The sequence below is a fragment of the Manis javanica genome, chromosome 4 (genome assembly GCF_040802235.1).
Source record: "Manis javanica isolate MJ-LG chromosome 4, MJ_LKY, whole genome shotgun sequence".
Taxonomy (NCBI): Eukaryota; Metazoa; Chordata; class Mammalia; order Pholidota; family Manidae; genus Manis; species Manis javanica.
The window spans coordinates 167,090,775-167,599,070 of record NC_133159.1 but is presented as its reverse complement, the minus strand read 5'-3'; the positions used below and the strand labels follow the sequence as shown (position 1 = coordinate 167,599,070).

General features: G+C 45.0%; 4 protein-coding genes and 1 long non-coding RNA gene across 30 annotated transcripts; 4 read left to right on the top strand and 1 right to left on the bottom strand.

Moving 5' to 3' along the window:
• Positions 1–132,347: 132,347 nt before the first annotated feature.
• On the top strand, positions 132,348–173,790 carry CRHR1 (corticotropin releasing hormone receptor 1). Its single transcript, XM_036997619.2, has 13 exons — positions 132,348–132,677; positions 150,941–151,028; positions 156,891–157,010; positions 161,595–161,680; positions 168,373–168,479; positions 169,239–169,359; positions 169,583–169,736; positions 170,002–170,062; positions 172,057–172,129; positions 172,359–172,444; positions 172,661–172,796; positions 172,962–173,003; positions 173,531–173,790. The coding sequence occupies exons 1-13, from the start codon at positions 132,645–132,647 to the stop codon at positions 173,669–173,671; spliced, it is 1,248 nt and encodes a 415-aa protein (XP_036853514.1). The 5' UTR covers positions 132,348–132,644; the 3' UTR covers positions 173,672–173,790.
• Positions 173,791–183,238: 9,448 nt separating this feature from the next.
• On the top strand, positions 183,239–185,440 carry SPPL2C (signal peptide peptidase like 2C). Its single transcript, XM_017670667.2, is given in 2 exon segments — positions 183,239–185,108; positions 185,111–185,440. Coding segments are annotated over 2 exon segments (2,043 nt in total). The 5' UTR covers positions 183,239–183,292; the 3' UTR covers positions 185,338–185,440.
• A 23,716-nt stretch (positions 185,441–209,156) lies between these two features.
• Positions 209,157–299,413, top strand: MAPT (microtubule associated protein tau). Of its 20 annotated transcripts, none has more exons than XM_036997246.2 (16): positions 209,157–209,589; positions 257,956–258,114; positions 262,182–262,268; positions 264,759–264,845; positions 265,363–265,422; positions 268,558–268,623; positions 272,891–273,187; positions 275,723–275,778; positions 278,390–278,587; positions 279,606–279,738; positions 281,049–281,102; positions 283,133–283,398; positions 291,984–292,076; positions 295,437–295,518; positions 296,841–296,953; positions 298,937–299,413. In XM_036997246.2, the coding sequence occupies exons 2-16, from the start codon at positions 257,973–257,975 to the stop codon at positions 299,150–299,152; spliced, it is 1,950 nt and encodes a 649-aa protein (XP_036853141.2). In that variant the 5' UTR covers positions 209,157–209,589; positions 257,956–257,972; the 3' UTR covers positions 299,153–299,413. The 20 variants fall into 20 exon arrangements, with proteins under 20 accessions (XP_036853141.2, XP_036853140.2, XP_073091825.1 ...); XM_036997245.2 differs by having other exon boundaries at positions 209,160–209,493; XM_073235723.1 differs by lacking the exon at positions 209,157–209,589 and adding an exon at positions 210,256–210,277.
• On the top strand, positions 232,929–251,772 carry LOC140848770 (uncharacterized). The gene is made up of 3 exons (XR_012129887.1): positions 232,929–233,207; positions 234,210–234,265; positions 251,054–251,772. It is a non-coding gene; the product is annotated as an uncharacterized lncRNA (long non-coding RNA).
• A 5,197-nt stretch (positions 299,414–304,610) lies between the features above and the next one.
• Positions 304,611–493,811, bottom strand: KANSL1 (KAT8 regulatory NSL complex subunit 1). 7 transcript variants are annotated; one of them, XM_073235719.1, is made up of 16 exons: positions 493,790–493,811; positions 492,116–492,252; positions 451,878–453,255; positions 373,848–373,989; positions 364,596–364,697; positions 346,142–346,254; positions 345,171–345,366; positions 321,466–321,637; positions 313,261–313,443; positions 312,617–312,805; positions 312,135–312,283; positions 308,606–308,727; positions 308,015–308,072; positions 307,696–307,808; positions 306,689–306,941; positions 304,611–306,366 (listed from the first exon to the last, which is right to left on the bottom strand). In XM_073235719.1, exons 3-16 carry the CDS (start codon positions 453,170–453,172, stop codon positions 306,139–306,141), a joined length of 3,315 nt encoding a protein of 1,104 aa, XP_073091820.1. In that variant the 5' UTR covers positions 453,173–453,255; positions 492,116–492,252; positions 493,790–493,811; the 3' UTR covers positions 304,611–306,138. The 7 variants fall into 7 exon arrangements, with proteins under 7 accessions (XP_073091820.1, XP_073091819.1, XP_073091823.1 ...); XM_073235718.1 differs by lacking the exon at positions 493,790–493,811 and adding an exon at positions 493,033–493,218; XM_073235722.1 differs by lacking the exons at positions 312,617–312,805; positions 493,790–493,811 and adding an exon at positions 493,033–493,219.
• Between the last annotated feature and the right edge of the window lie 14,485 nt (positions 493,812–508,296).

Here is a 508,296-nt window from a genome sequence, read left to right as displayed (position 1 = left end):
TTAATCCTCCTGGTTTCCCTCTGGCACCTCTCTTTACTGTTCTTGTTGATCGGGCTTAGACCCTCAATTTCTCCATTGAATAAACCCCCCTAGGGGGAGGGTGATCACCTGGCTGTTCTGAGTGGGGGTGGGAACTTGAGACATCTCCCTACCCACCCCCCCGTTTCCAGTTGGGCTGATCCTGCCCAGCTTCAATTCTACAACTCATCCTTGTCTTTTGCAGTCCCCAGTGCCTGCGAACCCTGTGTCTTGCCAAGATCCCACAGCTTGATTTGGCTCTGTTCTCATTAGCATCCCCCTGTGTAGGCACATGGTGTGTGGACTTCTCAGCTCTGATAATTCCTCCACCTGTTTCTATCTTCCAAAAATCTGTTAAAATCTTTTGTCTTCTGCTGTTTTCTTTCTCTCATTCTTTTCATTCTTGTGTGCTTGGGCCTTTTTATTCCTTAACTCACATTTCAGTGAAACGTCAGAGAGAAACGATAAATTCATGTGCTTAATTTGCCAGGTTTAACCTGAGATGTGGGATTAAAGATTTTTCAAGCTGTATTGTGTTTTTGTAACTATAGGCATAAGGAGAAACAAGAGGAGGTCTCCTGTCTTCTATGCTAAATATGTTATGGATTCTCTTCTTATCAGAGTGATCTCTCTAATCTGGGTCACTTGTTCTTAAAAAAATATGGGAAACTGGAAGAAATCCTGAGAAAGGAGTTCTGAGATGATCAAAGAGATGGACCTTGGATCCAGGGCAAAGTTTTAAGGTGTTGGTGCTGTTTAACTAGGGTAGGAGGCTCAGGGATGGTTTAGTTATTCATTTGAATTATTTCCTTGAAGGGACTTCTGCCCTGATACATCTTCCACTGCCCTGTTTTGTGTTGGAGTGAACTTCTAAGTTGCCTTAGAAGAGGCATCCCAAACTTGAGAGTGTGAAGGTGTGGAGTAGAGATTAAGACTACTAATGGGGATGGGTTAAGTTATGCTGTAATAACAAATAAATGTTCTTTCTGTGTTTTAACACAGTAGAGGTTCATTCCTCCCTCATTTCACCATCTTACTGTTGCTTGGAATTTCCCTCCAAGAGGTGGTCCAGGGACCAGGCAATATCTGTCTCATAGCTATGCTATCTGGAACACACAGCTTTCCAAGGTCCTGCAGAAAAGGAGAGAGAACTGGAGGATCATGTAAGATGTTTTTAAGGGCCAAGATAAAGTGATTTATGTCACTTCTATCCATATTTATTGGCCAGGACTCTGTCATATAGTCCCCAATTACCTGCAAGGGAGGATGGGAAATGTGGTCTTCCTGCATGTTCTGAAGTAGGATGCACTGTGGTAAGGATGGAGGGTTAAAGTGGACTGAGAGGTTGAGTGGGGCCCCTTTTGCAGCCGGGACACAAGAGTCATGGGAGAGCAGAAGTGGTCGACTGCTGTAAGAAATAAACAGGTTTCTCCCACTTTATTTCTCCCTTTGACTGATTTCAGTTTCAAAGGTATTTTGCTCCGGGACTGCCCCCCTGGAGTTACACCTGATCAAGAGGAAATAATATTTACTTAGAGTAGGACACAACAATCAGGCAGGAAGATAAATTTCTTGACTTTAATGGAGTCAAACATTAGACTAGGCAATTGAGAGGTGACCTCCACCCTTGGGGATCCCTAAGAAAATAGTTCCTGGGAATTGATGGATCTGTCTGCTTGAGAGATGAACCAGGTATCTTTGGAGATTTCGCCTAATTCTGGGACTCTACTGTCAAATACACCGCTTCAGAGTTTGTAAAGCTAGAAGGTCAGGACCAGGAATGGATCCAGGTTTTGTACAGCTTGATGCTTATACTGCTTTCAAAACCTTCTGTAAGAAAAATAATTCAAAATTATGGATGTAAAATTTGGTACAGGGCTTGGAAGGGGCCCTTGCAAGTGGAAGCCTTGAGAAGAAGCTTAATTAGGTTCCCAGTAACAAGCCTATTGCTCCTTTGGAACCAGAAGATAGAAAAGCATCTTCCCCAACAGACTTGCTCTTCCAGATTCTAGATCACCTTCTTGATTTTTTCTAACTCTTTAACAGCAAAAAGTTAAATGCTCACCATGTGCAAGGGGCTGGGCTGGACCCTTCATCACCTGCCTGTGTTGCAGGGCTGAATAGGGCACCAGCCCAGGGAGCATCATTCCTGCCCTGAGGAGCTCCTGAGTCCATGCAGGCAGCACCAGGGCGAAGGAGGAGAACAGGCACAGAAAGTCTGCTGGGAGAGCAGGGCCACATGTGACCTGAGGACACACAGGGCCATCTGTGGACATTAGACCCCTGTGCCCAGAGGTGAATCAGTGCCTCTCTCTGTCTTGCTTCTAAGAGGAAATAATCCTGCAGAAACTGCCTAGATCTCAGACCTGTTGTGGAACAGAAGGCCCAGCTGCTTCCTGTGGCCCCTCTGTCAGACACATCACTCCTCTCGTGGGGCTGGGCTCAAGTGTCAGCACGTGGAGTCAGCAGTCTGGACTCAGACGCTTGGTCTCAAGCCCAGCTGTCAGCCCTGTCCCCACAGTTGTCCCTGGCACTTTCTGGGCCTTTTAGAGCTGATCGAACTGTAGTGTCTGGAAAACTCCAGACCAATGCTGGATCCTGCAATTCAACCTCCAAGTGTTTTCTCTTAGAATTTCTAACCAGCAGAAAATCTCAAACCAGAAGTGGTTTCTGAGGTGCTCTCATCTGATCAGAAGACCAGGCCCCCGATGCACAGGGTGACCTTGCAAGACACCTTCATCTCCCTGAACCTCTTTTTCCTCATCTGTAAAACTAAGAGAACCACCTGTGGTGGGTGATCTTTGTCACTGTGGTGAGGTCAGCATGGGCCTGGGGGTGGGAAAGGGGCACTGACATCTCACAGTCTATCCTCTGGTCCAGCTCTGCAGGTGCTAGCCAGGGGTTCCAACCAGTTAGGTATAATGGAGATAATTAGGCAGGGGGCTCTTGGAGACCCTGAATTTACTCCCTGATTTATGATATGCTTGCATGGTTTACACTGAGCTGAGGCCTGGCAAGCCTGGGTGAAAGGAATAAAAACAACCAACCTCCTTAAAGTGATTTGCCTGCAGATTTTTACACAGAGACACACTGTACTGAACATATACCTGAAAATGCATTTTAAAAGGCTTTCTAATGAAGCAGATGCAAAACAACTCACGTTAGGTAAACCTCTGTGGCAGATGGGGAGAATGAAGGCTTTCCCAGCTGGAGAAGGTGGGTGAAAGGACAGGGTGGGGGAGATGTCAGGGTGGCCAGAGCAGTTCTGGGGAGGGCTGGTTTAGGCTCCACTCAAGGGTAATTATGGCCCCAATTTCTACTAAGAAACTCTATTGCCCTGCTTTCTGCTATTTATACTAGTTGCTTCCCCAACTTCTTGGGCTGTCATCAAATTTAGGTGTAAATGTCTTTAGGGGCCTCATGGATGGATTGCAGGAAATGCTAAACTCACTATAGATGCAAAATATCATGTGTGTGAAAAAATTTCATGTGGCTGGATTTCCTTTTTTCTTCTGGTAAGAGGGGCCCTGAGTTTTCATTGTATTCTCTAACGGAGTCAAGCCCCAGAACAGAAAACCCTCGCTGTAGACCACGCTGGGGGCAGGAGGAGGCAGAGCTACACAGGATTCCAGCTGACTCACCGGGAGGGTGGGGAATGTAGGCCACTCCCAACTTCAGAGTCAGCCAGGTACCTAGAGGAAGGGGAAACTTGAATCTCAGAATACATGTTTTCTTTTATGAGGTCTGCCCCCGTGGCGGTCATGCCCCCTCGCAAGTAGCCAGAGCCTTCTGTGGATGGACCAAAGCCCCAGATCGGCACCCAAGGTGAGCCTGGCACTGCGCTGGGTTCTGGGGACAGGAGGAAGGTTAGACACTGTTCTTGTCTGCCCATGTGGGACTCCCAGTCTAGGAAACTAGGTGTTCAGAGAAATTACAACACAGTATGGTATGTGCTATGAAGGAAAATAAAGGGAACGTCTGGGCTGCACTGAGAGAGAAAAGGTTTGCTCAGTCTGGAAGCTGGTAGGCCACCCAGAAGCAGGAGTGGCATGGGCCTGAGGGTCAGACACACTGGGCTGTGAGTCCAGGCTGTGTCTGTGACCTCTGAGAACCTCAATTGCCTTTTCAGTACAATACAAGGGTAATTAATTCAGAGTTGGGAGAGTCAGATGAAACCATTCACACAGTGGAACCACGGATTGAAGTGGGTTTTGGTTTTAAGAAAGATCTAGGAGTAGTGAGGGCAGCATGAGTAGAGCGATGCTTCTGTGCTGTTTCTTGAGAGGCTCACTTTTAATGATCCCTCATTTCTGATGGTCCAACATGAATTTTGTGCATTCAGTGACTCAGCAGTTCTTGATCTGATGATGCAGCAATTCAAATATTTGTGGGTACCAGTGATTAAGTAGGAGGACCTTTTATAAATCAGGGCTGCTGATAATCACAGTCATCATCGTTGCTAACAAAGATTGGGAGCTTCCCTTGTGCCAGGCCCCACATGGTGTTTAAAGACTAGCTCATTGGGTTTTTTGATTATACTAACAGAAGAGACCTCAACCACCCCCTTGCCATGGGTTCCAGTTCATTCCTGCCTGTCCCCATTCTCCCTCAAGCCTCCCCACCCTGTGCCCTATAAGCCATGACCCTCTTCTTAAAGTCCCAGGTCAGAGCCAGGAGGGACCTTGGAGACTCCTCAGGTTTAGTTCCTCATTTTATGGAAGAGGAAACTAAAACCCCTAAAAGGCAGGGACCTGCCTTTCTAGACCTTAGGAAAGGACCCTGGGTGTGTGAAGAGGTGCTGGATAAACTGCATCCAGTCTGGAAGCCTGGCTTAACCTGCATTTACTGCCGTTATTTTGGAAGCAGGACCCTTTTCTGTCTCTAAAGCCATCTTGGGGCACCCCCCAGCAGTTCTATTCTCTGAAGGACCTGATCTCAAATGGCCATGTTCACACTCAGGCTCCTCGTCCAAGTGCCACATGCCACTGCACCAGGACAGCAGCTCTCCAACTTGAATGGGCATTGGTAGCCCTCAAGGGCTGTTAAACCATAGATTGCTGGGCTCCACCCTTGGAGTTTTGGATTCAGTGGCCCTGGGATGGGGCCCTGGAATTTGCATTTCTAAGAAATGCCTAGCTGGGGCTGATGCAGCTGCTGGGGACCGCCCTGAAAAGCACATCCTTAAGGTACCACTTCTTATACTTTGTCCTAGGAGGTCCCTGCTTTCTTTTTTCCCCTCTGAATGTGCATAAAACAACAGCACCCCACACCTGAATTATACTTCAAGCTCCTTGTCCCCAGATCTTGTTAGGAGGGAGGGATGGTGGGGTAGGGGGAGGGAAGGAAGAGAGCCCTTTCCTTCCTCGGTTCTCAGCCCCTCACCTATTTGTCCTGCTCTGTTCGGAAAGCAAGTGCACTCTGTTCTGACTCTGGAAACAAGGCTTTTGCTGAGGCTGACAGCGTGGCAAGAATTGAAGCCCCAGTGTAGCCTCGGATCAGCTCCAATCCACTTTCCACTTTGGAGCTGTTTCTCAGTGTGGGATTGATATTTTATTCAGTGTGTTAGATGGCTGATGGGAGTTGTGTGTGGTGAAAGATTACCTTGGGAGTAGTTCCCCAAGGCCCAGTGTGGGGGAAAAAGAATGAAAGCTGGCCTCTCAGGGTAAAGGGCCTCTCACCAGGGCCCCAGAACCTTCTACTGAAGCTCTGTCCCTGGTAGCCAACCATCGCACAGTCCTTCAGCTCCCAACGCATCCCTCTTCCCCACCCTTTCCCTGCTCCCCTCTGCAAGCTCTAGTACAGGAACCTTGCCCAACCCTTGGCTCTGGATTTGGTGAACAGTTTCCAGCGTCTAAGTTCCAGCTTGACTGCCCATTTTGCATGACAAATCACTTCCTTTATTTGGGCCTCAATTTTCTCATTGGTAGAAACTCCATTAGAGCAATGGTTTTCAAACTGTGTTCCACAGAGCCCAGGGTTCCGCTGAGGGTCAAGGTATATGCTAAGTCTACCACCTCCGCTTTATTAGAGTGGCCTCACTTGTATTCACCTTACACCTTGGGGTTCTATGTAAACCTCTCATTTGAAAGACAGAAGTTCTGCTGCTAAAAGGTAATCTGAAAATCACTGCCTAGATGAACTTGAAGATTTTTCCTGTTCCAGTTTTATCTTCTATATTCTGTAGACCTTTGACCTCTACATCTTTTTTCAAGTCTCAACCCATATGTGACCTCAGCCTTGAGATTTTTCTTGAGTTTCCGAAACTCGGTGCTCAGGAGCCTGTGTTTCTTCCGGGACTGGGCTAGGGGGTGGCAGGCGAGGCAGGCTGGCCACTATTCTAGTCACTGACCTGTCTGGAAGGGAGTTTCCAGGCCGGGTGGACAGGGCTGGAGTAGGTAGACACCAACGCCCTTTTGTGGTGTGTTTTCCACTAGGAAGAAGCCATCTGTGAAGGAGGAGGAACCCATTTCACCATCCCTGTGGCAGGCCTGTGTGAAACGCCAGCAAATTCCAGGCCCAGTAGACAGAGCAGAAGTCAAGGGGGAGTGCCTGTGAGGATATTTTCTGGATAGCAAATTGACCTGCCATGAGTAAAGTTGGTGGGGCAACCAGTAGGCATGATTTACAAGCTTGGCATATAGATCAGTCAGGAGAGAAAACGGGCATCCCCAGGACACATCTCTCAGAGCCAGAAAAGAGGTAGGAAGACAGTAAAATTCACTGAATTGGAGGAGCTGAGGCCATTTCTCCTGGAGGGAAGTAGGCAGGGGACCAGGGGTGGGGGGTAGGAGGGACCCATGGGGGGATATCTCTTATCAGGCTCAGGTATACATATCCTTATTCTGGGAAATGTGATGCACAGGCCTCTGATCTACAGTGAGAGAGAGGTAGGTCACTAAGTCAGTTTACAGACCCTGAAGCCATGACCGGAGCCTCTCAGGCTGGAATATATTATGGGCAGGAGCACCGTCTGTTGATGTGCCATAATTGTGGGACCATGGCCACTCCAGGGGCACAGCGAATACCTGAAGGGAAGAAACAGGAAGGGAGTGGTGCGGTAGGGTTGTGTGTGTGAAGGGAGCACCAGGCAAGGGAGAAATAGGCAGCCTGCAGTGAGGACAAAGCTCCAACCCAGGGGACCCAGGCTCCAGCCCTGCTCTGACACTTCTTAGCTGCATAAATTTGGCCAAGACCCCTTATAATGTAGTAGAAAGGGCTTTGCAGCCAGCAGAGCTGGGTTTAAATCTTAGCTCTACCAGTTCTTAGCTGCATGACCTTGGGCAACTTACTTGAATTCTCAAGCCTCATTTTCATTATCTGTAAAGTAGGAATAATAATAACTGTGGATTCTTTGTTTGTCATCCATCTAAAAGCTAATCTCTCTTTTCTCCATAGATTTTGTTAAAATGGAGCATGCACAGGGAAGAAGGCCTCCTGCAACCTCAGTAGATAAACTACAATTGGTCTTATCTAAGCATGGTCATACCATTTTCTTTCAGTTATTGATTGGCTTAGGGGTAGACATGTGGCACAATTTTAAACCATGAGCTATAAGGGGAAGGCTATCAGGGGACTTCTGGGAAGGAATTTTCTTCCTTATGTGCCAGGATGTCCTGCTCCCATCTTCCTGCTATGATGAGGTTGGAGAAGGATGTGATGCTTGGGGCTGTGGCAGCCATCCTGTAACCATAAGGTGATACCTGAGGAAGAAAAGCTAACATACCAAGGATGGTGGAGCAGAAAGAGAAAAAGATTGGGTCTTTGATGACTTTCCTGAGCTGTTGCATCAACCCTGGGATTGGCTATCCCTCCAGACTTCTTTCTGAGATAGTGAAGAATCTTTATTCCATAAGACAATATCAGATACCCTGTTACCTGTGGCTGAGGCATTCCTCCCTATAACACAGCACTCTCACAGGATCAAACAAGATAATAACATATGGGAAAATTCCAAGCCTAAAACTTGACTCAGAGTAGGTGTTCAATATATGCTAGTGTCTTCCCTATTCTCTATTTTCATCTGCTGATTTTAGTTTTTTTTCTTGCCCTACCAACCTCACCAGATTGTGGTAAGAAACAAATGAGATAATTGTTATTTATTGCCACAATAATGCTGTAGTAACAAATAGCTACAAAACCTCAGTGGCATACCACCATAAATATTTCTTCGGCTCACAGATTTGTGACTTTGAGATGTAGGCTGGCTCCCTCACAAGGCTGGCAGCTGGCAGTTGTCTGGCTATTGGCTGAGGGGATGGGGCAGCTGGGCCATGGACCTCTTCCTCCACAGGAAGCCTGACTGTGTTCACAGGGCCATAGCAGGGAGCAGGAGAGGAAGTGGAAACACGCAGCACTTGTTCAAGCCTCTGCTTCCTTCCTTGACTCCCATTGGTCCAAGCAAGCAGCAAGGCTGAGGCCAGAATCAAGGGGTTAGAAGGATGCCACACCCACAATCGAGGGCACTGCCAAGTTGCATGACAAATTGAGGGAGATGAATTGGGGCAGTTTTTCATTTTTTTACAGTCAATCTACCTCATAGTATATATGAAAGGACTTTGTAAATTGCAAAGGGTTGTACAGATGATATTGATGATGATGTTGATGATTTAGACAATGGCCAATAAAGGAGGAATGTTACACGAAATGTCTAGAATAGGCAAGTCTATAGAGACAGGAGATCAGTAGTTGTCTAGGGCTGATGGGGCTGGAGAATTTGGGGGGTTGACAGCTAATGGGGTACAGGGCTTCTTTTTTGGGGTGATGAAAATATTGTAGAATTGATTGTGGTGATGGATATGCAACTCTGTGAATAGACTAAAAGCCATTGAATTACACAATTTAAATGGGTGAATTGTATGGTATGTGAATTATAGCTCAATACAGCTGTTTTAAAAAAGGAGGAGGGAGAGGAGGGATGCTCCTGGATTAAAGAGAGGAGAGGTTAATCCCTAGATGGTGGCCATCTCTCCCATTTCCTGCACAGCTGCCAGGACACCACCATGCAGCATTAGAAAACCAGCTTGTTAAGGTTTTCTTTGCCATGCTTGGAAATAACCTCTGATTTTAGAATGGATTCTGTGGGAAAAATAAGTTTCTGTTTATCGCAATTCACTGCCTGACCAATTTCACAGGACGGTAAGCCCCCACAAGCCTGGAGAGGGCCTGGATGTCAGTGGTATTGGAAAGTGGAGGCTTTTCAGAGGCATCCCTTGGGGAGCCTGCCAGAACAATCACCCCAGGCCTGTGGAGGGAAGGAAAAGGTCTTCTCTGACCCTCTTAGGATCCTCGGCCGGGTCTGAAAAAGAAACCGATAGAGTAACAGGAGAAAAGCATACAAATTAATTTAACCTAAGTGTGACATGACACCGAGCCTGTATAAGGAACCAAAGACCTGAAGAAACATTAAACCTGTTGCCATGCTAAGTTTGACAAAGAGTGGACAGTCATGTAGAAATATGCCAGGTCAAAGGGTCCGAGCAAGTGCAGTAAACTGGGGGAAACTTGGCAAGGCCTGCTCATTCAGGTTCTTCTGGGTTCCCTCTTGGAGAGAAGGATGCTCCTTTCCTCTGGGTGTAGGGAGGGCCCCTCTCCTGTGAGGGTCTCATGACCTGCCTCAGGGGAGGGGGTTGGGGAAGTCAGAAAGTCCTTCCTGCTTCTGCCATTTCCTCAAACCCCTCCAGCATAAAATACTTGAAAAGTCAAGATGCCATATTTTGGAGAAGTGTGTTCCGAATCCCCCTGCCCACTGACCACCTGCATCAGGGCTGGAAGCGGCATTAAGGACTTTGGATCAGCTGTGCATTTGCAGAGGTGGCTATGTGGACCGGGAAGGCAGACCAGAACCTGAGCACATGGCGGGGCTGGAGGGGGCCTGCAGGGAACAAGAAAGGTGTGGGCTGTGAGCTGAAGATGAGGACAAAGGGCAGCTTAGTAACTGTCTTTGGGAAACGGGTTGCTAACTGCAAGGGGGCGATGTCCACAGGCTGCTCCGCGACTCTCCGAACTTGACTGCTCCGCGACTCTCCGAACTTGAGTCCTTAGGGAGCAAAGTTGCCTTTGAGGAAAGTGGCAACTGCCCACAGCATCCCAGCAAACACGTGGGTGCCTGGTCCATGCTGATATGAGCTTCCGTTTTCTCTAGAACATCTCTGCCACTCCCTTTGGCTGCCCAAATCCTGCCTGCCCTTCACAACTCAACAAATACACCTCCTACTCCAGAAAGCCCCCCGATCCTCGGGTGCCCCTGTGTGCATCCCTGGTGCCCTCTAACTGGAACCTTATCATGCTGAGCTGTTTTCATGTTAGACTGTGAGCTCCCCATCTGAATAATCCCAGAGTGCTCACAGCTGGCACAATGCCAGAGAAGGGAGGAAGGAAAGGTCGGGGGCGGGCAGGAGGAAGAGTTCCACCGAACCCTGGGAGAGGCTGGCGAATCCGGCGTAGGGCGCCTCCTACAGGGGCAGTAATGACTGTCCTGGCTCCGGTCCCCAGCACTCCAGCACGGTGGTCTGCAGATGACCTGGTTCTGGGGGATCACCCAGGGGGAACTCGGAGCAGCGGCCGAGCTTGGACCAGGGCCTACCATAATGGTTGCAAATAGTGAAACATGCCATAGGCTGGGTTCTGAAGCCAAGGCTGAGAGTTTCCTGGGTACTAACACACGTGAAGAAGAGGGGTGCGGCAGGCCTGGGCAGAGGGAGAGTGGGCCTGTGAGCCCAGAAAAGGCTCACCCCTCCAGGGGCGCTCTGTCAGCGTGCCCTGGATCCAGGAAAATGGTGGGACCATCATATCTGCCTGCTGCTCAGCCTCTCAGTGCAGGCTGCCCTGCAGGAGGGGCAGGGCATGGCCTGGGGTGCAGAGCTCCCCGAAGGAGCTGAAGGCTGGAGGCTGTGCTGAGCCTTCACCGCCCCAGACCCACAGTGGGGCAGGGAGTCCTTCCTGGAAGGGGGATCTGAGCAGCACATCTCTGTGGTCCCCACAGTGTGACAGACACTGAAGCTACAATTCACCAAGCCCTTATGCCGAGCTGCACAATTATCATTTACAGGTGAGGAAACTGAGGCTGAGAGAAGAAGTAAAAGAACTTGCCCAAGTTCATCCAGCTGGGCCAAAAAGTGAGGGAACTAGACAACCAGACAGGCTGACTCCAGAACCCCCACTTTGAACCCCTGACCCTAATCACTGAGGGGCAGAAGCATTGGTACACAGCACCAAACAGTTACTTTTCCAAAGTGAGGTTTTCAAATAGAAAAAGCCATGAATACATACATGTGAGGGTGGTGACCACGAGGGATTCCTTCACTCTCTTGTCTGACCACATGCTTCTTCCTGACTCCAGTGGGTGTGGAGAAAACTCTGTCCATCCCCTTCCTCCACTGCAATTAGCTGGTCCTGCTGAGGGACGAGACAGCCCCCAGGCATAGCCTTCTCTCCAAACCCTATCTGCCCCCTGAGCTGGGGCTCCCTAAGCACATTCAGCGAAGAGAAGCCCCGCAGTGCAGTTCCAAAGAAACCAAGGGGCTGAGGGAATACTTACATTTTCATGCTTGAGGAAAGGGCTGCTGGAGATGAGGGATGTTGGGGCTGGAGGGAGGCGGCTGCAGAGCGCAAAGCACCTTTCTTGGTTCTGGGCCTCATCAGCGGAGTGAGGTAGTCTTGCTTCTACTCAGCCTTCTGTGCTGTGCTTCTGGTTGCTTAGAGGCAGAGGAATGACCAGGATGGTTCTGTAGGTGTGATGTTCCAGGGAAGGTTGGTTTGAGCTCATCTGTTCAACCACCCATCCACTCATCACCCACCCACCCATTCATCCAACAGATACTTTGTGTACCCACTGTGTGCTGGACACAGTTCTCGGCACTGAGGAAACAGGTGTAAAAAAGTAGCTGGCTCTCATGGAGAGCAGGTCCTGAGCCTTCCTGTTCCCTCCCACCCCTGCTGAGAGGTTAGAAGTAGCATTCCAGCTGCAGCTATAAAAGGCCAGGTGGTATTTCAGGCTTTAGGCTTCTAAGGTCTTTATAGCAGCCACTCAACTCCACCAGCATAGCCTGAAAGCAGCCCCACACAATCTGTAAATGATGTGTGTGGCCGTGTTCTAATAAAACTTTACTTACAAAAATAGGCTGGCTGGGAGTAGACTCCTGGAGAAGCATGGCACTGGGAAGGACCTCAGACAAAAGTGGTTTTCAACAATGGCGGCATATTAAAATCACTCAGGAAGGTTTCCAGCAATACCCGTGTCTGGACTCCACCCCAGACAAATTTCATCAGACTTTCTGGGGGCAGGGCCTGAGCATGGGTAGTTGAATTCAAGTTCCCCAGGTGGTTCTAATATGCAATCCATACTGAAAACCCCTGGCCTAATCCAACTGCATCATTTTATCTACCAGGAAATCAGAGCCCAGGGAGAATAAACAAGATGTCCAAGTCCGCATTGTAAATCTGCACTGAGGGACATCCAAGGTGGCAAGTATCAGTAGGATCTGATTTTTTAAATTTTAGTCAGCCCTGTATCCCTGACCCCAACTGTCTCTCAGGGCCAGAAAGAGGGCACCTGCTATCTGTCATCTTTCGGTGTAACTGCTGTCTCCTCTGACAGGTGGATTCCCCCAGTTAAGATTTAGACAGCCCGATCTGTGAGCCAAGTTGAATATGTGACGCTGGGGGCACCCTGAAGGCTGTCTTCGGGGAGCAGAGTTTCAAGCTCACCTGTTTTGGAAGTCCTGCTAGAGGGAAGCTGTGAATGCAGGCTATAGAGAGGAACATAACTCCATTTACCAGCCATGTGACTTTGAGCAAGTTACTTAGCCCCTCTGAGACTCAGTTTCTCCGTTTATAGAACAGGGGCAATAACACCTGCCTCATGAGGATGTTAGAAGAGATTATGCATCATTCCTGGCATAGAACTCGGGCTCATCAACAGAAGCTGTTACGGTATTTTTTATTTCACCTTGGTATTAGATTCACTTCTGCGCTTCCCGGAGTGTTCTGTGTGGTACGCTTAGCAAACTGAGAGGCGGGAACCCAGCTGGAGGATAAAAGGCATTCCAGAGAATGGTTGGGGAAAGGCCCCGGGGTGGGGGAATGATTGAGCTGTGATAAGCTGAGGACCCAATCACATGTCACCAGGCCTGCCTGTTTCAGGCTCCAGCTCTAGAGTCTGTCCCCCTCTCCCAGCCCCTGAGCTCTGGTCCCCTGCAGGTAGAGGTCTAACTGCATCCTTTTGGTTTGAGGACTGCCCCCCATGTGAAGGCCAGCATGCTGTTTATGTTGGTGGCCTCCAAGGTGCCTAGTACTCTGTGTGGCGCCCAGTAGGTACAACCAGTCAGGCTGAAAAGAAAGTGACTTCTAATAAACATCGGGGTGAGAGAGGCGGGGCAGGGAGGCTAAGGAGCTTCTATTTGATGCAAGAAGCCAGAGTTGGTTGAGCTGGGATCTGTAAACAGGAGCTTTGCAGGGGTTCCTGAAGACCCTGCACTGCTCTGCCCCCCAGGTCTTCTGTTCTGGGAAGAGAGGGACCTTAGCCCGGGCTGGGATGGGAGTGCTTGCCTGCCCACCACCGTCACACCCTTCCATGTGCATGTTGAACATAGCAGCTCCTCCCCAGAGCTTGCAATCCATCCCTTCACTCAAAGCTGAACCCATGCAGCCACTCTGCCTGACAGAGGGCAGCCTGCCCCCGGCCCAGGGAGAGTTGAGAAGGAGGGGACCGGCTAGGGAGAGGCCAGTGTCCTCACTAGCTTGCTGGTCTCAGCAATGGTAGGTGGGAGGGTGGTGGGCCTGGAAGGGAACTAGGTGCAGTCGATTTGCAGCCATCCATCTAGGCCACAGGTGACAACTGCATTCAGAATCCTGATTCATCCTTTGCAGCTATAGTAACAGCATAATAACTTTGAGGAAACACTTTCCTGTGACTTCTCTCAGGCTTCTCAAGCCATGCCAGTAAACTCTCTGGTTACTTTCTTAGGGCTCAGAGATTGTGGGCCACCTGAGGAAAAGGGGTCGGCTTATCAGCTGGTGCTGATGTGCCCTAACCTACCCAAACCTGACCTACCTCATCAAGATAAGGGGGCAGGAGGGCCCCTTGCATTCCTGTGGCTCCCTGGGGCTGGGGACGTCATGGAAGTGGCACATTGTGAGGCTTTCCTCCAGGACCGCAGCCCCAGCCTGGGGTTCTGCTCATCCTCTGAGCTTGTCGTCCTCCAAGGATCCCCCCAGGCTAGTGTCTGCTCCATTCTCAGTCCCCCTAGGGGCGAGAGATGGTGGGATCCACCTGGATACAGAACGGGGGACTGACAGGTTGTTTTTAGTTCTGTGGGAGAAATCACAAGGGGTTGTAATTTCTCCGCAATGTCTTTCCTCAGTGAGGCATCTGTTGGAGTGCTGTGGGGAGATTCTCTTCTGAGCCTACAGGGCCTGTATCTCACGGATGTGACCTGGCCTCATGGCTCCTTCCACCTCCCATAGGCCCTCGGCTTTGCTCTGAAACAGGGGGGCCAATTAGGGACCTATCATCCTTCTTTTCTCCCTCTCTGGCAGACTCACCTGTGGCCTCCAGCTGTCTCTGCTCCAAGTGGCACCTACCCACATCTTGATCACCTCTGTTTCATGCTCTGACCCAGGTGGGCTCCTTGATGCCACTCCATCCCCCAGCACATCTGGTTCAGTTCAACCATCACTCCAACCCTGCGCCAGGCCCTGTGCTCTGTCCTGGAGACCCAGAGATGAACAGGGGTTCTCCACCCCCACAACCTCTGACCTTGGGGAACTGGCCACCTGGGCAAGAAGGGGCTCAGAGACTCATGGGATGCATGTGCTAATGGCAGAATGCACAGGGGGCCTCAGAACTCACAGAGGGAAGCCCTCATCTCCTGGTAGGGAGTGATTGGCAGAGCTGGAACTCAGAGAACCAGGGTTTTGCTCCAGACCAGCCAAATACAGAGGGTGTGACATTTGCGGAAAAAATGATTTTAGATTTCATAACAAAAAATGTTGCTGCATTTACTGATGTCTCCTACACAGCAAGACACCTGATAGGAAGAATGATTACTTAAAATAGGAAGCTTCCAGGTGCACACTTAATAATACCCTGCTACCCACCCCCAGCCTGACAGGCACTGCTAGGCTGATTTTTGCCCTGGCCCTGGGCAGCCTGGTTGCCAGGTACAGGCCCAGTGGCTGAGGGCGCACCAGGGCGCAGGCGCTGCTGGAGCTTAGTCTTGACTGGTGGGCAGGACTTTTCCAGATTGGGGGATGGAAGCATGAAGAATAAACATGGTTTGGCTGGGCGAAGGCTTAAAGGAGAAAGGGCACAGGTGGTCCTCAAATGATAGGTGGGGCCAAATCCTGTGGGCCTTGAATCCTGTGCTCAGGAGGTCCTGGCTTCCCACCTTCAGGCCTTTGCTCATCCTAGACAACAAGCCCCTCAGGAGCATGGCCAAGCTGGGGTAAGGCAAGCAAGGTGCCTGGGGAGCAAAACGTAAGGAGACACTCACTCTCAGAGCTGTGCAAATGCAGGCTTGGCCTGCGAGAGCGACTAAGTCCCTGTTTTGCTCTGCAGGCACCTTACTTGCCTACCCTAGACTGGCCCTGCTCACCAGAGAGGCCACATTCTATAAATTTTGTATCCCTAAGGCATAAAACAGTGCCCAGCCACAGTAGGAGATCAATGTTTGTTGAATAAATGAATGAGTGAACAAACACAGTTTTTTTCTGGAATATGTCTGTCTTCCTTATGGCCAACCAAGGTGTGTTATTTCTTTTATGGCTGACTTCTTCCCAGCAGTCCCTCCAGATAACCCTCCCGAGCCTTCACCTCTTATCTTGTGTGCACGTCCCGTCTTCCAACCAGATTGTGTTGTTCTGTCTTGGAAAAAGTTATAGACATGGTAGGTCTCACACCGGTGGCAGAATCAAACCTCAGAACTCTCCCTGGGCAGGCTCAGTAGTTCTAGAATATCCTGGCCTCTTGGATGGGAAAGACCAGCCATTGCTGCCACTGCTGCTGAGGTTTGGGGTCTCCCTCGTTGTCCCCTCCTCTCTACTCTTCATGGGACCAGACTCAGAGGTTCTGGAGGTGGAGGTACTCCCTGCTTCCCCAGCCTGCTTCCTTTGCTCAGCCCTTTGGAACCGCTTCCAGCTGGCTGCTGCGCATGCAATCACGAAGGCTCCAGAGCTCTTCCAGGGCACTCACGCTCCCCGCCCTTCTGACTGATGGCACTCCTCACCAGCAGTGGAGCCCGTGGGGTCTTGGCTAAGAAAGGAGGTTAAACACGAGCATTGCTGGGCTATTGAAACTGGAGGATGATAAATTATGCTACTCGGGAAGGGTCGAGACATTTACATTTCTGTTCAGTGGAGTATCTATTTCAATCAGGAAATTATTCTGTTGCCCAAAGATGCAGGTCAGTCCCCACCCATGCTCAGTACTTCTGAAGGACGCCAGGCACCATGTGGGCAGTGCAGTCATGGAGCACCCAGGTCGGAGATAGACTGGTGCACCAAGAAGGGGGCCACTGCCCTGCATAGTCCGGAGCTGGCATCCTGCAGCTGGTCACTCAGAGAGTACAACCTCTCAGGAACACTGTTGCCGAAGAATCTGTGCTCAGGTGACCGTGGGACAGTGACAGAGGATGAAACAAATTGCAAATAGTAACCAAGGGCCGGAGACAATGCCAAACCCTTAATCTACCTATATGGTGAAAACAGCATGGGGCCCCGAGAATGTCCACAGTCCACAAAATAAAGAACGAATTCTACTTTAATCAGAGAAAGAACTGGAGTGCCCTTTCAGCCAATTCTGACCATAGGTTTCCTACAAGTTGCTATGGCTGTTGATTATGATTGACAGTCCTCGTAGGGTACTGGCGGTAAGCTGTGCTGGTTCCTAGCTGTGTACCCTTAGGCAAGTTATTTTATCTTGCTGGAACTTAGTCTCCTCATTTGTAAAATGAAGATAATAATTGTATCTACCCTATAGGATGTGATGATTAAACAAGCCTTTAGAAGAGGGCCTGGCACATAGTATATACTGTGTAAGTATTGGCCAATAATGATAATCGAAACATTTTCTACATATTTAATTATACTGACCTCTCATTCTAAGCTAGGAAGGGTTCAGTCATTTGAAATATCATGTCTTTCTCCTTTCCATGAAGTCCAAGTTTAAGAACATTTTTAGATGTTATGGATACCTGCGCCAGGTGGGCCCAAACTGGCTTTGAGAGCCAAGACTTGGAAGCCCAAAAAAGGCAGAACCAGGTAAGCAGCCACCCTCCTTCCTAGATCCCATACTTTTTTTCTTTTTGGTATCATCAATATACAGTTACATGAGCAATATTATGGTTACTAGACTCCCTGCATTATCAAGTCCCCACCACATACCCCATTACAGTCACTGTTCATCAGTGTAGTAAGATGCTATAGACTTACTACTTGTCTTCTCTGTGCTATACTGCCTTCCCCATGCTCCCCCCTACATTATGTGTGCTAATCGTAATGCCCCTTTTTCCCCCTTATCCCTCCTTTACCACCCAAAGATCCCATACTTTTAAGGTTCATCCCCAATATGCTTGGGTTTAAGCCACACAGATGCAGCCAACCCTGGCCTTCTGGACCAGGCTGAAGACAGCCCTGGACTCTGCTGTGAGGACCCTGCTGCGCACTTCTGAGTGTCTGCTTCTCTTAAGGATTGCAGAGAACTTCATCTTCCCGACCAGGAGGCCCTGGAGAAGTGGAAAGAAGGAAAGTACTGTATCAAGCTGGGATATGTTTCTTTTCCATTCCCCTGTGCAAGAATGGGAAGAGCAGGCCCAGGATGGATTTTCCATCATTGCCAGCCAGGGTCTAGCTGCTGGGACAGAGTGGCATTCCTGCCTGCCTGGCAGCTAAAGGTGGCTACAATCATCAAGCAGCTGCTGGAAGGCCAGGGGGCAGGTGGGGTTGGGGTGGATTGAAGGGAGTGTCTGAACCTGCTCTGGGTCCCACTGACCCTAGCTGGGGGCAGCTCTGTGAGAGCAATCTCCGAGTACCCTGCACCTGGGCAGAGCTCCCCACTGCCGCCACCTGCCCCCTGCCCCCTGCCCCCTGCCCCAGGTACTTCACACTATCATCCTTTTTGTGGTATTATAACTGTGCTAGATTATGGGGGCTACTGAGTGGGTCTGCCCCCAAAGCCTTCCTGCCCCTCCTGCATTGCTCAGGCTTGCTCTCCTGGCCACAGGAGTGGATGTCCACGTGCCTTTGCATCTCATTCCCCTGGCCCACTTCCAGTTCACAAGTTCCATCTGCCTCAAGCAGCTGCCCCCTGGCCTGAATGCCCTGGTGCAGCCTGGAAGGGTGGGAGAAGGGGAGGGGCAGCCCTCAACTACTGGGCTTGGGGGTGGGGCAAAATAGGGGGAGAAGTGCCTCAGCCTCCCCTCCATCGGGGGCAATCCTGCGGTCAGTCACTCACCTTCCACCAGCTTTCCTGCCACCCTGATCTATTCTCCTCACTTCTGCTTCCTGAAGTCACCTCCCAGATGAACTACTTGCATTCAGGTCATCTTTGGCTCTGCATTCTGGGGAATACAACTGCAGATAGCATGAGACTACCTGTCCTGGCAAAGGTGATTCATCCAAAAAATGGATGTGTGAGTCAAGCAGGGCCAAATTCTTTGCCCACTTAAAAAAAAAAAGGCTGTTTATTGGGTTGGTTGCTTTTTTTTTATTGGAATGTTACAGAGTTTGGAGAGTTCTTTTTATATTATATTCTGGATACCAGTCTTCTGTTAGACATATGCTTTGCAGGTATTTTCTATCAATCTGGGGCTTGTTTCTTTGTGTTCATAATAGTAACTCTTGGGTAGCAGATGTTTTTGCATTTTGATAAAGTTCACAGATGGGAAGATGGTGGCATGAGTAGTTCAGAGGAAATCTCCTCCCTAAAACATATATATTTATGAAAATACGATAAATACAACTATTCCTAAAAGAGACACCAGTGGATGCAGTACAACAGCCAGGATACATTTACATCTGTGAGAACTCAACATCACACGAAGGGAGTAAGATACAAGTCGTGGCCAGGCGGGACCCGAACGCTCCCCCACCCCAAAACCTGGCAGGAAGAAAGGAGTAGGAACAGGGAGGGAGTGAAAGCCCAGGACTGCTAAACAACCAGCTCTAGGAATCTGCACCCTGAATGCAGACACAAGGTGCATGGGGTGCTGGATACTAGAGAAACGGAAAAGCAAAACCTGTGGGCAGGTCCCCGCAACTGGCGCCCCTGAGACGAAAGAAAAGCAAGTGCTTTCTGCAAGTCTTAAAGAGACAGGGACCCCATAGCTGGATGAAGTTGTCCCGGCACACATAGCCAGCATCTGGGAATCCCAGGGAAAACTTAGTTGCCCTAAACCCTGGGGAGGCACTGCAGCTCTGAAGCCCCTCATGGCACTAAGCAGCCTGCCAGTCATTCCTCCAACTGGTGCGGACCCCGACATACCGGCCCAATAGGGGGAGAGTGGCAGCGTGCGCCAGGGGTGGAGGCACTGGAAGGGACCAGGAGTAGATCCGTGCGCCAACGGCGCCAGATGGGACCAGGAGAGCCTCGTGCGAGCCCGCGGTGGCGCAACTGAACAGCCCAGGCACGGCTCACATGGACCGACGGCAGTGAAGCCAGAGGAGCTCGGTAGAGGCCCGCATGGGAGAGCCCCGCGCGCACCTGCAGCAGAGTCAGAGGGAGCAGGCACGCTCCCAGCAGCTGACCGGAATCCTAGCCCAATGCACAGTCGCCCGGGCCAGACCCAAAGGCCACTGCTGCTACACAGCTGCCTGGCAGGGGTGCTTCTAGCATGGAGGAGTGCACCTGGTGTGCTTGCCACTCCCCGCAGGGCTCCGTGCTGCTCTGATGGAGACCCTGCCCACAGCAGCTTAGGGGACTAACCCGGTGGCTGCTCCAGGAGTGCGGGTAACCGTCACAGACAGCAGAGAAGGGCAAGGCATCCAGCAAGCAGGAAAGGACTTTCTTCTCCCAGCTGACACACCTGCAACCTGCCTACAGCCACTGATATCACCATGAAGAGGCAAAAAAATTTAGTCCAGTTCAAGATAGTTCAAACAACACCTGAGAAAGGATCTGCAGAGGCAGACCTAACCAGTCTCCCTGAAAAAGAATTCAAAATAAAAATCATAAACATGCTGACAGAGCTGCAGAGAAATATGCAAGAGCTAAGGGATGAAGTCCGGAGGGAGATTACAGATGTCTGGAGGGATATTACAGAAGTGAAACAAACTCTGGAAGGATTTATAAGCAGAATGGATAAGATGCAAGAGGCCATTGATGGAATAGAAACCAGAGAACAGGAACGCATAGAAGCTGACACAGAGAGAGATAAAAGGATCTCCAGGAATGAAACAATATTAAGAGAACTATGTGACCAATCCAAAAGGAACAATATCTGCATTATAGGGGTATCAGAGGAAGAAAAGAGAGAAAAGGGGAAAGAAAGTACCTTGGAAGAAATAATTGCTGAGAACTTCCCCAAACTGGGGGAGGAAATAGTTGCTCAGACTACAGAGGCACACAGAACTCCCAAGAGACGGGACCCAAAGAGGACAACACGAAGACACATAATAATTAAAATGGCAAAGATCAAGGACAAGGACAGAGTATTAAAGGCAGGCAGAGAGAGAAAAAAGGTCACCTACAAAGGAAAACCCATCAGGCTATCATCAGACTTCTCAACAGAAACCTTACAGGCCAGAAGAGAATGGCATGATATATTTAATGCAATGAAACAGAAGGGCCTTGAACCAAGGATACTGTATCCAGCACGATTATCATTTAAATATGAAGGAGAGATTAAACAATTCCCAGACAAGCAAAAGTTGAGGGAATTTGCCTCCCATAAACAACCTCTACAGTGTATCTTAGAGGGACTGCTCTAGATGGGAGCACTCCTAAAAAGAGCACAGAACAAAACACCCAACATATGAAGAAGGGAGGAGGAGGAAAAAGAAGGGAAAGAAATAATCATCAGACTGTGTTCATAACAGCTCAATAAGCTAGTTAAGTCAGACAGTAAGGTAGTAAACAAGCTAACTGTGAACCTTTGGTAACCATGAATATAAAGCCTGCAATGGCAATAAGTACATATCTTTCAATAATCATCCTAAATGTAAATGGACTGAATGCACCAATCAAAAGACACAGAGTAATAGAATGGATAAAAAAGCAAGACCCATCTATATGCTGCTTACAAGACACTCACCTCAAACCCAAAGACATGCACAGATTAAAAGTCAAGGGATGGAAAAAGATATTTCATGCAAACAACAGAGAGAAAAAAGCAGGTGTTGCAATACTAGTATCAGACAAAATAGACTTAAAAATAAAGAAAGTAACAAGAGATAAAGAAGGACATTATATAATGATAAAGGGCTCAGTCCAACAAGAGGATATAACCATTATAAACATATATGCACCCAATACAGGAGCACCAATATATGTGAAACAAATACTAACAGAATTAAAGGAGGAAATGGAATGCAATGCATTCATTTTGGGAGACGTTAACACAGCACTCACTCCAAAGGACAGATCCACCAGACAGAAAATAAGAAAGGACACAGAGGCACTGAACAACACACTAGAACAGATGGACCTAATAGACATCTGTAGAACTCTACATCCAAAAGCAACAGGATACACATTCTTCTTAAGTGCACATGGAACATTCTCCAGAATAGACCACATACTAGGCCACAAAAAGAGCCTCAGTAAATTCCAAAAGATTGAAATTCTACCAACCAACTTTTCAGACCACAAGGGTATAAAACTAGAAATAAATTGTACAAAGAAAGCAAAAAGGCTCACAAACACATGGAGGCTTAACAACATGCTCCAAAATAATCAATGGATCAATGACCAAATTAAAATGGAGATCCAGCAATATACGGAAACAAATTACAACAATAACACAAAGCCCCAACTTCTGTGGGACGTAGCAAAAGCAGTCTTAAGAGGAAAGTATATAGCAATCCAGGCATATTTAAAGAAGGAAGAACAATCCCAAATGAATAGTCTAATGTCACAATTACCGAAATTGGAAACAGAAGAACAAATGAGGCCTAAGGTCAGCAGACGGAGGGACATAATAAAGATCAGAGAAGAAATAAATAAAATTGAGAAGAATAAAACAATAGAAAAAATCAATGAAACCAAGAGCTGGTTCTTTGAGAAAATAAACAAAATAGATAAGTCTCTAGCCAGACTTATTAAGAGAAAAAGAGAGTCAACACACATCAACAGAATCAGAAATGAGAAAGGAAAAATCACGACGGACCCCACAGAAATGCAAAGAATTATTAGAGAATACTATGAAAACCTATATGCTAACAAGCTAGAAAACCTAGGAGAAATGGACAACTTCCTAGAAAAATACAACCTTCCAAGACTGACCCAGAAAGAAACAGAAAATCTAAACAGACCAATTACCGGCAACGAAATTGAATCGGTAATCAAAAAACTACCCAAGAACAAAACCCCTGGGCCAGATGGATTTACCTCAGAATTTTATCAGACATACAGAGAAGACGTAATACCCATTATCCTTAAAGTTTTCCAAAAAATAGAAGAGGAGAGAATACTCCCAAACTCATTCTATGAAGCCAACATTACCCTAATACCAAAACCAGGCAAAGACTCCACCAAAAAAGAAAACTACAGACCAATATCCCTGATGAACGTAGATGCAAAAATACTCAACAAAATATTAGCAAACCGAATCCAAAACTACATCAAGAGGATCATACACCATGACCAAGTGGGATTTATCCCAGGGATGCAAGGATGGTACAACATTTGAAAATCCATCAACATCATCCACTGCATCAACAAAAAGGACAGAAACCACATGATCATCTCCATAGATGTTGAAAAACCATTCGACAAAATTCAACATCCATTTATGATAAAAATTCTCAACAAAATGGGCATAGAGGGCAAGTACCTCAACATAATAAAGTCCATATATGATAAACCCACAGCTAACATCACACTGAACAGCGAGAGGCTGAAAGCTTTTCCTCTGAGATCGGGAACTAGACAGGGATGCCCACTCTCCCCACTGTTATTCACCGTAGTACTGGAGGTCCTAGCCACAGCAATTAGACAAAACAAAGAAATACAAGGAATCCAGATTGGTAAAGAAGAAGTCAACCTGTCACTATTTGCAGATGACATGATATTGTACATAAAAAAACCCTAAAGACTCCACTCCAAAACTACTAGAACTAATATCGGAATTCAGCAAAGTTGCAGGATACAAAATTAACACGCAGAAATCTGTAGCTTTCCTATACAGTAACAATGAACTAATAGAAAGAGAAATCAGGAAAACAATTCCATTCACAATAGCATCAAAAAGAATAAAATACCTAGGAATAAACCTAACCAAGGAAGTGAAAGACCTATACCCTGAAAACTACAAGATACTCTTAGAGAAATTAAAGAGGTCACTAACAAATGGAAAGTCCTCACATGCTCCTGGCTAGGAAGAATTAATATTGTCAAAATGGCCATCCTGCCCAAAGCAATATACAGATTCAATGCAATCCCTATCAAATTACCAACAGCATTCTTCAATGAACTGGAACAAATAGTTAAAAAATTCATATGGAACCACCAAAGACCCCGAATAGCCAAAGCAATCCTGAGAAGGAAGAGTAAAGTGGGGGTGATCTTGCTCCCCAACTTCAAGCTCTACTACAAAGCCACAGTAATCAAGATAATTGTTACTGGCACAAGAACAGAGCCACATACCAGTGGAACAGAATAGAGACTCCAGACATTAACCCAAACATATATGGCCAATTAATATACAATAAAGGAGCCATGGACATACAATGGGGAAATGACAGTCTCTTCAACAGATGGTGCTGGCAAAACTGGACAGCTACATGTAAGAGAATGAAACTGGATCACTGTCTAACCCCATACACAAAAGTAAACTCCAAATGGATCAAAGACCTGAATGTAAGTCGTGAAACCATAAAAACTCTTAGAAAAAAACATAGGCAAAAATCTTATGGACATAAACATGAGTGACTTCTTCATGAAAAGATCTCTCCAGGCAAGGGAAACAAAGGCAAAAGTGAACAAGTGGGACTACATCAAGCTAAAAAGCTTCTGTACAGCAAAGGACACCACCAATAAAACAAAAAAGTATCTTACAGTATGGGAGAACATATTCATAAATGACAGATTCAATAAAGGATTGACATCCAAAATATATAAAGAGCTCACATGCCTCAAAAAACAAAAAACAAATAATCCAATTAAAAAATGAGCAGAGGAGCTGAATAGACAGTTCTCTAAGGAAGAAATCCAGATGGCCAACAGGCACATGAAAAGATGCTCCATATCGCTAATCATCAGAGAAATGCAAATTAAAACCACAATGAGATATCACCTCACACCAGTAAGGATCACCATTATTGAAAAGACAAACAACAACAAATGTTGGCGAGGTGTGGAGAAAGTGGAACTCTCCTACACTGCTGGTGGGAATGTAAATTAGTTCAACCATTGTGGAAAGCTGTATGGAGGTTCCTCAGAATGCTCAAAATAGAAATACCATTTGACCCAGGAATTCCACTTCTAGGAATTTACCCTAAGAATGCAGCACTCCAGTTTGAAAAAGACAGATGCACCCCTATGTTTATCGCTGCACTGTTTACAATAGCCAAGATATGGAAGCAACCTACATGTCCATCAGTAGCTGAATGGATAAAGAAGATGTGGTACATATACACAATGGAATATTACTCAGCTGTAAGAAAAAAACAGATCCTACCATTGGCAACAACGTGGATGGAGCTAGAGGGTATTATGCTCAGTGAAATAAGCCAGGCGGAGAAAGACAAGTACCAAATGATTTCACTCATATGTGGAGTATAAGAACAAAGGAAAACTGAAGGAACAAAACAGCAGCAGAATCACAGAACCCAAGAATGGACTAATAGTTACCAAAGGGAAAGGAACTGGGGACGATGGGCGGGAAGAGAGGGATAAGGGTGGGGAAAAAGCAAGAGGGCATTACAATTAGCATGTAGAGTGCGTGGGGGGCACAGGGAGGGCTGTGCAACACAGAGCAGACAAGTAGTGATTTTACAGCATTTTACTACGCAGATGGACAGTGACTGTGAAGGGGTATGTGGGGGCGACTTGGTGAAGGGGGGAGCCTAGTAAACATAATGTTCTTCATGTAATTGTAGATTAATGATGCAAAAAAAAAAAAAAGTTCACATTACTGATTTTTTCTTTTGTGCTTGGTTGCTTTTGTGTCCTGGACCCAGAATTTGAACCCAGATGTGTGAGCCTCAAAGTCCTTCCTCTAGTACTTACAGTGTAGTATTTCCTCAAAAATCTCTCCTCAGACCAGTGCCAGGCAAGCACCATCAGAATCACCCAGGGAGCTTGTTAAAAATACAGAGTCCTGGGTCCTCACCCTGGGGAATCTGCTTCTGAGGGTCCAGGTAGACCTGGAATCTGTATACTTAGCAACTCCCCAGGTGACTGGATGATTGGCCACGTGTGGCATGTGGAACAGGCTTTAACGCAATGCCGCTGGCAGCCCTGGCCCTTTAGACCTGGTTCCTTCTTGACCTCTAGCAGTCCTGCGAAGTAGTACTGACGGTGGTGTGTCTGGGTCTGTTTGGTATTGCGTCCCCTCCGTTTCCCTCCTCCCCAGCTCCTTAGCACGGTATTCAAAGTTCAGCAGATAATCAAGACATGCTTTTGAACTAACCGACCTAGTTTCCATCAGTAGCAGGGAGAGGCAGCCCCAGTCCACAGCTGGCACTAAGTGGAGCCATGCAGAAACCTTGTAATTACTGACCTTGGTATGAAGTGTTGATGAGCAGCCCCCTCGAGCTGTGGGTGGACCCTTAAGCTGGTTTCCTCAGCCTCCAGCCCAGCTGGAGGGTTCCCCACCTGGAGAGACTGTTATTTTAAAGTAGCTCTAAGATCGGCTCATTGGAGTTGAGAAGGACATTTCCGCAAGTAAACAGCTGTGCCAGCCTCCAAATAACAGAAAACTGTACTCATCTGTAGCAGGGGGTGGGGTTTGGGAAATGGAGTGTTTTGGTTAAGAGCAAAACAAAGCATCTAGAGGTTTTAGCAGCTTTCTCTGTCATGTCAGGTTGTGACCTGCTTTCCCTGAGCAGATGGAGGGCTTAGGGGGCAGAACTGATGTTCTCCATCAAATCACAGGCACCCAAAGCTGGTAGTGGGTAAGGAAACTAAGACCTATTGAGCCCCTCCTCTGAGCCAGGGCTTTATATTTTATTTAATCCTTCCAGTAACCCCTAAAGTCGACATGATTATCCATATTTTTTTTTTTTTTTTGAGAGGGCATCTCTCATATTTATTGATCAAATGGTTGTTAACAACAATAAAATTCAGTATAGGGGGGTCAATGCTCAATGTACAATCATTAATCCATCTCAAGCCTAATTCTCGTCAGTCTCCAATCTTCTGAAGCATAACGAACAAGTTCTTACATGGTGAACGAATTCTTACAGAGTGAATAAATTCTTACATGGTGAACAGTACAAGGGCATTCATCACAGAAACTTTCGGTTTTGATCATGCAATATGACCTATAAACCATCAGGTCAAATATGAATATTCATTTGATTTTTGTACTTGATTTATATGTTGATCCCACATTTCTCCTATTATTATTATTATTTTTATTTTTAATAAAATGCTGAAGTGGTAGGTAGATGCAAGATAAAGGTAGAAAACATAGTTTAGTGCTGTAAGAAGGCAAATAAAGATGATCAGATGATCAGGTGTGTGCCTATGGACTAAGTATTAATCCAGGCTAGACAAGGGCAGCAAGACATCCACGGATGCAGAAGATTTCTCTCAAAGCAGGGGGGGTGAGGTTCTGAGCCTCACCTCTGTTGATCCCCAAATTCTCACCTGATGGCCCCCCTGCGACTGTGCCTGTCTTAGGTTGTTCCTCCCTTGAGGAATCTTACCCGTCTCTGGCTAACCAGTCATCTTCCGGGGCCATACAGGGAAATGTAAAGTTGGTAAGTGAGAGAGAAGCCATATTGTTTGCAAAGGTTAGCTTTTTACTTCTTTGCAGATTTATGCCCTGTGGCTTCTATGCCCAGCACTTGTCTCGAGGTATCTTTACCACCTGGAGGAATTATGATACTCGGTAAATTCGATATGAGGCACGAATTCTATTTAAGGTTTGTAATTAGGAAGGAAGAAGAAAAGCTATAGATGTAGCATATGAAGGAAACTTGGGAGGATTGATTATTTCTTTGACATATCTTCTTGTATAGTACCTTAAGTATATATAGGTTTTAAACTACTAACTAATTTGCACACACATTTTAACATAATAGGAATACGGTGACATAAACAAAGCAAATCTATAATTACCATCCATCTCCAGTGAAGCCAAGAAAACCATTTAGGCACCCTAGGCATTTGTGAAAATTTATCTATGATATGATGGATATTGTCCAACTGTACTTGAACCATCAGACAGATTAAAGCAGCCCATTTCTGGGATCTGTTCACATCCCATATGTTCTTTTAACCATAGATAGTCTATAGTCATGAGATTTTGGGGTGCTACAACTTGCACCCCTCCCAACTCCTGGTTGAGTTCCAACAGTACAGATCCGGTCAAATTCGTTGTCTCACTGTATGCACATGCCAGCCTAGACATCTCCCTCCTCATTCCTATGGCAAGTCCAGGAGACGGTGGGCTGGATGCAGCCACAACCGCAGCATCGTCCGGATCCCTGTGGAGGCTTTTTGATGATCATCCCCCGGCACGAGTCCTCCAGAGAGTGCTGATGCCGGAAGCTCCTCCTCATATCGTATCTTAGTTCATTTTCTGGGTATCCAAGCTAGGCCTTGATCTTCTGCGTAGAAACAAACAGACCCTTTGCCCACACTTTGACATGCCCTCTATACCACTGTGCAGAACTCATTGGAGGTCAGCACACAGTAACTGCTTTCTTTTTTTTTTTTTTAATTAAGAGAAAGGAATATTATCAGAAAAGAGTACCTCCATAGCTGATCATCTGACACCCTTTAAGTGATCAACATTAAGGATATTTAAAGCATGCGTTGATCTTTGATTTACCAATAGTTTTATCCTGTTAAGGAGTAATCCCCCTTTTCTTTCTTTCTTTCTTTTTTTTTAAAATTTTTAATCTACACTTACCTGAAGAATACTATGTTTACTATGCTCTCCCCTATATCAGGTCCCCCCTAACAACCACATTACGGTTACTGTCCATCAGCTTAGCAAAATGTGGTAGAGTCACTACTTGTCCTCTCTGTGTTGTGCAGCCCACCCTCCCCTTTCTCCCTCCCCCCCATGCATGCTAATCTTAATACCCCCCTTCTTCTTCCCCCCCCTTATCCCTCCCTGCCCACCCATCCTCCCCAGTTCCTTTCCCTTTGGTACCTGTTAGTCCATTTTTGGGTTCTGTAATTCCGCTGCTGTTTTGTTCCTTCAGTTTTTCCTTTGTTCCTATACTCCTCAGATGAGTGAAATCATTTGGTATTTCTCTTTCTCCGCTTGGCTTATTTCACTGAGCATAATACTCTCCAGCTCCATCCATGTTGCTGCAAATGGTTGGATTTTTCCACTTCTTATGGCTGAGTAGTATTCCATTGTGTATATGTACCACATCTTCTTTATCCATTCATCTACAGATGGACATTTAGGTTGCTTCCAATTCTTGGCTATTGTAAATAGTGCTGCGATAAACATAGGAGTGCATCTGTCTTTCTCAAACTTGATTGCTGCGTTCTTAGGGTAAATTCCTAGGAGTGGAATTCCTGGGTCAAATGGTAGGTCTGTTTTGAGCATTTTGATGCACCTCCATACTGCTTTCCACAATGGTTGAACTAATTTACATTCCCACCAGCAGTGTAGGAGGGTTCCCCTTTCTCCACAGCCTCGCCAACATTTGTTGTTGTTTGTCTTTTGGATGGCAGCTATCCTTACTGGTGTGAGGTGATACCTCATTGTAGTTTTAATTTGCATTTCTCTGATAATTAGCGATGTGGAGCATCTTTTCATGTGTCTCTTGGCCATCTGTATTTCTTTTTTGGAGAACTGTCTGTTCAGTTCCTCTGCCCATTTTTTAATTGGGTTATTTGTTTTTTGTTTGTTGAGGCGTGTGAGCTCTTTATATATTCTGGACGTCAAGCCTTTATCAGATCTGTCATTTTCAAATATATTCTCCCATACTGTAGGGTTCCTTTTTGTTCTATTGATGGTGTCTTTCGCTGTACAGAAGCTTTTCAGCTTAATGTAGTCCCACTTGCTCATTTTTGCTGTTGTTTTCCTTGCCCGGGGAGATATGTTCAAGAAGAGATCACTCATGTTTATATCTAAGAGGTTTTTGCCTATGTTTTTTTCCAAGAGTTTAATGGTTTCGTGACTTACATTCAGGTCTTTGATCCATTTTGAGTTTACCTTTGTATATGGGGTTAGACAATGGTCCAGTTTCATTCTCCTACATGTAGCTGTCCAGTTTTGCCAGCACCATCTGTTGAAGAGACTGTCATTTTGCCATTGTATGTCCATGGCTCCTTTATCAAATATTAATTGACCATATATGTTTGGGTTAATTTCTGGGGTCTCTAATCTGTTCCACTGGTCTGTGGCTCTGTTCTTGTGCCAGTACCAAATTGTCTTGATTACTATGGCTTTGTAGTAGAGCTTGAAGTTGGGGAGTGAGATCCCCCCTACTTTATTCTTCTTTTTCAGGATTGCTTTGGCTATTCGGGGTCTTTGGTGTTTCCATATGAATTTTTGAATTATTTGTTCCAATTCATTGAAGAATGTTGCTGGTAATTTGAGAGGGATTGCATCAAATTTGTATATTGCTTTCGGCAGGATGGCCATTTTGACGATATTAATTCTTCCTAGCCATGAGCATGGGATGAGTTTCCATTTATTAGTGTCCCCTTTAATTTCTCTTAAGAGTGACTTGTAGTTTTCAGAGTATAAGTCTTTCACTTCCTTGGTTAGGTTTATTCCTAGGTATTTTATTCTTTTTGATGCAATGGTGAATGGAATTGTTTTCCTGATTTCTCTTTCTATTGATTCGTTGTTAGTGTATAGGAAAGCTACAGATTTCTGTGTGTTGATTTTGTATCCTGCAACTTTGCTGTATTCCGATATCAGTTCTAGTAGTTTTGGAGTGGAGTCTTTAGGGTTTTTTATGTACAGTATCATATCATCTGCAAATAGTGACAGTTTAACTTCTTCTTTACCAATCTGGATTCCTTGTATTTCTTTGTTTTGTCTGATTGCCGTGGCTAGGACCTCCAGTACTATGTTAAATAACAGTGGGGAGAGTGGGCATCCCTGTCTGGTTCCCGATCTCAGTGGAAATGCTTTCAGCTTCTCGCTGTTCAGTATAATGCTGGCTGTGGGTTTATCATATATGGCCTTTATTATGTTGAGGTACTTGCCCTCTATTCCCATTTTGCTGAGAGTTTTTATCATGAATGGATGTTGAATTTTGTCAAATGCTTTTTCAGCATCTATGGAGATGATCATGTGGTTTTTGTCTTTCTTTTTGTTGATGTGGTGGATGATGTTGATGGATTTTCGAATGTTGTACCATCCTTGCATCCCTGGGATGAACCCCACTTGGTCATGGTGTATGATCCTTTTGATATAATGTTGAATTCTGTTTGCTAATATTTTATTGAGTATTTTTGCATCTACATTCATCAGGGATATTGGTCTGTAATTTTCTTTTTTGGTGGGGTCTTTTCCTGGTTTTGGTATTAGGGTGATGTTGGCTTCATAGAATGAGTTTGGGAGTATTCCCTCTTCTTCTATTTTGTGGAACACTTTAAGGAGAATGGGTATTATGTCTTCTCTGTGTGTCTGATAAAATTCCGAGGTAAATCCGTCCGGCCCCGGGGTTTTGTTCTTGGGTAGTTTTTTGATTACTGTTTCAATTTCTTTGCTTGTAATTGGTTTGTTTAACTTTTGTGTTTCTTCCTTGGTCAGTCTTGGGAGGTTGTATTTTTCTAGGAAGTTGTCCATTTCTTCTAGGTTTTCCAGCTTGTTGGCATATAGGTTTTCATAGTAGTCTTTAATAATTCTTTGTATTTCTGTGGAGTCTGTCGTGATTTTTCCATTCTCATTTCTGATTATGTTGATTTGTGTTGACTCTCTTTTTCTCTTAATAAGTTGGGCTAGAGGCTTATCTATTTTGTTTATTTTCTCAAAGAACCAGCTCTTGGTTTCGTTGATTTTTGCTATTGTTTTATTCTTCTCAATTTTGTTTATTTCTTCTCTGATCGTTATTATGTCCCTCCTTCTGCTGACTTTAGGCCTCATTTGTTCTTCTTTTTCCAGTTTTAATAGTTGTGATGTTAGAGTATTCATTTGGGATTGTTCTTCCTTCTTCAAGTGTGCCTGGATTGCTATATACTTTCCTCTTAAGACTGCTTTCGCTGCATCCCACAGAAGTTGGGGCTTAGTGTTGTTGTTGTCATTTGTTTCTATATATTCCTTGATCTCTATTTTGATTTGTTCATTGATCCATTGATTATTTAGTAGCATGTTGTTAAGCCTCCATGTGTTTGTGAGCCTTTTTGTTTTCTTTGTAGAATTTATTTCAACTTTCATACCTTTGTGGTCTGAAAAATTGGTTGGTAGAATTTCAATATTGTGGAATTTACTGAGGCTCTTTTTGTGAGCTAGTATGTGGTCTATTCTGGAGAATGTTCCATGTGCACTTGAGAAGAATGTATATCCTGTTGCTTTTGGATGTAAAGTTCTATAGATGTCTATTAGGTCCATCTGTTCTAGTGTGTTGTTCAGTGCCTGTGTGTCTTTACTTATTTTCTGCCCGGTGGATCTATCCTTTGGGGTGAGTGGTGTGTTGAAGTCTCCTACAATGAATGCATTGCAGTCTATTTCCCTCTTTAGTTCTGTTAGTATTTGCTTCACATATGCTGGTGCTCCTGTATTGGGTGCATATATATTTAGAATGGTTATATCCTCTTGTTGGACTAAGCCCTTTATCATTATGTAGTGGCCTTCTTTATCTCTTGTTACTTTCTTTGTTTTGAAGTCTATTTTGTCTGATATTAGTACTGCAACCCCTGCTTTCTTCTCACTGTTGTTTGCCTGAAATATGTTTTTCCATCCCTTGACTTTTAGTCTATGCTTATCTTTGGGTTTAAGGTGAGTTTCTTGTAAGCAGCATATAGATGGGTCTTGCTTTTTTATCCATTCTATTACTCTATGTCTTTTGATTGGTGCATTAAGTCCATTTACATTTAGGGTGACTATTGAAAGATATGTACTTATTGCCATTGCAGGCTTTAGATTCGTGGTTACCAAAGGTTCAAGGTTAGCTTCTTTAGTATCTTACTGCCTAACTTAGCTCGCTTATTGAGCTGTTATATACACTGTCTGGAGAGTCTTTTCTTCTCTCCCTTCTTATTCCTCCTCCTCCGTTCTTCATATGTTGTGTGTTTTGTTCTGTGCTCTTTTTAGGGGTGCTCCCATCTAGAGCAGTCCCTGTAGGATGCCCTGTAGAGGTGGTTTGTGGGAAGCAAATTCCCTCAGCTTTTGCTTGTCTGGGAATTGTTTGATCCCACCATCATATTTAAATGATAGTCGTGCTGGATACAGTATCCTTGGTTCAAGGCCCTTCTGTTTCATTGCATTAAGTATATCATGCCATTCTCTTCTGGCCTGTAGGGTTTCTGTTGAGAAGTCTGATGTTAGCCTGATTGGTTTTCCTTTATAGGTGACCTTTTTCTCTCTAGCTGCCTTTAAAACTCTTTCCTTGTCCTTGATCCTTGCCATTTTAATTATTATGTGTCTTGGTGTTGTCCTCCTTGGATCCTTTCTGTTGGGGGTTCTGTATAATTCCATGGTCTGTTCGATTATTTCCTCCCCCAGTTTGGGGAAGTTTTCAGCAATTATTTCTTCAAAGACACTATCTATCCCTTTTCCTCTTTCTTCCTCTTCTGGTATCCCTATAATACGAATGTTTTTCCTTTTGTATTGGTCACATATTTCTCTTAGTGTTGTTTCATTCCTGGAGATCCTTTTATCTCTCTCTATGTCAGCTTCTATACGTTCCTGTTCTCTGGCTTCTATTCCTTCAATGGCCTCTTGCATCTTATCCATTCTGCTTATAAATCCTTCCAGGGATTGTTTCACTTCTGTGATCTCTTTCCTGACATCTGTGATCTCCTTCCGGACTTCATCCCACTGCTCTTGCATTTTTCTCTGCATCTCATCCCATTGCTCTTGCATTTTTCTCTGCATCTCCGTCAGCATGTTCATGATTTTTATTTTGAATTCTTTTTCAGGAAGACTAGTTAGGTCTGTCTCCTTCTCAGGTGTTGTCTCTGTGATCTTTGTCTGCCTGTAGTTTTGCCTTTTCATGGTGATAGAGATAGTTTGCAGAGCTGGTACAAGTGACCGCTGGAAGAGCTTCCCTTCTTGTTGGTTTGTAGCCTTTTCCTGGGAGAATAGCGACCTCTAGTGGCTTGTGCTGGGCAGCTGTGCGCAGACAGGGCTTCTGCTTCCTGCCCAGTTGCTTTGGGGTTTATCTCCGCTGTTGCTGTGGGCTTGGCCTGGCTGGGGCTGTTCCTCCAAAATGGTGGAGCCCCGTTGGAGGGGGAGCAGCCAGGAGACTATTTATCTCCGTAAGGGGCCTCTGTGCTCCCTGCTGCCCAGGGGGTTAGAGTGCCCAGAGATCCCCAGATTCCCTGCTTCTGGTCTAAGTGACCTGTCCTGCCCCTTTAAGATTTCCAAAAAGCACTCTCCAAACCAAAACAACAGCAGCAACAATGAGAGAGGGAACAGAAACAAAGAGAAAAAAAAAAGGAAAAAAAAGGAAAAAACAAGCGATTTTTTTTTTTTTTTTGTCCTCAGGTGCCGGTCCCAGGCACCCGCTCACTGGTCCTGCTGCCCTGTCTCCCTAGCACCAGGGTCCCTGTCCTTTCAAGGCTTCCAAAAAGCACCCACCCACCGGTCCCGCAGGGAAGGAACGCTCAATATTCTTTGTCCTCAGGCACTGGTCCCACGCACCCGCTCACCAGTCCCGCCGCCCTGCCTCCCTAGCACCGGGGTCCCTGTCCCTTCAAGGCTTCCAAAAAGCATTCGGCAAAAAGAGAGAAAAAAAAGGGGAAAAACGCGCGATTTCTTCCGTCCTCAGGTGCTGGTCTCAGGCACCCACCCACCGGTCCCACAGGGAAAAATGCAGGATATTCTTTGTCCTCAGGTGCCGGTCCCAGGCACCCGCTCACCAGTCCCGCCGCCCTGCCTCCCTAGCACCGGGGTCCCTGTCCCTTTTAGGCTTCCAAAAAGCACTCGCAGAAAAGAGAGAAAAAAAAAAGGGGAAAAACGCGCGACCTCCTCCGTCCTCAGGCACCGGTCTCAGGCACCCGCCCCCAGGTCTCGCAGGGAGAAACGCGGGATATTCTTTGTCCTCCGGCGCCGTTCCCAGGCACCTCCTCACCGGTCCCGCCACCCTGCCTCCCCAGCAACCGGGGCCTGTCCCTCTAAGGCTTCCAAAAAGCGCTCGCCAAAAAAAAAAAAAAAAAAAAAAACCGCTCCGGTTTCTCTCCACCCGCCGGGAGCCGGGGGGAGGGGCGCTCGGGTCCCGCCGGGCTGGGGCTTGTATCTTACCCCCTTCACAAGGCGCTGGGTTCTTGCAGGTGTGGATGTGGTCTGGATGTTGTCCTGTGTCCTGTGGTCTCTATTTTAGGAAGATTTTTCTTTGTTATATTTTCATAGCTCTATGTGTTTTTGGGAGGAGATTTCCACTGCTCTACTCACGCCGCCATCTTGGCTCCGCCCCCTATCCATATTTTTGAGATGGGGAAACTGAGGCTCAGAGAAGTTAAGGAGCAGCCAGGATGTGCTGGGCTGGAATTTGAAATGTTGCTAAAGCTGAGCTACTGTAATAAACAGACCTACACATACAGTGGCTTAAAGAATGTTGATGTGTATTTCTTTCTCATATAACAGCCCCAGGTCAGTAGGAAAGCTCTGCTCCAGGCAGTCAATCAGGGACCCATCTGAGCCTTGACCAGTTTCCTACATCTGGAGTTGGCAAACTTTTCCTGTAAAGAGCCAGGTAGTGAGCATTGTAGGCTATGCCTGGCATATGGCCTCTGTCCTTAGAGTGCAGCTCAGCTGTATCATGAAAGCAGCTATAGAAGGTATGTAAATGAATGGGTGTAGCTGTGTTTCAGCAACATTTTATTTATCAAAACAGACTACAGACTGGATGTGGCCCAGGGACTGTAGTGTGTTGACCCCTACTGGACAGTAGTTCTCAAAGTGTAGTCCCAGAGACCCAGCAGCATCAGCAACATCTGGAAACTTGTTAGAGAGGCAGCTTGATAAGCCAGTCCCCAGACATGGGGGCAGGCCCTGAAATCTGTATTTTAATGGTGGTTCTTATGCATTTGAAGTTTCAGAACCACCATTCGAGGCCCTGCCTCTCAGCTCTGGCTGTGCTGGAGCACTGCCTGGGGAGCTTTCAAAGCTCGAAATGCCCAGGCACATCCCAAGATAATTATTTAGGCCCCCTGGGGTGGGACCCAGGCATCAGCACTTTTTTTTTCATTTTTTATCTTCTTTTTTTTGTTTTTTGAAAATTTTTTATTAAGGTATTATTGATATACACTCTTACGAAGGTTTCACATGAAAAAACAATGTGGTTACTACATTCACCCATATTATCAAGTCCCCCCTCATACCCCAATGCAGTCACTGTCCATCAGTGTAGTAAGATGCCACAGATTCACTATTTACCTTCTCTGTGCTACACTGTTCTCCCTGTGATCCCCCACAGCATGTGTACTGAACATAATACCCCTCAGTCCCCTTCTCCCTCCCTCCCCACCTGCCCTCCCACACCCTCCCCTTTGGTAACCACTAGTCCCTTCTTGGAGTCTCTGAGTCTGCTGCTATTTTGTTCCTTCAGTTTTGCTTCGTTGTTATACTCCACAAATGAGGGGAATCATTTGGCACTTGTCTTTCTCTGCCTGGCTTATTTCACTGAGCATAATACCTTCTAGCTCCATCCATGTTGTCACAAATGGTAGGATTTGTTTTCTTCTTCTTCTTCTTTTTTTTTTTTTATTATTCTTTTATTAATGCCAGAAGCAAAAATCTAAACAATGACATTTGTCAGGTGAGTTTTGGACACCAAAATAATCTGTTCCTTTTTTGACAAAAGTATATATATATATATATATATATATTTTTTTGAGAGGGCATCTCTCATATTTATTGATCAAATGGTTGTTAACAACAATTAAATTCTGTATAGGGGAGTCAATGCTCAATGTACAATCGTTAATCCACCCCAAGCCTAATTCTCATCAGTCCCCAATCTTCTGAAGCATAACGAACAAGTTCTTACATGGTGAACAAATTCTAACATAGTGAACAAGTTCTTACATGGTGAACAGTGCAAGGGCAGTCATCACAGAAACTTTCAGTTTTGATCACGCATTATGAACTATAAACAATCAGGTCAAATATGAATACTCGTTTGATTTTTATACTTGATTTATATGTGGATCCCACATTTCTCCCTTTATTATTATTATTATTTTTATTTTTAATAAAATGCTGAAGTGGTAGGTATATGCAAGATAAAGGTAGAAAACATAGTTTAGTGTTGTAAGAGAGCAAATGTAGATGATCAGGTTGGTGCCTATAGACTAAGTATTAATCCAAGCTAGACAAGGGCATTAAAACATCCACAGATGCAGATTTCTCTCAAAACAGGGGGGGTGAGGTTCTAAGCCTCACCACTGTTGATCCCCAATTTCTCACCTGATGGCCCCCTTGTGACTGTGCCTGTCTTAGGTTGTTCCTCCCCTGAGGAATCTTACCCGTCTCTGGCTAACCAGTCATCTTCCGGGGCCATACAGGGAGATGTAAAGTTGGTAAGTGAGAGAGAAGCCATATTGTTTGAAAAGGTTAGCTATTTACTTCTTTGCAGATTTATGCCCTGTGGCTTCTATGCCCAGCATTTGTCTTGAGGTATCTTTACCACTTGGAGGAATTATGATACTCGGTAAATTCGATATGAGGCACGAATTCTATTTAAGGGTTGTCATTAGAAAGGAAGAAGAAAAGCTATAGAGGTAGCAGACAGAAGAAAACATGGGAGGATTGATTATTTCTTTGACATATCTTCTTGTAGAGTAACTTAAGCATGTTTAGGTTTTAAACTACTAACTAAATTGTGCACACACATTAACATAATAGGAATATAGTTACATAACCAAAGCAGATCTATAATTACCAGCCATCTCCAGTGAAGCCAAGAAAACCAGTTAGGCACCCTAGGCATTTGTGAAAATTTGTCTATGATATGATGGATATTGTCCAACTGTACTTGAACAGTCTGAGAGAAATCAGACAAATTAAAACAACCCATTCCTGGGAACTGTTCGCATCCCATATGTTCTTTTAACAGTAGATAGTCTGCAGTTGTAAGATTTTGGAGCGCTACAACTTGCACTTCTCCTAATTCTTGGTTGAGTTCCAACAGTATAGATCCAGTCAAATTTGTTGTTTTACTGAAAGCACAGGCCAGCTTAGATATCTCCTTCTTCATTCCAATGGCAAGTCCAGGAACCGGTGGGATGGATGCAGCTACAACTGCAGCATCGCCTGGATCTTTGTTGAGGTTTTTTGATGATCATCTTCTGGTATGACTCTTCCAGAGAGTGCTGATGTTGGAAGTTCTTCTTCATATTGTATCTTAGTTCATTTTCTGGGTAGCCAAATTAGGCTTTGATCCTCTGTATAAACACAAACAGACCCTTTGTCCACACTTTGATATGCCCTTTATACCATTGTGTAGAACTCATTGGAGGTCACCACAGAGGAACTGCTTTTTTTTTTTTTAAGAGAAAGGAATATTATCAGAAAAGTGTACCTCCATAGCCGATCATCTGACACCCTTTAAGTGATCAAAATTAAGGATATTTAAAGCATGCATTAATCGTTGATTTACAGTTAGTTTTATCCTATCAAGGAGTAATCCCCCTTTTCTTTCTTTCTTTTTTTTAATCTTTAATCTACACTTACATGAAGAATATTATGTTTACTAGGCTCTCCCCTATACCAGGTCCCCCCTATAAACCACTTTACAGTCACTGTCCATCAGCATAGCAAAATGTTGTAGAATCACTACTTGCCTTCTCTGTCTTGTACAGCCCTCCCCTTTCTCCTTCCCCCCTATGCATGCTAATCTTAATACCCCCTTTCTTCTCCCCCCCCCTTATCCCTCCCTACCCACCCATCCTCCCCAGTCCCTTTCCCTTTGGTACCTGTTAGTCCATTTTTGGGTTCTGTAATTCCACTGCTATTTTGTTCCTTCAGTTTTTCCTTTGTTCTTATACTCCACAGATGAGTGAAATCATTTGGTATTTCTCTTTCTCCACTTGGCTTCTTTCACTGAGCATAATACACTCCAGCTCCATCCATGTTGCTGCAAATGGTAGGATTTGCCCTCTTCTTATGGCTGAGTAGTATTCCATTGTGTATATGTACCACATCTTCTTTATCCATTCATCTACTGATGGACATTTAGGTTGCTTCCAATTCTTGGCTATTGTAAATAGTGCTGCGATAAACATAGGGGTGCATCTGTCTTTCTCAAACTTGATTGCTGCGTTCTTAGGGTAAATTCCTAGGAGTGGAATTCCTGGGTCAAATGGTAGGTCTGTTTTGAGCATTTTGAGGAACCTCCATACAGCTTTCCACAATGGTTGAACTAATTTACATTCCCACCAGCAGTGTAGGAGGGTTCCCCTTTCTCCACAGCCTCACCAACATTTGTTGTTGTTTGTCTTTTGGATAGTAGCCATCCTTACTGGTGTGAGGTGATATCTCATTGTAGTTTTAATTTGCATTTCTCTGATAATTAGTGATGTGGAGCATCTTTTCATGTGTCTGTTGGCCATCTGTATTTCTTTTTTGGAGAACTGTCTGTTCAGTTCCTCTGCCCATTTTTTAATTGTATTATTTGTTTTTTGTTTGTTGAGGCATGTGAGCTCTTTATATATTTTGGACTTCAAGCCTTTATTGGATCTGTCATTTACAAATATATTCTCCCATACTGTAGGGTTCCTTTTTGTTCTATTGATGGTGTCTTTTGCTGTACAGAAGCTTTTCAGTCCCACTTGTTCATTTTTGCTGTTGTTTTCCTTGCCCGGGGAGATATGTTCAAGAAGAGATCACTCATGTTTATGTCTAAGAGGTTTTTGGCTATGTTTTTTTCTAAGAGTTTTATGGTTTCATGACTTACATTCAGGTCTTTGATCCATTTTGAATTTACTTTTGTGTATCGGGTTAGACAATGGTCCAGTTTCATTCTCCTACATGTAGCTGTCCAGTTTTGCCAGCACCATCTGTTGAAGAGATTGTCCTTTCGCCATTGTATGTCCATGGCTCCTTTATCAAATATTAATTGACCATACATGTTTGGGTTAATGTCTGGAGTCTCTAATCTGTTCCACTGGTCTATGGCTCTGTTCTTGTGCCAGTACCAAATTGTTTTGATTACTATGGCTTTGTAGTAGAGCTTGAAGTTGGGGAGTGAGATCCCCCCCTACTTTATTCTTCTTTCTCAGGATTGCTTTGGCTATTCGGGGTCTTTGGTGTTTCCATATGAATTTTTGAATTACATGTTCCAGTTCATTGAAGAATGTTGCTGGTTATTTGATAGGGATTGCATCAAATCTGTATATTGCTTTGGGCAGGATGGCCATTTTGATGATATTAATTCTTCCTAGCCATGAGCATGGGATGAGTTTCCATTTGGTAGTGTCCCCTTTAATTTCTCTTAAGAGTGACTTGTAGTTTTCAGGGTATAGGTCTTTCACTTCTTTGGTTAGGTTTATTCCTAGGTATTTTATTCTTTTTGATGCTATTGTGAATGGAATTGTTTTCCTGATTTCTCTTTCTATTGGTTCATTGTTAGTGTATAGGAAAGCTACAGATTTCTGTGTGTTAATTTTGTATCCTGCGTCTTTGCTGTATTCCGATATCAGTTCTAGTAGTTTTGGAGTGGAGTCTTTAGGGTTTTTTATGTACAATATCATATCATCTGCAAATAGTGACAGTTTAACTTCTTCTTTACCAATCTGGATTCCTTGTATTTCTTTGTTTTGTCTGATTGCCGTGGCTAGGACCTCTAGTACTATGTTAAATAACAGTGGGGAGAGTGGGCATCCCTGTCTACTTCCCGATCTCAGAGGAAATGCTTTCAGCTTCTCACTGTTCAGTATAATGTTGGCTGTGGGTTTATCATATATGGCCTTTATTATGTTGAGGTACTTGCCCTCTATGCCCATTTTGCTGAGAGTTTTTATCATGAATGGATGTTGAATTATGTCAAACGCTTTTTCAGCATCTATGGAGATGATCATGTGGTTTATGTCTTTCTTTTTGTTGATGTGGTGGATGATGTTGATGGATTTTCGAATGTTGTACCATCCTTGCATCCCTGCGATGAATCCCACTTGGTCATGGTGTATGATCCTTTTGATATGCTGTTGAATTCTGTTAGCTAATATTTTATTGAGTATTTTTGCATCTACATTCATCAGGGATATTGGTCTGTAATTTTCTTTTTTGGTGGGGTCTTTGCCTGGTTTTGGTATTAGGGTGATGTTGGCTTCATAGAATGAGTTTGGGAGTATTCCCTCCTCTTCTATTTTTTGGAAAACTTTAAGGAGAATGGGTATTATGTCTTCTCTGTGTGTCTGATAATATTCCGAGGTAAATCCGTCCGGCCCCGGGGTTTTGTTCTTGGGTAGTTTTTTTATTACCATTTCAATTTCTTTGCTCGTAATTGGTTTGTTTAACTTTTGTGTTTCTCCCTTGGTCAGTCTTGGGAGGTTGTATTTTTCTAGGAAGTTGTCCATTTTTCTAGGTTTTCCAGCTTGTTGGCATATAGGTTTTCATAGTAGTCTTTAATAATTCTTTGTATTTCTGTGGAGTCTGTCGTGATTTTTCCATTCTCATTTCTGATTCTGTTGTTTTGTGTTGATTCTCTTTTTCTCTTAATAAGTTTGGCTAGAGGCTTATCTATTTTGTTTATTTTCTCAAAGAACCAGCTCTTGGTTTTGTTGATTTTTGCTATTGTTTTATTCTTCTCAGTTCTGTTTATTTCTTCTCTGATCTTTATTATGTCCCTCCTTCTGCTGACTTTAGGCCTCATTTGTTCTTCTTTTTCCAGTTTTGATAATTGTGATGTTAGACTGTTCATTTGGGATTGTTCTTCCTTCTTCAGGTGTGCCTGGATCGCTATATACTTTTCTCTTAAGACTGCTTTCACTGCATCCCACAGAAGTTGGGGCTTTGTGTTGTTGCTGTCATTTGTTTCTATATATTCCTTGATCTCTATTTTGATTTGTTCATTGATCCATTATTATTTAGAAGCATGTTCTTAAATCTCCATGTGTTTGTGAGCCTTTTTTTTTTCTTTGTAGAATTTATTTCTTGTTTTATACCTTTGTGGTCTGAAAAATTGGTTGGTAGAATTTCAATATTTTGGAATTTACTGAGGCTCTTTTTGTGGCCTAGTATGTGGTGTATTCTGGAGAATGTTCCATGTGCACTTGAGAAGAATGTATACCCTGTTGCTTTTGGATGTAGAGTTCTATAGATGTCTATTAGGTCCATCTGTTCTAGTGTGTTGTTCAGTGCCTCTGTGTCCTTACTTATTTTCTGCCTGGTGGATCTATCCTTTGGGGTGAGTGGTGTGTTGAAGTCTCCTAAAATGAATGCATTGCAGTCTATTTCCCTCTTTAGTTCTGTTAGTATTTGTTGCACATATGCTGGTGCTCCTGTGTTGGGTGCATATATATTTAGAATGGTTATATCCTCTTGTTGGATGGAGCCCTTTATCATTATGTAGTGTCCTTCTTTATCTCTTGTTACTTTCTTTGTTTTGAAGTCTATTTTGTGCGATATTAGTACTGCAACTCCTGCTTTCTTCTCACTATTGTTTGCCTGAAATATGTTTTTCCATCCCTTGACTTTTAGTCTGTGCATGTCTTTGGGTTTGAGGTGAGTTTCTTGTAAGCAGCATATAGATGGGTCTTGCTTTTTTATCCATTCTATTACTCTGTGTCTTTTGATTGGTCCATTAAATCCATTTACATTTAGGGTGACTGTTGAGAGATAGGTACTTATTGCCATTGCAGCCTTTAAATTCGTGGTTACCAAAGGTTCAAAGTTAGCCTCTTTAGTATCTTACTGCCTTAATTAGCTCACTTATTGAGCTGTTATATACACTGTCTGGAGATTCTTTTCTTCTCTCCCTTCTTATTCCTCCTCCATTCTTCATATGTTGTGTGTTTTGTTCTGTGCTCTTTCTAGGAGTGCTCCCATCTAGAGCAGTCCCTGTAAGATGCCCTGTAGAGGTGGTTTGTGGGAAGCAAATTCCCTCAACTTTTGCTTGTCTAGGAATTGTTTAATCCCGCCATCAAATTTAAATGATAGTCGTGCTGGATACAGTATCCTTGGTTCAAGGCCCTTCTGTTTCATCATATTAAATATATCATGCCATTCTCTTCTGGCCTGTAGGGTTTCTGTCGAGAAATCTGATGATAGCCTGATGGGTTTTCCTTTATAGGTGACCTTTTCTCTCTAGCTGCCTTTAAATCTCTTTCCTTGTCCTTGATCCTTGCCATTTTAATTATTATGTGTCTTGGTGTTGTCCTCCTTGGATTCTTTCTGTTTGGGGTTCTGTGTATTTCCATGGTCTGTTCCATTATTTCCTCCCCTAGTTTGGGGAAGTTTTCAGCAATTATTTCTACAAAGACACTTTCTATCCCTTTTCCTCTCTCTTCTTCTTCTGGTACCCCTATAATATGGATATTGTTCCTTTTGGATTGGTCATATAGTTCTCTTAGTATTGTTTCATTCCTGGAGATCCTTTTATCTCTCTCTATGTCAGCTTCTATACGTTCCTGTTCTCTGGTTTCTATTCCTTCAGTGTCCTCTTGCATCTTATCCATTCTGCTTATAAATCCTTCCAGGGTCTGTTTTTTCTTCTGTGATCTCCTTCCTGATATCTGTGATCACCCTCCCGACTTCATCCCATTGCTCTTGCATTTTTCTCTGCATCTCCATCAGCATGTTCATGATTTTTATTTTGAATTCTTTTTCAGGAAGACTGGTTAGGTCTGTCTCCTTCTCAGGTGTTGACTCTGTGATCTTTGTCTGCCTGTAGTTTTGCCTTTTCATGGTGATAGAGATAGTTTGCAGAGCTGGTACGAGTGACGGCTGGAAGAGCTTCCCTTCTTGTTGGTTTGTGGCCTTCCTCTCTTGGAAGAATAGCGACTTCTAGTGGCTTGTGCTGGGCTGCTGTGTGCAGACAGGGCTTCTGCTTCCTGCCTGGCTGCTATGGAGTTTATCTCTGCTGTTGCTGTGGACGTGACCTGGTTCAGGCTGCTGCTCCAAAATGGTGGAGCCCCGATGGAGGGGGAGCGGCCGGGAGGCTGTTGATCTCTGTAAGGGGCCTCTGTGCTCCCTGCTGCCCAGGGGGTTAGAGTGCCCAGAGATCCCCAGATTCCCTGCCTCTGGACTGTGTCCTGCCCTGCCCCTTTAAGACTTCCAAAAAGCACTCTCCAAACCAAAACAACAACAGCAAAAAAAAAAAAAAAAAAAAAATTAAATAATTTTTTCTAAAAATTAAATAATTAAAAAAAAAGAAAAAAAAAGAAAAATGCATGATTTTCTTTGTCCTCAGTGGCCGGTCTCAGGCACCCGCTCACCGGTCTTGCTGCCCTTTTTCCCTGTCCCTGTAGTATTGGGGTCCCTGTCCCTTTAAGACTTCCAAAGAGCACTCGCCAAGAAAAAAAAAAATGGCCGCTCCTGTTTCTTTGTTCTCTGGCATTGGCCTCAGGCACCCGCTCACCAGTCCTGCCGCCCTGTATCACTAGTATCCAGGACCCCACGCATGCACTGTGTCTGCTCTCCGGTCCGATGGCTGGGGCTGGGTGTTCAGCAGTCCTGGGCTCCTTCTCCCTCCCACTCAGATCTCTCTCTTCCTGCTGGGAGCTGGGGGGAGGGGTGCTCGGGACCCGCTGGGCCAGGGTTTGTATCTTACCCACTTCACAAGGCGCTGGGCTCTCACAGGTGTGGATGTGGTCTGGATGTTGTCCTGTGTCCTCTGGTCTCTATTTTAGGAAGAGTTGTCTTTGTTATATTTTCATAGATATATGTGGTTTTGGGAGGGGTTTCTGCTGCTCAACTCATGCCGCCATCTTCTCTCTTTTGTTTTTATAAAATGTGGCATTTTATTTTTTCTCTTTTTTTAAATTTTCTTTTAATTTTTAATTTTATATAATTTTTTATTTTGGTATCATTAATCTACAATTACAGAAAGAACATTATGTTTACTAGGTTACCCCCTTCACCAAGTACCCCCCATATACCCCTTCACAGTCACTGTCCATCTGCATAGTAAGATGCTGTAAAATCACTACTTGTCTTCTCTGTGTTGCACAGCCCTCCCCGTGTCCCCCACACACTGTACATGCTAATCGTAATGCCCTCTTTCTGTTTCTCCACCCTTATCCCTCCCTTCCCACCCATCGTCCCCAGTCCCTTTCCCTTTGGTAACTATTAGTCCATTCTTGGGTTCTGTGATTCTGCTGGTGTTTTGTTCCTTCAGTTTTCCTTTGTTCTTATACTCCACATATGAGTGAAATCATTTGGTACTTGTCCTTCTCTGCTTGGCTTATTTCACTGAGCATAATACCCTCTAGCTCCATCCATGTTGTTGCCAATGGTAGGATCTGTTTTTTCTTAAGGCTGAGCAATATTCCATTGTGTATATGTACCACATCTTCTTTATCCATTCAGCTACTGATGGACATTTAGGTTGCTTCCATATCTTGGCTATTGTAAACAGTGCTGCAATAAACATAGGGGTGCATATGTCTTTTTGAATCTGAGAAGTTGTTTTCTTTGGGTAAATCCCAAAGAGTGAGATTCCCAGGTCAAATGGTATTTCTATTTTTAGTTTTTTGAGGAACCTCCATACTGCTTTCCACAATGGTTGCACTCACTTACATTCCCACCAGCAGTGTAAGAGGGTTCCTCTTTCCCCGCATCTTCACCAGCGTTTGTTGTTCTTACTCTTTTCGATGGGTAACAGCATTTTTAAAGCTCCCCAGATGGTTCTGAGGTACAGCCGGCCTTGAGAAGTACCATCTCAAAGCATTGTTACCAAAACACCGGGCCTACTAATCACACCCTTCTCCAAGGAGGACACCCTGTGCTTCCTCAGATCTGGATTTGGTCTCTTCCTTTGTCTCACCTCCCAACCCCCCAGCACCCTGGCTCTTCCTGGGGACTCTGTATGGGGCATCATGATGCGGGAAGATCTTGATTCCAACCTGTCAATCTGCCCACCTCTAGCAAGAGTAGGGTAAGAGGAGGGACAGCCTCACTGCAGTGAGAGGATGTGAAATGGAAACAAAACAGGAGGAAGAAAACCCAGGGGGAGGAAAGTGACAGAGCAGGAGCAGGACTTGGATGCGGAAGCACTTAGCACAGTGGCCTGTCACCAGGGCTCAGAAAAGGCCGGTTCCTTTCCCCACACATGCTGTAGAGTCACAAAGAGCAGTCTCCAGGTATGTGTGAGCCTTCCTCTATACAGTGAGCACCTCCACGGCACTCAGGGTGTGCCAGGCAGTACTCTAGGTGCTTGATGTAAATTAACTCTTTGTATCTTCACAGCAGCCCTCTGGGTTAGGGTCATCACTGCCCCCATTTTAAGAGGTTAGGTGACTTGCACAAGGTCACACAGGTAGTAATTCAATTCAGGAAGTCTGGCTCCAGAGCCGGGCGATTGATTGGCTGCTCTGCTACCTCTCTTCATATCAGTCACAATGGTATTATTATTGCCATTTCACAGATAAAGAAACTGAGGCCATGTACTTTGCTCAAAGTCAGAGCCAGGAGGTGGAGGAGGTAGGATTTGGACCTGGGTCTGTCTGCCACAGAACTCCTTGAATTTGCACAGCCTGGCTTGGGTTCCCCTCCCATCTTCCCTTCATCTGTCCACCCTGCATATTCTGGGTTTGCACGTGTGTGACTGACTCACAGGGGAGCAGAAGAGCCCATCCTCTGGAGTGAGAAGGCAGATTTTATTTCTGTTCCAAGCCATCTTGGGTCGGTGCTGGGAGAGCTGCCAAGCCCAGCTGACACATTTTCCCCTGCCAAGCCGCAGAGTGAGTGGGCAGTCCCAGGGGGTCCCATGGGGGCCCCGACACCAACTCCTCAGATGAGCCTCCGTACCCAAGGGAAAGACGGGCATGCCCTGCTTCATCTGCTGCAGTTGCAGTCTCTTTCCCCAAGGGAGTTCATTAGCTCCAGTTGCTAAAATCTCTCTCTCACTTCCTCTCTGCTCTGGCCCAGAGCTGGAAGGAACCCTGAGAAGCCATTTGTTCCAGTCTTGCCTTTAGGCACTTGAGGTAATCCCAGGTATTCCCATTTTACAGAATCAGTAATTGAAGCTGTGTGGCTCCTAATTGGATTATCCTCTTTCCTCAGCCCTACAATTTCCCAAATGTCCCTATTGATAAGAGTCACCTGGGGCATTTGTCAACTACAGATCACTGCTCCTCTGCTCTGAAAATTCTGATGCAGTAGGTTAGAGCTGGGGCCCAGGAACCTCCTGTTAACAGGTACCCCAGATGAGTCTCATCATCAAGGATGATGGATGTAACTCCAGGGAAAGGAAATCCCTGGGCAAAATACCTCTAAAACCAAAATCAGTCAAAAGGAGAAATAAGTTTAGAAGCCGTTTATTGCTTACAAACTGCAGTCTGGGGCCATTGCTCTTCCTTGCTCCAGCAGAAGCAAGCAAAATCTCCCCCTAACCTCTCAGGTTCAGATAAGCCCTCAGTCGCCCAGGTAATTACCCACTGATATGGAGATGAACTACCTCTATCCACCCCTAATGAATGCCTGTTGATATGCAGATGCACTAAAGCCAGGTGAGGTATTCTGGAAATATTACAATTTTACCCACAATGGTAAATACCAGCAAATGGGACCCCTATTGGGTGCAGGGTTTTCCCCCCATTTCAGGTGCAAGACCCTGGCTATCTCTGCCACAACTATGCCCACAATTGCAATACTTGCCCTCTGAAACTTGGACAAGTCTTGTGGGTTTTGCTGCTCATGTAGCAACGTTTCCCTCCCAGTCCAACTTTGGATATCATAAAGGGGCTGGTAGGAAGGTGTGGGTAGTGCCTCCACCTCCTCTGTCCAGTTCTGCTGTGTCCTCCAGGGATGTTTGCTTAGGATCATCAGAGACCTCCCAAGTGTCCTCAGGTACATAGGTGTCTTATTTCCACTTCAGCCAACCCTCCTGCTGTTGAGGGGCTCCCTGTTTGCCAGAGGCCCCTTGCCTATTTGCTTCTGGTCTGTGTAGGAAATGCCAAAAGGCACTGAAGGGGATGTTTGTTTCAAAGTATAGTGGTTTAAAAATATGTATGTGAATCCTCTGATACTCCACCCTGTAGGGGTGGAGGCTGATTCCTCTCCCCTTGAGTGTGGGTGGACTTAGTGACTTTTTTCCAATGCATAGAGTGAAGTGGAAATGATGGTAAGCAACTTCTGAGACTAGGTGTAAAGATGAAAGCTCCTATGGGCAGGATTCTCGCCTGACCCTGGTCGACTTGCTCACTGCACACGTGTGGGCAATACATTGTTATTGACTCTGTAAAAGAGCTCTGCCCAGTGCTCTGGGCTGCAGGCGAGCAGAGACTTGAGTGGTGGCAGCGCCCAGGACAGAAACTGAGATGGCTGCGGGGGTGGAGAGGTCCTGAGGCAGAGACCGGCTTGCTGCATGCAGACTCGCTCTGAGATGGACGGACAGGATCCTAGCACAGGACCTGCCACCGTGGGAATAAAGTTGGGTATAAACCCTTTCAAGAGTGAACTTGCCCAAGGCTGAAACCCACTGGCAAAACACTAGGTCACAAAAGGTACTCACCATTTACAGGGACAAGATGGGGAAACATTGACCAAGGGGCAAACCCAGCCCGTGGGGGTGCTTTCCTGGAGAGTCAGATCAGGGCCAGAAACAAGGGTCTAGAGCAGTTTTGGGAAGATGGCTGTTTAGCCTTTGCTGAAGTTCCTGTCTGTCTCCTGAGGTCTCATAGGGTCTGAACTTGCTTCCATACCACCTTCTCCAGGCCAGCACAGATGCCACCCCGGAACCCTTCCTCCACTGCTCCATTGTCTCTCCAAAGGGACACAGTTTCCATCCCAGCCCCCAGCTCCGGCCCACACCTCCCCTGGCTCACACAGCCTTGGCTGATAGCCTCCACGAGTTCCACGCTGCCTGCAGGCGGTGTAACTGCCCAGGGAGCCTCCTGCAGCCCCCCCTCCATCCTGCCCGCCCTCTTCCTGAAGAACCTGCGCTCCTTGGTGCATGGTGAGGAGGTTGTCGTCCTCCTCCTGCTATTCGGGGCCCTCCAAACTCTTCCCTGGGCCATGGACTGCCCAGCCCCGTTCAACAGCCTGTCTCCAAGTGGTTTGAGGCGGGGCTCCCCAGGCCTCCTTGGGCTGAAATCCCTTCCGTAGACACCCCCACTGCCCTACACCCATCTTCCACACTAGGGGTAGTGGAAAAGCAGATGGATGGGGGTGTCTGCACAGCTTGAGAGGCAAAGTGTGGAGGCAGGCAGATAGGCAGGCCCCAGGATGGACAGATGGACAAGGCACCCAGCTCACCCCTTTACTGAATGGCCACAGGAGGAATGAGGTCGCTGCCCCATACCTCTCGCAGAGATGCTGAGAGTGTGAATGAGAACAGCTTGCAAGGGACTCTGATGGCAGGGCCTGGTGAGGAGACCTTTTGTAACCTTCTGGACCTGGCATTGAACCAGATGGCAAGTCACGTGATCCAAGTTGCTGTTCCCCTTTAGGCTTCCTTCGGGGCTCACATCCCAAATGCCCCTACCCTCTACAGTAACTCTGGGGAGGGGACAAGCATTGGTCTGGGGAGGGAGTGGTGCTTCTGGATGCACTGTGTCCGTTAAATTTGATGGCTGTGTACATGTACATTTTTTCCTGGCGTGTCTGCAGCTTCTCAAAGGGGTCTGTGACCCATAAATTGTTTAACTTGGTATCAGGTTATCCAGACTGGACCCATATGGATGTTTACTTCCAGAAAATCCAGTTTCCACCTTTAAAGGTTGCCAGCATTCACCCTGAAGAAGTGCTCACTTCTTCATTGTGAAACCCTAACATTTACCCTGCATCCTCTGATCCTCTTCCTCCCAGGCAGACCTCAGTTTTCGGCACCTAAAGTGAACTGGTCTCCTGTTCAACCACACCCCCAGGCTGAAGGTAACATGCCTAGCTACAGAGAAACCATCTGCCTCATCCAGACATCCTGCGTCTCAGCAGCCTTTTCCCGAAGGCTTCTTAAAAATTTTAATTTAAATGGCGTGGGCTTCTGCCTTATAGGAGTTTTTGTGCATTTCCTGGAACTGAACACAGCTTCCTAACTTGAAGTACAAAGTTGTTCATGCACCAGTGACCCTATCATGGCAAAAATGATTTCCGTCTTGGTCTTGTCTAAATTCTTCCTCAATCCTGCTTTAATATGAGGCCTGAAAGCTGACTATAATACGCTCGTGGAAGTCAAGTGCAGCAGAGGAAGGTTTTCCTCAAGGATTGCCCTGTCCCGGTAGAACTTCATCTTATTTTTTCACGTGTACTAAGTTCCACAAAGTGTCTGTGAATAGCCAGTGTGTCAAAGCTGGGTGATGATCGCCTGCTCCACAGAGGCAGTGTGGCTTAACCGTTAAGGACATGGATAATGACCCTGGTGGCCTGGCTAGAAATCTGCCATTCCTTGGTGTACAACTGTAACCTGCACCTCAGTTTTCTGAAAATGGGAACGGTCATACCTATACCCTGTAGGGTTCTCTGCAAATGAAGTGGTTTAATACAGGTAAAGCCCTAGAACAGAGTCTTAGGCACTATCTGTGCGAATGATTTTATGATTTGAGGTGGGTTCTATTTTCAGAAAGCTGAAAAGACTGATGAACTCCGTAATAACGTTGTGCCTCTAAGACACAATACTCACTGGCAATCTATTTCTAAGACTTTGTTTTCTTCACAAGTTAATCAAGACCAACGAACACTTGACTGAAGCTGAAGATTTTCTGCTTTCAGCATCCTAATGATATTCATCATAGTTTCAATTATAGTAAGTTTGTGAAAACTTTTTATTACTAATACTTGTACTTCTGTTTTCCTGTTTTTGCTCATTTTTTACAACAATAAACAATAACATTTTCAAACAACTGCATCAACCTAACATATGGTACAGGCCAAATGGAACAGCAGTGCTTCAAGAAGAGGACCGCTGACTGGTGGTTGGATTGCCTAATGACATCTCAACCTGTTCACCAGGGAATGCGCCGAAGTCCAGGTCTGGTGAAGGAAAGTCAATTTAGGAAATGTCAAAGTCCAATGTGTGATGGTGGCGATGGTTCAAAAGCCAAAGATCACTGAGGCTGGGACATGTTTCTGGGTTGAGGTCCTGAGGTGCTTACTGAAGGGACAATTAGTTACCATGACATTGGAGGCAGGCACCCTTCGCTTTAATAGCAGACTCATTCCAAGTAAGCTGGTTATAAAGCGACCATTCAGAATGTGAGTCATATGCTTTAAATTCTATGATAAAATACAGGGAAGTGGGTGGCTTTGGAAAGTTCTGATGATGGGGCCAGGGACTGCAGTGAGATTTCAGAGCACTTTTAATAATTGCTGTTCCTTCCCAGAGCAGAAGCTTAAAACAGGGAAATCCTTGATTTTTTATTTTTTTAAATTTTGATATCATTAATGTACAATTACATGAGCAACATTATGGTTACTGGACTCCCCCCATTATCAGTCCTCACTGCCTACCCCATTACAGTCACTGTCATCAGCATAGTAAGATGCTATAGAATCACTACTTGTCTTCTCTGTAAAACAGGGAAATTCTTAAATGGAACTGTGGTGAACTTTGCTGTGCACTCTGCTTAGGGTGCTACAGGTAGCGGCAGACCCTCAGGATTGCCTTCTTGGTGTGGCCTGATCCCTCCCCACTTTTGTCCTCCTGGAGAATATCTTGCATTATACTTGATAACGCTCACTAACATCTCCATTTCTTTATCCCACTTGTGACTGACTGGGGTTAAGTAGAGCTGGTGTTTCTCTTTCACCATATAAGTAGGGCTAATGGAATTTTGGTATTTTCCTTACTTTGATGGCTAGATTCCAGAAGTTGGGGGATTCACATGTGACTCTGAGCAACGCAGACTCTGAAACATCAAGAGAGGCCTGATGCTGATGGGGGTTTTCACACGCTGACAGGATGGCCCCGTGGACAGAAGTTACCAAGGGCCCCAGTGGGGGGACCATCGCCCTACGGTGCTTCAAAAGGACTAAATACTGAATTCCCATCCCCTTGGTGACCATGCGCCCTTCATTTTCATGCTGGGATGTGAGTTCTTTTAGTGATGGGGCTTGCTAAACTGACAAGGGATGGACACTGTTACAATGTCAAGTGGTGTTTTCTATCTCCTTTCCCTACTCCTGTCATGCCAGTGTGCATGTAAGATCAGTGATGCCCTCTAAGCTTGCGTCGCTCAGTCTGGCTTCCACTGTCTCTACATAATTCTGAGGACTCCCCGGAGGTCCCAGAGATGGAGGAGAGTCCAATCTTACGGTCCTGGCCAGATTGAGCTTTCACGATTGGCCTTGCCATCCTTATATTTCTCCAGACCGTAAGGGTTGCTTCTGCCTCAGAGCTGCGCATCTCTATCCTAGCAGCTCTCGTTAGCCGTAAGGTCTCGTCCAGCTCTCAGATTAGGTGGTTCCAGGGACCCCTGCTTACCTCCTCTTGCCAGACTCCTGTACAGTTGTCACAGCTGACAGAGCAGGATGCCGTGTCACATTCCACCAGCAGGAATGGGCATTTAACATGTGCAGTGCTTCCCTTTGAAAGTACCTTACCTTGAGAGTTCTAGACACTAAACTCTTACTACCTTTATCAATCCTGGAAGCTCACTCATTTACTTCAAAGAAGGTGTGTTAAAATTATCCAAGACCACTCAAAAATCCATTAAAAGGGGTTCTGGCATTTAAAACATTTTATTATTTTCCTGATTATGAGAGAAATACATGCTCATTGCAAAGAATTAAGAATATATCAAAAGTTACATAGAAATACAATCTCCCAGAATCTTGTCTCTCAGAAATAACCATTAGCATTTAATGTGCCATCCTTTTTCTGTGCACAACTATTTATAAAATTAGGTGGTACTCACATTTTGCTAAGCTGATGGACAGTAACCGTAATGTGGTTGTTAGGGGGGACCTGATATAGGGGAGAGCATAGTAAACATAGTATTCTTCAGGTAAGTGTAGATTAAAAATTTAAAAAAAAAAAGAAAGAAAGAAAGAAAAGGGGGATTACTCCTTAACAGGATAAAACTATTGGTAAATCAAAGATCAACGCATGCTTTAAATATCCTTAATGTTGATCACTTAAAGGGTGTCAGATGATCAGCTATGGAGGTACTCTTTTCTGATAATATTCCTTTCTCTTAATTAAAAAAAAAAAAAAAAAAGCAGTTACTGTGTGCTGACCTCCAATGAGTTCTGCACAGTGGTATAGAGGGCATGTCAAAGTGTGGGCAAAGGGTCTGTTTGTTTCTATGCAGAAGATCAAGGCCTAGCTTGGATACCCAGAAAATGAACTAAGATACGATATGAGGAGGAGCTTCCGGCATCAGCACTCTCTGGAGGACTCGTGCCGGGGGATGATCATCAAAAAGCCTCCACAGGGATCCGGACGATGCTGCGGTTGTGGCTGCATCCAGCCCACCATCTCCTGGACTTGCCATAAGAATGAGGAGGGAGATGTCTAGGCTGGCATGTGCATACAGTGAGACAACGAATTTGACCGGATCTGTACTGTTGGAACTCAACCAGGAGTTGGGAGGGGTGCAAGTTGTAGCACCCCAAAATCTCATGACTATAGACTATCTATGGTTAAAAGAACATATGGGATGTGAACAGATCCCAGAAATGGGCTGCTTTAATTTGTCTGATGGTTCAAGTACAGTTGGACAATATCCATCATATCATAGATAAATTTTCACAAATGCCTAGGGTGCCTAAATGGTTTTCTTGGCTTCACTGGAGATGGCTGGTAATTATAGATTTGCTTTGTTTATGTCACCGTATTCCTATTATGTTAATATGTGTGTGCAAATTAGTTAGTAGTTTAAAACCTATACATACTTAAGGTACTATACAAGAAGATATGTCAAAGAAATAATCAATCCTCCCAAGTTTCCTTCATATGCTACATCTATAGCTTTTCTTCTTCCTTCCTAATTACAAACCTTAAATAGAATTCGTGCCTCATATCGAATTTACCGAGTATCATAATTCCTCCAGGTGGTAAAGATACCTCGAGACAAGTGCTGGGCATAGAAGCCACAGGGCATAAATCTGCAAAGAAGTAAAAAGCTAACCTTTGCAAACAATATGGCTTCTCTCTCACTTACCAACTTTACATTTCCCTGTATGGCCCCGGAAGATGACTGGTTAGCCAGAGACGGGTAAGATTCCTCAAGGGAGGAACAACCTAAGACAGGCACAGTCGCAGGGGGGCCATCAGGTGAGAATTTGGGGATCAACAGAGGTGAGGCTCAGAACCTCACCCCCCCTGCTTTGAGAGAAATCTTCTGCATCCGTGGATGTCTTGCTGCCCTTGTCTAGCCTGGATTAATACTTACTCCATAGGCACACACCTGATCATCTGATCATCTACATTTGCCTTCTTACAGCACTAAACTATGTTTTCTACCTTTATCTTGCATCTACCTACCACTTCAGCATTTTATTAAAAATAAAAATAATAATAATAATAGGAGAAATGTGGGATCAACATATAAATCAAGTACAAAAATCAAACGAATATTCATATTTGACCTGATGGTTTATAGGTCATATTGCATGATCAAAACCGAAAGTTTCTGTGATGACTGCCCTTGTACTGTTCACCATGTAAGAATTTATTCACTATGTAAGAATTCGTTCACCATGTAAGAACTTGTTCGTTATGCTTCAGAAGATTGGAGACTGACGAGAATTAGGCTTGAGATGGATTAATGATTGTACATTGAGCGTTGACCCCCCTATACTGAATTTTATTGTTGTTAACAACCATTTGATCAATAAATATGAGAGATGCCCTCTCAAAAAAAAAAAAAATTAAGAACAAGGGCATTACTGGTTTTATGAAAAAAAAAAAAAAAGAAAATTTTGATCTCAAGTTGTTTTAAATTTAAAATATTGCTAAATAATTCTCTAAAAAAGGATGAACCAATTTACACAAGTCCTAGAATATGAATGCCTATTTTTTCTGTTCCTCCAATTCCTTCCCAAATACTCAGTCTCTTGTTAGCATTTCTAATCTAATAAGTAAAAATGTCCTTTCAACAACAACAACAAAAAAAAAAAAAAAAAAAATTAGGTGGTACTTTATAAACAATTTTATACTTGCTTTTCTCACTTTGCATACCCAGAGCATTTCTCTATGTCATTATCTATTCTTCAAAAATACCATTTTAATGACTACATAATATTTCATTGTCTGGTGGTACTGGGATTTATTTAGCTAGTTCTCTATTTGCAGGCTTCTAGGCAGTTTCCTATTTTTCATGATTATAAATGATGCTGTGAATATTCTTGTCCAGGAAATCTTTATCTGGATTTCTGATAATTTCCTTAAAAGAAATTCTCAGAAGGGAAATTATAGTCACAGCCCTGCTGTGTGATACCTCTCCTTGCAGTTGCCTGGGGAGGTAAGTAGCTCCTGTCACCCCCTGAGCGGGTGGCCTTTTCTGCCTCTTAGACCTGGGCAGAGGATCTTTATTCAAGTGAGAGAGATGCAAAGGGGCCCCAGCAGCCCCCCCAGGCTATTTACCTGAATCCACTGCATGCAAAGCAGAGCTTCCCCCTGCAGGAATCACTTCATAATTAACTTAGAGACTAAAGCATATTTAATTAACCATGGAAACCCTCCCAGCCATCTGCCTCTGTTTTTATTTTGAGGAAGATGGCAGATCTTTTTTCCCTTAGCTACCTCTTTGGAGATGGAGCTCATTTCCAGCATCTTGGTTCTTGTATGGAGCAGGGCCCCTGCTTTGTGGGCGGTGTCCCAGAGTGCTGCATGCCGCTGGGTGTAGCTTGAGGCAGCAAGCTGGGTCCGAGGTCATGCAGGCCTCAGCCTGGGGCAAACTAGGCCAGTCAGCGGCAGTACCTGCTTTGGCAGAGCCCTGGCTGTGTTCAAGGGCCCGAGCCTCTGCCTCTTAGCTGTTGTCCTAGGATCGGCGGCTTATGGAGCATTGGTGCAGGCCTCCCTTAGTTCCTCACCTTAGATGGAAAGGCCAATGCTTTCATCTCTTAGGTGAGGAAACTGAGGCCTGGAGAGGCTCAGGGTGTGCTGGGGGACATGGAATCTGAGGCCCTAATTCTCTGTTCCTTTTCTGCACCTTCAAGGCAGCTGGTACATCGTAGTCAGAGGATTTTAATGGAATCCTAAGGGCTATAAAGGCCCATGATGTCAGAGCACTTTAAAAAGTGCAAAATGCATTCCCAGATCATATTTTGCTGGATGCTTACCTGGGTCCCGGGGCATGCAAAGGAGACTTAGGAGGTCATGTGACTTGCCTGTAGTCACATAGCTGGTAATCGTGAGTGTTGAAGCTGAGATGGAAACACTAAGTACTCTGATCTGAGTTTCTAATACCTCAAAATGGTATTCCTCTGAGGGCCCTGACTGGGAGCTCTGGGCAGTGGTCCAACGGAACACTAGTCCAGTTATTTATTTATTAAGATATCATTGATATATACTCTTATGAAAGTTTCACAAGAAAAATGATGTGTTACTACATTCACCCCCACCATCGAGACCCCCCCATACCCCATTGTAGTCACTGTCCATCAGTGTAGTAAGATGCCACAGAGTCACTACTTGTCTTATCTGTGCTAAAGTCCAGTTATTTCTTAGGATATCACCTCCTCCTGGCCTTCCTGGACGGCCCCTGCAGGCTCAGTTTGGAAGAAGGGCTGATTCTCTGCCCCTTTGTCACTCCACACATTCCTCAGTTTTACACCCTAAGGCTCCAAACGTTGTGCCTTATCTCCAGTTCTAGCAAAGCACCTGGCTTACATTAGTGGGTTGATAAATGATGTTGAATTCAGTGCAATTGAACGGGGTACAGGGTACTCGCTTTAATAGCTTCCCTTCCTCCTTCCCTTTCACTTTTGCAGGGGGCATCTAAGATCCCCATGGGGCAGTGTCATATGTGCCTTGGGATGGTCCTCAAGGGCTGCCATATGGACCTACTCATTCTGCCAGGCAGGCTGTGTGCCCAGATCCAGGGACTGACAGCAGAGATGGGGATCCAGTCCACAGACCCCAGCCAGGTAGATGTGCTGACAGGCCTGGAGGGGACTGGACACCTGCCACCAGGGCACCTTGTGATTTTTCTCTATAAGATAAGGCAATCTGGTCCCTTCCATCCGCCATGTTCCATGTCTTGTGACTCTATTTGTAATGACCCCTGGCAGGGGCCAGGACCAGCAGGATAAGGACCACGGCAAAAGATAGAAAGGCAACTCCGCGAGAGGGCAGGACACCAGGCCTGCTAACTAAGCTGAAGTGCATCCTGCATATCAAAGGCTCGAGCAGAACTGGCAAGTGTGAAGCTTAAAGAGCTCCTGGATCTATTTTAATGTTCCTCCCAGGCTGAAAATATCTTTCCTTCTAAGATGTAAAAGATTTGCTCCCTGAGACTTGTCTTCAATACCCTTCTCTCCTTTTCCAGGCACTACAGGCAGCATTGAAGGTGAGAGAATTTGGGATGATGAATTAAGAATCTATAGATATTTCTCTATAGCTACCTGTTAAACCCAAAGCAGGTCTTGGTTCCATTGAAATCAGATTAACCCAGAAAGGTGGTTAACCGCCACCCGCCTTGGTGCTCAGCTCACCACCCGGGCCAGCCATTCTCTGAAAGACTAAAATGAGTGTGGAGAACTTACTTCTTTCTGTCAAGGTCCTGATCCACAGAATAGAAAAATAAATCAATGGAGGAAGATAAAAGCAAAATGCAGTTCCATTCAGGGAGCTTTAGGGAGAGAGAAATAGAAAGGTTGCAGCCGTTTGTCTTTAAAAATCAGGAGTGGGAGCACTTAACATTATCCGGCAAATACAACCAGCAATAAAACTACACTTCAGCTATATACTGTGGCCAGTTACTGAGAGAGACTGAAGGCAGAGGAGGAGAAAGAGGCTCAAGAAATGGGGGAAGGGAGACAAGCAGATTCAAAAGCAGGTGACTAGAAATAAGGGGGAGAAAATCGAAACAGAGAGAGAGAAATGGACAAAAGACCCATTCAAAGAAACACCAAAGTTCAGAGGAGAAGCCTGTACACACAACACAAACACAGGCGCTTGGTGAGAAGAGAGACATTGCTGGGGAGACCAGAGCAAGGGAAAGAAATGGCAAAGAGGGTGTGAGAGGAAGACAGGCAAAGATGGAGCTCATCCAGGAAAAGAGCTATTTAAAATAATCACTAGGGCCGTGGCTGGCTGGCTGTTGTTTTTTAAGATACAAGCATTAGCAGAACTGCTTCCTTTTTCAGAATTACTTTGTAATGTGTTTTCATTCCTATCTATACTTTGAGAAGCACAGACCTTCAAGATCCATTTCCCTCCTTTGCCATGGCAGAAAACCCAGCGATCACACTTCCAGGAAGGAAGACATCACACCCCAGGAGGGAGCCTTTTGCAATGTTGCCACTGAAAACCTTTCAAGTACTAATGTGTTTTCACAGCTGCAAACTGTCCCGGGTCTCACCTCTCAGGGCAGCTAAATGGCCTCGAAGTAAAATCTTGCTTGTTCAGAGACCACCGATTTGGAATTGGGATAATTAAACCAGGGCCACAACTGACTGTTCCACTCTGCTTGGTGACAGTTTGCTGAGCAAATGACTCATAAAAATAAGATGGCAGCAGATGGGTTGAATGAATGAAAAGAAGCACCAGGCTCTCTGGATACATCATGCCAAACAAATACCTTCCCAAACCCGCCAAGCGCTCACACACCTCGCTGCTGGAACGCCCCTGCCTCTGTCTGGTAAAAAGCACTCCCATCATGTTCGTCAATCAATTCCTATATATTAAGCATCTCCTCTGTCAATCCTCTTCCTACAATCTCCTACTCCCTCAGGGGTTAATTGGCCCTTCCTTGGGGCTCCTGACCCTGTTGTGTTAGCTGTGGGTCTTAACATAGTCATTCCTCTTGGGCCTGTTATCTGGGACTTTGGGGTGGGGGTTGTCCTGTGCATTGTAGGACATCCCTTACCCACTACCCACTAGATGCCAGTAGCCATATCACCCCAGCTGTGACAATTGAAAATGTGTCCAGTCACTGCCAAATGTCCCCTGGGTGGGGGTGGGGAGAGTGGGTAATGGAACCCAAACTTAGAAGGAGTTTTGTTTGGGTGTGTTGGCCCTCAGAGAGGCACTTCCTCTGGGGGCTAGAGTGCTAGAATGGGGCCCGGCATAGATTCTGTGGAGGAGGAATCCAGACACCTGGGACTGTGCCCACTGAATTGGCCAGTCATGCATATGTCATGTTGATCCTTGAAAAAGGAGCATGTCGGCACATGAGGTCTGTAACCAAATCCACAGGTCTGTTATTGAATGCTGCCCTACTATGAGCTGTGGGAACACTCATCGGGAATATAAAAGAAAGCTTCCACATTTATGGCACTTGTGAGGGTCTAGCTCATCGGAAAGGACCTGCGTGGGGATGCTGATGTAGGGATGCCAGGCAGCTTATAATAAGGTTTTGACGCAATGCACATTCCTCCAAGGGGCTACAGGCTTAGTGAAGAGAAAACCAGAGTGGGCTGCTGTTCCCGTAGAGGGCTCAGCAGACTACATGGAATGCGACCTGGGCCCTTAAAGGCAGGGGGACTCAGATGAGGAGAGAAGAGTTGGGGTAGATGTGGTGCGGCCTGGGATCTGGCTGGCCGTGCCCAGAAGTAGGGTCTTGATTCAGGGAGGCCAAGTGTCTCTAAGTACATCCTGAAAAGCCTTCATCTGTGTCACCTGGGATACCAGGCTCAAATGCAGTTTCCAGGGCCACCCAGGTGTGTGAATCTCTTTTGGTGGGGTGAGCCCAGGACTCTGTATTTTTCACATAGCCCTGCCCCCCTTCTTCCCTTCCAGATGATTCTGATGCTTACTGAGGTTTGAGAACTATTTCCTTGGTGGGGAGAGTGCATTGAACTATCTTAGCAATAGCCTTGGTCTTCCCCTGTGTGCAGCTGGCAGGGTTTACACAGTCCATCAGAGGGGTTAAGTGTGCAGGCCATGGAGCCTGGTTCCAGTACTGGTTCAGCCATTGTTAGGTGTGTAACCCCAGGCAAATGACTCGAAACCCCGTGCCTCCATCTTCTCCTCTGTAAAATGGGATTGATAATGTCCCTGCCTCATAAGACCTTTGTAAACATTAAGTAAGTCAATACATATAAGTGCTTAGTATGGTACCTGGCAGATAGCACATGCTTGTTCAAAAATATTAGTCGTCATCCTCATAATTATCTTGTTAGCATTTGATGCTTGCTGAGGGTTTGAAAGGGCTAGAGCCACCCTTCTTTAAAATAGACTCTGTCACCCACGGCCCTGCTCTGCTTACCTCCCCTTGCGTCCACTTACTCCAGAACCTGAAGGTTACGGGGCCCTCCGTCCTCCAGTGGGAAGCTGGCCCTAGGCTCTCCGAGTGAGGGGGAAGGCAGTGCTGGCAGCAGAGGAGTGTCCTGGCAGGGTCACGTCCCTCCTGGTCTGCTACTCTGAGAGGAGATACTACTTGTCTCTGCAGCTCTGGGGCGGACATATTGGAGGCCCAGAGCCTCCTCTGGTCCTTGCCAGGTGGCAGTGTCACTTCTTAGCAGCTCTCTCCCTGAAGGGTCCCGAGCCCAAGCAGAAAAGCAGGAAGGACAGAAAACAGCTCCATCTGTATGAAGGGCCGCAGCCACCTCCCCATCTGCAGTAGCAGGGTGCAGTGTCCTGAACCCTGGCCCACAGGTCCCCCTCTGAGCCTCCTGATAACCCTGCAAAGTGGGTGGGGAGGCCTTCCCCACACCATGTTTTTTTTAAAACAGCCTTATTGAGAGAAAATTTGCATACCATACAATTTACTCTTTTGAAGTATGCAATTCCGTGTTGTATAATGTATTCACTGTGTTGTACATCCATCACCACTAATTTTAGAACATTTCAGCACCCAAAAAAAGGACATTTTCATCATTCTCATCTCCCACTCCTCCCAGCCCCCTGGCAACCACTAATCTACTCTCTGTCTCTATGGATTTGCCTATTTTGGACATTTCATACAAATAGATTCATATGACATGTGGTCTTCTGTGTCTGGCTTCTTTCACTTAGCATGGTACTTTTAAGACTCGTCCATGCTGTAGCATGTATCAATTCTTCATTCCTTTTTGTGGCTGAATAGTATTCCATTGTATGAGTATACCACATCTTATCCATTCCTCAGTTGATGAACATTTTGGATTGCCTCCATTTTCTGGCTATTGTGAATAATGCTGCTGTGAACATCCATATACAGGTGTTTGGTGAACATACACTTTCATTTCTTTGGCTATATACCTAAGAATAGAATTCCTGGGTCATATGGTAACTCTGTGTTCTAACTTTTGAGCAGTTACAAGATTGTTTTCCAAAGTGGCTGCACTGTTTCACATTCTCACCAAAAGTGCATAAGGACTACAATTCTTCTCCATCCTCACCAACACTTGTCATTATTTGTCTTTTTGATTATAGCCATCTTAGTGGGTGTGGACTAGGATCTCATTGTAGGCTCATCCCACTTTATAGATAAGGAAATTAATGCTCAAAGAGGTGAAGCAATTTGTCCAAGTACACTCACATGGCCAGAGACAAAGTCAAAATTCAACCAAGCATGTCACTTCCAAATCCACACTTATTTCTCTTACACCAGGCAGCCCTCTGACTGGATGACTTTGTCTGGGTTCCAAATGAAGTGGTCCTGAGCCCAAGTGGTTCTTGGGATTCACACTGGTCATGGGACAGGGACCCACTCCTGGCCAGGCTGCAGACCAATGCTTATAGAACACCTCCTATGTGCCCACATCAGATGTAAATCAGTAAATCAGTAAGGCAGGGACTTGCTCTCAAAATGGACTGATTTATCTAGATGCTTCATCAAATGATGATGGATTTTTTTAGTCTCTAGTTTCCTGTGTGCCAGCAAAGGGCAGAAAGCTGGCCTGAGGGAAGGAAAGAATGGGAAGGGACCCTTGGTGAGAGGCTTGGAGAATAGTGGTCTAAGCTCAGCTAAGGAAGACTTGGGCGGATGCAGCAGGGCATGGCCAGAAAGGGAGGGTCAAGTTAGAGAGGCAGGTTGGACTGCTTTCAAGGATGGGGTTTAGCAAGTAACTGAGGAGTGATTAAGAGGGAGAAATAAAGAGTCTGAAGGAGGAGGGGAGACACAGCAAGGCTGCTCAGTATAATCATACCAAATACATGCCTTCTGTTTAGTGAGCACTTCAGGGCTAGGCACTGAGCTGAGTGCTTTGTGTCTCTTACAAGGTAAATGTTAATATTTTTATTTTACAGGGGAGGAATCTGAGGCTCAGAGAGGCTACGTGCTTCAGCTAAGGACACACAGCTGGTGAAACTAAGCCAGTCGGACTTCAAACCCCATTCTTTTAACCACTCAAATCCATGCTGAGTGAATAACTGAGGGGCCTTATGGGAGAACATGCTATCGGGGGCACTGGAAATGGGAACCCAGCTCAGCTTCCCTTCTGGAAGTCTGGCGTTTCTGGAAATAGAAAAGCTCTGGAGCTGATGGTTTTTCCTGTAATGGTTTCAGCGTGTTTAGGTTTTCACACTTCAGTTTACAGCCTCAGTCACTGCTATATTTGCTCATTTATTTACTCTTTGTATGAAAAAAGACAATGAATTTTTAATCAAATCGAACTTGAGTATGTGACAAGTGAACCAGAAACGCTTCCAAGTCTCAAGGTGGTGATGGTTGGGGGAATAGGAAACTCATCCCCATCTGCTTGGAAGGAGGTAGAGATGCCAGGAGTGAGGCCCCAGGGGTTCCTTCAGGGTCTGGCACAAGCGGGCAGACCGATCCCGCACCCTCATCTCCGAGCTTGCTGGGGAATCGTCTCTCTGGGGAGTCACGTCCCTCAGGTATGCTGGCGGACAAAACCTCCAGCTGCAGAAGGAAGGTCTAGCCTGGGGGGTGGCCGACTGCTCCTGTAAAGGGCCGGATCCTTAGGCTTTGTGGGACACCTATGGCTCTGTCACATCCTCCTGTCTTCCTCCTTCCCTTTCCCCTTCTCCTCTTTCTTCTCCTTCTCCTTCTCCTTCTTCCATAACAATTAAAAAATGTGAAACTCATTCTTATCTCCTGAGCTGTCCAGAAACAGAGTGTGGGACAGATTGCCTGTAGGCCTTAGTTTGCCAACCCCTGGTCCAGACATAACTTGGAAACTAGCTTGAATGAATTGCTGAACTTCTTTTTTTTTTTTTGAGAGGGCATCTCTCATATTTATTGATCAAATGGTTGTTAACAACAATAAAATTCTGTATAGGGGACTCAATGCACAATCATTAATCAACCCCAAGCCTAATTCTCGTCAGTCTCCAATCTTCTGAAGCATAACGAACAAGTTCTTACATGGTGAACGAATTCTTACATAGTGAATAAATTCTTACATGGTGAACAGTACAAGGGCAGTCATCACAGAAACTTTCGGTTTTGATCATGCAATATGACCTATAAACCATCAGGTAAAATATGAATATTCGTTTGATTTTTGTACTTGATTTATATGTTGATCCCACATTTCTCCTATTATTATTATTATTTTTATTTTTAATAAAATGCTGAAGTGGTAGGTAGATGCAAGATAAAGGTAGAAAACATAGTTTAGTGCTGTAAGAAGGCAAATGTAGATGATCAGATGATCAGGTGTGTGCCTATGGAGTAAGTATTAATCCAGGCTAGACAAGGGCAGCAAGACATCCATGGATGCAGAAGATTTCTCTCAAAGCAGGGGGGGTGAGGTTCTGAGCCTCACCTCTGTTGATCCCCAAATTCTCACCTGATGGCCCCCCTGCGACTGTGCCTGTCTTAGGTTGTTCCTCCCTTGAGGAATCTTACCTGTCTCTGTCTAACCAGTCATCTTCCGGGGCCATACAGGGAAATGTAAAGTTGGTAAGTGAGAGAGAAACCATATTGTTTGAAAAGGTTAGCTTTTTACTTCTTTGCAGACTTATGCCCTGTGGCTTCTATGCCCAGCATTTGTCTTGAGGTATCTTTACCACTTGGAAGAATTATGATGCTCGGTAATTTCAATATGAGGCACGAATTCTACTTAAGGGTTGTAATTAGGAAGGAAGAAGAAAAGCTATAGAAGTAGCAGGCAGAAGAAAACATGGGAAGATTGATTTTTTCTTTGACATATCTTCTTGTAGAGTAACTTAAGCATGTATAAGTTTTAAACTACTAATTAAATTGTGTACACACATTAACATAATAGGAATACAGAATTGCTGAACTTCTTGAGGGTTCCTATAATACATTTATTGAGCACCTACTGTGTGCATATCTTTCTAGCACAGAGTGTTCACATTCTTTTCCATGGAAAGAACTGAAGATAAATCAAGAAGCTTAGTTTTAGCTGCTGTGGGTGTGAGGTAGGAGGAATAGCAGGGGACCTGGAAAGAGAAGGTCTGGGTTCCTGGCCCAATGCCCAAGGAATGTGCAGAACCACATTGCAGAATGGGAACAGTTATGCATTCTTTGCAAAATTAAATAATCTAAGGAATAAAATAATTTTGAAATGCACTTTATAAGAGTAGCCGTATTTAGAGAGTTGGGGTTATATGTATCCACGAATAGCTGATTGATGGGATAAAGACTATAAAACTATCATATCAGAGATATCAGTTTAGGAGAGAAAAGTGATTGAGTGAGATGCTGTCATTTGGGACTTACTGTGTCAGGTCCTTTTACCTGTGTTAGCGTGTGAGCAATTTAGGCCGTATATCAGTTAGGTCTGGGTTTGGCTGCTTCCTTAGGAAACCCAAAGTAGCAGCTATTTAAACAAGAAGTCTCACAGTGTCAAGAACCCAGGATACTCTCCTTTTGCTCCATCAACATTTTATGTAGCTCCCATTCCAAAAAGTCTTCTTATGGTTCAAAATGGCTGCTAAACCTCCAGCCATTAGATCTGTATCCCAGGCACGGGAAGGGAGAAAGGAGCAAAAAAGAAGAGGATTAAAGGATCCACACTGGCACACATTTTACAGAAGTTTCTTGGAAGCTGGCTCCAAATACTGCTCTTTAAGTCTAGTTGGCCATACCTAGCAGCAAAGGAGACTGTAAAAAGTCAGTCTTTATTCTGAGTGGCCATGTGCCCAGCTAGCACTAAGAGGTTCTGTTTTTAGAGAGGGCAACGAATGCTGGGTTCAGCAACTAGCTAGCTTTGGCTACTGCAAGTAGCAAATTCACAGAAAGGACAGGTGCCTGGGAGGCTGGATGAGGGAGGTGGACACTGAGTGGAGAAAGCATTCCAGGCAGGAGGAAGAATGAAGCGAAGGGAAATACACTCAGTGTGTGTGTGTGGGAGACAATGAGCAAACTAGTCTTGCCTGAGTGCCCCTGTAGAGGAGGTTGGAGGATTAGTGTTGGAAAAGATAATAAAAATAAACTGCAGCCAGTGGGGACCCTATAACCTTGGGTGATATGGTGCCTAGACCACTTTGTGTCTCCCCAGAAGCTCCTTTCCTCATTTCCTCTCTTGGATATGTCACCCACATAACCTCCTTCTGCCAGGGCTGCCTCCCCACTGGAGGTGGGCCTCAGGGCCTCTGGGGTGGGCCCTCTCCACATGGTGCTAGGATGTCCACCTCCACCCACATCCACTCAGACCCCGGAGAACCTTGGCATCTTTGTCCCCCTGAGCCCTGCAAGTGGGGGTTGTGCCCGGCTCAGCAGTGTCTGTTCTCTGGGCTGCCGACTCAGGCTGCTCCAGCTGGTCTCTTGGGTTTGGACTTTCTCAGGGATAAGTTTAGGCTCCAGTCTCTGTGTGGTCCCAGCTCTGGGCTGGGGGTACTCAAGTCAGATTTTCCCAAGATAACGCTCATTCCAGCGCCATGGTGGTGTCGGGCGGTGACGCCCCCTCCGCTTGGAGAGACGGAGACAGGTGGGTGTGGGGTCACCCCAGCCCTCAGATTAGCGAGGAATAGGAAGCATAAGAAACCCCACTGCCTTCCAGTCACCCTGGTTAATCTCTAGCCTTCTCTTCTGCCCAGGCTGAGATGTGTAATGGGCCAGGGGCTGCAGAACTGGCGTGGGGCCTGTCTTAGCACTTCCCCTCTAGATGGCCTGGCGTCTTCCTTTGGAATGTGTGGGCACTTCATGTCTGAAGCTCCCAGCCTTGGGGCCTTAGGCAAAAGTCCAAAACCGTGCGATTTTGAAACAGGACATATTGGCTGAATGTCCTGTTCAGTGTATTATTACATTTATTGAGTGTGAACCACGTGTCAGGCTCCATTAGCCCCTCAGCTATGAGGTTGTTACAAGTGAAGAAACAGTGAAAATGAGGGAGGATAGAAATATCCCGGAAAAAAGGCAGGAGAAAAGAGGCTGGGAAAGAGGTGGGGCCAGATCGCAGAGGCTTTAGGACCAGACTCAGAGGCGCGGACCCTCTCCTTTGAGCTCAGTGAAGGATTCTGAGCAGGCTGTGATGCGGTCTCAGTTGTGCTTTTGAAAACTGGACCTCAAAGTAAAGCGTGGGGTGGGTTGGAAAGCGTGGAATGGATGGCAAGAGAGGTGCAGGTGCCTTCCCATTAGAATGTAAGGCCTGGGAAGCTCTGGAGTATGGCAGGGAGAGAAGGAGGGGAGAGAGAGGAGGGAGAGAGGAGAGGGGACAGGGGGGTGGGGAGGCAGAGCGGGGAGGGGGAGGAGGAGGAAGGAGTGAGGGTTTGGGCCCTCTGTTTCTTTCATTCTTTGCTCTCCAGGAAGCATACAATTCCTGAGCGCCCACCACATGAGAGACAGGCTTGGACACACAATGCAAGGAAGAGCCACAGTCCTTGCAGCTCACAAAGCAGAAGAGAGGAGGGGGACAGTGCCGCTGGATGAATGCAGGGCCCTTTGGTGCTGAAGGGCCTTCAAAATACTGTCTCAGTTGATCTTTGTGCCTGTCCTGTCCTGTAAAGTAAGCAGGACAGATATCCTCATGCCCATTCTACAAATGAGAAAACTGAGCCCCAAGCAGGTTGACTTGCTCACCGATACACAGCTGAGTGGGACAGAGCTGGAACTCAAATCTGGTGGTCTTTCTGCCCCATCAAGCACACACAGGAAAGGTGCCCAGAGCTCTAGGGGCCGTGGAGTTGTGCAGAATAGCTGAGGGCTGGATTCTAGAGTTAGACTGCCTGGTTCCAAAGCCTGGCTCCCTCTCAAACTAGCTATGTGAAGCTAGGGAAAATTTCTTCACTTCTCTGTGCTTTAGCTCGTTATCTGTTAAATGCAAAGAATGATACCTACTGCCAGGGTTGCTTGGGGCTCACTTGAGATACTGTATGTAACGTTTCATCCCAGACCTGGCCCAAAGTAAGTCTCCTGTACATGATTCCACCATTATTATTATACCTTGAGGTGTGTATGACAGGGAAGACACTCCAGGCAGAAGCAATGAGCTGCCTTAGGGGAATGTGGCAGGGACCCAGGCCACTGGTAGGACCGCCTCTCTATGCCCACACCCCCTGTAACAGCTGGCACTCAGTCTGCTTTCTCTCCTGCATTCTTCCCCATCCTCCTCTTTGGTTTTCTATGTCCCATCAGTTTTTCCCTTTCTTCCCTGCCGCTCCTTCCTCAGTTCTGCTGGGAGCCTGGGAGCTAAAAACTTTGCTGACACCTCCCCATTCCCTCCGAGTGATCGTGGGCTGGGAGCCAGGCTTCCAAATTGCTTTGACATCCACTGAGGAGCACATTCCAGGAGTAACAGCTGTTCACCAGGTCTGCTAAAGGACATGGTTGGGGCACTGGGCTTTTCCTGGGGGGAGAGGCTTCTGCAGGCAGTCCCCCAACTCCTTATGCTGCTTCTCTTGATCCTCAGTCCAAATGGTCTCCCTTTTATTCAAAGGAGAGAGAGAGGAATATTACTGTTATCTGCCCTCTGGTTTCACAGAAGGTAATCAGGAAAGAGATGAAGGGAGAACTGGGCTCTGGTTATCACAGCTGTAGTGGGAAATGATTTGTTCATCAACCTGTAAAAAAGTTCCCAGCCTTGGCCGAGGTAATTATCAGCCTAGGTGGCCAGCCAGGTATGGGGGAGGTGAGGCTGTCATTTCCAATTCACCGACCTCCATTTGCTGCTTGGTCAAGGAGTTCAAATGAAAAGGTTAATGAAGAATCAGGGGATTTGTTCATCAGGTTAAGTCATGTATAAACAGCACAAAGGCCATGTCTGTGCACGATAACTGCTTCAAAAAACCAATTCAGTTCTGCATACATTTATTGACACACACCTCCTTTCCTGCCTCCACCAACAGATGTGTCCCCATATTCTCTGGACTGGGTGTATGCTAGGCTTTGTCTTTACAGGGTTGGGGAGCAGGTGACACATTTGCGCTCACTTGGGAAATGGGGCCCACACCACCACGGAGGGCAGCCCACAAATAGCTGGGCTCCTTTCACCCTAGCCATTGCCTGTGGTGTGTATTTCTGGGCAAATCACCTCCTTTATCTCAGGGTGGGTTGGAGTAGATCAGCAACTCTTAATCACGAGGGTCTGTGTGTGGGTGGGGTGAGGAGAGTGGTTGCAACAATCACCTTGGACAATTCTTTAAACTCTGTCCCCTCCCAGGAGTCTGATATGGGCCCTCCACCTAATGGCATCCAAGTTTCTGGTACACATAGTAGATGCTATGGGGTCACCTTGATCCCCCCTTCAGGACTGAAGTCCTCATTCCTCCAGCTGCTGGGAGTGTTGGCAGATAGTGACTGTCAGCTGGGTCCCTCTCCAGGCATTGCTTTCAGCCCACACAGCCATCTCACTCAAAGTCATGCCACCTTCCTGCTTCCTGGGGCCACTGCATCCAACTATGGATGTGGGGTTGTAAATACACATTCTTTTTGCCCCCGGACAGGACGACTCAGAAGGGTCATCCCAGTTCCAGAGGTCCCTATAGGACTGGCCAAGAACTTTGTTGAAACCGCATCCCAGTTCAGCTAATCTCTTGCTCTCCTCCCTGCTCTCACCCCCAGCTGTTAATGCCAAAAGCACCCTAATAAATTTCCCATGTGCAAACCTCCAATTCAGAGTCTATTTCCCAGGTAATCCAAAGTAAGGTAGTTCAAAAAACATTGAGGATTATCAGACCCCACGATCACCAGGGCCGTGCATCCAGTCAGCAAAACAAGCATATGGCACCTATCTATCCTAACTCCAGCCCTAGACGTCTGCCGGGATTGGGAAGAACTCCAAGTGCGCCTTGAAGGGCAGGTAGAATGTGGAGGGAGGTGGCGAGGCAATAAGTGTAAGGAAGCATTGTGTGTGTTGTGGAACTCCTTACTGTTTTATCCCAGCCAGTGGAGCAGCCATCATAGCAGAGATACAGTAAGTGAGTGGGTCTTTGAAATTGTTACGGGTGACCAAATTTCCTAACTCCAGCACTGGAGTGGCATGATTTGACCTCTAACGGGATTATTGCCTATTGGAAGTTCTATCTTGTTCCAGCCACATGATGTGTCCCATTGGCATCCCCTACCCACCCCACTTTAAAGTGGTGATCCACCTCCACCCCACAGCCAGCATCAAACAGGAGGAAGCTTTTAGCCCCATAGTATTATTTACAGCCTTTGTCATGAACCTATCACCGCCACATGCCATTTTCAGTTTTCTCTGAATCATTCCCGGAGACCTCAGCTGTGGCCCCTTTCCCTCTCCCCTGCCCAGGGCTTTGCAGACCCTCCGTGACTCTGATGACTGAGGTTGCCCTCCCTTGGCCGTCCCTCAGCCTTTGACTCCCTCCTCATTTGCAGCCCAGACATGTTCCTCATCCCATCCATCTCCTGCCGTGCCAGGGGCCTCCCCAGCCCAGCCCAGGCTCTATCCCAGCATTGCCCTGGGTGGCCAGGTGCTCTGCTGGCCCATAGGCCCATGAGCACAGACCACATTCAGCGTTAATGGGAAGGGTACATGCAGCTCATGGGGGAGTTGGCGACTGTGGCTCTGGCTGGGGCACAGACTGAGATGATCTTCTCATTCTAGTCACAGCAAGGAGCATGCAGTGTCCTCTTCTTTCCAGGTCCTTCATCTCTGCTCCCACCTGGCACAGTATGGCTTCTGGATCCCCATGCAGGCCCCCCAGGAGAAAGGCAGGCTTGAGTGGAGCTGAGCCATCAGTAAGGCAGTAGGAGGCCTCACCTTGAAGGAAATGAGGAGGGAGGTAAGCAGGAGGGAGAAGAGAGGTTCTGTCCACGGGGCTGACAGCAACCCTGGACGTTAGTCACAGAGCTTCTCTATGAGGCTCAGTGCCCAGCAAGGCACCGTGAGGACCCCAAAGGACAGAGGGAACCAGCTCCTGCCAGAAAGGGTCTTTTAAGCAAATTGGAGACAATAAAACACCCACATGAGAACACAGGAATAATCTAAACAGTCCGTATAATCATGGGTCTCAGGAAACCAGATGGGGGAAAGGGTTCTGGCTGTCTTGATAAAGGGTCCCTGAGGCAAGCCCGATTTTAGGGTCTATGACCTTTAAAGAAAAAAAAACACTTTCTAATGAAATGTTCTTTCCTTAGTCACCATACCATTTCCTAGAATATTTAAAGCCTAAAGGCCTTGGATATAAAACTAGTTGATCTAACTGCAGTTTAAATTTAGGTACTAATGCTATGTTTGAAGTGAAAGCGTGTGATTGGCTTTTTAGTTATGTCTTTAAAAAGGATTGGTGAGTAATTCTTGTCTGGAGCCCATCCCCAGACCATATGGCTACGGTCGCTCAAGCCCTGCTTGTTCCAGGTGCCCAGCTGGATGCATGAGGCTCCAGGGACTCGGCGCTCAGGGAGTCCTGCCCACCCTACCTCTGCCCAAGCAGTCCCAGGACCGGAGCTGCTGGGACTGTACATCCCCCTTCTCCACTCTCAGGATGTGCCCTCCTTTGGAAGGGGAGAGGCTGCAACTTGGGATGCCCTCTTTAGCGAGGGGCCTCCCTGCCTTCCCAAGTGGGTCTCAGGAGGGGGCAGCTTGCCTGCGCCTTCATCCGGATTATATCTTTGTGCATGGTCACTACTCGCAGAGGAAAGGACCTGCTTTAGCTCTGTCACTGGAAAAATTACTCTTTCATCAAACTGAAACACTGATCCCTGGCTAACTTGCTGCATGAGAGGCAGGTTTCATGCCTACTCGCCTGTCTCTCCTTTGAAACAAGAGGAGTTGACTGGGTGGTTGAGCAGGGTTCATCCTCACCATCTCTGAGTCAGAAGGTAATGGCCGGGTCCTTACTTACCCTGGACATATGTGCACCCCATTCATCCCCCTCACTCCCTGATGTCCTGACTCCCTGAGAGCTAATACTCAAGGAATTCGCCGCTCACAGGCATCCTCTATTCTCACGTGGGACTGCTGCTTTCCATTTTATTTGGTTTTCTACCAACAGAGCTGGGCTTAACCAACCAACAGCACAGACCCTAAAGGATCCCTTACTCATCTCCCCCCTGAGACCTTACCCAGAGCCAGGCTCACTAGCAAACTCCTCCTTTATTTCCATGGACTCTCAAGGGAGAAGGCAGGGGGCATGACCAACCCCAGAGCCTTAGTGCCTTGGAAGGAGGAAAGAAGAGAGAGAGGAAAGAATAGGGTTTCACTCCTCCAGACAGAGCCTTCACTTTGAAGTCTTAAGGAAGGGACTGAGTGATGCCAAGAGGTTGCTGGTGCAGATGGGAATGTAGGGATAAGACACAAACCCCAATTCAGTGGGTGATCAAGATTACCCAAGGTTTCCCCAAAGAAGCTTTCAGAAGGGACGTTGGATCAGGATTTGCAGAGAGATGGGGACAATTATGTTGTGAAGACAAGTAGTAATAGGGAAGTTCATTGTGTCTGGGGAGCAGGAGAGCTCAGTGGGCTCCAGTGAGCCAGGCAACAGGAGTGTGAGACGGGTTTGGAGAGATGCAGGACTGTGGGGCAACCAGATGGCCAGGGCCTTGCATGCTGGAGTCTAGAAGTGCTTCTAGTAGGAACAAGAGAGATGTTGGTCCTGATGCCGGCTTTCTGTGAGTTGGGTTTTTGTTCTGGGACTCCCAAACCTGGGGAGACGGGGCACAGGCATAAGTTGGTATGTGTTGAAGAGACAATGGAGATAGAATTCATTTGGGTCTTTATGGTTTCATCCAAATTAGTTGTAATCTGGTCAGGAGTATTAATTCAGTGTTTATTAGTATTTGGTAATTAGCTCCAACTCAGCCCAGGCCTTAGAGACTGGCTGTCAGGCTGTGTGATTGCTTCCCTGCCAGGAATAAGGAGAATGGGACTTCAATGTTTGGTAAATATTAGGCTGGGGAAGAGAAATGGATTTTTTTTCTCTACAGTTCAGCAATTTTGTTATTGTCAATTCCTATCCCAGTGGATCCTGCATCCCACACACAGCCCTGGAAATTCTGTCACATCTGGCATGTCTGGGCACAGGAGAGGAAAAGCTGGGAGGGTCACCAGGAGGAGGGTCCAGGGCCCTTCTTAAAGGGAAGTCCGGCTGCCCTGGATGGGCCGCAGGGCTGCACCAGCGCTGTAGATCCAGCCATCCCTCACCTCTTACCTCCAGCTCCAGTTTCTACCCTATTTTCTAGATGTTGTATTGCTTTTAGCAGAAATCAAGAGCCTTTCTTGTCAGGGGCCCCAGGGGCTTCCTTTCCAGTCTCCCTCTTGCTCCCTGCTCCCCAGCAGCATCGACACCTGGAGCCAGTGCCAGGTCTCACCACTCCCTGCCCCCTCTGGTCCCACTTGCACCAGGGGCTAGTCTAGTCTGGGGAGCTGCAGGAAGGGTGGGGAAAGCATGCTGGGTCTGTGGACATGAGTGAGTCACTCTGAGTGGGAGTACATGACAGAGAGAATATGACTCAGTTAAGAAAATACAATGTGGGTGAAGACAGAGGATTGAAAACCTTTACCTGTCCAAGAAAATATGGAAACTCAGGTGCCTTGGAGTGGAAACAGCTGGTGCCCACTGAGGCCACATTGGCCTGATGGCCCTGCCATTCTCGGGTCTCTCTTTGGGTCACTGATGTGTACAGCACTGTCTTCCTGACCCTGTCCCCTCTGCATTCTTTGACACTTCCTTGTGTGTTTGTCTGGGTCCCTTTTGCCCTTCGTACCCAGTGAGTTTGGTGAATAAAAGTTTCAGGGACTCTTTAGCCAGCAGCTCCCCAACTAGTAGGTCTGTGTCCATCAGAGGGGCTGGAGCTGGTGGCCAGTGTCTTAGCCTGAGTTTTAAAGCAGAGTCTGCCATGGAGAAAGACTTTTAAAGGTCTGTCTTAGCCACTGAACGTGGCAATGGGCTGTGTGAGTCTCTCTTTTTGGAAAATGGGGAGAGGGATATTATCTTGGCCACTATGGGCTGCTGCCTTCCTTCTGTGGCCAGTATCTTGAAAGGAGCAGGAGGGCAAAATGGTTTGCAGAGGCCAAAATGTACAAGGAAAAAGAGCAGGGGGGCCTTGCCACAAGCCATACAGGACTGGCAACACCTGCCTCAGGGCCTTTGCACATGATACTCCCTTCCCATGTAAAGCTCCTTCCCAGTGTATCTGGATGGCCCTCTCTTAGGTCTTTGTTCACGTATCACCTTCTTAGTGAGGTTTTCCTGGCCACAGTAGTTAAAAATGTCACCCTTCCCCCAGCATTTTCTGTCCTCCTTTTCTGCTTCATTATTCCGTAATAATTATCACCATTTAGCATACATATCTTTTACTTATTTACCATGTTGACTGGATACCTCCTTCCACTAGAGTACAGGCTTCACAAGGGTAGGAATTTTTGTCTGTTTCATTCCCTGCAGTATCTCCTACATCTAGAAAAGCACCTGGCATGAAGAAGGTGCTCAATAAATCTTAGTTGAATTAGTGAAACTACAAAGACACTTCTGAATGTTGTTAGGACAGATTATAAGCCCAGCAATGGGTCACCCACTGTAGGGGATGAAGTGGATAAGGTGTCAGACTGGGATTCAGGAGAGCTGGGCTTGAGCCTCAACCCTACCCCTTTCCAGCAGGTAAGGCAGCCCGCCCTACCTCCCTCCAGGCCAGGTGTGTGACACCCAGGCTAGGTAATGGAAGCAAGAAGGAGCTGAGAGTTATAAAGGGCTGCCCCTCACAGTCCTCCTCATTCTGACTCTGCCATTTTGTGTGGGGCTGACCCGAGTGACAGTGTGGTCAGGGGAGTTTGGTGCAATTAGGGATTTCTTGGAGGAAGTGAGTGTTGAGCTGGGCTCTAAATGTCCAGGGATCGACACTGGCAAAGGTCCAGAGTAACAAGGAATGTGGGGTGGGAGAGAGGCGGGGCCTCTGTGGAGAGTCAAGACACAAGGGACTAGGGGAGCTTCTGCTGCTGCGGCCACAACTTCTCAGGCTAGCGACTGCTGAGCTGCTGCACTTTACACGGGACATCCATACAAGGAATTGCCCCTCTCCACGGCCTTGGTGCGCTGCTGGTTGGCCTCGGGGCTGTAGAGACGGGCCTCCAGAGGCGAGAGCTGGAAGGTCAGGGACTCCGGCCCTTCCCCTGGGGCCCTGCAGCCTACTCACTTTGCACAAGGACCAACTCAGCCCCCTGCCTTCTCCCCATGCTACAGCTTTTTGGTTTCAGTCTCCATTCCTCCCATTCCTGACTATACTTTCAATGTGTCTTAATGACATTCTCAAGAGAGAGCAATTCTGTGCTTTGGAATCAGCCTGTGCATGGAGCAGCCACTTGCTCACTCCTCATCCAAGTCCCTGAGTCTGGAGGGAGACCAAGTCACACAGTACATGCCAAGGGGTACGTGGCTTCCTCCTTTAGCACTGGGGGGCAGGGAGCATTGATCGAGAAAGGCAGTTGGGCAGGGAAAGCCAATGGCTGGGGGTTGAGTTCAAGTCCTCAATACCATCTTGCAGGCCAGGGCTCCAGGGTGGATTCTGGGAGAAAGATAAAGGGCCATTATCATAGTGACCCTGACTGAACTTTAAGTTTTACTTTCACTGCCCCTTCATTCACTCACCAGCCCCCAATGCCCGCCTCTGCCTGTGCCATCTCCCTGCCTGGCTCTTCTCCATTGATTCACATCCCGCCTGTCCTTCAAAGCTCAGCCCCACCCCATCTTCTGCCGAACACTTCCTTAATCATCCAGCCCCTTGGTCTCCCCTTTCTCTCCTCTCCTTCCCATGGCATTTTTAGGGTCACCTCATGTTGCTGTTTGGTTCTGGTAACTTCGCTTTGTCTTTCCAACTGGCTGACAGCACAGACATCACGGACCCCCCCTCAGGCCTTCGCTGGGCACACAAAGATCCTCATAGAACTGTACAGGCATTTCCCTTCAGGGCTGGAGGGCCTTTAACCATCTTCAGGTCAAATCTCCCCATTTTAGAGATATGGAAACTGAGGCTCAGAGAAGTGGAACGTTTTGCCCAAGATGACATAGTCAGGGGCAGAGCTGGGATTGGAATTTGGGTCTCTCAGCACCCTGCCCAGGAGAGAAGGACAAGAAGGGAGGGGGCTCTGGCCGTGAAGTTGGTGTCACAGGCTGCATGGTAACCTGGAGCCAAGGCGGCTGGGGCAGCCAGGGAGGCCTCACGCACATCGGGGAGTAAGTGGCCACCCACCTGGGGTGACCCAGAGATGCCTGAATCCCACCCTTCCCTGGAGGGACCGAGAGCCTGATATTCTACCAGGAGTCATTTGTGTGTTGGGGAACATGCGCTCCCCAGTTTCTTCTTTTAAAACACAGCCCCTAAGAGATGGCTGCAGAGCGTGCTGGCTGGGCCCTCCTTGCAAGGAAAGTGGAGGCAGTAGTGGAGGAGCCTTACGACCTCACCTGTTTCTCAGCCTGGCTCTGGCCATGGGCGTGGTGTATGTTTCCCAATTGACAGGAGATCTGAAAAATAGCCAGTCCAGGGATCCAGGAGGAATACATTTCAATGAAATGTTTATTATCAGGGTTCTTCTGCTTTATGAGGGAGCAGCAGGTTAAGCTGACCAGCACAGGCCGAGTGGGGGCTGAGCTTTCCCTAGCTCCTGGGGAGAACTGGCCTTCAGGGCCTGCTCCTAGGCTCTGCACAAGGGCACAGCTGTGACTGTTTTACCTTACCTTCCTTTGTCTGTTTCCTGTGTAGAACTTGAGGGCAAGAAGGAATGTGTGATTATCCCCATTTTGCAAGGGGGAAGACTGAGCCCCACAGTGGCTAAGTGGGTACAGAGAGAATCATGAGGCAGAAAAGAAATAGGGATGGGATTTGGGTCCTGGTGTGATCTCCACCCTAAGTGGACGTGTCATTTTGCCCAAACCTTTTATTTTTTCTGGGTTTCTTCACTCATTTGTAGAGGTTGGGCCAGATCAATGACTCTCAGAATAGTTTTTTCCATCCATGAGTGCACATGCTTGCACCCCAGCCAGCTACTTCAGAACTGCTCCAGGGGCTGAAATGCAAACCCTCATCCCCTGCTCCAAAAAATTTATCAGAGCAAAGACCAAGAATGGCATTGCAACGACGCCCATGCACCTGCCCTCATTTTTATAACAAAATTCAAGGCTTTTGCATTGATGTTTAGGAACAGATGATCTATGGAGCACCTGGATCACTCACTGTCTTGAGAAACTCCAGCCTTCCTAGGTTCCCCTGCTCAAGGGCTGAGACGCTTTCTGGCTGTGCCCCAGTACTCGTCCACTCAGAGGGGAGCAAAGTTGGGCCAGGGCTGATGGCAGGAAGAGCTTGTCAAATGCCCAGATTCCTCTGCCACACAGGGAGCCTGATTTACCAGGCCTTGAGAGAGAGTCACAAGATGCTAATAGATCCCCTGGGGATGACAGGCTGTGGCAGAGGCTGGGAAGGCAAACTGCGCAGGCGGCTCCCACTCCCCCCAGAGTGCTAAGCACTGCGGGCTGCAGTGGCTCTGACGCTGCTGAGCAGCCCTGACCAAGGTCACTCCTACCTCCAGGTGGACAAGCCAGATTCAAGGGCACTGCTGGATCGCCCTGCAGGAGCCTCTAGGCAGCACAAAGGGCCTACCTGGTGAACCCAGGTTGAACATTTTTCTTGTCCTAGGCCAACTCTGAACTGATTTCAGAGGCTCAAAGTGGAGGGTGAAGCATTTCAATGGAACTTACAGCCAGAGGAAACAGAAAGAAAATTACCACATATTATGACCTGGTGGATGATGGTGAAGTCTTCAGGCATCATCTCATTTATTCCTCACTTTCCAACAGCCTTATGCTGCAGGCAGCATATTCTACTTATAGGCACAGAGACGCCAAGCAGCTGGCCCAGGGTAACACAGCTGGCCAGAGGCAGAGCAGGAATTCCACCAGGCCTCTTAACTAAATCAGGTGAGGAAGGCCAGGAATTGGAACCCCGTTTAGGGGTGGACAAAGGGGGCCTGTTTCTTCCTTCCTTTGCCCTGAGTGGGCAGATACCCTCTTTCTGCACCAGCCCCAATTTGACTCTCCTTCTGAGATCTTATCCAGGGCGATGCATTTTCTCTTCAAGAAGCAAGAGAATCCTCATCTCCTGCCAGAAGAAATCAATAATTTATGAAATACTGCCCCAGCCAGAGCAGAGAATGATTTTTTTTAAATGCTTCTTGATATACTATAATAACAAGTCTTCTAAATGGCAAAAATATTTGAATTAAGGGAAGTGCATGTTTTAAGAGGTGATGGAGGACCTGAGATGGGCAGTGGGGTGTGGCTGGGGAATTAAGAGAGACTCTTGGGCTGGGGCTGGCTCAACTGTCCTGAGGTGCCAAGCCTGAAGCCACCATAACTCAAATGGAATGTGCCCTGGGCAGAGCAGTGCAGAACTGGGTCCAGCAAAGGGCTCCAAAGGGCCTCCATCCTTGATTAGGTGATAGTCATATGTGCCCAGGTCTAAAACTCCTATGGATTTTAAATTCTGGCCTCTTGGGATCTGCTCCCCTAGACTGGTCCTCCAGGCCTTCCCACCCAGGTGCTGTGGGCAGAGTCACCCACTGTGGTAGACTGTGTTACTGTTCAGCAAATATTTACTCTCCCCTCCTTGCTGTGTGGCTGAGTACACTGCCCTGCCCCGCTGACTCTGGCTTTGCCAGCAGAATATGGGTGGGCATGACTTCAGCTCATCCAAACACAGACCTTAAATGTGCTTGCATGGATGGCTGGGCCTCCTGGGCTCCAGCTCTGTCCCCCGAGAAGAGCATGCCTGCTCTTTCAAGCTGGATCCCAGGTTGAGAGACATGTGGAGCAGAGCTGGATCCCACCCACAGCCAGAGCAGTCGCGGGAGCCAGCAAGCAGACTCATGACCTCATTTTTTTTTTTGGTATCATTAATCTACAATTACATGAGGAACATTATGTTTACTAGACTCCCCCCATCACCAAGTCCCCCCCACAAACCCCATTACAATCTCTATCAGCATAGTAAGATGCTATAGAGTCACTACTGATGTCAGTAACACAGAAGACCTAATCACAGATTCATCTAAGATCCTGTTTACCTGCCTCAGCCATGATCATGTGCTCCTTTGACCTACCATCCAGCACCTTAATTACAGCAATTAGTGCACGGCAGCTAGTGACAAACTGGATTTCTCAAGCCTCTACCAATTTCACACCTGCCTGTACTACCTGAGGCCAGGCGGGGTCAGCCTGTCACACCTGGCGCTCATGGTGCAGCCAGGCTCCCACCTGTAAGACTTGATTACTCTCCGTGACAGAACTGTAGCTGGATTCCCCTCAGGCGGGGACTAAATGAGGCAGGAGGAGTGTCTGGCTGAAGGAGAGACCACAGAACTCCTATTTTCACACCTCTAACTGGACCACAATGGCCTGCATCGAGCTCCTGAGTGTATGCTCTTGCCATCCATGTGTCCCTACCTCTATCCTTTTGCTGTTTGCTCTGAGGACAGTGGCAGGATGGATATTAATATTCCTGATAGCGAGGACTGACTGAGCATCCAGTTGTGCTGGGCATGGCACTGAGAAGCAGTTCTAAGTGTGGTGGGTAAGAGCTCTAGTTTAGGGTTTGGAGCCTAGCTCTGCTGTGTGACCTTGGACAAATTACTTAGCCTCTCTGAGTCTCTGTTGTTTCATCTTTAAAATAGGGCCCGTAGGGCATCATGGGGGCTAAAAGGGGACAATGCTTATAGAGTGTTTGTTGCAGTGACTGGCATGTCAGAAGAGCTCAAGAATTGTCAGATATCTTTGTATCTTGATGATGAGATGACTTCTCCCAGTAATTCTATGGAGTAGCTGACTTTATTCCCCCTTTTGCAGATAAGGGAATGGAGACTCAGGGAAGCTAAGTAACAGCAAATAAGCAGCATTGCACCTGCTCTATGTAGCTCAAAAGCCCTTGCTTATAACTAAACCTGTGGGAAGCCACTGTGTCCGATGGAGAAACAAATGCCTCCTGGGTGTCCATGTGGAACACTGTCTCACACCTACTGTCATGCCTGAGTCACACTGTGGTGTGAACCCCTGGGGAAACAGTGGGGCTGTGAATAGACCTGGCTCAGAGCCAGACCCTTTGGGGTTGACAACCAGTGTGCGGCTCACTGCCTCTGGGTTTTTGCAAGTTCTCGGCACTCCTCAGCCTGTTTCCTCCTCTGCACAATGCGAGTGAATGAAGCGTACTTGTGGCTTGGATCACACGCACTCTGGGGCACGAAGCAGTGCAGTGTGGTGGCTGACATGGAGTAGACGCTCGAGAAATGTGAAATCCTCTTTTTTCCCACCTGTTCTGGAGCTGGGGTCTCTCCAGTCACCCTCCGCCCGGGCCGCCTCCCTCTCTGCTGATGCGTGGGGCTGGTCCTAAGGGAGGCTCCAGCCATCAGCCCCTGGGCCCTTCTGTAGTGTCTTGTTCTGTGCTTGACCTTCACACAACACAGGGTGGATGTGGTGACACTCCACCCACTCCTCTCTAGGCCTCTAGGCGATGTCAGTGAATCACTTATTCTCTGTGGGACTCAGTTTCCCCACCTGTCCCTTCAGTGGCAGACCAGATAGCTTCTCTTGGATGGCCCGCATCAGAATCATCTAGAAAAATATTTTAAAATACAGACCCTGGCCCTACCTTCTGGAAGATCAGCTTCAGTAGATGGGATGGGGCCTGGAGTCTGTATATTTAATTGTTTCCTCAGGTGATTCTGATGCCCCCCACAGGTGTGGGAACCATCAGCCTAGGATCTTAGCTCCCTGCAGTTCCCCTAGCTAGGCTGCTATTCCAAGTAGGTACCCATCTGCCTGCTCTGTGTGCTCCCCTCCCTAGGTAGCCCAGTGTGGGCTGGGTGGATGCAACAGGGGACTGGGACTTGCTGGTTGGAAAGAGGAGTGACTTTCCAAGTCACACAGGAATCTTGCCAGGTACCTTGGGGCAATCACAAGCTTCACTGGAACCGTTTCCACTTTCTACTGGGGATGAGGCTCTTCTTGGCTGGGAAGATTCAGGTTGATGTAGTGAGATTCCTTTTCTCATTTTCCCCCACCCCACCCCCCACCTCCCACCTGCAAACTAAGGACAATCAGAGGTGTTGTCCAGGCCTTTGTCCACAGTTTGAAACAGCTGTTGTATGAAATTGCTGGGGACAGGATGGGGGAAGGGATGGCTAGACTTTCTCATTTGTTTCCAGTTTTTGGGGGAGAGTATCCCATGGGAAATGCATGCTTTTTTTTTTTTGTTTTGAGAGTTACAGGGATGGGCCATCAGAGTGGGCTTTGAAATAAGAGCAGGTCACCATCAGTAAGAAATAAAGGTCAACCATGACAGGAAAGCTCAGACTGTAGAAAGAGCTTTTTTTTTTTTTTTAATGATATTATTTGTTAGAATCAAAGCAAAATCCAAAACTTATAAAAGGGTGTCCCCTGAAAAGTGCCCTTGTCACTTCAGACACTCAGTCTCACCCCACACTTTCTCCACTTTCTTACAGATCCTTCCAGAGACAGTCTATGTTTATAAATGCATGCATGGGAAAATCACTTTTGTTCTGTTCAAAAAGATAACATCCTATCCATACTCTTTTGCCCTTTGATTTTTTCACTTTACTTACCTTGGTGATCTTTCCATTTCAGCACATAGAGGGTCGCCACACTGTTAAGAGGTGCTGGTATTCCATTTGTGGACAATTAGCTGATCCTGTATTAGCCAGGTAGGTCATTTTCCCATCTTTGTTTTACAAGAGGTGCTTCAGTACAATAGCACTGCAATTAGGCTCTTCTATACTTAATCTGTGGGATAAATATCTAGGAGTAGAATTTCTGGATCAGAGGGTGAAAGAATTTCTTAATTTTGATGGGGCCAAATTGCCTTCCTCAGAGATTATGCCAATTTACACTCTCACCAGCGTTATAGTAAAGTGTGTTAGCAAATACTCTTTAAAACTGCCGATTTGATAGGTAAAAAGAGTGCTAACTCTGAGAAGCCTAATTTACATTTCTTTCCTGAATGAGGCTGAGCATCTTTTCATGTGTCTGAGAACGAGCTGTTCTTCCTTCCTCAAGAGCTGTGTGTGTTCTTTACTTGCTAGTTTAGCATGTGGATCCCTGTTCCTTTTCTTATGGATTTGGAGGAATTTTTACATATTAACAAAACAATCCCTTTGTCCTTTGCTAAGAGATGCCCATTTGTTGTTTGCTTGTGGTATTTTTTTCCATGGAGTAAATCTTGACTTTTATGTAGTCAAATTTATTGCTTTTTTCGTTATGGCCTCTAGAGTTTGTATCATATTTTAAAAGGTCTTCCCACCTCCAAATTAATTTCTAAAATCTTTTAGTAGTATCTTTATGGTTTCATTTTTTATGCTCAAGCATTTGATGCCTCTGAGATTTGTTTTAGTATAAGGTATGAGACAGGGATCCAACTTTGTTTTCCCATTGTTCCATGCTTTTTAATCCATCATGTCCCCAGTGATCTGAAACACGATTTTCAACATATCCCAAATTGCTGCTGTTTTTTGTTCTCATTCTAGAGGGGTTTTTTTTGTTCCATTGATCTATTCATATTGTTTTAATCACCATAGCTTTATACTATTTTAAATATCCAGTAGGTTTAGGACCCCCTCACTATTTTTTTTTAGGTTTCTGCCTCTCATTACGTGGTTATTTTTCTGTATGAACTTGAGGATGAGCCAATGCCAAAAGGAAGAAGCTGAGGCAGTGGAGTGTGGGGGCCGGGCCTGCTGCCTGCCGCCACTGGGCCTGACGTGCGTATCCGACAGAGAAGGTGAGATGGAACTGGATACTTCACGTGACTTAGGGACGTTCTCCCTCCTCTCCTCCTTAATCAAGGAGGGCTTTCTGGAGGAAGAGAAGGGAAGGAGACAGAGAAGAGGGAGAAGGAACAGGAGGAAAAGCAGAGGTAGAAGAGAATCTCAGAGCAAGGAAGAAAAGAGCCCTCCCGGCAGAGAGGATTTGATGACAATTCCCTCCTGGGGAGAAGAGATGGGTAGGATGAGGCCTTTTGGAAGAGGAGCCAGAATCGAAGCTGCAGCGAGGTTTCCCTGAGATTGGAAAGGAGTGGGTGGGCGAGGAGGTGGAGGCCAGCTGGGAGGCCCAAGCCCAGGCAGGTGGGGGGTGGCCTGGAATTGATGAAAGGCATGATTAGAGAGGAGGCTGGGCTGTGAGTCACACAGGCCAGGCTTTAGTTACCCGGCTGAGCGACCCCGGCTGGTAGAAGACAGGTCGGACCGGAATCAAGTCAGGAGCTCCAGTCGTCCTACCCGGGCCTGTCGTTCCATCTCCTCTTCCTTCTGGTGACAGAGAGTCCCTCCCACACGACGACCTGTGGCATAGCATTTTAACTTTACTGCTGTGATCAAATGGGTGCATTTGCTCGCTGAGAGGCATCAGAAGCCCGCTTTGGGGAGCTGGTGATTTGGTTGTCTATCTGGGCTACAACAGAAGCACATGGAGGGGGTGTTGTGGTTTCATTAGAAGTTACAATTCTCCAGACCAAAGGAGGCAGAGGAGCTCAGGCCTGGGAAGGGGTGCAGAGACAGGACTGCCTCTCCTGCTCACGCCCCCACCCCGCCCTGGTGGGAAGGAAGGGGGCGCTGTATGCACTGGAGCTTGAGCCTTGCCCGCAGCCTTGGAAGATTCCAGCAAAGGGTGGATGGAGAAGGAAACGAGGGCTTGGGTGAAAATGAGCCTGGAGGTTTTCTGTCTGCCCAAAGCTTCACTCAGCCCCAGTCTGAGCGACTCTCACCCCAGGGGAATGTCTCTGTGTGAGGAGCCCCTTAGCCCCAGGCAAGCCCCAGGTCCACTGCTGGCAGACCACATGCGATGAGCTCTTTGGCCGCAGTGCCACCATCTGAGCCCCTGTAGGGGATGGCTGGACCCCTCTCCTCCCTCTTTGCACCCTAAAGCTGGCTCTTCTCTCCGCTCCCTCCTGGGCTCCTCTGGCCTGGGAGCAGGGTCCTGCTTGCCCACCTGAGGACCTTACAAGGTTTCCTTCCTCGGCAGTTCAAATCACAGAATGTCATCAGGTCCAACCCCCTCTGAAACACCGCGGCTCAGAGAAGGCATGTGAGGCCGTGCTGCTGCAAAGTGAACCAAGTTATCGATGTGACCAGAATCCAGGTTGCTCACTGGCTTCTAGCTGCAAATTTTCCACTTACCCCGGGCCTCTCCCTGTGTGCTGTGGGGAATGTTCAGCATCCCACTCCTGGGCTCACATCCTCACACCCAGAGGAGTCTGCCTGTACACTAGGTCTGGAGCCGGGGCTGATGGTCCTTCCCAAGAGCCAGGGTATCTTGGTTTTACTGAGCTCAGGGGTCAGTACTTTGAGGAGCTGTGTTACAGTGGACGGACTGTTTGTTGGTGGTTGGGTTTTTTGATGTAAAATACAAGCTATGGATATGAGGCCACCACCACAAATCCATAGGGAGCCTGTGGGACTCAATAGAAAATGCTCTTGCTGAGGACCCAAAATTTAAGCTCTCTGGAAGTCATTTCCTCTCTCTGGGCCTCAGTTTCCCATTCTGTAAATTGAGGGGATTAGATTAAGTAGTCTTGGAAGGCTCTTTCAACTCCGACCTACTCTAATTTTCTCAAAGGGCTGTAAGGCCAATGACACTATGTCCCAAGCACCCCAGTACAGATGGGGGTGAGGCCCTCTTAGGCCTCCCTAGGAGAGGCCTGCACCTTCTCCTCATCTTTGGCTCAGCAGATCAGTGGTGGGTAGAACTTACTGTCCAATCACCAGGCATTTCACATACATCTCATTTTTAGAAGGCAAGTAGCTGCTGATGAGCCTGATGCCCCAGTCCAGTAGGAGGATTCAGCCCAGGAGGAAAGAAACATGTGAGCAGAAAACTCTCCTTACTGACAGGCCAACCCAGTGGGCTCCTCCTGCCCCAAGGCTCTGCTCTGTCAGGGCAGCCAGGGGAACCCCCAGAAAGAACATTTGCTCTCTTGAGTCCTCAGAGGGAAAAATATGCTTCATGACAGTAAGAAACATGAGAACTGGCAGAAGTACATAAAGTCAGTAATGTAAACTATGAAACAAAAGCCAAAAGTCCATTTGTGATGAAATAGTATAAAGAAAAACCAAGAAAAAAAAACAAACTAAAAAAATCCCACAAACCCTGCAGCATAATGACAGTGACAGTGACACTTCAGATCCATCATCTCTGCCCAACCTTGCAACCCTGCATGGACTTCATGTCAAAATTTTGCAGAGCTTTGCATCACTCAGCACCCATACTTCTGATCCTCCCTCGATCATTTTCAGCAGCAGTCAGCTGTGTTTTTTTCCTTGGCATCTCTGTTAGGGCAAGGCCAGGCTGCTATAACAAAGAGGCCCAATATTAACTTGGAAGATAGAAGTCTAACTCTCTTCCATAATTAGGTGAACATTGCAGGTCAGAGGGCAACTCTGTTCACTCAGACAAACACATAGGAACCCAGATGCCTTCTGCGGTGTGGCTCTGTTGGCCGGCAGACTTGGGTTCAAGAATCAAGGCTGGGTTTCCATGATGGCACAGCCCCATCCATGGCTCCAGCCTACAACTGAGCCCCTCTCCTTGCTCACATTCTGTTGGTGAAAACTTAGTCTGACAGTCACACCGAACTGCAAGGAAGCCTGGCTCACGTAGTCCCCAGTTAGGCTCTTGTGTGCTTGGATACTTTATTACTGAGGAAGGAAGGGGATATAAAGTTTGGATCTCTGAAGACGGTGTCAATCCAAAGTTTGCTTTCCCCTCTGACAGTTGCTTCAGGGGACTGGGCTGTCACAGCATCATCTGTCCATTTACTGTCTCTCCCTCCTCCTTGCTCTTTCTTCCCCTACTCCTTCTCCCTCACCACACCTCTCACCCTTGGGTTTTCTTCCACCTCTTCCCTCATCTAGTTCAGAACTCCTAGGATAAGTAAGATGGACTTTCTAGGTGTGCACCCATGCCCCAGCTGGTCAGAACTAACAACAATGATGTGTGTCCCTAACTGCTTTCCATATACTAGCTTTGATCACTTCATGTGCTGAGCCATCCCCAGGCCAAGTGGTGCTTGAGGATGCAATTGTGAAGAAGAAGGTGTACTGTACAACAAGAAACAGCATTGATTTTGTAGATCGGGGACCTGGATATCATGTCCTGGTTCTGCCAGTTGCCAATTGTATGATCCCAGGGCAGATAGCTTGGCCTCTGCTCTGAGTCCTTTAAAAAAAAAAAAAAGGAACAAATGCAACTTCATCTGCATACCGTAGAGAGGTTTTGTGAGGGTAAAGCAAAATAATGTTTGGGTAAAAGCTTTGTGTCTTTTGAAGTATTTTTCTCTAAGTAATTGAAACATGTTTGTTTATAGTCTGATCACTCCAGTTTCTCAGTTGGATTCAAAAACTCAGTCCTCTGGAGACCTAATTCTGCTGTTTGTTTTATCTGCTGATTTTCACTTACAGTGAAAATTATTTTCTTGTGTATCTTGTAATTTCAGGTTGTGAGCTCATGTTCACCTGGGCTTTCTTATCTGTGGGAATTCTGTGAGGCCTGGGTTAAGAGCGTCAGCTTCAAAGAGGATTAGCATGAGCACCCCAGGGTGCCACTAATCTGGCCCCACTTGAAGTAAATTTCTTGGTTTGGGGTGTTTCAGATCACATAAACAGTGTACATTTATTCCAACCAGCAGAAGAGAGGAAACTCTGATTCCAGATTCTCAGCAGAGACTGACTTTTTTCAACTCAGAGCCCAGGTCAAGACGGACATGTTTTCTTCAGACTCTTTTTGCCCCCCGATCAACTTTTTCACTCCAGATTTAGCCCTTCAAGGATCTAGATTTTATACTGGGGTCTTAATTCTAACCTCCTGCCTTCTTTGGGTCCCCATGTGGATTTTAAAACTCAAGACCCTATGTTAAGGAGGTGGGCTAATGATTTGAGGGAACCTGCCCCCTTCAATATCATCTTAGCTTACTTTCTTTTCTGTTTTTTCTTCCTTCGGGACCTCTGAGGATTGCCTCACCTGCCTGTGAATTCAGTGCTTCCTCAAAAGGGTGCTTGTTGTGTTTTGCTTGGCGTTTCTAGGTGTTGTGTGGTGGGAGAGGTTTTCAAGGTGGTCAGTGGACTCTGAAATCCCGTTGTCTCTCAAGTCTTTTAACTCCTTTTCTCCTCTTTCCCTTTTTATCCCTTCTCTTTGGCTCCTTCTGTCCACACTGAATCCACACTTGTCTGCTAGACTTCAGCTGTTAGCTCTCCATGTCCTAAGGAGACATTCTGACATGTTTTCTCCAGTGCTCCTGGTAGATGTCCTCAGGTCCTCCCTTTGGTTTTCCACCTCCAGCCCCTAATGTGACCTGTGAACCGCCCAGACACTCCACTACCCCAGCATATGCCCTCAGCCTTTACCTTCTGCACAGACTTGTCAGAATCTCTCTTTATTCATCTAGAGTTCCTCAACCCATCACTATTCAACATGTCAAAATGTGCTCAGCCAGGAGCAGGTTGAGCTTTTTATAGTCTCTTGGGCGCTTTCCTCCTTTGAATCATTGTGAGCATTATGCATCAGAAAAACTCAAAAGTTTTGATCCTCAGAGATTCAAATGTCAATGCCAACCCTTCATTCCCAGCTCTTCACATTGGCAAGGTCCTGTGAGGTCCAACTATGAGCACAGAGAAACCGGAATTTGGCCAACCTTTTTCCTTCCCAGAATGTATTCAAGGAATATGAGAGAATTCTGGGGTGGGAGAGTGGGCAAAATTGTCCAAGAGGGAAAGAAGATTTTTGGCCCTAATTTGAGGATCATTTTTCTCTCTGTTGGTATTCCTCTCCCATGGACTGGGCCCTGAGACCCTCATTCAAGCAGGATTCTGGGGAGAGTTTGCTGAATCTCTCCCCCCAAAGGGAGTTGACAGGGACTTTGGGATGTGTCCCCTCTCTCAGGGGACTTTGCATCGTAATAGGAGGCAAAGCCTTAAGCCCACAGGACAGGATCCCAGACTTCCAGGAAACATTGGGAATCAGCGGTCCCATTTCCAAGGCTCCTAGACCTGTACCTACAAGGTTGTCCCTGGACTCTCTAGTGCAGTCACTGCCCCAGCACTACACTTCATATGCAGTGTCCCATTTAATGCTCACAACCATTCTATGAGTCACATGACATTATCATCACCATTTTGTAGTACAGGAAACCAAGGCTGAGTGAGGCAAGAGAGGTCCTATAACTGCTAGGAGCAGAGCCAGGTTCGACCCCAGGCCTGTCTTACTCTGAAACCTATCTCCACCTAGTGTGCTGAACCGTTTCCCAGAGGCTGAAGAAGGGTTGGCAGGTTGACCACTGCAATTGTCTGGGTAAGAGCTGACATCTGTGCATTACACTTCAGGAGGCCTGTAGCCCAATGGCTTTGGAGTCCGATGGGTTGAGTTCAAAGTCCAGCTATAGCCCTGACTAGCCAAGTGACTTTGGGTGATTCTTTACTCCAGCCCCCACCTCCAGTCTCTCCTCCCCTGCAACCAGAGTGGGCCTTTAAAACACAAATTGGATCTCACTCCTCTGATTCTTTATCTGTTTCGTTCCCTACTTTCTCACCCATAAAATGGGGGTTGTGTGTTAGAATGAAAGGAGACAACGCGGTTGTGTATGGGGCATAGGGCCTGGCATGCAGGCACCACTGGAAGTGTAGATAACTAATGAACTTGGGGGCTACAGGGTGGAGGCTGCAGAAAGAAAGGCTGGAGTGGTGTGTTGGCAGCAGGATACCCAATTCCTCCTCCGCCTCCAAGCTCTTACTCAGTGCCATCCTCCACCCCCTTCCTGTCCCCTCCTGATGGCCACCAGAGGTCTGAAGCCTTGAGACAGGGACAAAGAATCCAGGTTGGACCCAGCACAAGGAGTCCCAGGCCAGTGTTGTGGGCTGCTGAGAGCAGAGCCAAGGAGGGTGACTTAGGCAGGAAGATTCTAGTCACTGCCCTCCAAAGAGAGGGAGTGGGCTGAACTGGCTAGCTCCAGTCCTCGGGCTGGCTGCCAACGCTGACAGGCTCGTAAGCTTCACTGGCACAGGCAATTGAACTAAGGGAGTGGGCTGATGGGCAGGAGGGAGTTTTAGGCTGCACTTTAGGCGATGAGACATGGAATTGGCATCTGAGCGGCTCTAACTACAGGTGGGAGGAAGTCACCTGCCAGCACTTCCAGCCTACAGGGAGAAGACCCAGGACTCCTGCACTTGCAGTCCGAGGGAGACGGACAACTTCTGGGGTGCCCTCTGGCTGGTGAAGATGGAGGAGGTCTTGCAAGGAAGAGAACAGTGCGTGCAAAGGTGTGGAGTTGTGAAACAACAGAGTAACAGTGTGCTGGCCACTTAGGATGGTGAGAGGGAGGTGGCCTTGGTGGCCCGGGGTTGGTGGGTGGAGTCAAGAGCTAATCTCAGAAAAGCCACAAGTGGGGGAAGTTTGAGTGCTGGACTTACAGCCAAGGTACCTGACTTTCAAAGCCCAGGTCTGCCATGACCTGTGCATCCTTGAGCAGGTCATTCTCTTCCTCTTTGCCTCAGTTTCCTCATCTGTTTATTTATTTATTTATATATTTTTTGCAATATAGTTGACATACAATCCTATACTAGTTTCAGATGTGCACCACGGTAATTCCTCAACTATCTACCTCACTAAATGCTCACCACAGTAAGTGTAGTTGCCCCTGTTACTATACCAAGACATTAGAATATTATTGGTTATATTCTCTATGCTGCACTTCCATTCCTGTGACTAATTTATTTTGTACTTGAAATTTTGTACCTCTTTATCCCCTTCACCTATTTCACCCATCCCTCTATCCCCCTCCCCTATGGTAACCACCAATCTGTTGTTAGTTTTTATGGGTCTATTTCTTTTTTGTTTGTTTGTTTTGTTTTTTAGATTCCATATATAAGTGAAATCATATGGTGTTGTCTCTCTTGTGTCTGACTTATTTTATTTGACAGGATACCCTCTAGGTCCAACCACATTGCTGTAAATGGCAAGATTTCATTCTTGGTTTCCCCATCTGTTGAACTGAAGACAGTCCCCCTCACATGAGGTAAGGAGGAGAAGAAAGAGTAGATGACAGGTGGGAGTGTTCTGGTGGGAGACTAAATGTGGCCAGCGGGCAAGATTTTGGGTGTCTCTTGGAAGAGTCAATCCAGTTGCTTTCTGCACAAGCAGTAATGATACAGACTGGGCCTCTGTGGCTGTCAGTGGGTTGTGAACAAATAATTCTGGTGTTCTCTCTGGGTACACAGCAGAATTACAACCTCTGTGCCTTTGAAGCTTGACATGCCCAGGACAGTATCCCTTCCAGGTGGGGGCTTGCAGAGCCACCCATCAGTGCCCCACCCTGGGTCATCCTGCCAACTTCTACCTGCATCACCTGCAGCTCTGTGCCTGGGGATTTTTCCAGCCCACAAAAGACAGCTCTGCTTGCATGCACAACAGGCTGGGAGTGCCGGGAAAATTACACGCCATCACCTCCATCAACTCTAGTTAGTGACGGGGGAGTTGGGCTATGAATACCCCAGCTTTCTCTGCCTGCAGGTGGGCTCACCCTGTGACATGAGATCCTCACCACTTCCCTGGGATTTCCCATGGGATTATGTTCACATACCCACAGTGGTAGCTGGCTTTATATGCATCCTTTATTTGCTGCTTTCTTTTCCCCATTGCATTTTCCCACTCCAAATGGGAGTTCCTTGCAACTCCCAAGTAAACTTTCGCACTTGCATCATTGTTTCTGGGGCTGTTTCTGAATGGTCTTTCCTGCCGCCTTGAAAATCCATTGACCAAACAACTGGCAATTTCCTAGAGAGTGGCTGCTCTGTCATCCTGAGGTGAGGACGACTGGACGCTGAGCCCCCAGTGGACTCACCATGGTCAGGTAGCAAGGGTAAGAAACCTACTGAGGTGGGGGTTGTCTGTTATTACAGGACAGCCTCTCACACTCTGATTGACCAGTCCCTGCCTCCTCTCCATTCACTGCAAAGACACAGCTAACTTGAGGCATCTTATGACAGAGAGAAAGACGGAAAGTACACACAGATATGGGCACCATAGAGACAGTGTGAGTGTGTGTGTTGGGGTGGAGGGTGTGCGTATACGTGGGTTGGGGAAGAATGGGAGGAAAGGAGAGATACCAGTTTGAAGGGAAGACCAGCACAGGAAAGGAGGTGCCCAAGGAGCCTGGCCATGGGGAGCCAGCAATAGAAAGAATAAAAGATCCAAAGGCTCAGAGGTGCAGTGACAAGGGCCAAGGTCACATGGCAAGTTGATGGCTGAACTAAGCCTAGGACTTGGGCTTCCTGACACCAATCCAGGGCCCTTTCCTCTGAGCTACCTACTGCATCCAGAGGGCATCCCTTCTTTCAGCCCCCCTGGAACTGTAGGAAGAAGCACACGGCAGGGGGCTCACATTCTCCAAGCACCTCTAGCTACTGCTCTGTCCTCACGTCTGGACGACAGTGGCACATGCGCACTCAACACCGGGCTCTAGGCTGGCCCTTGAGCACATGTGGGGATGAGCAGTTAAGGCCCTTTTGCTTGCAAGTAACACAGATGGACTTTTGCCAGCTCAAGACGAAAGGGGGGTTGAGCTACAGAGATACTGGGCCTTCTAGCTAACATCGTGGACCTTGGGAAGAAGAGCAATGAGAACTCTGGGGACTGAGCCCTGTGCCACGGACCTCCTTCCAGGGGTCACCATTTCTGCCTCTCACCTGCTATCCTCTCAGATAAAAAGTTCAGATTTCTGGTGGAAGGAATCTGACTGGCTAGCCCTAGTCAGGTGTTCTTCTTTGCTCCTATTAGCTAAATCCGGGCGAGGGTAAGTTGGGAACACACCGGGGCCCACACCCGAGGATGGCCCATCTCTGGAGAAGACGGAGGCCATGGTGAGCTTAGCAGACTTGAGGAGCCAAATTTGTACATGGAGTGTCCTCTTCTGGTATCTGCTCAGACCTCCTCTCAGGAGGTCCCCCTCCCCCCTTTCCCAGGGAGTCTCTGTCACTCTTTGATCCTCCCTGACCCTGTAATTGCTGAAGTGCAAGGTGCTGTGGAGACAGTCCTCACACCCCTTGTGAAGATGAGCAAAGTCTACCGACTATGGGCATGTGAGGCTGAGGGCCTTTGAGCTTCAGGACAGCCTGGCTGTGGTGGGGCCCGCTGCTGTCGCCTTTGTATATCTTGGTTTCTTCACCCAGCCAGGGGACGCTTAGCATTGGTCTGAGCCAGTCAGCACAGTCACTTGCGGACAGAAAGTGCAAGAAGGTGTTTTTACCTGCTCACCAAGTTCCTATGGGGAAGGCATCAGGTTTGTCAAGAATTCCAGAGCTGGATTTCCCTGGCTCATACCTGAGGTCTGTCAGTGGAGTTTTGCCGAGAGAGGGAGGCCTGCCCTTTGACTTAGCTGCAGAACTGCCCACAGCATTCCCTCAGCTCGCACTCACCGCCCCCCACTCCCCCGCCTTCACTCCCCTGGGACTCTCTCTGGGTGCCTCTAGGCCAAAATGTCCTCCTGCTCTTTGGACAGAGTCTGACCAGAGGCCCTGTTGTTATTTTCAGTCCTGTTCTTGTAGCGGTCCCTGTGGAAGGAGAGAAAAATGTCACCCAGATAAAGACACAGAGCATAAAGGAGTAAAAAACCAAAGAGTGACATTTGGGAACATTTAGACAAGAATGGCCTGGGCAGGGCTGAGCTTGGGAGGAGGGAGAAGGTCAGAGCCTGGGCGACTGGGGACATCAGACGGCTGACATCATGACAGGAGATGCCTGGTCTGGGTTCCTCTTTCATAATGATTAGAGGTTGCTCACTGAGCTCTGCCAGAGCACTTGCTGTGTGCTAAGCACCTTCCATTCATTGTCTCATTTAATCCAAGGAAAACCCTAGGAGGTTGTTACTACTATTAACTCAAATGAAAAATGGGGAAACTAAGCTTTAGGGAGGTAAAGTAACTTTGCAGGGTCCCATATCCAGCCTAGACATTGCCCCACATCCTTCTGACACCAAATCTTAACCATTAAGTCTTGCTGGGCTACCAGGACCTCCGTGGTTTGGAGGTTCAGAGCACCTGAGATGTCTGAGGAGTAAAAAAGCTTTATCTAAGCAGAGGAGACGTGCCAAGAGAGAAATCCTCATGCTCCTGGAGAAGAGGATGGCAAACGGAAATGGAACTAGCTTGGAAGTCAAAAATAATTGTATCCCCACCCAGACTTTGCCTCTTACTATCGTGTTATCCTGAGCAAGTTACTTATTGAGACCCAGAAGTAGAACTGTGCCATGATTGGCCAGGCTTGGATCAGGTGATTAGACTTAGGCCAATCAGTTTGAGCAAGATGGCTGCTCCCAGTCCAATCCCCTAACTAAAGAGGGACTGGGCAGTGCATTGCCCCGAAAAGATGGGTGAAAAGTTCTGAGCAAACTTAATATCTTTTATTTTTCAAATCCCAGTTTTGTTTCTCCTCATTCCCATCCAATACAGAAGTGCCACTACAGAATTTACATTCTGCCACTTCCTGTCCCCTGCTCCTAGTGCTTCCACCTTGGCTTTCTACCCGTTGGGCACAGTTTACTTAGCCTGACTGAATTAGCCGGGCTTACAGGCTTGATGGGTTTTTCTGAGCTCAAGGAAGCTCCCCCTTCCTACAGCTATCTTAAATGTCCTCTCTCCTCTGATGTGTCAGCAATTTCACTATTGGAGATACACTTTTTGGTGTAACAGGATTTATTCACATTAAACTGTGTGTGTCCTTGTGAGCAGCGCTCACTGTCTGAACAATTATCTGTGATTAGGTATTAGAGGTTTTAGCTTTTTCCCATTTTGGCAGGGGAAAGGCGGAAGAGGGCTTGAGAGGACTTCTTGAGGCTGTATTGGAGAGAGGAAGAGACTGGATGCAGAGTGGAGAAGCTGACCATCCATCCTCCTGAGTCAACCAGTCTGTTCCAGGTGAGTCCAGTGCCTCTCTGGAAGCCTCAGCCATTCTTATTTCTTCTTGGAGAAGCGGTAGCTGTTTCCCTCTTTTCTTTAGTTCCTCTTTCAAGTTTATTTATTTAAACTTTTAAATCAGGCCATAATTTTAGATTCATACACACTTGTAAGAAATCATACAGGGAAATCCCATGCACGCTTTTCCCAGTTCTCCCAATGGTAACATCTCGCTAAACTGCACTAGAATATCACAACAAGGACACTTACATTGATGCATCCGCATAGGGAACATTCCATCACCACAGGGATCTTCCATTTGCAAGAGTCTTGCCATTTTATAGCCACACCTACTTCCCTCTCCACCCTATCCTCTGTTTACCTGGTGGCACCCGCTAATCTGTTTTCCATTTCAATAATTTGTCATTTCAAAAATGTTATATAAGTGAAGTCATACACTGTGTAACCTTTGGGGGTTGTTTTATTTCTGTATAGTTACTCAGCATAATTGTCATGCAGGTTGCTATGCATATCAATAGTTTATTCCTTTTTATTGCTGAGGAGTATTTCATGGTAGTAGTAGCCACAGTTTATTTAACCATTCCCCTCTTGAAGGGCAACCAGGTGGTTTCCAGTTTGAGGCTATTAGGAATAAAGCTGCTATAAACATCTGTGTATGGGTTTTTGTATGAAAAAGTCTTCATTTCTATGTGCAAAGGAGCTGGGACTAATTATTTCAAAATGATTTTTTAAATTACATATATATACTGAAGTACATACATAAATATATATACATATAAAACTATATAGACGGTATTTGTATTTTACATACTATGTATTATATAGAAATTGTAATATATGTATTAACATAATTTTAAATAATTTTTGTAATATTTTTAGATTTACAGAAAAGTTGCAAGGATAATACAGAAAATTCCCTCATGCCCCTCATCCAGTTTCCCCTAATAGTAACATCTCCCATTACCATTTGTCACAGCTAAGAAATGACTTTGGTCCACTACTATTAAACTCCAGGCTTTATTTTACCAGTTTTTCCAGGAATGTCCTCTTTTCTGTTCCAGGAGCCAATCTTGGATCCCATATCACATTTAGTCATTTTTCTGGTCTTTGCATTAAGGCTTCAGCAAAGGGACAGAAAGCTGTTGTGGAGATGAAATGGGGACATGAGAAAGGTTTTTTAAAAAGGCTATGATATGATTAACATGCAGTACAATGCAGCCTTTACAGTGTACAGCTCTGTGGGTTTTGATAACACGCACAGTCATGTAATCACCACCACAGTCATGACATAGAACACTTCCATCACACCCTAATTCCCACCTGCCCCTTGGCAGTCAACCTTTTCCCCTATCTTCAGCCCAGACAACTACTGATGCACCCATATTGGTTTGCGTTGTCTAGCAAGTCATATAAATAGGATCATATAATATGTAGTTTTCTTGGGGTGGGGTGGGGGGATGGGTCTGGCTTCTTCCACTCAGTAAAATGCATTTGAGATTCATTCACGTTGTTGCTTGTATTGGCACCTCATTTCTTTTGATTGCTGAATAGTAATCCATTGTAAGGATATAACAGCTTGTTTATCCATTTGCCAGTAGAAAGACATTTGGGGACTTCCATGCGATAACATCTCTATAAACATTCACACACAGGTTTGTGTGTGTGTGTAGTTTTCATTTCTCTTGGGTAAATACCTGTGAGGATTATTGCAGGTTGTATAGTGAGTGCATGTTGAACTTCATAAAAAACTGACAAATTGTTTTCTAAAGTGGCTGAACCATTTTGCATTCCCAAAGAGCAATGTGTGTGAGCTCCAGTTGCTTCGCTCAGTGGGCACTTGGTATTGTCAGGTTAAAGTAACTGACAATTTTAGCAATTCTTTTTACTGTGAGCCCCATAATTTTACAGACCTTCTTTCTCTCTCTGCTGCTCCCACCATGTGTACCGGTGAGGCAGGGTGGGTTGGGATGGGTGTAGTCACAATCAGGAGACCCAGAGGAGTGCCTCTCAGAATCCCCCTGGACACTAGAAACTTCAGGACAGCAGTTTTTAGGAAGGGGTGACTGTGGAGAAATGCGAGGAGAATCAGCACCAGGGGAAGGGCAGGAGGGACCCTGGGGTCACAGGGCTGGCAGTGAAGGGCCTGGGGGCAGTGATCCACAGTGGCAGGATGTGGACGACCTGGCCTGTTCATTCAGGGCTTGTTGGTAAGGGGAAGGGGTCTCCCCAGTCCCAGAGGAGGCCCCACTGCCTCAGTGCCCTCCCTCTGCCCTCCCAAGCCATCCAGCCTCCCCAGCCATTCCAACAGAGAATTGCAATCTCCTGGGATCCCCACAGGCTAGAGGCAGTGGTGGGGCCTGGGAACCAAAAGCTTGGCATTGAGCACAGTTGTGTGACACCCTAATCTTGGGGCGGGTGGCTAAAGGGCCAGGTCCCTGGAGACTCCTGGGATAGTCAGGGACAGGGAGGGGCAGCTCAGATTTCATCACTGCTTGGTGTGTGACCTGGGCTCTGACTGGGCAGCAGAATGATGCCAGGCCCTGGCCCCTGCTGGGTGATATCTTTCACCAAGAAATCACTGTCCTTTCCCAGCCCCACAGAGACTAGTGTGGCCCAGACTTTGGGTCTGGCCTGGAAGTAAAAAGACCAGATGTTAGTCGTGCTCCAGGACAGGACCCTAAACAGTTAGTTCGGGAGGGTGTGTGAGGTGTGTATGTGCATCTGTGTCATGTGTCTGCAGCATGAGGAGGGTGTCATAGGGAGACAGCTTATTTATGTGATCTTGGACCAGCAACTTAGCCTCTTTGGGTTTTGATTTCCCTGATTTGTGACTCAAAGGTGGACTTGAGTGATTTCCAAATTTCACCAAATATTAGCATCACCTGGTCTTTGTTTTTAGATTTAACCAATTCCTGGGCCCCACCACTGACCTACTGAATCGGCATCTCTGGGCCTGGGGCCCTGGCATCTGGATCTTCAACAGGCTCCACAGGTGGGGTTTTGGGCAGCCAGCGGGGAGACCCATGACCTAGAAGTTCACTAAGTCCAGCCTGTGGCAGCTGTGCCACAAGTTAAGGAGGCTGGTCCAGGGAGGTGGGAGGGGCCGGAGCAGGGGTGCCACTCAGTGGCCAAGAAGGAGGAGGAGACAGAGGTGGGAACCAACCAGCAGAAGTGGATGCAGCAGGCCTGGGGCTCATCTTATGCAGACAACGGAGGGTTTAATCTAGGCAGGGAGAGAGCTGGGCTGGCACCTTGGGAGAGAAGTCTTTGAGAAGAGAAGCCCCAGTTCTTTGCCCACTGCTGTTTAGGTGCAGCTCTGAGCACCGTGATGCAGTTAGAAGAGCATCACCTTTGGGGTTCAGGAGGAGAAGGAGAGGGTGGGAGCAAGGGAAGGGGAGTGGGACACATTCCATATCTGCTCAGAGACTCAGCAGGTCTTAGAGAAGCTGCCTCAGCCTGGAAGGACACTATAAGCCCACAAACCCTGACTGACTTCTAGGGAATAAATGGCCACTCAGAGCCTGGCCAGTCCACCCCCACTGTACCTGACTCTGCTTGAAGGACTCAAGAGTCCTGGTTTTCTGCTTCCTGGCTTTGTGATGGTGGGCAAATGCCTCAACCTCTCTGACTGTTGTGTCATTTGTTAAATGGGAATAATAATTACACCTGCCATATCTATTACAGTGTTAACTGTGGGCATCTCAAGATTTTATGTGTGAGGTCTAACTCAGTCATCCCTTTTATCTGCATTCCACCGTGAATGTCTCCCACCTGCCAGTGCAGTTTCCTTGTGTGTTTTCTTGTCCCAGGGCAGCTGGATGGGCTGCGTTCAGCCACAAACGCAGTGGGGTCAGTAAGACGCCAGAGGTGGTCCAGTACGCCTGAGGATAGGTTGTCACTTCTGAGCCTGGAGGGGGCTTCCTCTCTGCCTGGTTCATCCATGGCTGGTGGGAAGGAGAAAGAGAGAAGGAGAGAGAGAATATGAGAGCACTGCCCTAAGCCCCCTTCACACCTCCGCCTGGGGAAAGCTGAGTGGGAACAAGGTGGTGGAATCCCCCTCAACCCAGGGACGGGAGCCGAGGCCCCTGCTGCCAGAGAAGACCGTGGGTGGGGGGTCTTCCCAGTGTGGAACCACTGCCCCTCCACCCCTTCAGGTGAAGGTCAAGGAACTTTGTGTCCAAAATCAGGACAAGCAAGCTATATAATTTTCAAGACCCTGCTCAAAGTAAAAATGTAGAGTACGTGTTCAGAAAGTGTTCAGACTGCATTATGCCGAAGGTGGGCTCCTAAGTGTGGGGCCCTGTGTGACTGTGCAGGTGGCAGCTGTGCCCCAGGGGAGTCCGGTTGTGGTGTGCAGGAGTATGCAACGTTTGCCACGGGGAATTGCAGTCATTTTTTGAAGTGCATGCTGTCTGAGCACTGCCGCACTGAGCCATGGAGGCCACTGCTCCGAACAGGTTGGGAGGCTCTGATTTGTCCAAACAAATAGGCCCCCTCACAACAAATAAGCCTCCATCCCTAGGATGGAGGCCTAGGATCCAAGAGGCTGCAAAGCCAGCAAGTAAATCAGAAGGTCCAGGCTCAGATCCTCCATCCGTCCCTGCAGATCTGCATGGCTGGGGCTTTGTGGCTTAGTTTCTCTGTGCCTCAGTTGCCTTATCTGTGATAAGATACCTGCTTCACAGGATTGCTTTGAGGATTAATCCTGAAATTCTGTGGAGAGGCTTAGAACAGTGCCTAGCATGTGGGGAGTGCTTAGCCAATGCTAGATACTCTCTCCTAAGAAAATGAAATTGAGAGCTGGGGGTGGGCAAAGAGGAAGAGAGCTCTGGGTCTAGAGTCAGAAGCCGAAGGTTCTAGCTGCAGCTCTCCTCCTGCCCACCAGTTGGCCAAAGACAGGCCACTCTCCCTTTGGAGCCTAATTTCTGAAGTCCAGCGGGTGTGTGGCCACGGACTCAGGGGGTGACTTGTTCCCTCCGGCTTTATAATTCTGTTTACAGCGGTGTCTACCCCTCCTTCTCGTAGGCTTATTCTTTATATTCTCTGAGATTCAGGATGTTCTTCCCACTATCTGACTGCAAATCTTTCTGCTTTGGTCAAAGTCCATTTCTCCTTGTTCTGTCCTTTGTGGAACACAACTGGCCAGTGGCCCATTTTATAGACAAAGAAACTAAGGTATATGAGCCATCTGCTCTCCAGATGGGACAATCCCAATCCCTACTGTGGTTTTTCCTTTCACTGGCCCTTCACTGTAACCCCTCCCCCAGGAATCTCCACCTCGTCCCACATTTAGAGACCCACACAGGTCACTCCTGCAAACCAGGCTCTGAGCTAGGAATCCCTGTTTAATCCCTTGCCTATAGGGAAACAGACCTCCAGCATTTACAGCAGGAGAAGCAGACTTCTAGTGCCCAGAATCAGAGGGGACTTTGTAGGAGACTTAGAAGACTTCTTATGCTCTGCAGCTGAGCCTCCAAACCTGGGGACCCAGCCTTCCCAGGAGAAAGTCTCCTCGCACTTCCAGCCTGCTCCCCCACAGCTGACATGATGGATGTTGTCCCTGCTGAGGCCAGCCCTTGGGCATATGCAGCTCTGGGCATGCTGGCTGCTGCTCCAGACCCTCGCTGCCACTCAGGAAGACTTGCAAGAATGCAGACCCATGTGAGTGACCTTGTCAGAGGCAGCCCTCAAATCTGTGCCCCTCCCAGCAGTCCAGGTCGAGGGTGTAATCAGGTCCAGCACCATTCCAATGCAGTTTTGATATTTGTCTCGGCCAATTATTTAAAGTCCATTTCTCCCACTAAAATGCAACCCTTGCGACAGGGTGAGAGGCAGGGCTTGGTCCTTGATGCATGTCTGGAACCTAACACGTCTCTTGGCCCGTGGAAGTGCTCAGTACGTGTGGGTGAGCAAAAGGATCTGCTAGGATTTCTTTAAACCTCTGGCAAATGTTGGCTTTTAACTCTAAAAAATAACAACTATTTGTTATTAGTCCAACCAATTCCAAGAGGCACATCTTGCACTGGATCACCATGAATTTGCACCAGTGTAGAAAAGCACTGTTTCATGTATCACACTGTGAGGGTTCAGTCAGTCAGTCGGTATGTACTGAGCACCTAGTCTGGGCCGTGCCGGGGCCCTGGGAATAGAGTGGGAGACTAGCTGATATCCCTGTCCTCACAGAGCTCACATCCTGCGGGGAGACAGTTAAAAAGCAAACACAGTTCACACTACACACACAACAACGCCAGGCAATGCTTTATACTATGGGGAAAAATAAAGCAGGGGAAGAGGATAGGGGGAGGCAGGTGGGTGGGGTGCTATTTTAGACTGAGGGGTCCACAGAGGCCTGCAGAAGAGCTGACACCAGAGTGAACTGGGGACTCAGGGCATCCCAGGTGGGGGACAGGATCCAAAAAGAATTTCTGGGAGGCTCAGGCTCCTTGGTGAGCCAGCAGGGACGCATTCTGCTCGCCATCAACGTGAATTAAAAACTCATCTGGCTCAGAGCCTGGGCCGAGTCATCTGGACAGCAGCGGCCTCTTTTAAAGAAAAGAGTTCACCCCAAAGAGAGCAGCGTGGCACCCTGACAAGGACCAGGGGCTGTAGAGTTTGAAGCAGAAATGCGTTGAAATCCCAGCTGCAGCAGGATTACGGTTCATTTCTTAATCAGTCTGTGCCTCAGTTTCTTCATCTATAAATAGCCTTAACAGTGCCTCCTCCATAGGGTTGCTATAAGGATTCAAAAAACCTGTGTAAAGCACTTAGCGCAGTGCCTGGCATGCAGGGGGAGTTGGGTAAATGGTGCCCTTGTGCATGCTCTGGCTCCCAGTGGACCTGTGCTTCTCACTCATTCATTCCACAGTTATTCCACTTGCTAGTTGTCAGGTATCCAGGGGAGGATCACCTGAGCTGTCCAAAGGTGGCATGGACAGAACCCCAATCCAGAGGCAGAGCCCTGGGCATTCGTCTGCCACTCCTACCTGTGTGAACTAGGCCATGTTGCTTTATCTCTTTGGGCCTTAGTTTCCCCAGCTGGAGGAGGGTTCAGCTTGGCAGTCACTAGGTGGTCAGTCCTGGGGCCTGCCAGCTCCAAGGACGCAACCCTATGAACGGGGAAGGGGGTGCCTCGTGGGGACACGGCGGGAGCAGTCTGCACAGTGGGAAGGGGGCTCACGGCACATGCTCAGGAGCCTTGGCCGGCGTGGAAGGCGGCCGGGATTGTTGCAGGAGGAGGCCAGGCCGCAGAGGGGTCAGATTGAAGGTGAAGGCACAGGAGGAGGCTTCTAGGAGAGGTCTGTTTTCTCCCGAATTCTCTTTTCATGTCTAGTTCTGGGAGTCATGATGAAGCTTATTTGGGGGCCACCATACTTTTTTGCACACCCTTGCCTCCTTTCTAGCCCGCCTTTCCTTGGAGTGCCTTGGCCTCTGGTACTGTCCCCTTTTATTTCATTCTCCTTCCTCCCACATCAAAATGTACCTAGCCCATGTACCTTTCCCTTGGGGCTATGGGAAACTAGGCCCTAAACGTGCTCATTCTTTTATTTACAAAGCTTTTAATGTGCTCTGTGCCAGGAACTATTTGGGTGCTGATGACATAGCAGTGAGTCAGACAGATGACAATCCCTGTTGGTTTGCATTCTTGGAGCTTGCATTCCAGAAAGTTAAGGGTCAATAATGATTTAGTGCAGCATCTTGTTAGAATGCAGATTCTCAGTCAGTAGATCTGGGGTGGGGCCCAAGAGTCTAACAAGTAATACCTGGTGTTCCTGGGTCACAGTTTTGAAGTGGTAAGGGTTTCCGTGTTATCCCTTGCAGGGGGATTAAAGTCTGAAAGAGAACCCCTGAGATGGAATGACTTACCCAAAGGAATGGCAATCTAATAGTGGAGACCCGGGATGGTGTAACTGGTGGTGGGCAGGTACTTGAGGGCAGTAGGGTCACTGGACTGGCCTTATGGGTGGCTGCTGTCTTTGTCTATGTATAAGGCCAGCTCAGCTTTCCAGGTCTAGCACTTCAGCTCCCCATTGCTCCTGTTCAGCCAGGCTGTGGGTGAGAACATCTGGGAGGGATTCCCTGGAACTGGAGGGAATTTCCAGGCTAATGAGGCTCTGTCAGCCCAGCCGGTAACGTCCCCCACTGCCATCTGCTCCCAACGTCCTTACAGAGTCGGTGTGAGAGGAGCAGGGCAGTTCCATCTCCCCCAAGGGAACATCCACTCCCTGCTCTGGGCATGCCTGAGAACGCCCCCTGCTCCTGCTGGGGGCCTGCTGGGAGCCCAGGCCCCGGGGTGCATGGAGCAAGGCCCTTCCCTTCTCCCTTTCTCCTCTGGGAGGTGAGGGGCCTTGGAATTCCACGATGCTCTGAGGGTCTTCCCACAGATAGTGAAGGAGGAGCGCTGCCCTGGTTGTCAGAGGCAGTGCTGTCAGCCCAGAATTTTTTCATCCTTATTAGGTAATATTTGTCCAACACTCTCTGGGCTGCCGCATCTTGGTAACACCCACTTCTGTGTGCCGATGGCCCCGTGCACAGGGGGCTTTACAGCTTGACCTCACCTGATCTGCCAGAAACTCTACAAAACTGTATTCTCACATTCTTACAGATAGGGACATGGTAGCTCAGAGAGGCCAGGCTACCAACAGGAAGTGGCAGAGCCAGGATTTGAACCCAGAGTCACCCAATGACAAAGCCCAGTGTTAAGCCCTTGGTCATTCACCTCCCTACATGTTCTGCCAAGAGCAGGTCCTGGCCAGGAGGATGGCAGGGCTAGATGGGGACTCTTTAAGCTGAAAATCGTGCCTCTCCCTCTCCTCTGGCCCCAGCACTTTGGGTGGTTGTGCCCAGCCATGTTTGCCTCATCAGGCAGCACCTGTTAATGATTGTTATCAAGTCTGGAGTTACCCCAACGATGGGTCTCCTATTGTGACATCCTCCTTAACAGCCATTGCCAGAACAGAACATCTAATCCCAAACCAGGAGACGCGGGTGCGCACCCAGGACCTCCCAGGGGACTCCACCAACTGCTAAGTCACAGGGCTGCTGGGTAGGATAACCAGGGTTTGGGGTCTGCTCTTGTGGGGGAGGGGCTTGGGCTGCCGTTTCTCTACCCTCCATCTCCGAGCCCCACCACCATTTGGGGCTATGAGGTATCCTCTGATGCTACTAGCTGGGCATTTAGCTCTCTGTTACTCTGTTCTATTAGCCTCCCACCGCTAGTACTGTCCCCTGCTCTTCCTCTTAGCATAGGTGCCCCTGGCCCTGGAGCCTGTGCTAAACTGACAGGTGGCTTAACAAGTCTACGTGTGGAGCTTGTGCCAAGCACAGTGAGACAGACCACACTGCCCCTCCCTGTGGCTGGGCTGGGACCACAAGACTAAACAGGACACACGATAGCGCTCTCTTCACCTGCTCTGCTGCCCCTTTGTCTGCTGTGCCCTCAGCTTTAAACCTAAGCCGGGCAGGTGTGATCTGGGAGAGAGGGCTCTTTGGCCACGATTGGCTGAGAGATGAAGGGCTCCTGAAGAAGGGCCTTTGTTTCTGTGGTTCACTTTCACAGCTTGGGGAGATTGGAGATAGTGCGCATTCCCCTCAGCAGACCAGCTGTGAAAGGCTCTGTAAAAGCCAGTCTGTGGGGCTCTTGCCTATAAATGGGAGGACAAGTACTGTTGCTTTAAGGGGCTGCACCACCTCCTCTCTCAGGGAGGAAAAAGAAGACAGACCTTGACTACCCAGAGGAGAGGCAGCAGCCTGGCTGGGGTGATGGGACCTCAGGGGACAGGACCTCAGGATGCTTGGAGATAGGTCCTGGCAGTGGACCAGCTGTGTGTCTCCAGCCCAGTGAGCACCTCTCTGGGCTTTGGATCCCAGTGAGAGGAAGGAAGGAGTGATTTCAGAAGATGAGGGTGCAGAGTATTGGTGAGAGAAAAGAGAGTGATTAGCGAGTGGCTGCAGGTTGGAGGGAAGGGGCACTAGGAAGCAGGCGGTGGGAGAGACTGGACAGGCTCAAGTGGGCTGTCTTTAGAGGCTGAGGGCTCCCCCTGGCCTCCACTTTCTCCTGCTCCTCCTCCCATCCTGGGCACCGCTGTCCGGGGAACCTGTGCTGAACCGGCAAGTGGGTCAGCAAGTCTTGAGGAGGAGAACATGTGCCAACCACGGTGAACTAGACTCCAAAGGGCTGCCCATCGTCCTTCCCCCCAGCACTACCCCATCCCCAGGCTCTGTTCTAGTCCTGTTCCCAGACTGAGGAGTTAAGGGGTCCACAGGTTCAGCATCAAGTCACCTGCTATCTTTCCAGTTCCACTGGAATCCAGCCTCACCCTGGGCCCAGTGCCAGTTGTGGGTTTGGATCCCAGATCTGCAGCCTTTGCAGCTACACCTACCTTCTGCCCTGGGTCTCTACTCCCTCTTTCGTAAAATGATCATAATAACAGTGCCGCCTTCCCAGGGCTCCTTCAGGATTAATGAGATAACTGGAGCTCCCAGCAAAATGTCCAGATGTGGTAGGAGCCCCATGGCTTTTAGATGGCTTCTCCTTCACCCCTCTTGATGAGCTCCCCAAGTGGGCATCTTTACAAAGATCTTGGCCAGGCAGCCTACAGCCGTGGTGTATGGAGCAATTCCCTGCTGCCACCATCAGTGTATAGGGCAAGGGGCTAAGAGGAGCTGTCATTTATTGAGCACTTTCAAGGGCCAGACCCTTAGCCTGCAAAAGTTGTAGCCTCATCTCATCCCCTGGATTGGAAACCAGCCCCCATTCCCAGGCTGGCTAGGCTCTCTCACCACCCCACCCTATAAGACACAGTGTCACTCAGGGGATGGGTGGCCACATGCTGATGCAACCAGGTGAGGAATACCAATTCTAGAAGCAAAGTTCCCAAAATGGCAAGGTCAGGGCAGCAAGGCACACTCAGGTGTACACAGAGACCAAGAGCAAGGCTAGCAGCCCCAAGAACCCCAAACCTGCTGGACTGGAGCCAGAGAGACAGAGCAAGCAGAAGCCTGGGCCACTGCAGCCTGTGGATGCACACGGAGGGGGCTTATACAGTTCCTTCTGCTCAATGCAGTTCTTCCAATCTAATAGCAGTCAATAGGAAAAATGACTTACTCTACAAAAGTGCAATATATAAGCATGACTGGGCAACATTCCAGGGAGTCCCCAATTTCCATCATATTTCCAAACCAAGCTATTTCTCCCAGAATCCCACAAAAGGGCCAGGCACTTGGGCAATGTGTAGACTTGCCCAAGGTCAAAGACACAATTCCAGGTATGAATTTTATTGCTAACCAGGTGACGCTTGAAGAGGTTCACAAATCAGGAGGAGAAAAAGTCTCTGGATGTTATTACTTAATACAGCCTGGGAGGAACAATAGGGCTCTTTGTGGAGCAATGAAAGGGATCCAGATAGAGGCAGGCCCCTGCCCTCCTGAGCAGAAATCATCTTTTCCATCAGCAGTTTCTGCTTTGCATGGCTCAGCCTCATTGTTCTGCTGAATTCCACCTGGGGCCAGAAGAATGCATTCAAGTACATGGCAACTCAGTGCAAGAATGCTCATTTCTACATGAGGACCTGAAAGCAGATCTACTCCAGCCATCATTATTTAGAAATATTTTGACAAATAGTTTCTTTAAAGATACTACTATTCCTCTCTCCTCTTTTTGTTGTTTATCTCCCCCACTCCCACAGGAGCAATGTAGTTCTCCAGCACAGGTGCACTGTAGGGCTAGAACATTGAATTGAAATGCAGCACTGGGGCCTCATAGACAGCGATGGTAATATGTGCACCCAAGAGCATAAATCCAGGTGGCTGCCAGCAACTACAGCTCCTCTAGATCAAACCTGCCGTAGCCACAGCCCCCCAGTCATTCTCTTTCTGCTCTGTCCACCCCACTCCTCTGTCCTTCTCCTCCTGTTTTCCTCCTCTGTTCATCCCAGCACTGGAGCTGGTGGTGAGTCAGTGAGACCTCTTTCCATCCTGCAGGACTGGGGGCCAGAATACTCAATAAGGATATTTCCAGGAAGGATGTGCAGCCAGCAGCAGAAAGCTGGTGGGACAAGATGAGAAGCACCTATTTGGGAGGTAAGGCACCCAAAATGTCAAGGCCAGGGCAACAAGGCATAAAAGAGATGTCTCAACCCTTAAGGGTTTATGTTGTAGCTAAGAAGGTAAGGCAAGCATTTCATCATGTCACTTACTGGCAGAAGGCAGCGCTGCAAGAGAAAGTTTGTTGAGCTGGCAGAAGTGAAGGGGCTGGTAGAACACACAACTGCTCCACCCAGGTTTGGAGGGTGTGGTAGCTTGTCCCCAAGATGACCGTCATCCACATCCTCCTTTTCTATGTACGCATGTCATCCTCCCACCAAGAGCAAGAATCTATTTCTCTCCCCATCGTGAATCCAGCCTTCCTTAGTGATTTTCTTAGTGACCTGTAAAATGTGGCAGAAGTGGCGCTCGGAATTTCAAAGGAAAGAGCATAAGCATCTTGCAGCTCCTGTCTGAGCCTTTAGGGACTGGGGCCCTGAGCTGCTCTGCGAGACCAACTTCCCTGAGGCTGCCTTGCAATGAGGAAGCCCCGGGTGTCCTGTGGAGAGACTGGGAGGGAGGGAGAGACTTGCCAGGCCACCCTCTGTCAGTTCCAGCTCCCAGCCCCTAGAGTCATCTGAACTTCAGCCCCGAACATGCAGGAGCAGAGAGGAGACATCCCCTCTGTGCCCTGTGCAAATTCCTGACCCACAAAATCATGAGATACGATAATAATTCCTTGTTGTTTTAAGCCACTAAGTTGTGGGGCCTTTGCCGTACATCAGCCAATGACCAAAAGTTGGTGGGAGGTATAGGCGCCGGGGAGCTCTGTGACCCCCCCCCACTTAAGACAGCACCCATCCTCTCTGCTCCCCAAGCCCTCCTCTGCCTAGGCCTCCAAAGCCCTGGGGAAGTCCCAGTTTATATTCAGTTTCCTTCTAGAAGTCCAGTTTGGAAACCAGTTCACTATCTGGGGAAGAATAGGAAACACTGTAGGGTGGGGTCCCACGTAGCCCCTCCCCAGGGTGGGTCCTGGTGGGCCGGGGGTTGGGGAGGAAGGCCTGCGAGCCTGGGTGCGCACAGCGACTGTGACTTCCCCCAGGGAAACCATTCCCCAGACTAAAGCCTGCAAAAGCTTGCCCAAGTGGCTGGAGGGGGGTTCTAGGGACCCCAAGGTGGGAGCGGCCGTGGGGGTACTTCTGGGTAGGGGCCAAGGTGGGAAGACTTGTGGCTAAAGAGCTGGGCTGAACCCAGCCAAGGTCATAGGCAGCCCCAGCATTCCTCCTGGAGAAGAAAGGGGTCCTGAGGCTGGGCCCTGGGCCCTGGGAGATGGCCGCAGGAGGCTAGCAATGCCACCTGCAGTCTTAGAATTCAGTCAGCTTCTGTACCCTTTACCTGCCACACCTCCAGCCATCAGGGAACACTGCAGCTTCCTGCTTTGGGGGCCCTCACACTCTTCCTTTCTTCTCCTTTCCTGTCAGATCCTGGCTCAGCTGGTCATTGCTTGGCCTCCCTCTGGTTCCCTGCACCCAACTTGCCCCTCCCCCTGTCACTCTTCTGCCATCCCCCCTCATCACAGCACACAGCACCCACCTGCCCAAACATCTCCAGTTACTTCTTGATCGCTGTGGAATGAAGCCCCTCTGTGGCCCAGTGGCCCCAGACCTTGGATGCCTGCCTGTCCTTCCAATGTGACCCCAGCATAAGGCCTGACTCCTGCCTCACTGGCCTCCCTTGCGGGCCTATGACCGCCTCTGTGTGGTTCCTGCCATGACTTTGCCAAACCTAAGCCTGCTGGGACTTCACACCTGCTGTCCAGTCCGGTGGCTGGCTACCCCACTCCTCAAAGTTGAGGGGCTCAGCTTTTCATTTCATTTCCATCAATTTAAATTTAAACACTGATACACGATACAGTTATTGAAAAACTTTTAAGTATATGTGGAACAATTTGGGTATGTGAACCTGCCTTTTCAATTGTTAACTTGGTGAAATCCAAATATAGATCTAGCATAGGCAATGAAAAATACTGGTCTCTAAATTTGGCATCCACATTGAGATGTGCTATAAGTGTAAAATCCACACTAGATTTTGAAGACTTCATACAAAATAAAAAAAGAAGAAAATATCTCAATAGTTTTTTATTGATTACATGTTGACATCATATTTAGGATTTACTGAGTTAATATAGAGAGCAAAGAACAGCAATATATCTTTAGATTAATTCTATCCATTTTTGTTTACTTTTTAAATGTGGCTACTAGAAAATTTTGAAATTACATAGGTGATTTGAATTCCATTTCTATGATAAACCACTGATCTAGCATATGATTCAGACCCCCACCCTGCCGTCCCCTCCCCAAAACCTTCAGGCTCAAACACTGGCCCCCGTGGGCTTATGTGTGGCCCATACCTGGCATGCTGATCTTGGTATATCTCATGCTTATTTGCAAGTACATGCATGTATTCCTGTGGCTTTGTGAACAAATGTTCCTATCCACGCATGCATGCATTTCTGCATCTGGACCTCTCCATGTTTTCAGTGTGAGAGCACCCACATTGCATGAAGTTACAGACCAGTGACTGAATGGGAGCCCAGTGCCCATTGGGAATTGACAAGGGGACAGGGCCTCGGCATGAAGCCTCAGGCTGGTTGTCAACCCCTGGGGCGCACAGGAACACAGTGTTTCCTGAGCAAGTTGATGAGACTGTCATGTAGGACAGAACCAACAGCCACCCTGAAATCAAAATAGATGACAGCTCCTTCTCGCCCCTCGCCAACGAGGCCCGTCACTCTATCACTGGAGAGGAAATTAAATTGGTCTGGCTCAGTTTGCTGTTCCCAAAGCCAATTTGGTCGCTTCTGTGTAGTGTGTTATGCACTTCTGGGTGGTGTCTAATTGATCATTTGGTTTATTGATAAATGTCCAAGGTATGGTCTGTGGAGCTAACTGCACACAGGAAATCAGAAGGATGTCCTTGTTCCTTTTCTAAAGATATGAAACAACCCATCTATCCACCCATCCATCCAGTCATTCAGTTATTCAGCCAGTATGTATCGAGCACCTACTGTGTACTGGCAGTGTGTACAATAAAAATAACTGTGGGGGGAGAGTCTGAAAAACTGGATTCCAACACCAGCCCTTGAGCAGGTCCCTGCTTTCTCCGGGTCTCAGTTCCCCTCTGTGAAATCAGGGGATCGGGCCCATCTGGCTCTGACACTTCAGGACCAATTTTCAGGGCAGCAATTCCTCATTTCCAGGCAGTGGTCCTTCCCTAGACCTCGAGGCTGCTTGGGCACGACAGCAGGGAGAGGGAACACAGGACTCAGGGCTGCTGGCATCCCTCACTCCCCACCAGACATGCAGGGCGCTGGAAACCCTTTCCGGCTGCACCCGCCCCACTGGCAGGGTGTGCATGCCGGCAGCCCCAGGGCTTCTCTCCCTGGGGCCACGTGAGGGCTCCCCAGTTCCTGTCCAGCCCCTCCTGCCCCCCCACTTCTCTTCCACCCCAGGCTGGCCCTGTTTCGGCCTCTGCTTCTTAGTGCCCTGCAGGCTGGCTAGAAAGCCCACCCCCTGGGCTCTGGGACGTCTCATCCAGCTGGCTGTTGTCATCGGCCCCCAGGACCCATTCCGGGGCCTCATAGGAACTTTTAGCCTCAGCCTGGCTGATTGGTGCAGAGTAACCGAGCTGTGCTCATCTGCTTACCCAGGGTTCTAAGTTCCTACCAAGAGAATCAGACACAGCAGAGGCTTTCTCAGATCCTCATCTGAGAGCCATCAGTCTTCGTAATGAAGGTGCCTCATTACATGCTGTCTGGGCTGCAGGTGGGCAGAGGCAGAGGGACAGGGACGGGGAGAGGGGAGAAGCTTTGTCACTGAGCTGTGGCTGCTTTGATTCTGCCTACAAAGAGCAATTTCCTCTGGCACCTCCTCCAATTTTCAAACCCCTGCCAGCACATGTCCAAATCTACAAACCAAAACTACAGTGACGGTAGCATGTTGGAACATCCCAGAATTCAGGAAAAAGGACAGGAGGAAAAGTGGATGTTGAGAGCATCCATAGTCACCCCCCAAAACAATCCCCTCCTTTCTCCCAGCTAACCTTTCCTCTGTCCCATGAAGGCACTCTGATTTCTGTGGTACCCTGAGCCTAGCTCCGTGCCTGGAATGTGGTAGTTGTTCAGTAAGTACTATTGACTAAATGAATTTCTAGCCCTAGAATCACTCCAAGAAGATTTCTTGATAATAAACCAATTCAGGTGGGGCTCAGAGTAACATCTGTTCACTCACTGAGCATTTGTTAGGAAGCTCTAGGTTTCTGGCACTGTGCCAGGTGCTAAGGACTGAGATGGTCAGACAAAGAAACCATTCACCAGTATGCATTGCGTTTCTACCCTGTAGCAGGCTCTGGGTTCTGAGTTCTGGACATAGAGAGGTGAATAGGACAGATATTCCTTCCTGCACAGAGTTCATACGGTCCCCTCCACAGGAGAAAGACAATAAGCAAATACATAAGAAACACAATGATTCTAGATCGTTTTAAGTATTGTAAAGGGAATATGTAAGTGCTGAGATGGAGAGCAATTTGGTGGCCTACTTTGGACGGGGCTAATCTAGGGAGGGCCTCTCTAGGACCTGAAGTCTGAGGAAAAGGAGCAGGGAGTCAGGAGTCAAGAGAGGACACAGCAAGTGCAAAGGCCCTGGGTCTAGAAACAGTTCAGTGGACTTGAGAACCAGAAAGGAAGCCAGTGCAATGGAGGCAGGAATGTGCAGGGACACCCTGAACCCAGCCTGGAAGGGGCAACATTGACACCAAGACTTAAGGCTGAACTTGACAGTTCTCTCTGGTCCAGTATAGCCCTCAGTCCTTCTCTCACTATGGACTTGCTCCAAGACTCCCTCTCTTCCCCTGCCAGGAGTAGGGGGCTCTACTGTGGTGCCAGCTGCACCCTGCTCCAGTCCAGAGGACCTTCCCCCAAATGATATCCCTGCCCTGAAGCTTCTCAAAGCCTCTTTTGCTGCTGCAGGAAGCTGCTGGGTGACAGCGACTGGAGTTACCTGGGGTAAGGGAGTTTGGCAGAAGTCACTGCAGCAGGGCAGTATCACCAGCATGGTGAGTCCCTGCCTTTCATCTCCCTGGAGCTTTTATTATCACTGAGCCCAGCATCTAACAAATAGCCCCATTGCTGCCTTTTATCTGTTTGGCTTTCAACTTGAGACACTCTCTCCAGGGGCCTTGCCTGGTGACAGCTCTCTTTAGAACTGCAGAGTGGGCTATGCTAGACATTTGAGTAATAATAATAATACTAATAATAATAATTAATGATGTAATAACAACTGTAAAATCAGCTCCTTGCTTATTAGGATTCTGTGCACACCAGGCACTGTGCTAAATGCTTTACATGAACCATTTTATGTAATTCTCACTACCCCCTTTATAAGACAGGTATTGATAAGAGGCTTGGAGGGGTTAAGTAACTTGGTAAGGTTGCACAACACACAACTGCTAGAACAGACATTAGACCTAGAGCTGTCTGCTTCCACCTAGGACCGTCCAATTCCACACTCTTCCCTCTGTATACTAGTGGTTCCCAGCTCCAAGCTAGTTTCATCAGAATTATCAGGGGAGTTTGTTAAAAATTAGGATTTCTGGTTCCTCAGAAATCTGATTCTGCAGGTTTGGAGTGGGGCCCAGGAATCTGGTTTTGTTTGTTTGTTTATTTCTATTTTAACAGTTTCCCAGGAGATTCAGGAACAAGGCCAGATATATTTAGGTACAGGGCCAGGTGTATGCAGGTACACCACTATGTGCATATGCTTAACCTTCAAGAGCAGAAAGCCAAGAGAAGAGGTGGGTTGGGGAAGGGGAGGTCTCCCAGAAGAGCACATCTTCTTCTCTGGCCCCATCCCCCCACCTACCCTTTTCCCAAACCTGGTCAACAGCCAGAAGTGAACCCTGACCTGCTCTCATCTTCTGCCTGCAATGGGAGTGGCAAGGAAACCATGGCTGAGAAGAGCCTGGGTAGAAGAGCTTTCAGGGAACATGGGAGGGGCTTGGGGACAGGGTAAGAGGCATGAAGGTGGGGTAGGTGAGCTGTGGGGTCTCTGGTCTAAGTGTCTCCAAGTTAAATATTTGAAGAGCTGCAGTGATGGTAGGCTAGCATGACTTTCCAATGATTGAACAAATATTTATTAAGCAACAATGTCAACTGCTACTGCCCGGGAAAGGTGTTTTAGGGCAAAGAGGAGTCTAAACATGACCTTGCCTCAAGCCTCCACGCCAGTGCCTAGCGTTCTTGTTGGGACATATTACTGCTCCAAGACAAGTTTGTTGAGTGAGTGAGGAGCTTCAGTTCCAGTAGGAGGGCAAGTCCAGAATCAAGGAACAGCAGAAATTAGTACATTCAGTGAAGTGCTAACACATGCTACGGGCTGGGTGGGCCTCGAGGACGATACATTACGTGAAATATGACACATACTGTATGAGTCCACTTTGAAGAGGTCCTTCGAGGAATCAAATTCATAGAGACAGAAAGTAGAATGTTGGTTGCCAGGAGCTGAGGGGGCTGGGGAGTGGGGAGTTAGTGTTTAATGGGAACAGAATTTCATTTTGCAAGATGGAAAAACTTTCTGGAGATGAATGGTGGTAGTGGTTGTATAACAGTGTGAATATATTTAATACTACAGAGCTGTACACTTAAAAATGGTTACGTTGGTAAATGTTACATTACGTGTACTTCACCACAATTTAAAAATTTTTGTAATTGTGCTACATTAGCTTACTACACTGATGGACAGTGGTTGCAATGGGGTGGGGGTGAGGGACTTGATAATATGTTGAAACCACAATGTTGCTCATGTGAAACCTTCATGAGATTGTGTATCAACCATAAATTGTGCTACATTGTGTAGGAGTAGTAAAGACTATTATTTCCCTCCCAGTATCCCCTGTCCCCCTTTTCCATAGAGATACAAATTTTAGCTGGGCACAAGGCCACCCAGCTAAAATTTCATGTAAGTGTGGCTGAGAAACTTAAGTTTGGCCAATGGATGTAAGTGGAAGGGTCCTGCGAGAGCTTCAGGCATCTTCCTTAAGAGACAGCACCAGTGCACCCTTTATCCCTCCTCTTTGTCCTTCCTCCACTGACTAGGAGCATGGGTGCTGTCACCTTGGATAATGAAGTTGGGGGTCTCCAGCTCATGGGGGTCACACCTGGCAGAGCCATCAGGTGTGAGACCCTGAAATGGAAACACTACATCAGCCCTGTTCTGGACTTCTGTGTGAGAGAGAAATCAACTTCCATCTCCTTCAAGCCACTCCTATTTTTGTTTGTTTGTTATTTGTTCCCAAACTTAATCCTAATGAATACAGAGGGGGTAGAACGAATGGTGGTGAGAGTTCAGGGGGCAGCAAGGACCATGAGGGTCAGAGGATGCGAAGAAGGCCATACAGAAGACACTGGGCCAGTCCTGATGGATAATGGGGAGCGATGAATGAGGCCTGTGTCCTCAGGAGCTCACTGTCTGGTAGAAGAAACAGATGTTTGCACATTATCTGCAGCCAGGGCCACAATGCAGTCAGCTAACATTTGGGGAACCCTTGGCATGTGTCAGGTTAGGCACATGATGGACTCATATTTAATCTTCACAAACGACCTGTGAGGTAGGTACTGTAATCATCATCCCTGTTACTCAAGGGGAAACTGAGGCTTGTGGAGGTTCAGCAGGTTGTCAAGGTTGTATAGCAGAGGCAGATCAGGGACGGTAACCCAGATGGTTTAGCCCAGAGCCCATGCTCTTAACCAATTCACTAGGTGGAGTGTAAAGGAACTCAATGGAAGGAGGGTTCACGTTCATTTGTAGGGTCCTGGAGAGCTCTCTGCAGAAGGTGACATTAGTTCTGGGCTGTAAAGGAGGCGTGGCGTGTGTGTGTGTGTGTGTGTGTGTGTGTGTGTGTGTGTGTGTGTGTGTTGGGCCAGCGGGGTGGGGGCGTGTATATTCCAGACCAAGGACACAGCAGTGGTGATGGCGGGGTGCTGGGGAGGCTGAACCATGAAAGGGATGGGAGACGGCAGTGGAAGAGGTCTCCGCACAAGGGGTTGGAAGGAAGCCCCCTCTCAGCCCAAGAGTATTCCTGGCTGAAAGGCCTGGGTTAGAGAAGGCTGTAGACCTGGGATGATGGATCTTCCAGATATATTATGATTATTTTGTACAAAGGCCAAACTTTTCTTGAGGAGAGAGAATTGGAAAGACACCACGGGGAGGAAAGCAGGCAAATTCCTACCTAGCAAATTAGTTGTCAATGGCTCAATTAGCATCGTAGGAGGAGGTACCTGGGAAGGCTATTTTAAAAGAAAAATTGCAAACTGCTTGCAAATGTCTATGGAGCGTTCCAGACCATGGATTTTGAAAACTGAAGTCTTTCTAGAGAGGCTAAAGAGAATCCAGAATTAATTTAAAGCAGAAACTGATAACAGTCTTTTTGGACAGGGATTGGGGTTAGTTTAAATCTTGCTCCAAATGAGATTTTATCTTAAATTCAACAAGCAAAAGAAAGGAATTAGATAAATATTCATATAATTGTTTTAATGTCTCTGCTTTATGAAAAACCAATCTATTTATGAATGGCAGTTCCTGAGGAATCAGCCATCCCCCTGACTCATGCTCTGCAGGGACAGCTACTTGATTTGGGGAAAGTTGTCAAATGGAAACTAACCAGCCCCTCTAGGGCACCGTCCTGCCTTGCCAATGCCACCCACATTTTGGGAACAGAATACAGATAGGATGTGGGCTGGGGGAAGGAGAGTGGGCATGAGGGAGGCATCTGACTCGGGGGCAGCTCTGGCCTGCAGAGGGGTGAGCTCAACACCCCTCACCCCTTCCTGGTACCTTTTCTGTGAAGTGCTTGAATTTTCTGTGATCACAGCATTCCCATGGAGAAGGCAAAAGAGCATCTGCAAAGTGGCATTATCTCCATTTTGCAGGAAAGGTGAGATGTGTTCATCGCAGGGAGGTGATGTGGTTTTCCTAGGCACACAGCTGCCAGGTAGCGCAGGAAGGGCCCCCAGTGACAGGTGGGGAACGTGGATATCCAAGCAGAGGCATGATGGGTGGAGGCAGTGTCTGCTCCCACCCAGAGTGGATTGTGGGAGGGAAGGAAGTGGTTAGGGACTGAGTCTGGGGGACCTTTCTGACCTCTGTTCTTTCTCATGCCTGCTCACCCAGCCCAAGCACCCTCCTGCACTCACTGGAGGGACCACCCCCTTCCTCAGGGGACTGCTTCCAAGTGCCCTGGAAGAAACTTTAGACCAGACCATTTGCCACCAAGCTCCCTGTCTCCCATGCATCTAGATTCATTTTTCTTTTTGCAAAAAAGGAAATGAAATTTTATTAAAAGAAAATCGATACCCACAACATAACCTGCAGCAGATAAATCAAAGAAGCTTCCGTGTCAGTCTCATTGCCTTTTGCAAGGATTCCCTAGTGTCCCTTCCACTCTGGCCAGAAATCTGTCACGGGGTCGCTGATGAGCCACTTCTGAGAAGCCAGCCCCATCCTCTTGTCTTGCCAGCAGCTTTGCTGGGCAGCCCTTCTCTCCTCCCATCTTGTCTCTGTCTCCAGCCTGGCAGATTCCCCCCAACACCCCGGCCAGCCTCCTAGAGGCTCACTCCTGCTCCCCTCCTCAGTGCCCCGCCTCTCCAGCAGACCAGCTCACCCTTTCCTTCCACATGTGGTTCCATGTCTCCTCAACCAAGAAGCTGGCACTTTGGAGTCAACAACCTCTGGGCTCCTCTCATTCCTGTGTGACCTTGGGCCCACTGCATAACCTTTCTGAGCCTCAGGTCCCTCGGGATAAAAATGTGGATAATAACACCACTTCCACTGCACTTTGGGGTCAAGGGAACCGCCTAATATATGTAACAGCCCTTCACACGTGCTCAGCACTGAGAAGCTCTCAGTAATGTTGGACTTCTTTCTCTGGGCCCGTCTGTGCCTGCTCCTTCATTCAGCTTCTGGGCGCTGAAATGCCTGAGTTTATCCTGGGAACAAAGCAGCCTACCCCTCTCTCGACTTGGTGCACCCAGTGTGGTGGGCATCAGTCTCCCCCCCCACCCCACCCAGGGACAGGGCTGAATTCTGCAGGGAAGGAGCACCCAGTGTACAGCAAAGGGAGATGGGGGCCAGAAAGGCGGGGGAAGGGAAGGAGCAAGAAGGACAGGAGGAGGGGAAAGGAGAGGAGAAGGAAGGAGTAAAAGGAGGAGAAAGAAAGAAATCATGAGGGCAGGAAGGAAAGGAAGGAATCCTTCATCAGCAGCAGGCATCTTGTGAATTCCACAGTGGTAGGTGCAGAGTAGGGGCTGGAGGCACCTTGTGGGGATGGATGGATGTATGGGTACAGGGAGGGGAAGAAGGAAGAAAGGAAGGAAAGGAAAAGGAGAGAGGGGAAGGGAACGTGGCCTCAGTCTGTGTGCCCCTGGCCCGGACTTCCCTCCCTCCCCAGCTCCACATCCCCCTGGGGCGCACAGGGGCCTCCAGGTAATAGCTCTTGGCTCCAGAGGCCCTGCACTGCCCCGAGCACCAGGAATGCCCACCCAGGCCAGGCAAGGCACAGCACAGGGGTGGCAGAAGCAGCCCGTCCAGATCCAGGTGCCTGGCCGGTGCAAGGCACGCTTGCCCCCTCCTCCTGAGGCCTTGCTGAGGGGCAGGCCTGTTTAGCATGCACGGGGGCTCCTGCCTGGCTGTAGGCAGAGAGGGAAGCAGGACAAGAGCCCTCTGGAGATGACTGGGCTCATGAAGGCCTGCCAGCGTGGATGGGCAGCCAGCTACTGCAGCTGTGGGGCAAGCAGGGGCCTGGCAGCCAGTCCAGACCTCTGTGCCCCAACCCAAGGGAGAGGGGGGGGCTGCCAGAGCCCACACTCAGCTGGAGGTCCACAGAGAGCCTTCTCGCAGCTGGACTCTGCGGGGCTCTCCGAGGCAAGAAGAGGGAGCACGGGGGATCCTTAGCCTCTGGCCCCTTCCTTGAGATTCTTGTTGCAATGAGCCCAGTGAAGCCACTCAATCTGGCAGCAAGGAAAGCTGTTTAACTTGGATGCACTGTTTCCCAAACCTCTTCCATCCTGGAAATTTTTTTTTCTTGAGAGTGCTTAATCCACATTTTGAAGATACTAGAGTTTTGTAGGATGCAGCTTGGAAATGCTGAGGTGGACTTGGGAGGAGAATTTTGGCACTGGAAGTACTGGAAAGGTCACTGAGGTCCCTCTGGAAAACTCCTACCCATCCCTTGAAGCCCACTTCAGATGCCCCTGAGCTCTCTGTGGTATTTCCCTACTGGAAGAATTAACCAGCTGTTTACCTGTGCCCCGTGGCCCTCACATACCACTTTATTCTATTCATTTCATGTGTTGTTTGATTGTGTCTGTCCCTTGCTAGACAGAAGGCAGGAGCTATGTGCCGTTCAACTTTGTTTCCCTACCACCTGGAATGCAATTTTCAATGTGATTTAGTGCAGTGCCCTTTTTTTTTTACAGAGAAATAAGCTGAGACCCAGGGAGGAGCCAGGCCACCCCAGCGTTCCCCGGTTGGATCAGTGCCTGCCCCCTCCCCTTCCCCGACACTGAGCCGCTTGTCATGAGTGCTGGGTTTTCTCCCTGGCATTTCTGTTAACACTTAAGAAGGAAAAAGACTCAAGTAGGGAGAGACCACAGCTAGTGTCTCCATTTGGTTTGGCAGATGTGGGCTGGTCATTTCTGTTCCCTCGTCATTACCTTGTTTAGGTCACTGGTGGCTGCAGGTTTGGTTTAAAAGCTAAAGCCCCTGACCTTCGTCCTGCCCGGAGGCTGGTGAGTGGAGGACTGTGCTTCTTCTTTTGTGTCTGAATCTGACTACGAGTGTCCTAGCGGGGGGAGCAGCCATCAGTTAAATAAGCCAGGTGAGGACAGGGCATCCTGGAAGCAACAGAGAGGGAGCCTTCATCAGCAACTCGGCCCCTTCTCCGGTCTTCCTCAGGGGCCTCAGGAAGGGAGAGCCTGGAACTCCGCACCACCTGTGGGGCCAGGACTGGGAGAGCAGGTGTAGGGTTCAGAGAGAGCAAGGGGAGCATTTATGTCCTGGCATGTGTGTCTCCTGGTGTTTATGTCTGTGTCCTCGGTGCCTTGCCCCTCCTTGGGGGCCACATTCAGGGTGTAGTTTCCTGAAAATAAGGGCAGAATTGTATCTTGGACCAACTAACAATTATGGGGTGCACACATTTTGTGCTGATGGCTGGAGGGTGGGGTGGGGCACAAAAGACACAGGGGAGATAGTTTCCTAGAGCTTGGTTAGCATCTAGGTACCCCAGACACGCCTCTGGATCTTCTCCAGGGCTAAGCAGCCAGGAGGGACCCTGCAAGGGCAGAATGATCCAGTGTCAGCCCCGGAGTGGGGCGGCAGGGTGAGCGGCCATTCTGTAGGCTGTCTCAGGCTGGTGTGAGAGGGGGGCGCAGGTAGGTAGGGTCAAGGGCAGGAGGACTGGGCTTTCAGAAAAACCATGTGCCGTTGGCAAAAGTGTGGGGTGACAGGACACCCAGGTTTCTGTAGGAGCCCTACCCTTGGGCTGGGGTAACTGAGTCCTGTGCCCACAGGGGCTTCCCAAGTTCCTCAGTAGGACGAAGCCCCAGTCATTCCAGGGATGACTTGCTCAGTTCCCTTCCCTCCTGTGTTACTTCCCCCTCCCCTACCTGGTGCTTCCTGGGATCACCCCCAAATAAACCACTTGCTCTTGACTCCTTATCCTAGGGTCTGTTTCTGGGGAAATCCACCCTAAGACTGTACATTGGGACAATCTATTTGGAGGACAATTTGGCAATAAGAATCAAAATTATAAACATACATGCTCATGGGCCAACAGTTCCACTTCTAAAAATTTATCCTACAGGTATACCCATGTATGCCCAAGGATTTAGGAACAAGGCTATTTTTAGCACCACTCCTTCAAAGAGCCAAAATCAGAAACCCCTAAATGCCCATCACTGGGGACAAATTAAATAACTTACAGTGCATCAAACCCATGGAATATTATGCAGCCATAAAAAGGGATGAATAGAGACATTTTTTATGGGCTGATTTGGAACAATCTCCAAGACAAATTGTTAAGTGGAAAGAAGCAAGGTACAAGAAAGCATGTTTGTATGAAGCAGAAGGAATATACAGCTATAATTGCTGGTTTATGTGAATAGACAGACTATCTAGAATTGTACCCAGAAATGGATAACCTTGGAGCCTCTGGAGAAAGGAATTAGGTGGCTAAGAGCAGGGAAGAGAGGGAAATATTTAGGATAGATCCTGGGCACTTTTTGACTTCTGCATCATGTGCTAGTCCTGTGGTATATGTACCTATATAAAATAATTGTAAAAAGCATAACCATATGCCTGGGTACCTGACCACAGAGATTTGGTATAACAAACAATCCAATTTTAGTTCATCTCAGGAATGTTGAACCCATAGCCATGGTGTTCAACTTGCCTTTTCTCTTTTAGCATTCCCGTCAGGTGGTTCTACACCATTACCTCAGGCCTCTAAGTGAGGAAAGGAGGCCGGTGTCCAGCCTTGCCCCAAGATGCTAAGAGTCCAAGCCGTCCTTCCCCTAGCCCTTGCCTGGGATGCCAGAGGTTTCCTGAATCTTCCTGACACAGGGAAGGTTGCAGCCATTCCTTTAGTGATCTGTTCGGCACGCAGACTGCCAACTCTGAGAGGATGAGAGGAGGCGCCGCCGGGCTCGGTGACATGGCCTCTCATGTGAGTTCCTTGCGGGCAGGCCCTGTTCTGTTTCTGTATCCAAGGGCTTGGTGCAGCACCTGGTACATTTGTTGAAGATGGATGGATGGATGGATGGATGGATGGATGGATGGATGGATGGGATGGATGGATGGATGGATGTCTTTTTGACCCAGAATTCCAGGCGTGGAGGAACAAAGGGGAAGAGGACCCCCTCCTTCCAGCGCCTGGTGTCCAAGGTCGGTGGGAGCTGGTGAGCAGCGCTCTGGAGGTGGACACATCCAGCTTGACATCCCAGCTCAGCTCTCCTGCTGTCACGTGACCTTCGGTGAGTCTGTTCACCTGAGCTTTAGTTCCCTCATCTATGCGATGTGTGCAGAGGATCGGATGAGATTCCACAAGGGGCTGCCTACCCAGTGGGCTCTGCTAGGTGTCTGGCTCTCCGACTCCCTCCTTGGGGCAGAAGAATGACCACCACCGAGACCAGACCATGTCCCCCAGCATCCCCCCTTTGCCTCCATCAGTCTCCTTCGTGCCGGGAAGGTCCTCCCTCTGTCTAAGTGACATCCTCTTGCTGTAGCCCGAGTGCATGGCCTCCTATACTCTTGTCCCTGGGCAGGAGGGAAAGCTGTCAGTGCCGTCCCGCGGGAGCCTTTTCTGGATCTGAAGGCACAACGGCAGTCAAGGTTGAATCTTGTCAACTGTGGGCCCAGCAGCCCCAGCCCTCCCACTTGGCCCCCAGTCTAGTCTCCTTCCCTTTCATCCTCTCTGCCCACTCCTGGGCTCAAGAACTCTGAGTACAAGGTCAGCTGAGAGTTGTCCAGGGTTCCAGGGCACAGGCCTGCCCCTTCTCCCCCAACTTCCCTCCACCCAAGGAGCTGGCAAATAGCTGAGATTCTGGTGACAAGGACATTGAACCCTGGGCCCAGCAGCCCTGACAAGTTGCATTTTACAATAAATCCCCACAATTAGCCCCTGCAAACAGCGCTGCTGTCGCTTCTCTGATGTACAACACGGAATTAGCTTAATATCCCTGGCAACCAATTCTCAGACTAAAAATAGTTAGCTTGTGGGTTCACCTTTCCCTGCTTGACATCCAGTCTCCACTGGTGCCAGAAAAGGAATGAGTCTGGGGTCCAGGTCCTGCCCTGGTGCTGGGGGGCTGAGTGGCAAGGGTTAACCCAGCTTTAACTAAGGTCACTGTCAAGGAATTATCCAGCAGGGTAGGAGGCGGAGGCGCCTTCTGAAGAGGAGGGAAGCCAGGCTAAGATGTTTTATTTTAATCCATGGGCTTTTTGAGTAGGTGGCCACTTTCCCAGAGGACTCCCTGGGTGGCCTCCTGAAGTACAACCTCTTCTGCACCTGCCACACCCTGACTCACTCAACAGCAGCACACACCACGCCTCAGGGGCGCGACAGACAGGGCAGGCTCCTGGCCCACTTGTCACCTTGGGCCAGTCAGTTCTCTCAGGTTTGCACTTTCCTCACCTGCAGAAAAAGGGATTAAGTGAGTCCTGTTAGGCATTGATGTGCAGACACCGTGGACTCCCGATTTCCAGCATGTTGTCTCAAATGTCCTCACAAACATCAAGGGCCCTGAAATGCCAACATATCAGCTGCAAACCCCTTCACAGGCCCTCAGGCAGCACATGCAGAGTGACAAGCCTTTGTCAGACCCTGTATGTTAATTTTCCCTCTGAAAAGAAATCACTTTAAAGTTATCTTTAAAATCCTGTCAAGTTCTAAAAATTCCCAAATTCCTGTCTCAGAGCTACTTGTCTTACTCTCTCTCACTAGAGTCAACAGGAAAACACCAACCATCCCTATAAAACAGGTTGTTCATGAAGTCTTGTAAGTCAGTCACATCTTAGGATGAGTTTCTAAAGTCCTTTCCTGGAAGAGGAGCATAGAGTATTGGGGTCCCTCATGGGGGTACCCATCATGTTAGGACATTGAAAGCCTCCCCACCACTCCTATAAGAAGCCCCCATGTGGAAGCCACGGGCCTCCACAGCTGTGGCCCCAGCCCATCTTTCCAACCTCAAAACCTCCCAGTCGTGCTATGGTCCAGATTTACAGGACTTCCTGTTCCCTGAACGGCCTGAGCACAGTCCCACCCCTGGGCCTTGGCTCACAGCGGTGCCTCTACCTGGGGTGCCATTTTCCCTTTGCCCCTCTGTCCCACACCACATTTCTCTGTCGGTGGAAACCTTACTCGTCTTTGAAAATATGAATGCCACCATCTCTTTTGAGAAGTCTTCCTCATCCCATGGTTCGAATGACCCCCTCAGTGTCCCTCTTCCAACAGCACTTGGAACTGTGTGGTGTCAGAGCCGGAGGGTCACAGGGACCATCTTCACAAGTGTTTCCCAAAGTATTCTGACTGTGACCCATGGTAAGAAATCCACTCTGTGCTATGACCCAGCACATACACGTATGCATAAAACACATAAACATACATGCACATGCATATACACAGTGATACATATACACACTCAACTACGCATGAGTAGGTACACATGTACACGCACATGCAAACCCACACAGATACAAAACACACACCTATACACACTACCCACAACTGATACACGTTTCTTTTTGAGAAGTTGCCTCTGTAATAAGTGGTGCTCTCATAGGTCTGCTCCCTTTTTTTGAATGTGGTTCTGACTCCCTAAATTTATTTCAACATCTGGTAATGAGTTGCTAACCACAGTTTAGAATATGCTGATCTAGCTCAACCCCTTATTTTGCTAATAGAAATACCATGGTCCAGAGAGAGGAAAGGACTTGTCCAAGGTCACACAGCTGACTGATGGCAAGACCCAGACCAGCTTTGCAGAGACTCCCTCCTACCACACACGAAGCCCTTGCCATTGGTCCTGCAAGATTGTAGGTCCACAAGGAAAGGATCATTTCCCCAGCACCACCTGCCTCCCTCTGTGAAAGCCTTGCCCATAGTAGGTGCCCAATAAACGGCTCCGTTGGACTGGTGGGATAATAATGAGAAAGTGTTGGGAAGTCGGTGATGGTCCTGATGCAGTGCCTCAGCCTGGAGACCAGCTCAGCTCCAGCTCGTTAGCATGCTGGGCTTTCCCAGGGCTTAGGATGCTGAGATGCTGGAATGCACCGTGGAGCAGAAATTCTGCTGCAGTGGGGGGAGCGTGAAAGAGAGGCGGATCTCACCAGGGAAGGGATGTTGGAGGGAAGGTGGGCAAGGGTGGTGGTGATGGGGTGGGTGTCAGAGTGTAAGTGGTCATTGAAAATCTGAACAAGCTCCAGAGAGAATGGAACTGGGAGAAGCAGCTTGGGAGGTCATAGGGGAAGCAGGGATGTGCAAAGAGAGAAATGAGATGGTGGAGACGCAGAAATGAGCAATTTTGACACAGCTCTACCAAGTAAACATCAGAGGCAACGCTGCTCACGGGTGGCCGGGAGCCACTTGGAACTTCCCACAGCCTCATCCCCCACCACTGCCACCCCCTCCATCCACCAGAGGGGAGGTGCCACGAGCTCAGCAACCCACTAGAAGTCTCCCATCAAGTCCCAGGCCACACGGAAAATTAGAGCTAAGAGCTGGGCAGCCTAGGAGGGACAGTCACTGACAGGATGGGCAGCTACTTTGCCATACTATGTCCTTGGACAGCAAGAGACTTGGAGTGGGCAAGCACGGACTCCTCACGTGGCCATCCCCCATGACTGCCCTCTGTCCCTGCTGTGCATCTGTGATGGGCGCAGATGCAGAACACAGAAAAGGAGACAAGTAGGGTGGCCTGGCAGAAACTGGAGCCTGGCAATTCATTCATTTGACAAGTATCTATCGAGTTCTTGCTGTGTGCCAGGCCCAGGGCTAGGTGTGCTGGAGTGTAGCTGTGAACATGACATAGAACTTAGGGTGTAGCAGGGAAAGCAGACACGGGACAAGGGTATTTTGAGTGACACAGGGAAGCCCACAGAGCTAGCCTGGTGCATGGGTGAAGGCTTCCTAGAGGGAGTGAGGTTTAAGGTAAAATTGCCAAAGATGAAGTTGAGGAGTCCAGATGAGGAGCTGGAATGTGATGGGTGGCCACGGGAGCCCCTTGGGTCTGCGGTTTGGCGGGGTCTCCTTGGCTGTGCAGCATCAGGAACTTTATCATTGAAGCTGCCTCCAATGGGATAGAGCTCAGCGGGGCTGACTCACAGTAAATAAACCTTACAGAGGCTGAGTCATACATCAAAATGCCAATTTGTTTGTCTGTAATGGAAGTATATTTGGCAGGCTAAGCCTCATTGGCAGCCTGCTTGGGAATTGGAAAGCCCAGAGTGTGAGTCTCAGTGCCACATCACACCAGCTATATGGTCAACCTCTCACCCTCTCCGAGTCTTGGTTTCCTCATCTGAAAGTAGGGGTGATGATGGTTGCTTCAGGTTGTAATGAGGATTGCATGTGACACTACCTCATTTCTCTCAAAGAATGTATCTAGTGACTTCTGACGTTTGTATTTAATTTTGACCGACCATGAATGCGCATGGTACCAAGTGCCAAAGGTGCCCAAGGATATGAGTTGAGAAATGAGTCTCCTCCCTGTTCTCAGCCCTGCTTCAATCCTCAGCTATTCACTTTTCCTCCTTGGAAACAACAAACAATTATCAGCCTCTCCTGTAGGCCCTTTTTTCCCTCAAAAAAAGACTTCTTTTATATTTTAAAAGTAATTATGGTTTTAAAAAAATCCAGAGAGAACAAAAATGAATACAATGAACATTTTTTTCTTTTTCCTGAGCCCCCCAAGCTCACACCCCATAGTTACCTGTGGTCAGTGGTCTCTCATGCTCCTCATTGCTGGTTCTCGATGCACCTTTTAGAGAGAAGTCTGCCCAGGGGGCCAGGTTACAAATGAAATCATGCAGGATTAGTCAGGAAGTGGGCAAAAGTGGTGGGAAGTTCCCAGGGGACATTTCTGTCAATTTAGGGCCATGGAATGAATTGCCACCCACCAGGGAGATTTATCAGCCACCCACCACCAATCCATCCACCAGCCCTACTGGCTGGGCCCTCTGCTAGGTGCTATGGGGAATACAGAATGAATGAATGAAGCATGCTGTCTCCTCTTGCATCATTTATCAGGGGGACAAAGGACATAGATCCATGGATTTATGCAAGTCTGAAAGGGACAGAAGAGGTCCCCTAATATACCATTCACCACCACTTCCATTTCACAGACAAGGACACTGAGACTCAGAGAGAAGATGTGACTTGCCTAAAGTCACACAGCAAGTGAACAACTAGGCCAGGGCTGGAGGGCAGGTTTCGGGGACACAACCCTAACATAAGGTAGGAACTGAAGCAGGAGAGAAGTGGGCCTGGAGTACTGTGGCAGTCCAGGATAGTGATGCCAGCGGTCCTAGAGAGGCGGCAGGGCACTCCAGGCAGCTAAGAGCGCCAAGGACCAGCGCCAAGGCAGGGAGCCTGGGAGCATGATGTTACGGGGGAAGGTAGGTTGGGCAGGAGATTCCTGACCAGTTAACAGGGCTCATCCTTGGGAGTTCAGCAGCCCCAGGCCAGGACCCCCAGGGGACCCCCAGAGTCATGAAGTGCACAGCTGTCCGCACCAGCACAGCTGGAGAGGCATGGGCACAGCCTAGCCTTGCTGCTCTTCGTCTTGGACCTCCCCACCTGCTGCTGCCCCCTACCCCAGAACAATATCCTTCCAGTGAGGTTTAGGGAGACCCCTAGGTCTCCTCCTGACACTTCTACTAACCAGTCTCCAGCTGAATTCCCTCCATTGGGGTCTCTGCTCGTTTGTTTTGGGGTGCCTCACATCCTGCTTCCAGCCCTTACCCTGTCTGTTGTCAGGCACCCCAGGGAGGCCTCAGCATCCCTCCAGTTCACTGGAGTCACATGCAAGAAAGGACTCATTGTGCACTCACTTTTGCAAACTCAGCTTCTGAGCAGCCTGCATCAGACCAAGGTCTTAGCAGGAAACGAATGGCCCACTTGAGTCGGCTCATTTGAGAAGGGTTTATTAAAGGGACTGTTTACAAAGATTTGCACAAATCAGGGAAACCACCAAAGTCATGCAGTGTCTTGAGGCCACTATCCTGAGATTCAAAGAGACAAGGGGAGGAAGAGGTCACTAAAACCCTGAAGGAAAGTCATGGAGAGAGGCTGCCATGGGAGCAGCAGGACCCTCAGTCAAGGCACACAGCCAGCCCAGGATTTATAGCCAGGGCTTCCTATTGGCTGAACCCAACAGGAAGTGGGAGGATGAGGAAGTTCAAGAGTACACTTCACACCAGTCAGCCCTGGGGCACACAGCAGGTAGGGAAAGGACGAGGGTGGTTGTGCAGGGGCAAATAGAAGGTCCCCTGAACACCCAGGACCTTCTCCCTCACTGACACTCCCACTCTCCCTTTGGGTCCTCATAAGTCCTACTGGGATCTGCTCCTGCAAATGCAATCCCCACCTGTCTCATATAATTCCCCCTCTTCATCTCTTCCTCTGTCCCATGATTCAGGAGCCCTCTGTGCTTCTCCCTCACCAGGCCTGCAGGGGAGACCTAATAACGTTATCACCCCCTCATCCTGACTACATAGGGATGGAACCATCTGGCCAAGCTCAAGGCAGGCCTCTCATACAGGAGGGACTCATGCCAGCATAAGGGAAGGGCAAGCATGAGGCCTTCCTCTTCAGGAATGAGCTGCTGCAGTGTGGCTGCTGGGCCAAGCCCTGGCCTGCACTTCTCTGGCTCAGGCATGCCTGGGGTGCTGGCCCCCATCCAGCTGAGCCACTGGGGCCTGGCCAGATGGCAGCCAGCAAAGCTGAAGTTGGCTCTGAGCCACAGGCCTGGCTTTGGAAATCAGGCAGTGAGTGAGTGGCCCACAGAATGCAGCTTGCCCACACGCACCTCAGGGCAGGGGTGGCACAGGCCAGCCTCATCCCGGCTGTGGCTGACTGCATCTAGGCCTCAAGTCCCCTGAGTCTTGCAGGGGCCCTGGGGCATCAGCCAAGCCTGAGGAAGGCAGTGCGGTGCAGTGCAGAGCACAGGAGTCCGACAGCTGGGGGCATAGCTCTGCACCCAACACACCCACACTTGGAAAAATTGCTTCCTCCTCTGGGCGGGACCCTTTTCCAAAATAAGAGCTCCTATAGAACTCCAGTATTTAAAACTGGTTCAAGCAAAAGTGCACTTCAGTGCTCCTCCTCAGTCACCCCATCACCACTTCCTGCTCCCACCCCAGCCCCTGAGACATCTCTTGAAATCTTGGGGTTCTACAGAAAATGGTTTGGAAACTCTGGCCTGTGTGCTCCCCGAGTGGCCCCAGGCAGCTCTTATATGCTGTGAGTTTTTAAATGCATAAAAATAGACAAAATATTACCATAAATTCCCATGTACCCATCACCCAGATTCAACATTTAACAACTCATGGCTAATCTTGTTTCATTAATATCCCCACCCATTTCCCCTCTTCCTGGATTACTTCAGTGCAAATCTCAGACATCCTGTCATTTCATCTGCAAATATTTCAGGTAGTGTCTCTAAAAGATAAGGACTCATTTTAAATCATAACCACAATGCCATTATCACGATTTTAAATATCTAATCAGAATTCATATTTCCAATTGTTTACTTATAGACCTTTTCTATTCAGTTTGTTAGAATCAGGGTCCAAATGAGATCCACAAATTGCTGCTGGTTGATATGTCCCTTTGGTCTCTCTTTGTCTTGTTCTGTGAGTTGTAAATAGCTAGTGAAGGTCAGGGTGGCCAGTGTTTGTGGGCTTCTCTGGGGGCAGTGAGGACATTCCCAGGAGCCTGGACTGGAATCTGCTCAACCCAGATTCCCTTTTCAGCACCTGAGGGGAGGGAAGCAAAGGGGTGAAAAGGCCAGGCTGAGGCTCAGTGCTGTGGTTTCCCACCAGCAAGCTGTAACTGCCTGTTTTGGGGGGCTCCCACCCAAGGCTGTGGTTAGGTCAAGCCCCAGAAGGGGGGTACCTCACTGGTGGTGAGAAGAATCCATAAGAGAACAGGTACCTACACAGTGCACAGCCCTGGAAGCAGGTCTGATCCAAGTAAAATTGACCATTAACTGCAAATGTTTCATTTGGCACCTGCCGAGATGCAGGGCTTTGCCAGAGGCTGGCACTGCAGAGACAAATGGGGTGCAGTACCTGCCCTCTAGGAGCTCGCAGCTCTTTGGGGAAACATATAGGCACAGGGTACATCTAACATCTAGACTTCAGTGTACCCATCTGTAAAATGGAAATAATAGCATCTTATCTATTAGACTAGCAGATTTCTGTGAGAGCCCTCCTAGTTCTAAATGAGATTGTAGGAATAGGAAAAAAAGAATGAACTATACCCATAAGAGGTGGAGGGAGGAGGGCAGGGCACTAACCTGGGGGAAGGGAGAGAAACATTCTCAGCAGACCCAAGTTCTTACACCCAACTACCACCTGGATGGCCTTAAGCAGGACACTCCCACCAGCAGTGTTACATCGACGTTACACTAGGGCCTCAGTGTTTTGGAAATGATGGAGTTGAGGAAATGTAGAGTGGGGAATCTTTGCCTTTCTATGATTTTTCGAAAAGAATGTCTGCATTTGGATCCTAGCCCCATGGAAAGCCCAGGTTTCTGCTGTCCATGGTACCAAACTATTGTCTAGGGCAAAAGGCCTCAACCTCAGCATTGTGGACATGCCGAGCCACATCTTTCTTTGCTGTGGGTGCTATCCTGTGCATTAGGGGTGTTTAGCATCATCTCCCCACTAAATGCCAGTAGATATCCCCCAGTTGTGGCAATGAAACGTGTCTCTATACATGACCAAATGTTCCCTGGGGGCCAAAACCATCCGAGGTTGAAAACCACCAGCCTGGGCTAGAGGGGTGCTATTTCTCATAAAGATAAGTGAGTGTGGGCCGTCCTGTGGACTCTGCACACATGGCTAGCATCTCTGATCTGTTTTTGCTTCCAAAATTTCCCCAGGGTGTCAACCCTTCTTACTTCAGTCCATCCTTAAATAGTCTTCTTAAAAAAACAAACAATTTCAATTGCCCTCTTGGTTACATTTAATAGATGCAAAAATACGGTAATTGTACGCAGGGTATGCACACTGGCCCTTGATTGATACAGACGCAGACTCAGGGAGAGGAGAAGGAGTGGGCAGGTCACCCAAGGCCTCTGTGGCTAAGCTGCCCACCCCTGCCTGCCTGCTGTCGCTGCCAAGCTGGTTCCATGGCTTGCCTTTGCTCCGCCCTTTTGTCCATCCACTGGGAAAAAAGAAAGGGAAAAACTGGTCCTAGAGCATCATTTTCCTGGAGCCAGGGTCTCCTTTGGGTGATACAGGAGGGTCCCTGAGGGTCTAGGCTCAGGTCACCTCTCTGGTGTATCGGAAAATATCTGGAGCAGGAGCGAGAGCTGGAATCCTGCCTGTGCCAAAGCCAGCCATGTGACCCTGGGCAAGGGATCAACCTCTGAGCTCAGCTTTCTCATCTGTAAAGTGAGGCTATTAATACCTCCTTCACAGGGTTGTTACAAGGATTAAATGAGAAAATGTTCATTAAAGAGCTATGCAGTACAAACTGGCGTACAGATCCTGATTAGCATTGATATTACCTGTTGTTCTAAACCAGAGAATGAATAAGATCAAGCCCTTTACCCAAGGAGATCTAAGCCTGTCCCCGGCCCCATGCCAACTGTATCCAGCCTCACGCAGCCATGGCACCCCCATCACATGACCCCATCAGGCCTGTCTCCTCCCTGCCTCGTATTTGTGGTTGTGATACTCCTGCCTGGAAGGTCTTCCTCTCTCTTCTTCACCTGTCTACCCACTTCTTTCAATACCCAACTCCCAACCCACCTGCTCGAGATCTTTCCTTTGGTCAAGGCCAGTTTGCCTCCAACTGAGCTACCCTACAACCTCAATCCAAAGTATGCACAGTATGGGGTAGATCTGGGTGGACTATGATTATGATAATTTATAAGGTTTAATAATAAAGACAGCTAACACTCTTGAACCCTACCTTGTGCCAGGCATTGCACTAAGCACTTTATACACATTAACTCTTTTTTTGAGTGCTGGCCTGCCATATGGGATTGAACATCTGCCTCTCTGCCTCCAGACCCCAACACAATATCACTTCCTTGGTAGAACCTTCCCCAATGGCCGCAGGCAGAATTAATATTCCTGCTTCCATGCCCATGGTGTCTGGTCCATTACTGACCTAATTTCAGTAGCTTTTAATTATTTATCTGAGTGGCTGTCTCCCCTTCTGGTCGGTGAACATCCTGAGGTCTAGGGCCCTTTTTTATTAATCTTTATTAACCTCAGCATCGAACAGTGACTGGCACATAGTTGCTGTTCATTAAATGTTTGTTGAATGAATGCACAGATGAATGGAGCAATTAACACCATCTCCCCTGATGTTCATGTCATTTTATAAGCTACTTCCTCCATGAGGCCAGTTTCCTGACCTCATACTTCGGAAGCATTCTAGACTAGTGCTACTCCAAGCATGATCCGTCTGCCAACTACTTGCTGTCAGTCTGTGACAAGATAAGTGCAGAAATTGAGAGTAAGCATTTAGAAAATTTAAAGCAATTTGACAGAATAGTTTTATGTCCATTGGATCTAAGAGTTTTAAAAAATTGGCTACTATTTTGTATGTCTATATGTTTTTTTTCATGTTTCTAATAATTCAGTTCCACTGTATTTTGTAATTCATTCCACAACAGATCAGAAATTTTTAAATCAAGAACTGGCTCTTTGGCATACATGACCACGGAACCCACTGAATGCCCACGGTTAAAGCCAACTGGAAGCCTCACCTTGCTGAGCCCCATCCATCACTGCTTGTTCTCACATTTGTCTCTCCTCCTGTTTGGAAGGACATGGAATTGTCTCTTTTATTCCTGTCTGGATTCCTCCTATTTCTCCTTTCTTCAAATCTGGCAGGTTACTTGAATGAAAGCTGATTCTGGTCTGGGCCTGGGCAGGAAGAGGAGTGGGCAAAGGAGAGGTCGGAAGAGCGTTTAGGGGAAGAAAATGCTCAAATGGAGCAGGAGGCCACCGTGAGGAGGGTGGAGAGGCTGCCTAAGGAGACCACCCTGAGCCTAGGCTGGTGCTGGGACGGCTGGGGCTGAGGTGGGGGGAGGGCATGAAAGGCCTCAGAACTGGCACCTTCACCAAGCCAAGCAGATGAAAGCTGGGCTCTTGAAGGTGGAAGGAAGTAATTTCAGGACAAATGAAAGGGATATGGAACCCTTTTAAAGAATAGGTGTTAACATGAGGCTCTCAGTAACCCTCTGACACGGTCAAGGCCAAAACTATAAATAGGTAGGTAACAGAGTAACACAGAAGCCCCCTGTGGGAGCAGAGGTGTTAAGTCAGTAAAAGCAACACAGACTATCAACACTGGGAGGATGAAAAGTGCCATCAGTAGATGCCCCTTTAGAAAGAGGTTTGCATCGGAGGCCAAAAGGCAGGAAGAGCAAGGCTTGATTACAGTCTAATCGATGGTATTAGCATATTTAAAGAACATGCCAAGGGGAAAATGAAGGGGCTCAGAAAGGCAAATTTAGATGGTGTTTATTAAAGAGAAACAGAATCTGGAAATCTGGAGCTGTCTCATCGCAGGAGAGTCAGCTCCAAGGTCAGGCAGGGCTGGGGAGTGAGGCCTAGGCAAGGCCTGAGCAAACCTCCCTGAGGACCTGCCAGCTTCCTCCCTCTGATCCCACAGTCCACCAGTGCTGTGACCTCCTAATCAGGAAGTCCACTTTCCACAAGGAATTGCCTAGAAGGAGAGACTGTGCTGCCCATATGTGTGAACCTCTGGTCCACTGGATGACATTGATGGTGACTATAGCTAACCTTCATCAAGCCTTTGGTGTATGCCAGGCACTGTGCCAAGCCATTTACAGATATTAATTCATTTAAACCTTTCAACAACCCCATGAGGGAGTTATGCCTGCCCCCCAGTAGGTGAGAAAATTGAAGCACTGTTAAATAATTTTGCACATTTATACAACTTCTAAGCAGAAGGGCCAAGCCTCCTACTGAGCTGTCTGTCTCCAGAACCTTCACTACCCTAGACCACTCTACATTTGATTTTGTTGAGAATAAGTTGGCAATCTGATTGGTGCACCCATCTCTTTGGAGACTGGTTGGGGTGAGTTCAGGTGGGAGGCACTAACCTCATGGGGATTTGCAAGACTCGCGACTGTGTGCTTCATCTAGAAAGTGCCACCCTCTGTGGCTAAGCCAGTGTGACCAGCTGGCTTCCTGGGCAATGCACCTCCCCACTCAGTGCTCCAAACCCCATCAGGGCCCAGCCCTCCTGGCACTTTGAGCTGGGAATCAGCAGGCTGAGAACTAGGCTCACCAGCTATGGGGCTTTGGACAAGTCGCCACTGGTCTGTGTGCCTCAGTTTCCTCACCTGTGAACTCAGTGTTAGAACACACTATCTCTTACAACTTCCCTTTTAAAGGTGGGACCTGTAAATGTGCTGGCTCTTACCCAAAGTCAGTGGGTGGAAGGGAGGAGGGGGGTGAGTGCAGCAGGGCATAGAATCCAGGGTAGTTAGGTTCAGAGTTAGACTTCAAAACCGGCTCTCTGCCACTCTGGGCCAGGGTTCTGTGAGTGCTCTGGCTTCCCCTGGCTGCAGTTGGCACAGCAGGCTGAGGCTCTGCCGGGTAGAGTCATTTCTTTACCTCCTTTTTTTCTGCTCTGGCGGGAGGATGGAAGAGGTGGGAAGCAGTCAGAAGGTCTGTCCAACTGGAAAGGTTGGAGAGAAAAGTTTAAGGGGTGGAAGCTGCCTCTCAGAGCTGCGGTGGGATGGACAGCTAGGGAGCCAAGCCAGAGGAAGACCAGGTCTGCCCGGGCAGCTGACCCCTACCCTGAGGGTTCGGCCTAGAGGGGGCGCTGTGGCCCCCACGCCCTGACAGCTGGGTTCCTAGATGCTCTCCCCTCCGTAATGCAGTGCTTGCTCCACTTTTCCCGCTGAGGCGTTCAGAGGCCCACCCGTCCTGCAGGGCACTGCGGTCTCCCTTTCAGCTTGGGGTTCCCAGGTTAGCTCCTTCCCTGGACCAAACTGGGCAGGAGCTTAGTTTGTAAATTGAATGGGTGAACGAGCGAACAAATTAATTAATGAGGTATCCTGCCGCAGAGCCGGCGCGTCTGCGTGTACCTAGCGTGTCAGTGCCGACCGCTCTGGGGGTCGGTCCCAATGTCCAGGCCTTGCTGAAGTCGGGGCGGCGGGGACCTTCCGGCCAGTTACAGGGCGGGAACTGCCCAAAAGCAGTTCCCAGCTTCACCAGGTTTGCGCGGCGGCTCTTCTCAGTCGGGGCTGCCCCTATTCCCCAGCCTCCAATAGCCCCGCTCTCACAGTCTCCGGAGCCCCCCAAGTCTCCCCATATTCCCTTGGACTCCCCAGGCCCGGACCTCAAGCCGGCGGAAGGAAGGATGCTGCCTCCCTCCCCGCCGCTTTCCCCCTCCCCATCCCGGCTTCTCCCCGGGCTGCGGCGGCCGCCACCGCCGCCAGAGCGCCCCGCGGACTGCCGCAAACCCGGGCTCAGCGAAAGGGGGTCAGCGCGGCGAGGGCGCGGGTAGCCGGCACTGGGAAAGGGGTGGGGACTGAGGAGGCGGGGCGGGGTGGGGCAGAGGGGCGAGGCACGGGGGAGGACAGAAGGGGAGGGGAGCCGAGGCGAGAAGCGCGCGGGCCGAGGGGGAGGCGGCGGGGCCGAGGCGGGCGAGCGGCGGGCGAGCGGCGGCTGCGGGCCGGGCTGAGTCAAGAAGCGGCAGCCGGACTTCCCCGAGGAGGGGAGCGCGGCAGCCGGCGGGGCCGCGCCGGGCTGGGGGCCGGGAACCGCGGTGGCGGACACCTCCGTGCGCGCAGGGACAGAGGAGCCCCGCCGCCCACCCTGCGCCGCGCGAGCGCGCCACCGCCGGCCAGCCCCCCTAGGATGTCCGAGGGACCCAGACGCCCAGGACGGTGACCGAGCGAGCTCGAGAATGGGACAGCGCCCGCAGCTGCGGCTCGTCAAGGTAAGAGCAAGCCGGCCCGCCTTCGGGCGCGGGCGCCCCCATCCCCGGCAGGCGCGGGCGCAGGTGGGCTGTGGATGTGCTGGGGTCACTAGGTAGACTGTGCACAGGTCCGGGGGCGGCCGGGGCTTGAGGGGCAGTCCAGCTTCCTCTCTCTCTGGACCTTTGGAGCCGGCGTAGAGTGCGTGGGGGGAGAACTCGGGTGAAAAAAGCATTCGTGGCGAAGCTGCCGGGATGTTGGCGGAGGAGGGGGCCCGCCCACCCGCCTAACCAGCTCCGTGTGGAGAATCGCTTTAGGCGTTGGGAGTCAGCATTTGGTTCCACCTCACTCCCCTCCCATGCAGACCCCGACCCTGGGATAGGAGGTCTGGAGATGGGTCCCCCCCCAGTCCAAGCACACTCCCATCAGCTGTCCCACCCCGCACGCCCCCGCCCGGTTCTTGGGAGCTCCTTCCTGCCGCTGCCCCTGCCCCTCCGTGGAAAGCTGAGAGTCCAGGGAGATAAATGTCCCCGCTCCTCGGAGCCCTTGATCAATATCGCAATCTCCCGGGAGGAGACTGTGCATCCGGCGGTGGTTACCGGTCCTGTGTCGCGGCCGGGCCGCCGGCGGGAGCACAACGCCGGCTCTCTGAGCCTTTGCACACGCGGGTCCCCGGCTGCGCGGGCGGCTGCGCCTGCTCGCTCCCGCCTGGGGTCTGGCAAAGCTATTCCGGCGCCCGGAGTTTGGGAAACTCGCCAAACCGCATGTCCAGCGTCTGCCGGCTGAAGTTCGGAGCGGTAGGGCTGCCCTCGCTTCGTGTACGCCTGGGAGGGACTGGAGAGGTGACAGCCTGGCCCGCGGTGGGCCACAGCAGCCACTTGCCAGTGCTGAGTGCTTCCCGAAGCGGTTCGTCTCGCTGGGTGTTGGCTCGCCAACCGCAGCCGGAGGGAGTGGTGGGTGGGCCTCGGCTCCGGCGCGTGGATCCTCCGCCTGAGGTTCCGGACTCTGCTGGGTCTGTGTGGACGACCTGAGCTACGAACACCAGCTTGACTGGGTTCAATGCGTATAAAAGCGATTACATTGAAAAGAATTGAATGGATTTGGGGAGGGGTGCGGACTGACTGCATTTCATTTTTCCATCAGTTTTTAAACCAACTGTACGGATCCCAGCTCACAAAGTGGTTTTGAGTTAAACCACCAAGACTTTAAAATGCAATTGCTGCGGGTTCATCAGTGGAGACGGTATCGGTTACTGAGGCGTTCTCCATCCTCGCCCTCCCTCTCCCAAATATTTATATGTTGATTTTTTAAAAATGACTATCTCGTTAATTATTGAGGACTGGGGGTGGACCCAGAGATTACTTTCTGGGTGATCAGGGGTAGTTGGGAGAGGGAGGGAGAAAAACATCCAGAGAGTCTGAATAGACGGCATTAAATGGTTATTTTCCAGAATGCTTGTGTGTACCAAACCTTGGTCTAAATTCACAAATCAGGCCAAATTCAGCCTTTTGAATGGATTCAAAGGATTGAACTGTAGGTTTTTGTTTTGTTATTTAAGCTTACATGGTAATAGGTCAATGTTCTTTCTCCAGCCTTTTTCTTAGAATCGTGTGCAAATCTCTACTTAGAATAATCACGTTTTCCTAAAAGTAAAAAAAAAAAAATCACGTTGTTGGGAGTGTGTGTTTCTACTAGATGGTGAGGTGTATGCCCCTTGTCTGGCTTAATGAACTCACTAGGTGTTCAATAAATATTGAATGAATGAGATGCAGTGAATGAATGGGCAGCTAATGCTGGTTTCAAATAATACTGACATCTTTCTCTTATTTATGTAGCCTGTGCACCTTGCTGGATATTGTTCTGCCTGCTTTGCAAATATTAAGTCATTTAGTCCTCCTAACAACCCTAAGAAGTAGGAATTATGTCTTAGGCATGGAGGGGCTAAGTAACTTATTCAAGTTCACACAGTGGAGGAGCCAGATTTCAAACACAGGCATTGTGGCTTTAAGGTTTCATTTTGTTAGCTTTTACCAGAAAATATTCTAAATCACTTAAATCTCATACTAGACTTCTGCTAGATGAGAGTTTGGGTAGTTTTATGAGTATGAAAGTATGGATCTAGACGAGTTAATACAAAATTCAGCCCTGTCCCCAACCAGTCAGCCAGGGTTGAGAAAGAATCCAAGCTAGGTTGCTTACTGTGGGCCTAGCACTGTCCTGGTACTGAGAACAGGAGTGCAGAGGGAGAGCAGGCATGTGAGTGTGCATGAGAAGGTGGTGGTGTGTGAATGAGGGAGAGGTGATGTGTGTGTGAATGCATGGATGCAAAGGAGGAGATAAGTGAAATATTGTCTCTGCCCCCAGGGAAGGGGGGGGCAGCTCCTCACAGAAAGACCTGTGTGTGGATCAAAACAGTGGTCTCTGTTGAGTCTGAGGGTGCAGAAATCAAGGCCTGGCTGGGGTACAGTGAGTTCTGAAGAAGGAGCTGGTTTAATCTCTGTTGCTCTTATCGTAAAGCTAGATTTAGGATCATGACACAAAATTTGGAAACCACCTGGGAAAATTATTACCACCGCACCCTCATTACCGCACCACACAACCATTAACTATTACCACTCTTTAAATAGTCCCTGCAGGCCCTTTTCCAAGTGCAGGTTTGGGCACAGCTGGGCCATTGGGCACACCTGCTCACTTACTGTGTCACAAGAGCCCCAGTCTGTCCCGTGTTATTTCCCAGCCTCCAGAGAGAGATCGTCAACCTCTGTGTATTCCCTGTGAGTGGGTGTTCTCTGCCATTCCTCTATCAGTGCACACTTGGACCATTTTCCACATTGTTTTTTGACAAACAATATGGAGCTGGGTTTTTGAAAAGTGCATTGGCAGGAGGGATAATGAGAGCAAAAAGGTGAGTCTAGGGTGGGGCCATGGCTGCCGTGGGGCATGGGGACAACTGACCTGGCCACAGACCAGGAACACAGCAGGAGAGTGGGGCTGAAAGCCAGCCAAGCCCAAATTCAGATTCAACGTGACCAGTTTCAGGAGAGGCAGGACTCGGGCCAGTCTGGTTTTCAAGGAGAGTATAGATTCCTGGGAAAGCAGGACACTGACTAAGGGCCAGTGAGGATGAGCTCAAGAGGAAAATCCATTTCTCACCTTCTCCACCCTTTAGCATCTCAGAGAGCTTCAGCAACCAGTGGGGTTCAGTCGCACAGAAGAGTTTGGGGGGGTGGTCCAAGGTGCCCCTTGGCAGCACTCCAAGTCCCCACAGTGCTTGCTGAGCCTATAGGCCCAAGCCCCAGCCACGGTATGACCTAGAAGGAAGGGATTAGGCCCAGGACGGATCATTTCATCAGCTATTGGGGTGGAAAGACCATCAGCCTGGAAGCTGGCAAACCTGATCTGTCCCTGATATGCCTTTGATCAGCTGTGCAACTTTAGGTGGGTCACCTTCCCTTACTCAGCCACAGTTTCTCTGTGTATAAACAGAGGTATTGGACTGGATTCCATGTTACCTTTCACATCTCTGTGAAAGATCCATTTCCAAACACTCCTAAGGGCCATGACTATGACACAGGTAGGGCCGGGTGCAGTAGGTTGAAGTCCCAGTTGCAGGGCCTTGAACTTGGTGTTTGGACCCAAGTACCCTTCTGAGCTCCATGTCCCCTGTGAAATGGCGGTGGTACCTAACTAATGAGGGTGAGGTAAGAATGAAATGAATACACAGGAAGTACCTGGAACTGGACCTAATAATCTACTGCATGTAGTAGGCATTTCACAAATGTTTGTTGATTGGATGGATGGTGTTACTTAGTTCAGTATTGTATAATCAGAGCGGACCCACTGCTGTTCCCATGAGATGCCAGTGTCACGTCAAAGGAGAAGGCTGAGAGATGCCAAAACCACCCTGGCAGAAAAGACTGGAACTGCCCCTTAAGCCCACTGTGTTTAAAAAATAAAAATGGAAAGAAAGAAAGCACTGAACAGCTGATGCAGCACCCTAGTGGTTTGGAGAATCTGCTTAGGGTGGAGACTGGGCTGGTGAAACTCCAGCCCCTTGCTGTGTTTGGGGGAGAGCAGGTTGGTAACAGGTGGCCTGGGGACTTTCTTGTTTCCTCCTGTGAGGAGAGGGGTTGGGATGAGTTCTCCCAGCTCTGGCTCTCTCTAACTGCTCATGGTATCAACAGAAGAAAGAGTGAACCCATTTTGGAGTTAACACCAAGTCGAGATTATAGCTGCAGTTTCATATTCAAAGGATGAGTTTGTTAATTACAAATGACTACTGTCTACTTAGATTCTCAGGGGGATCCTGTCGCCAAAGTCCCTTGGAAGTAGCAACTGTAAGTCATTATGAAATGCTTGCCTTTGGACTTGTCTGTCTCAGCCAGCCATCTCTCACTTCATCCAATGTGGTAGTCAGCATCCCTATGCGGATGAGAACATGAGGTGAAGCAGATGTGGGCTTGAATCCTGACTGCTATGAAGCCTCAGGCAAGCGAGGTTATCTCTCTGAACCTCAGTTTCCTCATCTGTAAAAAGGGGGAAAATAGTGCCTACTTTATGGGATAATCATAATGACTTCATGAGATGTCAGGTTTGAAATTAAGCACAAATTGCAGTGTCTGGCACATGTAAGTACTTAATAAATATTAGCTATAGTAGTCACTCACTGAATTTTGTCAATCCAAGGAAGATCATCAAAGGAGAAGTGGGGAGGAGATGGGAGGTGGAGGAAGGACTGCTTGGAAATACAGAATCTCCTCTTGCCCAGGGTCCTTTTCACAGTCCCGGGGAAGAAGGGATAGGTCACCTGCCATTGGCTTGTTCAAAGGTCAGAGGACAGAGGTGCCTGCAATTGGCTCTCTGAACATCTCTGATGTGTGAAAACATTTGATAATAAAAGTAGAGGCATGTAGGGAGGATAATACAAAATGATTAACTCACTGATGGGAACAATTATTTTGAAAACAACTAGCTGGATTCTATTAAACAACAAATTATTAACTATGCCTGTTCAGTATAAATGGTGTCTGCTTCAACAAAATTGAGAAGGAAGGAAGGGGGGAAGAGAGGGAGGAAGGTTTGGGGAATGTGGAAATATACTGCCTTTGCTATAAAATGAGCATTTGAGATGCATTGAGTAAAGGACTGAGATGCAGTCCTTTACACAGAACTGTGTGTTCAAATGCTTTAGCCAAACATGTTCTTTACCAACTGTCCACCCAGCAGCCATGAAACTGGTTCAGGGACAAATGAAGATGTTTGTGGGGGCTCTTTCTGCCCTATAAACACATAATTTCATGATCCCACCCCTGGGTCAGTTGGGCCCCAGGGAGCAGCCCCAACAAGGTGCTTAGAGGTGGGGCTTGTGGTGTGTGTACCTGTCCCCACCCCCTCCACCTGTCAGTCTATTCCCAGCCTCCAGCCAATTTGGCTGTGAGACAGGATGCCTAGGTCAGAGCACAGAACAGAAACTGGCCCGACTGGTCCAGCTGCTTCCGTGGCTGAAGAACCAGGGAGGTGGGGTTTGTTCTACACAATTTCGGGTCCATCTGCCCATGAGTTTTAAGAGCTAGTGGGGCTATCCTGCGGCACAGTGGGAGACTTGGTTGAACGTTTAAGTGCTGGGAGGTTGGGACCTTTGGGACGATGTATCACTCAGTATCCTTTGCAGATACATGGAGCCCAAGACTTGGAAGGCAGCTTGCCCACAGTGATGGGCTAGGGTGAGAGATGTCTGTGGCATTTCCATTTATAGCAGGGATTTTTCCCCTGTTGGTCCATGCTTCCTCAGCCTCCTTGGAAGGGTATGTGAAGGGCTCAGTGATTTCCAGATGTCCTAGCCGATCCTGGAGCAGCCCTGCCGCTGTGGAGTCAAAGCTGGATAGGGAGAGGTAGGGAGGCCCAGGGCTGAGGGCTGGGCTGCATGGGCTGGAGAAGGTCCAGGAGGGCCTGGCTACCTGGAAAGGGGTTGAGGGAAAGCCCTGGGCTGTCTAAGGCCCAGCTTCCCACTGTCAGAAGCAAAGGCCCAGCAAATCCATGAGCCTGCTCAGGGTGTACAATTTATTATTATATATGAAATGGGCATGCAGACAGACAGACAAGCAGTAAAAGACAGCAAGAGAAACTAAAGGTGATGCACAGATGGGAAGCACTGGCTAAAGTTGGCCTGAGGTGGAGAGCTCAGGACAGAAAGGCCTGGAGGGGAGAGGACGGAGGCTGGCAGGGAGACGGGGAGAGGTGGCAGCCGGAAGAAGACCTGTGCTTCATCTTTGCTTGTCTTGCTCTGTACTTTCTCCCTAGCATCCAAGAACATGTGCGCCTGGTTCGGAGGCCAGAGGTAGCATTTCCTCTCTCCATTTCTTAGAAGAATCACCACCCCGTCCCAAATCCACCGCCTGGAGCCTTGCTCCTCTGTCAGGAGAGCCCTGGAGAGCAGGGAGGGACGCTCTGAGGCCCGCCATGGAGCTTTCCCCATCCCACACCCTCCCAGTGCCCCGGGCTGGCTCCCCACGGAGTTCAGAAGGAACAGAGCCTGTTGCCTTTGTGGTCCTAGCTGGCCTCCCATGTGCAGTCTCTTTCTTACACACACACACACACATACACATGCTGGGACCCCAGGGAGTGAACCACTTTTGCAGCATTCATAGTAGTTTACACCCCCACCTCTTACCCCTCAGATGCTACTCTATTGTTACCATGAACTCATCTCTGAGCACTAACTGGCAGGCAGGTGTGTGGCACCCACCAGCTCCAGGCCGCGGCTGGAGGACTGACTCCCAGAGGAGCAGCTGGGCACCCAGGGCCATGGGGCCAGCAGTGGGAGTGGACGGCAGGTCGAACAACCTCCCCTGGCCACATACACCTGGCTGGGAGGCGAAGAGGCTGGTCCCACTCTAGAAGTGAAGGAACAGAAGTCCTGCTCATATCTCGGTCCTCACCTCTCAGTCACACTGCTGTCCTTCCTACCCCCCCTCCCCCACAGAGTACTCATTTCCAACACCACTCTGCATTTGGCCATGCTGTTGCTGCTTCTGAGACTTCTGCCTCACAGTGTCTCTGCACCAGTCCTGTCTGCACCAGTCTTCCTGAACCATCCTAATCTCCTCCTCCAGGAAGCCCTCCAGTTTAAGTCCATCTCTTACCGGTGGTTGCTTTCTCTGCATCTCCTCCTCACAGGAGTCTCTAGCTCATGGTGGGCTCTCAAATACCAGAGGGCCTTTCAGCTCTTTGGTGAGTCTGCCCACAGGAGGCTCAAAACACTTATTAGCCAGATCCCATATGGACTTCTGATCACTCTCATCTAACCCAAGCCCTTGTTTCCACCATAGATTCTGAGCTTTGCCTGGGCCAGGAGGATTCCCTTAAAAACACAAGACTCCTCAGCCCCTAGTCCAGTACTCCAAGCATGGTAGGCACACAGTAGATGCTGAATTCATCAGACTGGCACATGGTCCTCTTGTGCATGATAACGGTGTAGCCTGTGCCCGGAAAGTTGGACAACATCTGAATTGGTTTAGACCCTTTTCAACAACGTAAGTCTGTTGACAGCAGGTGAAGATGCATAACAAGGACAATTCACATCAACATAACAAATGCTTGATTGCACTAACAAATGGTGCTGGCAGCAGTCCCCACCGCCCCTTGAGTAGCACTGGTCTGAAGCCCTCCTTTGGGGCCAGAATTCGTGACCCAGAATCCCTGGTTCGCTTTTCTCACGGGTCTGGCTGCTGGCTCTGCACCCTTGTGCCTGCTGTGTGCCTCCCGCTATCGGGACTCAAGGGTGTAGTGGCTCTTTCTGGCAGCAAAGGCTGGGCTGCTGAAGCAGAAAGAACTCTGGCCAGGAGGGAGGAAACTGCCCTTGCCCCATGGCAGGTCTGGGTAGGCCCCTTCCCTCTGATTCTCATTCGTCAGCCTGCACCTTGCCCCTGAGGTTGGGGAAGACTCATGACAGTCAGTGGCCATGAGCACTGGTTAAACCAGGGAAGCCCATTCTCTGTGATGGGCTCCCCACAAAGCTCACAGAATTCAGCCCACCTTGCTTTTAACTCTTGTCCCTGGGCTTTCCCAAGACAAAGGAGCTCAGCTGCTCCAGTGCTCCAGGACATGGCTCGGCCTCCTGCCCCCAAGGTGCTGGCCAGGGGACAGCCCGCTCCAGAGCCTAGGCTGGGTGGGCCCCACTCACTGGCCCTGGCCATGCCTGCCTGCCCCATGCTTCCCGAGGTTGGCCACATTGTCAGGCAGGTACCTTCCTGCTTTGCCCTTCAATCTCCCTGGAGTAGCTGACGGGGGAATGCTGGAACAGCATGGAGGGAAAAGACCTCCCATCTGCCCAACTGTCCAGGAACAGTCATTCATTCCTGCCAGTCGCCTGCCTTCAGACTGAGGCCAGGAGGTGGGTGAGGGACTGAACCAATGTCCCACAGGGCGTTTGCTAGACAGACAGTTCCAGGGCCTCTTCCTGTCTTGCAGGCCTGTGTCTCTTGTTCTCCCATTCTTTCCAAGGTTCACTTCCGCCTCACCATCTTCCTTCTCCTTCCCAACTTGTGTGATCTGCCAACAGGTGAGTCTTCTCAGAGCTAGGAAGGCACTGAAAAACCCTACAGCCGGGTTTCCCGATCTCAGCAGTCCTGACCATTAGGGCCAGTGGTTCTTTGCTGTGGGGGCTGTTGTGGGTAAAATTGTATTATTTCCAGGATCTCTCACTTGGCTTTAGTGCATCTGCATATCAACAGGCATTCCTCAGGGGTGGAGAGGTAGTTTATCTCCATATCAGTGGGTAATAACCTGGGCCACCGAGGTCAGGGGGAGGTCTTGCTTGCTTCTGCAAGAGCAGGAGAGAGAAACAGTTCTGGACTGCAGTTTGTAAGCAATAAGCGGGTTTTAAACTTTATTTCTCTCTTTGACTGATTTCGGTTTTAGAGGTATTTTGCCCTGGGATTTCCTCTTCCTGGAGTTACAGCCGTCCTGCATATCTGAGGATGTTGAGCCCTGTCCTGGCCTTTAGCCACTAAATGCCAGTAGCACTGCTCCAATTACGGCAACCAAAAATGTCTCCAAATGTAGTCACCTCGAGGGAACGATACTGCCTCATTGAGAACCACTGGACTAGTTCAGGTATGCTCAATCTGGGGACCCTTCAGGATCACCTGGAGAGCATTAAAAAACAGAGTGACTCCTGAGCTTCCCCTTGGGCATACTGAAGCTGAATGTCTGAGGTAAAGCATGAGACACAGAATTTTCTATCTCTCAGATGCCAGGCAGTCTCTGGAAAGACTTGTGATTCCATCTAAATCACTTATTTTACAGGCAGAGAAACAGACAGAGTCATTGCCTATCTTACGGACAAGTATATGGCTATTACTAATGTCCCTAAATCTCCCTGTTCAGTGGGGTTTGGTGGTCCAGTGGCCCCTTTAAACCAACCCCCATGGCTTTGGAAAGCAGTTGCTTCTCCAGGAAAAATAGCCTCAAAACCTTTAGCTGTTTTCTAATAGAACCTAATTTTCAGCCATCAGATGATGTCCTTTTGCCTTCCTGGACCCTCTTCAAGTGCCCTTTAAAATGCAGTTTCTTAAAGGACATCCCTTTTCTGCTGACATAAAATCCCCCTCACTTCCCATGCGTCAGGGAGCAGGCTAAGCTGATAGTGCCACCTGCATAGTTGGGGACTTCATGCCTGTCCTGGCACCTCGGCTCTGTCTCCCAGAATAGCAGATGCCTCTCCCACCCCCTCAGGAACAGTTTCCCAGTGTCTGGGAGCTTCTCACATGGCTTATGGAATGAGGGGCAGGGGCCTGGATCAGAACCCCTGCAGGGCTCCGCTTCTTTGCAAGAACTAAACTCAACCCTTCTTGATGGAAGTGTCTACTCCATCTAGTTCCCACTGCCAGCTTTTGGGGAGCCAGGATGCAGCCCAGACCTAGAGGCCAAGAGGCATAGGAGACCTGTACCTCCTCTTGGACCATCCATGCTGGGGTGGGGAGAGGAAGGGAGGCAGAACAGGCAGGGAAATAGGCTGTCCTGCCCAGGGGCACAGTCTCAGGGTTGGAACACGGCTCCAGTTACTGTGGTGAGCAACCTTGAGCATGTTCCCACCTCTGTGTGTGTCCATTTGTCATCCGTACAGTGGGAAGAGAGAAAGGCTCCAACCTCTTGGTGTTGAGAAGAGCATTTGAGAACAATCCCCAAGTCTGTACTGCGTAAACGAGCTGGAACTTAAAGAAAGGAGGAAAGAAGAGAGGGAGGGTGGAAAAGAAGAAGGAAGGAAGGAGGGAGGAAAGGAGTATGAAAGACAGGAATAAAGAGGAAATGGAGGCTAGGGAAGGAGAGAGAGGTGAGGAGATGAAGGCCAGGAGCGCGAGGAAGGCGGGTAGCCCAAGAAGGCATGAGCCAAGAGAAAGCATTAGTGGGTGAATCCGAGGGCAAATCCCACGCAAAGGGGACAGAGTGAGTGCATGAGAGGCAGGGAAGGGCAGGAGGCCAGCAGTGCTCCAGGGCGCTGCCCACCCCCCCTTCCCCATGCCCAGCAAATCTGCCTCCTGGCCAGTGATGCATGCTCCACTTGGCAGCACCACTGGGAGCAGAGTGGTGGGGGCCAGGGGGTGTGCGTGCCCCGGGCAGGCAGGGCCCCATCAGGGAGCGCTTCTGGGAGGAAGGCCAAGTCAGGAAGGAAGCAGCCTGCACACGGTTGAGTAACAGGGATCACCACTGTTTCTTCACTGCTTCCCGTGTGTTCAGCTCCGAACTGTCATAAATGCACCATATCGTTGAATCTTTCCAAGAACTTTAGGATGTAAATATTTTAAACCTGTTAGCCCCATTTACAGGTAGGGGAACTGAGGCTCAAAGAAGTTCAGTCACCCAAGGTCACACCTGTAGGAAGGGGCACATAAAAGATTCCACCATGGATCTCTCTGGCCCCAAAGTTAGAGGACTGGATTTCTACTCTCCTTAAGTCCTGGATGCAGAGCATATTCTAGCCTGGAAAGGAATGCAAGGAACACACTGTCCTCACTTTACAGAAAAGGAAACTGAGGCAGGGAGAGGGTAGGGGAGTGACTTGTCCATGACCAAACAAGTTTATCAGTCAGAAAAAGGATCTCAGCCCTGTACTTCCTACCCCAAAACACTTCTGCTTTCAGCACATCCTTCTGGAGCCTGAGGTGGGGATCAATGCAGGAAGTGAAGACCAAGAGTAAGACAATGGTCCTCGTGGACAGGAGAAAAAGAGATGCAGGAAGATGGGGAATAGAAAGGGGGTCTGTCAAGTGTCCTGGTGGAAGTCATTATGGGACCCCTTGGTCAAAGAGGCAGACAGTGAAAACTCATCTATCTGTTCATTCGCTTGGTCAGTCATTTGTTCATTCAACAAACATGTATTGGAACCTAGTCTGTGCCAGGCCCCACTGAGCGTACAGAAGTAGCCAAACACAGACACTGTCCTCAGGGAACTTACCACACAACTGGAAAGTATATCTGGGACCTTTGCAGGAGGGTGGGGCGTGTGTGCTTCCAGAACTGGGGCCTCAGTCCTCACTGCCCCTGGGACGGATGAAGCAGGTGGCTGACCCACTGCTTTTAGCTCTGCTGTGCAGCCCCAGTAGGGGAGCAGAGGAGTGAAGGAGCAGGGAGAGGGGGCTGGGCACACCCTCAGCCCGGGGGCCAGGGAGACGGTGTAGAGGTGGAGAACACGCAGGCTTGCCCCGCTCTCTGACTGTAGGCAGATTTCCCTTCACACTTTTTCCCACTCTGCACCACAGCAATTTAAGTTAATTAAATACAACAATAAATTATTTCTCATCTGCCTAGAATGATCTTTCACTGCTCACCCACTTTTGGGGAACACACAGGTTCTTTGCCTTGAGGTGAGGACAGGTTGTGGCTGTCAAAGGAAAAGGCTGCTGGGGGAGGACCTGGGGGTGGGCAGGATGGAACGAGGAGGCTGCTCAGTGGGCAGATGCCCTGGGCACTCAAGAGGGCTGAGCAAGGGCACCTGGCATCTCTGTCCTTTGTCCCAAGTCCCGTTTTACCCTGGCTCGTCTTCAGAGCACCTTTGTGTGGATCAGAAAAAGGCCCCCCTGAGGGTCCCAGCTCTGCTGGGCTCAGCCTGCAATTCTACCCCCCAGTGACGCCTCCACTTGGCATCTCTGTGCAGGGCAGAAACTGCACAATTGCACATGGGCCTCCCCTCTCCCTGCATTTTCAGTCTTTAACTACAGCTGTATCCCCTGTAGGCGCAGGCAGGTTCCAGGAGAGTTGATTGTGCATGATTTGTTTCTGTAGACTAGATCATAGTTTTTAAATGCAACAGGGGAACCAGCTTTTTTAAGAATTCTTGATTTATGACCTCTCCTCTTCTTCATATTTAGATTTTCTTCTCTCAGCTATACTTAAAAAAACAGGCTACATCTTGCCAACCTCGTATCTGATAAGGGGTTAATATCCAAAATACATAAGGAACTTATACAACTTGATAGCAAAATAAATAATCCAATTTAAAAGTGGACAAAGACCTAAATAGGCATTTTTTCCAAAGAAGATACTCAGATGGCCTACAGGTACCTGAAAAAGTGCCGGACATCACGAATCATCAGGGAGAGGCAAAGCAAAACCGCAAGGAGGTAACACCCGGGAGATGTTAGATGGCTGTTAATCAAAATGACAAGAGAGAACAAGTGTTGGCCAGGATGTGGAGAAGAGGGAACCCTCGTGTGCTGTTGGTGGGAATGTAAATTGGTGCAGCCACTATAAGCCAGCAATTACACTTCTGGATATTTAGCCAAAGGAAATGAAATAACTCTCTCAAAGAGATATCTACATTCCCCATGTTCATTGTAGCGTTACTTAGGATAGCCAAGCCATGGAAACAACCTGTGCCCATCAGCGGATGAGTGGATAAAGACAAGACTATGTGTGTGTGTGCATACACATATAAAAGAACATTAGCCATAAAAAAGAAGGAAATCCTGCCACTAGTGACATGGATGAATGTTGAGGGCATTATGCTAAGTGAAATACGTCACAAAGACCAATTCTGTGTCATCTCATTGATATGTAGAATCCAAAAAATAATTGAACTCATAGAAAGAGAACTGTCTGGTGGTTGCCAGGGGCAGGAGAGTGGGAAGGGCGAGGGGAGCAGAAGGTACGAGCTTCCAGTTAAAGTTGAGTAAGTTCTGGGGATGTCATGTACAGCACGGTGATACAGTGAATAATACTGTGTTGTATATATGAAAGTTGCTAAGAGTGTAGATCTAAAGGTTCTCACCACAAAAATTAATTGTAACTGTGGGGTGATGGGTGTGTTAACTAACTATATTGTGATCATTTCACAGCATATACGTATATCAAATCATTATGTGTACAACTTAAACTCACTTTGTTTTATGTCAGTTGTATCTCAATAAAGTTGGAAAGAAACCCAGGCTACACCTGAGCACAGTGCAGAGCAAAGCAGGGTCAGAACGCTTAGATACTGGGGTTATGGAGTTGGGGGCACGAGGCTTGGACGCAGACCCCTGGACCAGGAGCAGGCCTGCCTTCCTTGGTCAGCAGGTGGCACTGTTTGCTGGGGTCGGGGACTTGCCTCTGGGGGTCACCAGGGAAGGCTGTGATCTTGGCTGCACTGGGGATTCTCTTTGGGCCCCAAGTCAGAGTCCACTGCAGTCTTTAAGGCCAGGGAAGGCAATAAAACCCTATTCTATCCCCAATGTCCTGAAGTGCCTCTGTGGAGCAGGTACCTCTGGGCCCCCGCATCTCTCTGGGCCTCAGTTTCCCCACCTTCAGGTGATAAAGTTGCCAGGCTATGATAGCCTGCTGCTCAGGAACCCCCTTGGCATACCAGGTTTACTGGATCCATTCCATTCCAGCTCGGTGTCTGAGCCCCTCCACGGGCTGCCTGTCCTCTCCCCAAAGCTCAGGACCCTGCCCTTACCTGGAAGCCCTCTCTCTCCTTCTCACAGTCCACTTCCACTCTGCCATTAAACGCCTCCCCCAGGAAGCAAGGGACTGGGTGAGGTCACTAAATCTGGTGGTTTAAAAAAAACGAAACACCTTTCTTTTAAGCTGAAAAGCCCCTTCCCAAGGAAAAGTTTACAGAAAAGGCAGAACGGCCTGACTGAGGCAAGTGAAGCCCCTAGAGCTGCAGCCCCTCTGTCCACGCCTGGCCGGAACCCCTGCAGGAAGCGTGCTCTAGGTCAGCCCTCTGGGTAACTGAGGAAGACCCTGAGGCCCAGGGGACCAAGTCATGGTAACAACCAGATGGACGCTTGCAGGGGACTTGAACTTTCAGAAAGCATCTCTCTGCCTGCTCTCCCCCAGGAAAACATCCCTGTGGCACAAGTAAGAAAAATCCCATTGCCCAGAGGGCCCAGGGGACTCACCCGAAGCCGCACAGTCAGTGGCAGGGCTGGGCTGTGAGCTCAGCAGCAGGAGGAGGCGACTTGCTGCAGGATCCCTCTCCAATGCTGCAGCTGTGGCTCCGCCGGAGTGCTAGCTTGGCCCCTGACCCCCACAGAAGGTCATCCTGGGGCTCCTGGGGGCTTGCCCAAGCTGAGTGTCAGATGTAGTCGGGGAGGGGAGGGAAGGCAGTTCCCTTCTCCTGGCTCCTCACAACTTTGGGGAGGTGGTGCAGCCCCTTGGGGCCCCGAGGCCACCCCTTTTCTCCCTCAAGTGGCCCTTCAGGGCCCTCCCTCAAAGGTTAATCGCCAACCATCCCATCAAAGGAAACTGCACTTTGTGCCTCAAAGGCTGAACAGAGCTTCAGCAACATAGTTATTTACAGTCTCTAATAAGCATTTTCTGAGTGTGATTAACCTTTACGCCAAAGTCACACTGGGAATTGGAATGGCAGCTTCAATTCCAGCCACGCTCTGCGCAGGCCTGGGGGTGGGGGCTTGGGCAGCATCTGTCAGGCTCCAACCCTCCCACCCAGCTCTGTGGGCGCCAGCACCCTTCTGCCGCCGCTGCCCATCCCTTCTCCCCATGTCTTGTCCTGACCTTGGCCTGGCCAGGCCAGAAAGCGCCATCGTCCATCCTCCACCCATTTGAAAGACAGAATCGGATCACCTGCTGCCCTGACCCTAGTCCCTAAGCCATGCTAAGAATGGTTCTGTGACCTTGTGCACCTCGACTGAAAAACCCTGCCCCATCTGCTTTTCCAGCGCAGTGCCCCTTCACGTCAGGGACCCCCTGGTTCCTTGGACAGTCATTTTATGTGACGCTATCATCGAGCTGTGTCACTCCTCGGCTTTCTCAGATTTAACATGCAAGGTCTGGCTCTTGGGCACGTGGAGAGACCAGAGCTGAGGCACAGATTTATTTAGGCCTTGGGGCTGTTGGGCTGGCAGACAGAAGCGAGGCGTTTCCTAGGAGTGAGCCTAGCACTCTGCCAGCTTCAGAGGTTCAGTGCTATTTTGGATTTGTCCACCAGCTGTTGGAAAATGGTAAACCTCACAAAGTCCTGAGAACCTGGTTCAAAAATGGTTCTGAGAAGACAGCCAGCTCTAGGGCTAATGATGGAGGGGAATGGTCCAAGAAAGTGGCAGTCCTTCAGCCAAAACCTTTTGGTTTGCTTTAAGAGAGGATGGCATGCCCGATTTGGGGGAAGCCCTCTTATGTGTGACCCCTTCACCATTCGTTCCAGCCATATTTTGTCGTGGGAGCTAGACTTGGACGAGAAGGGGAGGGACACAACATTCTGCCCTCAGTGACGGGATTTCACACCCTCCACCTCATGTGTTCGTGGACCCCAGATTAAGAACTCTCAGCTTTAGAAAGAAACAACTTTGCTAAAACTTCTGAGGTCTGTTCCTACTGTGCAATAATGGCCTCTTGATGGAGATGGAAAACTAGTGAACATTGAAGAGGAAATTAACCTGTGATGGCAGAAAATCCACAGAAAAATTCAACTTTTCATGGAAATGTGATTCAAGAATAAGCCAGAAGCCTTTACAAATGCTTCTGCAGAGCAGGAGGTGGCACAGGCCCAGACTCTGTGCAGAACTGACCTGTCCTGAGAGGAGCAGTGGGTTCGGGAATTTGAAGGAGCCTTTTTCTTTGCTTATGTGAAACCAGCCTTTTATTGGTAGAAAATGACCTTGTGAACCATCACATCCGAGGAGACGTGAGGGTCAGGGTTATAGACAGCCACCTAAGGGCAGACTGGGTAGCCCTTTGCTCCGTGGCATTTGGTCTGGTTTCATGGTGAATCCAGATTTGCTCTGCTCCTCTGTGAACCCCAGTGCATTAATATTAAAGGCTAAGATCTCTTGGCCTGTGTATTTGCCATCTAATTAGGACCCTGGGGCCTAAATGCTTGTACTGAGGTGGTTTCGTGCATTCAGAACTAGTCTGAGGTTTCCATTTGCGACATCAGGACTGCCAGCGTCCAACGGTGTGCAGAGGGGACATGGGACATTGATGGGGTGACTGCGTTGCTTTGCTTTGGAGGGCTGGGGAAGATGCGGCCAAGGGGAAAGGCTCGGGACCCCGCTCTTGAGGACTGCAGAGTTGCCCGGGTGAAGGAGTGGGTCAGGGTGAGGAGGGGGCAAAGAACCGCAAGGGTAGAGCTGCACAGACGCCAGCAGGATCCGTGGGCTGGGGAACTGCTGAGTGACGCAACGTAAATAGAACGTGGCTTGCGGTCAAGGGGGATCTGAAAGACCAAAGCAGGAAGAATGAAGCATGAAGCACGGCTTCAGTATTAGAAGGATGATGGTGGAATGTCGGGCAGTGGGGCTGATATTTGCAGATATGGTTTTTCTAGTGTTTTAACTTTGCCTGTGGCTGGGCTGAGTCTGGGAGCCCACTCCTACTGTGTGTGTGTGTGTGTGTGTGTGTGTGTGTGTGTGTGTGTGTGTGCTGAGCAGAGCAGGGCAGGCTTGTCAGTGAGGACATGGCTCTCTGCTTAGCTAGCAAGAGCCGCTGGCTCGCCCGGTGGCTTTCCTACGCTCTCTGCTTCTGCGTTTTCGTTTGGAAAATTAGGGTAAAGATATTTCTCCATCTCTGTGGGGATACTGAAGTTTAATTACTTATTAATAAAGTGTTGGAAGTTCCTTGGGGCCAGAGAGATGAATGGGTTTGTTCTAATAACTCCGGTGTCCCAGGAGCCAGTTAGCTGCCCCCAGTGCCAACCCTCCACCTGTTTCTTATCCTGTGCAAATCAAATCCCAGGGGAAACAACTGCCTCCCCTCCAACCATGACTAAATGAAGATCACCAAGTTCAAATCAGCCCACATGACACACTGCGCCCTATTGTGGACCTCAAACACTATGTAATTCAGTACGTATTCAGCAAATTTGAGTGCAATGAACAAAATCCCCACATGGAGCATGTGCACTACTCACAAAGGACTTCTATGCATACTGGATCACGTAAGACAGGGAGTGGGGTCTAGGATCTGTCTTTACAGGTGAGGAAACTGAGGCACAGGGAGGTCACATAACATGCCCATGGCAGCACAGTGAAACTGATGCTGGGTGCCAGGTCTCTTTTGACTCTAAATCTGTAGGGAGGGTGGTGACCTCAAGGGAGGAGACACAGTGGTGGTAAGGGGGTACTAGTTGAAGAAGGGTAGCCCTCCAGGTGTGGGGCCCATGGCACTCTCCTCCCAAGGAGACTGAAATTCTGGGATCAGAGTGACATGGAACCCCTGGGAGGGTAAGGGGCGAAGGTTCTCCCTGGAATAAGGCAGCCATCTTTCCAGACACATTTATTCCTTCTGTGTCTGGGCTTCAGTTTCCGCATCTGTAAACAGAGGCAACCACACCATCCCCAGGGAGAATTAAGTGCCATTGCAGATGTAAAGGGCTTGGTAAACAGTAAGGCACAGTTTGTGGTCACCAGTAATTAGCTGGGTGGGACTGAAGTCCTGGGCCAGGAAGCGGTTCGTTAAACAGGAGGAAGCAGGCAGCTCACAGGTGCTCAGGGGGCAGGTGGGACGGGGTGTGCGTGTGTGGGCACGCTGTGACACAGTGGGGCTATCCTTGGGATCCCTCAGGGATGGAGGTAGCTTCCTCAGGCAGCACTTGGTGGAGGCCCCCAGCCCTTCAGGAAAAAATTCACCTCTGTCCCAGGAACCTGGTTCCTGCTGTTACCAGCCTCCCTTCCAGGCCCCTCTAAGGGCAAGGCAACTCCATGCAGAGAGGACTTGGGGGAGGAGGGCAAGCAGGCTGGGGGGCAGAAGGTGTTTGGGAAGAGACGTGTAAGGAAGAAAGCAGGAAGCTTGAGGCCAGACTGGCTCACTGCACAGTCTAACGGCATGCCCTCTCTCCCTGTGCCCACAGGCCCTTCTCCTCTTGGGGCTGAACTCCATCTCCGCCTCCCTCCAGGACCAGCACTGTGAGAGCCTGTCCCTGGCCAGCAACATCTCTGGTGAGTACCCCCAGCCCTGTCCTGCAAGATTCCAGGTCACCACAGCCCCCACACCGCCAAGGTCTCCCAGGGTCTGCACACAGAACCATGGCCTCTAGCAGGAATAGCAGAGGGATTTCCTCTCTAGGGCTCCAGGCAATTCATCATATCTCCATGGAACACTGTGTTGAGGAGGATCCTGAAGTCAAGTGTAAGTGTGGTGGGAAAAAGAGCTGCAATTAGGTGACAGCATCTGCCACAGGCACAGGAGGGGCATGTGGCAAGTGGGCCAAGTAGTTATCTTCCCTGCTTTGGGGTGGGCCCCAGGGGAAGTCACCCCAATCCTTGTTCCTGTGAGAATCAACAGAGTAGAGCTCTGGACTGTGACTCGGGCATCAGTAACGAAGAAAGGCTGCTGTTCGTTGCTGCTAAAAGTGCCGGAGCTAATACGGTCGGTCGGGTGCTAACTCTGTGCCAGGCCCTGTGGGAGATGTTTGGGATACAGTAACCAGTTTTTCACAGTGACGTTGTAATTTGGGTGTTGTTACCCTCATTTTATACCCAAGGAAACTGAGGCAGAGCGAAGCACTCGTAAGAAGTGCTGGAGCCGGGGTTCTAGCCCAGGCAGCCCGGTTTCCAGATTGTTCTCTAACACCGTGCTCTACACTTCCTCAGTAGAAAATATGTGTAACTGCAAATATCACTAATACTTGTATAACTTTACCATTTACAAAGTTCTTTTGTATAATTATTTCATGCTCATAAGAATTTAAGAGCCAACATTTGTGCAGATGAGGAAACTGAGACATGGGAGGGTTATAGAGGGGGGTTGGGTCTCTGGCGTCCAAGGCCGTGCTGTTTCTGACTTGAGGTGTGGTGGCTGACCCCCCTCACTCTGGCCCCTTTAACCAGGGTCCTGGGGGTGGTGCTCCCAGCAAAGGTGGGGAGGTTCCCCTGCGCCTGAGGGTCTGCGGGAAGCTCGCTGTCCTTTGGTAATTGGTTTTGCTCTTCGGGTCTCTTCCTGATTCAGTCCAACTCATTAATTGAGCACCCACTGTGCACTGGGAAAACGGAAGGGCCCGAGGTCTGGTCTGAGAGTGAAGTCCGTAAGCATACATACTATGAGGGAGAGCACAAGGCGTGTGCTGGCGAGGAAGCAGGAGGCATTCATTTCTGACCCTGGGCCTGTGAGAAGAGGAAGCTTCCACAGCTCAGAGCGGCTGCCACCTGGCCTGCTGGTCCACCTTTAGGGAGAGCTGGGGATGGTGAGGGGCAGCAGAGCAGTGAGCACTGGACTTAGAGGCTGACTGGGTGCCCGTGCTGACAGTGCTGCTCAGTCTGGTCCTGTTTGCCCTAGGGGCCCCCCACCAGGAGCTATGGGGTGAGCGTGCCCTTGACGCCCTTGATCCTCACTTTACCCAAACTGTAAAATTGGCGGGGTGGGGGCAGAGGATGATACCTGCCTCCAGGACCTGTTATGATTAAACACCCTAGGTTTTATGGCAGTGTCTCTCAAACTGCAATGTGCCGTACCACTGCTGAGTATTCTGTATTATTGTTGCAATATCAGAAGGCTCTTCAAAGTGTTTACCAAATAGCTTGAATGAGGGAAGGGCACTTGCCATGAATCGCTCACTACAGCGGAGGTGGCAGGGAGGTTAGGTCAGGATGGCATAAATCCAGGGAGGCTTCATGAAGGAGGAAGTTTCAAGGTGAGTCTCTGAGAAGAGCCAATACGCTGAGCCAAGGATAGAGTTGACCAAGGATTAGCAGGTGAGTTTGGTGGAAGGACAGGGCAGGGGTGAGAAGGGAAGAGCAGCAAGCCTGGAGAGGTACTGGAGCCCAGAGCATCTGGCTGCAAAGCAGGCTAAGCTGGGCCATTGGGGAACAACAGGAAAGCTCTTGGGCCAGGCTCTTGAGTTCCAGTGGGTGGAGCTGGGAAGGAAGAGAGCTGCTCAGAGGCTGAGCCTGAGATGAAAGGCCCAGCCTGCTGCCCCACCACCCCCCATGTGCCCTGGGGCCAGGCCAGTCTCCATGAACTTGCCTGCTGGGCTCTGGAGCCGTGACACCTCTGAGTCCAAGCAGGTGTCACCTGTCCTTGGAGGCAGCAGGCCATGACGAATGTTGTTGGGTCCCCGATGTTTGTACTCTGTGCTCCTACCCCCAGCCCAGCCCAGCTTGGCTGGCTTGATGGCCCACAATCCATCACCTTCCACAACAGCCTGATAACAGGCCATTTGTCTTCCAACACTGAGACCTACCCCGAGCGATGGGCACTGGTAGAGACAGATGGTGAGGGTGGGATGGAGGGACTGGGACAGATGGATGGGCGTCTGGCTGGGGCAGCTAACACTGAGCTGGGGCCTTTGGGGGGGCCTCTCATATGCCGGGAGCAGGGAAGGGTGGGTCCCCAGGGCCAAGTCTCCATCCACAGACTTGGCAACTCATAAAATCATGGCATGAATATGACAATGCCAGAAAGTAATAGAATTATTGACTAATGACATCAGAGGCAAATGGAATTAAAATATCGACAGGGACCCAGGGTCATCAGTCCCCATCCCTTATATTAAGGTCATGAATGATAACAACAATTAATGATAGCTAATATTTATTTAGTACTTACTATGTATTAGACACCATTCTAAGTGCTTTAATCTCATTTAGTCATCACAACATTGTCAAAGTATTGTTATCCTCATTTTATGGAAAAGGAACCTAAGTCTCCGAGAGGTTAAGTAACTTGCTCAAGCATACACAGTTACTAAGCAGTGGCCCCAAGGTGAACTAGATAGGCCTAATTCTGGACTTTTCCACCACTAAGTATGTGGTTGCCTAGACAGCCAAGATGCCCAAGGCCCCTGGCTGGCACGCTGGCCTTTATTCAGGAAGGAGGGAGAACTTCGTCTCCTGACCCCTTTCATTTGGCTTCTCATCTTTGTTCCCGCAGCCTCTCCCTCCCTTACTTCCTGTCTTGCACACAGACTTTCATTCCCTCCAGGATTTTCTGGGCTCTCAATGTAAAGGTCATGTCTGCTGCAGTGTTCTCCCTCACCCCTCCATGCTGCCTTCTGTGAGCTGTGCGGGCAGGAGGGCTGGAGGAAGAGAGGCTAGGTGACAGTCCTGGGGACGCAGAGAAGCTGGGGTGCATGGATGGGTGCAACCAAACGCCATGGGCAGGTGTCAAAGCCAGTATGCAAAACCCACTTTTGCCTCTTCATGTGACTTTGGATAAACAATTTGACTGCTCGGGCCTCAGTTTCCTTATCTGTAAAATGTGGGAAGAATTAGCACCCAACGGGTGGTGTGAGACCCCGTACTAGATGCTACAGAACCCTAATCCGTCCCACAGACCAGGGTAAAGAGTGCTACCCTGCCCACGCTCCACTGCCCCGCATCCCAGCCCGCTGTGGGCGGGGCAGGGCTCTGAGCATTGGCTGGCACGTGGCCCTAGAGGTCATGAGGGCCATCTGCTCAGCAGTGGGTCCCTGCCTTGGCTCTGGTCCTGGCTGTAGCAGTTCCCAGTCCAGGTGCCCTTTGTCCTTGGCAGAAGGGGCTCTGGGATCTGTCCAGGGCAGGAGAGAGGAAGAAGGGGGGCAGTGGTACACCAGCTGAGGGCATGCGAGGCATATTCCAGGTGTGCCACACAGGGTGTTCTTCATTCAGTTGACGTTCACCATTCAGTCTTCCTGGTGCCTAGCTCAGGAGATACTAGGAATGAATGAGTGAGTGAGTGAATAAATGAACAGTCTACTGAGGGAGTTACGATGGGGTCATTAAATCAGATGTATGTAAAGCACCTGACATGTGCCTGGCACACAGTCAGCTCTCCATAAATGCTGCTCCCTTCCTGACACCTCCTTGACTGTCCCCTCTCCCTTTAACGGCATGAAATGAGAACTAGAAAGAGCACTCAATTTAGAGTCACAAATACCTGGCCGGAGTCTTGGTTCTTATAGTCACTCATGACCTTGGGCAAGTCACTTAACGTCCCAAGACCTCAGTTTCCTCATCTGTAAAAGGGGAATAATGACTTTACAGGGTGGATGAGGATCAATGAAATACATGAAGAAAGGCCTTGAAAACCTAGAGTATAGTCTGTATATTATCCCTCCCTCCCTCCCCAGGATCACACGCCTCTGGCATCCCCCGGGGTCTGGACTTGGCACTGTAGGCATGACCCATGACAGACTGAACTTGCAACCTGCTTCCCTCACTACCCTATCCCCCCTCACTGCTCTGATGCCATTCACAGAGGCTCTACTGTGGCACAGTGCCGGGGCTTGGCCCACCCCAGCCACCTGGCCTGCCATCTTCTGGTGCCCATTAGCCCCAATCTAGATTCTCTTTCAATTAAAGCACTTGGCCTCGAGGCTTCTGTCCCCTTGAGCTCTGATTTGCATGAGCACCCTAAGAATGCTTTGATTAGAAAGAAAACCAGCCTTTGGTATGGGCGCTGCTCGATACAGCCCTGCGTCCAGCAGGAAAAGGGTGTCAGTCCAACCCTGAGAGACCAGGGGACAGGCTAATCTGGGGAGGAGTTGGCAGCGGGCTTGGCAAGCGCTGTTGTCCAGCTCTGAAGAGGCAGCGCCCCTTGGGTTCATGGCTCTCCCTGACTGACCTGTGCATTCTCGTGCCAGTCCTAAGAATTAACCTCCCCCTGTCGTGATGGGCACACTAGGTCTTGACAGGACTGGTGTGCCAGCCTCCTGCAGCATAAGAGCATCCAAAGGCAGAGAGAAAAGGGACGACCAGAGGGTGCCAGGACTGTCCTCAGCCCGGCCCCTGCCCGCTGGCGGCCAGAGCCTCCCTGCCCTCCGGAAGGGCCACTGGGCTCTGAACTCTCCTCCAACCCCCCGTCCACACACACACACTCACACTCCACTCCAAAAAGCTCTTTAATTAAGGACAAATATTTGGAAGGGACTTTGATATTCTCTTTCTGGTTCAGCTGTTTACATCCTTTCTTGAGTCACAGGCCCCTTTGGGAATCTAATGAAAGCCATGTTCACTCTCCCAAATTAGAAGGCATGTATAGACCAAGTCTTTCATTTAATCTCAGTCTCTATGAACTCTTAAAGCTTCCAGTAGACTGCGATTAAGAATTTCTGATCAGATCCAACCTCTTCATTTTATTATAGATAAAAACACTACGGTGCAGAGAGAGCAAGAAACTGGCCTACAGTCACACAGCAAATTAGTTGTAGTGCCCAGTCTGAAGCTAGGGTTCCAGACTACTGGTTCAGTTCTCGCCCGCTCCCCCAGATGGTGTCTCCCTCCCTTTTCTCCCCATGCTCCACTTCTCCATCAGTCCTCTCCCAGGGTCCAGCACAGACCAAATTATAAACAGTGTATGTTTAGTGAATCTGGTTATCAGGCTAGCTGGAAGCTGGACCAACTTCATTTATCTGGTTGCTCACTGCAGGACCAGAGCAGATGTGGTTTGGTTCCAGGGATGTGTGAGGGGGCTGGGTCTGAGGTTAGCTGAGTCTGTTCCAGGCTGTTCGAAGCTGTGAAGTCTCAGAGGGCCAGTCTACACCAAGTGAGGGGCCAAAAGAAGTGCCCTCAGGCTATAAAGCAGAGGATCTGAAGCATGTCCAGCCTTTCTCTAAATGCCAACCAGGACCTCCGCTTTTACCCGCCCCCCCCCCCAGTCATCTCTGCTCCTCCTGTGCTCTGGAACTCATGCTGACTCCCTATTGCCTTAGCAGCAAGTTCAGATTTCTTCCCCTGGTGTCTTCTCTGCGTAGGACAAGCTCATCTCTGCCGTGTTACTCCTCCTGTCCTATAACCCATTGGTGTGTGAGTGTGGCCCAGTGGGGGGGTGGGGAGGGCACTAGAGTGGGGATATTGCTCTGCCTTACTAGCCATCTCTGCTTCCAGGACTGCAGTGCAATGCATCCGTGGACCTCATTGGCACCTGCTGGCCCCAGAGCCCTGCAGGGCAGCTGGTGGTTCGACCCTGCCCTGCCTATTTCTATGGTGTCCGCTACAACACTACAAGTAAGGGGGTTTACAAAGGGCAAACCATCCATTGGGAGGTGGGACAAGGTGGGGAGAGCTTGGGACTTGCTGGAAATGGGGAAGTAATAATGATAATGGCAGTAATAACACTAATAATACCTCTTGTGGGTATGGGTACAAACCCCCTTTTCCCAAAGTCCAGCTCTATGTTCCACTGGGCACTCCATGCTCATGGCTGCTGATACTCAACAATACCCTTGGAAGACACTATGTATGTAGCTTTGTGGTGCTCATTATATAATTAAGGCACCCAAGGCTCAGAGGGATCTTGTCCAAGGTCACCAGCTTGTAAGAGGCAAAGCTAGAACTGCATCCACGCTGTCTGACACTTCCTGTAGTTGACAAACTGGATAGGTCAGCACAAGCCTACCACACAGCCTGTGAATTAGGACAGGAATCAACAGAATAGCCCCAACTTTGTGGATGAGAACCCCAAGCTCAGAGAGGTTAGGACATGTTTCCAGAGGCCTCCAGCCAGGAGGCAGAGACTCAGAGTTTTAGATCCATAGGCAGGGGGCTTAGCTTTGCATGGAGGCCCACAGGTGGGGAGGGAGGTGCGGGAGGACTGACCCAGGGTCTGTTCGGATACCTGATCCCCATGTAAACTCTCCCCTCCCCTGAGGCCCTGGGCCCCTGCTCCCAGGCTTTGCAGCTCCCTGCTACACCACCTGCCACCCTTGGAATTAATTTGCTCTCTCCTGTCAAAGACTCACAGTCCCTGATTATCAGAACAACAGCTGCAGGCCTGGGGCCCTGGCCTATCTAAAGGAAGGTTGGGGGTCCCTGGGTGGGCCCCTGGGGTCTGGTGGGACTGAGCTCAAGCTCCAGGAGGGTACTGAGGGCGACCATAGACAGCAGGTGGTTCACTCAAAGACTCGCTGGGTGACCTCTAGCACACTTTCCTCCTCCTGTGGCCCTTTGGCCCAAGGTCTGAGGATGGAGAGGGCTGGATGGCATGGCTTCTGAGACTTTGTTCAGTCCAGAACTCCCAAGTTCCTTCTCCTGCCCCTCCCTCTTTACAAGCTGGGTGAGTGGGTTAGGGGTTGGGAGCTGCAGCCAAGGAGGGGTGGGAAGGCCCTAAGGAGGCATTGAGACAGGGCAGGAGGCTGAAACAGCCAGACCACACAGCTTCCTGCGTCACCAGCCACATTCTGGACCCTGAGATGAGATGAGAGGCTCGGAGTGTGTGGGGAGGGGATGCAGGCAGGAAGCAGAGGACCTGAGAGGAGGGTGCAGTCTGCCAGCCTCTGAGTTAGGAGGGCCCATTTTACAGGTAGAATGGAGGCAGAGAGGCTGATAACTACCCAAGGTCAGGAAGCTCACAGTGCTGTGATCCCAGTCCCCCGGGGTTCCAGGAAGGAGACAGCATTAGTTAGGGCTGGCACGTGGAGGCAGAGTGGGCTAGGGGAGCAGGCCCTCTCTTAGGACAGCACTGGGTCCTCCAAAGCAATTCTCATGTCTGACCTTCCCTCCATCCCAGTGCCACAGCCCCCATCCAAGGTACCCAATCTCTACTCCCAGTTTCTCATCTCACCCCATCACTGCCCTGCTTGGAGTCAGACCTTCGTGGTTGCTCATTGCCTCCATGGTCAAGTCCACGCTCCTGAGGGGGGCTGCCAGGCTCTCGGTGGCTACAGCCCCGCCTGCTCTGCAGCCACCCACTATGAGCTCCCTCCACTCACCCCCAAGGGTGACTTGACATGCTCCAAATAAACATTTTAGTGCCTGGGCTCGTGCTACTCGATTTGCCAGCCCTGCCTTAAATGGAAGCCAGGAGTCCTGGGTTCTAGCTCCGGCTCCTTCTGTAATTGGTTAAGGAACTGCCCAGGGCCTCAGTTCCTCCCCCTGCAGGAAGGGTGGGAGCTTTGGGACACGTGCTCTCTCAGCTCCCAGGAGAGGAGCAGGGGGTGAGGGTCCCTTGGCATGGGATCTGGGCTGGAAGATGCCCCCTTTGCAGGTACCCCCAGTGCCAGAATGTTGAGGAACACGCCCGTGGAATCAGTAGCGACTGGGAACGCAGAGTCGCACCTAATCATTAGGCACTAATTAATCCATTTACTGATGAGGCGCCGCCAGGACTTCTAGGCCTCCCCCCGCATGCCCTCCCTCCTCTGCATCTGATCTTCAGAGGGATGGGAAACACTGCCAAAAATATCCGTTTTCCCATGATTCTCTGGGAGGACTGCTCAGCTCAGCAATTAAAGGCAAGGAGGTTGCATCCTCCCAGGCAATGACTCGCTGCTTTTTGGGACTATTCTCTTTCGGGATCACCTCTTCCCTTCCCCTAAATCTGCTCCCTCTGGACGACTGGCCTGGGAGGGACTCCGGGCTCCTGGCCTACATGTGGGTGCCGCCTCTAATCCCCACCAGTACCCACTTGGATGGGGCTAAGTGACATGCTCTGAATCTTACATAAGGTTATAGAAATACAGCTCCAAGACAATAATAATAAAAGTAACAGCTCACACCACATGCCAGGTGGAGCTCCACGCACTCTGCACATGCTAACTAAAAATGCTCACTCAACCACAGTTAAGATCATTGCCACCCTGCAGATAAGAAAACTGAGAGGTTGTGTGAATTGTTCAAGTTCACACAGTTAGTAAGGAGCAGTGCCAGGATTTGAACCCAGACTGTCTGCTCTTGATACTACTTTGCACTGCTTCTCTTAGAGCAAGATCGATCCCTGCTCTGTCCCAGCCCTCATGCCCCTTCCAACCAGACCTCCGCCCCCAAGCCCTGTTCTTGGCAGACATTCTGAAGCAGTCCTGGGTCCCAGGCATTTCCAGGCTGTGGCTGACACACTGATTCCCCCAGTTCCACGCCACCCACTAGACCTTGCTGAAAACCCAGTCACTCAGCCCGCCAGCCCTCTGGCAGCTTATCCTTGTTTAGCAGTTAGGAGAGAATGGGCAGCTGCTTCACCAACTCCACTCAAGGGCCCAACTCTGCTGAGATTCAGGTCCACTGGCAGGGAAGCTGAGTAGAGCTTTAAAATCCATGTAGCCTCACTTCCCCACTAACACAGTGAGGTGAGCAACTTTTCAGCAGACGGGCCAGGGAGCAGGGTTAGAGAGGGGCCCCCTGTCAGGGGTGGGGATGGCAGTGTCTCCCTCAACTGCCCACCCCATCTTCTCCTTGTCCTGATGCTGCCAGCAGAGAGGCAGGTCCCAGGCTGGTTGGCCCCTTGGGGATCATGAGGGCAGGGGCCCGAGAGGCTGGCCCTTGAGCCCAGGCCTAGTGTCCCCATTCCATGTCCCATGTGCTGCCCTGCCCCTGCCAGGCTCCAGGCTCAGGCATGTCAGGATTCTCCAACCCTCCTTGAGGCCTGCTGGGTGGGGCTGTGACAGGAGGGTCAATGGGAGCCACGGAGAGGCGCATAGCAGGGGAGGGGAGGGGCTGCAAGGAAGGAGGCTCACAGCTCAATTTTCCCTCTAGCCAACCTTCTGGAGTCAGGGCCAGAGGTGATTAAAGGAAACATGTTTAGAACCACTGATGTCTGGCAGGGGTGCTGCATGGGGCAGGGCAACCCCCACCAGCAAAGCAGAAAAAATTCAAGATTTGGATCCCCTTCAGTCCCTTCCCTACTGGGTTTCAGGACCCTGGTGCCCCTGGCGGGCCGGCAGGAAAGAGGGTGACAGGCAGCCTTTGTGCAGCTGCAGCCATCCCAGAGCCAGAGGTCAGGCCTCAGTTCAGACCACAGGGCCCCTCCCCATCTCCACAGAAGGTGACAGGTTCTGGCTGCCCCGACCCCCACCTCTCCCTGGGCCACTCTCCTGTCTTTGTTCCCAAGTGCCATGAGCAAGGCTGGGAGCGAGTCATAGCAGGTCCTAATAATGCAATACTTGCTACATGAGGCTCCCAGCCCCCTGCCCCTGTGGCATCCCCCAGCGCACTCCCGCCACCTGTCATCTTCTATCCCAAGAGACCTCCACTGTGGACGTTCCCACCACATGACCCTGCAGTATAAGGCCTGCTGTGGAGAAATGCCAGCATGGGCCCATCCCCTCCCCCTGCCCTGGGAGCCCCACATGTGAAACTACTACGTGGGGAACCTGCATGGGACGGCTCACCATGGTCAGTCACCAGTGGGACCCTGTCACTTTCATGTGCCATGTGAGCTGGCACCACATGCCCTTCCACTGTGTCGTGCCAGGACTCCTGAGTGGGAACCGACTCGTCAGCTCTCACCTTTCTTCTTTGCTGCCATGTGAGACCCTGAAATGGGAGATTTCTCAGAAGGCCCCCAACAAGTAACCTGTCACCACATAAGGGCTTACAAGGAAAGAGCCCAGTGGGCCACTCAAGCCTGCTCATGGGCCAGGTGGGTGGGGTCACTGCTGTACCCCTACGGGTGTCAGTGGGCAAAAGAGACAGGAAGATGGGGGTAGTAGGTCGTAGTCAGATCCCTCTCCCCAGCTTTAGTCCAGAGCCCCCAGCAGGAAGGCCCTGTGCTGGCCCAGATGGAGGGATGTATGGACAGACAAATGGATAGACAGATGCCCTGGTTGCTCTTCAGAAGAGGAGCCCATGGGTCACTCGGACTCTCTCTCCTTTTCCTAGACAATGGCTACCGGGAGTGCCTGGCCAACGGCAGCTGGGCCGCCCGCGTCAACTACTCGGAATGTCAGGAGATCCTTGGCGGGGAGGTGAGGCTGGCCAAGGACGCTGCTGTGTCGCTGGGAGGGTCAGCGGCCCCACGGGGGCTTGTGCGTGCCCTGCGCTAGTCAGGGTGGGCGAGCCAGAGGCTGAGGTCAAGGCCCTGCCTCAGGGACTCCAGCTGGGAGCCAGTCTGTCCCGGGCTCCCCCCGTCCTTCCCTTCCCCCTGCGCTCCTGGGGTGGGTTCTCATCCACGTCTACCCTGCCCACCCGAGCGACCCATCCAGGTCCAACCTGTATCAGAATCAGGCATGGAGGCGGGGTAACAGTGCAGTTCAGAAAGGCCTTTGGACAGCCTTTTAAATATTTAAATGTTTTTGTGAAGATAATGCTTACACATAATACAAAATTCAAGAGGTACCCATGGGAATGCAGAGAAAAGTCACCCTCCGCCCCTATCCAGCCACTGGGTTCCCTCCCCAGAGGCAACCATTTTGCCAGTTTCTTAAGTGTTCTTCCAGAGACGCTCTCTGCACATGGGGGTAATTATGTACATATATTCTTTTCGTGTTTACCCAAATGTATACTATACACACCGTTCAACACCTTGCTCTTTTCATGTAATCATCCATCTTGGAGGTTGTCCCGTATCAGTACACAGGGAGAGTCTTCATTCTTTTTTACATGTTCCTAATACCACATGGTACAGGTCCACCTTAATTTATTTGACCAACCTTTATTCTCAGTGTTTGGTTATTAGAAACAGGGCCACAGTGAATGATCTTAAGGGTGCCATTCGGCAGACGCACAGACATATCTGTCCTCTGCTCCCCTTCCCCCTCTCCCCACCATCTGCACCCACCCCTTCAGGGGGTGCTGAGGAAGGTGGGGGGTCATGGAGCTGGAGAACCGTGAGCAGAAAGCAAAAGGCAGAAGGGAGGATGCCTGTGCTGTCGGAGGGCCCAGGAGTCGGGCGTGAAGAGGAGCTGGTCTCGGCAGTCCCAGGAGCTCTAGCACCTGAAAGATCTAAATTGGAAGGGACCTTGGAGACCCTCCGTCCAGTCTTGATCTGCCTGGTAATGAGTATCACCTGAAGCATTTGTTCAAATACAGGCCCCAGGGCTATACCCAACACCCATTAAATCAAACTCTCCTAAGGAGAACCTGGAAATCTGTACTTTTAACAAGTGCCCCAGGGAGGCCCTCATGGGGAAAAAGTAAGAAATTCTGATCTACTGCAACCCATTCGCCTTACAATGGGGAGATGGAGGCCTAGCAGGGGCAGTGACTCATGCGAGGTTGTGGCGTGGCCAGAGCTGAGTTAGAGCCTGGAACCTGGGGCTTCAGCATCCAGGCTCCCCCTTGCCCGCCGCCAGGTGCTTGGCCTGAAATGAGGCTGAAGTGGGAAAACAGCTTCCCCACCTCGCACCCTACACGGCCCTGGGTGCCTTTGTGAGTCCATCCGCCAGGCTACATGTCATGAGACACTGGGCTTTGCTGTCTTTTTCTGGAAGTTGCCAAGACAGGGAAGAGCTTAGCCTAAAATAAGGACAGGCTCCCTTGTGGTGCTGCTTTGGCAGGGTGAGAGGGTTGCTTGGGGTGCAGGGTGAGGGGCTTCCGAGCATCTCAGATCACACAGGGCAGACCTTGTGGCCCACCCCAGGCTGTGGTGCCATGGCCCAGCTCCCAGGGGCCTGATCTGAGCAAAGACAGCCCCCGGGTTGCTAAGGGCCCACACAGTTAGCCAACCTGGGAAGTCCTAGGGTTAGGGATGAGAGCATCCCCTGAACTGGGGGAGGGAAGTGGGGTTCCAGGTCAGGAAACATAGTTGAGCCTGAAGAGATGGGCTTGGGTGTAGGTAGCTGGGCAAGGAGACCCCTCGGTGGGGTGGGGAGCTCCTACCCTGGCACGTAGTAGAGGAGGTGGGAGGACGGGAACGGGGCTCATGCTCAGAAGCGCATGTCAGTGCTGTCAGCCGCTTTAAGACCGCGGTTCGTGCCCAGAGAGAGAATGGTAGGGGGAGGCGTGTCTAAGGCAAGAAGTCTCAGCCCCTGACTGCACCCCACCCTGCTCTGATCATCCTGCTGTGTCTGCAGAGCCCGGGGCAGATGGTCCATCTCCAGCTGGAGGTCAAGTCACCAACCTCCCGCCTTAGGATGGACAACCTTTCCCCGACCCCAGAGGAGCAGGCGTCTGTCCTCCTCTCGGACATCAGCAAGTTGGGAGATGCCACAGCTTCTCCCAGCCTCCCCCCCTCACTGGAGCCTCTTGAGCGTCAGGGGAAGGTCATGCTTCAGACAAATCTCCCCTGCTCTAATTTAAGCCCCTTCCTTCTAGGTGGCTGATGGGGGCCACTCAGCAGCCCTCCCTTCCCTCCAACTCCCTTTAGAGGCTCAAACGCAGAGGTCAGCGCCTTCAGCCTCCCCTTCTCCCCACCCTGCAGCTCCCACCCCTTCCACCAGGGCAGGGGTCTCCCTCTCTCTGCAGCGGGGTTAGGGCAAGGAGGGTTCTGGAGCACGGGCTTCCCATCACTCTCTCTTTGGCACTGCAGCAGGAACAACACCAGCTTTGGAGGTGTTTGGGGTTAGGGTTCTGGCTCCTACACATGCGCCCAGTGATCCCGGGCAGGTAACTTAGCCTCACTGCACTCCAGGTTCCTTGTCCCTAAAAGGGCTGAGAGTAGGTCCGTCTCTGTCTGCTGGTAGAGGGAGAGGGGCGTCTGCCTGTGCCCACCTATGGAGAGTGCTCCATCCCCCTGCCGCTCCTCTCCCTTTCATCTCACCTGAGGTCAGGGTAGGGTGTAGTGTACACCTAGGGGCGGGTGGTCATTGAGGAGAGATCATGGGTCACAGGGGCACCCCCCTTTTCTGGCTGCTGACTCAGTGGGGGTACCACACATCCATACTCAGTGCAATGCGGTACCCCCACCCTGGCCCGCGCCTGCCTGGCTTTACACCATCCTTTTCCCTGGCAGTCCCTGCTTGGCCCAGTTGCCTAGCATTCTGGTAATCAATTAATTTAATTAGTGAAAATGCCATCCTCCAGCGTCACCAGATCCCCTCCCCACTCCCAAGATTCTCTGTCCCCTCCTGGAGCCCCTGCAAAAAGGAAGAGCCAAGTCTCCAGTTAATCCAGCACCCCAGTTTCCCAGCTCTAGGATTGGGCTAGGCCCTAATTAAGCGCCAATGCCCAGGGGGGATTGCAGATAATGGATTCACAGACCACTGCTGCCTGTGAAATGAGACTTGTGAGGGTGCCCAGAGGCCAGGCTGCGGAGACCTGCCCACAGCCTTCACTACCAGCTGGGGAGGCTTGGCTGGTGTGTGGCCCAGCCCCTGGGATGGCACTGAGCCCCAGCACCAGCACATCCTGGAGGGCACACTTCTGTGGACAGGAAAGGGACTCCATGGGTCTAGGCTTGTGGGCTGGGGTTCACTGCTCACAGGGGTGTAGTTGGGGAGGGCTTCTGACATGCTTAGGAATCATCTGGGCTTCTTGCTAAAATGAAGATTCCCACTCGGTGGGTCTCATTCTGAAGATGCCTGCATCTGAGCTGGTGCTGCAGAAAGGTTCTGATCTGGTGCTGCTGGCGCTGGTGTGGGGCCACACGTGGAAGACAAGTGGCTGACGTGCCTGCAGGTGGGGTGGGCAGGAGCTGCAGCCATCCCGGTGGAGAAGACCTCGGGTGGGGAACCGAGACCAGGGCTGGGGAATGGGCAGGGCAATGGGCACAGGCGGGCAGAGCTCACTGCACCATCCCCAAGAGGCTTGGAGACAGGCCTGGCACTGCCCCCATTTGGGACAAGGTCCTTCTTGCAGAGAGGTTGGTCAGAATCGGCTGGGCACTGATTACTTACTGGATTCTAGTCATTGAGGGTGCAGCGGAGTGGCCCCTGCCCAGTGCCACACTGTGCCACTTACCTCAGGGTACCTGCCAGCCTGAGGTCTCCAGACTGGACAGGGACAGGTGATCAGGTTCTCAGGGACTGGCTGCGTCCATTTGTCCTTTGGGCACCCGGCTGCTTCCGCAGTTAATGGGGGCTTTCTCTCCGGCGGTCTCGGACTGCATCTCAGGGCATCATCAGGATCTCCTGGAGCATCTCTGGGCATCTAAGAGGATGTCAGCTTGTTCTCTCAGGGTGACATTGACCACCACTCCGGGCACAGCTGTCCATCTTAAAGGGTGTCTCTGGCCATTCTCATGGTGATGATGGTCCTCTCTTGAGGTGACACTGCCATCCAGGCAGTCTTCTTGGGCTGCTCTCTCTGTGACACCCTCCCCAGCCCACGCAGCTGGCTTGCTGCTTCTCAGATTGATCAGGCTGCCATGGCGGGTGAAGTCAGGGTTCAGACCAGCCGGGGCCTCCAGCTGGAGGAGGCACACTGAGGCGGCCCCCGAAATGGTTTGGCCCATCTCCCCTTTCAGCTTCAGTGGAGAAAATCCCTCCTGAGCTCCCATCCTCCCCACCAGATGCTCTCAGAGGATTCTGGGCCCAGGACGGAGAGAGTGCCTCTGTTTGCAGACGCCACTTATCCCCCAAGAAATGCACCTCAGGGACAAGGGAAGGAGGGTCTTTAAGACCAAGCACACCTGGGTTCTGATTGCTGGCTAGTAGTTTGGGCCGGTTATGCAGTCTCTTCCTGTTGCTGGATGAATGGACAAAAGGACAGTTTCCAAGGGTAGCTGTGAGAAAAAAGGAGATGACATTTGTAAAGAGCCTGGCATGGTGCCCAACGTACAGTAGGTGCTTAATAAATGACTCATCCTACCCCAGACCATACAACCCAGGCACCGCCTGCTGTGGGGGCCAGAGAGGGGGCAGCTGACGGCAGGCGGTGGTGAAGGGACTCCCTGAACGCTCTCCTCACCTTGTCCACCTGGGCCCTTGATCAAAGCTGGAGTGATGTGCAGTGCTGGGCCCCACATTGTCATTCCCCAGAGGCTTCACAGTGTGGATTTGTGGAAAATATAATAAAAGGAAATTAAGTGCCAGCTCCAGACAGGCTGGCTGTGTGCATACTTCCGAAGTCTCCGACTTTGGTGCCCAGAGACCCTGCCACGTGCATGGCGGGCTTGGCTGCCTCTGTCCGCTTCCTCTCTCTGTGTCTGTCTCGCGCTGCACCCCTGCCTCCATTTATACCTCAATGGGTCTCGACCCTTCCGAGCCTGAGTTGGTAATGTGATTTCATGCCACATTCCTGGAAGCCTCTGCCAGGCAAACCAGCCACAGAGCTTCCTGGGCCTTCTGGACCTCAGAGGTTCTTCAGTGAGGACGCATCTTCAGAAGGGGTGCAACGGGAGGTGGGGAGAGCAGGGGAGGGAGAGCAGGAGGCACCTTCTCTGGGACCTACCACGTGCCCTGCTGCAGAGGTACGTCCCACGTCCTTGGGTGGGTGAATCTGGGCCTCAGTTTCCTCATCTGGATGACAGGTGGGGCTGGATTTGCTCCCTTAGGACCAGCTCTGGCATCCATAGATTCTGTAATTCCAGCAGGAAGGTCCATGCAGAGCCAGGAGCTCTTTGGCGGCTCTGAAAAGATGAACAAGGCCTCCGGGAGCACGTCCTTTTCTCAGCCTTGTTGGTTTCCATGGATCATCATGTCCCAGCCCCACCCAGAACCTGGAAAGGGGAAGGAGGGAGGCGCTAGTGGGGCTCCATTCACAAAATCAGTTTCTTTCCGACACCATTCCCCCCCTTCACCCAGTGCACAGTGCTGGAGCTCATCGCATGCCTCAGTCTGGCTCTCCGGCCCTGCCCTCACGGGACCTAGAAAACACAGAGTGGGGGCTTTGCTCTCTGGGGTCAGGAGGCTGCATAGAGGTGGGCACTGGGAACCACTGGCCCCCCCTATGGGATGGAGACCCATTTGCAGCTTCAGACCCTTGCTGCTCTGCAGGTAAGAGGTAGTTTGACACTAAGTGACCTTGAATGGGTCAGCATACTTCTGGGCCTGTTCTTCTGTAAAATCAAGTCCAGAACCCCTTCCAGATCGTCCCACAGGGCTGGCATGAGGGTATGAGAAGATAACAGATGTGAAAAATGCTCTGCAAACAGGAAGGCTTCATCACTCACAGGGCTTATGTTGATTGGAAAGAGGGGACATGGTGTTGTCCAGCTTCTATCTGTATGTGAAATGAACTAAATAATAACACTGGGACCTCGGTTACAGTCCCAGGAGAGGATCCCATTCACTTCAGGCCGACCTCTCAGGCCAGGGTGGGACCTGGGAAGTGAGTAAGGGATCCTGGAGAGACTTTTAATGGTTTCGTGGATGCTAATCCACAGTGCCTGCCCTTCCCCCTCCTCACTGATAGGAGCAAGTTTAGATGCAGCAGGATTTAGGGGTGATTCCGAAGATGGTGGCTCAGCTCAGAAGTGGGTGGAGGAAAGATGTCCTAGAGGGTTGGTGTCTGCGCCCATGAGGTCACCTGGCATTGGTACTGAACGGAAACGTGACTGTGAGAGCACGTCAGTGAGCTGGGCACACGCATTTGCACACATGGTGCGTGCATGTGGAGATGAAGGCATGGAGCAGTGGACAGAGCGCAGGACTCAGGGACAGACAGATACAGTCTCACTCTGTACGGCACTGCTCCGGGGCGATGCTTGACGCATTAGTGGCTCAGAAGGGAGGAGCACTATTACTGCCACAACCTGCCCTGCCACCCAAGGGGGCTGTCCTCACAAGTCCAGGGTACAGTGGCGCGGGAGCCTTACCTCTGCCCTTCTCTCCTGCCTCAGAAGAAGAGCAAAGTACACTACCACATCGCTGTCATCATCAACTACCTGGGCCACTGCATCTCCCTGGCGGCCCTCCTGGTGGCCTTTTTCCTCTTCCTGCGGCTCAGGTGAGAAGGCCCCTGTCCCCAGGCCTTGAACAGGTGCAGAAGTAAGATAAGGGGTAGCTCTGGGCTGGGGGCTGCTGGGAAGGGGCAGTCCAGTCCCCTCACCTCTGCGGGAGGGGCGACAGACATAGGAGTACCCTGTCTCTTGGAACCTCTGGCAAGGTTGCTTCTGCCCCCGCCTGCCCACTAACCATAGGGTGGTGGTGGCTAAAGCCTAGGCACTGCTTGTACCACCTACTCCCAGGCCAGGCTGCACCTGGGAGACCAGGCAGGTGGGGCCCCCTTGGGTTTGAACCTCCCTGGGTCAGCGCTATTGCCAAGGAAGCAAGGGGCATCACCAGGCAGGTCTGTGCTGGGAATGGGGTGGGAGCAGGAGCCAAGCATCAGGGCTGAATGCTGGGAGAGAGGCACCCCACTAGAGGCCTTTTATGTGTTCTGACCCTTAAACCTGAAACTACAAAGAGCGGAGGGTGCCCACAGGAGAAGGGGCATCCACAGTAAATAAGCAGCTCCTGGTCCCTGGAGCACCAGCTGTGCAGCAAGCTCTGCCCCTGGAGCTCGGGGGCGTGGGCCACAGGTATGAAGGGCCCTGTGGGGCATTTGGAACGCCTCTGCCGCCACCCAGGGTGACTTAGCCAGTCAGCCCTGCTGTGCACCTCAGTTTCCCCGCCCATACATGCGGGCTGCGCTGGATGCTGGACGCCTGTCCCTCATCTTCTCTCTCCTACCTTGCTCCCATCACCCACACTCCCCTGCCTCCAGGAGCATCCGGTGCCTGAGAAACATCATCCACTGGAACCTCATCTCCGCCTTCATCCTGCGCAATGCCACGTGGTTTGTGGTCCAGCTCACCATGAGCCCTGAAGTCCACCAGAGCAATGTGGTGTGTCCTGGAGGGGCAGGGCTGAGGCCAGAGGAAGGGTCCAGGTGGGGCTGCCCTGGCACAGGAGGGGCCAAGGCCAGGCCTTGGGGCGCATGGAATAGGAGTGGATTCTGGGGGGTGCCCCATCCTGCCAAGAGGAGGCTGTGGGCCCGGAAGGGGAGCTGCTGCAGCCCCCGCCCTGACCCCTGGCTCACCATCACCTCTGGTGGGGGTGGGGTGGCAGGGCTGGTGCAGGTTGGTGACAGCCGCCTACAACTACTTCCACGTGACCAACTTCTTCTGGATGTTCGGTGAGGGCTGCTACCTGCACACGGCCATCGTGCTCACCTACTCCACCGACTGGCTGCGCAAGTGGATGTTCATCTGCATCGGCTGGGGTGAGCGGCTGGCCCCCTGCCCCAGCCAGGCTGCCCTCTCCTCACTCAGACCCGGCCAGCTGAGTGAGGCCGGGTTGGGGTGGTATGTGCAGCGCTGCCCTCTGCCGCAACTCGGGTCGGGGGCGGTGGGGCCATCTTGAAGGAGGCATGCTGGGTGAGTAGGAGCTCTGTTTGGAGGAACCCCTGCCCACCTCTAGGCTCTGGGCTGCACTGGGATCCCCCAGACCCCACTGACAGGCTCTGTGACAGCTGGTGTCTCCCCCAGGTGTACCTTTCCCCATCATTGTGGCCTGGGCCATTGGGAAGCTGTACTATGACAACGAAAAGTAAGTCACCTCCCCTTCACTGCCTTCAGGGCCCCTTGCACCCTGAGGTCCAGGCTCCTGGTCCAGCTCTGCCTCACATTTCCCAAGGGCCTTCAGCCTCATCACCTTCCCCGTCAGGCCCACAGCGTCTTCCTCTGTATAGGATGGACACTGGGGGCTGGACTCAGTGAGAGACCCCTTAGCAGTGTTCTGCTCGAGGTGGGGCTAGACAGGCAGAGCAGTGAAAGGGTTACTGGCAATCCCTGGAGCCAAGTTCTTGGTTACTGGTAAGTAGGTATATGACCGTGGGCTAGTTACTAGAGTGTGCCTCAGTCTCCTCATCTGTAAAGTGGGCATTCTAATAATAATGCCTACTTCTTGGCAAAGGGTTGCCATAGGAATGACATGAATCAATATATGTTAAGCATTTAGTATAGTGCCTGGCACATAGTAAATGCCATATAAATGTTTTCTATTAAGACTACTTTTTTAAAAGATTCCATGGATTTCATAGATAATTGATCTGGGCAAATCTCAGAGACCTCTTCAAACTGTGAAGTCCTGAGGTGCCTTTGGACTCAGTTTCCTAATCACCCTGAAAACTGGACTTCCTCTGCACTGGTTCTCAAGCCTTGGCTCACGTTAGAATCATCCTGGGAGCTTTTAAAGATATCAGTGCTCAGACTTGACCTCCAGAGAGTTGGAAGTAACTGGTCTGGAGTGTGACCAGGGCACTGGAATTTTTTTTTAACTGCCCAGGTGATTCTAACATGCAGCTAAGATTGATAACCAAGAGAGGCCAAAAAAATGGACAGCCAGGGGAGGTGCCAGGATGCTCTTCACCGAAGTGCCGTCAGGAGCTCACTGCCTGACTAGGGCTCAGGCAGCGTCAGTCACCGTGGCGGTTCTTCCTCACACCGTAGAGGGGGGGCTTCAGCACAACCTCTCCAGGCTCAACAAGGCACCTGGAAAATTATATTCATGTTTATCAGAGTGATCCTTGCTGACTCCTGCCAGGGGAGCTCTGCACAGCCAGTGCCTAGGGACCTGGGCTAGGAGGGAGCCAGTTGGCAGGATGGGGCCTGGCAGTGATGCCTGGAGGGTGGCTCCGGTCTTGGAGCAGGAGCATCGTAACCCTGGACAATCGTGCCCATGCCTGCAGCTGTGCGGGTGAGTACAGGGAAGGAGAGGAAGAGCAGGTTCCAAAAGCTGCTCAGTTTCTGCGTGTGTGTGTGAGAAAGAGAGTGTGAGTGAGTGAAGAGTGAGCCTGAGCTGCGGAAGAGTTGGTCTGGGTGGCTCTGAAGCCCCACCTAGTGGTAACGTGCTAACACTGCCTCAGACAGGATCCAGGCGTGAGAACTTGCAGATGTGAGGCCCCAGACAGCTTGCATTTGGTCTGCACTATTTTTTTGAACTTAAATTTGTTGCCAACTTTTAAAAAGTCAAGAGGTTTTACATAAAAATATCAGTTTCTAGTTTATGGAAGCATCGTGAGGTGTAGGCCCTGTGGGTCTACACATGCCCCCACCCACTCCCGGACCTCCCTAGAGCTTGCTGGTGCAGAGCAATGCTGCCTCTCAAGGCTGGTGGAGGCTGTGGACTCTCTACCTCAAGGTCATTCAGGCTCCTGTTAAGCAGAGTGAAAGGTTGCTAGCTGTTGGCTGCCCACTTTATGCAGGTCCAGGGCAAGGCTCCACTAGTAGGTGTGTACCAGAGCCACAGTGTGGACAGAGGGGACAGTGGTGTGTCGGGCACAGGCCCGTTCCACTCAGTGGTCTCCACAATCTCCCTCCCTGCTGTAGTGCCTGCTTCCAGCTTTACATCTTATAAGAGAAGATGCTATCCATTCTACAGATGGAATAAATGAGGCACTGGGTTGGGTCTTGACCTTCTGCCAGGGCTACAATTGTTCACTGGCCCCAGTCCCACCCCAGTGAAGTGCTGCCCCTCCCCTGTGCCAATGAACTGGACCCCAGTGACCCCCTCCCTCTCCCCTTCCCTCTGTGGCCTTCTAGGTGCTGGTTTGGCAAAAAGCCTGGGGTGTACACTGACTACATCTACCAGGGCCCCATGATCTTGGTCCTGCTGGTAAGAACCCGCACAGGGGGGCTGGAGAGAGGGGCACGGTGGGGAGGGTCATCAGTGCCCACTGTGGGGGGCAAGGCGCCAAGCAGGTGCAAACGCTAGTGAAGGTGGAGGGAGAGCAGGGGCACCGAGACCAGGCGTGGGGCAGCCGAGTCCCTGACCCCTCCACCTGCCCTCCCTCCAACAAGTTGTGCACCTACAGCCACATCGCCTCACTGTGCTCAAATTGCAGATCAATTTTATCTTCCTTTTCAACATTGTCCGCATTCTCATGACCAAACTCCGGGCATCCACCACGTCTGAGACCATCCAGTACAGGTAACCGGTCCCACCTCCCCACCCTGGGGGCTTCAGAGACTCAGCTTCTGACCTGGGTCTCCCCTCAGGCCTCGTAGTCCCTCCTGAAACCCCAGCTCCCTCGCCTCAGATGTTCCCAGGACCTGCCACCGCCTCCCCCAGCCCCAGCCCCTTCCAGCAAGCCAGAGGACCCTGGGGTGGGCTGTGACTCAGCCTCCCCACCCCGACCCACCCCAGGAAGGCTGTGAAGGCCACTCTGGTGCTGCTTCCCCTCCTGGGCATCACGTACATGCTGTTCTTCGTGAACCCCGGGGAGGATGAGGTCTCCCGGGTCGTCTTCATCTACTTCAACTCCTTCCTGGAATCCTTCCAGGTACTGCTGCCCATCACTGCACCCTGGCCAGGCCGCTGCCTCCTTGGGTGGGGATTCTCCCAGGCAGGGCCCTGGAGGGGCAGGAGCTGGGGGGAGAAGGGGGTGGCCTGGAAGCCAGGGGACCACACCCACCCCAGGCCCTTGACCTGCCTCCCTCCACCCCAGGGTTTCTTCGTGTCTGTGTTCTACTGCTTCCTCAACAGTGAGGTAAGGACCCTGGGCCCAAGGCTCAGGATGGCGTGAGGCCTGGTGGGGCTGGAGATTCTCCACAGCTGCTGCCCGGCCTCCCCATGCCAGCCCTTTCCTCCCTGCTCCCAGGTCTCTGAGGACACAGCTGGGAACCCCATGAGGGCTGTTGGTATGGGACCAGAAGCCAGGGCTTCAGTCTCATTAATGAGTCTGTGAAATGGGTTGTTGAAACCAGAAGGGCTGAGCCCTGGCGCATGGGATATATGTGGATTGAGGATAGGAATTCATGGCAGAGCCCTGTGATGTCTTTGTGTGAATCAGAAAAAGGCACCCCTTCCTCAGACATTTGAGAAAATCATCCTAACAAATATGCAAATCAGCAACATCAGAGCTGTGACTGTCACCCCTCTGGTGTGACCCCCTGTGCCCCTCACACCTGTGCACTGCTCCCCTGTACAGCTGCTGTGGCAGCCTTACGGGAGGGAGGAGGGTCCTGGGACCCGGGCTTGTGTGGGCTTGTGTCACGCTCTGCTCTGTGCCCACAGGTCCGCTCTGCCATCCGGAAGAGGTGGCACCGATGGCAGGACAAGCATTCGATCCGCGCCCGTGTGGCCCGCGCCATGTCCATTCCCACCTCCCCCACCCGTGTCAGCTTTCATAGCATCAAGCAGTCCACAGGGCTCTGAGCCAGAGGACCATGGACTGGCCCCAAGATCCGTTGGGAAGATGGTCGCCAGACTCAGCCAGCTGCCCTGTCTGTGGAGGAAACATGCTCCTTCCCATGGCCGGGCCCCCCGGGAGCAGCTGGCACTGAGAGCCTGGGAGGCCCCTCCCAGAGCCCCAGCTGAGCGGGAGCTCTAGGCCTACGAGAGCAGCCACAGCCTGGATCACAGGACGGGTGGAAAGCCACCTATAGGACTGGGCTGGCCCAGGTCCTCTGGCCCCCCTTCCCCCAGTCCTCCCTGGAGAACGGAATGGGAGTAGAGTGATGGGGGCAGCCAGGAAGCCCAAAGCCCACGTGGGGCCCTCTAAGAGGTGTCCACCCAGACCACCAGAGGGCCAGCCCTCGAAGACCTGGCGTCTGTCCCCAGCGACTGTGGGGGCCGCTCACCCCAGGGGCATCACGGGACACTTGTGACAGCACCGCAGCCACCGTGATGATGCCTCGGGGCCTTAGCAATGCCTTCTAACACACTGGGAACCAAGACTACATTGTCAGGAGTCCTGGTGCCATCATCAGACATCAGGCTACACTAGAAATCCCTCCAAGCCCCCAGGACTTCTGTGCACCGTGGCACCGGCATCAGAAATGCCCTGCCTCTCTGCCTTGCACCCTTGGACCTTTACTGCCCTCCATGCCACATGGGCTCCCACCTCCTTACCACCAATACTGTCAGCCTGATTCCTGTCACCTCCTGCCCGTGTGTCACCCCTTTGTGAGGAGATGGAAGTGGAAACGTGATAGGCCTGTGAGAAGAGCCAGGGTGTGCCTAGACAAAGCCAGTCCCCTTTTGAGGGGGCAGAGACTACCTGGGGCCAGCCAGCCTGCTGGCTTCTGTGGTCTGGCCTCTGGGGCAGCCCCTCTGCTGGTCACAGGGAGCCTGTGACCCCTGGAGGGCCTCCAGGGCAGCATGATAAGCTAAGCAAAAACAGGAAGGGGCAGGGCACTTGGCCCCTCTCTGCCCCAGTACCATGGAGCAGCAAGTGGCTCTTGGGGCAGCAGCCAGTCCCCACTGGACCCGCCCACATCAGAGGTGTTCTGACAACCTGAGCAGGGCTTTGGGGGTGTGGGGCTGGGAGACAAGGGTGTCAACTGGGGGAGGGGGGGTTGTGGCTGATGTAAATAATATTTATCTTTTCAACTAGTATTTGTGAAGGTCTGAACTATGCTGGGGCTGGGTGGAGAGGGTGCCACAGAGAAATGGAAGCCACTTGTCGGTCTTTAGGGCCACAGTGTGGCTGGGAAACCTGATGCCACTCACACTCCCATCCAGGACAGTGTGCAGGTGGGGACTAGGAGAAGGGCAGGGTCTGGCCGGGTCCCAGGGGTGAGGACAGCTCTTATAAGGGGGTGAGTTATAAGGGCCATTGGCTGAATGATGTAGCAAAGGACTGGGGGTACAGCTTGAGCAAAGGGATAGAAATGGGACCAGCAGGGGTGTGTCCCAGTGTCAGGGGAGGAGCTGAGCTAGAAACAAGAAGTGTGGGGAAGCAGAGAGGCCTTGACTGTTGTCTCACCTTGGCACCCCCCGGGACCACAGGGAGGGGGTGGGGTGAGGTTAGGAAAGGAAGGTGATGAGAGGATGTGCACATGCCAGCCACCACCTTGGGCAACTGACGCTTAACCTGCTGCAGAAGCCTGGGAGCTGCACTGGGACCCAGCCCTTCACCATGCCACCTGAGGGGCAAGGGGTATTTACTCACTCCATGGGCCGGGGGAAGGCTGCTCTAGACAGCATGAAGCTCCTTGCACTTCCCACAGTCACATGGCCACAAGGAGGCCAAGAGAGACCACCCAGGCACAGCAGTGGGTGGTGGAAGCCAGCAGGCCCCCAGGGCAGGAGGGGGGTGGGACACCAAAACTCCCCCCAGCATACACAGACCAGCAATCTGGAGGTCTGGCCAGGGAGGGCAGGGTACCCTAAAGATGACTGTGATGCTGAGGGAGGGGAGGTCTGATGAGGGAGGGTCTGACCCCAGGGAGGAACTGGGGGTGTCTTTGAGGATCTTATGGGGTTCCCTGCTCTGCCAACTCCCAAAGTTCTTGTCCCACTGAGTAGAGGGATGGTGGGGGGCAGCTGGGCAGAGGAGGGCAGGGGAGTGGACCAGGGCCACCAGGACAGACTTAGGCTGACAGCTTCCAGAGCAACGGGCTGAGGGGAAGGTCCACATGGGTCCTGGCTAGGAGGAGGAATAGGGAGTGACTGATGAGTCTCAAGTGGCTGCAGTTGAGGCCTCTTTGCAGCCCTGCATTCCACCCCAGAAGGTGGAGAAGACAGCAAGGCTTGTCCTGGACAATGTCAGGATGTGTGAGTTGGGGCACCCCCAGGATGGAGGAGCCTGAGGGGCCAGGTGACCCTCTGCAGGGGTAGCCCAGGAAAGGATCTGAGGGGCCAAGCTGGGGTGGTACCCACCTTCCAGCCTGTGCCTCCTAGTTGCTTTAGCTGATGGGCACCCTGCAAGCCCCGGTGTGCACACACACTGCCAGGCCCTGCACGAGGGGCAGAGGTGAGCAGCACCCCAGGACCCGGCCCAGCTGCTGACTGCAAAGCTCAGAGCTGCCAGCTCCGGAAGGTGGTTAGAGGACATCTCCAAGGCAAGGTTGGTGGCTTCAGAAGCTGCAGGGGGTTCCCTGGGCAGCAGGGGCTGGTCCAGATGAGCCTTGGGGCTCCTTCCATCCAGGCTGTAAGGGAGAAGCTGCTGCTGTGGACACATGTGGGAACCTCTGGGTGCCAAGAACTTAAGCCCCTCAGGCTGCAGGGTGGCGCCCAGAGTCTAATCCTTCCACTGCCAGTGGGGCCCTGGGTGCTGGGGCTGTGGGGGAAGGCAGCCCCCAGAGAGGGCTACTGAGCATCACTTTGCCCTGGGACTCAGCTAGCTAGGGTTGGCTAGGAAGATAAGTCCCTTGTGGGTGAGTGTGGTGGGCCAACAGATACACCGCACCACACTGTGAGGGCTGGGCAGCTACAGTGTGCGGGTCACCTCAGGACAAACCCCTCTCTCAAGCCCAGGAGAGTTCTTCTCCATGCCACACCCAGAAATGTCAGTCTCCTAAAACTCTCCCAGCCCGAGCCCATCTCTCCTTGGGACTCTCCCTCGACACAGGGCGCGGTGGGGGGAAAACCACACTGGGGATCTGGCTTTCCAGCCCAGACCCCCACGCTCCGTCAGTGTGACAGCACAGCCTCCACCCCGGGGTCCCCAGCCCTGCCTCCAGGTTACCCTGGTCCCTCTGCTGCTGCCGGATCAGATGCCCAGGGAGCCAGATCTGGGAAGACCATATGCTGGGAGGAAGAGAGGTCTTAGGATTCAGATAATACCTTAATTGTGGGTATTTTGTATATTGTTTTGCAATTCACAAGATCCCTTATAACATGTATTACCTAATCCTCCACTAGCTTGTGGAGGTAGAAACCAGTCCATTTTGCAGCCAAGGAAGCAGACCTGGTGACCCCTGAGATCAAAGGTCTTCTGGCTCCAAGACCAGGGCCCTTTCCTTTCCTTCCTTTGAATGAAGCCAGGGGGCTTACTTTCTGGAGGTCAGCCCTGATTAAGCAGCTCTGGGAGGAGGGGGCAGCAAAGAGGCCTCAGGATCTCAGATTGTCTACTTGAGGACACGTCCCAAGTGAATATGGGACCAGCCCAACAATGATCCAGCCAGTGTCCAGTTAATGAGCCCAGTTGGGTGAGAGCAATGAGATTTCTGACGTCCATCCTGGCTCCCAGCATCCCCTTCCCCACCTTCCTAACATCATCCACCCCTCCACTCTTGAATGACATTTAACCGCAAACAAAGCAGCCCAGACCCCGAGAAGCCTCTGTGGGTCTCCCTGCACCCACCCAGGCTCTGCCCAGCCCATTCAAAGATGCCAGTGGCCTCCAGCTCAAGGGTCTTGGGATCACCTCATCCAGCCTCCTGACTTCAAACCTAGCTGCTCAGTCTTGGTCCAAACAGAGGGGGTTGCTTTCTGCATTTCACCAACAGCAATACTATCATTGATTGCTTACTGGGCACCAGGCGCTCCTAAGCCACTCACACGATCTCATCTACTCTTCACACCACACTATGAGGCAGGTGCTGTTGTCCCCAGTTAGATGGGAGAAGCAAAGCCCAGAGAGGTGGAGAGACCTGTCCAAGAGCACACAGCAGTGGCATGGCTGCCTGTTAACCCAGGCTGGCCTCACTCGGCCCCACCATGTATAACCCCTGTGCAGCAGTTCTTTGTAGGGTAGCCCTCCCTGCTCGCTACCCCTCCAGCACCCTGCCTAGGGAAATTCCTCCATTTCTGCAGTTTGTGAACAGACAATATTCAGAGACAAAGCTAGATCTAGGAGTTGGCACCACAAAGCGTGAGCCTCAGGCGGTCCATTCCCTGAACCCCGCCCAGCCTCCAGGATGGCCACAAGCTGCCAGCCTCCCAGTGTCCCCAGCCTGTCCCTGCTCCAACTCAGACCATCGCTTCCTATCTCCTACCCTCTACAGCCCCCAATCTCTGCAGATCCTGCTGGGCAGGCTTGGAGCTGAGACCTGGACCATCTATATTTTTCAAAATTCTCACCATGTTGGAAACACCAGGTCTTCATTTGGAGGTAACTCCAGAGACCACCTTTAGCAACGAGACTGCCACCCACTCCCTCTGCCCCTCCATGGGTCCTGGGCAGAGGTCTGCTGCTCAGCCACATTGCTTCTTGGGCAAGGAAGATGGGGGCAGACGCAGAGGTGGGCACCACGTGCTAAGTGTACCTAGTACGAGACTGGGAGAGTGCAGCGGGCACCCAGCTAGGGTGGTTGCCAAGGACGCAGGACAGGCCGGGAGCTGCTTCCTCCCTTGCCTTCACTACTGGGGGAGTGGGGGAGGAAGCAGGTGGCAATCCGGCCCTTCTGGTGTCTGTGCCATCCTTGGGCATGCAGCTAGGACTGCAGTGGCCCAGGAGGCAAGGCAACTGAGCTGGACACCTTCCCCGCCCTTCCTGAGCTGCCACACGGGGCTAAGAACCGCTGCCCGGGCCTGCTACCACCTATGCCCTGAGTCAATGAAGGTAAATGCTCCTGGCACCACCAAGGTCCTCAAACAGGGACAGAGACGTTGCCCCTGGACTGTCCTGGGCAGCGAGCCTGAGAGCCCAGGCCGTAGCTAAGGGGGGTGGCACAGAGTGAGCAGAAGCTACACATTCAGGGGGATGGATGCCCTCCAGGAAAGGTATGGAATCTGGGGCCTGTTGCAGAGTTTTGGAGCAGAAACTCAGGCTGGGGAGTGGATGGTGGCTTCAAAGAGCATCAACCCCTCATGTGACCGCACCCACCAGGGCATAGTGCAAGTGCTGTCACGGCACAACGTGATCACAAAGAGCAATTCCAGGACTAGGGACATGGGGGGCAGGATGCGGAAAGACCTGCTGGAAAAGCAGCGATTGGACAGACACCCAAAAGCCTTCGCTGAGAGGGCCCCAGGAAGAGAGCCTCGGAGAGAATGAACCTCGGGGGAATCCTCCGAGCCCAGGCACCGGAGCGCAAGGGTAGATCAGGGAGGAAGGGCAAGCAGATTATTTGTGGGGCAGCCTGTTGCCAAACCACAAGTAGGGCACATGCCAGTCGGACAGGGTCCGGACTAAAACGAGGTCTGTCCTGAGCAGTGTCCCTGGAGGGACTGGTGTCAGTCTTATTTTGCTTTATTTTTAATTATGGTAAAATACATATAACATAGAACTTACCATTAAAATGTACAATTCAGCATCATTTAATGCACTCACAATGTCGTGCAACCACCACCACTAGGCAGTTCCAGAGCTTTTTCACGCTAATGGGAACTCCACACCCATTAAGCAGTTGCCACCCAACCCTCCCTCCTTCCTCTAGCCTCTGGCTACCGCAACCCTGCTTTCTGTCTCTCTAGATTTACCTATTCTGGATTTTTCACAAAAGCAGAGTCATACCGTATTTGTCCTTTTTGTGCCTGGGTTCTTTCAAGGTTTTCAAGGTGTCAGAACTTCATTCTTTTTCATGGCTGAATGATATTCCATTGTATGGATAGACCACACTATCCATTCATTGGCTGGAGGACATTGGGGTTCTTTCCACCTGTTCCAAGTTATTGTGAATAGTGTGCTATGAAATTTATGTACAAGTTTTTTTTTGAACATCTGCTTGCAATCTTTTTGGTATATACCGAGGATTGGAATTGCTGGGTCATATGGTAACTATGTTTGATTTATCAAGGAACCACCAAACTGTTTTCCCCAGAAGCCACATTATTTGACATTCCCACCAGCAACATGGGAAGGTTCTAATTTCTCCACATCCTTGCCAGCACTCGTTATGACCTGTGTTTTTGATAATAGGCACCCCAAGGGTGTGTTGGTCCTTGGTGAGGAGACCTAAGACTCCCTACGTGGAGAGTGGGGCCCCAAGTGAGGGTCTAAGCTGAACATCAGTATCTGGGTGGCCAGAGTTTTATTAGCACAGTGCTCAGTAAGGGGTTGGCCTGCCCGGCTGTGCTCAGCATCTGGGTGCTGTGCTTGGCTACAGAGGGGTGCACCCAGTGTGGACACTGCTACACTCTGAGAAGAAGCATTTAAGCCAAGTCTTTTACCTAACTGGCCCGAACCAGCGCACCGGCCCTCCTCTGCAGTGGGAGCCTGCTGGAGGGGCAGCTGGCGGCCTCCTGCCCTGGGCCCTGTGGCTTCTCCCCACCTTGGCTGGCGGGACACTCATCCGTCTGTTGTCATTGCTCCCTAATGTATTTCTGACAGCTAACTTGTCCTTGTAATTACTGTTTGTAAACTAATCAAATATTATAGCTATGGATGAAATAGAATTGCACAAATCAGGAGAGAAGTCTCTTATAAAAACTCATTTAAATGCTTTGAAAGACACAATCTGAGTCATACAAAACACTATCTGTCATATTAGGTTTTGGTGAGACAGATGTAAATAGCTGGGTGACCGGAGATGGGCAAAGTCTACCTGGTTCTCCTTTGCCAGGTCCTTTCAGCATGCACTCCACCTCAGAGAAGCCAAAGCTGGACGCTGGGGATGGCGACTCACTGGGGTGAGTTTCACAAGGAAGGCGACTTGGACCCGTAAGGGGAGACCCGCCAAAGGGAAGTTCTTACAAAAAGAGCAGTGACTGTCTGCTTAGTCCTTGGAAGCTAAAATAAAATGTGTTTATGTGTTGAATTGTGTTCTCCAAAATGGTATGTTGGAGCCCTAACCAACGGTATCTGTAAATATGCCCTTATTTGGAAATATGGTCTTTGCAGATGTGATCAAATTAAGATAACTTCATTTGATGGGTCCTGATCCAATATGACTCACGTATCCTTATAAGACAAGAGGCACACAGAGAGAAAGCTGTGTGACAGCAGAGACAGGCTGGAGCAATGCCAGCTGCCCCCAAAATCAGGAAGGGGCAAGGAAGAACTCAGCCAGAGTCTCGGTGGGGGGGCATGGCCCTGCTGACACCGCGATTTTGAACTTTGTCTCAGTCAGCTTGGGCTGCTGTAACAAATACCACAGACTGAGTGGCTACAACAACAAGCCTGCATCTCTCATGGAGGCTGGGAAGTCTGAGATCAGGGCACCGGTGCTCGGTTCCTCAGGAAGCTCCCTAGCTGCTGTGCGGGCTGCCTCCGGCTGTATCCTCACATGGTGGAAAGCAAGGCCATCTCTCTCAGTGCTCTTAGGGAGCCAATCCCATGTACCAGGGCTCCACCCTCATGACATGATCACCTCCCAAAGGCCTTACGTCCAAGTACCATCATCACACTCGGGGTTAGGATATCAACATATGAACTGGGGGTGGGCGGTGCACAGACATTTAGTCCACAGCGGACTTCCAGCCTCCCGCCTGTGAAAGAATAAACTTCTGCTGTTGTAAGCACCCACCATCACCTGGTAAGGCAGCCAAGGACTAACACAGAGTGTAAAGTGTGTAGGTGACTTTTTAGTGATTCCCCTCTTTAACTGACTTTCTCAATAAACCCATCTCCTACCCAGGCCCGGCCATCTGGGATAAGTGGGCCACCCCTGCAGTCGGCTGTCCCTTGAGCGCTCAGCACAGACAGTGCCAGGCTAGACAGAAGCTCCTCACCCAGGCTGCGCTTGACTCTCCTCTCCACCGCTCATGGGTCACCTGGAGAAGTCCCTTCACTGCCCTGCACCTTGGTCCCTTACACTGCGAAACAGGGTCCCTCCCCCCAGATCACACACATACTTCTGAGCTTCACCTTCTATTCCAGAATCTGAGAGCAGCAGATAGAACAGGTCCTCTGTCCTCACGGAACTTGACCAGCGGGAGTCAGAAAATGAGGCAAAGAAAACAAAAACCTGAGCCTGTGGCGAGCGCCATGAAGAAGGGAAAGCCTGAGTTGTGGGTAATGCCATGCTAAGGAGGAGGCCTATTTTCTCCTGGATGTTGTGGCAGAGACTATGTTGGTGCTCAGGCCTGAGGACAAGAGCAGGCAGGGGGCAGGGAGCAGAGCCACACAGCCAGGAGGCCTGAAGCAGGGGGCAGCGCAGTTCCCGGACAGGCGAGGCCTCAGAGGTGTGTCCGGTGTGAGCGCCGGACCTGTGTCCCGGGGCTGGGCTTCCTGAGCCCTGGGTTTATTCACCCATAAAGTGGGGGTACTTGGGAAAGGTTAAGTTGCCAGACCAAAGAGATCCACAATCAGCCACCGGCTTAAGGAAGGTGATGCCTCCCCCTAACAGTCCTCGGTGATCCATGCCACTCCTCCATGCAGACATCAGGGCCCGGTTCCTTTTGCTTCCTTTCTCCCCATCCCTTAAGACAATGTCCTCCTCTGCAAAGTCAATGGCTTGTCCATGACTTGTGCAAAAATAAAGGAGAAATGGACAAGGAGCCCCAGGGCCTCTGTCCAGGCTCACATTATTACGGCTCAATTTCATTGGCAAGAACTTGGCCATGTGACCATTCCTAACTCCAAGGGAGGCTGGAAATGAAATTCTGGTCACATTCCAGTAGAAAGGGGCATGGATTTTGAAGGACAGCATGCAGCTTCAGGCCGGGTAGGTGTAGTACTACCTTCTGGCAAGGGTGTAATAAGTACAGATAAAGTACCTGGTATATATAAGTGCTCAATAAAAGTGCACAATATCACTGAGTTCAGGGCTCCCAGGGCCCTTAGAAATTCTCCAGTCCCAAGTCTTCATTGCTTTGTAGATAAGAAATAGGCACAGGGAGGAGAGGCATCTGCCCAGGTTCTCCAGTGGGTAAGAGGCATGGTCTAGGATCCCATCTGGGACCCTCAACCCCATCCTCCCACCTCTTATTTCAAATCACCGGGTCCAGACCCCTGGATGCTGAGCAGAGAGGGGCCCAGATGACCTCTCTACTGGAGGCAGGGTTGGGGGACAGGATCCTGAGAGGAGCCCGGGGCTCGGCAGCAGTGCCCTGGGCCCAGGCTTCACAGCTCTATTGTGACTAGTAGGTGTGGCTCTGGTTTCCAGGGGGGAGGCAGCGCTGCTCTGTGACAGAGGGCCACACCCTCCCACACCCTTATCCCCGGGGGCAGGAAATGGACTGAGGGTCACTGCCACACTGGGACACCATGCCAGGTGGCTGAGGAGGATGGCACGCCTGGGTCTCCTCCTCCTCCTCCTCCTCTCCAGCGCCATGGCCCCGGGGGAGCACGGCGTGGTCCACGTGGTGTCAGAGAACTGGAGCAAGGACTACTGCATCCTGCTCAGCTCCGACTACATCACCCTACCCCGGGACCTGAACCACGCCCCACTCCTGCCCCTGTGTGATGGCACCATGGCACCCTCATGCCCAGGCAAGGACTCCTCCCACCGGGCCCAGTATGGCTTCCCTGGCCGGCGGCCCCTCCACCGGGCCTCCACCATGGTCATGCAGGGCAACTGCAGCCTGTATGCCAAGGGCTGGCTGGCTCAAAGCCAAGGCGCCCACGGGCTGCTCATCGTGAGCCAGGTCAGCAGCCAGCAGTGCTCAGACACCACCCTTGTGTCCCAGGCCCCCCACAAGTCCCTGCCAGACCTCACCATCCCCGTGGCTGTGCTCCGCTACAGTGACATGCTCGACATCCTCAGCCACGCCCGGGGCAGTGCCGTGGTCCACGTGGCCTTGTACGCACCCCCAGAGCCTGTTCTCGACTACAACATGGTGGTCATCTTCATCCTGGCTGTAGGCACTGTGGCTGCTGGCGGCTACTGGGCTGGCCTGACTGAGGCTGACCAGCTGGGGCAGCGCCGAGCCCGCAGAGGAGGAGGGCCTGGTGGGCACAATCAGCGGGCAGCAATGGCAGCCCAGGGAGGGCAGGAGGAAGACGAAGATGCACCAGTGGACTTCACGCCAGCCACGATGGGCACGGTGCTCACCATGTCCAGCTCCATCCTGCTGCTACTCTATTTCTTCTACGACAGCTTCGTCTATGTCATGATCGCCATCTTCAGCCTGGGTGCGGGCACTGGCCTCTACAGCTGCCTCACGCCCCTGGTGCACCTCCCGCCCCTGCAGCAATGCCAGCGGCCCTTGCCTGACTGCTGGGCCTGTCTGCAGCTGCCACTGCTGGCTGGCCTGTGCACGGTGGTGACTGTCCTCTGGGTTGCCTACCGCAATGAGGACCGCTGGGCATGGCTCCTGCAGGACACGCTGGGCATGACCTACTGCCTTTTCGTGCTGCAACGCGTGCGGCTGCCCACATTCAAGAACTGCACCTCCTTCCTGTTGGCCCTGCTGGCCTTTGATGTCTTCTTCGTCTTTGTCACGCCCCTCCTTACCAGGACTGGCGAGAGCATCATGGTGGAGGTAGCCGCAGGCCCGGCAGATTCCCTGAGCCATGAGAGGCTGCCCATGGTGCTCAGAGTGCCCCGGCTGAGCTTCTCAGCCTTGACCCTGTGTGACCGGCCCTTCTCCATCCTTGGCTTTGGTGACATCGTGGTCCCGGGCTTTCTGGTAGCCTACTGCCATCGCTTTGATGTGCGAATCCACTCACGCCAGGTCTACTTCCTGGCCAGCACTGCAGCCTATGCTGTGGGCCTGCTGGTCACTTTCATCACCACGGCCCTCATGCAGATGGGCCAGCCTGCCCTGCTCTACCTGGTGTCCAGCACCCTGCTCACCAGCCTGGCCATGGCTGCCTGCCGCCAAGAGCTCACCCTCTTCTGGACTGGCCAGGGCAGAGCCAAGACACCCACCCAGCCTGTGGCAGGGCTCTGTGCTGACCCTTCGGTTGGCCCTGAGCCAAAGCAGGATGCAACAGATGTCCACACAACTAGCAAGTCTGAGGGGGCCGCTGACCACTCAGCAGGGGTCTTAAACAGCAACCTTGGGAAGGACGCACCCGAGACTGTTACCATATCCGAGGAGGAAGCCACTGGGCTGGATGGCCACAGTGACAGCTCCAAGGGCTGGAGTGATGCCAGCCTGGGCCTGATGAGCTGCCCCAAGCCTGCCCTGGGGCCTCAGAGCAGCTAATGCCACTGATGCCAGTAGCCATGCCAGTACCACTGATGCTGCTGGTGCCACGGCCCTCAGAGCTGGGCCCCACTCATGCCCAGGCCCAGGCCCATGATGCTGGCCGGCCCTGGATGGGGCTCCACAAGAGGAAGGGCTTGAAGGTAAAGACGAGCATGTCAACCCAAGCTCCTCTGTGAAATGGGGCACCTGGGACACGTGCCTCCAGAAGGGCTGGTAAAATAGCACAGAGCAAAGCCACACGTGGCAAAAAGAAATCAGGGCATTAAAAATATCCCATATCTACCCAACAGAGCCTCTTTGTTAGGACTGTAAGAAAGCAGCAATCCATGGAATGAGTCTATGCACGGCCCAGATGGGTCCTTAGGATGGGTGCCATCCCCAAATGGTGCAGAGGGGGAAACAGGCTCAGAGAGGGCACATGGCTTGCTCAGCATTATTCAGCAAGGTCGGGATTTGCTCCCAGGGCTCCCAGGGCAGGGACTTCCCCTCTCACTGCCCACCTCCCACCCAGAGCATAGCCCCAGCTCCTTAGCCTGCAGACAGACCCCATCCCCATCCTGTCCTCCTGCTCAGGTCCAACTGAACCATTGCTGTTCCTTGATCTTGCCACATCCTCTCCCTCTCTTTGCACATGCTGTTCCTTCTGGCTGAGGTGCCCTTCCCATCCCAGACAGAAATACCCCAACCCAGCTCCCAGACTCACTAAAATGTTCCTAAGCATCCTTCACATCCGTCCTTGCTGCCAAACATCCCTGCTCAAGGCACCCTGGGCAGCAGCACCGTGCCTGGCGTGTTCCTGCACTCACCCACCTGTTGTATCTGCAGACACTCCCTGCTGGGTGCATGGCCTCATGGTGGGCACAGAGCAAGGCTGCTGTCTGGCTGGGGGAAGGGAGACAGGTGGAAAACAGACAAGAAACAGCCTGAGAATCATCCCAAAACCAGAAAGGAGAGATGGGAGCTTAGACTTTAGGAGACCATGGCTCCAGTTCCCATGCTTCCCTCGCTGACTTTGATATGGACAAGTCTCTTTACCCCTTTGGGCCTCAGTAGTCTTATCTTCAAAATGGGACTTATAATACCATGTCTACCTGCCGGCAGGCAGGGGCAGGTACAGGATGACCCCTTGTGAATCCCAGCGTTTTTTAGGTCTTATGGTATGTTTATATATTGCTTCAGCAGAGCAAACAAACTCTGGGGCAAGGGAAGGCTTCCTGGAAGAGGCTGTGTTGGAGGTGAGGGAATCATATCCCAAGAGGTAGTGTTCTGGAACCAGCTGCTCACTGGAAATGCCAGCTCTACCACTGACCTGTCGTGTGTCACTGAGCAAGTGACTTGATCTCTCAGTGTCTTCATTTCTTCATCAGTAAAATGGGATGATAATGGGACCTACCGTAGGGTTTTGGGGACATCTGGATGAGTTGGCTTTATGTAAGGTGATTGACACAATGCCCTGCATGGAGGAACAGCTGTATGAATATTAACTCTGCTTATATTGCTCCACTTTGTGAGAGCCTTTCAGAATCATATCCAACTCCTGCAAGGCCTTTGCGTTCCGGCCCTGACTTCGTTCCCTCCGCAACCAGCATTCCTGCTTCTACCACCATGAGTGAGCACACACCAGACCCCACACCCATCTTCCCCCAGCAGGGCCCTCCCAGGTGCTGGCTCCTCCACCTGCTCCTCCCACCCCCAGGCTGGGTTGGCCTCTCCCAGCCCTGGCTCAGATGCCCCCTCCTTGGGGAGGCCTTCCTTGATGACCCATTCTAAAGCAGCCTCCAGCCTCAACCACGTTACTGTCCACCCTGCTTGCTAGTTTTCTCATCTCCCCAAGGCAAGCATTAGCCTCATGAGGGCAGGGACTGACCTGTCTTACTCATCTGCACAGTTCCAGGGCCCAGAACAGATCCTGGCATGTAGCAGACACTCGGTTTACGTTTGTTGGAGGAATGAATGAGTGAATGAATGAATGAGGAGCTGATCCAGCCTGAACCACAGAGGAAAAGGGGACACCACGAGGGAAGGCCCCACTGCCCAGGCCACCTCTCTGGGTTCCTGCAGGCCCTTGGTCAGTGTGGAGATGAGACTCTGAGGAGTCTGGTCGGATGCTGGGGTCAGGAATAAGGAGCCCAGTGGTGGGGCTTCAGGGAATGGGCATCTCAAAGAAAGCCCCACTCACTCGTCCCCTCAGCAAATGGCTGGACAAGGGCAGAGTGAGGAACCCGGGCCAGGACCCTGACCGGAGGTGTTGGCAGCCCCACCCACTGGAGCCAGAGGCCATCTGGCCTGGACAGAGGGGCCTCCGCAGGCCCTGGCTCACCCCCAGCCTGGGTGGCCTCCCCACTGCTGATCTGCGTCACTGGGCCCGCCAGGGGTGGGCTACACCCCTCTGCCAGGCCCAAAGGGGAGGGCTGGACAGAACCAAGGGCTCTCAGCCCCCCTTACCACCAGATTAGGGGACAAAGGAAATCCTCTGTCCCAGGAATTTGCAGCCAGGGTGGTTTTGAGAACACTGGACTAGAGTTCCCTGCCATGGGGCTGATGACTGCCTCCACGGAGAGGATTCTCAAGGTGGGGGTCTGAGGAGGAAAGGCCCCCTTCCTCCGTCCACATCCAAACACCACAGATTCAGGGAAGAGAGAGTCCAACTCTCCTCACTGCTTTACCCCAAAGAGCAAACATTCAGAGAGCATTTTATCTACAAAATGCAAAGAACAGTACTGCCTACCTCAGGGGCTATGGCAAGAATTAAACCTTATAGGGAAGTAGCTGAGCCTGGGCTCCAGAATCTTGTAGTGTTGCTGTTCTCTGATGGGGGTGGGAGGTGTCCCCTGCTCCTGCCCTGACCCCAGAGCCAGAGTCTTGCAGCTGTGGGCCCTGCCTCACTTTACCTGTCACCTTCCCAGGGACTGGGCTGAATCCAGGCAGTTGGACCCAGCTGCCACCTGTCAAAGGTGCCCAGAGCTGGCAGCCCCCAACTGCAGATGTGCAGATGTCCACTGCACATCTATGGACATGTGTGCACACCTGTACTGCACCTTCAGGCACGCTTGCATGTGCAAACACCTCCATGTGTGTACAGACACCTTCACAGGCCCCTGTACTGAACAAACGAAAACACCTATGTACACCCTCCCACCCCGACCCACACATACACGGCTCTGCCCTGCTGCTGCTGTTTCCTTCAGACCCAGCCGTTCCCTGTCAGGTGTGCACGGGCTGGGGTGGGAGGAGGTGCTATGCCTGCATTTCCCACCCCAGAGGGCAGGGTGGCCCTTTCCTGGTCAGGTGGGCACTGAGACCCAGGCTCAGATCCCCCTTCAGGGAGGGCAGCTGGCCTCCCCCAGGGGCTGCCTCTGCTTTCCAGCCCTAGTGGCTCTTCAGGGAGATGGTGGACATGGATGGCCAGCTAATGACAGAGCAAAGGCAGCAGTAGGAGAGCCTGGCCATTGCCACCTCTAACAGGTGGCCTTTGTCCTGGGGCCCCACGGGGCTAGCAGAGCTGGTGGCAGGCCTGCAGCCCGGTCTGATGGCCCCCCTTGTCCTGCCTGCTTCCTCCCCTCCTTTTGCACTCCTAACTCTATCTTGGCATCTGCTTCCTGGAGAGTCCAGCCTATTACAGGTGAGACCTAACTCGGGGCAGAAACAGGGCAGGAATAGATCCCCCGAGGCCACACCCAGGACTCCAGGTGGCCCAGACTCAGCTCTGGGGCTGTGCTTGGCTCAGGCTGCCCAGCATTTCTCTTTGCAGCCTCATTTAATCCCAGCCAGAACCTTGTGAGTTGCATTGTCGCAGCCTTAGTTCTTTTTAGCCAGTGAAGAGTTTGGTGCTGGAGCTTCTGTGTTCCCTGGATAGTGCAAACCAGCAGGACCCCTGAGATGCTCTAATCCAATGACAAGGAAAAGAAAGCTCAGAGAGGGTCAGGACCTGCTGAAGGGCACACAGCAATTCGACAGTGGAAATAGAACACAACTCTGGTCTTCTGCTGGAACCAGCTCCCCTGCGCACACCCTGGTGTGCCTCCCAGGAAAGCTCTGAGGCTGCCACTCCTTTACCCTGTGCCCCAGTAGGTATACCCTCCATTCGCATGGAGAAGTAGTTGTGTGCATTGCCTGACGAGGAAGCCATCTCCTTCAGCATCATCTCCTCAGCCAGTGCCGAAGGACACAGCTGGACTTTGAGTCACCTGAGACCCAGGGCCCTGGAATCTCAAAGCCCAGCATTGTTATTCATTTGACACGTGACACTAGGCAACTGAAGCACCCCTCTGTGCCTTGATATCCTCATCTGTAAACTGGGTTGCTAAGACTCACCTTGTGGGTAGTTTGTAAGGATTCAGTGAGGTGAGGTATGTGCATTTGCAGTCTGTGTTTGCCAAGCAGTAACAGGTTGGATATACACATTATCTTATTACATGACGCCCAGCTTAGGGAGCATGAGTTTCGAGGACGGCCTTGCATATCCCCACACGCCTCTTTCCCAAGTCAGCTTACGGCTCCTCAGGGTCGAGCTCCCAGAAGTGCAGTCATCCTTTTCCCTGGGTGTCGCCAGTCCATGCCCAGAGGGATGTGGTATATGTGGGTTGATGGGTGTGTGAGCTGGGACACCATCAGAGTCAAGAAGAGGGGTCCCCCTGCAGACAGAAAGGCAGAAGGTTTGGAGCCTTCCTTTTCCTGCAACTCTGAACTTTAAGCTCTATGTGCTGCCACCTGCTGGTCCGTAGGATAAGTGCAGGTGGCATCATCCTAAGGGCAGCCAGGGGCATTCCACGGGGGAACATTGGAGTAATTACTATCAGGGGTGATAGTCAAAAGATATATATTAATCTACCCATCTGCAAAGTTCTGAAGCCCCTAATGGACCCAAGGTTAACCCTTGGATGGTGTATGTGTCCTGGAGAAGGGACTGAGCGTACTTTGGTATTTTATGAACTGAAGTAGCCCCAGCACAAAGCTTGAGGATGATGTGTGCCCTGACGCTTACCCGCCTGGTAGCGTCAGGCCACCTGCACTTGGGCCATTGTTGGGGTGGGGCTGACTCCCCATATTGGCCTCCTACCACAAAGCCCCAGACCCAATTCTTGTCCTTGTAGTCCCACAGATGCCCCTTCCCACGCTCACAGCAGCGATTATTCATTTTGTCTGCAAACAAATCTCTGCTACTACTGGTTTACTTTCCAAAGGCTTAGTTTTATCTTTAGGAGTAACTCTTCCCAGGACCTACTCTTGCTCTCTGGTCTAGAGCTCTTCCAGGCAGGGGAGCCTGAGTCCAGTCTCACACTCACCCCCTGAGCCCACCCACGATCATGGGACACAGTCTCAGAGAGTCCCCAGGGAGGGAGGCCAAAAAGGCAAGCTGAGGCTGGTACTGGGAGAATGCTGGGCTGCTAAAATTCGGAGGAATTGTTCTGAAAAATGCCTTCAAGCAGCTCCCCGAGCCTCTTAAGGCCTTGAGTGGTGGAGAAGATTGTGAGGGAGAGTGGTATGTAAGGTCTGAGTGAGGTGTTGGCAGAGCCTCCAGAGACCTTCCAGAACTCTCCAGAACTGAGGACAGAGAGGGAAAGTGGTCTGCCCAAGGTCACACAGCCAGCCAGTGATAGGCCAAGACAACAAAGCACCTAGAAACTGACCCTGGAATCTTTCAGGAACAGGAAACCTCAGACACAGGCATTTGCCTTTCAGAGGTGGTTTCATGAGGTCCCACTTCCTCCCACACTTTTAGTCTTCTTAGAGCAGGAGGCCCCTGAGTCCAGAGTGAAAAGAACTGATCTGGGCAAAATCTTCAACCCTTCATAACCCACCCTGGGCAAAGCCTCGCCGCCACCTGCATTTCTGACAGACACCGTGAGCTTGGGCGGGAGATGCAGCCCTCCTGAGAATCCTTGTCCTTCACAGCCCAGGTTTGGTTGTGGGCTCTCTACTCCTGCAGCCATAGAGGGAGAGCCAAGGCTGGGCTGGCCTCAACCCACTTCCCTGAGTCTTTAAAACCAACTGTGGTGAATTGAATATGCTTTGTTGACTTGGCCTATCACTGGCCTCCCCACCAAAATCTAATACAAGCATCCTGATCCCTGACTGTGAATGTTACCTTATATGGAGGAGGGAAAAACGACTTTGCAGATGTGATTAAGTCAAGGGCAGTGAGCTAGGGAGATCATTCTGTATTATCTGACTTGGCTCCAAATGTAATCTCAAGAATCCTCATGAGGGGGAGGCAGAGGAGAATTACACACACAGAAGTGGAGGGGCAATGGGATGATGGAAGCAGAGACCAGAGTGATGTGGCCACAAGCCGAGGACTGCCAGCAGCCACCAGAGGCTGGAAGAGGAAAATGACGGGGATTCCCCGCTACAGCCCCCAGGAGGAGCATCAGTCTGCTGACCCCTTGATTTTGGATCTGTGACAGATTTCAGATATCTGGCCCCAAGAGCTCTGAGATAATAAATGTCTGTTGTTTTAAGCCACCAAGTTCATGGTAATTTGTTATAGCAGCCCCAAGAAACAAATACACTGGTCAACAGACATCCATGTCACAGGCTGACTGTGTGTCCTGCATTGCACTTGAGAATTAAACTTCTCGCAAAGCAGAGAAAATAAAGACCCAGAAAAACAGCAAAACTCCCAGTCTCTGACCATATGTTCCTTCCTGCAGGGGAGAGCCAGGTACAGGGGAGTCAGTGAAGGAGAGGCGGGAATTGGGGTCTTGGTTGTAATAGCACATGTGTGTGCTCTGCATTCAGGCCACTATATCAGGCTTCAGGAACTTGTTTTGCTGTTATTTTATTGTACTTTGGAGAAAAAGAGGAAAGCACAGATGAAAAAAAGCGCTATTACTGTTAAATTTTTGGTATAGTTCATTCAGCCATTTTTTCCATTCATAGGTTTTTATGTGTGTTTCATTTTCATAGTTATAATCAAATTGTATATACACATTGGTATTTTGCTAGAAATACTCTATATAATCTTAGAACCTTTGTTTGGAATGGGCTATGCAGTTTCCACACTGGATATAATTACATAGTTCTCAAAATGTCTTATTGGATGTGTGGTCTGTTTCCTACAGCACCGTAACGAATGTATTTGGCTGAAAATTTATTTATGTATTTTAGAGGATTTCTTTTAGATCTACTAGTTTTATTTCCAGGAAACTAGGGATATGAAAATCTTTAAAGGTTGTAATTCATTTTGCTAAATTACTTACCAAAACTTGTTTGTCAATCTATCCTCTGTGGATGCTTGATAATATGGAAGTGACCATTTTACCTCACCCTCACCAGCATCTTTGCTAATTTGGTACAATGAAACACTGCATCTCTTTGAATTCACATATCTCTTGATTAATAGTGAGGTTGGGTCTTTATTTCCATATTCTGGCTTTATTAACAAAATGCTCTCCATTCTGGGGCTTCACAAAATGTCCAGTGAGTTACCATTTCCTGTTGATTCTGCACTAAGATCTCTGGGATCCATTTTCTTCTTCCTATTTTTACAGACTTATTTCAACCCTCACCTGGGCTAATAGGATCCTTGTTTAAGAAAAGAGAAAAACTCTTCTTGGTCATGTCCCTCCAGCTGAAAGACCTTGAATGACTCCCTACCATCTGTGAAACCAAACCCAGCTTCTTGGCCTGGTGTTTAAGGCCATTTTAGATCACCTTTCCCCACCAGCCAACCTTGCCTCGTAGCAGCACCCAGCCACCCTGTGTGTATAGCTCTCCACACATGCTCAGCCTCTCTCCATGCTTCTGCCCCACTGTTCCACTCACTCGGAATGTGCTCCTTCCAGCTTCCCCTAATTCCTATGCACATGGCATCCACTCAGATGCCTTCCACCCTCTCCAGCATCCCCACCCCACACCCGGGCAAGGCCCTGTCCAAGGTCCTGGAGACAGCAAGTCAACAGGATACAGTTCCTGACTTGGGGTTTTGCCATCAGGAGCAGGTGGAGATGGGCAGAGACTTCTGACTAATTAAGGCACTTGTGGCTCCAAGGAACAACTGCTCAAAGTGTCTCAAGCAAAAAAGAGGAGCTTATTGGAAGGATGCTGGCTTTCTCAGAACACAAGGGCTAGCGGCCCCGTTGGGGCTCATGGGAACTGGGAATTGGAAAACCATCAGCAAGCAGAGCCGCATCCTGCCCCTCCCGGCTGCATGGTCTCTGCACATCCACTTCCTCCCCTCCCCTCCCTGAGCCAGCTGCCTCTGCGCACTCACTCTGCCCTTGGCCCACTGTGGTACCTGCCCCAACTGCATGACGGTCTCTCAGCACCACCAGTGGGGTGATGGGATCACCACCAGTGGGCAGTGGTCTCCATTTGGACACCATTCAGAATCTCAAGGGAGGTAATCAACTTGGCTTAGACTTACTCTGTCTGGTCAGGATGCTGTCACTGGCTGCTGGTGAGCCCATGGGCCCTGGACTCAGGTGTCTATACCTGGTTCAATCAGCTGCGGCTGGAGATAGAGGCCAAGGAGAGCAGCGTCAGGTAGTACAAAGGGTTGCCAGAATCTGAATTTTAACAAGATCCCTCAGTGATTCATGTGCTTATTAAAGTTTAGGAAGCACAGTTAGAGAGCAGTGGTTCTCAAAGAGGGACCCTGATCCAGCAACCTCAGCATCCCTGGGAACTTTTCAAGAATGCAGAGTCTGAGGCCCCACCCCAGGGCCTAGAGGGGGCCTGGGAAAGAGTTGGGTGCTTCAGACAGGTGCTCCATGTGAGCCCCACCCTGCCCTCTACTTTCCATGAGAAAATTCCCATCTTCTTTCCGTGATGGAGCCCGGCGTCCTGCTCTCCGCCTGTCCCCTGTGGGGCTGGCCAAAAGAAATATCCCACACGCTGCTATATATAAATGTAACACGTTGATGTTCGTTTATGCTGGTCAGAAGTGGGTCAGCTCTCCCAGCAGCCCTCATTTTCCTGTTCTGGCGACAGTGGGACACATGATTTCCGTTGTCCCTTCACAGACTATGGGTTGCAGTGTCCTGGCTGGTTCCCACCTGTATTAGCGGCTGTTACAATTACCACAAACCGAGTGGCTTAAAATAATAGTTTACTTCTCACAGTCTGGAGGCCAGAGCATCCATCCGTAGGGCCGTGCCCCCCTCTGAAGGCTCTGACGGAGAGCCATTCGCTCCCTCTTCCACCTTGGTGACTCAGGCTGGTGGCCGCAGAGCTTCAGCCTCTGCCTCCATCCTCATGCAGCCCTCCCTTCTTCCTTTTGGGGACCACCTGGATAACCCAGGATGATCTCATCTGGAGGTTTTGAGTGGACTACATCTGCAAAGACCCCCTCTTCCAAATCAGGTCACATTCACAGTTTCCAGGGGAACATGTATTTGGGGGAGGGGGACACCATTCAACACACTGCACCACCCTCCCTGCCATAGGACAAGTGGTGTCCCTGCCCCATCTCTATCCTCCTCCAGTGGAACTACAAATGACAAGATTTCTGGTTAGTCACAAATTAGAGCCAAAGGGAAAATATCAAAGAAACAAGGCACAGCCCCCCTTCTCAAGGGACCCATGGTGGGATGGACCAGAGCAGCCAAGAGAGGTGCTGCCCACCCCCTACCCACCACCTCCTGTCAGTTTTGGGAGCCACAGCTGGAGGATGAGAGAATCCCTGAGGGGGGATCAGGGCACATGGATGGTGTCCTGGGAATGACAGGGCCCCCAGGCTCCCAAGATGCATCTGCCCTCCCTTCTGCAGCTTCCATTCTGCCAATGCAGAAGGTGTGATGACTGCCAGGATGGCAATTAACGAGGGGACAATCATCCAAACGATGCATTCTTGGGCCTCGGCAGCCAGCATTCTGTGCAGCCTGTCTCGGGGCCAAGGGAAATGAGATTTTCCAGAAAGTGAGCTGGTGTCCAGGAAAGGCCATCCTGGATGGCCTCTAATGTCATTAGCTCAGCCCAGCAGTAGTGACAAGGGAAATGGGGAAGAAGCAGCCCTGGCCCCACCGTGCTTCTCGGGGCTGCTGTAAGCACCAGTCCCTTCAGCCGCGCACCATTAAATATGGACCAGGGGAGAAAGGAAGTAACCAGGAGGACAGGGCATTCCAGGGAAACAGGCGAGGGGGTCAGTCTTGGGTTCTTGTCCCAGCTTGGCCTCTAGTTAGCTGTGTGAGCTTGGAAGTGTTCTTAAATAAAGAACCTCTACAAATCATTAGATAAAGAGAAACAGTCCAAGAGGGTAGGAAAAAAAAAATGGGCAAAGAATTTGAACAGGCATTTTACAGAAGAAACACAGATGACCCAAAAATACATGAAAAGATGTTCCATCGCTCTAGTAATTAGGGAAACAAAACTTAAAACAACCAGAACACCAGTGGAAAAATTGGTGACGTCTGAATAAAGTCTGAAGTTCAGTTAATAGAATTTTACCGATGTTAATGTCTTAGTTTGGATCACTGTATTATGGTTTTATAAGGCCCTGACCTTAGGAGAAGCTGCGTGAAAGGTCTCTGAGGGCTCTGAATTTTCACAACTTTTCTGTTAGCCTAAATTCATTGCAAAATAGAAAGGTAAACAATGACTACAACCATTACAGAAAACAACAAAAAGAGACTACTATCTACCCAACATAGTAGCAAGAGTTATAAAGATTAGTAAGATCCGGCATGGGAGGTAGCACTGTTGAGGAGAAGCAGGCTGAATACACAGAAAAGCTTCCAGGAGTTCCTCCTCCTCCTTGTTTCCCACAAGCCCAGCCTCATGAGTTGTCAGTGGTTGCCTGCAAGTCACTTAGCCGGAGAGGGGAGGTTGGTGGTTCAGAACAGGCTGCCGAGAAGGCAGGGAAAGGTCCCGCCAGGGACTCATTCCCTGTTTCTGTTTCTCTTGGAAATGGAAGAGCCCAGGGTTCAGCCCAGATTGGATCACATGCCCACTTGCATGACCAGAGGGATGGACCCCACGCTAGGGCAGCCCATCAGAACGATACAGTTCAAATGCACAAAAAGAGCATTTCTCCCAAAGAAGAAGGGGAAGGAGTCCTAGGCAGACAAAAACAAAACTGGGTGTGGCCACACTGCTCCCTGTGCAGCCCATGGTCTGGCCTTCCTGTAAAGGAAGGCTGGTGGCAAGGAGACGGTGGGAGACCTGCCTGGCACCTCCAGTTGCTGCTGCTTTATCTCCGCCCCCAGCTCCTGCACCCCTGTGCCATGCCCAGAGTACACTAGCTCCTGACTCCACCAGCTGCCCTCTCGAGGCATTCGCTTCCAAGGCACTGAAAGCCCTGGATCCTGCCAAATATGACTTTTTCAGCAACCAGCCTACCTGGAAGAAAGTTATTTTTAGACCTAAAAAATGGCAGATTTGAAGGGTCAGTTGTCTCAGAAAATGCATCTTTTGTGTACAGAGGATGGGCCCAGGCTTCTCACTAGGATGCTGCTTTTCAGAGAATCAGATATTTTTAGAGTTAAGAGACCCCCAGAGGCTTTTCTTCTAACCATCTCACTTCACAAACGAGGCAACAGGCACAAAGAAGTTGAGCATTTTGCCCAATTATATTAACTAGTTAGTAGCACTGGCAACAATGCATCCTAAAAATGAATCAAGGCTCAGGGCTTCCATCTGATGTTTACAAACTGTTGAAGGAAAAACATGGTGATGAAGTTATCCGGGACAGGTATGCCTTACTTTTTTTGTTAAGGCTCTAAATTTAGGACATAGATTTTTTTTTCACTATGTGAATATTAAATCTAATTGTTTCTCCTTGTGCACTACCTACAAAACTCCTTATCTTCACATCTTTGGTCTTCAGGGGGCACGCATCTTAGCTTTATATTTCTCCTCCCTTCACCTCCACCTCAGGCATTTAAGGACCCAGAAGCGAACACTTGAGCAAGGGAATGCGGACCAAAGAGTTCTGTGCAAAAGAGTTGCTTCAATCACTGAGCACTCTTTCTGGTGTATCTAGTTTGGATCTACACATTTGTCTGCGTTAAAGAGACATACACGCCTGTATTTATAATGCTTAGTACAATTTTTCTTCTTTAGTTTGTTCATAATTTTGATTTCAGATTCCAAACCCAAAGTCATAGGCTGTGACTGCTGAGAGAAAGCAGGTACTGTGGTTGAACAAGCAAACACGTGGCCCTGAGATGCTATTGTTGGACACAAAAGCCCCTCTGTGACTTGCGAGAGCCAATCCCCCACACCCACAGCTCAAGAAAAGGGCACACACTGTGCTCACGCTCGGCTTATCCCTCCTGAATTTGTAAACAACTGACACATAACACAAACAAGTTGGGTTTTCTTTTTTAGCTTGCTGGTGTTTTTTAACTCAATTAAATGCTTGTTAATTAACTTCAATGGCTTTCTTTTTTAACCCCAGATTATCTCTACACTTGAATGGACTCCACTGGCTAGTTTGAATTGGATGGTTTCTTTGGCTACAGGCTGATTTCTGTGCCTGTGCCTTGTGATAGTCAGGATGGGCTAGATTGTGGTGCAATAACAAATACCCAAATCTCCATGGTTTGACCAACATTTTGTTTACCACTCATGTTACATGTCCTATGAGGATCAGGAAGGAGCTGGGAGCTTATTGTCATCACTCAGGGATGCTGGCTGAAGGAGGCTCCATCTTGACATGTGCTTCCAGACTCACCTTAGCAGATGGAGAGAACTCCGGAGGGACTTGCATAAGCAATAAATGCTCCTGCTTGGAAGTGACACCCATAACTTCTCATCACAACTCACTGGTCAAAGCTAGTCACATGACCCCATGCCACCACAGGGCGCCAGTAAGTATATGCTCTATCTGTTCCCCAAATGGGGAGAGCAGTCCTGCTGGCCCACCCAGCCTCAGCATACACCCACACCACTCACCAGAATCCCACCTTCCTCTGGGAACCAGTAAAAGCCTCTCCAAGGACAGCACAATGCCAAATTGATTGCACTCAAACATTTAGGTCCTTGTTGTGAGCAAGGTCTGGATGGGACTGAGGAATTCTGAATACGAAGTAGGTATGTAGACAACCAAAACCATAGAAATTTTTCACCTGATTTATAGTACGTAAGTTATATCTCACTTTTTTTTTAATCCACCTATTCTCCCATGAAGATAAGAAGTCATAGAGGTGCTACTGACGTGTACTGGGCAGATGCCGGGATGAGGCGATGTACCCTACAATGTACAGGACAGGGCCCACAACAAAGACTTACACACTCCAAAATCGTGCTGGTGAGAAATCTTGTATAAAGTAATGCAAAGGTCACGTTCTGAAAAGAAAAACCACAAACAAATCCCCAAACCAAAACAGACAAAAATCTGCCAAGAGTCCTGTGCCACCTGGTGGAATAGCTGCAAGGTCGCATCTCCAGTTGCAGATGGTGCACAGGCGTGTCCCTGGGATGGCTACAGCCAGGCCCTGCACGGGAAGCAACCAGATCCTGCTTCTGAGAACTGCGTACAAGTGGCTGGACTCTGCCAACAGCATTCCCTCCCCTGCAGTGACAACCAGAAACATCTTCAGACATTGTCAAGTGTTCCTGGGGGCAAAATCTCCCCAGCAGGAGCCCTGTTCTAATCAGCTTTCAGAGCACCCGTTCAGTCATGCCACAGAGGGAAAAGTGCTGACCTGGGAACTGTAAGGCCTGACTTTAGATCCAGCTCTGTCCTTAAATCACTCAGTGGCTTCTTTCTTTGGGCCTCAGTTGCCCTCTCTGTAAGATGAGAAGCCTGAACAGCACAATTCTGAAAGTTGGTTCAGAGCTTCTAAGGCTCTAGGGCTTGGGTTCTGGAACTTCCCATTCTAACTCTGTGCCAGTCATAGCCTCACAATCTCCCCAAAACAGTGTGGAGGGAGAATTTCAGCTGCACAGCAGCATAGTCCAAATGACATGAGGAGGGCGGTGAGGGGACCAAGAGGATGGAAGGCTGGCAGCCAGTGGGGGGCTTGGGGAGTGGCAGTAGCAGTGGGGATCCAGAATGCACCAAAAGGCTGACCCTGTGCCTCCCACTAAAAAGCCACCTTTGGGTTAATGAATAGAAGAGATGGACAAGGGGCTGGTAAAGGATTTTTGGAGGAGAAGTTATGAAGATAAATTGCAAGCAAAGGACACAGAGAAAAGATCAAGGCACCCCAGAATTGGAAGTGTGTGTGTGCAGGCACATCTCTGCTATATCCTTGCTAAATGAACAATTTCAATTCAGCCTAAGTCTGCCTGTAAGCTTAAAAACAGTCATCACAGGATTACTAGATTTGCTGGTCCCTTCCTGGCCTCTTGATTCTTGTGCAGCTGTAAATAAAGACAGGGGCGGAGGAGGTAAGGGAGAGATGCCTGCTGCTCCTTGCCATCCACATTTCTTCCTGGTCCATCTCAGGATCCAATAAAGCTTGACAGTGGACTTGAAAGGGAGTGGGAGGTATTTAATAAAAGGCTGTTCAATCTAAACAATGATTCAGGGTTTTTCAAAAGCCAGAAGAGACAGCCCGAATGGCCTTTTCCACTCTAGGTCCTGTAAAAAGGGTTTATGCATATCTTTTGTCTTAGGTTTGTATTTGTTTGAAGGTTTTTTTTTAGCCACATTAACACTTTTCTGGATTGCTAATTAACTGAGTTCCCAGGCTGGGCTATATACAGTCAGCACCTATTTCTCAGAAATATTTCATCCAGTCATTCTTTTGTCCATCCAGTCTGTCAGCCACTCATCAGCTGGTTATAAAGCACCTACTGTGAGTCAGGTACAGTGTTATGGACTGAGGGCACAAAGGTGAAGAAGATGCCGCCCAGGTCTTCCAGGGTGTCACACATAGGCAGGTGGTCACACCCCAGTGTGGTAAGTGGACACCTGGGGCAGCACCTGGCCCTGAAAGGAAGGTCTGGGGTGGAGAGGGTCAGGGCTAAGTTAGGCTAATGAAAGGCACAAAAGCAAGAGAGAATTTGGTGACTCACTGACCTATAAAAAACATGTGATTGGATAGCAGTGTTCAGAGAAGATGCTGAGGTATAACACCAAGCTGGCTGGCCTATATCTGCCAGGCCAAGGAGCTCTGTCTCAGCCTCTGTCCTCATTAACCAAGTTATGATTCCTATCATACACATTCCCCTTATTCACACAGTTATGTTCTATAAAGTTGCCATGAACACTGAACTAACAAATTCTGAACCATTGCTCTTAGAGGAAATACAGGCTTAGATTCCTGCAAGCCTCTGATCATGACATTTTCATCAACCAGACAATATAGAACCTTGTTTTATGTGTGTTTCTGTTTTAAAACACCTTATTTAATATACATTGTTGATTGATTAATGTTTAGCTTACAGTTAACAGCAAACAGCACTGCAACTCATGCCTAAATGATGCTTATTTAATGTACATATTTTCTCTGTGAGGCACATGACAGCCTAAGCATTATGTTTGAGGTTCATTTTAAGTGGCAAAATTACCAATATAAAAAAAAAACACAAAAAAGGCAAATAGCATGGCACTGTATAGACCATGAAGAGGACATTTGTTTCCAGTACAGATGCTGAAACAAGAAGGCAGAGTGTTGCCTCGTTTGACCTCTGCTGGGAACATGCGCAGTTGGGCCAATTACATTTTCTGCCACACTGCACATATCCACGAATAACTGCAAAAGGCCACGTGTGTTGATTCGGAAGTTACACAAATTCACAAATGTGGACTCCTGCATAATGAGGATCACATTTCAAAAACATAAAACCCTAAATTCTTGGGACCGCCCATGACCATTACATTCCACAGACCATTTTGATTCTCTCCATTTTGATTTTTTCCTGAAATACAGGAGAAAGGCATGAGCAAATTTAGAGCTATCTATGAACGTTAAGACTACAGATCTGCAAACTCATGTAAAATGACATTACCCTGAGGCAGGGTTTAAAACAGACCATCCTATGTCATTCTAGAAGGACAGCCTGTCAGAGGGTGACTTGCAGTTCACTCCCTGGTGCCAGAGAAGCCAGACTACTCAACTAACAGAATTATTTCTGACTGGAGCAAAGCAAAGAGCCTCAGAGCCCCACAGGGCTTCTCTTTTATGTCAGCTGTCAGCATTTACACCGTCTTTATTCGTATGCGGAGGAGCATGAGGAAATCATGGCGTCTTGGGCCTGCCAGTTGCTGACAGAAATGCAGCAGGCTTTGCCCAGCAATGTGTTATGAGAACAGTCTGGGCAGCCTGGTGCTTCAGAATTTTCTGGGACAGACTGATAAATAAACTGCTAAATCCCAGGAACCCAGAAAATTATTTATTTGAAATGGTAGACATGGGACTAATAGGTTGTATTTGATATTTTAAAATACAGGGAGTCTTTTATATAGGAAAGCAAAGTTATAGAACATTGTTCCCTCACTGATTTCATCAATGACTTTCTCTTATCACTAAAGGGTAATTCATTACTTAGAATTTTATTTTTAAAGAATGTGTGCTACAAGCTGCCTAGATGATACCTAATCATCTTGTTTTTGCATTTCCCCAACTTTTAAAAATCTACTTTTTAAAAAGATGGACTTTATTTTTTAGAGTAGTTTTAGGTTCACAGCAAAACTGAGTAGGAAGTACAGAGAGTTCCCATAGTCCCTCTGCACCCCCCCCACAGCCTTGCCTACTATCAACATCCCTCACCATTGTGGTACCTTTTTATAATCTGTGAGCCTATATTGACACATCAATCTCACCCAAGGTGTCCACAGTGTACATTAGAGCTCACTCCTGGTGGTGTGCATTCTATGGCTTTGGACAAATGTACAATGACACATACCCACTACTACAGAATCACACAATATAGTTTCACAGCCCTAAAGATCCTCTGTGCTCCATCTCTTCCCAAGCCCTGAAAAACACTTTTATGGCACCGTAATTTTGCCTTTTCCAGAATGTCATATAGTTTGAATTACACAGAATGTAGCCTTTTCAGATTGGCTAACCCTGAATGTATAAGATCAATATCAATTAATCTGTCTCTTGCAAATCGATAAGCTGTGAGCAGCTTGAGGTCTTGCTCATTGTTGTATCCCCAGCACAGAGGAGGCACTTAGCTGTTTGTTGAAAGGATGGATGGGTGTTGTCTTTATTAAAAAAAATAAGATTCTCCCATTAAAAAAAATAAGGATACTGATGACAGTCAGTGGTAGTACTCAGAACTTAGTATTACTTGAAAAAGAAATGACAATGATATCTACTCTGAATAATGAAGAGCTTGTAAAAAATAAAGGACAAACACCAGACTGTCTCCATACATAGATATGTAAAGTCATGAGATTTGATTCAATTTTTAATATTTTGGTAACTTTGAGAATTCTCACTGCATCTTCCATAGAGTAGGATCTTGCAGCTGATAGCATGGTTTAAGTAAAAGATTTTGAGCTCAACTTTTTCAAGTTTTGTATTTGGGGCGCCCCTCTGAACACTCCCCAAGTTACCTGACACTCCTCTAGGCAGGGAAATCCAGAGTATTCTTTATTTGAAATGTCAAATATAAGGAGAGGATGACCTCATGGATCCGTTATGCCTTGTCCCTATTTCTGGTCCCCAGGATCACCCTTGCTTTGCTGACAATAGAGCTAAGCTGCTGAGGCATGTGTAACCTGAACCCTCATCTGTGTTCATCCTGCTTCTTGCTGGAACCCAGGGAGCCTAGACAAGAGGCAATGAAGGGAAAAAGAGGTAGGGAAGAGGCATTCAGGAAGTGTAAAGACGGAAAACTTGAGCCTAAATAATAATTAGTGAGAGGTAAGTCCAGAGAAATTAAAGCATGGATCTGCCTCACTTTACATAATTAAGGTATTTACAAATTTGCATGTAAATTAACTCCCATTTCAATTGCAGCTGGGGAACTGACCTTTAGGGTTTTCCTTTAGGAAACCTGGCGATGGTTCCTTCTGGGTATAATGTTATTACTCACTTTCTAATTTAGCTGTCTTACATTGATATTTCCCTATGTTGCCTTTGAGAGAGGACTGCATTATTATGGCGTATTAATTGATATTCCTCCTCCCCCTGTGCTAGTATTTAGCTGGTCACAGGCCCTCTCACATGAAGACTACATTTCCCAGCCTCACTGGCAACTATGCGTAACTGTGTAAATTCTGACGAATAGGATATTAATGAGAATATCATGTGTGACTTCCAGGAAGTATCCTTAAAAAGACAGAGATGCTCCCTTCTTCACCACTTTCTGGGGATGTGATGTCTGGAGTTGAAGCAGCCATTTTAGACAATAAGGCAGCATGCTAAGGATGGGAGAGAAACCAAATAGATGGACATGCGCTCCAAGAGGCCTTAGAGTTTCTAAAACAGCCACTGACCCCTATTTCTGGGCTACTATATCCAGAGAGAAATAAGATTTTGTCTCATTTAAATCACTGCTGCTTTGCATTTGTTGTCACTTAGTTAAATCTAAGACTAACTGACCCAGTCATTAAGAACATGCTCACCGCATCTCACTGTAGCTTGTATATAATTTAATTAAATGAACTTATTAAACCCCCATTACATAGAAAAAGAAGACAGGGGTTCTTAAGCTCAGGGCCCATGAATTTAGGAGGCAAAAAGCTTGTCTTCACTTGCAGTAAGGAATGTGTATCAATATCATATTGATATTTTCATATCATAGTACATGTGTTACAGATACCTCAAAATATCACTTGTATTTGTCCCTATTTGAAACTAGGAAAGCTATTAAACCCACTATTAGATTTTGTCATTTCATGCATTAATGAAGATGCAGGCTGGGTTCTCTGGGAAGCAGATTCTGAGACAGAGTTTAGCATGTGAGATATTTAGGTCATGTCCTGGGGAGCAATACCTGTGGAAGGGAGAGGAAGGAGCGAGATTGCAGGAAAGGAGAAGCCAGGCTATGCTACAGGCCAGCAGCAGCCTCAGCTGACCGCTTGGGGTTGTCTGGAGCCAAGATGGGCCATCAGAGTTGCCTCACATTGAATGTCCCTCTGCCAGGGTAAGTCATTAGATGTGGGGTGCCCCAGGAAGGACACAGCCTGAGGAGGCAGCTCTCTGCAGCTGAGGCCATCCCTGAAAGGTATGACAACTGCAAGCCATCAGCTGACAGTACAACGAGTAGGTGGGGCAGCAAGTCCTTCCTTAGAGGGAATCTAGGCAGTACCTCTCCAAGTCCATCACCATCCATCCCTTGCACCATTCAGACCCACTTTTTAATACACATTCAGGGAGCAGCTTTTTCAGTATCGCAGTGGGCCTCTCTTCTTGGAGGAAACTTAGAAAACAGGAAGGTTAGTTTTCTCTCTTAACTTTCAGTCCCCCACAGCTGTAACAGGTCTTGGACTCACAACTGATACTCATCTCCCCATTCCACTATCCATTCTAGATTCCCCTCATCCTATGGTCCATCATCTCTGTTAGTCTCAGGGCTTACCTGACTGCATGACCCAGGCCCTCTTTCCTGGGGGTGGGGGGAGTGTCATTGTCACCTTGCCCTTCTGTGGTAAGCAGAATAATGCCCCCACCAAGGATGTTCATGACCTGGAACCTGCGAATGTTACCTTATATGGAAAAACGGACATTGAAACTGTGATTAAATTAATTATCTTTCAATGATGAGATTATCCTGGATTATCTGGGTAGGCCCAACGTAACCATAAGGATTATAAATGAAACAGGGAAACCTGAGCGTCAGAGTCAGAGATACAAACCACAGAAATGAGGACTACTAGATGGGGCCTATGGACCCAGCAGACTCATTATCAGCCAGACCCTGGCCAGGACTTCATTTATTGCCCAGCTTTCATATGCCTACACTCTACTGAACGCCGTAATAATACTGCAGGTCTCCCAGTATCAGTGTCAAATCAGACCCTGTGTCCAAGAGTCCTCAAAATACTTGGGTATTCCTCTTTCCCCAGAATATATTTACCATAGTGTTTCAGGTCCTGCTTAATGGGGAACCAGCCTCCTTTCAATCAATTGGTTCTGGATCTGAAAACTGGCTCATGTCTGAAAACCAGGCAGGGGAGTGTGACTTTTTATTGGGGTGACTGACTTGGCTTCCTGACCATTCATCCTTGATTTCTTCTGATGGTATGAGTTAAATAATACCCTTTCTGGCTGCCTGTCTCTTTTGCCCCCAGGGAATCTGTGTTGTGTTACCCAATTCCCTAATTCTTTGTAGGTCAGGCCTGTCGGCCTCCACTTCAACCTCAACAGTCATTGTGATAAATGCTTCTGTCCACATGGCTTCTGATGGTGCACCAATTATACTTCTTTGGATTAATGAAAGACTTATGAGACCCTGGAGAGTACAGTCATGTAAGATGTTAATAAAAATAAAGGAAATAACATAGTAAGATCAAGAAATCACAGGCAAACATTGGAGATGTCCAAGACATCCATGTGCAGCTTCCTGTCAGTCACATAGAATATTCTTCATCTTAAGATCATAAACCATTAGGATATGTTTAAAATGCCTCAGTTTCAGAGAGGCTACAGTCTCATCTAAGGGTGGGTCCTTAAAATCCTTCTGTTTACATGGCCAAAAGAGCCTGCATGATTGGACTTAATAAGGTAAACTAAATTTACATAACAGAAACCAGGTGTGAACAATCAATCTGTACAATTTCTATAAACAACTATGACAAGCTGGTACAGACTGTCCCTAGTGATTTTTGGACTCAGCACAGAGCTACATTGATCACTAGTTTAATTCCATTCTGGATGGATCCAGTGTCAGCACTATTTCTTTAGGATCCCCCTGAAGATGAACTCAGGGTTGCAACAAATGAGATAAGATTAACCCTGCACCTACACAGATAGTTATAGGCCACACCTGGCCTCTCTTTTTGGGGGTCTATCATTCCCATTGCTCTCAATAGGCCTAATTCTATAAGAACTTCTCCCATGCAGGCCTGACCTACAGAAAAGAGTTTCTCTCAACCTTTTATATTGATGCCCCTCTTTTAGCACATTGCTTATGGATTTCATATGGAATATCTGTCATATACCATATCATAGATATTTAAATATTTTAATAACTACATAATGCATTTTCTTTGTAATCTTATGTGTTTTATTTTATGCATTTAAAAACATTCTTCTGAGAAGGGGCTTCATCAGGCTGCCAAAGTGTTCCATGGCATGAGAAAGGTTAAAAAGCCTCTGCTATAAGCCCAGTTTGAAAAAGACAGATGCACCCCTATGTTTATCGCAGCACTATTTACAATAGCCAAGATATGGAAGCAACCTAAGTGTCCATCAGTAGATGAATGGATAAAGAAGATGTGGTACATATACACAATGGAATATTACTCAGCCATAAGAAAAAACAGACCCTACCATTTGCAACAACATGGATGGAGCTAGAGGGTATTATGCTCAGTGAAATAAGCCAGGTGGAGAAAGACAAGTACCAAATGATTTCACTCATATGTGGAGTATAAGAACAAAGGAAAACTGAAGGAACAAAACAGCAGCAGAATCCCAGAACCCAAGAATGGCCTAACAGTTACCAAAGGGAAAGGGACTGGGGATGATGGGTGTGCAGGGAGGGATAAGGGCGGGGAAAAAGAAAGGGGGCATTACGATTAGCATGTATCGTGTTGTGGGGGGGGCATCGGGAGAGCTATACAACACAGAGAAGACAGGTGGTGATTATACAGCATCTTGCTATGCTGATGGACAATGACTGTAGTGGGGTGGGGGGGGACTTGGTGAAGGGGGAAGCCTGGTAAACATAGTGTTCTTCATGTAATTGTAGATTAATGATAGCAAAATAAATAAATAAAATTAATTACAAATAAATAAATAAAGCCTCTGCTATAGAGGTTTACACTGCTGCCTTCTCTCGCAGGAACTTAATTTGAAATCTGGCTTTTATCTTTCTCTCTAGTTACCACAACCCCCTCAAGGTCTGCTGATATATTCACATATGTCAGAATCTCATGATAGACAAGTTCAGAATCTTTTCCCATGGATCTTTTTTTACCTCCCGTGTAAGTCAGTGCATAGACAGTTTACCTTGCACCAAATCCTTTCTCCTCTTCTTCCTGGGCACAAAACTCTCCTACATTTGTTGGTCTCTCTTGCAGTTAGGGGTGGTCATGTAACTAAATCCTAACAGTGGATGTTGATTTAAAGACATTTCCAGCCTCTAGGAGAGCCAGCATGCTTCCTCCATTTGATCCTTCCCCCTTTGCAGGCTGGACCCCATGTGCAATGGCCCAACCTTAACCATGCAAAGGCTTTAAGAGATGGCAGAGCTACAGATGAAAGGAGCCTGGGTTTCCGAGCCTTACAAGGAGGAGGTCACCCACCTACCTGGAATACTACCTCCTAGACATTAGGAGAGTTGTGTTTATGCCATTGCTTTGTTACAACAGTTAGCTTACCTTGACTGAAACAGTATGTGAATAGATTTGATAGCAGAGAGCCCAAATTGTGAATCTGGAGTTCTAATCCTCCCTGGAACACTATTGCATAAAGAAATTGAAGCCCAGAGAAGTTAATGAATTGGTCCAAGGTCACGCAATATGGCTAAGATGAGGACCCAACTCTTCTGAACCCAATCCAATCCCTATGCCATTCTGCCTTCTATGGTTCTGTGTGGTAGGGATGGTGGGCTGAATGTGGCCATGAGATTTCTATTTCAGCAAAAAGGAGGGATAAGGAGAAAGGGAGGGGGAAGAGTTCCAATCAAACAAGCTCAGTTGGCCCTATGCAGGATGAAGGAAACCTGGAGAGGACAGAGGCTCAGATTAGGGGGTCAGGTTAGTAGTGGGGAGGTTTGAATGCTGAGAAGATTAAGGCTAAAGAGTTTAATTTCACTTGGGCACAGTTGGAACCTTTAGGTATTTTTGAGCAAGAGAGTGCCATGATTTAAATCACTGTTTCTGAAGATTGATCCAACTAGGGAGTGCAAAACTGATCTGAGATGGGGAGAAACAGGAAGCTGGGAGACCAGCGATGTCACCCCATGTCCAGAATCAATGCAGCGGTCTTTAACCAGGATGATGTTAGTTAGAATAACAACAAAAAGGTCAATTCCAGAGACTCAGAACCAGTGGCTTAAGAAATTAGCCCCTGTCTCCCTTACCCACCCAGTATTCCCAATAATAATGTTAACTAAACCATGTAAATAAAGCATCTTAATAACCTGTTTTTTGTATTAATCCACAACATACAATGTTGGTTATAGGTATGTGTGTGTGTGTGTTATGTAAATTAAATCTTTAAGACAAGTTCCCATCCTCCCATGACAAAATAGCTGCCCCCAAATCCCGTGAGGTGAGGGAGGGGTGGAGTGGGTGTGCGCAGGTGACTAGGAGAATGGAAGCTTCCGGTCAGTTTCAGTCTGAGGTGTGCCATCCAGGTGAGAATCTCCAGCAGGCACTTAGAAATTCAGATCTCAAGCTCTACTTACAGTATAACGGTATTTTTTCAACAAATAAGATAAAAATAATTGTGAAAATGCTCTGCAATGCGATAAGCACTATTTGAACCCTCATCCAATTTAAATTTAATTCTAAAGTCAAGGTTTAACAGATTCGAATGCTCTTTGTTTAAAAACAAAAAACTGTACTACTGCATTACAACCGAGCCTGTTTAAGTGGATTCGCTAAAGAAAGAATTCACCTTGGTCAGTAACAAAAAAAAATGGAAAGAAAATTGAAAGGAAGACCCAGGGAAACTGATCCCCGACAAGGGGGACCATTTCAGGAGACTCAGGGGAGGGTCTGGGTGCCTGGCCAGCGGCCGCAGCACAAGCCTGGACGAGGCCTGCATGTGGAAACCCGTCCAGGACTTTTCCGAGATAGGACATCACCCAAGGACCGCTGGAAGGAGACAGCAGAGCTGTGGGCGGAGCCTCTTCCCGACCCCAGGAAGCAACTGAGCCTCCCTCCCGAGGGAGGAGAACCCTCAAAGAAGACAAAGGCTCCAGCGGTGAGAGGAGACCCAGAGTGCGCGTGCGCCAATGTGCGCGCGTGCGCGTGGAGGTCAGAGCCGCGGCCCGAGGCCTCCAGGGACTGAAGACCGGGAAAGAGAAACGCCGAGAGGAGCAAGCCAGAAGGCGGGGGACGGCCGAGCGGCGGGGCGCTCGCGCGCGCCCACTGGTGGCCGGAGGAGAAGACGCCCGCGGAGGTCTAGCAGCCCTCCCGGCCCCGGGGGAGATTCGCGCTCCCGCTGCTCGCGCGTGCGCCGCCCGCCGGCTCGGGAGCGCGCTCTCTCCCCGGTGCGCGCGCCCGCAGTCTCCGCCACCCACCAGCTCCCGCACCAGCAGAAGCGCCGCCGCCGCCGCCACCGCCGCCGCCCACCTTCTGCCGCCACCATCATAGCCACTTTCTCCTCTGCTTTCCTCTCCTGTCCTCGCCCTCTGTCGACTATCAGGTAAGCGCGAGGCTTCGAAATCTGCCTCCTGGTCCGCGCCCCCTGTACTTCATGCCACCGCCCCTCGTCCCCCGCCACAGAGATGGATTTCATGAGGTGAGCATTGGTCGGGGGCGAGGCGGGGAACCCTTCCCTATGCCCTGGGCACTCAGGGACTGGGATAGGGCGGCTTGTAAAGGGATCCATGCAAGGGATGCACGCACGCGTGTGAGAATGTGTGTGTGTGTGTGTGTGTGTGTGTGTGTGTGTGTGTGTGTGTGTGTGTGTGCGCGCGCGCGCGCCGACGGGGGTACACTCGACCCTCTTCGCGCGGACCCGGGTAGAGGTTGTGCCCGGAGGGTGGGGCACGGATGGCGGTGACCTGGGGGAGAGGCTGTTATGCACTCCCGATCGCCGCCTTTTGCCGCAATGGGCGTGTGTCTTATGTGTGTGTGTGAGGGGCGGGGGGTGTCCAATGACGACCCCCAAAACCAGACCTGTAATTCGATTTCTCTGCCCGGTTTGCCATCAGCCCTAAAGGATTGGGTTCTAGAAAAGATGATTCCCTGCCTGCCCCTCCCAAATCTCCGACAGCGATTCCGTGGGGCTTTCCCTGCCCCTGATTTCAAGCGGTGGCCCAGCCTCTTACCGTTTTCCTCCTTCAGAAACCTTCAGGGGACATTTGGGGGCTGGGAGTGGAATCGGGGAGATGGGGAGGGGTCCAGGCGCTGTCACTTTGGTTGCCCTTCCCCCTGCGCTTGCCGGGCACCGAGACGCGAGGAGCGCCGTGCCCGAGCGAGAGAAGGTAATACGCGGATCCCAACGTAGAGGCTGGGAAAGGCTGGGGTCACCTGGCCTTGCAAGGTGGAAGGGCTCAGCAGCTGCAGACCCCTGCTCGTTGGTGCTCACAGCCGCAGCCCGGCACAGACGCGCGCGGGGGTTGCAGGTGCATTTCGGGGCGGGCCCCTTTCTCTGCGCCCTTCGCTGGGCGTCCGGCATGTGCGCTCCCTGCCGGAGGCTTGGGGCTGGCGCGTAGGGCTCGCCCCTCACTGCGGCAGTGGGTGTGGATCTGGGTGGGCGAGGAGGGGGAGGGTAAGCTGTGCCTCCTCCCACTGACACCCCTGGTTTTTTTTCCCCTCCGAACGCGAGGTGCCATCTTTTTGCGGCGTGTCCTATCTTTACTGTACCACTCCAAGCCGGTGGCTGAGCTTCAGCGGACAGGGCGGGGACTGTCATTAAAGTGTGGGAGGTGGGGAGAGGAGGGTGGCAATCAGCGCAGAAATTTTGGCGTTTTGCTGTTGCGGGCTTGCTGGGGCGTTCACCCAGGATCTTCCTCGGGGGCTCGCCGCTTTGTTTGTAGGGATTACGTGGTCTGCGTTGCCAGCCGTGGTTTTTTGGCTTTTATTCTATAAGGGAGCCCCCCCCCCATTTTTCGCCCTCATTTCCCAGCCCTTTGTTAGATCTTGGGGCTTGCTAGGGTCGGTGAACTCGAGTCACAGTCCCGAGGGCACCCATGAAACTGGCGTGACCCTGCGCGGCTGCCTCCCGGAGCCCGGCCGCGCGCCAGGAAGCGGCCGCCGGGCCTAAGGACTGGGATTCGAGGTCTCCGCGTTCTGTGCGCCTGGCAGCGGAGGGAGCACACCTCTCCCTACACCCGGCGCGTTCTGGGGGGACCACACCCCACTAGGCTGCGTATCTAGAGGCACCGGCTACACCCGGGAGGTTGAGGGGATCTCGCAGGCAGGGTCCCTTCCGCTTCACGCCGTGTTGCTTCGCCAAGAGGGAGAATGTGAGGAGAGGGCAAGTGGCTTCCTCTGGTGCTTCGGACCACACCCATTTTTCCCCGAGCTGACTTGGGGGGCCGGGGCTTGGAAGGGACGTTACCATGGACACCACACGCGTTCACAGAACCGACTAGCGGCGTTGCCCCGCCCTTTCCCAATAGAAATTTAAAACCCGGGTTAGGGCCGGCCGCGTCCCCTCTTGTCTTCTGAGGGGCGCTGGAGGGAGACCCCCAACCCTGAGCCCTTGGCTCCTCCTAATTGGCCTCCGGCAGCCACCCAGATAGGCATCCGTCTTGTATTTTTAACATTGCGGCTGAATATTATTTTACCAACGTGTGGGATTTTCACTTAAGAGCCCAAGTTTACTGCTGCTCCTGAAAAGCTGGGCGGGTACGGATCCCTGGCGAGCAAGTCCCAACCTCGTCTTCCAGCGGTGAGCCGGGTCTGCGCGGTTCTCTGGTTAATGCGATCAGTGAATGCTGGAGTGAGGGCGCAGTTCTGAAAGGATGAGCTTCTTGGGGGCCGAAGCATCCACGCAAGCCTCGCAGGTTGATCTGCATATCTGGGGGTTGACTCGGCTCAGGGTAGAGAGCCCGCCGGCGGCCAGACCGAACCTTCCCGGCTGTGGCGTCGAGGTTGGCACCGGGAGGCCTCCTTGCAAAGCAGGCAGGTTTCTGGAGAACCTGATCCCAAGATCATTCCAGCATCTTCCGCTCCCGCCTCCCACCACCCATAGAGCTGGGCTCAGGATGCTGGTTCTAGACAGAGCGAGCATCTCTGAGCGGCTCTAGGAAGGGGAGCCTGTAGCACGGCGGCCCCGGGGCGGACCGCTGGCAGAGAGCTCACCTCTGGTCGGTTGGGGCAAAGGGAATGAGGAGGCCAGGAGAGAGCGCATTTAGCCCAATGCTGAGAACAAAGCCCAGGCCAGGCGTCCGCGATTTCGCTCCATTTTGCATAGTGTTGGCAGTACGCTGGGGCTCTCAGGTGGTCAAGGCCTGGGGGCTATTAACGGAATACCCAAGGCCAGATCATATGCCGATCCTGAAACTCCATCCCTGGCTCTGTGTGCTCTTTAACAAAACGGCCTCCTCTTAGGATCTTGAGGGGTGAAATGTTTGCTCCCGTGCTCCCACGGTGGAGCGCTGAGCCAGCCTGACACCAATCCAAGGGCTATCGACTACTGTCCCTGAATCAGGCCGGGACTTGTTTGCGTTCAAGGAGACCCCAGTTGGCCTCTAACGCTCAGAAACCTGTAACTCCATGCCCGGCTTGGGATGGATGGTGGAATTTATGACCTCTGCCTACCCGGCCTGCTCCTCCAAGGCCACTGGCTTAGCAGGAATGCTTTGATTTTACCTGATCACTGCCCCTCCAATTGACCCATCCTGCAACAAAAAGAGAAACGCCTGTTTTTAGCATCATGAATTAGGGCATTACTTTGTGTTTTATGATTTACCTTGCTTATGTTTACCTTGTAAGACTTGCTTCTCCATTTCCCCATCTCCAAACCCTTCTTTTAAACAAATAAGTAAATTACTCCCCTCCCTGGTGCCCAATCCAGAATGACTCTTGAAGCTGATAATTCCTTAACCAACATTTGCTTATGTTTACTACAATAACCTGGCTTGACTCTTGTGGTTGTCTTTGAACAATCTGGGGGAGGGGCTTATTGGCTTTGCTGGTTTTTGGATGAGTGGCCCAGGACTGTGTGGCCCAGCCCGGGCACAGGCATCCTCTGTACATGCCCATTGGAGAAAGGCGTGGCTTTTAAGTGGTTTCTAGTATCAGGAACAGCTCTCCTGACAAGAACAAAAGAAATGGATTATTCCCACAAATCCCAAGAAAAAAATGTAGAATTGGTTTGGTTGAGGAAGGGTCAGATTAATTCCAATTGGAAAAAGAGCCCCTCCTGTTGAACATATTCTTTGACCCACATGTCCTTTGATGGCAGTGCCAGCCTGGGGATGTAATAGGATTTTGGTGCTCTTTGTTTAGGCTGAATTTTCCTTCACCCTTTATCAGCTTGTGAAGCACATTTGTTGAAAATTTTAAGAAATTGTGTTCTATCCCACCTTCCCTCAGCATTTATATGTATGGTTTGAGTGGCTCCACAGCTGTGTATACCAACATGTGTTTGTTTTCTAATTAAACACATGATAGTTTTACAACTGGACTATGCCACCTTATTTAGTTAGATAGTATCTTCCTTACTCCCACCTTGAAAAGGAATCACTCAAAAACAAAAACATCCTTGGGAACTTTATTATAGAGTGCTAGACATACAACAGGTATTAGGCCCTTACTCATTTAACAAATAGATGGATAAAGTGGGGAAATGCAGGTCCAAAAGTTGGTGAAGAGTAAGCAGAATGAGAGGGGGACTTTATTCAAGGTCATGGCATCAGGAAGCTTTGGGGACAGTTCAATCCAGTTTGTCCCCTGCTGTGTCCAAGGGACACCCAGAAAGCTGTCCGTACCCCTTGGTGTACCTCCATGCCTTCCCCTGCTTCCACGCCTTATCCCCTCCCACTGCAGCACCTCCTGCTTATGGCCCCAGAGCCTGGTTCCCACTGCTCACCTCACCCTTGTTTGCCCAAAGGGTGCAGAAAAAAGGGAAGAGGAGAGACCACACTCCACCCCAGGGGAAAGAAGACCCTACCCTGCCACCTAAGGGGCTGCAGATGCTCCTCATGCGGGGAGACCAGAGGGATGGAGATGGGAAACCCCATTTGCCTCTGCTCCTCCCTCTCCTTCCTACCCTGCTTTCTTAATCATCAAAGAAAAAAATGATGAACCCCCCCAACCCCTTACCATCCGCAGAAATGCCCACCTCACCGACCGCTCTTAACCTGCCACTCTGGGTGCTCCCACTAGTGACTTGGGGCTGGCATGGGGGGCACCTCAGTAGGTGAGGGGAAAAGACCCCAGCCTCACCCACTGGGCCGCAGCCAGGAGAGGAGCCCAGTATTCCAGCTGGGACTCTCCACATTTTTCCTGTAAAGTAGTGGTTCTCAACCCCTGGGGCCAATTAAATATTTAGACAATTTTTTTTCACAATAAAATGAAAAATTTTATCTGTTTTTTTAAAAAATGTTTATCTTGAGGTGGGGTGGCCTCTAGTGAGTAGAGGCCAGGGATGCCACTAAACGTACTACAAAGCACGGGACAGACGCCCTCACCACAGAATGTTCCAGCCACAAATGTCACTAGTGCCATATAAACATTGTCACCCTGGCACTGTTCTCTTACTGGAGGCTTATATTCACTGTCATCTAGGAGTCACTGTTCTAAGAGCTCCCCAGAGATCATCTCGTCTGATCCTCACAACCCCTTGTGTAGCAAGTGCTGTTACGATGTCTGTGTTACATATGGGGAAATTGAAGTAAAAAAAGGTTAGTAACTTATTAAAGGTCACTCAGCCAGTGAGTAGTGGAGCTGGGTGTCTGACATTAGCCGCATCCCTCTCTTAGCTACCTGTGGGCTTAATAGGTTTTGTGGGCCGACCTGGGAACCCAAGCATGACCTGAAACACTGACCTAGTGGAATATTCTAATTCCGCAACCACTGGCTCACAAACCAACTTTTGCAAGAGTCTGGAATTGGAACCTAAAGCTCGCGGTTTCTGATGTGGCTTTGACACATCGAGTGAGGGATTTCACTCAACTTCTGGGCCTCTGTTTATAGAGCAAAGAGAAAAATATTCTGGGGACTTTAAACCTTCTCCCCCAGATCCAGGATTTCAGGACTACTCTGTCATACAAAGGAGAAGCCAGGTCTAATTGGCTCAGAGAAGGCTGGAAATGAAGATTGGGGATCATGACTGACTCAGTTACAGTAAGGGTCAAATCACTCAAGTTTTAGGGACTTCAGATCCTCATCTTAGGTTCTGCCCTTCCAAGAGGTTGAAGCTTTGATACCTGCTGATGGGACCAGCTCTGAGCCTGTGGGTGCAAGAGGCATCAGGAGAGCATAGAAGGTCCTCACGTAAAAATCTCAGGTCTCCCTTGGCAGGGGTGGACCTGGAGGCTTTTCTCACTTCTTGGGGCCCCGGCTCTGCAATAACTGTTCTGTTATACTGTGGTGTAGATGGACTGCCTGGAATCCTCCATCCACAGGACTCGCTGCCACCCCACCCAAGCAAACGTGCGACGTAGGTGCAGTTCTGGGCCCTGCTGTGTGAACAGTCAGACATGTCCCATGCATGCCGGTCTCACCCTATTATCTTGCCAAAGGGGTTGCTGCCCAAGAATTCTTTTCCTGTCGCCAGGCACCATGCTCCTTCCACCTCTGCCAGGTTCCTTTCCTGCACAGATGGCCCTCGCCTGAGTGTGGGGAGACAATGTGAGGCTGGTTCGTGATGGTTTTGAGCTTTTTGTGTTCTTGATTAGGAAACTCTACAGATGTGCAGCTAGAATCTGCTTCCACAAAATGCAAGCCTGAATGACTTCCAGGCAGATTATCTGAATTTGGTTTTGCTTTGTTAATATTCCAGCAGGCTCTGTGCTTGCCACAAACAGGGACTCTATAGATTAATCCCCAAAAATGTATTTTGTGCCTCAGTTATTCAAAGGTTTGTTAGCACCTTGAGGGCAGATGCTGTTTTCACTGTGACAGGCTCCCAGTGCAGGGCAGCGTCCTGCAGTTAGAGACATGAGGTCTGGCCTAATGGTTAAGGGTGTGGGCTCTGATCAGACCTCCTGGCTGTATATCCTGGCTCCCTCAGTATGGGACCTAAGCCTTGTTGTTTAGCCTTTTGGAGAGTTTTTTGTTGTCTGTAACTGGGGGCATGGTAGTACCTATCTCGTGGGTTGTTGTGGGGTTTAAATGGGGTGATGCAGTGCTTAGCCCAATGCCTGGAACACAGTAATTGCTCAGTAAATGACCTCATGGGCAGCAGCCTCTGGAAGGGCACTTGTGATTGAATGAATGTGTAAAGGTGTCTATTGACCCTGGGGACAGAATCAGTTGTAACAAATAGAATGTCACACTGACTAGGGATCAGGATGCAAGTGGGCAGCTGCCAGGCTCCCCTGGAACCAGGCATTGTTGTTTAGGTGGAAGTGGGCCCCCTAAAAATCACACATACCCATGTATAAATGTACACACAGGACTCTTGCCAAAGGCAAGCAGAGTGACTTATCATCTGTTGTCCCTGCTCTGTCCCCTTCCTTCCTGAAATCTGCTCTGTGCCCAGAATAGACTGTGTACTCTCCACACCAGCCTGAGCTGAACTGCCCTCCCTCCCACCATCCCTCCCACCTGGCTTAGTATGTTGGGTTCAGAGATCTTACTAGTTTTACTCATTGAATAAAGAGAGTGCTGATAGGATTAAGAAAGTAATGGAAGGCAGTGGAGGAGAGATTTTACAAATGAAATCATTAAACAGAGTGTTGAAGTTGGTAAACTGACAAGCGGGCTTTATAGAAAAATGTTAAATAAAGCAAACTTGTATTTTGAATCCAGGGAATTTCAAGTATCCAATAAGCATGTCATATCTGCATTAATAATTGTGGTTTAAGAGGCCTTAACCATGAAATGAAGACTGAGAGTCATAATACATCATTTTTTTAAGTCATTAAACCAGAAAATCGTTAATGATCCATATATAGTTCAAACATTTGACTGACTTAAACCAGATAGCCGCACAGGTATTACCGCATCTTTGGGGCAGGGCCCAGGCCTTCTCTCGGTGTTTGGGTCAGCTGGTCGGAATCCCTTGCCTTGTTTGCCTAAGCCACACCCATAAAGCATATCCAGGTCTTCTGGTTTCGGTGCCTTGCAACAAGGACTTACACTGTGGAGTGATCTGAATGCAGAATCCCTGCAGTTTTACTGTCTTTTTCAACCTTTGATATCTCACTTGACAGTTAAAAAATTGCCTTTATGAAGTCTTTCCAAAGCATTCAACTTGATTCTCTTATAATCAACTAATGATTTTAAGAGTTCATCTTTGATTTTACACTTGTATTTTACTAGCTTGCACCTTATTTAAGTTATATGATTACTATAACAAGTATGATGGACCTAGAAGTTTGGCTACGGTAGAAGGAGGCCTTGGCTGTGGACATCAGACCCTGAAGACCCAGCCTTGAATATTTATAGTGCTTCATTTCTGCTTCTTACACAGTGTCAGTGAGGAGAGGGCCTCCTGTGGGGACTTTCGTATTAAGGAAATAGTGGGCATATTCTCCCCCGACCTTTTGCCTGTCTCTAGCACAGCACTTGGAATCCATTCACATAGGATCCCAATTTAAGGGAGCATTGCACAATTCTCCCCATAAGACTCAAAATTAAGTTCTCTTTACTCTATTAACTCCCTTAAGTGAAGGAATTTTAGATCAAGATCCAACAATTGAAAAACATTTAAATCAGCAAATTAGAATAAAATCTGAAGCCATTGATAATGATGTTTCATTCATAGCCCTTCCGCTGGACTTGTCCACTCCACTGCTAAATCAGGCATCAAAGAAAAAGATACGTAATTATCTCTGGTCCCAGATGCTGGTTTTCCTACCAGCCTATGGCCCAGTTTTCCATTTTCCCAGAAGGCTGGATGATGTCATTTGGGGACCACGTCTGCAGTTGTACAGCAGAGTCCAGGGATGCCCTTTGATCTTTATGTCCTCATCCCCAGGACACCAAAGATATTAGAAGAACCCCTGGGTCCATAATTGCCTGGCATGTGATCTGCAGCTAACATACAATGCCAAGCAGGAGAAGTGCAGGGAACGACCAGTTCATGGAGGAACTGTGGACCTGTGCCCCTCCCCCCAGGGTAAAGGACAGCTCTGCCTTCCAAATTCTCTGTCAGCAGAATTGTCCTAGATCAAATCCACTTCTGCCGTTAACTTACAGGCCATCTCAGAGCTGCTTCTTTTCAGTTGTTCTTAATTGGACAGCGGCATGAAACCATTCTTACCTCACTCCCCACCATGCCTTACCCCTCAAAAGGAGGCTGACTGGATAATTAATAATCAGAAGCCAAATGCTTAAATGTCCAAGGGAAGGTTACAAATTAAAGAATCTCTTCGGTTGAAAATATATATACATATAAATATATTTACATTTTATATATATATATATACACACACTCTATAATAAATTATATTTATTTAAATGTGAATATTCATTACTTTCTTTGGATTTTCTATATTGGGTTTGCTGAAAATCTGAACAGCTTTCAACTTTGGTATTGATAATGCATTAGAATTTAAATCAACATATGTTAATCAGCCAAATAAAGGTTGTATATACAAATAAAATAGTTGTACATAACCCGATATGTTGGGGTACCATAGTAATCATGGTGTAGATTTGCATGAACCTGTCCCTTTCAAACTGCCTGCCTGTTGCCAGAATCACCAGGAATAGCTCCCCGGAAGAGTCACTAGCCCTCTCCCATCCACTTTCTGACATGTCGTTTTCCTAAGAACAGGAAAATTCTGTGCTGGCTTCAACTACAGTGCAGCAGTTCAGCTTCTGCATCTGCTGTCTGTCTTCTCCCTGTCTGTCTGGTGTATCTATTTTCTGCCTTTACCAGTTTAGAAAAGAAGGACTTTGCAGAAGAATCCCTAAATCCGCTTGACTAATGGAATCATCATTCACAAACTCACCTGAACCTTCTATAAACCTACTTAATCTCTTCCCCAGAGTTAATCCTGTGAAGATAACATGGCTCTTAGGCGTCTCTCCACTGGGTTCAATTCTTCCTCCTCTAGTTCTGAATTCCTCCTTCTTATCACCACAGTGAGTGATGACTGTTTGTTGTTCCCTGAAGAGTGTTAATAAAGATGGAATAAATTGACATAAATCCTTTTCACTGTCACTAAGGTGCTATAAATAATTATGAACCAATGTTTGATGTCTGATGGGAAATGCAAGGGGAGAAAATGTCTAACTGGCAGGATTCCTGTTATAAATTGATGATCTGGGCAAAATTAGAAAAAAAAAACTTTTAAAAAGATCTCCCTATTGTTTATCGCTGGCAAGACTGAATTCCGGAAGTTAGCCATACCCTCATTTGTGGACCTCTGTTATCACTTGCTGCTTGGGCCTACCAAGCCCTGAATTTAACCGCAGCCTTGCTGTTGACCAACTGAGAGACTTGTAGCAAAGATGAAGATTCCTTGAGCCTCCATTTTTCCATCTGTAAAATGGGAATAACACAGTCTGCCCCCTTGGCATGGATAATGACGTGGTCTCCCTTCTCACTGAGTAGTCACAGGTTGGAGAAAGAAAATCTACGGGGCTTCCTTTGAGCTGCTCAGAAAACAGGTGCCTCAGGGAGGCTGTTTGCCTCCAGGGAACCACAGTCTGATCTAAAGTCTCAAGGGCTAAGTGGAGCCTGACTCCAGAAATAGTACAGCTGCCACCTCCTCACTCTCAGAAGGTACAGGCTGGTTCCCAGGGGTGAGCGCACATCAGCAGGTACCTTTACTGTAACTTCCTATGATAACCTGCCCCTGCTAGTACCCACCTCTCCAGAGAGGGGCTGGGACTTCCTTGGCTTGTGTTGTGACCCTCAGATAGAATTTCTGGGAGTCTTTCCATTTTCTACTAATCAGACAGGGTCTGGTACAGAATCACATATTCCAATCATGCCCAAGGGCAGGCTTTTCCTGCCACTCTGGGTTTAGCATGTGATAGGAGTCGATTAAGGCAAGAGTGATTAAATTAAAGGCTAGCTTTGACTTTGATGGTAACAATTCTGATGGCTATTTGGTGACAGGAGCCCAGTAAAGATTCATTCATTGAACTGCTTTTGCTCTTGGAATGTGAACTGAGCTGGAGCCGGGCCCCAGCCTATTTGCCTTCACCCTGTCAGTGGAGGGTTTCTCATGCAGGCAGATGGTGGGTAGTGTTTCGGGGTACAAAACCCTGACAAACATCCTGATTGCTCTAGTGTGGCTGGCCTTGAGCACCAGTCTGGGTGTCTGGTGGCCCCATATCATCGACTTCTGGTTACCCCACTCTTCCCAAAGCTGCCCTGGTCTCCTCCACGTTAGTCATTGGAACCCGCCATCTTCCAATCCTGATGTGGCAGACCTTGGATGTTTTAAACTCTTCTCCTCCCTCCACATCCTGGAACATATGTAACCAGCAGTTTCTTCCTCCCAGACATTGCCTGGGTTTGCCCCTCCCTCTCCAGTCCCGTGCTCACCAGTGCTTAAATGAGTTTAGACCTTAGCACTTCTCCTCAGGTCATTATGGAAACAATAATGAATTGTTCCCAATTTCAGTTTCCAAATTCCTACCCAATCTGTTTGGCAGACCATTGCCAAATCCTTCTTGCCCATGCAGCCCTGTCATCTGCCCTGCCTGCGTAAGTCCACTCAGGGGTCTTCTGTTACTTGCTGAGCCAAACCCCACCTCGCGCTGCCTGCCCAGGTCACCGTGCCTGGGCTCAGCCTCCCTGACCAGTCTTACTGGTCCAGTCCCACTGCTGACCTTCACTGGTCTCTGTCCCGCCTAAAGCCTCCTCCAAGCTGCTGCGCTCAGCAAGACCAGGAGGTCTGTACACACTGCAGTTCTCACCAGTCATCGGCACTGTGGAGGCTGATGCGTCGTTGCTTCCCTCTTACCTTGCTTTGTGTGCAGGTCTCAACATCCCTCTGGTTGTACGGCCTTTGGCGGCAAGGCTTGTCTTAAGCGGCTTTCCTGCTCCCCTGGGTGCCTTGCCCAGCCACGTATGGAGCTCAAAATAATTAGTCTTGATTCATGCAACTGGATGCTAATAAATCAAACAGGCTGATGTCAGATGAGTTTTACCTGTTTAAACAAAGTAAGTTCTCTACCTACTAGTACATGGTTCTATTGCACTATATACTTGAAAATAATAAAAACACATTCCTTTACTATAATTCCTGCTTTGCCCTACTTCAGAGCAACTTAACACACTCCCTATTAGTCCAAATTAGGTTCCCTGTGTAAATGTTGCTAATACTGGTAGTAGTGGATTGCATTGATTTTACTGAAAACACTGCCATGTTTAACCCTCACTCCCCCATGAGGCAGGGATTATTATCCTCATTTGGCAGAGGAGCAAACTGAGGCCCAGCGACCTCACAGCTAGGGAGGGACCCAGATCATGTTCTCTATCCACCCCCCTCACTCCTGAGCCTCTCCTCTGGCCAAGGACATGTGTTTAGCGCTGATGACTGAAGAAGCTGTGCCCTCCAGCCTCTGTGAATGGGTCATATGTAACATGAGCCTGAAGAAAATATTTTAAATGGAAAGCTAGCCTCTAAACTGGGCTGCCACTTCATGTCATCAGTGACGGCAGAACCGAATTTAGTGTTGTGGGCTTGTCCATACTTATAATAGAGAAGTTCGTTTTGCTTCTGGCTCACAGAAAGTATGAAAACTGCAGTTTCCTTGGGCAAGGCAGAGAAAGCAAGCCCTCTGCTGTCAGGAAAAAGTGGGAGGGGAGGGAGAGAAGGAGACAAGCCTCCATCATCTAGCCTCCTGGCCCAATCCCTCTTTCTCAACAATCCACTTTATTTCCTCCTTGTCTGCACCTGTGGTTCATGCTCAAGGGCCAGGAAAAGGGGGATGATGGGGAACAGAAAAGAGAGGGGCTCACACAGATGCAGTTGGGGTCATGCATACTGCATTATTTAGAATTTACAACCTCACTGAACCCCACAGGACTTTTGTGGTATTGAAATACATTTCCCACAGTCACCCTTCCATCTTACTAAAACAAGAGTCATTTCTCAGTTCTGTTCTTGCCTTCCCCCTTCTCCCCAACCTTTTTAAAAGTCCACTAGTTATAAAGCCAACATACCATATGTACTGTATGTGAGATCCCACCCTAGCTTCTGTTCTGTTGGGTTTTTCTGGGGGGAAGGAAGAACAGGGATCATTTCAGTCTATAAATTGTCTTCAGGGTGGGTAGCGAGTAGTTCTTCAAGGAAAGTCTTATAGGAACCCCCAAACTGAAAGATGGGGCCACGTGGAGGAACGTTATCCATCTCAACACTAAGCACAGCCTGCTTAGCTCCCATGGATCCAGTTGGAAGCTGCAGGCTGTGGGTCCCTTTGCACACAGCCCTGGATGCAAAGTTAGGAGTATGGGGACACTGGGCAGGGCCAGCTCTCCAATTGCCCATTGGACAGCCCAGGGCATGCAGGCTGCATCTGTGCCCTAGGTGCAGGGACCTCATTGCCAAAGGATATGGCCACAAAAATAGACAGCAGACCCTATGTCACTCGGACTCCTGGGATTGTCACCTTCTAGTGGAACAAACCGTGTCCCCAGTGAGCCCAAAATTTGCAAAGAACTCTGGCTTTCTGGATACACTAACACTGTTCTAATTTGGACTAACTAGAGAATGGTCACTCATTTAAAAATCCTAGTTATTTTAATACTCTTCTTTGGAAGTCAATCCCTAGGTGGTGACTGGGAGAGGGGAGTAGTTGAGGAGCTCTTTAAATACATAGGCATGGGACGGGCTCACATTTGGGGGGCCTACATGATGTGATTTCAGGGTGCTGGGAGGTCTTCCCATTCCCCAAATGGATAACAAACAGATAGTACTTTACAGTTTATGTTACTTCTTTTAATTCTCAACATGAGCCTGTGAGTTAAGAACTCTTTTCCCTTCTCCAGATTACAAAACTGAGGGTCAGGGAGGTTAAGCAGGACAGGAAAGCTAAATGGGACCTGAAATCAGTTGGCTAGTTTGAGACCAACAGGGAATTTGAACTCAGGACTTGGGCTTTTTAGGCCTGGGCTGTTACCCTCCAGAGTTCATCCTGGTCTTTCCATCCTTGGATTTCCATTCATTGCTTTAGCTTAAGGGGTCCTACCATTTGTTAAACTGGGGTGAAGGGAGCGTGGGGGAGAGACCAGAAGAGGAGACCTCAAGCTGCTCCTCCCCCTGACCCAAAGACAAATCATTTTTTATTTTTATTCTTTTATAGGGCACTAGGGCAGAGACCTGGAATTTTAGCTTGAGGACTTGTACCTTACAATAAATAAGTGGAAAGATTGCTTTTTTCTCTTAAGAAAAGTCTGTTCAGCAGAAGACGTGTTTGGGGTGTGGGCATAATTTGTGTTAAAAAAGAACTCCCTGCATCCTAGTAATGGGGAGCAGGTGGCAGCCACAGGTGATGGGAGAAATCACCATGTGAAGCATCCCCACTCTGGGCTGTACCAGTGGGCTGCCCTGGCGGTTTGCTGCCCATCACCCACATTTCCAGGCATCCAGAAGACCCAGAAAGAGGAAGAGCCTCCATCCCATTATGGCAGACCTGGCTAAGTAACACACTTTGTAATGCAAAGTTTTTTTTTTCCCTTACTAAAGGCTAAAAATGGTTGTTAGAATTTAAAGATAATTAATAAGTCAATTGGGTTTCTTCCCACACTACTGATTTCAAAGAAAATTGATTATAATTTTCTGTTTTCACATTATTAGTGCCCATCATTTTATGTTTAATTTCCACAACTTTGTCCTATTCCACTTTTTGGGGCTTCCCCAAGGAACCAGGCTTGCTCACTCATTCATCTGTCTGTTGGGCAATGTTTGGATCATTTCTGTATGATCAGTGCCTGGAACAGCACACGGCACAGAATAAACACTCAGCAATTGTTTGGTGAATGAATAAATGGATGAGTGCATGAGCTCAGTACTGACTAAAACTTAAGGCCTTTCTTAAAGAGACTCAAGAACAGAAAGGACAAGTGCCTGACTTGTATATTCATAGGTGATGCGCCGTTTTAGAATTTTAAAGTACCATTTTACATAAAAAAAAAAAACACCTTCAATGCTATTTTTCCTGTTAATACTTTCATACAAATGACCTGGAGGGTGGGGGGATACAGGTCTGCATTTGGAGTTTTGAGTGTTAAAAGTAGAAATACATGTACTATTTGCTGTAATCTTTTTAAAAACTTTATATTAGTCCTTTAAAAAGACTTAATATTAATCTAAGCCTTTAGATTCTCCCAAAAATCAGAATCTCACTATGAACAGTGAGCCCTACTTCAGAGACAGAAGATCTTGAGGAGCAGGGCTGGGACTATGGCCTAGTCCCTAGGCTCATACCTAGAAAGTTGGTAGCATTTAAAGGCAAACCACTTCAGTCCCTGCCCTCTCATGAGAGTCTCATGCCCAGTAGGGCTGTCAGAATTAGCAAATTAAATCACAGGATGCCTAGTTAAATCTGAATTTCAAGTAAACAATTTTTTTTTTAGTATAGGTGGAGTGGACTACATTACACCCCCCAAAGATATCACATCCTAATCCCTGGAACCTATGAATTCAGTGACTTTATTTGGAAAAAAGATCTTTGCAGATGAGATTAAATGAATGATTTTGAGATGGGATTATCCTATATTATCTGGGCAAGTCCTAAATGCAATCACTTGTCCATATAAAAGGGAGTCAGAGATTAAAAGAAGGGAAGAGGATAGAATGTGGTGATAGAGGCAGAGACTTGCGGTGAGGTGGGTATCGGTGCCCCCAGAAGCCAGAAGAGGCAAGCAAAGGGTTTCCTCCCAGGGTTTCCAGAGGGAGTGGGTCTGTGCCAACACTCTGATTTCAGCCCAGTGATACAGATTTTGGATTTCTGGCTTCCTAAACTGTAGGAGAATAAATATCTGTTGTTTAAAGCCACTCAATTTGTGGTAATTTGTTCCAGCAGCCAAAGAAAACTAATACAATAAGTATGTCCCATGCAATCTTTGGGACATACTTACACTAAAAATATTATCTGTTGTTTATCTGAAATTCAAATTTAACTGGGCAGTTCCTTATTTTATATTCCCAGCCAAAGAAAGGGGCTTTTGAAATTTTATGGAAAGCTGGGCTTCCTTATACTAGGAGTCTTTGTAAGCACAGTTGAAATGAACCAGTTTGAACTTACTAACTACCCTCTGGGCAAAAGAAGAGGACAGTCATGCAGGTGTTAATGATTTATTCTTTCAACAGTTATTTGAGCACTTCTATAAAACAGAAACTCTGTGTAAGGGTGCATGAGTTAGACATTAATCCAGGACATTGCAAACCATGCCAGATAAATCACATGAAATATTGCTGATAACTAAGCTCGGGTGATTCTGCGGTGCATTTCTGATACCTGAGCTACCCTTGGGACTCCTTCATCCCTTCCCTTCAGGATGGTGGGGCCCAGGTGGTACAACCAGGTAGTTCCTGATCGCTGAAGGGGAGACTCTACAGCTGACCTGAAATGGAGGGAGGAGGCAGATGTTGCAAGAGTGTGCTGGCCCTGGATTCCTGAGAGGAGCTTTCAGCGGATGTAGATGCAGAATGCCTCCATCGTTTTCGGTTGAATCATACTGTAAAATGTGTGGGACAAGGGGCAAATGTTAAAGACAAGCATGGCCCGTTGTCCCCTGCAAAGAGGGTTGCCTTGACCAGCCAGGACGTCCTTCTCTAGGCCCGAGGCGGGGCTCAGCCGCCTCTTTCACTGCCATCCTGCTCAGGTTTTCTCTTGCTTACCCTTGGGCTCTCTGAAACCAGACAACCCCTGGACTTGCGCTTTTAATGACACTCACAGATTTCACAGTATTAAAGCATGAAAGGGCCTTGAGTCATCCAGAACAGATGGGAGGGGGTCCTAGGACACCCCAGAATTGCTCCAGATGCTTTACCAAAATACCCATGCCTGGGAAAAGAGAAAAACAGGTAGTTTACAGAAAAAGGTGGGGTGGAGACTAAGCACAAAAAGATGCTGGACCTCGCCCATAATAAAAGGACTGCTGATCCAACCACAGTGCGATGCTGCTCCTGCATCAGATGGCAAAGATCTGGAGGGGTGGTAGGCCGAGGGCGTGCCTCCAGTGGGAGTGGCAAGCCATCCCTCCGGGGAGAGCCGTGGACATCGACCAGATGCCCTTTGATGGAGCCTTGCGGCTTCTAAGAATTTCCCCTTTCCATATGAGCAAAGCATATGGGGATTCACTGGGGAATCATCTGTTATGCAAAAGTCTGGAAATAATCCATGGGGACTGGTTAATTAACGTGTGATCCCCCCAAAAATGCAGGAGTCCCTACACATGGCTGTGGACACTCCCTCAGGTGCATTGCTGAGTGAGGAAGAAGGTGGGTATGCAGCGCTACCATTTACACAAAAGCAGGCGGGGTGCATGTGAATGAGGCCCTGCAGGTGGAGCCTGCTGGAAGGAAAGATGAAAATCAGGCTTTGACGGTCGTCTCTGGGAAGAGAAATTGTGGGTGGGGACAAGGAGATGTTGTATTCACTTTATATTCTTTTCTACTGTTAATTTCTTTTTTGTCATGTGTACATATTACCTTTTTTTAAAGATAAATTCATACATATGCTCAGGCCCCAGCTCACTTCTAAGGTATAAAAGTATCTGGAAGAAGAGTTCTTTAAATGGCTCCCAGGCCATGCTGGCATGCATGGTACCTTCTGGAGCAGACGCTTTGACCTAGCCTTGCCCTCTAATGTCATGGAGGGGACTGAAGCTCTGGTTCTAGGCCTTTGTGGGCTAGCTTGGGTGAGTCACAACCTCCCAGGGGAGCCATAGGAATCGAACTTGCCAGGAGCACCACAGTGTGTGTAGGGTTTAATCAAGCACAGAGGGCACCCTTGAAATGGAAGTAGAGGAAGGAGGAGGGCAAGGGGAGGTGGACCCCGGTGTCATTTAGGTGTCTAATCCTTGTCTTGGTTTCTGACAACCGAAACTAGCCCCATGAGCCATCCCAGTCCCCAGCGGGCCTGGTAACCTGCATTCCAGGGGCGACCCCCTTGGACGAGTTCCATGAGGGGAGGCTGGATGATGTGCCACTTTATGAGTTTAATGCCCAATGCTTTTTTATCAAAACCAACCCTAATGATATTTTTTCTCTTTACTGCTTTCACACACATGACTTCATTTCATCCTCCCAGACACTCTAGACTAAGTGGCACTTCCTGTTTGGAAGGGAAAGAAATGGAGGGCCATTCCAGAGCCTCAGTAGTGGGGACAAGGGTGAGGGGCTTTCTGCTGTCAGTCCTGCCCTGGAGCGGGGGCTTGTCTCCAGCCCAGCACCTCCTGTCTTTTCTGGAGTAACTTCCATGGTGCCAATTCCACACTTGCTCCACAGGGCTTCCTGGAATTCCTCCAGAATCCCCACATTCCTTGAAGGACGCAGAGTACAGCCCCAAGACCCTGCTCTTTGGGGATGTTTCCCATACCTGGAAAAGCAAACAGGCACGTCCTGTTTCAGACTCAGAAGAGCTGTCCTCAGAGACGTTCCAGCCAATCCTCCCAGGGCCTCCTTTCAGTTTTAATTATGTTGTCCGCTTAGCTCTCTCCACAGAGGCTGATGGATACAGCCACAGCCTCCCCCAAGGCCTGAGCACCTCCCACTGTTAGTTAGCTAAAGGCCCCTCTGTTTAGCTGCAGAGCCCTGAACTCCCAGCAACGTGGAGGTGAAGAACCCCCGAGGCCACCCAAGTCCTACCATCCCCCCACACTGAATGTCCCCCGACCATCCTGATGGGCACCCCAGCTTCCCGGAGGATGGCAGCTCACAGCCTCATCAACCATTTGACAAAGGGACTAGGAGGGAGGAGAGAGACAGGGCCAGGAGAGAAAGGTGGAAGCACTGGGAGCAGTCCCTCAACACGTGACACCCTTAAAATGAATCACCACCTTCCCTTCAGCTTCCTTTTCTCCTGCTCACAGGACCTCTCTTCTCCCCACACCTCCCCTGCTGTCTAAGGTTTTACTGAGAAAAAGCCACTGAGGTGCCCACCCAAGGTGTTAAGGACCACAAGTTTGACGTTCTAACAGGTGCCAGAGTCACTTGAGAAATGAGGTAACATACCAGAGAGGTAAAGTGACCTCCCCAGAGTCACACAGCAAGTTCATGACAAAGCTGGACTATCACAGGTTTCCTTCCTCTCCATGCAGACTCCTCCTGTGTCCCACATTGCCTCCCTCCCACAGCTAGGGCACCCAGAGGGGAACCCTCAGACCTACCTGGCCACTGGGGCCCGCCCATGGTGGAGGCCTGGCCAGGAAGCACCAATATTTGAGATTCCAAGAAATGAAGGTGAAATCTCTTGGATGACAGAAGATGGTCTCTGGGAAACACGATCTAATTTGCAGATGCATCCCTTCAGCAGTACTTTCCAGAACATTCTCACTTTCTTCTATAGCAGGAAGACCTCTTCTGCCATTTCTTGCTGGTCTCCTCCCTGGGATCCCCTGTTTCACTGATTCTGAGAAATCATTTCACTTTGCAGAGAGCATGAACTCTGCCTTGGAGGGATCTCATCAGCCTGTGTTGAGTAATCAATACTGAGACCGAGTATTTACCCTTCATAGGAGTGGGGGGCAGGAGCTAGACCTGCATTATGCCCCCGACCGTCCTGATGGGCACCCCAGCTTCCCGGAGGAGCCCGGGACACCCAGGAGTGGTCTGATTGATTTTTCCATCCACTTTGGCCATTTTCTCTCTTGCTGACTCCTGGAGCCCCTTTTCTTTTCCTTTCCAAAGTCAGCCCATCCCACTGTCAGTGCAAAAGCTGCCAAGGGGTTCCCTGAAGTTCATCTCTCCCTGCACCTGCCTGGCCTATTCTGAGCCACTCAATTTTCCCCAAGCATTGATTTAACCATTTTACTGTTACCGTGTCTTAATCAATAAGTGGATATGAGATGCGATTTACCCACCTCTTCCTGCCATCCTGGACTGTGGATGAGATGTGGTGGAAAGGGTCCGGGCCTTGGAGAAGGGCTAACTAGGACTGACGCTTGACTGCCCCCTTCTAGCTGTGTGACCTTGGGTAAGTAACTCAACCTCTCTGAGCCTGGTTCCTCACCTTAAAATGGGAGTAATAACACCTCTTTCAGGGCTGCTCTAAGGCGTGGCAGTGATTTATGTAAGCCACAGAGCACGGCAGGTGACTGGCCTTTAGTTATACTACTGACACCTACCATGACTAGTTGTCATCACGGTAGACCCGTATGTAGCAACCTGGAAACGTGCCCCTGCTTTAGTAAACTTGCAGAGGGTAGGCTGTAGACCTGAAGGTGGGTTCAGAGGGACTCTCATTTCTACTTGCCTCACTTGCATTTTCCCCCAAATTAGATAGGTTTGTGTTTCTTTTGTGTGTGTGTGGCTAAAAACTTTTACTATTTTAATACATGAGTAGATTGTCATCAAAAATTCAGACAGCAGCATGAATTACTTTTATAATCAGAAAAAAAAAACAGATCCTGTTTTGAGAAACGTCATCTCCTCAACTCCATTTTCCACCCTTCTGGTATTTTGAGTCTTTGGTGTTCCCTCCACCTGCCGGCAGCGCTAACCACTTACGCCCTGCCTGTTGCCACCTCGCCACTGTCACCCTGGCCACTCCCGCCCAAGCAGTGCTGCCTCAAGGGACCTCCTCTCCCCACACTGTGGACCTCCTGCAGGTGGCTCCCACACCTTGCCACTTTCAGAGCTCAGCCCTGCCCCATGCCCCTCCCCTGTCCAACAAGGACACCAGACTGGAACACCCAGCAAGGTATGGGGTGGCCGCATAGGCCCAACACCTCCAAACCCCTCCCAGTGCCTGGGAATCCCACAGACCCACCCTCCTCAGTCACCCCACCCACACAGGAGGTATCTGAAGTTTCCAAGGCAGCGGGGTGGTTCTGCAGGATCCCTCTGCAGAGCCCGGGAATGCTAGCAGCAGAGCTAAGCAGTTACATTAGCAGCTGACTGGCCACACGGAGCCTTCATCCCATCCCGCCCCTCATCCGCTGTTTAGCACCTGATGCATGTGGGTACTTAATAATAATTAAATTCATAATGAGCATCAAACAGGTCAGCATGCAGTAAATGTATGAATCTTTGCACAATTGTTACACAGCACGATGAACAAGCCATTAGCAGTTAACAAGGGACAAATGTAAATGTGAGAAAAATCTGATTGCAAGGATTTTTCTTTCTCCCTTCCCTCCCAGACTTTTAAATAAAAGTTGAGGGACAATTTCCCTTCCATGTCCCTGTAGTAGGATTTATAATGAAAAGAACTGGGACCTGAACCTTCATATGCTTCTCCGTTTCGATTTGGGCATAAATTTGGAATGTTTCTCACTCTGTGAGAGCTGGTTGCAGAACAGGCTATGGGAAGTTTTCTCTCCCAGAATGGGCGATCAGTATCCCCTGCAGAAAAATCCTCTTCTCCAGACCCAGAAATGATGCCCTGGCAGCCATTTGGAGAGTGTGTCCTAAAAGACAAACTGGGTCAGAGTGTGAAGGCTGCTTAGCATTCCTGACGGCACACTGGTGCTCTGAGAGAGCAGACGCTGCAGCCCCTCCTTGCCTTAACAGCCCCTGCAGGACAGCGAGCCCTGGAGGCAGCACAGCTCCTGGCCTGGCCTACCTCGCTTGCAGGGAAAGCTGAGGGGTTCACGTATTGCTTAGTTAAGTGAGTGACAACAAATTGCTTGTCACTCAAGAGGCAAGGTGCAAAGAGCCCAGAGGAGCCTCATGTCTCCAAATGCCCACATAGGAGCAGAGCTGGGGAGGCCTCCAGCCAACGATAGGGTCTTGTGGGAATGTGGGCCCTGCATGGCCAGATTATTCCAACCTTTCAAGATAAATCAGAAATTGTACTTTGGTGAAATGTCCCGCTTTTCAATGTGGGTTACTAATTTAGCTTTGTAACTCTGCAAGATACTTGTGGGCTGTCTGGTTTAAACTCTAGCTGGAGGAATTCAAGCTAGATAGCAGGAAGAACTTTATGAGGTGGGGTCGTAAGACCTTGTGTGTCTTTGGGGTATTCTGGTGCCATCCTGCTGGAAGTGAGGAGGAGGGACTCATAGATTTCCCTTAGGGACACTCAGCGCACTGAAGCCCATGACCCTCAGCAGATTTTTTTGACTGATGGAAACTCCTGAGCCCTCTCCCTGGCTCTGCATAATGGCTGACTCTGGGTGACTGCAGGATCCCTCTGCAGAGCCTGGGAATGCTCATTCTGAAGACTGTATATTTTACTCTTTGATTATTTCTTCCATCGAGACTTGTTGGTTGCTGTCTTTTGACTAGGGATGTTTTATCAAAATTCCCAGCCGAAGTGTCCAAACAAATTATACCTTAAACTTTGAAAAAGTCCGGCATGTCCAGGTGAATGCCTACCATGTGCCAGCACTAGACTGCTTGGGAGACCCTCAGTCCTGGTCCTTGAGAAGCTGAGTCTAGTCAGGCAAGAAACACACACACAGTAGTTTTACAAATCAGTTTCACATGTACAATAAAGGTGTTACATTCTTATGTTGAGACATCTTGGTATACGAAGGTTCTCTTAAAAGAGAGACACCTAGAACATGTGTTACTGAAGCCTTCTGTCCAGCTCTGGCTATTTTCTATCACAACTCAGGATTTTTCACTGAGAATGGGATGGAAATGCAGTCCAAAGATGGGACTGATGCTGGGACTGGATCCCCACCAGGGTGGCAGGTCCCTGGAATCATCAGGAAATAGTGGCCCCTACATGGCTGGTTTAGGCCAGAAACTGCATACCACCTACTCCTGATTCGAGAACATGAGACATGCCCAGGGAGGGGCAGCCTGGATGTGGTCCGGCAGTCTCAGGTTTACTCATGTGCTGAGGAAATGCCTGGAGCCGGCCGGCCAACCAGCCCTCAGGGCTCTGTGTGGTTCTGGACTCCTCCCGTAAAAGGTCTACCCCAATGGTCTTTCTTACTTCTGCAACTTGTAATGAGGCTGCAGCTGTTCATTGATTCAGCCAATGTTACCGTTGCTCGGGACCTTGACCTACCCACTTCAGTCTTTATTAATGGCCCCCTTCTTGAATACAAACCAGAGGGGAAATAAAACTCAGCTGTCACCTCTGGGAGGGTTATCTGCCTTGAGACAATTTGTTCTGTGGTTTCACACGCACACTCTAGAGCCAGGTGCCTGAGTCCCAGCTCTGCCATGCCCTAGCTGTATGAATTTAGGAAGGTCGCTCAACCTCTCGGTGCCTCAGTTTCCTCATCTATGAAATTGAAATGATGATAATTGTGAAGAGAATTAAATGAATTAATATTTGTAAAGTGCTTAGGAAAGAGCCTCCTCGTATGTAGCAAGTGCTAAGTATTTGGATTTAGAAGAAAAGACCCTTAAGCCCATTCTCTGTGGATGTCACAAGCCCTTCATTTTGCATTTCATAACCAAGTGTGGTCTCCCTTGGCATCCAATTATAGTTCTTCACAAGCATGAGACAGGCCCCAGCAAGTCTTTGTGAAGAGGAGAGAAAGCAGCCCCCAGTCCGAGATGGTGAGACCAGAACATAGCCTCCTCCTCTTCGTCCTTGCCACCCATCAGGTGCTCGAAGTGTGGAATCTGCAGAGCCCATTCAAATGAAGTGTAGAATCACATGAGTTTAAGTCACCTGTGACCCTGAAGACGCCTTTGCTCAGTTCATCACTAGCAGGGGTCATGGGGAGCAGAGGAGTGCATATCAACTCCCAAATAGTGCAGAGCAATGGGCTGGCTTCCCAGCCTCCTCCATTCCACTGTCCTTTGCCTGTTAACACATCACTTCCTCCTTGAATTCAAACAAGACCAAAAAACGGTGCTCAGAGCAGGGAGACAGAAGCCCTGGAACTCAGTGACTTCACAGACCTGGCTTCTCTCCTCTGGTGACTGTGACATCATGCCTGCCCTCCCTGGACGTGCAGCTCCTGGGGGCCCACAGGCATGACGGCTCAGTCCCATCACATATGTACAGCTGTGTGTGCCCATAGCCTCCCTGCAGGCCCTACTCAGCCCATCTTGGCCATCAGGGGCTCCCTGCTGGTTTGGAATTAGGTGACAACCAGGAGTTGTTTATGGAAAGTCAGCCCAATGGAGTGACAGACGTCCATGCAAACCACTGGGGCAGGGAACTGCCTTGCACCTCTATAGCCGAGGTTCACTCTTTGTCAACCCGCTCCTGGCAGAGAAGAGGCGGCGAGAGGGCCTGCTGTTTCCTTAGGTAATGTCGCTGTCCTTTCCTGGCAATGCTGAGGACCGGCCTTTAATATACAATTGCCTCTTCCTTCTTGCATCTTCTTAGCTGCTTGGATTTGGGATCTGAATTAGGTTGGGAATTGTCTTGTAGGGGACGGAAGTCTGTAGACGACAAGCGGAAGCAGTGGTCAGACCATCCCAAGAAAACTTGAGATTGTTCAATGACTGCAGTTGCTCACTCTGCCCCCATAAGATGCTAGTGGGAGAGAAAGTTTGGAAAAATTTCCAGGAGGCTGTATTGAACGTGGGGTAAATTTAGTTTGACTCATACACCCCATTGGCAGGTTTCATCCATGAGCCCTAGTTTTCCTTTTCCTTTTCTCTACTTGTCTCTTGTGTTAGACACATGATAGGGATGCAGAAATACATGTTTATGGATTTGTTTATTCGTGCAGCACCCATTTGCCTAGTGCCTGCAGTGGGCCGGGCTGAATGGGGTGCTCTGAGAGGTGGGAGGGTTTCCACTCCTCTCCTGGTTTCCCCTCTGAAAGGTGATTGGTGATGGGCTCTCCCTTGCAATCCCACACCTCCCTCCATCTGTGCCCCTTGGTCCCTCCCCAGTTCAATGACTGCATTTATTCAAGTCTGTTCCCATAAGATGCTGTGGGAGAAAAAGTTTGGAAAAATTTCCAGGAGGCAGTTTGGCAGGATGTATTAAAGAGGCTTAAACATGTTGCTACCTTCTAACCCATAATTTAACTTCTAGGAATCTGTCCTGAGGAAATAATTAGAAACAGAAAAGGATGTATACAGTAAGATGTTCATCAAAGTGTTGTTTATAATAGGAAATCTCAGAAGCAGGCTACAAGTCTAATCTCTAGAAAATGGTTATGTAGAATAGTAGCTAGCCTTTAGAAAATGATGTCTATGGAATTTTTAATGACTTGAGAAAACAATTCTGACATAATAAAAGAGCATGGTACAAATTGTACAATCATTGTAACCTCGACTGTTTTAAAATGCATAGGAAAAACCACACTGAAATATATGAAAATAGTGATGTCTCTGGTGGTAGGATTATATGTAAGTACTTTCTTTATACTCTTCTGTACTTTATTACATATGCATGCAATGCTTTTATAATAAGAAAAATATTGTTTAAAACTAAATTATACACATATTATATAAAGGGAAAGTAAATGTTAAAATATTAACAATTTATAAGTCAAGGAGGATATTAGGTATTGATTATACTATTCATGCAACTTCTCCATAGACTTGAAAAATTTCAAAGTAAAAAGTCAGGGAGAGGGAGTACCTGGCTCCCCCTGAGCTCACCATCTTCTCATGAATGATGGAAATACAACCATGTGATTTGACAGTCTTTAATTTGTTTTCTGTAATGGGCAAATGGTCCTTAAATGTCGGGCGTAGGTGGTATTGGGATTTGGTAGTCTTAGCAAGGAGGAAGGTAATGTCCAGACCTCAGGGGCCTTGGTGCTTTACTCAGCAGAGCTAGCAGGAGGCCCTGGGCATCTCACGTGCTAATTCAGCAATGTTCTGTTCTGGGCCAGAGTACACTCCCCACACCTCTCCTGGCAGCAGTCTTGGGTGACTGCTGAGGCCAAGTCCTCCCCAACCCCATGCCCCGAATTCCATCCCTTCACCTCTCCTACCATTCAGAAACCTTGCTTAGCTTCTATTTTTTCCCTTCTCCTGTTTCTGTCCTCTCCTCTCCTGGCTCCTTTCTGTCAGCCTCTAGGAGGTTTAAATGATTCCCCTCTTTAAAATAAAACAAATGCCCCTTCAATAAACCACCCGAGCTCTCTCCTGTTCTCAGCCAGACTTTTGTGATGCATCACCGACACTTTTGCAGCCTCCGTTTTCTCCCAGTGTGCCTGTCTTTCTTAGCTGGATCCATGCTGGACTCAGACCTCTATCTTTTTACTGTCACAACTTATATTAGTCAGCAAGGCCAGGATTTTGCTGCAGTAACAAGTTGGAAATTCCAGAGGCTTCACACATCTGGCACCATGACTTCCCTCATATGCCAGCTTTTGTGTCGTCTTTTAGTTCCTTGAAAACTGCCATTTCCTGCCCCAGGGCCTTTGCATAGGCTATCCCTTCTGTAAGGGGTGCTCCTTCCTACCCCTCCCTTTCACCTGTTAGCTTGTATTCATCCTTCAGATCTCAGCATAAGCATCACTTCCTCAGGGAAGTTTTCTCCAACCCCCAGACCACAGAAATGCCTGTCTTAGATACCTGTGACCTGCCACCCATTCCTTGTGACGCTTGTCTCACTTAAGCATGGACTCGCTCCTCCACTGGTGCCTCCACGAGGGCTAGGACATGTCTGTGTCACTCACCTCTCTGGTCCCAGCACCCTGGTTGTCAACCTAACTACCCACTAGCATCACCTAAGGAGCTCTTAACACTCCCGATGCCCAGGCCCCACTCCAGACCAAATGAGTTCTTCTCTCTGGGGTGGGCCCAGACATCAATAGGCATATTTTTAAAGTGCCATAAGGCATACCAGGGCATAAGCTTGAGAACCACGGACCTGATTGTGCTTAGCACTCAATAGCATTTTTTGAATGAATGAATAAATCTCTGGAAATTTAACCTCTCCTAATCTCCCCCAAAAGACAGGATGGTAAGGATATTTTCCCAGACCCAGTGCCTGGGAAGGGTGTGTATATACCCACAATGTAGATGAGGAAAAATCTGCAGGTGAGGGTGCACCAATAGGCAGTAAAGGATTTCAGGGTTCAGCCAGGGTATATTTGGCTTTCAATGGCAAGTGACAGCAGCCCAAAGAAACTGGCATAAACACAAGAGATAGCTTATTGGCTTCCAGGTTTTTAAAAGTCAGGGGTAATTCATTTACAGCTGGATCCAGTCACTCAAGTGATGTCACCAAGAACCTGATGCCTCGGCTCTACTTTCTCTGAGTAGTCTTTCTCCAGTAACGGTAAAAATGGCGTTGGTACCACTAGGTGTGTGTCCTATTTAGTAAGCATATACAGGGAAAGCTCAATAAATGTTAGCTCCAGAACAAAACAAAAACAAAACCTTCTTACTTTTTAAAATCACAGCTCAGACCTTCCTTCTTTCCTTATTATTCTCTCGTGCCTGCAGTCTAGTCCCCTAATTCCTAAGTATAGGGTATCTGATGATGGATTCTTTGTTACCACAGTTTGCATGGGTTAATTGAAAATGCCAAGATTACCAAGCCATCCTTTGCTGCTAACAGATCTCTGAAGCTCAGGCTCCTGGTGGATTGGTAATGGGTGCCCAGCCCTTACTGGCAAGCTGCCCACCTCTGGCAAACTAATTTCCTGCCTGGAAAAATTTAGTATACTCTGCATTCTTGGAGAAGTTTTGGTGCCTGACCACTAAGGCAGCCCTGAGGTGGGACACATAAGCCCCACTAGGCTTTGGCTCTGTCATTATGGAATATTTTATGTCATTGTTGAAAACTAAAGGAGAAGGAACTAAGATGGTACCAGATACTCAGGAAACAGACACAATTTTGCATCATTTCAGGATGGCCTTTAGAAGTAGGGTTATATCCCCCATGTTACAAGTAAAGAAACTGGGGCTCAGAATGGTTAAGTCACTTGCCTAAGATCACACAGCCAGTAAACTGAAGAAATCAGAATTTGAACCCAGATGTTTCTGCTCCAAAGCTTGTATTCTTTCCACTACCCCCTGGTTAATTTTTTAATTTCCAAGATTAACCTGGTCCTCGATCCATGACACCTGCCTCCCATCCCTAGAAAAAGGTGAACACTATTCAGAAGTTCTTCTAGCATGGGCTCACTCTAAATTTACTTTATTTTGCTTTGTCACGTCTGCCTGGTTCCCCTGCTGGAAGGCAGGGAAATAGGTCACGGCTGCAGGGACCACACGCTCTGGCTGCCGTGAGGGCCAGTCTCTGGTGTCGCCTGGGCAGGGGCCAGATGCTGCCAAGAGCATCACCCCCTGCGGCCCTGCTCAAATTTCTCATCCCTGGCTCTGAAGTCATCACAAACCTTCCCATTACTGAACTTCACATTCTAGAATTCACTGTCACTGGCTGCTTTGTGAGCTGGTGTTTAGAGAAAGGAGCATCTGGCATTAACAGGGAAATTTATGGCTTGAGGAAAAATTAATCTTCATTCTCTTGCAGATCTGTGGATGATTGAGACTCACTGGCATTGAAGGGGTTTACTCAGTCATCACAGGCCACTTTACAGAACAGTGAGCCACTTGATACTCAGTCATTTAACTCTCCCCCCTTTATATGACAAAATTATCTCCAGAAATAATCATGAAAGGAAAGGATCATAATAATGACCAGAAAAGAAACACAGATAATAAAACATTTCTCTTGTTGAACTCTGTATGTATAATTAGCCATGATTTTTTTAAAGAAAAACAAATATTCTAGTACAAAAGAAGGAGAAGAGCACAACTCTTTATTAAGTCGTTTTTACATCTTCTGAGTTTTGGTCCTTTGGATGCAGCCTGGCATGATGATATTTTCTGTAGATCATTGTTCAATTTCTAGTAAGTGAACTTTAATAAAAGTGAGACATCTGCAAAAGTTGCCTATAATTCAGCAACAACTAAAACATACCATTGATGGACTGCCTTATTTTCTTGATTAATTTTTTAAACATTACAATGCATAATTTAAAAATATCAATTCCATTAAAAAATATTATTCAAAGTCAGTAAAATATATCCTGTTTGAATAAAAGTTGTATTTGCCAAGCAAAAACATTTCACTTTGCAGTTCATACTGCATGTCACTGATTTAAATTTTAAACACAAATAAAAACTCCAAGTGGCCACACGGATGACAGAATTAAAGTAACTTAGCATCTGTATGATCACTGCGCTCCGGCTGTTCAAACTTAGAATCCACTGCATAAATGTAGGAATATGTGGTCTCACAGAGGCTGGAGGCACAAACACAGCTCGAGACTGTGAACTATTGAGAACTTACTCTTGAAACAGCCATGTAGCCAACTCCACATATGTTAGGACCAACTGGATAACTGGGAGTTCTCCCAGTAACTTCCACAGGGAAAACAAAGTTTACTAAAGGATACATTTTTAAAAGTGGTAAATTGAGGCTTCCATACATATTGTTAACACTCAAGAGCAACAGCACCAATTGCTTATAACTTAGACCAGAAAAATATTGTATCACTGGCATTGTTTAGGATTGCTGGCACATGATGCTCATAAAAGCAGGCTGACTTTTAGTTGGTTTTATTATTGTTTTTAGATCCTCTGCGGATAGTCCACCCTTTATCATCCTGCTGTGAGGCAGCCACTTTCTCTGCCACTCTCAGTTCCCACTCCAGTCCCTTGTCCTGGGGGAGCTGAAGGAAGATTGTAGAATATCTCTGGCAGTCCTCCTAGGAAACTGAGGCAATGCCTTGTTTATTCAGGGAAGAGGAGGCCACTTGCTAGACCCCAGGTCCCTTGACCTTCTTCCCAGACAGGAAGCCTCAGCTCTGGGTTCAAGGCCAACTCTCCAGTACTCCCAAGTGTCTCTGTACTTCCAATTTTTTTTTTTTTTGAGAGGGCATCTCTCATATTTATTGATCCAATGGTTGTTAACAACAATAAAATTCTGTATAGGGGAGTCAATGCTCAATGCACAATCATTAATCCACCCCAAGCCTAATTTTCATCAGTCTCCAATCTTCTGAAGCATAACGAACAAGTTCTTACATGGTGAACAAATTCTTACATAGTGAATAAGTTCTTACATGGTGAACATGTACTTCCAATTTTGATGGAATTTTTGCTCTGTTATATTAACTTCCTTTAAAATAAAAACAGATAACTAATAAAGTGTTAGGATTGAGAAGCTGAAGTTTGCAATTGGTTTGAACTAAATTCTAACCAGTTTTTCTTAGGAGGAATGATACGATTTGTCACTTGCAATGGATTTACTCTGAATTCACAAAGTAGCTTCTGTTTGTTATTTATACTTTGCATTAGTAGTCATTAGGATATTTAAATGGGTGTGTTGGGATCTAAATGATGCATTTATTCTTCTTTTCAGAGAGTAATTTATATTGTGGGTTTTAATCTAGCTTTAAAAAACTTTTCTTGGACAGTTGCCCAGATGATATCATCAGTCATTCAGCTGAGAGTGTGTGTATCCTGCAGGCGACTTTTGCTTGTGGACAGCCATTGGCTAGAGACTCTGACCAGCATATGGACTTGGGCACATCACAAGGCTGATGTAAAGCCGTCAATTCTCTGGAAAACAAAAACTGCTTTTCCAGGACTGTAGTACAATCAAAGGAGTCCTCTGGTCTGGGAGGCTGAAGCTAATTTCTTGTCTCCCTTTGCTGATGACTAGCTGGGTGACTGGGCAACTTGCTTAGCTTCTCTGTTCCCTCATGTGCAAAATAGAATAATAACTTTCTTACCAGATAGAAAATGGACCCAGAGTTCACAGCCTTTTTAAAGTTTTTTCCCTTTGGAAGAACCTCTGATCCTGCAAAGCTATTTAACAACCACAGGTTAATAATTGGGAAAAGCAAAGGAACACTTCTGTGTAGATAACTGTGTGTTTCTGTATTTCTCTGGCTGGAAAGATGTAAGCGCGACTTGGGAGGTAACTGCCTGCAGCTGCAGCCTTCCAGGGCCCACCACTCTGGGGAAGGTGGTTGCGTATAGCAGCCCATCACCAGAATTTGAGAATCCACTGTGGTAGGGTCTGCTGACCTTCACAGCTAATGGTGTATTGATAACTGTCCCTCCGAAGAGGCCTCTCCATTCCCTGGGGAGACCCTGGGCCCTGTGGTGCTTCTCCCAACCTCCTGCCCCCGCTCATCTCCCGCATCCCTCTCACAAGGCTTTATGCTGCTGCAACCGTTTCTAATGAAGTTCTGGCCAGGGCTTCTTCGCAGGTTAATTATGTACCTTGCCAGTGCTTCTGGTCCGAGGATTGCCCTGGAACAGCAGTCAGAGGTGCGCATACAGCCAGGGTCAATTTATGTACTGTCCCCGCCCCCTCAGAACTCAGAGCTGGTGCAGGGATTTGGACTCTGCAGGAATTAATAGCTCCACCACTGGCCCCAGAGCCAGACCTGAAGGATGCTTGTCTTCATTCGTTGTTCATTCCAGCAACCAGGACTGTCACAGGGAGCCCACTGGCTGCTCTGGCTCCTCAGGGAGCTGTTTCCCTGACTTTGGCTCAGGGCTTTTAGCTGGCACCTCCCCGAAAGTCTCTCTGATCTGGGTTCTTCCAAAATGTCTCATCTCTCAACCATCACCCTTTTGACAGCCATTGGCTAGATGATGACCTCTTTGCCCGGTGATGATCTCTTTGCCTGATAATGACCTTGTCACTGCCCCTCTGCAGCCGAAAGGGAGGAGTAGGTTCCTCCAAGCCTGCCCTCCCTTCAGGTCTTGGCTCAAATTCACCTTCTTCCCAGAGCCTTCTCCTGCCTTCCTGACCCCCATCTCCCTTCAGCTACAACAGCCTTTGTCTCTAGCACCTATTCTCTTTCTCTCTTCTGACCTGTGGCTTTGAACTGTGTTTTTCACTTTGTCTTGCCTCCCAAACCAGACCCTAGGAGGGCAAGGAGCCCATCTTCCTACCCCTTTGTCCAGCCTGGAGCTCCTGCACGGCAGCAGCATTCTGGAAATGGAGTTGACCATGGGGTCACTTTGCTCTGAAATTATCCCTGAGTCATTCAGTATTTGTATATGTATCTCCCTGGCCAGACTGAGTATCTCTAAGAGCAGGGACCACATGTGCTGTTTTTCTGTAGATCCCTGGTGGGGACTCGTACATGCCTTCCTCATAATGTGCACCCTGCCCTGAGATCTCCCCAGCTGCTCAGCCAGGGCTGGGCCAAAGGGATTGCTCTGTCCTGTTTACACCATCCTCTCCCTGCCTGGCCCACTCCCCGGCCCACAGGTGTCCTGGGACCGCCTTCAGGACTGGAGGGCATACATGCACATCCATGGACATGATACACATGCACAGCCCCCAAGCACGGCATCAGTAATGCATTTTGTGCATGGAGAGCTGCTATAAACTTTATTTATTACACAGCTGACATATCTGAATTAGCTCCAAATCCATCTCCAAGTGTGCGGTGATTGGTGAGCCTCTCACTTAGGAGGCCACTCTTCTCTCTGTCTGTTAATAATAGATGCTTCCTACAGCCTCAGCTTGGCAGCTTTGATCTAAGAGGGATCTTAACTGAAGAGACTAATGGATGGGTCTGAATCTGTGCCTTTTAAGCACAAAGCACTGCTCTTAATTAACCAGATTCTATCCTTTCATTGGAAAAGTCCCTCTCCTGTTGCATAATTAACAACCCACATCCAGACAGCTTCCAAAGTAGATGCCTGTTTCAGGCTTATCCCAGGTGTGTTACCTTGAAGGCCCAGGAAGCTGTAAAAGCCACATGTGGCACCTAAGCACACAGATTATGCATGCCTGGGGTTGTACAGCAGTGTGAGAGGTCCAGAAAGACGACTTCCATTCCATCTCTCCCCACCTGGGAGAGGAAAGTTCTTGCATCTAATTCACTGTCATAATGGAAAAAGGAGCGCTCCTTTCCCGCACATGTCCTCTCCTACTCTGCAGATACATATGTGGTTGGAGCACATCAGTTAGCTGTCATCAGTGTGGCTTATGATCAGACTCCCCACCTGATTTAGGAAAATCTCAGGGGGAGAAAAAGCACAGACCAGGTGCATCATACTATGCTGTGCCCCCTCCGATGGACACTGCAGAGGGTGCGGCCACGGGAAGACCAGAGCTGTCTGTGGGCAGCGGCCCTCTCCTACCTCCACCCTGGTCTCCAGCCCCGCCCCCTCTGGAAAGCTGCTGGTGGTGCTGACACCGGAGAGCAGGGAGGAGGGGCCCAGCAGGGTATGTGGAGAGGGTGTGGCTGCCATTCTGGGGTTGTCCCTGTGCAGTCAGACGGCGCAGGCCCTGTGGGCTTTCCCACTGTTTAGCTGGATAGAAAGGAAGGCCGCCCTGTAGACTGGAAATCACTCTGGGGGCACACCAACCTGGTTCACACCTGGGCTCTCTGCCACTTTACCAGCTGATGCCTTAGACAAGCGCCTGCAATATCAGATGCAAGGATTTGATGCTGTGGAAAGCAATGGCTGTCTGCCTTACTCAGGGTATCTTCAGTGAAACGTTCTCCTGACGTCCACGTGAATCCTGGCTGCATTGCCGTCTGGCTGTGTGGCCTTGGGCAAGTTACTTCACCTCTCTCTGCTATTGAGGGACTCTTTCTTTAAAGTTCTTTCCAGTCTTGAGAACCCGGGATTAATGAATCTGACGTAGCCAAGCAGGGGCATCCAGACAAATGCCTGGAGAACAAGTCTGTTTTGGAGGGAGAGGGAGAAGGTATCAAAATGGGAGAGACCTTATTAATGACAAAGTGAGAAATTCAAGGTCATTCCTGATCAGCCAACGCTCCGCCAACGCAGCAGTTCTAGCTCGTTTATTTTGGTCTCTTGAGGTTTACAAAGGGATGGGTGAATTTGAGCCCCCTCCCTCATCACAGAGGAACATTCTGTCCAGTGGGGTGTCAGATGTACCACTGTTATCCAGGGAGCTGGGGTAGCCCACAGGAAAACAGGCTGGCTGTCAGATCTGAAACTATGAGCTACGAGCTTGAGTTGGCTAGTGATAAATGTCCTATCTTCTCCTCCATCCCAGCAAAACCCACCTCCCCACCCCCAAGACTCATTGTTCAGCAGCATTTACTGGGGGCCTTCCTCATGCCAGGTGTGGGTCAGGTGCTGAAGACACGGTGGTGAAAGAGGAGGCATGCATGGGCCGCCCCCTCTCAGCATTAGCACTGCAGAGCCAGAGACAAGTGACCGGAGAATCACGGAGTCCTGCAAACGGGTGTTACAAAGGGCACGTGGGAGGGAGCTTGGCAGAGGCAGGAAGGGCTTCTAGAAGCAGTGACTGCTGTGGCAAAGCTTGAGAACGAGTGAGCCTGGGGAAGGAAAGTGGAGGAGAGGGCTTTCCGGGGAGGGGAGACCAGCGTGTCAAAGGCCGGGAAGTGAAGAAGGATGTAGCAGTTAGGGCGGCACAGGTCACCTGACCAGTAGGGGGCGTGGCTTTCGGTTCACGCTCACTTTTCACTGAGCCGCTCGTGAAGGTATGTTGAGCACCTTCCCCACACCAACCACTGCACTAAGTACTGAGTTGTTTTCAGTGGCTTAAAAAACTAAGTACAGGAATCTCCACTGTCAAAGAGCCTGTGTGCTAATGGGGAGACGAATGTGACAGGTACCAGGGAAAGACCAGACCCAGCACGGAGTGGAAGGAGGACGGGAGGGAATCCTTCCCGTGCCTCAGGATTTATGAGTTTCCAGCCTAATCTCAGAAAGGTGGGATCAGGCAGATGTGTGAATTCTTTGGAAGTGCGAGAGTTCTGGTGGTTCCATTTCTCTGATACCGTGGTGTGGGGGGTGGGGGGTTGCCTCCCTGCCTCTGGCCTCTGCACCCCTGAACTTTAGGAGGAGATGGTAAGTGCCACCTAGCCTGTTGGCTGGGAGGGTCCATCAGAAAACCACCCTCCTTCCCTGCAGCTTTACAGCCTTCCCAAGGGAGCCCTCCACCTGCTTTCGTTCATTTTCTCTCTTTTCCCTTTGCATGTCCAATGGCGTCCTAACAGGGTTAGCCCAGGATGTGGCGTTGTGCCTCCCCTGCAAAGATGTTTTGACCTGCCATCCCTGAAAGGGTATCTCGCCACGACCCTCCTTACCCCAGAACAACTCAGGAGACACGGGCCCACGCAAGAGATTTTATTATCTGAAAGAGAAAATGGCTGCCCCCGGAGAGAGGGAGCAGCAGCTCGTGGGTGAGGACGCCCGTTTTTAAGGAGTAGGGGTAAGGGTTTGTTATGTGTTGGGGATTGGATCATAAGGGGTGGGCAACCATCTGGTCGTTGGTGGGGGGTCTTAGCATGCCAGAATTTGCCTTCAGTCCCTACTGGCCGATCCACCTGGGAAGGTGCCGTTGGTCCAGAGCTTCTCCTGGTGGGCCACAATCCCCCATTCCACCAAGGCCAGGACCACTGCCCTTCCCACAGAAGGGAAAGCTTCTGAGATTGTACTAACAATGTGAAGCCTCCTTTGTGGTTTATCACAGAAAAACTTGCCCCGGAGGTTAACTTTGTGCCAAAGCCAATTGCCAGCAGAAAGGAGGTTTGTGTACAAGCTTCTTTTTTTATTTTTTATTTATTTTTAATTTTTTATTAAGGTATGATTGATATACACTCTTATGAAGGTTTCACATGAAAAAACAATGTGGTTACTACATTTACCCATATTATCAAGTCCCCACCCATACCCCAATGCAGTCAGTCACCATCCATCAGTGCAGCAAGTTGCCAGAGATCTGCTATGTCCCTTCTCTGCGATACACTGTTCTCCCTGTGATCCTCCACACCATGTATACTAAACATAACACCCCTCAGTCCCCTTCTCCCTCCCTCCCCACCCACCCTTCCACACCCCTCCCCTTTGGTAACCACTAGTTCATTCTTGGAGTCTGTGAGTCTGCTGTGATTTTGTTCCTTCAGTTTTGCTTCATTGTTATACTACACAAGTGAGGGAAATCATTTGGCATTTGTCTTTCTTCGCCTGGTTTATTTCACTGAGCATAATGTCCTCCAGCTCCATCCATGTCATTGCAAATGGTAGGATTTGTTTCTTTCTTATGGCTGAATAGTATTCCATTGTATATATGTACCACATCTTCTTTATCCATTCATCTACAGATGGACACTTAGGTTGCTTCCGCATCTTGGCTATTGTAAAAAGTGCTGTGATAAACATAGGGGTACATTTGTCTTTTTGAATCTGAGAAGTTGTATTCTTTGGGTAAATTCCAAGGAGTGGGATTCCTGGGTCAAATGGTATTTCTATTTTTAGTTTTTTGAGGAACCTCCATATTGCTTTCCACAATGGTTGAACTAGCTTACATTCCTACCAGCAGTGTAGGAGGGTTCCCCTTTCTCCACATCCTTGCCAGCATTTGTTGTTCTTAGTCTTTTCGATGCTGGCCATCCTAACTGGTGTGAGGTGATATCTCATTGTGGTTTTAATTTGCATTTCCCTGTCTGTTGGTCATCTGAATTTCTTCTTTGAAGACCTGTCTCTTCATATCCTCTGCCCATTTGTTAATCGGGTTATTTGTTCTTTGGGTGTTGAGGTGTGTAAGTTCTTTATATATTTGGGATATTAACCCCTTGTCAGATATGTCATTTACAAATATATTCTCCCATACTGTAGGATGCCTTTTTGTTTTGTTGATGATGTTCTTTGCCGTGTGTACAAGCTTCTTAATCTCAGCTGTTCCTCAGAGTGAACCACATTCTACTCATTCCTGTGGAAGGCTCCAATTCCCTGCCTACAGGAAGATTAAGGGCATCTGTCTGTATTCATTTAAAAAAAATTAAATTTCAAGTGTTTTGCAGTGTTTTCAAAACATCTTTATTGAAATTATAATTCACATACCATAAGATTCACCCATTTAAAGTTACAATCCAGTGGTTTTTAGTATTCCTTTATGATTTTGCTTTGGGTAAAGACCCAGAAGCAGCTCAGACACAAGCAGGGGGATGGCCAGGAGTCGTGCTTCTTGCCTAATCTCTTGATTAATGAGTCACAGGCGTGTGGAGTGTCCCCTGGGCTTCCACCCCCAGGGTATAGTGTTTTCTCATTTTCCAACTAGAGTTTAATTTCCTGTTATGTTTCTGAGTTCTTCGCACTTCTTTCTCTCCAGCTTTTTCTCTTTCTGGTCATTTTCTTTTCCTCCCCTCCTTGACTGTAACTTCTGTTTCTGAACATAAATGTTGTCCAGGCCTTTCTGCTGGGTAATGGACATTTGTGACAGACAGAGGCTGCCTGGGCTTTCTCTGAAATACATCCTTGGGGCTTAGAACCTAAATGTGTGCCTCTGACTTTGATTTCCTGTTTCTCCCTGATCTGAATTTTGATGTGTCAATTTTGATTGACCCAGATATTCCTAGACCTGGGTTAGATCTGGTTCCAAAGTTTTGCTGACATTTTTCTTCCAAGATAATTTCTTCATTCCATGCAATTTTCCATTTTCTCCAACTCTAGCTGGCTACTCCACTTTGTCGAACATAATTATTTAATCTAAATAAGAGGGACATGACCCAGGGTCCCACGCTGGGTAATATTTGCATTTCCTTATTCTAATTTAAATGAGAAGTCTTAATGATAAACTTTGCAATTCCTTTGACCCCCACACTAGATGCAGCAAAATTGTCTAGTTTCTTCTTTATCTAACAAACCTCTGTTTTTGTATTCTGACACAGCCATGGACGCTTCCTTTCGGAAGTTATGTCTTCTAGGGCTCAGAAGGCTGTAAACCTCAGCTCTGGGGGGCTGCTCACAACCCTGCTTTTTTAAATCCCTTTGGAACAAGGTGGATATCAATACATAAACAATTACTGCTCTCTGTGGGGTTAAGACACGTCACCCCTTAGCTCACTAGATCTAGAGAATCGTGCCTGAAATAGGCAAGCGTTTGTGCCATCAGAGTGCCGTGTACAGTACCAGAGCTCTGCATTAAATGTGCTTTGGCAACCCCCAGCCCTTTGCCTCATGACTTTCCTTCCCATCCAGGGCCACCACTGGCTCCGTAGGCCTTTCCTCCTGTAGGTGCCTCTGGTGGTGTTCCTACAGTCTCAGGTGAGAACCCACACATACTTTGCCACCCTAAGTGGCCTCTGTCTTCATGGTTGAGCACAGAGTGCCCCTGATGCCCACAGTCAGTGTTAAGTGTCTTGGCCACCTTGTCCTGTCAGCTACGCCAGTGGCTGCAGGCAATTTGTGATGTGTGGATACAAAGAACCGCGACTTTTATCTGTGGACAGATCCTCGACTTTGTTACAAAGGGTATTTAGTTTTGCCACAATGGGAATGTATTTTTTGCGTTTTTATCAGATTTATAAACATAATCCATGTTTGTAAAACAGTATAATAAAATAAAATGTAGACACTATGTCCCTAATTTCACTTCCTTTCCCAGAGAAAAACCTCTGTCCAGCACATAATGTTTAGGATTTATTGTCTGCACATAAACATATATATATAGATGTTATTTTCTTGATTATGAAAATTATGTACCTGCACATTTATATAACTGTTTTCTTCACGTGGTAGTACAGGGTGGCCCTGTCTCTGCTGTGGGCTCATGGCCCCCCCATCCTTCTTACAGAGGGGCCAGCTTCAGCAGGGTGCTCAGGACACGGTTTGGGCCTCATCTCCAGGCATCACAGGTGCAGGGCATGATCTCACTGGGTCTGCCGTCTGCCCTGCCTGGCCGGAGGCCCCATTGGGAGGCACCATGTGTGGTTGGATCCACAGTGAGGTGGGGGGGGGGCGGTTGTGCTCTGAGAAGCTGTTTGGTCTGAAAATACAAACAGGATACAGAAAGGTCAGGCTAAATCAGTGGGTGACAGGGCTGTCACGGTAATAACTCCAGCTGGTCTTACGGAGCATTTACGGGGAGCTGACAACAGTTCCAAGTAACTGACCTACATTCACTTGTTTAATCCCCACATTTTATGGATGAGGCAGCAGAGGCTCTGAGAGGTTGGGGGACTTGCCCAAGGTCGTCCAGTGACAGATCCAGAGTGGAACCCAGGCAGCCTGGCCCGAGTGTGTGCTCGACACCCCCCTGAACTGCATGATCATTAACTCTGGTCCTGATGCCATGCTGGGGCACCTCTGTCAGAGGGGGAATTCAAGGATGGTGTGCTTGACCGGGTGTGACATTTCTTATGTGCATTCAAAAGACACTTTTTATTTCTCATCCTTCCAAGCCCATGCTGGATTCAGGTTGTTCACTGCTGAGGAACACCTGCTGATTAACTGCAGGCTCCTGCTGTGCTTGGAGAGTGTGTGCTCAGGCACAGGAAATAGAAATGAACACATCTTTAAAACTACAACCTATCCTTCCTATCCTTCTCTTCCCTCCATTTCCTACTTGTTTGCCATGAAATGTCATGGCAAAAAGAGCCAATTTCTGGTCATTCCTCATGGCCTCACACCCACGCCTCCCTCCCTGGTCCTGGGCATGTTCCCCGCAAGCTGAGGCTTCGCTGCTGCTGGTCTATCCTTCTGCGGGTCACCTTCCTCATCCTCTCTGCAGGCCCGTCACTTTGGGCGTGAGTGCTTGGAGAAATGGGGAGCAAAGCTCCACAGTTGTTTTCTTGACATTTACCTTTGCTCCACCACATCCAGACCTTCCAGAAAGAGCCCTTCATTTTTCCTCTCCATGAGCAGACCCAAAGCTGCCCCGGCTTCTTCACACTGTTATTCCCCCACCTGCGGGGCAGAGGTACAGCCCAAGGCTCTCTTCCTGGCCCCTGATATTATTCCTTCAGATCAAGTGTCCTCTTCTCCATCTTAAGACAGCTTCTCCTTGCTCATAACCCACATGTCATGACACTAGTACCTTACATCAGTTCACTCAAGTGGTGTCACTAGCATGCATGTATCAGTGACCCTCACAGTCACCCTCTGACACAGGTGTCATCATACCCACATACAAATAAGAATCCTTGGTTCAGAGAGTGCAGGTGACTGCTTCAGCATTGACCAGTTAGTGAGTGGTCCTTAATAAGCCTTGAACCCAGGGCTTTTGACTCCATACCAGGTGTCCTGTTCACCCAAATCCATGGCGATCTGAGCCAGGAACAAGGGTACCTCAGGAAGATTTGGAGCTGATGCCTGTACCTCGGAAGCCAAGGGCTCAGGAAGTCCAGCCATTCATTCAACTGGCAAGGCCGGACTTGGCGCATTCCACGAGAGGAGCTGGGGTTGAGTGGCCTCTGGGCACACCCGTGGGGGTAGACACAAGACGGCATCTCCAGGTCATAAGACCCTGATTCATGGGAGAGCCCAGGGCCCAAGGGGAGACAAAGCAAGGGACCCTCCAGGCTCACATTTGGGCTTGGGCTACAGGGGGCAGGATGGAGGGTGCCTCCCCAGCCCCTGCTGTGACGGTGAGGCTGGGCAGTGTTCTCAACGTGCCTGGAGAGATGGGCAGGCTAAGTGCTATTCATCAGTCCTGGTAATGGTGAATGGAGGAGCAAGTGCTTCTGAGAAACCATATGCTCTTTGGTAAGTGGCCCGAGGATGCCCCTGAGAGACCTCCCAGTACCTGAACCCTGCTGCAGTGGGAGCCCAACTGAGGAAGCCCCTTCAGCCATGGCCGAGTCTACACGTCTGCCCGCAGATCTGCTGCCCAGTCAGTTCCAACATTCACTCCCAACTGACTTCCCGTTGCTACGCTGAGCTTTCCAGCAAATCACCACATGCCAAAATCAGTCCCCATATCAGCCACTATCTCTAGGCTCACTTGATGTCCCTCAGCCTGTCTGTGCCTCAGTTTCTCCAGCTGCAAAATGGAGCTAAGATAACCTGGGCCCCTCACAAAGGTGTAGCTGGGGTATCTCCTCCTCCATTAGGGCTTGGGAATGGGGTTTCATGATTTGTTGGTGGTGCTCTCCCAAGACCACTTGGTGTCACACTGAAGGCTAGGACTGCAGATTCAAAGCCATATTATGCCCTCCCTCAGCCTGGGCAATTGAGCATCAATGCATAAAATGGGGCAATAACATTCCCTACTTCACACGGGCTGTAGGGAAGATTAAATGAGATGAAATGTGTAAATATGCATTGTTACAGAAGTATTTATTCTTATTAAGGGAAGATTATGGGTGGCTAAAAAATGGTGGAGGTGAGGGACAGTTAAAGGCCCCCAGCACTTTTAAAGTGTAATCTTGTGGTGGTTTGTGGACCATTTGCTGCCTGTTAGAACTGGAGGGCAGAGACACAGCAGCAATCCTGGAAATTACATCCATGGAGGATCAACCAAAAATTAAGAGAAAGCTTACAAATACCAGCATATTATTAAGTGAATAAAGTTGGCTACAGAAACACTAGTGTGATGTGGTCGCATTTAGGGAAGATTGTTACATGTGTGCATAGGAGTGCTGCAAGGAAGTTCCCTAGAATGTTAACACTGTTTTTTGCTTTCCTCTTTCACATTTTTATATTTGACTTTTAAATAATGATGATGAATCACTTTTATAAAACAGTAAGTTCTCTCTACCACTCTCCCTAAGGATCAAGAGTGGTTTGCCCAAGAAAAGCACATTTTTGCTCTCATTTTCTTGGCCTTGACATCAGAAGAGAATTCTTACCCATTTGGTGCTCTGAATTCAGGAGATCCATCTCAGGTATAATTAAAGTGGCCACCAGGGATGTTGGCCATCCCTGAACAGGACAGAGGCTCAGCAGCCATCTCCATTCCTCATCCCGGTGTGACCAAACAGTGCTGTAACTAATCAAAAATGTATCAGAGGAGTGTTGGAGAGGAAGCTACTGCAGTTCTGAAAACAAAGGCCACCCAAGCATGATATGCCCCCAGCAGATGTTACAGCACTACTGGGCTATCCCAGCAGTTACAAGTTGGAGAAAAAAGATGCCTTTAGTGAAAAAAACAAAACCCAGAAACTTTAAAACCAGAATTGTCCTCTGACACAAGCTGTGAATTTTCTTACGATGGTGGACGTCAGCCAGCTGACATCAGCCATGACACACTGTATGCGCACAGTGGCACCAACTCCCTCCCAGAAAGCCTGCTTCATTCATGCTTTCATACAATTGTTGATTGTTCCCTTTGGATGGAAGCCCAGACTATTCTGTTTCTTCTCACCAACACAGGTCTTTCCTCTCTGTGGACCCCTTTATCTTCTCTCCACTTAATGTGGCAGTTCTGCTTGAAAGCTGGGTGACATTATTATTTGCATTTGGTTCTAGAACATTCTGTGGTACACTGTGATGTGATGTGACCACCATCTCACACTTCAGAGCTCTTCTGAGGTATACCATGCCATCCTCTCTCCAGCAAGTTTTCCTGAGGACTTCCTGTGGCCCCGTCCCAGCCGGGTGCTGCCTCTGGGGCAGCAGGGAAGAGGAGCCACACGAAAGAGGTGCAGCGCCTCAGACCCTCCCCAGGGACCGGCTCTAATGAAGAACCTCTGAGCATCAGAGTTGCACCATGCCAGCCTCAAAGGGGTGTGATTTAAGCCCTTGAGGCTTTTTCTCTTCCTTGAAGTCCATGGGCTGCCTGCTTACTGAGTAAATGGATTTCCTAATGACCTTAGGCCCAGACTTCACCTTGGCCCAGGAGACTAGCAGGCCTGCCCTTTCTCTAATCTTTGTATCTTAAAACAGTTGGACCCCAAGCATTAAAGAGGAGGATGTAAATACAAGAAAGTTTTCGAAGGTAACAAGAGCTTTTAGTTCAGTAGCTCGAGTGTCCTGTATTCCTAAACTGGTATCTCAGTCCCTGCCTGATTTTATCATTGTCAGCCGGCTTAATGAGGTTGGATCCTGGTGCCAGGCTGCCTGAGCTTGGAACCCTGACTCTCTTCCAGGCGTTGGAATGTGACCTTGGGCAAGTCACTCAGCCTTCCTGTGCCTCAGTTCCCCAATCCGTGTAAGCAGGCGTAATGATAGAGGCAATTGTGTGAATTAAAATGAGTGAATAACTGGAAATTCATGAAATTACTATTGTTATGAGGAATCCTGTTTTCCACCCTAGCGCAGTGGCAGATATGCAACGTTACAAAAACGGGAATGGAGCGAAGGCAAGACGGGTGCACGAGCCAAAAATAACCTGGGAGGGCAAAGTTTATTTTAAGGTTATTTTCAGATTCGAGATTTATTGATCTGGGAGAGATCCATTGAGGGTGTTTGTGTTTTTAATAACATCTCTATTGAGATATGCCACGTGCCGTGAAATTCACCCGTTCAGGGGTAGGACTCAGCGTTGTCAGGATATTCACGAAGTTGTGCAGTGTCACTACTCCCAGTTTGGGTGTTTCAACCTGAGGGGCTTCAAGGGCGCTCGCTCTCCCCTGACGGACGGAGCCGCGGGTCTGCAGGCGGTGACTCCGCTGAGTCACTGGCCGCGGCTTGCGGTTCGCCCGGGACAAGCGCGCGGGCGCCGGTGTCTGCTGCCCCCTAGCGAGGCTGCCCGCGGCCCGGGGACACCCCGCCGCCCCACGCGCTGCGCTGCCGGACCGCGTGATTCAGGCTCCAGAAGCTCGTTCCCTAGCGTGGTCTACGCGGGCGGCGTTCCCGGTTCGGAGCAAGATGAGCCAGGGCGCAGCACCAGGATCTCGGCCACTCAGTCTCCAGCCAGGACAGGTGTCATTTCCCTGAGTCCTGGAGGGAAGAAAAGGGCTTTTTTTTTTTTAACTTTCTTTTGGGAAGTCACCGGTAGGATACAGTGGCCTAGAGTGGATTTTAGCATCAAAAGGTCAGAGTTCACACCCTGCTCTGCTACTTACTAGCTGTGTGACCCTCAACAGGTTATTGAACCTCTCCGAGCCTGCTTCCTCATCCGGAAAGTAGGGACAATACTTCTTCTCATGGAGTCCTTGTGTTATAGAGATACTGTCTCTGAAGCCCCTGTGGCTGGTTTATGGTCAGGGCTCAAATAAACAGATGCTATTAATATGCCAAAACTGCCAAATGGGTGTCCAGTGTCACCCTGGCTTACCCGAGGAGCTTTCTAGAACCTGAATTACTCATTATCAAAATGCAGTGTTGTGAGCAAGAAAATCAGGAGGAATAGGAAGAATGGTGGTAGTGGAGGGAGGGCCCTGTGGTCTTCATCTGCTTCCGGTAGAGACTGCCCTTGGTCACACAAAATCTGCAGACCCCGTGGAGAACCTGAGCAAAGGCCAGGTGGGGGAGCAGAGACATCAGGACTGCCAAGGGCCCATGTCCCAGAGAGCAGCAGGGCCAGGAGAGAGGTATTCTGAATCCAAACCAGGTCCCAGGCTGCCTCGGTGACCTTAGGCAAGTCATTTAGCCTTTGGGGTCCCTTTACCTGCCTGGATCTTGTGTCCTGCCCACCTCACAGGTTTGTAGTGATCCTGGATGTCCTGTCATGGGAAAGTGTCCAGGGAAATGGCAGACATGCTCCAGGCAGTGAGCAGGTGCCCTGGTGATGCTCTGGAGGTCACCTCTGAGCTGGCCTAGGTGCCTGGGTTCCCTTATCCACCTCTAGACATGGCCTGGGATGATCAGAAAACAAAGGTGCCTCTTCAGGCAAGCAGCTCAGAAGACATGAGCTCCACTAGGCAGAAAGTGCTCCATCCTGCAGCCTGGAAGGCCCTCTTCTTTAGGAGTAAAAGGGTCTCAGGGTCTTACCTACACATCCTGGGCCCTAGGGGGCCCCTCGGCAAAAAGGAGGAAGAAATTGAAGATTGTCTAGGGTCCCTCCTTCTGCCATCCCACTCCTTCCAGCTCTCACCTTTCTTCTCCCTCCACTCCAGTTTCACCATTATCAGACAAAAGTCACAGTAAAAAGTCCCTTTATCTTGTTTCTAAACTTTTAATACATTAAAAGACTATGGTATCCATCAATGGATAAGTGGTTACACAAAAGGTGGTGTATCCATACAATGAAATATTACTCAGGGAGTGAAAGGCTGATGCTCTTCATCGGTGGATGGATCCTGAAAACACAACGCTAAACGAAAGCAACCACTCACACAAGGCCCCGTGTTGAATGATTTCATTTATTTGAAATATCCAAAGAAAGTAAATCCATAGAGAGAAAATAGCAAAGAGGCTGACAGGAATTTGGGGGATGCGGGAAACTGCTTAATGGACACAGGGTCTCTTTTTGGGTTGAATGAAATGTTTTGGAACTAGATAGAGGTGACGGTTACACAACATAGTGAATGTCTGAAATGCCACCGAATTATGTGTTTTAAAGTGGTTAACTTCCTGTTGTGTGAATTTTACCTCAATCGAAAAAACTCAAAAAAGAAAAAAGGAAGATTGGGTGGCAGCACCGTGATTTGATTCAGGGGTTCATCCCTCCCAGTACCCCCACCCCTTGCCCTGCCCTTATTGCCCCTTCCCCTGCAGGCTTCTTGGTTCGCCTGCCTCTCACCACACTGGGGACGCTTTTCTCCCTTCCGCTGCCCCTCCCCACTTGGCCCCTGGCAGGGTGGCATTGCAGGGGTGCGACCCTGTAGGATGAGGCCATGCGCCCCTCAACAAGCCCGTCATCTCACAGGCCTCAAATTATTCATCTACGAAATGACAGGGATGGGCACCAGGACCCTCTGGTTCTTGTTTTCTCTTGTCAGGAGGTAGTACTTTTCCAAGGGTCCCTAAAAAGTGGCCCGTTTTAGTTTCCAGGTTTAGCTCAACTTGTGCCTCTCCTAAAATTATCTTCCTTACCTTCCACCCCGCTGCCTCCAAGTCACTGCCTGGGAAAGCAGGAGGTAGGAAAGCAGAGAGAGAGAGAGAGACTGGTTGCCTTAGAAGAAGAAGAAAACCAAGTGCAGGAAAACAGCTCTGGTTTGTTTATTTTCCTGTCTGTGTGTCTCTCTTAGATTACAGGGATCCCTGGGGTGATGACCACGTCTAGTCTAGCTGTGGACCCACCTCAGAGCTGTGCTTATTTTTGTGTTTTTCCAGTCTGCTGTTTCTGCGTGAAAGTCTTAGGGCTGGAATGTCTGGCTGTGCCATTTGTCAGTTGGTTTACATGTCCTGTGTGCAGTGCTTCCAGATCAATCATCCTGCCCTTGACCCTCGAGGAGAAGACCACAGTGATCAGAGAGCAGTGTGTGTCTCCTTAGATTTCCCACCCCTCTCTCGAAGGAGGCAGGGCTGAGACTAAGGACCTTGGCTCAGCTCCCAGGGTCCCCTGCCTCTCACCCAGGCCTGGGCTAGAGGGGTCCTGCTGTCCTGTGACCGACCACCAGGCCTCCTGAGCCGGAGGACACAGGCCCACTCGACTTACTTAGAATAAAGTATCAGAGCAGGAAGGGAGCTCAAGGGCTATCAAGCGACATTCTGGGGACAAAGAAAGTTGAGAGATGTGACCTGGTCACACAGTCTCAGGGTGTCAGCTCTGGGCTGCACTCCTTCCACTCCCAGACCTGTGCCCCAACAGTGTTTTGTGGTCCCAGATGGAAGAACACACGGTAAGTGGCAGCTGAGGGCTCCAGGAAGATGGGCTTTGCCTCCAGGCATGGCCACTGACTGTGTGGCCTCGGGCAGGTTCCTTCCCAGGCTCCTCCTCAGCCGGACGGGAAACACGGTGTCTGTGATGATGATGATGACATCCACTCAGAGGCTTGCTGCACAGGTTCCCTCCTTGGGGGCGCCCACACGGGGTAAATGCTCCTCTGACAGGGGCCATGGGAGCCCCGACTGTGTGCCAGGCCCTGGGCTACAGCTGTAAGTGACCCAGACAGGTCCCACGCCGGTGGAACTTGCATTCTTGTGCAGTGTTTGTCTGAAGAGTCAGAACAAGAGTTACTTCATTTTGCTGTCCAAGGACATCTTCCTTCTGTTTCCTAGTTTCTGCTTGTGTGGAGTAAACTCATAGGGATGCTCCAGAACATGGACTTGTCTTTCTTAACGTGGCCAGAAGGTACCAAAACATCAGCACAGGCGCAGGCGGCCCAGCCCAGCGTGTTGAAGAGGCAGCTCCCGTGGTCTCGCTGAACGGGAAGGCCCATGAACCTAGGGCATTTGCCATCTGGGATTGGTGGGAGGGGCAGGGGCGGTGAGCCTCCCTGCTTAGAGAGTTCTCCCACGTATTTCTTCTTCTCTCTTGATAGTAAAAAAAAAAGTCTTTAATTAAGTCTTGGCAAGAAGCCCTGTGCATTTTGATCAGCCCCTATATTCTCCAGGTGGATTTTTGCATTTGATGTTGGGTTTTCTTAAGCAGCTTCTAGAGGTTTCCATAGGATGCAAGTCAGGAGGAGGAGACCTGAGGTCCTTCTTGGGACTTGGGGCAACACCACACTGTTCTGGGGCCTGGCAACATGCATCCATGGTATAAGCCCTTCAGCTACCAGGCTGCCCACTCAGTCCCAGGGAGCAGATAACAAGGCAGTGGGTCTCACTTCCCCGGCTTCCAGTGACCCCCTACCAGCAGCACCGCCCCTGCAGGGCTGGAGCAAGCCCAATAGCAAGCTGAATGGATTACAGGCTCGGGTGGAGAAATTGAATCATCCTTAAAAACATAGGCTATTCACTCTGCAAAATAAATAAATCATGTGCTTCTCATGGGCCAATAGTTTTCTTTGGTGAAACAGTAGAATGCATGTTTTAACAAGTTACAGATTTAAAGTAAAGAATGCAAGCAAAATTTGAATATAGATAAGAATGTAAAGAAAAGGCAATGAAAGAAGGGGAAATGGCAGCACAAATTTTAAAAATTAAAATGAAGACCGCGTTTGGATTAAGATTAGGAAAAAATTATGAAAGTTTCAATTATAGAAAGAAAAGATTAAAAGAAAAGTAAGCAATGTAAAAGGCTAGAGAGATGATTATGTAGGGAAATATGTTTTAAAGGGATTTCAAAAGGTTCAAAATAACTAAATGATCCCCTGAGCTACTTTTGCAATGCTTCTGTAAGTCTAAAATTACCTCCAAAGTTAAAATATCAATTAAATGAAAAGCTGACATGAATCTTGGGTAAAAATTAAAAGCAAAAATAATGTAACAATATAAGGATGTAAATATATGTAAAATAAGTCACATATACGTAAATAAAACTATATTCATTACACATATAGATGCATATGTATGTTTATTATATATACTTAAGTAAATATATAAAAACAAATGTATGTAAAATAAGCCAAAACATAGCTGAGATTTTTAAAGGGTAAGAAATAAAAATCACCGCCGAGAAGTACAAAAGAGAGGGAGGAAGTGAGACAAACTAGAACAGGGGAGTTTCAAAGAGATGACTGAGAATAAATATCAAGTAGAAAATGAAGGAGATGAATAGATAATTTTAAAGGACAATATCCAAGCAAAAGACAGGAGACTCAGATGGGAGAGAGAAGACTGAAAATCAGTAGAGCAACCTAACGTAGCATGAATGACCCATAGCAAAGTCCAAAAGTTCAAAGTTATGTTATTTTTAACATAAAGAACTAACTATTCTCAATACAGATGAGGGCAAAATGTGAGTAAGTGGTGGTTGCCCGCAGGCCCTGTTGCTGGAGCTCTGGGAAGGAGAGGGTGCGAGTCACTCAGCTCAGAAGCCTCAGGCCCCCAGGGGCCCTGTTCGGGACTGCTCGGCCCAGCCCTTGGGGTGCACACCTGGGAGTCTTGGTGGGTGCCTGTGAGGGGAGAGCAGGCCACAGCCCTGACCTCGGGGGAGCCCCCAACTCAGAGCTGGGGGAGTCAGGACACCTGGGTCAAGAGTTGGTTTTGCTGCACAGTTGCCGCACGACTGGACAATCCTGTAGCTTCCCTGTGCCTCCTCGTCCTCACCAGGGGTGCCAGGCTCTTCCTGTCTGGTCCTACCCTCCCGTAAAAGAAAAGATCGAACCACTACTCAGCAGCATTTGTTTTTTAATGAAGTGGGAAGAGTGCTGGGCATAATAACAAGTCAGGCCCCATGAACCTGACCACCTGGTGGTTTTGAATATGGGCCAATGTGATGCTGGTGAATTAAAGGTGCACATACATGTGAATAATCCTTGGGAGCATGGGGTAAGTGGGGCCTCTGGTTGTTGGGGAGGTAGGAGGAGGCAGAAATCCACCTGCCACAGACTGGGAAGGTTGTACCTCCCTCTCCTGCCCCACCCCCACCCCACTCCACAAGTGCTTAGGTCCCTGGCTTCACATCCCGCCCTCATCCTCCCATCTTCCTTCCCCAGGTGGGCCTTGAAACAGGATGGCTGAGCCCCGCCAGGACTTTAACGTGGTAGAAGATCATGCTGCAACATATGGGATGGGAGAGAGGAAAGACCTCCCCTCTCAAGGGGACTACACCCTGCTGCAAGACCGTGGGGGCGACGTGGACCACAGCCTGAAAGGTCAGTGCACAGCCCTCCAGCGCAGGCCCAGGCACCTTGGGCATCGAAGCCAGCTGCTTGCTTCGGAAAGGGTTGGCTGGAAAGGTTCACTTCCAGATTTTGAAAGAAGTTCTAAATACTTTATTGTGTTAAATTCTCAGTAGAGTGAAGCCTCTTAATTTGAATGGGACAAGATATCACCAAATGTGAGGCTATTTAAAAATAGACTTTCCAATGGAGAGCTTGCCGCCTGAGTGGATGTAGTGTGACCCTGAGTGGATGTAGTGTGACGGTTGCCAGGGCTTGTTACACTAAGGGAGGGTGCTTGCTCTCTCAGGTCTGTAGCCACACCTGCTAACCTATAAATCAACAGTATTCATTAGCATGCAAAATCCATGGTTTTATGCGTTATTTTTATCTCTTCCATACAAGTCTATCTGGGCCCTATCCAGCAAGAATTGGTTAGTGCTGAGATTCCTAGTGTACCTTCATTAATAACTTCTAAATATTCCAAAATATAGTCATGTGGCCATAAGTCCATAACCTTATTGCTGCATTGGCTTGCCTCCTCCTTCCCCCTTCCAAACTGTCTTGACCACTGAGTTCGGGGACCCCCATGGAACACACAGAGCCCTCTCTCCTGCTGCACAATGCAGCCCCCAAGTCACTGCTGGGAGCACCAAGCCCTGGCAAAGCAGGACTGTGTCCCTGCCCTCCAGACCCATTTCTAAGGAGACAGAAGGGCAAACAGTCTTAACCTCTCTTTTAATGCTAAAAATAGTAGAGCACTTTGCAGCCTGGGGTGTGGGGTGGTGTGGGTAGTGGACGGAAGTGGTGGAACTCCAAGGCAGGACGGGACCTCCTCTGGGAACATCTGTCCAGGAAGGCTCCCTGCAGGAGGTGGGGTCCCAGGAGGTCCCTGGGTAGGGAAAGCGCAAGGAGTGGTCAGCCCTACCTTGGAGCAGTTTCAGGACTCACTGGGGAGCCCGGTTTCAAAGACTGACTTCGGTCTATCAAGGTGTGGGTGGAGAACGACTTGGAGTCAGGCAGGACTTAGGGAATCAGACAGGTGGGCTGCAGACTGGAGGAGCAAAGGCCGAGTGGCATGCTGTCCAGGGAGCTCAGAGATTGCCCTCTGGCTTTCTGGGAGCCCTCCCAGCCTGAAGTGGGGAGGAGAGGGAAATGCCTGCTCCAGCCAGCATTCCCAGTGGGCCAAACCACTCCTGCCAGGTGTCAGGCATGGTGACAATAAATGTGCACTCTGACCTTTCCCGGACCATAGCCTGGCTCCAGCCAAAGCTGCTAAGTTGCCGCTTCCATGGAGCTGGGTTGCTCCCAGTTAGGAAATCTGTTTTCTCCTTTAAATCCTTCTCAGCCCCTCCCTCCCTTTGTCTCCCACCCTATTTTTCCACCTGTCTCCCCTTCCTCCACGTGGCCTTTCCTACTTCCCCTTTCTCTTCTGCCTGCCTTTTTTCCTCCTGCCCGCCTCTCTCCCCAACCATCCGTCTCCAGCCCTGACACAGGAGCATTAAGTGAGGGGTGGTGGCCCCATGACCTCAGTCCCAAGGTTAGCATGGCAGGCTGCCTGCTGAAGCAGGTTGGGTGGGGACCCAGTTTACCTCTTTCCCTGACCAAGGCCCTAAGAGCTCCGTCCCCTGAGGACCTGAGCCCACGTCCCCATACAGGTCATTATTAGATGGCTGCTTTCACTTTCAAATGTCCCAATTTAGGTGATAAAGTCTATGGGTGCCCAGCTTATCCCGGAACCTCCTAAAAATGATAATTGGGGCATTTCTGTGGAACTCTACTGCTGGCAAAGGCTTTTGTCCGCATTCCTCCAGTGATGCTCACAATAACCAGTGAGGACAGATGTTACTTTCCTCAGTTGACAGACGACATCTGGAGTTTCCTCCAAGATCACGGGGCTAGAATAGGTGCTGCAGGATCAGAACCTGGGCTTGGCCTCAGCTCTGTCTGCCTCCTGGCACTCTCTCAGCCAAATCTCCTTGAACACCACCTATTAATTAAATGCTCATGGGTGGACTCCAACTTAGAATCACAACATACTTAATTCTGCCCCATATGAGTTATGCCAGTGACACTGTATTTAGGGTAGACTGGTTTAAAAATTAAGTTAAAAATACATACCATATTGCAACAAATATACCATAATAATGTAGGATGTTAATACTAGGGGAAACTGTATGTGGGCTATAGACTCTATAGCATATTTGCAGTTTTTCTGTAAATCTAAAACTTCTGAAATAAAAAAGGTCATTTTTTAAAAAGTTCAGGAAGAAGTGTTTTTCACCGCTTATTTTTTGAAGGAGAAATTAAATTCAATTTGTAAAATAAGAATATGTTAACCAAGATATTTTGTGTCTCAGAATCGCCTAAAGTATGTTTGCTAAAACTCAATTCTTTGACACATACAGGGTCAAATGGTCTATGATAAAACATGTATATATATCATCTATATGCAGAATTTAAGTTGCTAACTGTTTTGTCACTGCAATGACAGGAAAAAATTTATTCGAAGATAATTTGCTTAGCCAAAAAATATACTTCCCAAGAAAGCAAGTGACACCTAAGAGATTTTCTGTTCTCATCAAATTTGTTCTTGCCACTAAGGATTTAGAATGAGTTATTTTTATATTGGAAGCGAGAGGTATGACTTGGCAGAAGGTGTCACTTTGCTAGCAACGTTTTAGATAAGTGACAGATTACTTTGAACAATGACAAGAAACCACATGTAAAATACTAGAACAAAGAGCATTTAAGTGGATGCTGAAACTTGCAATAGGACTAGATACAACCAAAGAGGGCTGCAAAGTGAGTGACAGTTGGTTAAGATAAAATACTGCACCCTGAGGATTAAAAGGTATCCATGGGTTAACTTTTTGTACCATCCAGATAATACATTCAGAAGAGGCTTCTTCTTCCTTCCCTCCCTCCAAGAAATTTAACAAGGATAATGCAAACAATGAGGATTGCAGGCTAGGGACAGATTGGGCGAGGGAGTGGTTGGGGGACAAGCATGCTTGGGGGGCACCATCATGCCCATCTGCACCCATGCTCTGACAGTTAAGGCTGGTCCGTAATAGCAAGACCTGGCAGGCAGTCTTCCCCACCGTGTGTCATGACGCTTCCTTACCAGGCAGTTTTGTCCAAAGCCTTCTCAAGGCAGTTCGCAGGTTTTGCAAGCTCCAGACCCAGGGAGCTATGTGTGTGCTGGGGGCTTGTTGAGAGTTAGCCCTTCCTTGGCTGGGTGGGTGCGGCCAGGGCTGGGTGTCCTGGGACGGCGTTTCAGCAAAAGGGTACAGGGTGTCTGATCTCAAAGTGCACTTGAACACCACTTGTCTTTCCTCATCTTGGGGCTCTGCCTCACCCCCATCCTGAAACTGACTCCAAGGCTGCCCTCACCCCCAGTGGGGTGCTTTCCCAGAGTCCACCAGAGCCGCCTTGGCTTCAAATTCTGAAAGGAATTTTCTTTTAGGTGATTGTGGCTGACATTTCAGGTGTAACTCAGGGCCTGCTGGTCAGTATTTGGAGATCTTCCTGTGAGAATTGCTGGGCGAAGTCCAGAGATGCAACCCAGTGCCCAGTTAGAAGGCAGTGTGTCTGCTCTGCGCTAATTCCTCTTCGGAAGAAGGAGTTGAATCTCTGAGTGTTTTTCCAAGGGTCTACTTGTCATTCATTAATGGCAGCGACCTCCCAGTAACCTCTCCAGTAAGGAAAGACCCAAGCAGCAGGTTTGCTCGTGGCTTAGCTCTCTGGTACCTGCTCTCCCGTTGTCAGTATTAGAGCTTTTGCCTCAGTTGGAACCACTGGCTGATTGAAAGGCAGTTTCTCCTCTCACCCAAGAGCTACACATGACCCACATCTCTGCCTGGTGGCCCTGGTGTAGGAGTGCAGTTGTGTTGGGCTGGGGATGGGACTGGTCCCCCTTGTGATTTTATCACACGGCCACGGTCCATCCATGCTGGTGCTTTCCAGCTCCAAAAGACACTGCTCCTGAGTTCTTCCTGAGGTCAAAAGTGGGGGCAGGAGAGGCAGCCATTCTGAGGGGCTTACTATGTATGTTCCAGAGTCTCCCCTGCAGACCCCCGCCGATGATGGATCTGAGGAACCAGGCTCTGAAACCTCTGATGCTAAGAGTACTCCGACCGCCGAAGGTGGGGTCTCCCCGCTTTCACTGCTTTGTTCAGACAGCTCCTTCCATGCCTCCAGCCTGCGCTTAGCCATGCTTTGAGCCCATATGTGCCACCCTTGCTGGCTGCATTTGCTGCCGCCTCTCCCTCTGACTGAGAGATATGCTTGTTCCATGCTTCATAGGATGGGGCTCAGGCCCCGTAAGGCTGGAGCCAAGCCCTGCTCTGATGCCTGCGCGCTAGGGCCAGGTATGGGCACCATCGTGTGCGCTTTGAGGCCGTGCTTGGAGAGGCTGGGATCCGTGGCAAAGCAGGGCCCAAACACAGCTCTACAAAGCCCCTGGTCCATGTCGACTGTCCACCCCAAACTCCTTTGGAAGCTCCCACCCACCTTGCTCTTTTTTCATGAGCCACCAGGTCCCAGAGCAGCCGTTTGGCTGAGGAAAGGGGCTGGTCTGTGCACATGTCCAGGCTCACACCTTAGGACTGGTCTTGGTTTAATATCCTTAATTTCTTGGACTCTGGGTTTGGCCTGGGCCTCTGGGCCTAGGCCTCTGAACCTTGGTTGTAGTGTGAGTTTTGACTCATTTTCTAGTCCTCTCTAGACATTGATTGTCTAGATTAGCACAAAGCTCTCCATGTATTTCCCAAAGGGCTCCCTGGTCCTTATTTTGACCAACTCTCCTTGCTTCCCATCTATGTCAGTCAACACTGTGTTTGATTGCAGATAGGGAAAACCCAGCTGACTGGGCCATAAAAAAAGGCTTCTTTGTCTCACATATTGTCAAACATAAGATGTTTGGAATTGGACAACAGCTCCCAGTGTCATCAATGCTGTTCTTTCAGCCTTGATGGTTGGATTGTTGCCTCATGGTTACAAGGTGGCTGCTGTATTCCAACTATCACTTGTGCCTTCAAAGCAGGAAGAAAGTAACAAGGCAAAGTGGCCCAAAGGGGAACTGAAACCAAGTATGTTCCCATTTTATTAGGAAAACAAGCCCTATCTGATTTCCACTTTTGTCTCATTGGCCAGAATTGGGTCTCATGGCCAACCCTGGCTAGAAGGGAGGCTAGGACATCAAACATTTTGCTTTTTGGTCTTTTTAGTAGGAGAAATCAAGGGAGAAGGGCACTGAGAATGGCTTTTGAGTAACCAGTCTGTGGTATCGCCCTTTGGTCTGTCCAGCCTCCCCAAGGAGACTCTTGTTCTGCTCTCAGGACTCCTCCTGGCCCTGCCTATTACTGGATGCTGTGTCCCAGGATGGGAACCTGGCCCAGCATCTCCCCAGGCATACGCCTTTGAATGAATTCAGAAAGCGACTGTAAAGGGCCTGCCAACTGCTTGGGATAAGGGTGCATCCATAGGGGATATAGTAGGTGTGGCCCTTCCCCTAGGCCTCTCAGCTTAGGGAAGAGAATACCCAGGCCAAATGCTCTTTGCCTTCCTTCTTAGAGCAGGAGATGAAAGACATTTCCCGCTGATCTTGTTAGGACAGTTCTGCAAGTTGCCTACCACCCTGAGGAAGTCCTGAAACTCTAATGCCAGGTTTCCTGCCAGCTTCCCAGATCGTGGTTTCCAGCGCGCCATCAGCCTTCCTCTGGAAAAATCTTCCAGCCAAGTCTTGCCGCCCTCCAGACCCTGGACCATGTGTGGGCCGCAGCTGCAGCTCAGCTCACCCCACAGGGAGGGCACCCTGCTGGGCCGGGCTCTGCAGGGCTGCTCCCCAGAGGACCATAATTACAATGACTCCATCTAACTCAACTGACTCAGGCTCTTGAGAAGCTTTCAAAGCTAATGACTCCTTACGTTTGCCCGGAACGGCCTGGGAGTGTGCCAGGGCATTACTTGGGGAAGAAAGCCAATTTGGAAGTGTTCATGGTGGTAAGACACCAACAGCAGCTCCTGGTGGCGGCTCTTTCACCTCCAGCCTCTGCTCTAATGGTGGGCCCATCTGCAGGCCTGTTGTCAAGCACCCAACCCTGGACAGGACTGGCCTGCCCATTGCCACCCAGGGACATCGGTGCTAAAACCATGAGTCATGGCCTCAGCGGAACAGGGAGATTCCAACTGGAAGAACATTTGAAAGTCACCTGGTGATGATACTCCCAGTTTGCAGACAAGGAAACTGAGGCCCCAAGAGGTTTAAAGATTTGCCCAATCATCTGAGACTCGCAGCAGTCATCTGATTTTCAACATTTTTTCTTTAAAAACCCTAGGGCCATTCTCAGCAGTTTCTCTCATTGCAGTGTTTACGTGGGGGTGTCCCTGCTTTCTTGGCATGTGACCTGGTGTTTTGTGAGTAGTGCCACTCAAGCAGTGCATTAACCTACTTCCTGGGGGAGGTGGCCGGAGCGCAGCCCTGGGCCCTGCTTTGTGGCGGCGCCTTTCTGCATGCAGCTGCGTCCTCTCCTGCCTCCCTCTTCCTCCCTGTACTGCTCCCGCAGAAGAAGCAAGGTGAGGGGCATGGGCCGGCTCATCCCATGCGCCCTAAGGGGACTTTCCATGGTTTCCAGACGTGACAGCACCTTTAGTGGATGAGGGAGCCCCTGGTGAGCAGGCAGCCGCTCAGCCCCACACGGAGATCCCAGAAGGAACCACAGGTGAGGGTGACCCCCAGGACTGGGTGTGGAGAGCCCCTGCTGGGTGCCCGGCTGACCTGCTGGAGGAGTGGGTGCGAGGAGGGGTCATGCCCGCGTCTGAGTGAGGCAGGAATGTGGGGAACGTCCGCTTCTGGGAATCTTGGGTTGTTCCAAGCTTGAGACCTTGATGCCCTGTTGCTTCCCTGGCTGCCTGCCAGCTTCCCAGAGGGCAGAGGACCTCCTGGATTCCTCCTAGCTTCACCTCTCCTGTCGTGGCCAGCACACCAGCTTGGCAGAGCTCTCCCAAAGGTTGTCTGAGGCAGGTAGATGGCAGGTCCTGCCTTCCTCAATCTTGTGTTCATCCACCCTCCTGCTGGGACTCTGCCCAGTGACAGGGTTGGCTCCCAGGGGCTGATTTATCCCCAGGACCACCCCAGTGGGCAGCCGGGTCCAGATGACTGACCCACACCTTTGCGGGACCTTAATTGGACTGAACTGCCCACGGAGTTCAGCAATGTAATCTACCATCCATTTCCAGGACCGTTCTTTCAAATGTATCTGCGTAGAACAGGCACCTGGGACTGTCCAGTCAACACAGGTAATGGAGAGTTGTGACTCAGACAGGGCACCAACCAGAAATAGCACCGGCCTCAGGGTGCCAGAGGCCATCGAGAGCTGCCCAGGCCCTTAGGAAGCAGCTGGCTTAGCCCAGAGCTCTTGCTGTCATTTCCTTCACATCCTCTGCATTTGGCTTATGTAAAGTCTCCAGCTGCCGGCTTGGCAACTTGGAGAGTGCCCAGCGAGAAATGCCGATGAGCTCTGGAGAGGATTCTGCCCACAATGGAGAGTGGGGAAGCATCCCCCTAAAGACAGTGCTCACGGCAGCCATCTGGGGAGCCTGCAGCCCCTTCTCAGGGCTCACATATTGACAACGCTTGTGCGGGGCCCCAGCAGCACCCCCGACTCCTTCAAAATTGTTTCTGCTCTGTGAGTTGGTCTTCTGAGATGGGTGGAGAGGGTGGTGGCCTCCAAGCCAAGCGGACCTCAGCCTGGCAGTGAAGGTCATTTGAAAGCCATGGACTGACTCATGGGATGAGGTCCTGGGCAACTTGATTGTCTCCTGCTGTCTCTTTACTATTTACTCAGTGGGGAGCTCTTCCTCTGCTCAGGACAAGAAATCTAGTCCCCTCTTGAGTTTCTGATCATTCCTAGCAATCAAAAGTACTTTTGTCTCCATAGTCACAAAACAGTGCAAAATGCTCAGTAGAATGTCCCATTCGTAGTCAAAGCTCGTTCAGGGCTGTAGCCCCTCCTCTCTGGGGCTGCGGACAAGGAGAGGATGGGGGCAGGGAAGTTCCTGCTGGGTCGGCACTGCTGTGAGCTGGTGTCACACTCTCTGCAGAGTGTAAAGTTAAGTCTCTCTGGTGGAAACCTGTTTGGATTCTTCCAGACTCCCCTATCCCAGTTACCCCCATGAAGGTGCCTTCTGCTGAGCACGATTCCAGCAGACATCCCCTCTCTCCTCAGCCCCTTGGAGTCAAGATCCATCCCAGCCTCACCTCTGCTGAGGTCGGCTTGCTCCTGCTGCTGGCCTACTGGACACAGCCTAAGGTGCCCCATGCCGTTGCTGCCCTGCCCCCATATCAGGTCTGTGGGAAACATATGGGCATTCTTTGCCCAAGCAAACATAGACTGTGCAGACTGGTCGCAGGGCTGCAGCTGCGCTCCTTTGCTCCACCACCAAAGCAGGACCAGACATCTCTCTACCTCTAGTTTTCAAGGTGGGGCTCTGATAGCAGCCCTCCAGGTCTCTAACCACAGGGGACATACACCAGTGTCACCAGGTGGTGCCTTGAGGCCCTTCCCTAGGACTGAGATAGGAGGTGGCCGTGTAGCCTCTCTCTCCATAGAAATCTTCCTCAAAAATCCTCTTCTCTCCACTTTACATCCTCAGTGAGATGGGGAGGGTTAGAGCTGGGGGGACATTTTCTCAGCTGTTTACTTTGACAATATGAACCTCAGCTTCTGCCATGTCCTGTGTGCTATATCTTGGTGCTCTGCTGACAATCTAATTTGAGGACCATTTGGGGGTGCAGTGTGGTCACCCCACTGCAGGAATCCCTCCCTTGCAGGGATGGGAGCCCCTGCCTCTCGAGGCCTCAGGGATATAGAGACGCCATGCAGTGATGCGATAACCTGGCCGCTGTCCCGCACCATCCTTCCCTCTGGCCTCTATGAGCACACTCCTGGCTGGGAAGCAGGGATAGGGCAGGGGGTTGTCAAAGAGTGATCAGCAGCCTCCGATTTCTGACTCGGGCCAGGGCTGGAATATCGCCCCTCTGCTGTGGCATGCCAAAGCAGGTCGCCTTCCCAGCGCCGCGGTGGTGGTGCCATCCTGGCATGCCTCCTCATCTTCTCTGTCTCCAGGACTCTCTGCCTTGTAGCTGGACCCCCTGACCCTCTGAGGCTTTCTTCTACAACCTCATCAGAAACTCAAACCAAAACTGTGCTCAGAGTCATGCTTCCCAGACAGCTGGCTGTTGTCAAATGACATGGAACTGTCCCCATCAGACCGGGCAGCAGAGGGTCAGCTCATGGGGGTCCAGAGGGTGGGTGCCAATGAACTGGCAGGTGGGAGCTGCCGGAGCCCACTGTGGCCCCGGCTGCCCTGGGACAGCCCATGGGCTCAGCATTTATGAGGCCGCCCTATAGCTGCCCAGCCCCCCGGGCACCTTTCCTGTCCCTCATGTGTGCTCTCCACGGTGGTCCTGTGCTGGCTGGTGGTGGGAACTTGGCATTCCTGTTTTGGATGTAGAGACTGAGTCACAGGTCTGCGAAAAAAAGATGGGTGGCGTAGCCAGCAACTTGTAGGCATTTCTCGGGGGAGGTGGTCTCTCTGTCACTGTCCGTCGGGGCCTGTTGGTTCTGCTGGGGCCATGAGACCAGTGCGTGTCAATGTGTTGGCCACCTTGTCGCTCAGGTCTTCTTTGTTTGGGGTGAGCTGTGGCTCCCTATGTGGGAGCCCAAGACATCCCCAAAACTGCTCCCTGGCACTGCTGGTCTCCCTCTAACTGGGTAGCACCTATTCTGGCATGCTGGAGAAAAGAAACTGAGCAGCTTTGGGGCACCTACCATATGCCAGGCTCTTTGCTAAACACATTCACACAAATTCTCATATTAACCTTCACCACCTTCCTGCAAGATGAACCACTCTCATCCCTCGGGGTTCTGGATGAGGAAACAGACTCAGAGAAGTTAAGTAAATGGTGGTGCCTGGGTGTGAACCTAGCCTGACTCCAAAGCCACACCTGGTCCTTCCCTGCACTTGGGCATCCCCAGCGCACTGGCGGGGGCTGGAAGTGCAGCTGCCACTTGGACACGGCTTCTGTGGCCGTGGCTGGGCAGCAGATTGCTTCTCAGACCCCACCCATTTTGTGTGCCTTTGTTGAGTGGGGCACTCAGGACCCTAGGTCCCCGGAGATCCCTTCCTAATAGATGGTGATCGCCTGTAATGTGTGTGTGTGTGTGGTGGGGTTTGTTTAGTGAACAGTTTTCATTGACATCCCCAGTTATGTCATTTGCAAAGAACCAGAGGTGCAGCTCCTTGGTGCTTATAAAATGTGCCTTTCCTGGATGTTTTCAGAAAAATACCAGAAGATGCAGAGAGCTTTGTTTCTGGCAAGCAGTAACTGTCTTTGCTTTTATCTTCTTCATTTGCTGACACATAAACCAGCTGAAGAAGCAGGCATTGGAGACACCCCCAGCCTGGAAGACCAAGCGGCTGGGCATGTGACTCAAGGTCAGTGGGCTGGAATTGTCTACCAAGACTGGGGAGTGGGAGGAGGGAAATGGCAACGCTCAGATGGACTTCATCCTGAAAAGCAGATTTGAACCTGGGCCCTAATTTGTGGGTCCAGGAGACTTTTAGGAGTTGTTTCTTACCAAAGATGGGCTATTCAGATATAGAAAGAGCTTTAGCCTTTTTTTTCCCTCCTAACACAATTTCTGAGTCATTCCTAAGATATGTAGTGTTGTGGAAGAAGCTGGCCTTGTGCAGCACAGGAAGTCAAGAATGAATGCCCAACAGAAACGCAAGTATGTCTGAGGGGAGATCCTCCCTGAAGGCTGCCCTCGGGCCTGTCCTAGGAGCACCACCGTAGCCATATCCCCACCAAGCTATTCCTTTTCAACTTTGTTCTTTGCAACCTTCAAGCCTTACTATGACTTTCTCCAGCACCAAAACTGTTGTGTTCACGGAAAGCCGCTTCCTATAATCAGTTAGCGTAAAATTAAGAACTTAATTGTTAAATCCTAGAGATTCCTTGTCTTGGGAAATGGAGACCTCTGATACAACATAGGCTGGGTGTGTTTTCTATCATTCATTGCATACATGAACTTGAGAGCCAAGTGTATACTGTGAAAGCTTCTAGACTGCAGAAGAGCTGGGAAGATGATGTTCGTTTCTCCAGAAAGTGATCCAGGATTTGTTCAATGTTTAGCACCACCACTTGGGCCATCTGGCTTTAGGAAGTCTCTGGGCCCAAAGAAGTGTCTCACTGAGGGTATTTTGAAGCCTAACCACACATTCCTGCTCCCAGAGGGTCACTGTCCCATAGTGGACTAATGTTTCTCATCTCCCATGGTGCTGGAAGGTGTGTTTTGTTCTTAAGCTTACAAAGAGCTTCAAAAATATTAGAAGGGATAATCAATATAAGGAGAAACCTCAGTCTATGTGTTAAACAACTAGAATCCCACCTCCTGTTTCTTTTGAGTTATGATTTTTAGCTTCGGTAAAAATTAGAGGCCTTTCCAACCTCTGGAAATGGTCATCTATTGCCATAAAAAGAAGGGAATATGAGATTTTTCTACAAATTTTTATTGCAGGCTGTGTCTACATGTCCCTAAAACATATGCCGTGCAGCATTATCAGGCCAACACTTTTTCTGAAAAATTTACTTTTGTGCTAACTGAATTCAGTGCCTGTGACAGTGGCCTACTATCGTATAGATATAAAGACGAGCACCAGATAACATCTGCAATGGAAAATGAGCCCCAAATCTCTTTCTACCTCTGCTCCCAAGGCCAATATTTAGTGGCTTGATTGGGACTGCTTGTCCAAACTGTCACACCCAATTCCCTCCGGTGAAACCTTGTGAAATCAGACACACTGGTGGTCCACAAACCCATCTTATTTGCCAAAGGCCTGTGGTCTATTGGGTATTAATCAATCAGATCTAGGAAAAGCCACATGAACAAAAGCACAGTTATTAGATCTCTTCTTACTGCAGAAGGAAAACCTCTGGCAGCCTGTGTTCATGAAGTGCCTAAGGCAGAAAAAGATGTTTCAAGATGGCGCTGCAGTATGCGGAGAGTGAGGTGTGGGAAGGCCTTACCCATGTTCTGCCCACATCCGGGGGTAGACCTTGCTTCTGTAAGGGTCACGAGGACCAGGCCTCCTGAGAGGGGCGCTGGGGGTGTTGGGGATTTATCTGGACTCCTGAGGCCATTGCATTGTATTCATCCAGATACTGTTCACCTGGACCTACCCACCCTCCACCTCTGGTGATTGCTACATGTAATACTTACTGAGCACATGACAGTATTCTGGGACCTGGAAGGCTATGCTTCCAGCCTGGTTCCTTCACCCAGGAGTGTAATTGCATTGTGTTAGTTCCTCATCCATCGACATGCACACACTGTACAATTGTATATTGATGACTTTTCAAGGTATGTTTCCTCTTTATGTTTGGGGCCCTTCTCTCTTTTATAATGAGGGTCTTTTAAAGCCTTGCCATTTATCAGAGTACAGCAACATCCCAGTCAAGAGCAATCTCTAGGAAGCTCTGAGAGGAAAGCTTTTTCTGAAAGGCAGTGGAGCCCTGGGCTGTCGGGGAAGTGTAGTGCCCAGCAGCTATTCTCCCGCCATGTGTGGTGTGTGTGTTTCCTGCATCTCTGTTGTTGGGCTATTCTTCCCAGAGATGATCAAGGGCCCCCTAGGGAGCCTGTAGGCCTGCCTGAAGCAGAAATCAGCACAGCCAGTTCCTCCATGCAGGCTTCATTTATTGATCACTGCTGCACTACGGTTGAGGCTGGGAGCATGGAATGGATGAGGTCATGAGCTCCGGGCCCCAGGGTAAGGGTGGGAGGTGAGGGTGAGCCATGGCCAGGCCTTTTGGCCATGAGCCAGCAGGCAGCTGCACAGACTCTGCCTGGGTGGGGCAGAGAGGGACGGTCATGCCTTGCCCGTGTGTCTCCCTAGCTGCACACCTGTGTGGACACATGCGGTCTCTTCCCTCCCTCCCCTCCCCTCATCCAATCTCTTTCTCTTCCAAGACCCTGAATCCTTTGGGGTTCTGGGTTTTGTGTTGAGGAGGGCTGTGGAGTGGTGTGGGTTCTTCTGTAGGGACTACATGGGATGTGTGAGGTGGTGGGAATTTTTTTTTTTTTTAAGGTTTATTAGGATAAGCAAAGAGCATATCTCTCCTGTCCTTGATACATAGTCAGGCACTTTGAGGAGGAATTCCCGTTGCCTGGGTCGGCGTGGCAGGTCGTGGCGCCAGGTGGAAGCCATGGTCCTGTGCGCCGGCCATGCAGAGCCCTATACGTCGGTGCCCTGCCTCACGTTGTGCAAAAGGCCTGTCCGTGATCCATGACCTGGATAAATCTGAATCATGTTTCTTTTTTAGGACTCCTGTGGCAGGTCTATTAGTAAAGATTCAAGCCCTGAGGGTGAAAAATTGGGGATTTTCCAAATCTATCAAGAGCATGGGCTTTGGGTACTTGCTGATTTCATTTGGCAAAAAGGGGTCAGAGAGCAAGGAGGAAAGGGGGTCCTCACTGCACCCAGGTCAGGTCCCATCGGAAGCCAGAATCTTCAGGAGGCTCAGTGTCCCTGGAGAGAAGTTTCTGTAGACAGTGGATTAAGCATGAGGCGCCTCTGGATATGTGGATGTGCTCCGAGCCCAACCAGAGCCACTATAGGCAGAGGAATAAGACAGGCCTCCAGGTCACCAGGTCCAAGCCCCACATTTACAGATGAGAAAACTGAGGCCCAGGGCAGGGAGGTGCTCTCCCAGGGTCACCAATGAGCTGGTGGCAGACAGACCAAGAGAGGGTTCATTCCAAGCCAAGAAAAGCAACGAGGAGAAGTCCCGAGTGTGCACTTGGGTTTCTTTGTTCGGTGGGCTTGTGACACCACTTAAACATCCTTTTCTTATTTCAAGAGTGTGTTCCTCCTCTTAAACAACTAACCCTCCCTTGCTAACCTTTTACCACCACTGCCTCTTCAAACCCAGAGGAGCTGAGAGTCCCGGGCCAGAAGAGGGAGGTGCCTGCGAGGCCCCTGGCCACTGGGCTTAGCTCTCAGGTCCTGCCGGGACACAGCGAAGCTTCATGGGTCTCTGTGCTGCCTCCAGGGGAGAAACAGCTGGAAGCTCCCATCCTAGTGAGCTCTACCCGTTCCCAGCATCATCCCGTCCGCCAGCCACCTTCTCCAACAGGAGGTCCTCGGGAGCCCCATCAGGAGTGGGGACCAATTCAAGGCGACAGGGCCAAGGAAGAGCTGCTCTTCCCAAAGCCCTCCTACCCTGGCCATCTCCACCCGGAACCTGGGAGCAGCAGGCCTGACCGCGACAGCCTCCTCAGGGAGCCAGGGCACCATGGGACTGAGACTGAGGGTCCCGCCCACCAGCGTGTGTCTGACATGCAGGGGGCTCCCATCCTGCCTGAGGGCCCCACAGAGGCCATGCACCAGCCTTCAGGGACAGCCTCCGACCACACAGAGGGAAGCCGCCATCGCTCTGAGTTGCTGGAGCGCCCGCTTTTGGGAGACCTGTACCAGGAGGGGCCACCACTGAAGGGGGACCAGAGCAAAGAGAGGCTGGGGGGTGAGGGTGTTGATGAAGACCGTGACATCGACGAGTCCTCGCCCCAGGACTCCTCTCCCTCCCAGGTCTCCCCAAGTTTGCAGAGCTCCCCATTCCGAGGTGGGCCAACCCCCCAGACAGTTCACAGAGATGAGGGTGCCATCCCCCTCCCTCTCGATTTCCTCTCCAACATTCCTACAGAGACCCAGGTCTCAGAGCCCAACGGGCTGAGCTCAGGGCCCCCGGCAGAAGGGCCCGACGCACCCCCTGAGTTCCTGTTCCACGTGGAAATCAGAGCCAACGTGCAGAGGGAACAAGGACGTTCAGAAGTGGATTTGGAAGGGGCTGCCCTTCTAGGGGCCCCTGGAGAGGAGCAGGAGCCCCTGGGCCCCTCTGAGGGAGAGGCCACAAAAAACGCTGACCTTCCTGACGCATCAGAAAAGCAGCCTGCAGCCGGTCTGCCGGGGAAGCCCGTCAGCCGGGTCCCTCAACTCAAAGGTCTGTGTCTTGAGCTCCTCTGCTCCTTCCCAGTGACCTCATGCCATCCAGGCTGCAGGCGCAGCCACCGAGCTTCCGGCCCCTCCTTGACTCCTGCTGCTTCCAAGGCTCCTAGGGACAGCCACTAAGCCAGCCACCTGGACCCACTGCTCACCCTTCCTCGGCCTCTTGTCCCTCACGCTTGCCGTCGTTCTGCATGTCCCCAACACCCACCCAGTGCTTTCTGCCCCATTCATGTCTCTGGCCACTTGGTTTATCCATGACGGTCCGTCAGCCGTGGGAGGAGGTTGGTGTGCTGCCCTCCCCAGAGAGGATAACAACTATTCCCACTTTTGAGGGCTGATGATGCCTGGAAGCTTCTCACTCTCCCAAGTGGGCATAATTAGCTCCACTTTGCAAATGAGGAAACTGAGCTCAGAGAGGTGAAGGAAGTAACTGGCTGAAGGTCACCAAGTAATAAGCATCGGGGCCTTCCAGAAGGTTCTGAAGTGTGCCCTTCTAACCCACAGACGCAGAGGATACACCCGGTCTCCCGCTGCCCTGGTCTGCGGGCAACACATGCATGCCGCTGTGACGTAAACGCGTTTGGAGGTAGCCAGGAGCCCGTGCTGAGCCTTTGGCCCGGCAACCTCCAGCCCCACCCACCCTGCCTGTGGCAGAAGAGAAACAAGATCTTCCTGGCCAGACCCCCTCCTCCTCCCTCAGTGTGCTGGGCTTGCAGGGGTCTCAGGCCCAGCCCTGTGGACCACAGCAGGCTTAGGAGCTGGACAGGTGGGAGGGGAGGCTTTAGGTGCTGCCAGAGGGAAGGCAGTTCACAGCCCAGAGGCCTCATGGTCGCAGGTCCAATACATTCACACATTTAGGACCCCTAGCATTTTAGTTATTTGTGGGGCCCAGAAACTGATGCCACTTAAAGCCTGCCAATTGCAAACATCTGTTAAATTTTTATTAGATTCTACTTGTAAAGAAAACTTTGAAATTTGAGATACTATAGATAAAGGAACCCATATTTAAATTTTAAGACAGAAAAAATATCTTATATCCTACTTAAAAAATATTCTGAATTCCAATATAGTAGGGGACAAATAACTGTGGCATGGTAGATTACAGCAGTGTTTCCTGAAATGGTGTTTTATTGAGTATTTGTCCACTGGTTGTTGATAGGTTTGTCCAGGGATAAAAGAGTCCCAGGGTCCAATAAGTGTGGAAAAAACAGGCTAAACAAAGTTAAACAGGGTTTGCTGCAACAGGACTTGTCAGAGCCTTTATTATTCTAATACACATAATGACCCTCTGAGAGGAATACGGTGTATGAAATTTCCAAGTTTATTTGATCCCACCTGCTAAAATCTCCTGGAAGAGGGCTTTTTCAGTAGTCCCCAGTTTGGGAAATGCTGATCTAACAGATGATTTTATTATAATATGGATGATATGGTGGTTGATTTGGACAAAGGACCTGAATCAAGTCGTCCTGGGACTCATTAAAATGCAGATTCCTGGGCCCCACTTAGGCTTAGTGTCTTGGGGTGGGCCCAGAAATCTGTTTTTAGCAGCCTCTCCCAGGATTCCGCTGCACAATAAAGTTTGAAAACCTTTGGTCTAGATGTCAATGCTAGTCACTCCAGAAGCCCAGTGTCTAGTGGCCAGTGAGGAGGCTCTAGGAGGCCTTATTGTCCTTGGTGCAGGGGGAACACAATATTGAAACCAAAGAAGAAAAGCTGTAATCAGTTTTCAACAATGAATCTCAGTAGAGGGAAATGGTGAATTAGATGTGACACTGGTTATCAAATGGATTACTTTCACCAAAGGTGTGGCTTTCTAAACACAAAAGCTGTCCGTGGTTTGGTCCTAAGATCCAGACAGTATCTGTAGGATGTTTGATGGTAACTACTTAGTGGCTAATTTGGAAAAATAGCAAGGATTAGTCCCCCTTGGGAGAGCTATAGGTGATGAGATCCTCCAGGGCCGGGTCAGGGGTGGGATGAGCTTATCAGAGAGGAGCCGGAACTGGTCACCAAAGCCCCTAGTGACGTGCAGGCTGTAGGAAAACAGCTCACCATGACCTTGGGTGACAGCATGAGTGGCGGTCCTGCGGAAGGCCAGAGCCTGGCTGGGCTGCTTTCAAACACCCCTCCTTAGAGTGCGGCTGGCCCCAGCCAGGGGAGGCTGACCCGGCAGAGACCGGGAAGGAGCATGGGAAAGATGGGGCCAGCACCGTCCGCTTACCCTAACTGCCCCGTGCCAACACGCGCCTGGGATAGTTTCCACTGCCTTCCCTCTGCATGTCCCTACCCTCAGCCAGCCTGCTGCCCCCTGTTGTTGGGGTGCTCCAAGCAATGACCCCAGTGTGCTGTGTTGATACTAAAAATGAGAGAGCTAATAGATTCAAGAGAAAAGAAAACCAACTGGGTTTCCACCAAGCCCATCTGAACAAAGCCTGTTGTACTGATCCCAAGAAACTGGCTTAACTACATCAGCTCTTTCCCTGTGCTGTGCAAATGGTGTAACACACATTCTCATTTTCTATTTTATCAGCTCGCATGGTCAGTAAAGGCAAAGATGGGGCTGGAACCGATGACAAAAAAACCAAGGTAAGCTGATGAAACCGTCCAGTTTATAGAGAAGCCAAGCTTTAGATCTGAACTAATTCATACATGTAACAGGGGAGCATTTGTCACTGAGGTACAACTGTCATTCAAAGTGCTTTGTATTTTTTATGCAAATTTTTAAAATTCCAGCATTTATTCATTTATGCCAATGAATTAATGCACCTAACTGCAATTCATTAACATGGTTTAAATGAAATGTTCCCAGTAAATGAAGGTATATATTTTAATTTCCTGCAAGTTTGAATTTTGCCCATCTTACACTTTCCACTACACATCTAGGCTCAGCAAAAACATACACACACACACACACACACACACACACACACACACACATGATGTATAGAAAATACCATTTACTTAGGAGGCTGAGAGAGCATTGATGAGGGAAGTGGTCTCTGCCCTAAAGCAGAAGGTCCTGGAAAAGCCCTAGACCAGAGCACCTATAAGGCAGGCTGTAAGGAAATAGAGAGGACTGGGAAGGCAGGGGTAGGAAAGGCATTCAGAGGAGTAAGAACATCACAAAGACCCAGGAGCACGGAGGAGCAAAGAGGGACAGCAGCATGAATTCTGAAAACTCTGAGCAGATTGGCTTGGCTGCTGGGGCTCCGAGCGGGGCTGGTGCATGGTTGGGAAAATATTGGAGGAGGGAAACCTGACCTTCCATGCTAAGTGGCCACGTGTAGCTGCAGTGAATGAATCTTGCCATGGCAGCAATGAGATGTGCAGACTGTAGTCAGTCTTCAGAAATGAACCTGAGGAACAGTAAGTGAAGCAGCCTGCTGCTGTTGAGTGATCCAGAGCCGCGCCTGTCCTCAGCGCTTGCTTTCAGCTAGTTGACTTCCTTAATGACTTAGGAAATTCTCCTGTAACCGCACAATAGTGTTTTCCCAGCAAAATCCTTCTGTAGCCCTAGATGAAGACCTGTTTTCCTTAAAGGCATCTAAAATTTCCAGTATAAATTCTTCCTGAAACATCTGGGTCTTAATCAGTCCTGGACCCCAGGTGGAGTCCCCAGAAGCAGAATGCAGCTCTAGGAAGTTGGTAGCATGTGTTGAGAGCTGCTCCCAAAACACCTACCCTGTAGGAAGTCAGGAGTTGCCTGACGGGGCAGCTGAGGGTCCTGTAGGGACATGAGGGCCTCTGCCCTTGGAGCAGCAGCAAGAGCTGTGGGCCAGTCGTGAGGCACACTTAGGGAAATCCCGGCTTCCTGCATACCCTTCGGTCATTTGTTTGCACACATGGGTACAACGACCCTGCCCTGGAGCTGCTCACAGCCTCACAGCAGGGGGTCAGCTCTCGCTTGAACCTTGGTCGGGTAGGGAGTGCTGCTGGGGGTGCCTTGTGCAGGGAGAGAGGGGCCTCCTTCCTGGAGAAGGAGGGCTCGCTAGAACCCATCCTCAGCTTTTCTCATCACCAGCCTCAGGACCTCAGCCTGTGTCCCTCCCCTTACGCCTCCACCCCATTCCTTGGGTCCGCCTCCTCACCAAGGCTGGTCAAAGAGATGGCCTCTGCCACTTGTTGGGGAATCCAAGGGTGGTGAGGACACAAACTCAAAAGCCGCCAGCCAGGCCCCTGCTGTGCAGCTGACTCCCGCCCTGGAACACCTCCAGACCTGGCTCTCAGGTTTATTCCTGGGTGTGGCCACTCCCCTTCCCAGCCCACCCTCCTCCACCCTCCCAGGGCCATGCTTCTTGGTGAAGTTCCCCAGAGGCAGTTAGGACAAACCACGAGTGGCAGTCACCCTCCATCCAGTGCCCTCCTGTCCAGGGGACAGCTCTCTCTGGGAGGCCATCCGGCTCTGCAGACACCTGTCCTGTTGGCACCTGCCAAGCCCAGGCTGTGTCCTTAGGTGAAATGTGTTCAAGAGCAAACACTGACCAGATTAGGATTCACCAGACAGTGTTAAGATTAGTTTTATTTGACACTTCAGTCAGAAAGAGTGTGTGTGTGTGTGTGTGTGTGTGTGTGTGTGTGTGTGTGTGTGTGTAACCTAAGTGATGTCAGGCAGAATCTTAAGACTTGGGGCAGGCACAATGCTGATTTTAGCAAGTATGATTCCTTCACTATGGTGGAAGAGGGCCAAGGGCTAGTAGGCCAGCATGAGCGCCTTACCTGGAATTGAGCAGAAAGTGGGGTACTTCTGACCCATGACACATTGAGAAACATCCCATGAATCATGTACTTCGGCAATCTCCATTGATTCTTTGGGCATGAAACACCTTTAAAACAGTGGTCTCCAAAGTGGGGGGCACAAAAAGATGCAATGGGCTGGAGAAAGAACATTCTAGAATTTCTGGCCATTTTTCATTTTCTGTTTTTAAGAATCTGTCATGTATAAGTTTGATAGTGCACAGCAGCTGTTGGAATCCTAGCACATGCATTTGACTGATAAATAAGTACAAATCAGGGATCAGGGCCACTCCTGTTCTTACCGACCAGCAGGACTGATAAGGGTACACGGTCCCCACACTTTGGAGATCACTGCTTTAAACTGCTACCTGCCTTGTTTATTTTTAGTTATTGCCTTTTTCAGTTTGTTCCACTTCCCCATGTGCTGACTTTTATTTTGATTTTATTTATGTTTATGTTTAAGCCATCCACACCTTCCTCTTCTAAAACCCTGAAAAATAGGCCTTGCCTTAGTCCCCAGCGCCCCACTCCTGGTAGCTCAGACCCTTTGATCAAACCCTCCAGCCCTGCTGTGTGCCCAGAGTCATCTTCCTCTCCTAAACACGTCTCTTCTGTCACACCCCGAACTGGCAGTTCTGGAGCAAAGGAGATGAAAGCCAAGGTAAGGAAACCACCTCTGAAAAGAATCAGGCTGCTTTAATGTGGTTTTCAAATGTATGTTTTTTTAGCTGTGAAGACCTTTCTTCAGATAAGAATCACCATATAGAACAGTTAAAATTCTGGTGGAAATGGAGAAAAGAGGGCTCGTGCCGTCCTTCTCAGCTCCCTTAGGCCCTCCTAGCAGCGGCCCCTCAGGCACCGGGTGGGTCCCTCGTCTGCAATGGCGGCTCTCTTTGGGTTGCTCGGTCCCTGCCTGACGGGTAGCTGAGAGTGCGTCCACATTGCGCCCATTTGGCTTGGACACATCGCTGTGCCGCCGCGCCTGAGCCCCTAGTTCACTCCCTCCTGAACCATCCTGTGGTCCTTGGTTAATGTCAGTTTCTTTTTTGAGTTGTGTTATGTGCTGAGGTCATTGACTCGGTAACCAAACTCAGTAACCGCTCCTTCCCAGGCTGCTGTGCGCATGCGCTCAACCCTTGGCCTGTTTGCTGATTGACACTGGTATTCACCCTGCCGAGGGCTCTTAGCAAACGTACCTGAGGGGCTACTGACACCTTAGGGCTGGAGGGAAAGAACAGAAGAGTATGACCTATTGCTTGTCCAATTCTGTTAGCGCTCTTGGTCAGGTTAGCAGCGTCTGCAAGGGCCTCTGGTGAAACCAAGCGTCCTCAGTCAGATACATCCCCAAAGAGTCAGGAAATGGGTGTCTGCATAGGAATCTGCCGTGTCCTGCCCAAAGATCCATCCCGGGTGACCAGCCCTTACACTCTACTGCTGTTTTATAAAATACATTAGCACACCTTACACTGACAGCTCCTGTAACCAATCCCTCCAGGAAGAAACGGCAGTCAGGGAGTGTGTGCCCAGCAAACCTCTGTGGTTGTAGAAGGTTGCATCTCATAGACAAAGGGTCACCCCATTTTAGCCTCATTTTGAGTCAGTGCGCTTGGCATTTTGACTCTAGATGACAGCAACCTTTCTCCAGGGTCAGACCCGCTCTACCATGCTTCCGTTTACAGGGGGCAGACAGTAAAACTGGGACAAAGATCGCCACACCCCGGGGAGCGGCCCCTCCAGGCCAGAAAGGCACGGCCAACGCCTCTAGGATTCCAGCGAAAACCACGCCCTCGCCGAAGACCCCACCAGGCACTGGTAAGAATGTTCTCCGGAGCCCGGGTCAGCCGAAGTGCTGTCTGTATGGTCCTCATCGCTGAAGGCCCTGCCGATGAATAACTTCTGGCAGCTGATCACACCTGCAGTTTACTAACCACCAGAATGTTCATTTTATTTTTACTCCTTATGACAATTTTCTGAGGTAGATGTTGAATCCCCACTTTTTATCAGTGAAGAAACCAAGATCCTGAGAGTTTGCATGCATAAGCTCATTCTAAGCATGAGGAAATGTGGCCAGGTGACAAACAAGTGGCAGGACAGGGGCTTCTCCAAGCCTCCCTGACTCCAAGCCCAGGCCTCCTGGGAGGTGCTTTTCAGCCCCTGTGGAGACTTGAGGCACTTTCTCTGGAGACAGAGTGGCGGCCTGGATAGGTCACTCGGGGGGGCCTCACACAGGGCGCGCTGGCGCAGCCTAACTGCTAGGGAGGTCTTGCTCTGCCAGGGCGCGAGTGTCTTAGCTGAGCAGTTGCACACTGCGCCCGCTGCTCTGGGCTCCTGTGAAACTCAGTCCGTTTTGAGTACCAGGCAGGCTTCGGTCGAGCCATTTCGCGTCCAGTGTTCCTATTAAGAGTAGTGGTGCTCTTTGGGGCATGGGGACAGCCAGGCCGAGCTCCCCCCTCCCACTAGTAGCGGCCTACCCGGGGCAGCTGGGTGTGGATTCTGCATGACTCAGGGGCATCTGGCCTGCGGTGGCTCTGGAGTGGGGCTCAAGGGGCCTCACACAAGCTGTGCAAGAGGCCTGGGTCAGTTCAGTAGTGTCCCTGCTGGTGGCTGGCCCTTGGTGGTGGCCCACAGCCCTTCATCCTGATGTGCGTGTTTTTGCCGTGGCATTTAGCCCCAGTTTGCTATAGGGTGGTGCCCACAAGGACAGCTGCTCATTAAGACCCATGGTCGGTTTTCTTATGTAAATAATACATATGGTAGGGAGTAATTTGCAGAATTATGACTGGATTTTATATATGATTCTGATCCTGCTTTTTTTCTCTTGACATTATGCCAGTTGACTCACACAACTGGAGTCATAACTGGAAAGAAGACTGTGCATTTCTCTTTGGCTCTTACCTGCTCCTGGGTGGCCACAGCAGGTGGACAGATCTCCCCCCTCAGGGTGTCTTGACCTTGCTTCCTGCCAGATGGGCCCCTGCTCCCTGAACCCGTGCCTTGCCTTGCTTGCCTCTGTTGCATGGCCCAGCCAGGCACCGCCTGTGCCCGTGGCATTAAAAAGAGCTCATTAAGACCCCATTTAAGCTTGATTATAATGAGGTTTTCTGTGGCTTTTTCTTTTTAAGCTACCAGGCAAATGCAGAGAAAATCACCCCCTGTGGGGGCAAAATCTGACAGAGGTAATTCTGAGCCTGTGTCGCCCAGTGGGGACACTTACTTTGTGCACAAGAGCTCACGTGTGTGCATGTGTGTGTGCTTGTGTGTGTGTGTGTATGGCTGGGACAACCTGCTTCTGAAACCTAGGTTTCACACCTGAGCCTGAAGCTAGGGCAATGAGGTTCCTGCCCCTCTTCCTGTGTATGGCTTGGATGGATGTTTCCAATCCTGCGTGTTCACATTTACTTCAGCTGACCTCTTTGTGGTGCTGGCGACTCGGATTGTCCCTAACCAAGCTTAGGTGTGACATTCCCACTGGTGTTTAGTAAATGTGTGCCCTGTGAGTGTCAGCTGCTGCGTCAGACGCTGTACCTGTTGCTTCTTACACAGTCTTCAAAGCACAGAGCCATGGGCCATGGCTGCTCTCCATTTTCCACATGAGGACCCAGGTCTAGGGAGACTGAGTGGCTTACCTAAGGTCACTCTGCAATTACGTGGTGCAGAAAGGATGTGAAGCCACCAGCAAGACCACCGGTCAGCCTTGGGCCTGGAGGCAGGGGAGCAGCGGGCTGAGGAGCCAGAAGGACTGAGCCCGGAGACCCGTCTCCTGTCTCCTTGTGTGAAAAAGGAGTAAAGACTTCATTTGTCCTATCGCTACAGAGCCTGATGACTTTAGGGATGTCCCACAGATGTGGAAGTCCGAACATTGAAAATGGAGGTGTTTGTTCTCCCCTGGACAAGAGAAGCCACCCTTTGGTTCCATGGCATTTCCAACAAAGAGTCGCCCTTCCCCAGATTTGGGCCTGCAGGTTCCTGTCCAGTAGAGCTGGCTCCTGGGCCAGGGCAGGGGCACCGCTGTGGGAAGATTGGAGCCAGGAGTAGAACTCAGATGCCCTTGGAGCTGAGAGGAAATGAGCCATCAGCCGGCACAGCATCCCACCCAGTGGGCCCAAACTCGAGTGCACTCCAGAACCTCTGGGGGTGTGGGGAGAACCCGGTTTGCAGGCCCTGCCCCTAGAGAAGCTGTCATATCAGGCCTGGGTGGGGTCCAGGCATCTGCATCTTACGGGTCCTGCCCCATCATGGCCCCAGAGGTTCGGGGCAGGGTGTCTGGGCCACACTCGGAGGAATGCTGGGGGAATGGTGGACCCCGGAGGAGTAACAGGCCTGAAGGTGCCGGGATAGAAAGCAGCGTGTTGGGAGCACAGGGCCGGGTCTGCAGGGAGAGGGCAGCCCAGCAGCCCTCCTGGAGGGCTTGGCATGCACTGTGTTTAGAAAGGTGCACAGTGTGTGGGCGTGGGAGGAAGGACGTTCTTGGGGAGGGACCACAAGGCAGGGAGCAGCAGCGTGAAGCAGCATGGCTTGTCTGGAGAGCTAGGGACAGGTGGACATGAAGTAGGCGCACCGTTCCAGAGCCCAGGCACCACCGAGGAGTTGGGGAGGGCTGGCAGGGGTCTGGTGGGAAAGGGGCCTTGAGCTAGCCAAACAGCTCAAAACTCACCCTTGCTTAACGGGTCAGACAGATCCAGGTGAGGGCAGCCCCTGGGCCCCTCACCACTTCACCCGCATTCCAGGAAACGGCCACCAAGAATTGCACTAGAGTTTTACAAAGCACATTTACATGCATTCCCACCTGGCCTTCCTCACTGCAGGCATTATAATTATTTATGTCTTAGAGTTGAGGCTCCTGAGCTCAGAGAGGGGAAGCAACTTGTCTGAGACCACACAGCTAGTTGGCACCTGTCTCTTGACCACAAGGCCATGGGGCAGAGTTGTCCCCTGTCTGAGAAGGGGTACTGGGTGGTCATTGGTGACTGGCCATTCTGTTGCTTCCCTGGGAAATGGGGTGTCTTGTCCCTAAGCAACAAGGCTAGAAAGAGGAGACATTTCTCTGGAGGAAGGGTGCAGGGAAGCCACCTGCTAGTTTTGCTGAGTTTCCAACCTTGTTCCCACCAGCCAGCCTGGGAACGGACCCTCAGGACAGGCAGCCCCCAGGACCTGGTCTAACTCCCACCCACCCCAATCCTGGCCTCACTTCCTCCTTCCTTTCCAGGTGAACCTGGGAAATCTGGGGATCGCAGTGGCTATAGCAGCCCCGGCTCTCCGGGCACTCCTGGCAGCCGCTCCCGCACCCCGTCCCTGCCAACCCCACCCACCCGAGAGCCCAAGAAGGTGGCAGTGGTCCGCACTCCACCCAAGTCGCCATCTTCAGCCAAGAGCCGCCTACAGACAGCCCCTGTGCCCATGCCAGACCTGAAGAACGTCCGGTCCAAGATCGGCTCCACTGAAAACCTCAAGCACCAGCCAGGAGGCGGGAAGGTAAGGGTGCGCGGGGGCTGCAGTGCGCGTGCCGGCCCCAGAGCACCAGCAGCTGTGTGGGACCCCCACACCTGGGGTGGAGGCGGCAGGTGACTCTGCTCCCAACCTTCACAGAGCGAGCACCCAGCCCCCTCCCGGTCCCTCCAGGGAAAGACAATGGGTCGCTCTGGTTCTATCCTTCATTGGTGTCACCACCGAGCCATCAGCACTCTGCTCAGGGCAGAGAATGTCCTGGCCCTTTCAGCCCCTGTTGATGGGACAGTATCACAGATTACAGGGCTGTGTCTCCGTGACCTGAGGTGTCTCTGTGACCTGAGGCTTCTCAAAGTGGGGGAGCCCACAGAGGCTCCCCTGCCCGCCTTGTGTTTAGAGCGTGACACAGTCTATAGGTGGGCGTCTCTGGCCCTCGCTGGACATTTGCTCAGGTCAGCTGTCTCCCTCGTCCTCTGCTCTGGGGGGACTCAGGGCTCCATCTTGAACGCCTGACTCTTCCAGGGCCAGTGGGTGGGTGCTCGGGACGTCTTCGGGTCTGCTAAAGGTGGGGAACCTTGAGCTTCTGAGGGCCTGAGGTGCGGGGAGGTGGGGCCTGGCCTGGACCCCGTGCTCTTCTTCTCGTCCCTGCGCCCTGGGGCTGACATACAACATCCCACAGACTGGGCGGGCAGCTTGTACCGCAGTAACTTCCTTCCTCCCGGTTCTGGAGGCCAGGAGCCCAGGATCAAAGCGTCGCAGCGTTTGTCTCTTCAGGCCTCCCTCCGTGGCTTGTAGGCGACCCCCCTTCTCTGTGTCCTCACACAGTCTTTTCTCTGGGTGTCTCTGTGTCCCAACCTCCCCTTCTTATGACCGCAGTCATATTGGATTAGGGTCCACCCTAATGGGCTCAGTTTAACCTCATGACCTCTTTAAAGACCATTCTGAGGGGCTGAAGGTTAGAACTTCAGCCTAAGAATTTTGGGGGATACGGTTCTTCTCATAACAGCCCTCCACAGGCAGCAGCAGGGAGGAGAACAGAGAAGGGAGAAGGGGAGGCGTGTGTGGAGTGCACGGGGCCAGACCCGCTCTTGAGATGGCAGATGGGCTGGGCCATTTACAAGGCCGGATGCCTCCGTGGCTGGGGGAGCTGACAGAACTCTGAGCCAACGTTTCCCTTTCAGCTGGGACCACCCGCCTCCACCTGCCACACTGACTTTATTTTATCACTCTTGGCCAGGGCCTGGGTCGCCATGGAGGGAGAGCGTCTTGAGGGCTGGTGCCTTACCTAAAACTCCACTTGGCTCTCCATGGAGCCTCAGGACCTCCCGCTGGCCTTTCCCATCCTTGGGCCCCAGGGTCCTGCCCGGTGGGAAGGCCAGGGTGCCTCTGCGGCAGAGCACCAGCTCTCCTCAGTGCTGGTCCTCGGCCTGTGTTTACTTTCCCTGCAGTGTGTGCCTGTTGTCCTCTTTGTAAAGACGCCTGTCTCCTTCCTAAAGGGGCTCCAGGCAGCACTGGGTGCTGCCTGGAAGGTGACCTCTCTGTGAAGCCTAGGTCCTGAGAGGCACCAGGGAGAAAGTTTTCATGGTGGTGAGATGTTTCCTGGTGGCTTGCACAGCCCCCAACACACAACAGCAGTGTGAGTGTCCACGTGTGCCCTGTTCACACAGCAAAGTGACTATTTGCCCCATACTGAAAAACAAAATACAAAACCCACAAGGCCAGCTCTGCACCATTGAGAAGACTGTGCAGTGTCACCAGCATGCGCATGATGACTCATTACAAGGGGAACCATAACCATCAGTCCCCTAGCCCGCAGGGCTGTCACCCACCTGCCAGCCACCTTCCCGCCAGCCCCACTGCACTGCACGCCATCTGCCCCGAATTCATTCTGGCACTACTTGGCCCCATTCTTGCAGCTCTGCTGGCAGCAGTGTGCCCACTGGGCGGGCTGGGCTGTTCATGCGGCTGTGGGCGCCCAGAGGGCCGGCGCCTAGCACCCAGGGCTGCCCGCCCTGTCTGGGGGACAGGAATCCGAGGATGAGGCCAGGGACTCGGCGCTCGTTGGAAAGGGGACAGGGTGCCCCCAGTTGACCTCTCTAGTGCCGACAGGTGTCCACATCCACTGAAGAGTTAAAGGAGAAAGGGACTTTCCTTGGGACTTGCTGGGAGAGGAGAGGGAGCAAAGTGGCTGAGGGAGGAGTAACGGCTTCTCCCAGATTCCACAGAAAACCTAGAGAATGTCTGAAACAAAAGCTCAGCGGGAACAGCAAAGATCACGTCAATCACCAGGAAAAAATGCAAAGAAAAGGGAGGGAGAAAGAAGACACCTGGGACCCTGAGAGAAGGCCTTTGGCTCCCAGAGTGACTGGCCTGAGGTCCCCGAGGCCGCCCTGAGATCCCCTGGCCCCTGTAGCCTGCAGAGAGCCTGACATGCAGTGAGTGCCCCGTAGGTGTTCACTTGGCTCCAGAAGGGACAACGCCCCAAAGGTCTGAAGAGCAACTCAACTCCCTACTAGACGATCGCTTGGAAGAAGCAGCAGGAGGCGGTCGTGTTTGTAAACCTGCCAGAACCTCTCCCCTGCCTCTGGACTGGACTGCAGGTTACCTTGAGATCTACTGGCCTCGCACAGAACCTGCTATACAGTAAGTGCTGTATACTCAAAATTGAGGAAAGAAAGAAAACCCAAAATTCAGGAAAAGCTTTAAACACAAAAATGTGCATTGAGCTTTGTTTATAATTTGTAAAATGAAACAATTTAAATGTCTAACAATAGAGAATTAACGATGGTGGCCATCCTATAAAATACTGTGTAACCACTAAAAATCATATTTGAAAGGAATTTTTATATTTATAAAAAATTATAAATGTAGTACTATTAAGTTAGAAACAACATTGTATAAATTATGTAGGTTATGCCTACTATCTCTATAAGAAGTGTGCATAGAAAGCAAAATATGACAAAACGCTAATAGCGACTCCTAGAGATGGCGATTATTATCTATTACCCCTTCTCATATTTTCTACAAATGGATAGAAATACAGTTGTAACTGAACGTGTTATAGTAGATGATAGTAAAGATGAAAGAACATGGAAAGTTCATTAATTGAAAGGGGATATTAGCAAATGCCAGGATTTAAATCATATGGCGGAGGGCTTGTCTGTTGGTAGGAGTTCAGATATTAGGCAAATATTCTATTTAGTCCATAAAGGAACAATACCTATAAATACGGAGAAGCAGGAATTGTGCTTGTCTGCTCCATAACCTCTCTGTAATACATCAGACCCTAACTGTATACATATCACCAACATTACCACATGAGAATTAATTTCTCCTACGTCCCACTCATTCGGTTTGGAAATTAAGAATGCTTTTTCCTAGTGTACTGATAACAAATGCTGTAAGTGATGCAAAGTTGCCCCCAAATTACACTTAGAAGGAATTCATAATTTTAAGTGCTTTTGTAATTTAAAAAATGAAATGACTGCAATCATAAAAATGATGGTTTTTAGGGGAGGGAAAAAAAGAACACAAGAAATACGAGCACCAAAACAGAAATAACAAGATAAAAAATGAGAGCAGAAATATATTAGAAGACACCAGTAAAAAGAACCTACAGCGTGGAGAGCTGGCTCCTCCCTCCCTCCTTTCTGTACTCGTTCTCCCAGCGTTTCTGAGGCACCTCTGAGTGCCAAGCTCTGTGCTGAGTGTTCCTCCCCAGGGCCCGGGCCAGGGGCACGAGGCAGGTGAGCGGATAAAAAGGCACAAGAGAACAGGTTGGCCCAGGAAGGACTTGCAGCGGAGAGCAGCCCGCACCCTTGGGGGTTCCCCACACTGAGGTCATCTGCACCATCGAGGGTCACTCACACTGAAGGTCACCCGTGTTGTGGAGTGTCACCCACAATGTCAAGTGTCACCAAGTCAGAGAAGACAAGACAGACCCTTGTTTGGGATCATCACTGGTCTTTGAAAGGACAGTTGCCCGCACAGTGCTGGGTACAGGGACCGAGAGGATAGTGGGCTGCACCCACTTGATGTTCAGAGCACATGAGAATAGAGTGAAGGCTGGCACCAGCTGGGGAGGCTGGGGGGCGGGGGTTAGGCTGGAGCAGTGTTCATTCACCAAGAGCTAAGGAGAGTTAACGGCTGATAGAGGGAGGTCCCCACTGGGTGTGCTGTGGGCCAGCAGGGCATTTGCCCTGACTGGTCAGGACCGGAGAGAGCAAGGGGACAGTGGAGGGATGGCCCGCTGAGAGCCTCCACTCCACTGTCAGGGGCGAGGGGAGCGGTGCTGAGAGGGCCGGGGAGGGCCCCGCCAAAGTTGGGGCAGCGCCGCTCTAGGCAGCCCCTCTGTGTGGTCAGTGGAGGCCTCAGGTGCTGTCCAGGGAGAGAGAGAAGGGGCTCACCTGGGGCAAGGCTGCCTGGTCAGAACTGGGGGAGCCCTGTGGCTGCCCACGGTGAGAAGGGATGTGCAGAGCCAAGTCCAGGAAAGGGCCCAGGGTCCCGAGTGTGCGGTTGGGCTGGCTGGTTCTGAGCAGCTGGAGCTAAAGTCACTTCCTCTGAGGACATCCAGGCCGGTCCCTGGGATGTGAAGACCCAGGTGGACGGCCGCTACCAGAGCCGAAAGCCTCTGAGAGCCTGGGATGCGATATTCCAGCCTGCCACGAGATGGCGCTGGGATGCTGCGCAGGACTATCAGAGTACTGGAGAACTGATAAATTTTTAAACTTCATTATATTTACTGACGAAGTCCCAGTTCTGTTTTGAAAAAGCACACATGTAGACATTTACGTGGAGGAAGTAAAGTGAATTGTACCCGGGACAGTTTGCATCACCTGGATCAGGGCCAGGGCTCCACTGAACCTGAGCTGAGGGTCAGGCCACACAGAGCCAGGCTGAGACCCTCCTCTGGGACAGTCCTGTCACTCCAAGACCCTCTGGGCATCTTCTCCCTACACAGCTTCTGCGTTTCTGAAAAACCTTGTGTAAATGCCATCACTTTACAGAAGCATGGGGCAGTCACTGTTTAAAGAAACTAAATAATTCTAAAGGTTTTGCGATCTCTCTTCTGGCACTTTCTTGACAGATCCCAGGTAAGTTTTCCTGTGTCCGTTCTCAGGCTGACCACCTTGGGCTTGAAGAGAAGGCCTGCTGTGGCTGTCCAGTGCCAGCTGCAGGTTAAATTCCCACCAGCATCCCCATCCCCAGTCCTTAGCGCTGGGCCTGGTGACCGAGGGAGACCAAGCTGGGCCCCTCAGGCACCAGGCAGTGTAGGAGACATGCCTTGCCAGGGATGGCAAGCAGATGCAGGGCCAGCCTGGGTGCTTCTGGGAGGAGGGCTGGACCATCTGGAGCACCTCAAGAGGTCTGAGCCCAAACAGAACCAGATCAAGGCCTAATTAGGACAGCTTGGGGTCCTCCAGGAAATGATTTAAACCAAAGTGGACCCAGCCACAGCCCCACCCTACCGCTGCCTCTCTTCCAGGGTCAAACCCTGACCACAGGAATTTCTCCCTTGACTAGAATTCTTCCAGATCAAAAATTTCAAGCATTCAAACCATTGTTATTTCCTTTGATGAGTATTGTCAATGTCTGTCCAGAGCTGAGGCTCGATATACATGTTACTCTAGGTGAGAAAGTTTCGGGATTCCAGTTTTTTAATGCCAACCATTACCCTTGTAGAGCTAGCATTCTGTAAAGGGTGTTAGTTTAATTTGATGGTTAACAGTAATTCAGGTCTGTTTTGTAAATATCCTTACACCTACTGCCAAACCCCACAAGGGCTTGTTGCCTCTTTTTGTGGGACTGGAACAAGAAAAAGCCACGTGGAAAAAATATTTCCAACATTTCCATTTCTATGTATGTGCAGATTTTATTATTGCTTTTCTGTCTCTTGATTTGGTTGATCGATTTCTTGTATGGATTAGTACAGAAAACAAAGTTTGTCAGATAAGGAGAGTTATGTAACTCATCATGTTTTCCTTTTTGCCTTGGCTTCCAGGAAGCTCAGAGCTAATTGTAATGATTAGTCTTAAAATTGTCAGTCCTGAGGACTTCCCTTTAAAAATTTTTAACCACTATCCTTTAAATTTTCTTGTTTCATAATGGTGTGTGTGTGTGTGTGTGTGTGTTTGCTAATTCTAAACTGCTCCTTTGTGAAAGCAGGCAAGTCTGTGTCTGGGACTTAGCCAATAGAGTTATGAAAAAAAAAAAGATCCCCAAAGAAGGAGTTCACATGGGACTCCTTAAAATCTGAGGGTAGCATGAATGAAGTTTTGCTCAGGTGAAGGTTTGTTGCCACATAGACAGCCTGTGGCCACAGAAACCCCCAGATCTAGGTTTTATGTGGCTTCTGCCAGGGACTTGAGAAAGTCCTGAACCTCTCTGTGTGCCTCAAATGGCCTCGTCGGTAAACCAGGGGAACGCCAGGAAGTTTTAATCAAAGGTAAAAGCAAAGGAGTTTTTTAAATGCCCAGTGCTGGCAGCAATATGGTGAAACTGTCATTCTCAACAGTGCTCAGGGCATAAATTAATCTGATCCTGTTGGAAAGCCATCTGGAGAGCTGTACTGAGTGTATTTAGTACATTTATTAATTACTTTGACCCACTTATACTTCTGGAACACTATGCTATACCAGTAATCTATAATATGGAAAAAATCCTTGCAGAAAGATGTTCGTGGTGAGGCTGTTTACATTATTCAAAATGGAATCAGGACAAATATCTGAGAGCACAGATATCACAAAATGGAATATCGTCTGTTATTTAAAACAATGCTTCTGATGACTGGAGAACATGGCAGATGCTTAGGATATGATGTTACTTGACAAAGCAAGAAATAAAATTATATGTACACAATAATTACTACCTTTTATAGGTATAGGATGGTAATTTTACTTATATATGTGAGATTTCAAGGGAATACAACAAAATGCAATAGCAGTGTGTTAGGGTGACAAGAAAATTGTTTTGTTGTTGCTCTAATTTTTAATGTCTATTTTTCAAAATCATAATATTATGTTACTTTTCCAATGGAAAAAAAACAGCTTTTTATTTAAAAGGAACATCAAAGCAAATCAGAAGTGGGTAAGATATGTGCTTCCCTGGTTTTTAGATTCACACCAATGAAATGAAGGAAAAACTGGGGATAGGGTCTGAGAGAAACTCACTATATTTTTATTTTGCCAGTTTTAGGACATCTAAAAATAATAAATAGTATCTACTATCATTGTGATTTTTAATACCTAATATTTAACAAAGGAAAGACCATTTTAACACCAAAAAGTCAGATGGACATTTTTTTCTATAATGTTCTCACTTCCCTGTATTGCCGAGGACTGTGGGCCTCTTAATGGCGGTCTCTGTTTGGGTCAGAGTTTGGGACTCTTCTCCCTAGAGGAAGCAGGCTGGGGCTCTGACCCCCGGCCACAGCCACCGTAGCAGGTCCTGGGCCCCTGGCAGCAGCCCCCACCCCACGTTCACAAAGGCAGCAACCGAGGTCTTAACGCCATCTCCGGGATTTTGAAGCAATGCTGGATCTTACTTGGGAGCTCTAGGTTGGCAGTTACTTCTGTGATTCATAGAAACTAAAGCACACTGTTTCCAAACTCGGAGCCCCTGAGGGGAAAGACTCCCGGTGAAGATGTCACTGCTCTAGCAAACAAAGACTGCTCCAGGGTCTTTCAGCTCTCCTCTGTGCCATGGTGGTCTTGTATTTCATAGTTTTTAGACAAAGTGGGCAAAAATAATATTCTCCACTAAAACACTGATTTCCCCACACCTTCTGCTCAGCGCCCAGAGAAAGAGGATCCTTGCAGAAAGACAATGGGATCATTACCCTCTGGGCCACACCTGCTCTGGAAAGCTGAGCGAGGACCACCTGGAACACTAGCACCTGGTGGGACTGCAGACAAGGGTCAGCTGGTGGATGGAATGGCGGGCATTACCCGGCCCTCCATGTGACAAAACCCTCACATGGATGGGGTCTGGATTTGTGCTCTCCATGAAGCCATCCACACCCTCCCTATGATGATCGAACCTAGCCGTGCATCCGAGCAACGGACCAGGGGAGCATTAGAATGCTCCTAGAATCACGATCATAATTCTAGGTGGGGTGGGGTCTGAGATTTTTTAAAAAGTTACCTTCAGGTGATTCAAGTGCCTAACAGGTGTGAGAAGGGCCCCACAAAGGTCTCGATGAATGTCCTGATGGCATGTGAATGGTAGGTGTGTGAATGAGGACACAGGTGGGCCTTTTGATTTACTCATTCAGTGACATCGCCATCCCCACCTGGTAAACCCTCAACTTTTGTTTCTGCCTCAGAGGTGCTCCCTGAGGGCCTCCGTAATGCAATCCTTCTGTGAAGTGAAGCTTTGCCTCCTGGTGAATGTTTGTAAACCCAGTGCTGTAAGGTGGGGCCCACCTCCAATCACGCAGAGCTCTGGAATGCCTTCCAGGGCAGCTCCCCTGGGGAGGTGTGACTCAGACCTCCTCCCCTCCGTGGGGCCTCCTCTCCCCCGCCTGAGGTCAGAGAGCCAGAGAGCCGGTGTTGGTGCAGAGCACAAGGATCTGGGTGTGGTGTGACACTCATCCTTTTTTCTGGCTATCAAAGGTGCAGATAATTAATAAGAAGCTGGATCTTAGCAACGTCCAGTCCAAGTGTGGCTCAAAGGATAATATCAAACACGTGCCAGGAGGCGGCAGTGTGAGTACTTTCACACTTTCCCTGCGCCGAACTGTGGTTCTGGGGTTTAGGCAGCAGCAAGAGTAACTACACTTGCAAGACACTGCATGGAATAAAGCATCCTCAGCCCCGGGGGCTATCCGTGTCCCTGGCTCCCCACACCTGTGCCCACCATTCTGGGAGACATGCTCCAGGATCTCTAGGTCCCCAGCCTGTGCAGGCAGAATGGGGAAGATGACTGATCCTTTCTCTGATGCCCAGTAACCACAGGCCACTCCACTCACTGCCTGCCCAGTAGGGCTCCACAAGCCCAACGGCCTGAGGTGGGCTGAAGGTGGAGGCACCTGAGACTGGGCTGTCACCTCTCCCCCTGTTCCCTGGGCAGGTTCACTTTGAGGGACTCCTCTACAGACAGACAGCCTGTTTGTTGTGACCAGCCAACACAAAGGTCTTTAACTGTCCAGTCTCTGCTTTCACTTGTTTTCTGCACTTTCAAGGTATGAGCCCCGGCTCACGTTTACAACCAGCTCCTTCACTGGCAGAAGCTCCAGATGCAGAAGTGCCCAGCAGAAGTGCCTCAGGGGCCTTCCCCTCCCCAAGTTGAGGGTTGACAAAGAAATGCTGCATTGGGCCCTTTTACATTTGGCTTCCTCCAAATGTTCCTGGAGACTCCTTGCATCCCCAGTGGATATAGCTCTGAGATTTGGGCCTGGCATGCTCTCTGCTCACCTACCCACTTGGTCAACTCTGCTGTTCTCCCGCTACTCTAAGTTCATGGTTCGTGGATGCAAACCCAGCGTCCTGAGATTCGGCTCCCCTTCTCTGCAGCCTCCTCCTCCCTCCCCACCTCTCTGGGTTAGCTGGAAGCAAATGTTTCAACACACTGGGGAGTGGAGGTTCAAGACCTGCGGGAGGTCCACCCCTGGCGGGGGGCATGTTTCAGAAGGCAGGCATCTGCTCCCAGCTGGCAGCACCAGGGTGGCATGGGTAGTCCCAGGTGGGCTTGCTCTCCAGAAATGCCCATCATCTGCAGTGTTCAGTCTGCTGCCTCCTGCCCTGAGCACCTGGGTCCTGGCTCTGCTGGAGCAGCGGGCACTCAGCCCTGGCTGCTGCATGGCGCTTCACTAATGCTTCCTCACCAGTGTCTGCTCAGTATCTCCTCTGTGCCCCAGCCCCTGCTCTCCTGTTCCACTGCCACCTTGTCTTCTGGCATGAGAAGGAAAGAAGGTGTGGCATCATCCCTGCCCCTGTGTCATGGGCTCCGAGTGCTGGTTGTTGTTTTAGCTTTGACTCTGGTTCTCTGGCTTTATTGTGGACACTGGGCTCTGGCCAGAGGAGGAAGGCCAGGTGCTTTCCGGTTTAGCTTGTGTCTGGTCTGCTGGTGGAAGGTTGTGCTGCTGAGGCCAGGGCCTTGAGGTGCAGCGGGCTACAAACAGCAGACAGCTCCTTCCAGCCAAAGTGGAGAGGAGAGAGTACAGTCGCACTGCTGATGGCAGGATATCAAGGGACTTCCTTGGGGGCATCTTCAATCTGTCCTGCACTCTCTGCCGGCCTGTGGGCTGGCCTCCGACCTGGCAAAGAGCCACAGGATATCCTGGGCCAGCCCTGAGCTTCGTCCTTGGCTCATGGCTACTGCTTGCTTGCAGCAGCAGCAGCCCTCACAGAAAGCTCTTCTCCGGAAGGCAGGAGGCTTACAAGCACCTGTACCACGCCAGCCTCAGGTGTTTGGGGGACACTGGACCCCAGGCCTGGGCTCGGCCTCCTCCTGCGCCCTTCTCTCCGCAATCTGGAGGTGACTTTCCAGCAGGCAGGCCCTCCTGCTCTTCCTCCATCTCTGGCCCCTCTCCTGGGCCTGCCGCTCCCTTCCCCTGACCTCCGGTCCTCTTGAGCCCCGCCCTGGCTCCCACCCTCACCCCTTCTTTCCCCTCTGCCATTCTAGGTCTCGCCTTCTCCACAACCACAACCTCCTCCGCTCTCACAAGCTACCTTGTGAAGAGAAGGGAGGGAAGGAAGCCGTGGGCCGGCCGCACGCACGGCCCCGCCCCGTGCGGCCCCGCCCACACCCGGGTCCGCGTGGCCCCTCCCACGGCCCCGCCCTCCTGCCGGCGGAGCTGCACCGCCCCGGCCTGCCTCCCCAGCGCCCCACCCCAGGGCGCGCGCTGTCCCGCGGGGGCCGGCTGCACCGTGGGCTCCCACACCTCGTCCTCCGCACTGACGCACGCAGGCCGTGTCCCCCCGTCAGCCTCAGTCAACTCTCCGTCAATAAGCGGCAAATATCAACACGATTTTCATTAACTAAAATAATTTGGCATTGTTCCAGAAGGCTGAGAGCCGAGTAGAAACCCATTTTTTCCCGGGGTCCTTGTTAAACCCGTTCTCAGACACGAGGCCATCGCTCTGCGGGTCACTCCGAGTGGGCGCTGACTGGCCGCCTTCCCCCTCAGATGAGGGCCCTGCTGGAGGCCTTGGGAGGTGTCGCGCGGTGACCACGCAGGGACCCCCTCACAGCCATAGCTTCGTGGACACTTCCAAAAGGAGACCCTCCGCTGATGCGGGGTCCCCGCGGGGGAGCCCCCTCTCGGGCGCTGGTACTTGGGCTGCGATCAGAGGGCAGCTCGGGCTGGCCACATGCAGGCGAGTCTGCGTCCTGGAGCCCCGAGGCCTCCCCCGGCTGTGCGTGTCCCTCCACGAGTCCAGCTCCACGAGACACTACATTATCTGTGGCTCCTGCTGTGCCGCCTGCCCCTCCTGCTGATGTCGCTTTGCACCTTTCGGTAAAGAACCGAAATGTCCGGGATGCTGTGCGCCCAGGTGCCAGCTGGCTCTTACCACTGAGTAACCAACTGCTCTGGGTCCTGCTTGGTGACTGTCACTGCTCTTGCTGTGGGGGCACTGGATCTGTGGAAGCTTCTGGGAGGAAGCCCACCCACCCTCTCCTTTCTGAGGCATAGCAGATAGTTTTCTTGCTTTTCCAATGAGATTTCTGAAATGCTGCACAGAAGGATCATATTGATCCCTTCTTTATGTCCTCACTGAGTGTGACCTGTGAGTTTCAAGTCAGGAAAGTGAGTGGCTTTTTGACATGTGTTCGCTACACAAATGGCCCTGCACAATGACACAGTATCCCTATAGTCCCTGAGGGATTTAAAGCACTCTAGTCCCAGTTATTTTGTGAAGACCCAGCTCTCTTGGGGCAAGGTTGGCAGAATTCCAACAACACATTTTCCACCATGACTGGGGTGTGTTCCTCTCAGCAGACAGGAAACACTGTCCAGCAGGGCCTGGACCTGTACAGCTGCTTTTCACTGTGTTGCACTCATGATAAAACACTCCTATTTTATTCTCTTTGTCTCTATCCTGCTCATCCTCTCTCACCTGTAGGTGCAAATAGTCTACAAACCAGTGGACCTGAGCAAGGTGACCTCCAAGTGTGGCTCATTAGGCAACATCCACCATAAGCCAGGTAGCCCTTGTAGAAGGCGAGGACGGAGTGGGAAGGTCTGGGTGGGGACAGGACAGGACTGGGTGTTGCCTTCTCCAGAAATGGCTGGGAGGGATTGGTGGGATGGGCCACCAAGGAGGGTATGGAGGGTGGCACTTGCTGGGGCCCATGAGGTGTGGCTGCCCTGTCTCACTCTTGAGCAGGTCCATGGAGCCAGTCAAGGTCAGGATGGGGGACAAATGCTGGTCCTAAACCCTAACCCGTGGTTCTCCAAGAGGGCTGCACACATGGCCTTGAGGGCTGAGGAAGGGCCTGATCTGGCCCCTGAAGGCTGGCTTGTGGATGTCCCAGTTTGGTCCCCAGCCAACATGGGGACCACTTCACCAACTGTAGCAGCTATGACATGGGACCCCTGGGCCATCAACATGCTCCTGCTTTGACTTTGTCTCAACAGAAGATACTATTGGAGTCCTACTGTGCTTACCCTCTCCCTCCCCATCCCACACTGTACAGAAATCAGTGCTGTCTATAGATCTTTCTGCAGCAGTGGGACTGTTCTGTATTTCTGTCCAGCATGGTAGCCCCTAACTACATGTGGCTGTCGAGCACTTGTGGCTCGTGCAGTGGATGAACTGAACTAATTTTATTTAATTAAAATATAAGAACCACATCTGGCTGTCCACCTTATTGGACAGTGCCGGTCTGGATTCTGGATCTGGGGCCCAGAACAGGAGCTTCTGCCTTAGGCCCTGTTCAGGGCAGAGATCTTTATTTGAACCATTCCTGTGGGGGGAGAACCACCCCTCAATTGGTAACATGATCCCACTGTGCAGCTTTCTCTGGTGACTTTACGCTTCCCAAGAAAGTAATGGAGCTCATGTCCTCCTCAAGCCATGTACCCCGTGGTTCAGCAAGGCGCCTAGTGTCCGAGTGGGGAGGGAAGTCAGGCCCCACCCTTGTTTAGGGTGCATTTTGCCATTTAGTTTAAGGGCTTATAGGGCTGCAGCTTATAGGATGTTAACTAGAAAGACTTCATTCTTTGGCCCTTTGGAAGCCAACCAATTTAGAATTTAGAATAATTTATCCTGAACTGTGCTGTCATTTACCTTTGCATTATCTAAGGAGGGCGAGTCTGCTGAGTAAATATTTGATGCACACCTTGATTGTGCATCAATCATGGTGAAAGCATACTGTTTTCAAGCCCTTTGGAGGGACTTATTTGTGCCCAAACCACACTCTAAATAAAGGATAGTCTTACCTGCTCCAAAAGGTTGGTGTCTGCTTGGAATCGCTAGCTTAGCCCCCATCCAAGGCACGGTGCTCTTGTGTGTGTTGTTTTCCAGGAGGTGGTCAGGTGGAAGTAAAATCTGAGAAGCTGGACTTCAAGGATAGAGTCCAGTCGAAGATCGGGTCCCTGGATAATATCACCCACGTCCCTGGTGGAGGGAATAAAAAGGTAAAAGGGGCCGGGTGGGGAGGATATGCACTTGGATATGGCTGTTAATGGAGTCAAGTGGGCAAGCGGTCCAGCTTTTCAGAGAAGGAAAACTGAGGATCCCGTATTGGCTGCTTGATGTGGACTCTCAGCAACTACCAGGACTGTGGGTCTCGACCTTAGATGCCCATTGCAGTCACCTGGGAGCTTTAAGAAATTTGATGACTGGGATCCCACCCAGGAGATTCTAACTACAATTGACCCTTGAACATTGCAGAGATTAGGGGCACAGACACCCAATTGAAAATCTGCATGTAATGTTTGACTCCCCCCAAAATTTAGCCCACTGTTGACCTGAAATCATACCCTGTGAGTTCACAGAGAAAAGGAAGTTTTTTTCAAATTGTTGTGACCCTCCAAAAAACTTTTCCAATATATTTATTAAAAACAAGTCCAGTTATAAGTGGACCCTTGGGGATCACACCTGTATTGTTCAAGAGCCAACTGCAATGGGTCTGAGGTACAGTCCAGGCACCTGGAGTTTTTAAAGCCTCTCTGTGATTCTTTAGGGCAGTCAGAGGTGAGAGCCACTGTCCTAGGCCCTGGGGTTGGTGAGCATCCACAAAACGTAGTAGCAGGCCAGTGCACCATGAACAAGTCATGGGCACATAACCCCATTTTCTAAATGGGTCACAGGCAGAGCAAAGCAATGATGCTGGAATCCAGATTTCAGCTGTGCCTCTGCCTACCTGTCATGAGTGCCCGCGGGAGGCTGTGGCACTAAGGACCCTGGCATTCCTGGCTGTTTCTAGAGACTTAAGGTCTTGCTGTGGGTGAGGATGTGTGAGCTCAAGGAAGGGGCAGCGTGTGTGTGTGGTCCGAGCCAGCACCCTCTGTGCCCGTCCCGGCACTGGGTCTTGTGGCTGCACCCCTTCTCCGCTGCAGAAATGCAGCACATGCACCCTCTGGGGTCACCACCACGCTGGCCCTTAAGCTCGGCAAGCAGCTCGCTTTTGTCTTTAGAGCCTTCCAGCAGCCAACTGAGGAGCAGCGGAAGGAGAAGGATGTTCTAGAATAGGCCTAGTATCTGAGACCCAGCTCTGAGTGAGAAAGGGCATGGCCCCAGGTGGCCTGGCAAGTTGGACGTGGCAGCCATCTTTCCACCACGTGATGCTCAGTGGCAGCTAGGGGTCCTCACGGCACATCACTGCACCTCCTTCCATACACTCCTCTGATTCTGAGCGACAGATGCCGCATCATACATTTGCAGTGAAAGCCTGGCAGTACCGCCTCGGAGACACACTTGCAGGTGTGGGCTTAAGACAGAGGGCGCATGCAGAGACCTCAGGACAGGCCTGACTGTGGCAGAGCCCCATAAAAGCTGAGGGAGGGTGGGGTTCTGGCCCCCGGATGGCCTAGCGCTCTCCAGCTCCTCACAGCAACCCCACTTCCAGGGTCCACTTACACATGTGTCATGATGTGCACACAAGGTTATCAGGGTTATTCATACACAGCACTGTTAGTGACACCCAAAGACTGACAGGACCTAAATAAACATCCCTGCGTGGGGGAATAGATAAATGTTGGTGCGGCTGCTACGACTGGGTACCATACAAGCATCAGAAAGCACACGGGACCTGGGTACTCCTCAGGGGAGGCTGTAAATCTGAGAACCAAGTGCAAAAGCCTATGGATATTGTTGCCATATTATTAATATAGATAATACATTATATATATTTGATATATTCACACAGACACGTTTGCATATGTACGGAACATCTCTGGAAGGGTACACCAGAAACTTACAATGGTCACTGCTCTGGGGAGGGGTACTGGGTGGCTTGCTGCCAGGTGTCGGAAGAACCCTGCACAAAATTTGCCACTGGAAAATGATGCAAAAGTCACGGCCACCTACAGCCTCCTCCCGCCATGGTGCTGGCTGGCAGGGTTTGCCCCCCTTTCTCTGGCTCTGCGTCTCATGTTCCCTCCCCTCGTCTCTTACAGATTGAAACCCACAAGCTGACCTTCCGTGAGAATGCCAAAGCCAAGACAGACCACGGGGCGGAGATCGTGTACAAGTCGCCTGTGGTGTCTGGGGACACGTCTCCGCGGCACCTCAGCAACGTCTCCTCCACGGGCAGCATCGACATGGTCGACTCGCCCCAGCTCGCCACACTGGCCGACGAAGTGTCCGCCTCCCTGGCCAAGCAGGGTTTGTGATCAGGCCCCTGGGGCGGTCGGTAATCGTGGAGAGAAGAGAGAGTGTGGGATAAAAAAGAAAAATGGTCTGGCCCTTCGCCCTCTGCCCTCCCCCAGCTGCTCCTCACAGATCGGTTAATTGGTTAATCACTTAACCTGCTTTTTGTTGCTCGGCCCTGGCTTGGGACTTCAAAATCAGTGATGGGAGTAAGAGCAAATTTCATCTTTCCAAATTGATGGGTGGGCTACTACTAATAAAATATTTTTAAAAACATTTGAAAAGGTGGCCACACCCAACATTTCCTTGGGCAACTACTTTTGATTCTTTTCCCCCCCCTGAGTAGAAGAGGGAGAAGGAGGCTCAGAAAGCTGCTTCTGAGGGACTCTTAAGGGATTGGGGGCACCCCTGTTTGGCCCCATCCTGGGGGTGTCACAGAGGCAGCGGCAGCGGCAGCAAAAAAGGATTTGAAACACGGTGCGTTTTTGGGGCCACAGGCAGATGCCAACCTGTGTGAGTGGGCTGGGGTCGGGAGGGGAGAGGCACAGGAGGGGCGGAGGCAGGCAGGGGTGGGGCCCGGGGAGCTGCTGCTCCCTGCCTGGAGAGGCAAGCAGCCCGGCGCCTGCAGCAAGCTCGGAGCTCGGGGCCTTCTGTCCTTGGTGGCCTGCGGCCGGCTGCGGTAGGTGTGCCCCCTTCTGGAGGGCAGCCGGTGGGAGAAGGGCTCCGGCCCCTCCCACACTGCTCAAGGGCGGTGGGCAGGAGGAGGATGGTGGTTGGCAGGAGGGTGGCACCCTTTGGATGACTTCCTCAGAGAAGACTGACCTTGTCTTGGGCACTGGCCTCTTTCTGCCTCCCTGCAGGGTGGGGGTCCTGAGCTAAGGGGCTTTCCTCTGCCCCGCGGAAACCCTATTTTACTGAGTTCTGAAGGTTGGAACTACAGCCACGACTTTGGCCACCTCACCACTAACGAGTTCTCTTTGCAAGGACTTGTGCCTCCTGGGGGGCGTCTGTCTGCCTGTTCCCGAGCCTGGGCCTCTGGAGTGGGTGGGAGTCTGGGAGGTGGGTCCTGAGCCTCTCGACCCTCCCACAGCCACTGCAGCCACCTGTCTACCCCCGCCAGGCCAGTCACTGCCGGTGCCCCTCATTACGTCACAGTCCCAAGTTCCGAGCCTCAGCCCTCCCCCTTCTGTCATGGACTTTGTTTAGAGACAGAGGCACCTGCCCTAAAGGTAGTGGTGCTGCTGAGGGAAGGTGATGCCAGCCCAGGCGGGACTTCTGTCTCCCGTCTGAGTTACACTCATTCAGCTGGTGCATCCCTCACAATGAACCTGAGGACTTACTGGGTTCACTGTCCCCTACCTCCCGGCACAGATGTGACTCAGGGTGGGGCTTGGCAGTAACCTAGGATGTTTCTGCCTTGTCAACTTAGTTTCCCTCCCAGGCCTGCTCCCTTCCTGTGTCGCTGGCAGCAGGCTAGCTGTCCTGGTTGCCAGAGATGCCCCCAGGGCAGTCCCTGTGTCCCCCACTTCTGCCTCAGCTTCTGACTGCCAGCCCTCCAGAGGGCCCAGCCGCTGCTCTGCCCCAAGTGCATATGACCAGCCCTCCACACCCCCGGAGGGGGTACACACCCCTCGGAAATGGTTCTTCCCCATCCCAGCTGGGAGCCGTGCTGTCTGTCCCGCTGGAGCAGCTGAACATATACATAGATGTCGCCTTTCCCTCCCTATCCACACCCTGTCGCGTTGTAGTCGGCTTTGTCTGTTCATGCTTGGATTCACCAGAGTGACTATGATAGTGAAAAGAAAAAAAAAAAAAGGACGCATGTACCTTGAAATGCTTGTAAAGAGGTTTCTGACCCTTGTGGGGGTCCTAGATGTTCCCCCTCCATCCCCCCACCCCGCACTGGGACTTGGCTCCAAGGGGCCCATGTGGCTCTGCCCTGTTGGGGCCTCCCAATTTTTGAAGGGCTTTCATCACCATCTGGGACCCAACAGAGACCAGATTCTGACATCTGAGAACCCTCAGTTGCAAAGAAGGCCTGAAGCACAGGGCTAGGACAGAAGCTGTGGTGCCCCCTCCCTGAAGCCCAGAGCGTCATCCCTTGGTCAGGGCTTGGTCAGGGCAGAGAGCCGTGTGCTGTTGTGTGGCCGGCCCTCTCTGATCACAGCCTGGAGAAGCCCATGGCAGCCTTGACAGAGCCTCATGACTCCCTGCAACACCAGAGAAATGAAGCCAGCGCCGCCAGGGGGAGGGCTGCGGTCCATCCCTCTGCCTGGGGTCCTTCTCCAAGCCCTTCCTCACAAAGGGCAGCCTATGCCTCCCACCAAGGGGTGGGGATGGACTGCCTGCCCTTGGATGGGCCCCAGGGGCCCAAGCTGCCCAACAGGGTGACAAGTCAGGAGACACCATTCTGACAGCCATGGCCAGGGCACCGGCTGAGCTCGCACCAGGCCTGTTTGCTGCCACAGGGAACAGGAAGCAGCCTTTGTGGAAAATTGCTGCTTAAAGAAATTCAGCAACCTTAGGCCCAGTCCTGCCACTTCTGGTTTGGGTTCAATTCAAGCCAACACTGGGGGTTGGTGGTAGAGGCCTGGACCTCCTGTCTAGGCTGGAAGCTTCATTTGCAGCTAGAGCTTCCCATTCAAGGAATCATCCGGGCCCAGAACTTTCCATTGTGAGGTTCTCCACTGCTTTAAGTCCCAGCTGTTCTTAGAAGGGTTCTGAGGAAGAAAAAGATGTGGGGGTAAAGATTTGGTAGCTGTTGGAGATGTGCTCCCTCATTATTGCCCCAATCTGGGCTCCATTTCTTGTCGTTACTCCCAGTCCTGGGCCCTGCTCTCCAGCATCTCCTCTGAGGGCTCTGGACTCTCCCTCCCTGTGGGTGAGATTTGGGGATGAGCCTAAAGATCATTGTTTAGGGTGGTCAAGTCTGTGCTGGCAGGGAGATTGCAAAGGGATGCTGGCCCGTGACCTTAAATGAGGAGAATCCCCTCCTCCGAGCTGGGCACTTCCCTACCCCTGGATGAGCTGGAGAGGATGTGCACCCTCCTGGTTCCTTCAAGCTCTCCCCTCACTTTATCAATAGCTCCATTTAAGCTGACTTGTATGGTGAGACTGTACCCTTTGAGATTTGCCTGTCGTGCTGCAGGGGGGAGGGGGGAGGAACCTGTGAAATACTAACCACAGCCAAAGGGAGGTCCGGGAGGCGGCAGTTCACTGCCGTGCAACCCTTTCAGGCCTCCGCATTCGCTAAAGGTCCTCGGGGTCTCACCTTTCCACCCGACAGGTTGCCCAGGTCCAGCAGGCTGCCAGGCAGTTCCGTCTCCCTCCCAGGCAGGTGCACGCAGTGAGCTTGTGGAAGAATCTGGAGAGAAGCTTGCTCTGGCCCGCTGCTCTCCTGCAGGGTTCCCAACCCAGCACCTCCTCTAAGCCACTGGCACTTTCTCACCAGCTTTGGATATGCAGCCTGTCAGGATCTCTCCCATCACTCTTTATAGCTTTGTCCCTCAAGTAAAGCCAAGAGCTGGGATGAAGGCAGAGGCAGAGATCATCAACTTGTCCCATCTGCAGATGGGTGGCTTCAAAATTCCGGTTTCTCTTCAGCTTTGAGAAGGGTTACCCTGGGCACTGACCCGGAGTCCCAGCTCCTAATGGACTTAGCCCCGTGCATTTGCAGTGTTAAACAGGACCATTTCTGGCACTTGCAAGTCCCATGATTTCTTCAGTAATTTTGTGGGTGGGGGGAGGGACATGAAACCATCTTAGCTTAGCTTCCTGTCTGTGAATGTCCATATGGTGTATTGTGTGTTTTAACAAATGATTTACACTGACTGTTGCTGTAAAAGTGAATTTGGAAATAAAGTTATTACTGGTTAAATAAGGTCTCTCTGCATGGATTCAAAGGACAAGAAAATTATATAGGACGTATGTATATGATTTGCAAGTCCTTTCCCAGCCTTACAGCACTTAGCTCAGAATAAGAAAGGATAATGTTAAAACCTGGATATCAGGATTTACCAGCTTTCTCTGGGGCCCTGAAAGTGAAAATAGTTGTCTGGCTGTTCATTTTCAGTTATTTCTCTCATTCTGGCGCTCATAAACCAAGCTAGTCCATCTGCAAGGACAATTTCCTTGTGGCTGAACTCTCAAAGCTGCGGCTCAAGAGTTTTCAAGACCCGTACCAGTGTATGTTATTCAAACCTGAGAAGACTGTGGTGGGTATATGAGCTTTTTTTGTCCCTGGAAATTAGCCTGGAGGCCTGGGGCTGAGGCAGGACCTGAGGCCAATCAGCTAAATAAATGGCTTAGATCTCCTTCCAGGCTTGAGTGCTGTCTCCCTCTCTTCTGGAGCCTTGTTACGGACTGGATTAGGGAATGTGTCCACTAAATCAAGATCTGTAGGAAAACAACAAAGAACCCAGTAACCCATCATGTCAATTTTTGTTCCTTACTAATTATTAGGTCAAGGTCATAACAATGAACCCTTATATTTTCACACAGAACTTCACAATACTTTACTCAGCTTCCCCAGTTGTGTTCTAGCCACTGAAGACAGCAGCTTAAGTAGAGCAGATCTTCACTGCAACTATACCAGGCAGCAACAAGGCTCTCTTCTGGAGCCTTGTTACGGATTGGATTAGGGAATGTGTCCACTAAATCAAGATCTGTAGGAAAACAACAAAGAACCCAGTAACCCATCATGTCAATTTTTGTTCCTTACTAATTATTAGGTCAAGGTCATAACAATGAACCCTTATATTTTCACACAGAACTTCACAATACTTTACTCAGCTTCCCCAGTTGTGTTCTAGCCACTGAAGACAGCAGCTTAAGTAGAGCAGATCTTCACTGCAACTATACCAGCAGCAACAGGCAGCCAAACAGAAGGGCTGCCGCAGGACGTGGGGCTCTCACAGTCAGGACGGGCAGCCTTTTTGGCTTTATAACCTTGACTGCCATGGAAAAGAAAGAAAGTAAAGGGAGAACCAGGCCCTTACACTTATCTTGTACATAGAAAATCAAGCACTTAGCCTCTTCAGCAGAAAGATGCTACCGCCTCAGGGAGCAGGTGAGAACAAGCTCAGGCTTCATGCAAAGTACATTCAGTCTCACTGACCCCTCACCCGGAAAGGGCCAATGTCATGAAATCTCTAGGGCAATTTAGAATAGAGCTAAAATGTCATACTGGTGGCCTTACTAGAGAAAGGACATCAAGAGGCAATGGATCCATTACACCCAACAAAAATAAAAACCAGATCTACACAGACTCCCCTGTCCTCCTGGCACCCCCATACCTCGCCCACTCATGGAAACAAATACATCCCGTCCCGGTGACCATCAAATGGCCCTGCCAGGTGTCCGTTAAGACAGAATGGCGCCCTCCCAAGGTTCAGAGCAAGTCAGAGAACTGCACCAGGAGGGCTGGCTCCTAAGCTGCCACCACTACTGTGGGCAATGTCAAGAAAGGCCTGGCACACAACATTCTGTAACTTTTTTTTTATTATTTTTTTCACTTTTTCCTTCCTTTTTTTTTTTAAGCACTAGTCTGTGCTGTGCGAACAGAATCAAGACATTAACAAAGATCAGCTTCTCTGAAGAAAAGCATTTCTATAGAACAAAGACAGCTACATGTTTCGCTGCCAATACACAGCTCAAAGCAGGAAAAGAAAATATTTACAAAATACAAGGTTTTTTTTCCATTTTTGTTTTTGTTTTTTTTAACAATGCTAAAAGGGTTATTCAGAATTTTCAACCTTATAAATAGAAGAAGCACTTTTATGCATAGGGATATGGTGCATTATTGTTTTTAAAAAGAAACAATGACAAACCCTTTAACTTGCAAACAGAATCAAAAAAATCACTAATGTTGAAAATTGTGAAAAAACCCCAACCATTAAGCAGTTTGTCTACTATTTTTATACGATTACAAAATGGCAAAAAATAAAATAAAACAAAGAAGTCCTTATTGCCCCCCCTTTTTGGTGCTGTGATCATACATGAGACAGGCACGAGGTGAGCCAAGGGGTGGGTAAGGGGGAGAGGCGCGGACCCCCAGCCAGGAGCAGACAGCGCTCCACAGGCAAGGGCGCCCGAAGGGAAGGGCCGGGCACCGACGGGGAGCCGGTGGGGAAGAACGTGACGAAGGGATCTGTCAGTGAGAACAGAATTACACAGGGGAGACGGCTGCTCATTTCCCCAGCCCCCTAGTTTGCAGAGGAGTGTAAGAGAGGTTAAGTAGTCCTAACAGTGACTAGGTGGTGAGAAGGACTGAGTGGAAGGACTGGTTTGTGTGTGTGTGTGTGTGTGTGGATGAGCATGGGGGAGCAGACAAGAGGGCACGGAGGGGCAGAACGGGGGCCTGAGCAGCTGCAGCCAGGTTACTGCAGTTGAGGAGGAGTCACAACAGAGGTGACCACATGCAGAGGAAACCCAAAGTCGGGCTCCAAGATCTGGATAACGAGGGCAAGTCACTCTGTGGGCTGAGCGCTCAGTGAGAAGGGGCTGCGGGCTGGGGCTGGGGGCGGGGGGTTCCAGCACAGCTGGCCCAGGGGAAGCCAGGCACAGGCAGGAGGAGAGGGAGGGGCAAGAGCCTAGAGCCTGCTGCTCTTGCCCACCCTGACCGAAGGCGGCAACACTGAGCCGGAGCTTCCGTGCTCTCTGCCCACTTGGCTGCCCCACCCTGCCCACAGTGAGGGAGGGGTGACCATCTAGCATCACGGAGTCCAGTGATTCAACAGTGCAGTGGATGTGCAGGGCCAGGCCAGCAGGGTCTTATTCTGACCTTCCATTTGCCGACTGGAGAAGTGCTCAGGTGTGTGACAACAAACATGGAAACCAAACAAAACAAAAATCAAAACAAGAAAAAAAATACCAAAGTAGAATCTAAATTCCTTAAATTCACTAAAAACTGTGAAAATTTCCAGCATATGATGTTTGAATATCAAACGCAGAGATTTCTGAAGCTTTAATGCCAATAGTTAGTGAGTCTGTTTAGATTCTCCTGTCCTGCTCATCTGTGAGCTGGACGCTGAGCTGTGACTGGTGTTGCCAGATGCCGACTCTTGACAGGGACAACGGGAGGTGAGGTGGGTGCCACCTCTGTCTCCCGGCCAGTCTTGCCACCTGAGGTGCGCCGAGTGCAGCGGGCCGCCCGTTCCTGTGCATCCAGCTGGTCCTCACACTCTGCCTGGGGGCTGTACGCCAGCGGAAAGGTTCGCCGCTCCCATGGCTGGACAGACTGTGGGCAGACAAGGGGTGAGGACCCTGTCCCAGCCTGCCTCCTGCCCCAAGGCTTTGTCCCAAAATGTGTGGACTGGAGTCCATGACCAGTCTCTCTACAGTTCCTGGGGTGGATGGGGAAGACCCCTCCCAGAGCGGGCACTCTTCGAACAATGGCCAGTTCCATGATACCTTCAGAAGGTCAATTTCAAGGGCACTCCTTGTCCCCTTCAAAACGGGGAGGAGTGTCATAAGATCAAGATCCACCTTCAGCAGGTATCTCCCTTCCCAGACTCATCCCTCACCCTGCCAACCCGCCTCACAAAGGCAGCACCCCTCACCTGTTCATCCAGCCCCAGCTCTGGGGTGGAACACCGGGTGTCTTCACTGGTGAGGTGCCGTAGAGCGTCCCGCGCCACAGGCGTGAGGGGGGCCGAGTGCAGTTCTGGGCTAATGGGGCTCCTAGGGGACTGACCGTGGGAGAACTCTGACAAAGAGTGGCCGCTGCTGACATCGGGGGAGGCGGGCTGAGGGGTGGAGGGGTTGGCACTGCCCAGCTGGGGTGTTGTCCGGCCGTCTGATGACCTATAGGACCTGAACACCAAGAAGTGCAAACGTGAGGGCCTGTATAACAGGGGGTTTCTTGTATGTTTGTTTCAGGGGGCTGGTGAGAAAGCACGAAAAAGCATCCCAACTGGAGGACCAAGGGACTGGCACCTATGGTTCTTTCCTGCGAACTATGAACCCCCTTCATTTCCTCCCACTGCTAGGTACACAGGTAGGTACACTATATGCCATTTAAGAGTGGTGCACCCCTATCATCCCAAGAGAAAGGTGTCCTGTGAATTCACAGGGGAAGGGAATTCGTGCAGACTTTGAAAACTATAGTCAAAGAAAAAAGCCCTAAAACACACTACTTTAGATTAAGAGCCCTAAATCTTTCTACTTGAGAATCCTGAGGCTTTCTGCCACTGTTCGCAACCAACAGGTAGGGTGGGACAGTTCTTTGAAGAGGGATGACAAAAACACACTCCACTGTCTGAGGGAAAGTTAACTGATGGTGAGGCCTCCAAACACCATAGACAGCCTGCTCCTGGAGCCCATGAGATTGTACTGGAGTTTGTCAGAACTGGACAGTAACCAACCACTCAGCAAGGACCCAGCATCCAACTGCTTGCACCCCCTTTTATTCCAAGGAGCACAAAGGAAACTGCATTCCCAGCCACTGCCAGCACATGAATATGAAGAGCAACAGAGAGACAGTGGCAATTCCATGGGCACAGCTAGAACCCAAACTCCCCTTCCACCCTCCCTCCACGGGCCCTGGAACCTGTGCCTGCCCCATCACCTGCTGCCCCGCCGCTGGGGTGGCACACTCGTTGTCCACAGCCACCGAGCCCTCTCCATCTCCTCACATTTGGCATGCAGGGTGGCAAAGGCTGCATCAGATAGGTCTTCAATCTGCAACAGAGCAGCTTCATTGATGCCCTCTTTCCTCCAGAAGCCAAGGGTAATTATGGGCAGACCAGTTATAGAAGCAGTCCCACCCCATACTAGGTTCTTCTCAGGTGGGACAATACAATGAGCTTGCCCTTGACACCCACAGATCTTGAGGCATCTGGAGTGTGTACATGTGTTCTTCTAAGAAAGAATGGCCATGCAGTTACCTCCTCATTCTCCTCCTCAGGATTCCCCTTCAAAGACTGAAGATCGACCTCTCGCCAGCTGCAAAACCAAGAAGGGGCATCATGAGCAGGCAGGCAGCCTGGGGCAGGATACATGCGTTCGTGCAAGAAGAGGAGCCCCGCAGGCCATTCAAAGAGGCCCTACACTCAAATGCCTTCAAGGGCCAGAAACAGGGGAAGCAGGAGGGGAGACTATGACAAACTCAGAGGGACCAGCACTCTTGCGCTGACTGCTACCGGGTGGAAGTGCTCATACAGGGCTGGCCCATCTTCCAATTTGTCAACCAAGGTGGAAATATGTGAAATTCTGCTTTGATACTCACAAGTTTGGTATTTTATAACACATTTTATGTGTCAAACAAAACATGTCTATAGCCAGTCTGACCTATGGTCTAGATGGTGCTCATATAATGGAATGAGAATTATATACAGAAATAATTTCACTCCTAACAGGCAAGACCTTCTCTTACAGAGCAGACAGAACCTGAGTCTAAGGCTCAAAGCTCAGTGATAGAAGAGGGAGAAAGGACTAACAGGGAGAAAGGGAGAGGGGAGGATTATTTCGGTCTCTACCTGGGAGTTAGGATTTCCTTGTACTGTAGTTTCTCTACACGGGTTGTTGCAGCAACAGACATCGGGATGACAATGTTGTTAATATCGAATGAACTCTCTCCCCTTCTCCTCCTTACCGGCTGCTGTAAGACAAAGGCAAATTTAAAAGGGAGGCACAATTATACAAACATCAAATCATAAAACAGGGTCACCATAACCCGGCCCTGGGTCCCTGGGTGGGGACTGGGCAGCAGGGGGGGCACAGCGCAGCGCATGAGGAGGTGCTCCCCAACGATGAAGTACTCAGGAGGAATGCCAGGAGGCCCTGAAGAGTAGTAACCTGGTCATAAGCCTCACTGGCCACCTCATCCCTTCATGGGCTCAAGTGGACAGACTTCTGTGTAATTTTACAGGGGCAGGTACCCTGGGGCCTTGAGAAAACTACTGTGTGGTTCCTACTCTTCCACACACACTTTCACTGCCCCCTACCTTTTAAATGCTCCTGTTTTTATCCTTGTCTATGACTCAGTAGCTCCTAAAAGCAATGCTTAGGCCTAGCAGTGGCTCTGGATTAAAAAGACGAGTTCCTTACACTGAAATATGCCCAAAGATAGGCCCAGCTCAACAGTTCATCTAACACTGGTTGCCATGAAAATGCCTCCTCCTGGTAGATCTGAACTCTTCAGCTAAATATGCACTCACCATCTGCTTAGCCCTTAGGTGATTTCCCCTTTTTCTGATCATTCTTCTTAGGGAAAGAGCTGAGAGCTTTCTAGCTGTATCAGTGGAGATGGGGGAGGGAAACTGAGGAAGAGGACCTGGCCGAACAGATCCCAGTCCTGGAGAAAGCAGTCCTGCTTCCACAGGGAGTTGAGATCACACTCTTGGGAGAGAAGCCAGACAAGGATCCCTTATAGGAGGGGCCGGCATCTACAGCGGCTGCAAGATCAGAAGAAGAATAAAGCAGGGAGCCAAAAGGCTTGGCTTCCTCCATGCGGGGACAAGTCCCCTAGCTGCTGGTGTCCAGACAGCAAACACCCTATCCTGAAACAGACTGGCAACCAAACTGTGAGAGGCCAGAGGGTAACAGTGGGATGACACACATGCTGCCACGGCAACAATCCGGCTGGCAACACCTGTGAGGCTTTATTCAAACCCAAATCAAGTATGGCCACCCAGAGGGGAGGGATTAGTGAAGCAAGATGAGGAGGCTGTTTCCTACAACCAACCACTCTACTCTTGTTTCTGAAGGTAATGTGGCTGCTTCATTCCATCACTTCAGGACATTCTCAGAATGTTGAAAAGCAGTGCTCCCTGTCCAGGATTTTAGCTGCTGTCACCTGTGACTTGAGCTTTTCACAGTACCCTTTCCACCTCACCTTCCTTCTCCACCAAATGAAAATATTGTCACTGACCTCACAAATTTAAGATAACTGGTTAATAACCAAAATGGTTGGAGAAACTTTTGCAAATCTGGCCTGGCGAGTTCTGTGGCTGAGGATAAGTAACCTCATGCACTGAGGCCTCTCTCTGCCAGTGCCACATCTCTGCTGAAACTCCATGTCCACTATAAGAAGTGTGCCTTAAAGAAGCCTCAAGAGAGAGCTTTTCTTACTTGGTTAAAAATTAATGTGGCTGGTGGAAACAGCTGTCTATTCTCCCTCCATCTTCTTGGGCATGCAGCTAGTACCTTCGTGGGAAGGCGCTGGGAGTGGGTGGTGGGACTGTTCGGTGGTCTCGAGCTCCCACCTCCACCCAGATGCCCCTGGTCCATCAGGCACTCATTTGGGCCAACTTAACTATTCCTGCTCTAGAGTCAGAGGTAGAGAGCAGGAGATGGGAACGGAAAGTGGTTCCCAAACCTGGTCCCACATCAGAAGCAAGATAAAGAGTGCTTTAAAAAGTCTGTGTCTCCCCGCCCCCCTTTCTGATGCACCCACCAGCTTTTGTGAAGTAGCACCACACCACACCACCCTCCTCCCATTTCTCCAGTGTCCTCCGGTTTCTCTACCTTAAGTATCTGGCCTATTACTCTTCTATTAAATGAACCTGGATTCTTTTTAAAAAATTGCCAGCGAGAGCCTTAAGGGTCAGCATAATGTTATGCACAGTTTGTATGTAGTAAGTAATACATAAAAATATCAAATGATACAGGCCTAAGTTAACATTCTCCAGACACAGTAGGGCTGGCAGGTGAGAAAATACTGAAGTCTCACCAGGTCCTGATCTCAAGAGTTCAGATTTTCTATCAGAATTCAACTCTGTGAAATCCTTTGGTTACCTGAGACCCTTTGCTGGTGAGTAACTGAGTTTGTGATAGATACTACACACCTAGTTGGGAAAATTTGTGGGTGTGGGAGGTAAAAAAGGAGAACAAGGAGGTCATTTGGAAAACAATGCCTGATTTTTTTTAAGAGCAAAGACAGCAAGGTGAATTCCTACCTGATCACAGGAGACTAGCTGAGCACATTTTGTGGGCTTAGATGTTTCTTAATGTAAACTGTGAAGGGATTTCAGAGCACCTGCCTAAGTCACCTCTGCAGTGCCCCAACCCAGGCTCACTGGTGAGGTGCAATGATTGAAGAGCTGCCTGGGTCTGGATCACAATTATAACCCCCACAAGCTGCCTGCTTCATGCAGTTTACTTACCCTTGGAAAGCCTCAAGTCTCACTGCCTACAAATGGGCAACCTGAATACCACCTACATCTCAGAGGGTGTTACAGGAATGAATGGCATGACATTGCAGAACACTTAGCACTGACACAATAAACATTACAGTTGCAGCATTTTATTATTACTATCACCACTGTTATTATAATTACTTTATGAAGAACCCTTCAGTGGGTACAAAGTAGCTACAGGTATATGTGTTCAAGGAAGCACACGCCAAGGAATTAAAACATTAGAATGAAATTAATGGGAATGTGTGTGTGGAATGGCTGTGCAAATAGCTTTTGGGATGGAGTGTGGCACTGTAAAAGCTGAGGCGGAGCGTCAAACAGCCTGCCATTGTGAATGGACTACACATAAGTACTGGCGGGCAGCCTGCTGGACCTGTACCTCCGCTCTGTACACCCAAAAAGCATGGGCTCCACCTTCTCCCTTCCCATCCAGACTCGCACTCACCACACAGTGAAAAGGAAACCAAATGTCTCCAATGCCCACAGGTGTCTCTCCTCTATCATCCTTTCACGTTTACTTCTTGGACCAACAGGATTAGAGCCATGGTATTGTTGAGTCCTGTGTGAAACTGAGTCCCACTGATCTCGAATAGTCACAGACCACCTTAAGAGTTTGTCTCTCCATCAAGCTTCCTAAGGATGGCTTAGCACAGTTCCATCTCTACTACGAAAAGCAACTCAAGGAAAACAACTGAACAGGTGAAATACTACCACTTTGACTTAAAAATAAATGACCATACAGCATGATGTGTTGAGTCTGCACAACCACCCTGGGCCTCCACAGCCGTCTGGAGACGCTGTGCTACAGTTACCTGACCAAGATACAACTGCATAGGGACGTCCAGCCCAACTCCCTGCAGGTACTTACAGACGTGCTGGCTGGAATCTGTGGGCTGGAGCTGCTGGGTGTAGAGGTGTCTGACGAGGTGGAGAGCTGTCGCACCAAGGGACTGTGCGGTGGATGGTGCGTGGCCGCCAGGTAGCTCGAACTGCTCATGTCTGTGTGATGCTTCAACACTGCAGAGGTCAACAGAAGAGAGGAATACATGGCTATCTCAGACAGCTCTACTTCTAGCGCAAGCTAGGAAGGCCAGCAATACACAGTAAAAGTAAAAATGCTTTCTAAGCCTAGAGGATAGAAAGATGAAGCAAACTGGTCAATGGAGATAGGGACCGGGCAGAGGCTGTTGCAGCATTAAGAAGTGTCCTGCATTTAGAAGCAGTAGGGTTCCTCTACTCTGCCTTCCTAGAAAGTGAAGGACATAGCTGTGGGCAATTAAGAGAAGCCGACTGCCCCAGGAAGCCTTCAGCAGGTGCAAATGCAGGTAGAGGTGCCGGGCCTGGCCCTACCTTCACTTCTCTCAGATGAATGGTCTCGCAATCTCATTTTGCTGTGGTTTGGGTCGTGCACGGGTGGCGGTGGGTTGAGCAAGCGCTCTGCTTTTGGCGCTGTCACTCGCTCCACCACAGGCACGGCCCCCACATCGTCTAAGTGCTGCCTGTGGGTCCTGTCAGGCCGGGTTTGGTGATGGGACAGCTCTGAAGAGGGGAACAGAAAAAGAGCTGTGAAGTATCTTCTCTCAATCTTTTTTTGAGTTCCAAGCTCTTGAGTTCTCTCTAGGCCAGTGACAGATACCCAGGGCAGCAGGGCAGCCCCCCAGGGACTGAAGCTTCTAACAAACAGCACAATGGCCAGGACAGCCAGGGACCCCACAGCGGTACCACAGAGAAAGTGCCACAAGGCTACAGAAAACAGCCTGACCGCAGGTGGACCCCAGGCCATGCCACTGATGGCTGCTCACTGTGCATTTTGGGTCTTGCCCCAAGACGCATGGTGTCTGAAATAGCTTTTGAAATTCATCAAAGACAAGCAGAAAAAGTAGACTGTGAGCTGAACTTCTATCAGTCCGTTGCCTCTCCCGACCCCCAGTAACTTGAGAATATAAAAGGAACAGAAAAATAACTGGAGGACTCCCCGGTCCCCTGAAACTTACTGGCTGTTGTTAGAAAGGAGCTGACCAGCTGGTGCCTGTCTTTACGAGTTGGATCTGGCAGACTGCCTGGCATGGGTGCTCTGTGCTTAAGTGAAAACTTTTTGGGAGGTTTGATTTTGTCATAAGGCTTGCTCTGCCACTGAGATTTCAGCATGCTCTGGAAGTGCAGGCTTGTGGGAACATCTGCAAGAAACATGAAACACTGCAGGTGAGTCCAGACACCTGGCCTTTGGGCTCCTCTCTCATCAAGTGAGGTGTGTCCACCAGTAACTGTGGCTCTACCCTGGGAAAGAGTAACACATCACACCCTTTTCTGATTTGCCCAGTGGCGTGATGACCAATAGGGCAGGCACTGTCATATGGAAGATCTGTTTATCTGAACTTGACCGAAGATCATGGTTGTATTAATAAGCAAGTAACTTTTGCCTTTATTTTCAAGTTCAAAACAAAAAAAAACATCTAAAATACCTTTGTTAGATTGATGTAGTTATCTTTTTTTGATGTAATCTAAGTTTATTAACTTTATTTTATAAACATCCTGTTTCCATTCTTTCAGAGACATTTAAAATGTTCAAACTTACTTCTTTCTATTAGTTTAGAATTAACCAGGATGTATTTATTCAACAAGCATTCATCAGGGACCGTATGTACTAGGTACATCTTCCCCCCAAATAAGAACTATACCATTCTTTCCCCTCTTTCCTCCATAGCCCCACAACCTCCAACTATCTAGGGTTTTTTCTTAGCTATTAATTAATAGGCAATGTGACCTATTCATCTTTAGACTTAAATAATTTATTATTTTGTTCACCATTTCTTGTACCTTTCCATTTTCTTAGTTACGCTTTTAATTTTTCTAAGAATATATTCTTGAGTCATTTCTTTAGAAAAAGTATTTCTAGATTAAAACTAATTTTCTTAGACCTTCAGATATTGCTCCATTATATTCTAACATCCACTGTTACAGATAAGATGGAATCTGATTCTTACTCACTTACAAGTGATCTTTTTTTGCAAAAACAAAAACAAAACCAACCAAAAACTTAACAAAGTATGTATTTCATGTTTTTTATGCTATTATAAAGGATAGCACTTAAAAAATTTCAATTTATAGTTGTTCATTGCTAGTATATAGAAATATGGTAATTTTTAATATACTGACCTTATATCCTATGATCTTGCTAATAAACTCATTACTAACAGGATTTTTAAAGTTGCTGTGGATTCATTAGGAATTTCAACATACACAAGTATGTCATCTATGAATAGAGATTATTTTACTTCTTTCCAATTTGTATGCCTTTTACCTCTACTTCTTGCCCTCTTATGCTGGCAAGAACCTCTAGCTGAAACTGAAATTTCCCTTTTCATATTCTCAATATTCTAAAATTTCACCACCATGGATACTTGTATGGGTCTTTTTACATGGTTCTGAGTTTTCCAGGGTCCCTTTTAAATCTGAAAACCAGCACATTTCTCTTTACCTCCCAGTTCCTCTTGGGAACCACTAACAACTGGAACATACTTAAAAGTTTCAGCCCCCAAGTCCATACCCAATGCTGAAGGTCAGAATGCAATACCACTGCTAGATGGAAGCAGACATGGGGGGCAGGAGGAAAATCCAACTTAGTCACTCCAAGACAAGCCCAAATTTATCACCCCGACAAATGCCCATGTCCCACCCCCACTTCTCTGTGCTCTTTCCCGTTGTGGGAGAAAAACCATCCCCATACAGCTCCTACCCCACAGGCGTTCACTCCTCCATGTGCTTTGGGCTACTGTTTCTAGTTTTATTTCTCCAGTTATCCTGTTCTTTCATCTGTCAAAAATCACTCCAAATTCTAGTCATCAATGGGCACGCTCCCTCCACCCCCTAAACTATTACAGATGTATTTATTTCCCAAACATTTATGGGATTTTGGCTCCCAGAGAGGATGAAGGATGTGTTCCTTCTGAGCCAGGAGTGGGGAGCAGAGAAGAGGGGGATCAGTGGACCCATTGCTGTGGAGCTAGCATTGTGTGTGTGTCACCATGTGGGCATCAATCTTCCTCACACTTCCATGATGTAAGTATCATCATGCTCCTTCTAAAGAGCACACTTTAGAGAGGAAATTAACTGCCCAAAGTCACACAGCTGAGGAACAAACAACAACATTCAAACTCAGGGTGTGTGTAACCATAAAGCTCACAGTCTCAGTCACTACACCATGAAATTTATTCTTTGGTCCAGAGAATGGAGAGGTTTAATTTTGAGGTGGAATGCAGTATTTCTCAAAAGAGTTCTGCAGCTTTATGTAAAGACATTTAATCACTCTTTCCTGTAGCACAGACCATGGATTTCATGACACTTCAAAGAACAAGTTTGAACACCAGGCCTTTCAGAACTGGAATGAACATATTCCTGAATGAGTAACATAGTTCCCTTCTCAAGATTTCCTCCAATGGACAGGCAGCCTCAGCACCAGACATTGTTTTCTAATTCTGAGAAGAGACCAGTAGCCCTTAAGGCAGTGAAACAAATTAGGAAAACTATAAACCTTTTGATAATGAATATTTATTACATGTCCAAGTACTGAGTTACAGTCTGTGAAGACACTGCTGTCTTCAGAATCCCCCCCCCCCCACAATCATCCTTCTTTTTCCCTAAAAATAAACTCATCTATCTCAACCTTTTAAAAGAAAAAAGTAAGCTTTCAGCCACCTGGGGAAGCCCCAGCCAAGGATGTTGAATCTCACTGTGCTCCCAGACCTTCAACTCCTCCCTCAAACCTCAATAAAATAGCTTGATTCCCCTTTGCCCCCCCAAAATGGTCGACACTAAAGTAAAGGATTTCCCATTAATAAGCAATCAGAACTGAGTTTAACAGCTCTAATGGTATCCTTAATTTAGTGTGGTTAGGGAAAGGGGTGTACTAACACCCTCTAACATACAATTAAGTATTGTTAGAGGCATTCTGATATCTGGGCTTAACTGGGTTGTATCAAGCAGGCTCAAGAGAGGGGGGAACACTTCCTCTACACCCCAGAATACACGTCAGTCCATGAATTACTCTACTTGGCAAAGGCGATATAATAGGAGTTCAATGATTTCTCTTCTTCCTTTTTATTTTCCCCAGTCAGTGCGCTCCCAAACCTGAAAATCAAGCCACAGAAAAAAGAAGATATAGATATGAGAGACCTGGTTATAGTAGAAATAGAAATAGGCTAAAAATAAATAGGGTTCGATTCAGGTCCTGATTCCACTGCTGAGGAGGAGGAGACAAGAACAAACCACTCAGCTGGGCTTCATCTGTAAAACAAATTTTAGTTAAAGAGCCGTTTCAACTGTAAGTCATGGACTGGCAAGATCAGGGCTACATGGGGGCTGGCAACTTCCTAGCACACATGTTCTGGCTCTCCTTTCCTTTGCTGCAGACACAGGCTAAGCAACCACAACACAATTTCCTGTTGTACCCCAAGACCTCAGATCCATCTCAAAAAATTAAATAATGGAATCCAGACAGCCATTATCTATCAACTCAAGTAAGCACAAGAGAGTAACCTATTTATTCCTGCTAGACAACTGACTACTAAGTCCTCCTCTCAACTCCAACTTCTTAAACTAATGGTTCTTCAACTAAAATTCTACTCCCAATCCTCTTCCCCTCATTTAAATGCTCTGAAGTGGAAACTGGTGCAATTGTAGAGTAACGCTTTGTGCCTTGTAGAATACACCTCTTTGTGCCCTGGAGTTGTGGTTATCTTGCCAAATCAAGAGCAACCTCCCCTATAAACCCACTGAAAAAGCAGTTAGGAACAATCATAAAATATTTAAGAGACTCAGGCCTCTACACTTTGCTAGTAAGTGTGCTGTATTTTAACTATTTTCATGTGAGAGTAAACAGGAATTCAGTTAAATTCCTCAGTCAGTGAACAAAAACAATCATTTAGGAATTGCTGGTCTAAACATCTGGTCTCTGTGTAGAGCTAAAACTGAAATAGAACACAATAAGCTGAAGGACTTCACACATTTCCTACCTGCACTGGGAACAGCATTAGTGTTATTATCAGGGAAGAGGGTGAAGATGACAGATCAGGTCAGTAAAAGGAAAATAAGTGATTAATAACATCATCTTGAGCCACTACTTCCTCAAACAAAATGAAAAGACCCTGACTTCAGGCCTACCAGGGTATGACAGCATGATTTACCTGACTGTTCTGCTCAATACTTTCCACCATTTTCTCAGGCACACTTTCTTTGGATATTTTTGTAATGCTTACTTCCTCCTCCTACTGGTAAGGTGCAGAAGCCTCCCTCATGCACACAGCCACTAATTGTCCTGGCAAGCTCTTTCAAAAGAGCATAGATCTTCATGGCCAGCAGGTGGTGCTCTTATTAAACCCAAGCGTATTTTTACCATTCTTTTCCCCAAGGTTTATACATCCTGTACATTCAAGCTACAGATGAACTGCCTTGATTAAGTGAGGAGATAAGGAAACAAAAGCCCCTCCTTTTAGAGTACTAAAGGGATATCACACCCTAATGCCTCCACCTTCCAGCCGTTTCTATCATCTCTAGCCACAGGTGGAGGATGGGGATGAGGTGTGGTCAAGGGAGGAGACTCTAGGATTAAAGAGTTGCAGTTGGTTCCCATCCTAAGAAACTACAAAAACCAGTTAAACATCAATAAAACTACTTGAAAACGAAAAATTGGAAATCCTGCCATCGTTAAGTATCTATAAAAGAGGTTTGCAAAGGGTGGCTCAGAGGTCAGGTTAGGGGCAGACATATGTGACTCACAGTATTATGATGTCTTCTAGTCTTTACTGTTACTATTCTACACAGTAATAAATGGGGATTCTCAATACTTAGGAGGTGCTGTTCACAGAATAATGGTGCCCTCTGGAGTTGGGCATCTTTGTGGACCTGGGAATCTTCCAATTTGCAAAAAGCCTGCATTCTGAATGTAATAGCTGTTTGGATCAAAGCAAAATTACCCCAACAGGAACAATATTAGATACAGTGATTGGGTCCCCAGGTCAACCCATATAAAGTCTAATTTATCCATAGGCAAATATGTTCATACATCCTGTTTGGGATAATAAACAAAATATGTATTCTCCTTTCCAAGTCTCATAAGAATTATTTAATAACCAACTCTCTTGTCCAAACACCAGAGTGTGTAAGAGAGACAAAGAAAACTGGTTAGAGGCAAGCAGGAAAATGGAGATGATGGAGATCACAAAAAGGGGTGCTCCATATCTTCCCTTTCTTTCCCTCTCACTACTACCGTTAATTGTTTAGAATGAGATGGAAGGGGAAGCTTAACGGCAGGGGTCAGATACAAAGACAGGATGCAGTCAGAAGGAAAGTGTTACTAGGGGATGGGTACCTCTAGTAGTGGTGGTGAGTGATGCAGCAGCAGATGTCAGGCAAATGGTTTGGGCTTATTTGATTAGGGGGTGAGGGAGGCAGTTCACAACTGTACATGGCAATACTGCAGACAAAGAAATGACCATTATCAGCTGATATTCAATGAGTATGAAGCATTATCAAAATCAGAACAGAACTAGAGACATTTCAGGCTTCTTTATTCAAATATGAGATAATATAATTCAACACTGTAATCCTGAGAGAGTAACCCCAAAAATGTTAAGTCTTCCTGGTGACTACATCTGTAGCCAGAGTCTAGAAATGGGTAGAAACCTGACTTCTCTTAATAACGTGGCTAGGAAGGAACATGGAAATACAGTGAAACAAAGGACAGGCATCAGATGACCCGGGTTTGAATTCGAGAGCCACCTAAACTCTGTAGCCATTTAGCCTAAGACAGAACACAACTTCTACAAACCTGTTTTTGAATCTGTAAAACTGAAGTGGCACCTTACAAGATTACTGAGAGAAGCACTCTGCGACCCATAAATTGCTATACAAATGATTAACTCAAGTTATATAAGCTATAATTGAAATGGCAAGAGAAGGTACAAGTCATCAGCTTGAGAATCGGACGCCCAGAGTAAACAGTTTTGTTCTAGTTAATTTACTGCTCCACCACTCCTAACCTAAACACTATCTAGTTTGCTGTCCATATGCTCCAAGTTTTCTAAATATTTCTGCTCTTAAGGGAAGTCACGTGGCAGCAGAAATGTTCTACTGTGCTCGTTCTCACAGCAGAAGGGAGTTTTAATAACAAGGCATCAGACAGTATAGGATTTGGGTGGCCAAGAAAGAATTCAATAATTTGAAAACAGATAAAGAGGGGATTACAGCGTCATCCAGTGCTGGCTGGATCAACTGTCAATCAGAAGATGGGATTCTCTAGGACAGGTATCAGTAATGATTGTTTTTATAAACAAAGTTTTTTAGAACAGCCACACCCATTTTGTTCACATACTTTTTATGGCTGCATTTGTGCTACATCAGCAGAGTTGTATAGTTGCAACACAGACAGTACAGCCTGCAAAGCTGAAATCACTTAGCATCTGTCCCTTTAAGAAAAAGTTTATATACTACTCATGCTAAAAGCTTCTGGTTTTTTCCTCATACCACACCAACTAAATCTTATATGCCACGTAATTCTCATTCCTCAGACTCCTACTTCAGCTATCCTACTCTCAAGTAGAGCTGACCCTGCAACAACACAGGGGTTAGAGGTACTGACCCCTGCACAGTCAAAAATCCACATGTAACTTCTGACTCCCCACAAACTTAACTACTAGTAGCCTGCTGTTGACTGGGAGCCTCGCTGATAACATTAAACAGTTGAATGACACATATTTTGTATGCTGTATGCATTATATACTGTATTCCTGTAATTAAGCCAGAGGGAAAAAAGTATTTTTTCAAAACTGGCAAATCCCTCCCGCCCCCAATTTTCCAACATATTTATCAAAAAACATCTGGGTTACTTTCTCAGGATTACAGTGTTGAACAATGCAGTTCAACCCATGTTAAGGGTCAGCTGTACTGTACTCCTATTTCAGTTATCTTCCTTTCAAGCACTTGTATCTGTAAGGTGTTACTAAGGACAGGGTAGAAGAAAAACCTGGTCCCTTATCCTCAGGAGCTTAAATTCAAGTCAGGGAAAACAAGTCTATAAATGGCCATAATATAAGCCATAACATATAGACAGACTATCTCAAGATTGACTTGAGAAGAAATGCTTACACTCTGTAGGTTGGGCCAGAAAATAAGATGACCTGAAAATCAACAACCAATCCAAACTATGAAATCACTGGCTTCCAGTGCTCTCTATCTAGAACAGTGGTTTCAACATTTTGTGTGCATACCCCCCACCATTTGAAAACAATTTTGAAAAAACTCCAACTAGTTGTAAAGTATGTATTTTCTAGAATATTACACATGCTTTAAAAATATTTTTATCAACATCCTGGCATGTAAATATACTTAGCTTAATTAAGTGAAGGAAAAATTTTTCTTTTAAACCTAGTCAATCTAACTTTCGTCAAAGTCTAACTGCAGATATTCTCTTAATATTTATCCTAAGGTGACAGACAAGGCATAGAATCTTGCTAGAAGTTATATTCTAAACAAAATAAGGTACCTTCCCCCTCCATCTTCATTTTTTTGAGTTCATATTTCTATTTTACTTAACTTCCACAGGATTCTCCTTCAGGAGCCACCAACTCTTGGAAACGGTCCCTTTGTTTGGTCTCCCCACTGCACAAGGTTTTTATACTTTGGGGCAAGACTCAACATGGGCATGAGGAATGGCTTTCTTTTGTGAAACGGGAGAAGAGAAATTATGAAAAGGGAAGTGGGAAAGGAAAACTGGCAGCCACAGAGGCTTATCAGGCAGATTAACTTTAGAAAAAGAACACATACTAACACTGAGGATCTACGTGTATCAACAATCTTGGAAGGCCATCACGTGACCACAGTAATATGCACACCTCTGGTATGAAGACATCCTCCCAGGACAGCACTGCCCATCCTATTTTACATCATGGCACACACAAAAAATACTTTACAGATACACTGAGGTGTAATGTACAAGGGTTCAACTATATTGAAGGGATGTGGTAATCTCTCTTAAGCAAGCTGCAATCTTTTAGTGGCACACTCTGGGCAAGTTCTAAGAGAAGTCTTTGTGGGTAGAAAGCGACACCTTACAGTACTTGGGTTGTACCAGGATCTTGGCTTTCGGTCACTTTGAACCCTTTAAGTCTCATTTATTAGACTTGATGTTCTGTGGCCTTTCTTACCATCTGGAAATGCTAGAACTGCGTGAACACAGGAGTCCAATTGGGAAAGGCGTTCCAACAGAGGGGCTTCATAGTGGATTTCTGGAGGCATGGTGTTGGCGCTTCCTGAACCACAGAGTGCACAGGAAGAGTTGACATCGCAACCAGGGCGCACTGTGCTGTTCCGGTGAACCTGTGAAAAGCCAGACAAAACCGACAATTCAGTGTCTGATAAAAACCCAGTTCCCCAACTCATTATGCAGAGGACCCCACCCTTTCTAGGTACCTACATGATGATGCTAAAAGAAAGTTTGATTAGTTTGTTAAAAGATTTCCACTTTGAAATGGACTAACCTTCAAAGTAATAAAATAAACTTGCTGTTTCTTCAGTGATGAAATCCAATTATTTGAAGACTTATGTGCTTATTATCTAGGTATCAAACTTGTGAAAGTTTAAAGCTACTGAAACTGTTTTCTGAGAACACTTTACAAACCTGCATGCTTCTACCACCTTGGTGATTTTCGACCTGCTAAGGTGAATGAACAGCTGGCTCCTGCCTCAGGTGGGACCTAACTTGTGCTCTTCAGCAACTTCACCTACCTAAGAACCTTAATAACCAACCACACCTCTCTTGTTCTTTCCCAACTCCTCCTAAAAAGACTTTCAGTGGTCTCAAACATGGTGGCATATTTTACTGGACTATATAGAACTCATCAGCTACTCTCTAACCTAGCCCAAAGCCCACTGTTACATAAAGCTCACGCTTAAGCAATGAAAATAATTTGGCATGGTGAGTGTTCACAACCAATCTTTGTGTTAGATTAATTCCAAGGAGATAAAATTATTTCCATGAAGCTTCCTTTGTATACATGGAAGCAGGATAAGAAATAAGCTCTCTAGCTAAGTCCACAGTGAAATATAGTTTAAGTCTTAAAGACTTAATCCTATAAAAAAAGGGGGGGATTTTTATAATTTCATGCTTTGAGGAGAAAAATTCAGGTTATGCTGAATGCAGGATCCCTAGGTTCTAGTTTATGAGGAACAAGTCTGGCCTTTGCCCAATCATGACCCATAAAAAGAGTCATCGGGCAGCACATAGTCCTGGAAGGAAAGGACTTGGCTGTGAAACGGCTCACTGAGAAGGATTGTTAGGGATAGAAGGGCGCTGTCACATAAAGACAAAAGGGTAACGTTTAATTCTGCTAGTGAAAGCTCTATAACAACCAGGGGAGCTGCATTTAGTTTCAAGGCAGACATGTCTTGAAAGCTGTTTGTTTACCCTTATGGACATGTAGAGGATTAGGATGAATATGAGAACAATGTGGTCTTTATCAACATTCCCCAATTGCCTCCTTCTTGCAACCACATGGATGACAGGCATGCAAAGAAGGTCCTGTGAAGGTTAGATGGGGCAGACGCACTGAAGTAAGAGAAAGCCAGTAAGCCGTTGCTGCAGATGCTACTGAAAGGGAATTACATCAACTAAACATAGTACTTCTGTGTAGACAGTAACTGGTACTGTTTTGGAAAAAAAAAAAAATCCCTTGCACCCTATTTAATCAGTGCTGGCTTTCTGAAGGAGTTAACATTTTGAGATAAAGAGAGGGGTACACTGGCAGGGGCGAAAACCACAGACCACACATAGATGAATGGGAGGATTTAGGTAATTACTTTTCGATTTTCTAAAAATCCTAGGGGATAATAAAGTTCTAAAGCCAGGACCAAATTTTAAACATTAAAAGATCAGAAATGCATTATCAGAAAGTTAACAGTAGCCTAATGCTATATCACAATGCCTATGTCATTTACCTCATTTCATCTCATCACGCAGGCATTTATCATCTCAACATCATCACAAGGAAGAGGGTGGGTATCGTACAGTATATTTTGAGGGCAAGACCTTATTCACATAAATTTTTTATACTATATTATTATAATTGTTCTATTTTAGTTATTATTGTAAATTACTATCCAAATAAAACATAATATGCAGAGAGGAGAATAGAGGAATGTGTAAGAAACCAGTGATGTGCTTGCCAAGGGGGTGGGCTGGGGGGGAGGGAAGATTAAGAGGGCTTTCACTTTCTACATTGTGCATTTGTGTAATGCTGAGACGTTACATATTTTTGTATTCCATCTAATCAGGGAATATACATGTCCTAAAAAAGGGGCACAGACTAGTCCGTCAGTGTCTTTAAAAACATTTAAGTACAGATAATTTTCTATTCAATTAAAATGGCTGATGCTGGCAAAAAGAAACAAGAACACTCTAGTTCTTTTTAAAAAATGGAATTCTGACTTAAACCCTGACAAAGGATATTTACACACAGAAATATCAATCTCACTTTTGAATGAAAAAAACTTGAAGTATTAATATACAGAACATAAGAGTATATAAAAATATCTTAGTACAAATTAATACAAAATGTAATTTTTGGAACTTTTTTTGAAGGACAGGCTTGGACAACTTTGAAATTAGTTAATTCATACTTGCTTTGCACAAACCCACAGCCAGAATTGATCCTATAGATATACTTGTTAAGTACACAAAGTCACACACACAAACAAGATGCCAAATTGCACGCAAGTATCCATTTATTTTATTTTAAAATCACAACAAATATAAAAAACCTACCATGAGCAAGTGGGGATTTATTCCTGGACATCAAGATTATTCAGTAACATGCTACCAATTAACACAATTTCAGACTTTTTAACTGCCCACTCAACATCTCCATTTACATGTCTTAATAGACATCTCAGTTCAAAATTGAACTCCTGTTCTTCCTGTCTGCTAGCTGCTTAAGTCCTAAATCCCTGGGTTCAGCCTAAAGTCTCTTCTTTTCACATACCCCATTATCCAATCATGAAATCCGATTGTTTCCACTTTCTAAATGTATCTGGAATCTAACCACTTTAATACTACCTCAATGGCAATCACTCTGGTCTACATCACTATCTTTTCTCATTGGGTTTCTTAAAAAGCCTCCTCAACTGGTCTTCCTGGCTTGCTCCTCCTTCCAACTAATCAAACATACTAGTAGTAATCTTATTTTACAACCTCAGTCAGATCATGCCAGTCCTCGGTTCATAACCTTCCACATGGCTCCTGAACTCATGAGGAATAAAAACCAGAGTTCTTGCAATGGTGCACAAAAAAAGCCCTATACCTCTATCCACTCTCTGGCTTCACTGTCTTTTATTTCCTACTTCCCTCCCACCTCATTCTGCCAGCTCTTCTGACTCCCTCGTTACTCCCCCAGCACGCAGGAAAACTTCCTGACTGCAGTTCTTCCAAACTGGCTTCACGGTCCTTTCTCCTCACACATGTCATCTTTTCCTCAAATGTCACATTCTTAAAAAGAACTTTTCTTTAAAAACATGCAAGTGAAAAAAATTCTATTCTTCACTGTAACAATAATGAAATAATTTCCTGAAATAAGTTTAACAAGGAATTTTAAGCACTTAAAACAATAGTTTAAGATAGTTTCCACAAGTAGTTTTAAGATGGTTAGTTTCCACAAAGCTTAAAACAATAGTTTAAAGGGAGAAGAGGCAAAAGGTATGTAAACCATCTTAAAAGTGCAAGTGAAAGAAACAAGCTGGGGAAAAGTTCCCAGAAAATTTCTGATAAGCAAATATAGAGGGGAGTGTTTTGCCCGTATTAAAAATATTTAAAAGTCCTTAATAGCATTAAAGTTTCAGCCCCCATTCTACATGCCACGCAAGGCAAGAGGGTGAATCTGCTCTGGAGAGCAAGCACTGGAATCACTAAAAGCTTTTAAATATATAATATCCAACACTGAAAAGAAAACAAGCAATAGGAGCAGAGCCCCCAGTGATCCAGTCAATCCGCTAGTGACTAAGGAACAGAAAATACCAAAGTATTTAATGTGTAACAAAGGTAGTGTGTCTAAAGGAATTAGTTAAAAAAAAAAAAGACTTCTTCATTAAATGGATCAAACCAGAAGACATGTAGAAAAAAAAAACTGGATTCCTACCTCACATCAAAATATAATCTGAATTAAAGACTTAAAATATACAAACATTACACTTGACTTGTTAAAGAAAAAATTGTGAGGTAACACAGTACTTAAACGTGTGAGCTATGCGGCCTGACTGTCTAGGTTTGACCCCTAACTCTGCCTACTTACTAGCTATACGACCTTAGACGAATTACTTAATGGGTTCATCCATAACAGTTATCTGATAAGGCTGTTTGGAGGATAACATCATTTAGAACAGTGTCTGGCTCTCAACTCTTACTTTTAGTAACACAAAAAAACAGCTATTTTCATTTAATGGGAGAAGGAACAAAGAACATCAACAATCAAAGATCCTGATTTCAAATTCTAGTTTCTTGTTAGTTGTATGATTTCCCCAAATTTACTCATCTGATAATGCTAATTGGCCAGCATTGTGGGAAAGGCAGTATGGTTTCATAACTACTAACACACTATGCAAATGTTAGCTAAAATAAACTAGTATATGGCAAGGTTTCTCAGCAATAGCACTACTGGCATTTTGGGTTTGGGTAATTCTTGTTCTGAGGAGCTGGTCCATTCGCTGCGTAGTAGCACCGCCCCCAGCCTCTACCTATGACACCAGCAAGGCAACCCCCCCTTCCCAACCTCCCCGTCTCTTTGTGCAACATAAAAAACAATGCCAAATGTTTCCTGGGAGGACAAAATTGTTGAGAACCGTGGGAGGCTCATATTATGGTCATTTTTCCTAGAAAAATTCAAAGCACAGGCCTGTACTAAATATTAATGGTGAGAAAGTTTTCAAGACTACTGCAGTCAAGGCAGCAGGACTCAAGAGCAAGCCTGAAGAGGATTCCTTCCACTAATCAAAGGTGAAAAGCTGAGCATTAAAAAGAATTTCAATGGCTTGAATAATTAAAATATGTTTAAATTGATGATTTCATAATCATTCACACTACCCCTGCCACCAAAACACTTCACTGATTGTCCTTGGAAGATGATAGGAAACCAATTTATTATTTTGAAAATTGGTAGATAAAAGGGAATAAACACTAATCATGCTTTTTTTTGTACAAACTGTATCTCAGGGTAAACCAATAGTTGACAAGGGCAATTTTCTTTATGAACATAGTCTAATCAATAAATAAAAGAGATGATACAGTAGAATATCACTATTATTCAACTCCTTAATGGAACACCCAGTCAATGACCATCAATGGCTGGTAACACAAAAAGAAAGAAAGAGAAGACATGTGTTTTCTGATCCTAGTACACAAGCCACCTTTTTGTCCTTTTGCTAAAACTCAAACTTAGATTTGTCCAAGTCTATATCCAACTACCAGTTTTCAGGAAATGCAGGGAATAGATTAATACATGGATGGAAAGATGGGTATGTGACAAATGTAGTAAAATGTTAATGGTAGACTCTAGGGGGTAAATAAACAGCTGTTCATTGTGAAATTTATTTACTCTATTTGAATAATTTTATAATGAAAATTTGGAAAAGAAAACAATGATACCACCAGAGGCCTTCTTCTAGTCATGATGGAATAAGTGATCAGATGTACCCTTTGGCCATAAACTGGAAAACTGGACAATGTGCAGCTTAAGACTGAGAAACAAACAGGGCGGTCTCTGAGGCTGCACTGGCTCTCCGCCTGCAGGCACACTGCAGAATGGACACCAGGCGGAGGGATTCTGAGCAGAGCAGGAAGGTTGCACTGAGTTGACAAAACAAACTCCCAGAAATCAGAGTTCAGAGGCTCAGGTGACTGAAAACTGTGAGGGAGAATTCTTGAGAAGAGAAAAGCTACACAGAAAAAGAGCTCCAGAGATCTTCATGAGAGCCCCTTGAAAACTTGCTGAATACTACTAAGAAGCCCACATATTGGGTGAAAACCCATCGGTTAGGAAAAGGACTACTGAGGAGCTATCAACAAAATGGTCCCAGAGCTCACACAGGTGGAGAGGCTTCCTAATGGTGACCTGCAAATTTCATGGAACATTCTGGAACGACCCCACACAATCCTGATTTATTAGTAGAGCTAAACAAAGTAGGCTCCTCTACACCCTCCCTAATATAGGAAAAGTGACCCTTAACCAACTTATCTGCCAATAAAACAAAGCTTCTTCAAAGGCAGGTAACAATCCATATATATGCTTTAACCATGTAAAATTAAACGTCCAGCATCCAATAAAACACTGCTGGATATGCCAAAAGGCAAGAAAGTTATGCTTCAAGGATACACTCAGGCAAATGTAAGCTACAGGATTCAAAGGGATAAATAACCCAGTTTTCTTAACGAATAAAAGGGAAAGGGGTATGATGGATGTAGCAAACCAACACTCTCAGAGTAACTAGAGAAGCTAGACCTTAAAAAAATACAACAAAAACTTCAAGATATGAGAGAAATGCTAAAACAATATTGGAAGCCAAGATTCCAGCAAGGGAAGAGTCATGAAATGTGGAGCTGCCTCCTCCTGGGGACAACAGGAGATTCGGGAAAAGATGCTTAGAATTTGGTGCCTTGGTAGAGGGCCACTTCTATGGACAGAGAAATGAGCAGAGCTTCTGATGGTATTGTAGGGAGGGGGTGAAGGGAAACATTAGAGACTAGAAGAGCCAAATTCTCAGTGAAAAGAAAAGACAGAAAACTAAGTACGACACAAGTCAGGTCTTCACCTTAAGACATCTGGCAAATTCTGAAGCTGTGATGGATTCAGGAGGATAAGTAGCTAAGCAGAAAGCCTCCTAAAAGTAAAGAATAGTTTGTGGCAATCTCACTTTGATGAGGAGACCAGAGTTAGGCATATTAACTGGCCAACATATGAGGCTCTCTGGCTGGAAGTGGGGGTAAGAGACAAGGTTATGCTCTACAAATGGAACCTGGCCAAAACTCAGCTCAGTCCTTAATAGCATTAAAGTTTCAGCCCCATTCTATATGCCTAGCAAGGCAAGAGGGTGAATCTGCTCTGGAGAGCAAGCACTGGAATCACTAAAAGCTTTTAAATATATAATATCCAACACTGACTGAAAAGAAAACAAGCAATAGGAGCACAGCCCCCAATGATCCAGACTTTGGAGTCAGCAGATAAGGATTTAATAAATATTATCAATATGTTCAGGAAAATACAGAGATAAAAAAATCAAAAAAGTCTTAAATACGTATATGTAAATAAATCACAAGGAAGCTTAAGAACTCAACAGATGAATTTGAGCAGAAGAAAGGATCAAAGAACCAGTAGATAGTAAGAACTACATAGATTAAGCAACAAAGGGAAAAAAGAAAATACAGAATGTAAAAGACACATAGGGCACTGACAAAGTCCAGTGTACTTGTAATTGGAGGCCCAGAAGAAGACAGAGAATGGAGAAAGCAGGATTTGAAGAGCTAATGACCCAGTTTGTGCTAAAACTGATTCAAGACACCAATCCACAGATTAACAAGCAGTATGAAAACACAAACAAAACTACCTCTAAACATATCATAAAGCTGTCTAAATTAAAAGGAAAAAAGGAGATGAAGAGGAAACCTATAAAATTAGATTTAAAAAACTCACAGGAATGTAGACCTTATATGGATCGATTCAAATAAACTTTAAAAATCATTTATGATAGTATTTTGGTAATATGAACATAGTCATTCATGCTAACAGTAAGAAATCACTGGCAGTTAAAAGCATTACTGGTGGCATACAACACTGAAGATGGTACAACTTGATTCAATCTTAAAATAGCTTGAACTTGCAATTTGCAATATACAGAACTTGTAACAGTAGATTCTTTTCATTTGGTAAGTAGAAAGTAGAACCCCAAGTAACTAGTCTCAAGTGTCAATGGAATAAAACGGAGAGATTTCGAAATCTGTGCCAAAATGCAAATGGTTCACTGTGCATATAGCAGTGAAAGATGAAATGCGGAATGGTTAAACCACTGCATCATTTCCTATGTGACATCTAAAATGTCAAGTACTATTGATATTAAAAAATACATATAAGCAACTAATAAATCAAAAGTATATGTGTATAGCAATTAAAACCAATAAATGTAAGTGCACCAAATAAAGAATGTGCAATCTTTTTATTTTTTTAATTTCCTGTAAATTTATTTAGACCACACTGGAAAATAAAATGGGATCAATAACTAAGTCAATATTGCAAGTAAAATTTCTATCCTTTCTATCTACTTTAGGATATTTAAAAATATTGTATCCACTTTTTAAAAACTTCATTTGTAAGAAGTGGAAATGTTGGTGGTAAAGGCTTCATTTTTAAACTTTTTAATTTCAGTATTGCGAAGGGTACAAACATCACCTACAAAGAGAGTACAGAACAGAAAGCAGATGTTCTGAAATGTTTCTCTTGAAACTTAGTAGTCTGTGAACATGCTCTATCACTACTGCTTTACAAAGGTTCTCTTGTCAAGTAAGTTGGGGAAACAAAATATAGCTGAGCACTGAACAGGGGTTTGAACCACAAAGGTCCACTTATATGTAGATTTTTTCAATAAATATATTTTTTAAAATTTTGGCAATATGTAACAATCTGAAAAATTTTTTTTTCTTATAACTCATTTTATAAGAAAACAGTATATAATAGAGAATATGTTAATTGACTATGGTATCTTAAGGCTCCCAGTCAATAGTAGGCTATTACTAGTTAAGTTTTTGGGGAGTCAAAAGCTCTATGTGATTTTTGACTGCACAAGGGGGGGTGTCAATGCCCCTAACCCCAGCATTGTTCAAGGGTCAACTGTAAAGTAAAGTATTTCCCTCTTTTTTTTTTTTTTTACAAAAGACTTTCAGGTCTTTCTTTAACATATTTTATGAATTCTTGGAGCAGAAGACACAGCATGAAATGCTTTCTAAATTGACTCACCTATCTTATTCATACAGTGGTGGCAGATATTTCAAAGTTTATGCTCATCACTACTTTAAAATTATGATAGTCATCATACCTGCTGCTAAGTTTTGTTATTTAATGCATTAATAAAGAGGAATGCATTACATAAAGAATAGTAAATACATGTTACTATATCACAAATTAGTATTTTAGTAATTATTTTAACTTGGTTTCTCCTATAATCCAACATTTTATGTATTCAAAATTTATTCTGAGAAATCCACAGGCTTTATTACACTGCCAAAGGGTCTATAGGCAGAATGAAAAGTAAGAAATTCCAAGGAGTGAGAAACAGAAAGAGAACTCAAAGTCAAGGTAATGACAGGAAAGTCTCAATCAACCAGCCAGGAAAGTGGCAAGGAAATTTAACACCTAACCCTGGGCCCTTAGTGCAAAAGTCACCTGAGAGAAAGTAAAAGCCCAATTCTCAGGTAAGAGGGCCAAATTCATACTTCCTGTGTATGGGCAGGGATCTTAAGCTAAGAATCTGCCATTCAAAATTCACCTAGATTCCTGAGGCGTCTTCAGGAGCTAAAGGAAAACTATATTGGAACAGCCCAGGGATCACATGACTCCTACAGAAAACATGCCTCCCTCACCGGAGAAAACTCACCTCCCTCATACCTTCATTGTGAAAGATTGCTGAGTCATACAAGAACACACAGACTGATATGAGGCAGTCATAATATACACAAAAATAGGAAGAACTTGTTTGTCCTCATCAAGCTAGAAACAGAAAAATTTGAAAGCAATTTTAAAGTAGGTGCACTAAAATTGTTTGAAGAGATGAAGGAATGGAAGTCATAAAACAAAAACAGGAAAGGACAAAGAAGGATGTTTCTACAAGTAATTACAAATTCTGAATGAAAAGCACACACAAGTTACACACAACTGACAGGTTTAACAGTAAATTAAACACAGTTGCAGTGAACAGGAGGAACACAACATAGAATTATACAGAATAAAGCACGGCAAAAAAAAGATGGAGTTAGGTAGTATAAAAAGAAATTAAGAGATATTGAAGAAAGAACAAGAAGATTCACAATTATCTGAAAGATATTCTATATTAAAGAGAGAAGAGATGAAAAATTTAAAGAAATAATGACTAAAATTTTTTCAAAACTCAAGACAAACAAGACTCTCAGATGAGGGTGCACATCAAGACCCTAAGTGGTTAAAAACTAATTCAAACATCTAGAGTTTTGCAAATTATAAAAACAAAACCAAAATTAGGGGGCTGGGAGACTTAAGTTACCAGAGCGAAGACATAGAAAATATATAAAAGAATGACAATTAAACTGACACCAGCATTTTCATCAACGATAAATACTGGAAGACAATGAAATACCTTCAAAGTGCTGAATACAAAATTTTACAAGCAGGTCAGCCATCATCAAGAATAAAGGCAATCTATAAAAAATACATAAATGTACAGATTCACACACAAAATACAATTCTGTATGTCCCTGATATATAAAGACTGACTTTAAAGCACATAGACCATTGTTGGAAGGCTACTTACTAAAAAACGGATGTATTTTGCTAGAAGGACGGAGTGGGGTGCAGGATGTAACCATGGACAGGAATGGCGAAAGTGCTGGTGTGTATAAATACATATGAACCTACAAACGACTAGTCTGGGAGGGATTTAAAAACAAGGAAACTAAAGTAATAAAGATAAATTATACATAACGGGAAGAAAAGACCAGAGTTTTAAAAAGAGGCATTCTGAAGTTCTGTTGTTCCCAAAGCAGCTACAGATGAAAAGAACAACCCCAGCAGACAGCAGGAAAGGCATAAAACCCAGGCAAAGAAAAGGCAAGGCAAGGCTTAAAAAAAATTATGACAGGAATTATTCCAAATACAACAGTAATCAGAGTAAATGTAAATGGATTTAACTCACCTCCTAAAAACAGACCTAAAACAAATCAACACAGAAAAACTTAAAACAAAAAGATGGAAAAAGATGTATCAAACAAGTACTTACACCAAAGAAACCTATTTAGAGTAAAAAACATTAATTGAGGATCAAAAGGTTAACAACATAATGATGAAAGGAAAAATGACCCAGAAGAGGTATCAATAATGAATTTTCACATATTTAACCAGTCATCCTGGACGTATGTATGCATGAATAAAAAAACAATAGAAATGAGCAGTGGGGAAATGAGATGCTGTTTAAAGGCACAAACTTTCAGCTAGCAGATAAATCCTAGAAAACTACTACACAGTATAGTGATTACAGACAATGCCACTGTATTATAAATATCACATTTGCATAGAGACTAGATCTTTATTCCCACCACAAAAAAGAAATGATATTATGTGACATGGCAGAGATGTTATTAGATAAGGCATTCACAATGGCAAGCATGTCCCAAAACACGTGTCAAATCGACATGTTGTATACCTTACTCTTACACACAATGTTATATATCAAATACATTTCCAAAACAAATAGAAAGTAGAGCAAAGGATATAGACTATATGAGCATAATTAGTAAGTCTAAGATGTGAGTTAAACTCAAGAGCCCTGAAATCAACAAACAGGATATGGATATACTCACATCCACATATTGATTTGTTTAGGAAATGTGGACTATTTACAAGAGCTGAATGAAACTTACTTGCATCAACATGCTAATCTTGAAAACACAACAAAGTGAATTAGAAAAAAAACAACCAAACAAGCTACAGAACATGCATACTGCCACAGCATTTATAACGTTTGTATGAACTTTAAACAACACTGCATTTTACTCTTAGATACACGTATGTGTAGTAAAAGTATAAGAACGAGAACTGGGGGTATAAACACCAAATGCATGCAAGTAGTTATCTCTGGGGAGGGAACAGGTAAAGGAGATGACAAAAATAAAAGGAATGTTACTTGTAATTGTCTTTTAAATATTAAACATACGCATGAAGTAAAAAAAAAAGTCAAGATATTAACGTTTAGGGTGGTGTGTACATAAATGTTTGTTACATCATCCTTTGTACTTCACAGAATTAAAAAAAAAAATCAGAGCGGAGGCAGGTAAAACTGTCAAGTTTTCCATACACAAGGAACCCAAGTTCTTCATCACAACAAATTCAATGGTGCAAAGGAGCTCCAGAGAAATCGTAGTTTAAGTAAACAACGACTGCTAAGTATGAAAGTTGCCGATACCCAAGAACTGAATTGGGAATAGCACCTATCAATCTGCCTCCCACTGAGAATTGAGAAAAGGATTCAACCACCATGAGTGGCAGAGACAAGGACCAATGCTGTTTACTGGGTGACTAGAATAATGTCGCCCCCTCCACAGACCCTACCCTAAAATTCATACCAACCCAGAACCACAGGATCTGATCTTATTCATAAATAGTGTCTTTGCAGATGTAATTAGTTTGACATCAAGTAATTGGATTAGGTAAACATTAAATGCCAGGTGGCTTTATAAGAAGACCATGTGAAAACACACAGGAAAGGCCATCCTGTGAAGACAGAGAGGAGTTATGCTGCTATAAGCCAAGGAATACAAAGGACTGCTGGCAACCACTAGAAGCAAGAAGTGTCAAGAAATTTTTCTTACCTAGAGCCTTAGAGGCACAAGGGCTAACACCTTGACTTCCAGCTACCAAAACTGTGTTAGGAAGCTAATATACAGCCAGCTACTAAATTTCTCTAGTGATAAATACAAAGTCTGGATAGACTGACTTACTTTTAAAGAATGATGAAAGGGAAACGAAAAGAAAACCTCAGCATGGAGACTATGAGTAGAGAACACTGCAGAAAAAGGGAAAAAAAGAAAGCCAAACTGAACATAGCTCTGGAAAACTACCTAGTAAACACATCTGGTTAAAACAATTAACAAAAACTTTTGGCACCTCCAAAAGAGTAAAAAATAACACAGTCTCTATTATAAGGCAACAGGATGTGATGAAAGGGCAGCAGAACGACATAGAAAGGAAATATAAAATCTGAATAGAGAAAAGAAAATATTAACCTATGGTAGCAGAATTAAAACCTATGAAAGAGGAAACGAAAGTCAGAATTGATGATACAGAAAATTAAAATAGGATGTGGGCAACAAACTTAATTGTCTTTTTCCTTTGCACTATGGGAGAATCAGAGATGAAAACAATGACAGAAAAGTTAACAGACAATATATGAATACTTCCTATATGCATCCAAACTGTGCCAATTTTACTTCTGGTATCTATTATAATGACTACAATAATGTAAAGCAGTAAGAGCTACATCAAAAGGATAGAAAATAATAACATATAGATAACTGGTATACTTAAAGGAAGGCAACTACAAACTTAAGGGAATAAAAAAACCAAAGCTATTTTAGGGCAAAACTTGACAGAGCTATAGAGAACACACTGCAGTTCTGAAATGAGAGAACTGTTCTGTATTTGTCTGACCAAATATGGTTAGCCACTAGTCATGTGGAACTATTGAACGAACACTTGATATGTAGCGGGTATGAATGACATACTTGATTTTTTATCTTAATTTTAAATAGCTATGCATGGATAGTGGCTACCGTATTGGACAGTGCAGAGTACTCAACTCAGTTACCAACAGGAAGGATCTGAACAGACCAATTATCAGCAATGAAATTGAACTAGTAATCAAAAACCTACCTAAGAACAAAACAACTGTACCAGATGGCTTCACCGCTGAATTTTATCAAACATTTAGTGAAGACCTAATACCCATCCTCCTTAAAGTTATCCAAAGAGAAGAAGAGGGAATACTTCCAAACTCATTCTACGAGGCCAGCATCACTCTAATAACCAAAAACAGGCAAAGACACCACAAAATAAGAAAATTACAGACCAATATCCCTCATGAACATCAATGCAAAAATACTCAACAAAATATTAGCAAACTAAATTCAAAAATCCATCAAAAAGATCATCCATCATGATCAAGTAGGATTTATTCCAGGGATGCAAGGATGGTACAACACTCAAAAATCCATCAACATCATCCACCACATAAGCAAAAAGGACAAAAACCACATGATCATTTCCATAGATGCTGAAAAAGCATTTCACAAAATTCAACATCCATTCATGATAAAAACTCTCAACAAAATGGGTATAGAGGGCAAGTACCTCAACATAATAAAGTCCATATATGACAAACCCACAGCCAACATTATACTTAACAGCAAGAAGCTGAAAGCTTTTCCTTTAAGATCGGGAACAGGACAAGGATGCCCAATCTCCCCACTTCTATTCAACATAGTACTGGAGGTCCTCGACACGGCAGTCAGACAACTCAAAGAAATTAAAGGCATCCAGACTGGCAAGAAAGAAGTTAAACTGTCACTGTTTGCAGATGACATGATATTGTACATAAAAAAACCCTAAAGAATCCACTCCAAAACTACTAGAACTAATATCGGAATTCAGCAAAGCTGCAGGATACAAAATTAACGCACTTTCTGTTAATTAACTGTGGCTTTCCTATACACTAACAATGCACTACCAGAGAGAGAAATCAGGAAAACAATTCCATTCACAGTTGCATCAAAAAGAATAAAATACCTAGGAATAAACCTAATCAAGGAGGTGAAAGACCTATACTCTGAAAACTACAAGACACTCATGAGAGAAATTAAAGAAGATACCAATAAATGGAAACACATCCCATGCTCATGGATAGGAAGAATATGGTCAAAATGGCCATCCTGCCAAAAGCAATCTACAGATTCAAGGCAATTCCTATCAAAATACCAACAGCATTCTTCAACAAACTAGAGAAAATCATTCTAAAATTCATATGGAAACACAAAAGACCCCGAACAGCCAAAGCAATCCTGAGAAGGAAGAATAAAACTGGGGGTATTATGCCAACTTCAAACTCTACTACAAAGCCACAGTAATCAAGACAATTTGGTACTGGCACAAGAACAGACCATAGACCAATGGAACAGACTAGAGAGCCCTGATATAAACCCAACCATATATGGTCAATTAATATATGATATAGGAACCATGGAAATACAATGGGGAAATGACAGCCTATTCAACAGATGGTGTTGGCAAAACTGGACAGCTACATGCAAGAGAATGAAACTGGATCATTGTCTAACCCCATACACAGAAGTAAATTCGAAATGGGTCAAAGACCTGAATATAAGTCATGAAACCATAAAACTCTTAGAAGACAACATAGGCAAAAATCTCCTGAATATAAGCATGAGCAACTTCTTCCTGAATGCATCTCCTTGACAAATAAAACCACAATGAGCTATCACCTCACACAAGTAAGGATGGCCAGCATCGAAAAAACTAAGAACAACAAATGCTGGCTGGGATGTGGAGAAAGGGAAACCCTCCTATACTGCTGATGGGAATGTAAGCTAGTTCAACCATTGTGGAAAGCAATATGGAGGTTCCTCAAAAAACTAAAAATAGAAATACCATTTGGCCCGGGAATCCCACTCTTTGGAATTTATCCAAGAATACAACTTCTCAGATTCAAAAAGACATATGCACCCCTATGTTTATCGCAGCACTTTTTACAATAGTCAAGATATAGAAGCAACCTAAGTGTCCATCAGTAGATGAATGGATAAAGAAGATGTGGTACATATACACAATGGAATACTATTCAACCATAAGAAAGAAACAAATTCTACCATTTGTAACAACAAGGATGGAGCAGGAGGACATAATGCTCAGTGAAATAAGCCAGACAAAGACAAGTGTCAAATGATTTCCCTTATTTGTGGAGTATAACAACGAACCAAAACTGAAGGAACAAAATAGGAGACTCAGAGACTCCAAGAAGCAACTAGCGGTTTTCAAAGTGAAGGGCGAGTGGGGAGGGAGGGAGAAGGGGACTGAGGAGTATTATGTTTAGTACACATGGTGTGGGGGATCACGGGAGAACAGTGTAGCACAGACAAAGCACACAGTGGATCTGTGGCATCTTGCTGCACTGATGGACAGTGACTGCATTGGGGTATGGGTAGGGACTTGATAATATGGGTAAATGTGGTAACCACATTGTTTTTTCATGTGAAACCTTCATAAGAGTGTATATCAATAATACTTTAATAAAAAAAGGAATGATAATAATAAGATTGACATTAGTCTTATTTTATGCCAAAACAAACAGAACAGTCACCTTCTTCCCCTGCAAAAAGACAGTGGAACAGTTTTAAGTTTTAAGGGAAAGGTTATGATCTAAGAACGTTAAACCACAGTCGGTCATATTGTTACTTTAATTACTGAAAAAAAATCCAAATTAAGAACTCTAATAAATAAGCATACAAAGGTATAAAAAGGACTGCCAGTAAAGAGTGAAATGTTACAATCAAAATAAGCCTTTAAACCCAGTTTCAAAACTGAGTATGAAATGAAAAACTATTCTGCATTACATAAAATACCCATTAAACTCAAAGCCTCTATTAGATTAAAAAGCAAAACCTTGAATCTGCTTTTATGTTTCAAAGACCATATAGAAAATGCTAAAAATGGAGAGAAAGATGCATATACTATTATGTTAATACAAAGAAAAGTAGAATGTAAAGCAAAAACAACTACTGGTGAGATAGAAGCTCTAAGCCATTAAGAGGATTTAACTATAGAAAACTATTCAGGACAACAATGAAAAAAATTTTAAGTCAACACAACAGACTACAAATGAAGCAGAAACCTACAGAACCATCACTATGACCAAAATGCTATAAAAATTAGTAATTCATTAACAAAGGTTTAAAAAGAAAAGACTCAGGATTTGGAAATTCAATTCTCAACTACTGGGAAAAGAGCTCAAAAACAAAAATACTCCTCCCATCCCCCAAAATCCCACTTCACACATCAAATGCTATGGAATGCCACCCCAACTACACTCAGAAGAAAATTTAAGAAGTTACATGCTTTTATTAATAAAATGAACATTTGAGTGGGGGGGCGGGGCTAGGGGGCACATAAGACTACAAGACCAGAAAAGAACTGAGCTTCAAAATGACAAGAAAATAGAAAATCTGCTGACAAGATCAAGAGAAGACACACAGCATTAAAACTGAGAAACAGATACAACCACATACAAGGATTTAAAAATTAAGAATGCTTTCTGTAAAATTCCGTATGAATACATTTGAAAACATCTGAGAGATGGACAATTTTCTGTAAAAGAGATGGTCTTAGATGGTTTTACCTCAAGTTCCACTAAATTTAGAGAAATTGATACTTCCTCAAAAATCTTTAAACTTTTCAATAGCACAGCAAATGGTGGTATCCCAATCCATTTTCAGTAAGTTACCCTACATCAAAATCAATAAACTTCTAAAAGTATTGCCATTAAAATCAGGAATGAGATGCCTCACCATGACCAATTATTTGACACTGTTATGAAAGTGCATCTGGTCAAGGAAAAGAGGTAACGGGGGCATAAAGGGGTGTTAAACAGTTTGCCAGTGACAGGTAGCCTACCTAGAAAATTAAAAATAATCAACTAAAACACTGCTGAGAGTTCAGAAAAGTATTCAATTACAAAATACATTATCTAAAAATTACCACTCATGAAGTACCACTAACAGAAAATATTTCACTTATATCATGAATATACCAAGAATGTAGGGAACATGTAAGAACAGAATGAAGAGATAAAATACTTGGTAATGTGGAGAAATTCTATGTTCTCTTAATACTGTAACAATAAATAATTCTCACTAAAGGAACAACCATTAAAAATCCAAAGCAAAGCTTATGGAGGAATTTCACTATCCAAGTAACTATTTGGGCTCTATTCATTATGCTGTTAATCACAAAATAGTTGCTCAAAGAATTAAGAAAATCTTTGGGCTTGAGGACAGTTTATAAATTAAATATAGGAGCTTCTACTTCTGTTTATTTTACCTCAGCCTTTCAAACTTTATTTTTTAAGTGTGTTATAATGCATATGCAAAAACACATAAGCATTTGGAGGTTATTGTTCTAAATACTGGATGATTGTTGAGTACCTTGGGGGCTTTAATTTCTAAGGATCTTTAAATTCCTAAGGAACTACAACTTTTCACAAGACATTCCTTCTCCTTCCCAAAAGTTTGGGTAGTATTGAAAAGTTAGGCCTCCAAAGCCAATGACAACAACAATAAAGAATATATCCCATCTGATATCAAATTATTCAGTTTTAATACTAACTCAGTTTAGTCCTCAACCACAAATGTCATGACACTAAGCCTCAAGACAATGTCCTGTATGTAATTTCCTATGTGTCCTCAAATGTGATACAAGTAGTAGAGGACCAGTGGGAATTCTACAGGTTTCAACTTTAAAAGTTAACCCAGAGTGTATGTGGTGGGGACTTGATAATGGGGGGAATCTAGTATCCACAATGTTGCTCATGTGGTTCTATATTAATGATACCAAAAAAAAGACAGATGCACCCCTATGTTTATCACAGCACTATTTATAATACCCAAGAAATGGAAGCAACCTAAATCAGTAGATGAATGGATAAAGAAGATGTGGTACATATATAAAATGGAATATTCAGCCATAAGAAGAAAACAAATCCTACATTTGCAACAACATGGATGGAGCTAGAGGGTATTATGCTCAGTGAAATAAGCCAGGCGGAGAAAGACAAGTACCAAATGATTTCACTCATCTGTGCAGCATAAGAACAACGCAAAAACTGAAGGAACAGAACAGCGCAGACTCACAGAACCAAAGAATGGACTAACAGTTGCCAAAAGGAAAGGGACTGGGGAGAGTAGGTGGGAAGGGAGGGAGAAGAAGAATAAGGGGCATATTACAATTAGCACACATAATGTGGGGGGGGGAAGTGGGGCGCATGGGGAAGGCAGTACAGCACAGAGAAAACAAGTAGTGACTCTACAGCATCTTACTATGCTGATGGACAGTGACTGTAATGGGGTATGTGGTGGGGACTTGATAATGGGGGGAATCCAGTAACCACAATGTTGCTCATGTGACTGTATATTAATGATACCAAGAAAACCCAAAAAATTAACCCAGAGCAATCCTATGTAATTACACTCCAACACAGACTATAAAATTCTAAAATCATGCCAGAACATTGCCAATCCATTTGGTAAGAAATGCTATTTTTAAAAAAATTAAAAAGAGGAGCTTATTCTAAGGCCAATCCAAAAATCTCAAGGTATGTTATTTTTTCCTTTTAAAATACTATTTGTACTATTATTTACTTTATAAAGTAACTTTACTTGACAAAGTAAAAAGCAACCTATTATTTGCCCCAAATTTACATTAAAATTTTTATTGATCTGAAATCTCAGTATCGAGCAATTAATGTTTCAGATTAAGTTATAAACATCTACCTCATAGAAGCAGCAGGGCAGGAAATAAACATAATGACATATATTATAATTTCCCACTGATTGTTTCTTCACTAGCTAATTGTTAACATCTACCATACTAGACCCCTAAAGTGATGAAACATGTAATACGTAACAATATATGCTACTTGTAATGATCTGTCCCAATATTACAATGAAATCATGATAAAGGAAAGCACCTCATGTTCTCCCTGGGTTTTACTACATGGAAAATAACCACAATTCAATCTCCCATTCTCAAAGCTCTCTACCCTTCCAACTCTGATACTCAGTCACCACACCACCCTAGTGATTCTTCCTTAAGACTAGTATTAAAATCTAATGCATCTTCAGAGGTTTGGAGCCTTTGGAAAATTATTTCTTCCAGGCTTACTATTGTTAGTCTTCCTTTCTACTTCTTGTCTCTTTTGTGCCAGTCTCCTCCAAATGGCAGATTTATCTTCCCCCAAACAGCTTATGATGCTTCACTGCTCAAAACTCTTTTTCATTCTCTAACATAAAACCCAAATCAATAGTTTGGGCATTCAACGCCTTTCATTATTTACTGATATATATCACTACCTTCCTTTTATTTCCATCAAGTTTATCTTACTGAACCTTTTGTTGTAGTCACTGATTTTAAGATACCAGTGTTAAGATTGTAAGATACTGGAAACACAAAGGTGCTACTACACTAAAAGTACATCTCAATTGTAAGATATATTCTAATTTTAGAAATGCTGCTAGCCATGATTCAGGATGATAGCCCATCAAACACAGAAACCAAGTGAGTTCCCTAAAGTGAGTTTTATATTGGTTCTGGAATGCAGTAGAGGAATAATTTAAAACGCAGGTAAGCCAATAATATTGTCATTAAACATCAGCGGTCTTTTTTGGTATTAATATAAAATCACATGAGCAACATTGTGGTTACTAGATTCCCCCCATTATCAAGTCCCCACCACGTACCCCATTACAGTCACTGTCCATCAGCATAGTAAGATGCTGTAGAGTCACTACTTGTTTTCTCTGTGCTGTACTGCCTTCCCCATGCGCCCCGCTTCCCCCCCACGTTATGTGTGCTAATTGTAATATGCCCCTTATTCTCCTTCTCCCTCCCTTCCCACCTACTCTCCCCAGTCTCTTTCCTTTTGGCAACTGTTAGCCCATTCTTGGGTTCTGTGAGTCTGCGCTGTTCTGTTCCTTCAGTTTTTGCATTGTTCTTATGCTACACAGATGAGTGAAATCATTTGGTACTTGTCTTTCTCCACCTGGCTTATTTCACTGAGCATAATACCCTCTAGCTCCATCCATGTTGTTGCAAATGGTAGAATTTGTTTTCTTCTTATGGCTGAATAATATTCAATTGTGTGTATGTACCACATCTTCTTTATCCACTCATCTACTTATGGACACTTAGGTTGCTTCCATTTCTTGGCTATTGTAAATAGTGCTGTGATAAACATAGTGGTGCCTATGTCTTTTTCAAACTGGGATCCTACATTCTTAGGGTAAATTCCTAGGAGTGGAACTCCTGAGTCAAATGGTACTTCAATTTTGAGTTTTTTGAGGAACCTCCATACTGCTTTCCACAATGGTTGAACTAGTTTACATTCCTACCAGCAATGTAGGAGGGTTCCCCTTTCTCTGCATCCTCACCAGTATTTGTTGTTCCTAGTCTTTCCTATTTTGGCCATCCTAACTGGTGTGAGGTGATACCTCATTGTGGTTTTAATTTGCATTTCTCAGATAATTAGCAAAAAACATCTGTTTTTTATATTCTATACTCTGGCAAATATGATAGTACCCTCCTATGTTATGGGGGACAGAAGCATGGGGATGGAGATAACAAAGGTAATTTGAATTAATCCAGAAACATACATAATTCCTGCTAAGATTCTCCTTTTTCTTAGAAACTTGAACGCAAATTTTACTACAATAAATGTGAACTCTCTGCCATTTGCCAACATCAGAACACTTTTTATCTGTTAAATTCTTTGCCACCTAGCTCTACCATTTAAAAGCAAGCTCCATGAAGGCAAAGACTTTTTTTTGTTCACCAATGAAACCCAGGTGACCTGAAGAATACCTTGAACACAATGGACACTCAAAAAAATGGCTTAATAAATTTGCTTGACAAAATCTAGCACCTCAAGAAGGTGCTAGAAGGCAAGATGCTTGCTTACTAGCATGTTTCACTGAGCAAAGAAACACAGTGAGCACCTTAGAGAATGGCCTTTGTCTCTTTACTTTGGCAGAACTCCAGCATTTCTGCTATAACCAACAAATGGTTTATTTCCCACTCTTTATTTATCTGTCTTATTTCCCATGCAGCTTACTTTTGCAGGTCAGGCTGGCTATATTTTTAGAAACTGGCATTGGAATCAAAGGGTCTTTAGTAATGCTTTATGCTAACCCCTGCCTCAACTGTCTTTAAAAAATTTATATGTATCTTCAAAAGAGTACATTAGTTTTTACACATGGACCAGAAGAAGCTACTGTCAATATCAACAAGAAAGGTTTGCTACTTCCCAGATAAAAAAGGAAAGAATCCCAGAAGGCCATGCTACACTTCAGATAATTTTTCTAACCCCGTAAATGCCATCAGCAAACTGAGCAAAGGCACTAGATATTTCCTCATGAGAGTTTTTTTGTCTTTTTGTTTTGTTATAAAAGCACCAGGGGCATGACCAAAACTACTTTCTCATACTTGACAGTAATTTACTGTTTTCTTGATTTCCCAATGTCAACTCTTCAGCTTCTCAGAGAATAATTTAATTTATATGACTGTTAATAAAAAATTAAGACTCAAATGTCAATGAGAAACCTGCCAGCATATTATTCTTGTCTGGCATTTTGGTAATTCAGGTGATTTGAAGAACAGACAATGAAGAAAGAAACAGTAAAGTCCGATAGTCAATTTTCACTTATAATATTTTCCCTTAAAAAAAAAGACCATGGCAAAATAACACAGTCCGATTGCATACTATAACAAAACAAGCCAAGCAAGAATCTACTGTTCAAATAGTTATAGTTCCAAAAATTCCCTTCTCTTCCCTCTTTGTTTTCTCATTAACAAATACATAGTAATAGCTCTATCTTAAGAAAGATTCTCCTTCAATCACACAAGCTATTTTCTCTGTTCTCCCTTCAACTCTCTCCTGAACCCATTCCAATCAGTATTTCACTTCTCCCTCTAACAAAACTGCTAACAAAGGTCTCTAACAACCTTGGCCCTGGCCAAATCCAATGGTCAGGGTCTCAGTCTTCATCTAGCTCGACCTGTCTGCAGCACAGAACACAGGCGATCCTTCCTCTCCGAAATGCCTTCTCTGCTTGGTTTCCACATATCATACTCTCTTGGTTTGTTCTGCTTCACTAGTCACTCCTTTCCAAACTCCTCCTTTTCATGTCTCCAACTCTCAGAATGTCTCAAGGCTTAGCTCTGTCTGAGCTCCCAGCATTCCCTATTCCATTCCTCTGCTGCATTTTTCTCCCCAGCACTTAATACTCTATACATACTACATATTATTTTCTCTCTGCCCACTAAAGTATTTCATGAGGGTAAGGATTTTTGTCTGCTTTTCTTTATTGCTGTATTACCAATTTACAGAACAGATCTCATTCACTGTAGGATCTCAGTAAGTATATGCTGAATTAGTGAATGAACAGAAGTGGTAAGATTAACAGCCACTTTGACTAGTAAGTCAGACACTCCAATAAGGAAGTTGCATACACTTCGTTTGACCTTCGAACAACCCCATGAAACCTCTGAGGCTCTGTGGGGGCAGGGTTGGGGGGATGGGTAAAGGGCTGCAGTGTAAGGCGGAGGGGTGTTAACATGCTCCAAATCACAAACTAGTAAGTGGCAGTGCCATGATTCAAACCCAAGTTTATTCTCTTCAAAGTTAATACTCTTAACCACTGCATGGTATTATTTTTACTGGAGTATTATTTCATTACTTTCAGAATAAAGCCAACTCTACTATTTCAAGAGTCAGCAATCAAAGGTTTCCTGTAGTTTTGTAATTAATCTCCATTTTTTTCTGTGAAGACATACATTTAGTAACTTCAGTTTAGAAATTTTAATGGATATTCTTATTGAAAAGAAAAGCATTCCGACACTGCCATTTTCAGTGACACCAGTACAAGTGAGAAAGCATAACACTCTCCTTCAGAATGTGATGGCAGCACTTCCTCTCTTTCATTTCTATTAAAAAGTTCAAGGCAAGGGTTTTCCAAATGTGGCTGAAGAGTCACCTGCAAGCTTTCTGTTTTCTGGAAACAAGATTCCCAGGCCTAACTGCAGAGTGACCAAATCAAAAGCTCTAGGAAACAGCTCAGGAATCCAGTATTTTATAAAGCTTCCCTGGAAACTGGCAGTTAGCCAAGTTTGGAAAATACAAGTTAAGTGAACCAAAGTTGGCAAGAGACTAACACCTCTACCTGAGCACCTGGCTCCCTTTTTAACAATGACAAAGTCTGACTAATACTGACCTTCTGCAAGGTCTGACTAATACTGACCTTCTTGGAAAGAGGAACGATGCTGTTGGGTCTGACAAGCCTCCGTTTCTTACAGCTCAGTATAGGACGTGTTCGGGCTGCCACACAGGTGCCATCAGTTGATGAAGAAACCAGGTTCAGTCGTTGCTTTTTATGTAACTGTTCTTCAGCATCAGAGCTGTCACCTGGAATGTGGTCTGCCAACATAGGCTGAAGACTACACAAGGGGAAGGAAGAATATTTACTTCTCAGAAGACACAAGGAAACAAAGCCTCTAATACTGGTTCACCCTCCTCTATTTGTAAATGTTCACAAACAGTAACAGGTATAGTGGAGCAGAAGCAGATTATCTATTGATGCTAATGTCTACTAATCTAGGTGTGTGCAGTGTCTGTGCTTATTTGTAAGCCTCTTGGTTACTTCAACTCCATCATGTTTGAAAAGTACAAAAGTCAGTAAGTGAGGCACTCAGGTCCTAGTTGTGAAGTCTTCTTCTCCAACGGAAATATAAATAAAGCCTAGAAAATTACAACTGGTAAGAATGACGAATTTTCCAAGTGTTAATGAGCAGCTGCTTCCTAAGAGTCAGTTCTCCTGTGAAACTCAACTTAAGGAATCTTTATACACTGTCCACCTGTAGAGGGATTCCTTGAACTTTTATAAATACAGCTTTATAAAGACAGCCTTTAGGGAACTAATCGGTTCTAGAGTAGAGATCTTACATAAACTTGAGGAATTATATTAAGACTAAAACCAATCACAATGATTCACAATAACTGCAGGATTTTGTTTTTCTCCATGCTGAGTTACTTTCAGGCCATAGTATGCAAAAGGGATATATGCCAGAATGCTAATTAAAATATATCTGCTATAATATTAAGTGATAAGGTTTCTGCTCTTTTAAACCAGTTAGTCCTGGCTATGGATAACTAAAAGCCCCAAACTCATTTACAAGCCTACCAAGTGTAAGCAACAGAAGAGATAAAATTTACGTATTAATGACTCCATTGACAGGTCTCAATGCGGCACATGATTTGGTAGACAGTGACTCTGAAGGATGACCACAGGCACCATGGTTTTCCAGTGGTTGAGAAACAGATTCCATCTGAATAAGAAAAAGATAAATAAAAATACATTACCAAAATTAAACCAGTAGCACCCAGCCTGAAATGCAGCATCATTTCATTTAAATGAAACATCTATATTTTTGATGACCAGCTTGAAAAACAAAACTTGTAAGACTGAGGAAAAGAGAAAATAAGAGAATCAGGTTTTGCTCTGGGAGGAAGGGGGTAAGGAACCAAAATATTTAACAGACTAAAAGTACTAAGTGCCTATGACAGGGAAATGATGTAATGACTGCATGGAACAGAAGCTTAGCAAATTACCTAAAGTCTTCAACTAAGGGTTGAGAGGGATATACATGAGTTCACTATCAAGACAACTAAAAGGAAATTTAAATGTAGTCAGTGTCTGCTTAACCTCACAGTGTATTCTGGAAGCATGTTTCCAGAAAACTGTACATTGTGTGTGTGTGGGTGTATATATATTTATATAATATATACATATGTGTGTATTATATATATTCCTGTGATAAAAGAAATTTAAAAAATTAAATAAAATTTCAATGAATAATTACCTAATGCTATCTTGTAGCAAGTATTGTCTTTGGACTATACAAAAATCAAATATATGCTTACAATATAAAATAAAAAAAAAACAGAGGTAGGAAATAATTAGGGAAAGTTTGAATTCACTATTTCAAAACAAATTACATAATATTTACAAGGCTCAAAAAGGGATAGGTGCAGCCATGATATGTCACTATATGGAGTCTCTGCAGTGTAGGCAATAAATTCACAGACACAGTAGTACCTCAGCTCGGGAAATTGTTGGAATACCACAGAAGGACTGTGGTCTTTGTCTCCTTACACTGTAACTGATTTTGGGGTGTTCTGAAGGTCTTCCTGTAACTGCAACCACTGTGTTTCTTGAGGCTGAAATTCTATTTATCAGAATTGCTGAATTTTTTTAATCTTTATGCTCACAAGGAGAAACACCAAAGGATCTGCAGCCCTGACAGTCGTTGTAGACAAGTATCAAGAAATGACAACAGACTGGGAAGCTAACTAAAAGTTTGAATGCAAATTACTCAAAAAGCTAGATCAAAGTATATAAACAGACAACATGTTTAGGTAAACTACCATTAATGAACACTGGGAAAATGTTCTGCCTTCCTCGTTATACGTGTTATACAACTAGTAAGGTATCACAAATATCTTGAACAATTTTATTAGTCAGTGATGTCATAATTATGGTGAATCTGGAAACACATACTGATTGCCTCTATGTTACACTTATTTTCTCTTGGAAAGTAATATGGTATTAAATTCTAAGAGTTGCAAAGATGTTTTATATCTTCTGACAAAATATATTACTTGATCCTAATAATCTACCTTAAAGAAATAACACATCCCCAAAATCTCAAACACAAAGGCAGTCAGTCACTGAAATTTTATCATCTAAATGCTCAACATTTGAGGCCGTTATAAATTATAGCACACCAAATGAGAATATTAAAAATGATTACAGTTATTTCTTTTTCCTTTATGGCAGAAGAAAACATTAACATAAAAAATAATAGTCTTTTATGCAGCAACAATTTTAGAAAGATTTTAAATTCAAATTATTTTTAATACAATTGTGGTGACTAAAAATGTACTTCCACAGATAATGACAAGATAAAAATAGTGTTACAGGGATAGAACTACTCTGAAATTTTCTGTATATTTAGATAATATTTTTACATAAAAAAAATAATAAACCCAAGTACCTCCCTGGATGTTAATGAAAATTTACAATTCAGAGGGAACCTCAAAAAGCCCTAACAAATATTATGGTATGACAGAGGACTGGAAAACTAAAAGGATTTAAGATTCAGATTGGCATTAACTAGCAGATATGTGACTCCAGGCATGTTACAGCTTTCCTTGATTTCAGAAGTTCTGGTTCACATGAAGAATTTTCCTTTCAATATGAAAATGCTATGACTATGAACTTTTTGCTGATATACTGATCTTAAGAACTTCTGTCAATTTTAGATTCACTTAAAATAATAGCTTTAGCATTAAATTGTGGCAGAGCTCTGATTTACGTATCTACAATATGCTCTACAAGGTGCCATTAATAGGCTGAACCTCCTCCACTGGATTAGTGTTTCTTTTATAGGAATTACGGGAGAGTTAACTGCAAGGAAACCTGTCAAGACAAAACTCTTCAACAAAATCTCATTTCAAAACAAATTTACCTTTCTTACAGAAAGTCTAAAGAAGAAAAAGCACCAATCACAAGTAGTCTCATTACCTACAGATAACAACTGCTAATAGCCTATCTTGTTTTTCATGCCTACAGGTATAATATAGATAAATGTAACTAATATTCAACGTGAATTTTACTGATTTTGTTGGAGAAACCTCAACTTCCCTGGGAGTCATTCTGCTCCCAAATTAGAATTTAAGTCAGTGGACAAAGCACTGTTTAGCACAGAAATGTCTGTCAGGGATATAGAAGCACACAGCAATCAAGAGCATGAACATCAGTCAGAGAGGGAATGTGCCTAGTTTTCAGACCCAACTACACAAGGAGGCACAAGAATATTCAGGAGACCTTGGAATATTCTGTAGTCAGGCTGAGATCCCAAACCAAGGCACTGGGGAACTAGAACTAAGTTCATCACTCATTCTCAAATGCAAAGAGCTTTAAGTATTAACCCCAATCCTCCAATAGTGTTCCACCTGGAAAAAAAAACTACAACTCACAAACACATGTAATTGTATTTAAGAGCTTCTTAATGCATTCACACTGCCTTAAGAAGTGAACACTCCCTCTCTTGCAAAGACTACAAAGACACAGGGTAGAGAAACATTATCAAGCACTTCACAAATGTTAAACACACACAAATTTAAACGTGATCTTTATTATGGCAGTGGTTTACTTCACTAGTATTTTCAGGAAACTGAAGCATGACTCAGTTATGTGTCACCCAATGGGAAACTGAAAAAAGGCTGAAAGAATTTAAGGCTCTTCCTTTCATAAAACAGAAGTTATTAAAGCCAGAAACAGGAAAGTATAAAAGTCAAAGTGGTAGACTGAGAACTTTAATACCCCTTTTCCTCGAAGAAGAGCCCCAAGAGAGTGCTTTTGGGGCAATCTTAAGAGTTAAAGGTAGCAAGTTACCGAAGTGATTTTTCCCTGACTGAAAGGACCAGGTGCACAGATTGAAATGTTTAACACAGTGATAGGATTCAAATGTGTTATTCATAAAAACAGGCATCCTTTGATTCATTACACCACCCTCTTGGACAGACCAGTGAAGTGTGACAAAGAGCTAGATTAAATTAAGGTCTTACAAGGGTATTTTCTGTGGTCTAAGAACCCATGTCCACTGAATTAATTTTACCAAAAAAGACAAAGGGTAAAAACTAAAAGACACACACTTAAAAACATATATAGTAAGATTAAACTCTAGTTGCAAGATATGTATCTATCTTTACTTTAGTCATTCATTTAATGCCATGTAACAACTGATCGAAATACCATTTTCTTAAATGTACCATATTTGTTTGTCTAGAAAATTTAATTCTGACAAACACTATCAAAATGGAGAGAAAGACTAACTGGGTGTAAGGAATTCAATTTTTATTCAGTTTTTCACTTTGTAAGAATAATTTAATGTTTTGAGCTCCCCATCACAATGATACTTAGCAAAGTCTTGCTTAAAATCACCAAAATATTGCTGGCCCATAAATAGCATACCAGTCATTTCCATGAACTAGCACCATGACCTGGAAATTATGCAAAATTGGGAGTGGAATGTTCTGAAAATTCCACTTACACCAAGTTACTTACCTAGGCTTTAGGTTCTACATATGTAAAATGGGATTTACAGCCTCACTTTCCTATGTTTTCACATTGGACATTAAAATTTATACATTCACATGAAAGCAATTTTGGATTATTCACTTTTAAAAATTTCAAGCAGCATAATGCTTTAAAAGTCCTAATTGGCCCATCAGTGTTTTTTAATAATTGTGGATGGAATACTCCCCCACCAGTATCCATCCCCCTAATCTCTATGTCAAAACCCTAGGTGAGCCAACATACCATTTATTAGTCCCCATGACTGCAAAACTTCAAGAGAAAAAAAGTTATTCCTACCTAACCAATGGCAGGAAGATTATACTACAGATTGTTTAAAAAGGAAAAGCAACTGTCATCAGAGAAATGCAAATTAAAACCACAATGAGATATCACCTCACACCAGTAAGGATTGCCATCATAGAAAAGACAAACAACAAATGTTGGCGAGGTTGTGGAGAAAGGGGAACCCTCCTACACTGCTGGTGGGAATGTAAATTAGTTCAACCATTGTGGAAAGCAGTATGGAGGTTCCTCAAAATGCTCAAAAGAGAAATACCATTTGACCCAGGAATTCCACTTCTAGGAATTTACCCTAAGAATGTAGCACTACAGTTTGAAAAAGACAGATGCACCCCTATGTTTATCGAAGCACTATTTGCAATAGCCAAGATACAGAAGCAACCTAAATGTCCATTAGTAGATGAGTGGATAAAGAAGATGTGGTACATATACACACTGGAATATTACTCAGCCATAAGAAAAAAACAGACCCTACCATTTGCAACAACATGGATGGAGTGAGAGGGTATTATGCTCAGTGAAATAAGCCAGGCGGAGAAAGACAAGTACCAAATGATTTCACTCATACGTGGAGTATAAGAACAAAGGAAAACTGAAGGAACAAAACAGCAGCAGAATCACAGAACCCAAGAATGGACTAACAGTTACCAAAGGGAAAGGGACTGGGGAGGGTGGGTGGGAAGGGAGGGATAAGGGTGGGGAAAAAGAAAGGGGGCATTACGATTAGCATGTATAGTGTGTGTGGGGGCACAGGGAGGGCTGTGCAACACAGACAAAACAAGCAGTGATTTTACAGCATCTTGCGCTGATGGACAGTGACTGAAGGGGTATGTGGGGGGGACTTGGTGAAGGGGGGAGCCTAGTAAACAATGTTCTTCATGTAATTGTAGATTAATGATACCAAAATAAAATAAAATAAAAATAAAAATAAAAAAAAGGAAAAGCAATAGCTTTTCTTCTGAGAAAGAGGCTAGGAGGGATAATTTTTAGCATGCCTTTCTTCTGAGAAAGCATTTATCCTTAATAGTTCATTTGTTATCTCCATCATTCCCGCAAAGTAAGGAAAGGGTAGAAGTATGAGGCTTATTTTACAAATAGAAACAAAAATAATAAAGTCATCTGTCAAAAGCCACAGAAGCAATGTTTTTGCTAAAACAAATAAGAGGATATAAGAAACTACATGTATCTGCTCATTTGTACAAAAGAAATATAGGCAGGATAACCCAAAAACTAATGAAACTGGCTACACTCTACAGGGAATGGGGAAAGGATGGAAAAGAAGGGGAAAATCGAAGAGGCTAGGAGGGAATGATAGCCTTTGTATAGCTGTGACTCTTAGAACTCTATGTTTCACATACTCAAAAGATCAAAGGTGTGTGGGAGGGGAGCAAGACATGGAATACCATAGTAACAAAAGAACCTAATTGTATTATGAAACGATTAACTACTCACATTGAAAGGTATGAAGAATCCGAACTTACCTAAACATCACTTCAGAAAACAGTATTTTGACTGTATATTTGATTGTAAAATAATGTAAAACATACTGTATATTGTACACAGTATATTGTATTTTGGTTAATAAATGTATTTCTCACAGGGGTATGAGTTCGCAGTTATGAAACTACTTTGTGTGGAACTAGGGTTGAACAATAAGTATCAATAAGCATCAGGAGAAAGGCTCTGGTGTTGGTCTGGTATTAGTATGAACTCAAGGTTTTTAACATATTCACAGATGGGTAAAGAAATGCAGATGTGTGTATATGTATGTGTTAGCTATACATATATGTATTTCCTAGCTTTGTCTGTTGGGAAGTCCTAGAAGCAATGATACAAGTGGCAATAAGCACAATTAGTACCCATATCTTGTTTTCTAAATCCTGTTTGGCAATAAATAGAACCAGGGGAGAGCAGGTAAAATACAAGATGAGTCCAGAACACCTGGTGCCAGTAAGTGAATACTCAAAATAAGAGGGTGGCATGTTTAAAGGACACAGAAGCCAATCTGAAGGAGGTCCCAATACCAAAAGTTGAGACAACTGGAGCAACTGAATGAGTAACAGTAAAATTATAATCCATACAATAGAAGTAATATCCATGAATCCATTCTGATATAAACTGAATAACTATCTGACTAAATAGAGAAGAAAAGACAAATCTTCCTAACAGAATTTCAATTAACAAATGTAGAAAAATCAACATTTAGTAAACACAAATCACTGCTGCAGGCAAAAATCACCAGTGGAGAAAATTATGGATTCAAGTACAATGAGCAACATAACAGTGCACAGTATCTCCCTAGGAGATAGTCACTCCTTACAAAGGGAAAATACTGACTTCACACTGAAGAAACCCAGCAGGCACTGGTTTCTTTCACCTAAGTGAAAGAAGTTATCACCACCACCATCATGTACCCACAGTGTAGTGCACTTCTGAGAAAGGCACATATCACTTCTGTGGTATGAATGTGAAAAAAGTATAACCTCCGTAAGACAAAACAGGTGACTCCAACTGGAGGAATGTACAAGTAACTGACCAGTATTCTTGAGTCAAAGTCATGAAAGTCAGACTGAGGAACTCTCACAGATTGGAAGAGACTTAAAAGAGATATAAAAACTAAATGCAGTTGGAGCCAAGATGGTGGTGTGAGTAGAGCAATGGAAATCTCCTCCCAAAACCATATATATTTTTGAAAATACAACAAATACAACTATTCCTAAAAGAGAAACCAGAAGACACAGGACAACAGCCAGACTACATCTACACCTGCGAGAACCCAGCACCTCGCCAAGGGGGTAAGATACAAGCCGCGGTCCGGTGGGACCCGAGCGCCCCCCACCCCAGCTCCCAGTGGGATGAGAGGAGTCAGAGCGGGGAGAGAAAGGGAGCCCAGGACTGCTAAACACCCAGCCCTAGCCATCCGCACCAGAGCGCAGACACACAGTGTGTGGGGCACTGGATACTTGGGAAACAGGACAACAACACCTGTGAGTAGGTCCCCGCGGCTGGCGCCCACGGGACAAAGAAAAGCGAGTGCTTTTTGAAAGTCTTAAAGGGACAGGGAACCCACAGCTGGACAGAAGCGTCCAGGGACACTTAGCCCAGTAGCTGGAATCCCAGGGAACGGAGGGCACCCAAACCCCCTGGGCAGCAGCACTGCTCAGAGGCCCCTCACGGCAATAAACAGCCTCTTGTCTGTTTGCCCTCCGACACAGCTCCACCATATTGGAGTAGCAGCCTAAGGCCGGCCACGCCCACAGCAACACAGAGCTTACTCCACAGCAGCCAGGGAAGAATCAGTGACCCTGTATGCACGCAGCTGCCCAGCACAAGCTGCTAGGGGTCACTGTTCTCCCAGGAGAGGAAGGCCACAAACCAGCAAGAAGGGACATTCTCCTAGCCGATAAACACCAGCTCCCCACAACTACCTCTATCGCCATGAAAAGGCAGAAGAATTTGATACAAACCAGACTAACCCAGACATCCTCCCCTGAGAGGGCATCTGGGGAGATAGACCTAACCAATCTCTCTGAAAAAGAATTCAAAGTAAAGGTCATAACTGTGCTGATGGAGCTGCAGAGAAATATGCAAGAGCTAAGGGATGACGTCCAGAAGGAGATTACAGAAATGAAACAACCTCTGGAAGGATTTATAAGCAGAATGGATTAGATGCAAGAGGCCTTTGATAGAATAGAAACCTGAGAACAGGAATGCATAAAAGCCGATGCAGAGAGAGATAAAAGGATCTCCAGGAATGAAACAATAATAAGAGAACTGTGTGACCAATCCAAAAGGAACAATATCTGCATTATAGGGGTACCAGAAGAAGAAGAGAGAGAGAAAGGGATAGAAAGTGTCTTTGAAGAAATAATTGCTGAGAACTTCCCCAAACTGTGGGGGGAGAAGGGAATAATCCATCAGACCATGCTAGTACACAGAACTCCCAACAAAAGGAACCCAAGGAGGACACCACCAAGACACATAATTAAAAAGGCAAAGATCAAGGATAAGGACAGAGTTTTAAAGGCAGCTAGAAAGAGGGAAAAGGTCACCTACAAAGGAAAATCCATCAGGCTATCATCAGACTTCTCAACAGAAACCTTACAGGCCAGAAGAGAATGGCATGATATATAATGCAATGAAACAGAAGGGCCTGGAACCAAGCATACTGTATCCAGCACGATTATCATTTAAATATGAAGGAAGGATTAAACAATTCCCAGACAAGCAAAAGTTGAGGGAATTTGCTTCCCACAAACCACCTCTACAGGGTATTTTAGAGGGACTGCTCTAGATGGGAGCATTCCTAAGACTAAATGGATGTCACCAGAGAAAATAAAATCACAGCAGAGAAAGCAGACCAACCAAATACTAACTAAAGGCTAAAAATAAAATCAACTACCCACAAAAGCAGTTAAAGGAAGCACAAAAGAGCACAGAATAAAACAACCAACATATAAAGAATGGAGGAGGAGGATTAAGAAGGGAGACAAAGAATCACCAGACAGTGTTTATAATAGCTCAATAAGCAAGTTAGACAGTAAGATACTAAAGAAGATAACCTTGAACCTTTGGTAACCACAAATCTAAAGCCTGCAATGGCAATAACTACATATCTTTCAATAATCACCCTAAATGTAAATGGACTGAATGCATCAATCAAAAGACATAGAGTAATAGAATGGATAAAAAAGCAAGACCCATCTATATGCTGCTTACAAGGGACTCACCTCAAACCCAAAGACATGCACAGATTAAAAGTCAAGGATATATATTACATGCAACAGCAAGGAGAAAAAAGCAGGTGCTGCAGTACTACTACCAGACAAAATAGACTTCAAAACAAAGAAAGTAACAAGAGATAAAGAAGGACATTACATAATGATAAAGGGCTCAGTCCAACAAGAGGATATAACCATTATAAATATATATGCACCCAACACAGGAGCACCAGCATATATGAAACAAATACTAACAGAACTAAAGGGGGAAATAGAATGCAATACATTCATTTTAGAAGACTTCAACATGGCACTCATTCCAAAGGATAGATCAGCCGGACAGAAAATAAGTAAGGACACAGAGGCACTGAACAACACATTAGAACAGATGGACCTAACAGACATCTACAGAACTCTACATCCAAAAGCAACAGGATACACATTCTTCTCAAATGCACATGGAACATTCTCCAGAATAGATCACATACTAGGCCACAAAATGAGCCTCAGTAAATTCCAAAACACTTGAAATTCTATCAACCAACTTTTCAGACCACAAAGGTATAAAACTAGAAATAAATTGTACAAAGTAACAAAAAGGCTCACAAATACATGGAGGCTTAAAAACATGCTCCTAAATAATCAATGGATCAACGGACAAATTAAAATAGAGATCAAGGAATACATGGAAACAAATGACAACAACAACACAAAGCCCCAACTTCTGTGGGACGCAGTGAAAGCAGTCTTAAGAGGAAGTATATAGCAATCCAGACATACTTAAAGGAGGAAGAACAATCCCAAATGAATAGTCTAATGTCACAATTATTGAAACTGGAAAAAGAAGAACAAATGAGGCCTAAAGTCAGCAAAAGGAGGGACATAATAAAAATCAGAGAAGAAATAAATAAAATTGAGAAGAATAAAATAATAGAAAAAAAATCAATGAAACCAAGAGCTGGTTCTTTGAGAAAATAAACAAAATAGTTAAGCCTCTAGCCAAACTTATTAAGAGAAAAAGAGAACCAACACACATCAACAGAATCAGAAACGAAAAAGGAAAAATCACAACAGACCCCCCCAGAAACACAAAGAATTATTAGAGACTACTATGAAAACCTATAGGCAAACAAGCTGGAAAACCTAGAAGAAATGGACAACTTCATAGAAAAATACAACCTTCCAAGATTGACCAAGGAAGAAACACAAAATTTAAATAAACAAATTACGAGCAAAGAAATTGAAGTGGTAATCAAAAAACTACCCAAGAACAAAACCCCTGGGCCAGATGGATTTACCTCAGAATTTTATCAGACATACAGAGAAGACATAATACCATTCTCATAATACCATTCTCCTTAAAATTATCCAAAAAATAGAAGAGGAGGGAATACTCCCAAACTCATTCTATGAAGCCAACATAACCCTAATACCAAAACCAGGCAAAGATCCCACCAAAAAAGAAAATTACAGACCAATATCCCTGATAAACGTAGATGCAAAAATACTCAATAAAATATTAGCAAACCGAATTCAAAAATACATCAAAAGGATCATACACCATGACGAACGGGGATTCATCCCCGGGATGCGAGGATGGTACAACATTCGAAAATCCATCAACATCATCCACCACATCAACAAAAAGAAGGACAAAAACCACATGATCATCTCCATAGATGCTGAAAAAGCATTCGACAAAATTCAACATCCATTTATGATAAAAACTCTCAACAAAATGGGCATAGAGGGGAAGTACCTCAACATAATAAAGGCCATATATGATAAACCCACAGCCAACATCATACTGAACAGCGAGAGGCTGAAAGCTTTTCCTCTGAGACCGGGAACAAGACGAGGATGCCCACTCTCCCCACTATTATTTAACATAGTACTGGAAGTCCTAGCCACAGCAATGAGACAAAGAAATACAAGGAATCCAGATTGGTAAAGAAGAAGTCAAACTGTCACTATTTGCAGATGACATGATACTGTACATAAAAAACCCTAAAGACTCCACTCCAAAACTACTAGAACTAATATCGGAATTCAGCAAAGTTGCAGGATACAAAATTAACACACAGAAATCTCTGGCTTTCCTATACACTAACAATGAACTAATAGAAAGAGAAATCAGGAAAACAATTCCATTCACAATTGCATCAGAATGAATAAAATACCAAGGAATAAACCTAACCAAAGAAGTGAAAGACCTATACTCTGAAAACTACAAGACACTCTTAAGAGAAATTAAAGAGGACACTAACAAATGGAAACTCATCCCATGCTCTTGGCTAGGAAGAATTAATATTGTCAAAATGGCCATCCTGCCCAAAGCAATATACAGATTTGATGCAATCCCTATCAAATTACCAACAGCATTCTACAACGAACTGGAGCAAATAGTTAAAAAATCATATGGAAACACCAAAGACCCTGAATAGCCAAAACAATCCTGAGAAGGAAGAATAAAGTGGGGGGGAATCTCACTCCTTAACTTTAAGCTCTACTACAAAGCCACAGTAATCAAGACAATTTGGTACTGGCACAAGAAGAGCCACAGACCAGTGGAACAGAACAGAGAGTCCAGACATTAACCCAAACATATATGGTCAATTAATATTTGATAAAGGAGCCATGGACATACAATAGCAAAATGACAGTCCCTTCAACAGATGGTGCTGGCAAAACTGGACAGCTACATTTAAGAGAATGAAACTGATCAGTCTAACCCCATACACAAAAGTAAATTCGAAATGGATCAAAGACCTGAATGTAAGTCATGAAACCATAAAACTCTTAGAAAAAAGAAAATAGGCAAAAATCTCTTGGACATAAACATGAGCAACTTCTTCACGAACAGATCTCCCCGGGCAAGGGAAACAAAAGCAAAAAATGAACAAGTGGGACTATGTCAAGCTGAAAAGTTCTGCACAGCAAAGGACACCACCATCAATAGAACAAAAAGGTACCCTACAGTATGGGAGAATATATTCATAAATGACAGATCCGATAAAGGCTTGACATCCAAAATATATAAAGAGCTCACACACCTCAACAAACAAAAAGCAAATAAATAATCCAATTTAAAAAAGGGCAGAGGAGCTGAATAGACAGTTCTCCAAAGAAGAAATTCAGATGGCCAACAGACACATGAAAAGATGCTCCACATCGCTAGTTATCAGAGAAATGCAAATTAAAACCACAATGAGATATCACCTCACACCAGTAAGGATGGCTATCATCCAAAAGACAAACAAAAACAAATGTTGGTGAGGTTGTGGAGAAAGGGGAACCCTCCTACACTGCTGGTGGGAATGTAAATTAGTTCAACCATTGTGGAAAGCAGTATGGAGGTTCCTCAAAATGCTCAAAAGAGAAATACCATTTGACCCAGGAATTCCACTTTTAGGAATTTACCCTAAGAATGCAGCACTCCAGTTTGAAACAGACAGATGCACCCCTATGTTTATCACAGCACTATTTCCAATAGCCAAGAAATGGAAGCAACCTAAGTGTCCATAAGTAGATGAGTGGATAAAGAAGATGTGGTACATATACACACTGGAATATTATTCAGCCATAAGAAAAAAACAGATCCTACCATTTGCAACAACATGGATGGAGCTAGAGGGTATTATGCTCAGTGAAATAAGCCAGGCGGAGAAAGACAAGTACCAAATGATTTCACTCATATGTGGAGTATAAGAACAAAGGAAAACTGAAGGAACAAAACAGCAGCAGAATCACAGAACCGAAGAATGGACTAACAGTTACCAAAGGGAAACAGACTGCGGAGGATGGGAGGGAAGGGAAGGATAAGGGTGGGAAAAAGGAAAGGGGGCATTACGATTAGCATGTATAATATGGCAGGGTGGGTGGGCATGGGGTGGGCTGTACAACACAGAGAAGACAAGTAGTGAGTCTATAGCATCTTACTACGCTGATGGACAGTGACTGTAATGGGGTTTGCGTGGGGGGCTTGGTGAATGTTAAAGTACATCCTTTGCTATGAAGCTACCTTTACCGACCTCCTTTAGAAGAACTGAGAATTCTTCCCCCGCCATTCTCTAGGTATCTGCCTCTTGGAAGAGTATGAAGTCCTTGAGGTTTATTAGATACCTAGTTCTTCTTACAGGTGTTTCCTAGACACACCCCACAGTCTGGAAAAACAGTGAGCTTTTACCAAGTGTTTATTATGGACCAAACACTATGTTAAAAGCATATTACACTTCTTCAATAGTTAATTATCAACAACCCTAAAGATGAAGAACAGAATCACACTCTTACCCAAGAAGCTTGAGGACAGAAGTGTTATGGAAATTCCTACGGACTTTCAAGAAGTCATATATTGAACTTTGCCACCAAATGTCTGATTCAGAACTAAAGGGAAGAAAACACTTTTAATTGGTTCTCAGATATCTGTGGATATTGGAAATGCAGATGAAGGACTGAGGAACTGTATTATTATTTCTACTTTACACAAGAAGGTATGGGAAATGTGGGGCGGAAATAGGGTTCTATAAATGTCAACCAGGCCAAGGTGATTGGTAGTGTCTGCATCTGTTAAAACCTATTTTCTGTTCAATCATTCTAAACAATTCTATCAATTACTGAGTGACAAGTGCTGAAATTTCCAAGTACAACCATGGATTTATCTATCCCTTCACTTGCATATATTTTAGGCTTCATGTTTTTGAAGCATCCATCTGTTCATGGATGTTGGGTCTTCCTGATGAACTGACCCTTTTTATCCTTTATCTGTTAATGATTCTTAAAAACTATTCTGCCCATATCAATATACCCACAATAGCTTTCTTATGCTTACTATTCAGAAAGTATCTTTTCCTGTCTTTTTATTCCCCACGATGTGTTTACATTTCTTTTAGTAGAGATATTCTGCCGACAAATTGTTGTTGTCTCTGAAAACTGATCTTTTTCATTCAAATATCCAGCCATTATTTCCTCAATTTCCCCCTGTACTGTTCCTTCTCCTCCTGAAACTAACTATATATATTTACTGTTTACTTAGGACTAAGTCATTTCTGAACATTTCTATGTTCAGTCTTCCTGTTTCTTGCATTGAGTAATTTCTACTGATCTGTTGTCATGTTCACTGACCCTTTCTTGTGTAGTTTTCAAACTGCTGTTATCAATAAACTTTTTATTACTGTACTTTTTAATTCTATAATTTTTGTTCTACAAGTTCCATTTGATACTTTTTAAATTTTCATCTCTCTTCTGAGATGCCTTGGCATTATTTGCTCACTTTTACTTTAAATCACCAAACATATTTTTACTAGATGCTTTTAAGCCCTTACTTCCTAATTCCAATCTCTGAACCGTCTCAGGATCAGTTTCAATTGGCTAACTTTTTTCATGACTGAGGATAACATTTTCCTGTTCACCGATATATCTAATAAATTTTTATTACATATAGACATCGTGTATGATATGTTGGAGAGATCCTGGATTCAGCTAATTTTCCCTGAGGAGTGATTTTTGCTGTAGCAGGCAAATTTCTAATCGGTTAGAAACCAACCGACTTTTGATTTTGTGGAGCTGGTTTTATGTGCTTTCACAGAAATATACTGGAGACTATTTTGGATTTCTCCTTAATACTACTGTGAGTCCCTTAATTCTGGGAAAGTCTTTAACCCCTAAAGTAGGAGCCCTCTCTGACTTTAGTGTGAGGTCCAAGGCATTTAGCAAGTCTTGTTGGTATTCAAACTCCAAATTCTGTCTCCCTACAGTGGGCAGTGACTGTATTTTCTGTTCAGCTCTTTCAGTCTACCAACTGTTGCTTTGTACTAGGCTCTACCAAACTGCACAATCATGTACAGTTCAGGGGTTAGCTCAAGAACTGAGAGGGACTTATATAGATTGTGGAACTAAGTCTCCTGCCCCTCGTGACTCCTCTTTACCACTATTCCTTCTCAGTTTCTAGCTACTTGGCAGCTATGAACTCCACCTGCTGACAATATACAAGCCAATGAGACTATGACTCTCCAGCTGAGTTCCAGAAACCCTGTAACCACATGGACTGTGCAGGCCTTCATCTCTGAGAATATATTTTGTCTGAAATTTTGTTGACTTTCTTTGGTTATTTTAAAATGCATTCTTCTCCTACCTAGTAATAGGCATAAGTAGGCTCCAAGTTAGTTTTTTTGTTTGTTACTCTTTCTTGATTAGGGGAAAGGGGAGTATTATTTATTCAAGAGAAGGAGAAAGAGGTAAAGGGTTATGTTTCAGAACACTGGAGAACTCTCAAGGCTTTTAACATTCTCTCTTCCCAGGGACATACTCTCTTTGTTCAGAAGGCTCTTTAATTTCGTATCAGAATTTATTAAAGCAGTTGACTTTATCACAGCTACAAACCCAGACGTCCTTAGTCTCTCTTCCATCTACTCTTAACTTTCAAACTGCTTTTGAATTAGAAATCAGATTGAAGGATTTTTTTTTTAAGGCATTTTTGTACAAGTTTCTACTTAGATTTTCCCTCCCCATATCAGGGAATATTCCTTGTCTCAAAAAAGGCTCACTCATACAAGAACAAAGACAAAACTGAAAGAGCAAAACAGCAGCAGACTCAAAGAACCCAAGAATGGACTAACAGTTACCAAAGGGAAAGGGACTGGGGAGGGTGGATGGGAAGGGAGGGATAAGGGGGGAAAAAGGGTATTACGATTAGCACACGTAATGTAGTGGGGGGGGGGGGTTTAGGGGGGCCAGATATGGGGAAGGCAGTATAGCACAGAGAAGACAGGTAGTGATTCTATAACATCTTACTATATGCTGATGGTCAGTGACTGTAATGGGGTATGTGGTGAGGACTTGTTAACAGGGGGAATCTAGTAACCATAATGTTGCTCATGTAACTGTACATCAATAACACCAAAAAAAAAAGGGTTCACTCATATATCCAGTCCCCAGGGTTTTTGATCACTGGTTGGGCCCCTTTAGAAAAGCTTAGTTCAGCAGTATCTGTGCTGTGCTCATAACCAAAGCAGATATATATACATACCTTCTGTCAAGAAACATTCTATTTGCAAATAAGGCAAAAAGGTGATCCTGTGGATCATATAACTAAGGCATAAGTTAATTTGTTTTACTATAGGGCCCAGATGCCGTCAAATAGATTTTTTAGAACACTGAAGAGTTACAATGGATTTGTGTCTAAGTGAAAACAACTCCAAACCATATGGCTTTATTATTCTGTAGGATATTAATGAATTTTGTGTATTACTGAGTTATCTTGTTCCAGCACTCTTCCCTTCAATGGCTATATATATGCCAGTCATTGTCTGGTATCAAGATACTGTTACCAGTCTGCCACCATCATGATTCCCACCTTAATCAGTAAATCACTGTATATTCCTTTGAAAATTATGTCTAACTTCTTAAAACCATTATTTTGACGATTAAAAAAAATTCTCTTTGGTTTTTCTATGTTGTTAATCTCAGTGAGTTTTAGAAATGAAAATATAAAATAGATACAACAAAATAAAAACCACCTCTGACATAATTATTTTTAAACCAGAAGTCTTCAATTCTGGGGAAAGCAAAGACAGATATAACAAAAAGGCCAATAAATATTTCCATTTTGGAAAAAGAAATTAATAAATAAAAATGGAGAATAGGGTAGTTAAATGTGAGTATGAAAATTCACAACTGCCCCTATCAAGTGTGACCTAAGATTTTTTAAAGCAAAATGGAGAAGACAAGATATAAATCACTTGAAAAAAAAAAACAGCTGGATAACAAAAAGGCAAAATCGAATAGTGCCCTCCTACAATGAAAAACTTTGCCTGACAACTGATGTATTTATTAGACACAGCCTTAAAAATATTTGACACTTTAAAAATAAAGTACCTTAAAACACTTAATGTTTTTTGAGAAATATATGCTTTGCCGCCTACCCCCCCAATACAAATGTACTGCCTTCTGTCTCCTTTGTTCCCTTCAGAAAGCAAGACACTGAAGATTTTTCAGAAAGCATGCAGATCTAATTTCACAAGAAAGGGAGTGGGTTAACCTCTCCTTGAAGACATATAGTGACAGTGTATACATACTCAATTGTTTTCATAATTATTATTTATTTTAGTGAATCCAAAAAGCGTTCCGCTGTACAATGTAGAAACTACTGTTGCCAACACAATGAGAAGTGAGGAAGATGGTAATGACCTGCAAGAATCTTATAATCTAATATATGGCATACACATGCAAATGAATGATGGGTAGGGAAACGGACAGGTCCCTAAGCGGTGCATAAGCATGTAGCACATACGCAAATGTGCATAAATATAACAATAAGAATCAATCACAGCGAGACTGTTATGCTCTATCCTTCACAAGAGCTGAGGTGAGAGAAAACATGACTATAGGTTAACTGAAAAATTTTGGAATATTGTACACAAATATACAAATGTCTTTCATAAAATTCAGTCTCATTCACCTATGCTTCAAGTCTCATGTTTCTTGTATGTATCATACCACCAGCACCAGCTGACCTTCCAACTAACTGGTAAGGTTTTTTTGTCACTTGTAACAGTTTATCCTAGTTAGAGCAATCTCTAAAACAGTTTAATCACTTAAAAAAAATCCATAGGTAGTATATTATGAACTCATATTATGGACATGAATGGAGCAAAATTTGGCATTCTATTAATTTAAAACTACTTTCCTAATTAAGAACCATCAATCTCTTAATGTCTTCACATGTATCCCTAGCATAAGCAGCTGGCTTTAAGCTCTCATTAGGGAAGTTGGTTACCACCATATCATGAGAGTTCCTACTAATGATAATAATAAAGAACAGCAAGCTTTGTTGATTTGCAGATGCAGGCAGACTAGCTGGCTTAACACAATTTACAGAGCAAGCACAACCACTAGCCTCCTAAACAAACTATTGTCACAGGACTTTGGAATTTCTAACAAATGATTTAAAGCAAGAAATGTTCATTCATAAAAGCTACTGATCTTCTACAGAAAGTGAAAAAGTGAAACAAAAGAGTGCTCTTGAAATAAGAGAAAAAAGGAAAGGGAAGAATTATGGAAGAGGGAGATCTGAACTAGGCTCTAAAAGATACTTAAGATTATGGAAAAAGACAGCTTTACCCGTATTACAGAGTTAAAGAGGGGAACTCATATTTCAACATCTGAGTTAAACCTCTATTCTAACCTTTTCATTTTTAAAGTGGTTCAGAAAGGTTACCTTAATTCTCAAAGGTGTCAAAGCCAGTCTCCTGATCCCCGTAATATTCCACAGCACCAACTTGCTCTGGCTGTTGTCTTAAGAGTTAGGATATGCTTTTAAATTCTAAAGTGAGCTACAAAACTGCATAAGGGGCCGTGCACTGCCCCATTCAGAAATTCGGGTCTTAAATGTCCAAAGCGATCAAAGGGGATACAGTCCTTCCTTCAGCCAATACAAGGATCCTTGCGCTACAGAGAATACAAGCTGACACTATACCCTAAATTCTCACTCACTGTCTTTTATACTTACCAATTTTTCATTCCCACGATCTGTCTTCACCTCAGAACTAAGTGGAAGAAATAAGTCTGTTGTATGCTCTGGGGAATGCACCTCCCCAAGAACTATCAAACCCTGCAGGACAGAGAGAAAACAGCTTCAGTGAGTGGCAATGTAAGTTCCAATTTTAATTTAAGAGTTAGTATCAAAAGGTTTAGAGGCCGGGGACTGGTTTACCAGAGGCCTTTTCCTTATGCTATAGCTCTGAAATAAAACACACCACCATAGCTTTGCTTTCCCAAGAGTTATTTTCAACACAAAGCCTAGCAATGGCAATGGCAATGAGTACAGCCTCAGCCTCAGACCCAAGCTTGCCCTTTCTTCCACTTGAATGCCCTGACCTACAGATAGTTGTTACCATTTAGCACCTTTTATTCAACATCTTCCAGATCTGAAAACTTTACCAGAATACAGTATTTTATACTATATTATCAACTAGACTATATACTGTATTAATAGCAGCAATGTAGTCTTTCTAGTTAAGCTGATCACAAATGTGGCTTAAGGATTACCGCAATGGATGTGCTACAACTGTAAATGATGAGCTTCAGCAACCAGAACTACTGGGTGAAACGAAGTCACTACAATATACTAGAAATGGAGAACTTAAAAACAAACAAACCAGAAAAACAAAAAATTGTTCCAAAAGTACCCGTTTCTCTTAAGTATAAATTTCATTCCAGATTAGGCTCCTGCTTGTTTGACAATTTCAAATTCAGATTTTACATTCATCCCACCCAGGAAATAGAGAATGTAAATAGAAACCTAAAATGACTCCGCAAATCCTCTCCATTGTAAAAATGCACCCAGCCTGGCAAAGGCAGAAGTTAGGTCACTAAGAAAATCAAACAAAAAACCACACAAACGAATTCCCCCATGAATGCAAGCAGAGGAGACCAAACTCAGGTTCTGACATTGTACAACAGAAGAACTGGATACAAATGACCAGGACTTTGTGCCTTTGGTTTTTTAGTCTAGAAAATGAGATGTGACTGATAAGAAGCTTTCAATGGAAATTTTGTATTAAGAATCACCTGGGGAACCTTCTATCAAACTATATCTGCCCAGGTCCAACATCAAATCTACTCAGACTCTCGGGGGGAAAGGGGTGGATATTGTACACCTTTTAAAAAATACTACTTGATCAGTGTTGACTCAGCATCAGAATCCCTCAGCAAACATCCTAAATTACAGATTTCAGGGCCTAGAGATTTTGACTGTTACCAATCTGAGCTTCCAATGCCGTTATGACATAGGTTTTTGTAAACCAATGAACCAGATGATCCATCCCTGGGGTCCTTTCTAACTCAAAAATCTCTATGAACTAGGGGGTGCAAGAGATGAAAAGGGTGGAAGAGAGGGACATTAAGACAAAGGAATTATACCTCAGTAAAAAAAAAAAAAAAAAGGATAACTGAACACTTGTTTTCCCCCTGACAGCAAGGAAAACAAACAATATTTACCTATTCTGAGTAAGACTATGACTAGACTATGTAGCAATTGAAGTGGACACTCCTCAGAGAAGAGGAAAAGGTCATTAACTAAGCAAGAAATATTTGCCCTAGCTTTCAAAATGAGGTTTCTCTGCTAAAATAACTTCTGTAGCAAAACATTTTCTTGCCTCAATCACAAGCATAAAATAGACCTCACAAACTTTATTTCAAAGTAAAAACTATTAGTAAAAATAGCAGCTCTTGCACACTATTCCCTTCTCAAAATATTGCATTTGACATCTCCCCTACTTAAGAGCAGCAACCACCTCCCCATTTCCTGTAATAAAGCTAACCCAAACTCACCTCAGTATATGAAGTCCCAATCTGTCCCTACTTTATCTATTTCCAACAATTTTCTCTAAATTCTGATTACAGTTACATCAGTCTCTTTATCTCCTAGAAGATGTATGAATGTATATCAAGTTGTCACTGCTGTAAGAGTGGGTTATTAGAAATCTATAAAGGTTACTACACTACCTATTCTTATGTCTTTGTTCATATTGATTCTGCCCTTTCACTACATTTACCTATCCAAAATCTTACTCATCCTTTCAAAGAGCTTGTCAAATCCAAGTCCCATCTCCTTCCAGGAAAATGTTCCTGGTTAACAGCTGAGGCCCTACTTACTTTATCCACATTGTCAGACTTCCTAAAGCATCATGGTTGTGTATTACATTCTGTGTATTTAAATCTCATTTCCAGAGCAGAACCTTAGGCTGATTTATTTATTTCATTTATTGTTGCCTCAGTTTGGTATTTAAAATGTTAACTAATGGTAAGCTCCTTGAAGACTTGACAAATACAAATATATTTGAATCCCCCATATTTTCTAGCACAGTCATACGCCAAGGAAGGAAATGCATGACAATTATTTTTTGAGTTTAATGTTAATTTTTTTCCCTTGAACAGGAAAATATTGTTTATATTAATTATAGCCAGGAAACTAAATAAATCCAACTGTTAGGTATAGAGTTACTCTCTCAATTTTTTTAGGTGAGAAGGTAAGTCAAGGTGCAACAGCCTATATTTTCTAAAGGAAAGTATTTTTCCTTAAGCTACTGGGTAATTTGTAAAAAATACAGCTCACAGAGACAATGAAGAACCCTTCTAAGAAATTTTTGTAAGACCTGATAGGGTCCATTTATTCCTCATTTTACAGACCCAGAGGATGCAGGTCAAAGGTCATGTCAATAGGCCAATCCATGGCAAAACTAGGGCTGAAGGCTGAGTCTAACTACTCTTCGTTCTTGCTTTTGTTCATTCAAGTCAGACCATTATTTATTCACTCATCAAGGCTTTTTAGGTGCTAGGGATATAGAAAGGAGGAGATGTATCCTTTACCCACACCCCCTAAATTCTCTGCTCTGCCCCACCTCACCCATCCCCTCAAAGTGCTTAATATTCTAATACTGTGCCAAAAGCAGGCAATAACAATATGAGGAAGTAAATTTTATGCAGTACATTAGAAGGTGATACATGCTATGGAGAAAGGGACAGTAAGAGGATTAAGAGGTGGGAATGGGTATTATTTCCTATTAGGCAGTCATGATAAACTGCACTAAGAAGGTGGTATTTTAGCAAATACAGAAAAGAAACAGAAGAACAAACTTAGGGATATCTGGAGTTAAGAGCTAATGCCAAAGTTACAAGGTTCAAGCCAGCTTGAAGATTTTAAGAACTGAAAGGAATTTGGCATGGCTGGAGTAAAATGAATGAATGGAGTTCATGGTAGGAACTGAAGTCAGAAGAGGTAAGGGGGAAGGGGAATCTTGCAGAGCCTTACTGTAATTCATTATGAGTATTTGGTTTTTATTCTCAGATGGCAAGTCTTTGAAAAGTTTCAAGCAGGAGGAGGAAATGATCTGCCTTATGTTTTAAAATCAATCTAGCTTATTGTGCTGCCTTGAAAACTAGCAGGGGGCATATAGAAAAACAGAACAGTTGCTTGGACCAAAGTGGTTGGATTCTGGATATATATATTTGAAGAAAGTATCAATAAGCTATGTAAATATACTTCTTGAGAGGTGAGAGAAGTGAGTCAGAAACCCAGCCAACGTTTCCAGCCTCTGCAACAAGAATAGAGCTCCCATTAATCTGTTCAGAGGTCTTTCAACTGCACGTTAGTTTTAATCAAATCTATTTTTGCAAATATATACAAGTGCTATAATGACACAGCAAATATTCATCTATACATTGTCCTTCCACCCCCCTTCCCCACAATCTTTAAGTTCACTATAAAACACAAAACCAACCATCAGGTTCTTTATACTGCATCTCATAACAAAAAAGATGAACACAACTAAAAAGAGGATGAGCAAGTAAAAAGCATTCAAAAAACCAAAATTTGTTCATTCAGGTGACATTTATTGAGTGTCTACCATGTGCTGGGTGGTGTGAAACCCTCAGAATAAGAAATGAAATACATTCCACTCACAGTTTATCTTTGACTACTCTGGAAAGACAGGTAGGCAAAGTATTACAATGACAGTGCAGAAGTTTAGGGAAGATGACATGAGAGCAGAAAAGAGGAAGAGACTAAGTGAAGTGGAAGTAAGGCTTTACAGAGGGGGTCTATATGACGACTTAAAATACCCTAAAAATACTTAATAGCCATGAAAAGGAAGGTTATTAACAGCAATGAAAACCATAAAGTTTCACTCCACACCTGTTGTAGCAACCTCAAACTGGGTTTTCCTGGCACTCTGGGTTTACACTGGGTCCATGCTGCATGGTTGTGGCATCAATCCTGGATGGCAATAACCTCTGGGCTGTTGCCCTCTAAAATAGACAGTGACTGGCATAGGCCAAAGTAAAAATGGCTGGGAGAGTCTCCCCAACCTTCACCACCACTTCCCAAAAGTCAGAACCAGGATCATGCCTTGGCTGCTCAGGCATACAGGACTCCTACATAACAACCAAAGGAACTGGGATAGGTTATACTGCCTGCATCATATAGCCAAATAAATTATTCCTTTGTGGAAAAACAAAGCTGTCCTACATGAGTCAAAAAAAGAAAAGAAATAAGATGAACCAGAACTGAAAAAGGTCAAATAAATGACAGAAGAAATTGTGCTAAACCTGATTGCAAAACAGGGCAAAAGCAAACAAGCAAAAGGAAAAACTAAGCTGCATACTTAGACTGTTCCCCCTTTACCAATTTCAGATAATATAAGGAGTCAAAATACAAGATAAACAAAAACACCACCTCTGAATTTGTGATACAAAATTAAGATGCAACTTCACTTACTCTATTTCATTCTGATTAAGTTATCTTCCCCACCCATCTTAAGGTTAAGTCAGTGACCTCACTATAGACCAGTTCCAAAAGAACCATCCTGGGTTACATGGATGAGAGATAGTTGTCCACAATGCCTTATACCTCTATTTATATGGGAACTTCAACTGCTTTACACCAATTTTGAAGACAAAAGTGTTCTAGGCTTCTGCTATTCCCATTCAGTTCCTTTTCTAATCAGAATCATCAATGCTCTTCTACCTCTCATTCCCGATATTTCCATCTTTAGTTTAGCAATTGCGGTGTAATTTCACAGATCAGTCACAAGGGATTAAAAAACGATATAATATGTCATGCTAGACATGAATGTTGAAGACTATGTTAAAACAAAGAAGTCTCCTTTAGCAATGGAACCCACCTGGTCCTGTCTTGTCCCCCATCAGTTTTAACAGGTGTGAAATTTACATTTATGTTCAAGCAAAATGATGCAAAGTCTACAAAAGCAGTGTGTTACATAGAAAATGCTCTAGAGTAAGATAAATAGCCTGAGCTCAAATTTATCTCTACCACTTAAAAGCCTCTGAGCCGTAAGATTTATTCTGTGCATTAAACAACATGCATGAATGTACCTGTACAAACTCAATGTACATACATTGTTTTCCTTCCTCGTTCTAAGGCATGAGAGCATTTTTAAAAAAATAAGTTACTCAAATATAAAGGTCAAAATACAGAAGTATGGAGAAGAGTACAGAGGAGCTCCTAGAAACCATATCCTTTCTCTAAAGAGTGACATGACTTATTCCCAAAAAGAGACTCTATACAACCTGGCCTGGAAGTTAATAACTAACTTCTGATAGAACAGTATTGGTAATTACCTAGCAGTTCCCAAACATTTTCTTTTTTGGAATACATCACTTTAAGAAAGTCAAGGTTAATGTGCCAGGAAGTGAATCCTTAAAAACAAGAAAGAAAAGCCTTACCTTCCCCATTCAAGGACAAAGTACTGTAACTCTACAGCTGACCATCAAACCTAGAATCATCTCATGAAAATACCTGTACAACCCAGGCAACTCTCGCAAATCTTGGAGCAGGATGAGAAATAGAACACCAACCCACTTTACTAAAACACAGTGAGTTAAAAACCTCCCTTTTCAGCAACTAAAAAAATAACCAAGTGCTAAAAGCAACTGCTAACTTGAGCAACAAATACTCAAATCTCAGCTCTTCATTCACTTGATTGTATAACCATGAACAAATTACTTGACCACTTTGACCTTCCAGTTGTTTACATTAAAATTTCTAACAACAAAATGCTTACATAGTGCAGGGCACAGAGTAAATGCTTAAAGACTATTATTATACTGAAACATGAAGAACAAATGAATGTTAATATATATTTTGGGGAAATTCCATTGCTTATTTGTTATACAGGCTATATACTGTCTCCCCCAAAATATGTGTCACCCAGAACCTATGAAACAGTCTTGCAGATGTAATCAAGTTAAGATGAGCTCTTTAGTATGGGTCCTAGATCCCAATAGGACTGGTGTCCTTGTAAGAGGGAAATTTGGACACAGACACACTGACAGAGAAAATGGCCATGTGAAGGTGGGGGCAGAAACTGGAGGGATGCAGCTATAAACTGAGGAACACAGAGAACTGCCAGCAACAACCAAGGAAGGATTCTTCCCTAGAATCTTCAGAGGGAACATGTCCCTGCCTACACTTTAATTTCAGATTTCTAGTTTCCAGAACTGTGAGAAAATAAAGTTTGGCTGTTTTAAGTTTACCACCCAATTTGTGTTTTGTTATGGCAGCCCCAGGAAACAAATACATTTGTTTTAAAAAGACATTGTATAAATGTAAGTTTTTAATAAAGCTGTGGGTTTTCTTGACATATTACTTATTGAGACTGTAATTCTACTTTTTACTTTGTCAGAATTTTTTAATAGACATTGTGTATTCAGACTGTAAACAAAGAAAACGTATTATAATAGAGAATGCTTTATTTTACAGACCACAAAACTGAGGCTCAGAAAGGGTCAGTGACTTTTCCTCCAAAGTTATATAGCTATGCAGTAGCGAAGCCAGGACTAGAATCAAAGATTACCAAGTCCAAGTCTGGTGTTTCAACACATTGTGTTCTGAATGACAAACTCTTAGGTAATCAAATACATACACAAAACTTCAGAATAACTACTTTCCAGATATTTAGAAATACTTTAGATTTCTGAAAGTTTCCTGATACTGCTCTGTCATTACTGCTGAGGAATAAGAACCAAAAATGAATTAAGAGTATCTTCTTACACACAGCTTGTGAGAATGTAAACTGAGCATACTGACAGAATACTTCCCTCAAGTATGCATCAAGAATATAAAAGTATCCATGCTGTGACTTAGGCAGCTGTTTACTATGGCATGCTTCATAATTCTAATGAAGAACATAATTAAAATGGTCAACCAGGAAAGGTAACAGAATGTAGCCAATAAAAATGTTTTCCCAAAAAATAGGAAAATGTTCAAGGTCTGTATGTAACAACTAGGTTTAAACAAATTATTTAGATGCACAGAAAAAAATGAGTGGAAGAAAATATGCCAAGATGTTCATAGTGGGTAACTTTGAGTTCAGGTTTTGTTTTCTTGAGTTTTAATTTTAAGGCTGTTTGTTTTAAAGAGCAGTTAAGTTCATAGCAAAGCTGAGAAAGTACAGCTATCCCATGGTAAATTTTCCCCCCTCCTTTTTTGTATTTCTCTGCATTTTCCAAGATTCATAAGAACTGATGCACAGTATTTCATCAAATCTAAGACATGCTTTTCACATCTCAACATCTTATCGAATCAGGGTGCATCTTGTAATTAATAGTATATCTCAGTTTAATTTAAATTATTTCTTAGTGGTGTGGTATATAGGTACATAAAAATGATTCATCTTACAACAATAGCATATTTGAGTCTATGAAATATAGCAGCTTTATAATGGGAAATTAATATATATACACATGTAACACTCATATTTATGAATGTATATAAGATAAAGCAACAACTATGCCTACCATAGTACCAGATTTCAGTTGTTACTATGAAACTCTAATTCTCAAATATGGAAATTCCCACTTAACTAATTACTGGCTATATAAAAACCTAGTGACAAATACTGAAGGTGTCTCCGACAGAGCCAAGACTGTTTTTCTCCTTAGGATAGGCATATCTAGTCACCTCTTAACTACTCTTATTACCATACCATTCCAGCTCATTATCTACAAATTTCAATTTCCTTTGTGAAGAAGAGCTAAGGAAATCAAAATATTCACTACACTTGATAAGTACTTTTAGTTTTAATTCTTCATTTGCTCTAGCTAATTTTTAAAGTTAGTTAGGATTTAATTTGTCCCCTATCCTAAGGGATCAAATTACTTAAAGTTAAGCCCTCTGGACTTTGCCCTCTCTAATACATTCTACTAAACTTTTGGAGAATTAGACATAAACCCATTGTGGAAAGAAGCTAGAACACTTGAGTGGAATTTTTGGAATAAAAAATTAAATGATATCTACAAGAGGCTGCAGAACTTTTACTTGAAACTTTCATAATTTTGTTCATCTTGTCAAGTTAGTCATCATTTAACTTTTGGCCTACTATTTAATTTAATGCATACAGTTCACAGTACAGTATTTCTCTTAAGACTTTGACCAGTATTAGGGTAGCACAAAAAAGCATGACCTATATTTAAGAGCAGTAGGCTCTTCAACTAGACCCATGTGTCTAGTCATGGGACTCAACTGCATCAAGCTAATACAAAAAATACATTGCAAGAATGTTAAGCTTCATGAAAGCAGGCTTTTTAATTTACCGCTATGACCCCGTTATGGAGAACAGTGCTTGGTACATGGTAAGCACTCAACTATTTGCTGAATGGATTTCTCTTCCATGCACATTTATCCCTCAGTCAAACCCAAACTCAGCAGAATACTTTCTAAGCTGATTTTTAAGAAGAAAAACTATACATGGTGTAATTGTCAAAGATCAAAGCTGTATGGTAAGAACCCATCTTCTGCAGTCTTCTATGTAGGAGGGCACAGGAAAATAAAAATTCTGATCACCAGTTTCTAATTCTGCCTAAACAATCTTTCAGAAAAAACCCTATTTTTCCTCAAGAAAGCAAGGGGAGCTTAGCAGTAAGATAGAAATGTATTTATGTAAAAAAGCAAGGTGAATTATTACCACTTTTTCACAAATATAAAAAATGAGTTTCTTTTTCTTGTTTCCCATTAGCCCAGATACATAAATTGTTCTGTTCTAAACACATGTTCAATTTAACATTATATTCTAGCTGTGTTGTCTGCACTACACTAAGCAACATCAGGCTCTTAAGCAAATTAAACCACTGTATCAGATCATATTAATTCTTTTGACACAGTTAAGAGCTATTGAGGGATGGGAGAAAAAGGATAATGGTAGTTTTTAGACGGGCTGAAAAAGACCAGACGTTTATTCCTTACCTTATTAGCACGTATCTGTTTGTAAATATCTGTTTGCTGCCGAATTCGATATTCCAAGTCAGAAACATGAGCCTGAAGCCAGTTCCAGCGGCTGACAATAGCTGCTCGATCTGCAGCCCATCTCCATTCTGACCTGCGCCTCCTAAAAGGAAATAAACTGAGTGAAATCTAAGAGTATCAGTAACATTTATACCAAATGGGAGTGGGGAGGGTTTAACCTCTGAAGGCCCTTATATAGACTAACTCTTGTGCCAAAACCCCCCAAGACTTTATACGTATGTACGTATGTACATATGAATGTCATGAGAAACGTGTGGATAAAAATCTTCACATACAGATACTTCCTGAATTAACTAGATGAAAACTGCCTTTAGTATCATCATCCTGTGGCACATAATTTCTTTGAAACTGCTTTAATTTCTCAAGAGATAAATATTTTTACTTTAAAGTAAGACATATATAAAGAATAAAGTTTATCCAAATGCACCATGAATTATTAAAGCTAATCAAGAATTCACCAAAGTTGCCAAGAAAAGATCAACATACAAAAACTAACAGTTTGTATATGCCAACAAGCAGAAAATATTCATTTTTAAAAAAAGTATCATTCACAACACCAAGTGCTAGTATTATACACTAAAGAGTTTTACAGAGGAAATAATAAAAACTGAAAATATAAAAGACCTACACAAATAGTGAGATACTATTAAGATGGCAAATTCCATATATATCTATAAACTGAAGTTCCAATCAAATCCCCTACAGGATTTTTAGTGGGAGCTGACAAACAGATCTGAAAAATCACATGGAAAATGTATCAACAGTAGAGAAATTCTAAAGAAAGGTGGAAACTCACACTACAAACCTACTGAAAAGCTACAATAACAGAGACAGTCTAGAAAAACAGACCAATGGAGACAGAATATAGAGCCCCAAAACTCAGAACTGGAATTACAAAAGAGATGGCATTCATATCAGCGGGGGAAAGAATGAACTATTCAATAAATGGTATTGATATGCCCATTTTTTAAAATTAAGCTATCACTGATATACAATCTTATGAAGGTTTCACATGAGCAACACTGTGGTTTCAACATTCACCCATATTATCAAGTCCCCCCACCACCCCATTTCAGTCACTGGCTATAGCACAGTAAGATGCTATAGTCACTACTTGTCTTCTCCGTGCTGTACTGGATATGATCAATTCTTTACATGGAAAAGTAAACTTACTGGTTTCCTTCTTCATGAAATAATACCATAATTTAATATGCCATATAATTTAATATGCCAACAAGCAGAAAATCCTCATTTTCTAAAAAAGCATAATTCACAACACCAACAAGTGCTAGTATTATACACTAAAGAGCTTTAACAAAGGAAATTTTGGAATTCCTAAATCTGAAAAGCCAAACTTAAGGAATTCTATCTTTGGAACTTCAGAGCAGGGAAGGATTTAAGTCAGATTTTTTAAAAAATTAGCTGATTTTCAACATACAACAAAAGATTTAATAAAGTCAAAGGCAAGCCACCTGTTGGTATAAGATATCTGTAACACACAAAACTTATGATCAAATACTGGAATATATAACCCAACACCAACAAATAGGAAAAAAAAAAAAAGATAATCTAATAAAAGACGAATAGAAAATTCACGTAAGAGAAATCCAAATAGCCAATAAATACATAAAAATCTGTCACACCTGTTAGATTTGGGTTAAAATGTTAGTATTAGGTCAAATATTAAGCCATCATTTCAAATCCAGGTTAGAAAAACCAACTATTGGTGAGATGTGGAAAAGAGCAATTCATGTAACTGCTGGTAACAATTAAAAACTTGCACCACTACTCTTAAAATAATTTGGAGATACTTGGCTAGGTAGAAAATGTGCATACCCAACCATCATGAAACTCTGTTTCTGAGATGACCTACACATCTGCGTGAGGAAACAGGTTCACTGCAAGAGTTTGTAATAGCTACAAATTAGGTACAGTCTAATTTACTAACATAGGGGAGTAGATAAATTGTAATTTATTCCTTTAATGGATTTTCTATAGCAATAAACAAATTAAACTGTAACAATCTGTATCAATATGACTATACCTCAGAAGATAATGCTGAATGGAAAAACCATGTAGAAACTAAAATTAAACTAAAATACTATGACAGATATACACACAGTATATTCATCAGTTTCTCTATGTATCAGCAATGACTAAATCTCAATACTGTGGAACAGAAAAATTATATGAAAACTAAAAAAGAATAAACATACAATGATAAGAATTGTTATTAATAAATAGTAAATGTATAAAAGCATGCATGGAATTGATATACAACAAATTCAGGCCAGGATCCTCATTACCTCTGGGAAGAGGAATGGGGAAGTGGGATTTCAGCTCTCTCTAGAGTATGTTTGACTTCACTTAGTCCCGCTTTCATTCAGGATATATATAACCACTACTAAAAACTTTAAATGGCTGTAAGTGAACTTTAACATAATCCACTGATAAGGTGACATATATTAATAAAAGAGAACAAATCTAACCACAGAAGGGTTAGAAATCAGATGATACTTAATCATACCATAATAATTAAAAGACCAAAGGTGACAATGGTATTTTATGGTCCAGAACTAACCACTCGAGTCAAGCACTGTGATAAAGTATTATCCAATTATTTCTCTTTTAAAAAGAAGCATCTTACAGTTCCTTAACCTTGATTCAATCAGTACAAGATATAAAAATACATTCTTTTTTAGGTACAATTATCTGGTCCATTGTTGGCTGCAGGTCTAGTTCTAGCCCAAATTCAGGAAAGAACCTCAAGAGGTCAAGTATAACCTCTGGATCATTCCTAAACTAAAAAACTTCCCTCGTTTTCTAAGAGACAAAGCTAGTTTAATCCTTATATCCTAATACCAACTTTGATTACTCTTCAATGTTCACCATTTACTGTAAAATCTCTTGGTTTTTTTACAGGTTCATCTCATTTCTGAGGCTACCAAATTACCACGTCCCAATCTGTCACCCTTGGGCTATTCCAATAACTTCCTTAGCTACTATTCCTAATGTAAGTCACATACGACTTTTCCTAAACAAACTCCCCTCAAACCTATTTCTTCCTGTCACTCATGTGTAAGGAACCACAGGGCTCCTTTGTTTCTTTCCAAATCCTAGCTCTATAAGGAAACAAATTGTTTTCTAAGGGAGTCAAACACTGTAGACAGCAATGTGGGGCCAAAAACTGATTAATAAAATTAACACAACATCCATTTAATCACAGTTTATTCAGACAAATTTGTTTTAACAACTGACAGTGGCGAGGCCAAAATAAAAGCCCAATATACCGGAAACCAAAGCAAAGCAAAGATTTCTTGTCAAGTTTACAGAACTTCCTCCTTAGTCACCCTTGGTGGACAAAGAATCCTAGCAGTCTCTCCCAGAGACCCCACAACTTAGCTTATAAGCCATTTCACAGCAGTGTTCCAGGACACTAAGAACTCTAAATTGGCAAGAAAGATGAAACCTAGCTGTTATCTCTCAATTTAGACACATCGTAAAAGAAACAATTTTTTCTCTCTTGTTTGAGGTCAAAAAAACAATGATGAAAAAAAAAACCCAAACACTTGAAAATCTGTTTCAAAGTTTTAGAATACAAAAGGAAATTACTTAAAATATTTCCATTCATAGGAACTCTGATGGATGCTTTTTTTTTTTTTAGTATTAAGGAAAAGCCCTTTTCAACTGTCCTAAGGTCAAAATGAGAAAACCTTCTATACAAGTACTCTTCTAAATATCAATATGAAACCAGACTTTCTGGTAATATTTTTTGGAGACTGGCCAATAAACTAATGAATGACAGACAGCATTAGTAAGGGGGTGTTACTTTAATCCCCAACTTATGACAAAGTTCCATTCTACAAATACATTTGTTATAGTGCAGAACCAGAAGCTATTTTTAGTAGAAAGTTGTCACAATGTTGTACTGTATTTGATGAAAAACTGGAAAACCCACCCCAAGTGTCCAAAAACTGTCGTCTTCAAAATACCAGAAATATGGGCAGAAAGTTTAACTGCTGGCTAAGGGGTGAGGTGTACAGTGTACAGTTAACACGGCTAAAAATGTTACCAAACTCAAGAGTAGACCACCACAAAACATTCCCACAAGAGTAAGAATTCACATCTTACCTTTTTTTCCCTTAATAAAAACAACAGGTCACAGAAATTGTTTGCCAGAGGTAGAGGTGGATTTCCCCTTTAATATTCAAAACCTAAGTTTATTACTCTGATAATTTACAGCTCAAAAACCAAGAGACACTGATTTAACATAATATGAGGGTCACGCCTATAGACTTCAAAAAAGGACACATGAATTAGGTTGCAGGATGATACTTATAAATAATGATGAGTTGGTTCTAATGTAGCGGTTATTAACAATGAAGAAAACGATGTAGATTCCACTACTGATGAGCCTTTAAACTTTTTCTTACTACATTCTACTCTGTGCTAACAAGTGGTGAAATAACTCCTTTAACTGTCTGTGCGGGACACCAGAATGTCTTCTAATGTCTTTTTCTGCCATGTACATTTCATCCCAGTTTGTATCAAAATATTTGTTTACATGTACTATGCTACTTGCCTAGTGATATTCATTTTGACTCATATTTTGCTCCTTGCTTTTATGAATGTTGTATTTGAAAATTTGCTTTGTCTGCATGTACTGTATAAAAATTCATTGAAATTATACACGATAAACTGCTTTTTAGTTGCCTAAATGCAGGAAGACACAGTACCAATATTTGCTTTTATAATACCACATGAACAGTAAACTTTTGTTGTTAGCTATATACCAGTACATATTTGTATCAAATAATGTATGTTGTATAAATACATTTTTTAAAGCTATATGAACGTACACTTCAATAGGTCTTTTTACAGGGATAGTAGAACATTGCCACATACCCAGAACCTGGGATGTTTTATACCAAGAATAAAGGGTATTTATTGTATCTACGTGAACAACAACAACAAAACAAAAAACTTACATTTATAAACACTTTGAAACTGTAAGGTGGGAAGTAATGCAACATTAGACTTCAGCTTACATGATGGACAATGCAAAAAAAACAAAACAAAACAGAAAAGGCATTGACTTTTAATTATTTAAAATCATCTTGAATTGTAATGTTAATGGATGTTTCATTAGAAGAAGGCAAACAGATCAATCTCAGACTTATGTAAGGAGATTTATCCTCTCTTAATTGTGGGGACCAAGCTCCTTCTATTCAAAAGTATACATTCTCAAAGATGTCACTGATAAAACCTTTTCCTTGCACCGTAAGTGGTAATGATCTGAAACACCCAACTCAGAGCATTACAGCTAATTTTGTTAACATAAAAAAGCACTAAGGAATGCAATTTCTGCTAACACAGAGAAAAACAGGGATTTGCAATTCCATACCCCTTACTGTCAATTTATAACAAAATGAGTTCAACAAAAGAGATTACCAATATCAACTCTGTATTTGATAAAACCTATATTAAATGTCTACAGCACTGCCATCGATAGCAGAGCAAGAGAGAACAGTGGTAGAATCTTTCTTTTTCTCAAAGATAAACTACAGCAAAAGCTGACTTACGTAAAAATAACACTAGAGCTAGGCATGAACCACATCAAACACGTGACTTAGCACTGCCTTTAATTAAGTCACCTAGTTCAATTTCAAGATGGAAAATCTCTAAGTCTAGTAGAACACTGCTGGTGGATTATACTTTACCCTGATCTGGAATTTTTTTTAAAAATCTCACTAAAGTAACAATGAATATGCTGGAAAGACCTAAATGGTGATAATTCCATCTTCGATTCTGATTTCAGTCATCTCCATTTCTTTCCTCTTACTCAAACAAAGGTTCTATTAACAAATTTAAAGTAAAATGGCTGCCCATGACAAGTTACAAAGAACTATGTTCAACCAAAACCTGGTAGGTAAATTATTTGACAGTTACGTGCTACTTCCAAGTGTGTAAGAAACTCTGAGACACCTAAATTCTGGTATCTCCACTTTTTTATATGATTTATAAAACCAATAAAGTAAAACTGAGATCATCCCCAAGCATCCAGAGCATACAATTGTTAGATTCATAGTATCCAGGGTAAGAGTTAGGGTCACTATGGAACAGGAAAAGAAAATCTTGACATTGCTGAGGGTCACATATAAAAATGCACATGCAAGTATTCACTACCTAGGCTCAAAAGCAGTATGAAGGGGAAGAGCAGGAAGATGGGTTCAAACCAAATGCTCACTTTTATTTACCTTTGATGATCCCAGACGTGAAAACTGACATCTGGGAATAACAGTAGTATCTGCCTCACAGGAATGTAGCACCCATAAAATGATGCAATCCTGACTATAAAGTATTATATGTTAGGAAAGAACTACTAAATAAATATAACCTTGCTTTTCAACTCCATATCATAGAAGATACAAAAGAGGAAGGGAAAAGGGGAAATAAATAGATGGAAAGAAATCTCTAAAAGGCAGACAACTTCAGGAAATAGATGTTTTGGGTTAGCAACAGAATTCTGAGTTTCTTGAGCACCGGACTTCATAGTCATCTAAATGTGAAGTTCTACTCTATAAAGAGTAAAACCTAAGTAGTTCATTAGAATAGACACTGCATTCAGCCATAACTTCAATGACATTACCCCCCTTTCCCAAATTCAAAGAGATGAGGAATAGAAGTATGTAGTGTAAAAAGGAACTAAATTGTCTAGCGTCAAATATTCCATGCTTTAACTGTAAAATAAAGCTTAGATGAAAATGGGGTAAGAGACCATTTCTATCTGTCACTCTCACTAGGTTACATCAGTTTTCTGGAGAGGTCTATAATAATAGGGAACAAATGTACCAGAGCCCATTCTAAACTGCCAATTCATTCTGATAAAGACTCTGAGGATTGAACACTTACCCCTTGTTTTACTGTTTACATTCAGATTACTCTGAAATTGAATAGTATTTGTGTATTTTGGTAGATTATTTAAGCCAAACCTTTAGCTCACTAGGAACTCTTCCTCCCCTCCCTTCTCCATTTAACAAATATTTAATCACCTATTTATTTATCAGACATTATAACAGGTGCTGGAGATACAATAACAACAAATAAGAACTGTGACTCATAAATTTACAGTTTAATAGGGAAGACAAATGTTAATAAATAATCAGACAAGATGTGAGATAAGAGATCTTTATTATATCAGACTTAGATTGGAGGACCTGGAAGACTTTGTGCTATAAACATTTAACCTGCACTCCAAAGAAAAATTAGAATTCGAATAAGCAAACTCGCCAGGAATGAAGGGGCAGAGAAAGGGTCCATAGAAAGGTGTAGAAGATACTGGGGATCGTGGAATGCCTTAGCAACAAGAAATTACACAGATACAGGTTATGAAGCTGGAGCTCAGACATCCAACAAGGGGAAGAATGTACTGGAGTTAACACTGGTATGGGGAGGCAGGGCCAGATCATGTAAGAACTCTGTAATCCATGTTAGTTTTATGAAACAATAAAAGCAGTGCTGATCTTGGCCCACGTTTCCATTTATCTCAGCCTTTTTTAAAATAAGTAATTTCAAATACAAGCTGATAGATCATGAACACATGCCCATCAACTAACTTCAACAACTATCAACTGTTGGCCAACCCTACCTCATTTCCAACATCTAATAACCAACCCCATGAATTAACTTTGAAACCAATCTCCATCACCAGATTATTACATGTATATATATTTCCCTATGAGTCTCTTGAAAAAGTAAATTAACTTAAAATACCACATATATGTATATATATAATATTTTTAAAAAACCAGTAATTCCTTAATATCAAATATTCAGTTATCGGTCAAATTTCCTGGTTTGTCCAAATCCAAGTCAAGTAAGATACACACACTGCATCTGGTCAAATTTGTAAAATTTCCTCTCTTCTTGCAATTTATTTGTGGAAACAGAGCTATCTGTCCTTTACAATTTCCCATGTTGTGGATTTTGCTGATTGTATATCCTTGTCACAAAAACCTTAACTTTTGAATTTTTTAAACTGACACCTCTGAACTTTTACTTTGTTTAATCTGTTAAGTCAGCTGATTAAATTATTTGTACTTTTGTGAATTCAATTTTTACCCATGAAGACACTTAACCTTAAATAATTATTTAAGGTACTTCAAACTCCTCTCAATGTCTATTGTCAGACTTTATTAAACATGGTTAATATATACATAATATATATAATCTGCCAAGCACAATAAAAGAAAGAAATGTAATGATTCCCTAATACAGCTGGTCAGCAGTACTCAGGCCAATCTGCTTGTCATACCCCTATGCAAGTCTCCAAACTGAAAATATCAAGAAGCATTTTTTATGTCTAAAAGCCACCTCCTTTGGGGGGAGGGGAAGGGGAAGTTCAGTGAACTGCATCACACAATTCATTACTTTGTATTCTTCAAACTTAGTGTGATCTCTCATTTTATTTATGTATTCTATAGTTTTAAGTATTTATTCTGTATTTTATTGTTTATGTATTCTGTATTTCCAAGTCTCGTGCATTTCATACAGGATTGGTCTTTAACTAGATTATCCATGCCTCCTTATGGACACTGTGTCTTAACTGTAAACCAATTTCCAATGATATCTGCACATACATGTAGTTTACAAATAAGAATTCTCAGGAAATCTTAATTTTCAAACTGTTAAAAAAAAACGAACCTGAAAGACAGAATTCCTTGGATACCCTGAAGTGTATTCTAATGGAGAAAAATACAGGATGACAAAGATGGTTGGAAGTGGCTTACAGGCTGGTTGTAGAACTGGACATGAAATCAGAGCATGAAGATTTGAAAGAAAACACTGGACTAATTACTACATCTTTTTTGAGAATAGGACTCTTATGTTTTAAAAATAAAGCAAAATGGAAAGCTAGTACTGAAAAGCGTTCAGTTAGTCAGAGAATTGCCACTCCAGAGCAAGCCAATCAGTTTCTGTCTACTTTTCTGCCTAGAGGGTCCATCTTTTTAGAACGGAGTCCATTTTAGAACCTTTCAAAAATCAAAGAGAGGTTAAAATATTCAAATTCTGTATGATACTAATTCCTCCTTTGAAAATCCTAAACAGTGAAATAATCCCATTTGCTCAAAAGCTGTAAATTAAAGTCTAGCGAGTTTGACCCAGCTCACTCATCTAAGCAAGAGACTGACTACAAACAATAACATCTTACAAATTAAAGTACCTGATGTTAAGCAGCAGGGGACTAAGAAACTTCTCACACCTCACCTTCTCACTTAGCTTTGTGAGAAGGGCCACAAGAAAAACAATCCTCCTGTCTTCACCATTCCCCAACTCCATAAAAGAGCATGAAGGAATAGAAAAGTACAAACGTACTGACAAGGAGGGAAGCAGGAGGAGGGACACCAGCACTTATTTCATGGTGAGAACTTGTTTCTGACTCTCTCTAGAGCAGTCAAAGAAATCCTTGTATTTAGCCTAATAAATTAACTGTAAAATAACAGAATTCCAAAAGAGAGGCCACTTCCGCCTTGACTTAAAAATAAAATACAGCTTGCTGGAATAAGTATTGTTTGGAGTCAGTGTACACGAGATTTCAAATCCTGGCCCTGCCCCTCGGCTACCTACTATCACTGAGCCAGCTAATTTAAAGATGAAAGAACAGAAGTTCCTATCAATGCTCAACCTTCAGTCAACCTTCAGGAGTGATGTTCTGATTTCAGTGCATGCAAGAAATGGTGGAGTTAAAGCGAGTCGCAGGGACCTGCACAAATAAGAAACTTCTTAGTTCTCATGCAAGAAGGGCGTAAGACCATACTTAAAAAAACACAACTCAGGCAGATGCGGAAGCCAAGATGGCGGCGTGAGTATGACAGTGGGAATCTCCTCTCAAAAACATATATATTTTTGAAAATACAACAAATACAACTATCCCTAAAAGAGAGACCAGAAGATACAGGACAACAGCCAGACTACATCCACACCAGTGAGAACCCAGCACCTGGCGATGGGGGTAAGATACAAGCCCCGGCCGGGCAGGACCCAAGCGCCCCTCACCCCAGCTCCTGGCAGGAGGAGAGGAGTCAGAGCGGGGAGGGAGAGGGAGCCCAGGACTGCTAAATAGCCAGCCCCAGCCATCCGCACCAGAGCACAGACACACACTGCGTGCGTGGGGTGCTAGAAACTAGGGAAACAGGACAGTAAGACCTGAGAGTGGGTCCCTGCAGCCGGCACCCCTAGGACAAAGAAAAGCGGTTGCTTTTTGAAAGTCTTAAAGGGACAGTGACCCCACAGCTGGACAGAAGCGTCCCGGGACACTTAGCCCAGCAGCTGAGAACCCCGGGGAACTCCAGGTGCCTTAACCCCCTGAGCAGCAGATATGAGACCCCTCACAGTGATAAACAGCACCCTGTCCATTCTCCCTCCGGAGCCCCACCGTGGCAGAGCAGCAGCCTGAGGCTGGCCATGCCCACAGCAAGGGAGCTTCCTCCATAGCGTCCAGACAAGAAACAGAGACCCAGTCTACGCGCAACTGCCCAACACAAGCCGCTAGGGGGTCACCGCTGTCCCAGTAAAGAAAGGCCAGGAGCAAGCTGAAAGGGTCTTGGCTCTCCCAGCTGACATACGAGTCAACAGCATACCACTACATCTATCAACATGAAAAGGCAAAAAAATTTGATCGACACCAGACTAACTCAGACATTTTCCACATCCTCCCCTGAGAAGGAATCTGGGGAGACAGATATAACCAATCTTTCTGAAAAAGAACTCAAAACAAAAGTCATAACCATGCTGATGGACTTGCAGAGAAATATGCAAGAACTAAGGAGGGAGAATACAGAAATTAAACAATCTCTGGAAGGACTTCAAAGCAGAATGGATGAGATGCAAGAGACCATCAATGGACTAGAAATCAGAGAACAGGAACGCAGAGAGGCTGATGCAGAGAGAGATAAAAGGATCTCCAGGAATGAAAGAATATTAAGAGAACCGTGTGACCAATAGAAACGGAACAATATTCTCATCATAGGAGTACCAGAAGAAGAGAGAGAAAAAGGGATAGAAAGTGTCTTTGAAGAAATAATTGCTGAAAACTTCCCCAAACTAGAGGAGGAAATGGCCTCTCAGACCACAGAGGCACACAGAACTCCCATGACAAGGGACCCAAGGAGGGCAACACCAAGACACATAATAATTAAAATGGCAAAGATCAAAGACAAGGACAGAGTATTAAAGGCAGCCAGAGAGAAAAAAAAGGTTACCTATAAAGGAAAACCCATCAGGCTATCATCAGACTTCTCAACAGAAACCTTACAGGCCAGAAGAGAATGGCATGGTATATTTAATGCAATGAAACAGAAGGGCCTTAAACCAAGGATACTGTATCCAGCACGATTATCACTTAAATATGAAGGAGGGATTAAACAATTCCCAGACAAGCAAAAGTTGAGGGAATTTGCCTCTCATAAACCACCTTTACAGGGTATCTAAAGAGGGACTGCTCTAGATGGGAACACTCCTAAAAAGAGCACAGAACAAAACACCCAACATATGAAGAATGGAGGAGGAGGAAAAAGAAGGGAGAGAAATAAAGAATCATCAGACAGTGTTTATAATAGCTCAATAAGTGAGTTAAGTTAGACAGTAAGATACTAAAGAAGATAACCTTGAACCTTTGGTAACCACAAACTTAAAGCCTGCAATGGCAATAAGTACATATCTTTCAATACTCACCCTAAATGTAAATGGACTGAACGCACCAATCAAAAGACACAAGAGTAATAGAATGGATAAAAAAGCAAGACCCATCTATACGCTACTTACAAGAAACTCACCTCAAGCCCAAAGACAGGCACAGACTAAAAGTCAAGGGATGGAAAAACATATTTCAAGCAAACAACAGTGAAAAGAAAGCAGGGGTTGCAGTACCAGACAAAATAGACTTCAAAACAAAGAAAGTAACAAGAGATAAAGAAGGACATTACATAATGATAAAGGGCTCAGTCCAACAAGAGGATATAACCATTATAAATATATATGCACCCAACACAGGAGCACCAGCATTTGTGAAACAAATACTAACAGAACTAAAGAGGGAAATAGACTACAATGCATTCATTTTAGGACACTTCAACACACCACTCACCCCAAAGGATAGATCCACCGGGCAGAAAATAAGTAAGGACACACAGGCACTGAACAACACACTAGAACAGATGGACCTAATAGAGCCCTCCCCATGCACCCCCCACCCCACTATACATGCTAATCGTAATGCCCCCTTTCTTTTTCCCCGCCCTTATCCCTCCCAACTCTACAACCAAAAGCAACAAGATACACATTCTTCTCAAGTGCACATGGAACATTCTCCAGAATAGACCACATACTAGGCCACAAAAAGAGTCTCAGTAAATGCCAAGAGATTGAAATCCTACCAACCAACTTTTCAGACCACAAAAGTATAAAACTAGAAATAAATTGTACAAAGAAAGCAAAATGGCTCACAAACACATGGAGGCTTAACAACATGCTCCTAAATAATAAATGGATCAACAACCAAATTAAAATGGAGATCCAGCAATATATGGAAACAAATGACAACAACACAAAGCCCCAACTACTGTGCGACGCAGCGAAAGCAGTCTTAAAAGGAAAGTATATAGCAATCCAGGCATACTTAAAGAAGGAAGAACAATCCTAAATAAATAGTCTAATGTCACAATTATCGAAATTGGAAAAAGAAGAACAAAGGAGCCCTAAAGTCAGCAGAAGGAGGGACATAATAAAGATCAGAGAAGAAATAAAATTGAGAAGAATAAAATAGAAAAAAATCAATGAAACCAAGAGCTGGTTCTTTAAGAGAATAAACAAAATAGACAAGCCTCTAGCCAGACTTATTAAGAGAAAAAGAGAATCAACACACATCAACAGAATCAGAAATGAGAAAGGAAAAATCACGACGGACCCCACAGAAATACAAAGAATTATTAGAGAATACTATGAAAACCTATATGCTAATAAGCTGGAAAACCTAGGAGAAATGAACAACTTCCTATAAAAATACAACCTTCCAAGACTGACCCAGAAAGAAACAGAAAATCTAAACAGATCAATTACCAGCAAGGAAATTGAAGCAGTAATCAAAAAACTACCCAAGAACAAAAAAATTCCAATGGATTTACCTCAGAATTTTATCAGACATACAGAGAAGACATAATACCCACTCTCCTTAAAGTTTTCCAAAAAATAGAAGAGGAGGGAATACTCCCAAACTCATTCTATGAAGCCAACATCACCCTAATACCAAAACCAGGCAAAGACCCCACCAAAAAAGAAAACTACAGACCAATATCCCTGATGAACATAGATGCAAAAATACTCAACAAAATATTAGCAAACCGAATTTCAAAAATACATCAAAAGGATCATACACCATGACCAAGTGGGATTCATCCCAGGGATGCAAGGATGGTACAACATTCAAAAATCCATCATCATCATCCACCACATCAACAAAAAGAAGGACAAAAAACACATGATCATCTCCATAGATGCTGAAAAAGCATTTGACAAAATTCAACATCCATTCATGATAAAAACTCTCAACAAAATGGGTATAGAGGGCAAGTACCTCTACATAATAAAGGCCATATATGATAAACCCACAGCCAACATCATACTGAACAGCGAGAAGCTGAAGGCTTTTCCTCTGAGATCGGGAATAAGATGGGATGCCCACTCTCCCCACTGTTATTCAACATAGTACTGGAGGTCCTGGCCAAGGCAATTAGACAAAACAGAAATACAAGGAATCCAGATTGGTAAAGAAGAAGTTAAACTGTCACTATTTGCAGATAACATGATATTGTACATAAAAAATCCTAAAGACTCCGCTCCAAAATTACTAGAACTAATATCGGAATTCAGCAAAGTTGCAGGATACAAAATTAACACACAGAAATCTGTGGCTTTCCCATACACTAACAATGAACTAATAGAAAGAGAAATCAGGAAAACAATTCCATTCATAATAGCATCAAAAAGAATAAAATACCTAGGAATAAACCTATCCAAAGAAGTGAAAGACTTATACTCTGAAAACTACAAGTCACTCTTAAGAGAAATTAAAGGGGCACTAACAAATGGAAACTCATCCCCTGCTCATGGCTAGGAAAATTAATATCGTCAAAATGGCCATCCTGCCTAAAGCAATACAGATTTGATGCAATCCCTATCAAATTACCAACAGCATTCTTCAATGAACTGGAACAAATAGTTCAAAAATTCATATGGAAACACCAAAGACCCCAGATAGCCAAAGCAATCCTGAGAAGGAAGAATAAAGTGGGGGGGGGATCTCACTCCCCAACTTCAAGCTCTACTACAAAGCCACAGTAATCAAGACAATTTGGTACTGGCACAAGAACAGAGCCACAGACCAGTGGAATAGAATAGAGACTCCAGACATTAACCCAAACATATATGGTCAATTAATATACAATAAAGGAGCCATGGACATACAATGGGGAAATGACAGTCTCTTCAACAGATGATGCTGGCAAAACTGGACAACTACATGAAAGAGAATGAAACTGTCTAACCCCATACACAAAAGTAAATTCAAAATGGATCAAAGACCTGAATGTAAGTCATGAAACCATAAAACTCTTAGAAAAAAACAAAGGGAAAAATCTCTTAGACATAAACATGAGTGACTTCTTCTTGAACACATCTCCCAGCGCAAGGGAAACAAAAGCAAAAATGAACAAGTGGGACTATATCAAGCTAAAAAGCTTCTGTACAGCAAAGGACATCATCAATAGAACAAAAAGGTACCCTACAGTATGGGAGAATATATTCATAAATGACAGATCCGATAAAGGCTTGACGTCCAAAATATATAAAGAGCTCACACACCTCAACCAACAAAAAGCAAATAATCCAATTAGAAAATGGGCAGAGGAGCTGAACAGACAGTTCTCTAAAGAAGAAATTCAGATGGCCAACGGACACATGAAAAGATGCTCCACATCGCTTGTCATCAGAGAAATGCAAATTAAAACCACAATGAGATATCACCTCACACCAGTAAGGATCGCAACCATCCAAAAGACAAACAACAACAAATGTTGGCGAGGATGTGGAGAAAGGGGAACCCTCCTACACTGCTGGTGGGAATGTAAATTAGTTCAACCATTGTGGAAAGCAGTATGGAGGTTCCTCAAAGTGCTCAAAAGAGAAATACCATTTGACCCAGGAATTCCACTTTTAGGAATCTACCCTAAGAATGCAGCACTCCAGTTTGAAACAGACAGATGCACCCCTATGTTTATCGCTGCACTGTTTACAATAGCCAAGATATGGAAGCAACCTACATGTCCATCAGTAGCTGAATGGATAAAGAAGATGTGGTACATATACACAATGGAATATTACTCAGCTGTAAGAAAAAAACAGATCCTACCATTGGCAACAACGTGGATGGAGCTAGAGGGTATTATGCTCAGTGAAATAAGCCAGGTGGAGAAAGACAAGTATCACATGATTTCACTCATCTGTGGAGTATAAGAACAAAGCAAAAACTGAAGGAACAAAACAGCAGCAGAATCACCGAACCTAAGAATGGACTAACAGTTACCAAAGGGAAAGAGACTGGGAAGGATGGGTTGGAAGGGAGGGATAAGGGCAGGGAAAAAGAAAGGGGGCATTATGATTAGCATGTATAGTGGGGTGGGGGTGCACGGGGAAGGCTCTGCAACACAGAGAAGTAGTGATTTTACAGCATCTTACTATGCTGATGACAGTGACTGTGAAGGGGTATGTGGGGGGGACTTGGTGAAGGGGGGAGCCTAGTAAACATAATGTCCTTCACATAATTGTAGATTAATGATACCAAAATAAAAACAAATTTTTTTAAATAAAAACACTACTCAGAGCTACTGAGGCTTAGGAACAAAGGACACATCTTCAAGAAAATGAAGTCAAATCAAAAAACCAATTTGTTGGTTCATTAATCAGTTCTAAAGGTAAACCAAAGAATTTCTGGTCCAGACAAGATGGTGTAGACTTTTTTCTGCCAGCTCATCCCTGCAAAACACTACTATAAACCCTGTAAATAACAGAAGGGGCAACCAAAGAAAAACTGAAAGGTGGAAAGAGGAAGGTGAATCGGTGGGACTTCTGGACTAGAACAATATAGTGACAGAGCATCTAAAAGAATCCCATTCAACAGAAGGTAACCAAGGCCTGGCATTTCCTGACTTCCAACCTTCCAACAAAAATCGGCCCACACAGGCTCATCACTCCCCTGGATCAGGGAGTACCACCCACAATACCAGATGAACCCTGCAGTAACAGCAAATAGGACCCATCAGGAGATTAGCTAACAGTAAGACGTGGATTTCTCTTTTATCACTCCATTTATCTTTCTTTCTACCTCAAATATTCATCATGTCTATTCTCTCCCTTCCCATTATCTCTTAAGTCCAAGTTCTTACCCCAACTTACACTAAAACTTCTAGTCAAGGTCTCCATGTGCTAAATAAATCCAACATCCAGTTCTGAGCCTTTACTTATGAACAGTAACACAGGCGATCATTCTCGCCCTTCTTAAAATGCTTTCTTCACTTGTCTTTCAACACATTCTATTAACCTGGTTTTTCCCTTGACTTCTGAATTCCTTCTAAGACTCCAACTGCCCATTTTATTTATTATTTATTATCTCCAATATATTGACATTTATTATCTCCAACTTTCTTTTATTTCTACACTAACTTCCTAGGTGGTTTTTTTCAATCTCACAGCTTCAAGTATCAGCTGTGTTTCTGATTTTCAAAGTTTTTTAGAGATAGGAATCAGTCAAGACTGACCCCCTGGCATTCCAGATTCCTATATGCACCTGCATACAGGGCACCACCATTTAGTATCCAAAAAGCACCTCAAATGTACTGTGTTCAAAATGGATTACTTCCCCTTCTCTTATACTACTACAAACGTGCTTCAACTGGATGGATCTGTTCAAGTAAAAAACCCATTATCCTTAACTGCAAATTTTGTACCCCCATCTCCCTCATGAACACACCACCCCATCCCTACAGTCAGTCCTTCAGCAAATTTTATTGGCACTATCTTCAAAATATATTTAGTACCCAACCACTTCTTGCCACCTTACCATCACTACTTTTCTAAAGAGCCTCCTAAATGGTCTCGCTCTCACCTTTGTCCATATTCAGGCTATTCAGTATGAATATAAGCAGCCAGAGAAATATTATTAAAAAAATGGGCAAGTAGAGCACACCAATTCCCCACCGCCCAAATCCATTCTAGTTAGTTCTCACCTCTGAGTAAAAGCCCCAAGTCCTTACAATGACCTATATGCCTCCAAAAGGTTATGTAGCACTACCACCCCATTCCTGCTACCTCTCTGGCCTCTCATCTCCTGTTCTCCTCCTGGCTCATTCTATTCAGTAACTGCTTTCACTGTTATTCACTGACCATGCCAAGCAAGCTATGGACCACAGGGCGTTTAACTTGTCATTCCTGAGACAGACATCCTCACTTCAGGTCTTTTCCTCAAAAGTCACTCCAATGAGGCCCTCCCTTGACTACTCTATCTTAAAATCCCAAGTCTTCACCCTTCCTCTGAAACACACACACACACACACACACACACACACACACACACACACACACACACACACACACACACACACACACCTCTCTCTCCCCTATCCAGTTTTATGATTACAACTTACATATAAATAATTCTAATTATTTATCTTACTTATTGTCTGCTTCCCCCACTAGAATCCTTTACAGGAGAGCAGGGATATTTTACTATTACATCCGTGGTTTCTTCGTTGTAGGTATTCATATATTGGGTGAAAGAGAGGGAGGAAAACAGAAAGGGAGACAAGGAAGGAGGATGGAGGTTAGAATCATGATCCTAACTTCCTTGCAACAGATAAAAACCAAAGTCATCCTAGAGTAAAGTAAACTTCTTTCTCATTTGGTGCCAACAGATCCCAAACCACTCTAGCCAATCTTGGCCACAGTGAAAAACAAGAAATTATAGTCCACACTCTTAAGTGCAAACCTCCACAGACGGAGAAAATAAAGCTGTATCACAAAATATTTTGCAAGGCATTTGATTTATATTCTTAACACCAATGACACACAACTTGAATGGATGATTACTAAGGGTACAAAGTGTTTTAAATGTTTTTACAAATAATAAAATATAAAATTCTCACATCTCAATTCCCCCATGCTTTCAAACCATTTATTAATAGTCAGGATCTTGAATTCTCTACATACGATACTCTATTTCAAAGTTTCTTGGCAACCTTTGAACATCCCTATGTACACTTTCCTACTCAACATACAGACTTGAAAATTGTCAGGTTCTTTTTTATTATATATAAATACATCTGCTCCCCACTCTACCTCTAACAAAAAAAAAACCTTAAAAGTAACTTGTAATGACCTAGTCAGTCCTCAGAGATCAAACTAGCCTGCAGTAAAAAATGACTAAGGCACAAAGAAGGACATTTTTACTGTACTAACAATTGGGAAACCTCTGTAAGTAGCAAAATGCATTACAGTACTAAGCACAATGCCTAGGATTACAATAAGCACTCAATAAATGGCAGGTGCTGCTGCTCTAACTTCTATCACACTTGGCTGAACTAACTCAGCTACCACAAGGTATTCCATGTCCTTCTATCTAATGACAAACATTTGTTTTGGTACATATATATTCCTTGAGAAACAAGAACTTGAGACCAAATATCTTTTGTTCAGAATCAAGTTCCAGCATGCTTGGCAGGATGTGTATGGAGGAATGGAGGGTGATAAGGGAGATGGCTTCACAGTAGAGGCCCCTCCTGGGAAAAAAGTAATGATCATAAATTTATCCACGAGCTCAGGATCATTGGCAAGTTAGCACAATAACTGTTCATCTTAACTCATAATGACCTGTTCTTGCAATGCTCACAAAAACCCCTAGAACACAGGAAAAATCTTTTATGTGCTCCTAGAATAAAAGCAATATGGTTACGTTAGAGGCTCTGATTCTCAACTGGTCTAGTGAGAAAAAGCACAGTAGTCAGGTAATAGGAAACTTTTAAGTTTTATTTCATTTTACTCACGTTTCCTTGAGAATTAAGTGACATAGAAATTATAAGAATCACAAATATGGCTTTTTCTGGGCTGAACACTGCACATTATATTAATTCATGTAACTCTGAAACCCTGTCAAGAGGTACTATTATCACTATTATACAATTTTACAATGAGGAATTTAAGGAAATACAAAAAGTTAAGTAATTTGTCCAAGGTCACGCTGCCATTAAGAAGCACAACCAGGACTTGACCTAGGCACTCTGGTCCAGAGTTCTTATTCTTAACAGCTGGGATATAAATTTAAAGGAGTATTGTTGCCAAATTAACTTTCAGAATTATGTCAAAAGGCAGGGGGCTTAATTCACTGGAGAAAAGTTCTGTGTAAAGATGCTGAAACAAATGAAGAGTATTTTAATTGTCCAATGCATGCAATTTAGAAAAAAAAATACTGGTAAATAATACTGTGGTCAAAGAAAGAATCACAGAAATATTTGTGCTGAGTTCTGAAAGACACGAGCACAGAAATGAGATTTGGGTAAGGAGTGGGAAAAGCAAATCAGGAACAGCACAGATAAACATGCAAAAGCAGAAAAGAAAAGCTATGTATGTCCTGGACACAGAACAGGAGTGATAGGTTATACTAGTATTATTAGTAATAAAATGGCATTGCCATTAGTTATCAGGTACTTAACCCATAACTGAAAAGAAGATAAAGAACATTGAAACTTTCAGGCATAATACAAGATAGAAATAAAAAGCACATCTCTGGAAATACAAAGAAAGTTTCATATTCTTGGTTGTGGTAACTTTGTATCATAATTGTGAATTCTTCTTAAAATTCTTAAGTCTGATGCATACTTTAAGAGATTTTGTTTGTTTTGTTTTCAGAAGTGAACATAATGTACAGAAGTGTGGAAAACAATCTTGACAAAGTAATTTGCAAGTTCACAACGATGAACGTTCAGAACTTGCCAAGAATACTCTGAAAGAGAATATAAGGTAGGATCTGCCCCACTAATTATTAAACTTACTATCTATAGGGCTAGTATAATAAAGATACCATGGTATTTGAACCAGAATAGACAAATAGATCAGCAGACCAAAAAATACACTATAACCCTATATGCAAATATGCATGTACATATATTATTGCAACTTATACAACAAAGGTTCATTTCGATTGTCAAAGGAAAGTCATGTATTTAATAAATAGTACTGGTATAACCAACTATGCACTTGGGGAATAGGGGGAGGAAATTTCTATTTCACACTACGTGCAAAGATAAATCTCAAATGTACTAAAGAGTTAAACATAACTGCTACATTGGGTAGGCATTCTTAAATAACAGAAGAAACCCAGAAACCAGAAAAGTTAATTCTTTGGGAAAACTGTCAATTAAAAACTCTCACATTCTTTGACCCAATTATATACCATTTTTTAAGATTCCATCCCAAGAAACAAAAACAGCAATATAATCATATTTACTATTGGGATCACTGAAAAAAATTTCTAAAGATAAATGGCTGAGTAAATTATATACATCTGTTATAAGATTTATGCAGTCATTAAGAATGGGTAAGACTGTAAGGGATTAAGCTGAAATGATGTCTAAATATACTGTTAATTTTTAACAAGCAAATTTCAAAACATGTTCCAATTTTAGTTTTAAAAGAAAGAAAAGTGAAAAAAGTAAATCCATGTGTAAGTATGAAGAAAAGACATGCAGAGGAACACAAACTGTTAATACTGACGTAGGAAAGAATTTTTCTGAAAAGACCTCTGTACTACTTTAAATTGTTCTGAGCACATATTTTACAATTAAGAAAAATTTTTCAAGGTAAATTGGAACAGAATTTTAAGCATGAGTAACTGGAAATTCCAGAGACTACAAAGAGTATTGAAGAGACAAACTGAAGCCCCTTGAATGCTGAGAATTTAACTCCTGGTTTTCTGTGCCATCAATGAGAATTCCTTTAAAGGGTATTTTCATTTTTTCCTGAGGGTTATGCTTTTCCTTTATAAGTTCTTAATCAGGGCTATTTTGTTCTCCAGAGAACACCTGGCATGTCTGGAGACATTTTTGTCACAAGAGAGGGAAGTGATACTGGCATTTTTAGTGGGCAGAGGCCAGTGATGCTGCTAAACAAACTACAATACATAGAAAAGTATCAATAGAGCTGGTTGAGAAACCCTGCTCTGTATCAATTATTGGAAGTACAAAATCTTACCTTTCCCAAGTCAATCTTTCCTTTTGGCCCTATCATGGCCCCACATTTTTGTAGGCTTTTTAGTGGATAAGCCACCAAAGTCTTATGGTTCTTTCATAATCAGATGAATGGCAAGGGAAAGTCGAGGCTGTGACTCAACATTTTTTTCAAAACAATGAAATGAATACAACAGAAAATTAGACTATGTAATATGTGGAGTATGTATGTAGTAAGGGTTAGTAACTTTTATTTCAATTAGGTATATGCAAGCCAGTGGGTCTCCAGATTCATGCACAAGTACAGGAGTCATGTAAACTGTGTATCTTACTGTAGAGATCATGCTAAGACAGACCTTATAGCTACTGTTCAGTTATCTCATCCATAAAACTAGTAAGCTGGGCTAGAAAACCTATGAGATACTTAATTTACAAGTTATTGACAAACCTATGCAGCATGAAGAACATTCTGTATATACAGCTGTAATTTATACTGGGAGGAGGGGGAAATTATTTATAACTAGGTAGCTTTTGGCAAGATTCAATTCAACATTCTTCATGCTTCAACAAAATTATTTCCCTTAGTTCTAAGACTCATTAAGACTTTGTAAGTCCTTGGATCTTGATCAAACCATGAGATCAAGTCTAAATCTAACTCTCACCCTTCTCAAAATGTGCCCAAAAATTTAAAATCAGAAGAAACTTTAAGAGATTCTCTCTTAAGCATCTCAATTTTTAAATGATCAAATGGGACCAAAATGGTACCCAAAAGTGAACAGCTTTCTCAGAGTCCTAAGTCAATTCAGTCAGTCAAGCTCTTAAAGCAAGTATCACAGAAAGATGCTCAGAACAGTCTGGCATGCTGACCTGCGCTAAAAGTCACATTCTGATTTTTAAAGTTACTTTGGTTTCTTTAAATAGCACAGGTAACTGTGACTCAAATGTCTTTTAAAATTTCAACAACTGTTTTACTGACCCAGAAATAAGAACTTTATTGATAATACCATGTTTGACGTTTTCCTCCTTAATAAAAATATATAAAATTAAGCCTAATGCCCTATACCTAGAAGCAAGCGGCAAACATAAAAACAATAATAGGAAAATATACACTGGCCATCCAAATGGCAATATCTATGCTTAACCAATAAAGAGTTCCACCATTAGAGGAAATCAAGCTCCCAACCTATTGTGTACTTGCATGACCTTCACTCACATTTCCTCACTTGCAAAATGGGTCACTAAGGTCCTTCTGGCTCTAAAATTCTAATCATCTTTGCTCCTAAATATCATTATAAACAGGAGACTCAAGATTTTGCTCACAGTTGAAAGCATGCTCCTGCCAACAAGGTGCCTACTGATGATTAATTCCACACTGAAATAACTGGTGTGTCAAAGTAGGGTCTGTCTCTTTAGTTTTTATGAAGTTACCCAGAGTTCCTGAACTGCGAACTATGTATTTACCAATTTGTTTACTATTAAGACCCCTGGACCCAGAAGTAGCTTGGAAACAGACCCTAAGTAACTCAACATTTAAAACTAGTCTATTTACATGAATCAAACTGACTTAAGTATCAAAACAACTGTATTCTCAAATCTGTATTCTTCTGAAGAGGGAAGGAGGATACAAATTTCTTAACTTGTTGAACTAAAACTAGAAAAATTTTACCCAATGTTCTTAAGCAGACTACTATCAAGTTCCCCCTGGAATTCTACATTTTTTATAGAGTTTATAGTAATTTTTCCCAGACAGTTTAGTTATGACCATGTCAACATTTCATCACCATCTTATAAGCAAGGGAAAAGGTCTCTAATAATTCCTAATTCTTGAAAGAATGTTTTAAAGGAAAAGGGATGTAAAATCCCTTTAAACTACGTAACAAAATGAAAGCAGTGCCTGATTAAAAATCATTAGACTCCTGACTTAACAGTTGACAAGTCAACGGAGTAGGTAACTAGCTTCAGCAAGACAAGTCTTAATCCCATTAAAGTTCATCAAATGCTTCAGCATTTTAACAAAAATGTTCATTTCTTCCCAGAAGGTTATAGATTCATTGCACAGAACAATTCCGTCTAGATGTTTGGAGCAATTTTTCTTTTCCAATCTCTCCTTTTGATTTAGGTACTCTCTAAAGAACCTATTCAGGTAAAGGTCTATCTCACTGTAATTTTGTACTAAAGACCACAATTAAATGTGCTCCAATTTTTCTTTTACAATACTCAGCTGTTTTTATAAGTAAAGCAAGCAAGATTATTTGGAGGAACAAAAGGAGGCGACAAGTCTTTCTACTGCAGAGGAGGAAATAGTATAAAGGTATAGAGAATAGCAACAGCTCTATAATCAACCCCACACCCCCATCCGCCTACCACCAATTATACAACTCCTGAAAACTAAACAGAGATCCTTGGGAAAACATATACTGTAGAGACAGAGATGATTTTAGGATTTTAGAGGTGTAGTACAGGATGGCATATATAGCTTTTCAAAGACCTGTATGTGATTTCAAACTAAATTAAAGACCACTATGACATTACAAATGAGACAACAGTTTATTTGAAGGGCACTCCCACTCTCACCAAAAAGTGTGTTTTTGAACAGTCCAAACAGCTCCAAACAATCCAAACAATAGATATCTTCATAGATGGGCAGAAATGGTAAAGCAAGTGCAAACATGCACACACAGCTTCTAATGTTTCCTCAGAGATCACTAGGGTCATCATAGAGGGTGACTATAAAATACTTTAGCTGCTTGTAGACACCAGGCAAATGCCACAAGACTGCTAGAGTGAGTTATCCCCCAGGGTAGTTACCAAGTCCTGAAGCCAAGAGGGAACAGTCAGGGTTGAAAAACACAATGGAAACAGTTTGGTTCATGAAACATTTTCTGATTACTTTTAGAACTCCCATTACTAATTATAGAATCACAGAAGAAAGGAAAGGAACCCAAAAGCCAGTCTCATAGATACTGCAAATGATCTGCCAAGACTTAACAGCAGAGAACTAGACTCAACTGCCAAATGAGAGGATTTTCTACCACACAAAAATCAAATATTTAGTGATTTAAATTTTGTTATGTTAGAAATAGCCCAGTTACATAATCAGTAGTCTCTCCTTAAGGGTGGGGGGCACATATCCACCTCCACTGGATGCCTGGAACCACAGAGTACTAAACCCTATATATGCTGTGCTTTTTTCTAAATACACACTTGTGATGGAGTTTAATTTATGAATTAGGCACAATAAGAGATTAAAGGCAACAACTAATAGAACAATTACAATAACGTACTGTAGAAAAAGTTATATGAATGTGATCTCCCTCCCTCTCTCTCAAAATACCTTAACCGTGCTCTACCCACCATTGTACTTGTGATATGAGATGATAAAGAGATGATAAAGTGCCTATGTAATGAGATGAGGTGAATGAATGACATAGGCATTGTGATGTAGCACTAGACTCCTAGTGACCTTCTGACAGTGAGTCATGGGGATCATGTGCTTCCAACCAAGGTTGACAGGAGGTAAGTCAAATCACAGAAAATGATAAGGGGGGAAATGCTGATAAAAGCCAAATAACCTATTAAATTATTAGAATCTTTTCTATTAAGGCATAAAGCATTAAAAATATATCAGGAAGGAAGAGTAAATCTATATTCATCTGTGGCTCTTCCATTCAGCCTCTACCAGTGACTCCCCCTTCATTGCTAAGCACAATGCAATCTCAACTTTAAATTAAGAAGTCTTCATTAATAGTCCTCTAACAACTTCTATTCTCCAATAAAGTTCAAAGACTTTTCCAACACCAAGTAAAAGTTCCATTTTTTTTCTTTCACAGCTTGGCACGAAGGAATTATTTTACACATGTAACAAAAATCTGTAGGTCTGTAGCTACTAAAAGTGCTTAAAATATTTTTTAATGGCAAAATAATCTCAATGATCAATAGTAACATGTAATGTTTTAAATTGTATGTTTAAAGTGTAAACTGGTACATGCAATTTTGAAAAACATTGTGTTATGGTGGTTTTAAAAGATGGCTGCAAATTCTTTGACTTCTATCTCTTCATCTTGAATCTGAGAGGGCTTATGGCCACTGTAGTCAATAGAATATGGTGGAATTTTATCTAGCAGACTTCCCAGGCCAGGTTATAAATGAACAGGCAGCTTCCACCCTTGTTTGCTTAATATAGAGATGCCATCTAAGAGGTCTGACCCCTGAGGCTGTCATGCTGAAGGGGCCAAGTGTAGGCACATTTGGCTAAGGGTCCCAGCTGAGCAAAACCCCCCAAGTATCCCTAACAAAGTGCCACACATGTGAGTGAAGCCATTCTGGAAGTGATCCCATCTAACTGGCTCCTAGCCTTTGACTCTCCCCAAGCTGAGGCCCCAGATGTCCTTGAAGAGACAAGCCATTCCAAATGTATCCTGATTTCTGACCCACAGAACCTGTGAGAATAACATGAACCGTGTCTCAATGCCATTCATTTTGAGGTTGCTTGTTAAGCTTCAATAAATAACAGAAATAATCATCATCTAACAAACTGAACAACTGCATACTTTACTATCCATCTCTTTAAAAATAATCAAAAGTAACCTAAAGATCCCCAGGGAAACTTTAAAAAGCTGTGTGTGCATGTTTTGTGATCACCTTAGCATTTCTGGCCCTCCAACAAAAAATTCTATCTTTTGGCTTCCCTATACCTTTTTTTTGGGCAAAGACAGGTATCTGATAAAAACTAAAAACAAAAACATTAATTTAGGATAAAGAACAGTAGGTAAGTTCTTGGTAACAGCAGTTGCAGAGGTGGGGCAGAAGTGTCACTTTTTAAAAATAAAGCCATGATGCATGGACCAGTAGTAACAACAGTGTCATGAGCCCAGAAATCCAATAAAAAAGAAAGAAATATATGCACATAGAAAGTACATAAAATGGGAGGACATGGTATGACAGGACTGGTAGGACAGTATCCACATTATCATTAGGGTAAGAAAAATCCTTTTTCTAGTTTAAGATAGCAGATAGTTACTGAAGTCCAATTTGCATTCTGCTCACTTCTGTTTAAATACTTATGAAAATAACAAGGTTAAAGTTTCACATAGCTAGAAATCAAGAACACTGATTAATCTCTGAATATTCAGAGAAATTTCCAATAACCAAAACTTAGAAGCATTAAGGGGTGTGGAGGGAAACCAAAGTATAAAACAAAGAAAAGTAGGGTCACATGAGGAAAAGACAGTGAAGCATCTACTATCAGTCCCTGCAGGTAACCTTTAAAGAGAAATGGAATTTCTTTCTTTCCTTCATTACATTTCAGATTATGAAATGGAAGCTAAAACATAGAAAACCATTTGATATCCAAGGATATTTAGCTGACAACCAGAAGAGGCTGAAGCTGATAAAAGATTGAAAGTGGTACTCATTTACTGCTTCTAGCAAGGAAGGAAAAGACCACAAACCAATTGGATCAGGCCACCCAAGAAGCAACACTACTTAGAATGGGAAGGCAATGTGACAAAACAGAAAATCCCTCCTCAGGCCAGCACATCTGACCAACATCAATATCATCAAGTCCAGTGAGTAGCACCTAAAAAGAGGGAAGTAGGAAATGAAAAGGCAACAACTGACACAGGACCAAGTAGTTTACCTGCTAACACTAAGTCTTTGCACAGGCCTTTTCTTCTAGGCAAAAGAACTGCCTGTCTTGAAATCTCAAGAGAAAAAAACAGGGAAACTATCAGAAGTAGAGTTGTAGTACAGGCTACAAAAGTGGCCTACAGAATATAAAAAATAATGTCCCCAAACTTAAAATTCTCACATCCTTACAAAAGTGTGTTTTGATATTCTTCCCCTCCTCTGTAAAACAATACAAAACAATACTCTTTCAGTCCAGTTCCTCAAGCTAAAAACCTTGTTATCCTTAACTACTCCCTCTTTGTCTCACCACCATATTCAATCCACCAGAGAATCTTTTGGCTCTACCTTCAAAATACATCTATAAAATGAATTTAAAAAAATTTTTTAATGAATAAAAGAATAAAAAGAAAAAAATATATCTCATCTCGGACCACTCACTCTTGACCACTTCAACCAAGCAAACATCATTTCTGCATAGAAATGGCACCAGCCTCCTGAGGGGTCCTGCCTCATACCTACATGTCACTCCTCTACTCAGAACCTTCCCATCCAACCCAGAGTAAAAAGCCACAGCACCTACAAGGTTCCTGACTATTTGTCATCTCCTTTCATTCTGACTTAGAACAGTTTTGACTTACAACAGTTTCTTCTCCCAGATATCACTGAACAATGTTAATGTTCCCTTACTTCCTTGAGGTCACCTTACCAAAGCAGCCTTTCTTGACAGAAAAGAGTAAAGCTGCTAGCTATAAGGACAAAGTTTAATTATTAGTCTGCTTTAATGTTAAAAAAATTGCAAAAAGTTTTTTAATTGTTTTATCAAAGTAGTTTCTCATGCTTAAAATTTCAATAAATTATCTAAGTACTTAAAAAAAAAAAAAGAGTAAAGCTGCTTCTTTTGCTACCACCGTGCCCAGGCTGTTTTGTTTTCAGTAATATTTATCCCTTAACATATATTTGTTTATTGTCTCTGGTCCTCCAGTATCAAGAGGGCAGGAATTCTTATTTGCTTTTTTTCAATAACGTATCTCCACAAACCTAACAGTCTCTTCATATGCAGTAAGCATTCAATAAATGTATATTAAATGAATGAATACTGGTGATGGTGGAGGTGAGGGAGTATCCTATTCACAGTGGTTCTTAGTAGTAAGTATCTGCATGCCTGGGAAGTCAGCCAAAAATCTTTACCAAGGGATATTAGTTTATAGATTAAATCTAATCCCAAGTAAAATCCCAATGGGTATTTTTGTGTGTGGGGAGGGAATTTGACTGATGGATTTGACCACAAATTTAAAACTTCTAGAACTCAAAAAAGCATACAAATTATAAGGCAAATAAAAAGCTAGGAAAACAATCTGTACGTACAAACCAATTCAAAGACAAGCAAATGATTATAGAAAATTTGTTTATATAAAAAATATGGCCAGTAAATATTAAGGGTTAAGCTACATTAGTCAATCAAAACAATAAAAAAATTAAAGGGTGCCTTTTTGCCTAGCAAATTGAAAAAGTCTTTAACATTTTTAACATCTGTTAGGTTTCAGGGAAACATTGTTGACAAAACAGCAGTTTCATTCTGGAGAAAAATATAACGTTTATCAAAAATCTTAAAACTGTCCTTATCCCATGACCAAAAAAATGTCCAATCTAGAAATTTAACCTAAGATAATAATCTGTGATATGGAGTAGGCATTACTCACAATATTTTTTAAACTCCTACATAAGAGATCACAAGCAGGTCACTTTCCTGAAATTGGTTTTATTTGCTTGTCACTGAATTTCTCTGGCCTCCAAAAGGGTGTCAGATTTTTTTCTATTATACACAAAGACAAGATCTGCTGATGCTGAGTCTTGCAAGTCTCTCAATGACTATTAGCTGAACAGCAGCTGATTCCATCAGATGTGGCACATATTGACAGTTTCAAGAACATCCCCATCCTGAAAGACTGACTTGATTCCCCTATATTATATGCCTGATCTTAAATTATCTGAGTTGAAAGCCCTACACTAGAAGCCAAACTTTAAGCCTCTAGGGCTTTCTAAACAAATACTGTTGGGCCCCATCCCCAGAATTTCTGATTCAGTAGATCGAGGTGGGGTTCCAGAATTTACATTTCTATTAAGTTCCCAGGTGATACTCAAGCCTGGGTCCAGAGAGGGTACTTGGAGAATCTTACACTGATGGAAGCTTCCTCACTGGAGCCAGAAAGGAACCCAGCCTCCCACGTATCACACAGTTACAGGATACCTGAAACAATATTGGGGATTCCATTAATGGCAGGGGAGATTAGAATCTAATGGATAAAACAACCAATAGTCACTGCAGATGTCATAGCACTCTTTCCCCCTAATCATTAAAGGTGGAAAACCACTGCCCTATATTGTTTATAAATAATCCTAGATTAAATTCTTAGTACTATTTTTTAAATTCTACATCCTTAATGGGTTTTATCTATTCCCAAAGTTTTAATTACATCTTCTACATTTCACGTATAAAGTAATATGGGTCGCAAATACTGTTGTAAAAGATACCTTATAACTCCAATATTTCATGACCAACAAATGTATTATTACCACCCTAATATTTTCTACTGAATTTGTGAATTTGATTTCTTTCTCCAGCTGACACTATATATATAGTAGCTAACACTTGTTGAATACCTCCTTTGTTAAGGGCATTGCTACACAAATTTTACATGAATTTCATTATGCAATCAGTATAACATCTCTATGAGACAGTGCTGACTATCCCCATATTGCAAATGGTGAATCTGAGGCATCAAGGGATTATTAGGTCATTTGCCCAGAGAAGAACAGGCTCCATGTTTGAACCAAGGCAATCTGACTCCAGAGTTCTCACTTTTAACCATTTCACTGCACTGCCTTGATCATCTAAATTTCAACATATCCAAATTCCAACTTTCATCCAAACTAGCTCTTCCTTTAAACTTAATGAGTGTCACAATTCTTACCTTCCTACTTAGGCTCAAATCATGAAGTTCCTGTAATAATTAAGTCCTATTACATTTTATTATCTGTCCCTTTTCTTTTTATTTCAGTTGATCTGAAAGTCCTTTAGGCATTCTTCACCATCTGTCAAGTAACTAGTCTTTCTGCCTCTAGTCTTCCCCCAACCAAGAATGCTGTGCTCCTCATTGCCTTTGGTTAAAGGCCAGATAACAGGGAATTCAAGATCTTAGGTACCTTCTGGACCCATTTCTCTGGTCCACATACAGATAAGAACTTAAAACACACCAACACACATGCAGAACTTTCCTGATTTCTGAGGGAGAAGAGGAAGGGATGGAAAAACTTTAAAAAAAACTTTAAGAGAAACAATGTTCAACCTTTAAAAAGCATCATTTCTTAAGTATAAAAGTATAAGCTTTGCAACCAGAGCATTCTAACACACCCCTTTTTCATGGAGCCATTAACTGTTTAAAAAGAATCTTTAATTACACTTTAACCTTACACATGTATACATCAATTATATTTCAATAAAGCTGGGGTGGGGCAGGCGGAGAATGCTTTAACCACAGCAGCACCCCAACATAACAAAATCTGAACACCTAAGCAAGTTTCACTCTAGGGTCAGCTATGGACTGCCAATCTCAAAACAGAACAAAGTTTTAGAGACCCTGTATGAACTTGTTTGAAATGAAGAGACCTCCAAGCTGCTTGTGACAGGAATCCCTGTGTTTTAGCCTGTATGAAAGCAGCCTAATTTCCTCAAGTATATTTATATAAGCCATGCAGTTCCACACAATACATTTTTGAGGAGCCATATCTTGCCTAGTCAGATACCAGCAACTAACTTTAAGGTAATGTAACAAGTTGTTACCTTAAATAAAATGTGAAAGAGGCAGCACTTTAAGGAGAGCAGAGGTGAAACTAGACCAACTAAACTGGAATATTTGCTCCAAAGCTGACATGCCACTCTGGGCAAGTTTCTCCCCCTCCTGCCCTGAGCCTCAGTTTCTTCATCTGAGAAGCTACCTAACTTCAGAGTTGGAATAGTGATTTAGTGAGATCATGTGTTTCATGTCCCTAACATGAGAGTAAAGGCACTAGAACATTAACAACCTCCTCTCTTCTTCATCCTGTCATCTAATGTGTTAAGAGTTAACAGGGTGATGGGAATAACAGTAATTCATTGTCTTGCTTCCTATGATTTTAAATGTTTCAATGAAAGTATTTTTTATAAAATATTGCATGAATTTTTAATGTATATTAGAAAAAGACAGACCCAAATGACCTATTATTTCTTTTCCTTCCTCCCCAACATGCACATGCATAATAAACTCTTGTCATAAATTCTCTCATCACAACAAGCAACTTTCAAGTAGAGACAACTTATATATTACCACAAATGCCATTGTTCCTACCTCCAACACACTGCCCTGCCCCTAAAGCTGAAAATCACTCGTCTAAAGAACATTTTATATAAGAGAACTTAAAATTCTTGGAGTAGTACTATTTCTCAATTAGAGAAGGAAGCACAGACATTCCATCATAATAGCATTAATAACATTGTACAGCTCCATGTGAGATACACAAAATAGAACACATAGTCCACGCATTTGAAACATGGAATGCAAAACAGATACTCAATTCACCCTAAAATCTGCCTCCACATAAAGGCATAAAGATGAAAAGTCAACAACTGGCTGGTTACAATCCCTTGAAGGGACCATGGAGACTATTCTACAAAGCTCAGCAGACATCCTACAAATGGGTGAACCACCCTGCAAAGCAAAGGGAAGGAGATAACCAATTGAATAAAAGAAGAAAAAAAATTATAAATCAGAGCAATCATGTTCTTAAGCGTTAGCACATATGGTTCTCTCTTCTTACACATGTCATTAACTATAAAAACTGCTGCAATATATTGGCAACGTCCAAGACAAAAAATTTTGGGAGGAATGCTATGAAGAGCAACAGTATTTACCATTGCTTAAGGTAAGAATCTAGAACTAAGTAACTGAATAGAATGTGAAAGAGGCCTACTCTAGGCATCTAATTGGTACGAAATTATGTTAGAAACAGATCTGAACTGGAGGGAAAAGATGATCTGACATGCTACTGCAAAAGAAGAAAAAAAAGACAGGCTTTGGCAATGAACCAAAGACCAAGATCAAAGAAAACATGATATAATATATTGGCACGATTGCTTTTTGTAATTGAGAGACTCAAAGAGTAGTTTTAGGTTTACAGAAAAATGGAACAGTAAGTACAAAGTTCCATATACTACACCCCTCCTCCCATCTCCTCTGTGATTAACATATGGCTTTAGTGTGGTACATTTGTTACAATTGATGAGACAACTGATACATTATTAATTAAAGCCCACAGTTTACATTAGGATTCATCTTTGTTTTGGGTTTTGACAAATGTATAATGACATGTATCCATATCAAATTTTAAATATGTAAATAGGTAAACTTTATTAAATAAAGTGATACGCTAGCATCTCACAATATCTTTATCATGGTAATAAAAACTGAACTCCTAATCTTTCCCCCTGTCCTCACATACTTTTCCCACTCTTCCCCCATCTCATTAAAGAACACCACCTTCCTTTTACTGGCTGAGACCAAAAAAACTGTCTTTGACAACCCACATACCCAGCCCATCAGCAATTCTTACCTGCTTTGCTTCCCTTCTCACAAACTATACCACTACCACCCTGACCCAAGCCAACATCCTCTCTCACTAGGATATTACAATACCCCCAGTTTAACTCATTTCCTTGCTTCTATCCACAGCAGTCAGTATTTCTTTCAAACTAGGTAAGCTTATGTCACTCCTCTGCTCAAAAGTGACATGGGCTTTCTACCTCAAAGCTACAATCCTTTAAGATCTACTAGTTTCTTCCACACAACCTACCTCCACCCACCTCAGCCCTCTTTACCACACTCTGACTTTACCTCCTTCCTATTTCCCTTTCATAGCAGAATCTACACAGGGGCTCCCTTGCTGTTAATGGTTACAGGCAGGTTTTGTTTGTGGGGTTTTGCACCTGCTGTTCCCCTTGCCCAAAGTGTCTTCCCCATAGAACACCCCCCCATGCCAGTCTACCCTATTTTAAGATTGCATCCCCTCCATTTTCCTTGCACTCCCATCCTCCTTGTCTGCTTTTTCTCCACAGCAATTATTGCCATTTAATATAATAAACATTCTACTTATGTACTGTCCTGACCTCCAAACTAGAAAATATGGGCAGGGATTTTGATGCTTTGTTCTCTGCAAGAACTACCAGGTGCCTGGCATTCAACAATAGGGTAATGGGTCCTGAAGGTAATAAAATTAGGTATTGGTAGGAAATTAAAACCAGAATATAGGTGCTAACACTTAAGAGTCTAATAGAGACAAGGTCTCAGTTCTAAACAATTCAGAGAATAATACGGAAAACACAGAAATTCCTTCACTCTGTTAAAGGCATTAAGTTTCTCTACTAGAAAAGTGGCCAGGGTCTGAGAAGTTGGGCTCCTGCCCTTTTGAGACAGTCTATTTTCTAGTCCTTAGATAGCCACTAAGTCTAAAAGACAGGAAGAAATTTGTGGGTTAAGGGACACAAAACACGTTTAGGCTGCTATTATAAAGACAAAGATGCACTTAGCCATAGCTCTTAAAGATAAACAGGTATGCACATTGTGAAATACAAAACATTTCTAATCATATAACAAAAATGCTGCAAGATTAATTGGCTGAGAAATAATGGGGGGAGGGATCTCCCATTAACTACAAAGACAGAAACAGAGAATTAATCCATCCTGATCAATCAACTTACATATTATCAAGCTTTAATGTGAATATAGGTACTTCAAAGTCTAGAGTTCTAGATGGCAAATACGTCTCCCTATACAGGGGTACCACCCAAGGCCCTGGGGGCTCGGGGAAAGCAGAGTCACGCAATTCCATACATACAGTAACACATCTGGCTACTCTTTATTCTCTGCACACAGTTACATTCAGTGGAAAACTCATAAAATGGGCAAAATAAGGAAACCCTGCTCATTAACACAATAATACCAACTCATACAAGTGTGCCCTGACGAGGGAAAGATGAGTTAAAGAATAATGCAGTTGAACCAACAATTTCAGCCTTTCAGAGCAATATGTGTGTTTGTGTTTGGTAGTATCAGATGTTGCCATCTCTACTGTCCATTTCACTTCAGTTCCCATGCTTTAAAATCCCAAGAACAGAAACTGATGAGTATACTACACACTATTATTAGTAATATTAAAAATAACTATCACTTCTTCAAACCTGAAGGGCCTGGTTTCTGACATAATTTTCTAATCTTAACAACCTAACAAAGGAAATATTGTATGCAAAGGCTATTAGGAACTAATAAGCAATTTGAAAAAAATGACACGGCTAATCAGTGCCAGCAGGAATTCAAACTCAGGTCTGACTCAAAAGATGTCTGCATTCTAAAATATACCTCAATAAAGCTGTTTTAAAAAATGAAAGAATCCACATTCTTTCCACTAGACCACACCACTTTTCTTAGTGAAAACTGAAGTCCTTGTGACAAATTATATAAAGAACACTGGGTTCTGCACAACATCAAGGAATCCTATCAGTAGAATGTTTTAGCAAAATAAAGGAAAAAGGGCTTAAATTCTGAAAATATTTACCTAAGAAGAATTGTTTTATTTTTTCTTAACTTCGAATTAAATCAATTTGAGGCTTTCATATTCCACAGTCCTTTCCTCCAAGATATTTGAGTATCCCAAAAACAAGTACATAAATAGCCTGGATATTTATCTCCTTTGTTTGGTAAATAGAAAAAGCAATGCAAAAGATATTTCTGGCTGTACTGCTCAACAAAAACTGTCCAACCAATATGGAATCTTTTCTTCAAATATTGGTTATGGTCATTAACCTAACCTCTATGCAATCTACACAACTGGATTATCATGCTAATAAAGGACAAAAGAGGGAAGCCACAGGAAATTCAAGAGGTAATTTATAACACTCTCATCAGACGCATAGACTGCATCTAACCAGCTGTCAGGTGATAGGTAGGATTACGGGAGCCAGCAAGAACTGTATCTTTAAAAATGTCTTTTATGGAACACCACCACATTCCCCAGAGTTCAAAAGGTTATTTTCACTCCTCACAGCTCCTGTAAGTATTAAGAAAGTCAATCACAGCTCAGAGTAACCAGACTTTCTGAAAAGGAATTCTATTCTGTGTTCCCTTCAAGAATCTTCCTTTCCCAATAATGGGGACACTGAAAGGAAAAAAAAACAAACACACACAAAATGAGCTATAAAATTTGTGTTCATAACCTTTGAAATAGCATAATAGCTAGACAAAGTAAAATGCTGATGACTGAACACAGACAGCATCTCTGTACATTCCCCATTGTAAGGCATTTCTCAAGCCAGTTACTAGTTGAAGTACCTGTCAAGAGTTCACCCCCTTATCGAACTATAAATTGAAAACACCACAGTAACTACATCAAAGATACACACACACACACACACCTTTCCCTAATTCTTAACAAGGATCAAAAGGTCCTGCCTGATCTGGCTCCTGCCAGGTATGACCATCTCTAGAAACCAGGCTCAAAGCTTGTCATTGCTCTTTAATGCTCTGCCTGCACTAAGAGAGACCAAAGGCAAATTCTCTTGCAGCCCCTCTCACAAAACTCTATTTGTCCTTTGCTATGTTCATCGTTATTAGATTTACAACCATTTTTTTTGGAAGCCTATCTTTCAAAATAATTTTGCTGTAGTTAACAGAAGGAAATCCCCATTGACATTCCAGAGGTGGAGAAAGACAATACATTAACAGGCGAGAGGGAGAGAGGGAGAGAGAGAGAGAGAGAGAGAGAGAGAGAGAGGGAGAGAGAGAGGGAGAGAGGGAGAGAGGGAGAGAGGGGGAGGGGGGGAGGGGGGAGGAGAGAGGGAGAGAAGGTGGGGGAGAGAGAGAGAGAGAGAGAGAGAGAGAGTGTGTGTGTGTGTGTGTGTGTGTGTGTATGTTGACGAGCCAACATGACACATCTCTGGAAACGCTTTCCAGGCACAGGGAATAGTCAATGAACAGGCACAAATGCCCCTCCTAGTCTGCCAGGTAAGGGTAGGATGACCAGTGTCGGTGCAACACAGTGAGCCAAGGGAAAGGCAATAAAATGCACCAAACAGGTAAACAGAGGCAGACAGACTTGGATCCTACAGGGCAAGGTAGCCCATGATAAAGGGCTGACTTTTAGTTTAAGTGTGACATTAAGTCTTTGAAGAAATTTGAGCAGGGGCACCACTACATTTTTAAGTTTGCTGTGGCTATTGTGTGAACACATTGTAGGTGATCAAGAACAGAAGCAGGGAGACAAATTAGGAAGCTGCTAAGGATGTCCAAGCAAAAGATGACAGTAGCTTGGACTAGGGAGGTAACATTTGAAATGAGGGATGGTTATTTACAGTCAGAATGTATTCTGAAGGTGAACCCAACAAGATCTGCCAATGGAATCAACGTGGACACAGAAGAGAAAAACCTGGTATTTGTGTCTCCTGTATGAAAATGTTATCTGACCACTATGAAAGCAGGGGTCATGTTTGACTTACTGAGATCCTTGAATACAAGAACAGTGCAGTATGTTCTAGACAAATTAATTAATGAATAGCCTATTTCTCAAAAAAATAAAAATACAAGCATTCAGTTTTACTGGCAAATACTGGTAGGGTACCAGACATGGAAATTAAGCACCTTGGGAGAAGAATGAGGAGGACATTAAAAGATTCTCAACTAAAAAAACCCAGAGACCCATGTTTCACTGAACTTGCAAACTTACCTCAAAGCACCACCTGTCTGTCTGAAAATGGACTACATATAAAAACAGATCATTTAGTTAAATAAATCATACTATCTGAGCAACTGTGCTTTTTTTTTTGAGTTACAAGACCGGCTATACCACCTGACAGGATTACTTAAATTGACAGACCTGCTTCACACCAAGTAGAACTAGAGGTCCTTGGAGTCCTGTGATATCAGAAACCTGGTACATCAGTCATAAACCAAAGTGTGCTGAATGTTTTTTTTAAACAGAGACAAAATAATGTTAGCAGACAAAATCTGTTAAAGGGTTGAGAATGGAAATCATTTAAAAAATTACTGAATATCTACTCTATTCATCTGCAGCATTCCAGGATTAAATTTCTATGTTTTAAGTGAGATTCAGATGTGGCATTCTTAATTTCCCTCTGTAGGATCTACAGAAGGTTGTGTGTGTATGAGAGAGAGACACACACACACACAACTCACACCTATTTTCCTCTAAGAAATTTATTGGAGTCTAAAAACAGAACTTAGGGCAGTATTCCTTCATGCTGGCCACACATTAGAATTATCTGGGAAGATTTAAAAACATGAATGCTGGAGAAACCCCCCTCAACCCCAACACACACACACACTCACACATATCCCCATCAATTAAATCAAAACTTAATGGGGTGGGGGGAGTCTAGTAAATATAATGTTCCTCATGTAATTGTAGATTAATGATATCAAAATAAAAAATCAAAAAAAATAAACAACTTAATGGGGGAAGGGCCTGGGAAGTTTTTCGTAGATGCTTTCCAGGTGATTCCATTTAGCAGCTCAAGTTGCTAGCCACCAACCTACAGTAATAAAAATTAAAGTAGAAGGATTTAAGGACCCAACATTTTTTGAGTCAACAAAGTTGAGTCCTCGTATTAATATATGGCTCACAGTGGGCATTTTGGACAACAAGTAAAATGACTAGGCTCAGAACGGCAAAAGGTTCTGTTTCATACACACTCAAACAGCTTAGGTTAAGAACTTAAAATTTTAAATTCTTAAATAATTCTTTAAAAAATTCTCAAAATAACACAATTTAAAAAGTAAAAGCCCTGGCTAACCCCACCCACATTCTTTCCTAGAACTTTCATTTTTTAATTGCACTGCCACAGCAACAAAACTAGAATCAATCAAGATGTCTTTTTCCTTAATACGAACAGCAATAACTGCTGCATAATTAAATGTGTTTCCAGCCAAAGAAATATTTCTAGAGAATATAAAATAGTCCCAGTTTATCTCTCCCTCATCACTCATCAACAGCCCACTACAAACAAAGAGTTTGTGCATTCACTGTATCACTAGAGTACAGGGCAGTGAAATTTCCAGTCCTCAGTGGCAATTCTGTAGTCCTCTTTAAGAAAGAGTGTAAGAGTTAAGCAAAACCTTAGTAAAAAAACATACCTTCCTATCCTCCTGAACACATCAAGATGGCTGCCATAGTTTTTTTCAATTACATTCTAAAACCCTATGTCCTAGTATATTTTAGAACTACAAGTTGATCTTCACCCCATTATAGGTGTTCAAACTGCCACCAGTTTTATTTTTAAATATCAGAGAATGACAAAATTCCTACTGTGATCGATGATAAAAGAGAAGGAAAACTTAGTCTCGTTTTTACACTGATTCAGCCCCTTCTACAATAAATTGATTTTTCAAACCACAAGTGGATAGGAATACAAATAAAATATGGGAAGCATTTTAAGGCATAGTATTTGGCTTAAAGGATCTACACAATTTCCCTTATATTTCTGATATCTGCAAGTCAGAAAATCAGAACATAGGACTTTTCATTTCAGATTCCAAATCAACTGGTGACACCTATGCATTAAAACCGTGTGCCTAATAGGTACCTGCCAAAAGGATTACAATGACAATCCATCACCTTCACCATCTGAACCATTACAATGTGAACAACATTCTGCTGAGCACTATACAACAATCAAAAGACAAGGTCCATATTCTCAAGAAGCTAATAGATTTAACTGAGGAGATAAAGCAAGAGAGCAATAGAACAAAGGGTTAAAATCAAGCAAAACAAACTTAAGTCTTGGCAACAGTTCCCAGCCTGGAATCTCAGACATAGCAACAAAAAAATTTGTTGGTAAGTCAAATAGTTAAGAAGTAAAACTGTATGTGGGAGTCCTAAAAACTTGAGAAGGTTGGACACCACTCATTTGGTCAAGAAAAAGGTGGTTTGTCTATGCATGCAGATCAGGGCAGTCCCAACTTTGTAAGTTACTAGGCCTTTTAACTTCAACAATTTACCTGACTGAGGATAATACCGCTGAAAGAGGATAGTACCTTCCAATCATCATTAGAACTAAATGCTATAAGTATAAAGTGCTTTGCACAATATCTGGCACATAGTTTCAAATACTGGCAATCACTATCATTACTGTTAGACACACAACGGTAAAATCCTTGTGTTGACAGTATTATTTGATGACAGAAGTCCTAGAGGTTCTCCAGGCAGGACTCTCAGCCCAGCAGCACTGGCATCACCTGGAAACTTTCTAGAAACTCGCTATCAAGGGCTCTCTGCCAAGGACCCACCAAAGCATAAACCCAATCTTGGGTCCAGCAACCTGTGTTTTAATAGCCCTCCAGGTGATTCTGACAAGCACCAAAGTTGGAGGGAGAACTACTACTTTCTAGTCAAACCTCTTACACATAAAGAAAGACAAACCTGAAAAGATTAAGTGACTCATGCCAAGTAACAGTAACTGAGACCATCTGTTTAGGATGGCTACTTTACAGCTGTTCTGTCCTCCTAACCCTGCCAGGTCCCATTTAATAGAAGGGAAACTGAGGTTCAGAGACAAAACAATGAAATCAATACATACAGCGTATTTATATCTTATGATTGGTGCCATGAAGAAAAATGGATGATGGGACAAATTGGGGAAAGCCATCTTGGAAAAAGTGGTAAAGAAAGGAATCACTGGCATATTTGAAGCTGATAATAATATACTTGCTCTTTCCTAAGGAAGAGACTAAGACAGTCTTGCCAAGAGCTGAGAAAAAAGTGTTAACAGGGAACAGGTAAGAGCAAGAGCTCTGAGAAAGGAATGAATATGACTGGTTCAAGATAAGGAGGCTAGAGCACAAGGCAGAGGATGAAAAACAATCCAGAACAACGGCATGTAAGGTCTTAAAGGCTATGGTGAGACATTTAGGTTTTATCATGAAAGCAATAGGAAACTCATTAAAGGTTTTTAAAGCAAGTAAGTAGCATGATAGATTTTTAAATTACTACTTCAGCTGCAATATGAAGAACAGACTTAGGAAGAGAAAAAATACGAGGAAACCAGTTAGAAGATTATTGCAGTGGTTCCAAGAGAGATGAAGGTGGCTACAGAGGTCAAGTCAGTAGATTCAAGATATATTCTGGAGACAACCAGAAAAGTCTTGTAGAAGACTGAAAGTAGGAGTGATCAAACAGTTATCAAGGTTGTTAAGGACTGAATTTTTACGCCCCACCAACTTCATATACTGAAATCCTAACCTCAGTGTGATGGTATTAAGTGAGGCCTCTGGGAGGTAATTAGATCATGAGGATGGAGCCCTTATGACTGGGATTAGTGCCCTTCTTAGGGGAGACACCCCACCACCACCACGACGAGCTCTCCAGCTCTCTTTCCTATGAGAAGTATGAAGCATGCAGCCCAGAAGAGGACCCCAGTCAGCTTCTGACTAAACTGGCATCCTGATCTCTGATGGAGAGCCTCCAGAACTGTTTGAAATTTCTATTGTGCAAGGCAACCCAGTCTATGGTATTTTGTTACAGCAGCCTGGACTAACAAAAAGATACACTCCATAGACTTTATTATATACTGTAATGGCTGGCAGGGTGTGGAGGTGGGGTAGCACCAGGTGTGGTGAGACCGGAGTTGATCATAGTGGAGTAAGCTGGATTTTAGCAAGGGGAATCAATAACTCCATTTTAAATACATTAAATTTGAAATACTTAAGACAAATTATTGGATATAAATCAGAGCTTCAGAACGGAGATACAGCTGGGTTGGTGATATAAATTTGGAAGTCCTGATATATGTATGATACTTAAACAACAGGACTGAAGATCACTTAGGAAGGGTTCAGATAAAGGCAAGGGTAGGGAGGGAGCTGAAAATGAAACCCTGAGGCACTTCAACATCCAAAGGGCAGGAAGAGGAGGGGGCTCAGAAAATCCACATAGAGAGGCCTTGGGACAGGGATTGCCCAGGGAAATGTGCCATCTTCTAATAATTAAATGGATTCTAGGAGGTATCCCCTTTATGGTTTTGGGTCTACCCAATCCTCTTCTCTTCTGAAAGTCAACCATCAGGTGGACCTCATTTCTACTCTTCTGTCCCACTATACAGTCTTTACCTCATTCCTTTGCATCTTTTCCAACACACACAGGAATAGTTTTAAAAATAAAAAGACGGGGGAGGGGGTGAGGTGGGGAGCAGCAGAAGAGCTACTATCTTTTAGAGACAGATTCTGAAATATTTACCGAAGAAATATGCTAAAATAGAATTGGCTTCAGAATAATCAAAGTGTATATGTATGTACGCTGGTGTGTGTGTCGGAGCAAGGTCTAGATAAAACTAGAATAACTACTAAGAGTTGATGTCTGTTGTAGCCAGGTGATACACATATGGGAGTTTATGGCACTCTTCTTTCCACTTGTAATGTAAGCTTGAATCTTCTACAGTAAGACAAGGTGGTGAAGTAGGAGCAGGGGACAGGGCAGCTGGCTAACACCAGCCCAAGAGGAACCTCTGGATTTTATCCAGAGTACTGAGATACAGTCAAGGTCACAAGGGGTTGACTCAGACATTCTAGAAGATTAAAGGCATACCAATGGACTTTAAGAAATAAAGATTTTTTTCCTAAACTATGTATTGTTATCTTAAAATGTCTCACAAATGCTAAATAAAGTCAGGCCCACGTCTACCAAAACAGTGACTCAACAATTCTCCCAAGGGCTAAGGCAAACTAGGCTGTACTCAACACTTTCATTTCTTAAGACGTCTGCTTGAATTTAACAAAATTTCATCATCTTGAGAATCTCATACATTAGTTTGGGAAGCTATAAAAATATTTACACACAACTGAGTAGACATCAAGTGTTCATATGTGAAAAATCACTTATCACACACACATTCTGTGAAACTCAAGTTGTTCACCAGTGAGAAGTTGGGTGCTGCTTGCTCTTCTGAGTAATAACCCTATGTATCAGTCAATTAGGAGAAAAAAAGAATCCACAGTAGTCCTCACGTCAAAGACTCCAATTTCAAGATGAGAGCTCCTAATTTAAACATTCTTTAAATAAAGTTATTACTTTCTTCTCTACACTACATAGACTAATGTACCTTTCTGTGATCAAAACTTTCATTTTTGAAACCTGACAATTACTGAGTGCATCACAAAGTTTAAATTTTATCTTACATATATACGTGTATATTTACATACCCATAATAATCCTACACAAACCAAGTCTCTGCCTCCTCCTGCTAAAATTAAAAATTTCCCCTAGAAATTCTGAGGACTGAAATGATCCACAGAAAGTAGAAATTTGGCAGTATCAGCACTCACACTTAAACTGAAGTCCTTAACAGTAAAGCATGCGACATAAATGCACTAAGTAACTTTGGGGTTGCGCAAAGGCCAATACCTTCTCACTTCTTACTGACCTTTATCAGCCGAATTTGTGGGACTTCCCTTTCCCCAACCCACCTCAGGCTCTCTGTTCCCAGAAACTTCCATGAAGATTCAGGAAAAGCCAAAAAGGGAAGGGAAGAGAAATGTTTTTAAAAATTTACATAGTATCTTTCCATCCAGAGCTCAAAATTAAACAAAACCTTGACAAGAAACCACAAGGTCAAAGCACTAATGACCTAGAAGGCAAAAACACAGGTGCAATTTAACTGCCAATATGGACCAAATTATGACAAAACACAGTATTTCCTAGAATCAGTGTATATTAAAAAACAAAGCAAACTGTTCAAGGTTTAATTTGTCATGATCACTCTTATTTTCTGGGCTGGGAGTTTAGTCCCACAAACAACACAGAACTTAAATTTAAAAAACAATCAAAATTCAAACATATATAGTCAATTAATAATGATAAAGGAGCCATGGACATACAGTGAGGAAATGACAGCCTCTTCAACAGCTGGTGTTGGCAAAACTGGACAGCTACATGTAAGAGAATGAAACTGGATCACTGTCTAACCCCATACACAAAAATAAATTCAAATGGATCAAAGACCTGAATGTAGGTCATGAAACCACAAAACTCTTAGAAAAAAACTTAGGCAAAAATCTCTTGGACATAAACATGAGCAACTTCTTCATGAACATATCTCCCCGGGCAAGGGAAACAAAGCAAAAATGAACAAGTGGGACTACATCAAGCTGAAAAGCTTCTGTAAGCAAAGGGCACCACCAGTAGAACAAAAAGGCATCCTACAGTATGGGAGAATATATTCATAATGACAGATCCGATAAAAGGTTGACATCCAAAATATATAAAGAGCTCACACACCTCAACAAACAAAAAGCAAATAATCCTATCAAAAAATGGTCAGAGGAGCCAAACAGTTCTCCAAAGAAGAAATTCAGATGGCCAACAGACACATGAAAAGATGCTCCACATCACTAGTCATCAGAGAAAAGCAAATTAAACCACAATGAGATATCACCTCACACCAGTAAGGATCGCCACCATCCAAAAGACAAACAACAACAAATGTTGGCGAGGATGTAGAGAAAGGGGAACCCACCTACACTGCTGGTGGGAATGTAAATTAGTTCAACCCTATGGAAAGCAGTATGGAGGTTCCTCAAAAAGCTCAAAATAGAAATACCATTTGACCCAGGAATTCTACTTTTAGGAATTTACCCTAATAATGCAGCACTCCAGTTTGAAAAAGACAGATGCACCCCTATGTTTATTGCAGCACTATTCACAATAGCCAAGAAATGGAAGCAACCTACGTGTCCATCAGTAGATGAGTGGATAAAGAAGATGTGGTACATATACACAATGGAATATTATTCAGCTATAAGACGTAAACAGATCCCACCATTTGCAACAACATGGATGAAGCTAGAGGGTATTATGCTCAGTGAAATAAGCCAGGCGGAGAAAGACAAGTACCAAATTATTTCACTCATATGTGGAGTATAAGAACAAAGGAAAACTGAAGGAACAAAAAAACAGCAGCAGAATCACAGAACCAAAGAATGGACTAACAGTTACCAAAGGGAAAGGGACTGGGGAGAATGGGAGGGAGGGGAGGGATAAGGCTGGGGAAAAAGAAAGGGGGTATTACGATTAGCATGTATAATGTGTGTGGGGGCGGGGGCATGGGGCGGGCTGTGCAACACAGAGAAGACAAGCAGTGAGTCTACAACATCTTACTACGCTGAAGGACAGTGACTATAATGGAGTATGTGGGGGGAACTTGGTGATGGGGGGAGTCTAGTAAACATAATGTTCCTCACGTAATTGTAGATTAATGATACCAAAATAAAAATTATAAAAAAAACAATCATAATTCTTCAATTATTTCCAGATCAAAATACTACTCCTGAATACTTGTTTTGTTATTTGGGTGGGGGTACAGCATAGCTGGAGTATAGTATAACAGAGGGATAGAAAGCAGATACTACACAGTAAGAGTGTCAAACCATTCTTCCAAAACACTAGGCTTATCTCTTCTTCTAAGCTTCTGTTCACACTTATTCCCTTGGTTTACTTCAATCCCCTTTTTACTCTTACTTATTGTCTACCCAACCTCACCCCCTCTCAATATCTGATAGTCAAAATAGTATTTCATGCTAAAGTATTCTCTAAACATTTCCAGATATCATTTCCCCCTTTCTCTAAATCTTAGAGGCTTATTACAAGATTTTTTAGGATGTATACTTATTCTGCTCTGTATTTATCACAGACTATTTATACATCTGATTTGGCATCCTTAGTCAAAGCTTAAACTATAGCATGTTATCCTCCAAGCCCAGCAAAAAATCTTTATAGTAGAGCAGATACTCAATATGTATTGGAAAAATAAGGTGAATTCACCACATCTACCCCGCCCCCACCAATACAAACAATTGTGGTAAGTTTTCAGTGTGCACTTAAAACAATCTGACGTGGCTTTCATCTTCCTGTTTTGAGAACTGTTTCACAAGGATGATTCATCCTTCAGTGGAAAAATCCAGATGAAAAGGTAGCTAAGTGTGTTACAATTAGCTCCCAAGCCTCTCCAGCTGCCATCAGAAGTGCACCATGGCTAACTGCAGCTGAGGCCACTTAGAGATACGTCCTAGGTACAAAAAGCTATCCAGATACAGAATTCACATTTCCTGACTCCTGACTTGACTTCGGAAGAACACTGCTCCCACACATGCAAATACAATTAAATACTTGCTTTCACCAATTTCAAAAGTCCTAGTTCCCTCAAGTCATTTTATAGTTTCATTATTAATCTTTTCAATATCTATTTCTCCACCTGGGTTCCTCCACTTATATCACTCAACCATCTATATGGACACATGCTTATCCAAGCATTCAATGAATTGCTTACTATGTACTAGTCAGGAGACAGAAGCACACAGAAAACCTACACTGTGGAGTGAGGCAACCCTGTTCTAATTCTTGCTTTTAACCAATTACTAAGCCATGTCATGGTGGCAAGTCACTCATTATACCTAGTATTCATTGTTCCTATCTGTAAAGATGTTAAGGATTAATATGTATATGAAAGCATAGGGTCAACAGTAGGCACTAATCGAGTGTTAGTTTCCTTCCCCCTTCCCTCTCCTGTAATAGACCCTTTGAGTTTGCGAACTATCACTCAGGACCAGAAAGCATTCTTAAAAAACACTGTCCTAAAAAAACACAAAACACTAAAATGAAACAACACACTTCTGGCCCTGCTCTGAAAGCTGCTATAATAATTTAAGTAAATCACCACAATCAAGAGAGAAAGAGTAATTTTCTACTTTTTTAAAATTAAAAAGCAAACAAACCTCATAATACATTTTGAAAGTATTAAAGTAACAAATGAAATCATTATTTCCCCTTCCTCTATTCCCATCCCATCCTTCAGAAATAATCACTATTACTCTGGATATATATATTTTTGGTACCAAAGTTCTGTTATGGGTATTTCGAAAATAAAGAACAGCATAAAGAAGAAGAAAATACCTGTTAATCAACCACCAAAATTTTAAAAACAAGTACATTTCCATTTTCAAATTATATTCACTTCTATTTTAAAACACATGATGGGGAATAAATAGCCTTTCAATGATTAATGACTAATGATGTTGGGACAAAATGCAAAAGCATGAATTTGGACCCCTACATGTCCCATCATATACAAAATTAACTCAAAGTGCATCATAGGATTAAATGTGAGAGCTCATACAATAAAACTCCTAGAAGGAAGCAAAAGGAGCAAATTTTTCATGACCTTTGGTTAAGCAGTATCTTAGGATATGACACAAAAGCAAAAGGAACAAAATTAGAAGATAAAACTTACTGTATTCAAAACAAAATTTTTGTGCAATGAACACAACAAGAAAAGTGAAAACTCACAGAACGGAAGAAAGTATCTGCAAATCATCTGACAAGAGACTTGTATCTAGAATATATGAAACACAACAGTTAAAACAAACCACCCATTTTAAAGATGGGCTAAGGATTTAAAGAGACATTTCTCCAAATGAGATATACAAATGGAGAAGTACCTAAGATATACAAATGGATATACAAATGGATTAACATCATTAGTCACTGGAGAAATATAAATCAAACCGAGATACCATTTCACACCTGCTAACATGGTTAAAATTAAAAAGAGACAATAAACAGTCCTGACAACAATGCAGAGCAATTGGAACCCTTTTCCATGGTTGGTGGGAATGAAAAAAAGTGCTGTCTGTATCTCTGTAAAACAGTTTGTCAGTTACTCAAATATTAAACATATGATCCAGCAATTTCACTCCCAGGCACAGACATGAGAATTCAAAGCACATCAACACAAAAACTTGTAAAAGAATGTCCATAGCAGCATTATCCATAATAGCCAAAAGGTGGAAACAACTCAAAGTCCATCAATGGAATAATGAATAAACAAAATGTGTTACAACCAAACAATAGAATATTGTTTGGCCTTAAAAAGGAATGAAGTACTGATAAATACTCTGTCATGTATAAACCCTGAAATAGTGTGTTGAGTGAAGAAAGCCAGATGCTAAAGGCCACATATCGTATGATTCCATTCATAGGAAATGTCTAGCATAGGCAAATCCATAGATAGATTAGTGGTTTTGAGGGGCTGGAGGAAGAAATGATGGGGAAATAACTACTAAAGGATACATGGTTTCTTTTGGGGTGATGAAAATTGTTCAGAATTATAGCTGCTCAGTTTTGTGAATATACTAACACAATGAACTGTACACTTTTCAAAGGTTTTTATGGTATATGAATTATATCTGTATTTAAAAAATAACAGTAAAAATCTTTAAAAATTTATTGACTCCGCACCATGTCAGACCAAATGTTAACTGGTACCTAGCAACTTATACAAAAAATGTTTTAACACTAAAATCTTCCTGTTTACAAAAAGGAGGGTTCTACAAAGACATTTTCTTTTTTCAATTTGTTGTGAAACTATCACCATCATCCATCTCCAGAACTCTCTTCATCTTGCAAACTTCATACCCATTGAACAGTAACTACTGATTCCCCCTTCTCTCAAGCCCTGGCAAACACCATTCTACTTTATTTATGAATTTGACTACTCTAGGTATTTCATGTAAGTAGAATCATATAGTATTTGTCTTTTTGTAACTAGTTTCTTTCAATTCACATAATTCCTCAAGGCTGATTTCATGTTGCAGCATGTGTCAGAATTTCCTTCCTTTTCAAGGCAAAATATACTCCATTTTATGCCCATGCCACATTTTGTTTTTTCATCTCTTGAAGCATACTCCCAGTTGCTTCACTGACTTATCTTTTATGTGATCAATAACTATCTGGAGTAAATCAATTTATTAGGAAAAATTAGATTCTGTTGATACTTGCACAACTCTATGAAAATAAACTAAAAGCCAAGAACTGTATAATTTAAATGACTGAATTATAGCTCAATAAAGCTGTAAAAACAGATGGAGATTCTTTCTCATTCATATTAAATAAGGTAAAATACAGCCTAGCACAGAACCCCACCCACACAATCAGTGTGAAATATTTCCAGGGCCGGAACACTGGGAATATCTGCTGTCATTTTACTGCTTCCTCTAGCCAATATTCTGAAATGGATTAGGAATGAAATCTTTAACAAATGATCTAGCAAGAGGCCACTCAAGTTACAAAAATAATCCAAAATTTCATTTTCAATTAATATGATCAGTCAATTATTGTGACAGTCCAAATTTATTTTTGTAGTTTAAGATAAATGAAGAGCCAATCATAACCTTTACACTAACAGTGACAGTGACCCACAAAAGTCATGAGTTTCCATTAATTATATAATCTATCCCAACCCTTTCCTTCTTACATAATTCAGATGAAATAAATGACATCTTTCCCTTGCTTTAAATCAGTGGTTCACAAAACCTGATCTTGCACCAAAATCACTAGCTGAGCTTGTCTGCTAAAACACATACACTGCCCCATACCCAGAGTTTCTGATGGGAGCCTGAGAATCTGGAACTTAAATTCCAAGGTCATGTTCATTCTGCTGGTTGGAGGACCACACTTTGAGATCCATTGTTAAATCAGAATCTAACAGCAAATTTAAAGGTCTAGATAAAATTTAAAATATCAGTATTGTATATGTATTGCACCTCAGTGAAGATTTGGGGTGGAAAGCAAAAAAAGTTTGAAATTGGAAGTTCTTGCTTGTGTTTTCCTTATTTCTCAAAATTATATATATATATATTGAGCTTAAGCATGCAGATCAATAAGCTTAGCCTCTGAAAACTTCTAACTTTGACACAAAATTAATAGCTTTCAATGGTGTCCACCCTAAAAACGAGATTGTTCGCACAGTAACTATTGATAGAAGTTCTCACTAGAAAAGTTTTCCACAGAAAATCAAAGAAGAATGTAGAGGGGGGTACATATTAAGAGGCACTGGTAAACATGGATAGTTCTAGGTAAAGTTAGCTATTACTGTGTGTTACCATAATGAATTAAGTATTTGCAAAACGGTTTTTTAACTGCTGTCTTCTGCCTTTCTCTGTTGTATTAAATGCATACATCTGTAAGAGTCATCTTAAATCATGAATTTCATTATGTCAGAACCCTAAGCAAAAATGTTCCTAGTGCTTAAATAAAAGCATTCTGAACTCCTCCTCCCAAGCCTTTTCAGAAGAATGTCCACAACTGACTCAAGTAACCTCCCTGCTGCTATACACAATTTAATAACAACCATGGCAACTCTGCAATCCAGCCATTGAGTGTGCCCAGCCAAGGATCAATGCCACTGATCACTAACACCACATATTTGGGCTAGATAAAAGGCAGATAATGTGAAAGAAATCTTGCAGTTTCTGGTCACATTTCATTTCCTAGTATGGTAGGTGGTTCAGATACCATACTTGACTAAAACCTATCTCCCACCTCACACTAGGAACCCAAGCCATCTCAATTTTCAAAATACAAACCTACCTGTCAAGACCAATATAGGTCCTAAGATAAGGAATATCCACAAGTAAACTCAGAGATTATCCCATGGAACAGGGTCCAAACTGAAGCTCTGTCACTAGGAGTCATTTCACAGAACCACAGATTTAGCTACAGAGACAAGAAACAGCCAAAGTGCCCTCCTCTTCTCTCAAGGTTGGCTACACTCCTAAATCAAATTCACTGAAGGGAAGGAGGGGGCTGTTTAAAAGTGTTTGGTAAACAAATATTTCCATGCAGTATCTTGAGTTCACAAAAGGTCTCTCTTAAAACTAAGATGAAAACATTCTACTGGGATACTGTGGAAATAGTGGATGCAAAGTAAGAAAAAGGCAATTTTCAACTTAGATCCCAAATAATGGATTGTAATTACAACTGTGGGCTCTTTGTTGTTTTAAACTATATGAAAATGTCAAAAATGGTAAGCTTTAATAATGAAACATCATATTCCAACCTTTCCCAGAGCCTTTATTGACTGACCATGTTCTCTTAACTAAATTAAAATTTGGAGAAAGAGATCCAAGCTCTTCAGAGTATCAAGCAGAACATCCTCAACAGTTGTACCCTCTCCTAGAAAGACAAGGACCAGTTAAGAACTAATTAACCTAATCAACTGCAGACACATCATTAAAGCAAAATCTCTGCTTTAGGGTTAGGATCAAAAAGCCAGCTGCACAAAGACAAAATGGGGAAGACTATATGTGAGAAAGACAAAGGTTTAAGTTGACAGAATGGATAAGACTGCCACAGTAGCAGTAGCAGTTCTGCTACTGTGGCAGTAGCTGAACTACAATAATAAAAAGTACTATTATTAGAATAGGGCTTAAGCATAGGACCATTCGACTCTAATATTAATCAAGACACAAGGCAGTTGTCTAACGGAGGGATCCAGATAGAAACACAAAGAGAAGTAACAAACAAAACACAACAGAAGGATGGTCCATCAGACCTAAAAATGGTAAACGAAACCAGGCAAATTTATAGACAGAAAACAAAAGCACATGACATTCATTAAATGAAATAATCCTAGTTAAAATTCACTTAATAAAACATAAGCTAGTCTACTATCAGTCCATAGGTGAACAGTGACTTTCAAATACTTAGAGCAGCTATAATGAGAAGACATTCTATGAGTGGGGAGAACCAACAAAATTAACACCAACATAGAAGTTGCAGAAAGAAAAATTTCCCTCCACAGATGTAAAGTCTTTCCCCTGTTTAAGAAGTGGTGACATCTTCATTCAAACCAGGTATGGACAACCCTTTTAGGACAGTTACTATAATGTAGTATAGTAGTATACTTCACTCACCTACATGAATGTAATGTAATATAATCCACTGACCTACATATGAGTGAATCTGTGCTACATTCATGATTTTAGCTCCCTGTCTACTACTAACAAGTTATGAGTCCACAGATGAGTACATTTATCTAGAACTTAGTTTCCCCAACCACAAAATAAAGAGGGTAGCCCAGGTACCATCCAAGGCCTCTTAAAATTCCTACCAAATTTCATAACTCAATTTTTTCCTCTTACATTAATACGGATATTAATGTAAAAGGAAAAAATTAAGTGATTGCTTTAGAGCACATGAACTGACTAGACTTGGTTTTCATGCCATGGAACTATTGCCTCAAAAACACTGGCAGTATTTTAAATATGTACAGATAAATTTTATCAAAACCAACAGTTCATAAAAGTCTTAGATTAAGGAAAACGTAACCACACCACCATTAGTAGTGCCAACTAATTGGCAGGCAGTGATTTTTCACTTATATTATCTTATTTAACATTTTGAAGATGTGCAAAGTCACTATTAGGTGTTTTGCTGATTTCATAAGAATTAAATCACCAGAATAGTTTTAGTTTAAAATATCACTTATCTTGCCATTACTCTTTCAAACTTTTGGAGAAAGGGATAAGAGGAAGCATGCAGATACAATTTTAAGTTGCTTATCAAAAATGTATTATTTCCTGATATTACTTATTCCTAGATTTTTGAATTAGGTAAGAAAGCAAAGATGCAAAATGATTTTTTTTTTAGTACTTAGGATTTTTGCTACTTACCAGCAATAAAAATACCTAATGTAAGAGATGGTACTCATAAAAACACTGAAAAATACAAAATGCTCAAAAATACTCTTATAAAACAGACTTATACAGAAAACTGGACAACCCATATTCTGGATGTAAAGATACTCTTTTTCAAATTAACATACAGGTTTAATGCAACTTCAAAAGACCCAAAGGAAATAGAAAAGTAAGTGATCTTGAGAGACTGGTTAGCTATTTGGGGAACGAGGTGGAGAAGGCTTACTTAGAGCCTCACAGCATGCAACAAAAAATGTTTTGATGGATTAAAGAATTAATTTCTAAATATAAAACCACTAAAAACTTAGAGAAAATAGGCAAAAATCTCCTGCTAATATCTGGAAAGATGGAAGATTCCCAGTATTTTAGGTTGAGAAGGAAAGCTCAAGAGAAAAGATCACTAACAGACAAAAATTCAATTTGTAATTTGTATCTTATCTGATTTTGATTTCCAGTATGTTCAACAAAGAACTACAGCACTGCTATAAGACTCATAAAAATGCTTAAGGAAATATTACTTTTTAAAACATTAAAACATATGAGAATGTTTGACCTCGCTAATAATTTTTAAATGGAGACTTTAAGTAAAGATATTATTACTTTTCACCCATCAGTTTAGCAAATATTAAAGGATCATCCTCCATGTTAACTGGAGTATGATTAAACAACCCAACACACCACTGGTATGAATGGTGGAAGAAGAAACCTTCTTGGAAAGCAACTTAACAGGATATACCTGCAGTCTTTTGAATGCCCTCTTTTATAGATTGAGAACCTAATAACACAAAAAGAAAGAGCTTTAGGTGCAAACAGCAAACACTAGAAAAGTCCATCAATGGTAAAAGCAAGTACATAGTAACGGAAATCATTTACGCCTTCTCTTCTCATACCATGTTCGATCTAATCAATACTAAAAATCACAAATTCATAAAAATCCAACTCCGTAAGTACACTGTAAAGACAGACACATGCATACAGATACCATATACCCAAACTAAAAAGTTCTCAAAGGCCATGAGATAAACAAAAAATACAGGACCTTCATATGAAATTGAGGGAAAAGCAAAAAGTAGGGCGGAGAATATTCATTTAAGAGCCAACTACCATATTATGGGATCATACATTAAATTTCTCACAGCAGTTCTGTGAGGCTGTTGTCTTTCCAGGAGAAGAGATGGGAATACCTGAGGTCCAGAGTGGTTGAGTGATGTGCTAAGGACCACAAAGCTACTAAAATGATGGAAGTGGAACCTGATATTTCTCTACAGTACGCCAAACGAAGGGAATGTTTTCTACAGTTGCATCAAACCGAAGTAACAGTAGAGGTAAAATACTTCTGTCTCACACATCTGTGGTTCTTTGCTTTTTACAAGTTTTTATTACTCTTTTGTCAAGAAAAAAGGCAGTAATTTAAAAAAATTAGTCCAAGGAAGGATAAAATCTTAGAACTATCATTTTGAAGGAGAGAAAGGTTCACTTTTCAAGTCCTTTCAAAATTCGTATTATTCACAACAGCAGGTGCAGATTGTATAATTCTAGATTTGCCACGGTGATACCAGACCTCTAGGGATAATCAAGAAATGTTTGTTGAATGAATGAATGAAATACTAATTTAAAATAGAACAAGAAATTCCAGATTATCACCTCAGTACAAGAGGCCTACAATAAACAATTTCTGAAACACCAGCAAACTAATTGCATATTCAAATTTAAACCAAAGACAAGTTGAACAAACTCTGCCAATTCCTATGGCTCTCAAATTAACTCAATATCAAAACACACATTCAAATTCAGCGTTCTTTCTAATCATTCAAGAAAATAAAAGCACATAGGAATAGAGTCTGTTGAACCTTTATAAACAGCCAGGAATTGCAGGAATAGGTCACCACGTACTTAACTTGTATACAACAAATAAAGGGGAATGCTATCCAGAAAGAGGCCACCACTCCTTCTTCCCAAAAGATATAGCCAGGGACACTACAGAACACAAAGTAAATCCTAAGAATGGAATTAAAAGCATTTAGAGTAGCTGATGGTGATAATTTGCTTTTACAGTTAACCTCTCCCACAAAGGAATGATAATGATACTGTGCTTAAGTTTCTATGTGAAAATACCACTATTAAGCCAAGCCTACTGGGCAAAATAACTTGTGTCTTTTTCCATACAAAACAGATGGCACTTCTTTTAATTCCCCAGATTATTTAAAATTATTTCAACAGCACACATGATAAAAAATAAGTAAAGTATCAAGACAAATACTAATCTGTTTAAAATTTCACTGCAAGTTGGATATTCTAAACTGGGTCTCCAATTCTTAACAGTGGGAACAAGGTCAAACTACTAGGTGGTAAAAAGATGTGGCTAAAAATAGATCTTTTAGGACTGACAGGCACTACACAAATTCCATGTTCCCATCCAAAAATCTGCTTCTATATTCTGCTTTAAACCCACTTCACACGAAGAAAACCATGGGAATGGTTTTGCATGAGAAAATGTCTTTTCTAATATGACTTAAGAGTACTGGTAAACTCAAGAGTACACATTCACTTACTGTCACGTTCCAACTCACCCTCTATGGGCCCATCCCATATTTCAAATACAGACACCCACCTACCAGGCCTTTCCTATTTCCTAAGGTTCTTAGGAAGACAAATATAGTGATTTGTGCAACCAATTTTCTATTCCTATTTAAGCAATTTGATAATGTAGTATCTGGAAATGACTCTAAACTCCCCAAACCTCCACCATACGGAATTTTGAGAAGATAACAGCTATCCAGAAAAGCTATCTTCCTGAAAAACACTGCTGTGCTATGCTGAAACACAGCATTACTTTCAGGAGTAAGCAACTATTTAGGTCTGAATTTTCAGCAACAGCTCCACGAGATTTATTTTAAATCAAAAGAGCATGTACATTGTCAAGCTAGTACAGCTTAAAAAACCCCTTCTGCTACGAACTAGGAAATCAAACTATAAAACTTACTTAAGTATGTCTAAAATAATAAGCTCTAAGTGAAATGAAGAGCTTGGAGGTGCTCCATCTACATTAGCTTCTCTAAAGTCTTTTTGTTCTCCATTTTAGATAGCTGAAAAATCTCCTAAAGAGACAGTTAGTGTACCTCCATACAGCCCCCCTCAGCAAGCACTCATTATTATGAAACTAAGTTGTGAAAAGCACTAAAATAAATGCATCACACATCCACAAACTTCTGAAAGTATTACCACCTAATATCTGAATATGCTTTTCATTTTTACAGGAACTTTCACTTACTCATTTGATCAAAATAATAGGAAACGGCAAGCCATCAAGCCACGCATCATCTCCATTCTACAGGTAAGGAAACTGGTTAAGAAAGGTTACATGGCATAACCAAATCATAAGCTAGCTGAGTTGGTATATGATCTTTCAACATTCCGGGGCTTTTTGCTCTTCTATACTGATCCTAAGTGTAAAGTTGAAAAATATCTATCACAGAAATTTGACAGATTGAAGATTTCCACATCTAAATAATGTTTCTTCTAAAAAGTAGAAGATCCAATCAACTAAGGAATGTGTTGCTTCAAATCAGAATGACCTGGAAAAGTCACAGTATTTGGATGCAAAAATATGATCCAATTAAAAAAGTGAATGTGCTCAAAATGTAAGAAATCAATATATGTATTTTGCATTACTGCAAAATTGTAAACCTGTTTTAGGGGCGAAAAACCTCAACTGATGAAATACTATATCATCTCATTATCTCTTGCTTGACTAACTTAAATATTTCAGTATGCCTACAAGAAGTAAAAACTTGGGTCAGCATAGGGGCTTGGGGGAAAATGTTTTCCCCAGGAGGCATTATCTCCTAATAGAAGGCTATAGGGCAGTCTTCTCTCCAAGTTTGGTGCAAGGATCACAAATACTAGAATTATCTGTAAGGTAAAATCCGTGGTAGAAAAAGGCCCAGGAATCCTATCTTTAAAAGTGTTAGGGTTAGTCTAATGAACATAAAGTTTAATAACCACCAGAGTACAAACTGAGGATGAGTTTAGAAGTTAGGTTGGCCTTGGTAGCTGTATAACTTGAGCAATTATTTACCATGAGCCCTGGTTTTCTCCATGGTAAAACAGGGGTGGTAGTACTAAAAACACAGGCCCAGCAGCAGTCACTTCTAGGTCAAATCACAGAACTGGCACTTAATGCCTTACCTAACTGCAGTTGCAGCTTCTCCCAGGAGTGAAATTTTAAACCAATCAGCCAGGAATTTCCAGATCACTAGTGAGGTCATCTGCATAAAACCCCAGTTCCTTCTAAGGGAGGATGACCACACCTGACACAATCCTAATCTCTTCTTTTGCTTCTTGCCTTACCCTTCTGTCTGTAAGAACTTTCCATTTTGTACAACTCCTCAGAGCATTTCTCTACTTGACAGAGTGGATACTGCTTGATTCATGAATCGCTTAATAAAACCAATTAGATCTTCAAATGTATTTGATTCAGTTTTGTTTTTTAACAGTAGTTAACACAATATTCCTATTTCATAGAAAAGTTCTAAAGCATTAAAGGAGATGGTTTACAGAAAGCACTTAGCATACAGTTTTGACACAGCAATAAACAGCAACAACTATAGTGGAAAACTTCCTGTATTTATAAATATTTTTATTAGCACTTTTGACATGAGTAAATAGCACATCAGGCTTTATGCACTGTTGTGTCATTCTGTTCCTTTGCCTACAAGAACTCCTGGAAGAAAGCAGTATTCAAAAATGAGTCACTCACATGATTTGAAGAGAACTGGAGGGACAGGGTCACAGGTGGGCACAAATCAATATTCTTTCCCTCAAGTTTTAATACCAGCTGGTGAGTATGGAGAGTTTTGTCACATTTTAAGGATCAGAATTTAACATTACACACAAGCTGTTGTATGTTCACATATACAACCATCAACTGGTAAGACAGGAAGTAAAACCCACTCCTAACCTAACCAGACACAGGGAGGAGTATTTGTTGATCAAAGGTAGGAAAAACTCATGCTTCCAAAGATCAGAGCTCCAAACCAGCATCTAACGTTAAGTCGTAATATAACGAACATACGGAATGGCTTACAATTAAAAGTGTATTCTATCCCAAACACCATCCACAATCACATTTAAAAAATTGTTTTTGATTCCTTCCTCTCCTCTTCCTAGACTCTTGAACCTAGTCAACTGCCAAACCTAATAAATTTTTCCCTCTCTCTCATCCATTCTCTCCTTTATTTTTCTACTAGGGCTACTGCAATTCTGACCTTCATTTGACACAGATCTAGCCCCCAGCCTAACAATGATGAATAGTATTTCTGGTTCTGCCCCATAATTCAGATGTTGTCAAACTTTTTCTTCATAAGGTTAAGATGGTAAATATTTTAGGCTTTGCAGGCCGTAGGTCTCTGTCTCAAATACTCAAGTTACCACTGTATAACTAAAGCAGCCATAGACAATATACAAGTGAATGAACATGGCTGTGTTCCAATAAAACTTACTAACAAAAACTAACCAAAGGCTGTACTTGGTCTACAGGCCAATTCGCTGACCCCTACAAATCCAATCAACATCAACTTTCCTAAATTCAAATACAAATCATGTGATTTCTGATCAAAAAGATTCTTTTCCTTCAAAGAATTCAACTCTCCTTAGCCTGGTACACAAAGGCTTTCTCTGTATGGATTTAATTTTCATTATCTATAGTTATTTCCCTTCCTCCACCCCACAAAACAGATAAAATGATTATTTCCCTGATGTGGCTCTTTATACTCCCCAATTCCAAGCTTACGCTCATCCTGTATGCAGCATGACCTTTCTTCTTTCTTTCCCTGTAGAGAATACTACACCTCCCCCTTACTCCTCTCGCCCTAATCTAAGTCAAAAGCCTACCTTTTTCCTCTCCAAGTCCCTTTCCTTATACCAAGAAACTCTTCCTTAGCAGAACTTCCACAGCACTTTACTTATATCTTTTGTGACAATGACTGCCTTGTCATTATCTTATACCACAGTGAATTATGTAAGGATCTCAGCTTTCTTAACCTTGTGGACAGGATCTATTTATGACTCATCTCCATCTTTCCCTTAGTACTTTACACTTAACAAATATTTAAGATAAAGCCTACTGTTTGAAAGAAAATATTCTACAATTAAAAGCCTTCACATAAGAATGCACTTCCAAGAAAATAAGTTTGAGGCCCTCTCATTCTGTATTAATAAAGTATATTGCAAAAAAACTAATGACACTGACTCAGCAAATTATGCTGTCAAAAATCAGCCTCAATCGCATTACTCAGAAGGCAGCATGATAAGTGGGAAGAGCAGGAAAAGGCCTGGATTCAAATCTTAGTTCTGCTGCTGTTGTTGAATCTCTGCTTCCTCCTTTGTAAAACAGGCAACATTACCTACCTGGGGGAACTAGGAATACCTATCAGCACGTAACAGGCATCCAGTAAATTATAATGTATTATGACTCCATTTAAATTTAAGAACACCTATGTTAACATGGTGTGGAGGGGATCATGGGGAAGACAGTGTAGCACAGAGAAGACAAGTAGTGACTCTGTGGCATCTAACTACACTGATGGACAGTGACTGCAATGGGGCATGGGGGAGACTCGATAATATGGGTGAATGTAGTAACCACATTGTTTTTCATGTGAAACCTTCATAAGTGTATTATCAATAATACCTTAATTAAAAAATTGTAAAAAAAAAAAAAGAACACCTGTGTAAGCTGATTTCAAGGTCCCTATTCTTTCAACAAAAATTGTTGAACATCTTCCATGCTCAGCAATACAAATATAAAAAATAAAGAAATGGATGGTCTCTGGTCAAGAGTAATTCAGTCTGATGAAGATCCTTTCACAGATAAGTAACAACATATTGAATGCTAACCTTCCAACTAATTCTTAAAAGATGCAAACAAGATTATTTCAAAATAACTTTAGGCATTAAAGCTCTATATTTAACAGTGAGTTATAATCAAATTAAGTTCTATCAAACTGAAATTAAAATGTCAAGCTTCTTACAGTGGCCTACAGGCTTTCTGACTTTATCCCTATCACTTTTTCTATATTTGGATGGAGCACCATGTATGGTCCTGCCATCCTGGCTCTCCTGCTGAAAATCCAACAAGCTGAACTCAGTCCCACCTCAGGCCTTTGCATTTGTCTCTTCAAGAATGCTCTTCCTCAAGATCTTTACAGGACTTCCTCTTACTTCATTTAGATCTCAGCACATGTCAGCTATTCAGAGAGCCCTTCCCTGACCACTATTTAAAATAACCACCTCCCCTCAGTGAACTATCATTTTCAATCTCCTTATGCTGCTTTATTTCTCGTTATAGTCATCATTAACTGATCGTCGGTCATTTACTCGTTATCTGCCTACCATATTAGGATAAAAACTCATGAAAATAGTAATGTCTTATGGCAGCTGTATCCCTAGCAACTAAAACAGTACCTGGAACACAGAGTCCTTGATACACATGTTATTTGTTATATGAATGACATGTTATGAGTGATGAGAAATATTCCTTTGTTACAAATTACACAGCTTCTTATACTCAACTGCCTTCCATTAAATCTAGCATGTCAAGGCTACTCCTAGGACAGGGGTTAATTTGAGGCTTCAGGAAGTCATTATACCCACTTTTCTGGACAGAAAGTCTACAGCTTTTTTTCTAAAGGGTCCCTAAATCACAAAAACATCTAAGGAGCGGTGATTCACAACATTGGCTACACCATGGAATTTCCTGGAGAATTTTCGAAATACAGATGTCTGGGCCCCACTCCAGAGATTATGTTTTACCTCATCTGGGGTACACACTTGGCATCAGGGTATTTTTTCTTAAGCTACCAGGTTTGAGCCCCAGCTAAAGCTGAGAAGCCTGCAACTTGGAAGAAACAGATGTTAAAACATTATCAGATTTCTCAAGGCCACTGAACATGGGAGAAAATAAAATATGTAAACTAAAAATTCTGAAGAATAAGCATTTCTACCTCTGGCAAACATTAATATACAACTACCTGAATAACTATACCATAAAAACATTTTAAAACAAAGATAAATTATCTCTACCTCCACTTAAATATTTATCTGACATTGGGATTTTAGAGCTTACCCCCAGAAGACAAATCACAACATTTTTAATTTAAAATTCATATTTTTCATTAAAAAGTTCACTTTTAATAATTTACTAGATTAGAAAACCTAAACATATCGAGAATGACTTTTGAAGACTAATCAAGGACTATTACAACTATGAAGCCCTTTGTAGTTTTAATGCCAAAAACTTCTTTGAAGTAATGTATTTATACCAGTCAGTGCCCTCATTTAGCTTCTACTGTTATACAGGATGACAAACAGTAGATTTAGGTGATACTGACAACACACACAAAGGAGAAAGATGGAAGGGGAATTTCAGAGATTTATGTAGATCATGCCAAGGTTTTGAAAAGAGCAGGTGTCAGAATGATACAGGTGGTAGGTTTGTTTTGTTTTGTTTGAAAGTCCTACAAGCAAACATGTAATAAGCCAATTCATTGCTACCAACCCAGACTATCACATGGTACACCCTTACCCAAGTAGCCCCTCTAAAAAAAGTAATTGCCAGGATTAAGAGAGCAAAGCAGCAAAATGCTAAATATTTGCAAAATAAATAAATCCAGAGACTCTGAAGTCCACAGTGTCAAATAGTCTTAAGTGTTTGGCTATTTAGAATCACTGAGAATTCATTCCACCTACCCCTCTCTTCCTATGTCTTGACTACTGAATGTATGGAGAAATCTGCTGACACTGAAGCACCAGATCACAAGCCCACCTACAGAACAACAGAAACTTAAAGGAACAACTTTTAAATCTAGCAGGTCTTTGGGGAAGGAAGCTGGACAGCTGGTATGACCAAGAAGTCATACTGCAGTGATACTTTATTCAAAACATTATTAAGTTCTCTTGTCAAGTTAAGTGAAATAAATTTAATGAGAAAGTGGGAACAAAGAGACAAAATGCATAAACTCATCAACCCGTTTTAGTTGAAGAGACTAGGGAAAGACTAGACTTGAAATGCATAGGAAAAAGAAAACTCAGTGTTGGAAAATTCCTCTTTAAAATCTCCCTTCTACACAGATGGGCACAGGAGCAGATTTAGCTTGCTGTGTCATTTTACTCTAAATAAAAGAGTGTCCTCTTATGAGTAACCTTCTCTTTTACCAGGAGCCTATGGATAAATGTTCTGGGATTAACTAGTAAACAGATAAATGAAGCCATAGATACACATTCCCAAAATGTGGGCTGGAAATGAAAACACAGCAGCACAAGATGTGAATTCTATTGGCTGTTCACAAAGTGTTTTCATGTACATGAGTCTCATACAATAGGAATAGAACACTGGCATAGAGAAGAATGAAATGAACACTAAAAGAAAGGGCTGCCTGGAGAAAATAGGAGTTGAAGACCTCATGAAACATCAAGAGACTAGGTCATTTTATTCAGTAGTAGGTTAACCCAAAAAGCTTACAACCAACTCATTCCCTTTAATTTAGTGACATGAGAATAAACAAGAGAATTATCAGTGGGAAGATGACACAGAAGCTAAGAAAATCTGATCCAAACAGAATTGCAAGGTGGGGGAAAACCTAGCCCCAAAGAGTTAATTGCCTACGTCAGGGAAGGAAGGTAAGAGAGCAAAAAGAGTTAAACAGTACAACAGACTATTTCATGACCAACCTGATGGCTTGATATTATACAAAGGACTCTCCCCTCCGCTCTAGACACTGCTTCAGTAGTCTGTTATTCTTGCAGCTAGGTAATACTGAACTCAACTATATCCCTCTAAATCAAATGCAGCATTTTGAAATCAGTCCCACTTCCCTTCCCTCTTAACTTCTGAAGTAGAGGCTAATATACCCACCTGGATAAAAGGGTATCTAGTGTTAAGGGAAAAAGACGAAAAGGTGTAAAAGTGATGAGAAAGAGAAGAGCTGAAAGATAAGAGGGAAGAGACGGAAGAACAAAGCAGCAGCTTTGTGTACCTCAACTGAGGAGGGTTAACTGGCATATGTATCTATGTGTTTCAATCTATGTAATTGAAAATGGGGGCAGGGCCTAATTGATTCTGATTTGTCCCTTATGGGGATATTCCTCCTCCTGATTGTCCTTACATAATTTCTACTTTAAAGGTACAGTTCGATTCATCAATGTCCATATTCATTGCAAAGCCTTTAAACACTACTAGAATACAGTTCAAATACATTCTTTTCTTAGGGCCAGTGATGGGATAGGGGAAGGACCAAACAGAGCAGAAGTACCCATACAATACAGTTTATAAGATGCCTCAAGATTTAATCTCAATTTTAGTTTCTTCATAAAGGACATTTCTGGCTTTGGTATAAAGTTGACATTAGTGCCCTTTCCCCTCCAAAGAGAGATAAAGATGATACAGTGGTTCTCATCAGGGGTGACTTCTATCTCCCAGGACATGTGGCAATGTCTAGAGACATATCTTGTTGTCACAACTAGGGGGAGGGCACTGCGGGTACTTGGTGGTTAGGGATGCAGAGATGCTGTGAACCATCTTATGATACATAAGGCAGTGCCCAACCCCCACTACTACCCCCAAACCTATCTGGTCAAAATGCCAATAACTGCTCATTCTGGGAAACCCCACCTAAACAAATTCACTTCTGCAAAGCTACATAAACATGGAAGAGAAGAGAAACAGTCCATAAAATTCCTCCCATCTGTAAGAAACCTATTTACAGAGGTAGTCTAAAAACAACAATCCTGTCTTATGGAAGCTATTACTCAATTGACAAATGAGAATGTCACAAATGTTAGGAAAAAAGCTTGTAAATGTCAGAAAAATCTATAGAGGTCTGTTCTCCTAAGTAGTATTTTTTAATGCAGATAAAGTATCAATGAGAACCTATTAAATGCATTTTTCTAAGTAAATAATAAAATTCAAGCTTGAAGTTAAGCTGGCACACTCATATATCACACTAAAATAAGGTGATACAACTCTTTCAGAAAGCAATCTGGCAGCAAAAATAACCATAAAAATGATATCCTTTGACCTGAGAACCTAATTTAAAAGGATATGATGTACCACAGTACTCACTGCATAATGTTAAAATGATGAAAAACTGACAATGTCCAACAATGGATATACATTAAAAATCTAAATTTCATTACTCTTATTTATGTGCCAGTCACTGGGACAGTATATAAACACCTTACATATACTGTGTCTCCTCTATCCTAACAAAAACCCTGTAAGGTATTCTACATAGCACATTACACAAGGAACTAAGGTGCATACATCAGAGTAAACAAGAAAATTATCAGTGGGAAGATGACAGAGAAGCTAAGAAAATCTGATGCAAACAGAACTGCAAGGTGGGGGAAAACCCAACCCCAAGAGTTAATTGCCTAGGTTAGGGAAGGAAGGTAAGAAAGCAAAAAGAGTTTAACAGTGCAACAGACTATTTCATGACCAATCTTGCTAGCTCTCTAGAACAGAGAGCTAGCAAATTATAGAGAGGGCCTAGATTCAAATCCAGGTGGATCAGACTCTAAAGCTCCACTCACTGTACTACACTGAATGAAATGAGTAATTGAGACAATAATTTGATGGATTATGCATCTAGTAAAAATAAAACTATGTATATTTGATACATATAGAACACATACTTTTCAAATACCCATGAAAGTTTTAACAACTGACCATGTCCTGGGTCACAAAGACACAGCTCAAAATCCAAAAATCACTAAGGAACAGCCCACATTATTTGAACAAAATGCAACAAGACTATAAATCAACAGATTTTTAGAAGGGTAAAAAAAATAAACTGGAAAACGTAACACATCTTTCTAAATAATTACAATGAAGAGAAACCAGAAGTGCTCTCCTATTTAGAAATGAACAATGAAGATATGACACACCAAACTCTTAGAATTTGGCCAAAGAACTCAGAAAAAGTGCTACAGACTTAAACATTTATTTAAGAAAGTAAGACAGATTGATAATAAATGAGCTAAATGTATAATGTGAATAAGCTTTGAAAAAAAAAGTCCAAGAAGAATAAAGCAAAATCAATGAAATAACAACTGCAAACAAATGTTAGTAATAAAATCAGAAGTTATTTCTTTAGAAAAACATTGATAAAGCAGAAAGCTTTGTATCCAAAAAGAAAAAAAAAAATTCAAGAGTAGATATAAGTAAAGCAATACAAATAATAGATCCATGGGGAGATTTCAAGAGATCACCAGGCAGAATCTCATGCCAATAAATTTGAACATCTAAGCAAAATGAGTGATAAACCACGAAAATACATGGCAAAAATTGAATTTTATCAAATATACTAAGGGAGAGACTAAAAACCTTAAACCAGTAGAACTTTAAAATAAAGCAAAGACCCACTCATAAAAGTAAAGTGGCAACTATGTAGTTCAAACCATTTTAATAATCAAGTTCTATCAAAATATCAATACATAATCCTTGTTTACTATTTCCGAACAGAAAAAGATAGGAAAACTTACCAAATCAATCTCTGAGCCTGCCATAAGTACAGACAGTCTAAAGGTAAGACTATAGGCCATCAAAGCTATGAACAATGGGAGAAGGAAAGCAGCTCTCCCTCAAAAAAACATTTAACAAATCCCATTTGATATATGTTACAGGAATAATCCAGATCATCCAAATAATCCAATTCTGATAATGTTTGGCCTAAGAACTCCCCACTGTAATGTAAACTGAAGGGAGAGCAGAGATGTTTGTCCATTTTTTCTTGTCTATCTCCACTGCTTTGAAGAGCTCCTGGCAAATAATATGCATTCAATAATTACTTGCTAAATAAATTCAAGGGTCAATCAACATCAGGAAATCATTTAAATGCTCTAAGGGGAAAAAAATTACTACTTTCACAGAGACTGAAAAAAGCATTTATAATATTCAATACTCATTTGCAACAAAATTCCTTATTGAATTAAAAATTTAAAGAACTGTGCCTGCCCTTTCACAAAGGACAATTACTACAAACCCACAGCACAAATCACATTCAATGGCAAAATGCAATTTCCCTAAATAAAATGAGGACTCAGATAAGCAAGTCCCCTACCTCTGGTATTATTCAGCTATGTACTAGAGGGTTCCAGTCTTGTGCCATCAGACAAGACTAACAACTGAGAAGGAGAAAACAAAATGTCACCATCTGTCACTAGGTGACTACCCACCTAGCAAAATCAAATATAAATAATTGAAAGAATTGCTAAGAGTAGGAAAATTCAGTAAGGCAGCCAAACAAATCAACATAAAAATCAAGTTTTTCAACATACAAGAAATTATCTCATTCTTAATAGCACTCAAATCTGTAAAATACACAGAAATAAACAGAAAATGTACAAGGTCTAGAGAAAGTATAAATTTTACTCTAGACATGAAGGACCTCAAAAGAAAAAGATACCAAAACTTGGGAAGACCTAATGCTCTCAAGATGTCTTTATCTTACCTTGAGCAGTCACAAATCAATCCCAATCCAAATCCCAACATAATTTAAACGAAGCTGATAAATGATTCTAAAATTCATAGCAAAAAAGATAATGAGCAAGAATAGTACTCTAAAAAAATATATAAATGAAACTTTAAGTAAAAGGAGAGCATATCAGATATTTAAAGCTATAGCAAATAATATACATAATAATATATAGTTCTATTGTATGTAAAATACATTGTTATCACTGAAAACTTTAGTAATTCAGTGTGATGTGGATGCAGAAATTGACATGGGATCAATGAAACAAGGTTACACTTTACCATTCATGTATATGGACTTAGTGTACAATAAAAGTAGCATTCCTAATCATAGAAAAAGCATAGCCTACTCAGTATATTGTTAGGGACAACTGGTTTTCCATGAGGTTAATTAAGGGGAGAAGGGTGATACAAGTTAAAATTTTACCTCAAATCATACACAAAAAAAAATCGATGGTAGGCAGAACAGGTGAAGGGAGTCAAAAGGTACAAACTTTATAAAATAAATCACCTCAGTAAAATAATACTTTTAAAAAATTTAAAACTTTAAGAACACAGTCACTCTCCTCTTAGGAAACTCTTCTCCAACAAAAGGCATTTTCACTCCAAGTAATTTCATTACATTGCTTTTCTTCCCCTAGTATTTGACATCTCTTTTTGATTCTCCTAGTTGTATCAATATTAAGCCTATTTTCTAAGGTCAAAATCCAATCACATCACCAAGTTTCCTAATGTGTATGTTAGATTTTACAATACGTTAGATTTGCTGGGAGTCAAGAGCTCCAGTACAAACTGGACTCTTACCCTAATCTTCAGCACCGTCACTTGACCTCTCTGTCCCTCGGTTTTTCATCTGTAAATGATAAATTTGTGCTTATCTCCATAGTGAGCACTCTATTTCATCAATCTTACATCTGGACTTCTCCCACTTCCTGTCTCTCATATACAGCTAGGCTACCTGCTTTTAAACTCTCACCCTGCTCCAAACCATCCTACACCTCCAATCCATCCAGCACACATCACTATCAAAGACTTTTATGAACACTTTAAGTCATGCCATTCCACGTTACTGATTCTCCATTACTCTTAGGATAAAATCCAAATGCACTAGGCTGACATTCAAAAACAATGTGACCCCACCTTACCCTTCCAACTTCATCTTCCACTTCCTTGAGGCTTTTATCTCTAGCAGATAATCTCCTCCCTGTTACCCAACACAACATCCTTATCTGAGCTCCCTATTTCCTCTTGGAAACCTAAATGTCATCCTTAATCCAAACTGAAGTTCAACCTCTTCTCAGGCCTTTGGATCAATTTAGCCCCTAGTAATCACTTCTTCCTCCTAAATTTCAGCACTTAATCCCTGTACCATGTGTCTGGTACTCAGTATACACTGCCTAATTCTAATGCTTCACTTTCTACTTGAACACTGGGGAGATATAATCAGTCAAATATATTATCCCTTGAAGACAGGAACCAAGTTCTCAATTCTTCCTAAGCGTTTTCATCATTCCTTATTTTACTGTCAGAGAAATGTTTCCTTGCCCTTCGGAAGCAAGGTTATCCTGATGATAGATGATCCTGAAAGGCAAGTCTCCAATTACCTTGAAATCTTTTCATTTATGATCATTTGGTCAGAGAATTCCAGATCTCCTTTTCCGAAATTGCCACAGGGACACTTTTGACTGTCCTCATGACACATCTTAGTTTCTACTCAATTTATCAGCTCTAGTTACTCCACTGATCACTGCTGAAAGACTACCTATTAAAGGAATATGAACTGCTGCTCTTTGAAGGCTAGCCTGCTGAGAAACATTCAAGAACAACAGGGTATATACCTCACCCTTCCGAGTAAGTTTCTCAGCCAGTTTTAATGTTTATGGATGAAATTAAGGAAATTTACCTCATCTGTTAATTCCATTACACTATTTACAGTAAACCATGGAAATAACAAATAATCGAACACTGCTTTGAACATTAATGGATATAACCTTATAAAATTCAAAACTAATCCACATCATCTTGAATGTACACTTGAAAACATCAAAATTACCTCACATCTCTCAAGTCTTGGGTCTGAGACCTCCTTGCTATCACTAAGAACAAAATAAAAGTATTCTCAGTTGGGAGGACAATCACTGCACCAAGCAAACACAAAATTAGCCTTTCCACTTAAATGTCTAAGTCAAATTACTTTTGTGAATGCCTGTATGGATATGCATAAGAGGTCAATTTCAAATACTGCTGGGTCGAAGCAAAGTGAGTCTTAAGTAAGTCTCACTCACTCTGTTTTCATCTTACAAAGATTAGCCTGTCTTCCTGCCTTGTGAATAAAGATCTTGCAAAATTCACAATGCAAAGGGTGTGCCCAAAGAATACTTGCTGGAAAAATCTGCTGGGGAAGTGCCAGTTTACAAAGAAAAACATTTTCCCCCAGTTGGAAATCTAGAGAAAACAGTGGTTGCAGCAACTCAGCTGAAAACTCTCAAGATCTGAAAAAATATTTTTTTAGAAAAATCCCAGATCTTTTTGTTCTCAGAGCAAAATTCTATGCAAGACAAGTAAATGAGTCCATGAAAGATATAACTATGTTAACTTCTTTTACCTAAAAAACAGTAACTAAAATTCTGCCTTTGATATTTCGCAGTGTCAAAAGGCAACCAGTCCCTCATTTGTTCTATACAAATGAACTTCACAGCCTGTAATGGTTCTTAATTGTTTCTGGTAAAGAATCAAGAGAAAAATTTGTTTTGCTTTGTTTTGTTTTTAGAAGAAATAAAATTCTTATTACTGTTTTGCTTATTTTGGGAGGAGGAATAGACAGATGATTGTTTTTCATTAGGGATATATATTTGCAAAGCATAAACAATACCAACAACCTTATGAAGCAAAAAGGATACCCATTTGGTAAAAGCCTTTGTCTTAACTCTCTCACTACACCCCACCATTAAGGTCCATTGTACCCTGATTTCATGTTTCTTCACTGCTGCAAATAAGTACAATAAAAAAATAAAACAACAGTTACTACAGGCACACACACCGGGACCAGGTTGCCTCAAAAGAAGAAAAACAAGTGAGCAGAATGCTGTAAGCTCTGCCAGTGATTCCCTGATGGTACACAGAGGGTCACCTGGCCACTCAACCTAGCATACCTCAGTAAAATGGACGGTATGCCTAACAGCGATCAAAGCCATTCCCATCCCAATCTGGGTCTCATCACTCCAAAACAATAAGCAAAATTCTTCAGAAAGGTATAATCCTGATGCTATCAGTAAGGAACTTTATGCCTAGGAACACTACAAGATAAAACTAAAATTAACAATTCTCAATGGTAGTCCAGAATGCTTGCTTTCTACTATATTGCTACCTCTTCAGTGCTAATCCCACAAATGCTAAAAAAAATAACAACCTCTAGTTTATCCTTCAGGTTTTCTGATGATTATCAAATCAATAAAAATATCTAGTGATAATCGTAAGTCTCACAGACATTTACATGAGTGGGTAGAAAACCAATCAGGATATTCTTCAATTGCCATGTCATGTCTTTGAAGTTCTTATGGTAACTACATTTACCAGGAGACACTTCTTGAGGAAAATACTTTAATAAACATTAAGTACATGCTTACAATTTATACATCTGGCTCTAAGCACAAGAGAAGAGAAAAGGACAAAGACCATACAATACTTTCATAAAATATTTCTTTTTCTATCAACTGGGGAAGAGGATTTTTCAAAGTAAGTTAAAATATAAATGGCCTCTTTAGAATGTCAATAATGTTTATTTTACGCACACCATGGGAAAAAAATTATGGAGGTCACTTCTCTGGATCATTTATTATAGCAGAGGAAAACCATGTAATCTCATCATCCCTGACGGTCAATGTCAAGCTCATCAATGTACTGTACAGTCAGAAAGGAGTCCAAAGAGCTATATGCCTTCAGGTTGTTCCATTTGTCTAAACAGAATCATCATCTGCTCCCCTCAAATCAGTTCCCAGGGAAAAGTAGTAGAAAGAACAATGAAAAAGAAGTAGCTTTTATCTTCACCATGACTCCAAGCAAATATTTAACGTATCTATAGTCCTGGATCTCAGCTGTAAAGTGGCGATATCATCTTTATCATGACCGTTTACCAAATGTAACCACCTAATATAAAGTGTAACTGATATATATATTAACTCCCTTGCTTCCTTGTCTTTTTAAAAATCACTTTAGCCACTGCTTCCTAAAATGCTTTGGTCTGCCCTAGCAAAATTCCGCACCCCAACCCATTCAACCTGTATTCCACAACACAGGTACTTCAGGCTACGGGGTAGCCTGGTTAAAACGTGGTTAAGATACAGACCATGATACTTTTCCTCAAAATGTATTTCCAAATTACTTAGTTAACATAAAATCTCTAGAACATAGAGTTAAATGCCATCTTTGACATTTTGTTTGGTAGATCTCTTTCATTAACCAAGTCTAAAAGGGCAGTTTGATTCTGTTTCCACTAATATAGCTAGTTTTTATGCCTAGGCTATAAATAGCCTGAGATTATCTTGACTTTTTTACGAAGCTAACTGTGTGTATTAAGCAAGTTACTTAAAACTTTTTGTTCCTCAGTCTGAGTCTGTAAAACTAAAATATATTGTATCTACCTCATTGTACTCTGAGGATTAAATAAATTAATGAGTGTAAAGCATTGCCTACTTCAAAGTATGCAACTTATGTAAGCTATTATTTTTTTTCCCCATCAACATGTCTCAACCCTATTGTCTGATTAGGCAAAACTGGTTAAAAATGTTGTCACCTACTAAACCGAATCAGTTCAGTCAAAACCCTCCTGGGGCCCCATCATCTCCCAGGTTTCAGACTAATTTAGTCCCAAAGGTGGTAAACTCTGTCTCCTTCAGTTTCTGTCTCCCCAGGATGCATCTCTCAGGTACCAGAAGAACAGATAGGAAACAGGTGTTAAAGGGTAAGCAAGGAAATGGTCACTACACATACATGATACCATTCAATTCCCTGGATCATGTCCTTTAATCTATTAGGCAAAAGTAAAACAACTTAGAGGAAAATGATTTAAAACAGAATATAACCCCTCTTCCTGGTCGCCATTTCTCCATCTCCACCTTCCCTCCAAAACTAATTTTCTCCACAAATCCTCTTACCTGTGTTCTGAATATAATCTATACAATGTATATGCTTGCTACAATGCTACTAAATAGGTTGCCAGAGCAACCCACAACACTTGCAATTTAACCATGTTTTATTATATTGTTTGAGGAATCAATTACTTTTATCAGATTGAAACTGATTTCAAAGTACTCTTGTTTACCACTGATGCAAAAACCTTTCTTCATAATTATATCAGTATAAAATCATTCAGTTTAAAGTTGCCATAAAGTTTTAATTAGTTGGGAATCAAAACTAGTTAAAATTTACTTTTTGTGTTTATTATATACTGAGACACTTCCTAAATTTATAAAAACTCAATGCTCTCTTTACAATGAATACATAGCATAATTTCCCCAGATACACAGTGGGAAATAGGAAAAAGACTGGTAGGCATGAATTTCTGCCTAGCTTGCAAAATAATCTAGTCCTTTTTGGTCTTTGTTTAGGGAGAGAGTAGAGAAACTAAAGTACTATAAATTTGGAATCAAATGTGGCCCCAGTCTTTTCCTTTTACCATGCCCATGAAATCTAAATAGGGTGCTCTGCAAATGATGCTGAAACCTCTGGGTATACCCAACAGACAAAAATGTTTAAATGAAAATTAGTGAGTACCCACCACACTCACCAACCCCCTCCATCTCAGCATGTACATCCAATCTAGTTACTCCTGCCAAAAACCTGGGAATCACCCATAATTAACCTCTCTGCCCTCTTTAACACCACTCATCACATCTCATCTATCACAATCATCTCCTCAGCTCCAATATCCAAATATCTCACTCTTTCCCACCAAAGGCTGAGTAGCCATTCTCTTGTATCTGGCTTACCAAAACAGCTTAACTGGTGTCCCAAAGTTCATATTCATTCCATTCTTCACAAAATAATGAGAGTCTTTAAAAAATCCAATAATACATAAACCCTGTCTGTCGCTTGACAGTGAAATTATAAACCTGAGTGAGATAACTTTCAAGGCCACCTGTATGATCTGGCCTCTAGCTACCTTGCCGGCGTCATTTCTCACCAGTCTCCTTACACTTTGCTCTGTTCTTCGAAGGATCAGGCACCTCCCATTGCCAAGGCCTTAGCATATTCTGTTTTCTAGTCTGTAATGCACTCACCCCTTCCCCACCACCAATTAATACTCATCATTCAGGTCTCAGCTTACATGTTTTCTTCAGGATACTTGCTATGTCATCCCCACCCATCTTAGTTCCTGATATGAATCCTCCTAGCACTCCTGAACTTTTGTTTCTATGGCACCCACCACTGTAAATATATCACTAACTGTGGTTATCTGCTTAAATATTTAATCTCTCTTTCTAACCTCTACTGCCATGAGAGGAGGGCAAAGACCACTCTCTTACCACTATATATCCCTACCACCTAGCACTTCGGCCCACACTAGGCATTCAACACATCTGATAAATGAACTAATCCATTCCAAAGTCTCCAATGTAAAGCTTTGCTGCCTTTCTGTACAGGTCAATTCCCTCTCTTTACAGAAAACTACTGGAAGCCCATTTCCTGATTTTTGACAGTTGCTGGAATTTATAAGGAATACAGAAACCTTTATTTTCAAGACACTAGTTAAGAGCCTGGACATGCATGAGATATTAGAGTTATTCTGCAAAATCTCTTCTTAGTTACCCAAGTCTGAAAATGCAATCATCTCTGATGATCCCTCTTTCATTGCCCCATACAACCATTGTTATTAAGTTCCATTAAATCTACTTCTGCATCATCTCTGGAACTTTCTCTTTTCCTTTTTACACTACATTTACCACCCTTACCTATATTACTAGTTCTCAAAAATATCCTCCCCTCTAGGCACCAAAGCCCCACTCCTTTTAATCTCTGTCCTCTGTGTATGCCATGTCTCTATCTGTGCTGACCTAGCTAGCAAGTAGGCCACAACCAAAACAAAACTTCCTATCAAAATTCTAGCCACTCTTCAAGGCTCATTTCTAATATCCTTTCTTTCCAATTCCATCAATCAGTTGTGATCTCTTCCTATTTCATTTGTATCACCTAGCATTTACCTTTTAGTACTATGTGCCAGGGACTAGTATTCTTCTTTTCCATGTCTCCCCATCAAAATTATAAACTTCTTGAGGATAGAGAATCCATTTACTCACCTCTGGTACCTCTTGTACTTACACATTTGATCATTCAATAAGTATTATATGACCACTTGAACACTATCACAAAAGAGTACTTCCACTCAATTCGAGAGAATGAAAATACCAGACACAAAGCAAAAGAAAATATCAGTAGCAACTAGATCTGCAGCAAATGGGTAACCCCGAATTCCTGTCCTAACTTCCTTCAGAATCGCCCAAGAAGCAGCAAGAATGATTCTCACTACCTACATATCTGGGAGCAGAGGAATACAGAAGTTCCTATTTCTGCCACTGGATGTCATATGCAGGCTAGCAGAAAAACAAGGGGCATTAAAGCAAAGGTGTTCAGCAAATGAAAGTTTACTCAGCTCTGAAGTAACTTCCGTTAAGAACACAATGGAGTTTTTCCCACATATGTATCCCATACACTAAGAAATACAATAATCACTTCACTGGACTAGGGGGAGAAAAAACCCCAAAAAACTAAGGCGTTAAAGGAATTAAAGCTCTAAGTCACAAGGTCAATAAAGCTATTTTGTTTCAAGTTACAAAGCCGGCTCTATATTTCCAAAAGCCAACAGGAAAATATAAACCTAATGAACAACACAAATTAGAGCATCCAGGCAATAAAAGCAGACTTGAAGCTTAGGGACTTTAAAGGACTTCTGCCTCAGCTTCCCCAAATGCAAAAAAATGGTGCTGAAAACAGCTCCAAAGATGTGTAGTTATAATTCAAAGTAGCCTGAGCTCTAGAGATCATATAGTTCAATTCCCATGTTTGTATTACAAAAGTGGCTACATGACTGATTACTCCTATAGCTAGTTCGTAGCAAAGAAGGGTGACATTTTAGGTCTCATGGCTATTATTTCTTACTTCATCACTCCCTGTAAGGATAAGGAATAGGAAAATAAGGACAAATCAAGTTAACTGCCACCACTGGCAACATCATGTACATGCTTAATAAATTCAACGGACTACAACACAAAGCATTCCAGAATACCTAAAAAGCAAACCGTACAAGCACACTAGTAAGTCATTATACCTTGAAATTTTCATTAGCAACTCCAAGAGAGTGAAATCCTCAGAAGTAAAGTCAATGCAATCAAGACAATGCAAACTCTAAATAATTTTCCTAGTGTCACTAAACTGAGCATCTAGTTTATTTTTATCCAACCCTGATCTGGAGCAGATTTCAGAAAGCTATCAAGCTAATAAAGCATAGGTTAGCATAAAACAAGCCAGAAACAAAAATATGAAAAACAAAACCAGGGAAAACTAAAACAAGGCCAAACATGAAGCTTAGAAAAAGGTACTACACAATATGACCTACAAGCCGGCTCTAAACTTCCAAAAGCCAATAGGAAAATAGAAACCTAATGAACAACAAAAATTAGAGCATCCAGGCAATAAAAGCAGACTTGAAACTTAGGAAAAATAATTACTCTTGGTTGCACAGCACTCTCGCTGAAGTTCTAAGAAGATATTGTGTAATATAAAGATATATTTAACATACCTAAGACAACATATATTTCAATAGGCACAATGAAATGTTTTAGACTGACCATCAAGATAAGCATATACAGTTAAGGAAGGAAAAAAAAATACTTTTTTTTTTTTTTTAAGGGAAGCAAGGTCTACATAATATGCAGGTACTCACAACACTTCTGATCTAAGAAAACATTTAAGGAAGTATTTGAAAAAAATTATTTTCCTAACAGCAAGTGGTTGCCAGAAGTTTATAAGCACAGGGGCCCAGAAAATGAAAACCCACTTTAGCAAAATGAGGTATGGGTCCAGGAATTCACAACAAACTCTTAGAGGGTAGAGAGTATAAAAAAAAGAAAAGCTAAAGAGAGAGCACACACAGGCACACGCACATGCCCTCACTCAATAGTTCTGTTACGCACATACTAGAGAGCTAAGCTTTTATTTTTATGTCTACAGTTAAGAAACGTTAAGGTATTTACTGAAACACAGAGCTTGCATGCTCTTCTTTCAATCAAGGAGATGATGTTTAAATTCCTGCTCCTTTCCAGTTATTTTACTGAACAATTATATAGCTGAAACCCAATATAGTGCAGAATTTTTTAATTGTTTACATCTATACAAAAACAGGAAGATATATAAAACATTTAAGGAAGATTTTCCAAGAGCTTAAAATAAAAGTTTGAACGTAAAATCAGATAACTAAAAAAAAACTTTAAGAAAAAGGAACTTCTCTAACATGTCTCATCAAATGAGAGTTTACTGTGAAGTATAACACAATGACAAACACATAATTTACCAAAAATCCAAGAACATGTAAAAATCAATCATTCTGCTACTCCTAACATGTGCCTAGGCCTTACAATGGATCATTGCTTTTCCTCTTACAGGTAGGAAAGAAAAAAACACACACACAAATGAATTCTTAGTGAAGGTTTATCATTTTTCACAGAACCATCCACTCATAATTTAAGCAACATGATTTAAAAACAGTTTATTTCAACAGTTTTCACTATTAAATACTTTCATCACAGCTGCCTAGACTAAACCTAGGCAGAAGTACTTCAGCAAAGGAGTGCAATATTAAACAGGCTACTGGAAGGGGGAAAAGTTGAAACTCCCCAGCTGGGTCAAGCTCCTGAAGAGTTAACTTTCTAGGACTTAAAAAATTATAAATAAGGTAATAAGATTTGGGAGGAACTATTTAATCATGAAGAAAAGACTTCTGGATGCCGAAAAATTTCCCCTCCTGTTTTTTTCTTTCTTTAATCAAAGTAATGCTTCCATTCTCTCTGCTGCCAACTGCTGAAAACCTTTAAAATACTAAGAAGGTCAACAAATAAATATCTGGCCTATCTGGTGACCTTGCTCAATAAGAACTTTAAAGTATTTATGCTTTATTGGTGCTTTTAATTTAAATTCAATTATATCATAATATGCAAAACTATTTATTTGACAGTACTTTTAGCCCAAATTTTCCTTAATTCAGTATGTTCTGATGCATGGAAATTCGAATTTTAAAAGCATCATTTAGTTGACTTGTTAAGAAGATTCAACTGATCCCCAGAAGTTTCCTAAAGTGATGTTAGCTGTCCTTATATTTTATACCCTTACAATCAACAAACCTTTATGTGAGAATGCCCAGAACTAAACAGTGACTGAATGAAGTTGTCTCAAATTACTAGATTATCCCACCAAATAAGGAAAGTTCTCTCTTAGGTATTTTGATTTCACTGGATTGAAACAGTTACCCACTGTATTAACTTAGAAATGTTTATAATGCAATGTATCCTAAAAACAGTAACTTACAAACAAACGCTGGGGAGAATGCTGAGAAAGGAGAAACCTCCTACACTGCTGGTGGGAAGTAAGTTAGTTCAACCATTGTGGAAAGCAATATGGAGGATCTTCAAAACACTAAAAATAAAAATACCATTTGACCCAGGAATTCCACTCTCAGGAATTTACCCAAAGAAAACAAGATCACAGATTCAGAGAGACATATGCACCCCTATGTTTATTGCAGCGCTATTTACAATAGCCAAGATATGGAAGCAACCTAAGTGTCCATCAGTAGATGAATGGATAAAGAAGATGTGGTACATGTACACAATGGAATACTATTCAGCCATAAGAAACAAACAAATCCTACCATTTGCAACAAAATGGATGGAGCTAGAGAGTATCATGCTCAGTGAAATAAGTCAGGCAGAGAAAGACAAATACCAAATGACTTCACTCATTTATGGAGTATAACAAATGAAGCAAATTGAAGGAACAAAATAGCAACAGACTCACAGACTCCAAGAAGGGACTAGTAGTTACCAAAGGGGAGGGGTGGGGGAAGGCAGGTGGGGAGGGAGGGAGAAGGGGATTGTGGGGTATCATGATTGGTGCACATGGTGTGTGGGGTCATGGGTAAGACAGTGTAGCTCAGAGAAGACAAATAGGGGCTCTGTGGCATCTTACTACACTGATGGACAGTGACTGCAACGGGGTATGGGGGAGACTCGATAATAAGGGTGAATGTAATAACCACATTGTTTTTCTTGTGAAACCTTCATAAGAGTGTATATCAATGATACCTTAATAAAAAAAATAAAAACAAAACAGTAACTTACAGATTGTTTTCTTCTCAAATACACAAAATAATACATGAAACTTAAAATGCTCCAACTACACTATTTGTTATGTGAAATTACTCTTAAACACAAAATACTCAGTATTAACCAAGATTTTTTAAAGCAGTGGTTTATGCAGCAGTCAGTGAGGATAATGCCACAAATATTGACAAGCTAATTTGTTACTAATCCATTTAAGGAAAAAACATATTACAGCAATAGAAAACATGTATATACAGAAGTATACTCCAGTGCCATAAACTAACTAATGGTGATGAAACTAGGGCTACAAAGAAGTGATTCAGCAAAATTATCCATGCCTTTCCCCTCAAATTGAAACATAAACCAAATTTCACAGTGTCATCCATGTGGCAATATAAAAATCAACAAAAAAGGAAATTTATTTCTGCTTAAAATCATAGCTGTCTGAATGAAATCTCCAGTGAAAATCTTAAGTCAACTTTTTACTACAGCCAAGGAACAATTATTCCAACATAGCCACCTATTTCAGCCTTCTTCAATAATCCAACCTTTATAATATCCCTACCCAAAGAGGAAATGAAAGAGGACCTACTTAGTCAACTCTTCTGCCCCTCTTGTTCAACTACTCATGTTTCCCTCTCTCCTAAGTCTAATACTTAGAAGTGGATAAAGGAAGACTGATTCTTTGTTATGGAGATATACTGTAGTCCCTTGTTTATCTGTAAGGAGCTGAATGCAGGATTAGGAGCAAAGAACATGAGCACCTCTGTCTCCACCATGCCAATATGAAGTGCCACGGAAAGCTTGGCATAATTCTCCTCAAACAGATTTGGAAAACCACTAAAAATTTATCCCAAATATGTCAATACATTTAACTTAGCTGAGAGAAAATAAAATCCAAATCTGATAGATGGGCTCTATTAGGAAGAGAATCAAGTTGTGTTTGGGGGCAACCTATTAAAATACTCTGAAGCATTTTCTGATTATTGGTCCTTAAAACATAAGGGTATTGACAAGTGTTCAAATTGAAGACTGGGAATACTCTCTGCTGAAAGCTCAATTAAAAGCAACTATAAATTTCAGCCAAGTTAACTGGGTCAACTAAATTTTTGTCCCCACTTATTAGAAACAAAAGCTGAAGACAAGCCATAGAAACTTACAAAAAACATCCTACATGCAGCTTCAGAATGTATCTAATTATTCTTTTGAAATAAGTATACAGCTTTACCAATAGGATGTCTTGTAGTTTTTACTTAGTAAGATTTCAAAAGGAAATTAGCAGCTATTAGCCTACAGAAGCACAACACTATACCAGAAATATCTTCCATTTTTTCACTAGCAGGTATATTTGCACCCACCTGCATAAAAAACAACAACAAATGGAACCTAAGCACCTATATAAAGAACCCCTTTCTCCCTGCGATGGGAATTCACTAAGTTTTTCTCCCTTATCCCAACATTTCTCAAGAACGAAATTCTGCATGGGTTTTACTCACAGGGGTACATGGCGCTGCTCAGGATCAGCTCTGGTCAATTCTTCCTCTTCAATATCAGACTCTCCGCCTGAACTACTATCAGTGACGTCTGAATCGAAGGCTTGCTCACTGCCCCTCAAGTTGGCTATACCACTAGCTGTAAATCTCTCTAATTCTTCTGAAATTGAATCACTTTTCAGTAAGTTGCTCAGTCCCTCTGAAGTGGTGGTCTCACTGGCAGCTTTTCTCAACGCAGCTTCAGCCTTTCGAGTCAGCATCAACTGGCTCCGGGGCCTCAAGGATTCCAAGTTTGGCAGTTTGTTCAAAGTTTTCTCTAAAAATCCACCCAGCTGATGCTGTATATGCCTCTCCACCTGCTTGGCCTGCACAACCTGTAAACGCTTCTGTAACCTGCGGGCACGGCTCTCAATATCAGCCTGTCGCCGCAGTAAAGCTGTTATCCTTGTGTTGGAATCTAAAGCACTGAAAAGAATGGAAGACAGGGGAGACTTTTTACCCTCTAAATTGACACCCCCCAAGTTAGAACTGGAGTCTGTGCCAGGTGATAACGATAACCTACTGCTTCCTTGAAGTGCCGGCTGTTCAATGGAATTTACAGAAGATTTGTTTGCAGTGCTATTATTGCTAAATATAGTTGTGTGTTCTACATCAAGGCTTCTATGTGGAAGAGTGCAATTGGTCATACCTCCCTTCAAGTCCCCACATTCAGATGCCACCACTTCACCACCTTGAAGAGAAGATGAAATGAGAGCTCGTTTTCCCCCATTGAGGGAACTGGAATTGTCATGATCAGTATGTGTTGAACTTTTAGTCAATTTCTTAGCCAACCCATTTACAGGTGCTTGTGGCAGAGCTGTCTGACCACTTGTATTCATGGTTCTGAGATTTTCTAAGGAAAACTCCAAAACTGGCTGTCTCCCCAACAGCTCAGCTCGGAGTTCATAGGACTGAGATAACAGAGGGTGAGATTTAAGGACTGTCTGCTTGCTGAAGACACCTTGCAATTTCAATGACTCCTTTGACGGAACAGACGTTACATCGGAGCAGAGATAAGATGCCACCAGTGGCTGCAACTTCCCCAAGTCTTCCTTGGTAGGATTATTTCGGAAGTCTAGACTGGGATCCTCTGCAGCAATGGCTTTTCTTTTGGTTCCGTTGGCAGCAATAAGGATGTTGGCGTTGCCGTTATTTTCAGCACTGCCAGGGGACAAAGTGGAGGATGGGGGAGCCAGTTTGAACCGGATATGGTGTGCTTCAGCGGCTGCGTCAGTGAGAGCGGGCGCCATCGCAGCCATTCAGCACAGAGAGACAGGAAGTCCAGCCTCTCCTGGTGCCAAGGCCAGCTCCACAGCCCCTTACTGCCTCCCCAGAGAACAGACTACAAGAGAAAGAAGAAAAGCAAGTTAGAAATACAAGCAAATTAGAAAACAACACACATGTTTTTAATACAAACACTACTTAAGGCTCCAAACTCTGCCCCCAGAAGAAAAACACTCAAAACCATTCTGCAGACTCAAATATCCTTCATGGAGGAGGAATGTGAGGTGGGGTGGGACAATCCCTGCACAAGAGAAAGAACTCCACCCCATTTTTCTGCCACTTGTTACCACAGATTAAAGGTAGCAACAACATCATCTTACTACAATGATGGACAGTGACTTCAATGGGGTATGGAGGGAGACTTGATAATAAGGCTCAATGTAGTAACCACAGTTTTTCATGTGAAACCTTTTAAGAGTGTATATCAATACCTTAATAAAAAATAAATTTAAAAATATTCAGTTAAAAAAAAAAGTAGCCACAACATAAGTTCCTTTCTGACAGAATCACAAATTGTTAAAGCTAAAGCATCCGCATTTAAAAGAAAAATCCCTTTAAAACATCCTGAAATTAGTGGATTTAAAGCAAATGTATCAAACTAAACATCTAGCAATTAAACAGAAAAGAATCAATACAGAACTCTCCATCCCTACCAAAAAGTATGTATGCCAAATGTCATAGGTCTGTGCATTTTTCTGGCCAGAGAATCCAGTGTTCATTCACTTCTCATTTCCCTGCATGAGATCACACTACAAGACTAACTCACCCATAGTCACACCTGTAATACCAGTTTGCTTCACCAATTTTCTTTTCTTTCACTGTTCTCAGTACAGCCCACCTCTCAAATTAATTGCCCAATGTGTCTCTTTCCCTTTACCCCAAAACTTCTTGAAATAGTATAAATAACTGCCTCTGTACTCTTCCATAATCTGGCTCCTATGCCTGCCTACTCCTCTGGAAAAGGTTACCAGTAATTTCATTATCAAATCTAATGGCCAAGTCTCAGTCCCTATTCTGTCTGACTTCACTAAAGCAGCATTAGGTAGTACTGACTATTCTTGAAATTCTCCTTTCTTGATGTCCTTGACACCAAGATCCCTTCTTCCCTCTTCTCTTTCAACCTACTTTCTTGGCAACAACTAGTCTGGTGAGGCCTCCTAATACTCAGAAACAGTTACTGAGCTTTAGTAGTCAACTGTCCCACGTCTATGTTCCTCAAGCTCCCTGAAATCCAAAATTTACTTCTTCGAACACACTCCTCATCCTGTTTTATTATCTCAGGTAATGGCATTGCTTTCATTAGTAACCCAAGCTAAAACCCTCTTCTTCATCCTTGCCTCTTCTCTATCCCCTTTGATTTATTTGGTCTGAAAGCAAAAGGAAATAAATCTATGTGAAGAACCAAGCCAGCTATCCTTCATATGCAGTCTATGGACTTCTTGGGAGCTCAGAGATCATTTCAGGGTTCCACAAAATAAAACCTCTTTTCACAGTAATACTGAAACACTATTTGCCTTTTTTCACCACACTGACATTTGCAATGAGTATGCAAAAACAAGGCTAAGCAAAACTACAGGCACTTGGGCACAAGTCAAGGCAGAGGCACCTAACAGTCACGGATCATATTCTCTATTCACTTAAAGAAAAAGTCAGTTCCACTTATTGTCCTAATGAAATTATGAAAATTACTGATTTTATTGTAATTTTATTACATTTTTTAATATTCTGTGTGATAAAAGGAAAAGTATGCATAAAGCACTTTAGCTTCTTTAAGAAGTCTGAGAAAAAGCACTTGTGCAACCGAGCTGCAAGCTGAACTAGCTTTTTTCATGGAACACTATTTTTACTTGGTGAAAGGACTGAAAACCTAAAGTTATTCAGACATTTTTCTGAAAATGTTCACAAAGTGAACCTGTCACTGCAAGGTTATTCAGATAGTTACTTTTTCATAATATGTAATGGGTTTTGTCATTTATAAATGGATTAGTAAATAATTAATTTTTAAATTTCTCAGTTTCTAATACATCAACTATTGATAATAATCTATATTTTTGTGGTTCTTCACATTTTCTAAGAGTGAAAAGGAGCCTTGAAACCAAAAGGTTTGTGTTCACCAAACTAAAGCAACCTACTCCCCCTTCACACACCAAAAAGACTAACTTCCAATCTGATCAAACACTCTTATCTTTAGATCAATACCAACATAGAATGGTAGATCCTATAGGACTACACTAAGATTTTTACAGTATGACAACTCAAATTATTAATATCAAAATACTTAAGTGAATGACTCAGAAAAAAATATCCATACAAACACCATACACTTGGGTCAAATTTGTTCGTTGTACTATGTAAGTTTCTCATTCTAAAATTACATTTTAATGGACATTCCATGGAATAAGTAGACTGGGTCTTACAGAGTTTTATCCTTATGGACTTCCTAGCATATAGCATTCTGGGTAACACAAACTGTTCTGTGTCCACTTTTTCTATTTCTGATTTTAAATTTAATAGTAATTCCTAATACAGTATATAAACAGTTGTGTTACAGACCAACTGACAGATGAATCAATGAGTTATTTGTTCAAAACACACTGAGTTGGTTTTATAATACACAAAGCGTTTTCTCCCATAAACAAAAATGACATCAGATCTTTCCAATCAATTCAATCGCCTCTCTCTTTTGAATTGATTTCAATATATAGTTGATAGTAGCAATGCAACAAGGCGCATTATCAGTGCCAGATGATTAAATACAACAGGTGACAAGAGTATTTGTAGCCTACTACCCAAGAACACTACAGTATGTCAGCAATGTCAGGAAACAGCCTCTCTCTGGGGACCCAAACAGAGACACAGATGTTACACAGCTTACACAAAACTTAAAATTTACTCAGGAAAAACAGGCTCACCAAGCACACACAGAGAGTGTACAATTAGCATCACACCACAGAAGGTACTTAAGCAGTGCGCATTCCAAAGTCATTTTAGAATTACTCAATTCTTTAAAGTTCACAACATAAAGAAAAATCTGCTGGCACAAATCCCACCTCTTTCAAGAAGCCTTGTCTGACCCTCTGAAAGTACATCTGTGAGCTTGACAGCAATCCCATACATCTCAAAAGAAAAAATTTACTTTGTTTACACATTCTCCTTGGTCTCAGTATCCCCACAATTCACTGCAAATAGTAGTTACTAAAAGAGTCATCTAAATAAAGTAGGGAGGGGGAAAAGGAGAGAAGGGGGAAAAGTGACTTGTTCAGGAGGAATTCATTCCTAACTCTTTATCTTTCTATACGAAAACAATACTGCTCAAAAAAAAAAAAAAAGACTGAAATCTACATCCTGTCCTTTTAATGACTTGAAATGCTATGCTAAAATTCAGTATCACCCCCAAAGGCACTCACAGATAAGGGGAGCAGGTCTGGGTCCACATCCTGGGCTCTACCCTCAGGTTAAATTATTTAGTTTCTTCTGTTCCCTCAATTTTCTCAACTGCAAACAACAGAGCCTACCTCACAAGGCTGCTGTGATTATATGTATCACTTTCAATTACTTAGCCCAGTGCCTGGCACATGCACCCATTATTTGCATTATTATAACCTATAGACAAAAAGCAAATAAAAAAAGGAATAGTTTTTGATATGACTTCTTAACACAAGGAAAAATATAAAGCAAATAATTCTCAACAATGTATTTAAGGACCCAAGCACATACCAAAAAAAAAAAGAGAGGACATGGCATATATCTAGTTAGCACTCAATATTAGTCACAACTGCTATAAACCACCAAAGCTTAGAACTTTTTAATACATGTCTACAGTTACTTTTAGTATTTTATGATGCTCATAATAAAAAGAATGCAAATCAAATGTCCAAAAATTCAGTTTAAATTATGAAACAGCCATACAATAGAATACTATGCAACCATAAATAACAACAAAGCACATTAGTATATACTGCTGTGATAAGGTGCTTGTTTCACTGTTAAACAGGAAAAAAAAAGTGTTATGAAACAAAACATGTACTATGATCTTATTCTTTTTAGAATTTTAAAAAGTAGGTGGAAGACTTGTCATTTGTTTTCTGGCTTATGTAATGTCTTCACCATAAACATGTTATTACTTGTAAAATTAAAGGAAGCAAAAAAAAAATAATGCATATTCTTTAAAGAGCTGAGAAATCTGAGCAAGGCAAAAATGTCTCAGCAAATTTCTTAAATTTAACTTACTGAAGTAAACTGCTGGTTCCCTTCCCACTTGAATCCCAAAAGCTTCACTCTTCCCAACAATTTAAGGCAGAGAAAGATTGTCAGTTTTACCAAACAGCACAATAGCTAAATCACCCTTCTCCAAATGCATTAAAAGCTGTAATTAATTTACATATTAATCCTCATAACAACCTGGACAGTAGTAGGTTTTGGGCTGGGATTTTAATTTGTAATTTACTGGTGGGGATAGATAATAAAGTTATATTGTACATTCAGATAAAGAAGCCTAAAATAGCCCGATTTTTAATTCACCTAATAAACCACAATTGGACAAACACAGATGGAGCAAATGTACCTGCTGTCACAGACACAGATTAAGATTCTGCAGTAAACTTAAAGAGACAAAGGAGAGGGGCTATCTAATCAAGGTCCTTTAACTCTATAAAAGGTTGGGCTAGGCATTAATGGAATCTCCAGTTTCAAGAGAGCATTTTGGAGACTGAAGATGTCAGACGGGTTCAGCAGGCAAACACATGTGGGAAAAACTTTCCTAATGGAGATTCACAATGCACTTGACACTGAATACTCAAATGTTTGCCTCTACCAAACTAATTTAACAAACACTTCTTATTCATTACACTTATTAATATCTTGCCTTACACTATTCTGAGGGATACAAGTTAGGATAAGGTTTAAATGTGACCTCTAGGGTCCCTTTCTGTGCTTATGATTCTATTAATTCTAAATTGCAATATTGGTTCAAGGACAAACTTCCACCTAACACAAGTACCACTTGGGACACAAAAATATATCCCTCGGGCAGTTTCTCAACCTTAGACTACTGACAACTTGTGCTGAATAATTTTTTGTTATGAGAAGAGGGGTTTCTCCTGTGCATTGTAGGACACTACCAGCATCCCTGGCTTCCACCCACTAAATGCTAGTAGCACTCTCCTACAAATTATGACAACCAAAAATGCCTCCAGACATGTCAAGTGTCCCCTTGTGGGCAAAATCACACTTTCCAATTGGGAACCACTGCCTAAAGATATAAACTCGAGGCAGATAAATATACAGACAGGTAATTCTTTCCAGAAAGCAAAACATATCCAATTGTTTCAAATATTGCAAGTCAGTACCAACTCCACACCTACAAATGAAAAGCTTTATTCCTTCTAAGTTCCCAAGACAGAACTCCAGGTATACAAGAATAATCTGCCAGCACCCACACTGCAAAATTTTTGATAAACTACAGAGAACCAAGGTGAAGGGTCTGGCCATTTGGCTGGCCAACAACTGCACTTTTACTGAAAACAGAAGCAAAAATCAGATGGGGAAGAAAAGTTTGTTCATAATGTGGCTTCCCCTACCTCTTCCCCACCATTACCTCATTACTCTGCACAAAGCAACAAAAGAAACTGGAGGAGGAAGGATGGTTAGGGAAGTGTCTGTGAGCTTGTCAAAATTTCAGTTGAAACTTGAAAATTAACTAAAATTTCATATGTAAAAGGGAAGGGCAAGAGAATGGTACATATGGCATTCAAGTAAGAGGAAATGGCATGGGAAAAAGTAAGGCTGTGGGAAAACACAAGACATGCAGGAGGTTTTTAGAAAAATGACCAATTTGCTTGAAATCCAAAGTATATTTTAATAGCACAAGTAGTATAGGAAAAGAAAAAAATGGCAGTCTAAAGCCAGATCATTAATGAACAACCTTGAATAGCCAGCCTTTTCTCAGATTTAAAGGCAGCAAAATGTCATTAAAGTTTTTTTCAAATGGGGAGTGACACATTAGATAACTGTGCTTTAGAGAGACCAGCTAGGAAAGATGGTTTAAAAAAAGCAAAAATGCAAAGACAATCAAGAAGCTAGTGCAATCCAGAAAGAATGCAACAAGAACTTTAAGGTGGTCACACCACAGCAGAATGGTCAGTTTCCTCCAAGCTTAAAATCCAGAAATTGGAAGGGGCTGAAGTCTGCACACGGGTCAAATAAGTGATACAAACAGAAAACATAAAGGCTCTTAGAGATAGAAGTCTCTTCCAACATAACTTCACCTCCTTTAATGATGAAATCCTTCATTCATTTCTCATAACACTATTCAGTTTTGGTACATCTTCTCTATTCCGAAGGCTACCAACCCAAACCCCATGGGTCATCACTCACAACGAAATTATCCTAGCAATTTCCTAACACCTTAGTCCTCCAATCTATTCCATACCTTTTCAACACCTCACTTTTCTCTTATCCAGAAAAGCTCCTAGTGCCTTTTTCATGAGTCCCAATTCTCCAAGATGAAAACTTAGAACAGTCTTAGAGCATGTGCATCAGGTGGCATGGACCTAGAACTGACCCGATCCCCAAATCCATAGTCTTTGTGCTGCTCATTTACCTTTTAGGCCCCAAACATAATTAATCCTTCAATATACAGCACCTCCACAAAACTTTTCCACATTATTCAGATTCACATTGCTTTCTTTCTGCTTAAATTGTTATCATGCACTTAAAGTCCCTATCACTCAATTCAAATTACTGGAATGTTCCCTAATCATCGATGTCTTAGTTCTATTTCCACAATAGGCAATGTACTTAGTATCCTTCTTTCATCAGCTCCCTAACTGCATTTAGAGCCTGGTGCACTGTAAGCACTTACTGACTGGGCTACAGTAGTCAAAAAAGACCTAGTGAAGTGGGCCTTCAATGTAAGTAAGATTTTGCTAATCAGAGAAAGATGAGGAAATTCGAATCAAGAAACTGACACAATCAAAACAACAGGGATCTGGGAGATGATCACCTGAGTGAACCAAGTGGCACACATACAGCTTCTCAGGAAGAGGAAGACAGGAAGAAAACAGCTACGTAGTGATTTAATGAAATACTGAAAGCTACATTATGGGACACACTACAAAGTATTTCTTTGCCATGGAAATACATACATGTAAGTTATAGAATACAATACAGAGAGGCAAAATTTTTATTATGGAACAAAGAAATAATGCGGACTTCACAACCCAGTCCCTAACACATTTTTTCTATGTCAACAGGTCCTCTTAACTGAAAAAGTTTTATAATTACTAAGCTATAATACAATAGCTCTGACTGGAGAATAGATTATTACGACTGCTGCCAACATCAACAGACCTTTTACATGTCAGTCACTGTGCTAAGTGTTTTACATATACATTCTCATTTAATCTTCACAGTAACATTATAAAGTACTCTCATTCTTGTTTTATAGATTAGGAAACTTGGATGCTCAAAAGTCAAGTGATGTGTCCAAGATCACACAGTTACTGAATTGCAAAGGCAGGATTCCAATTCAAATCTCTTAACTAATTTTGATTATTATACTAGGTAGATTAAAGCTAGGTTTAAATTGGAAGGGCCTTAATTGCTAGACACTGGATTTCAAATTTTAGTCTTTGGAGTAAAGTCAATGAAGGAATGAATACCAACTTATTATGTCCAATGAATATCTTATTAAAATGCTTACAGCACTCAAAGCACCCCACTTAGTGCCTACAAGGACCAGCAGAGAGACACCACACTGTGTGATTAGGAAATGGAAAGGGGGACGGCATCACATTAGGGAATCCTCACACAGGCTGACAGTGGCTGAGGTCATAAAAGGCTTCCCAGAGGAAACATCTAAGATGAAACCTAGAGAATTAAGTAGGGCCCAGCAACCCCCATTCAGCTACTCCAAGCATCCCCTATCAAAAATCCATTCCCTGTCCCCAACGCAAAATCCAAAACTAATTCCTGTTCCTCAACACTCCCTATGTGAGTGAATCCAGATCCGTCACAGATTTAGTCTATAATAGATAATCTCATTTAAATATAGACATGAATAACAGAAAGACTACAGGATCTCATGGTCTAATATTGGAGGCACTAAGAATTATAGCAGTTTTATTAATGCCAAAGAAATAAAACAGTAGATACAAAGGTAATCCCGTATGATAAAGCACTGTTTTGACTGGAGGGGTCAAGAAAGGCTTCCAGAAAGAGATGACATTTCTGACTGAATTTTGAAGGCTGAAGAGGGAGCATTCAATAGGCAGAATGACAGGCACTTTCATTCTATCCTTTATGCCACTGCCTTAGTTCAGAACCTCATTATGTACTACAGTAATCCAGGCAGTAATAACCTTCCAACTTTTCTTTCTTCCTGTCTTAGCAAGCCTTCAATCTAGCGTCCACTACCAAAATGACTATTAGAAAGGAAGGAAGGGAGAGAGAGAAGAAAGAGAACAGGTATCTGACTATGCTGTGCTCCTGCTTAAAATCCTTCAGCAGCTATAGGCTAAGAATGAATCCAAACCCCACACAGCATGTATTTGCTCCTTTTTTAGACTCACCCTCACCCAACCTGTCCCCATTTCAGCCACCTGAATCTTATAGTTCCTGGCACTTCCATGCCTTGCACCTTTGTTCATGCTTCTCTTCTGGCTTCAAGACCACGTGCCCTTTCATGTATTCCCCATTCATTCCGGGTTAAGTTAGGGATCCTTTCCTCTCTAGGGTCTTTTCCGCACTATGACACCCTGGACACAGCTCATAATGTAACATAAACTCCCAAATTTGTCTGTCCCCTCCTTCCCTAGATTGTACACTTCTTAAAAGGAGGGTTTTGATTTTTTTAATCTCCATCCCCTACATGAAGTACTGTAGCTGGCAGGCAGTGGACCAGTTGAGCATTGTATATTGAAAGCATCAGATGGAGATCCATTATGAAGTTAATGGGGATGTCTGATCATAAAGTGGTAACAACCTAAGAAGAAGCAGGTTTTCAACTCAATCTAGGACAGACCTCATCTACTTCAAATTCCAGTCATTTACATTGCCAAGCACCTGCACTTGGATTGGCGAACTTTTTAACTGTACTTTTAAAACTATTTGGTTACATAAGCTTTTTGAAGGCACTAGCTATCTGAATTTTAGATGCAATTACCCAAACTTTCATCAAGTAACTGCACTTCTAGGAGCCTATTCAACAGAAAAAATAGTCTCACTGATAAAGATGTATACACAATTCTTTCACTGAAGAATAACACCATCCACCAAAACACCTCTGAACTTAAAAAAAACAAAACACTACCTGAATATTATGCAGTTACTTAAAAACAGAGCTATATATGTTGATATAAAAAACCTCTATATAGCTAAGTGGAAAAAAAAAAGGTCAAGTCACATAACAAGTATAATCCCATTTGAAAACAAAATTGTTTTGAAGGACTACCTATCAAAATATCTGCTGGTGTTTATCCTATTTCTAGTCTACACTGAATTCAAATTTCCTACCAGTCCGACTCATAAAAGGCAAAGAGGGGAAAATACACTTTTATCTCATCTCTTTCTAACAAACTTTAATAATACAAGTACTTCTGAACACTCTAAAAACAGAGACTTCTTGAAGGGTCCAAGCAATTTCAATAGATTATTCTTGGGGGTGGGGAAGAATCCTTAACCAGAATCCAGGAATTCCACTGAAATGTAACTTATTCCTTTACAGTATTGAACTGATGATAAAAAATAAATTTTTCCAACACCAGGGAAATGTTAAAAGTCAATACTAACACCCTTCTTTCATTCCCTTGGGAGGCCAATGGGAAAACTAGGAGGTAAGAAGTAAATCAGTACCTGAAAATAACAACAGTCCAGGTTTATGTATATGTACATACATATATATGCTTAAATTCTTCAAACATCCTCAGTTATCCATGGTAATACATAATCAGTTTAATGAAACTTCCCTGACACTTCAACTTATCAGACCAGTATTTCTACAAAGTCTCTCTACTAGCAAACATCAGAAACTAAGTAGCTTTTTTGCCTCTGTACCTTCACACCCTAGGGTATAGGTATTAAAAAGCAGTCACAAAGGCCAAATAGCAAGTAGCAAGAGAAAACTTGGGCATCAGTTATTAGAAATTCAGTTTTTAGAAATTTCTGGTTTAACATCCTAACAAAATTATTATTCATCTCTTTTATTCCCCAACACTTTCCCTCCAACTGAATTTAAACAGGTCTGATCTTAAGCAGCTCCCTTTAAAAAAAGAAATTAAAAGGTGAAGGACGCAAAAGTAAGTTTGATTCCATTCAAGCAACTTTTTCCAAACAAAGGCAGAATCTGCCATACTTAAATTCAGAGTGAGATCTCATTTGGGATTCCTGGTTCAAGTAACAACCAGAGTTTTTTATGACGTTTAGATAAAACTGTACTGAATTTACCTCCACCTTGCATTTCCTGACTTGACTCAAAAGCTTGGGGAGAAACTCTATTAAACTGAAGAAAAAAAAGGCAAGTATACAGTCAACAACAATAAAATATATAGCTAACTAATTTTCAGCTAATAATCCCCTCATAGGCTAGGGCATTCAAATACTAAAATTGTATGGAAATAAAAGTTGTATGGAGCTAGTTTAAAATCTTGGAAAAGCAAGGTTTGCAGAAGGCAACATTTATTGAGCAGCTATTATTCGCCGGACACTGATAGAACAAAGAAACAAGAATTTAAAACTCCTCCACCTTGAAGGGATTCTTGGCATAAATGTTTAAAATCTTCACATGCAATTTTTAAGCTTTTCTTTCAGACTATACAAGTTTGTTTTTCTTGATAATAAACATGAGATGTGCTCTCTACTTTGAAGTCCTCATACCATGCATTTTAGCTTTACTTTTACTATCTCAAAGAGACAAGAAAAAGCTTAACACATAAAGAAAAAGTATCTATTTCAGGCCTTCTTGAAGTCTAGGCTTATTGATAAATCACAGGTTATTGGCTTATTATACCCTGTACATTTTACGTTACCTACATCTTAAAAAACAGGTACATGGCATAATGTAGGAACAAAAGATAACTGAACTGGAAATTAAGTGACCTTCCCAACCATGCATAATGGTTCTTTCCATGACCCACAATTCTCCACACAATCTGCAAGTGATACCAAAGGATGCCATTTACCTCCTACCTCTCTTTATGGCCTTCAAATGTTGGTGACCTCTCAAACAGTGGGATATTTGTCCTTTCTGACCATTACTATGGCTCACTGAGTTTTGATCTCACAATTCAGGGACTGGGAAGTACTGATGAAAAGAGTCTTACTTTGTGTTACAAATTATTACAACTCTAAGCAGGAATATTTTTTTGTACAACTTTTAGTATCCCAGAGGCTAATAAACAACTTGTAAAGACAAAAACTATAATTTAAACATACATCTTCAGAGAAACAACATCATGTCTCAAAAACCAGTCTTAATATAAATTTCCAAAAAATAGTTACAGTTCTCTTTCAGGGAAAGGAGATAGTCCAAATACTCTGCCCTGCCACAGTAGGCAGGCCAGGTGTTTGGGGTCATTTTATTAGAGACACCTGCACTGTACTCCTTCAAAAAGTGATCACATAAAAGGGCACTAATGTAAAATGTCCTCCCTGAGACCTAGAACAGTAAAACCAAGCAAAGCAGAAACTTGCTTAAAATAGAGAAAGAGAGCAAAGGTTCTTTAAAATTCTAAATAAACCACTCAATGATGAGATATGCTCTGGGGCAATCAACCAAAGACCACATACTTAGTTTGCACGATTCCCTCCTTTCCAAACTCAAGGGAATGGAGAGACCCTTACAGGGAAAAAAATCAATTAATTAAAAAAAATAAATACCTCTCCTTTTCTCTTTCTCTGTCTCCAGGAAGGAAGTCACTTAGTTTCTGTGTCCTAAAGGCCTTAACCAAGAAGAAAAAAAATAACCCCTACCAAACCCACCAAGGAAGCTGACTAAATATAAGAGATATAAGCATTACTCTCTCTCAACACAGTATTTTCAATGACTATTGTTTAGCAAATCCAATATGGATTAGTAGGTCCTTTACATACTAGTATCTGTTCTAGTATAACAAGATAACTCAGCTTTACTCACCAAAGTTCCTACCTTCTCAAACCAGCTTCAACAACCACAATGGCACTACGTTTACAGGTTATATGAAGTCGTTATATCAAAAAGAACAAATCTAAAACAAATCTAAAACTTGCACAAAAATACACTTAATATCTCTGTGTCAACCCAATAAAATCAAAAGGATGTAGAGAGACACTGGTTATGGTGTTAACTAACGTTACTAGAGATGTAAGAGCTTTGGCAGTGTCTGAAGAAGAAAAAATTAGTTATCTTCCTTTCTTTTCAACTGAGGAAAAGTTCAAAAGCGAACTAAGGCTTTCTCATATTTTAGATTCCAGAATTTTCCTCAACAGTATAATGATAATTCATCTAACAATCAAAGCTCTGCAGGCTTAACCATAAAAATAATGTGTGTAGGCAGGAAGAAAGAAAATGAGACAACAATTTCGCATCTTACTTTGGTAAAGCACAAAAGTCAAATACTAATGTTCCGAATAAGGCTTTCAGGAAAGATTCAGGAACACTTCCAAATACTTCACTTAATAGATTTGTATAGGTGGAAGGACCAAAAACTCCACCCTACCTCACGACTTGAGCAATATTTAACTGAGCACTCTTTAAACTGTACAGACACAAATCAAAATTACTTTTTTCAACAGTTAAATGAGGTGGTCATTAAAGACCAACTATCTTCACCTTAACACAGATGTCACGTCTAATGCTTCCCTTCAAAAAGTGCACACTTGGGAAATAAAGTTAACCACCTCGAATCATGAGATCACTAACAAATACACCAAAAATATGCTGAAGATCACAGGAACTGCATACTTTGTTGGATAAACCCAGTGGAACTCAAAATCAGAATTCCACAACAAGGAAGAGTTATCCCACATTTATATCACTTTTTTTTTAAATTCCCAAGGGATAAGCATTTTTACCTCACATTATTTTTAGAACTACACATCACACTGTATATATCACATGACATGATGTAACTGTTAGCAAAGAAAATGGCCCAAACCATTGAAAATATACATTGTAAGAGGAAACAAATCAATGCATACTTAATCACTACAGTTCATATTTATTTTTACTTTAATATGCTTAACTCGTATTTTTTTTAATTGGAAGGTGACTAGTAACCCAAGTAGAAACAACAGAGAAATGTACTTGGTATTTTAAAAGACAAGAATTTACACAATTATTGGGAAGACTATTACGAAGAAACATAGAACACAACATTCTTCTAAAGAACTATAGGATTAAAATCAAAGTCTCTGGATCCAAAATTCAACAGAACATAATGAAATACCTTTAGGTAGGAAAAACAAATTACTCAAAAGCATTCACTGTTGTTAGGAAAAAAGAAAAACAGTTTTAATGATAACGCCTGCAGACAATTGAAAATTTCTAAATTGGTCAGGTAAAAACGGAACCAAGTATACAGGGAAGGGAAACACACCCATTAAGGCTTTGTAAATAGTGGTATTTCAAATGACCCAAAAAGCAGAGAAAATCAGAAACTGCAGACTATTCTGAGAAATGGAAAACATTCCAATGTACTACTTTCCATACTTCAAAGTGCTTTAGAGACGAAGTTCTCTAACAATCCATATCATGATTATGCAAGGCAAAGATTATGTAATTTTATCGTTTATTATAAATGTTCTCCGATTCTAAAACTAAAACGTTTTGATTTCTCCAATGGGGAAAGGGAAGGCTCTAACCAGGCTACAATTTTAAAATATAAACACACACCCCAAAACAAACAAAAAACACAATGATTGCTAGCCACGTGACAAAGGAGATGGCAACACCAGGATTGTGAATGGAGAGGAAAGAGGCGAGGCAGGGGGACTGGGGAGATTTCTCGGAACTTTGGGGACCTCGAGGTTCGGGTCTCCCCACCCTTAAGATACCAAACTCAAACCCTACGAGTTGCACTGTTAAGACTTTCAAGTACTGTTTTATTATCAGATCACGAAAAATGCTCCAGTGACCTCCAGAATAAAGGGGAGAAAAAACAGGGGAGGAGGAAAAGAGAGCAATTTAAAGTGGCGCCATCATGTCACCCTTCTCCCCTAAGGCAATCAATAAGCAATAGTTAAGTAATGTGTTTCCCCAAAAAACCACACTGGGATCCCGACAATGGAAAACAAAAGGATTTTTAAGTAAAACATAAGGATTGGGTTGTTTAGCGTATGAAAAACAATCAAACTACATGCTGGAGAATCTAAAGACCGTCAGCCGGAAAACAGGCCCCCCAAACTCACTTAAAAGCAAACAAATGTCTCTTCCTCTTTAGTTAAAAAAAAAGTCCGCCTGAGAGACGAGATCTGAAAACCTAAGTGACCTTAATTTACAGGCAACAAAGATAATGAAACAAATAACTACCTTACTAAACAATCAAGAGTTGTGATACACAACCGTGAAACGAGCAAGATGTGTGTTTAGAGCAGAGAAAGGCCTTCTGCAGTCAAAAGAAGTTCAAGGCGAGACCCAGAGTTTGTTTGGATTTTTCTACGGGAACAAATCGTGTTCTTAAGGCCGCATTTTTAAATAGAACGCCAAAGGAAAAGCTGGCGAACGAGGCGGCAGCTGCTGGGGAAGGGCCCCCGCACACCCCCGCCCTTGGGGCGACTCCCCAGCCCCGGACCCGCAGCGGGGAAGCCCGGAGAGGCCATTTAAAGTTCCGGGGGTTTTTCCTGCCCAGCCCTGCCTTTCTAGTTACAACTAACAAAGAGAGGGAGAAATGGGAGCCACAGGGAGAGCGAGGAGAAGGAGAAAGGGCAGCGGGAGGAGGAGGAGAGGAGCAGCACCTACCACGTGATGGAGGAGCGCTGCCCGGGAGGATTCAGCCCCACAAAATGGGCGCAGTTTGCAAACAGCCCCCGGCTTGGGTGCCGAGGGCCGGCGGCGGCGGGCGGGGGCGCGCAGCGGCGGCGGCGGCTCCGGCGCGGGCCGCCGCTCTCCTCCCCCCCGGCGCCCGGAGCCGCCCTGACTTTCCGGGCGGGGGGGCGAGGCGGAGGGGGAGGGGAAGGCGGCGGCGGCGGGGAGCGGCCGCTTTTTCTTCTCTGTCGGGCCCTTTCTCTGGCCTTCCTCGGCTCCGGCGGGGTCCGGCCACGGCCGGGGACCGCAGCCCGGCAGGGAGGACGGGCGGGCGGGGGCAGAGGGTGAAGCCGCCCCCCCGCCCCGCACAAACAAGCGCCGCCGTCTGCAGCCCGAGCCCGCACCCCGACCGCCACCCCCGAACGCCTCTTCCCGGCCGGGGAGCGCGCTCCGGCCGCCCCCCGCGCCGCCGCGGCGAGTCGACTCGGCTTCGCTAGGGTGCTCGGTTCTCCCGCCGGCTCCACGAGCGGTGGCGGCGGTGGCGGCGGCACTGGGAAAATGGCGGCCGAGCTCCTTTTCCCTCCCCCCCCTTTAATCTGAAGCGGAGGGAGAATGGAGCGAGCGAGCGGGCGAGCGCCGGGGACACGGGGAGGAGGGACAGCAGCGCCTCCGCCGGCTGCGGCTGCGGCGGCGAAGGGCCGCTCCGCCCCGGCGCGCCGCCAGGGGGCGCCTGCCGCGCCGCCCCCGCGGGCCGCCAGGAGGCGCGGCCGCTGCCGCCGCCGCCGCCTCAGTCATGGCTCCACGCCGCGGCTGCTGCCTCTGCACCTCCATCTGCGGCGAGGTCGCGTTGTCGGGACCCAGCTGCTCCCAGACGTGCAGCGACCGCACGCGGCACTGCGGCAGCGAGGAGCCCCTTGCTCCGGCCGAGGTGAGGCTAACCTGAAGCACTGACGCCGTCACATTCCCTCGGCGCTGGGGCTGGCGCGCGGGCTTTAAGGGGCAAGGCGGGCTGGCGCGGCGGAGCAACAGAACGTGACCGAGGAACTGTTTGCACTGTGTAGTAAATTAGGCTAATGCCGTCGGTGCCACACTATTCCAGGGCTAAACGGGCGCTCTATCGGATAGGAAGCTCTCTGGCCAGTGCAGCGCTTTCCGCCGCCCTTTGTCCTAGCAGCCTGCCTCCGTACACTGCAGCACGCCTGGGCACTAGCCCCAGCGCAGGGCTCCGCAGGCGCCAGCGTAGAGGGGAGGGGAGGGGGAAGGCGCACGTCATCATTGCGCAGGCGCGGACCAGGGCCCGCGCCGGGCCAGCCCGGGAAAGGACTGCCAGGAGCTAGAGGGGAAGTGATGGCCCACCAGCGCCTGGCCCGCTGGGAACTGTAGTTTTCGTTGAGAAGCACGCGTCTTGTTTTGAGTGTCACGGCTTGGCAGATCCGCCAAAACAGGCAAATGGCATTACACAATGAGCATTTTACGCTTCCTGTCGCCACCAAAAGGAAGTTCACTGCTATGCTAAAAGTTTAACAAAGAACTCCGTAGAGAAACCCAAATCTCACAACAAAAACAAACTTCCCACTTTCCTACCAGAACTGGTTTAAAGTGGTGGCACTTTATAATTTCTCATGACCAGTTTGTCCGTACAGTATTTTATTCCTTTCCCACATGGCCTTAAAATAATGGAACTTTTTCTAGATTAAAAAAATTCAGCAATATAATGCAAACTGTCACATTTACACAAATTATAATTCACCCAAAAGATAAATTCAGTGCCATGAGATTTAAAAAAAGGAACTCTGGGATTCACCATATTACTTTAAGTGAAGAAGAAAATGTTTCCAACAATTAAATCATCAAATTAAACAGATGAGGGGCAAGGCACTTAACAAAAAGGAAGATGAGAAATGCTCAGTACTGTTTTGTGGCTTACCAGAACCAGTATCCGGTGTTATGCATCACATCTGTTAGTCAAAAAAGCACCCTGACAGTTTTAGTCCTCCCACAAAGTTACATACACTAACTCACCAGCTCCTTCAGCATCTGCATCTATGTTTCTGTGAGTTTCCATCTATACTCTTAAAATCACACACTGAATCATAATCATGGTTCTAAGATATCAAAAGCAAGCAGCTAAGTAAGTCACAGGGTCAAATTACACAAAGAATAAACACACACACACACACACACACACACACATATACATACTTGTATACACATACAACAGAGATCCTAGTCTTGGCTTGTTAATTTACAATCCTGGGGAAGAAAAATTTAGTTAAATTTGTACATTTAAAAATGTACAAATATAGCTCCATATAACTGGTAGTCCCACAAAATACAGCAGAACGGTGTTTAACACAAAATTCCAGGACCAATAGATGGCGAACTAGAGCCCTAATCAGAGAATTCTGCAACCTAAATGAGCAGAATGAAAAGCACCAAATAAGGCAAAGCCCTTTGTAGTTATGTTCAGACACCCACCACAAAATAATCTTACTACTGCTTCAACTCTTAAAACTCAACTGCCAGATTTAATAACCAAGTAACCAATATTACAAATAACCAAGGTTACAAAATACAATGTCTCAACAGATTCAGGAAAAGGTAGAAATGATCCTTTTAAAACATGTATTTTGGGGAAAAATAAATTCCAACTTTCCCTCTCTCACTGCTTGGTCCAAGAGTCAGGAGTTCACAGTGTTTGTGGTATTTAAATCAAACCAACCTGTTTTACTTTGTTATCTCAAATCAGATGTCTTTCTCCTTAAGCACCAATTTTTACAAATAAGAGCAAAGATAAGCCACTACAGACAGAACTCCTAGGGAAAGAAATACATTTTCTTAAAATTTCTCCCAGAAACACAGTGTATGTTAAGGCTGATTAAAGACAAACACACTTTCTATAACTAACCCTTGAACGTGGGTTTGAACTACACAGTGGATTTTTTACAATAAATATACTAGGAAAGTTTTTAGAGATTTGTGACAATTTTAAAAAACATTTTATTTTCTCTAGATTACTTTATTGTAAGAACACTATAATGTAATACATATATAAAATATGTGTTAACAAACTGCTTATGTTATCAGTAAGGCTTCTGGTCAACAGTAAGCTAGTAGTAATTAAGTTTTTGGGGAGTCAAAAGTTAAAATAAGATTTTTGACTGCACAGCACCCCTAGCCCCAGCAACCCCCATGCTGTCAAGGGGGGGGTCAACTATAGTAACTTATCAAATTGCTCCTGGAATAGTCAATGTGGTTGACTCTGCTATCCACTCTATCCTAATGGATTAGTTTTAACCCATTCTTTTTTAAAATGATACGTTGGGAATGGCCATGGAACCCAATCCTAATCAATGAGATGTGAGTGGAAGACCACTAGAAAGCTAGGAGAGAATTGTGAGAAAAGCTTCTTCAATCCTAAAGATGAGATGAGGAAGAAATAATCCCTCTTCCTTAAGACAGTGCTAAACATGGTAACTCTAACTGCTACAGTCACAGTACAGCAAGCCTGAAGATGCCACCAACATCAAAGGGGGACAGAATGGAGAGCTGGCAAGAACCTTGGTCCTTCGTGACAGGATTAAGCCATTATATCAAACAGTCCTGACATCTGGACTTCCAGCTACATGAGAACAATGTAACAACAAACATTTCTTTATCGTTTAAGCCAATTTAAGTTTGTTATACCTGAGGTCAAAAACATACTAATTATTTTCTCATATTTTAGAACATTTGCATTATATTACTTTATTATTTATATTGTCATATTACATCTTTATTAGTTATTCCTCAGAAAAGCCCTCCCTTTTATATACAACTCTGTACCCATACATGTGTTCATTATGCCTAGAAAAAGAGGATCATCCCTCCTTATCAACATTCCTTGTTCATTCCTCTCCCCAAATCCTCCTCAAATTTTTTTTCCTTCAAGATGTGTCATGTTCCATGACACCGCCATTATCATTTACTTACTTCACTTAACAATAACATAAATAATTGGTACTGTAATACCCTGTTGTTGTTTAATGCTCTCTGTAATTCCTCTGAGGTTGTTTTCACATATCAGTCTTACCTCCTGAAGCTGGCCTAAGCTGAAAGCCCCTAAAACAGGAACCACGTTATTCCAACTTCAGATTTATTACTCTCATCAATACAATAAACATATTCCAAAAAGGCACTAACTTTCCCAACATGAACCTTCTGAAAGCCAGAAATTCTTAAACAGAACATTCTACCACAAATTCAGTACTTCACATTTCCATGCTAATCTCAAAAGGACAGGGGATTATTCTGATCTGCAATTATTAGGTTAACTCAGAAGAAAGTTCTAAAGCCTAAACCATTTCGTTTCAAAAGGATAGGGACCCATTTTTGTTATTTACCCCTGCATTCCAGGAACCTAGTGCAGAGCTTTGCCAAAACAGGCACTTCACTGAGTAAGTGAAAAAAGGTGTAGCGTTGTAATTAAGAGTACAGGGTCCAGAGGTAGCCCTAGATTTTATCCTGCCTCCATGACTTATCAGATGTATTACTGAAAAAGTACTTAATCTATAAGCCTCAGTTTCTACTCTGTAAAAAGGAGATAATAATAGTGCCCACCTCATAAGTTTAACTATTACTATTATTAATTAATGAAGCTATTTTCCAAAGTTTAGTAATTGAAAGTTTAAAATATGAGGTAAGTGAAGGTCAGTACCTCTTCCATAATTTAAGCTTCAAATCCCTATCTACAGATTTCAGTAAACAATGTTTTCACCCATAAACTCAGGCAACACAATATGCAAAAATACTTTGACCTCCCTAAAAACATACTTTAATTTTGAAAAAGATTATATATAATCATAAATCTAAAGCCATATAAAAAATGTTCAATGCATTTATTCAAAAATATTTAGTGAGCACCTATTAAGCTAAAGACCTTTTTCCAGATATCATAGAAATGAACACACCAATCTAGGACAATATTAAAATTATAAAAGAAAGATCTTTAAACTGAAATTGATACATGTGCTCATATTAATATGTAACCAGCTAAATATTAAGTAGAACAGACAGAATAAAATGAATAAAAGTTAAAAAAATTAATTTTGGATATAGAAGGAATATGGAAGACCATCTAATTCAAGAGAGAACAGTTAGGAGACTGCCCAAAGCCTCAAAGCTGAAGGAGATGCTCGGTTCTGGCTCTCGTCCTCCAATTCTCACGTCCCCCACTGTATCACCTGTCTATTCTAGAGTTATATCCTTCCAGCAGAAACATGCCACACACTTGGCCATGAAGAAGTGCAAACATGATAAAGGTATTAAACCCAAACAATACTACCTATTTCAGTTTCACAAGTACCAAGATTTCTCAAGGGCAAGTAAAAGAAAATTCTCACACTGATTATAATGACTATGAAGCTCAGAAATTAATTTTTTTCATTAAATGGAGGTTTCAACTGATTCAAAATATTATATATTCTGTACTCAGTCCAGCAGCAACAAACTGTCTGTAAGATTAAACAACTTAAGGCATTTGAAAAACTTTTCTAAATGGCAAAGTATTAAAAGAATGCATGGCATTCCTTAGTTTCAATCCCACCTAAAAAGATAATTTTCTTCCTCATACTAAAGATACAGACTCCCAAATTTACATAAAGATAGTATCTTACCATTTCACCATAGATGTGATCCAATAACTCATTGAGGAAAAAAACTAATCTTAGCAGCCTCATGATTTAAGAGTGTTAATAATGAGAAAAACAAAGTTTTACAGATTGACCCTAAAAGCAATCCTAAATCTGGAAATAACTTATCTTGGTATAATTCAGAAGACAGCACTAATATTCAACTGAATACAACTGTACCACTTAAACAAGTCAGGTTCTCAGGCCATCAGCTATATTAAGACCTAACATGCAAGACTGACGGTTTTCACCTCTGCAGTGCAAGATAGTACCTACACAAGCAGACTTAGTCTAGTGCATGCAGTTTAAGCAAGATGTTATATGAATATTTTAATAGCTTCTCAAGTAGTTAAACAAAAAACTAGGTGGATTTTAATTCATTATAATGCTTTGAACTTCAATGTATGACATCTTAAAATTCTCAAATAATTAATCAAAAAAGTTAACTGACCAAATATAATAGAAGGAGTGCCCTAACATACAATTTTGCATATGAGGCAATGTCAAAGGAAACAATGTGCCCAGGACCTAAACGCTACCAGATAATAAACTTGAGTCAGAATTTGCCCAAAATTTAACCGAGAAACTGCCTGGCTTCTTTTCCAAATTTACGTTAAAAGTAAACATGTGGAAGAACTTCAACCCACAAGCAGCCAAGTTGTGGAAGGCCTGATAAAAAAGTCAAAGGGAAAAAATGTTCAAAGACAAAAGAAGGCAACAGATGCACAAGGCAAAAGGCATTGAAGTTTTTTAATTTTGCTGAATTCAAAGTCAAGATGCAACTTCTAAAACTTGCCCTGATGGCATTGCAAACCTAAGGATTCAGGAGATAGCAACACCTACAATGGAGAGGCACACCATTCCTGGAAAAGAATATTACTTTTAATGCACTAATTTCTGGATTCTTGAACTGGGTTCTCATGTATACTCTGGAGCATACAGCTATGGACTAGTGAATAACTGAAGCCACTTAATAAATGGGAGAGACCTTGCTGGAATGTTAATTTAATCAAAGGTTACAGTAAAATCAGATACACTTTTGTTAAAATAAACACAAATATATTACAGAGCAGAATGCAAAATTCTCATTTTTTTCAAGATAGAGCAGTCTTCAGAGAAATGTCTGTGTTGTGACATGGTGCTCTGGACAACCCCAGCCCCTGAGAGTACTTTAAAGGGAAAGTTCGAGAAGCACTGCTTTAGATCATTTATAGAGAAATATGCATGACAAAAAACCCTGAACATACAAATAATAAAACCTGAAAACATCTGGTGTAAAAATTGTTGTGGCACAACATTTAATATATAAATGAAACCACCAGCTAATTAGAACATGCCTGGAATTCAGGAAATGCTAAAGTTCCTGTCTTATCTGTCAGTCCTTTACTAAGAAATCATATATAATTTTCTTAACAGCAGTCTTTTATCATTTCTGAATTAGACGGATACAAATAACAGAACACAATATTCAGTATTTTTAGCCATATTCCAAATTAATTCTCACAACCAAATTTAGACACAAATTTATCTAACAAAATTTGTCCCAAATGAACTAACTTCAACTAGCAGAAGAGAAAAACAAACAACAAAAAAACAGCTAAATGAAACTGTATCTTCTGTAGTATACACAAGAAAAAAATCCTTCTGTGCTGGGGAGGGGAAAAACTACTCGCACTTCCTAGAATATCTATGGTGGCATTATCAAAATGTCATCTTTTGGGTAATATTTAGGCTAGGGCATTAAGTTTTTATAACATGTAACAGTAATACTTATATTCCTGCCTTGAATGATTTTCTTTGATTTTCAATAAAAATGGGTATCTCCTTAGAACCCTATCATTAATTCCCATTCATTTATAAATATTTATTGAGTGCCTACTGAATACTAAATACTGTAGTACTTCTGGGAAAAAATATTGAGTTACCATCATAATCTTTGTGGTAACGAAGAAAAATCCCTTCTATTCACTGATATTTTAAAAGGTTAAAAGTTCAAAGCTAAGAAGGAATTGGACAATAAATAGCAAAATAGCAAAATTTTAGTGCTTTATGTTTCCAATTCCACTCTCTCCTGGCCTCTATTGTGAAGCCTGCCTAAACCACCCCAAGAAGGCTAAAATTACGTATTATTTATGGCAAAAGCAGAATGAAGAAGAAAGCAAGTACCCCAAGAAGTTAAGTATCCTAAGATGTTAAGTGAACCGAACAAGAGACAAGGGTCTACAGTGTTGGCCTAAGCAGCTCTACTCTGAATGTCTCCAAATAGGCAAAAGATCAAGGAAAAGAAAATTTGTGGCTTAATCCAGCTGTATTTAATTCTGTATGCCCCCTTCATTCTCAAGTATTTTGTTATTGCCCTGAGGGGAGGCTTCTAGGTCTCTTTTGACTGTCACAAATTCAATAACATATTATTTCTTAAATATTAGTTATATTAATTATTATCTTCATTCAGTAATTAGGCAATTAGAATTTACTATTTCTAAATGAACACAGAAAATTAAACCAAAATTATCTCAAGATGAAGTCAAGAACACATCTCAAATCATTTGATAAAGCTGTTATTACCCTGACACAAAACCAAAGACATCAAAAGAAAACTTCAGACCAAAATCTCTTATGGCTATAGATGTAAAACCCATGAACAAAACACTAGCAAATGAATATCAAGGATCATTTTTATGTTTCTACCAGTAACATATGAAAAAGATTGTATACCTTTGATAAGTGTGATTAATCCTAGAAATTCAAGGTTGGTTTAATATCTGAAAGTGAATTAATATAATACACCCTATTAATAAATGATAAAAACCAAATGATCATCTCAATTGATGGAGAAAAAGTGTTTGACAAAATCCAACACCTTTTCATGATAAAAACACACAACAAACCAGGAATTAAAGGAAACTTCCTCAACCTGACAAAAGGTATCTATAAAAAACTCAACAGTTAACATACTTAATGGAAAGAATGAATACTTCCTCCCTGAGATCAGGAAGAAAACAAGGAGGTCTGCTCTCACCGCTTCTACTCAACACTAGTACTAGAGAGTCTACCCAGGGCAATTAGGCATGAAGAAGAAATAAAAAGCATTCAGGTAACAAAGGAAGAAGTAAAACTGTATTTGTACATGACATAAGCTTGTATAAAAAAAATCTTAAGGAACCCACAAATAAACTATTAGAGCTAATAAACAAGTCCATCGATGTTCCAGGATACAAAATCACTAGACAAGTATCAGTTGTATTTTGATAACACTAGCAATGAAAAATCTGAAAATGAAATTAAAACAATTCCACTTACAATGGCATCAAAAAGAATACTCAGAAATGAACTTACAAAAGAAGTATAAAACTCATACTCTGTAAACTACAGAACTTGTCAAAAGAAGGTAAAGAAGTCTGAATTATGTGGGATGACAAAGTGTTCATGGATCAGAAGATGTAACATTGTTAAGATGGCTAATTGATCTTTACATTCATTAGATCCCAGAATACCCAAAACAATCTTGAAAAGAATGAACAAAGTTAAAATACTCATACTTACTGATTTCAAAGCCTAATCCAAAGCTATAGAAATCAAGACATGCGGTGTTGGCATATAGATAAATGGAATATAGTTGACAGTCCAGAAATAAACCCTCCCATTTACAGTTAATTGATTTTTGATAAGGGTGCCAAAAAAATTCAATGAGGAGAAGGAGAAATAGTCTTTTCAGCAAACAGTGCTGAGACAACTGGATAATAACACGCAGTGGAATAAAGTTGGACCCCCATCTCACACCATACACAAAAATTAACTCAAAATGGATTACAGACTTAAACATAAGAGGTAAAAACCATAAAATTATCCTAGAAGAAAACCAGAATAAATTTTCATTATCATGATTAGCAATGGTTTTTAGAAATGGCATGAACAGCACAAGTGACAAGAAAAAAATAGGTAGATTGGACTTCTTCAAAAATGAAAGGACCCTATCCTCGTGTATTAAAGGACCCCATCAAATTGAAAACACAACCCATAAATGGGAAAAAACTTTTGAAAATCATGTGACAAGGTACTTATATCCAGAATATATAAAGAATACTTACAACTCAACAATAAAAAGACAATTCAGTTTAAAAAATGGGACAGAAATAGGTATATCTACAAAGAAGAGATACAAATGTCCAAAAAGCATATGAAAAAAATATGATCATTAGTCATAAGGAAAATGAACACAAAACTGTAAGATGATACCACTGCACACCCACTAGGATAGCTATAATCAAAATGAGGGACTATCATAAGTGTTGCCAAGGATGTGAAGAATTGGAACCTTCATATATTGCTAGTGGTAATATAAAACAGTGTAGCTACTTTGGAAAAGAGTTTGGTGGTACCTCAAAAAGTTAGACAGAGTTACCATGTAACTTAGCGATTCTACTCCTAGGTATATATCCAAGAGAACAAAAAAAGGTGTCCAAACAAAAACTTACTCAAGACTGTTTACAGCAGCATTATTTGTAATAGCTCTGAAAGATTAAAACAACCCAAATGTCTATACTGATTAACAGATAAGCAAAATGGGCCACATCCATATCATTCAGCCATAAATAAAAAGGAATAAAGTACAAATATATGCTACAACATATGAACCCTGAAAACATGCTAAGTGAAAGAAGCCAAAAGAGCACATATCATATGATTCTATTTATATGAAATGCCTAGCATAGACAGGTAAATCATACAGAAAGTAGATTAGTGGTTGCCAGGGGCTAGGGTACAGAAGGAAATAGGGGATGACTGTCAATAAATACAGGATTTCTTTTTGGGGTGCTGAAATGTCCTAAAAGTAGATTGTGGTGATCTATGCGTAACTCTGTGAACAGACTAAAAGAAAACAATTGTATTCTTAAATGGGCACATTTTATGGTATGTGAAATATGTCTCAATAAAGTTATGGTAGGGGGGTGGGAAGGGGGGATGAAGCCAAAATAACACTTAATTTCTAAACAATTTCACCTCATAAAAAAAGTTGAACCACTTGTGAAAATATCAGAAGACAAGCCATAATTCTGTCATTTATTTCCCCTAAGGAGAGTTTACCTCAGAGCACTAATCTGCCTTCAATCTCATTGCCAACAGATTATGTAAGCAAAAATTAGGTTCCCATCAAATTTAAGTTACTCTTAAGTTACTGCCTATGTGAGAAAGAACTGAAAGACCCAAAATGTCATCAATAGGACTAGTCATCTATAGGAATGATATAAACTAGGACAACAGTAAGTGAGTGAAGGATTTATGGAACATAAAATCCTAATACTGGAAGAGTTACTTCAGTGATACAGGATTGAATGTATTATTATTTTAAAAGCCTAAAGAAAAGCAACACTTATCTGTCCAAAGACTATTAAAAGAGATGGTTGGCAAAGCTTCTACAAGAAGATAGTTCAAAGAGAAAAAAACTTGACATTGTTATGCCCAACACTGTCCAGAGTATAAAGAAGATGCCCTGATCCAGAAATACAGAACATAAGAAGAGTTTATGTGCAGACCTGGAAAGAGAATGTGCTCATCAGTTCAACTTATTTCCAAGCCAGATTGATCATTTTATTTTCCCCCATAAATCAGTAATTCTTTTTTGTTTGCATATAGCCCAATATAAATGTGATTAGCATGTAAGTCTATCACCCAGTAATTATTAACTGATAAAATTAGTGCTGGACTGGCATTCAAGTTCTCACCCTACCGCTAAGTAGCTATGTGACAGGGTCAATGACTTCACTGCTCTCAGTTCTTCATGCAGAAAATAAGAAAGTTTGACCGACTTAAAAGTGTCTTTTCAACTCTAAAGCTCAATGATTCAGAAATCTGAAAATTTTAACAATGTGGGGTTCAACACTTTAAATGTTTAACAACACAAAAACTTCTTTTGGAGGGAACTGATATAAAATTTTAAGTAATAAGTATTTTCTCAAAATAAATTAGAACCTCCTACAAAATACACATAGAACTTGGTTCTAAATTATAATCAGAAACTTACAGATAGGACCCACTAGTAATAGAGATAAAAAAGCACACTAAATTGACATTCTGTAAAGTCAGAAAAAACTAAAAATATATTACATGATTACCCAATTTGAGAAAAGAAAATCTGCACTTTAGTTGGATAAAATTAAGTCTAAAAAGCAAATGTGTAACACAAAGCATAGAGGTGGACTTTAAAATACTTTACTGAATACAAGAGATCAAAAAAATCAGGTGCTCAAACTTTTAAAGATTTTTTATATTGCATATATAATAGTTTACAATATAGTGATTTGACATTTATACAAATTATGAAATGATTACCACAATAAGTATAGCTACCATACAAAGGTATTACAATATTATTGGCTAGATTCCCTAATATTGTACTTTTCAATCTCATGACTTATTATATTTTATAAACTGGAAGTTTGTGCCTGTTTTGGCCCTTCACTGTATTTTGCCCATCTCCCTACCCCAACCCCTCTGGCAACTACATTTGTTCTCTGTGTTTATGAGTCTGTTTCTTAGGGTGAGAAGTGGGGGGGTGTTTGTTTCTCTATTTGTTTTGTTTTTAGATTTCACATATAAGTGAAATCATATGGTATTTATCTTTCTCTGTCTGACTTATTTCACTTAGCATCATACCCTGTAGGTCCATCCACTTTGTCAAATGGCAGGATTTCATTCTTCTTATGGCTGAGTAATATTCCATTAACCAAACTACTTACACTGCTAATTAGTGAAGGAGTTGGGAGGAAGGGTGGAGGAAAATGACTTTTCTCTAAATAGAAAGACAATAAAGGAGGAAAAGCAATAAAAGACCATAAATTGTAGCTGATCAGGTACACTAAGACCTATGTCAACAAAACAACAATTAAAATCTTGCAAGAAAATGCAAAGCAACAAAGAGGTGGTTTAAATATATAAAAAGCCAGATGCCAAATAAATACTGGATGGGTCACTTGATAAACAGGATATACACAGTGATAAAAGCAAGACAGCTGATAGTTCATTATTTTAATTTGCTTCAGTATTTACTGAGACAGTATGAGGAAGAAAAACCTATTTCTAAATTACTCTTTAAAGCATACAAATCACCCATAGTGAATCAAATCCATCATTAAACAAACAAGATGCTTCCCAACTAACACATCAGATGTTAGGTAGTCATGGAGTCCCAAAATATTCTCTGCATTTTAAGAGAATTTAAGTATAAAATTATAAAATTGCAGGAAAGAACTTGGCTGATAGTAACATGAGAGGAGTGGCCTCCCATAGCCACAGGAGGACAGAATCCAGATCTAGTTCCTTTATCGGCAACGTCTACCCAGCCCTTTGCTCAGCTCCTGGTGTATTTAGGCACTCAAAAATATTTGAAGAACAAAAATATGCCATCAAAATAACTCCCTTCTACTCAAGAGAAAGGCTCTGGCTGCAAGCTTCAAATTTGCCAAACTGGCAACCTCTAGCACAGGATGGGATGAGAAAACATATCCACATGAATAACCTTCTGAGGAAAAGACGACATGGCTTTCTCAAAGAGGAAATCAAACCCGTACCACACCCATCTACCCGAATTATCTGAGGATAAAGTATGAGATTACAATATATGTGGACACTTACAAAAGTCTAGGTAAGATTTTAAATAAAAGGCTACTTATAAAGAAAAAACCTCAGTGACCACAAAACTGAGAATATTTACCACAGATGGGGCATGATTTAGAAACAAAATTATGGACAGATGCTGAGGCACTGCCCCAAATGAAGAACTGTAAGCAGAAATTGATCTTAGGTAATGTTTTGGAAATGCTACACTTAACATTTTAATAAATTATATGAAAGATATACAGAGAATTCCCCACTTTGTAGATGGAATAGTGGGCTTCCTGATAATGAAATGCTACACTGTGTTGGAAAAATAAAGGAACTGAATGGTGGAAAGGATCTTTAAATGTATCAAATAAGAAACATTTGCAAAAACTAGGATTTATTTCCAGCTTAGAGAATACCTTTGGCATGCATGTAAGTTGTCTAAGGATGTGAAGGGCCATCCCGCAGAAGAGAAACTAGAGTTGCTCTAGGCAGTTCCTGTGTAGACAAATTAGGCCTAACATGGAAATTGCAGAGGGGCACATTTCAAGGTCAAACTTCCTAACCATCAGACCCAACTAAAAAGATTCTTCCCTGAATTATCTCTAAGAGCCCACTGAGATACAAGAAGCTAAAATACTGCAGACAGGAAAATGGCAGCTATTATATAATGGACAAGTATAAGTAAGGCATTTACAGGAAAAAATCTAAGTTGTATCTAAAGGATTCATGGCTTCAAGACATGGCAACAAGGAATTTTCAAGTACTTATATATAGAAAGTTCCCTAAAGACAATGTAATCAATGAGATGTTCTATGTAAAAAAGGCCAAGGGTGGGGAGGGCAAAGGAGGGGGGCAAACTCTACTGTCAACAACAAGGAAAAGGAAAAGACTGTAAATAGAACATATTTTTTTTCTATCCTTCTAACAAATCATAATTTAGCTATATCTGAAATGCAGTTCTGATTAGTTACCATAAATCCAGAAGTCAAAGCAATGCTGACAAAGATCCAAAGAAGTGTAAATGGAATGACTAAGAAGCTAAAGGTTACACTGAAGATTATGTTTTAAAATCAGCTTCAACTGAGAAACATGAAAACCAAGGGGTACAATGATCAAAATCAAAATATATATCAATATGGTAAAATTATTCACCAAATCTCAGTACAATGTATCAAGCTTTTGAACTTGAAAAGATAGAGTCTTTTTTCCACTATAGATACAAAGAAACTTGTGGAATGTGTTATTACCAAGAAGTATTTAGTGTTAAGAATACTCCAGAATGTATAAATTTATGTATATTGAGTCCATTGTGGGTCCTACAGGACAGAAGTGACATCTGAGATGATTCCTTAAATTTCTGTGGTTAACATCTTGTAAGATGACAATGCCTCACCTCAAAACATCCCTTGGTGCCAACTGAGACAAGACAATCGGCCTATAGCCCCCTCTCTAATAGATTGAGTGAAGCTTGTTGGTAGAGTTCCTTTCATTCTTTTATACATGTATGAACATGTGCATTTGATATACACACACACACACACACACACATTCGCACACATGATACAGACACATATACACATTATCTTTTATACATATAGGATCCTCCTTATATAGCTCCCTATTTCATTTATCATATATTCAACATTCTAGGACATTATAAGTTCTTAGAAAATATTGTTTTATGGCTACATAATCATCCATTTTACATAAGCCATAATGTCGCTGTTCTCACTAGTATAAATAATGCTACAATGCGTATCTTTGTTCACAAATCTTTCCATATATCTCTATTTTTTTCTCCTTAAGATAAATTCCTAGAAGTAGAATTACTGAGCTATTTCCAGTAATACTGTGCCCAGTGCACATTTCCACTAGCAGTTTTGGAGACTGACCCCTTTAACTACTTTTGATGGCATAATTCAATTTCCAATTTGATAGGTTTAAAAAATAGTGCATCATTTTAATCTGTACTCCTTTGATTACTTTTCAGAATGAAAATTTTCTCATATACCTCTTGGTCATTTGTGAACTTTGATCATGTTCTGGGTCAGTAAGGCTTTTTCTTAATGTTTTGGCTACAAAAAACTTTAAAAACCAGTTGAGAATGAGTCACGGATCCGTGGCTTCAGCTCCCCCTGCTGGCCAAAAAGTTACTACCATCATCGAGACAGATAAAAAGAAACCACAGGTGACAACTGTATGCTTGTCCATTTTCTGGGCTGTTGCTACCGACATAATTTAATACACAGTGATGAAAGATAAAACATTATGTGTCTAAACTCATACTTAAATGAGCTGTGATGAAGAACGGGGGAGGTACAAATGATCACTAACTATATAAGAACTAATGTTACAAAGAATTCTAAAATTATAATCACCACTGCCAAATATACTACCTGGTTGGAATACCACAAGCCTACATGGTATTCATTTCCTTATACTTTATTCTAATAATGTGAAAACATTTTAGTTACCAGATGACATTGGTCTGCCAGTAAACTGGTTCTTTTTTTCAAAAGCAAAAATAAGAAAACAAAACACTTTTGCCCTTCATCATTTAACAGAAGATTATTTAAAAACAGAAAACAAAACCTCGTTGCAATCCTTATTCCAAAGCTACAGAGTGCCCCCACTGACTAGACTGGGTTCTCTAGAGTAAGGTTCCAAAGGGTAAGGCCAGGATTGGCAAATGGATGTGACTGCCTCACCTTTTCCACCAATACCCTTCAAAGACGCAGTCCTCAGACCATTCATTCAACACACATTCACTAAGTACTATCACATGGTAAGCAGTGATGATAAAAGACAAGATTCAGACTCTCCAAGAACTCAGAGACTAGCTGAATGCGAGAGGCAAACCTGCAGTCACTATACAACAGCAGTGCTGGGTGCGTACACACACTCAGAGGCAGGGCCTGTGAACAGAGGAAGCTCTCGGTGTCAGCTACTGCTTTTATTATTGAATCATCACTGTTATTAAAAAACCAGGAGGAGTAAGTTTCTAGAACAGGATGGAGGCCACTTTAAACAGAAGCAACTACTTATATGAAGGCCCAGAGGCAAAGAAGCAACAGGTGTACAGAGGAACTGCAAGCAGTTCAGCACATTATTAATATATTTCACATTATCCTGAACAGCAGTGCAGTGCTTAGGAAGGAGTAGAGGAGGTGATCTGACTGGGGCCAGGACACCAAGGGCCTGGGTGCTTGGCAAAAGCATTTGAGCTTTACCTTGGAAGTCAGGTTAGCCATAAGGGGAGGAGGCCTATGATCATACGATGAGATCCACATTTTACAAGATACACCTTGGCAACACCTTGCAAGGCAGAAAACAGTCAAGGAGAATGACCCGAAAGTGACTGAAGGTTATCAAGGCAAAGGGTGACAGAGGTCTGAACTCAGAAGGGAGAAATGGGGATGACGAGGGAGACATTAGGAGCTAGGACTAATGTGACTAATGTGCTGCACGAAGGGATCCTGACTTGAGTGGCAGATGGATGATGGTACCACTCATGGGGACATAAAGATGGGAAGAGATGGGACTTGGGGAAGTAGATAATGAGGTCACTTTGAAATGAACATAGAACATCCAAGTGGAGATGTCCAGGAGGCAGCTATGTGTATGGGACTGGAGATCAGCAGACCATTTAGAGCTGGAAAAAACACACTTCCAAATCATCAGTAACTAGATGACAAATGATTTACCTAAGATGTCCCCCACGATCTACATAGGGTAAAAGGAGAAAGGGCCAAGGTTAAGACAAACAATGATGTGAAAAAGGAAAAAAAATCTGCAAAAAAAATTGAAAAAGAGCAGCCAAAGATGACAATGACAGAACGAGCCAGCACCCCCATTTCTACTTTGCTGTGTGCCAGGCACTATTCTATGTGCTTTCATACATGAGCTTACTTCCTCCTCACAGCAGTCCTGTAAGGTAGGGGCTATTATTTGATTATTTTTCCCATTTTTCAAATGAGGTTACTGAAATACAGAGAAGTAAAATTACTTTCCCAAAGTCACACAGCAAGTGGCAGAGCTGAAATTTGAACCTAGGAGTCTGGCTCAAGAGTCCATGTTCTGTTACCACTATTCTACAAAGCCTCTCAGAAATGAAGACAAGAGGCCAGGAGGGACTGCCACCACCACAGCCACGTGGAATGGTCCACAGTGTCAGAGACTACAAGGAAGCCTCAGAAGAGAAGGGAAGGAAGGGATCCTCCGAATTTGGCAGGAGGGATGAATCTATAAGGATAGTTTCAGTGGAACACATGTGTAGATGCTAGAAAGGGACCATGGTTACAGTTTAAGATTTTTTATTTTTAAAAAGTGAACGAGACTTGAGTGTGTTTATAAGCTGGGGAGAAAATCCTACTGGGAATGGGAGGTTGAAAAACTGGTTGGGAAAAGAGACAACAGCCAGCCAGAGGTTCTTGTAAGAAAGTAGCTCAAGAGACCTGATGGGTGGGCCTAGTATGGGAAGAGACAAAGACAGGGACAGGGCTGGACCCAAAGAAAGTCTTCCTTGATAGGCTTTGTGTGTTCTATGATCTAAGAGGCAAAGTCATTAGGGGAAGGGAGGTTTAGTTTATAAGCAAGGCAGCTATTTAACTTCTGAAGAAGCCTGTACAGTAATGCTTTTCAAATATTAATCTATATTTCTATCTGATTCTTTTACCCAATTTCACTCTCATCTGGCTGTCTCACTTATTAAATTACAATCTGGGTTGCAAACATTTCACAAGATGATTTCTAAGCAAGAAAAAAATGTAGCAAAAGCTAAAATACCTACACTCTTCAGAATAAAAAGATAATTTTTTTATAAGATAGTATTTTTCAATTTCTTCAAATCAAGTACCTGAATATATTCTCTGAGATTCCAGAACTTACTATGGCTACTCCCTTTGTCCTCTGGGGCAAACCAGCCAACAAATGCCCTGAGCTGCCTTCTGCCCACTGTCTGACATCTCTCCCCCACACCAGCACCTACACTGGTGATCTCTGCCCAGCCTGGCCAGCACTCTCTCTGACCTCGCTGTACAGTTCCAACAATTACCCTACACTATGAACTCCTTCACTTCAGTATAGGGAGACAGGAGAAGGAATTTGGGAACTCACCTCTGATGACAAGTGACAAAGCAATTATATAACACGTATTTATCTAGAGCAATCCCAGACCACTGTAAAAATCAGAAAAACAACAGACCTTTCCATTCCATAAAACGCACACAGGCAAAACCACATCATTTTGCATCAGACTGCCAAAAACTGTCATTCTTCACATATTCCATCCATAGACAAGTCCCTCCAGCCATCACTAAAGATCTATTTACTTGTCCTTGGCAAATAATTTATACAAGCTTAGTTTGCTGGTAGCCTGGCCTGCCACAGAAAGAAGCTTTAGAAGAGAGGGGAGGGAGAGCTATGGGAGGCTGGCACAAGGACAGTAACAGCCTGATCCTAAGGTAGATCGTCCAAGGAGATAGTAACAGACCAAAAAAATGTTGAGAATAGCCTGATAGTGTGTTAATACGTACATACTAGTCCACCAACACCGTGTATTTTATGGTCTCCAAAGACACATATTTCAGATGGTACAGTAACTCACAGGCATAGTGAGGATTTTCAATAACTATGGATTATTATGAGATAAAATTTTGTGTAGGGTATTTTCTTTAAGGAGACAGAGAAGCATGTAACACCTTTCGAAAGACTTTTACCTAAATTCTAACTTTTTTTAGTTTTAATACTGGAAGTTTCAGGAGAGGAAACCACATACAAGCACAAAATAGGTAAGCAGCAGTCACATCATCAGGGGTCTATATTCTATGTTAAAAAGTTTGAACTTCACCCTCAAGGCAAATAGGAGGGGAATGGAAGCAGAGGGCTGGCCAATCAGTCAGGCCAGAGGAGGAACTTCCTCAAGGTCTTGCTATTTCTGGGGTGACCCACACTGTCTACTCCAAAAATGTCAGTTTGAAGCCAAATGTTGGAGGATATCCATTCCAGCTTCAAATATCACACTCGACTAAATAGAAAGCATCTCTCTTCACACAGGGAAGGGGGTGTTAATTCCACATTATTGAGTATCCTTAGCTTCCAAACCCAAAGAGACATATACCTGGGCCTAATTCTTTCCAATTAAGGAAAGCCCAAGGCTCCACCAATTTCCACAAAAGTAAGACGTGGAGAGCAAGACTGTATTCTTGGCCTTAATTAATGAGACAGAATTTTACTGATAGCCAAAAAAGAATAATCTTTCTAAAGTTTCAATTTTATATAAACCTTAAGTTTCAATAACAAAAATCTATACATATTAAAGATAAATGAGAAGCCTAAAGAAATAATCTGCTTCTTTAAGTCATGTTACCTATTTACACCAAAATTTTCATTGCCTATGTGTAAATGTTAAGGGTCTGCCACCCATGATGAGTGACTAAGTCTGTGGGGCTGATAAGGCTACTGGATGTTATTATGGGTTGAACTGTGTCCCCCCCAACAAAAAAAGTATTTTGGACTCCTAATTCCCACCTCAGAATGTGCCCTTAGCTGGAGATATGGTCTTCACAGAAGTCAAGTTAAAATGAGGTCATGAGGGTGGGCCCTAATCCAACATGATTGCTGTGCTTTTAAAAAGGAAGTATTTTTGAACACAAGCCACACACACAGGGAGAACTCTATGTAGAGACTGGAGTTATGCTGCCACAAGACAACGACAATAATCAGAACCTAGACAAGAATTACAACTACGAGAAGCCCTAGACCTTTCACAGGGCGCATGCCCCTGTCCACAGACTTGCAGCCTCTAGAACTGAGAGAAAATTAATTTCTTTTGTTAAACCACTTGTTGTGTGGCACTTTGTTATGGCAGCCCTGACAAACTGATGCCATGAAGAATACTAGCAGCTCGTGTTTACTGAGCACGTACCAAGTATTATTCTCAGCACTTGGCATCAACAAACTCAGTTAGACATTACAAAGTCCACTCTAGGATCTAGGTACTATAAGGATACACTTTTTAGAGACGAGGACACCATGGTTCTAAGGGATTAGGAATTTACCCACCATCAATGAGAGCCCCCACTCTTCCACTAAGCTACGAGGATCTATTATTAATAGTAATTATAGCAATAAAAAAACAGTAGTGTTCACTAACCCAGCCACTATGTCCTTTACAGATATAATGGACACAACAATCTTCCAGAGCAAATGTTAATATTATTTCCAGTACAAAGGGGAAGACTGAATCTGAGATTAACTACCCAAAGTCATACAACCAAGAATAGTATAGTGTATCTAACTGCCAATTAGAGGGAATAAACAATGAAAATCTTTTTTTTAACTAAAAGTTTTAAGAGCTGGTGAAATTTTTTCATGCCTGATCTTGCAATTCAATACTAGAAACATACATCCACAAATTCAAAATTCTTAGCCATCTCAGGAGAATGTATGTCCTAGATTATGGTGCCCTTTGTGTACAGATTCCTTCACCACTGGTCTCTCAGTGAGAGCCCTTTGCTGTTACTCTGACTTTCAGACACAAGAGAAGAAACAGTAAAAAATTAGTACTAATTTTTAAAATTCTGTAATTTTTAAAATTTCATACAAACACCAGAGAATATAGAAACACATAATACAGTGAGAAGTTTCCTCCCCGCTCTGTCTTCTACCTGCTCAGTTCCTCAACTTAAGTAACCAGTATCACCATTTTCTTGTTTATTCTTCTAAAGCTTGTATGCTTATAATAAGCCAATACAACTTTCTTTAAAAAAAAAAAACCCACAAAGGGTAACATCATACAACTGTTCTGCATCTTACTTTTATCACGTACCTATCTATTTTGGAGATCTTTCCATTCCCAGAAATTGTATTTTAATTCTGTCCTTTCCTCTGTCAAGAATACTTCTTACTGTCCTTTCGTCTGTCAAGAATACTTCTTACTTACTTTCATTATATGTGTCAGTCTAGCACACAAGGCACCACCGAGCAGTCCCTCAGAGCTGCCTGAGACGATGAGAGCAGCCCCGTTCCACACCCAGGTTCCACACCCAGGGCCGAGGCGAGAGAGGGCTCTCTCCTTGCTCTTCTCTCCAACTTGCCCGATTCTCTTCCTCCTCCCTCCCTCTCCCCCAGCTCCCCCAGGCCCTAACCGGGACAACAGACCTACAACTCATCAAACATCACCCATACTGCTCAGGCACAGCTAGGAGGAGAAGAGCTGCAGACTCCTGATGTAGAGAGAAAGGGGTAAATAATATCCATGGAAACTTCAAATTAACAAGAATGCCTTAAATTAAGGACTCTTTTTGGAGTTATTTTTCCTTTGTTACTTATGTTCTCTTTGGTATTGTGTTTTGTGAAAAGGGTGAGTATTGGCACTATTTTCTACAAGATGGAGACAAGCACATACTCAAGTCTAATGTGTAAGTAATGCCTGAAAGAAACGGTTCATTCTGAAACAAGATAATCAGAAACAAATAGTAAGAACTATAGAAAATTGAACATTTTGGCTCCTAAGGATTCATTTTAACTGGCCTACCTTTTTTTTTTACTTAAAAATAAATAGCTATAATCTGAATATACTTCTTAGAAACATTTTAAGGATATTCACAACTGAGAAAAAATAAAATTCTCTTCCCCTTTTTATTTTCCAAATTAAATACCCTGCAAATTCAATTCTATCCTCTTCCCCCAAAAAGTGCCCTTTTTTTGCTACCTAAATCAAGCACTTCCAATTTTTTAGTTTCTTTAAGCAATAAAAGGAGGAAGAAAATGCTAGTCAATAAAAATTTTGTTTAGACTCAGAAGAGGTCTTCCACTGATTGGTAGGGAATATAAAATTAAGGCAGCCACATAGCTACATTCTTAAGTAGTTAACAGTTGGTAAGGCATAATACGGAGCACTGACTTCAATTCTGTATTCCTGCTATGCCAGAGGCCTTTGGTACAATTTCAGTGGTTAATGTGGAACTATGTTATTATTAACACACTTAGTTCAGAGATACAGAGGTATATCTTTTTTTTTCTTAATTTTTATTGAACTATCATTGATATACAATCTTATATGGGTTTCAAGTATACAACACAGTGGTTCAACAGTTACCTGTATTAAATCCTCACCCCCACTAGTGCGGTTACGATTGGTCAACACGGAAAGATGTTACAGAATCACTGACTGCATTCTCCATGCTGTACTACTATCCCCATGACCAACTTATATTGTGATTGAGAATTTTTGTGCCCCTTTATCCCCCTCATCCTCCTCACGAACCTACCCCAACCCCTCCCCACTGGTAACCACTGATAAATCTTAAACATCATATGTATCTCAAAAAGGAGTATCTCTATGTACATAATATAATATTTAAAACCTGTAAATAAAATCTGATATATGGGTCCCAATTTCTTTGGGTTTTTAAAAAGGATACTAGAACCTGCTAATGTCCCCTTGCCTGCTTCCTAAAGATAACAGAGGCCACCAGGTCCTGGCACTAAATACTAAGCACTAAAGAGAAATACTCTTGTACAAGGTCCTCCAATTCCTGTAGGTTCAAGAGTTATGAATGGGTCACCCATGCAACCCTTCCAACTCTACAGGGAGAATGGCTGGAAAAACTGTGTCACTTTGGCTTCCTTCATACTAATAAAAGCACTCTATATCCAACAATAGCTGGAATATAAATGAAGATGAGAACTCAGTCTACATTTACCTAAACATTTCTCATAGTCCAAATATTTAGGTTATACAAAATATTCTGCATTATTCTCTGATTTATTCACTGCACTAATCTGCAGTTCCACAGAGCAAATTACCATACAGCAATCTTCACTACACTGGTATCTAGCTCAGAAGGAAAGGAACCTGTGGCACCGGGTGAAGCTGATGGAGGGCTTCCACCACTCCATATCTTTTTCTCTATCCTTCCTCCCATTTTCCTCCCTTCGTCTGTCTTAAGCTTTTCCCTGTGCTTAATCCTAATGACAAGTTCCTTGGCCATCTCCGTTCAAGAGATTGGAAGAAGCCAAGAGACCAGAGAGCCGCCACCACATCGACAAGAGCTATTTCATCTAAAGATCACCTGTCCACACTGCCCAAAAGAGGTTTCTTTTATCCTGTTAGATGAAACTTGGCACAAAGTACTACCAGTTGAAAAAAATGGTGTAAATTCACATGCAAACGACTAGGGAGCAGCAGCAGAGCTCTCCAGAAGAGCTGTACATGTAAACCAACAGGTCTTAGAATATTCTACTATACGAAGTTTCAGAGTAAACAAATGGTTAATGACACATCTTTGGCAGCACATGAATCAGCGAGATTTGCAAGACTGGGACACACCCTAGTGCCTATGACTCTAAAGTACCTGTTTGAAAGTGGACCTAGGTGTCTGAATTGCCAATCCATCCTACTAAGATTGGAATAGAATTTTACAACTATGTGGGCTGTCATAATTTAAAGTTTAAAAAAACCCACATCATTATTAGAGGAGTGAATTTGAGAACTTCATTAATATTTTAACACCAATAGTTAAGAACAGAAGCAATATCATGTAAGGAGTAACCAATCAGTTCTAAGAAGCAAACAATTGTTTTTGAGGGGAAAGGAATGTCAGGTAAGAGAGTTGAAGAACTGCAAATTCAAGAATTAGAATATTCTCAATTCTGAAGAAAAAGACAGAAAATGAGACCTCTAATTAAAAAATAACACATCTTACCTTAAGATGCATCCAAATAGCATTCATAGTGTCAGGAAGAGTTCAGACAATATTCAGAAATGAGCGAGAAGGGAGTCTTAGTAATTCCTCAGTCACCAAGTATGAGCAGGGAGAAAAATACTGTTTCAAGAAGGTATCTGAAAGAGGAAACTCTCATTTAGACTAAAAAATAATCAAGAATAAGCACACAGTTTAAGTTTCTTTGACAGGGATTTGTAGTACTATTTGTCTCACCATCCTAAAAACATATACAACACACAGACCCCTTTGGAAAAGGGCAAATGTGCGTATGTGCATCTCCATATATATGTAGAAATATATTTACATTAAAAAGTGGATTGAATGTGTAACACATTATTTTAGATAATATAAAATGGCTTATCCAAGAATTAGAAAACCAAAATCCCAAATAGAAAAATGATTATCTAGGGTACCTCATAAAAACTATTGAAAAGTGATGTGTTAACTGACCATGTAAAAAAGACCCTTGCACACTTAATTTTAATAAATTAAAACCTCTCTGATCATTCTGATTGCCCTAAATTTTACCAAGTTTAAGTTTCAGAGACCATTCTACATCAAAAATAGTATCTATCCATGACTGAAATGCTACTAGCAAATAAAAGACCCTTCCTTCCTAGAGATCTTTAGGAGCAGTCCAAAGAACTTAATTTTGAGGATGGGAGAAAGGCAAGTTTGCCAGGAGGCAGGAGGATGGATTAAATGACCTCTGGTAGAATCCTTGTTCAATTCCTAGGCCTGAATGAAAATTCCAGCTTAACCAGTTACTGCTTCGCTTAAAATGGAGGCTTGCCTGAGTAGGGACAAAAATAACAGCACCCACCACTGTAAAATAAATTTTGAAATTTTCAAAGACTACGGTACCCTCATTTTTAAGAAAAATAAAAAAATCAAACCTCTGAAGTAGATGGTTATTGCTACGCGTTTGTCACTTCGGCTTGGAAGACTTGGCATCACTTTCCTAACCGCTCCTCGGAATTGGGGGTGGGGGGAGGAGTTTGACTCTTGACCCAAGTCTCGGAAGGGTTTTAAAGCCCTTCCATGATCCCCACCGAGAAGAGAAAGGGGAGGGCCCGAGCTCCCACCCCTCCCCCCACCTTGAACCCCTGTCCCAAACCTAACCCCCCCACCTTCCCTCGGCGGGGCGACTCCAGCTGCCCCATCCCCATTGTTAGGGAGGGGGCGAATGAGGGAGGGGGCTAAGGGAGGGGGCGCCCGCGGCCGCTGCCCGGCTCGCTTCAGGAGGGGCGGCCCGCGGGATGCAGCTTCCCTTCCTCTCCGCGTCGGTCCGTCCCACCTCGGCTCGGCCTGGCGCCCCGGGCTCTGCTCGGCGCCCCCGGCCCCGGGCCACCCCCGCGGCAGCCAGGCCCCAAGGCCCCTCGGCCGACATCCCTCAGCCCAGACCTGCGGGTGGGAGAGGGCGGGGGTCCCTGTGCCCCACACACGCGTCTCCGCTCCCCCAGCCCAGCCGCTTCCAGGGCCCTCGGCGGCGCCCGCTCCCCGGGCCCTTCGGCCCCCGCCTCACAACCAGACCACCCCGTCGACCTCCCGCGGTCGGGGCCGCCCCCCCTTCCCCACCATCACCTCCACCGACTCGGCCCCCCACCCCCCGGGCACCAGGGCCAACGGCAGCTCCCCCGGCCCCGGACCTACCTGCACGGCTCAACCAAGCCTAGAAGTGGGGGCGGGGAAATCTTCCGCCCTCCTCTGTCTCTCATTGGCCTTTCCGGCGTATATCGTGAGCACCATTGGCTGATGGTGGGTGTCCGTCAGAGCGGTGGGGCGGGACAGAAGGAGAGGGATGCTGGTGCCTCAGCGTCTCTGTCTCTGTTGTATCTCTCTGTCTCTGTCTCTACCTCGGCACTGGGAAACGAGAGACATTTGGACAAGGCGATAGGAAAAGGGCCCAAAGTGGTAGGAATAGAAATAGGAATCCTTTTAAGGATTCCCCAACAGTCTGCCACTCCGAACCCCCTACCTAAGTCCCCAATAGATCCTCTTCTCCATCACCCCTAACCCCGGTCCCTCACCCCTGTAGGTTCTTCATCCAGGAAGCGTCGTGGTGAATACTCAAGGCCGGAAGGCCAAATGGGGATTTTATATATGTATATAAAATATACACATACAAATACTTACATACAAAGTCAACCAGATATAAGGCCACGAGGGCCTGGAGATGAAAGGGCACACATTTTACAGGGAAGGACTTGAGATATAATCAAATAGAAGGGACTAAAAATCCCTCTTAAGAGCTAGTAACAGTGGTTTCCTCCTGGGAGGGGAACTGAGTGCCCAGAGGACCGGGCAGGAGGAAGTCGTACACTTCACTGCTGTAGCTTTTACTGTTCGTGCCATTCACAAAGATTATAGTTTTTTTTAATCGATTTAAATTTTAAAGTAATTCCGAGTCGGCAAAATCAGGGCGACAGACAAGATGGTCGTGCAGCATGCAAGTTAGGGAGCAATCTCAGTTTTAAATGTTTAGTTCCAGGTACCAGTGATAAAACCAAGTGGAAGTGTCCCATAGGCAACTGGAATTTTGGAACTTGGGATAGGGTGAACAATCTAGAAGAGATTTATGGTTCTTCATCTACCTAGGGTGATCAATGACCTGCTAACTGGTAAACTCTCCATAGAAGTATAAAAAGACACCCACAGTTAAAGTCAGGAGGATGAAAAGAAACAGTGAGGCAAGAAAACAGTATTGAAGAAACATGAAAGTTAAAGGAGGAAGGGTCTCTGAAAAAACCGAGTAACAAAACTATGAGAGCATGACTGGTTTTGAGGCTCACTTCAGGGACCCTCTTTAGGTTCATTCAATAAGAACAAAAGCCAGGAAAATACTCATAAAGCAGAATTCTTAACTTTTTCACACCACAGACCCTTTTGGCAGTCTGGAGAAGCATACCGCCCCCTTCTCAGAATATTTTTAAATACACTACAACATACCTAAGAATTTAAAAAAACAATTATATTAAAATACAACTGTCAAAATATTGTTTAAAGTGTTATATACTAATATATGTGCTTTATATAGTATATTAAATAATAAGACCTCATGGCAGGCCTAAGGACCACCACAATTTCAAAGTAGTAAGTAAGCATAAATATTTCAAGATACCTGTGACAACTGTCATGGAACAGGACAATATCTATGATTCCTATTAGTGAAAAGATCACAGGTACTGCTAATATTACTTGGTTTGTTGTCTCCACTCAGAATTGAAGGAAAAGCTAATTTTTTGTTAGACTTCGGCAAAAACAAAGGCATATTACTTTTCTTGACCTAAAATTCATGTGTTTCCTAATCTGAGGGCCACAGGTTAAGAAACTCAACTCTAAAGAAATCAACTTTCCCACCCTCCACACACCCACACAGGGATCTGACCCTGCCTTCACCCCTTATTTCTGTCTCTGTCCCCACTTACTCCAAGCATTCTATGGTTCCCAGTCCTGCCTAAAGATGTCTGGTTCCCTGTGACACAGAAAACAAGGAATTGTGAATGAGGGTTGACGAAAAATACATACATCTTGTCTTTTTCAAAGGAAAAAGAGAAAGCTATGAGGCACACTGCAGATCTGAGAAGAGGCGCCCAGGGTGGGGTATCATTCCTTCCTAAGAGGGAAAACAAATTATAAAATGAAAATATCTTTATCAGTTAAGAAAGAATCTTTTCTTTGAGTTCATTAATTTTGATTAAATCAGCCATAGAAAACATCTTCAGTCCAGCTCCTTATTTAATATGTCTGTATAATGGGGCAAAAAATATTACCTACTTCCCAGGGTTTTTGTGAGGATTAAATTAGTTAATACATATGATCGATTTAAAACAGTACCTGACACAGGCTAAACACACAATTTTTAACTATCATTATTACTATGTTTGGCATCTTGTATTCCAGGTCATTCCATGAAAATTTCTGGTTTATGTGTATTAACTACAATAAAATAATTAATTCAAATTAATTAAACTGATTATTTGTATTAATGATATGTATAAAACAAATTAAGAGCAATAAGGTTAACCCAGAACACTTCTTTTCAGTTAAATGCTTCAAAACTAGAATTCCTTCCAGCTACATTTTCATTGCTCTAGCAGTGGGGAATGTGGGTTTTTTAAAAAAACCAGCACCTTTTTGAAGGGATTGTAGACTTGGGGGAAAATATGAGCTATTCAGATTACAAAGGGTTAACTTCCATAATGCTGTATATAAAGACCTCCTACAAATCAGTAAATAAAGACAAGCAAGCCTCCTACACTGCTGGTGGGAGGGTAGACTGGTACAGCCACTTTGGAAAAGACTTTGATATAGTCCAGTAAAATTTAAAATATGCCTACTCTACCCCACCAGTCCCACTATCGATATATGTCATAAGGAAATGCAGAATTTTAAGTGTCAGGGTTACTGTACAAGACTATTCCAAGTAACATTGTTCGTCAGTGCCCCAGACTGCAAACATTCCAAATGGCTACCAAGCATAAAATGCTTACATTGTGGTGTATTTCTACAATGAAAATTAATAACCTATGGTTTTAATCCACAACCTGAATAAATTTTTACATAGTTAATACTGAACATAAACAAAAAACCAAGATGTAAAACATATATATATAGTATGGTTCAATTTACATAAAATTCAAAAACAAACAAAACAACTCCATTACTTAGGGATGCAGATGGGTGATAAAATAACAAGGAAGAGAAAGTGAATGCAATAAAAGTCCGGAGAGCCAGTAGGGGGCAGAGGGAGTCTTCTTTGTTTGGGCCTGGGGGTAGGTCTGAGGCGAAAGTTCCCAGTGTTCTCCTTTTTGATGAAGTTGTGGGTACACATGTACTTACTCCATAACTATTTATGAAAATGTACCCAAAAAGTTTTATCTATTTTTCTGTGTGTCACATTTCACAATGAAAATATTGTTAAAAACAGCACCTCTGTAGAAAAATGGACAAAGGATGACAGAAATATCACAAAAAGGAAAATAGGAATGGCTGTTAAACTAATGAAAAGATGCTCAATTTCACTAAAAGACAAGCATTTAAAACTCCACTGAGATACTGTTTTCATTGAACCGGTTGTGAAGATAAGCAGCGTTTGCTAACATACTGTGTGGAGAAGGGAAGTAGCCATATTTATACATCACTGGAGAAAATGTAAGTTGTTCAATGTCTATGGAGGGCAGTTCGACAACAGCTATCAAAATTATAAATGCAAATACACTTTAACTAAGCAACTCTATCTCTAGAAATTTATTCATTTAGTCCCCAAATATTTATTGAGCACCTATTATGTGGCAGGGATTGTTTTATGCTCTAGAATTTATCTTACTAATATATTCTCTGTAAAGTCTGGAAACATGGCTGTTTATTTCATTATTATCATTGAGTTACCCTTGATATCATAGAGTTGAAGGCTTGAATCTCAACCAGAGAATATATTTAAGATTATATCAGAGCACATTAAATAAAATGAAGAAAGTATAATAAATATTGTCCCTACTTGCAAATTTTTAGATAATCTGTATATACAAGGTTATTGGTTTGCTTTTTAACAAACACTGTAACAAGAAAAGAAAAACTTAAATGCACTTCATTATAGGGCTGTTTAAATAAATTATTATTTGAATCCTGTTCTGTCACTAGGGCTGGATTCGTGAGCATGTGACTTATGTACTTCACATAGGGCCCACGTTCTGATAGGTCCCTGGCTCTGCTGTTGCCATCTAGAAATTCTTAACAATTTTACTTTTAAACTTGGCTTTTTAAAGTGAAGTCCAATGGGACAATGAAGCAAATGCGAGACCAGAGGGGCTATGTGCAATTAGGTGTCACCATTCCTTGTCATTCCATTCACAAATAGCACTTATGATCTCCCGTGAACACAGAATCCTGGTGAGCCCCATGATACATGGGAGTTTAGCAAGACTCAAACTGAGTACAAAGTAAGTGTGTTACCTGTATGACCGAGTACGCCCTGAAAGGCCATGCTTTCCACTGGAACTAGAATTTGCTTTGGACCCAGAAAGAAGACAGTGGCATTCCGAGAAACATGAAAGACCTAGAAACTGTATGGTCTCTTTTCTTACTCACATTACTTCTCTTTATTAGCCAGTCGCTCAGGCTGAAAATGATAACACAGAAGGAAAAGGCATACAAGACAACCCGGAGTTCCCTTGCCTCTCAGTCTCTTCTTACTCATCCATAAGCTGCAAGTAGAGTATTGGGAGAATGTGTGTGTTTCAATAAGTGAAATCAAAATGTTTGAGTTAGTTTATCCAGAGTTCCCACTGTTCTGATAAAAATAAAATACGTGTGGAAGTTCAAGCTACAAATTGTATAATTTCAGAGATTCAACAGATGAATTAAATGCTTCTTTAAAACCATCATTGCACAATATAAAGATGGATGGTAAAATTCATGCTAATGATTTAAATTTTTAATTTTTCTTTACTTAGATGACATTAAGTAGTAAATAAAAAAACAGTGTAAGTCAAGACAGAGTCTGTGAAAGGAAGGAAGAAGCTTTATATTTTAGTACCTTCAATAGTATTTCTTTTCTGCTCTTTAAAAAAGTGGCCCACATTTTCACTTTGCCCTGGGTCTCTCAAATCAGGTAGCTGGTCCTATCCATCACTTAGTAGTTTTGTGACATGGGGCAAGATACTTAAACACTCAGTGCTTCAGTTATTATCTCTGCAAAATTGGAATAATAATCATATCTATTTCATAATATTGAGAGGAGGACTAAATATGCTAATATAAGTGAGACTCTTAGAATAGTCTTTAGCTACTACCTAAGTATTAAATGTTATTATCATGATTATTGTGTTGTTATTATCAAATACAAAATGGAATAATATCCAACAATAAAAAAGAAACAGGAAGTTCTACCTACATGGCCAGCTAGAAAGTGGTATCTAAACTATATTAAGTAAAAAACAAGAAAGGTACAGCAGTTTTTATGACATTTCCATTTATGTAAGGAAGGAGAGAGAAAATGTCTTTACATATGTACTGGTATACACTTAAAACCTGTTTCTGGAAGGATATACAATTAAATAACACTGGTTGCTTCCAAAGAGAGGAAACGAGTAGCTGTAAGATGAGATGAGAGAATTTTCTCTTTAGGCTTTAAACCTTGTCAAAGTATCACTCATTCAAAAATAAGTTGTGAAACACTTTAAATGTCTATTACATTTTATTTTACCCAGTGTTCTGCCAGGCACAGTAGCCTAAATAAATAATTGTTGGCTGAAATCTTTCTTAAAAAACTAAGTGGATAAAATCAATTATGAGTTTGTTTTTTTTTCTAAATCAGACATGTTGGTATCAAATGTAACATTCTAAAGTAAGGACAGGAATTTCAATTCTCAACTACAGTATCTAAAGTAAACTTGAAATTTCCATCCTTTTCTTTTTTTTTTCAAGTTTCCATTCACAGACTCCTATGTGGTACCTTACAGAGAAACTAGAGAAAATCTTGGTGACTAGGCAGACCAGATAAGGCTAAGAAGCTGTGCTAGTCGCAGACTGGTTTGTCTGTGCTAAGTTGGGGCACCTTCCACCTGCCGGGTGCTGTGCTGGGGGAGCAGGAGAGTGCAGCAGTGAACAGGAAAACTAACCTCCATCCTCAGCAAGTTATTGTGATACACAGAGATGAGTTCATGGAGCTTCAGGGGACCATGGTGCGTATATTAGGGGGGCAAGCAAATTCTGTCCCCCAGTTTTGTTGCCCCAACAATTGCATTTAGATCTTGTAATAATAACAGCTCATGTTTCCTAGTCAAAGATGATACACCTGAACCACTATCAGAAAACCTTTTCCTTAAGTTTGGTTGATCCAATTACCTGCACCTGTGGGCCTCATTGTGCTCAATCAATCTGTGAACATCAGGAGTAGGGATATAATTTGGGACCCTGTAACTCACTAACAGTAAATTCCAACAGCAATGGTTTTACCATGTATGATCTTAAGCAAATAGTTAATGACTCTATCTCTCAATTTTCTCAATAATATCTACCACCTGGGATTGTTGTAAAGATTAACAAGGTAAAGTTTAGCATATAGTAGGTGCTCAGTGAAGGTTGACTGGTGCTTTTGTTATTGTTGAGCCCTTCAGACTCTGGATTAAAATATTAGAAGAGATGAGATCCTGAGTTGTACATACTGACCCCATATTCATTCATTTGTATTGATTTTCCTTTACAACATCACATATTTATCTTTTCCTTTTATTCCCACTGTCATCATCTTAGTTAAGAGATATTGGGCAGTGATATTCAGTAGGGCTGGAGTAAAATGCAAGTAGATGTGCATTGACTCTATTAATTCCTAAGTAACAGCACAGGTCACTGGGTTCTCCCTCATGAACCCCAGTGGCTGAATGCTGCCTGCTCTTAGCATTTAGGTTTCTGTCCATCTCAACCTCAGTAGTCATTTAAAAAACAGTTGTTGAGGCAGCAGACTCACAGAACCCAAGAATGGACTAACAGTTACCAAAAGGAAAGGGACTAGGGAGGATGGGTGGGAAGGGAGGGATAAGGGGGAAAAGGGGCATTACAATTAGCACACATAATGTAGCGGGGGGGGGGACACGGGAAAGGCAGTATATACAGAGAAGACAAGTTCTATATTCTATGGCATCTTACTGCACTGATAGACAGTGATTGTAATGGGGTATGTGGGGGGCACTTGATAACAGGGGGAGTCTAGTAACCATAATGTTCAAGTAATTGTACATTAGCAATATCAAAATTTAAAAAATTAAAAATTAAAATTAAAATAAATTAAAAAACAAACAAACAGTTGTTGAGCACCTGCTATGTCCTGGTCACTGCCAAGACTCTGAAATGCGATGGTGAATGAGAAGGTGACTTTGCCTTCAAAGTTTATACAGAGGTGTGAAAGACAGATTAAAGCAGGCAAAGCCATTCCTATGGGATAAGGGCTGAGACTGAAGGAAGCATGGGAGTGAGATGCAGGGAAGCACAGAGGAAATGCAGATCCAAAGCCCAGAAGGTGAGAAATAGCAGCTGCTTTCCAGAAACTGATAGTTCAGTACAGCTGAAGCATGGTGTTAAAGAAAGGAAACCAGAAAACACTAACCTGGAATAGTGGTCCTCAACCTTTAATGTGTACAAAATCTACCCTTGTTAAAACAGCCTCCTGAACTTCATCCCTAAGAGCTTCAGTGGCTGAACTAGAGAGGGACTGGCTCTTCAGATATGTTTGTGTCTCTTTCACCCATGCCCCCTCTATTGACTTACTCCCTGCTTAACTCTTGTTGAATGAATGTAAAGTGCTGCATTAAAGAAGCGTGGTGTCTTCAGTAACTTCTTTCATATTGCCTACTCTTTGACATCCTGAACCTAAGGGGCTTAGGTTTAACCTTGAGTTAATACTCCTATAACATATCCAGCTTTAGAACTTCTCAGAGCCAAATGAGGCCTTCACTGAGACTTCATCAGACCTCAACTTCTCCCTCTGTTCAATTCTGCTTCCTTTCCTTCTTGTCCATAGATGTTGATCCCAAGAACATTCCCTAATAAACCCTTGTACATTAATCTTGTTTCAGAGTCTGCTCCCTTGGAGAACTCCATCTATGACACCTCACTTCAACTGTCTTTTAGGAAGCTCCACCAAATGGGGCTATAAATGAAGGAAGAGAAAGCCTTTGGTTTCAGGAAACAGGAGAACAGTCATAAAGGAAGAGCAATGGAATCCCCAGGACAATGGCAAAAGGAGATAAAGCAATGACAACTAGAATGCAACCAGTCCAGACAGAAGCAGTTCTGCAAACTGCAGAAAGTACTTCTAGAAGATGAAATTGATAGAATAACTGACATAAGTGAACACACTGAGAGGAGATTTGGACGAGTGATAAAGAATTTGGAGGTGAATTAATGATAAGTATTTAAAAGTTGAAAATGAGAAGCAAGGCAAATAACTAGGGTAAACAAAAAGTAAATAATAGTTTGTTATATGGCTCAGTTGTGAACAGGGTTTAAGAAGTCATGAAATTGTAAACCCTAAATATTGCTCTAATCACAATTATAACTATATTAAAGGCAAGATGGGAAGCTTATGTGTACAGGGAGAAGCAAGGGAGAAAATATTTTTTTAAAATCTTCAATAGATAACTCCTAAAACTGGAAAATCAAACACTGTATTTGGAGAATGGAGATAAATATTAAGAAATGGCAAAAAGATGAAAGTGATTCCCTTTGGGGAAAAGATGACTCTTTTTGCAATTTTGAGAACTTTTTTCATTATTTAAACTCTATGAATGTGTATCTTTGAAAAGAATAAAAAATAAAATACAGTTTTTAAAAAAGAAGCCATACCTTGTCATAGGAGGATTTATCCCAAATATGTGAGAGAGTTCAATGTCCAAAAAATTGGCAATGTTATTTATTTACTATAGTAACAAACTAAAGAACAAAAATTACATGATTTAAAAATATTTTTTTATTTGGAAATAATTTCAAATTTCCAAAAAGTTGCAAAATATAAAAATTATACTTAGAATTTGGGAAAAAAGATGGCAGCATGAGAAGTGAGTCAGAAATCTCTTCCCAAAACCACATATAATATGAAAATACATCAAATAAAACTATTCCTAAAAGACTGACCAGAAATAAGATTGTACCAGCCAGTGTACATCTGGGAAAAGAGAACGGAAAACCTACATCACGGAAAAGGGTAAAGTAACAAAGCTGTGACCCGGTGGGACACAAACTCTACCCTCAACCCAGCTCACTGGCAGGAGGAAAAGAAACAGAGTGGGGGCTCAGGACTGCAAAATACTCAGCCCTAGAAATCTACTCTGGAAGCAGAAACCCACATTGCATGGTGCTCTGAAGATCGGAGGAGTTGACAAGCAAAGTCAGAGACAGATTCCAGTTGCTTATAGAGAAAAGGTTTCCACAACCAGCTGCTCTGGGACAAAAGAAAGGCAGGCACTTTGAAAGACTTCCCAACAGTGAGAGGGCTGCTAAAGGGGCAAGGATTACACAGAGCTGGCTGCTCAGGAGAAGGAAAAGGTGAACAAAATCATCATGGCACACTCAGCCCAGGAGGTTGGGAATTTTCAAGAGTTTCAGATGCTCCATCCCTCTGGCTGGCAATGCAGCCCCAAGGTCCCCCACTGTGATAGGCAGCCTGCCACTACTCCTTCCTCCCCTCTGGAACCTGCATGCAAACCAGTCAGAGAGCAGCCCCGCTTATGGCAGCTTAGGGCCTTAACGCAAAGGTTTCTCCCTGCGTGTAGCTCACTGGCCCTGACAGTGGAGGCTGGTTCTGTGGCTATGAAGCAGGAAAGAGCTCACTCATTTGGGTAGGCACCAGCACTTCTCGCCTGCGACCACTACCAGCACTCTAGGTACTGGGCAGCTCCAAAGACCAGAGCTTCTGGGCACTAAAGGGCACTGCCTACACACCTAATATTTCTCATTAGCCAAAAGGATTATGAAAAGGCAGAAGAACCTTATTCAATCCAATATCCCTCAAACACCAGAAAGAGGGCTTAGTGAAACTGAAATTACCAATCTCCCTGAAAAAGAATTCAAAATAAAAGTCATAAGCATGCTAATGGAGCTACAGAAAAATATTCAAGAGCTAAGGGACAAATTTAGGGGGGAGATACACACTGTAAAAAATACAGTAGCTGAAATGAAAGATACAATGGAGGGATTCAAAAGCAGATTTAGATGAGGTAAAGGAGACAGTAAATGGAATAGAAATGAGAGAACAGGAATACAAAGAAGCTGAGGCAGAGAGAGAAAAAAGGATCTCTAGGAATGAAAGAATATTAAGAGAACTGTGTGACCAACCCAAACGGAACAATATTCACAGTATAGGGGTACCAGAAGAAGAAAGAGAAAAAAGGATAGAAAGTGTCTTTGAAAAAATAATTGCTAAAAACTTCCCCAATCTGGGGAAAGAAATAACCTCGCAGGCCATGGAGGTGCACAGATCTCCCAACACAAGGGAGGACCCAAGGAAAACAACATCAAGACATATAATAATTAAAATGGCAAAGATCAGGGACAAAGACAGAGTATTAAAAGCAGCCAGAGAGAGAAAAAAGATCACCTACCATCAGGTTATCATCACACTTCTCAGCAGAAATCTTACAGGCCAGAAGGGAGTGGCATGATATATTCAATGCAATGAAACAGAAGGGCCTTGAACCAAAATACTGTACCTAGCAAGATAATCATTTAAATTTGAAGGAGGTATTAAACAATTTCCAAATAAGTAAAAGTTGAAGGAATTTACCTCCCACAAACCATCTCTACATTGTATTTGAAAGAGTCTGCTCTAGATGGAAGCGCTCCTAAGGCTAAACAGCTGCCACCAGAGAAAATAAAACCACAGTAAATGAAGTAGACCAATTACTTACTAATAAAATGCAAAATTAAATCAGCCAACCACAAAGTCAGTCAAGGGATACACAAAGAGGACAGAATATGACACCTACCATATAAAGAATGGAGGAGGAAGAAAAAAGAAGGGAGAACAAAAATCTTCAGATTGTGTTTATAATAGCATAATAAATGAGTTAAGTTAGACTGCTATATAGTAAATAACCTGCCCTTGAACCTTTGGTAACCATAAATTCAAAGCCTGCAATGGCAATAAGTACATATGTATCGATAATCACCCTAAAAGTAAATGGATTGAATGCACCAATCAAAAGACATAGAATAACTGAATGGATAAAAAAACAAGACCCATCTGTATGCTGCCTACAAGAGACTCATTTCAAACCCAAAGACTAAAAGTAAAGGGATGAAAAAAGATATTTCATGCTAACAATAGGGAGAAAAAAGCAGGAATTGCAATACTTGTATCAGATAAAATAGACTTCAAAACAAAGAAAGTAACATATTCTCCCATACTGTAGGTTGCCTTTTTGTTCTACTGATGGTGATCTTTGCTGTATAGAAGCTTTTTAGTTTGATGTAGTCCTACTTGTTCATTTTTTATTTTTTTTTCCTTGCCTGAGGAGATGTGTCCAGGAAAAAATTGCTCATATTTATGTTCAAGAGATTTTTGCCTATGCTTTCTTCTAAGAGTTTTACGGTTTCATGTCTTACATTCAGGTCTTTGATCCATTTCGAGTTTACTTTTGTGTATGGGGTTAGACAGTGATCCAGTTTCATTCTCTTACATGTAGCTGTCCAGTTTTCCCAACACCACTTATTGAAAAAGCTGTCTTTTTCCCACTGTATATTCAGGGCTCCTTTATCATATATTAATTGACCATACACACACAGGTTTGTATCTGGCTCTCTATTCTGGCATTCCTACCAACATTCCATATATTTATAGGTCTGTTCTTGTGCCAGTATCAAATTGTTTTGATTACTGTAGCTTTGTAGTATAGCTTGAAGTCGGAGAGCAGAACCCCCCAGCTTTGTTCTTTTTTCTCAGGATTTCTTTGGCTATTTGGAGTCTTTTGTGGTTCCATATGAGTTTTAGAACTATTTGTTGTAGTTCATTGAAAAATGCTGTTGGAATTTTGATAGGGATGGCATTGAATCTGTAAATTGCTTTGGGCAGGATGGCTATTTTGACAATATTAATTCTTCCCATCCATGAACACAGAATAGATTTCCCTTATTTGTATCTTTTTAATTTCTCTCAAGAGAGTTCTGTAGTTTTCAGGGTATAGGTCTTTCACTTCCTTGGTTAGGTTTATTCCTAGGTATTTTGTTTTTTATGATGCAATTGTAAATGGAGTTATTTTCCTGATTTCTCTTTTCTCCTAGTTCATTGTTACTGTATAGGAACACAACAGATTTCTAATTTTATTAATTAAAATTAATTTGGTATCCTGCAACTTTGCTGAACCCAATTATTAGTTCTAATAGTTTTTTGGTGGAGTCTTTAAGATATTCTATGTATAGTATCATGTCATCTGCAAACAGTGAGGGTTTAACTTCTTTCTTACCAATCTGGATGCCTTTTATCTATTTGTGTTGTCTGATTGCCAGGGATGAGACCTTCAGGACTATATTGAATAAAAGTGTTGAGAGTGGACATACTTATCTTCTTCCTGATGTTAGAGGAAAAGCTTTCAGCTTTTCACCTTTAAATATGCTGTTAGCTGTGGGTTTGTCATACATGACCATTTTGTTGAGTTTTTATCATGAATGGATGTTGAATTTTGTCAAATGCTTTTTCAGTATCTATTGAGATGATCATGTAGTGTTTATCCTTCTTTTTGTTAATGTGGTGTGCAGTATTGATTGATTTATGCATATTACACCATCCTTGCATCTTTGGAATAAATCTCACTTGGCCATGATGGATAATCCTTTTAATGTATTTTTGAATTTGGTTTGCCAATATTTTGTTGAGGATTTTTGCATCTATGTTCATCAGGGTTATTGTCTATAATTTTCTCTTTTTGTAGTATCTTTGGGTTTTGGTATTAGCGTGATGCTGGCCTCATAAAATGAGTTTGGAAGTATTCTCTCCTCTTCTGTGTTTTGAAATACTTTAAGAAGGATGGGTATTAGCTCTTCTTTAAATGTTTGGTAGAATTCAGCTGTGAAGCCATCTGATCCTGGGTTTTCTGTTTGGGGAGTTTTTTGATTACCAATTCAATTTCATTGCTGGTGATTGGGCTGAGCAGATTTTCTGTTTCTGCCTGGGTCAGTCTTGGAAGGTTGTCTTTTTCTATGAATTTGTCCATTTCTTTTAGGTTGCCCAGTTTATTGATGTATAATTTTTCATAGTATTCTCTAATAATTATTTGTATTTTTGTGGTATCCACTGTGACTATTCCTTCTTCATTTCTGATTTTATTTATTTGTGCACTCTCTTTTTTCTTGAAAGGTTTGGCTAGGGGTTTATCTATTTCATTTATTTTTTCAAAAAACCAATCCTTAGTTTCATTAATTTTTTTCTATGCTTTATTCTTCTCTATATTATTTATTTCTGTTCTGGTCCATATTATGTCCCTCTTTCTACTAACTTTGAGTTTCTTATGTTCTTCTTTTTCTAGTTTCTTTAATTGTGAGTTTAGGCTGTTTATTTGGGATTATTCTTGTTTCTTAAGGTAGGCCTCTATTGCTATGTACCTCCCTCTTAGAACAGCCTTTGCAGCATCCCACAAATATTGGACTGTTGTATCTTTGCTTTCATCGCCATGTATTGCTTGATTTCTATTTTAATTTGTCCACTGATCCATTGATTATTTAGAAGCATGTTATTTAGCCTCTATGTGTTTGTAGGATTTTTTGTTTTCTTTGTGTAATTTATTTTTAGCTTTATACCATTGTAGTCTAAGAAGTTGCTTGAAACAATTTCAAACTTTTAAAATTCATTGAGGCTCTTTTTGTGGCCTAGTATGTGATCTATTCTGGAGAGAGTTCCATGTATACTTGAGAAAAATGTGTATCCTGCTGCTTTTGGGTGGAATGCTCTGTGGATGTCTGGTATGTTCACCTCATCTACTGTCTTGTTCAGTTCCTCTGCTTCCTTATTTATTTTCTGTCTGGTTGATCTATTAATGTGAGTGGTGTGTTAAAGTCTCCTAAAATATATGTGTTACACTCTATTCCCCCTTTGATTCTGTTGGTATTTGTTTTACATATTTAGGTGCTCCTGTGTCAGGTGCATAGATACTTATAATGGTTATATCCTTTTGTTGGACTGACCCCTTAATCATTATGTAATGTCTTTCTTTGTCTCCTGTTACTTTCTTTGTTTTGAAATCTATTTTGTCTGATAGAAGTACTGCTTTGCTACTGCTGCATTTTTCTCCCTATTTTATGCATGAACTATCTTCTTCCATCTCTTCACTTTTAATCTGTGTATGTCTTTGGGTCTGAAAAGAGTCTCTTATAGGGAGAGTATAGATGGGTCTTGTTTATTCATTCTGCCACTCTGTGTCTTTTGATTGGTGCATTCAGTCCTTTGACATTTAAAGTAATTATTGATAGGTATTACTGCCATGTTATTCATTGTTTTCTGTTCATTTTTACAGCTCCTCTCTGTTCCTTTATTCCTCTCTTATACTCTTGTCTTGCTATTTGATGGTTTTCTTTACCTCTGTGACTGGGTTTATCTTTTTAAATTTTTTGTGTATCTTTTATAGGCTTTAGGTTTGTGGTTACCATAATGTTAAAGGATAGCTTCCTGACTA

Bases quoted from the DNA above. Each gene is read 5' to 3' on its own strand.
- MAPT (XM_036997246.2), top strand. From the start codon at position 257,973: ATGGCTGAGCCCCGCCAGGACTTTAACGTGGTAGAAGATCATGCTGCA. The intron at 268,624-272,890 runs GTCAGTGGGCTG...ACATTCCTACAG, and splicing joins GGCTGGGCATGTGACTCAAG to AGACCCAGGTCTCAGAGCCC. The intron at 275,779-278,389 runs GTAAGCTGATGA...TTTATGTTTAAG, and splicing joins CCGATGACAAAAAAACCAAG to CCATCCACACCTTCCTCTTC.
- KANSL1 (XM_073235719.1), bottom strand. From the start codon at position 453,172: ATGGCTGCGATGGCGCCCGCTCTCACTGACGCAGCCGCTGAAGCACAC. The intron at 364,698-373,847 runs GTAAGGAATAAA...TCTGTCCTGCAG, and splicing joins AACAGATACGTGCTAATAAG to GGTTTGATAGTTCTTGGGGA. The intron at 345,367-346,141 runs GTAAATTTTATC...CCCCTTGTGTAG, and splicing joins GTCAATGGAGTCATTAATAC to TCTTCAGCCTATGTTGGCAG.
- CRHR1 (XM_036997619.2), top strand. From the start codon at position 132,645: ATGGGACAGCGCCCGCAGCTGCGGCTCGTCAAG. The intron at 172,130-172,358 runs GTAAGAACCCGC...CTCAAATTGCAG, and splicing joins CCATGATCTTGGTCCTGCTG to ATCAATTTTATCTTCCTTTT. The intron at 173,004-173,530 runs GTAAGGACCCTG...CTGTGCCCACAG, and splicing joins ACTGCTTCCTCAACAGTGAG to GTCCGCTCTGCCATCCGGAA.